Here is a 487,587-nt window from a genome sequence, read left to right as displayed (position 1 = left end):
GCTTTTTTTTTACTGTATTTACATGTGACATAATAAACCATTCCAATTCTACACTAAGAAAATATAAAATCAGTCATGATTTAACACATCATTAGCTTTCTTCTTTATCTGTCTGTGCAAGACATTTTGTAATTAAAAGCTAAGTGGTCTTTTAGCCATGAAAATCCTTACAAAGTTCAACACTAACATCATATAATATCAAACCAAGCCAAACCCACAATGTTTCACAAATATTTTATTTCAGTAAAGTATCATGCATCAGTGGTTTTATATTTTCATGGAAAAGAAAGCAAAATTTGTAAAATATTCAAATACAAAATTGTAACTGACACTTAAGTACAGAATGTAGTGTGTGTTTTGTTATGCCAAAAGCTTGCAAAATGTTTTTTTTAAAAAGTTAGGAAAAGAAAGACACATCTATGTAATGCCTTTAACAATGATAGAGTCACTTCAAAATTCCAAAGGGAATATTTTTGAAGTACACTTACTGTAGTAAGGATTGCTGTGTCCATTTGTGTACAGCAACCATAAACAGCTGTAAGAATGAGCAGACTGATGTTAAGGAATGGATTGGCAGTGATTCATGATGTTTGACCACAGAGAGACGAGGGCAACCTATCGCTTTAAGCGAGAAGTCAAAAAACTTTAGGTAAAACAAATGAAACATTCATAAATCTCCAAGAAGTTAATGTGCATAAAATCTTAAAATGCTCATCTCATCTTGAAGAAACAATCAAAATATTTAACAATTAATTAAAAATGTCCATTATGTAGCATACATTCCATTGTTATGTTTCTGGACTCTTATATACATATAAGCATATAATGATTTAAATTTTTATCAATACACCATATAAAAGACTGGATTTCACTTCTATACAAATAGTGCTTCAACAATTCATTTGTTTTCCAAAATTATTAAATCTCAGCAACATTTGTCTGCAAAATCTACACAATTAAAAAAAAGGGATACAATCCACATTGTTGGAAAACACATTGCTTAATTTCCATAATCCTTCATCCAGATAACTCAGCCATCTTCCATATTTCATAAATATTACCTCAGCACTATCAAATTGATCAACACAAACAAGTATTGCATAATGACCGTCATTAGGAATTCATTGAGAATAATGTCAGAAGGTAGAGCAGGTGCAGAGGAAAGTTCACCTTTGAGTAGTGCATTGTTATTGTTAAGTGATGAGTCCCAGTTAAACAGAGAGATGGAACACAAAGCAGTTCCAATTTCAGTCATACTTTAAAGATTTTATGAGACCTTGCAGCTGTGACTAAGGAGTGTGGAACACCTCCTTTGCAAGGAGCAATGTCAATGCTAGGAGTAGAATAACTTTATAGTGGACCAAGGGTTTAACTCCCAAAGCAGCATCTGTGGAATTTAAATTGAGTTAACGAGACCTAAAAATACAGCAGCCAAAGTGAGCGAAGTGAAATATTAACCATATACTCTATTCCTCTCTAACAGATGCTGCCTGAACAGCCGAGTGTTTCAGTATTTAGTGTTTATTTAGTTTCAGTTTTTAAAAGAATCATTTGATTTCATGAATTTCAGCTATTTTGATCATAACCTTGTATGAAGAACGGCAAGAAGCAAATATGAGGGTCCTAAATACAGATTAAGCCAGCCGGAGGTGTAGTGGCATCAGCACCGGACTTTGAGGTGAGTGGTCCTGGGTTTGAATCCGACGGGCTCCTTGCATGCGTTCCATCCGTGCTGGGCTGAGTGTTGACCTAGCAACTCGTCCTCATAAAAAAAACCCCGGATAAAGGCTAAAGAAATGGCAAGGTTGCCACAAGGCATGGAGAGGAACAACAAAGCCAAACAGCATGATACAAGAACAGTTCTGTTATTTGTTTTACAAGACAAAGGATGTGGGCATAAGAGAATGAAGAGCTAAAATAAGATGTCTAAATTAATACTGGACTTAGTTACATTCACAGGTAAAATTTGAACTACTTTGCATAAAGCAAATAGAACTAAGTGAAGGGTTTCAACCTGAAACAAAGACTCTTTATTCCTCTCCATACTGTAGAACCCGCCTGACCTGCCAAGTTCCTCCAGCATTTTGTACAAGTGAATTGCTCATTTACTTCTTGATGAATTACTTGAGAGTAAATAATTAATGAGTTTGAAGATGCAGTGTTCAAATCATCAGAAGGCAAGTTTTTCATATGCTCAGGAGATATTCTTGAGAAATACAAAACTTGTGCTAACCTTACTCCATATTTTAATCATATTCCCAGTTCACACAAGAATAGTTGAGATTTCAGAGTCCACTTTACCTGGATATTAGTACTCATTCCACAGAGTTGCTCAGACAAAGGGTAAGTTCGTGGCCTAAAGTAGAAGCAGTCAATTTTAGAAAACCTAGCACATTGATTTTTCCTACATTTACACACTTAGTCCAGTGGTCGTGGAGCATACAGATCCCTTCCTTGTAGAAGTCGGTGCTTGGATCTCCAGAAGTGGTCCACAGCAGAGGTGATTGATAAGTTCATGGCCTAAGGTAGAAGGAGATGAGATATTAACTTCAAACTTTCAGCATTTTCACTCAGAGTTGAACTGCACATGCTTAGGCCACGCACTTATCAATCACCCCTGCTGTGTACCACCTGGAGGCCCAAGATGCTCTCATTACATGCACGTGCAGTCCAACTCTTGAGTGAAAATGCAGAAAGCTTGAAGCTAATAACTGATCTCTTCCTACTTTCAGCCACAAACTTATCAATCACCCCTGCTGTGGACCACTTCTACAAAGAAGGGATCCGTATGCTCCACGACTGCTGGACTAAGTGTGTAAATGTAGGAGGGGACTATGTTGAAAAATAAATATGCTAGGTTTTCTAAAATTGACTCCTTCTACCTTAGGCCACCAACTTATCAATCACCCTTCGTATTACTTTACTGCATTTAATATATTCTCTGAAGTATTAACAAACATTTTAAAAGTAAAACTACTTGCATATTTATTTTTATTTATGAATATGCAAGTCCTGTGGAGGGAAGAATGTTTTTAGCTATATGAAGGTGGTATTGAAACAAGACCTAAAGACAGTGTCTGAAAAATTGGCTATGACACAAACTTTAGCCATTATCTACACATAACAAGTATGCAATTTAATGTTTAAAAGAAATATGGAATGCCACTGGGGAAAAAAAAAACTACATCTATTTCCTTTCTAGGTTTTATAAACCTAATTTAAAGTGTCAGGGTAAAGCTCCATCACCAGTACTATCCTAATGCTTATTTTAGGAGAAAATATTCACATTTGTTGCTTTTCCATTGCCCTATGGAAATGTCCATTATCAGTACCACAGCATAGCTGCACTTAAAATTCACCAGCAGGGTTTGGACACCAGGTTGTGTGTAAAGGTCTGCTTGCCTGTATCATACTGTAGTGCTTTTTTGACCTCTGGGTGGCGCTACAACACCAAGATACTCTGGATTCTCAGCTGTCACTTCAACATGACCGTTCACTTTTGTGTGTTTAGAAACGAGATCCTCCTGGTATTCAGGATTGTCCAAGCTGACACTGGGAAGCACTGTCTGGTCCCAGTGATTGGGATGGTCCAGACCTGCTTTGTTGATGGGTTTGGAAGCACTCACATACTCTGGATTCTCCACTGCATTAGTGAATGAATTTAAATACTGAGAGTCACCTCTGCCATTCTTGATGAGGGGGACAAAAAGTTCCTGGTAACCTGGGTTTTCCATATCAGAGATAGGGCTTATCAAATGATTTGGAAGCGGCTTATTTTGAATTTGGTTAATATATTCTGTAAAAAGGAAACAAAATAATGTTAAACTTATGCACAGAAGATTTGGGAGAAAATTCACAGATAATTTTCATATTCTGCAAATTAGATACATTAAGTTAAAAACTCACATTTACAACGAGGATACAAATAAAAAAAATTAAATCACACCTTGATGATTTACTTAACTGAGGTATTCTCTACTCAAGTGATTGACTCATTAATTACAAAAATACACAAAGGAAGAGTGCCTTGATTCATTGAGTGACAAAAGAATTTGAATCTTAATCTTGATTACTGTTTGAACATTCACAGTATTCTAGAGTAAAGAATACTAAATTGATCTCTGTCCTAACACTAATGACTATGTCTCTGGGCTGTGGCTCTCTGGGAATGCTAAAGGGTTTAGCTAAACTCCCCAAGAATTTTACAATTTCTCATGTTCTCACCTTTCATCTCCTAATTAAGAGGGGAAAAAGAACAATTTTTACCTCACAGTTCAAGCTGTTAAGGTAACAAAGTTACTGAATTAGGTGCAGGTACCTGGGGCTGGTTGGAAACATCCATTTATGTCATCGTCATCAAGAAGAACTGTTGGATCGGAACTATAGCGTAATGTTGAACTGTCTTCTCTCTTAGGAATTCCTTGATGCTGTACAATTAAAAATAATGAACATTTGATAGAGTAGTTGATTCAATATTCCAGATGTGTTGCAGGCAGGAAGCAACACTATGATTTGCAGCTTCTTTTTTGAAAAAGCTACATAAAATTATAATGCAACTTCCAAGTTTTTTTCCTCAAAAGCCAACAATGAAGACTACAAGTGTCAAAAAGAATCCAGCATAGCTGAGCGATACTTCTAAACCATTGCTTACAAGCATCCATGGTATCTTCATTGATATTATTCTGGTATTCTCTGCAATATTATTGGCTTTGCCACTTCAGAAGAAAAAATAAAGGGGTAGACCATTTTCTAAATGGAGAAAATTTTCAAAACTTTGAGTTGCAAAAGGACTTGCGAGTCCTCATGCAGGATTTCCTAAAGGTTAATTTGCAGGTTGCGTCGGTGGTGAACGTGGCATATGCAATGTTAGCATTCATTTCCAGAGGACGAGAGTATAAGGGCAAAGATATAATGTTGAGACTTTATAAGGCACTGGTGAGGCCTCACCTGGAGTATGGTGAGCAATTTTGGACCACTTATCTTAGAAAGGATGTGCTGAATCTGGAGAGGGTTCAAAAGAGGTTCATGAAAATGATTCGAGGATTGAAAGGCTTGTCATATGAGGAGTGTTTGATGGCTCTGGGCCTCTACTCACTGAAATTCAGAAGAATGAGAGGTAACCTCATTGAAACCTATTGCATGTTAAAAGGCCTCGATGGAGTGGATATAAAGGGGATGTGGTGGGAGAGGCGAAGACCAGAGGATACAGCCTCAGAATAGAGGGGTGTCCTTTTAGACGGAGATAAGGAGGAATTTCTTTAGCCAGGGAGTGGTGAATCTGTGGAATCTGTTGCCGCAGGCGGCTGTGGAGGCCAAGACATTGGGTATATTTAAGGCAGAGGTTGATAGATTCTTGATTAGTCAGGTCACGAAGGGATATGTGGAGAAGGCAGGAGATTGGGGTTGAGAGATAAAATGAATCAGCTATGATGAAATGGTGGAGCAGACTCAATGGGTTAAGTGGCCCAAATCTGCTTCTATACCTTATGGTCTTATGGTTATAAGACCGTCCTTTACGAAACCCCCTCCTTTACTCCTTGTATACCTATGACTGTGTCGCCACCCATGGCTCCAATCTGCTAATTAAATTTGCTGATGACCCTACACTGATTGGCCTAATCTGAAATAATAATGAGGCAGCCTACAGAGAAGAGGTCACCACCCTAACACAGTGTTGTCAAGAAAGAACCTCATCCTCAATGTCTCAACAACAAAGTAGCTGGTTGTGGACTTCAGGAGGAATGGAGACAGGCTAACCACTATTGACATCAATGGATCTGGGATTGAGAGGGTGAACAGCATTAAATTCCTCAGCAAAAACATCACTGAGGATTTCATGTGGTCTGTACATACTGGCTGTGTGGTGAAAAAAGCACAACAACGCCTCTTTCACCTCAGACAGTTGAAGAAGTTTGGTATAGGTCCCTAAATCCTAAGAACTTTCTATAGGGGCACAATTGAGAGCATCCTGACTGACTGAATCACTGCCTGATGTGGGAACTGTACTTCCCTCAATTGCAGAACTCTGCAGAGAGTGGTACGGACAGCCCAGCGCATCTGTAGATGTGAACTTCCCACAATTCAGGGCATTTGCAAAGACAGGTGTGTAAAATGGGCCCGAAGGATTATTGGGGACCCAGCACCCCAACCACAAACTGCTCCAGCTGCTACCATCCAGGAAATGGTACCACTGCATAAAAGCCAGGACCAACAGGCTCCGGGACAGCTTCTTCCACCAGGCCATCAGACTGCTTAACTCATGCCGACACAACTGTATTCCTATGCTATATTGACTATCCTGTTGTACATACTATTTATTATAAATTACTATAAATTGCATATTTAGATGATGTAATGCAAAGTTCTTTACTCATGTATATGAAGGATGTAAGTAATAATTCAATTATTAGCATGCAAGGCCTTCAATTGATGATTAAGGATAATTCAATTCAATTATCTAACCCAACCACACCCCCAACAGCCACCACCCAACAATTAAATGTTATAAATAAAATGATTATACTTTTACTTTAGTCTCCCTCCTGATTTTAAATAATTATATAACACATCTCTTAACATATGATCTTGCAATAAATATTCAAAATAAATAACTTGTCAACATTGTAAGAAAGTGCTAAACTGCTTTCCCATTAAGAACAAAAATATGTCATTGCCTTTCATTCTCAATCTGCCTAAAATGACAAAAGCCTGGTTAAATACTGAACGTTGCCAGACTACAAGATCATGAACATTTCTATTGACTTAACAAAATACAACTACTGCTTAATTAGTTTATTTCTAATCAGTGGCAGTAATTGCCACAGAGTACAGGAAATTAAAGGCATAATTTGACTTTTCTACTTACTCCATTTCTATTAATCAAAGTTGATGAATTGTTGCTTGTCATACTCTAGTGGGAAAAAAAACAGATGGAAATGACTGGAAGAAACTTTGACAAAACATCCAACTGAAAAGCAATCCATTTAAAGCTCCTGATGCAATATTTTGTTTACTGGTGTTTGCTAAAATGGGATTCTGTTTTTGTTGGCTGAAATAATGTGATTAATCAAAACAGCATTAATAGCACGTCATGATGTCCTGGATTATGAATGCCTGAAATTATAATAGTGACCACCATATGAAACCTGAATTCATGGCGCTACAATCTATGTTTAACCTTTATGTTCGAGACATTCATATTCTTCATCAATCTAAGCCAGGCTTATCATATTCCGATATTTGATGTTCATTTTTAATATTTAATATACAATGTGCTACAAAGCATAAATAATAAATGTTATCGCAAAACCATCAAGCTCTTTTCTACATTAATTCTAAGAATTATGGGATACCACAGATTGAAAAGGTAACGATTAGTGAATAATAGTCATACTTTATTGATCCCGGGGGAAATTGGTTTTCGTTACAGTTGCACCATAAATAATAAATAGTAATAGAACCATAAATAGTTAGATAGTAATATGTAATTATGCCAGTAAATTATGAAATAAGTCCAGGACCAGCCTATTGGCTCAGGGTGTCTGACCCTCCAAGGGAGGAGTTGTAAAGTCTGATGGCCACAGGCATGAATGACTTCCTATGACGCTCCGTGCTGCATCTCGGTGGAATGAGTTTCTGGCTGAATGTACTCCTGTGCCCACCCAGTACATTATGTAGTGGATGGGAAACATTGACCAAGATGGCATGCAACTCAGACAGCATCCTCTTTTCAGACACCACCGTCAGAGAGGCCAGTTCCATCCCCACAACATCACTGGCCTTACGAATGAGTTTCTTGATTCTGTTGGTGTCTGCTACCCTCAGCCTGCTGCCCCAGCACACAACAGCAAACATGATAGCACTGGCCACCACAGACTCGTAGAACATCCTCAGCATCGTCCGGCAGATGTTAAAGGACCTTAGTCTCCTCAGGAAATAGAGACGGCTCTGACCCTTCTTGTAGAGAGCCTCAGTGTTCTTTGACCAGTCCAGTTTATTGTCAATTCATATCCCCAGGTATTTGTAATCCTCCACCATGTCCACACTGGCCCCCTGGATGGAAACAGGGGTCACCGGTACCTTAGCTCTTCTCAGGTCTACCACCAGCTCCTTAGTCTTTTTCACATTAAACTGCAGATAATTCTGCTCACACCATGTGACAAAGTTTCCTACCGTAGCCCTGTACTAGGCCTCATCTCCCTTGCTGATGCATCCAACTATGGCAGAGTCATCAGAAAACTTCTGACGATGACAAGACTCTGTGCAGTGGTTGAAGTCCGAGGTGTAAATGGTGAAGAGAAAGGGAGACAAGACAGTTCCCTGTGGAGCCCCAGTGCTGCTGATCGCTCTGTCGGACACACCACAGTGTTGCAAGCACATGTACTGTGGTCTGCCAGTCAGGTAATCAAGAATCCATGACACCAGGGAAGCATCCACCTGCATCGCTGTTAGCTTCTCCCCCAGCAGAGCAGGGCGGATGGTGTTGAACGCACTGGAGAAGTCAAAAAACATGACCCTCACAGTGCTCGCTGGCTTGTCCAGGTGGGTGTAGACATGGTTCAGCAGGTAGACTATGGCATCCTCAACTCCTAGTCGGGGCTGGTAGGCGAACTGGAGGGGATCTAAGTGTGGCCTGACCATAGGCCAGAGCAGCTCCAGAACAAGTCTCTCCAGGGTCTTCATGATGTGGGAGGTCAATGCCACCGGTATGTAGTCATTGAGGCCGCTGGGGCGCGGCGTCTTCGGCACAATCTCGAGGCAGGACGTCTTCCACAGCACAGGAACCCTCCAGAGCCTCAGGCTCAGGTTGAAGACATGGCGAAGTACTCCACATAGCTGAGGGGCACAGGCTTTGAGCACCCTGGTACTGACAGATATTCACCATGTCTTTGGACTATTTGATCAGAGGGTAAACAGACTGTTTACCCTTTGAACCAATTTCCCGTGTGCCCAGTTGCAGTTCCTGATAGACCACATGACAGCACCAGAGCTGTGAATGAATTCAATTTGAAGCATCCATGATGCTGATAATGTATGGATAATAGGTTTAATGAGTTGGTCAAATTGCCATCTAAGGGCCTAAGGAGAGATGGGGAATGGGTCACATAGGCAGAGTAGTGGCGGGAAGGTAGTGAAGGGGACCTCTGATCATGTCTCCCTCCAAAACAGATGCACAGTGAGGGGCAGCAGTAACCAAGATCACCCTGAGTGACTGTGCTGCACAGGAGGGCCGGAAAAAGAGAGACAGAGCTATCGTGGCAGGAGATTCCATGGTAAGGGGAACAGACAGGAGCTTGTGTGGCTGCAAACTTCGTTGCTGTGATGACCCCTGCATGTAACGGGTCAGGGATGTCTCGAGTGGCTGCAGGGCATTCTGAAATGGGAGGGCGAACAGCCAGCTGTTGTGGTGCATGTAGGTAAAACGATATAGGAACAAGGTGGGATGGGATCCTACAGACCAAATTTAGGAAGCTAGGAGATAAATAAACAAGTAGCGCATCAAAGTTAATAATTCAGGATTGCAGAGTTCGGATGAATATATTGCTTAAGCACTGATACAGGAGGGAGGGTTTCAGATTCCTGGGGCATTCAGGCAAGTTCTAGGATGTGGGCTCAGTGCAAACCAGACAGTCTACACCTGTGCAGGACTGGGATCAACGTCTTCGGAAGACTGTTTGCTACTCTATTGCGAAGGGCTTAAGCTAATATGGCGGGGGAAAGTGAATCCATGCAGAAAAAACAGAGGGAAGCAATGCAGAGACCGAAGCAAAAGTTAGAGAAAAGTGATAGTGCAATATAGAAAAGTCAAATGCAAAAGATACACAAATTATTAGATTCTAAAAGGACTACCATTACTTTGAGGACACTTCATCTGTGCTACGAGATAGGTAGAATCTTGTATTTAGGGATCCCCTTGGAAAGAGTGATCAGAGTATAATCGAATTTTTCATACAAATGGAGAGTGCAATAGGTTAAAACCAGGGTATTGTGCCTACACAAGGGAGGCTACAAGAGGGTGGAGGAGGAGCTGGCTAGAGTAAACTGGGAGCACAGGCTGTATCGTGCTGCAGTGGAGGAGTGGAAAGAGATTTTTCATTGTGCTCAACTAAAGTATGTTCCCATTTAAAACCAAAGACGGTAAGGGTGGGGAGAGACAGCTTGGATAATTAATTACACAGAGGAAGAGGTCAAACTAAAAGTTCAATAATACAAAGGTACTAAGAATCATGAGGCACTGGAAGATTTGGGGGGGGGGGTGCTGTTAGCCTAAATGGAGAGATTGAGTCCCCTGGGACAACACATGCTGGAACTCAGAAGAATGAAAGTGTCTGTTAAAAACATAAGATTATGAAAAGGATAGATAAGATAGAGGTAGGAAAATTGTTTCCACTGTTAGTTGAGAATAGAACGAGGGGACATAGCATCAGATTCAGTGGAACAGATTTAAGATGGAGATGAGGTGAAACTGCTTTTCCCAGAGAATAGTGAATTTGTGGAATTCTCCCCCAGGGAAGCAGTAGAGGCCACCTCATTGAATATATTTAAGACACAGTCAGATTTTTGCATAGTAGAGAAACTAAAGATAATGGGGAAAAGGCAGGCAGGTGGAGCTGAATCCATGGCCAGATTAGCCAAGGTCTGATTGAATAGGGAGCAAGACTCAATGGGCCAGATGGCCTACTTCTGCTCCTTTTTCTTACGTTAAGTAGAAGAAAGGCAAATGTAGCAATTAGCTGTGGCTTTACTCACAGAATATTAATTATAATATTGAAGAAATGGCCCCGTTTCAAAAGTCTTAAGATACAAGTTATTTATTTAGTTTGAAGGCATCAAAGGTCAATATGGGGTTAATATTACAGAAATAAACAATAGCCTGAGCATTGGAGAATAATACTGACACAGGTCATTTAGCTCTTTAAATTGGTCAGTTCTGTGTGAAATAACCTAGTCAGTACCGTTTCTGTGCACTACTACTACAACTCTGCAAGTTTATTTCAAAGGTTCATTTTATTATCAAAGTATGCAACTCTCATTTCCTTTTGAAGTCTTTGATCATTGCTGTATCCACCAAACACAAAAGCAGCAATTCTGAAGTCATGATAATTCCTTGTGCACCCCTGTGCTACCTTCCATCTCTCCCCATACCCCCAACCCAAGACCTTCTGTTTCCTTTATCCTTGTACCGATAGTTAATGACTACAGCTTTCTTTTGTTTACTGGTTTAAACATGTTATAATCTTGTGCACCTTTATCAAACTTCTCCTCAGCCTTCTTTGCTCCAAGAAACATAACTCCAGCTTCTGCAACCTAACTGAGCTGTTACTGTAATATCCCCAAGATTGTTCCTTGCAACCTTTCAAGAAGTTTCACATTCTTCCTCAAGCACAGTGACCAGAACATGACATAATACTCAAATTGTAGCTGAACCAGGGCTTTTGTAATCATGGTCTCTATTTATGAAGCCCCAATTTTCCTATCCTTCACTAACTAATCTCTCAATATCCTGCCAGCTTCTTAGATTCATAGTTTTGAACCCATATGTACTGTACCTGTGTTCTGACATATCCTTTGGATCTGCATCATTTGGTCTGTATTGCCTCACTAAATCTTTTCTGCTAAAATGCATAACATTGCAATTCCATATCAAATTCCATCTGCTACATGACTTATATGTTCCATTGTGTTAACTGGCTTGAAATAATTAATTTGGTAACACTAAAACATTTTTACATTTACTCTGCAGTCCAATATCAAAACCACTTGAATGAAATACTTCACACTCACATGGGCATTTGGCCCACCTTATTCTCCAACTGTGCTTTCTTCCTGATTGAATTGAGAACAGGTCGAGGAAGTGCTCTTGAACATAGTTTGGTGCTTCCCCCCTTCTACCATATTTGATCGTTGTGTAGTTACATCCATTAGTTTTCACTATTAAGTTGACCTTGCTCATCTTTGTAATTTTGCTACAGGTTAGCACATCTGCATCCCTCACACTACTCAAAGGCCCATAGAATAGACTTGTAGCACAGTCACAACCTTTTCCACCTATCACCTCCCAGCTTCTTACTTCATCCCCCCTTTCCCCACCCACCTGGCTTTACCTATTACCTTCGAGCCTGTCCTCCTTCCCCTCCTCCACTGCTTCGCTCTGACTTCCTCAGGACTGCAAAGGGTGGGAAGAAGGGTCTCGGACTAAAACAACAACGGTTTACTGATTTCCATTGATGCTGCATGATCTGAGTTCCTCCAGCACTCTATGTGTGTTGCTCTGAATTTCCAGCATCTGCAGAATCTCTTGGGTTTATGATTGTAATCTCGATCTCAACTCTAAACTGATGGGCTCCGGCCCTGCCTTGCCTCTCCATTGGCATCACTTTTCCCAACACTATAGTGCCTTCCCTACTCTATGCCAGAACTCTCGTTTTCCTATCTTTTCTAAAAACTTTGCGTGCATTGGTGAATAGTGCACAGACCTCACCATGTTTCTGTTATTGCCAGTGCAGAATATTTCCATGCAAAAGATGTATGTAGCACACCAGCTTTACTCAATGTACTTGTGTTTACATACTGAATCTTCCTTTGTAGTCCTCAAAGTCCCTCCTGTCTCTCTCAGCTAATATGATACCTTTTTCTTAGTGCTAGCTAATATTCTCACACGTTTTGCCTCCGTCCTCTTTTGCATCTCAAGATCTTTGGTCCTGTTGAAATGTACCCAGGACTGGAAAAGTATCAATACCTCGAATATCTGAAATCCTCCAGCATCATGTTTTAAAACACTCATTTATTCTCCTCATCCTTCTGATGTTGTTCTTGCTGAGGTAGGGCACTAAAAGTAATCCAAGGATAACTGAGTTTGGGATGGTGAGTTGGAATGGGGGTGAAGCAGGAAGTACAGAAGGCATAAGGCATGCTTGCCTTCACTGGAAATGAGTATAATGAAGTCATGCTGCACCTATGTAGGTTAGGTACTTACACAGGTGCAGTATGGAGCACTTACATACTCCAAGTTAGGCCACACTTGGAGTACAGTGGATTCTGGATAATTGGGGCACATCAGAACCAGTACATTTTGGTCGAAAAAAGCAGCTGCCCCAATTAGCCAAGGTTTCATGAAAATAGTTTAAAAAAAAATGGTATAAGACAAACTGAGTAACAAATTATGTATTTAAATAAAATACAGAACAAATTAGAATACTACCAATACTATTGCAGTACTATAAAACTGGATTAGTCCCTAACACTTATTGATGGAGGAATTCTTCCACATTGCATTTGTTTGACTGTGAATGAGCAAGATCAGTGCAAACAGCTAGTGCAGAGGAGAGACTTCCTTTGCACAATTCTTTTGATTGTGTCCTCGAAATCTTCATTGTCAGTGTAACATTCAAGGAGATTGCTGTTACCTTCAAATTCTTCATAGTTCTTAACTTGAAGTAGTGAAATCATTTCATTTTCACTCCTGGCCTTTTCAGGCATCTCCAAGCCTGAACATTTGAAACCCCAGTGAGCAAGACAGTTCTGGATTGTCTTCCTGCGTATTTCTCACCAACTATCAGTGACACATTGGCAAAACTGATGATACTTAAAAACTATTCGTTGAAGTGCTGTGTTGTACCCAATAGCCACGTAAAAAAACACAGCTGACACCAGTTAGAAACTGTTAAGCAACAATCTCCTGCCCCAATTAAGTGGCACGGTGTCCAATAAACAAAGGAAATCTGGCTATTCTCTTGATTAGTTGTTGTTCTTTAAGAGTTGCCCCAGGTAAACCATTAACCTAATTAACCAACTGGATTCCACTGTACTGCATTTATACTTATGACTGTGTGCCTAAGTATAGTTCCAATGCCATATTTAAGCTCGCTGATGGCCCCATTGTTGTTGGCTGAATCAAAGGTTAATCAGCATGTAGGAGGGAGATAGAAAATCTCATTGAGTGTTAGCACAATAGTAACTACATCTGCAAAACCAAACAGCTGATTATCTACCACAGGAGGAAGAATCTGGATGTCCATGAGCCAATCCTCATTGGGGAAATGGAGGTGGAGAGGGCCAGTAACTTTAAAATCCTTGGCATTAACACATCCGAAGATCTGTTCTGGGGGACCAGCACATAAGCGTCACCAAAATGAAAGCACAACAGCACATCTAATTTCTTAGAAGTTTGCACAGATCAGGCAAGTCACCAAAACTGTGACAAACTCTTAAAGATGCACAGGGAAGAGTAAACTAACTGGTTGCATCACGGTCTGATGTGGAAACACCAATGCACAGGAATGGAAAAGGTGATAGAAGGTCCAAGTCCTTCACAGGCAAAGCCCTATCCACCACTGAATACATTTACATGGAGCACTGTTCCAAAGAAGCAGCATCCATCATCAAGGACCCCCACCATCCAGTAACTGTCCCACACCATCAGATTTAGGAACAGTTATTACCCCACAACTACCAGGCTTTGGAACTTGCGTGGGTAACTTTATTTACCATGAATCTGAGCTGATTGTACGACTTACAGACTCACTTTCAAGAACTCTCTATAACTTGTGCTCTCAGTATTATTTTTATTTGCATAATTTGACTTCTGCACATTGTTTTTCATTCTTTGAATACGTATTTTTGTAATATTCCATGGTATTTCTGTTTTCCTGTAAATACCTGCAGGGTAATGAATCTCAAAGTAGTATGTGGTAAGAAGTACATACTTTGATAATAAATTGTAGTTTGAACTTTCTGTGCCATTACAGCAAGGAGTCTTTAGAGTTTTAGAGTACAGAAGAGTTTTACCAGGATGTTGCCTGGATTAGTAGGCACAGTCTACAAACAAGTGTTGAAGAGATGGGAGAAGTTTATAAAATTATGAGAGGTGCAGCTTGGGTAGACTGTCACAGTCTTTTTCCCAGTGCACAAACACAAATATTTTTAAAATGAGAGGTGGTGGGGGAGAAGTTTAAAGGAGATTTTTAAAAAATGTACAGAGACAGTAGTAGGTTCCTGAAATAGGCTGCTGGGATAATGGTGGAAGCAGATACTAGAGTGGTACTTGTGATACTTTTAGGTAAAATATGCAGGGAAAAGAAAGTATACGGATCATATGCAGCAGAAGCAATTTAGATTAATTTGACATCATGTTCGGCACAGACTGGGGCTGTTTACGTTCTTACTTTTCTATGTTCTATCAATATTTGACGGAGCAAGTTCACATTAAAGATACCCATAGGGCAGAAAGTTGAGGCACTCTGGTCAACAATCATCGAACATGCCAATGGGAGCCAGAGTTTGCTCAGCCTAAAAATTGCAAGTCTTAATTGTTCAAATGTTTGACAGTTATGGCATCCAACTAAGCTAGGATGCATGGCATTGATCGAAGATATTTTACTCAGCTGTTAGGGTGCAGGGCTTGATTATGCCCCCTCATGTGACAGCATTTCCATTCACAAAGTTCAAGTTGACACCTGCAGATCTGGACCAGATAATTGCTACTTCTCTTTGGATGTCTGCATAGCGAATCTGGGTCATTACATTTTACAACAACATTCAGGTGGACTTACATAAAATATTTTCACCGAAAAAAGCAATGGTTTTAAGGTTTGCTTTAAGATGTGCTTCTTTTGGCAATAAATTATGGGCAAAAGTGATGCGTGTAAGAGATCTGTGAAACTTCATCCATGAATTGCAAAACTCACCACTGATGTACATAAGGGTGTCCTTGATGTGGAAGGACTGTTGAAGAAACCTGCGTGAGGAACAAGATATTCATCGGCATCCACAATATCTTCCATATCTTCTTCCTCTATTACGGTGCGGTAAAATTTTGAGTCACTTGGACTTGGCAGGTACATGCGATCATCACCCTAATAGACCAATAACATAATTAAAAACATTTTCCTAACCAAGGTTAAAATGTGCAAGGAACCATGATAATTAACCATAATCTAAGATCAAAAAAGGTTAGAAGTTCGTAACTTCTATTATCTATATCTGAATATCCGTTTTTGAGAATAGTTGAAAATTAAGTGTTTTCTATGACACTATTTTTCCATAAAAGATATTACTCCACACTCCACTTTTCTACATTTCTCTGAAAACCACAACATTATTGCAGATGACATCTAATATTATTTTGTTAGCATGAGTGGATAATTCATAATTTGCAGACAAAGTCTGAACAACTTGGTTTTCTGTGGCAAACAAGAGAAAATCTGTAGATGCTGGAAACCCAAACAACACATATAAAATGCCTGAGTTCCTCTTCCAGCATTTTGTGTGTGTTGCATAGTTTTCTTTGGACCATTTTAGAGAGTTTAAAGGGTAATTCATTATTTTATATGTATATTCCAACATGTTAATGTAGCAATAAATTATCAAGATAGAAACACAATTCAATTCATACTCTTTATGAATTGTAATGTCCATAGAAAAATTCTTCCACAAAGGTCTCATTTAACTTTTAAAAACGTTGTTGATGACTAGAACCTACTTGTCTCTTTGTTAGCATGTGCAAATAGCTCACTTCTTGAAATCTGTTTAAAACATAGGAATTCACTATACTCTTTTAAACCAATGTGATTACTATTGTTTGTTCTGTCAGACCTCTCTGGTTTAAAAGTGCATTACCTGAATTACAAGGTAACGTTGTGGATCCCGGGCCATCCGGGAGAATTCAGACGTCAGCTCTCGGAATCTAGGTCGACTTTCTGCATCAATCATCCAACCTAATTCACAGAAATAATTAAGGAAAATTTTAATTCTGAAACTACTGATTGAGGTACATATTCTTATCTTATGACCAAATTTTATTGAATAGAACTTCTGGACTATGCACAAGTAAACAATTTTAGTCGTTTAGTCATACTTTATTGATCCTGGGGGAAATTGGTTTTCATTACAGTTGCACCATAAGTAATTAAATAGTAAAAAAACCATAAATAGTTAAATAGTAATATGTAAATTATGCCAGGAAATAAGTCCAGGACCAGCCTATTGGGTCAGGGTGTCTGACTCTCCAAGGGAGGAGTTGTAAAGTTTGATGGCCACAGGCAGGAATGACTTCCTATGACGCTCTGTGTTGCATCTCAGTGGAATGAGTCTCTGGCTGAATGTACTCCTGTGCCCAACCAGTACATTATGTAGTGGATGGGAGACATTGTCCAAGATGGCATGCAACTTGGACAGCATCCTCTTTTCAGACACCACCGTCAGAGAGTCCAGTTCCATCCCCACAACATCACTGGCGTTACGAATAAGTTTGTTGATTCTGTTGGTGTTCACCCAATCAGAGGTAGTCTCTTTGTCTTATTCAATCATCCCCCACCATCCCTGCAACTTAAAGCTGGTTTCTCACTTTTCTGGTTGTTAGATGAAGGATCTTCAACCTAAAATATTAATTCTGATTCTCTTTCCACTGGTGATGCCTGTCCTGTTTCCAGGATTTTCTAAGGTTAATAATTATTGCTCGCTATTCTGTGCGATAGATTTAGTTTTCCAGCACAAGCCTACCAATGTAAAAAAAAGGCTAAAAGCTTGTATAATTCTGGATTTTTGTTTAGTTTCAGGAATTACATGAGTGATCAAAAGCATTAAGATGGCTATACATTGAGGATTATTTCTCATTCACACAAGAGTGCAGAGAAATTAAATCCTCGGCAGAGCTAGTTTCACACAACCTAGTTCTGGAGTCAATTTGCACCTTCACACCCAATTTATTTTTCCCAAGTTAAGCATTGGTACAAAAGCCAAATCCACTTTGCTCTGATACTTAATTGGCAATGTGTGAATGCACTATCAAACATGAGCTCAGCAATTCTTTCAATTACTTATTTATCAGCATTTAATACTGCACTGACATACTAGGGATTATGATTATCCTGCTGAGTTAGGGATTTCATTATGAAAACAAATGATGCAACAAAATATACTAATGTAATTCTGTCACTATAATATAACTTATTTATTGGGACAGCTTGATAGCTTTTCAAAAAACATTGGAAATATGGCACATACACCAGGACTAACAGGAAGACTTTTATATTACTATAATACATTCTTCAATGCTCCCTTTGCACACCAAACAATGTTTACTGTCTTGTTTCAAAACATTAATCCATGTCAGGACATCTTTGTCGCTTTTTAACACCATGTCTAGACAGCCATTTTTCACTTGGGAGCCTGGACAAGGAACGTCTGTCAAATGGAAGTGGACTATACCACCTCTATAAAAACCCATTTTCTGGGAGATTTGCTGGTTAACTATTAGGAACAAGCGCCTTGTGATTCCCATTACAGTTAGAGCATCATTCGTAAAACCCTTGTAATCAGTGAATTCATCAAATAGCAAAGATAAACTTTGAACCTTTGTGGCTTGTATTTTTTTTAAAGATTAAGCAGTTTATTTCCATATTGCACTAATGGGAAACCAGCATTTTTAAACTTTACCATCTCCCTCCCTCTTTTTAAAACAAGCTGCCAGATAAGACTAAATCATAAACACAAGGAGGTCTGCTGATGCTGGAAATCTAAAGCGGCACACACAAAATGCTGGAAAAACTCAGGAGTCGACTGTTTATTCACTTCCATAGATGCTGCCTGACCAGATAAAACTAAACCATCCCCATGTGAAGAAACTTACATTTAACCATGATCATGTATACATCGATTGTACAGATTGGAGGTTGTGGCAATCGTTCCCCTTTCTCCAAGATACTTGGGATTTCACAAGCAGGAATACCATCATAGGGCTTAGAGCCAAATGTCATTAGTTCCCAAATGGTCACACCTAAAGATGGGGGGGGGGGGGTGGAAGAAAAGAGGCATGTTATGAAATTCTAAGGAGGGCACAGCTAGTTACTGTTAGTCGTATTTCACCTTCCAGGCCCAAGACACTGAAAGCAAATAAGAGATTATGACTATGTTCTAACTCTCTTCTAAATGGTGATAACAATCACCCTGCTATCATGCCTGTGCTAAGATATTTACTGTATAAACATAGGAGTTAGTCATGTCAAGCAACTACTGAAAAGATTCAAGACAGAATTAGTCCACAAAGTGGTTAAAATATACTCTTTGGAATGCAGTTCTTACAAACTTCAGCAAATTAACTATGTCACATTAAACTTTGTAAAATGCTGGATGAACGTGTGGAGGGTAAAATGACAATTTAACTCTTTCTGAACCATTAGCATGTGAGGTCAGTCTGTCTGTCAGTAAGCAATGTTTGCAGAGTGTTTGTACGAGGTCTGTTAATGACTGTTAGAGTATCTGTTGGTCACTGACAGCCAGGTTGATGGATTCTTCCTTAGTGTGTGTCTGCTTTCAGGTTTCTCGCTTAATGTTCTTTTACAAGTCTGAGGAATATTGTGTCCAAAATACAATGGTAAAGAATGGAATAGTAGATGAAAAGTGACCATTAAAGTGTCTAATTGATTTGAGGGTATGCTGAACTCTGTTGGTGCCCACGTGTTGTTTGAATCAAAGAGACCAGGCTGAGTTAATGGCACGAAAACAAGAGATCAAAGAGTTTGTTTCTGGGTCTCTCTATGGTTGTGAAAGTCATAATTAGTGGGGTGCTTTTCCTGGTTTTGTTAGACTTTGCCTGGTGATCGGTGCCCAGGACCCAGGGATGGTTTCACGAGTGAGACGGAATTCGGAGATCCCCCAACAACAGGAACAATCAAGTGGTGACTCAGAATTGTGAGCCCTGAAATCTTTGTGACTTGCTATGTAGTATTTTGTGTGGTTTATTTCTGTTTTCTATTTTACGATAATAAATTAAGCTGAAGTTACTTTGTTGTACTTTTACGCTTATTACCACATCAGCTGGATACTCAAATGTTGTGCTTGTTTAACCCAGGCCATTATATTAAACAGTAAAATAGTCTATTGTAGATGTCAACATACATGTCATTCATGACATATAATTCAGAGAATTGTAAGTTAGCTCTCCAATCCCAGGAGTTTGACTGAACAAACGATGCGAAGATGTATGGAGATCCAGAAATACAGTCGGTCCTCCACCTAAAAGTGATGCTCGAAACGAAAAAATTCAGTCCAATATGTGAACTACTCTATCTCCAGGATGTGTAGTGGTCTAATCATCTTTGAATAAAGAACTAATGACCTCTGAACAGAGAATTTGGAAATCAGGCTAGCTTTGTGGTATGCATAATAATTTGTCCATGTAATTATACCTGTTTAATTTCATTCCTATCAGGAATTTAGAGCAGGAGTTAAGAATTTTAAGGTCATGCAATTTTCAATCACATTCTGTAGCTCACCATTCATACTCTCAGAGCCTGCATCCATCTCCAGTCTCACTTCCTTTCTGTTCTCTTTCTACATTAAGTAATTTTACAACTATATTTAAAAATTTCACCCATTAACTATGATTTTACTGTAGTTAAACCAACTATTATTCACCATCATCCTTTATCAAAACAGTTACCTGTTTACATTCTGATCAATCTTTCCACTTATTTTCTTCTAAGAGGCAGCCTCATTAAATTTCCATCAACAACCTCAACTGATTATTTGAAATTGAGGTGCTTGTAATGGAGGGAATGCAACAGCCACTGCAAACAAAGTACAGTGGTGCTAGAAAGTTTGCAAACCCTGTAGAATTTTCTCTACTTCTGCATAAAGGCATTCTTCAATTTTGTGGAGAACAAAAGGATGACAGGAGTGAAGGTAGGACCGATTAGAGATAAAGGTGGGAAGATGTGCCTGGAGGCTGTGGAAGTGAGCGAGGTCCCCAAGGAATACTTCTCTTCAGTATTCACCAATGAGGGAACTTGATGATGGTGAGGACAATATGAGTGAGGTTGATGTTCTGGAGCATGTTGATATTAAGGGATAGGAGGTGTTGGAGTTGTTAAAATACATTAGGACGGATGGAATATTCCCCAGGCTGCTCCACGAGGTGAGGGAAGAGATTGCTGAGCCTCTGGCTAGGATCTTTATGTCCTTGTTGTCCACGGGAATGGTACCGGAGGATTGGAGGGAGGCGAATGTTGTCCCCTTGTTCAAAAAAGGTAGTAGGGATAGTCGGGGTAATTATAGACCAGTGAGCCTTACATCTGTGGTGCGAAAGCTGTTGGAAAAGATTCTTAGAGATAGGATCTCTGGGCATTTAGAGAATCATGGTCTGATCAGGGACAGTCAGCATGACTTTGTGAAGGGCAGATCATGTCTAACAAGCCTGATAGAGTTCTTTGAGGAGGTGACCAGGCAAAAAGATGAGGGTATGCAGTGGATGTGATCTACATGGATTTTAGTAAGGCATTTGACAAGATTCCACACGGTAGGCTTATTCAGAAAGTCAGAAGGCATGGGATCCAGGGAAGTTTGGCCAGGTGGATTCAGAGTTGGCTTGCCTGCAGAAGGCAGAGGGTCGTGGTGGAGGGAGTACATTCAGATTGGAGGATTGTGACTAGTGGTGTCTGACAAGGATCTGTTCTGGGACCTCTACTTTTTGTGATTTTTATTAACGACCTGGATGTGGGGGTAGAAGGGTGGGTTGGCAAATTTGCAGATGACACAAATGTTGGTGGTGTTGTAGATAGTGTAGAGGATTGTCAAAGATTGCAGAGAGACATTGATAGGATGCTGAAGTGGGTTGAGAAGTGGCAGATTGAGTTCAACCCAGAGAAGTGTGAGGTGGTACACTTTGGAAGGACAAACTCCAAGGCAGAGTACAAAGTAAATGGCAGGATACTTGGTAGTGTGGAGGAGCAGAGGGACCTGGGGGTACATGTCCACAGATCCCTGAAAGTTGCCTCACAGGTGGATAGGGTAGTTAAGAAAGCCTATGTGGTGTTAGCTTTCATAAGTCGAGGGATAGAGTTTAAGAGTCGCGATGTAATGATGCAGCTCTATAAAACTCTGGTTAGGCCACACTTGGAGTACTGTGTCCAGTTCTGGTCGCCTCACTATAGGAAGGATGTGGAAGCATTGGAAAGGGTACAGAGGAGACTTACTAGGATGCTGCCTGGTTTAGAGAGTATGCATTATGATCAGAGATTAAGGGAGCTAGGGCTTTACTCTTTGAAGAGAAGGAGGATGGGAGGAGACATGATAGATGTGTACAAGATAATAAGAGGAATAGATAGAGTGGATAGCCAGCACCTCTTCCACAGGGCACCACTGCTCAATACAAGAGGACATGGCTTTAAGGTAAGGGGTGGGAAGTTCAAGGGGGATATTAGAGGAAGGTTTTTTACTCAGAGAGTGGTTGGTGCGTGGAATGCACTGCCCGAGTCAGTGGTGGAGGCAGATACACTAGTGAAGTTTAAGAGACTACTAGACAGGTATATGGAGGAATTTAAGGAGGGAGCTTATATGGGAGGCAGGGTTTGAGGGTCGGCACAACATCGTGGGCTGAAGGGCCTGTACTGTGCTGTACTATTCAATGTTCTATAAATATGACCTAAAATGTGATCAGATCTTCACTCAAGTCCTAAAACTAAATAAAGAGAGCTCAATTAAGTAAATAACACAAAAGCGTTATACTTGCAACACACATAAAAGTTGCTGGTGAATGCAGCAGGCCAGGCAGCATCTCTAGGAAGAGGTGCAGTCGATGTTTCAGGCCGAGACCCTTCGTCAGGACCAGCAACTTTTATGTGTGTCTGTAGTCCTAACGAAGGGTCTCAGCCTGAAACGTCGACTGCACCTCTTCCTAGAGATGCTGCCTGGCCTGCTGCGTTCACCAGCAACTTTTATGTGTGTTGCTTGAATTTCCAGCATCTGCAGAATTCCTGTTGTAAAGCGTTATACTTGTTCATTTATTTATTGAAAAAAATTATCTAATATTACATGTATTTGTTGGAATAAATAATGCAAACCTTTGCTTTCATTAACTGGTGTGACCCCTCTTGTACAGCAATAACTTCAACCAAACACTTCCAGCTAACTGTTGATCAGTCCTGGAAGAACTTTAGGCCATTCCTCCTTAAAAAACTGCTTCAACTCTGGGATGCTGGTGGGCTTCGTTGGATGAACTGCTTGCTTCAGGTCCTTCCACATTTCTATAGGATGAAGGTCAGGGCTTTGACTCAGCCATTCCAAAACATGAGTTTTCTTCTTTTTAAACTATTCTGCTGTTGATTTACTATTTTATTTTGGATCAATGTCTTGTTGCATTATCCAACTTCTATTAAGCTTCAGGTGATGGACTATTACCCTGACATTCTCCTGTAAAATGCCTTGATACAATTTTAAATTCATTGTTCCCTCAATGACTGCAAGTTGTCCAGGCTCTGAGGCAGCAAAGCAGCTCCAAACCATGATACTCCTTCCACCGTGCTTCACAGCTGGGATGTGGTTTTGGTGTTGGTGTGCAGTGCCCCTTTTCCTCCAAACATAGCAATGTGCATTTCTGCCAAAATGTTCAACTTCTGTCTCATCTGTCCACAGAACATTGTCCCAGAAACACTGTAGAACATTCAGGTGATCTTTTACAAACTTGAGACATGCAGCAATGCTTTTTTTGGAGAGCAATGGTTTCTTCTGAGGTATCCTTCCATGAACACCATCCTTGTTCACTGTTGTTCTTATAGTGGACACATGAACAGAGAATTTAGCAAGCTCTAGCGATTTCTGCTGGTCTTTTGCTGTTACCCTTGAGTTTTTTTCCGCCTCCTTCAGCATTGCATGTTGTGCTCTATGTGAGATCTTTGCAGGATACCCACTCCTAAGGAAAGTAGCAACAGTACTGAGTTTCCTCCATTTGTAGACAGTTTCTCTCACTATTGACCGATGAACACTCAGGACTTTAGAAATGCTTTTGTAGCCTTTTCCAGCTTCATGAGTCTCTACAATTTTTCTTCTAAGGTCTTCTGAAGGTTGTTTTGATCAAAGCATGGTGCACAGAAACAGATCTTTCTTGAGAAGAACAAGTTCTGTCAGTAATCTGACTTTGTGTGTCTTTTTTTTATATATAGGACAGGGCACTTCTACAACCCACACCCCCAATCTCATCTCATTGATTGGTCACCTGACTCCAAGTAGCTTTTGTAGAAGGCATTACCCCAGAGGTTCACATACTTCTTCCAACAAATACATGAAATTTGGATTATTTTTCTCAATAAATAAATGAACATGTATAATCCTTTTCAGGTTATTTATTTAATTGGGTTCTCTTTACCTAATTATAGGACTTACGTGAAGATCTGATCACATTTTAGGTCATATTTATGCAGAAATAGGGGAAATTCCACAGAACTTTCTAGCACTACTGTAAATAATCAGGAACTAGCTTTGGTGATGTGGTTGAGGGGGAGTAGGCACGAGTGTCATGGTTGAAAGAAGTGTGGAACAGGGGCCAGTGGTGGAGGGGGCAGGAATACCTCTCAAGAACTTACCATATATAATGACTTACCATAACTCCAGATATCACTCTGATGGGTAAATGTCCTATGAAGGATCGATTCCAATGCCATCCATTTGATAGGTAACTACAGGAAAGAGAAAAACAGTTCGATGCTTTACTGCAAAAGAAAAGATTTTTGCTTATCATAGAATCAGAGTTGCCACACAGAAAGGGCTCCTTTGGCTTGTCTGTCGATACAAACTCTTTAGCTCATTGACACTAATCCTATTTGCCTGCGTTAGGTCCTTACCCTTCTACGGCCTGCCTATTTACGTGCCTGTGTAAATATCTCTTAAATATAATGATCTCATCATCTCTGGCAGGGAATTACAGATATCAACCTTCCTCTCACCTTAAACCTATGCCCTGGGAAAGAGATTTTGATTATCCACCCCACCTGTGCCTCTGATAATATTACATAGGTCCAGAGGGTGTAATTTAGCCTCTTGTGCTCTAGAGACAATAAGTGCAGCCAATCTCTCCTTGCAAGTAAAATCCTTCAGCCCAGGCATCATCCTGGAGAACCTCTACCACACTCGCTGTAGCACAACCATCACCTTCCCACAGTGCGGTTAGCAGAGCTGCAGACGACACTCCACGTGTGGTCCAACTAGCGCTTTGTAAAGTTGCAAAACAACATCATAAATTTTATATTCTTTACACTGACCTACTTGTATGAGGGCAAGCATGCCATATACTTTCTTCATTACCCTATCTAAATAATTAGAGGAAAGATGTGGAAGCTTTCAAGAGGGTGCAGAGGAGATTGCCTGGATTAGAGAGCATGTCTTATGAGAACAGCCTGTTTTATGAGCAAGCTGGGGCTTTTCTCTTTGGATGAAGGAGGATGAGAGGTGACTTGCTAAGAGATGTATAAGACAATGAACCAGCCAGAGGCAGAATAGACAGCCAGTACCATTTTCCCATGGCAGCAATGGCTAATATGCGAGGACAATTGGAGGGAAGTATAGGGGGACGTCAGAAGTTAATTTCTTTTTCGAACGTGGTGGCCACATTGAAACATGCTACCAGGGGTGGTGGTAGAGGCAAAATACATTAACGGTATTTAAGAGACTCTTGGGTAGGCACATGGATGAAAGGAAAATAGAGGGTTATGTGGCTGAAAAACCTGCTCTGTGCTGTACTGTTCTATGTTCTATTATACAACCGTAAAATCCTTTTAATACCAATTGGTAAATTACATGTGGAGTATGGTTGTAGGGGTAAGAACAGTGTGGGCTAGTAGCTAGTAAATAGGGATGTGGATTGTACAAACAGGGAACTGGAGACAAAACCCAGAAGTGGAGACATCAAAGGTTCAGAAGTTTCATTCATTATGTTGTACTGCGCATCCACTGTTGTCATGGAAAACTGGATTTACTGTTACACCTGAGGACAATCTTACTCTGTAATCAGGACCCAGTCTGTTAATTAAGTCTTGCTGTAACCACCATTCTGTTATGAAAATCTAGTTTTACTGGTAATCTCATCAAATGAGAATGTAAAAGCTCTACAAATTCATGCTCAGGTTGACCAGCTTTGACTGGTCTCCTGGTGCACTCCAGTTTTCAATAAATCGCCTGTATTTCAAACACCAATTCCATGTGACCTTTCAGTTTGCTCCTACAAGCCTTACAGAAAAAGCCACAGACAAGTGGTGATTTGAATACTTGCTTGCCTGTTACTGAATATCTAACTTCTCCTTTTAACTTACTCACCTATCACACACATGCTCATAAGTACAGTTATCCTCAATAATTTAAATGATTAAAGTATAAAATATCTTTGCTTCCAGAAACTAAAAACATCAGATTAACTTGTTCACAAGCTTAAGACGGCCAGGGTAATCATTTAACATTAGACATTAACAAGATAGCTCAAGAAGCATACAGAATATGAAAGGTGCACATGTATTCAGCCGAGGTGCGATTTTGTCTTCATTGAAGATCCAGGTCAGAGAGCCTGCTTGCAAGATTAATTGTGTTTAACCATTAAAAATGCAATACTGAAAAGCTGCTTACATAAATATTAAATTGGCTCCAGTTCTTTGTTTTTTTAAAGAGGTAATGATATGACACTTTTGATTAGCAGAGCTGTAAAAATCCACTTACTTTTGCACTTCTTTTAACCTACAATATTAAATTACAACTGGAATTCTGCTACCTATTCTGTTCCTTTTCCAAGAAATCCTGATCCATTCCAAAGCTTTGAGTCAGATGCAGATGATTAATAATCACCTACTAATCCTAAACGATTCCACTACCAACATGCATTGTGGCTGTATCTTTTTACAGCTGAATACGTTGCCTCTGTGATCATCAATCATTCATTAACATCTGTGCACAATTTGAACTCGTGATGTACAGAACAAAGCTCTTACTTTGCCACCATCCTCATGGTATTCTTTTTCATCCACATCCAGAAGTCTGGCAAGTCCAAAGTCTGTAATCTTTATGTGCTGAGGTGTCTTTACCAGAACATTTCGAGCCGCCAAGTCCCGGTGTACTAACCGCCGCTCCTCTAAGTAGCTCATTCCCTGTGTTAGAAAATAATACATTTTAGTGTTTATAACTGACTCCAAATAGCATTAAGTAATTTAAATTATTCTCCATTTTTGCTCCATTAACCCCATTAATTTCTCATGTAGATTTTTTTAAACTATTATTTTGCTCATTTATACTTCCTTTATTTAAGAGGGCAACATTATCCTAGGCTTATTCCTATGGTCCTTCTGCTTAGACTCCTAAGCAAGCATTAGACAAGGACATGTATGACATGACCACCCAATGTCAAGTAGTAGTTGTTCCTTCTCGCGCCTTGTGGTGCATTTTTTGCCATTTCCTTCGCACTCGTTTACTTTTTAACAAGGCTGAGTTGCTGGCACGACACTCAACTCAGCACGAATGGAAACTGTGCGCGAAGCCAGCCAGATTCAAACCCAGGACCATTCACCTTGAATTTTGGTGCTGATGCCACTGCAGTACCAGCTGGCCCACTGTCAAGTAAAGACTGATAAATCCCCTAGACTGATGGTCTCTACCCAACAGTCCCAGGAAAGGTTGCTGTGGAAATGACGCATGCAAGTTCCCGACATTTAGATTATGAGAACACTCAGTCCTCTTTTATTGTCATTTAGAAATGCATACATGCGTTAAGAAATGATACAATGTTTCTCCGGAGTGATATCACAGAAAACAGGACAAACCAAAGACTAACACTGACAGAACCACATAATTATAACATATAGTTACAGCAGTGCAAAGCAATACCATAATTTGATGAAGAGCAGACAATGGGCACAGTAAATAAAGTCTCAAAAGTCCCCGAGTCCATCAGCTCCCAAGTCCCCGATAGCAGGCGGCAAAAGGGAGAAACTCCCTGCCATAAACCTCCAGGCACCATCAACTTGCCGATGCCTTGGAAGCAGCGGACCACAGCTGACACTGAGTCCATCCATCCAAAAACTTCGAGCTTCCGACCAGCCTCTCCGATATAGCATCCCGAGCACCTTCGACCTCGCCCCAGCCGCTGAAATAAGCAAAGCCGAGGATTTCGGGGCCTTCTGCTCCGGAGATTCCGGTTACCACACAGTAGCAACGGCAGCGAAGCGGGCATTTCAGAAGTTTTCCAGATGTTCCTCCGTACTCTCACGTCCGTCTCCATCAAATCAGAATTGTGCACGGTCCCCTACTTGACAGATAACAGACATCACCACCGACGTGGCCACGCGCGCTGCCATCTTCTCCTCCTGAGAGAAGATGGCAGATTTGGAAAATAGCATTTACTGGCACATTTGGAAAATAGCAAAATTAACACTACTATTCATAAAGGAGGAGGGAATGAGAAAATTAGGAAATTGCCATCTAATTAGTATGATATCTGTTGCTAGGAACTTCTGAATTGATTATACAGGAATAGGAAACAGAAAATCTCAATGTGATTAAGTAGAATCAACATGATTTTATGAAAGGGAAATTGTGTTTGATAAGCTTATTTGAGTAAATATGGTAGATTTGAGTAAATCTGTTCTTTCCAAACAGAAAGCCACGCAATAGCTTGTTAATGAAAGAATTTATAACTTTAATATATGAAAATGGAAGATTGATGGAAGCAGAAAGCAAGGAGTGGGAGCTGAGTGGGTGATTTTCACGTTGCAGTCAAGTATCAGTAGGGTAAAAGGGTCAGTCCTGAGTCCACAGCTGCTTACAATCCACTGGGTGGCATGGTAGTGCAACGCCTTACAGTACCAGTGACCTGGGTTCAATTTCTGCCGCTGCCTGTAAGCACATTCTCATCATGACTGCGTGGGTTTCCTCCCGGTACTCTGGTTTCCTCTCACAGTCCAAAGATGTACCAGTTGGTAGGTTAACTGGCCTTTGTAAATTGGCTAGGGTGAAGTTGTGGGATGGCTGGGTGACTCAGCTCGAAGGGCCGAAAGCCCCTATTCTGCATTGAATCTCAATAGATAAATAAATATACTAAAAACACAGGAAGGAACCAACCCGAACATTTGGATTTGTTGAAGATTCCAAATTAGTGGAAAAGTAAGCTGGGGCAAGACAAAAAGAGGCCAGCAGGTTAGAGGAGTGCATAAAAAGGTAGTTGATGGACTATTCATTCAGGCGGGTGGAATAAACTGAAAGAAACAATTAAATGCTGGTCCTTAAACAGGGTTGAATTCCTTGTCACAAAACCTGAAAATATTAACATTGATGTCCAGCAAGCAAATGAAGTAGTAAGGAGGACATAATAGTTCAAAGTACATTTATTATCAAAGTATGTGTACTATATACAACCTTGAGAATCATCTCCTTACAGGCAACCACAAAAGAAACCGAATAGAACCCATTAAAAAGACTGTCAAACACCCAGCGTGCAAAAGAAAGAAAAAATCATGCAAACAATAAGCAAGCAAATGACATTCTGTTTTAAAGTTCATAGCCACAAAGCCAGTCATCACTGCAGGCAGTCCAGGAGCCCATTAGTTGCAGGCCACAGCCTCAGTTCAGTGCAGAGACGAGTAAACCTTGCTGAAATGTGAGCTGAACACTGGTTCAGTCCTTGTCTCTGGTTCCAAAACCCTGCCTTTTTCAATCTAGCCCGGAGCCTAAATTGGCCAAACCTCAGCTTGTTCCTCGCTCACAGACCTGCTCTCTGCTGCTTTGATACACTGTCGGGCCCAGGCCCTACTGCCTCCATTCCGCCTGTACCCAATCCTGTCATTCTGGTGCTTAAATGAGTCAAAGATTGTCTTTTTCTTTGCCTGGGCACGGCTATCTTGAGTCTGTCTTGTCTTGGACCTGATGCTTCAAATTGGCCCAAAGTGCGCTCCAGCAATGGCCAAATATTGAATCATTCCTCACTGTCAGGCTGGGCCCCATCGCTTTGATTCAGCCCATACACGCCATGCTGCAGCTGTCATGCACCTTTCAGACTTCAGTTCACACCACAAAAATACCAGATTTTACAGGCAGTTCACAGGCTCAGCTCCAAAGGGAAGTTACTCGTTTCTGATTTTCAGAAAAGGTCTGTTTAATAAAGAAGATAGTAGTTTTGTTTGCTGCCAGTAAGGCATCACTGTGCTTCACCAGAGCCATCTTAAACCAAAAGAACAGAGAGATATAGACATGTTTAAGTGAGTGGACGAAGATCTGACAAATGAAACATGGCAGCAGATAACCTGGCAGGGAAAAAAATGAACCATCTAAATAGTTCTGTGTGTAATTCACAAAAAAACTAGTAAGCAGCAAAGAGCTAGGAAAACTAATTTAATGTTATTACTAAAGAAATGGAAATACAAATACACAGAGGTACATGTATATCAGACATTGTTGAGGCCACATCAGGAGTACTTAGCACAGTATTAGTTTCCTTAAACCTGTCTTAATGTGGAGAAGACCAAGGAAATTATTGTGGACTTTAGGAAGGTGAAGATGAATCACCCCCTCTGTGTATATGTGCTTCCTCCTTAGAGAGAGTTAAGTGCACCATGTTCCTGGAAGTTCACATCACAGACGACCTAACTTGGTCCCTCAATATCACTCCCGGGAAAGCAGCACCTCCAATTCCTGAGGAGATTGAGACAAGCGAGGCTCCCCCACCCTTCCATCTTATCTGAATTTTACAGGAGTATTATTGAGAGTGTCCTGACAAATTGTATCTTCATCTGGTATGGGAGCAGCAGAGCAAAGGTCCTCAAGTCCCTACAAAAGACTGTGGGAATGGCTGATCGTAGAGGTCTTCATTGAGGACATTTATCCAGAGTGCTGCAAAGGTAGGGCCCTTAGTGTTAGTGAGGATCCCATCCATCTAGCATCCCCTTTGATGTTCTACCATCAGACAGGAGACTCCAAAGCATAAAGACAAGAAAGGCCAGGATGGGAAACAGCTTCTTGCCTCAGGTTATTAGGCTTCTGAGCTCCCTGCACATCGCATTCGAAGTGTCACCGGATAACTTGTACCCTACAATATTTAATTTATGCACTTTTTTTTGTTCATCTATATGCAATTCATTTGTAGATTAAATTCTTACTTCCCTAAGTTATTGTGTGTTATGTTTACTACTGTGCTTTACACCTTGGTCTGGAGAAATAGTGTCTTGTTTGCAGTATACATGTATATAATTAAATGACAATAAACTTGACTTGACTGACTTAGGGAAAGATATAAATGACTTGGATTTATCGGTGCTTCAGTTCATGGCTTTATTTAGATTAAATCACCATTCCTCACAATCCGACCTATTTCTTTCCAAGACTTTAAAGCTGCATGACTATTTATTTATTTCCAGTGCCCCAGCCTTCAGCTAATCATTATTATTAATATACTCCTTTTTCTCTCCTACTACTCTTTCAATCTTGTCCCAGTACAAGACCTTTCTATAAATAAATGTGGGAATTAATGACACACCAGAACAATACATTAACCTATTCAATATGTTTCCATTAATTTAATTTTTATTGCACTTCAAAATTCTGGACCACACACTTAAGTTCAACACATCCCTTTACTGAGATCATTAAATTCCTCTAGTGTCACAACTGACTCGTGCAGGTTTGTGCAGAAATTTTCAAATACTATTTTGTTGCCAGCAATCTGATTGCATACATACCTTTGCTATCTGCACACACCAGTTGAGAAGATACTGGGAGCCAATATTTTCTTTGTTTTCCCGTATGTAGTCCAACAGACAACCAAAGGGCATCAGCTGTGTGACAAGTTGCACGGTTGAAGTGAGACAGATTCCCAATAACCGACAAACATGGGGATGGTCAACACTGGCCATCACATATGCTTCCTGTAAAGAAAAAGCACATGAAGAATGATACCCAAGTCTTCTGTAGCCAGCAGGTTATATGGATACACAAGGTTCCTTTTAAGCGTATCTTTGTTAATATATATCATCTACATGTTGTGACCTAAACAAAGCCATTCAAAAATTGCTGGTCTTAACTTTCCAGTATCTCTGTTAATCCTTACATTCACAAGTTAGGCTGTGTACTAGAGACAGAGATGAGTTTCCAACTATACAACTACATTATTACCAAGTTTCCTCTATCACCTTGTATCATCAAACTTGTCCCATTCCCCTCTACACCTGCTGCTGAAAACATTAACATTTGGCAACTTTATGCACACATTGACCCATTCAACCATCCTCCACTCTCCGGAAACTTGAACTCATTCAAAACACTACATTTTAAGAACTCCAAGTTCATATGGAGAAAAAAATGGAAGGCTAGCCCGTAAAATTATGTGCCCTACGTTTTGCTCACCCACTACTCCCAGATACTGAAACATCCACATTTTAAAACGCACGTCCTGCTTTTCAAAACCTTGCACAAGCTCTCATTTGCCTCTCCCTGTAACCTCTACCAACAACACCATTTGCTGAAATCCAGAACCCTCTACTTCTGTAATCCCAATTTTGATCTTCCATTACTGTTTTAAGCTAAAACTGTGTAATTCACTCCCAAACCTCAATACCTCTCTCTGTCCCCGTCTCTCTCTCAAAACTCTCATTAAAACATAGCCTTGTGGTCTCAACAGGCATTTGGGGCTTGATATAAATTTGACATACAGCATCTTAGGCTATGGAACATTGAAGGCACTGTAACATTGCAACTATGGGATATTGGGAGTTTCAGCTCTCATAGATCAAACAATGAGAATGGAGTTTTTGTTCCTGTTCAACATTCATAAAATCAGGATTTGACTGAACTATAATACTATCTATACAAAATAACCTGAAGGTTAAAATATCGTTCAACAAGGAAATATATACAGTGACCAGTCTTTTCAGCATGGAAGGCTGCTCACAAAATAATTGAAAACTTAATATCTGCATGAAATTCAGTTAATTGCATTGGTAAAGTAATTGGGCCAGGAATTAAACTATTGACTCACCCTCTTTCCTAAGATGTGCTTCATTTTACTACAATTTGTGAAGAAGTTAAATACTTCATGCTTTCTTCAAATTAATAGATTTTCTAAACTATTTTCAAGTGCATAAACTTTGATTAATGTGCCATTAAACTCCGATTACCACCTTCAATTAATCTTTTGTGTTTTTTTCCCCTCAAACACTGCTTTCAGGCCATCATTCTTTGTTCATTTTTGCTTATCCTGCAATCACTTACAAGTGCACAATGACCTTGTTGAATTATGCCTGACATTTCTAGATGCTCTCCTGGGATTTGTACTGTGGTATGAATTTTTGGAAAAACCATTATCAGGTATGTGAAGATTATAAGAATGGCTCTGTCTTATGATAATGTATTTCTTTGCACTAAAATTATTAATAACTGCTCTGAGCCTTGGACTCATCATCTCAGATAAATTGTTCCTTCTGTTGGCGAGTGATCTTGCAACAATTACCTCTAGCAGAACTGAAATCCTTGTACTTTTTAAAATGTCAGCATTGATTTCAAGCACTAATAGAATTATAATTTATTATCGAAGGCCTTTAGAAACATGGTTCTTATTGGCCTCTGCAACTCAAAAGGTTCGCATCTTTTTTTAAAGCCATAATTGTACATAATTGTAATCAGTCACTGGCAAAACATTAGGGAACATAGCTGTGAATCAAAAACAAATTTTGAAATATTACAATAGGACAACAATGGCACAGAACATGTTGAAAAGTCATAATATCACAGTAATTAGAGTACCCTGTCTTTCCAACTCCCTCGCTGAACAGCAGCTCCCTCCTTGACCAATGGTTAACCAAGAAAATGCCTTTACATGCTAAAGGACTGTAGGACACATGCTCTCTAAGATTCAAACAGTAACACTCTGTAAATGGATTCTCATGGTTTAGGTTTGCCTGCCTAAATAAAATGGAAAGGATTTCTTCCGTTTGATTGCTGATGAACATCAAATCTAATAAGTACTTGGCCTATGTTATCAAACACTCATCTAGCATCATAGGAAAAGTAACCAATGCTTACAGGTGAAGCCAAAAAGAGTTATGTAGGGAAAACCCAATCCTTCAGAAACATACACTTACAGCAGCAAAAGAACTGGATGTGTCATGTTTTTATGTGTTGAGTGATTGAAAAAGCATCATCATTAATTGTGCAACCCAAATGGTGATTTGTATCAGTATTAATAATACCAATATACTGGAATGACAAAATGGAAAGTGCATTACTTCAATAACATGGAATAATTTTCTTTGATTTCCTGACCAACAGACTACAATCAGTGAGGATAGGCTGCAATGCCTCTGCTATGATAATTTTTGTGTTCCTTGATCTCTACTCCCTGCCCCACTGTATTCCTTGAATGCCATTGATTGCGTAGCCAGTTTCTGCTCTATATCCAACTGCAAGTTTACAGATGATGCCATCATTGTAGGCCATATTTCAAATAATGAGTTGGAATACAGGAAGGACATAGAGAGCTTCATAACACAGTGTCATGACAGCAAACTTTCCCTCAATGTCAGCAAAACTAAAAAGCTGGTCATTGACCAGGAACGCCTGGAAGTGGAGGGGTGGGGGTGCTCTGCCTAGATCAATGATGTTGAGGTTGAGAGTGTCAACTTCCAAGCAGTGAACATCACCAATCACCTGTCCTGCTCCAAATACGTACACACCACGGTCAAGAAAGCTCACTAACGCCGCTACTTCCTCAGGAGACTGAGGAAATTCACTATAAACTCTTATCAATTTTTAATCAGTGCACCGGAGAAAGCATCCTGTCTGGATCCATCACATCTTGGTATGGCAACTGGTCTGCACATGACCACAAGAAGCTGCAGAAACAGCTTAGCACAACATAGAAATCAACCTTCCCGCCAAAGATTATCTATATTCTTCAGTGCCTCAGTAAAGCAGCTAACAATCAAATTCTCCACCCACTCTGGGCATTTTCTGTTCTTCCTTTCCCACTGTGCCAAAGATAGACAAGCCTGAAAGCAGGTACCACTAACTCTGGGCCTCACAATCTATATCGTTACAATCTTGCATCTTGCTGTTTACCTGCATTGGCCTTTGTCCGGTAGCTACACACTTTATTCTGCGTTGTTATTTTTTCACTGCGTTCTACCTCAGCACACTATGTAATGACTTGATCGTATGAACAGAATGCAAGACAAGTTTCCCACTGTTATCTTGGTATATGTCACAATAGTAAAGTAAATTCAATTCTTAATTTAAACTTCCATTGTGTTCCAATCCCTTCGTTAGCTTCTTTTTCGCTGCAGCTTCTTAGTGTTCTATAACCTCTGATCCTTGTACTAAACTGTGGATCCTTGCACATGCCCATGTTTCTATTGCCCTGCTCGAGCTAGATGAGTTGCAAGTGAATGAGTGAAAGAGAAGTGAGATTTTCACTCAACTTGCTGCTGGTTCTCTTCTTCATAACCAGTTTGCACTTTCTCACCACTGCTCTTCTTTCACTCTAACTAGCAGCTCTCTCCCCTGTCCCATGTCTTGATCCCCAAATTGAAGGGACTTTGCTGCAAAGTGCAATCACCTTTCATTGACAAAGCAGGATATCTTAATTGCCATACTTCATGGCAATGCATGGAGTGAGAGTGGGAAGGGGACACCAGTGGGTTTGAGCTGGTTACTGGGGGAATTCAGCGTTTAATTGAAAAGAGGCCTAGTCAGCGAAGGTTCCCAATCGGGTGCACTGGTTTGATAGAGATTAGGGGTGCAACAACTTGGAAGTCCATGGGGGATTGTGGTCTGGCAGGGCACTGGTCTGCTTTGGGTCTGTCATCTTTAAAATTTGCACATTTAAAATCTTGTATTATTATCCATTCTTTTTTGGGATCTGCTGCAGTTTACAAATCTAAAGAGCATATATCAAAAGATTGCTTAGTCTAGCAAAAAATCTATGCGAGGAACTGTTCTAGTTTCAGCTGTATATATAAAAGGGCAAGATACAGCAAGTAACATTCAGATGAGTGAAAACAACTACAGGATTTACTAGTGAGTACTTGCCTGTTTTGAAGTATACTAATATCCACGTGTGTTTTGTAACTTCAGAAAGTAATTGAAAGAAAAACACAGGAGCTCAGGATAACTTGCCTACTTAGTTTTTCTTTTGTGCGGTGCTTATATATAACATAGTGGTGTAATGACGTATGCCATTCACGTACTTCTTACATATAACTCAATGAATTAAGTAAACAAGTTTAATCAATATAAACCCACATATATAATTTTACTTAAATATCACTGAAATCTTAACTACACTCCTCCCTGCCTCCAACTTAATATAGAATGTATCTCAACTCAAATATGTAAGGTATTGCTCTCTTGTCATCTTATATCATAGTATACTAGAAATACAACTACTGTATAGGCATCCACAACATAGCAAATCTTAAATTGTTCAATTCAGGCTTAAAGACATAATTGCTTGGGAGAATTTCTTACTATTGTGGGATAATGGCTTTCCTGACCGGGGAGGTGGGGATTGGGGGAGTCTCCTTGCTCGGCAGGAGAGGCTTGTGGCTGTGAAATAATCTCAGGTTCTGGATCCTCCCCCGTGGTGGATGTAAGATTTGACTTTGAGACTGCAGGAGGTGCTTCTGATAGCTCTGGTCACCTTTCTGCTCTCATCAATTGATTAATGTGTCATCTCCAGATGACATCAAAAGCAATCTCCACTGTGTAGGAGAGTGGTCTAGTTCTGTCCTTAATCTTTCCAAAGTAGTCACTTTGGATCATCGCTGTAATCTCTTGCCAGAGCCGTTCGTCCAGGAGTGAAACACTGAACCCCTTTGTTTGAGAAGCCCTCAATTTGTCTCAGCTGTTTGTCCTGCATACTCTTTCTGAGACTGGGTTTGAGGAGATCCAAGCATGAAAGCAAGGAATGACCCAGGAACAGGTTAGCTGCTGAGTTGCTGGTTGTGCAGTGTGCTGCATTGTGATATGCAAGGAGGAAATTGGCGAGCTTCTGATTCAGTGCTAGTGTAGTGTGTTCTGCTAACAGTGCTCATAGTAATTTTTTAGACCATGGAGCAAACGTTTCATCAAGCCATTTGCAGCTGAGTGCTATGGTGCAGATGTAATATGTCTTATTACATTTATTTTCAGGAATGACAAACTGTTCCACCACAAATAGAGGTCTACTGTCACCGACTAAGTGTTCTGGAACACCAGTCCATGAGAAGAGGTTTCTCAACACATCAACAATGTGCGAGGCTGTAGTGGAGACTACTGGGAACAGTATTGGCCACTTAGTAACTGCATCCTACTACCGAGAAATTTGTGCCCATGAATGGACTGGCAAAATATACATGAATCCTCTGCCAGGGCAATGTAGGCCGTACTCAGAGATGGAGAGGTGCTGCTCTTGGCTTCTTTTAGAGGTGCTGGCATCCAGAGCAGTGCATGGCAAGCTACTTGATTGGTTGATTTATACAATGCTTCAAGCCAACACTTTCATTTTGAACATACTAGCTCCTCCAACATTTTAGCTCCCAGCTTCAGTATTACAACAACTCTCAATCCCCACATAACTGTGTCATGTCCTTTTGCCTTGGGGCGTCCATGACTGCTTGAATTTTCTCAGCATATGTGTAATCCTTGTGCATCAATACTGTGACCACAGTAAGTGTAAAGAATTCACACTTATTGCATCGTGCTCAGAGCCCATATCTTCCAATCTATTTAACACCATCCTGAGATTTTGGAGATGTTCACCGGCAACAATGATGTCATCCAAGTACCACTGAGTGTTTGGGCCACCTGGTCTATGGCTTTCTGCCAGAGTGCAGGTGCAGATGCTACTGCAAAAATATGACTATTATAGTGATGAAGCCCTTTGTAAGTGTTTATGGTGAGAAACACTTTGGACTCTTCCCTCCAGAAAGGTTTGTAAAGATATTCTCCATTCTGGTAGAGGGTATCGATCGACATTCAGTACAGGATTAATGGTGACCTTAAAACCACCGCAGATTGTGACAAACCCATCCTCCTTGGCTACTGAGATCACTGGTGTTGCCCATGAGCTCTACGCAACCTTGGAAAGAATTCTTTCAGGCACCATGTGATCTAGCTTATTGGCTACTTTATCACGGATGGTATATGGAAAAGGATGAGCTTTGTAAAACTTGTGTGTGGCATTTTCAAATTAACACTGTTTTACTCTTGATATGTTTGAGTTTTCCATTGCCAGGCCTGAATGCTTCTGTGGCATCATCCAGTACCTTTCTTAATTTGCTTTCAGTTGACCCTATTGTAGGGGATGTAGCAAGAAAATGGTGGCTGGGTCTTCAATCAAGCTGTCGCTGGGTCTTCAATCAAGCTGTCGCTGTCTTGGCCAATCACAGCCCCACAATGCTGGCCTTTTATTTTATGATATACATGCCTAGCATGGCTTGTTTGTTGTTGTACATCACAGTTGCAAATGTCACTTCCATAGGGGTCATCTTTTCTCCAGTGTAAGTTCTTAGCTGGATATCTGTAGGCTTCAATTTGGTATCTTTGAAATGCCATTCAAATTCATTTTAGAATGAATGAAACAGCCGACCTAGTGTCTAATTTGATTCTAATTAATTTTCCATTCACTTCTGGTGTAAGCTATATTGCTCGTCTCATCAATTTTCACAATGTAAATCTCAAGGCTACAGTGTCCTGTATTGCTTTCATCTTTTATCAGATTTTTCATCAACAGCATCCAGATTAGTGCTCTTTTTGAAACTGCAACTTGACTTTTTATCTTTTTCTCTTCCCTGTGTAGTCCATTTATTTTTATCTACCCGACATGCTCTTTATATGTGCCCTGTTTTGTTCCATTTTCTGCAAGCTTCACCTTTAAACCTGCATTGGTCTGGTGTACATGAGCCCCGGCCACAATGGTGACACAATTTGTTCATCCAGACAGGTTTCGGATCAGATGTTGCAATTTTGTTCACGCTCACTTTCATTCCTGACTGCAACTCAGTTGCTTCTCTGACTGCTTTGATCCAGTGATTTCAACCACTCTTTTAAATATGAGTTGTGGTTCAGTTAGGAGCTATTTTTGAATCATTTCTTGTAAGATTCCACAAACTAAACAATCTCTGAGTGTAGCATTAAACCCATCACCGAACAGAAAATTCTCAGACAATTTCTTCGATTCAGCCACACAAGTTAAATGGACTTGCCTTCCTTTTGTTTCTGCTTATAACTAAAGCATTTTGCAATCAGCAATGGTTTCAGTTCTAAATCTTCCTGCATTATGTTCATGATATCATCAAAGCTCATTCTCGCTGGTCTAATTGGAGCAGTTAAACTTCCAAGCAAACTGCATGCTTCTCTACCTATTGCACTCAGTAACATTGGCACTCACTTTTTATTGGCCATTTCATTTGCTTCAAAATACTACTCAATTCATTCAGAACATTTCATCAATTATCTGTTGTGTAAATGAACATATTTATCTTTACAACGTTACCAGCCATTTCTGTTTCCTATCATTAATATCACCTGGTACTCACTGTTTATGAACCTGTGCATTTTATCCACTTTATGCCATTTTTTAAAAACTCGAACGTCTTTTTCACCTTTCGACTAAAAATGTGCTGCACTTCTACAGATATGTAGTCATCTTGGGTTCATTTTACAACTACTTCATCGCTACTGTTAGGTTTTTTAACTCCACAAATTAGTCAAAAGAGAAACCGAGGAGCCTGGGTAACTTGTCTACCTAGCTATTCTTCAGTGAGGTGCTCAAAGTGTGGTGGCTAAATGACATATGCCATTCACATACTTCTTACATGTAACCCATAATGAATTATGCAAGCAACAAAGAATGCTTAATCAAATATATTTACAATATTATTCAAATATTACCAAAATATTAAATACATTACACAGGTTACCTTAAATCAACACTTCAGTCAAATTTGCATTTGGATAGCAACTGTAGTTAAAACCTCATAATTCTACTGGTAATGGCATATTTCATCTTGAAAATATAAGCAAATGGAGAAAAACACCAAATGAGCATACAAAAGAAAGGAATAGTAAGGCACATAAATTGGGTTGCCACAATGTAGTGTGTTGTATACAGGGAGGAGCAATTTAAACAGTCTGCACTTAACTGATAGTAGTGAATTTCTATTGTAGATTTCATACTGATTCGAATAGAATAAACAAATCTCAGTGAAAATATAACAACTTATGATAAACTGCAGTCATACAAACAATCACAATCTCAGCTTACATCGAGGATTTCTTTATTAGCTTTTGGTGAGGTTGCTTCTCTCAATACTTTGATAGCAACAGGGATTTTGACATTTTCCCCCTCTGGATTCCACAAGCCCTGTGGAGGAAATGACACTTAAATTAAAGCAAAATATCTCTACTCATTCTGACATTTTGATTGAATTTATCAAATATGCACTACCTCACAAAAATAAAACAAGTTTGCATTTATTGGTCATGGGACTAAGCAGGTTTAGATTATTCAAAGCAGATGTTGAAGACTTCCAGATCATTAGGAATCATGAGAGATGGGGAAAGGGCAGGAAAATGGCATTTGGTCCTATTGTCAGTGATGGAATTATTGAAGGTAGAGCAGGCTTAAGGTAACAAATGCCTTATTTCTGTTCCTATTTTAACCTATCTTTCATCTGTTAAAATAGCTCTTCATTTTAGTTAATTTCCTTTTCAGAAACAAAAGCAGTCAAAATAACATTCAAGTTTCAAAACTTATGTCTATTTTGCATTGCTAAAAGGTACAAATAACGTCATTCCGAGTGCTAAAGGAACTTCAAACAGCGATATTGCATAGGAATTCAGGCACTAGAGGTCAGCAGACTTCAAAGGATCTTTCATCAATTAAAATAAATGGACTGAAAATTTTGTAGGTTCAATGACCTCTGTATGCATACCAACAGAAAATGATACACGCCAAGAGATTAATGAGTAGATTGTCCCTGTAAATTTATTGCTACCTTCTCCACTACATCAAATTATATCTCAATAGCCTTGAGGCATTGTTTTACAAGTTAACGGTGGGATTTGAATAATATTCTGAAATCTGGTTACATCATACCGAATTGTAAAGGAGACCGTATCAAGACATTCAATCTGATCCACCCTAAGGGCCTTCTCACAAACTCATTACAACATCCCAATATTTTTTTGAGGGATTCCAAAGATTTTACCTCATTACTGCATCAAAGCACACAAAGCACATCATTCTATCAGTCTTAATATCTTCTTTCATCAGTTGAAACAGTATTTCTTTTATTGTAACTTTAAGTATTCTATATTAGATCTTGATTATCTCTACACTACCGTTTCTCTATACGCATCAGTTACTTGTTGTACCTCAATCTTGATCCTCAGCAGAGCAGTTATTTCCACTCCATCCAGCCTTCGTTAGTGCCAGAAGAATGAATTTGACCTCCCCCTTTCTTACCCAACCTCAGAATGATACACACACTGCTCTCTATAACAAAACTTATTATAACTGATTTGACTTGTAGAGACAGAGACTACAGATGCTGGAAATCTGCAGTAACCACAAAATTACAACAGGAGACCCAAAATGTTGATAGCCCATTTCCCTCCACAGATGTTGCCTGATTAACTGAGGTCCTTCAGCATTTTATATGTTGCTTTGTGGAGTGACTGTTTTCCAACATATCACTTCCCTGAATTATTTAAAACATCTTTTCCTCACTGCCTACAAACAAAAAATCTGGTTGTTATACCTTTTTTATAAAGCAGAACTCTGGTAGTTCCCAAGACTGGGCCCTAGTCTACTTCTCTCCCACAGAAACATTGAATATTTCTAGCATTCGGTTTGTATTTCAGGTTTTGAATACTCAAAGTACTTTGCTTTTGATTCTTGTTATCTTACTCTGTGCTCTTTCTGCTCTTTCAAATCATGATTCACTTTCCTTTCATCCACAAAAGAAATTGTCTTAAAGGCTTCTGACATTACCCTATAGGACTCAGCTTCCTAGATATCTTGCTTCTGTCCTCCCCAACTCCTCCAACATGTCAAAGTTTGTTGCTAGATTGGCATCCCAGCATGTCTTTCCATATCAACCAGCACTGATTTCAAAAGGGCAAATTAGAATTAATTGTTCCATTTTATAAATGCTGGCACAATCACACCCCACCTTATCACTGGAATCTCTTTGGTCCTAGATCATTACAACCCACCGGCCATGCCCTCTTGCAACTCTCCATTTCTCCATTCAGTTCACTTGGTAGCAGAACTTTCAATCTAGTTGATGTCAAACTATCTTACCAAATCTCACCTTGTTACTTCACCCTTTGCTCTTAAGCATGTCCTCAAACATATCTTTTCACTCATATTTTCAAATAACACAACCTTCTTTCACCACCACCCCAACTAAAGCTCTTTAGTTACGCTTTATTATGTTAGACAGTACAGAGCTGCTTGATACGGGTGGTCTAACTGGAATTTACTTCCTGCCATGTCAGCCTATTATGAAGATTAATAACACATGTTCAATTACTCTGCTTCTCCGATTGCAGTAAAAGTTAACCATGCTTTACAACAGACGCAAGATTCGAGCTCAGCTACCAACATGAATTCTTTGAATGGTGCACTGTGCCTAAGAGGTAAATTACCTTGTATACAGTGCCAAATGCTCCAGAGCCAAGCACTTTGATTTTCTTGAATTCTGTCTCTTTAAGGATCCGCAGAAGGGCTTGATTTGGAGCAGCTCCACTGGGTGTTAGAGGCTGAACCAGCTGCAAGAACAACAAAACCACCTTATTCCTTTAATATAAGATCATCTATTTATTTATTTCCTGTAGTGGTGATGGGAGAGATAGAGGCTCTGACAGTTAAGTACAGAGACTTTAGAATATGCAGTCTAGACTGTAAAGAACCCACTGATCTCTCAAGTTTGCTTGCAGATAATATATTTCGTATTCTTCTTCATTGGCTGTAAAATGGGATACAAAATTACCATCAAGTAATAGCCAGACTCCGTCATTTTGGTCAATGTGCACAAGACATCTCAACATCCCTAAATTATACCATTTCCAAATCAGCATATTTCTTTTTTTTCAGAATAATCACGACAAGCAAGAAGAGTAATTTGTGTTTAATAAAAAATGAATCCATTTATTTGTTATCTATTTGGAAAAGCCAGCAATGGACTTTTGGAAAAACAAATCACAACCTTGCCAAAATAAAAACTCACAATTTGCCAAGGTGCAATTTCCTCTTTGGGTGAATAACCCTACACCAACCTCCTGTAAAAATTCTGAAAGCCAATCTTGTGAGGAGAGGAAATAAAATACAAAGTTCCTTTGGATGATCTAGGATCCACAAATCTAGATCCTCAGATGGAGAGACATGTTTATTTCCCTTCAGTTCTAGCACTAACCTAATCCAGCTCCCTCATCTAAATCACAGAGGACCAGTAGAAGGCTCCAAATGAACTCCTTCCATACTACTTTATATGAAACCTGCCTGATCGATTTAGAATGAAACTTAAATCAAGCCTTTACTATCAAACATCTGAGGAAAACCATTGATTTTTCCCCTTAAAAAAAGACATGTTTCTACATGTTTACCTCCCGTTCCTGCAGCAAACGTCGCAAAGCCCTCTTCTTTCGGACGTGCCTTCTCCGCAGAAATACTCCAATCAACAAAGCCAACATGACCAAACCAAGGAGCCCGCCAACAACTCCTGCAGCAATGGAAGGAATGTGGGACCTAGAGAAGAAGGAAAGTCACTGAGAAACTTTTTGTTTGAATGCCATGAGAACCCTCTATCTTTGGTGTTGCATGCTTCCATCACAAATAAGTTAAGAAAATGAAACACATTTTCATCACACTATTCTTTGAAAAAATTGATTTATTTTGATTGATGGACCTTACTGCAGTCTGTGCGGCAGTATGTCTCAACTTTCATTATATTTTGTATTGGTCTTAAGTTTTTAATTAAATATAAAATTAAGTCTTTGGCATTAATTTGATTTGCTGATAGTGTTATGTGAAAAATATGCATCAACATAAATTAATTTTCTACTGTGAATATCCACTGGGGGGAGGGAGACAGTAGGTAAAGAGGGTGAAATGGGGGGAGGAAGAGAGTGAAGGGGGGTAATAGGGAAAGAGGGGAAAGGAAAAAGAGGAGGAGTAGTTACTGGAAATTTATGAACAGCTAATTCCTTCCATCCCATCCCTTCCCTGAAAACTTACTGTCAAGTTTTTGATAATTTATTATCCAATTGTCAAGATCTACTGCATGGCTTCAGTATTTAAATTACAGGTGAACAGTCAAGCAAGAGGCACCACAATATATATTTGTCTATCAACTCTGGCAACAATTTTGGTTTTATCTTTTGTTACGTGCTTGCCCCTTTACCACCTGACTATCCAAGTTCAGCAAACGCCCACTTCTCCTATCTCCTACCCAATTAGGAGATGCCAGGTTTTACCACATTATCAGGAGCTTGATTCTCAATAATAAACTTCAAGTTATCCTGCTGTGACACTGCTCTACCAATGTATTAATTTCACCACTCTCCTGATTTATTGTGCTCTGATAGATCCAATGGTTTTCCAAAGCATTTGCTCAATATTATGGGAAACCTGTTTTGGTGCCTGTCCAGTCAAGGAATTTATTTACATCACTACTTTCTCTGTTCAACATGCTGCCACTTTCAATGGAGCAAAAGACAAGCAGAGTAATAATTTTGTGTGTCACATGGTAGAGAAGGCCCCTTCATCTTAATGGTCCATACACTCATGATACAGAAATCTCCATTTTTATACCCTCATTCAGAAAATGTAGCTTCATCAATGTGTGATAGCCTAGGTGTCATCACTGATCCAATGATTATAAGGCATGTATGGATGCTGCTTAAAACCGAATATTTTTTCTCCAGCATTTGCAGGTTTTTAAAAAAAATTCCAGACAAAGATTTACCACAAGTTTGATAGCCCATCATTATTATGTTAATCCATTTGTAGCAACTGCAGTGGAATGCATTTTGATCATTTTCTTTTCATCTATATAAATATGAAACACTCTGGCTCAATTGGCCGCGTACGTCTCGGGAAGACAATCTCTGGCTCCACCAAACGTGTGAGACAGAGGCGCCAGCCCACCCCAAAATCCTCTGTTTGTGGGGATTCTGCATGATTCGTTACCCTGTCACAAATAAGTACCACGGAATAACAGGCAGTACACCACATACAATTAAAAGATTTAGCTTTATAATTCTTAATTTGACCACGGATTAGTAAAGAAAGAATTTAAAAAAGGGCCCATTTTAATGAAACAGTTTAATGTGCACAAGTTGGAGCTCAAGGTTTCCGCGTTGCTTATCCTTCATTGATCACCCTGGGCTTCGTCAAGTCACAGACCCACTCCGGGTCGAATCCTATGACCTCTTCTCTTTTCATTATCCCTGAAACCAAAAAAAACCCAAGCCCAACCCCAAGCTCACCAGAGAAACCTCCCTTTAATCCAGCCATCCTAATTGGATGGCACACAATTCTCCTAACTCTCATCTTCAACAGTAACCCAAACAAGTAGCTTGCAGCAGCATAACAGTAAAAAAGAATATGAACCAGGGCATTACACTCTCCCCCCAGGAAAACAGACATGTCCTCACAACTGTGAAATAATTTGTCATCCTGTAATTAAGAACGACATTTTCAAAGGAATTTCCTGATGTCAGAACCTCTAATCTATTTGAAAAGGGTAGTGACATACCTCACTAGGTTGATAGCCTTAGCACTCTGTTCCCCCCAGTGCTACATAGGTCAGCCTATCTGGGGGTCTCCTGACTCTCTGAGACCTCCTTACCCTGTTACCTACTTCTTCAGGTTCAGATACTCCTTGGGATACTTCTGGTCTACATGGCGAGGTCTCCCCCGCTCTATCACTCGTGCCCTCCTGCGACTCGGACCCCTCTGCCACTTGGCTGAGTCTTGCTTCATCCCTTCATGGTCTAGCTGAAACCCAGCCTGTCCACAGATAGTCCCCCCGATTTCTCCTGCCTCAGCAGTAGAAGGTTTGGAAATCTCTTCCTCAATCAGTGGGGAGTTAGCAAAAGGCACCCCCATTTCCTCGTCCTCCGAGTCTGTATCCCATTCAGGGCCGGGGGCCAGTGTTGGTTCTGCAGCCTCTCTGTGTCGCCGCAGAGTCCTCTTATGAGGCGTAGGCTCCAGATTGGGCTCCGGGTCAACCTGCACCTCTTGTCCCAGAGGCAGAAGGTGGTTCCAATGGAGAATCATGACAGGCCCATTCCCATCCTCTGGTTTCACCTGGAAAACTGGTATGTTTGGCATCTGACTCTCCACTACATGGGGCATAGCCGTCCAGTGGTCAGTCAATTTATGCTTCCCAGGATTCCTTATGAGGACTCGGTCTCCTGGCATGAGTTGGGAGAACCTCACCTTTTGATCATGCCTCCTCTTATTTCCTTGATTCTGCTTGGCAGCCTGCAACCTCAGCTAATTCATAAGCCTCTTTCAGCTCCCTTCTCATATCAGGCACATATTTCAGATAAGCCTTCAGTGGTAGATCTTCCTCGCCAGTCCCAAAACAAACGTTGAAGGGCAACTTCGCCTCGCGCCCAAACATCAGATAATATGGCGAGTGGAGTACCCGGTAGCTTCATTTCGGGTACAGTTGTAGCAGTGGACCAGATGTCCAATATGTCGACTCCACTTGTTCTTCTTGCTGATTCTCAAGGGTCTGAGCATGTTTAGCAAGGTCCGATTAAACTTCTTGGGTTGGGGATCACCCTGCGGATGATAAGGCGTAGTCCTTGACTTCTCAACTCCAAGGGTTCAGTAACTCATGTATGAGCCTACTCTCGAATTGCGTCCCTGATCACTATCTATCTGCCTGGGGAGGCTGTAATAAATGAAATACTTCTCCCATAACACTTTGGCCATCGTGGACACCCCCTGGTCCTTGGTATGAAAAGCCTGTGCATATCTGGTGTAGTGATCAGTAATGACTAAGATATTCGCCATGTTGTTGGCACCTGGCTCTATTGACAAGAAATTCACACACACCAGGTCAAGGGGCCCCGCAATCTGTAAGTGAGACAACGGAACAGCCCTCATCGGCAGTGTCCTCCTCTGTATGCATCGAATGCAGGACTTGCAGTACTCTTCGACCTTCAGCTTCATTCGGGGCCAGTATAACTGATCTCTGAGCAATCCATAGGTCTTTTCAACCTCCAAATGGCCAGAATTAACGCAATCCTCCGAGACTTCTCAGGCAGAACTAACTGGGACACCGAGGCTGGTCTGGAGGTGACGTGACCTGGTATAGGATCTGGTTCCTCAACTCCAATCTGGACCATTCTCTCAGTAATGGAGTGTTTCATCCTCTCCGCTTGGGCCACGTCTCCCTTTTCAACTGCTGACCAAATGGTACCGATGCCTGGTCACCTTGCTGAGCAGCTGCCACTTCTCCAGGACTCGATTCTGGCAATTGATTTGTCTTCAGAGCAGTCAGGTTACAGTAAACTTGTGGAATGGCATCATCAGGAGCTCCCAGTTGATCTACCGCTCGATCCTGCCCTTGCCTTCCATCTGTCTTCACCGTGATGAAAAACTGGCACATGCCTGTCACTCCCGAGGCAGGAATGCTCTCTCACTCTTCATCCCTCAGGTGCCCATCGAGACAAAGCATCAACATCTATGTTCCTACTTCCCGGCCAGTACTTCAGGCTACAATCATAGGCAGACAATGCCACCAACCACCGACGGCCTGTGGCATACAATTTCGTCGAGGTCAGGGTATAAGTTAGGGGACTGTTATCTGTCCTCATCTCAAACTTGGCACCACAGAGGTAGTCACTCAGCTTATCCACCACAGCCCATTTCAACGTCAGGAACTCCAGCTTGTGCGTGGGACAGTTTTTCTCAGAGGGTGAAAGACTCCAGATGACAAATGCAACAGGTCTCAACCCAGTGCCCTGATCCTGATACAGGACACACCCTAAGCCCTCTCTGCTGGCATCTGTATTCAGCAGAAACAGCAATCGGGAGTTTGCAAAAGCCAGCACAAGTGCTTGTGTCAGTAGCTCCTTCAGTGACTGAAAGGCCTGTTCACACTTTGCATCCCATCTCGCTCCAAGAGTCTCTGAAGGGCTAAGATACTCTTCACTCTCCTCTCCTTTTGTCCCCATCCCTTTCTTCCCCAAGGGAGGGTATCCACACAGAAGCTGATTTTAAGGGTGACTCACTTTCACGTAGCCCTTCATGAATCTACAATAGTACCCACAGAACCCAAGGAACGAGCGCAAAGCGCTCACAGTCTGAGTCCTTGGCCAGGTGGTCACCGCCTTTATTTTAGATGGATCTTAGCTACTCCATCCCATGAGACTATGTGCCCAACACAGCTCACAGATGTCCTGCAGAACTGGCACTTGTCCAGGGAAAGTTTGAATCCTTCAGCTTTCAGGTGGTCCAGCACCTTCAGTAGCCTCGCTTCGTGTTCCTCCAAGGTAGATCCAAACACTCCGAGGTCATCCAAATACACCAACACCTCAAGCAAGTTCATATCCCCCACCGTCTTCTCCATGACCCACTGGAAGGTTGCAGGGGCTAACCTTCCAGGGGCTCCCGATATGCCCTGGGGCATCCTTTCAAACTGGAGGAATCCTAGTGGACATATAAGTGCTGTCTCCTCTTTGTCAGCCTTACTCATAGTGACCTGGTAATATCCACTTCTCAAGTCCAGCACACTGAACCACTTCACACCACTCAGACAGGCCAGTGCATCTTCGATCCTCGGGACTGTATGCCTGTTCAGAGTCCGACAGTCCACACACATCTGTACCTTCCCATTCTTGTCCCTGGCCACTACTATTGGTGACACATAGGGGCTTCTGGACTTAGTGATGATCTCAGCTTCCTTCAGCTTACACAAATGCTGCTGAACGTCTTCCACCTCTGCAGGGTGGCAGTCACCGTGCCCTTTGTCTGAACAGGGTGTCCTCGTCACCTGGAAAGTGTGGCGAGTGCTCTTGGAACAACCCACACCAAACTCGTCAGTAGAAAAGACACCTTCCAGTTCCAACATCTTTTTTATCAACCTCCTCTTCCAACCCACAGGTACTGGGGAGTCCCCAAAATTGAATGACTCAGAGGTCAACTTTCCCCTTTTTTGTGGAGTTTCTTCCCGCCTTGTCTCACAGGGACACATTACTGTCACCAGGAAGAAATGCACCAGGGCATCCCCCACTTGAGAGGGATGCCTCTTCACGATGTTCCTGACAATCACTGCCATCCTGTCCGCCTATACAACCGAGGGCTCTGCAGTTCGGGCCTCACCAGTATCCCAGCAGGTAAACCCGACTCCTCTTCGTGGTCTTCCGGAACATCCACTATGAGGGAATCGGCGTCAGGCATTAACAGAAATTTGGTGTTGCCCATCACCCTCGCTACTTCCCCAGGTCATAACATCATCGGCTTTAACTGGGTGAACCACACAGTTCCTCGTCTAAGCTCATTATCTGGCCCAGTACGGCCACGCACTTCCTCAAAAGCAGCTCGAAACACCAGGTGAACAGACAATGTCTTCAGAAACCTTTCTCCAGCTCTCTCCTTGCAGGCTCCCATGAGTCTCCTCACAATAGGAGTATTTGTCCGCACAAGAATTGAAACTCTGCCCTTCTCAACGGGATCCAGACAAACCAGCGCTAATGTATCAAGGACCTCAGTTACTCCCACATCAGCCTCCAAAAACTCCAGCTTTAATGACAGAAAAAAAACATCATACAGATAATCACCCGCACTAAGACCCCAGATCTCCAGTGCACTGGGTGGCGTCAATGGTAAATACTGGTTGTAAAATGAACAGTACAGCTAAGTGACCTGCGACCCTGTGTCAAGTATGGCTCTAGCATAAATACTCTCTATCCATAGCAATACACTGGAGCTTGGCCCTACTAAGCCTTCAGGAATAGGGATTTTTGCTTTAGGGTGTTCCTTGATATATTGCTGGGAACGTGCTCCCCCAAGATGCCAGGTCATTCCCTCACTGGGTCTCTTCTAAGTTTTCCCGACGTCTCTCTCTGCTTAGGTACCCGGTGGTTCACTCTCCAAGGAGTTTCCTGTTGTTCACGCTCCTGCCTGAACTGTCCCTCTTCACCAGTTATCCAGTTATAACAGACAATATCGGCTGCTCCCCTTCTCGCAGGACCCTGGCCACTAGCAGCCCTCTGTGTAGTCCGTCCCCTATCAGCTCCATCTTGTGTGTGTGTGTGTGTGTGTGGTGGTGGGGCAGATGAGATACCCAGTGATAACAACCGGGACATTTCAGTTCTCAACTCTGCATGATCTCCTTTACCACTCCCCTGGGTGGGCTATCCGTGGTCACTTCAATGCAGGGGGCTACTACCCAGGACTATACCCTGCTGACAGAGGCCCCCCCCCACCCTCCTGCATCTCCCCCTCCTCTCGTACTTCTCTGATGAGCTCAACAAATGAGGGAGGGGGGCCTGTCTTACAAGACAGCTGGAGAACCCAAGTGATCAGGTCCTGGGACTGGCCCTCCGCTGTTTGGTCCATTCTTAATCGATCCACCTCAGCTGTCTGAATGGCCTATGTCGCAAGCAACTTAGCTGCCTCTCCAGCCAAAAAATGTAGGCAGAAAGCTCCCCCCCTTCTTCGGACACGTTCCAAAATCCCGACATGAGATCCATTGGGCTGTCCGTCGTGCCGAGCACCCTTTCTAGTGCTTGCATGTGGGCCGCAGAAGTGGAAAAGGGGTTCTGTTATGGATCTCAGTAGGCCAGCTCAAGCTTTCAACCATTCGCTGTCGTTTTACATCATCAGGGCACTGCCACTCATCTAACTGAGAGGTCTGCTCCACCCAAGTCTCACACTCCTCCTCCCCTTTAGGGGTGGGCTTTGTTCCTGAGAACAGGCGGAGCCTATGATAGCTGGGACTTTGCACCTGGGCATTTTGCCATTTATTCGCCAGGGAGGTAAGGGCTGCTACCAACTTGGAATGGTCAGACCTCGCTGGAGGACTCATTAGACCTCCTATATCAGAGCACTCCTTCCCCTTGCTCTGCTGAAATGAGAGCAACTTGTCTTTTAAAGTCTCCGCCCCCAGCTATGAGAAACTCAGCTTCCGATGCCGTAGGCTCGCCTTCACTCCCCTCCTCCCAGGAAGTATGGACAGCCCACAGCCCCACCTCTCCCGGGGCCCCAATAGCATCAGGCCCTTACGTCAGCACTAGTCTGGACTAAAACAAAGTCTTTGCCCGCCAAACCCCAGTTGTGTGGATGCTGCATGATTCAACACACTGTAACAAATAAGTACCACGAAGTAACAGTACATCACTTACAATGAAAAGATTTAGCTTTATAATTCTTAATTTGACTAAGGATTAATGAAGAAAGAATAAAAAAAAGAAAAGGGCCCATTTTCATGAAACAATTTGATGTGCACAAGTTGGAGCTCATGGTTTCCCCATTGCCGATCCTCCTTCACTCTCACCCCAGGCTTCGTCGAATTACTCTTTATAGCTGTTTTTGTTTGCTGGTCATTTGTTTGATTGGTTACAGATCTTTCAATATAAACTAGTAACAAGTATAAATGGTAGCCAAATATTCTATATAACACATATGTAAAATATGATTTATCGTCAGGAATGATCAGGAAATTTAGAATGTATAAACAAAATAGTGGATCATTTGAGAACTTTACCCAACATAATGATCACAATCTTCAAGCATTGGTCCCTTACACCTGTGATGCAACAGAAATAAAAGATCCAGTTAGTGGAAAACATATCACATCACACTACAATCTATTGCATTCAATTCCCTTTCATTTTTGGTGTGATGAGTTTTATCTTAGTCCAGTAGGATTATTTTTCTAATAACATTTTATAAAATTCCAAGAATGAAGAAGAGAGACTGACTCAGCTTGCTCGTTGCAAATTTCAACTCTGAGATGTGTCGAGGAAAAGCTTGGGAGCAAACAAAACGTGTGGGGGGGGGTGGCGGAATGTCTTTCAGCTTTAGGTCTGTCACTTAAAAACAGAAAAATTGATAGCTAGAATGAATTAATTGGGTAAATGCAGTAACTTGATATAGTTAACACAAAAATTTGCTTTTCGGGAAGATTAGAGGATTCTGCCAAGTACTCAATGATGGATCAGATCTGCGCCTTTTCAGAAAATATTGTCACCTTTCTGCCTGGATGGGGAATAGATTTATGTGCACTTTGATGTTCTATATCGTGAACCATAATTTTTTTTTACCAATTATTTTCCAGAAGGATGAGACATTCAGAGAAGTGAACTGTAGAGACAATAAGCTCTGGACATAAAATCTTTAACAGACCTTTACATAGAAATCTACAACACATTACAGGCCCTTCAGCCCACAATGTTGTGCTGACCATGTTACCTACTCTAGAGACTGCCTAGCATTCTCCTACTGCATAGCCTTCTATTTTTCTAAGCTCCATGTACCTATCTAAGAGTCTCTTAAAAGACCCTATTGTATCCTTCTCTACCACTGTCGCTGGCACCAACCACTCTCTGTGTGACCTTTACAGAAGAGAAATTTATATGTACAACATGATTCATACTATTTGATAGAGCTGGTCATTACTCACCCTTGAGTGCAATTTAGGTGACAGAGTTGGCAATGCTTATTCTCATCAGGGTATTTCCAGATGAGGGTATTATTTTCTCCAGTGATTCCAGAAGGACAGCTTTTCATACAGTGTTGGCCATCTTTAAAATTAGCACATTCGCTACAATTTTGGTTGCCCTGGGTAACAAAACGAATAAATTGACTCTAGTACAATAGACGGTAAAAGCAATCTATCATTGCCCAAATAATACAAAGAAAACCAATTAAAAAAAACAATTATATTGAACTTTTTAACCTTTACTTTCCAAGGTTCAGGAACATTGCCAAGAACCAAAATCTCAAACTCCCACTTCAAATAATTTTCAGTTGAAAAGGACATAACTAAAAGTAGCTGAATAGTTTACATATTCATTTTTTAAAAAAATCATCTTATCCTTTTGGTTTGGTGTCAAGATTCACTTAAACAGAAACAAATAAAAACTAAAAAATGAAGTAGAGAAATAATACAGCACAGGCCACACCTGAAAATAAATAATAAAAGTCTTATATCTGAACCCTCCGGAAAGTTACAAAAAGCAACAGTTAAAATCGTCTTCAATTTAATTGCCAAATCTTAGCCAAGAAAACCTTGGTTATTAAACTATTATTGGAGCTGTGGTACTAAAGAAAACATTAGGATTGTTTCCAGAAATTGGGATTTCATAACATGTTTAAACACAGCTGCAGTGAAGCATGTCCAGCAGAGAGACATGGCATGAAAAAACAACTTCTTACATTGCAGATTTGAATATGCCTCGGCTGATAACCCTCTCTCCTAAAGAAAATTATCACGCCCATTAGACTTGGCAAATTCATTAATTTCTTGATATTTCTAATTTCAATAAGTTTAACACCACTGTAAAATATGAAAATAATATGAAACATCATGTTTCACGTATTCTCAAATGCTATAAACAAGAACCTCAAAACAGATTGTTGTGGTAATTCTCACCAGGGATAACATTGTCCATTTCTGCTGCCAGTTCAGTCATATCAAGCAATGATACACTATATTCATAGGCAGCTTTGAAAGTATTAAAATTACAAGGTACTTCACAGAAGCATTTCTCAAATGTAATTTAACAATCATTGCATTGTGGAATAGAGGTAATTGAAGGTATAGTGAGACAGACTTTAAGTTTCATAAACGAGTCAGGCAACTGGAAAGCATATAGTCAATGGATAATCTGACCATCTCTCACCCTAAAAAAATCTTAAATGAACTGAAGAAGTGAGGAAAGTGGGCTCAAGGTAGGAAATTGTATTCACTAAGTGAGAGGCCAATAGGCTGGCATATGTATTGAAAATAACAATATGGCTATCAACAATACAAGATTAATCTGACAAGACTGTCTGCACTATGCAGCTAAATGTAGAAAATGAGGGATTGCTGTTCCTTGGTTCCCCACACAGCTGTGCTGTTTTCAGCCACGAGGAGTGTATCTGCAGAAATCTGGGAAATACATAGGATGTTAGCTTTTTATGAAGTATGAATGCTGATAGAAACCCAGCAGAGAGACAGACATGCAACATAAAATCAAGCAAGATTTAATGGCTCACAATGCCATTTTTCTTACTTAATGACCTCTCTGATCTGATTTAAAATCCTATATTTGTAGACATTACCTCAGATCAATATGGCAAAAAGTTTAAAATAATATTACTTACAGTATGTTAAAAAATATGGTAATTCAGTCATAAACACAAGTGATTCTGCAGATGCTGGAAATCCACAGCAACACACACAACTGCTGAAGAAACACAGCAGGTCAGACAGCACCTATGGAAATGAACAGACAGACAACATTTCGATCCCGAGACATTGACTGTTTATTCATTCCTATAGATGCTGCCTGACCTGCTGAGCTTCTCCAGCATTTTTCTATGGTAATTCAGCCTCTACATCTACCTAATGAGTACAATTCAATAAATTCTGCTTTCTGTAAAGAAACTAAAATGTTTATTATTTTAAATTCTAAGTTTGCTCTGAGAGAATTCTTCAATGTGATTGGCTACATCATCATATCACAGTATTTTACAACATAGGGTCTTTTGTATGCTGGAGCTGTCCTGAGTTAATAATGACAACAAAATGATTTAGGAGAGATTTCTCCTATATAGCTTAATCTCTGGGCTGATTCCTTTTATGTTATCAGTGGGTAGTGCTGGTTCACTGCTGACAGGAAAATACAGGTGATATATTGTGAATCTAATAAAAGGTAGTAATTCTGAGCTGAATGCTACGGTAGAACAGAGGAATTTTGAAGTACAAATTCAGACGATTAATGTAGGCATCTTAAACTTGCTCACTTGAATCTTTGCCTCGTTTTAGGATATATAATGTGGTATAAGGACATAAGGACATACAGAGATGAAAGACTTCCAATTCTACTCCTCATTCCTATTCTGACATGTCAGTGCATGGCCTCTTCCACTGCCACGAGGAGGTCACACTCAGGCTGGAGGAGCAATACCTTCTATATCATCTGGGCAGCCTCCACCTGATGGCATGAACATTGATTTCTTGAACTTCTGGTAATTGCCCTCTCCCCCTCACAATCCCCATTCCTGTTTCCCTCTCACCTTATCTCCTTACCTGCTCTTCACCTCCCTCTGGTGCTCCTCCTCCATCCCTATCTTCCATGGCCTTCTACCATCTCCTATCAGATTCCCCCTCAGTCCGTTATCTCTTTCACCAATCAACTTCCTAGCTCTTTACTTTACACCCTCCCCAGGTTTCACCCATCCCCTACACTTCTTCCTCCCCTTCTTACTCTGACTTCTCACCTTTCTTTCCGGTCCTGATGAAGGGTCTCAGCCCGATATGTTAAGTGTTTACTCCTTTCCACAGATGCTGGCTGGCCTACTGAGTTCCTCCAGCATTTTGTGTATGTTGTTTTGGATTTTCAGCATCTGCAGATTTTCTCTTGTTAGAGATGGAGGACATTCATTGCTGCCCTAAATGCCATCAGCATACAGGCATTGATGATGATACCATATTGAAGCTAAAGATAACGATTAATGTGTCTGGGCTGAATTGTGTGCTTACACTAATGGTTATATATTTGGGCCTCAGCAAGAAGAAATTCTAATGCACCAAGAAGAACTGGGCTTTTTAATAATTGAACAATAGACTTCATGGTTAATATGATCGAAGTGTTCAGAGTTAGGAAAGAACTGGGTTGAATGAAATGAACAGTTTTCTGTAGCTATGAAATCAGCTGGAAAACTGAGATATTTGGAACAGAGGGCTAAGGAATTTCTAAACTAAACAAGTGGGAGAAATTGGATCCTACTCATTTTTCTGAGGTTCAGAACAGAAGCAAATATACACCAAGGTTTTTATGCTATCTTGTATACCATGGTGAGGAACTTGGAATTCACTAGGCAGCAGTCAGACATCCTAGATCGGAAGTGAAAAATAATTGGGCATGAGCAATTGTTTCCTTGCCTTGCTCTCTATCCCTTATCCATTTTCCCACTTTCATCAATCTCATTAATCCATAAGCATGGCCAAAATGTGCCTGGGCTTCCACTGAAGCCCTCAGCTTAGTGATTTCCCAATATTATTAATTCTCCAGTGGACAGCCAACCTCCTCCTAAGCCACTGCTCCTGATCGCAGTGGAAAGTGAAGATGTTTCCATGATATGTCATTACAGGGTGGCAGTTTCTTACTGTACAACTAAAAAACACCAAAAGCCTTTGCAATCTCATACACACTGCTTGATGCTAATACTTCTTTTTTTGAACCACCTTTATGGCTGATTGGCCCTCAGTCATTCTTTGCCTTGAAATAAAAACATAATTTTTCCAGTGATCTCCATTGTAGCAATGTTCACCATTTTAACTTTTAATACCAGTAAACATTTTGCTCTTTTTCTTTGTATATATGAATGTTCTGTAATGCAATCTTGACTTACAGGTCCTCTGCAAGTTTCAGACCCATTCTGTGGTTTACATTCGCCATCACATTGAAAACACTGGGATCCTTCCATATACTCCCTCACTTTCCTGTGCAAAAATAATAATAAAAATATGGTTTGTGAGTAAACTGAGAACTAAACATCTGAAGAAATGTTAAAATCCCACATCAAGCAGAACTATGTTTGCACTTAAACTTGTAGTTTATATTACAAACAAGAAAAAATAAATGAATGCATTAGTTACATGTAAAGGAGTGCAAAGTCCTTGCTCACTGAGGCTGAGATTGTGAACAAAGCACAAACGGATCAATGATACTGATGCACTTCATCCAAGTAAAATTGTCCTCTGTGTCACTGCACCCATTGAGTTTACCTCAAAGTTTAAGTAAACAGTTCACAGTCTAAAAAGCAAGGGAGCATGATCGACCTGACAGCACTCATTCCCACCAAAAAAAAAACACCTGAGGCAAAGGTTTCGCCAACAATATACTTCACTTTAATAAATCAACATGAATAAACACATTGAAGTATTAAATGCCTTTTGTGTGAAACAACGTGGAAGAACCGCAAAATAACCTATGTCATCTCATCCATTTCCTGTTCCTTTCTTCCAAATGATTTTGTTTTCAGATGGATCTGAACCTTGTTTGCTGACTTCAGTCATTCTATTCCCTCACCCATTGTTAATAGAAATGTCAGGATCCTTAACTGTCTTTGGGCAAAGTTGTCTGCATTTGAGAAAATTCGGCAGACATAAACAAGGGAGAGAAAATTAAATGAGTTAGAGTCTATTTTGTAGATTATTTATTTTACACGCTGTTCATACACATAAGTAGCACACTTCCTCTTGAATCAAGACATGGAGAAGTGTTGGACCAATTCAACTGGAAACAACTCCAAAAGCCTATCTTACAGCTCATTGATTCAATATTAATCATTTGCTGAGAGGGTGGCGCAACAATATTCATTCTGGACGAAAGTGATTCTGCAGAAGCAGAAAATCTTGAGCAGCATGCACAAAGTGCAGCAGGCACTCAGCAAGGGAGCATCTACAGAGGGGAATAAACAGTCGCATTTCAGGTTGAGACCCCTTATTAGTACGCCATCAGGACAAATTCATGATGGCTCTTCCACATGAATCTTCCTGGGAGCTTCTGTGTTTGCTCTGCGACCAAACCACCAGCAACTAAGCCTCGCAACCCCAACCCACCATACCGCAACACAACAGAAAGAAAAATAAATGAAAATAACAATCTGAATTTATTAACTATTTCTAGTTTCCTATCAGACATTAATTGTGAAAATGTATTTATTATCAGATTTTAGTAATTAGTATCCAAATTTACACACCATAGTTTACTAATGGAACAAATTAGCTACTAGCCCACAGTGGAAAATATTATTGGTCTACTTTGATATTTTTGCAAGTAGAAAAGGAAAACTCTAAATACTGTCAATGGAGTTACTTATCCCAATATTAATTTATGTTTTTTTTCTTTCCAATAGTTTGTTGAATCATGAGAGATTTGGGAATCAGTGGTGAAGGCAGCTTTTTCATCAAAGCACCTTCTCTGCATAATTGAATGCAATGGTAGAATATCAGCCACATGGATTTCTTGTTTTTTCCACTTTATCAAATATTTACTGCTTAAAAAAAACAAATGACTTTTCCTGTAAACAGAGTGATTCCTTTGCAGGAATAATACAGAAGGCTTAACTGTACAGCAGTCACTTACTTTACATCAAGTTAAAACATATCCCTGAACTAGATGAATATCAGACTCATCAAGGGAGTACATTATTAAAAACTGACCAATAAAAGGAAACATATCACATAGTAGTGGTACCAGATGGAATACAGGGTGTTGCTCCTCCAACCTGAGTGTGGCCTCATTGCAGCAGTAGAGGAGGTCATGGACTAACATGTCAGAATGAGAATAGGAAGTGGGATTGAAATAAATGGCAACAGGGAAATCCTGCTTTTTCTTGCAGACAGAGTGTAGGTACTCAGCAAAGCAGTCTCCCAATCTACATTGAGTCTCACCAATATACAGTAGTTGATCCCAACAGACCTGTAGGTGAAGTGTCGCCTCACCTGGAAGGACTGTTTGGGACTCTGAATGGGAGGGAGGAGGTCTAGAGGCAGGTGTGGCATTTGTTCCGCTTGCGAGGAAAACTTAGTTGATTAGTTTTTGTAGTAACACTGTTATATTTATATTAGGGAAATGATATAATTATTTGTTGATTGTACTTTCTTAAAGTAACAACAAAGCTGCCAGTGGAATCTGCACCTGGAGAAAGGGTTAGATGACACACATATCCATTGATGACTCTCTTCAAAATGTTGTACCCAGTTAAAGTAGATCCGATTGTAATAATGGCCACCTGCATTCCATCCAAAGATGTGCTTAATTGTGAGGAAAAGGAAATAGGGCTTTACTAATTTGAGGCAGAATATCCAGCAAGGATACAAGACATTTGGCCAGTGGTCAGTCAATATAAGGGATTAGTCTCTAATGACTATTGTGGGATTTTTAAATAAGATATCTCATTTCTTTTCAAAAGTTATTCTTGCTTTTACCTACAGCACCTACTCAGGCAATAATTTGCAGATCTCTAATTTGATAGGCTCCATTATTGGAAGCAATCAGCTCAATAATCCAAAGCATCTTTTCAAATTTTTAAGACAGCATTAAACATTCCGCCAAGTATTTCATTATAATTACCCATCAAAAATGTTGCACTTCTTAACACACATTCTTTCACGGATGTAATAACGACAAGAAAAGCACTGCGAGGGTCCAGGGCCCCAACAACCATCGTCAGAACACAGCGGATGGCAGATCCGTTTTTCAGCTTCTAGGTGGCAGAAATGAAAAACAATTTTCAGACAGGATGAATATCATAATTGAAGGATAAGCATGCTTTTCATAACCAATTAAAAAAATTTACATCCTGACTGATAATGTTCCCACTTTACTTGCTCAGCAGGAACAAACACTAAATACCAGAATTTTGTAACCGGGAAAGCTAACAACTACACAGATAAACTAAAAGTACACAAAAAATGATCATTAATGATTAAGAGTAGAACAGAAACCAAGAGAAATGTTTAAATGAAAACTTAAAGTAAACCAAGGATACAAGATGAGCACAACACTTTATAGTACCAGCGACCAGTCTCAATTCCCACTGCTGTCTGTAAGGAGTTTGCACGTTCTCTCCATGACCAAGTGAGTTTCTTCAGGGTGTTCTGGTTTTCTTCCACAATCCAAAGACATACTGCTTGGTAGGCTCACTGATCATTATAAATTGTCCTGTGATTAGGCTTTCCTTTTTTATCATTCAGTAACTTCTATATAACTGAAGGTTTAAACAAATGATCGCATACAGACACAAAAAAAGTGATGATATTTTTCAGTTAGAGGTAATATTACACCCCCCCCTCCCCTAGTTTTGGATTAATAAATTAAAGTTAAGAGGACAGCTGGTATTGGATACAGGCACAACAGAAAGCCTTGATCTGGAGATAATCTTATGTAGCAAGGCTACAATATTCTTAAAGGAAAGCTCAAATCCTTTATTGATTCCAGAGTCAAAGGAAAACAGGGAACAACTGCAAACTAACTCTGTCAAAATTAAGATGTGTGAGAGTTTGATATAAGGCTATTCACTTACCACATTCTGCCTTTGGCTTATTTCTCTTTATAGCGATTTCCTGCCGGGGAGATTTGAAGAGTTGTTTCCAGGCCACGGTCCACACATAGCAGAGTTTCTTGTTGTTAAATATCTTTACATCACCATCGCTAACCTCTTTGAGGGAACGCAGTCCCAAAGACCTGATGCCCAGGTTGGCCAAAGCAAATGATACACTGCTGCTGAAGTGGAAAGGAGTTACGTGAAGAAAATTAGAACACAAGACAGGTGCTGTGCCCAGTTTAGTAATGAGTTACTTTCACAGAGTTACACATCACTTTGAAGTCACCCTTCAACTCACTACATCCATGCTGACCACCAGGTGGTCATCTATACTAATACCATTTACCAACACTTGGTCAAAAGCCTTCTTTGCCTTGGCAATTCAAGTGCTCACGTAGGTATTTAAAATTCTGCAAATCTATCAGTCTCTGTCACCAGAATAGACATCCTGAGTGAAAAATAATTTTCCTCAGATCCCTTCCAGTGGCTGACCTTAAACATCCCCTTTAGCTTTGGATGTCCATTTGTGGAGAAAGATGTTTGTCACTACCCACAAAAATAGACGTGGACATCTCTGTTGCAAATAAAATCAACCTAGCCTATCCAGTATCTCCTCATTCATTGAAAGGTGAAATTAATATTGCACAATAAAAAAAATCCCTTTCCTGAGTTAACTGCTGGGTCACAGTATATTTCTCCCTTCTGCTGTAGTTTTATTGCTTGCAATTCAAAGCCATCTAAACTTTGTTATCATCTTCCACCTTCTACACTCCAGTTCTAATTTTTTTTGAGGCACCCTCATTAGAAGCTTGATGAACTCAAAACCAGAATAAAGCTAGTATCTGTTAAAAGGATGAAGAATTCTCTGCAAAAAAGAAAAATTCTTACATTGCAGTAGTGATTACACCTCACAAGTACAGCTATGCTATTCAATACTAGCATATATTGAGGTCATGAATCGTTTATATTTTCTCTATCCTTCTTTCTGATATAATGACATCAACTAAGTACTAGATTTAACTATTCTGTCAAAATCACTGAATTTAAAACAGAAGATTCATCTTTATTTAGGAAAGTGATGCAGATTGAAATATGCAAATTTACTTACAGATTTTCACTAGTGCTTATTCCCTTGTTCTAGTCCTACACTCAGGACAGTCTAGCTCACCAATAATGGCATTGCTGAAATGCCTATATCTGCGTCAATGCACCTAAGACCCCACTCTACTGATGCAGGCCCTCCTTCCTCTGATGAGAACTCTTGTTAATGCTGTAGTTGAGGAGAAACAACTTGTCAGCAGCCCAGATTGAAAAGTTAGCTTCAAAACCAGGATTTGAATCTTCAATTAATAAAATCATTGTAGTTGATTTTTCTTGGAGAAATATGCAACTACCCTTGGGGCATATTATACAATCCAATTCCCAATCAAAAAGGCAGCCTTTTCTTAGATTTATTCTGAAATCAAACACAAGACACTATTCAAGAGCAACATGCCTATCTTTTCGCAATATTTGTTTGGTGTCTCTCATGGAATTAAGAGTTTTACTCTGGTATTAAATTAGATCATTGATGATCAGCAGCTCAACTTCATTTACTGGACTTCGCTCTACATTGCTTAATATCCATGCCTTACAAGTTTCACTCCTAAATTACAGGGTTATAATGTTAAGAATATATCCTATTATTAAGTTTTTCTACATAGAGGGTTGTGAATGTCTGAAATGAGGAGGGATGGAGGCAGATACAATTGTAGTGCTTAAAAGTCAGTTGGGCAGGTACTTAGAAAGGAGCTTCAAGGAGGGATACCGGTGTCAAGCAAGCAAATACGATTAGGGTAGATAGGCACTTTGGTTAGCATAGACAATAGGGCCTGTTTCTGTGCTGTATGATTCCTGATTCCCACACTAGTTCTTCCATTAGCAACATGGCTCCCAGATGTCAGCAAGAATTGGGGCAGTGTAGTCTCTCCCGCAGTGCAAGTGGTCAGCTACACAAATAAACACAATGTTGTCACTGGTATAGGCACGTTCCTGGCTCCTTCACTGTCAAACCTGTCACTTAAATGGAATGCTTATTAATGAAAAAAAATAAAAATTTTAAAAATAAAACACAGATGGTTAATTAAACAAACATACTTACTGTAGGTCAAAGTAAACCTTTCTCCCGCTGATGTTATGAGCCCCACTGTACTAGCACTACGTTAAATCCAGCATGGGTTCACCTAGTGAATTAGTTAGTTTGGGAGATAAGCAATCTGCCAAAGTAGACACTATGGTGGCCTGCTAGGTAATGAGGAGTCAAGCCCTACAGACAGGGCTTAGCTGAGTGGAAGGCTGGTTACCCAGTCATCAATGTCAAACTGTTGAGTTATGGGTATATCCTTCAGCAGATCTTGACAAAAAAAAAAAATGCTACAAACTGCAATGGATCTCCAAAAATGAAGCACCACCATCTTAACTTTGTATTTTCTCTCCTTGAGCTAATGACTAAAATTTTATTACTTTCTCCAATTACTTTTCATACCTACCCAAGGTAACTTTAGACTGGGCAAAATATGGAAAAAAGTAACAGCTTAACTAAGTAACATCCCAAAATTTTACAACGGTGGAAGCTGAAACATTCTGTTGCACCAAGCCACATATTTTTCAATGACCTTGATCTCACATTAACCACATTTGAATCAGAAATGTGATGCTAAGGTATAATAAGTTTAATGGACACAACTTACGTTCCAGTTGTGAAACATGGGAAAAATCTAACAAAAAATTGAATTTTTAATGCATTCATAATTTAATAAATGATTTCTTACCATTAATAAAACATTCTTATCAAATGCACATATCTACTACTTACTGATGCTGAGTTCGGCCACGCACTATTTCGAGATTTTCAAACACTTGTAGATCTGTGTAATTATCTGGCCAACTTTGAATTAAAAAATAGCCTAGAAAAAGATTATTAAAAATACATCAAACGTGTGAAATGTCGCAACAATTGTACATGGGTGAAGAAATTCAGCAGATATTATTCTGTCAATAATGTTATTTGATCAACCAAACTAGTTTCTACATATGAACATCTTTTTTTCCACAATGGTATTCAATATAATGCAGGCCCTGGCCAATTTTTTTTTAAATTGGAGGATTATATTGATAAAGAAAAGGAGTGGGGTCAAGAAGGGGTAACAAAGGATTATTTTGAAGAGATAACACAGGAAGGAATTTTGTTAAACATTCCTGCCAGGAGTGTTGAAGCCATCAGCTCATAGCTTTGATCAAACATAGAAGACTACTAGATGCTCACAAATGAAGCTGCAATGGTGTACAATGTGCAGGAAGTTCAAGCCAAAAGATTGTAAGAGCACCCAACTTTCCATTTTAAGAATGCTTATAAAAGAGATCTAAATGTCTTCAGTAATGATTACGACAAGTAGGAAACAAGCTGATTACGGAGGTGAGCAGCAACATTGGTAATAACGAAGGATCGGAAATTGTGTTGTGCCAGGGAACTGGCAAAAGTTAATGTCTCACTTGCATACAAACATTAAAAAATGCAGCAAGAGTAAGTTCTCAGCCTCTTATGCCTTCTCTGCCATTCTGTTAGATTATGCTTGATCTTTTACCACACTACTACTTTGTGCACTAATCCCGTATCCATAGATATTTTCAATATCCAAAAATATAACTCAATTTCTATTTTGAATACATTTAGCATTCCAAAGCCCAGAGACAGAGAATGATCCCACCCCACCATCTCAGTCGTGGAAGGCCCAAACTTTATTTAGAAACCATATTCCCTCATTTCAGAAACACCAACCAGAATAAATACCAATTCTGCCCCTCTATTGTGAAGCTGCACAAAAAATTTCTATCAAGAATACTACCGCTTGTTTTTCTAATCTCTTGAGGAAAGAAAGCTTAAGGGTGACTAATTTCTGCTCACAGATCACACCCTCAATGTAGGAATCAATATGCTGTATTCATTCTAATAAAAATATATCTATCATCATATCACTATCTTTCAGGCGTGGGCAGCGTCGGTGCGGGAGCAAGGAGTGCTCGAGGTCGACGGACGACTGGAGATCGGAGGATCAGCCGTTGTAGGTAGGCCGAGAAAGATCGGGACTACCTAGGCATTACCTGAGGAGGAAAGTAAAACTGCGCAGGTGCGGGTGACGTCAGTGACGAGCGTGGAGTTTAAAAAGAGGCCCACTTTCAGGTGCGGACAGCGGAGTGCGCGGGAGCAGAGTGCTGGGCTTTGGCTCAGTGGGCTTCAGCGTAAGGGGGTCTTCAGTGAGAGGTAATCAGTGAGCCTGAGTACGTGCTTGCTGAGGAAAAAAGGTAAGGTCGGTAGGTACTTTTTCATTTATTCTGATTAATCTGGGATCAGGTAATGGGGGAGAGAGTTAGAGCAGTGGTGTGCTCCATATGCAGTATGTGGGAGGTCAGGGTCAATGCCGTTGTCCCTGATGACCACACCTGCAGAAGGTGCATCCAGCTGCAGCTCCTATCAGAGCGAGTTAGGGAATTAGAGCTGGAGCTGGATGAACTACGGATCATTCAGGAGGCAGAGACAGAGATAGATAAGAGTTATCAGGAGGTAGTCACACTGAAAATACGGGAGGTAGGCACCTGAGTGACTGTCAGGAGATGGAGGCGGAGCAGGCAAAGAGAGCAGAGCACCCCTGTGGCCATTCCCATCAACAATAAGTATACCGTTTTGGATACTGTTGGTGGGTATGACCTACCAGGAACAAGTTGCAGTGGTCCTGTCCCTGGCACTGAGGTTGGACCCTCAACTCAGAAGGGGAGGAGGGAAGAGAGGACAGCAGTAGTGATAGGGGATTCTATAGTCAGGGGGGCAGATACGAGATTTTGTGGGGGTGATTGGGAGTCTCGGATGGTATGTTGCCTCCCTGGTGCCGGGGTCCGGGACACCTCAGTTCGGGTTCAGGTTATTCTCGAGAGGGAGGGCAAGAATCCAGATGTTGTGGTCCGTGTAGGGACCAACGACGTGGGTAGGAAGAGTGAGGGGGTCCTGCGTCGTGAGTTCAGGGAGTTAAGTGCGAAGCTGAAAGGTAGGATCTCCAGGGTAACAATCTCAGGATTGCTACTTGTGCTATGTGGGAGTGAAGCGAGGAACAGAAGGATTATACAGATCAATATGTGGCTGAGAGGATGGTGCAGGAGGGAGGGCTTCAGGTTTTTAGATAATTGAGCTTTGTTCCAGGGAAGGTGGGATCTGTTCCGACGGGACCGTTTACACTTGAACTGGAGAGGTACTAACATTCTTGCAGGAAAGTTTGCTAGTGCTGCTCGGGGGGGGGGGGTTTAAACTAAATTTGCAGGGGGCAGGGATCCAGAATGTGAGAGAGGATAGCGAGATGAAGTATAAAGGACAGGTGGGGATTACACGGTTCCGGAATATTAAGTGTGAAGTAGAGAAAGGTGAGGTGGAACGAGTGATAAGGAGGATACATGTGGAGAGGGATGGTCTGACGGAGCATGGAGTTAAATGTGCAGAAAGAGTAAGTAAATTTAAGAAGGACAACAGAATTCAAGGGGTGTATAGCCCGGTGAGAGTTTGGGGAGCTGGGTTATGCACAACAGGTAGCGATTTAAACAGAGAGAGGAGAAATGGGTTAAAAATTCTCTATCTGAATGCGCGAAGTGTCAGAAATAAGGCGGATGAGCTTGAAGCTCAGGTGCGAATGGGTAACTATGATGTTGTTGGGATAACGGAGACATGGCTGCAGGGGGATCAGACCTGGGAATTGAATGTACAAGGGTATACGTGCTATCAAAGGGACAGAAAGGTGGGCAGAGGGTATGGGGTGGCCTTGTTGGTGAGGAATGAGATTCAGTCCCTTGCAAGGGGGGACATAGAATTAGGAGAAGTAGAGTCAGTGTGGATAGAACTGAGGAACAGTAAGGGCAAAAAGACCCTAATAGGTGTTATCTACAGGCCCCCAAACAGTAGCATGGATATTGGGTGCAAGTTGAACAGGGAGTTAACAATGGCATGTGGCAAAGGAAATGTCGCAGTAGTTATGGGGGATTTCAACATGCAGGTGAACTGAGAAAACCAGGTTGGTACTGGACCCCAGGATAGGGAGTTTGTAGAGTGCCTACGGGATGCATTTTTGGAGCAGCTTGTACGAGAGCCGACCAGGGATAAGGCTATTCTGGATTTAGTGTTGTGCAATGAACAGGATTTGATAAGTGATCTTGAAGTAAAGGAGCCATTAGGAGGTAGTGACCATAATATGATAAGTTTTTATCTGCAAGTTGAGAGGGATAAGGGCAGATCAGAAGTGTCAGTATTGCAGTTGAACAAAGGAGACTATGGAGCCATGAGGGAGGAGCTGGCCAAAGTTGACTGGTCGGATATCCTAGCAGAGAAGACAGTGGAACAGCAATGGCAGGTATTCTTGGGAATAAAGCACAAGGTGCAAAATCAGTTCATCCCCCGGAGAAGGAAGGATTCAAAGGGGGGAAAGTGGCCACAGTGGTTGACAAAGGAAGTCAGAGATAGCATAGCATTAAAAAAAAGTACAACAGAGCTAAGGTGAGTGGGAAGACGGATGATTGGGAAATTTTTAAGGAGCAACAGAACTTAACTAAAAAGGCTATATGGGGAGAAAAAATGAGGTATGAACGCAAGCTAGCTAGGAATATAAAGGGGGATAGCAAAAGTTTTTTTTTAGGTATGTGAAGAGAAGGAAGATAGTTAAGAACAATGTTGGGCCCTTGAAGAATGAATTGGGAGAAATTGTTCTGGGAAACAGAGAAATGGCAGCCAAATTTAATAAGTACTTTGGATCTGTCTTCACTAGGGAAGACACATGCAATCTCCCAGATGTAGGGATGGGCCAAGGACATAGGGTAACAGAGGAACTGAAACAGATTGACATTAGGAAGGAAACAGTGATGAGTAGACTGATGGGACTGAAGGCTAACAAATCCCCAGGTCCAGATGGTCTGCATCCTAGGGTACTAAAGGAGGTGGCTCTGGAAATTGCGGATGCATTGGTGATCATTTTCCAATGTTCCTTAGATTCAAGATCAGTTCCTGAGGATTGGTGAATGGCTAATGTTATCCCACTTTTTAAGAAAGGAGGGAGGGAGAAAACAGAGAACTATCCCCCTGTTAGCCCAACATTAGTAGTGGGGAAGATGCTAGAGTCCATTATTAAAGATGAAATAGCAGCATATCTTGATAGCAGTGATAGGATTGGGCCAAGCCAGCATGGATTTACCAAGGGCAAATCATGCTTGACTAATCTATTGGAGTTTTTCGAGGATGTAACCAGGAAGATAGACGCGGGAGATCCAGTGGATGTGGTGTACCTTGACTTTCAGAAGGCATTTGATAAGGTACCACATAGGAGATTGGTGGGTAAAATCAGAGCTCATAGCATTGGGGGGAGGATATTGACATGGATAGAAAACTGGTTGGCAGATAGAAAGCAAAGAGTAGCAGTGAATGGGTGTTTCTCGGAATGGCAGGTGGTGACTAGTGGGGTGCCACAGGGCTCGGTATTGGGACCACAGCTGTTTACGATTTACGTCAATGATTTAGAGGAAGGCATTGCGAATAACATCAGCAAGTTTGCTGATGATACTAAGCTGGGTGGCAGTGTGACATGTGATGAGGATGTTAGGAGAATTCAAGGTGACTTGGATAGGCTGGGTGAGTGGGCAGAAACTTGGCAGATGGCGTTTAATGTGAATAAGTCTGAGGTTATTCACTTTGGGAGCAAGAACAGGAAGGCAGATTATTATCTGAACGGTGTGGAGTTAGGTAAGGGAGAAATACAAAAAGATCTAGGAGTACTTGTTCATCAGTCTCTGAAGGTGAATGAGCAAGTGCAGCAGGCAGTGAAGAAGGCTAATGGAATGTTGGCCTTTATTACAAAGGGAATTGAGTACAAGAGCAAGGAAATCCTTTTGCATTTGTACAGGGCCCTGGTGAGACCACACCTGGAGTACTGTGTGCAGTTTTGGTCTCCAGGGTTAAGGAAGGACATCCTGGCTGTGGAGGAGGTGCAGCGTAGGTTCACTAAATTAATTCCTGGGATGTCTGGACTGTCTTACGCAGAGTGGTTGGAGAGACCGGGCTTGTACACGCTGGAATTAAGGAGATTGAGGGGGGATCTGATTGAGACATATAAGATTATTAAGGGATTGGACGAGATAGAGGCAGGAAATATGTTCCAGCTGCTGGGAGAATCCAGTACCAGAGGGCATGGTTTAAGAATAAGGGGTAGGTCATTTAGGACAGAGTTGAGGAGGAACTTCTCCCAGAGAGTTGTGGAGGTGTGGAACGCGCTACCTCAGAAGGTAGTGGAGGCCAATTCTCTGGATGCTTTCAAGAAGGAGCTAGATAGGTATCTTATGGATAGGGGAATCAAGGGTTATGGAGACAAGGCAGGAACCGGGTATTGATAGTAGATGATCAGCCATGATCTCAGAATGGCAGTGCAACCTCGAAGGGCTGAACTTCTGCACCTATTGTCTATTATGTAGAGAGACAAGATCCAAATAACATAGTGCAGGTGCAGTCTCACAAGAGCATTTTATAATTCAAGTAAAAAAAAAACTTTCTTCAAATTTCCTGCAATAAAGCTATATACCCTTCATCATTCTCATTACTGGTTGTATGGCAGGGGGATGGGAACCAGTATGATAGAGCTGAGGATGATCCAGCAGGTTTACAAGTAGATGATGGATATAACATGAATGTAATGAACGACAAGCCAATAATTAGGTACAAATGCAGACAGAGCAAAGAGTTAAATTGTACCACAGAGGCAAAATTCAAAAGGGTGAAGAATGCAGGACTGAAGGTGCTGTATTTATATGCACGTAGCATTCAGAATAAGGTGGATGAACTTGTGGCACAATTAGAGATTAGTTGGTATGACGTTGTGGGTGTCACTGAGTCGTGGCTGAAAGGAGGCCATAGTTGGGAGCTTAACATCAAAGGATATACTTTGTGTCGAAAGGACAGGCAGGAAGGCATAGGTGGTGGTGTGATTCTATTGGTAGGAGATGAAATTACATCTTTAGAAAGAGGTGACACAGGGTCAGAGAATGTTGGATCTTTATGGGTGGAGTTAAGAAATTGCAAGGGTGAAAAAACCATTACAGGAGTCTTATATAGGCCTCCAAATAGTAGCCAAGATGTGGGGTTAAGATTGCAAAGAGAGTGGGAAAAGGTATGTAATAAGGATAATGACACAATTGTAATTGGGGGCTTCAATATGCAAGGGGATTGGGAAATCAGGTTGGTGTCGGATCACAAGAGAGGTAGTTTGTTGAATATCCATGAGGTGGCTTTTTAGAGCAGCTTGTACTGGAGCCTATTTGGGAAAAGAGATTGGGCATTGAGTAATAACCCAGATATTATTAGGGAGCTTAACATAAAGGAACCTATAGGAGGCGGTGATCATAACATGATTGAATTGATACTGTAATTTGAGAGGGAGAAGAATAATTCACATAATTGCAATGGAATAAAGGGAATTACAGAGGCATGAGAGGGGAGCTTGCCCAGATGGACTGGAGGAGGATACTGACAGGGATGATGGCACAGCAGAGTCGGCTGAAGTTCTGGGAATAGTTTACAAGACAGAGGACAGAGAAAAGAAGTTTTTATGGCAGGGATAAGCAACCATAACTGACAAAGGAAGCTGAAGACTGCATAAAAGACAAGAAAGGGTATATTAGGTAGCAAAAGTGAGTGGGAAGTTGGATGATTGGGAAACATTTAAAATGCAACAAAAGACAACTAAAAAGCCTATTAGAAGGGAATAGATGAAATATGAGGGCAGACTACCAAATAATATAAAGCAGGATACCAAATGTTATTTCAGTTATGTAAGAAGTAAAAGGGAGGAGAGAGTTGATATTGGACCACTGGAAATTGATGCTGGTGAGGTAGTAATGGGAGACAAAAAAAAATGGCAGATGAACTTAATGTGTACATTGCATCCATCTTCACTATTCTTTGAAGACACTAGTAGTACGCCAGAGGTCCATGAGTGTCAGGGAGCAGGAGTGAGCGCCATTGCTATTACAAAGGAAAAAGTGCTTGGCAAACTCAAAGGTCTTAAGCTGGATAAGTCACCTGGGTCAGATGGACAATATCCCAGAGTTCTGAGACAAATTACTGAAGAGGTAACAGATGCATTTGTCATGATATTTCAAGAATCACTTGATTCTGGCATGGTCCTAGAGGACAGGAAGATTGCAAATGTCACTCCACTCTTTAAAAAGGAAGAAAGGCAAAAGAAAGGAAATTATTGGCCAGATAGCCTAAGCTCAGTGTTTGGGGAAGTGTTGGAGTCTATTATTAAGGATGTGGTTTTGGGGTACTTGGAGACCAGTGATAAATAAGTCAAAGTCAGCATGGTTTCTGTAAAGGGAAATCTTGCCTGACAAATCTCTTAAGAGTTACTTGAGGAAGTAACAAGCAGGATGGACAAATGAGAGGCAGTGAGTGTCATTTACTTGGATTTTCAGAAGGCATTTGATAAGGTGCCACATATGAGGCTGCTTAACAAGATAAAATCATATGGCATTACAGGAAAGATACTGGCATGGATGAATGAATGGCTGACAGGCAGGAGGCAGCAATTGGGGATAAATGGAGCCTTTTCTGGTTGGCTGTCAGTGACTAATTGTGTTTCTCGGGGGTCAGTATTGGGACCCCTACTTTTCACATAGTGTGTCAATGATTTAGATAATGGTATTGATGGTTTTGTGGCAAAGCTTGTGGATGATATGAAGATAGGTGGAGGGGTAGGTAAGGCTGAGGAAGCAAAGCAATTGCAGCAGGACTTAGACAAATTGAAAGAATGGGCAAAAAGTGGCAGATGGAATACAGTGCTGGGAAATGTCTGATAATGCATTTTGGTAAAAGAAACAATAGTGAGGACTACTATCTAAATGGGGAGTAGGTTCAAACATCAGAGGTGCAGAGGGACTTAGGAGTCCTCAGCAAGACTCCCAGAAAGTTAATTTACAGGTTGAGTCTGTAGTACACAAGGAAAATACAATGTTCACATTTATTTCAAGGAGAACAGAATATAAAAGCAAGGAGATAATGCTGAGCCTTTATAAGACACAAGTCAGACCACACTTGGAATATCGTCAACAGTTCTAGGCCGCACATCTCAGAAAGGATGTGTTGTCATTGGAGAGGAGGTTCATAAGGATAACTCCAGGAATGAAGGGGTTAACACGAGGAGTATTTGGCAGCTCTGGGCCTGTACACACTGGAATTAGAAGAACGTGTGGGGATCCCATTGAAACCTACTGAATGTCGAAAGGACTAGATAGGGTGGATGTGGAGAGGATGTTTCCTATGGTGGGGGTATCCAGAACTAGAGGGCACAGACTCAAAATAGAACAGAGGTAAGGAGGAATTTCTTTCAGTAGACAGTAGTAAATCTGCTCTGCCACAGACTGGTGGAGGCCAAGTCCATGAGTATATTTAGGTGGAAGTTGATAGTTTCCTGATTGGTTAGGGAATGAAAGGATATGACGAGAAGGCAGGTGTATGGGGATGAGTGGAATCTGGGATCAGCCATGATGGAATGGTGGATCAGACTCAATGGGCTGAATGGCCTAATTCTGCTCCTATGTCTTATGGTCATATATTTGCATATTACCTTTTGGATGTGTACAAGGACATGCAGGTTCCTCTGAAAACATTTCATGCTCTCACCATTTAAAAAAAAACCAGCTTAATAGCATCTAAAAATCCCAAACAACTAACCTGTTATTTCTTTGACAGTTCTAAAGATTTCCAATTTTTCTAGAAGCAGTGGAGGTGCTTTTGAGAAGTTATCACTAAAATGGAGAAACAGGCATTAACAGTATATATTCTGCTGAATGATTCCCCTGAAATTGGATAAACTATCACACAACATTTCTATATGTTAAGCTCAAATTAGAGTTAGTCCAGGTCCTTTTGTCTAACAATACAAAGATTTTTCTGGAAAATTGATATAATCACAGTTCACACTTCTTGAATATTAATTTTCTTGTTAAGTACAGCAGTATCATCAGTAAACATTTCTATACTTTTTGTTCCAAAGGTATATCAAAGTATATTTTATGTTATTTAAAATGAATTTACTCTTGGGTGTTTGACAAGGCGGTCTGATTAAAATACACAAGTTTCACAGTAAGCTTTTCCTTAAAAAATGTCTAAGCATAAAACTGCTTTACCACACTTAACTATACCAGAATTAGACAAACATTTCAATGTTTTAAAGCATGGCCTAACATATGGAAAGAAAATGTTCCAAAACCACCAGAAGTATAAAAGCATCTAGAGTGCAGATGAAGGGTCTCAGCACAAAGTATTGGCTATTTATTTCCCTCTGTAGATTTTGCCTGACTTTGTGTTTCTCCAGTGTTTTGTGCACGTTACTCCAGACTTCCAGCATCTGCAGGCTCTCACGTCTTCATAAATCTAAAACTGATTCACCATGAACCTTGTCCCTGAGAGGATAACTTATTGCAATTAATGTTGGTGTAAGTGATCTCGGAATCTATACTAAGAATAGCTTTATTCTCAATTCAGTATGGAAAGCTTGTTTACCTTGAGGACATTACTCTGTAAATTAATAGAAATGCTATGAAATTATTTACCCTTTGAAGGCCACTTCCAAAATGACCACATTGCCATTAATTTTGGTGCAATTTTTAAATGAATCAATATTTGAGGAATTGATTGACATGGCATCCTTCAAGGGTGCAACTCCAATTCCACTGCAGTCTGAGAAAAGAGAAGATTGGAAGTAAGCAAATGGTTAGATTCAAACAGATTTATTTTTAAATGCAAATCTCCACTTACATGGCGCCATTCATGAACTTAATTTTGGAAAAAAAATTAGAGAGATTATGTGCCTATGACACTGATACAAGTAAGCTTTTCATTGTACCTGTGTGCACAGCACATGTACGTGTGCACATAATAATTAACTTGGCTTTTGATGAGGTATTCTTATAAAATTGAAAATATAGTTACCAATTCGCACATATCGAGGCTGTACAACTTGCAATAAGTCAATGAGAGCTACTTTTATAATAGTGATTAAGACTTGTCTACAAGATCAGGACATGGAAAAAACTTGACATAGTACTGTGGGGAAGTTTATGTCTTGAAAGCAAGACAAGGTCTCTGTTTAATAACTCATCCATCTCAGTGTGACAGACTCAATATGGCGTTCAGATATCAGAGCTGGTTCAGTGTTGAAGTTGCTGTGCATAACTCAAACCACTTGGGACTGGAATTGCACTATCATCATAGTAGTGGATGTAGATTCAATAATCCTTTTAAAATATTGATTAAATATTTGAAGGGGAAATGTTAAAACTCCTCAGAGATTGAGAAGCAGAAGACTGAATGCTAGGAACTTCATCTTTATTCTTATTGCAAATTCCAGCTGAAGTGAACATAGAATTTATAATAGAGAAGTTGAGGACAGATGAGCTATGGAAGTAATAATTTATAGACAGTAAGGTTTTAAACACAAAGTGAGGCAGAGACAGGAAGATGGCCTTTCAAATATTCATCTCTGTCAAATATTACAACTGTGGTGCAGTGGAATAAATTATCTATATGGGGAAAGCATTCCTTGCTCAATTTCACCTCCTCCGTATACCTACTGAATATTACAACATTGAATACATCATCAGAATAGACTGATAAATGGCAAGCAACATCTGTGTAACAAAAATACAAGGTGATAAAAGAGTCTGAACACTTTGACATTTGAGTGCTACTGGCACTACCAAGTGGTGTGGAAGGGAGAGATGTTCATCTTTGTTTGGAAACTCAGCTGAACCAACTGCATAAACACCATAGCTACAACAGTATATCAGAGGTTGAATACACTACAACATGCAACTTACCTCCTGAAAATGCAGTCTTTCCACCACAAATCTAGCACAAGCATGGAGCATAACAAAATTATTTTCACTTGGTAGATGAGTGCAGCTCAACCAACTTGACATCATTCAGTACAAAGCAGAGACGTTGCTGAGAACCTACCACGTTCCTGAACATTCGTTTCTTCGATGCCAGCACACAATGGCTCTGAATATATAGCGTCTGTTATTCCAAACTACTCTGACAACACCTGCCAAATCTCCATCCTCCACCGCCAAGGACATGGGCAGAGGGTGCCTGGACGTTTCATTCCAAGTGGCACAACACAATTTGGAGATGTACTGCTCGCCCTTTATCATGGCTGAGCTTAAATCCTTGAAATTCCAACCCAGCAGGGTAGTGAGAGCACCATCTGCAGAGGCACTGCAGTAGTTTAGAAAGGTAGATTGCTACCACCTTTGCAAGGGCAAGGAATTGACCATGTACTTTCTACTTGCCTACTATACCTACATCCTGCAAAACCAAACAAAACCACAAGAAGGTCTCTATCTGTACCAGGATTCAAACTGGTTTGATATCAAATATTTAAGCCCTGCTATAGCCAGATGCATAAAAATGCCTGAGTTGTCTTTTTAATTTACGAAGTGAGATACAAGTTTAACTGAATCTTATATCTTCAAATCGTGTTGTCAATATTTATTGCTCCTTTGTTCATTTTGTTTTCTCTTTTGTATTTGAACTTTTTTTTTTGTCTTTTGCACATTAGTTGTTTGCCTGCCCTGCTGGGTGTGCTCTTTCATTGATTCCATTATGGCTTTTGGATTTACCGAGAGTCCACAAGGAAACACACCTCAGGGTTGTATATAGTGACAGATATGTACTTTGATAATAAATACTTTCAAATTTCAACTTTAGTACAAAAATGCAATAGAAGCAGAGGCAGTGGCTGATGTGTTTATACAGATCCTGGGCCTTAGCTATTCCTTGGGGGAAATTTTCCTCACCATTCTGGTGATAAATTTTTTCTTCAAATCTGCACATTCTTAACTTTCTCCCAGGGGCACTTGTTTGAAAATAAAAATCAACAATAAAAATAAATTATGGACCTCTTGCCATTTCCTTGATATTTGTTTCATCAGAAGGAAGGATTTATTATTTATAAAACAAAATGGTGCTTTAATTCCCACCATAATTAATGCATGAAGCAGTACCTTTTGACCTGAAGCAGACTACAAAGGTCATTGTGTGATTGCTATGGGATATTTGGACTGACCAACATACAATTTCCATTTAAACCCCAACTATTAGAATATTCATCTGATCAATAATCAATCCTCCCAAGGAAACTAGTGATACTCATCTCTTAACATGCTCAAAGTACATTCTAAAAAATAATGTAAGGACGTGGTCTTCTTTGTTTTCTTTTCCCCCAGTGTTAACCTTATGTAGAAAGTCATCTAGCTTAGCAAACACTGAATTCTTAATCCAATTGGCAATCAATTAATACACACAATCAGACAAATGATTTAGATGTTTCCTTGTTTTATGACAAATTGATGAATTTTTAGTCTACTGGTGGACTACTTCAGCTAGAATATTTCAAACCATGCATGTGAAAGAAAAGAAGTTTCAAAGCCATTAACAAAAGTCTAACACCATCTGTCCTACAATTATAAGGAGTCTTACTTTTGATTCCAGTTGTACATTCTACACAGCACTAAGTGGCAAAAATCACATTAGTCCAAGGGTTGTCAACATGGAGTCCATGGACCCCCTCGATTAATGGTAGGGTCCACGGAATAAAAAAGGTTGTGAACTCCTGCATGAGAGGTACTCCCCCGAGTTACCAATTTCCTTTGTTTTATGAACACACAACAATTTGTGTCAGCTAATTAATTGTTACATCAAACACAAGCTCACATGATGTCAAGGAGCACACTGGGAGAATTGCAAGCCATTATGAAATATCATTAGACAAAGATTAAGAGTGGAATTGGGGATAAAATAGAGAAAAATTAACTGAAACTGATTAGAAGAACTATTTATGAGAATAGTTGGAATGACAGAATCCTTATTAAGCTCAGTTTTGGCTGTACTCCTTTTTACTATTCAAGCCGATGATCAGTATAGGTTTGAAAGTAGTGTATATAATGCTACATTTGTATTGCATGCTGAAACAGAAAGTCTACTTACTGATAATTATTTAGGAACTAAAAGGAATCTTTGAGTTGACAGTAAGAAGGGGAAATGGCATAGCTAGTCAAAGCCAGTAATCATGACGCGCTGTATTTTGGAGAGTATGATAGATGTTTAAAATTCTGAAAAGCTAGAAAATGGAGGTAGACATGTATTCAAAACTATATGGTAAAGATTTAGAAGAGAGAACAGACGCTTGAATTTCACAAAAGAATTTGGAAGCTGTAGAATTCACTTCCAGGATTACTGGTTGATCTTGATTGAGTCAGTGGATGAATGAAATTGGAATGAGATGAGATGATGTTGTCAGAGAAGAGGTGAAGGGAGCAATACAACAAACTGTTAAATCTAACTGAAGTTATGCTTCACACTGAAGTCAAGGGTAGCTCTGAGATATACCTTTTGGACAAGGTCCTTCACATTTTTTACACTTTCTGATATTGTCCTCATCCACCTCATGTGTACCAGGACTGCAGGATCGAACACAGGAATCAAGGTCTGTTACCACATAGTTATCTGAAGTTTAAAGAAAATAGCAAGTTTAGAAGAGGTATTAAAATTCAATGGAATATGATTTATAATTTCAAAAGGAAAACATTTCTTGACAATCTTATACTTGGTGAAAAAGGAAGAGGTAATTCTGTGCATTGGGTTCGTGCTGGCTCTGAGGGGAGCAACCATCAGTTCCAATTTCTCCTTTCCTTATTTCACCGAGCCCCTTCAACTTGTTCTCCTTCACATCAACAATAATCATTGATGCACTCAGTAGCAGGTCGGGGTCATCTTATTTTAGATTACCTTTCAATAGAGCATTCTTGTCATTCCTCTCCTCCAACATTACTGAGAACCAGAAAACTCATCCAATTTGCTTTCTTATTTGTCCATTAGGCAGAGTAATTGACAATTCAGTGCTTACCAAATGTGCTCACTGATACAGACAGCTTCATTAATATGGGTTACACTGTGGTACAGAATATAGAACCACAGGTTCACAGGCTCAGAGACCTGGGACCAATCCTGATCTGTCTGTGAGGAATTTGAACATTTTGTGTGGGTTTCCTCTGGAAGCTCTGGTTTTCTCCACATCCTAAATGCATGGGTTGGTAGGTCAACTGGCTCCTGTAAATCTCTGCTTTTGTATAGGTGAGTGGTAGAACCTGCCAGGGGTGGGGGGGGGGGATGATAGAGAGGGATGAGGAGAGTAAACAGAGAATTAATGTTCTCTGTTAATGGATGGTTGAAGGTCAGTGCAGACAGTGGGCTAAAAGGCCTGTTTCTGGCTGTAACTTTCTATGACGGTATCTAGATCTATAATCAACAACTACAACTCAATTACTCTCATCAACCCCAAATCAAGCTATTAATTGGGTAAATGATGGCAGTGAATTTCAGCGTTTATAATCAACCAGCTTTCAGCATACAAATACCTCTTAATTTCATCAAATCACAGAATAATTCAAGAACAACATACGGGGACACTTCTCTACACAGGATGCTCCAAAACTATATTTTCCGTGTGGATTCCGCTCCATTTGAAAAGTGATTGTATTATAAATTTCCAAGCGAGGACAGGATTCTTTACAAGTGCCTCCGTCGCTGAACTTCCGACAAGCCTGATAAACAAAACAGCATTTAACATATTTATGTCTGCATTTATATATCACCCAGTTCAACACTTCTGAAATAGATGGCGTTTCATATATGTAATGTCAATGTAACATAATGAAAAAGCTTATATTTTTACACTCCCCAGAGAGGTTTGATAGTCACGGTATGACTTCCAGTAACCAAGAAACAGGGAGCTATCCACAGGGGAGTTAGAAGTATGAGCAGATTTGGTATGTCAAAGATTCTTGCAAATTTCTATAGCTTCTCGGTTACTGTAAGCCATACCGTGACTGTCAAACCTGTCCAGGGAGTGTAAAAGTATAAGCTTTTTCATTATGTTACATTGACAGTACATTGGAAGCATTCTGACAGGCTGAAGCACAGCCTGGTATGGAGCTTTGCCACAGGCTGCTGAGGGCTGTGGACCCAGCCGGTGTCACCAGGTGCCCCATTCTTCCCACCAGGGTGGGAGCCCGAAGACCTATATTCAACAATTCAGGAACAGCTTCTTCCCTTCCGTTACCAGATTACTGAATGGTCCATGAACACTACATAATTCTCTTTAGTTGCACTATTTATTTTCCAATTTATAGTAATTTTGTCTTTGCGTTCTACTGCTGCTGCACACAAACAAAAATCATCTCATAAATCTGATTCCAAATAAGCCTGATTCTGAAAAAAATAATTGCATACAGACAGCCAGTAGACAGAAATACAAGCCCAGCAATACATGGAAGTGTTACAAGTCAGTAGTGCTGATTGAAGGAAATACCAGTCACGACAGATTGCATTCCAGAGCAAATTGGCTCATTGCTTCAAGCACTGACATATGTAGGGCAAGTTTAACAAAGTGTAGTGCACTTAATAGTAAATAAAAGAAAACATAATGTCAGTGGGAGCCTGATATATGTTTAAAGCAACTTTTAGCACAGGACCACATTTATGTGGGCCAGGTGACTACACTTCTAAGCAAAACTATTTGGCAGAGATGACAGGAGTTTCTCATAATTGTACGACTTCATGCTTTTGTCTTCTTTATGCTGTAATGCAGAGAAACCAAGACTTATCCAGTGGCTTTCAGAAGGTCCCAGGTTGGTCACCCCAGTTAAACATGCATCCTCACTATGCCCCTCCTTACCCCAAAATACTCCCCAGTCAGCTTGATTGCAACTTGGACATGCACCCTATCCTGACAGTAATGCTTCATCCAGCATCTGACATGGATACACACAGTCCACCAACCCCCACCCAGTATTCTGATCTGACCATCAAGATCTCATCCCAACCTCACTGTTACCTGTCTAATCCCAACCCTGCAAAATCCCCAGCAGCCTATAATATCCCCACAATTCAGAACCCTCATGACAGAAACTACCACCCCCAAGATTCAGAACTGAACACTTGAATCCTATCTCTATGCGTATCTTTAGTCTTTATTAATATAGGAACCTGCAGTATGCTTTCTCAGAAAACACATTCATTAGTAGTCATTGTGGAGTTAATGCTGCTTTGTAGGTGCTGAACCAGCTCCAAAGCAACATGATATGACCCATTCAATATTCTAATTTACAACAGGCACAAATACTGAAATAATCGCTGTTGTGTCTGTGCAACTACATACCAATTAAATAACAGCACGCACGCGGGAGATGGCTTTAATTGGTGTGTGTGTGTGAGAGAGAGAGCGAGAGAGTGTGACAGTGAGTGTGAGAGTGAGAGAATAATGTGCATACATAGACAACAGCCCATACGTAGTCCATTAGATACAGGAGCATAATGATGCCATTCAGTCCACCAAGTCTGCTCTGCCATTCCATCATAGCTGATCCCGGATTTCACCCAAACCCGTTCACCTGCCTACTCACCATATCCCTCCAAGCTCTGACCGATCAGGAAATGATCAATTATTGCCTTAAATATACCCACGGACTTGGCCTCCACCATAGTCTTTGGCAGAGCATTCCACAGATTCACTACTCTCTGGCTAAAAAAAATCCTCCTTACCTCTGTTCTAAAGGATCACCCTTCAATTTTGAAGCTGTGCCCTCTAGTTCTGGATACCCCACAATAGGAAACATGCTCTCCACATCCACCCTATCTAGTCCTTTCAACTTTCGGTAGGTTTCAATGAGATCCCCATGGATTCTTCTAAATTCCAATGAGTACAGGCTCAAAACTACCAACTGCTCCTCATATGTTAACCCCTTCATTCCTGGAATCATTCTTGGTGAACCTCCTCTGGACTCTCTTCAATGAAAATACATCCTTTCTGAGATATGGGACCCAAAACTGTTGACAATACTCTGAGTGTGGCCTGACTAATGTCTTATAAAGGCTCAGCATCATCTCCTTGCTTTTATATTCTAGTCCCCTTGAAATAAATGCCAACATTGCATTTGCCTTCTTTACCACGGATTCAACCTAGAGTTAACCTCTGGGAGTCTTGCACAAAGACTCCTAAGTCCCTCTGCACTTTTGATGTTTGAACCTTCTCCCCATTTAGATAATAGTCCACACTATTATTCCTTTTACCAAAATGCATTATCATACATTTCCAAACACTGTATTCCATTTGCCAATTTGTTGCCCATTCTTCTAATTTGTCTGAGTCCCGCTGCAAATGCATTGTTTCCTCAGCACAACCTACCCCTCCATCTATCTTCATATCATCTGCAAACTTTACCACAAAGTCATCAATTTCATTATCCAAATCATTGACAATCAATGTGAAAAGCAGCGGTCCCAATACTGACCCCTGAGGAACACCATTAGTCACTGGCAGCCAACCAGAAAAGGCCCCTTTTATTCCCAGTCACTGCCTCATGCCTGTTAGCTCAGGACTCTGGGATATAGCCCATCTGGCCTAGGTGACTTATCCACCTTAAGACCATTGTGTTTGCCTGGCACTTTTTCCTTTGTAATAGCAATGGCCCTCACTCCAGCTCCCTGACACTCTCTGGCACACTGCTCGTGTCTTCCAAATTGAAGACAGATACAAAGCTTAAGTTCATCTGCCATTTTTTTGGTCCCCCATTACTACCTCACCAGCATCATTTTCCAGTGGTCCAGCATCAACTCTCACCTCCCTTTTACTCTTTATATAATAGAGAAAACATTTGGTATCCTGCTTTATTTTATTGGCTAGTCTGCCCTTATATTTCATCTTTTCCCTTCTTGAAGTTCTTTGAATTGTCTTTTGTTGGATTTTAAACGCTTCCCAGTCATCCAACTTCTCACTCACTTTTGCTACCTTACATCCCCTTCCTTGGCTATTATGCAGTCCTTCATTTCCCTTGTCAGCCACGGTTGCCTACTCCTGCCATTTGAGAATTACTTTTTCTGTGAGACATATCTATATTGTGCCTTGTGAACTACTTCCAGAAATTTTAAGCCATCTCAGCTCCACCGTCATCCCTCCTATAACCCACTTGAGCAAGCTCCTCTCTCATGCCTCTGTAAATTCCCTTTATTCCATTGTGATACTAATACATGTGATTTATGCTTCTCCCTCCCAAACCCAAGGGTTCATTCACATTAAGCTCCTCAATAAGATCCGGGTTAGCACACAACACCCAATCAAAGATAGCTTTTCCTCGGGTAGGCTCAAGCCCAAGCTGCTTAAAAAAAATCAACTCGTAGGCATTCAAGAAATTCCCTCTCTTAATTTTTCCAATCCCTTTGCATACTGAAGTCCCCATTACAATTGTGTCATTACCTTTATTACACGTCTTTTCTAGCTCCCTTTGCAATCTCAACCCCACATCTTGCCTACTACTTAAAGGCTTATATATGATTCTCAAATTGTTTTTTTTCCCTTTGTTGTTTCTTAACTCCACCCACAAAGATTCAACATTCTCTGACCCATGTCACCTCTTTCTAAAGATGTAATTCCATCTCTTACTAACAGAGCCACACCACTGCCTATGCCTTCTTGCCTGTCCTTTCACTACAAAGTATATCTTTTGGTATTAAGCTCCCAAATATGTCCTTCTTTCAACCACGGCTCAGTGATGCCCACAACGCCATGCCGACCAATCTGTAATTGCTCCATGAGTTCGTCCACTTTATTCTGAATGCGACACACATTTAAATACAATACCTTCAGTTCTGCATTCTTCGCCCTTTTGAATTTTGCCTCTGTAGTACAATTTAACTCTTTGCTCTGTCTGCATTTGTGCCCAATCATTAGCTTGTCCTTCCTTACAATCATGGTACACCCATCATCTACTTGTAAACCTGCTGACTCATCCTCAACTCTATCATACGGGTTCTCATCCTCCTGCCATATTAGTTTAAACCACTTCCAAAAGCTCTAGTAAATCTTCCCATAAGAATTTTGGATTCAAGTGCTACCCATCCCTTTTGTACAGGTCTGCCCCAGAAAAGTTCTCAATTATCCAGAAATCTGAATTCCAGCCTCCTGCTTCAATTATTCAGCCACTTCATTCTATTCCAATCCTCACAACTCATGTGGCACAGTGTCTTTGCTCTGAAAGAAATGGATCCATACATTACACTTCCTTCCCCTTTTAATGCACATAAAACCATATATGCACAAAACGTTCAATTTCCCTTTCCTAAACCCATATTCCAAATAAACATGTTTTCACAATAACAGTCCATAACTAACTTCCAGTTCTAAAGATTCAGTCTTTCGGGTGGTGGTCTGTTTCTTTCAGGATAGCGTCTCTGGACCTGTGCAGTGGCATCAGATTTGGCAGGTGTCTTGTCAATGACAATGTTCTCAGTTGCCAGTGTCACATTGATTTCAGTGACATGACCACCGAGAGGCAAGTCCAGTGGCTGTAATGAGCCTGACTTGTTGAATGCAATCAGCTCAGATGTGGGTCTTTAGTTGTCGTCCTCGTTCTGTAGGGAGATGCCCTCCTTGTCCATCACTTCAATGGATTTCCTGAAGGTTTGGATAAACCTTTCAGCTAACCCATTGCTGGGTGGTGAAGAGATGACTTGAAATGTCTGATGCCATTTTTCTTCATGAACAGTCAAAACCTTTCTGATGTGTATTGTGGTCTGTTATCACTCACAATTTCTTCTGATAAGCCATTTCTTGCAAAGAGAGTTCTCAGGGTGGAGACAGTCTTTGCTGAGGTGGATGTCTTCATTGGGATAACCTCCAGCCACTTTGAATCCACAGCAGAAACAAGCAGTCCATGAATTGCCCAGCAAAGTCAATATATACTCTTTGCCATGGTGATGACGGCCAATCTCATCAGTGTAACAGTGCCTGTGGGGGTGCATCTGGATATCTTTGACATCCTGAACAGCTTTTGATCATCTTCAATCTGTTTACCTATTCCCGGTCATCACATGCAGCTCCAAGTGAGATTCCTCATCTTGACTGTACCCAGGTGTCCTTCATGCAGATGTTTGGTCCACAGTTTAGAGGGAATCACAACACAAGATCTACACATCAGCATTCTTTTACATTCCAACAGTTGGTCTCATCTCACTGAGAACTCTAGAAACATAGGGTTACCATGAGCTGGTCATCTTTGCATGGGGATGTTATAGACTTCTGACAATGTCAGGTTATTCCTTGTTTCTCTTTTGTATTTCAGAATTTGTTACCGGCAACTGGTCCACCGATGCTGTGTGGAACACTCCTGCTGGGTCACAGGATGAAGAATTTTCTTCTTAGGTTGTCAACAGTGGAAGATGTGACAAGCCATTAGCATTGCCGTGTTGTTGGTACCCTTGAAATGTATGTCCTAAGAGTGGGCTCCAAGGACCAGTGCCCAACATTGCAACTGGGTAGCAGACATCACTGGAATTCTCTTCCTGGGATTGATAATGGACACAAGGGGTTGGTGATCTGTCATTAGCATAAACCTCTGTCCATAGAGGTAGTGGTGGAACTTCTTTATTCCCCATTCTAGACTAAGGACTTCTCGGTCAAACTGTGCATAGTTGCATTCTGCACTTGTCAGTAATCTTGATGCAAATGTAATCGGGCGTTCAGATCCATCATTCATAATGTGACAAAACGGCTACAATGCCATAAAGGGGACAAATCGCATGCCAGACAGATGGGTAACGATGGGTCACAATAGGTGAGCAGTTCGTCTTATGTTATTTGTCTCTTTGTATCATTGAGTGCTTTTTCACATCTTTCTGATCATTCCCACTTTGCTCCTGTCTGTAACAACACATTCAATGGATGCAGCACTATAGCAATGTCTGGGTGAAACAGGTGGTAGTACTTTACAAGGTCCAAGTATGACCTGAGTTGTGACACATTTTCCAGTTTGGCTGCCTGTAGCAAGGCTTCCGTCTTCTCTTGTGACTTGTGTAAGCCATGATCTTCACATGTCCACAATATGAGATTTCATTCTTGAAAAACTCTCTTTTGCATGCAGACCACACTCATTCAGCCTGGTAAGCACTTTACCAAGGTTTTGGAGGAGCTCTTCATCATTTTTGCCAGTCACAATGATGCCATCAAGGTAACATTGTGTTCCTGGGATATCTTGGAGAACTTAGTCCACTTTTTGCCAAATTGCTAGGGTTGATGCAACACCAAAGGTGAGATAATTATACAGGAGTGTTGATTGTGAGAAAGTTCCTGCTTGGCTTCTCAATCTCCATTTGCAGATAGGCTTGTGACAGGTCAATCTTTGAAAACCTCTCCCCATCTGCCAAAGTTGCAAAAATGTCTTCTATTCGTGGCAGGGGATACTGTACAGTACGTAGCACCGGCTTGATGCTTGCTTTAAAATCCCCACATATGCAAACGGTTCCGGCCTTCCCTTTCATGATCACCAAGACAATAGTTGTGGCCCAATCACTCCACTCAACCTCTGAGAGAATTCCAGATACCTCCAAGCTCTGAAATTTAGCATCCACTTTAGGACATAGTGCGTAAGGCACTGGACGTGCTTTATGGAATCTTGGTGTTGCTGATTCATCCAGTTCAATTCTGGCCTTCATCCTTTGAGTTTATCAATACTCTTCTCAAACGCCTTCTCATTACCATTAAACAGTTGTGTCAGTCTCTGGTTAGTGCTACCGTTTGGGCTGCAGTTGCTTGTCGATAGCACAAATGACAGCTTTGAATGAGTATCAATCTAGTTGAATTTTTCTTAACCATTCACATCCGAAAAGTGCTGGCCCACCACATTTCAGCACATGAAAGTCTAAATGCTGTGTTTGGCCTCCATACATCACATTCACTTTCAGCTTGCCTTTGGGAGACACTTTCTCCCCTGTGCAATTCTTTAGCATTGCTGAGATCTTCTCTAATGGTAGCCTAGAAAACAGTCTGTTGAATTCAGCCTCTGGAATTATAGGCAAAGCTGACACTGTGTTCAGTTCCATTTTCAGTTTATACCAGACATCTATTGTGAACCACATGATTTTGTGATCCACTTCAGTGATACTATTTATCAGTCACCATTGTCAGACTCTGTTTTCTGATTCTGTTTTACATTTGTTCACTTTCTGCATTTGTTTAGTTCTGTGTTTGAAACTTTTCACTTGGTATGGTTTTCTTTTAGGTTGTGCTTTTTGTCTGCCTTCCATATTCTCTTTATGTAACCTTGGCCGTGATACTTTCTGCAGACTTTTTCCTTGAACCAAGTCATTTGCATCATGGGAAGATTTGCTGCATTGATAACATTTTTGGCTTTTTGCTCCATTCAGGGATATCTTGTACATTTTACACTCTAACCTCTTTTTCTGTAGTTCTGCTACATTCTTTGCTGCAGTCTCTTAACAATATTGCAATGGTTAATACCCGTTCTAAGGTTAGGTCTCTTTTTGACAGTAGCCTCATTTGAGTGCTTTGACTATGCTTGCCACGTACAAGCCTGTGTCTTAATGCATCAGAATGTCCATCTCTAAAGTCACAGTATTGGGAAAATTTATGCAGTACTGCAATGTATTCAGAAATGCTTTCATCCTTTGACTGGCTCATTTTGTAAAATCTAATCTCTCAGCTATTACCAGCTGCTCATGGCTCAAGGGATTTGGTAAAATTGTAACAATTTTGTTGAATGTCTTGCTAGCTGGCTTTTCAGGAGTTACTATGTTGCTTAAGAGACTGTATGCTTTTGCACCTATTAAGCTAAGAAGCGTGGGGGCTTTCTTCTGCTCAACCATGTTGTTTGCCTTACAATACAGTTCAACCCTTGCAATGTACGACTCCCAGTCTTCTTTTGCATTATTGAGTTTGTCAACTTTCCCGACTAAAGCCATAGCCACGCTATTTTCAGTTTAACTTTGCCAGTTGTGTGTCTTTCACTGTGTACTATGCAGTGTACTCATGTGTCCCCTTGTTGGCGTCTGTGACGGCCTAATTCACAGTGTTAACTATTTCCTCTCACAGTCTCGTCCTGTAGCTGTCGGTGGAGTTTGTGGTATTTTCTGACATTCAGGTTCATACTCATCGCCAATTTATTTTGTCTGTGCAACTACGTATCAAGGCACACACGCAGGAGATGTCTTTGACTGGTGTATTCACATTGCAGCGATAGAGAGAGGAGGAGAGAACAATGCACATGTGTAGACAACAGATCAATATGCATGCACAGAGAGCAGTTCATACATAGCGCTAAGGGGAGTCATTGCTCTAAAAGAAATAGATCCATACATTACAATCACATTAATAATCGTATTACACTTTCATTCTTGAACAGTTTTTCAGTCGGTGACCAAAACCTACCCTTAAATCTACTCATTCCATAATGATTCAAATAGCATTTAAGATCATGACTGGCATTAGCCCTTTGTCACACCATGGCACAGCTGAACATTCTCAGTGAGTTTGGAGGGAGGAAAGTAAGATTTGTATTTCATTTAACTCCACCTAATGGCCATAAATCAGTGAGTGTTCTTACCAGACAGTCATATTCTCTGGGTCCTGTACATCCAGCAGCACATTGGCTGTGGCAGCAGTCACTGGGGTTCGGACCTCTGCATCGACCCGAACATTGTTGTGCGCAGATTTTCTTTGTGACTGAGGACATAGAAAACAATTAGCATTTACATCACTTTTAATAGTGAGTACAAATTGTATCAATCCTATTACTGGCATCATCAAAATGCAATATATATTGCACCTACTACAATATTTGATTCTTTATGTATAGAATAGTAGAACAGGCATGAACAATAGGCATGGAAAAATAAATAACCCATATTCTTTTCATGACTGAGAATCAAAAACATCACATTTAAATGAGTAAATTGCATTTCAGGATTTTATAAATGATAAAGTCTGATAGTTTTCACTCATAATTACCTACTTATCATTTTGATTTAGCATAATCAACTCATTGTACCGTACGTGCATTATCTATCTTATATTCCCACAGCATGTAACAAAAACAGATATATAAATACTTACAGGAGTCAAGATTTTTTTTTGAAAACTACTGCTAAGGTGCAAAAATAACTTTGTTAGCAGGAAACCTATCAGTAGCTGTCACACAAGCAAAGTAAAATAAAGAAAGAAACCCAAAATGAACAGAAAATGCTGTTTAAAAGCATTTAGAAGGTCTGACTGGGTAATTTATAATCTATTTGTATTTTTCTTTTAAGTCAGTGAGGGATTAAACTCCGGAATACACCGAGGATAGCAATGGAAGCAGATTCAATTATAGGATTCAAAGTGCAGATGAATAAGGATTGGAAAGAAAAGAATTTGCACATCTAATGGGGCCAGGGAGGAAATAGGACGAGTTAGATTACACTTACACCGTTCTGATGGGTAAAATGCCTCTTTGTGTTCTGTGATTAAGAAAGAGTAACTGAGGGTACTCTTAATGGAATTAAGATTAATGTATTTCTTGTAGGATATATTAACCTGTATATCTTTTGTGTACTGCATTTGGTAAAGTCCAAAATATTGGACACTTGACAAAGTTCAAAACGTTGGCCAGAAACTTACTGGAAGACTGTTACGTTAATAGTCACAGTTCATGATTAACCTCTTACTCAAATCCGTTCTTGTACAATAAGTCAACATTTTTGGAATAAATTTTCCAGTTAAAGTTTCCAATTAAAGTTTCAGTTGATGCAGGGCAGCTTAAAAAGGGATAAATATTCAAGATATTTTAAAGTAAGCAACCTTTGTTAACAATCAGAACAATTTGTGACATAATGACATTCTAGAGTACATACCTGACGACTTAGGAATAGATTCTTCCTTTCCACCATCAGATTCATAAATGGTCCATGAGCACTACCTCATTATTATTTTTGCACTGTTTACTTCATAATTTATAGCAGCTTTCTGCTTTTGCACTGTCCTGCTATGTAAAACGAATCTCACATCTTGCAAGACATTGGTAATAAACCCGATTCTGATTCTCTAAAGATAATTGCTTTCACTATCACTAGCAGACCACTAAAATTGGGGGGTGGGAGATTCTACCTTTAAAGCAAATAATGGAAATGTAATGAATGAGTGCCTATAAGAGAGGAGAGCTTGAAAAGACCAGCTTTCGTAAGAAGCAACACATAGAATAGTCCAATTGAAAACATGAAATTACCAAACCATTTTTGAATTTGAATTGAGAACACTTACATTTTTGACAGTTCTCTATACCTGGACCCCAGCATGCTTCCTCTTGACACTGCGAATGACATTTGGGGCCTGTGAACAAAAAAATGTTACATAATTAAACATCAAAAAACTAACAATGATAAGGAAATTCATTCAAATATTGGTCAAATTTCTCTATCTAGCAAAAACTATCTTCTCTCAAAATATTCAACCAAACTTACTAATCAGAGTTTAAAATGAAGGAAAAATTGAAGATCAAGCTTTGAAGATTAGATTAGCTTTATTTGTGACATATACATTGAAACATAATGAAATGCATCATTTCGCCAGTGACTGACATAGTCCGGGGTATGCTAGAGGCAGTCTACAACTGTTGCCATGTTGCCAGAGCGAACATAGGACTCCCACAACTTACTAACTCTAACCTATATGTCTCTGTGGGAGGAAACCAGAGCACCCGGAGGAAACCCACGCAGTCGCTAGAACAATGTACAAACTCCTTGTTGACAGTGGTGGGAATTGAACCCCAATCGATTCACATTTATTTTTAAATTTACTTAATTACTTGACACTGTAAAGCATTGCATTAACCAATACACCAGTGGTCTCCAACCACCGGGCCGCAAAGCATGAGCTACCGGGCCGCGAGGAAACGATATGATTTGGCGATATAAAACGATACGAGTCAGCTGCACCTTTTCTCATTCCCTGTCACGCCCACTGTCGAACTTGAACACACGCAAGGTCATCAGTCGGTCATTAACCTGCAACTACTCGATGAGTAAAAAACAAACGTCGCTTGAGAGCTTTTTGGAAGAGGTGATAGGGGACATAAAAGGCCTAACGATGATGATAACACAGAGACAGCTGAGGCCGAGACTGCAAGAAAAAGAAAAATTCCTTCAACAGAAAATACGTACGAGTAGTACATAAAATATGGCTTTAATGCAACCGGTGACTCGCATGCTCCAAGCCCCCTGCGTGTGATATGTGGAGACAAGCTGTCTAATGAGGCAATGAAGCTCTCAAAACTGCTTCAGAACCTTGAGTCCAAGCACCCTGCACTTTTAAAGACAAACTCGTTGAGTTTTTTGAGCGGAAAAAACGTGAGCAAGCAGAACAGTCGCAAGTGTGAGAGCCACCACCTCCACAAATGCTGCTGCTCTGAGAGCGTTGTACTTCGTGGCTAGCTGTATTGCTAAGGCTAAGAAGCCTTTCACTGTTGGTGAAGAATTGATTCTGCCTGCTGCCAAGGACATGTGCCGTGAACCGATGGGAGAAGCTGCAGCTAACAAGATGACACAGGTTTCTCTTTCGGCTACCACTGTTTCAAGGAGAATCGACGACATAGCGGAGGGCATCGAAGCACAGCTGTTGGAACGGCTTAACGAGCATGGTTTCACTACCCGAGTCAAAGAAGTTGCTCCTGAATGCCAGTCTACACACTGTATTATACACAGGGAAATGCTGGCTAGCCGAAAAATGTCACCTGATCTTAACAGCGTATTGAGTGACATTGTTGAAGTTATCAATCACATCAAAGCAAAAGTCCTTAACTCATGTCTTTATGAGCAGCTTTGCGAGGAAATGGATGCAGAGCACAAACGCCTTCTCCTGCACACTGAAGTCAGGTGGTTTTCAAGGGGGAGAGCCCTGGCCAGGGTTTTTGAGTTAAGAGAGCAGCTACAGAGATTTCTTTCAGGAAAAAGATCACCACTGGCAGCCCACTTCAGTGACGAGGAGTGGATAGCAAAACTCGCTTATCTGTGTGACATCTTCAACCTGCTCAATGAACTCTATTTGTCACTTCAGGGCAGAATGACAACTGTCTTCAAGTTGGCAGATAAAGTGTCTGCTTTCAAAGCCAAACTGGAACTGTGGGGACGGTGAGTGGACAGAGGCATACTTGACATGTTCCCAACATTAGCTGGGATTTTGGGAGAGATTGAGGCTGCACCGTCCTTCTCACAGCTGGTGCACGATCACTTATCTTTGCTGTCGACAGAATTTGAGTGTTACTTCCCAACCGCAAATGGCCCAAGACGTGCAAAGGAATGGGTCCATGACCCATTTGTGAATGTCCCCGGTGAATCATCCATGTTAGTGCGGGAAGAAGATCAACTCCTCGAGCGTGAAAATGACAGTGGGCTGAAAAGTATGTTTGACATAACATCTCTGCCGGCATTCTGGATCAAAGTCAAGGCTGAATATTCTGAGATAGCCACGAAAGCACCGAAAACATTGCTTCCATTTCCAACATCATATCTCTGCGAAGCAGAGTTTTCTGCAATGAATGCAACAAAAAATATATTGCAGAATAGACTGGACCTAAGGAACTCCCTTATAATTGACATCACTATATTCATGCAAGGAAAATATGCACTGTGTGTTTAATATTAAATTTGTTAGATAAACCCTTTTAGAAATGAAATTGAGTGTATTAGCCACTGATAAGTGAATTATAGTTGACTTATCACCGATATTCCAGTCATGATTAACACTCCCCCAGTCGGCCGGTCTGCAAGAATATTGTCAATATTAAACCGGTCCGTGGTGCAAGAAAGGTTGGAGACTCCTGCGCTACACTACTATTCGGATTGATTTCAGAAGCAGTGAAAAAAACCCTTAAGAATAATATCAATTTGTTAAAATTTAAGAAATTGTTGCAATTGAGACCTTATTTAGGGTAGGAAAACACTGCAGCTAAATGAGACCCGATGTCTTGCAGATGTGAGGCAAGTTTGGGCAGTTGCAGTCACCACTTTCCAAAATGAGTGTGGAATGATCTTTGAAGCAAGTTATAATTTCTGGAGCCTCTTGTGTACTGCTACCTGAATAAGCTAATAAACAGGGATAGGGCAAACTAGAGAACATATTTTGAAGGCAGTAACACTCAGCCAGGAGGAATTATTTGTTGGAATGAGTTGAAGCCATACTATGTAATATAACAAATTCTTGAAATACACATCAATTACATACAGTATGTTACAAATGAAAACAGTACTAATACTCTGAATTGGAGTATGAAGCTGCAATCTGCTTTTAAATTCTTTTTACACCTGTAATGAAGGAGTTGTGGCCCATCACCTCTCCTATTAGACCGTTAGCCACTATTCCTGCTTTTGGGTACCTCTTGTACCAAATGAAGTGTCCGCTGAGTGTATGTTTGTGGTCTTCTGCTTCTGTAGCCCATCCACTTCACGGTTTGACTTGCTGTGCGATCAGAAATGCTCTTCTGCCCACCACTGTTGCTCACTGGATGTTTTTTGTTTCTCACGCCATTCTCTGTAAACTCTAGAGACTGCTGTGCTTGAAAATCCCTGGAGATCAGCAGTTTCTGAGATACTTAAACCACCCCGTATAACAGCAACAATCATTCGACGGTCAAAGTCACATAGTTCACACTTCTTCTTCATTCTGATGTTTGGTCTGAACAACAACTGAACCTCTTGACCCATGTGTGCGTGCTTTCATGCATTGAGTCCCTGCCATGTGATTGACTGATTAGATAATTGCATGGCCGAGCAGCTGTATAGGTGTACCTAATAAAGTGGCCACTGAATTAAGGGTTTATAATTAAGAGCATATTGTTTTCAGAATCATTTCTGATGTTGAATGCATTTCAAATGTCCTATGGAAAGAAGTAGTTACATCTGCACAGTTTTAATCCCTGAATTACTTCATCACATGCACTCAACAGCTTTGTTTCCTTATCATCTTGGCTTGTCCTGATGACACATTTCATTATTCAATTTATTATCAATCTAACATAATATTTTGTCCAGTATTTTCTATAACAGACTTTGACGGTTGTTCGATCCCATCCCACAGATCACTAATATCCATACTTCTACAAAAAGATTTCCTCTTATTCAGCCGGCAACAAAAATTTCACCTTCACTGAACCTGGATGAACCTGCTGCCAGTTCTAATATTAACCCTGCATCAGGGGTCACCAGACTTTTTTGCACCGCGGTCCGGTTTAATATTAATATTGACAATATTTTTGCAGACCGGCCGACGGTGGGGGCGGGGGGGGGGTGGTGTTAATCATGACTGGAATATCAGTGATAAGTCAACTATAAGTCACCTTTTAAGTGGCTAATACACTCAATTTCGTTTCTAAAAGGGTTTATCTAATGAATTTAATATTAAACACACAGTGCATATTTTCCTCGCATGAATATAGTGATAAGTCAATTATAAGTCACTTATAAGTCGAAAGCATCATAACATTTTAAGTAATGTTTGGGTATTAAACACACCGCATATTTTCCTCATATGAACATATAAAATCATTACAACACGCCAATATCTCTGAATCAGTGGGAACTCTGGGCTTGTTCTCCTGCAACAAGACGGTCCCATCGAGGGGTGATGGGAGACAGTGATACTTGAAGGGGGTTCCTTATATCTAGTCTATTCTGCAATTTAGTTTTTGTTGTATTCATTGCAGAAAACACCGCTTCGCAGACATATGATGTTGGAAATGGAAGCAATGTTTTCAGTGCTTTTGTGGCTATCTCAGGATATTCAGCCCTGACTTTGATCCAGAATGTTGGCAGAGATGTTATGTCAAACATACTTTTCAGCCCACCGTCATTTGCAAGCTTGAGGAGTTGATCTTCTTCCTACGCTGACATGGATGATTCACCGGGGACATTCACAAATGGGTCACAGACCCATTCCTTTGCACGTCTTGGGTCATTTGCGGTTGGGAAGTAACACTCGAATTCTGTCAACAGCGAAGAGAGGTGATCACGCACTAGCTGTGAGAAGGATTGTGCAGCCTCAGTCTCTCCCAAAATCCCAGCTAATGTTGGGAACATGTCAAATATGCCCCTGTCCACTTGTCGTCCCCACAGTTCCAGTTTGGCTTTGAAAGCAAACACTTTATCTGCCAACATGAAGACAGTTGTCATTCTGCCCTGAAGTGACAAATTGAGTTCATTGAGCAGGTTGAAGATGTCACACAGATAAGCGAGTTTTGCTATCCACTCCTCGTCACTGAAGTGTGCTGCCAGTGGTGACCTTTTTCTTTAAAGAAATCTCTGTAGCTGCTCTCTTTTCTCAAAAATCCTGGCCAGGGCTCTCCCCCTCGATAACCACCTAACTTCAGTGTGTAAGAGAAGGCGTTTGTGCTCTGCATCCATTTCCTCGCAAAGCTACTCAAACAGATGTGAGTTCAGGGCTTTTGTTTTGATGTGATTGATAACTTCAACAATGTCACTCAACACTCTGTTAAGATCAGGTGATATTTTTCAGCTAGCCAGCTTTACCCTGTGTATGACACACTGTGTAGACTGGCATTCAGGACCAACCCCTGACTCGGGTAGTGAAACCAGACAGCCGTCCAGTCATAGCTACAGCCCCGTCTGTGCATATTCCAACACAGAATGACCAGTCCAGTTTGCCTGACATGCAGTCATTCAAAGACTTGAATAGTTCTGCCCCAGTTGTGTTAGTTGGCAGCAACAGTGCACACAACATATCCTCGTGCACATCGTCTTGAAATATATATCGCACATAAACCAGCAGTATTGCCTTGTTGTCAACATCGGTAGACTCGTTGACCTGGATAGCATACCATGGTGACTCGTTAAGCCATTCCAACAGCTGTGCTTTGATGTCCTCCACTATGTCATCGATACTCCTTGAAACTTGCTGTGCCATCTTGTTAGCTGCAGCTTCTCCCAACAGTTCACGGCACATGTCCTTGGCAACAGGCAGAATCAATTCTTCACCAACAGTGAAAAGCTTCTTAGCCTTAGCAATACGGCTAGCCACGAAGTACAACACTCTCAGAGCCGCAGCATTTATACTTTATTGTCACCAAACAATTGATACAAGAATGTACAATCATCACAGTGATATTTGATTCTGTGCTTCCCGCTCCCTGGATTACAAATATTAACTACTAAAAATAGTAAATATTAAAAAATTAAATTATAAATCATAAATAGAAAATAGAAAAATGGAAAGTAAGGTAGTGCAAAAAAAAACTGAGAGGCAGGTCCGGATATCTGGAGGGTACGGCCCAGATCCGGGTCAGGATCCATTCAGCAGTCTTATCACAGTTGGAAAGAAGCCGTTCCCAAATCTGGCCGTATGAGTCTTCAAGCTCTCGAGCCTTCTCCCGGAGGGAAGAGGGACAAAAAATGTGTTGGCTGGGTGGGTCGTGTCCTTGATTATCCTGGCAGCACTGCTCCGACAGTGTGCGGTGTAAAGTGAGTCCAAGGATGGAAGATTGGTTTGTGTGATGTGCTACGCCATGTTCACGATCTTCTGCAGCTCCTTTCGGTCTTGGACAGGACAACTTCCATACCAGGTTGTGATGCACCCTAGAAGAATGCTTTCTATGGTGCATCTATAAAAATTAGTGAGGGTTTTAGGGGACAGGCCAAATTTCTTTAGTTTTCTCAGGAAGTAAAGGCGCTGGTGGGCCTTCTTGGCAGTGAACTCTGCTTGGTTGGACCAAGTCAGGTCACTTGTGATATTGACCCCGAGGAACTTAAAGCTTTTGACCTGTTCCACTTGCGCACCACCGATGTAAATGGGGTTGTGCGGTCCGCTACTCCTTCTGAAGTCAACAACCAATTCCTTCGTCTTGCTGACGTTGAGGGATAGGTTATTGTCTTCGCACCATGCCACCAGGTTCTTAATTTCCTCTCTGTACTCAAACTTATCATTACCCGAGATACGGCCTACAATTGTTGTGTCATGAGCAAACTTATATATTGAGTTCAATGGAAACTTGGCTACACAATCATGGGTGTACAGTGAGTACAGCAGGGGGCTGAGTACACAGCCTTGTGGAGCACTGGTGCTCAGAGTAATTGTAGAGGAGAGCTTGCCCCCTATTTTTACAGCCTGGGTCCTGTCTGTGAGGACGTTGAAGGTCCAGCTGCAGATCTGAGTGCTAAGGCCCAGGTTCTGGAGCTTAGGAATCTGTTTATTTGGAATGATGGTATTAAAGGCAGAGCTGTAGTCAATGAAAAGGAGACTTATGTATTTGTGGAGGTGGTGGCTCTCAGCACGTGCTTCTGATTCCGCTTGCTCACATTTTTTCCACTCAAAAAACTTAATGGGTTTGTCTTAAAGTGCAGGGTGCTTGGACTCAAGGTGCCGAAGCAGTTTTGAGGGCTTTGTTGCCTCATTAGACAGCTTGTCTCCACATATCACACACAGGGGGCTTGCAGCGTGCAAGTCACCGGTCGCATTTAAGCTATATCTTATGTACAACTCGTCGTATTTCCTGTTGAAGGAAGCTTTCATTTTTTTTGCTGTCTCGGCCTCAACTGTTTCTGCATTATCATCATCGTTAGGCCTTTTATGTCCCCTACCTCTTCTCTGGAAGAGGTTCCAGAGAAACTCTCAAGTAACATTTGTTTTTTTACTCATCGAGTAGTTGTAGGTTAATAACCGACTGATGACCTCGCGTGCGTTCAAGTTCAACAGTGGGCGTGACAGGGAATGAGAAAAGGTGCAGCCGACTCATATTGTTTCATACTGCCAAATCATATCGTTTCCTCGTAGCCCGGTAGCACATGCTTTACGGCCCAGTGGTTGGGAACCACTGCCCTGCATCACGCTCAGTGTTGTCTTTCCAATCTTTAACTGTTCCAAACAATAGATTTATAAACATCCAACATAATGAACAGACACTGCCCCTTGGTCCAGCCAGCATACCCAACATTTTGGTGGTCTTTTGCATTTAACAAAATACACTCCATCCACAGCCATAATGTTGTTATGTGACCCACAGTTTCTTCCACAATTTTCTACATGGTCTCTCATACCGCTGACCTATACTGGCCTTTTTTATATCACACACCCACCACTGACATCTTTTCACCCATTCTCCTGCAGATCCTATTGATTAACGGCACTTTCCACCTTCTCCTTTTTCATCATCCATGATCCTTACAAAGTGCCTGGGAGTACCACTGTACATAGGAGAGACCAGACAAATTTTTTAAAAAACTCCTCTTTTTGGTTTTGCAATTCTCCATTAAGGGGAAAAGCCAGAAAGCAAAACATTGACAGCTTACTAAAAAATACAGCACGCAAATAGGCCCTTCAGCCCATTTCACATTCTAAACACCCTCTTCATGAAGAAGTTGCCACTCAGGTTCTTATTGAATCTCTCCCCTCTCACCCTAAACTTGTGTCCTTTAGTTTTTGATTTCTCAACCGTGGGGAAAAGACAGCATGCATTTACCCTATCTGTCCCCCTCATGATTTTGTAGCTTATTCTTCATGTTACAAGAGTATAAATGATTCTGGTGTGAAAGACAAAGTTGTAATCTATTTTCATTTGCAGAAATTTATACTCAATGTAGTCACTAATGATCACATGTAGATGGATGAGAAAATAAAATGTGTATATAACAGTTAACAGGGTAAAACAAAATCATCAAATTACTGAACATCTATAATACAGAGCTTGTAAGTTATAAACTTAACTAGGTTTCTGTTTTACTATGATAACCTACTGAATAGCACCATAATCATTTGGTAAGAGCGGACTTATTTCTTACAATTTGCTGCAGTGAAATTAACGGCTAGGCTAGGCGCCTCCCTGTCTTCTAGAATATCATCCCAATGAATCGATTGCAAGTAACAAAGCTGAGGATTTGAAGTAAATTTCACTGTGCCGAATAAAATTTCTGAAAGGTAAAAAAAAAAGTATGTCACTCAAAGCATGGCTACAAAATGATTGTAAATCACAATATATTCAATTCCAGTTATTTCTGGCAAAATCATGTTTATACCCATTCAATGTTCATTCTCCTGAAGTGATTTGGTAAGAATTCAGTAGTTTGTACAAAGGACATTTCAGGGTTAACTATGCTGGTGTGAATCAGGAGAATAACATGTTCCTCACTTGAAATGGAATTTGTAAGCTAGTTAGGCTTTTAATACAAATCCAACAACTTCACAGCCACTTTTTATTGGTATCAACTTATTACTAGAATATTTTATTTCTAAATATGAAATAAGTTAAAATTCTAGAATGACTATAGTGGGATTTGAACTTTACCCTAGATTACCACATGCTCCAGGATGAGGTATTGTTATCCAGCTTTGCCACTACACGTGAACTGAATAGTAAGCTGTTTGAGAGTAAGTACATGCAGGGAACACAGGTGAACTTGATTTTACCAACCATAAATTCTATGCATGTGGTCAAGAGACATACCATCTCCTCAGCTACTGGTACTGAGTCACTTACCCCAGACTTGATGCTCATCACAATTCAAATATTCTTTGCATGAACAGTTCCATCAGAAAAGCCAGACTCCTTATCCACAAAAACCACATAAAGCTAGCACAAAAGCATTAAAAAATTACACCAATGTTCATTGGAACCAGCAGCCACAGGTGCAAACAATTATCCAGATGTAAGGAACTATGGGATGTACCCAACACAGGGAACAAATAATTTCCCACTGGTCCCACAGTGCAGGCCCTTGGCTTGATTTTTCACAAAGACCATGAGGCACTTTTAACAGTATCCAGACCTGCTACGGTTAGCGTGTCTGTCTGTACCACATGTGGAATGATGCTCGACGACCCAGAATGTGCACTAAATCCCAGAGCAGAACACACAACTAGAGGCACATCAGTTCTCCACCTGGCATCTCAGAAACCTATTAACTTGATTGACAGACTGGACGTGCAGTTAATATTGCTCATGAATTCAGCAGTGCTGGCCAATTTTCCCTCCCGTAAATTACTTCTCAGGCTTGACTAGCATTAGTTAATCAGCTAAAGCTAGAAACAAACTTGGAAAGCTTCTAGCATGCACATAAGTCTACCTGTTACAAAAACCAGGTAAGTCTCTTGGTCTCAGTCAATACTTTTGGAAAGGTTAGAGGAGAAGGAAGAAATGGTGGACAGCTGCAAGTATACTTACTGTCTCCTGTCCTTTTCTCATATTTCCCCATCTCTGCCTATATCTTTGCGGACAACTTACCCTGAGACGAGCTGAACATTGTAGTGCTCTATTTTCACAGACATTAATTCACTAATGAAGATCACTACAAACAGGAAATCAACAAGGTTTAACCTACTGATTCCAAGCCGCAAAAAATCAGATGTTCTGCACTCTGGAAGGAGTTTTTCTTGTTATCACTCCCATACCTACTGTACAGTCAAGGAGGCTACATTGGCACATCGAGTTCATGCCAGTTCACGAAGCAACACCATTCTCCCATTAGCGTCCCTCTAATCATTCTCTCTACATTCATAGAGTCATAGAACAGTACAGCACAAAAGTAGCCGCTTCAGCCCACGCTGAACCATTTAGACTTCCTACTACAATTGACCTTGCACTGGGACTATAGTCCTGCATACCCACTACCATGCAAATACCTATCGAAGCTTCTCAAATGTTAGAATTGAGCTCACATGCACCACTTGTGCTGGCAGCACATTCCACACACTCACGACCCTCTGAGTGAAGAAGTTTTCTATGTTTCCTTTAAACTTTTCACCTTTCACCCTTAACCTACAACATCTAATTCTAATCCCACCCAACCTCAGCAGAAAAAGCCTGTTTGCACTTACCCTATCTAGGCCCCTCATAATTTTGTATATCTCTATCAAATCTCTCCTACAATCCAAGGAATAAAGCCTTAGCCTATTCAACCTTTCCATATAACTCAGGCCCTCCAGACCCCAGCAACTTCCTTGTAAATTATTTACATCCTTCCTGTAGGTTGGTGACCAAAACTGCACACAGGTTAGGCCTCACCAATGTCTTATATAACTTCAACATAAAATCCCACCTCTTTGATTTTGATTTATGAAGGCCAATGCATCAAAAGCTTTCTTCATGATGCTATCAACCTGTGACACCACTTTCAATGAATTATGGACTTGTATTCCCAGATCTTTTTGTTCTCTCACACTCCTCTTTGCCCTACCATTCACTGTGTAAGGCCCACCCTGGTTGGTCCTACCAAAATGCAACACCTTACACCTGTCTGCAGAAAATTCCATCTGCCATTTTCAGCCCATTTTTCCAGCTTGTCCAGATCCCACTGCATGCCACGATAGTCTTCTTCGCTGTCCACTATACCCCCAATCTTGGTGTCACCTGAAAACTTGCTGATCCAGTTTACCACATTATCATCCAGATTATTGATATAGATGACAAACAACAAAGGACCCAGCACCGATCTCTGCAGCACACCACTAATCTCAGGCCTCCAGTCAGAGATGCAACCTCTACTACCACTCTCTGGCTTCTCCCACAAAGCCAATGTCTAATCCTATTTACTAATTCATCTTGTGTGCTGAGCAACTTAACCTTCTTGACCAGTCTCCCATGTTACTGAAGTCTATGTAGACAACATCTACTGCCTTGCCTTCATCAACTTTCCTGGTAACTTACTCAAAAAGCTCTACAAGATTGGTTAGACATGACCTACCATACATGAAACCCTGCTGACTATCCTTAATCAGTCCATGTCTATTCAGATACTTATATATCCAGTCCCTTAGACTACCTTCCAGTAACCTTCCTATTATTGATGTTTGGCTCACTGGCTCTTATTTTCTTAAACAGCGGAACATTGGCTATTCTCTAATTGTCTGGCATCTCACCTATCACTAAGGATGATTTAAGTATCTCTGCTAGGGCCCCGGCAATTTCTGCACTGCCTCCTACAGGGTCGAAGGAAACATCTCATCAGGCCCTGGGGATTTATCCACCCTAATTTGCCTCAAGACAGCAAACATTACCTCTGTAATCTGTACAGAGTCCATGAAGTTCATGCCAATGTGCCTTATTTCGATAGACTGTGCCCATCTACTGAGCAAATACAGATGCAAAAAAAAGTGCAGCTGAGATCTTCCCAATTTTTTTTGGTTCCACACATGGATTACCATTCCAATCTTCCAGAGGACCAATTTGTTCATTGCAATCCTCTTACTCTTAACATATCTGTGGAACTCTTCAGGGTTCTCCTTCACCTCGCCTGCTAGAGCAGCCTTTTAGCTGCATTTTAGCCCTCCTAGTTTCTTTATTTAATGTTCTCTTGCATTTCTTATACTCCATAAGCATCTCATTTGTTCCTACCTGCCTATGACTGCAAGGCACCTCCCTTTGTTTTTCCTCAACCAGGATCTCAATATCTCTTGAAATCCAAGGTTCCCTACACCCATTATCTTTACCTTTTACCTTGACAGGCACATCCATGCTTTATACTCTCAAAGCTTCACTTTTGAACGCCTCCCACTTACCAAGTACACCTCTGCCAGAAAACAGCCTGCCCCAATCTACACTTGCCAGATCCTTTCTGATATCATAAAGATAGGTCTTTCTCCAATTTAGAAACTCAACCTGCAGACCAGACCTATCTTTTTGCATATATACTTTGAAACTAATGGCATTGTGATCACTAGATGCAAAGTGTTCCCCTACACAAACTTGTTATTTGCCTTGTCTCATTTCCTAATAGTAGATCAAGTATTGCACACTCTCTTGTTGGGACTCCTATGTAGTGCTTAAGAAATTTTTCCTGAACACATCTGACAAACTAATCCCATCAACTTCCTAGATTTTACACCCCCCCCCCCCCCCACACACACACACTAGGGGGACTTTATAGCCACCGATTAACTATTACACTCTACAACTCTTTGGGATGTGTGATGAAAACAGAACAATCTAGGGAAGACCCCATCTCGTCACTGGGAGAACGTGCAAACTCTGTATGGAGAGCACTAGAGGATGGGATTGAACTGGGTTGCTGGAACCATGAGGTAGCATCTCAACCAGCTGGGTTGCTGGAACCATGAGGTAGCATCTCAACCAGCTGGGTTGCTGGAACCATGAGGTAGCATCTCAACCAGCTGGGTTGCTGAAACCATGAGGTAGCATCTCAACCAGCTGGGTTGCTGGAACTGTGAGGTAGCATCTCAACCAGCTGGGTTGCTGGAACTGTGAGGTAGCATCTCAACCAGCTGGGTTGCTGGGTTGCCCTTAGCTCCAATGCTTGTTGAATACATCAAAAATGGTTCTTATCCAGATAGGCATTAGCAACACAGGACTAGTAACACACGAGTGGACAGTACAGGGAACTGCAGCAGTTAAACATTACCTCACAGGTGATACTGCAGAGCTGAACATTTCAGATAAGATGCTGATTTACGTTTCTTTTAAAGGCAGCTAGCCAACTGTCTGAATGAAGTTTCTATTTCAAGAAACACAGGTATAAAGCGCTCCATCACCCAGCTAGATTGCAATCTGTCCTCTAAGTGATAACTCCTGGAGAAGCAATTTCAGACCACTGGCACACACCTTCTTTCTGCCGTTTAGGAGATACTGCTCACTGTTGTCAACACTGAGTTACTCTCACGGCCAGCTATAAATGGGAAAGTTTGAAAGATCAAGCTTTAGTGGGAAAGATGTTGGAGGTTATCTTAGGGACTAGATATACAAGTATTTGGGATAAACAGGTGACTGATTAGGAAGAGTCAACATGGGTTTGTGCATGGTAAGTGGTGCCTAATCAATTTTAAGAGTCTTTTTGAGGAAGTTACCAGGAAAGCTGATGAAGTCAAGGCAGTGGATGTTGTCTACATGGACTTTAACAAGATCTCTGACAAGGTCCTGCATGGGACATTGGCCAAGAAGGTTCAGTTGCTTGATATTCAGGATGAGCCAGTAAATTTGAGTAGACATTGGCTTTGTGGAAGAAGCCAGAGAGTGGTAGTAGATGGTTGCCTCCCTGATTAGAGGCCTGTGACTAGTGGTATGCTGCAGGTATCAGTGCTGGGTCTGTTGTTGCTTGTCATCTACATCAACGATCTGGATGATAATGTAGGCTGGATCAGCAAATTTGCAGATGACACCAAGATCTGGGCATTGTGGACAGTGAGGAAGACTAATAAAGCTTGCTGCAGGATCTGGACCAGCTGGAAGAAAGGGCTGAAAAATGGCAGATGGAATCTAATGTAAGAAAATGTGAGATGTTGCACTTTGTGAGGCCAAACCAGGGTAGGCCTTGCATGGTGAGTGGTAGGGGACCGAGGAGTGTGGTAGGGGACCAAGGAGTAGGACAGAGGGGTCCTGGAATATAGACCATAATCCTTGGGAAGTGGCATCACAGGTAGATAGGGTTGTAAAGAGAGCATTTGGCACATCACCCTTCATGAGTTAAAGTACAGCGGATTCCAGTTAATAGAGCCATCAGGTAATTGGGACAGCCGCTTATTTGTGACAACTCTTAAGGAACAAAAATAAATTGAGAAAGTAGCTGGGATTTCTTTTGTTTATTTGGGACACTATACTACTCAATCAGGAGAGGAGATTGTTGCTGACCAGTTTCTAACTAATGCTAGTTGCATGCACTTGTGTGGTTGATAAAGACCTCCCCATGCTTGGAGCGGACAGTTTTTAAAACAGCATCAGTTGCTGTGTTTGTGTTCAAAAGGCAGTGATTTTTGTCACTGATAGTTGATGACAAATAAGCAGCAAGACAATTCAGAATTGTTTTGCTCACTGTGATTTCAAATATTCAGGCTTGGAGATGCCAGAAACAGTCAGGAGTGAAAAGGAAATTATTTCACTCCTTCAGCAAGCTAGGAGCTACTATTTCAGTCAAGATGGTGTCTGAGTACAACGCTCTTTTGCTCAACATCTTCTGTCTTCTTTACGTCTTTCACATTTATTTTTTGTCTTGGATCTGATTTTGGATCTGTTGGAGCCTGTGATTTGCTGTTTGGAGACTGTTTGGATATTCCAGTGCTCTGTAGTCTCCAAGGGGATTCTGGGAGACAGAGGCAGCATACACAAACCTCAAGGTGGGCTGGCTGTGGGACGCAAGCTGATGTTCGACTCCATTTTGGCGATTAAAGCAACGAGGGAGACTGAAGCGAGTGTGGAGGATGAGCAACGGCTGCCAGCCTTTTGATTGCTGAGGATCGCTCTGCTATGCTACTGGAGAGGGGAGAACCTGCCACTGTGTCCGAAAAATATTACCCAAGTTTTCTGTGATTTGGATGTAGACTCAGGTGTGGGGCGTGGGGGTGTGTGTGGGTGTATGTACATATGTATGAGGGACATAATTAATGTAAAAAATGTAAGCAGGCTTTTTCCACAGAGGTTGGGTGAGACTAGAAGTAGAAGTCATGGATTAAGGGCAAAAGGTGAAATGTTTAAGGGGAATATGAGCGGAAGCGTCTTCACTAGGGAAAGGTGAGAGTGTGGAACGAGCTGCCAACAGAAGAGGTGGATCGGGTTTCATTTGAACATTTAATAGAAATTTGGATAGGTACATGCATGGGGGGGGTGGGTGTGTTACGGAGGACTATGGTCCAGGTGCAGGTCGATAGCTCTTGACAGATTAATAGTTCGGCACAGACTAGATGGGCCAAAGCACCTGTTTGAATGAACTGGTAACTACACACTCATAGGAACAGACTAGGAGATGGGGGGAATTGGGAAGGTAGAGATCAAGTGGAATTAAGGTAAAATGTCAGCCATGATATTAATGAATAAAGTAGGTGGTGACTGGAGTGGTAGTGGGGGTTGCAAGTGGTCTACTTTTAGTTCTATTTCTTATTTTCTGATGATTATAAGATGTCTTTAATTGTGAGTGGTTTCTCTTCATACTGACGTTTCTCCCTATGTGCAACCATTCACCTCTCCCCATTTCTCCATCCCAAATAGAGACCAAGACACTTCTGTGCTTACTGCAACATGACTTACAAATGTGACCTCGTCTTTGCCACGCAACTTGGACTTGAGTGCACAGGACAGTCACTCATTTACAGAAGACAGATTTGGAAGTGAACAGTGAATGGCTGGTAGAATATGCTCACAAGTGACAGATGAAACACAGCACTGAAAAATACAAAGTGTCAGACCAGTATTAAGAACACGGACAGTCAATATAAGCCAGCTATCTCAATTCCAGAGGAGGCATGGGTACATGGAAAACCGAAGGTAGAAAAAAAGTGAAAGTGCACAGTAAGCGAGGGTTATGTTAAGAAGAAGCTTAAATAGAGGAAGAAGCTACAAGAGTAAAGGCACGATGAACTTTGATAAGACTTTGGTTTTGTGACAGCTGGAGTATTGTATCCAAGTCTTGGCACAACATGTGTGAAGGCTTTGGAGAGAATGGAGAAAAAATACATATAATGACCTTAGGGATGTGGGGCTTAACATACATATAGACTAGAAAAGCTGCAGTCTACTCCTTGAACTTGAAGGGGGCGGCTATATACAAATACTCTTAATATGTCATGCTTGGGATTTTAGTGGTGCAATAATGACTGATGGATTTTTCCGGACACATTTTGTGTCAGATGTGTTGGAAATCATTGACATTAATAGTCTAACATACTTACAATTCACTTTTTCAGACTGTTACAGATTGGTGTAATTTTTTTAAAAAAGTGAACCTGGTACATATCAAGGGCACCTTGGGGGGAAAGAAAGAGGGTCCTCGCATGTTAAATGGAATGTAGGAATTGGGACCTAACAGTGTTAATCAGAGCATGGGAACCAGAGCTCAGGCACTAAATTGTGTATGGGAACCAGGGTCCTGCTGGAATAAAGAGAATATGTTAATGGGAGCACAGGAACCAGAGTCCTGTTTTATTAATAGGAGCATGAAAATGAGCACTAGTTAAACTGGTTGCCAAATTATGGGGATTCCTGAACAATTGATTCATGGGAGGTTATGGACAGAGTAGTTAGAGGTGAATCAGTTCCACAAATGGAAGGCTTAAGAACAAGAGAATACAGGTTGAATATGGTTGGCGGAAGAACCAGAAGTGAAATGGGAGGAAAGAATAAACTTGTGTGCAGTGAGTAGCTGGAATGTGGGCTACACTGCCTGGGAGAGTAGTGAAGGTAGATTCAATCATGGTATTTCAAACAAAACTGGATAAGGTACCTGAGAGGGAAGAATGCACAGTGACAAGAAGAAAAGGGATTGGATTGCTTTGCACAGACCTCACCTGGACAATATGTGCCTCGTTTTAAACTGTAAGCTTCCAGTGATTCTCCAAAATTAAAACATTAAGCAAAAAGACACAATTTAGTTAGCATACGAAGAGGCAATAAACCAACCTGTGAGATTCTGTAAGGGCAGCTCACTAAGCCCACTGACTCCTTCCTGATCGTAGTTCGATAAAATGACTAGTGCATACTTGTCGTCGTAAAGTTGGTGGCCTCGGATAATCCGAAGATTCTGCAGAGGGATCCTTGAAATTTTATTGAGGGCTATGAGGACATAACCCGATACTTCCTGAATACTCTGCAAATGAAAAGAACATTCATTATGTGATAAGGGTATTAAAATAAATTATCAGGATTTTGGGAGGCATCCTAGAGCCTCTGGCATATTCATTTCAATTTGTGATATACAGATGTACAAACTTTAAACATGGAATATTCACGTGCATTCATTGTTAATTTATTTTCCTGATTTTTTTTGTCTGTCATCTTCCAGGCATAGATTTCTTAGTCAATTCCTGCACAATGTGCATTGGACAGTCTGCAGAAAGTTCCCATTACTTGTTTGTGACACGGGAAGCTATTCAACTGTAGGACCTTCACTGGAAGTCATCATGCTGTTTTCCTTTGACACCCACACATGGGCACTTCCAAAAATATCACTGCATTCAGATCCAGAACAGGAAATTCTGCTAATTTTATCCTTCCTTATCCTGAGTAAAGTGTAATAATTCTATCTATACATTGACTGAGAAACATTTGACTCATTATCAGAGTTTAAAATGACACCTTGTCTCCATTCATCACTTTAATAATTCATTGTCATTTATAATGGAATTAGGTAGCAAGAATATATTAAAACAATTAATTTTTTAAAAATGAAGGATATGTGCAAGTGGTATAGCAAAAGGTGAAAAAAAAATTTTTTAAATGATCTTTGAAATTAACTTTAGCCGAGGTGAATAAATGCTGGTTTAATGCTCAGAAGATAAGACATGTGCAGTGTTCAGTTTAAAAAACATCTGAAACTTAAGTGAAAGTAGAAGGCCTCTATTTGCATCTGCTGTATATCAAAGATTAAAGTAAATTAATAATCATAGTATTTCACCAGACTCTACCCTAAGATTCATTTCCTTGCAGGCATGCATGGTAGAACAAAGCAGTACAACAGAATCAATGATAAGCACAGGGACTGACAAAGAAAAAATGCGCAAAAGATGACAAACTGTACAAATACAGAAAAAAAACACCAAATAATAATAAACACGCAAATCAAAATACTGAGAACAAAGAGTTATTGGAGGTATATGATAAAATAGGCCTGTCAGCATGGTTTCCTTAAGGGGATATATTGTCTGACAAATCTGCTGGGAGTTCTTTGAGGAAATAACAGGCAGGGTAGACAAAGGACAGTCAGTGGATGTTCCTTACTTGGATTTTCCGAAGGCCTTTGACAAGGTTCGAGTGGCGGGGTGGAGAGATGTCTCTACCAAATTAGGTGTAAAGCTCGCTTTCTCTCCGCTAGCCTGCAGATCACCCTTAGGCAAGGTGTAGCACCTACTTAACCCACTCGTTCAGGGTCACTTGAAGCTATGGGAGCAGGTGGTGGATGGTCGTATGAGCAGCTGGTGCACATCACAAGTCCCTGTTATGTGACCATTGATGCCAGGCAGACAATCTCTGAAGAGTGTTGATAATGGCTGAAGTCACACGTCTTATAAAGACACTGCCCAGAAGGCGGGCAATGGCAAACCACTTCTGCAGAAAAAATTGCCAAGAACAATCACAGTCATGGAAAGACCATGATCACCCATGTCATACAACACGGTACATAACCATGTCATGATTTGAGAAGGTGCTGCTCATAAGGCTGCTAAACAAGGTAATAATCCATGGATTACAGGAAGGATATGAACTAGCATGCCTAGAACATTAGCTGACTTGCAGGAGGCAAAGAGTGGGAATAAAGGGGGGCTTTTTCGGTTGACTGCCAGTGAAGAGTGGTGTTCTGCAGTGTTTGGTGTCCGTACCACTCCTTTTCACGTTCTATGTCAATGATCAGGATGATGGAATTGAAACCTTTCTGGCCAAGTCTGTGGAACGATACAAAGATGGGCAGGTAGTGCTGAGGAAGCAGGGAGCCTGCAGAAGGACTTGGCATCTTAGCAGAACGGGCAAAGAGGTGGACGATGGAAAACAGTTTAGGGAAGTGTATGGCCTTGCATTTTGCTAGAAGGAGTAAAGGTGTGGACTATTTTAGAAACAGGAAGAAAAATCAGAAATCAGATATGGAAAGGGACTTGGGAGTCCCAGTGCCAAATTCTCTAAAGGTTAACTTGCTGGTTGAGTTGGTAGTAAGGATGGGAAATACAATATTAGCATTTACTTTGAGAGGACTAGCAAGGATGTAATGCTGAGGCTTTATGAGGCACTGGTCAGACTGCACTTGGAATCTGGTGAGCAACTTTGGGCCCCTCATCTCAGAAAGGATGTGCTGGCAGAGAAAGTCCAGAAAAGGCTCATGAGAATAAGCCTGAGAATGAAAGGGTTAACTTATGGGTACAGGTGCTCAAGCTTTGTGCTCACTGGAGTTTAGAAAAATGGGGGGGGGGTGGTAAGATTTCATTGAAACCTACTATATATTGAAAAACCTAGATAGAGTGCATGTGGAGAGGATGCTTCCAAAAGCGGGAGAGTCAAATCCAGAGGACACAGCCTCAGAATACACGGACATCCCTTTTAGAACAGAGATAGGAAGAATTTATTTAGCCAGAGGTGGTGAATCTGTGAAATTCACTGCCATAGATGTCTGTGGAGACCAAGTCATTGCATATATTTAAAGTGGACACTAATAGGATCTTGATCATTAAGGGTATCAAAGGTTAAGGGGAGAAGGCAGCAGAAGGGGGTTGAGGGGAATAACAAATCAGCTATGATAGAATAACTGAGCAGACTCAATAGCCCAAATGAACTTCAGGTTAAGATATCGCTACCAAACGTGAGTGATAGCTTTTGGTAGTCAAATAGCTAAGAAATCTGACTAAAAATATCACTAAGAAGACCTTTTCTAAGGTACATTGTGTTAAATTATTGCCACAAACAGCGAAGGGGCAAGCGATGGCGAGGTGAGTTTGGGGGATGAGCCGAAATGATGTGTTGCAGAATCATTGCAGTTGGAGTTCAGATGCCCATAGAACAGACTTGGGACATCGCTCTGGGCACCGAAAGAAGTTGAGGCCTGGGCAGAGAAGTTCTGATGCCTGTTCAACTAGCCAAGTTGTGAGGTTGGATTGATTTGGGTGCCGAGCTGATTTGAAGAGTTTGAGAGCAGCTTCAGGCTGGGCTGTGAAGTCTGGGCCTGGAGCGAGTCACTGGGTGACATAGTCTAGGCCCAGAGCCTTTCACTGCAGCCAGGTCCTAGTCTGAGGTGCAATACACTGCTTAGACATTTTAAATGCCAGCCCAGATCGGAGGTGAGAGCCAACTTTGCTCACTCTCCGCGATCTTCACTCCTCTCTCCAGGACGCCGGAACCTTTCACTGTTCTGTTGTTTGGTCAATTTGAACACTGGCCCAGATAGACCGAAAAGACAGGTTGTCGATCAGGATGAGAGACAACTTTGCTCGTTTTCCACGATGGTCATCTCCATGGTGCTGATGCTATGAAGACTGCCCCAGCTGCTGTGCTCTGTGCCCTCTAATATGATGAACTAATAAGCACGGCTTTGGGCCAACTCTGGGCTGTTCCAGGGTTCGGATCAGAGGACTCAGTTTTGGTTTGGAATTCTGTTGTTGTTCACTTCAATTGTTAGCATGTTTTTTTTTCTTTCCCTTGCACATTGAGTGTTGATATTTTTTATTCTTTTTTTTCTTTAATTGGGTTCTTCAGGTTTCTTGCTTTGTGGCTACCTGTGACAGCAAGCAAATCTCATGGTTGTACAATTTATAAATTCTTTGATAATAAATGATGAATCTTGAGTGACCTAATTTTGCTCACACATCTTAAGGTACTGTTGAATCAGTCCAGTGTTGAGGTGAGCAAAGTTGAGTATGATGGTTGAAGTGTGGTATCTGTTCCTGAACTTGCTGGTGTGGGGCCTAAGGCTTCTCGATCTACATCCCAATGTCAGCAGCAAGAGAAGAGTACAACCTGGGTGTTGGGCATCCTTGATAATGTGTGCTACTTTCAGCACTCCTCAAAGATGTACCTAAAGGTGAAGAGGGATTTTTCTGTGTTGGACTGGGCTGTATCCATCACTTTTTGTAGGCTTTTCCACTCTTGGGAATTGGTGTTCCCATACCATGCCATGATTCAATCAGTCAGAATACTCTCCACTGTGCATCAATAGAAGATTGTCAAAGTTTTAGAAGACATGCCAAATCTACGCAAACTTCGAAGAAAGTAGAGGCTTCTTTCAAGTAGCATTTGCGTGCTGGTCCAGGAGAGATCCTCTGATATGATAATGCCAGGGAATTTACAAACCCCATTTCCAGAAAAGTTGGGATATTTTCCAAAATGCAATAAAAACAAAAATCTGTGATATGTTAATTCACGTGAACCTTTATTTAACTGACAAAAGTACAAAGAAAAGATTTTCAATAGTTTTACTGACCAACTTAATTATATTTTGTAAATATACACAAATTTAGAATTTGATGGCTGCAACACACTCAACAAAAGTTGGGACAGAGTTAAAATAAGATTGAAAAGTGCACAGAATATAGAAGTAACACCGTTTTGGAAGACTCCACATTAAGCAGGCTAATTGGTAGCAGGTGAGGTATCATGACTGGGTATAAAAGTAGCGTCCATCAAAGGCTCGGTCTTTGCAAGCAAAGATGGGCCGTGGCTCACCCCTTTGTGCCAAAATTCGTGAGAGAATTGTTTGTCAGTTCAAAAGGAACATTTCTCAATGCAAGATTGCAGAGAATTCAGAGACATCTCAGTGCGTAAAGGGCAAGGTCAGAAACCACTGTTGAATACGCGTGATCTTCGAGCCCCCAGGCGGCACTGCCTAAGAAACCGTCATGCTACTGTGACAATTATAGCCACCTGGGCTCGGGAGTACTTCGGAAAACCATTGTCACTCAACACAGTCCGTCGCTGCATCCAGAAATGCAACTTGGAACTGTATTACGCAAGGAGGAAGCCATACATCAAATCTATGCAGAAATGCCGGCGAGTTCTCTGGGCCCGAGCTCATCTCAGATGGACTGAAAGACTGTGGAACAGTGTGTTGTGGTCAGATGAGTCCACATTTCAGCTAGTTTTCGGAAAAAACGGGCGTCAAGTTCTCCGTGCCAAAGATGAAAACGACCATTCAGATTGTTATCAGCAAAAGGTGCAAAAGCCAGCATCTGGTATGGGGGTGCATCAGTGCCCACGGCATGGGTGAGTTTATGAAGGTACCATTGACTCTGAGGCGTATATTAGGATTTTAGAGAGACATATGTTGTCATCAAGGCGACGTCTCTTCCAGGGACGTCCATGCTTATTTCAGCAGGACAATGCCAGACCACATTCTGCACGGGCTACCATAGTGTGGCTTTGTAGACGCAGAGTGTGTGTGCTTGACTGGCCAGCTTCCAGTCCAGATCTATCTCCTATTGAAAATGTATGGCGCATCATGAACAGGAGAATCAGACAACGGAGAGCATGGACTGTTGAGCAGCTGAAGTCTTATATCGAGCAAAAATGGACAAAATTTCCAATTGCAAATTTACTACAATTAGTATCGTCAGTTCCAAAATGATTAAAAAGTGTTATTAAAAGGAAAGGTGATGGAACACAATGGTAAACATGCCTCTGTCCCAACTTTTGCTGAGTGTGTTGCAGCCATCAAATTCTAAATTTGTGTATGTTTACAAAATACAATTAAGTTGGTCAGTAAAACTATTGAAAATCTTTCTTTGTACTTTTGTCAGTTAAATAAAGGTTCACGTGAATTAACATATCACAGATTTCTGTTTTTACTGCATTTTGGAAAATATCCCAACTTTTTTGGAAATGGGGTTTGTAAAATTGCTCATCCTCTCCACCTCCAATCACCTAAGGGGGGCTGGATTCTTTCTCCTGTAGTGAATAATCAGCTCTTTGGCTTTGCTGACATTGAGTGAGGGACTGTTTTGGTGGCCTCATTCAACCAGACTTTCAATCTCCCTCCTATATGCCAATTCATCACCACCTTTGATTTTGACAACAGTGATGTTGTCAGCAAACTTAAATATGCTAACTGGAGCTAAAATATTGAACGTCAATTGCAATCATTGCAATGTTAGAGTACAACCTGCAATGTGAAATTGATATGGAGTGGAATCATGAACCAAAGAGCAAGGGGATCAGATGACAGATCATCCAAATTGAGCCACAACAGAGCAAGAAGGAAAAAAGACCCCAGGGAAATCAGGAACTTAGTTGAAAATGCATCAGCTTGTGAACACAAACTAGGCTAGCCCAATCTTAATTTGAAGTTTATTTATAAGAATACTTTCCAGTATTAGTTATGTTGTCAAACTTGAATTACTGGTTACTGTTTTTTTTTAATGCAGAAGTGATTACAAGGAAATTAAATAGTGATCAACACTACATTCACATGAAGCTGTATGTAGTTATCTTTCTTAGAAGTGCATTGTTGCAAGACTCAGTAAAAAGTTCAGGGGCTGTTTAAGGCGTGACATTTCCAAGGCAAACGTTAAGCCTTCAATAAGTGTATTACATTTTTACAATAATTTTCCATGTTATAACTTGCACATAAAAGCGAAATTGTAATACTTTTAACAGTGATTGTGTGTCATGTCCCTTGACCACTGATTTGCATTGTCTTCATAAGGAAAGTAAGCTTTTTTTAAGATGCAACATTATCATCTGGGGTGAACATCAAAACAGAGACAAAGAAGTTTAGAAACTGAGGAAGTGAGCTATAACAGGCAAACAGAGTTATAACATTTGCAATTTCTTAAATATAAAAATAACCTCACCCTATTTTCCATGCAAGGGAAGAAGGGAATAGTAAAATTGTAAACATTTCAGGCACAGGCATCACAGACAGCCAAACATATTCAATAACATTTATTCTACATGAATTTGCCTCTGGACCAGTAGTTCCAAAAGTGGGTGATATCGACTCCCTGGGGGTGCTGGGAGTCTCTATATTCTATAAAGATAAAGGTGATGGTGGGGCGGGGGGGAGAGAGAGTGCTCGGTAGCAAGGGGGGGCAGCTGAGGGATTACAGGCTTAATTTAGGAAATGAATTGTTTATTTTAAGCATTTGATCTTCAGTGCCTCATAATTGATTACAATGATCAAGTAATCACCTCTTCTCTTGCCAACACAAGCGTCTCCTTAGACTTTGCTTGAAGCACATTATAGTTGTTGAAAAGCAATGCGACCCTTCTGTAGCTGGCATACCATGAGAAATCTGGACTGAAGAAATCTTAAACAACAGGAATTCTGCTGATGCTGGAAATTCAAGCAACACACATCAAAGTTGCTGGTGAACACAGCAGGCCAGGCAGCATCTGTAGGAAGAGGTACAGTCGACGTTTCAGGCCGAGACCCTTCGTCAGGACTAACTGAAGGAAGAGTGAGTAAGGGATTTGAAAGTTGGAGGGGGAGGGGGAGATCCAAAATGATAGGAGAAGACAGGAGGGGGAGGGATAGAGCCAAGAGCTGGACAGGTGATAGGCAAAAGGGAATACGAGAGGATCATGGGACAGAAGGTCCGGGAAGAAAGACAAGGGGGGGGGGACCCAGAGGATGGGCAAGAGGTATATTCAGAGGGACAGAGGGAGAAAAAGGAGAGCGAGAGAAAGAATGTGTGCATAAAAATAAGTAACAAATGGGGTACGAGGGGGAGGTGGGGCATTAGCGGAAGTTAGAGAAGTCGATGTTCATGCCATCAGGTTGGAGGCTACCCAGACGGAATATAAGGTGTTGTTCCTCCAACCTGAGTGTGGCTTCATCTTTACAGTACAGGAGGCCGTGGATAGACATGTCAGAATTGGAATGGGATGTGGAATTAAAATGTGTGGCCACTGGGAGATCCTGCTTTCTCTGGCGGACAGAGCGTAGATGTTCAGCAAAGCGGTCTCCCAGACTGCGTCGGGTCTCGCCAATATATAAAAGGCCACATCGGGAGCACCGGACGCAGTATATCACCCCAGCCGACTCACAGGTGAAGTGTTGCCTCACCTGGAAGGACTGTTTGGGGCCTTAAATGGTGGTAAGGGAGGAAGTGTAAGGGCATGTGTAGCACTTGTTCCGCTTACACGGATAAGTGCCAGGAGGGAGATCAGTGGGGAGGGATGGGGGGGACGAATGGACAAGGGAGTTGTGTAGGGAGCGATCCCTGCGGAATGCAGAGAGAGGGGGGGAGGGAAAGATGTGCTTAGTGGTGGGATCCCGTTGGAGGTGGCGGAAGTTACGGAGAATAATATGTTGGACCCGGAGGCTGGCGGGGTGGTAGGTGAGGATCAGGGAAACCCTATTCCTAGGGGGGTGGCGGGAGGATGGAGTGAGAGCAAAAAATCTGAAGAAATCTTGTTATTTCCGGAAACAACAGGAATTCTGCAGATGCTGGAAATTCAAGCAACACACATAAAAGTTGCTGGTGAACGCAGCAGGCCAGGCAGCATCTCTAGGAAGAGGTGCAGTCGACGTTTCAGGCTGAGACCCTTCGTCAGGACTAACTGAAGGAAGAGTGAGTAAGGGATTTGAAAGTTGGAGGGGGAGGGGAAGATCCAAAATGATAGGAGAAGACAGGAGGGGGGAGGGATGGAGCCAAGAGCTGGACAGGTGATAGGGAAAAGGGATACGAGAGGATCCAACATATTATTCTCCATAACTTCCGCCACCTCCAACGGGATCCCACCACTAAGCACATCATCCCCCCCCCCCCCCGGCATTCTGCAGGGATCGCTCCCTACACAACTCCCTTGTCCATTCATCCCCCCCATCCCTCCCCACTGATCTCCCTCCTGACACTTAATCCGTGTAAGCGGAACAAGTGCTACACATGCCATTACACTTCCTCCCTTACCACCATTCAGGGCCCCAAACAGTCCTTCCAGGTGAGGCAACTCTTCACCTGTGAGTCGGCTGGGGTGATATACTGCGTCCGGTGCTCCCGATGTGGCCTTTTATATATTGGCGAGACCTGACGCAGACTGGGAGACCGCTTTGCTGAACATCTACGCTCTGTCCGCCAGAGAAAGCAGGATCTCCCAGTGGCCACACATTTTAATTCCACATTCCATTCCCATTCTGACATGTCTATCCACGGCCTCCTCTACTGTAAAGATGAAGCCACACTCAGGTTGGAGGAACAACACCTTATATTCCGTCTGGGTAGCCTCCAACCTGATGGCATGAACATCGACTTCTCTAACTTCCGCTAGTGCCCCACCTCCCCCTCGTACCCCATCTGTTACTTATTTTTATACACACATTCTTTCTCTCGCTCTCCTTTTTCTCCCTCTGTCCCTCTGAATATACCCCTTGCCCATCCTCCGGGTCCCCCCGCCCCTTGTCTTTCTTCCCGGATCTCCTGTCCCATGATCCCCTCGCATCCCTTTTGCCTATCACCTGTCCAGCTCTTGGCTCCATCCCTCCCCCTCCTGTCTTCTCCTATCATTTTGGATCTCCCCCTCCCCCTCCAACTTTCAAATCCCTTACTCTCTCTTCCTTCAGTTAGTCCTGACGAAGGGTCTCGGCCTGAAACGTCGACTGCACCTCTTCCTAGAGATGCTGCCTGGCCTGCTGCGTTCACCAGCAACTTTTATGTGTGTTGCTTATTATTTCTGGGCTTGGTCTGCACATTATTGCTTTCACTACAATAGTACAGTGTTATCTAATACGACTTCCATACGCTTATCACGCAGTGATGCGAATCTTGTGAATTAGGGTATGGAATTCTACTGGGTGAAGTTCAGAATCTGGTCTTTTGAATGGTGTTGATCACACTCTAGCCTATGACCCAACCGAGATATGACTGCCTCACTTTACGTACCTTCAGGCAGAGAGTTAGGTTTTGCCTGAGCTATGATGTCTTTCCCCTTTATTGAACACAATGCTTGAGGTTTGGCTTAAACAATGGATGACTGACTGTAATCATTCATCCACAATGAAAATGGCAGAAGCAGACCAAACGAAAAACTGTGGGCAGTATAGTCTGGAGTATCTGAAGTATCTTGATAGAGGTATTTAAAATTATGAGGGGGATTGATAGAGTTGACGCGGATAGGCTTTTTCCATTGAGAATGGGGGAGAGTCAAACAAGAGGACATGAGTTGAGAGTTAAAGGGCAAAAGTTTAGGGGTAACATGAGGGGGAACTTCTTTACTCAGAGAGTGGTGGCTGTGTGGAACGAGCTTCCAGCAGAAGTGGTTGAGGCAGGTTCGATGTTGTTGTTTAAAGTTAATTTGGATAGATATATGGACAGGAAGGGAATGGAGGGTTATGGACCGACTGCAGGTCGGTGGGACTAGGTGAGAGTAGGAGTTTGGCATGGACTAGACAGGCCGAGATGGCCTGTTTCCGTGTTGTAATTGTTATATGGTTGTTATATGGTTATGGGTTTATACCAGCACCAAGTGACTAACAATAGCCAATGTGTATGTTGTGTGAAAAAAGTTTTTTTCAAATGAGGCAATGAAACTGTTCAGGGTCCTTGAACATTTGAAGAGAATGCACTCTAATAAAACAAACAAGAACTTGGCTTATTTTCTGTCAATTTTTGAAAACTTTCAGAAATGAAAAAAACACTTCAAAACAGCACTCCACAACAGAAGTGCAATGGTTTGTTTGCTTCATACAACATTACATTGTTCATTGTTAATTCTGGAAAGCCCCATAAAACTGGAGAAGAACTAATCCTGCCAGCACTAAGGAAGGTTCTGAGTATGATTTTGCACAAGTCACCAGAGCAAATAATTAAAGCGATTCCACTCAGCGACAACTCTGTTCAAAGATGATGGAATGTCTGAGAGTGTGGGAGATACATTGTGTAACATACTTTTGACAACAGAATTTGCTCTGCAGTTCGATGAGTCAACTTTACCAGGCAATGAAACATTGCTTCTTGGCTATCTTTGCTTCATGAAAGATGAAAACATGGTTCAACTGTTGTTATTTGCAAGGTGATTCAAAACAGATACGAAAGGGGAGTCAATATTTCGGATTGTTGAACAATTTTTCGAAGAGAAAGACATTCTCGCTAGCGCAACAGATGGGGCACCAATGACAAGACACCACTGTGGGGTTATTACTTTCTTGAAAAAAGCTGTAACTCACATAATTACCATTCACTGTATAATTCACAGACAACACCTTGTTGCAAAATACCCAAGTGATGAGCTGCATAAATTATTAAATACCATTATCACAGCGGTAAATAAAATCAATAATTGACTGTTTCTAGAGACGCTGTCTGCACTGCTCCGCTACTATTGATGGTAAGGACGTGGATGTGGTGAGGACCTACAAGTACCTATGGGAACATCTGGATGACAGACTTGAGTGGAGCACCAACACAGAGGCTGTGTACAAGAAGGGCCAGAGTCGCCTCTACTTCCTGAGGAGACTGAGGTCCTTAGGAGTACGCAGGCCTCTCCTTCACATATTCATCAGTGTGTTGTCGCCAGTACAATCCTCTATGCGGTGGTGTGCTGGAGCAACGGCATCAACACGGGTGATGTTAACAGGCTCAATTAACTGATTAGAAAGGCTGACTCTGCTATAGTTGTCAAACTGGACACACTGGAGGTTGCAGTAGAACAAAGGACCCTATGGAAAATTCTGGCAATTCTGGACAATGTTTCTCACCCTCTGCACGCAACCTTGGTTGAAATAGACTAAGACAACCGTGCTGCTCCGAAGAGCACTATATGAGGTCATTCTTACCTTCCGCCATTAGGCTCTATAATGAGTCAACCTATAGCCAGGGAAGTGATGACCCCCTCCTACTAGACTGTTTGAGGTAACTTTTTTTGATTCCTTCTTACATCTCTTCCAATATTTGTATATCTGTGCACTTGTAATACTACTGTGACGCTGTAATTTCCTTTGGGATCAATAAAATATCCATCAATCTATCTAGAGCTTTGTTTTGAGAATAATGTACAGTTTGAACACTTGCTGTTGCACACAGAAGTCAAATGGCTCTCAAAACAAAAATGGCTGAAACACTTATATACACTTTTTGAAACTGTAGTAAAATTCTTCAAAGACTTGAATGCTTCATTCAGTAATCAACCCAGGAATATGAGGCATGACATTGCTTATATGTCAGAATTATTCACAAAGTTTAATGACATCAACCATCAATTGTAAGAAAATTAAGTGAATCTGATCGAAGTCAAACCAGTCTCCACATTTCTGTCCAAATTATCCCTATTTAAGTGTATTGTTGACCTTTTCCAATTTTTGAGCCTCTCTGAGTTGGAAGAGAAAGAACATAGGATGAAATTATACTGTGCCCACCTGGATGAGCTGCATCCAGGCAGATCAGAGAGATTTCAGGATCTTCTCTCGATACAATTTCCAGATTGGGTAAGAAATCCATTCTGGAACATTGTAATGAAGAATTGACACGAATGGTGGATGAAGTACGGATCTTGCTATGAAATGATTTTAAGACGATAAGACCTTAATACAGAGGAGCAGAATTAGGTTCTTTGACCCATCGACTCTGCTCCACCATTTTATCGTGGCTGATCCAATTTTCCTCTCAGCCCTGATCTCCTGCCTTCTCACTATATCCCTACATGCCCTAACCAATCAAGAATCTATCAACCTCTGTCTTAAATATACATAAACACCTGGCTTCCACAGCTGCCTGTGGCAAAGAATTCCATAGATTCACCACTCTTTGGCTAAAGAAATTCCTCATCTCCATTCTACAAATGTTTGTAAAAGCATGTTCTTCTATTTTGAGGTTGTGCCCTCTGGTCTTAGACTCTCCCACCATAGGAAACATCGTCTCCACATTCACTCTATCAAGGTCTTTCACCATTCGATAGGTTTAACCATATAACCATATAACAATTACAGCACGGAAACAGGCCATCTCGGCCCTTCTAGTCTGTGCCAAACTCTTAATCTCACCTAGTCCCACCGACCTGCACTCAGCCCATAACCCTCCATTCTTTTCCTGTCCATATAGCTGTCTAATTTAACTTTAAATGACATCGAACCTGCCTCAACCACTTCAGCTGGAAGCTCGTTCCACACAGCTACCACTCTCTGAATAAAGAAGTTCCCCCTCATGTTACCCCTAAACTTTTGCCCTCTAACTCTCAACTCATGTCCTCGTTGTCCACTCTCAATGGAAAAAGCCTATCCATGTCAACTCTATCTATCCCCCTCATAATTTTAAATACCTCTATCAAGTCCCCCCTCAACCTTCTATGTTCCAAAGAATAAAGACCCAACTTGTTCAACCTTTCTCTGTAACTTAGGTGATGAAACCTAGGTAACATTCTAGTAAACTTTCTCTGTACTCTCTCTATTTTGTTGACATCTTTCCTATAATTCAGTGACCAAAACTGTACACAATACTCCAAATTTGGCCTCACCAATGCCTTGTACAATTTCAACATTACATCCCAACCTCTATACTCAATGCTCTGATTTATAAAGGCCAGCATACCAAAAGCTTTCTTCACCACCCTATCCACATGAGATTCCACCTTCAGGGAACTATGCACCACAGGTTTCAATGCGATCATCCCTTATTCTTCTGAATTCTGGTGAATACAGGCCCAGAGGCATCAAACATTGTTCATATGACAAGCCATTTCCTGGAGTCATTTTCATGAACCTCCTTTGAATCGTCTCCATTTTCAGCAAATCCTTTTTAAAATAAGGGGCCCAGACCTGCTCATAACAGTCCAAGCGAGGCCTCAACAGTGCTTTATAAATTTCAGCATTACATCCTTGCTTTTATATGCTAGCCTTCTTGAAATAAATGGTAACATTGCATTTGCCTTCCTCACTGCAGACTCAACCTGCAAATTAACCTTTAGGGAATCGTGCACAAGGATTTCTAAGTCCCTTTGTACCTCCTATTTTTATATTTTCTCTCCATTTAGAAAATAGTCAACCCTTTCATTTCTTCTACCAAAGTGCATAACCATACACTTTCTGACACTGTATTCCATCTGCCATTTCTTTGCCCATTTTTCTACTCTGTCTAAGTCCTTCTGTAGCCTCTCTACTTCCTCAAAACTACTTACCCCAGAAAATATCCTCATATCCTCTGCAAACCTTGCAACAAGCCCATCAATTCCAACCCTGGAGGTCTGGCCTTTTAACTTAGCACCTAACTCCCTATTCAGAATCTTGTCACTCATCCTACCCATGTCACTGGCACCTACATGGACCACCACACCTGGATGTTCCGCCTCCCACTTGAGAATGCTGACGACTCGATCCGAGATATCCCGGGCCCTGGCACCCGGGAGGCAACATACCATCCGGGAATCTCGTTCTCACCCACAGAACCTCCTGTCTGTTCCCCTAACTAACAAGTTCCCGATCACCACGGCATGCCTGCTCTTCCCCCCTCTTTCCCTTCTGGGTCACAGAGGCAGACCCTGTGCCAGAGACCTGACCACTGTGACTTTCCTCTGTAAGGTTATCCCTCCTAACAGTATCCAAAGTGATATACCTGTTGTTGAGGGGGATGGCCACAAAGATACTCTGCATTGGCTCTTTAATGCCTTTCCCCTTCCTGACTGTCACCCAGTTTCCTGTGTCCTGCACCTTGGGTCTAACTACCTCTCTACATGTCCTATCAACCCTTCAGTTTCCTGTATGATGCCGAGTTCATCCATTTCCAGCTCCGACTTTTTCAAACGCGGTTTGTTAGAGGCTGCAGCTGGATGCACTTTTCACGGTTGTAGTCATCAGGGACACTAGAGATCCTGTCTGTCATCTCTACCTAGATGAGCAGATATAAAGAGAAGGAAAATACTTGAGCTTTTCTTTCCTTTGCTTTCTCTGAGTGAAGCCTCTTTTCACTGAAGCCTGGAAGAGCTAAAGCCTTAAGATCACCAGTCTGACTCTGTCCACCGAGACAACGGTCACTGAGCTTGACCCTGCCTTCCTTTAATTTGCTCTAACCAATCAATCCCAAACGCCAATTAGTTGCTGATCAAAGCTCTATTACGTTGCCGCAATGAGCTCCTGCCTTTTATTCTCGGACAGTGGATCTGACTGAAGCCCCTTCCTCTCCAAACTTCGATGTCTGGATTGACCGCTGGTCAAAGCTCTGAGCCAAGGTTCAAAGAAAATAAATAAAAACCAAAAACACAACTATAAAGACTTCTGGCTGCTGGAAGAAATCTCTGAATGCTGCCCTTCACTGTGGAAAAAAGTCAGCACACTCCTTTGTTGCCTTTCCAACAGTGAAGCTCCGTTTCAGTGCAGTCTCCCAACTTCTTTCAAAGCAACGAAACAGACTGCAAATGACTGAATGTGGGCATCTGAGACTCCTTCAGAGAAACGTTCAGCCTGATGTTGAGAAGCTGACATCGCTGCACCAAGCACATCCATCTCATTGAAAGGTGAAAAAGCAACGAAGTGGCAAATAGTTGGACCCCTTATGTATGCTCTAAAATTGCTGATTTAAATTGTTAATTTTGTAATTAAAGAAATAATTTTAGTTGTAGATCCATATAGATGTGAATAATTTTTAAATTGTTTGTCACTGTTTTGAACTTGCAGTTCCTGTTTTCATTCACCAAGTACTGTAAATTAAAATTCTTTAAAGCTTTTATGTAATAGCCGGTAAGTGAGAGCGGAATGCTAGGGATGTGATCTGGGACCCAAGTGGAGGGGACGGGGGCCACTAATCCAAAATTAGTTTAGCAACCACTGCTCTCAACCATATGAAAAAAGTGAGCAAAAAAATTAAGTAGACTTGTCTTGCAGACAAGGCCAACTCTATGGACAAGATGCATTTAAATTTCAAAACTGTTTATCATACAATATAATAGTCTAAAATGAATTAGAAGATGACCAGCTGTATTGGACTGTAAACTTAGTTGAACAAGAAGCAAATTGATCATATATAGAACCACACGCACAATAACTTGTATGACAGCAGCTAGTGTGAAAGCCATTTTAGCCCACAGCATATTCAGAGAACATTTGGCACTGAGGACTGAGAAGATAACTGTTTCCCTCTTCACAGATACTGCCTGGACCGCTAAGGATCTCCAACACATTCAGGGCTAAGTCGACCACACTCAGCTACGGAACAATAAAAATTAGCTGAAAGGGCTCACTGAATAATTGGGTATGGGCTAGAGTTGTATATTGTTCTATGCTTACATATCTTGTCACATTTTATAAGTTGCAGTAACCAAAGAAATCCAGTTTGGTTACTTCATCTGATGAAAAGTATTTACTAAATAATTTCAGTTAAGGCAATTTACGAAAAAAAATTCTTTTGACACTTAAGATAATGCCTTATACTAATAACCTGGGCTGTCAGAAAAATCACTGTTTCAATCCTCACATCACAATCTTTTCAAGCGAGGCAAGACATCCTATTAAGCTGTACAAAGAGGCGGCCAGGAAAAATTGCCTGGAATCTTAACCAATAGTTATCCTTGATGATGAAAACAGATAATTCATTCATGAGTTTCAAAGGTGTTACCTTAGTGATGCATACCCTAGCATTCAAACTGAATGCCTCAACTACCACAGTTACCTGATAGGTTGTGAAACATCATGAAATTGCAAAATGGATTAGCATTTTCCTTCTTTTATGTTTGATAATTCATTAAAACATGGAATGAAACTATTTATAACAATAAGTATGAGAATTCACCTGCAATTGAAATACAAAAGACTGTAGATGCCAGCAATTTGAAACCACCGAATCTACCAAAAAATGCTGGACAGCTTGGTAGATCAGGTGGCAAACAAACAGTGGGAGCAATGGAAGGGAAGTGGGGTGGTGATGGTGGTGGTGGTAGGAAAAGAGAGCACTGAGGCAGAGTGGGTGTACAGAGAACAGGTGGTGGGAATGACTGATCAAGATGGATGGACGGGAGTGGCAGGGTGACCTAGCTAGCCAGGGTGTCGAAGTGGAAATAAAAATGAGATAGAATGAGTAAATTACACATGGACAAGGATAAATAAATTCTATGAAACAAACTGCTGAAATAAATGGCTGCTCTCAACTTCGAAAGTGAAAACCATAAATGAGGGCTCTTACTTCAAGGAAGGACACGTCATGATACGGCTGCAGGAATGTTATTTCCAGATTTCCCATCACTACCTCACAAGCGTTGTAAGTCCGACGAAGGTTGTTGTAATGGTCATGCACATTTGACAGCATCGTGAGCTTGTTTTCAATTCCTGAACAAACTGCAGTAAGAATAAAAAATGAAATAAGCATCAGTCTACATCAAATCTTTTCATTATGTTATTCTTTCAATTGAATAACACAAATCATTTCTATCAGAAGAGATCCTGTAAAAACAATATCGTTTTGCTTGGTTTTATTAATAGCTCCTATATGAATCTAAGTTACATATGTGAATAACTATATCTACAGCAAAAGGTTTGAAAGCACATGGCACTTGTAAAGTCCATTAGTAATTATTGAAGGAAGGCTACCATCTCTAATTTGCTGTCAAATTCAAGTCTACATATCCTATTCCTACTTCAAGCTTAAGATTCAAGTACATTTATTATCAAAGACTGTATAAATTATACCAACTTGAGATTTGCTTGCTCACGGGTAGCCACAAAGCAAGAAATCTGAAAGAACACAATTAAAGAAAAAAAGAACAAAAATAAAAATAAAAGAGTAATATTCAATTGCAAAAGAAAAATAAAAAGCAAGTCAATACAAACGTAGATGAAGCAAAGAACAGCATTCCAAACCAAAACTGAGTCCTAAGATCCAAACCCCAGAGCAGTCTGGAGTAGCCCCAAAGCCTTGCTCATTAGATCATCATATGAGCAGCATGGAGCAAGCAGACAAGGCGGTCTTCATAGCCTTGGTATCACGGAGATGATCTTCTGACGTGCTGGAGAGAGGAGCGAGCAAGTGAAATCGGCTCTTGTCTCTGATCTGGGCAGGTGTTTGAAGCATCTAAAAAGCATATTGTACCTCACACTAGGACCTGGCTGCAGTGAAAGGCTCCGGGCCTGGACTACACTGCCCAGCGACTCACTCTGCGCCCAGATTCCATTGCCCAACTCGAAGTTACTCTCAAGCCCTTCACATCAGCTTGGTGCCAGAGTGTCCCAACCTCGCACCTGGTACAGTTACACGGGCACCGAACCTCCTCTGTCAAGGCTCTGTCCTCTCCTTTCGATGCCCAGAGAAATCCAACCTTGCTCCCGGGTCAGCTGTACAGGAATCAGAACTCCACATGCAACGATGCTGCAACACAAAATCTCCCAAACTTACCTCACCATCACTTGCCCCTTCACTGTTTGATGCCATAATTTAACACAATCGATTACAGAAAAGGTTAATTTTTAGTGATGTTTTTAGTCAGATTTCTTAGCTTATTAACTACCAGCAAGCTGTCACACACGTTTGGTAGTGCCATCTTAACATGAGGATTCACCTCCAGAAATCTGACCTATTCTATGTACTGAGCCAAACAAAATTCAATAAAGAACTGCAGATGCTAGCAATTTGAAAACACCTCACACCCGACACCTCCTCCCTCCCTCAATGTTAGAAGCCAGAAAGTCAGGTGGCAACTGCAGATGGGAGGGAGGGAATGGGATTTTTCCTGAGCAGAAACAGAAGTAACAGAGCAAGTAGATGACTTGATGCATTTACACAGCAACTGCAGCACTCACATCATAGCTGTGGTTTGAGTGCCAGCCAGACAAAGATTGTTTACATTGCTTGGCTCCTGGCTGTGCTGGAACTTTAAAGTCCTGTTTAAGGGAATGTTTTGGGCATGCCTGGATAAATCTCTTCTCTTACAGCCTCGGAGGCTTTAATCTTTATCAAAACAGGGAAATGAGAATTCTCATTTTCTAAATGGACATTTTGTTGTTTTGCAAACCAGCATTCATATTGCACGGAATTACACCAACTGAAAATGGTGCAAACATATCCTCTCTGAGGAATGTCACAATGTCTGATGTCTATTTTTAATTGATTCAAACCCAACTCAGAGTGAGAATAACGAATCTCCAAGGTTGGGTTTAATAATACTTCGGATCTTGGCCATCTCTGTTCAGCTTAGGCTTCAAAATTCAAAGTTCAATATAAATTTATTATCAAAGACACAAAACATTACAGATCTTTATTCTTTGTGCTCTCGTGTATCCAAACATGAGATGAAGAGTCCTTGAAAGCGATGGGCCATAGGCAATGGAAACATTTCAATGATGAAGTGAAGTTGAGTGACGTTAATCCCCCTAGTTCAAGAGCCTGATGATTGAGGGGTAATAACTATTCCTGAACCTGGTGGTGTGAGTCCTGAGGCTCCTGTCTGTTCTTCCTGTTTGCAGCAGTGAGAAGACAGTGTGACCTGGGTGGTGGGGGTCCCTGTTGATTGGATGCAGCTTTCCTGTGACAATGTTTCGTGTAGGTGTGCTCAGTGGTGGGGATGTCTTTATATGTGATGGGCTGGGCCCGTATGCACTACTTTCTGTAGGATTTTCCATTCAAGGGCATTGGTGCTTCCACACCAGGCTGTGATGCAGCCAGTTAATATACTCTCCAACACATATCTCTAGAAGTTTATCAAAGTTTTAGACTTCAGTCTCAGTAACATCCTTGTGAATCTTTTCTGTACCCTTTGTAAATTGATGGCATTCTTCCTATAGCTGGACACCCAGAACTGCAACAACATTCCAAGAGTCTTTTCACAATGACCTGTAGAATTGTAACATGCTCTCTTTTCTCCATACCTCGTTCTCTTCAACTTACAACTCATCTAATTACTTTTCCAAATTGTTATACTATTGATTTGACATATCTGCCTGACCTGCTGAATATTTCTGGCATATTTTTTTCAAATTTCAAATTTCCAGCATTTGCTGCTCTTTGGAAACTGATAAGCAGGTTGGTCTGATGACTGAGCTTAAGACTTGCTCGAATCCAATCTGCACTGGAATTTGCAGAAGGGTGAAAATTCAGACTCTAAGTGGAAGATTTACTTACGACTCTCAGGGTCATAACTTGCTACCGTGCTTTAATTCTTTAATACAGCAAAGCATCTCAGAGCGCTTCACCGGAATGTTAACAAAAATAAACTCAAATCAAGCCACAAAGTATGTATTTTGGCCGATTATTATATACATGGAACAAGAAAGCAAATGGATGAAATGTTGAGTTATCCAGGTGTTCTTGCATATAAACTGAAAAGTGTCAGAACACAGGTGCCGTTGTAGTTAAGTCAGCAAACATCAAACCCGGTTATTATTCCAAAGGTTTCGAGTACTGGGCACTGTTTTGGCACCCTTAGCTAAAAAGGAACAATTAGCATTGGAGACAGTCCAAAGGTGGCTATCCAGGCTAATTCCTGGTATGAAATGGTTGTTCTATCAGGATATTCCAGATTGATCTAGACAACTGGAACAATAAAGAAGTAACCAAGGCCTATAAGTGGCTTCCTGCAGATCAGATGAGGCAAAGAAAAAGCCAGAGAGAGGTGGAAGTAGACAATGTTAGTAATGATGTGGACATATATTCCAAATCCTCTTGGGTCAATCATGGCAGCAAATATGTGCAGAATCTGGTCCAGTTTCAGACAGATATCAGGGAGAGTGAGCAACAGGTGGAGCTAATGTCCAAGGGGTGGAGCTTATAATGAGGATTGAGGACAATGGCATCAGCCTTCCCTACAATTAGCTGGAGAATATTTCCACTGCTGGACAAGAGAGGAGCTAGTCAGAAAGACTCCAGTGTTTCTTCTTGCCCATCCATAACTTGCATTGAGAAAATCATGGGGAACTGCCTTCTCTAACTGCTGCAATCCTTCTTGTGAAAGTGTGCTTAGGTGGAAGTTCTAAGATTTAGATCCAAGACTTCCCTTGGGTGGGAAGATCCAAGATCGATGCTTTAATGGGATTTTCCAATGATCACAGTATCTACTGCGTGATTAATTCCTGTGCACATCATAAAGGAGAAGCAAGAAAAGGTGAAGGACAGGTTCTTGTGAATCACCAAAGGTAAAAGAGTGGGCATTGGAAGAGATGAAATTCTAGGTGGTTGTCTGACTGCAATATGATAAGGAAAGATGGAAGCAGGAAGCATGGAATGGCATTGGGGGAAGGCGTAGTCAACTGTGTAAAAGCTGCAGATCGATCGTGGAGAAAAAGGGGAAGCTTATTTTGTCTTGAGATTCATATAATACATCAAACATTCGTTCAGCTTTGAGTGGTGTTGCACCTGCTGATTTTAAATAGGCAGCTAGATTTGGAAGCAGATTTATCTGAACAGCCGATGAGACAGATCATAATCTGCTATTTCATGCTGAAAGCCCAGAAATCTGAGTTGCTGAGAAAATATCCTATCCAATAAACTTCTCTTAATGTACTTTTATTGCAAGTTTATGTTTGTAGTTTCAAGGTGATAACCGGTAGGATAGATATTGGTAGTGGGAAGATGGGTGGGGGGTGGGTGGGTGAGAATTAACTTTCAGAGTGCAACCAGATGATCATATTGCAAGGGGGCACGTGAAAGTGTATTGTGTCAGTCCACAGAGAAGTTATATTGGCCATCCGTAACACAGAGGCAGGCACGATCGACTACCGCAGTGCTGAGCTTACAAACCTAGTGATTACTGCTGTGAGCTGTTGGATAATAATAGCTTTCAAAAGAACTTGTGTCATTTAAAATGAATAAGTTGATTCAGAAAACTTACCTACACAGCATATGTAGCTAATACAAGTGCTATTATTACCAATTCTTGGTGAATAGCAAGAGCATATCGAACAGTATTGCACAGGAACAGGTCTACCATCCACAATGTTGTACTGAAACAAGTAAATTAGTAATCAAATGGCCAACTGAACTAATCTCTTCTGCATACACAATGACCATTTCCTTCCATTTTCCTCACACTCATGGGTCTGCCTAAACGTCTTAAAAGTCCCTACTGTATTAGCATCTGCCATCACATTCCAGTCATCCATCACTATGTAAAAAACTTAGCCCTCACATCTGCTTTGAAACTATCCCCTCACACCTTAAATGCATGCCCTCTGGTATTAAACATTTTAACCCTGGGAAAAAGATACAGTGTCTACTCTATCTATGGCTCCCATAATCATATAAACCTCTATTTGATCTCCCTTCAGCCTCTGCAACTCCAGAGAAATCAACATCAGTTTGTCCAACCTCTCACGGTAGCACATGCCCTCTCATCCAGGTAAACCTCTTCTGCACCCTCTCCAAAGCCACAGCATCCTTTCTATAAAGGGTTCTAGGGTCTGTGAGTTTTGTTTCTTTTACTTTCTCATGTGTATTTCATGGCTATCTGGAAAAGACAAGTATCAGAGTTGTATCATACATGCATAGTTTGACAATAAAATGAACCTTGAACCCAATGGCCAAAACATCATACTTCTATAATTCCTTAGCTACTCATTCATCTCTACTATCATCCCATTCTTGCCTTGACTAGTACATGGCGCTGAGAGTAATCCAAAAAGTAATACCTTGGAGGTCCTGCTCTTCAGCCTCTTTCCTAACTTCATGTATTCACTGCACACAAACTCTTCCCCTTCCTACCTTAGGCTGCTCATCCTCCCTCCCTTTTGAGAATTTTCTGCAGCTGTTCTGAGACACCCTTGTCCCTAGGGCCTGGGAGGAAACACACCATCCTGGTGTCTCTTTCACAGCCAAAGAATCTCCTGTTTGGCTCCTAACCACTGAGTCCCCTATCACTATCAACTTAACCCCTTCCTGCTGAGCCCCAGAGCCAACCACGGAGCCAGTGGCCTAGCTGTTGTTGCTCTGTCCTGATAGGTCATCCTCTCCCTCTCAGCAGCATCCAAAGGGATATACTTACACTGACTGCTTACTCTACTAACTTCTCCTGGTGGTCACTTATTTATTATCTGAAACCTGCGCTCTGGGTGTGACCACTTCAGTCAGTCTCATCTATGAGGTTCTTAGCCTTCTGGATTATTGCATCCAGCTCCGGTTCCTTGACTTTGTCAGTCTGGAGCTGAAATTGAGGGGTTCACTTCCTGCAAACGTAGACAACAAGGAAATGGTTAAGTAACCTGCAATCCGGCATCTTACAGGAGGAGCAATCCACTGCCTTAACTACCATCCTGCCTAACTTATTACACCTTTGACTCTAACTTTTTAAGCTTTACAATTGACTTAATGATTCCAAACAATTCAGCCCCCTTAGCCTCCACCTGTTCTCGCTTAAGCCTGTTGAGCCAAAGCCTCATACTTGAACCCTGGCCCACTCCCAACAATGGCCACTCTGCCTAAAAATTGGAAGCAGAGCTTAGGAAGGATAATGGCGCCTAACGGCGACTCCTCTGCTTGCATCTTCAGAAACAGCTCTATTTCTACCTTTAATATCTTTATTTTTCACTTTCAGGGTTCTTTTGAAGACCCTAACCTGGAGATAGATGCAGGCTTCGGTTCTTTGCGGGAATGGGACCCATTCTCGGGGCTCCACGACTGGCCGTTATTTGACACGCCAAGAGTTCGGCCTGAGAATCTTGACTGTGTTTGGAAGCCTAAGATCTCAAGGCTCTGGAGACGGGTGGATCGAGGGTCGGTGTCAGGGCAGGAGACTTGTGTGTCGTCGGGGAGGCTGGAAAATCACCTTTCTCTGTGGGCCCGAAGACCCGAGGTCTGCGATCTTTGGACACAGAGCTTGAAAAAAGCGACGAAGTGGACTTCTAACATCGTAAAACAGTGAGTTGTTGTTACGTCTCCTGCTCGCTGTGAAAATGGGGGACACTTCCCTCTCCCTTGCCAGGGAGAGAGAGAACTTGTGGTTTGTCAAATGTCAGATGAAATGCGAAACCTCTGGGGTAACTTTGGTCTGTGTCTTTGCTATTGTTTAGCACACGCTTCGGCTCGGTAAGGGTACTGGTATGCGTTTTTTTTGCTGGTGGGGGGAGGGGGGATTGTTGCTCGCGGCCACTTACGCATGGGAGGAGGGAGCTGGGGGGTACTTTTGAGATTCTCACATTTAACTGTCATTCACTCTTTGGGGCACTTCTCTGTTTTCGTGGATGTTTGTGAAGAAAAGCATTTCAGGATGTATATTGTATACATTTCTCTGACAATAAATTCGACCTTTGAACCTCCATTATATTGGCCTGAAAAAGTTCCTTTTTTAAGTTACTGATAACCCAAGCTATCTCCTGCTCCCCAGAAAAGTCTCAAACGACCCCACTCACTTTTTAAACCTGATGCGTAAAGTTCACAAGGAATTGTCTCCAACTCTCGCTCCACTATAGTGCTATGTTGTGTGTACGAAATGGCTTTATTCTATACTTTTGAGTGATAGAAAGAGGCAGACTATAGATGTTGTCTCCTCAGACTGCCAGTTATCATCACTGTATTATCAAAACACTTTTGGTTCCTCATTGAAGTAGTCAAAAGACAAACAGAATTGGATGTAATCTTTATGTAAACTGCTCGAGAAACAATTCAAACTCCGTTACAGTTCAAAGGATGCATTTTTACGTTCTCTTTGCTGACAAAGAACTAAAGTTGCATCAGGAATCTTATTTTGAAATACAGGACAATTCGTCAGGCAATGCCACGAATAATAAAGGAGCATCACTTGAAGATTGTGTTGTGTTTATCAAGGTAGCAATGACAGGAGTGCATGTACACCATCCATTCCAAATTAGTATCAACAGGCTGAAAGGCCTGTTCCTCTGCTCTATTGTTCTATGTTCTACAAAGCTACACGTTCTTCCTATTAGCAAAAGCGGTGACATGGATATTATCAGAGAGCAGCAATTAATATTTTCTGATATTAAAATCAGGAATCAACTTTAAAAAAAAGCATTTAATGAGCAGGAAGCATACCATACCAGAAAGGCTTTCTTTAGAGACTAAGGGACACGGACACACACACACCCCAGATTATATACTTTTAAAACCAACAACATGCTGGCACTAAAATGCTTATAGCTTTTGGTTGTTGCCTGAAGATAATAGTAGAAATTAAACTATAAGAATCCAAGGTCAATGACATTGTGGCAACTAATTGACAAAACATGCATTTTGGTAATACCAGTAGCTAGATTATTGCCAAAACCACCTAAGTGAATCTTTAATGGTGACGTAGAATAAGACAGGACAAAGTCAGCATGGTTTCCTTAAGGGAAAATCTTGCCTGATGAACCTCTTGGAATTCATTGAGATTACAAGTAAGATAGACAAAGGGGATGTGGTGGATGTTGTATACTTGGATTTTCAGAAGGCCTTTCACAAGGTGTCACATGAGGCTACTTATCAAGTTAAGAGCCCATGGTATTACAGGAAAGTTACTAGCATGGTTAGAGCATTGGCTGATTGGTAGGAGTCAGTGAGTGCGAATACAAGGATTCTTTTCTGGTGAATAGTGGTGTCCCACAGGGTCTGGTGTTGGAACTGCTTCTTTTTATGCTGTGTATAAAATGACTTAAATGATGGAATAGATAGCATTGTTTCCTAGTTTGCAGATGATATGAATGTTGAAGGAGGGACAGGTAGTGTTGAGGAAACAGGGAGGATGCAGAAGGACTTAGACAGATTAGAAGAATGGGCAAGAAAGTGTCAAATGAAATACAATGTTGGAAAATGCATGTTCATGCACTTTGGTAGAAGAAATAAATGTGCAAACTATTTTCTAAATGGGGAGAAAATTCAAAAATCTGAGGTGCTCAGGGACTTGGAGTCCTTGTGCAGTAAACCCTAAAGGCAAATTTACAGGTTGAGATGGTGGTGAGGAAGGCAATAGCAATGTTAGTATTCATTTCAAGAGGTTTAGAATACAACAGCAGGGTTGTGCTGCTGAGGCTTTATAAGGCACTGGTAAGGCCTCACCTCGAGTATTGTAAACAGTTTTGTGCTCCTTATCTAAGAAAGGATGTGCTGGCATTGGAGATGTTTCAGAGGAGGTTCACAAGGATGATTCTGGGAATGAAAGGATTATCATATGAAGAACATTTGAGGCTCTGGGCCTGTACTTGCTGGAGTTTAGAAGGATTGGGGGGGGGGGGTAGGATCTCATTGAAACCTTTCAAATATTGTAAGGCCTAAACAGAGTAGACCTGGAAAGGATTTCTCCCATGGTGGGGGAGTCTAAGACAAGAGGGCAGAGCCTCAGGATAGAGAGGCATTAATTTAAAACAGAGATGAAGAGGAATTTCTTTAGCTAGAGGATGGTGAATTTGTGGAGGCCAGGTCACTGGGTGAATTTAAGGCAGAGATTGATAGGTTATTGATTGGCCACAGCATCAAACATGATTGAATGACTAAGCAGACTCAATGGGCCAAATGGCCTAATTCTACTCCTATGTCCTATAGTCTCAATTATTTTGATGATTTCATGCCTGTAGGCTATATTGTTCCACTGGAATTCAACTTAAATACTTCCCGTCTTCTGGGTTTTAAACAGACTACATTTCCACTAAACATTAAGGGATTCGGCCTGAATCGTTGACTGTTTATTCATCCCCATAGATGCTGCCGCACCTGCTGAGTTCCTCTAGCATCTTGTGTGTGTCGCTTTGGATTTCCAGCATCTGCTGAATTTCTTGAGTTTATTAATATCACATTGCTTACAAAACAGTGGTAAACTAAACTAAATACTAGCTAGTTTTCTAGTTCAGTGAAGTGATATTCCACATTATTACCTAATTTCCATTTAAATAAGTTGGCAGGAGGCACTAGTTTGTTCAGTTACACTAAAGAAAAGCACAACAGTACAGCAAAGGAACCTGCCCTTTATCCAAAAGTATGGCAACCAAGATGTCAATTTAAACTAACCCCATCTGCCTGAACACTGTCTATATCCCTTCATCGACTGTCTCTGCTTGTTTAACTGCCTCTTAAATGTTGCTGTTGTATCTGCTTCCACTATTTCCCGACAGTCTGCTCCAGGTGCCTCTCACTCTGTTAAACAAAATAGAGAAATTGCCTTGTCTTCTTTAAACTTTCCCCTCTTGCCTTAAGTCTCTCTCATTTATATTTGCCATTTCTACTCTGGGGAAAACGACTCTGACAGTCCACCATATCCACATCTCTCACAATACTTGTGTTTAGTAGTACCTTACGTACATTACAGAACTATACTGCAGACTTGGTATTACCATTTGAAGTTCCTCCCTTAATCGGGTGGGAGGAGAGAGAGCAGCGCGCCGCGCATGCGCAGCCCTCCGGTGAAATGATATCATATCCATTAAATAGGGGCCATGGACAATTCTGATTTGATGAAGACAGACGTGAAAGCACAGAGAACATCTGGAGAAATTTCTGAAATGCCCTTTCGCTGCTGTTGTTACTGCACGATCGAGAATCTCCGGAGGGTAGGCCCCAAAATCCCCAGCTTTGCCTGCTGCTAGCGACTGAGATTGAAGTCAAGTCATTCAGATAGAGATGGTGCTTGGTACTCGGTGTTGGAGAGCTGATCGGAGGCTCGAAGTTTTCGGATGACTCAGAGTCGGACTGTGGCAGGGAGAGTTTTTCTTCCTTCTCCCATCTGCGTGAGATGTGGGACATTTGAGAGACTCTGAACTTTTACTGTGCTCGTGGACTGTTCTTCATCAAGTTATGGTATTGTTGCACTGTTGTAACTATATGTTATAATTACATGGTTTTGTTAGTTTTTTTCAGTCTTGGTCTGTCCTGTGTTTTGTGATATCACACCGGAGGAAATATTGTATCATTTCTTAATGCATGCATTACTAAATGACAATAAAAGAGGACTGCACGTCTTCATAATCTAAAAAAAACATGAAGTGACTTAATAAATCACAAGGACAAGAGAGTATTGCAGAATCAGAACAACACTTGAAGCAACAAAATCATTTATTAAATGGAGAGAGCTAATACACTATTCCACAAAAAAATTTCTTGGGCATTTTACAGTTAGCAATTTTCATTGATCACTTTGGTCAAATATTACATTATGCAATTTTAATGTAATCTAGGTGACCATTTACTTGAAGGAAAAATATACACAACATAACCAATGCATAATAATCTTGATGTGCATTGTAGAATAATCGGCTTGCTTTATCAAAAAGAAAGCGACAAACAAAACTCACTTTACAAAAGATGCACAAATGGATGAACAAGTTTTTGAAAAGATCATTAAATAATTGTTAATCATGTAAAATACTAATCAATTTTCCTCAATTCTGCATTTTCCTTAAATTAAAAGTATTTATAAATTATATCATTGCCTTTTCATAACCAGATGTTATTTCTATAATTTTCAATTTTCCAATGTGATGTGTACTTTGCAGGCCACTCAAGTAGATGGAAATTTCAGGAGCCCCTGTATAACTGAGCATGTAGTACTACCATGCAGTAACTGTGGGTACAAGCCAATTTCAGCTTTATGGCTTTACTTCTGATATCTACAGAATTACAAAGTGGAGAACTTAAACACTTTCAATTAAGTTTTGTGCATACTTTAATCCAAGTATCACACATATTGATTGAATTAATTTGGATGCATGCTTCATTGCTGAAAAAAAACATATGCATAAATACACCCATTACAACTGTCGCCAATTAAATGAATTTTTGCGATGATGCTCAAAGTTGGATCACCATTCCAAAACTTCACTACTTGAACCCATTATAAATCTGTAATTGTAGAAGTTCTCATTGAGTTACCCACTACCATCTTCGTTGGGAGAATTATGTGGTTTACAGACTGCAGTTGGACAACCCTGACTGATAATATCCACTTTTACAAACAAAAATAAAACATGCTTACAGAAATTAATGATTATTGAGGGAGAATTAATAACAATAATAACTACTTTTTTGATCCTGAGTGGGAAATTATTTTGTTACAGCAGCAACATTTAAAAACATAATAAAAGTACAAAATAATAATATACACTGTGCAATACAGTGCAATAATAATGTACGAGATAATAAAACAGAGACTATGATGTGTGTTCTCCTGTTGCACAGAGATAAACTGCTATATATACATTGCATTTGGTAGGAAAGATTTTTGGTAACAATCCTTGTGACAGTGGTGCTGAATGAGACTGCTTACGAGTAGGTCATGGAGAGGATGTGCCAGATTGTCCATAATGGATAACAGTGTGTTTAACGACCTCCTCTCCACCACCAACTCAAAAGAGACTGGGTTGTAGCCAAGGATGGATCCAGCCATTTTTGATGATTTTATTTAGTCCTTTTGCATCACCAGCACTGCTCTTCCAACATAAAGCCACAAAGAAGACTGCACTCACTACAACAGACTGGCAAAACAGCACCATCATCCTGCTGTACACATTGAAAGATCTCAGATCCTTAGAAAATGGAGTCTGCCCATCCCCTTCTTGCAAAAAGCCTTGGTGTTGGTTTTCCAGTCAAGTCTGTTGTCGAGGTGAACACCCAAGTACTTGTACTGCTCCACCACCACAACAACTTCTCCCAGAATGTATACAGGACTTGCCACAGTCCTCTCCTCCTAAAATCAATCACCATCCAGCTCCCTGGTTCTGGCCAAATTCAAGAGCAGGTGATTACTCCCGCACTCCTCCACAAACTTGTCCACCAGTCCACTGTACTCCAACTCCTGCCCATCTCTGATACACCCAACCACCGCAGAGCCATCAAAGAACTTCTGCAAGTGGTAAGACCCAGATCTGTACTGAAAGTCTGAGGTGTACAGTGTGAACAGAGTGAGTGGTGCTCCAGTGCCACTCACTACCATCTCAGACTGAGAACTACACAGCTGTAGAAACTGGGGTCTGTCTGTCAGGTAGTCAGTAATCCAGGAGATAGGAGATTTGTCTACGCCCACGCTTTGCAGCCTTTCACTCAGAACAAGTATTTTTAAACACATTTTACAAAAAAAAGAATACATTTTGCAAGCCAAGAGATAATTCAGTTCCAACAGTATACAGACAATAGCATATGTAGTCTCAGGATATTCAATGCTGAAAGGACTGGACCAGATGAGATTTAACTGATTTAAGTTTTAACAATCCTCAAAACTCTGGGGCTGGAGAAAGCTAGGATTTCTTACTTCAGCTCAAGATCCTGCGACTCTGAAAATAAACACGCCGACAAGCCTTAAAATTTAAGGCAAAACTACAGATGCTGAAAATCTGAAATAAAAGCAAAGTTCTGGAAACTGTCTGATGGAATTTCTAGGCCAGTAGCCTTCTGCCGTTTGCCTGGCTGGGCCAAATTTTGGCCTGAGAGTTCCTTGGCGAAACTTCAAATAGAGCCTTGATTCAGAATTAGCTTAACACAGAATGCTGGAACGTTCCATCCATTTCTGACCAAATGTCCATCAAGGAACTTAACACCTAACCTTTCAGAGGATCTTTCATTCTCCCTAGATGAACAATACAGTTCGGCACATCGAAGACCAAGGGGCTTACCCAATGAAGCCGATAGACTTGATGTTGAGGCCTGCCTTGCCACAAGTGAAAGGGGTCCAATTTGTCTTTGACCTGTGTTATTTAGATTATCCAACATTGTACAGCTGTGTTCTGCCTTCTCAGCATTCTCTCACACCAACAACCCTGATTCCCTTGCTGGTGTGCTCAGCGAATAGCCCCAAGCTGACTAATATCCTAGCCTGATCAACCCGTAATTGCAATGAACTCCTCTGCTTCAACTCAAACACTATTCCATCCTACTGCCAAGGTTCCAGGGACCAAATGGATTGCACTTGTTTCTGTTCTTGGGTTATTTTCTTTATTCTATGGCCTTCTAGTCCTTGATCTCTCTGCCAAAAGAAAGCATCTCTTTCTGTCAAGACTTTAAGCACTTCAATCAAATTCGTACTCAACCTTCTCTACTCCAAATAGAACCACCCCTGGTTCTTCATTCTACACACTTAACTAAAGTCAGGCATCTCAACATTATTTTCATAAGAAACTGTACGCTCTCCAAAGACTTGAAATCATTCTCAAATAGTGGCAACCAGGAATGGACATTACATTCCAGCTGTGGCTAAAGCTGTGTTCATCATGATCTCCTTGCTGTTGTACTCTTTGGCTCAATTTATAAAACCCATGATTTGCAAATTGCTCTGCCAGATTAGAGTTCAGATTCAAAGATCTAGCCTGGAAAATTATATGCCAGTTCATTTAATAACTAGCAGTGGAAAATTTGGATGCTTTGATATTTATAATTATTAAATATCCTTGAGGAGAAAGGCATTAGAACCGGCAACAGAAAATGGCGTATGACAAAGTTGATATTCTTCAACGTGGTTACAGAAATCATGTAGGAAATACACGTCTAAAGCTTTTTATTGGCCGCTCTGTACATTAGCTATTTTCATAAAATGTGCAATTATGTTACCTCTGAACCTTTTCTTCTAATGAGAAAATGGCAAATTCAAATATCACAGATTATAATCCAGTCCAGGCACACTATTTATCCTAGTGCCTTCTTCTGCACGCCAATACTTAAAGTAGGCTTTCAGCATTGTGACCAGAATGACACAGCGTTGTGATGTACTTGCACCACTGTTTTATATTCAATTATTCTAATTTTTAATGTAACCACATCCTAATAACTGATATTCTTGAATAACTGAGCATTATTAGGATAATTTCAATTTACTGCCAATCTGGAAGCCAAATCTTGTTTTCATTTCTGGCACATATTATACTATTTACATTCCTGGATTCTTTTTGCCCTCAGCTGAAGCAGTTTAAATTTTACATGGAATTTGGCACATGACGTTCAAAGTACATACAGGTTCTCCAAACAAATTATCTTGCTTTCTGTGTGATCGCACTTCAATTGCAAAATGCTCAAAGGCAATGCCACGACTTTTGCCTTACATCAAGTCAGTGCTTTGCCTTGGCTTTCCAGAAATCCAATAAATTTGCTGATAAGACCTCTTTTCAGAACTCCTCAAGAGTTAACATGATTTCCCTGTGACTATTTCTTTCTCTCCTGATGCACTATGCTCCTACCTTTCATCAGGGTTTCCCCTAGCACAACGGATGCTTGATTCAGTGATCTGCAGCTTCCCGGATGACACTGGCACTTTCTATTATGTAGGTGTAACCTCCTACCATTAGTCACCTTTCCATGACTCAGTAATTCCTGGAAGATAATGTGCAAGAGTACTTGCTATTTCCTTCCTCTGTTCATCAAATATAATCATGGACAGATCTCATTTACCCCTAGGATTAATAATCTCACACAGCTGTCCCAGTAGTAGTACAACTTACTTTATCAACACTACGTAATTTTCTTTCCAGATCAAACATTCATTTCCACCTCAGTGAATACAGAGCCAAACCTTTTCTCTAATAGTTCTGCAATCCATAAAACAATGGCCATTCTTGTACTAAATCCCAAACTGCCCCTCTATTTTCTTCCTCTCTTATATAACTAAAATAAATATTATTCAGGTAAAGACACAGGCAATGATTAAGCAAAGTTCAGGTATAAGTGAAATCCATTAAATGATATACATTCACACTTTCCTACACTACCACCAGTCACTCCACTACCATCCACTCTTACCCTTGTCCCAAAGCATGGGCAGTAATTGTCAGCTCCATGTCATTATGTAACCCACTAGGCTTCCATACTTCCTGGTATTATATACAGATGTGTTGATAATTACATTTTTGATATATGTTTACTTGAAAGATTTTGTTGTAATGTATCATTATAGCATAATTTATCAAGAACATAATAATGTGGATCAATATTATTGGTTGTGCCCTTTGTCTTAGGATTGATTATCCAAGAAGAAATGTATTGATCTAAATAAGAAATAACTTTATTTCCCAAAATGTATCTTTCAAGTTTACATCTATACACACAAAGGTTAACATTAGGTCTTTACATCGGCTGAATTTGTATTGGGAAAAATTTTTTTAAAGACATAATGCATTCTTTAGCAATAACTTAATCATCAATTCTTTGGTCTCTAGAACGTCGTTAAAAGCCTCAGCACTACTTCTGCTATTCAGAGAACTGCACTTGCCTTTCTGGCTCTTTTATCACAAATTTCAATTCAAATATTTTTGGAAAGGGTCAAGCTCTATAGGATTAATCTTCTGGTTTGTACTCATGAGAAGTAAAAAATTACTCACAAAATCACAAGAAAATAGGAGCAGGAGTTGGCCTGCAGGCCACTCACACCTGCTGTGCCATTCATTACAATATGGCTAGCCTCAACCTTCATAACTCTTAATTCTTCAGACTTTCAAATATTTATCTACTTCCACCTTTAGTATATCTAATAATCTAGCCCCCATCTCCCTCTTGAAAGAAGTAATTTCCACACATCTCTGTCTTGAATGACTGACTGATCCCATATTTTGTAGCTATGTGCTCCTCAACGCATAACATCTTCCAGGAGAAGGATCTTCTATGTTTGAATAACATCCCTCCTCTAAATTCCATTGAATACAGGCCTAAATTATCTAGCCTCTCTTGATAAAACAACTTTCTCATTCCAAGAATTCATCTGGTGAATCTCTTCTGTACTGCCTCACCTCTAATGCTGTTCTATCCTTTTTTATAGAAGCGGTACAAAATCATGCACAATATTCCAGATGTGGCCTCCCCAACATCATGTACAACTATAACAAAACCTACTTATCTTAAGCTTCAAGCTCCTTTGTTATATCTGCCAATGCATCTTTTGTCTTCTTAACTACTTGTAATCCTATGAGTTACCTCTGCATTAGAACAGCTAGGTGCCTCTGAATTTCGATCAATTGTAGCCTCCATTTAGAATCGTTTTACCGATCTCTTGCTTCCCCACACTGAACTGCATTTTCCAAGTCTACTCAAGGTAGTCTGCTGCAGAATCACAATGATATCATCACAACATGCCCTTCTATCTACTTTCATACAATCCACAAACTTGGAAACCTTACACTCCATTTCCTCCTCCAGGTCAACAGAGGGGCCAAGAACCAAGTTATTGAGAACTCTGCTAACTACATCCCTGCAACCTGAAAAGGACCCATTTACCCCAACTCTTCTTTCTAATTGAAAGCTTGCTTTCCATCCTCACCAACACACTTCTTCCAAGTGAGTTGTTTCACAAAGACAGGATCTGTAAAGAGGTGAGAAAAATCAGCAATGAGGGTTGCATGATAGTTGATGGACACCATCAGAAACATTAAAAAGAGACCAAAACTTTCAAAACCAACTAACATACTGTCCAAGGGCAGTTAAGTGCTCTGAGTTGGAGTGAGTGGAGAGGTAGGGAATGGGAATTAGATTGGCGTGGAAAGAAGATCTGTAGTTGGGTGCAACATACAGAAACAAACAATTTTTTCCATTTAAGACAAATATGCATAAACCTGTAGTTTTGATGTTATATGTAATGGTGAAAACAGAATGGCACACAAGGACAAGTGATGAAATAAATACTCATTCAACAACTTGATATGAATGGAATCTTGTTATGCAAGACGAGATTCCACTGAAGATACCTGATATGGCAAGGAAGACGCCATTCAGTTTAGTAAAACCTTATATAAAATTATATGTCCATATACAAATTGACAGTTTCATTCAGACTCAGTAAATCAGTCCATAAAAGTTAAGAAATCAAAATTTAAAAATTTCAAAATTGTCATGCTTTTATGATAAATCTTATAATAGGTTAACCCATTACTTTCAAGGTATGGAATTGTTAAAGACAATTTGCACAATTCGAATGCTACTCCACCTTTGTGCCTTGTAACCTCCCCAAAGTAAATATTGACAGAAGTTGCTGTGTACGCAGAAGATATTGAACAGGTCTATGCACTTCTCTCGCACATTACATAATAAACCTCACCCATGCATACAGAGATACTCACACATAAACAGTCGGTAAGCACAGGAAGATCAAGCAATAAAAAGCTCTTGTAGCCTGTTGGAAATAGCGATTGTCTTACTCCAGACACCTAGATAATGGATGACAAGTGTAAACATATTGCTGGTCAGGCAGTTAGAATGCAGAGTACAAGTTTTAGTTACCTTAAGATAAGTTCAAGATGTAGAAATTACACAGCAGAAGTTCACAGGAGTATTGTTTTGCCCTTTTCTAGCTCAATGTATTGAGTAATGATTTGATCTGTATGAACAGTATGCAAGACAAGCTCTTCATTCTATCTCAGTACACGTGACAATAATAAACCAATTCCAATTTGATTCTTCACAGACAAAGCAAATGATTCTGCCTTAAACAATTATTTTGTTCATTTATATTTTTGGTGTCCTGAACATGCAACTTACAAGTTTCCTGAATGAAATGGAGAATAAAGACAATTTTAACCTCCATATTTTAAAAATAGCAGTTTGTTACAGTAATCTATAGTTAATCGTTCAATTTCAGCTTTTCCTAAAACTGTATCATCCCTCCTGCTGACATTCATCTACTCTTCCATAAAAAATGTTCCCTGCCAAACCACATCCTGTGTGAAAAGCATTCTGTACTAAACAAAATTCAGCATAAACACATTTTTACAAACGTTCTCCTCACTTTCGCTGACTATCTCAGTTTACAAACACATGAAGTCAATACCCAGAGAGCCTATATTATACTCTTATGATGTAACTACTGGAGAAGTTACACCACAATCCAACTACTTCCTTCCAGCCACCCATACAACCTCCTGGGAAAGACTAGCAAAAACGGTATTTCCAAACCAGGTTTGGGAAATGTACCATGAGCCTCATTGAACTATTGCAATCTCAGAGAAACCCAATGGCTAAGTCTGCAATCTCTACTCATCCACTTACAAATGACAAAGATCCTGCACCCACGTTTTGAGGGTGGTATTGAAAATCAGTCTCACACATTTCTTTTTTGAACATCTTAGCTGTCAAAAATATTAAGTGAAAAGAAGAACCTTGTACCATCTAACCCATTGCAATGCTGAACTCATTTATACTCCCTGGTCCCTAGCCTAGCTAGCTCAAACTGTGGACATTCCTGGACCAAGATTAAAGTCTTTGAAAGCATTAGATAAGTCACCTTGAAATCTGTGCTTTCAAATTAAGTCTGACTAAATTGTTCAGTGCTTGATTAATCAAATTCTTGTTGACTCAGTTTATTTAAAGGCAATTTGCTGGCCTTCATGAAGGCTTCCATAATTCAAAAGGATGTCAATTCAGTGTATGCCCAGAGCATACACTGTCAGAGGTCTCATTTTGAGTTGATGTTGTTCAAAAGAGAAACAATCTGTTGCAGAGCTAGAAATTAAAAAGCTCACTGAAACTTTAGGAAACAGATTTCTATTTCTTTCAAACCCCAAAGAAACAGACTGGCATAGATTTCATTGGTGCAAGCACAGTGCCTGCAATTGCTGCTCACGCAAATTTTCCCAGTTTAGCTTACTAACTTGGAGTTTCTTTGCAGCTCAGCAATAAAGCACCAATGAACAATGGCATCTCGGATAATGGCCGGCAAGCCCTAACTTCACCTTTGTTAGCAGTCAATCCTGTTGAGTCTTTGAGTGCTTTTAAATGAAAGGACTATTAAAATGCAATATATTAAAACATTTAGCATAAAAAATACAAGTAATTAAATGAAGTGAGTAAACATTGAATAATTTAAAGTTACTTTCTCCTTGCGTCATCATCCTCACTGGCCCAAAATCTCCAGCAAAGTTAATGGGTACATTGATCTTGTTCCTGTAGTTCAGGGTCCATGAAACTATTCCACTGCACAAATGCTGGGAAATCTCAAGCCAAATCGCACTCAGCTACCAGTCTCTATTTGTAGCCCAGCGATAGAAGGTACTGACAGATCCAATGCCACCTATCAGTGACTTGACCTACCGGCACCTGCTAGCAAACCCCAGGCATAACTGATCAGACATCTCATAACTAGAATGCTGGGTCTGCATATCAACTGCCGAATTCACTCTGAGAAATCAGAGGGGTGATTTCATAGTAATGTTTCCTTAAAGTATATTGTGTCTCCGACAGCTTTAATCACCCTTCCAAAACAAGCTTCACATGACTGGAATTTGCTATGTAATAAACTGCTTTATCACAGTCTAACCCCATAGTGATAACAGTACTTGTGCAGCTTTTCAAATGGCCTACAAGTCGTTATTCAGATGACACAAAATCTGCTGTCTAGTCATATCCCGTATAGTTTATACGAGATTAAAACTAGGGTAAAGTTCTTTTGAGCTTATTAGTTATCCTTATTGGCACTTGTACTTGTTATAATAGGATGTATTTTTGACAACTTTGCATAAAGTTATAAAAGCTGATCAAACATTTAGATCATTAACATTTGTTTATTATAAAAATTGACTTTAAGTGTTTTAATTCAGTATTTTGGTATGATTCAAATCGAGGGCAATCGCAGAAGACAGTGTCTTCTGCTTTACTTACAGAATGTTACATTGCGACAAAACATACAACACTCACAAGAGGATGTTCAAAGATCCTTAAGCAAGTCTATTACTTCATAAAGGAGAAAATCTATTTATTGAAAGCTTTATCACAGGTACTTGCTTACTCAACCTCAGGGATGATTAACAATCAAGGAAAATTTCTAATGCGGTTTGAAACATACAAAGTCACAGGTAAAGTTCACGATTTAAAATATTCAAAACTGAATACAGATAACCTAACAATTTGGTTTTGTGTCCTCCTGTATTCTAGAGCACCGGATTGCTGACTTTCAACTGGAATCAATTAAGTATTTTTTAAAAGGCACAGATTTATAAATATTGCACAGTATTTTGAGAAAAGACTGTGTTAAAATATATGCTGTGATTTTTGAAACAAAGGTGCACAACATATAAAAAATGTTTAATCCTTTTGGATATGTCATCGCTACTTGGAAAGTCCCAGCTGAGATGTGGAAGACCCCATAAGAATGATGCTATGAAAGTCCTATTTGTTAGTAGGAATTAGATGATGCACAGTCTTTAAATTTATCTGGGCAGATAATGGCATAAAATTGTTTGCAGATATCATGTAATAATTTGAAAAGTAGTTCTTGGAACACATACTGGCCTATTAGTTTATCTTGGGTTTGTGCCCAACCTGGTTTAGAGTATCTAAACTTCAGATAATTACAATCTGGACATTAATTTCCAATAAAAGGTAAACAGAAACAGTTTGGAATTAAATGCCTTATTTGCTGATATTGCCCATTTCAGAACATGCCACAAAAATTACAAAGGCTATAGTTTGATGAACTATGGTTGAAATGAATTTTCTTACATCAAATGACAATTGAGTAACAACAGAAATAATTACTAAAGTACTATAAAGGAAATCAATGATCAATTATTATTTGAGAGGACAATCTGACTGGAAACTTTTGCAAGGAAATTCAAGAAAGCAAGAAATAGATTTTTACAAAGTATATCAACTTCCAACATCTTGTATATAATTGTCATGCTTACTTAACAGATGACAACTCAAGAAAACATTTCAATACAGTTCAGCTCTGGAATACTGTGAAACGAAATTGGAGAACATAAAACAGGCATCTAGAAAATGGAGTAAAGAATTTGTAGTATAAATATTGGCCATCTCTCCTCTCCACTCTCAGCCTTAATATAGGGCTTAAATCTGAAGTGTTCACATCTTCCCACTGATGCCCCTCCTACCACAGATACTGCCTGACGAGCTGAATTTCTCCATCAGATACTTTGTTGGTCCCGATTCTAGTATCTGTAGTCTCTTGTGTCTCCAAGTGCGCCTCAAAAGGTACATGAACCAGTGAATAACAGTCAGGGTAATGTCCTTATCATTGTTGGTGTTGGGCTTTATTGGTACATGTGGTGTTTTAAGAAATTAAACAGGTCTTAAAGCGATTGAGACTTCCTCACACGCTCTGACATGTGTCAACATGTCGCGCATAGTAAATGGAACCCGGGAGCCATTGCTGGAATATTTACAGCTTACCATTGTTGTCAGTGATTGCTTGGGGTAGAATTGTTACCCTCGAAGCTGGGGGAGTTCACTGGCCGGTTGGCAAGTGTTGAGGGAGGGATGGGGAAGCATTGGCTTTCTTGGGGGCTGAGAAATGGTTGCTTGTGCACGAATGGCTCAGGTCACCTGAACGAATAGGGTTTTCCAGATTTGAAGACTGTGCATAATAACAGGATTATTGCTATTTGCGGTGTATATTAATGACATAGCCTGGGTTACAATGATAATTTCTACATTTGTGGATGACATAAAACTTGACACTAAAAGGAATGTAAGCTGGATAGCAATGGACAGACCTGAAAGTTTCCCTTACCCTTACCTTCTTCCTCTATTCCCCACTCTAGACTTTTCCCTTTTCTCATCTGCCTATCACCTCCCTCTGGGTCCCCTCCTCATTCCCTTTCTCCTGTGGTCCACTCTCCTCTCCAACCAGATCTCTTCTTCTCCAGCCCTTTACCCTTCCCATCTACCTGGCTTCACCTATCACCTTCCAGCTAGCCTTATTCCCCAGCCCATCTACTACTTATTCATTTCCTTAGAAGCTACCTGACCTGCTGAGTTCCTCTAGCATTTTGCGTATGTTACAATGGACAGTAGCAGAATATATTCAGACAGGTAGAAAGAGCAGGTGGATGGCAGATGATGTGGTAACAGGACTAATTTCTGTGCTGTATGAATGTATTACACAATGAAAACCATTCTGACAAAGGGTCTATCACAAAGGTTAACAACTCTTGTATTTCCCCCACCCACTCACCCCCCCAAACAGATGGTGCCTGATTTGCTGAGTGTTTCCATTTCCTGTTCTATTTAGCTGCAAATCCAGATATCAACAGCTAATTCATTGTACAGAATTCACAATGTAGCCTGATTTTGTTTTCATTTAACATTTTAAATGTGCACTGCTCTGAAAAGATTTGGCGGGAAGAATCACTGACTTCTACCCTTCCCTCTGCCAGTTTTAATCATCTATAATTGACACTTTACTAAGATTAGACAAATTACCTATGAAAAGGAAATGAATCTGTATCTTACTGGTATCAGTGGCTCACTGATATGTGGTATTTATTAACAAATCAGCCAATGCATTCATGCATGCCCCAGATGACCTTGTAACAGGCAGGTGGCTGTGAATTGACTTTCTAAAGATTTACAAAATTATAGGGGCATAGGTAATCAGAGTCTTTTCCCCAGGGTGGAAATGTCAGCTACAAGAGGCCATTGTTTTAAGGTGAGAGGGGAGAATGTAAAGGAGAAATAAGGAGCAAATTCTTTCCACAAAGGGTGGAAAAAGCTGCCAACGGAGATGGAAGAGGCAAGCACAATTACAACATTTAAATGTCATTTGGACATGTATGAAGTGATACGATGAGGAAAAAAATTATTCAGTGTCGAGAGGCATCATTGTTGCCACAGGCAAATTAGGCCAAAGAGCCCGTTTCTGTGCTGTACAGCTCATGATTAATGAAAACAATATATACATTGAAAGATGAAACTGAAAATAGAAATATAAACAAAACCAATCTTGACAGCACTGTGGTAGAATCATAATTCTGCTGTTATTATTTTTCAGCCTAGATGCATATAGACCTATACATATTAAGAACATCCATAATCAGCTTTTAAAGCCATCAATTTAAATGTTCAAACTATATTTTAAGCATAATACATCTTTCACATATCATGTCTGAAATTAGTTATCTAATGCACCCTGAAGATTATTTTCTGGGTCACAAAATAACTTGGCTCTTTATTCATGTACCAAGGCAGCACTTAACTAAATTACTGACAGCTTTACACAAATACCTCAATAAACAACTTGAACCGTTTATAAAAAATGAAGGGAAATGTTCTTGAAAACATCTGTCTCTCAATAATTAACTCAAAGTTGGCATGTACCTTTGTAAAACAGCTGCATCCCTGTTATATTGGAAACCCATCCTTGTGTGGGTGCCTGAATTAATTGTCAGAGCCCCTCTCCCATCTGCAAAGGTTAACTTCAGTTTAGTACAGCGATCACGCCTATTTCAAATGTAAAATACTTCTGCTCTTTTCTTGGAAGGTCATTGGACCTAAAGTAAAATATTAACTCTTTTTCAGTTTTCACAGATGCTGTCTGACCTGCTGAGAATTACTAGCATTTTCTGTTTATGAGCCATATTTATAGTACACAGCTGTCTAATTCACCTACAGTGCATGGTTGAATAATTGGGAAAAGAAATCAGTAATGACTATTTTGAACTGTTAACACTTGAAGTTTGAATCGTTCTGCTAGCAGAATTGTAATGGTAATGAAATAATTACCATTCAATCTACCCATTTTAAAAATAACAAGTAGAATGATTGTCACTGATTGACTTAGGCTACATCCACACTACGCCAGATAATTTTGAAAACGAACCTTTTTCTCTTCGTTTTGACCCTCCGTCCACATTGAAACAGAGTTTTCATCTCCCGAAAACGGAGCTTTTCTGAAACACTAACAATTGTTGCGCGTTGTAGTGTAGGCGGGGTAAACAGAGATATTTTAAAACGCTGTCATGACAACACCACAACAACGCTTTTTCTGCTTCTGCTTGGTACTGCACAAGCACTGTCGGACGGCTGTTATAACGCGCAGTCAGTGTGAACAGCATGAGAGTTAAATTGTAAAGTGAGCTATTTTGACTGTTTAAAAACGCTGTCATGACATGCCGGAACAGATGGCAGCAGCGCAGCATTTCGTTGTTTTCCTGAACGCAACCCCCCCACATAACCTAACAATTTCAGAACAGACAGCAACGAGACTGGAGCTAGAAGAGTTAGAAATGTACTCACCAAATACTTTGACCCATAGCTTACTGAATAAATAAGTATACTCACTTTGCCCTGGTTTTTGTCCTTCCTTGTAAGAAGGTGGTTTACCTATTTATGCAAGTACTTCTCTGACAATAGATGTGTAACAGTCTAATGTAATATTGTATGGAAATACAAGATAGCACTGATGCAAACATATTTTATACATTTAACAAGGTGCTTTATTAATGCAGCAGAGTTAGTCAGTTTTTCAATGATCATCGTCAGCTGGGTCATTCTGTCCATGTCGGTTGCCTCCATACGCTCCAGTATTTGTTGTTTTTTTTAGTTTTAAGTCCTCCTGCGTGAGAGCCAACAGCAATTCCTTTAAAGTTATTCTAGTCCGTAACTGGACAAACGTGCACCAGGTATACCATTTCCTCTTTGCTTGTTTTCTGTAAATGTGTCCTGCGCATGCCCAAATATCTGTTCTAATGTGGACAGAGATATTTTGAAAAACGCTTGGTGTGGGCGCCTGTCGTTTTTACTCGAAACCGGTGTTTTCAAAATTATCCAGTCTAGTGTGGACGTAGCCTTAGTAACAAATGGAAGCAAAACAAGGGAGTTGTGGTTAGATTAAGCCTACAAACTGAAAATGAAGCCTTCATCGAGTACATTGAACTCTTCCACGAATTACATTCCTGTTCCGTAAGATACAAATCGTTCTTCTCATCAACTGAAATACTGTACAAGTACTGCACTTTAAACATTGCAGGCCTAGTGTTATCACACTGCAAACTTACTTTGTCCTGACATCTTCCAGCCAATAATCGTATTGCAATTTATCAGAGCTCATTTATCAACATGACTCATGGCTCTATTGATGGACAGTACCTAAATGATTTTCACACAAATTATGTGCAATAATTACTGATACAAATATACTGCAACGTAGTCCACTTCACAAAACACAAATATGGGTATTTGTGCTGAAGAAAGATTTCCAAGATCTTGGTATTTTGTATATATAGTTTGGAAAGGTCAAAAACTATTTTTATCAAGAGCTGTAACTAACTTGTATTTGTATATATTACACACAGAATAGTACAATCTATGGAAAAAATAAGTCAGAAACAGTGAAAAATGGCTGGCATAAAACATCAGATTAATGGGTAAAACAGTGAATTGAGGTAATATTTAATTCAATAAACTAAGAGCATATGTTTTGAAATAAATTAAAATGTGTGAAGACAACAATTGTACCCTAAAGTCCAGCAGAGTTTGTCTGCTAACAAGTATTGCCACAGATTGTTGTAAGGCTCAACAATCTTCTGTATGGAAGATCATTTAGAAACAAGTAGAAACAAAGTTTTTGGAGCAATAGTTCAGCTAATCTAATTGTAGCAGTCACAGTCAACATCTAAGCAAAATCAGATTTAATATCACTGGCATATGTCGTGAAATTTGTTGTTTTGTGTCAATAGTAAATGGCAATATATAAAGAATAAAAAACAGTGAATATGGACATAAAGCTATGGACAATAAGTAGTGCAAAAGTAGTGAGGAAGTGTTCACGGGTTCATTGTCCGTTCAGAAATCTGCTGCTGGAGGGTAAGAGACTGTTCCTGAAACACTAAGTCTTCAGGCTCCTGTACCACTACCTTGATGGTAGCAATGAGAAGAGGGCATGTCCTGGGTGATGAGGGACCTTAATGATGGACGCCCTCTTTTTGAGACATCACCTTTTGTAAGTGTTCTTGATGCTGAGGAGGCTAGTGCCCATGACAGAGCTTGTGTAAATATTTGTAATATCCTTACTAACTGCAGTATGACTGTATAATGAGCTGGATAATGGTGATTTAGATAATCAGTGTTAAATTTTCAGCTAATGGATGTCACCACTATCATAACATGGGGTGGGGGGGGCAGCAGGAGGGAGTACAGGAAGCTTTTATTTTTAAAATGGATGCACTTTCAGGTTCAGTACTTCTTATCCTGTAATGATTGGGGCTGGAAGTGTTTCAGATTTCACATTTTTTCAGATTTTGGAATACATAATGTGATAGCTTGCAATTGCCATGATTTCTGACTGAATTGGTAAGCAGCCTTTGTCTTACACTTGTTTATCACACATATGCCACACTGTGGCATTAGCAATTAAAAATTATTGCATACCATGAATAGAATTAAAATATAATGTGTGAGGGTAACAAAAGCAACACAGCAGCCTCGGGAGAATACCTGAATCAATTGTTGAGCAACTGCAAACAACGGCTGGCTTTCAGTCTCCACCTACAGAGCCATGTTTTGATTAAAAGAATACAGTACACAGTATTTGTATTTTACTTTTTTTTAAGGTTTTATTTAAGTTATAAAACAAGCAGCATTGTAGACTTGTTCTGGTGTTAGATTTTCATTAGTGACTCTAAAAATTTAAGGCCATTATGTAAGGAATAAAAACAATCATTGTAGACTTGTTCTGGTGCTTGATTCTCATGATCAGCAGATGTTTTAAGAATTTAATACCATGCCTTTTCTTAAATTTCTGTAACCAGCCTGCTGAATATTCACAACTACCTTAAAATTTTTGTTTGTTGTGATAGATCTTTGCTTGTTTTATGATCAGCATACTTTCAAATGACATATTTTCACTTTGATGCTGATGATACATGATCGAAATCTTCATTTTTCGCTTTCTGCAGTATTTTTCTATTTTTCATTAACTTCTGGTCATGACATATACGAGGTCACCTCTCATAACTATTGTGATGCACAGACACTTGCTCATTGCCTGGGAATCTTCCTGCACCTTGTGATGTCATGCAAGTGCACAAAAAAAAACACAAATTTGGATTTTGAAGGTTTTTGGATTTTGGAATTTAAGATTGGGGTACTCAACCTGTAAAAGCATTATCAAGTCAACTGTGATTTAGTTTATGATACTAACTTTCCAGTATCCAGAGGGTACCTAATTCCAATCTTCAAATCCAACTTTCAAAATGATAGCACATTAACAGAGAGACAAAGAATTCCGACACTTAAATTCTGGAACATACCCACAAGGTACTGAACTAGCTCATCAATGTTCAGCGCAAATGCTGAAACTTTGGAGAGTTGAGTGGCCAGATTTTCCAACCAAGTGCAAGAGGCTTGCAGCAATGTGGAAAAAGAACATTTCCAGGAACAATCAACAAGAGCAAGCAAGGAAGTTCTCATGCAAATTGAACTGCAGGGTTCTCAGGAGAAAATAAAGAATCATGTTTGGAATTACCACATTCTGAAGTTAAACCATCTGAAGCTTGAATACCAAGGTAGAGACCTTCATTAACTAGGGCATCGAATATAAGTACATGGTTGTCAAACTAGCTGAGATGTCCCAATAGCTGGATAGATTAATTTTTTTTTACTTTAGTTAATAATTAACAACCTCGCATTGTAGGACTCTCAGAGACATTCTGGATTCTGTAGAGTTCCATTCACTCTTAGTCTATCAAACAAAACTTTAGCTGAATTTAGAAACAAAAAACCTACAGCTCAGTACAGGCCCTTCAGGCCACAATGCTGTGCCAAACATGTACTTACTTTAGAAATTACTTCAGGTTACCCATAGCCCTCTTTCCAGACTTTTTTTTCTAAAAACTATTTCAGTATTAAACAAGGAGGACTAAATACTTGGTAGGGAATGTTTGTCAACCTGTATTAAGGTTACACCAATTAGGAACACATGATACATTAAATGGCTTGTTTACTGCGCATTGCTACCAGAGGTTAATTCTGAATTGCTCAATGCATATCACTTGCTTAATTTAATGACTTAGCATGTGTCAAAGCCCAAGTCAAACAATTAAAAGGTTTGCCATTACAAACTATACTGTTCAAATTATTATTTATAACATGCATTTTTATAGTGAATTCAACTGGAAGCCGGGTAAAACTAATACAGGGACAGCTCTGATTGCATGAAATGTTCTAACCAGGTTTTAATTTGGTTATACTTTAAATTTATATGACTTTTTTTTCCAGGTGAAAATAAATCAATGGCAAGCTGAAGATTATATAGTTAAATACATAACTATGATTTTTTAATCAATATAAATGGTTTACCAGTTTATCACTTGGTGCTAAATGCTAGCTTTCAATCATCTTTTTCACATTACTGGAAGAGATCTTTACTAGATAGTTTCACTGGGAACTGGTTAGATTTCCCAGTTTTACTCACATATGTTTGGGTGCTATTATACTGTGGTTATGTTCCCAGAAAAGCAATACAGCAGCCTGTAATAATAATACTGGGAATGAAAATTCAAACAACACTGAAGTTGAGAATTTCAAATTGTTTGGAATTTGGAAGTAAAGAGCCAATATCTTTACAAGTGTCCCTTAATAGAGAAAGCCCAGGAGACAATGTGGTTTTGCCCGTAAACAAGGTATCAAAGAGTGACATTTCTAGGTTTGGGGTGGCGGTGCCAATGAAGGTGAAGAGACAATAAGGCCACATATCTGAAGGGGTTGCCTCTCCTGGCTTATAACTAGATCAGGGTGCAGTGTTGTTAAAACCTTTGACAAACTTCTATATATGCGCAATGGAGAGTATATTGACTGGTTGCATCACAGCCTGGTATGGAAACACAAATGCCCTTGAATAGAAAATCCTACCCGAAAAACGTAGTAGATACTGCCTAACCCTTGACAGGTAAAGCACCCCCCCCCCCCATTGAGTACATCTACATGGAGCGCTATCGCAGGGAAGCAGACTCTATGAACAGGGAACCCCACCACCCAGGACATGTTCTCTTCTCACTGCTGACATCAGGAAAGTGGTCCAGGAGCCCCAGGGCTCACACCATCAGGTTCAGGACCAGTTATTACCCCTCAACCATCAGGCTCTTGAACCAAAGGGGATAACTTCACTCAACCTCACTTGAACTGGACTGTTCCCACAGCCTATAGAATCATTTCCAAGGACTCTTCATCTCATGTTCATGATATACATTATTATTATTATTTCTCTTTAGCATTTGCACAGTTTGTCATCTTTTGGACCTGTGGTTGTTTGTCCATGTTAGGAGTGCTCTTTCATTCATTCTATTGTGGTTCTTGGATTTACTGAGTATGCCCACAAGAAAATGAATCGCAGGGTTGTATATGACAAGTGTAACTTTGATAATAAATTTACTTTGTTTCCAAGTTTATCTCAGAACCATGTGACTTTATTTTCAGTGTTACGCTCTAAAGCAGCAGTGCACAGTGATTTGTGCTATTTAATACGTGTCTGACACAAATCTCATCAGCACATGTACAGCAGGCATGTCTGGAGGTATTTTCATAAAGGCAGAATTCGACTTAATATCATGACAATTGTAAATCACTTTGGAACTAAATAGATTTTTATATGCACAAATAAAAAAAAAAGTACAGATAGAAATGACATGGCAATTTCCTCCTGACCTCAGCACCAAGGACATCGCTACACGTGAATAATCAATATCTGGTAAGGTAGCTAGCCTAGAGTTCCAGTAACCACCTCCGAAGCAGTACTGTGTTCAGTTTACTGCATATTTCAATAGCCTTCCTGTAACTTCTAGACTTTGGAATGATAAGCAGTAAGTATTCTGCTGAGGCATGATTGAAGCTATAAATCATTATTTGAAAGGGTAAAGTGTAGCAATAAACAATGTAACAGATTACAGAATATATCAGTTTTACTTACGCCAGAAAATAACTAAAGTGATTCATAAATACTTTTTGTAACTCTGAGATAGCCATGCTTAACAATGTCAAAATTAGAATCTCTTTGTCTGTATCCTCAATAAAAAGAACTCTTGATACCCAACAAACTGAACGATGTTGCAAGAGATTCTACTGAGAGCTCAATACTTAGTTTTTGGATAATTAGGCCAGCTGAGTTCCAGGCTTTTATCATCTCTATAATTCCACAGAAGTCAGTGGACCAGATTGGTGTCAAGGTCTGGATCTCATATTTTCATATTTGCCTTCATGTGATTCCCAAGGTACTTGGGTCCAAGTGAGCTAAATGCCTGGGTACTGTGGTCATTCAACGAAGTGTGCAGTTACAGGTGGCATAATTTCTCTCATTTGCTATTACTATTTTTTTAAAAAAAGAGGCACATTTGCTATGATCTTGAAATAGTAAGACACCATGGCAAGGCAGTCAATAAAACACTTACACAAAAAGTATAAGAAACTGACAAAATACAATCTACCATATTTTTAAATATGTAATCTTTACTGCATTGGCAACACATTAGATAATTTAACACATTGCTACAAATTCTTCCAAAACTTTATGAGAAAGGACTGTGATGAAATGTCCCCAAGTGGTACTATCTTGCAATTAACCACAGAATTTGTTGACCAATTGATATAGACAGTTTAATGATCATCCTTGTCCTTCACCCTTAAGAACTTGCACTGTAATTTGCTGCAAATAGGAACCGATAAAGGCAGAACAAATGGGGGATCTGCAGGATGATAAGTGTTTTACATAGAACACTTTTTGGGAACAGCAGGTTATGGTTTACACCTCTCATTCAAGATGGTACACGAGGATTAAATAAAGTTTACAAAAGTCTTAGTTAGCAATTTTCACACAGTACACGTACAGTCCCTGATGAATACAAGCTACAGAACGCTAATGTAGCCACTGTGATTGAATTTTTAGCTAATCTCGCAGCAAAACTTCAATATAGCAATTCTGGACTTGTGCCCAATCAACCTTACAGGTTAAATTTTGCTTTATTTGTTTTTCTTTTGAAAGATCTCAATTATATGAACCCATAAACAACAGTGCAAAAGACACAAGAAAACAAATCCCTTATCAGAAGTTATCACACTCATTCCCAATAGTAGAATGCTCTGTGCACCTAAATTTATGGTTACACTGATATCATTTTTCCAACACCATTGATTCTCAACATATTTATCAGCCTTGCATATGTTCTCAACATATTTATCAGCCTTGCATATGGCACCCCGTCAAAGACCTTGTGAAAATTGAAGTAAATAGCACCCATTGATTTCTCCTTTGTCTAACCAGCTTGTTACCTGCTCAAAGAATTCTAACAGTTTTGCCATGCAGGTAACATTCCTTCTAATTTTGCATCACCTTTCACTGTGGAAAACATGAGCAGTGTGCCAGGTACTGAAGGGAAGAGAACTGAGTGCAGTTACTTTCACAAGGGAGAAGGTGCTCAAAACCTCGAAAAACCTAGAGGTATACAAGTCACCTTGACCAGATGAACTGCACCCGAGGGTTCTGAACAAGGTAGCAGTAGAGATTGTAGAGGCATTAGTAATAATCTTTCAAGCATCATTGGTTTCTAGCATGATTCCAGAGGACTGGAAAATTGCAAATGTCACTTCATTCTTTAGGAAAGGAGGAAGGCAGCGGAAAGGAGGAAGGCAGCAGAAAGGAAATTATAGACTAGTTAGCCTGACCTCTGTGGTTGGGAAAATGTTGGAGTCAATTGTTAAGGATGAGGTTATAGAGTACTTGATGACACAGTACAAGCTAGGACAAAGTCAGCGTGCTTTCCTTAAGGGAAAATCTTGCCTGACAAACCTGTTGGAATTCTTTGAGAAGATTTCACATATGGTAGATAAAGGGGATGCAGTGGATGTTGTATATTTAGATTTTCAGAAGGCCTTTGAAAAGGTACCACCCATGAGGCTGCTTACCAAGTTAGAGCCCATAGTATTACCCAAAAGTTACTTGCATAGTTAGAACATTGGCTGATTGGTAGGAGGCAGCGAAAGGGAATAAAAGGATCCTTTCCTGGTTGGCTGTCAGTGACTAATGGTGATCCGCAGAGGTTGGTGTTGGGACTGCTTCTTTTTATACTGTATATCAATGATTTAGATGATGGAATAGATGACTTTATTGCCAAGTTTGTAGATGATATGAAGATTAGTGGAGGGCCAGGCAGTGTTGAGGAGACAGGTCGGCTGCAGAAGGACTTAGATTAAGAGAATGGGCAAAAAAGTAGCAAATTAAATACAATGTTGGAAAATGCTGGTCATGCAGCTTGGTAGAAGAAATAAATGTGTAGACTATTTTATAAATGGGGAGAAAGTCCAAAAATCTGAGATGCAAAGGGACTTGGGAGTCCTTGTGCAGAACACCTTAAAGGTCAATTTGCAGTTTGAGCTGGTGGTGAGGAAGGCAAATGCAATGTTAGCATTCATTTCAAGAGGTCTAGAATATAAGAATAGGGATATAAGGCACTTGTGAAGCTTCACTTTGGGTTTTGTGAAGTTTTTGGCTCGTCATCTAAGAAAAGATTTATTGGGAATGAAAGAGTTAACATATGCAGAATGTTTGATGGCTCGGGGTCTGTACTTGTTGGAATTAAGGAGGAAGGGGGGGAATCTCATTGAAATCTCATGGTAGGGGATTCTAGGGCAAGAGGGCAATTTCTTTAGTCAGAGGATGGTGAATTTGTGGGATTTATTACCACAGACAGCTGTGGAAGCCAAGTTTGTACGTATATTTAAGGCGGAGACTGATAGGTTCTTGACTGGCTACAGCATCAAAGGTTACAGGGAGAAGGCCGCAGAGTGAGGCTAAGGAGGGGAGAAAAAGAGCCAGCCATGATTGAATGGCAGAACAGACTTGATGGGCCAAATGGCCTAATTCTGCTCCAATGTCTTATGGTTTTATTTATTTATCTGTTTATTTGGATTTACACAGCTAAGCAGACAAATCAGTGCTCTCAGCAGGAATTTTTATTTTTATATAAAAACAAGGCCTGAAATCTGCGTGGCACTTTCAATGTTCCTTGTTTGAAAAATGCATACTATCAATATTTAGAGTAAAATTCAAAAAATCATATAGTTTTGATTTTATTAATTGAAGTGTATTATGAAACACTACAATAAAGAAAAGCTTTCATATTTCATATACTTTTTCTTGTCTTTCTTTATTACAAATCCATTCTCTATAAATACTGCCCAGATTAATTTCGCATGCAGGTGAAAGACACGTCTTAATCCTCATTAGATCATCCAAATGTTCCATTTGTAGTCTGTTCCTGGATTTACGTTTGATTGAGTTCGTAGGAATGAATCCATATTTACAGTCAGCATTAGAAGCTTGAAATGTTCCAACGATGTCAACAAGAATTGAGTTCTTCATTTTTTATTTCTAAGCAGATAGTTCAGCACTTCAGTGAGTGCCTTAATTAAACCAGTCCAAATTTCTCAGAAATGACAAATTTGAATTCGCACTATTGCTGTGATATTTTTGAGTCAACACTTTTGTCTAAGTTTGTAATTATATCTGAGTATTTTTTTTTGTCAGTCGTACAATATTTTCTTTTCCAAATTCAAAATTGGTAGGGTTCAAAATTGATGTCGAAGGTCAAGGTTCGTCGTCTGTGTGGCTGATGTGGAAGGCTTGCTTGACTGCTGAGCCTCACACATTTTTCTATCATACAGTTGTTTGTAAGCACTCAAACCATCCTGCAAATATCCCCTAAACCTATGTACCCTTTCAAAATTAAAGTCGTACTTTATCATTGCAGCGAAAATCTCATGCGGTTGCTTCACTTTCTGCATTCGGTTTCGATTGTTATCCTTCCCTCTTCCAATTGCATCAGCTCTTCATCTATCAGTTCTTGGTCATGGGATGCCAAAACCTCTTCAACATCATCTTCGTCAACTTCCACAAGCCAAACTCACTTTGTCCTTACTTCATTCACCACGATCAAAATGCTTAATTATGTCTAGTTTTACGCTAAGTGTAACACCCTTACTCTTTCAGGCTTTTCCGACACCTTAGAACTCATCTTGCCAACGGCTGCTCAATGCAACGTGTTTCAGCAATGCCGTTCTGAATCCGGGGGACAGTGGCTGCTCAGGGCGCGCTCTGCCTTTTATCGTGCGCTGCCTTTCTTCGTAAGAGTGAGACCACCTTCTGAAAGCGAAAACAGTGTACTAATGTAGGTCTTTCATAACAGTGAGGTTTCATAAAGCGAACGTTCGAAAAGCGGGGGACACCTGTACATATATATGTACTTTGATAAGAAACTTACTGTGAACTATGACCATATACATATAGATAGACCTTTTGGAATTTTGAAGAATCTTCATTTTTTTTTGGGAAAAGAGCAAGATACCGAAAATCATAATGTCATATGTTAGTGATAAGTATTGAAAAGTTACATTTATTATCCATTCCTAATATGTTGGCTGCAAGCCAGACTACCTTCACGGGCCAAGAACTCCAAGAGCTTGCTAGCTCTGGATGACAACTACATACATCTCGTCAAGGTGGAAAGGAAGTAACTCGTTCAGTTCTTCCCCTGTGGAATACTAGTTTGTGGCAGTAATTCAAGAAGCACTGTTCAAGCTGAGCTCATCCAAAGCCAGATAATGTAAACAACATGACAATGTTGCAGTAATTTGAAGGAAATACACTGCACATTCAGACAAGCAGACATTCAACTGGTTCACTTCTTCAATGCACACCATCCCTAAGGATCTTCAATGCACACCATCCCCAAGGATCAGCAAGCAATGTATGTCTTTTTGAGCTTTCTCCCAAGTAAGAATGCTGAGATATTACAACAAACTATGACAGCATACTTTTCAGGCAATTCAGAATCCCCACCCCTCCTTTTCCTGAAGTATTGTAGTAACCATTAAAAAACAAGTTGAACAAAGGAGTAGTTTCTACTTTAGTCTACCAGGGAATCTGCATTACTACACAGTACATCTAGTATATTTACATCCACTGCTTGAGCATAAATATCATGTACTTTCACTTTGTATCACCCCATTACACTGCAGTATCTATTTAAATTCTCAGTTTAAAAATAAACTACAATCATTCATATTTCTTTGTTAAAGCAACTTTCATCTGAAATGTAAGTTATGGAAAATGAATTCTACTCTAGTAGCAATTATGGAGTTTAAATAAAACTGTTGCATCTTGAATTTTCATTGAATGCAAGTAGTATTTAAAAACTCTGACAGTAGCAGCACAGACAAAGATTTTGGCTGCTAATATAAAGTTCAAAGTAAATTTATTATCGAAGAACATATATGTCACCATATACAACACTGATTCTTTTTCTTGCAGGCTTACTTGGTGAATCCAATAGCCATAATAGAATCAATGAAGGATTGTAGCCACCAGGGTGGGACAACCAGTGTACAAATACAAAAGAAAGAAAGAAAAGCAATAAATGTTAAGAACATGAAATGAAGACATGAGATAATATACAGTAATAAGTCAGAGTGGGTACAAATGTGATCCACTGTCACCAAACTTGATAGCTTATACATTATATTGGATGAGGATGCTCTTATTTTCTTACTCCCTCCTCTTCTCCTCCAGTGATACCTCAATTACTCCACCGTCTCCCTTTCATCAAATGTTAATCAGCATCTTACTTGATCAAGTGTCAACTTCCCATCAGTATTGTCAACTGTACCTTTTCCTTGGTTGGATAAGAATACCCTCAACTATTATATTGTCTTCATTGTAAAACTTCCCTTGCTGAAACTCCCACTGAAGTATCATGATCAACCAAATATGCACATGATTGCATTTGAATTATTACACTTTTTCCTCAGCTCCAACATCATAGTGATATGCATCTTGAATAATATGTAAACAAAATTACAAACTTAAAATTGCCATGAAAAAACAAGCAAGACCAAACCAGCTTTCTAAATGACCCAGAAATTCTAATGGGCCGTTTATTTTATGCTAAAGTTGTTAATGAATTGCCATTGCAACTTCTGCACAATGCAGAATGTGACTTACGTTAGGAGGAAAGGAGTCAGAGAAACACAAGTTAAGTCAATATGAGTGCACCCAGGTTTAATAGTTGCTTCTGCAAAATGGGGCAAATTACTTAAGACCACAAGACATAGGAAGAGAATTCAGCTATTTAGCCCAAGTCTGCTCTGCCATTCAATCGTGGCTGATTTATTTTTCCTCTCAACCTCAATTTCCTGCCTTCTTCTCGTAACCTTTGATGCCCTTACTAGTCAAGAGCCTGTCAACCTCTACTTTAAATATACTTAAAGACTTAGCCTCCACAGCCGTCTGTGGTAATGAGTTCACAGAGTCACTGTCCACTGGCTAAAGACATTTTCCTCTCTCTCTTCTAAAAGGGATATCCTTGTATTATGAGGCTATGCCCTTTAGTCTTAGACTCCACCTTTATAGAAAATATGCTCTCCATGTCCACTGTACCTAGCACATTCAATATTCAATAGATTTCACTGAGATCCCCCCCCATTCTTCTAAACTCCAGCAAGTTCACGCCCAGTGCCATCAAACGCTCCTTATACATTAAGGCTTTCTGTCCCTGAATCATTCTCACAAACCTTCTCTGGACTCTCTCTAATATCAGCACATCCTTTCTCAGATCTGAAGCTCACAACTCCAAGTGTGAATGGCAACTTGGCAGTAATTTCAACAGAGAGGTGACGGGTGGCAGCAGTACTTGGTGTTGCCACTTTCTAAAGTTCTGCACCAGCATGGAAAAATGGTGTGCTCCAAAGGCCAGGTAGCAGACCTTGGCAACATCCTGTCCATTGCTTCTCTGCCAGATTCAGCACTGACATCAGGTCTGTACTGGTTGGGGAGGTGCGCACATTGCTTCAAACCAACCACAGGTCAACTCCATTCATTTGAATGAAGTCACTGACCATCACTAAAAATGCATATCATTGGGATACTGCAATAAATGACCTGAAGAACCATTTTTAATAATTGACCAGAACAACACTGCATGTGGTTAACAGAAGGAACAATATTTTCATGACGTGGATACTACAACCTGGCCATAGAAGCAAAGAACATCAGATAATTTATAACTTCCAGATTTTCATCAAGATTTATTTGCTTCATAAATGTTCACTTCATCACACATGTGGACCACAGAAGTAGAGGGAAGCAGCAAAGTTTGATCTCAATGTTAACTGAGATGGAGGAGCAACAATGTGGGTAGGGGAGGGGGCATTATCTGTACAAGACAAATGTCTGATAAGCAACATGTTTCACCCTGAGTGCCAAGTTCTCTGGACATCACTGCTTGTTGAGTCAAAGTTAAAATCTGATATTCCTGATAATTAATCCAGAGATTTTATCCAGCATAAAATTAAACTCTAGTTTTAAAACAGAATTACAATTAGACTGTTACAAAAATACTAATGCTGGGTGGCAAGAACTTTCAAGGTATCTAAGAATAACCTGAAATTGAGCAACAGATTCTGAAAATTGAAGAGGTAATTAGAGGCTTAGGGGGTTAGTTGAGCTCAGAAATAGCATTCCAGCAACTTGGGCCTTGGTGGCACAAGATCCAATGGCTAAACATTCTGGTTGCTGAGTGCAAGGTGATGTCAACAACAGAAAGCTGTCAGTTACACTCAAAGATCCAGGACCATCTACTGAGGGACATCCACGAACTTGATGCAGCCATCATAAAGCTTCTCTGGGAAGGGCTAATTTAAACTACTATTTTACACTGAGCATTAAGGGGCTGGAATCCACAGGCACCTCCCTGTTAACTCAAGGATTGCACAATGCCACGACTTGAGGAACTGACTTGTAGGGAAAGGTTAAGTAAGTTAGTACTTTAGTCCCCGGAGTGGAGATTTGACAGAGGAAGTCACGAGGGGTATAGATAGTGTAAATGTAAGCAGGCTTTTTCCACTGAGGTTGGGTGAGATGAGAAGTAGAGGTCATAGGTTAAGGTGAAAGGTGAAATATTGAAGTAGAATCTGAGAGGGAGCTTTTTTCACCCAGAGCGTGGTGTAAGTGTGGAATGAACTGCCAAATGAACTGGTGAATACGGGCTCAATTGCATAATTTAAGAGAATTAGAACCCTAGATGAACCATGAGATCCACAATCTGCCAGGTCACAAGCATTCAAGTCTGGCAATCAAGAAAGTTACAAGAGGTCCAGTTACAATCTCTGGAAAAATATCTCACGGATGAAGTGGCAACTCCGAACTAAACTTGTATCAGTGAAGAATGCTTGACAGTTGTGACAGGGCTTGAATGCTATTACTTCTTATAAAGTAAAATCAAGTGATAAAGGTGATAACAGGGCTTTGCTCAATGCCTTCTATGCTTGCTATGACTGTGAAAACACGGAGGAACCATCATGAACTCCCAGAGCCCCCGATAATCCTGTGATTTCAGTCTCTGAGGCTGACGTGTGAGCAGCCTTCAGGAGGGTGAGCTCAGGAAAATTACCCATGAGTTGAAGAGAATGTTACCTTGTTAAGGAATGGGCTTCATGGGTTTTGTCTGTCTTGTCCTGAAAATCTCATAGCATGACAGAGCTCAGAGCAGGCAACCTATTCTAGCATATATACAATGCATCCTGTCTACAGAAATGGCTGGCTCAATGACAGCCTCAGTTCTGGAGACATTGGTTAAGGGGAGGAAGTCGACTGTGTTGCACCTACTCTAACAATAAATTAGGAAGGTTTCATGGAGATATAGTTGGTGTTATTTTTCTAATGTTTTTATCTTTTTACTGTAGGTAATTCAGTTCCCGAAATATACAGGTGAAGAGTGTGACCAAAGGCTGTCAAATCTACAGTCTATAATTTGGCGGTTCTTTGTTCTAAAGCAGAAGTCGAACAGTTTAAAGATTTTTTAAAATTGATTAACTCCACTCCAGTGGGAAGTTTGTAGAACGTGATCTGTGGTGCTGTGAGGATTGGGAGAGGTGGAGAGGGGCACCGAATATGACAGCAGCAATATTATGCTAACCATTTTTGCAAACTTTTTCATTGAAATACAATGCTCAATCTCTTAAAAAAAAGACATTTTTCAGATGGTACCTGCAAATTACATTTGCTGCTACATTGTTGGAGGTAGACAACAGTCACATCACTCAATTTTATTGAATGGCAGAACACCTTGTGACCAGCTGGTTTATTACTGCTCCAATTTTACGTTCATGTTATTAGTATGATTTTTATTTTCTCAGTGAGGACCTTTCCTGCTCTTATGCTTGCACTTGCCGCTTGCCCAGCATCTGCGTTTTCAAATAGTCAATAAACCCATTTTCAAACAAATCAAAATACATGTCTATAACTTCATTTGACAGGAATTGACAGGCGGCCCAGCGAATTGTCAGGATGGAGCTCCCAGGACTGGACACCATCTATTCCAGCAGACTCAGGAAGAAAGCAATCAGCATAACCAGAGACACCACACACCCCGGCCACTCCCTGTTTGACCCACTGGCGTCCAGCAAAAGGTTCAGGACACTAAAGGCCAGAACAAATAGACTGAGGAACAGCTTCTGTCCCAGAGCTGTGGCCTCCATCACACCAATCCCATAGAACAATGACTGAAACTGTGAGCACACACAAGGTCTCAAATACTTGCACTAATGGCACTTTGTGCATTACTGTGATATTCTGGTGATGCTGCTACTTATCTATCTAATACTGCTTTTCTATTCCTGTCTTGTTTTTATCTACCACTTTATTTAATTGCCTGAGAGGAAGCCAAACAGAGTTTCATCGTACCTATGTATAATGACAATAAAGATCATTCAATTCAATTTACAGTGGAGAAATTTCAAAAATAGAGGAAAAGGAGGATAGAAGACACTAGAGATTTTTTTTATTATTAAAAATTTAGTTGTAATTACAAACACATGCCAAGTTAATAGCATTGCAGCTGAAGTATCTTTCAGTGGTGCTTTTTGTCCTGTGTGGGTTAAGAATGCAAACCACAAGTAACATTTCCATAGACCTGATATTAACTAAAGCGATACATAATGCAATTCGCTTACACCCAACTAAATAATCTGGGGTTGGGAAGAAACATTTAGTTCACCCAGCAAGAGTTCTCAGTTACCTCCCTCAGGGCTGTCGGGATGGGTTACCGGACCTGAGCAGATGCTGCCACAGCCAGAGCACAACTCATGGTCAGAAAAGCCCACACTGGAACAACAAAGCATGCCACATACACACAAAATAAGGATTCTAAAATAACGGTTTTGAATGATATTTTCCCTCTGCTGCCATCAGGTAGAAGGCATAAGTGTCTCAGGACCTGTAACATCAGATTCAAGAACAGTAACTACCCCTCAACCATCAGGCTCCTGAACAAAACAGAATAACTACACTCAGCTATTGAGATGTTCCCACAGCTAATGATCTCACTTCAAGGATCTTATTTTTTTAATTCATGCTCTCATTATTTATTGCTATTTATTTATAGTTGCATTTCAACAGTTTGTCGCCTTTGATGCTGTTGCTCTTTCATTGATCCTGTTTACAGTTACTATTCTATAGATCTGCTGAGTGTGCCCACAAGAAAAGAATCTCAGGGTTGTATGTGATGACATACCTATACTCTGATAACAAATTTTACTTTGAACTTTGAATGGATTTGATTACTTTGAATGTTGAGCAGAATACAAGAATATTATGAAACATTGGCAATAGTAATCATGGACCCTACCAACTACGTCGGCCTTCATCATCATGCTAATAATGTGTCATGTGGACATCTAAATAATGCTCTTTAAAATCCTGGATGACTGCACAAGCACAAACACAAACAGTTCTTGGTTGGCCTCGAGGTCTCTGCCAATTCATGAGTTGGCTTGTATGAGATATCCACAAGGCTGGGTGTTTCTGTTTATGTATTCATGTGTACTTATTGTATTAAGCTCCCAATGATAGCATTGCTTCATTGCAACTGGACTACCCTAAAAATTCCTAAAATTCTCTATGGTATCCTGGTTAATAGCAGACAGCTTTCTCCATAAATTTCCACTTAAATCTTCAACCACGCACACCCTGCATTTACTTACTTATTGGCCAATTCCCCAACTTTGAATGAAAATCCCTCCTTCCACAAAGTAATTTCATACCCAAGATGAATGTGTGGAGTAACTGGCCAATGTAATGCTTGATTTCCGGCCAACAGTGTTACCTCTTTCTACAGAATGGAAGTGATTGTAAGCAGATTAGCAATTTTGATATGGATGATTTTCCCCCAACAGTGAAGAAACATCATAGCTCAAAAATAAAGCAAATAATTTTTCCTGTCTCCTACTCAATTGCCAAAAATGAGTTCCATTTTACATTTTGGCCATGCGATCACAACAAGCATTCTTTTTGTGATGCAATTGACAAACTGAGACAGAGGACCACCCTAACTGTTTCCCCACAGGCATCCTGCCAGTGAGATCTGGCACTATGTCTCTTTTAGTATTCCAGTGGGGGTACTAAACTCCTTTCTCTTAAAAATGAAACATATGCACTCAAACTAGCAGCAAACTAGAAGATAGACATGCAATGGTCAAAATATATCATCTCCAATAAAATTCAGAGTTCAGCATTGTTTGATACCTGACTTTTACTTTTATTTAACACATCTCCTCTTTGAACTTTTAACAGTAACTTTTTTGCATATTAAAATAGGACCCATTGAAGAAGGTGGACTTTTAATCACTGTATTCTACCCTGCCACATTGCACAAAAGCAGAATCAACAGCAAGTATCATTAATACTCAAGAATGAGCATCTTTTAATTTCAATACAGATTAATATGAGATTTCCCAGCAAAATAGTGATCTAATCATAGATCTGAAGAAACAAGACAATTTGATTGCATCTGTGAGGAGATTCACTTAATTTTTCAGGTTCATGATACTTCACTGGAACAGCAAAAGAAACAAAAGTAAATGGACTGCACAGGGAAGAGAAAGATAAAGGTCAAGTTGCAGTTTCAAAAAGAGCACTAATCTGTATGCTGTTGATGAAAAATCTGATAATGATGTGAATGACACAAGACTGCACAGCCTTGAGATTTAAATGTGAAAACTTACAAGAAACTAGCAATATGGCTTACACCAGAAGTGAACAGCAAACAAATTAAAATGGGATTGGAGACGGGCTCAGCTGTTTCAGTTATTCTACAAATGAGTTTGAACGGCATTTCAAAGACACTGAACTGAAGCCTGCTGATATCCAACTAAGAACTGACACTGGAGAAAAGATAACTCCTGTAGGAATGACATTTGTAACAGTGAAATACAACAACCAACAAGCCATATTGGGTTTGTATGTGATAAAAACAGGACAGCCAGCATTGTGGGGCCATGATTATCTGAGACAACTACAACTTGATTGGAGATCCATCCACTATTTGCATGCTCCTGCAATGGGGTCAATTGAAAGAGAATTAAGGTACTGGATGATGCCACAGCAGTGTTCAAGGAAGACATGGGAAAATTCAAACACATCAAGGGTAAAATAGTGTTAAATGAAAATGTCACACCCGTCTGGTTCCTTATTTCCATGATAAAGTAGCTATTGAGCTAGATTGCATTGAGGCTGAAGGGATTCTTTCCAAGGTTGAGCTGAACCCGTGGGCAGCATCAATGGTTCCAGTAGCCAAGGAGGATGGGTCTGTCAGGATCTGTGATGATTTTAAGGACACCATCAACCCAGTTCTGAAAGTAGATCAATACCCTCTGCTCAGGATGGAGGGTATCTTTGCAAACCTTTCTGCAGAGAATCACTTCAGCAAAGTAGACTTAACTGCGGCCTATCTACAGATGGAGATGGAAGACGAATCCAAAGTCTTTCTCACCATAAGCACTCAAAGGGTTTTATTGCAATACAAAGTTTATTTTTGAAGTAGCATCTGTATCTCCACTCTGGCAGAAAGCCATGGACCAGGTGCTGTAAGGCTGCTCCTGAATGACATCACTCTTACCAGTAAGGATGACAAGAAACACCTCTAAAATCTCAAGATGGTGTTAAAAATATTTGAAAATTATGGGCTCAAGACATGACATGACAAGCGTGAATTCTTTAAGCCAAACATCACATACTGTGGTCACACAGTAAGTGAGGGGATTGGGAGTTCTCGCACTATCCAAGTTGAGAGCTATTGAAGAAGTGATGTGCCCGTCATCTAGACATGATCAAAATGAAAGTGTTGGCTCAAAGCTTTGTTTGGTGGCCAGTGACAGATCAGTAGATTGAGCAGCTTGCCAAGCACTGTTTGTGATACCAACACGTCAAGAAGATGCCAAGAGCAGTGCCTCTCCATCTCTGGGAATAGCCTGCATTGCCCTGGCAGAGGATTCAAGTGGATTTTGCTGGACCATTCATGTGGATGCAGCCACAAAGTTGCCAGAAGTATTCCCAATAGACTCTACTAAAGCCTCACACATTGTTAATCTGTCGAAAAGCCTCTTCTCAAGGACTGGTTTTCTAGAAGACCTGATCAGTAACAATGGACCACAGTTCGCTGTGGAACAGTTTCAGTCATTCCTGAAAATGAATGGAATAAGACATATTATATCTGCACCATACCATCCAGTTATAAATGGCTTGGTGGAAAGGTTTGTTCACAGTCTAAAGAAAGTACTGCGAGCCATGTCAGCAGAACACACTACACTAACACTGCATCAGAAGCTCACCAATCTCCTCCTTGCATATCACAATGCAGCACACTCCACAACCAACAACTCACCAGCTAAGCTATTCCTGGGTTGTCCCTTATGCTCAAGCTTGGATCTCCTCAAACCCAATCTCAGAAAGAGTATGCAGGACAAACAGATAAGACAAATTGAGGGCTCCTCAAACATGGAGGTTTGATGGTTCACTCCAGGACAAGCAGTGCTGACAAAGGATTACAAAGATGATCAAAAGCGGAATACGTGGAAAGATTAAGGACAGAGGTGGACTCTCTCCTACACAGTGGAGATTGCAGCTGATGGCACCTGCAGACAACACTTTGAGCAGTTGAGAGAAGAGTCAATTGTTAGTGAAGAAATGTGTCCAGAGCTGTGAGAACTATTTCCTGCAGCCCTCGTGTCTACTCCTACAACCACCCCAGAGGAGATCCCAGAACCTGTGATTGTTTCACAGTCACAATTCTTACCTGCTAAGCAGAGTTATCCTCCTCGTCAGGAAGGACACTGTCCCACAAGAGTAGGAAATCCTCATCAGCAATTAAATATTTATGCCTGAATGGAGTTTATAGCTAAGCAGAGAGAAGTGTCATAGATTTAGTATGTCAGTATTATTTGAGTAATATTTTAGAGATACTGTTTAATTAAGCATTCTTTGTTTACATAATTCATTGAGTTATACTGTATGTAAGAATCATGTGAATGGGGTACGTTATTGCGCCACCACTCCATACGTGAGCAATCACAAAAAAAAACTGAGTAGACAGGTATCCTGGCTCCTGAGCTTTGCTTTAAATTAGTTTCTGGAGTTGTAAATCATAACATGAAGGATCTGTAGCCTGAAATATTAGCTTTTTCTCTTCCCACAGATGAACCTTGTTCTACTTGGTGTTTCCAGAATCTGCAGTTTTTGATTTCATTGAACTATTTGTCATAACAGCAAAATATAATGCACCCTGAATAATTTCTCCAATTTACTCCAGATTTCCACTTCAAATACGTTTAATCAGCTTTTAGTTGAATGCTTAAGCTATACTAAAATCATTTCTATATTCAACTGCAGAAATACAAAATGATACAATGCTATTAATTTATAAGAGAGCATAGTTGACCTTTAACTTTATTCAATTTATTTTTAAAGAGAAATGTCATTCCTTCAATTATAGGCACTGATGTTTGGAAAAATCCATTACTTTGTCAAACAGCCATGACATCCTCTCATTACAGTTTTTGTGTGCACAGGTCTCCTTATTGCCATCTTCTACATTGTATTTAGAAGTTGGTTTCCAGATTTTACAATACAATTGTGCTTAAAAATTCATGGAACAGTTCTTACTGCTTGTAGAACACAAATAAAAAGGAGTATTGAAGAGGAACACTAAGGAAAAATTAATTTAGTGAATGACTGTACCAGTCCACATTACTGAACAGTGTCTCATATTCCAACAACAGCTGTTCTTGATGTACTTCTGGATCATCTCAAACTGTCTGAATTAAATATTATCAATTCAAAAGCAAATCCACAAAACAGACAGTTATTTTTCTCTCAGTTGAGAACTACAATCTCGATGCCACAATTAAATCATTACCTAAAATTGTACATAACACATTCTATTTTCTTTGACAAGGGCCCCCAACTGTGTTCTGCCTGAATCCTCTCTCCATCCCAGCGGCTGCACTTTACTTTTTCAGCTCGTCAAGGTATAACTGATCTGCGGGCCTGGTCACTGAGCAGATCCTCAGCCCCTTTCCCAGAATATTCCAAGGCCCTTTTGACAATTGGTACAGTTCAATGCCCCTTCAACTGTTTTTAAATACAGTGAATCCGGATAATTGGGCTATTGGTTAATGGGACAGCTGCTTATTTGGGACGACTCATTAAGAACCAAAACTAATTGAGAAACTGGCTGGGATTTGTTTTGTTCATTTGGGACACTAATTGGGACAGGAAACTGTTGCTGAATAGTTTCTGACTAGTGTCAGTCGCATGCACTTGTGTGGCCATTAGAAATGACACTGTGCTTACAGCAGACAGTTTTTTCATAGCGTCAGCTGCGTGTGTTTGTGTTCAAAAAGCAGTGATTTTTATCACTGATAGTTGGCGAGAAATAAGCAGCAAGACAAGTCAGAACTATTTTGCTCACTGCAGTTTTCAAGAATCCAGGTAGAAAATGCCAGAAATGGCCTGGAATAAAAATGAAATGATTTCACTCCTTCAACAAGTGAGGAACTACAAAGAATTTGAAAGTATCAACAATCATCTTGAATGTTACCTTTGGTCCCCACCTGACACTCCGTTCTCACCTGTGACTCGAAGTAGACGTTTGCATGAGACAGTGGGCACAGCCCAGAACACCACTTTGAAAGGCAGGCTAAACTAGGTGGAGATAGTGGGTCTCACATCCTGGTGAGATAGAGACATCCCTGTCCGAACATGCGAAGGCAGCTTGGACTGGGCAGATGAGATCTACAGTGAGATTCAATGGCCAGGAAGGCAGCTCTACAGTGCTCTGTGGAGAGCGAAGGGCATAACGAGGCTCAGAAGTTGTTATGGTCATCCACTACAACCAAGGAAAATCCCAGTTGTAATGGACCCGAACATCTGAGGGAAAGAGAGAGGAACTGCCCCAGTGCACTGGCTTTCCCACATTAAAAGCTCCCCTGCACAGTATTGCTGTCATCGTTGGATAGAACGACACTAGTATTGGTAAGTGTTTTAAATTTGTTCTGTATTTCATATGAATAGATAACTTGTTACTCTGTTAAAGGTAGTTTGTCTTTCTTTTAAATATACCTTTTTACCAATTTTGATTAAATCGGCCAATTGGGGCAGCCGTTTAAATGGGCCAAAATGTACGGTTCTGATGTGTCCCAATTAACCAGAATCTACTGAATCTCTGATAATCAAAGACATTTTAAAACAATTAAAGGAAATTTAAATAATTGCAAAATTAACTAAATTTTTAATTTTCAACAAAAATACATTTAATGTAAATTAACATAAAAAAGTAAAGTATTTACCTTTACCCTGCCAGTGTAAGTATTCAGCTGCCAAGTTCAGCATGAATGAGCTCTGGGCCAGACTTTGTGCTGGGTCCAGGCATCTGTCCTCCACTGCATTCCTGACTTCCAGGTTGCAATGTGCAGACCTAGAAGGCAGGAACGCATTGACCCACGAAAGCGTTCTGACCAATGGCCCTTTTCCAAACTACAAAGAAAATTGTGATTTGTATACAAAGAAAAATGCAACAGCAAGAAGCAATTTGAAAGGAAACATTTAAGCAGAACGGATACTGAAACAATTAGGTCAGCTTGATAGCCAACGTTTACTACAATCACACATTCACAAGCATGTGTTGTTCAATAACTCACTTCAATAATATAACTGCATTTCATAAGGCCATAAGATGTAGGAGCAGAAAGGCCATTTGGCCCATCGAGTCTGCTTCACCATTTAATCATGGGCTGATTCAATTCTTCCAGTCATCCCCACTCCCCTGCTTTCACCCCATTGATGCCCTGGATAATCAAGAACCTATCTATCTCTGCCTTAAATGTATCCAATGACTTGGCCTCCACAGCCACTCGTGGCAACAAATTCCACAGATTTACCACCCTCTGTCTAAAGTAATTTCTCCGCATCTCAGTTCTAAAAGGACGTCCTTCAATCCTCTTGTCCTAGAATCCCCTACCATGGGAAATACTATTTCAACACTATTTCTCCTGCAAAGTATGAAATCACACCCAGACAGACCTCATGTAGAGCTTTGACTTGAAAACGCTGACAGTTCTTTTCTTTCCACAGATGCTGCTTGACTGAATTTCTCCAGCAGATTGATTCTAGAAACATCGCTGCTATTCATGATGTTCAAGTCAGTTTTATTTGATCCTTACGCATTAAAATTTTGTACATAAGATTAAATTAGTTAAATGCAATGTTCTACTTCTTAAAATTGTTGAAGAATGCGCTATGAAAATGATGTAACATCAAGTGGTGAAGACATGCAATCTAATGGCTTCCAAATGAAAATGAATGAGCAAATGAGAGATCAATGATAGTGAGCTCATGCAGTTGAATGGGAGGAGATTTACAAGGAGTGCAAGCATCCACAAAGAAGTCCTGAACCAAGTAACCTGCTATTATGCTGTGTACTCTATGTAAAGATTTGCTGAATACAATGATCTTCCTGAGGTATGCCATCAAGTTTTTGACTTTAAGAAACATGGCCTTCCTCCTACATGATTGGAAAGGCTGGTTATCTGAGGTTACTGAGTTCAGTTCCTGAGGGCTGCAATGCACCTGTCTGAAAGATGAATTGCTTTTCATCAAGCTTACACTGGGCTCCATTGGAAAACTACATCAGGTTGAAGGCAAGTTCATGGATTCCCTCTGCTTAGACAACAAGCTTGACCCCAAGTTTTGAGTCATTTAGTTCTGATTAGAATTAAGTCAGAAAATTAGTTAATAAAATAAGAATAAAATTAATTAGACTTAAAATGACTGGCAGCTAGCTCAGGATTGCTCTTGTAGACTAATCAAGCAGCTGCACAAAGCAGTCACCCAACTTGTGTTGGCTTCTTCAAAGTACAGGAGGTACATTGTGAGTGCCAGATGCAGTACAGCAGGCTAGTAGTATAAATGAAATGCTGCTTCACCTGGATTGTTGGCTGGAAAGAGGTAAAAGGTGCTGCAATGCCTGTGGTTGTACGGGAAGGTGCAGTCAGAAGTGGAGTAGCTGTTGGTAGAGACTGTAGAGTAAACAAGGGAATGGACTCTTCAACGCATTGAGGTGGGATGGTGTGCATCAAAGGCATCATGTTGAAATTATAGAGGATGTATGGCCATATCATTTCCATGAAAGAACAATCCAGCTATTTCCGTTAAAATTCCCAGATCACTCCATTTAAACCTGCATTTTTCCCCTATTCAAGTAATTATTCAACTCTCTTCGGTGCACTTGCATGTAACTATTAAATCTGCGGCCACTGCCTCACCTGGCAATGCATGAATTCTATTAGATCTTGAAATGCCCTTTGTTCAAAACAAACACCTCCAGACAATATGCACACATCTCTGGAAACATTGCCATAAATCTCTTCTGCACTCTAAGACTTTCACAGCTTTCCTGAAACAGCAGCTAAAACTGGATATAATTTTTTTTATATGAACACAAGAGATTCTGCAGATGCTGGAGACCTTGAGCAGTAGGTGCAAAATGCTTGAGGAATCTCAGCAGGTCAGGCACTGTCCATGGGAGAGAATAAATGGCCAACATTTTTGGCTGGTACCCTTAATCAGAACTGGAAAGAAAATAGTAGTGGTGGTGGTGGAGGGATCAGAATAGGGAAAATGGACAAACAGAGAAAGGGGAGGGGGGAGAAATTACCAGAAGTAGAGAAATTTATGTTCATGCCATGAAGTTGGAGGCTACACAGACTGAATACGAGGTGTTGCTCCTCCTGTCTGAGTGTGGCCATATTACTGCATCATGGACTGACATGTCAGAAAGGGGAACAGAATTTTTACATTTTAACTAAAACATTTCTGATTATTTCACATAACTAGTGTACAGCAACCAGAGTTAGGAAGCTGTTGCTTTTAAGTAAAGGTGCCTCACTTTTATAAGCTTGAATCAAAAACAGAAAACACTGAAGATTTCTGGCATCTGGAGTTCCTTGCTTTTATTCTCTTTTCCCCTCTGCTTATTACATAACACTTGGCAGGCGTTTTCAGACCTGCACCTCCGTGGAAAACATGCACTAACATATGAAGGGGATCTCTCTCTCATTATCAAATATATTCCCCGGTTATAAAGGAATAAACACATGTTCCTGCCTCGTATTTAGAACTCCAAGTTTCAATACTTGTACTAAGGAATAAATGATGTGTGATGTATTTGAAAAAGGAACTAATCTGGTAAAGCGGTCAGCTGCTCTGACGAGTCCCCTCAGCGGTGGCTCTTCAGATAATGTGCACAGGAAATATTTCCTGCTCATTTCCTTCAGTAAGTTTGTGTTGCCAACAATCCAGAGACTGAACTTTCAGAGACTGAGTCCAGCTGCTGTCTGATTGTCATGAAAGATTATGCTTCCTTGCCTCTGAAACCCCAAACCATATAGTTAGCCAAAGGACAATGAAGAACAAAACAAGTGAATACAGTGCCTTTTAACAAGAGATTGAAAATATTGCCGTGAAATGCTGAAATATCAAAGAGGCAGTTTACTTACTGATGAAGATGAAAACATTGCACCGTGGAAATTTTGAGAAGCAATAAAATTGGAATTTGTTTATCTGAACACAACTGGTTAGTAAGCTGTGTACATACATCTATTGATGTTTCTGGCCACAACTTCAGTGATGTTCCTGGAATCATCGGGTGTTTCGGGTCTTTCAACATTACACAACCTCCTCCATGTGACCCAGCCGGGGCTGATCAGACCTCAGCTTGTGTCCAGATGGCTAGCTACTTATGACTCCATGGCTCCCCCCTTTTGAGCCACAGCCATCTTGAGGCCCTCTCTGCCGCATCGGTGGTACTGCGGATGGCCCTCCTCTTCCTCTCTCCCTCGATGCCCAAAATGCTGAAGGCTCTTACTAAGGAATGGGCTGCGAATCCCCTGCAACCAACCTCCACTGGGAGACACCTCACTCATGGCTTGCAGCTTCCTATCAACCCCTCCCTTCATCGTTGCCTCCAGAATTTGGTTAACATCTTCATCAAACTGCTTCCGCAGTGAAGTCATGTTAGCTGCAGGTTATTTGATCCGGCTCCTGTTAGACTTCATGTTAGAGGGATTAGTTTGCAACACTTGGAGGTTCCGGGCACTATGGGGTGACTCCGGGCCTGGCCCTTCCTTAAAGTATCTATTGTTGCAATGATTTGGATCTATCAGGGCCTTTTTTTTTTTTTTTTTACAATTGTTTAACTATGACTTGTTTTTGCAGAGCAGCTGTAATTTAGTATAGATCTCAACAGCACTTGGAAGTAAATTGTAAGAACAAAACTAGACTGTAATCTGGAGTTAAGGGGGAACTGAACGCCATGTGTGGCTAAAGAGGTGGGTTTCCAGAGGAATCCTAAAACATAGAAATAACTCGGGAGTTTAGTTGCAGCAACAATTTTACTTTTAAGTATTATATTTCTTGAGATTAACAATGCCCGACTACTATGGTTTATTTTAATGAAAAGGATTATACATTTCCAGTCTACTGTAGGTAATCATCTTCCTAGGTATTGTAAATCATTTGTTTTAAGGCTACCGCTCATGAGTTTCAAGGTGTTTTATATTTTAACCCATTTCTATATTTGCTTGCCTAATCTTCAGTCCATGTTGCTTTGAAGGAATCAGAAAACAGCACCCCACACAAGAAGCCAGAAACTGAAGTTTAGTTGTGATATTGGGTAGTTGAGTGACTGGGTTTACAAGAGAGTTTAAAGAGAGGAAGAGAAGAAGATTTAAACTAATGTGACCAAGAACAAAGATCGGGGTAACAGGAGTGATGAGTGAGTGGAAATTGGTACAGGATAGGATGATGGAAAATTATACATCAGTAAAAACAAGCAGCAATATTCTCAAGTTTCATCATTCTATACAGGTTAAAGCCATTCACAAAGATCTATTGTATTAATACACCAGGTTTAGTAAATTCAGGCACACCATCTTTGTTAATTACACTTTCTAAACACTCTTGGATCAAAAGAAACATTAAGCAAAAGGAAATTGTCATATTGCTAATTCTCTGTAGGTGAGAACTTTAGACTAGCAGTCATTGAGTGATTTTTTTCCTCTCTTGGAGATGTGTGCAACACATATTGCCTTTGTAAACATCTGATTCTATGGCAGTAAAAGTTTCCTTTTACACTCAATGCAAGCTGTTATTTAGGTGTACACCCTATCCTCATTATATGCGCCTTCAGACTATGCGGATTCAGAGTTATGCGAGGAACCTATTTCTACCAACGTCTCGTTATATGCGCCAAAAATGTCAGTTATGCAAGGAGCACTGCCTTCCCGCCAAAACAAGTCACGTGCACACACCTCACAGTCTCACTGTTGGGACTAGAAGCACCGCTTTCCCGCCAATACAAGTCAGGTGCGTGCGCTTCACAATCTCTCTCCCATCACTCTCGCATTGGTTTTGGCAAGGTGTGGATGCGCGATCTTAAACTTTTGTTGGTTTTACCTACGGTGCAGTGATTTTGTGCTTGAAACATTTAATTATACCTCCTAAGCGTCTGATGTCATGTCCTGGGCCGTCAGCCAAGCGGCAGAGAACCGCTTTAACACTTGAAAAAAAGTTGGAAATTATAAACAGCGCGGCATCAGCTAAAGGTAACACAGCTCTGGGACGCTACTGTCAGGAACAGAATTTTGCCTTTAAAGTTCTTTTGTTGCTTGACAATGCGCCAGCCCATCCTAAACATTTGGACAGCATTCATCCTAACATAACAGTGCATTTCCTGTCGCCTAACACAACATCGCTGATTCAACCACTCGACCAAGGTGCAATCCACATTCAAGGCATACGTATTTTTTTTTACAGCGAACTCTCTCTCAGATGCTGCAAGCAGCAGACGATTTTGAAAACCCCAGGAGTTTACCAACGGTGAGGGAATGGTGGAAGTCGGAACACTCGGAACACTATGATTTATTACATTGAATATTACCTTAAATTGATTAAATATAATACAAATGTTGTCTTGTAGTACTGCTTTTGTGTTGTATTGGCATAAAAATGTGAATAAGTTACAGATGAAACATATTTAGGAAGCCCTCTGGAACGCATCCCTATTTTCTCCATTTAAATAATTGTTCATATTATGTGATTTCACATTATGCGTCAACTTTGAGGAACGTATCCCTCCCATATAATGAGGATAGGGTGTATCTATTTCTTGTTCATCAATATTGGGTGGAAATCAGAAATATATGTAGAAAATGGAAATCAAAAACCAAAACAGAAGTGCTGGAAACACTCAGCAGATTTGGCAGCACCTTTGGAAATAAAGAAGAGAATTAATACTTCACATGAAGGGTTACAAATGAGGGGCATGCGAGAGCTAGTGATAGGATGGATTGCAGGAATCTATGTCCTCCAGTCTAATTAGTACTTATGACTAGAAGTCAAAGATTTAGGGAGGGGGAAGAGATTTAGTGAGGATATGAAAGACGGAGCTTCACTCAGATTAGTGAATATTTGGAATAGACTGCCTGAGAGAGTGGTCAAAGCAGAGTCACTGACAGTAATCAAGAAATGTATAGACCCGGGGTTCCAACTTCTTCTACGCCATGGACCAATACCATTAAGCAAGAGGTCCTTGGACCCCAGATTGGGAATCTCTCATTTAGACATACTCTTGAATCACCTATGCATAAAAGGCACAGTGCTGGCTGATGGGATTAACATGGCTGGGTGCCCACTGATCAGAATGGGTGCGATCGGCCAAATGGCTTGCTTCCATGTTGCACGAATCCACAACTGTCACTATTCAGGAGGACTGAGAAAAAGGCAAAAGCAAGCCGTTAGAAGTTGCAAGATATGGGGGAGGAATGGATCTGAGAAAAGGAGTACAACATGACAAGGGTACAACAGTTTCCTTTGAACAAATCATTCTTCTCTAAAGTTCTCCGCACCTGGTTCATCAACTCCATTTCCTTTTCCACAGGCACTACTCACATCTTCTGTCTTTATTCCCTTACAGTGATAAGATTACTGAAGGAATAAAGATCAACAGTGAAGCTATAATCCAGTGCAGAGATGTGGCAAAGTTTCTGAATAATGAACAGTGTAACTTTACTTCTAATGTGGTAGCCATTATAGTAAATATTTACTATAAAGTGAAGCTTTATGGCTTCAAACTGAAAGTCATCCTCAGCACATCAGTAGAAAATCAGCATATTTAAGAAATTGTATTGAATTGTAACTAATTGGATATCTGACTGACAAGTTGGTAACTCTAAAATATGATACGAGTTTGTGGAATGCAAAGAACATCTTCTATTTTCATTGCAGTGACAAACTCTCCGACATGCACTTGAGGAGTAGTGACATGCTGTGCTGCAGACCAAGCACTAGAAGGAGAGAATTGCTTTGGTAGATATATGCCAATCAAGATGGAGATGATGTGTTGAATAATCTCCTGCTGTGTTGCAGAGTTACGATGATTTTAAACCACACCTTTAAAATTGCATATAAACCATTGAATTAATATTACCCATTCTAAATATAATAACGCAAACACGAGAAAATCTGCAGATGCTGGAAATTCAAGCAACACACACACACAAAATGTGGGTGGAACACAGCAGGCCAGGCAGCATCTATAGGAAGACCTGAAACGTCGACTGTACTTCTTCCTATAAATGCTGCCTGGCCTGCTGTGTTCCACCAGCATCTTGTGTGTGTTGCCTGAATATAATAACGCTCTCTTAAATCAGGAAACCTCCTGCCCGCTTGACAGCTATGCAGGCATATTAAATATCTGTCCAGTGACATTGGGCCAGCCTGAACACTGGAAGAACAAAGCAAAATTAGCTGGCAGAGAATGCCGAGTGTCTCCCATGACTTGCTTTGTATATTTCTTTTAAAATGCCATAAACTGTTATATGTAGCATTAGAGAGCTTATCCTTAGAACTTCCATTTCCCCTTCCTAAATGCTCACATTAAATCAATCATAAAGTATCACTCAGTCAGCACTACGCACATTACAGGAAAAGTAATGTTATTTAAAGTTGTCTTCACAGTCTGCTGAAGCAATTAGAAAAGTAAATGGTGCTTCATTTATAGCAGTTCATGTCACATCTATAAGAAAAATAACTGTACCACTCTAATTGTGGTAACAGAACATATTATTCAGATATGGATTATTTTCTATTAAAAATTCGGTAATGATATTGAAAGAATGAATCCATTTGCCACAACAGATAATCTTGTCACAAACCGGCCCAATGAAACAGCTCTCCTGCATTTGATACAAGGATTAAATTTTTAAGCAGTATGTTTTCAATCTTAGAATGATATTAAAGTTAAAATAGACTCCACAGACAAATTACAAAGCATATACACAGATCATACGATTGATGTACTGTATTTCTGCTTGTTACTTCAATTATAGAAAAATAACACTAACACTAGTTAACGTGGTTAACTTTCATCCGGACATCAATTGTCTGACAACTAGCATTGAATATTGCCTAAAATGGTGTAATGATAGGCCAAGATAATTTTTTCTAATGGTAAGTTAGTAACCTGAAATGATAGCGTTTTTCTTTCCACACATGCTATCTAATTTGCTTTGTGTTTATGGCATTTTTCTGGAATTCCAGTAAAAGTGTACTCAGCTTGTTCTCAGCTCAGTTGCACACACCCACATACCCAGCTGACCAAACAATTCAATAGTAAACTGCAGCATAGTCTTAGTCAGAGAGACACAGGAGTATGCAGATGCTAGAATCTGAAGCAGCAGCCTGCTGGAGGAACTCAGCAGATCAAGCAGCATCTAGAACATATAACAAGAATCTCCATCCCCTCCAGCACTTCCAGGAACCTATACCAAATATGGTCATTTATCTGTTCTACCACTCCAGAGCCTAATAGCTTAGGGCAAGTGACTAAAGAGGGAGAATAATCCTCTCACTTTGCCGAAGTGTTCAGGTAGTCTGCCCTGACCTCCATTAGATTTTGTGTTTGTTAAAAAGTGTTCTAATATGGAAAACATTTCAAAACTGAGACTGCTCTTTAAAAACAAAGGTATTGGCATAAAAGGAAAACAGAGAGAGACAGTTATAATGTTGGCAATTCTTAAGAGAATGAGAGACCATTAAAACAGAGAAAGACACTTACATGTTGGTAATTCTTTTTTATGTTTATGGAAGGAGAATAAGTTACACGCTATGGGTAAAGTCAACTGAATCTCTCAGTTTTAGTGACTATATTCTATTCTATGGATAAGCAGTACAGTACATACCTAGTTTGTCTTTTTATTTCCCCCAAGGGGAGATGTTGTGGTAATTCACGGGTTAATTCTATTGTACAAGCGGAGTATCAATAAAGTTCACTTGAACAGCCTGCATGCTGCTGGTGTGTGCTCTCTGCACTCTCCCTCAATATCAAACACAACACCCTTCAGCCCACAATGTTGCACAAACGAATATAAATCTACTCAATGATCAATCTAACCTTTCCCTCCTAAATAGCCCATAAACCACAGCACAAAATGGAGAAACTCAGCAGGTCAGGCAGCATCAATGGGAAAAAAAGTACAGTCAGGGTTTCGGGCTAAAACCCTTCTGCTGGCTGAGATCCAGCATCTGCAGATTTTCCCTTGTCAACCCATTTAACCCCTATTTTACTTGCATCCATGCGCTTCTATAAGAATAAGGACATTTAATCCTTATTGCATCAGCCAGTACCACCACCCCTAGCAGTGTCATCCAGGCACCCACTACTCCATGTAAAGTCTTCCTAAAACTGATGTCCTCTGGTACTGGCCATTTCCAGCCTGAGAGATGGCTGCTGGTTGTCCACCATCTATGTCACTCAAAAATCTGTGGAAGAAATTGTTGACATTTCAGATCAAAGCCCAATTAAGAGTTTTTGACCCAAAACATTGACAATTTGTCCTTCCACCATTTTTGCCCCATGTGCTGTTTGACCCACTGTACCTCCAGCAAATCTCAATTAGGCATCGCCAAATTATTGATGCGGTAAATGAGAAAATTGCTCAGACATATTTGAATGAAGTACCTTACAGGGTCAGAGTCAAGTTACATTAACTGTTACAGAGAGTGTTGTAGGTTTTTCACAAATAAAATGGTGAAAGTGTTTTATGTTTAAGAAAAGCTGTAGCAACTCATTTATTACACACCAAAAACTAAACACAAAGTGCGCTAAAAGTTGTTTACATAATTACCTCATCACGTCGGAACTGCCTCTTAAGGTGCACCTCGACCCAACGTTGGTGGCTGTGAATTCCTTATATTTCCATCAAATTACATTGCTCTGTATGCGCCCCCCCCCCGAAAATTTACTAAAACCCGCAGTGTGAGCCTGCCCAGAATTTGGACGAGCCACCTGGCTCAGGTCCTTTGCTCCATAGGTGGAGGAACAGCAGGTGCCCCTGGCTCGTCCAGAGGCGTGTTGACATGCTCATGGTCAGGAGCATGGTAACAGAATCCTTCAAATCTTGGTGGGCTGGTTTAAGGTGATCTACCAAAACACATTCAGGTTTATCCCTTTTACCTATGATAAAAATCTTTTCTCTCCATTCCAAAATTTGGAATGGGCCATTGTAAGGGAGGTGAGAAGATGTTGGTGTGCATCATGGCAGATGAAAACAAACAAGGTGGAATGTAGGTCAGCAGGGGCCCAAGAGTGCTGTCCATCATGATGGAAGGTAGGAATAGGTGCAAAGGAATTAAATTCACTGAGGGTGGAATTCTGTCTAGAGGCCAACCCGGTGGTTGTGGCATCTGGAATTAAAATCATCTGCCACTCGTAATGGCTGCCCTTTTACAAAATCAGCCACAGATGAGTTCAGTCCTTTTTTGGAGCTGTTCTGAGCTCCTGCAGGGCCGATGGGAGATGATCATGCCAACACTCGTCCGTCAGGAAAACCCTCAGAGCAGCCTTAGGGAGGGGTGAAACGGCTCGCATTAGCCATTGGACTGAAGGTGATACGCTGTGGTTCCAGGCCATCGCAGCTATGAACTGGGGACTGCGATCAGAGGAAATATCAGACAGGGTACCGTACTGGGTAACGAAGGTGCTGATGAAGGCCCAAGCCACATCTGTGGCCGTTATCGATGTGAGAGGGATGACCTCTGGCCACCTGGTGGTACGGTCCACTATGGTAAGGAGGTGCGTGAAACTGCGGGAGGAGGGAAGCCGGCTAACAGGGTCCACATTGGCATTGTCAAACCATTGCTCAGGGACCTCGAATAAATGCGAATGGCACCTGGACATGACTGTTCATTTTTGCCTGCCGTCCAATCATATACATTCTTTGAGGCCTTGACACACAAACTTTAGTGCAACCAGTTTCTGTGAGGCCTTCTGGCCAGGATGTGAGTGACCATGTATGGAGTCATAAAGATTCTGCCTCCAGTTTGTGGGTATGATGGGGCAAGGGCGACCACATGAGACATCGCACAGGAAAGAAGCCCCACTTCCCCACACTTTATGTCTACCAACCTCATGCTGCTGCTCGCTAACCTTGGACCTCTGGGTCAGTAGCTTGGTCAACAGTCATGCTGGCAAAGTCAACCTCAATGTGTATGGCCTCAACGGCTGGCTGTGAGAGGCAATCAGCCATGGCATTATTTTCACCTTTGATATGTCATATATCTGTTGTGAACTCTGATATGTAGGCCAGTTGGCGTTGCTGCTGTGCAGACCAAGGGTCTGATATTTTGTCCATAGCGTGCACAAGGGGTTTGTGGTCAATGGATGCTGTGAAATGGCAACCCCCTAGGAGAAAATGAAAATGGCAGACAGCCAAATAGACACCAAGAAACTCACTCATGGTCAAATTTGCTGTACTTCATTTCGGTGGGTGGGGAGGAGGGAGGGGAATAGGGCTGTTGGCCGAAGAAAGTGAGCGGTTGCCACTCGCCTTTGACCAACTGTTTGTGCACAGCACTCACTGCAGAGTCTGAAGCGTCAGTAGTGATGGCTATGGGTGTGTTAGGGGAGGATGGAGGGTCAGGTGCATCAGTAGCGTCCCATTGGAAGGAGCTCGTTTGGTATCAAATGCCCTAGCCATGTCTACTTGACCAGTCAAGCGTGTGATTAGGGGCATTGCCTTTAAGTGCACTATATAGGGGAAATGCAAGTTCAGCAGCCGCAGAATGAATCAGCGACAGAAATTCACCATGCCTAAAAGCTCCTGTAGTCTTAAGTAATGTGGGGCAGTAGGAAATCCATAGTAGCGGCTACATTTGATGGGAGGTGTTTTGCATCTTCTACAGAGATATGATGGCTAAGAAAGTCGATGGTTAACAACCCAAAGTGGCATTTCACAGGGTTAATAATCAACCTGTGTTGGCTTAAGCACTCGAAAAGTGTGCTGAGAAGAGATTAAGTGTTTGGATTTGGATGCACTGGTGACAAGTATGTCATCCATGTAGACGAAAAGAAAATCCAAGTCTTTTAATACAGAATTCATCAGCCGTTGAAAAGTTTGTGCTGCATTTTTCAGCCCAAGTGGCAAGCACAGAAACTCAAAAAGGCCAAACGGGGTTATCACAGTCATTTTGGAAGCGCCTTCCGAGGCCACAAGCACCTGACGGTAGTCCCTAACTAGATACTTAGGAAAAAATTAACTTTCCGGCTAAGTGTGCCAAAAAGTCCTAGATGTGACCGGGTAAAAGTCAGGGATGATGACCTCATTAAGGCATCAGTACCTGGCACATGGGTGGCAACTACCATCAGACTTAAGGACCATATGGAGGGGCAAAGCCCAGGGGCTATTTGACTGGCGTACAATGCCAAGTCTTTCCACGTTGCAAACTCAGTCTTTGCGGTTGCCAGCTTTTCTGAGTCCAGTCTACGCACACAGGCATGGACTGGTGGGCCAATTGTAGAAATGTGTCCGACCTCAGGTTTTGCGATGGTAATGGAGAACATTGGCTTGTTGAGGCTTGGGAACTCACCTAGCAGTTGAGTAAACTCTCATTGGTGGTGCATGTACTTGACAGTCATTGTGGGGTACTTACTAGGGATGCAAGGCAATGACCCGAAGTCCTTGACAACCACAAGCTGGCACTTCATAAAATTGATTATTAGTCCTTGGGGACATAGGAAATATGCACCAAGCATAGGTCTGGCCACTTCAGCCAGGACGAAGTCCCATGTATAACATCACCCACTGAAGCAGAGTGCCACCCCTTGTGTCCCTTAGATCTGGATTCTGCTGTCATTGGTTGTGATTTCTGTACATTTCCACCAATTACATTACCCTACAGTGTTTAATTTATTGAATGCTTCATTGTAAACTAACACTAATGAACTAAAGTGAACTAAAGTAAACTAACTAAAATGCTTCGCTTTCAAGAACACAGAATACCAAATGCTATTAGATGCCTTGGTGACTTACAAGTCAAATTTAATAACCGCTATCTAAATATTAAACCATAAAGAGCATTGCTAATATCTGTAATGTTTCAATACTATACAGACTTAAAATTATAATATATTGAAAATAACTTTGGTTTCTTGCTTATTAACATTAAGCCCAAGTTATCTACAATCCTATTTGGCGTTTTACACATATTCCCTGAAGCATACATTTCCTGTAATGTTAATATCTTCTGCCTCATGAAGTCCACTGAGATAAAAGCAAGATAGTTGCCATAGTAACTTGGCATATTAATTTGCTAATTACAGAACGCTACAGCTAAGATATCTTGGCATCCACACTCTTTAGTTAAGATAGAGAAGCATTAAAGCATTCTGCAAAATTAAAATGACTCCACTGAAACATTTTAAACTCTTACGTATTCAAGTTATGACAGGTCATCATTGATGCTATTCAATTGCTATGTTTTTTCAGCCTTTTGGTTTTAATTCAGATATTCCCTCAAAATTCTAAAATTGATGATTTCATTAATGATTGACGGGTTATAACCTAAACTGACATAACCATAGTAGAAGGCACAGACAGAATAGACAAGACAGTCCTAACATGCATTGGCAAAAGTCTAGGGCATTCAGCTTGGTTTGAAAGTGGGGTCATTTCTGTGTGTGAAAGTTCTGCGCCAGTGAAGAAATAGCCTTTTATACACACATCCCAAGACCACTCTGCACACCCCTGATGTTAGTTACCAGCATTCAGCTCCAAAATCTTGTATTCCTTCTCAAATCTACTACTTTGACAGAAGTTTTGACATACAGCCATTAATTCCTTATGTATATTAATGTAAAATTTCTCCTTTTGCAGCTTGATTGGCACTGTATAGATGCAAGTAGAACTGACATTTGTCATTAATTGACTACTCTTACTAAAAATAAAAGTATATTTGGTTCGTGCAAAAAAAGTCACCATTTTTGGAAGGAATATGTAATATGTGAACTGGTTGACATCTGTGAGTTTGACCTGGGAGATACTAAGTAATTTAAATTGATCAGACGGGGAAATTTCTTATTGGTGTTTGCCCTTTTCCTGAGATAATTCCTACTAGCTGAAGAGTTTTTTCCTCTCCACTTCTGTGGGTTCACTGATGGGGCAACTTTATTTGGAAGGTTCTGCATTCCTTCCACCATTTACACATGGCACCCGTGTTTTTGCCATGGAGGCCTGGTGCTTGGAGCCTTTTGGGGTTCTCCATGTTAAACAATAATTGGCCAGGAAGTCCCGTGCCATGATGAGAATGCTACAATTTTACAAAGTGCTGACAGCACCCTCTACATATTTTTTTGCCTTTATGAAAACTGGCTGCCTTTACAGAGCTTGGAGTAGAGAGGGTGTTTTCACTTAGAGTAGGGAGTGTGTTTTCAGAGTCTGGAGCCATGCATGCAAATATTAAGACTATAAATCAGCTAGCTCAGCTCAAGTTTTTGTTGCTGAGGATGTTGGTTCAGCAGGGGACAACAACATTGGTTCAATTATTCTACCAATGGATTTGGGGGCATGCCCCATTTACATTTTGAAGTCTCTGCTTTTGAGAGGAGATCATTGTTGCCTATTAGACCATAAGCTTAGGTTGGGTTTGAAATCCTCAGTTGGTCAAAGGCTCTGCTGATTCACTGAAGGTGTGCTATATTTTGCCACTTCTGTCTTTGCTGATTCCTGAAAAGAAAAAAGTAATGTAAGCAGGAGGGCCCAGGGGTATTTGGGACATAGACAGCCTTAACATTTTTAAAATATCCACACAGATCCTGGTCACTGTGTTCAGGGTCTCCTGTGCTCCTTCCACTCAACATCTGTTCTTCATGTCAGTACATTTTTTGTTGGACCTTGGGGTTCAGGTAACTAGATCTGCTGACAGTAGATCCTTCAGAACTAAACAACTAAAACATGTCTAATTCTGAGCTCATTTGAAATAAATCACAAGAGTTGGAGTTATATAGCCAGGGGCAGTTAGCAAGGGTCATGCAAACATTATTAAATACAATCATACAATGCATTTAAAGAAGAACTGTTTTTGCAACATGGCGACACACCGGTTCACCTTCTGTGAAAAGTGAGGATGCTGCACGTTGTATGGCACTATGTGGAATATTGACCAAAATACGGAGCAAAGATTCTCTATTACAATTGGTAAGTGATAAACAGGGCACTTGCTTTCTCTAAAATTATACAATCTACTCACAACATCAAATAGACATCTTACACATATCCAGAAAATTGTGTCTAAGTAATACAACTAATAAATGGAACAACTCATAAAATCACCCATCATGCTATTTTTTTTAAATCAAAGAAAATGTGGCAAAGAAAAGGTCCAGCATGTGACACTATGATTTTTATCAAGCACTACGCTGAATTAATTTTGCACCGAGATACCTTTGCTTAATTGGAAGAAACGTTTAAATAGTTCATGCTTCCTTTTACCCAAGGTCATAATTTTGCCAAGACTTGAAGATCATAAAAATAGTAGCACCATTTGTAATTTATCAGATATTATTGATTTAACAGAAAGATTTACATCACACAATTGTGCAAGTACATACACTTATTTTGGAAAAGTAAGAGCTTATATATTTCGAATAAATCCTTTAACTATCAGTTCAACTTTGGTATCCGTTAGAACAAAACAAATAGTTGTAGAATTTAAAAGAAAAAAAATCTAAAAACACAGCAAATGCCAAACCGTAATACCATAGTTTCTTTAAATGCTCACCCATTGCTGATATTCAAAGATTTTTTCCATCAAAATATTTGAAATATCCTGACATGAAAGCAGCGTGAAGTGCAAAACTTAATACAAATGTTTAAAGCCATTTTAAAAAAATATATTGAGATACAGCATGGAATAGGCCCTTTGGCCCTTCAAACCACACTGCCCTGCAATCCCCCAATTTAATCCTAGCTTAATCATGGGACAATTCACAATGACCAATTAACCCATCAACTGGTACGTCATTGGACTGTGGGAGGAAATGGGAGCACCCAGAGGAAACACATGTGGTCAAAGGGAGGACATACAAACTCCTTATGGGGCATTGTACCCAGGTCGCTGGCACTGTAAAACATTGTGCTAAGCACTACACTACCATACTACCCCAAGTCTGAAGACCAGTCATTGTATTCAGCCTAAAGCTGATAGAAATATCCTTAAAGAATGGCAAAATAACTACAGTCTGGTTAGCTCATTGAACTTGTCTTTTCCAGTTGCCAGGTAAGTATACTAAAATAAAACAATTCTTAGATACAAGTTTCCCTCATAACGCTTGCCAACATTGTCATTTGAAAGTTCAAAGTGCCATGTTTATTTCTATGTCCTATAACATAGATGTTGTTGTACCACCAGTTCAACTGACTTGTATCTCCGAATCAAATGTCAACTGTCTTGGTGATTGCTTCAATGTGATAGGCCCAGGGCAAATCCTCCGAGGGGATGATGCACAGTGAGTGTTCCAGCCACTAAGACCCTACCCAAACTGCAGGATGATCTCCATCAAGTTGCAGCCATATTGTAGGCAGGTTAAATTGAAGAAAGGTAATGACAACTTTTCTTTAGAAATAGTAATTTGCAAAAGTTAGTAGGCTAATTTGTTTCAGAGAATACATCTTAAACCATATAAAAACTTAAAAAAAATATACTTGTCAGTCGTGGTGTGATGTTAAGGCTCCTGCGAAGAACCCACTGTTGTTCCCTCTCATCCACAGACACCACTCATCAGCAAGGCAGCACTCAGTGTCGCTGCCCTGGGGGCTGGCTTGTGTTGAATATTTAATATTGCAGTAATATTGGAGTAATTTTGTAAATATACTGGATTAAGCATTCTTTGTTTATACAAGTCATTATGGTTATATGTATAAACACTTGTATTGCATACATCATGCTACCATGTGATACGTGCACACCTCACTTAAAGTAAAACATGAAGTTAGCCTCACATCTTGGACTCCCCTGTCTTTCTTTGAATTAATTTAATGTTTTGAAGTTAAAGAATATAACAGCTTGTATCTCTCACTCTTGTATACAGTCTGGGGAGTTGCATTCCTAACATTCAGTTAATACAGATTCACGAGCAGCCCCATTTTGTCTGACGTCTGTCCCTGACCAGTGAGAGGGAAGCACCCTGCAACCTGTGCACCTCGCCCATTATTTCCCTCACTCTCCAGCAGTGCTCAACTCAGGGCACTATGTATGCTTCCTCCTCATACTACTGCTGCCATTATCTTTCTCCTTTCTCTGTCTTCTAGATCAGGCGCCTGGATTCTGGGATAGGGTGTCAATATGTGAGAGAAAAGGACACGCACGACAGACTGGGCTACTCTGATTTGCTAACAAAGGTCAATTAGGTCCATTTCCTATTTGAAAATGGAGGTAGAGTTCCAAATTTAATGGTGTACTTCAAATTTCAAGACAATAATCTCATACCAAACAAAGTAACTGTGGGAGGGACCTCAGCAGAATGAGCCACAAGTATCTGGAAATGCTGGAATTTGGGGCAAAAGAAACTACTGGAGCAATTGACAGCGAGTTTGTCCAGTGTTTTCTTCCCCCCCCCCCACAGTTTTTTTCTATGTCTCCACCTAATCAAAGAAACTGGTTTGTGCTTTTTGCATTTGGCGCTGCCGAGCTTGCTCTTGCCATCAACATTGCAAGCCTTGAAAAACTTGCAACAAGTACAACCTCACATTCCTTCAGTGTGTTTACCAAGAAGGTACAACTCATCAGCAGGATTTATACTGGAAACAGTATTTTGTCCTTTCTGCAAAGTAATTACTAGATGCCATTTTAAGAAGGGCTTATCCTCAGACAAAGCAGATTTTATCTGAAATATGTACCCAACATATTTTGAGAAGAGAGAATATAAAGTAATTTCGGAACTCAACACAAGCAATTTTTCATTTTTAATGTTACCATGATTTGAAACAATTAAAATTGATAGTTTTAATAAAATATCACATTACTGAACTAGTAAGGGTCAAAGTCAGTAACTTTGGAAAGAGAATAGATGGCAAGTATACAGTCAAATGTTGAAAGCTTGATTTATAACACTAATGCCACATATAAATTTACAGCAGAGGAACAGGCTCATCAGCCCATGATGTCTGTACTGTTCAGGATTTAAGGTATTTAAAGTAATACTATCTGCCAGCACATGTTCTACATACTTCCATTCCCTGCCTATTCGCCTAAAAGCCTTAAATACTACTACTGTACTGCTGCAGAGGAAGCTAATTAGTGGTGTAAAGTTTCCATTCATTACTTTGCTCTGATAAATTTTGAAAGGTCCAAAAGATCAACGACGTCAAAAATAGGAACAAGGAAGTACTTAAATAGAATAGTTAGCATGGCAGAGTTGGAGGATTACAAAAAATGACTGAACTTTCGATCAGCTAGGGAGGCTTCACAAAATGTTGAATTAAGAAGACTGGCAAGGACAATAAGAAGAGAGGATGAAGGATATTTTTTCAGATGAGGCCAACAATGTGATGGTACTGGGCTTGCTGACTGCAAGGTACTAAACTCAGGGATCTTGAGCCTATCCGATACAGATAGCTACACAGTAGGCACCCTCACTAAAGGGAGGTTATACCCTAGCTACTGAATCTTGCAAGACTAGCTCACTTCCCGATTTATCCTCCATGGTGTGTTTTACCACCAATTTCATCTATTTGAGTGGTGGCTTCCACCTCCCTATGAAGAAGGAGGAGGTATTGCCAGCAACAAAGTAATTGAAACACAGTTCACACGAGGAAATCTGCAGATGCTGGAAATTCAAGCAACACACATAAAAAATGCTGGTGAACGCAGCAGGGCAGGCAGCATCTATAAGAAGAGGTACACTCGACAGTTCGGGTCGAGACCTGATGAAGGGTCTCGGCACGAAATGTCGACTGTACCTCTTCTTATAGATGCTGCCTGGCCTGCTGCATTCACCAGCAGTTTTTGTGTGTTGCTTGAAACACAGTTCATTTATTGTTAGTGATACACACTTCAATTTAAATAAAATGATTAAAACACATCTAAGACTCAGAATTTCTATATTATAATAAGATTTCCAAATTACAAACAATTTCTAAAGACACTAAAGATTTTCAAAACACAGGTACAATTGCTATAAGCTAAAAAGAGAAGAGCTGTACCGAACGTACCATCCATCGCAGAAGTCAAAGGCAGAGCAATGGATTCGATTTCCCTCATCTTTCTGTCATTCTTCTTGATGTTCTTTGCCATCACTGCCTGGGAACTGTACTTCTCTCAATCGCAGGATTCTGCAGACAGTGGTGCAGACAGCCCAGCGCATCTATAGTTGTGAACTTCCCATGATTCAGGACATTTACAAAGACAGGTGTGTAAAAAGGGGCTGAAGGATCATTGGGGTCCCAAGTCAACCCAACCACAATCTATTCCCATCCGGGAAACAGTACTGCAGCATAACAGCCAGGACCAACAGGCTTCTTCCACCAAGCTATCAGACCGATTAACTCACACTGATCTCAGAGTACTTCTTTGTTAGGTTGACTGTTCTATTTATTATAAATAACTATGATTGCACTTTGCACACTTAGATGGAGACGTAACAAGGATTCTACTCCTCATGTATGTGAAGGATTTAAGAAATAAAGTCGATTTAATTCAATCCATCACAAAGGCAGAGCCACTAAATAGTAAAATTGGAATGAAATGGGAGAAATAGGGCAATCAATCCCTGAGCTAACTCCTCACTTGGCATGAATTTCATTTCCCCCTTTTTAAAATGTCCAATATTCAAGACATTGATTATTGATACCACTTCCACAGCCTCCCGAATCAGGTTGATCATCACTGACTCGTTGTGAGATTTGTAGTTTAATGGAACTGGTATAATGCATGTCATAAATTACTACAAGTCACCATACATACCATTCGAACAGTGCAAAATGTGGAATAGTGAGGTACCATTCACAGACCATTTAGAAATCTGATGGCCAAGAAAAAGAAACCATTCTCATTGAGTTCGGGTTTTTAGGCTCCTGTACATTCTTTCCTGATGGCAGTAATGAGGAGAATGCATGTCCCTGATCGTGACAGTCCTTAATGATGAATACCACCTTCCTAAGACACCTTCTTTTGAAAATGTCCTTGATGTTGTAGAGACTTGTGCCCGTGATGGAGATGGCCGTGTCTATAACTCTCTGCAGCCACTTTAGACCCTGTGTACACCAGGCCATTTGGAATGCACTCTACCATACATCTCAAAGATTGCCACCATCATAGACTGCAGGCAAAAAGAATTCATTCATAAGGAAGCGCTGGATATACCTTATACCTTGGTAGTTCTCACCACATTTGTATTACATTAGGTCTTTATTTTTGAAATCAAATAAAAGCATCTTCAACAAGATGGGAACAGCTACTCTGCTACTATATTTACACAGAATGTAGCAAATCTAGAGATTTGCAAAATGTTGTGTGGGATGCTTTACTCTGCTAAAATACTTGTCCCATCATCTACCACACTGAAAACACATCACTACAAACAATAGTTTTCTTTGTGACAGCTTGTCTGAAATCTGCATGGAAAGTAATAAAACCCTCCAAATATAAAGCAGTTTTGTGCTTCATAATCTCTTGAAAATATGGTGCACTTTAGATTTCATTTAAAAACCTCCAAAGGGAAGTAGGAGACTCAAGTTCCCTTTCCTTCAATCGACTATAAAGGTTTACTGTAGGGGTACTTTAGCCAAGATATCACACAAAAAAATTCAATACAACTCAATTGTCCTGGGTACTGTGATATGATACAGATACAGTACTGAACTTTGGAGCCACTTTTGTGGAACCAGTCTAGACCTAGAGAAACTATAAATGGCTTTCATGTGCCTGTGCACCAGCAATGAGTACAAAAATCCTGAACCTCTCTCATAGTTCAGGACAAAAGTTACAATGTAACCAAATTAAAAATGCTTTCAAATAAAATGCAAGGCACTTTCTCAGGACAAACCCTACTGGTGTTGAATCAAGCAACAAAACTGATCTTGGCATTCTCATTCCCCTCACCCTACTCAAATCCCACTTTTCCTTCAACAACCACCCTAAAATCAAACTCTTTAATTAAAGAATTTGGAGTTAAAATCCAAATTTCTGTGGCTCTGAGCATTCCTTGCATTGCTAAACAATTTCAAATTTTAGTATATTAAACAAATTATTATTGTAACACAGAGCTCAAGGATTAATGCAGTCACTCCTTACTGACAACAGCTATTTCATTTGTGCACTGCACAAATTCAAAAGCCTTTGATGGAATTGCAAATTAAGTTCAGGGATTCTTTTTTTAAAAACTGCCATTTCTTGAAATGTTTAGAAATTAGGATCACAAATACCACATGCCTTGACCAAAACATTGTGCAATCAATAATAAACCTCATCAGGACAATTATTTCATGTGTTATTTGTTAAAATATTTGTGTAAGGGTTATTGACCAAAATGTAGATGTAAATATTAGCTGTATTCCTACAGAATATTGGGGGACAAATTACTTCCTGTTCCTGAAAAGGTTGTCTTGGCAAGTACTGATATAGATTACTCAATGTCAGTAAGACCAAGGAGCCGATTATTGACTTCAGGAAGAGGAAACCAGAGGTCCATGTGCCAGTTCTCATCAGAGGTGAAGAGCATCAGCAACTTTAAATTCCTCAGTGTTATTATTTCAAAGGACCTGTCCTGGGCCCAGCATACAAGTGCAATTACAAAGAAAGCATGAGAACACCTCTACTTCCTTAGGAGTTTGCGAGATTTGGCACGGCAGCTAAAACTTGAATAAACTTCAATAGCTGCGTAGTGGAGAGTATACTGACTGGCTGCATCACAGCTTGGTATGGAAACACCAAATGCCTTGAACAGGAAATCCTACAAAAATTAGTAGATGCAGCCCAGTACATCATGGGTAAAGCCATCTACGTCATTGAGCACATCTATACAAACGTCACAAGAAAGCAGCATCCATCATCAGGGCCGCCCCCACCACCACCACCCAGGACATGCTTTCTTCTTACTGCTGTCATCAGGAAGGCAGCACAGAAGCTTCAGGACCCTCACCATCAAGTTCAGTAACAATTATTACTCCAGAGCCATATGGGTCTTGAACCATATGGGATAACTTCACTTGCCCCATCATTGAAATGTTCCAACAACCTATGGACTCACTATCAAGACTCTGCATCTCATGTTCTCGACATTTATTGCTTATTTATTTACTATTATTTCTTTCTTTTTGTATTTGCAGTTTTCCCTTTTTTGCACACTGGTTGAACACCCAGGTTGACGCTGTCTTTTTTTGCTTCTATTATGGTTATTATTCCTTCATGAAGTATGCATGGAAAAAATGAATATCAGGGTTGTATATGGTGATATATTTGTATTTTGACAATACATTTGCTTTGAAATTTGAAATGGGGCCAGAACAGTCAAAGTAGATTAAGATACACAAGTTCCTAATACAGTTTTCTTATGATTGGAATTCTTTTTCCAAAATGAACATAAAAAGCAAATCATTTCAAGCAAAACAGTCCCTTTTACTATAGACAGAACATAGCTGCCTAACTTCCTATCCTTTTCTCAGTCCCTAGATTTTGCTCAGTCTGGCAAAAATTCAATCCTGGAATTTAAGTAAAGCACTCAGTTGCCCCAGCAATCACATTACATGCTTTCTTTAAATGGGATTTCTTTGAGAATTTACCATTATTGTGCAGGGTGGCACTTTGGGGTTCTAACACTTAACTGTCATTCATTCTTTGGGGCACTCTGTTTTCGTGGTTGTTTGTGAAGAAAAAGAATTTCAAGATGCATATTGTATACATTTCTCTGACATTATCTATTGAAACCTATTATTTATAGATTTACAGAAAAAATACCTACACTGGAGCAAGAACACAATGTAGCTAAATGGGTGGTTAATATTACTGTCAACACTGGGGTGAGCAGGATCATACACTCTGGTGAAAATGAAAGTCAATGGAATGTCTATCAATTCAATTTTATGAAATAAAATTATTGCTGATCTATAGTGATCCATTTATTCCAGACAATTCAAGTTGCAGATCTATGTAGTAATTGCTTAAAAAAGGTAACACTAAATCCAATCCCATATGTAAGACTTTAAAGGAAAATGATAAATCAGACTAGTTTAAAAACAATGGCAAAATCTAAACTGATATAGAGACAAGAGATTGCAGATGCTGGAAACTGAAACAGTACATACTTTGTGTTGGTGACAACAGCTCTACTTTATTAATTAGCCCCTAGATTTTGCTCAGTCTGGCAAAAATTCAATCCTGGAATTAACTGGCAGCCTCATCCCTAACAAATAAACCGAGGTTGCAACAGGTTAGACCAAGTTATGTATAGAAGCAAGGGAGGCAAATGCAATGTTCACCATTCACTCTGAGAGGGTAGCATAAAAGCAAGATGTAATACAAAGGTTTTATGAAGCATTGGTCAGATCCTTATCTATGAAAGGCTATGTTGATGTCTGATTTTGTGAATAAAACATGCCAGAGTCATTTAATTTGTTTTTAAAAAACTGTAGCCTTTACTTCCATTGTGGACAAACCAAAAGCAGTCGCCTTACATGGATGTCATTGCATCAGACACTGTCTCCTTAAAATGAACACTTCTGTCTGTGACATTTTCTGCAGACTTTTCTTTGAACCAGTCATTTGCATTATGAGATCTGCCACATCGATAATATTTTTTTGGCTTTTTGCACCATTCGATGACATTTTGTGCATTTCACCTTCTAACCACCTTTTCCGTGTATCAGTTGCATCCTTTGCTGCAGTCTTTAATGTTATTGCAATGGTCAATACCCATTCTAAGGTTAGGTCTCTTTCTGCCAGTAGCCTTGCTTGAGTTCTTTGACTATGCGCCACATACAACCCTGTACTTAATGCATCAGAAAGTCCATCTCTAAAGTCACAGTACTGGGAAAGTTTGCACAGTTCTGCAATGTATTCAGAAAGGCTTTCACCTTTTGACTGGTTTCTTTTGTAAAATCTAAATCTGTCAGCTATTGCCAGCTGTTTAGGTCTCAAGTGATTTTGTAATATTTTAACAATTTCATCGAACATCTTGCTTGCTGGCTTTTCAGGAGTTACTAGGTTGCATAAGAGACTGTGCGTTCTTGGGGCTATTAAGCTATGAAGTGTAGGGGTTTTCTTTTGCCCCTCCACATGGTTCGCGTTACAATACAGTCCCACTCTCTCATTATATAACTCCCAGCTTTCATTAGAGCTATCAAATTCATCAACTTTCTCATCTGTAGCCATTGCCACGTTATTTTCACTTCAAGTTCAGCACATCTTTCACTGTTCCTCACGGGTCCTTCAGGTTTCTCGTGTTGTTTAACTCTCACAGTTTCGCCCCTCAACTGTCAGTGTAGTTTGTGATACTTTCTGACATTCAGGTTCATACTCGTCGCCGGTTTGTTGTGTCTGTGCACAACTACATATCGATTAAATAAAAGCACACCTGCGGGAGATGGCCTTAACTGGTGCTTTCACGGGAGAAAACGAGAGCAAGAGAGACAGAGTGAGCGAGATAGAAGAATGTACATCCATAGACAACAGATCAATATGTAGAGCTATGGGGTGGGGGGTGTCATTGCTCTAAAAAAAAATAGATCCATACATTACAAAAACAACTCAATGATGGTGCTTGTGAATTATGTAAAACAGCTTCTATTATAAACAATCACGTGTCATCTGCCGCCCACAACATTGCCCCACACAAAGACCCCCGCAGAAGTCACCAAAACTGGCACTCAGGGTCTGTCTAGAGCTCGTACGAGCTGGCTGGCTTTGGTGCAATGCGCCTTGGTTGGATTAAGAGCAGATGCTTCTCGCTCGTCCAGGGGTGTGCTGACAAGCACACAGTCATGTCGTGGTTCAGGGGATATGGCGGTGGAACCATCAAGGTCTTGGTGGGCCAGTTTAAGGCAATCTACTAAAATACATTCAGGTTTACCCTTCCTATCTACAATAAAAATATTTTCACCCAATTCCAAAAGGCAGAATGGGCCATCATAAGGGGGCTTAAGGGAATGTTGATGAGCATCATGGCAGACGAAAATGAATGAGGTAGAACATAGGTCAGCTAGAACCCAAGAGTGCTGTATGCCATGATGGGAGGTAGGAATAGGTGTAAAAGAATTGAGTTTACTGAGGAGGGTGGAACACCGCTGAGAGGCCAACCAGGCAGTCGTGGCATCAGGAATAAAATCACCTGGCACCAGTAGTGGCTGTCTCCACACCAACTGAGCTGTGGAGGACTGCAGGCCCTCTTTTGGAGCTATTCTGAGCCCCAAGAGGACCCACAGGAGACGATTGTGCCAACAGTTGTCCGTCACGGAGGCCCTCAGAGCAGCCCTTAAGAAACGGTGAAACTGCTCGCACAGGCTATTGGACTGTGGATAATACGCCTTGGTATGATGCAATTTAATGCTGAGGTTCTGGGCCACTCCCGCCCAGAAGTCTGATGTTCCTTTGGGTTCATCAGGTGCGTGGAGAGGGGGAGCTTGCTACGTGGGCAACAGCTTGCCCTCCATATTGTACTACCCTGGCTTGTGTATTTAGACAGTCAGGCTACAATATCCATGTCGGCTCTGATCAGCAGAGGCCTCACATCACTGGATGCCAAGGTCAATGGACGCCTGAGCCAAGTCTGCAGCAGTCGTCGACCTGAGATGGACAAACTCTGGCCACCTGGTGGTGCAGTCCACTATGGGAAGGAGAGGGGAGACGGGAGAAGACCAACCAGGTCCACATCGACACAGTCAAACCATCACTCGGTGACCTCAAAAGGTGCCGACAGTACCTGACTGCCAGTTAATTTTCTCCCGCTGACAAACAACACAGGCTGTATGTCCTTCCTAAGGCTGTGTCACACAAACCTGAAACCAAACCATTTGTGTGAAGCCTTTCAGCCTAGATGGGAGGCCTCTGCTGCCTGACATGGATATTGCATCCTGACTGTCTAAATAGGCAAGCCAGGGCGTATATGGGGCCAATATGGAGAGCAAGCTGTTTCCCATGTAGCAAGCTCCCCCTCTCCACGCATCTGATGAACCCAAAGGAACTGCAGAGACCGATACAGTTTGGCATCAACAGCATCACAGGAGTTGCCATTCAGCATTGAACTGAAATTAAGACTGCCTTCGGGACTCTAACTCCAGTTTTTTCTCCTCTGGGCTTACTTTTGAAGCCTTCCTCATGGGTACAGCCACAAGGCCGAGGAGGTTTGAGATCAGAGTTTTCCTTCCCCTAGATGAGCTGCCAACCATGACTGACGAGCCCCATCTGCCCGAAGCGACTGCTTTTAAAGCACCAGTAACCTGCCTTTGCCCCCTCTCTTGTCAGTAGAAACAGTTCAGCCAGGCTTAGTAGTTAAGCCACACTTGAAGAACAGGCACATGCCATTGAGAGCATGTAATAGGTAGTGGGAGCTTAAAAATGGAGTTAAAAACAATATGCAGGCTCTATGGGGCAAGGGCAAGCAGTTGAGAGGACGCACAGGAGAGATACTCCTGCATCCTTGAACTTGATGTCAGTAATTTGGTTGGCTGCCATGCTGGCATAATCAGCCCCAAGGTGCATGGGAATCAATGGCAGACCGTGAGAAGCAAATCAGCCACAGCATTATTTTTCCTGTCAATGTGCTGTATGCCAGTCTTGAATTCTAAAATGTAGGCCAGGTGGTTTTGCAACTATACAGACCGAGGGTCTGATGCTTTGGCTATTGTGTTCACAAGATTTATGAAGGCCAATATGCCAAAAGCTCTCTTCATGACCCCATGTATCTGTGATGCCACTGTCAAGGAATTATGGATCAGTATTCCAAGATCCCTCTGTTCGACTGGTACCCAACCATTCCCTGTTTATGTCCTACATTGGTTTGTCTTCCCAAAGTGCAACATCTCAAACTTGCCTGCATTAAGCACCAATCTCCAGTCCGCTTATCCAGCTGGACTGGAGCGCACTGAAAACTTTGACTGCCTTTCTTGCTGTGCACCAAGTCCTAATCTTGGTGTTATATGTAAATTTGTTGGTCCAGTTTACCACTATTAAAGTCATTTACATATATGACAAACAACGGACCCTGCAACAAAATCTGCCACACCACTAGTTACAAACTGCCAGTCAGGGAATACAATTTACTACCACTCTTTGGCTTCTGGCACTAAGCCAATGTTGAATTTAATTTACTACTTCATCCTGAATACCAAGCAACTGAACCTTTATTACCAGCCTCCCACGTGGGACTTTGTCAAAGGCTTTGCAAAATTCATTACATAATACTCAAAAAGACCATCATAAATCTCTGGTTAACTCCAGACAAATATTTTCCCATTTGCTTATTTAAGTGCAAAACCAGCAGTATGGGAAGGAAGTGCAAAGTTACAAATAATTGTTCAATTCTTTGAAGAGGAAAAAGTCATGCATGCTTCCTTAACCTCTGCCAATACACCTTTCCTCCAAAAGTCAAATTTATTGTTTTGCATGAGGCTATTAACCCAGTTATTTTCTATAGTTTAGCCTTTTACTTGTCAAAATGCTTATTATAAACAATGAAAATAACAGCAGTACCAATCAGCTGCCAAAATTTCTGAATTGCAATATTACTTTGTATCAATTTAATTCTTTTCTCTCCCCCATTTAAAAAATTAGCATATGGCATTTAAGCAGATCAGAATAAGAAATTTATTTAGAAAAATGACTTTGTAATTCAACACAAAGCTGAAGAACACAAAACTCCTGATCTAACCACCAGGTGACATGGCATAAGAAAGGTGCGCAGCTTCAAGCCAGACATCCTGTATGATTTTGATCTGCAAGTTTAAAATTATAGGGAGCCACACAGGAGAATGAAACTGAGCCAAACACTACAATAGACATTGTTATTTTCTCTTCTAATTTTGTTCTTTCTTGAGTAATTTATATCAGATTTGTGTTTTCCTGTGAATACTGAGTCTCTGATGTTATGTGCCTGTGGATACTGCTGCAAGTAAGGTTTTCACTGCACTTGTGCACGTGACAACTAACTCGAATTTGATATTGAAATGTTGACATCAGAAATGGCACATACAGTACATCTAGGAAAAGGATAAAATCCTTACTTGGGATATATTGGTTGCAAAGGTTGATTACGTACTCTCTCTAACTTTGTGATTAAGTACAATATTGTTTTGAGAAAATTCAAGAATTCTTTATTAATTAAAAAATAACAGACCCACTATTAGTTTATACTGTGTTTGAAACAATAAGATATTGAGTTGGCATTTGTTGTTAAATACTATCCCAAGATTCCAAGAGGCCAAATTGTAAACGTATTGAAAAGAAAAATAATAAACAGGCATTAATAACCACATGCAAATTTTAAGGAAAGTCAAAGATGATGCATAACCAAAGAGTGAAGTAAAGGAATAACATTAACATATGAAAGCTGGAGTTCAGACAGATCCGGAAAAATTGCAAGACTCAAACTGGAAATAAATATTCAAATATACAAAGTTAATCAGTCTGAAAACAAAGTTCACATGAAATACATTTCAACATATTCAAAAAATAGCAGAAATAGTATTTGAGTATCAAGATATATCAAAAGCATAAAAAGTAGCAAATGCTACAGTGTATTTGCGGATGCAATAAGACAGATCTCCATCCCTTGATCTCCTTGTCCTAATGGATAAACTTCTATATCTGTTCAAACCAATGAATTGGTAGCACAGATTTGGGAAGGTCAAATGTTATTATACGTATGCAGTGATAGTCTTAAGGAAAGCAGTGCTCAGTCAGAAAAAAGACAGGATATGGATATCCTAGTGCAATTTCGAAATGGCTAATTAGAGACTTGCTGCAGAGACAGTAAGGAAAAGGAAACTACATTGCTTTATATAGAGAACTGGACTGCAGGTATCTATTGGTGGTTATGATGACTGGAGGTGTGAAGAATAATGTAAAAATGAGAAGCTAGAGTCCACTTATTTTCACAGAAACTCCAGCCTTTCCACTGAGAGCTGAATTAGGAGCACACTGAACAGGACCTATTGATATGATCAATTAAAGACAGGAAGAATAGTAGGTGACCCAAAGGGAAAGTTAAAGCTGTCACCTTGGTTCACAGAGTCATAGAGCAGTACAGTATAGAAACAGGCCCTTTGGCCCATCTAGTCTGTGCCAAAATATTACACTGCCTCATCCCATCTGGGACACAGGACTCCATATCCCTCCCATCCATGTACCTATCCAAATTTCTCCTCCAGCAGTTCATTCCACACTTGCACCATCTTGAGTGAAGTTCCCCCTCAGTTTCACCTTTCCCCCTTAACCTCTGACCTCTAGTTCTAGTTTCACCGAACCTCAGTGAAAAAAAACAATTTTTATTTGCCATCTATACCCTGCAATTTTGTATACCTCTATCAAATTTCCTCTCATTCTCCAACACACCAGGGAATAAACCTGCAGCCTATTCACCCTCTCCTTTTAACTCGGCAAACCACCGCCCCCCCCCAAATGTCCTGAGTGATTCTTCGCAAATTTTGTGTACTCTTTCAATCTTATTGATACCTTTCCTGTTGGTGGGTGACCAGAACTGCACACAATGCTCCAAACTAAGCCTCACCAACATCTTATACAACTTCACCAGAATATCTTAACTCCTATACTCAATACTCTGATTTGTGAAATCTGATGCGCCAAACCTCTCTTTACAACCTTATCTACCTGTGACGGCACTTGCAAGGAATAAGGGATCTGCATTCCCAGATCCCTGCTCTGCTGCACTTGGGACACTATCAGTCACAGCGTAAGTCCTACCCTGGTTTGCCCTCTCAAAGTTCGACACCTCAATCTTGTCTGCATTAAGTTCCATCTGTGATTTTTCAGCCTAATTTTTCCAGCTGGAGCAGATCCTACTGCAAGTTTTGACAGCCTTCCTCACTATTCACTACACCCCCAATCTTGGTGTGATCTGCAAATTCGCTGATCCAGTTTTCCACATCAACCAAATCATTAATATAATGATAAACAACAATGAACCCAGCACCGATCCCTGCGGCAGCCACTAGTCAGTCCTTCAGTCAGAGAGGCAATCATCTACTACCACTCAGGACTAATGAAGGGTCTCAGCCAAAACATTGACTGTACTCTTTTCTTTGTACTCTGCCTGGCCTGCTGAGTTCTGTACTAATGTTGCTATAATTTCTTGGTTTATTTTTAGAGTGTTTATTAAATAGCGGAACAACATTCAATCCTCCGGTACCTCATCTGTTGCTAAGGACAATCCGCTAGGGCCCCTGCAATTCCTGCATTTGGCTCCCTCAGGGTCTGAGGGAACACCTTGTCAGGCCCTGGGGATTTATACACCCTAATTTCCCTCAAGACAGCAACCACCTCCTGCTCTGTACCAGATCCAATCTGTTGCCCTACAAACTTCTGTCACCTGCCCTGTTTCCCTAATAGGTGACCTAGTATTGCACTCTCTCTAGTTGGGACTTCTATGTACTGATTGAGGAAACAGTATGGATGTCCCAGTCAATATGTGGGAAGTTAAAATCACCAACTATCACAACTTTATTTTTCCAGCAACCATCTGCTGTCTCTCTACAAATTTGCTCTAAATCTTGTAGACTGTAGGGTAGTCTGTAATATAATGTTGTCATCCCTTTCTTATTTCTCAGTTCCACCAACCTAGCCTCAGTAGAGAAACACCCAGCCATCCAGAAATCTCCTCCACACCCACAAAACAGGCTGTTCTCCCTAACCAATTAATCCTTTGTTACAACTGCTCACCTCTCTTCCCTTCCCTTTTGGTGTCAGAGCCAGACTCAGTGCCAGGGACCTGACTGTGTGGCTTTCCTTTGCTAATTTCTCCCTCTCCTCGATAATATCCGAAACAATGTATTTGTTATCGAAGGGAACAGCCACAGGAGTACCTTACATCTCTTCTGCCAGGTCTCTATTTAGCTGCTGATTCTCCAGAGAAAACAATGCAAGTTTGTCCAACTTTTTCTTTAAGCTAACACAATCAAATCCAGGCAACGTGCTGGTGAAACTCCACTGTACTCTCCAAAGGCTCCACATCCTTTCTATAATGAAGTGACAAGAACAGCATACACTCCAAGTGTGACCTAACCTAAGTTTTATAAAACTGAAACTTGGCTTCACAACTTTTACCCCAATACCTCAAGCGATGAAGATACTAGATTGTACACCTTCTTTACCATCCTATTGATTGGCGTTAAACTTTCAGGGAACTAGGGACTTGCATCTCAGATTCCTTTGTTCATCTAAGCTCCCAAGAGCCCTGCCATTTCCACAAGACATAGGATCAGTATTAGGCTATTCAGCCCATTGAGTCTGTTCTGCCATTCTATCATGGCTGATTTATTATCCCCCCTCAGCCCCATTCTCCTGCCTTCTCCTCATAGCCTTTAACATTCTTACTAATCAACCTTCGCTCTCGTTCCATCTGTGGAAGCAGTCGGCCATTCAGCCCATCGAGTCTGCTCCACCATTCAATCATGGGCTGATCCACTTCATCCAGTCACCCCTACTCCCCTGCCTTCACCCCATACCGTTTGATGCCCTGGCTAATCAAGAACCTATCTATCTTTGCCTTTAATACACCCAGTGACCTGGCCTCCACAGTCACTCATGGGAACAAATTCCACAGATTTACCACCCCGACTAAAGTAATTTCTTCACATCTCAGTTCTAAATGGACATCCCTCAATCCGGACCAACTCAATAACTTGGCCTCCATAGCCATCCATGGCAATGAATTCCACAGGTTCACTACTCTCTCACTAAAAAATTCGTCACCTTTGTTTTAAAATGACTCCTTGTATTCTGAAGCTACACACTCTAGTCCTAGACACTTCCAGTATCTTCTCCATGTCCACTCTATGTAGGCCTTTCAATATTTGATAATTTTCAGTGAGATCCCCCTCATTCTTCTAAACTTCAGTAAGTACACCAGCATTTCCTCTTACATTTGATCTCCTGAAATGCAGCAGCTCGCATCTAGATGGACGAAGCTTCATCATCTCTCATTTATCTGCTTCATTTCCAATTGGTTGAAGTCCTGTTGAATCCTTTGACAACCATCTACAACTTCAGGAGTTTCAGTGTCATTTGCAAACTTAGTAATCAGTCCACTCACATACCTGTCAGAATAATTTCTATTTATCAGAGGCAACACGAGTCCTAGCCTTACAAAAAACTACTGGCCACAGACCTCTATTAAGAATACATGGAAAGATAGCACAATTCCTTCATCTACACTTGGTTTGAATCCTGGAACTTCCATCCAAACACCAAGGTACCTTCACCAGGATGGGAACAGTTCAAGCACGCAGCTGAAGACCTTCAAGGTATTAGAGATGGGAAATATGCTAGCCTTGCCATTGGAACACCTCTGGAAAAATGTGTTTTCTTTAAAAAAAAAAGGCCTGCAAAACAAAATCAACTCTTATTTGCTAGAGATGGTCATTTAGTCTCAGATCCAGTTTTAGATCCAAAGTACTGCAGAACTATAACAGTTCAGGAACACTTCAACGAAAAATATAACCACATTATTATTGAATCAATATTAGAATCCTAATTATCATTGACACATCATGAAATTTGTAGTTATGCAGCAGTACAATGTCATACATAGAGAGTACAATAAATTATAATATATGAACAAGAGCAAAATACTGTGTACTTTTCATGGACAGTTCGTAAATCTAATCACACAGGGGAACAAGCTGTTCATAAAATATTGAGCATGTGCCTTCTGGCTCCCATACCCAATTCATGATGGTCGTAATGAAAAGAGACATGTCCTGAATGGTGAAGTCCTTCATGGTGGACAATGCCTTCTTGAGGCATTGCCTGCTGAAGATATCCTTGATGCTGGGGAGGCTGGAGCCTATGATGGGGCTGGCTGAGTTTACAACTCTTCACAGCCTTTCCTAATCCTCTGTATTGGTGCCTCCTTACCAGATGGTGATGCAACTAGTCAGAAAGCTGTCCATGGTGCATCCATACAAATTTGCTAGAATATTGGGCGACATACCAATCTCCTCAAACTCCTTTTAAAAGAGCCACTGGAGTGCCTTCTTTGTAATTGCATCAATATGTTGGGCCCAAGATAGATACTGAGAGATAGTGACATCCAGGAAGTTGAAACTCTCTACCCTTTCCATTGCAGTGTAGGATTTCCTGAATAATTTGTAACATCAATGAATTCAGCTATTCTCTGCTGCAAAATACAAACAGGAAGTAGCATGTAGACTGCTAACAGATTTGGTAAAACAGGCACCTGGACCGTTCTACGCATCAGTCCAACCAGGGAAGTCAAATGCAGCTGTAATCATTGATGAAGAATTGTTGATCTAAAGTTAAGAGGATCAAGGTGAAGGCTTCCAACCTTAACAAAGAAAGCAGCTGTTCATCCAGATCTGAGTGTTGGACAGGCAGCTGGTGATATGAGAAAAGTGGGGAGATTGGGAGTCCGTGGCAAGTGAGAGCCAAGTGTTGTCAACTTACAGAAGGAATTCTCCCTATAAGGAGGTATCACTTACTTCCTCAGGGCAAGGTTAATTTTAAACTGTAGTACAATATTAAGCAGTTAAAGATAACTGGAAGGATCATTGCAGGGCAGAAGTGCCAGAATTCATTTAATCAATATTCAGAACAAGAAAAGGAGACCCTGGGTGGAGGCAGGCAGGGAGATGGTTGCTGCTCTGTGGTCTTGGCTACAGTGCGAGCTATCCTGGGCCAGGACTCCAGACTATAAGTTTGAATTACATTCCTGATTTTCTTTAGACATATTTCGGTTTGCCTCACAAGGTGGTTGTGTGGCTCCCTCTGCACGGTCACAGTAACTGTTGATGGAAGGGTAGAAAGAATAAAGATGGAATTAAACATGCAATTAAAAGGAACTTTAATACTTTCAGAACTTTTGAAAAAAAATGTTTAAGAGGACAAAAGGCTCAAGAAAGCATCGATGATTTGTGATTAGAAGGGAAGATAACAATTTACAAAGAGCAGAATGCCAGGAAAGTGATGGGAAAATGTGGGCTTCTTGAGGGATTCAATAGTATTGATTGCAGGAGCAAATTGGAAGCAATAGGTAATTAACTTCTTGGTGTTTAGTAATACTCATCTGTGGATCCAGGGTGTCATAGGAGTGAGCTATCTAGCAAGAGGTCACCAGCTAATTCACTCTCAGTAGCAATGCCCTGTTGTATAACCTTATTTGAACTTCATATCCTAATTCTGGTGTGGTGGAAATCATTTTCTTTTTAACCTTCCGGTTTAAGATGATGCTGGTGAAACACAGTGACAACTCGCTGGCAGCAAACAAAACTACTAACTACTTTATTAATCACACTACCTTTTCCTGGAAGACAATCACTGCAATCAATAGCCTGTAACCTCCCTTTCAGGACTGAGTTTCTGAACAACTTGTACGACCTGCATCTTTGCGGTGTGAACGGAAACCTCAAAAGGTGCAGGACCGTTGCAGCATGAGTGTACGGGCTGAATCGAGGTAGTGGGGCCCGGAACCCACAGCAGGGAACAAGCCAATGTTTGCCCATTGCTGGAGTGGACTTACTGCAGAGGAATTCGAAGTGGCAGAACCAAGGAAAGGTGAGCCAGTGCAGCAGGGCCTAGGCCTGAGAGCAAGAAGCTGTTTACCGAATTTCAGTGCCGGGCCAGACTGGAAAGGCTGGGTATGGGTCGAATCTAGGTGGCGGGTCCCAGGCCCGAGAGCCTATCAAAATGGCAGGGTCTGCGACCAAGAACAGGATCAGACCCCGCTTGGGTAATTAAAGTGCTGGGCTAGATTGAAGAAGTCAAAGTGTCAGGGCTGGAAGAGAGGGATGAGACTGTATTCAGCTTGCTGCTTGCAAGGTTTGCTCATCTCCGTGCTGAACTGAAGCTGCGACCTGCAACTAACAGGCTCCTAGATCAGCTGCAGTGATGACTGGCTTTGTGGCTGTGGTCCCACTTCTGTGAACTCCAGTTCTGAAGATAATTTGCTTATTTTTATTGTTTGCACAATTTTGTTTTTATTTCCTGCACACCAGGTGTTTGATGGTCTTTTCTGAAATGGATTTCTTTGTTTTGTGGCTGCCTGTAAGGAGACAAATCTCAAGGTTGTCTACAGTATACATACTTTAATAGATGTACTGTGAACCTTTTGCAGTTTTTTTTACATGAACCAATTGTTATTTGTTCCTACAGGTCACATCATGGATTATTCAGAGTCAAAGCTTGGAAACAGATCCTTTAGCATAATTTGTCCATGCCATCCAAGCCCATTCAAACTAGTCTCATTTACCAGCATTTAGTGTGTATCCTTCTACATCTTTCCTGTCCATGTACAGTACCTGTCCAACTGTCCCAATATTACTGGGGTTGATCACACACTCCTTAATAATTTAATTTATTCACTAAATTATTGGATTCAAACTGCCATTTAATATTTTTTCTTGTTTGAATGGATGGACTAGATTTTAGGGATGTTATTATTTCAATCGTCACAAAAAGCTTAAAGTTGCCTTTTCCATTTGTAGTTATAAAATCTGCATTTTGATAAAAAATTCGCATTTCCAATATAATTAAGTTTTTGAAAGGCAGTGATGTTCTTGCAATGAATTTTGGGATTAATATGGAAGCATGCAGCTGCTATAATAACTGGTTTACACATAATCAGATTTAGAACCAAAATAAATCTCTTCTGGATTGAAGCAAACATTTATCTGTGTAGATAAAGGAGGTAAATATCATGCTTCTTATGCACATGCTATTAAAGCATTTTCTACTGACAGGATCTGAAATGAACGCACCTTTAATCTATATAAAAATTATTCAAGGAATTTCAGGCCAAGTCACATTCAGTTGAGAATGATTACAGTAACCACATATAGTGAAAATTGAAGTAGGCATTATAAGAGATTAATTGTCTTTCCACTATTCTTCACAAAGCTGCTTCAACTGCTAATCAGAATTCAAGTGGGACAAATACAAAGATTCAACTTAAATAACTGCAAGGTGTGCATAACAAGTCAGTTTTCTCAAGTCTATTTCCAACTTGAAATAAAACCCCTCTCATGTTCACTTTGGAAGCTATTTCTCAATGATACTTAATCCAAACCATTTGCAGTTTACTTAGGAAGTCCATTGTTAAAAGTTAACCAGACATCTGAACCAGATCAACTTAAAATATAGTGTTCACAAACAGAACTGAAATATAATGTGCAGTTCATGATTGAGATTGAAGTATCTTGAAAATAAAAACATAATGCACAAGTTATTAATGTAACACCAAACCACATTTTGTTCTCGCTACATTTCAATGGAATTCAGCAGAGAAAACATTAAATGTACATACCACATCAATTTTGTACTAGTTTAAAATGGAACTATTAGGGTAGCTGTAGTTGCTACAGGAACACATGGCTTGATTTGAGAGAATCAAGTGAAAGATGAAAAAGCATCTGTCATAGAGCTTAACTGGTTAGATGAACACATCATACACTGAAAATCATTGAACCAACAATGAGTCACATCTGCAACTCCTCCAAGAGAACCACAACCTTCTTGTGGTTAAGAGGCTTGTGTGCCTCAATGACCAGGAGAACGATGTTGGCTGGAGTCAGGGTTTTATGCTTTGGCTCTCGGTAGGGCTACCCATGCCAAACAGGTCAAAGGGTAGGGCCAGGCTAAGAGTGATCCACCAGTCCTCCAGGTTTGGGAGTTCAGCTCAGGGCTAGCAACCCTGACTGGTAAAACAACATTATTTTTTTTTTTACAGAAACGGCAGTGAAAAATCCTTCTATATCTGAGTGTGAAGGTATTCCTCAGTCTCCACCTGGGGCTTGCATGACTGACAGTAGTGAAAACCGAGAAGCTACTGACATAATGAAGTGGCCCTGAGCACCGTCAGAGATGGAGGTCCTTCAGTGCTGCCCTAAATGCCAGCAGTGTAACAGGCAGTAAGATGACATCTACAACATTTCGCATACAGAGAAAGGTTAAAAAAAAACACCAGTGGCTCTTATCCATGGCAGCTCAATGCCTGCAAGTAGGCTTGAACATAAAGTTCAAATGTATGGTGACTAGGTTGTTGAAGGAAGGGTTAAGAAACTATGAAGCAGGGTAGATAACTGACAGCTAAACTCAACCATTTTGGTTGGACAGTTAACAGAAGACAGGTGGCCTCTTCAGTAGAAGGCAATGGCCAACACAATTTTGCAAAGTTTAAATGCAGTGCATCAATGCACATAGGCTCGGTATGTCCACCTCAGTGAGCAGATGGGATTCAGTTCACTGTCTTGCATAGAGAGGGATACCTCTGATAGTGCAGCATGACATCAGGCCAGGACTCAAACATCAAGTTAAATTATGTGCTTTGACATCTCGGATGGAATCTGAATTCACAGCCATTTGGCACCAAAATAATTGTTACCACTGAAGCCAGCACCCAAAGATGGTCAGGAGAAAATTAATACATTCCTGTGTATGTACTCAAAGTGTTATGAAATGCAAAAAATAGCTTAAATGCTTCATCCCATACATGAACCAAGTGCCTATGTTAACTCTCTAAGGGCTACTTTAGCCTGGCAAAAGTAGCAGCTGAACACAATACCACTTGCAGTAAACAGCAATTGCAAAGCTCCATTTCAAATCAATTCAGGCTCCTGTTCAGATAAATCGCTTGAAATAACTGCACTTACTAAGTGATGTTGGTATGACTACATTGGGACATTCTGGTTCCCTAATATTTCCTCTGTTGCTATATCGTCAGACATTGTAACTAGAATAAATACTCCACAGAGCTCTACATGAATGTCCTACGTCAATACAACCAGTAGGGAATTTTTCAACTACTATGTGGTTACACAACTCAAAGAAAATTAAAATATTTTCTCTTCATTCCAGAACCGAGTTCACTCGGACAACCAGCTGGCTTTCATCTATCTTGCGAGTTTCCTTCCTGGCAAGTAATGAAAATGTTGGGCATTTCCTGCAACTCAGTTAAAGCATTATCACAATGTCATTACCAGAAAGTAAGTGACCCATGCTTGCAGTCAGTACTAAAGACGTTAATTGGTGGTCAGTGCAGGTCTTGAGGTTACACTATGTTTGTGAGTAGAGCAAAATTAAGCTCTGGCTTCTTTTTATTCTTTGGAAGATATTCCTCTGGATTTTCCCAGGGTATAAAATCCAGAGGGGGTATAATTTTAAGGTGATTGAGGAAAGTACAAGGGAGATATCAGAGGTAGTTCACGTACAAACAGAGTAGAGAATGCGTGAAATGTACTACCACAGATAGTTGCAGAGGCCACATACATTAGCAATATTTAGGAGACTTGTGCACATGAATGAAAGGAAATGGAAGGCTACATGGGGAGCAAGCGATGATTGATCTTGGAGTAGGTTAAAGGCTGGGACAACATTGTGGGCCATAGGGCCTATACTGTGCTGTGCTGTTCTTTATTCAAAGGCTCCCTCAAGGGCACACTGAAAGGTAAATGCTCTGGTAAAATTATAGAAAACTTCCATCTTGGTGTTCTCCAAATTTCCTCCGTGCCAAACAGACAGAAGGGTTTAAAAACGCAAACACGAGGAAATCTGCAGATGCTGGAATTTCAAGCAACACAAATAAAAGTTGCTGGTGAATGCAGCAGGCCAGGCAGCATCTATTGGAAGAGGTACAGTCGACATTTTGGGCCGAGACCCTTCATCAGGACTAACTTTCAGTTAGTCCTGACGGAGGGTCTTCGTCCGAAATGTCGACTGTACCTCTTCCAATAGACAGAAGAGTTTTCTGACTTCTACGCGGAATCAAAATTTCTTGCCCTCACTGCTGGGCAAAGGATGGACTGCTTATCTTTGGAAAAGAGTTCCAATGCTGCCATTGCTTTGTGTGGAGTGCTTCAATATTCACTGATTTCTGAAGACCAGAACACACAATAAAATTCCTGGATCTTGAAACGTGGGTGATGTGGTACAGTCGATCATAGAATTGAAGAACAAGCCAGTTATGCTGCACATTGACGACAACATGGCTCTTTATGTTACAACAGTGAAGGCAGTGATCTGTCAGTTGAAGGCCTTTAGGATTTTTATATCATCTATTGGCACAGAAATGAACAAAAATGATCACAGTTGGCAAAGCAAGGAAATTCGGGGGGGGGTCAAATGGTGGGGAAGAGTGTGTGGCAGCAAGCAAGTGAAATTGTGAGGCAAGGATAGAAGAAAACAGAAGTAGGAAAACATATTGGGAAAGGCAGCAGACCAGGATGATGCTAGTGATAGAATGAAAGATGTTCAACAAGGATGTAGTCAAGGTTATTTTGCATCAATGATGGGGAGAGAATCAGCAGGTTATAATTCTAGTGGAGTTCTGCTGTATTATCTATCCAGGAATTAACCTGAATAATCCTGATATTGTCCAATGCCTCAGTTAGATAAATGGAAATCATCGATTGCTTCCCTGTGCCCTCCCCCCCACGTGGCCCTTCATTTTCCTTTCATTCATGTACACAAGTCCCTTAAATTCAGTGAGACATTTCTTGTCAAGGCAGCTTCTCGGTGCACGAGTTCCACATAAAATGTACAATAGTTACAGCACAGGAAGCTGACATCTGGCCTGCTGTATTCTCAATGGCTTGATGTAAGATTAATCCACCTAGTTCCACGACCTGCCCATTCTCTATCACTCTGCCAATTTTCTCTCATCAGATCCTTGTCCAACTGCTGCTTGAATGCTACAGTTCAATCTCTCTTCCCTACCACACACGTTGGTGCCTCCTACACTCTAATCATAGAGTGTAAAAAATATTTTTGCTCATGTTGCTTTTGGCTCTTTTGCCAGTAATTATCTTCATTCTACGTACTCTTGTCTTTAACACTTTCAAAGGGAACATTTTCATTTTATCAGCTCTGCCTATACTGTTCACTATAAATATCACCATTGGATCTCCATGCAACATTATTTGTGCCAAAGACAACAACCTCATCATCTCTAATGAAGACTACCATCCCCAGAATAATTTTAGTAAATCTCTGCTGCATCTTTCCCAAAATGTAGGATTGGGAACTGGACATATTTCAGGTGTGGCTAAAGCTGGTTTAAGGTTCATCATGACTTTTTTTTAAAAGCTGTTTTCCTCTGTTACTTTAAATTTACCTCCAGAGGTTTCTATTCCTATATCTTTAGAATTGTGTCATCTAATTTGAAATGCTGCTTCTTGTTCTTCCTACCAAAATGTAGCACTTCACATTTCTCAGCACTAAATTTCACTACCCAGACTACATAAAGCTCTTTTCACGGCTCCGCATGACTAAGTTTTAAGTTGCTACGAAAGTTACAGTGAGAATCTAGTCGCAAAGCACAAGCTAAAGTGTCCTCAAATGGTTGCTTGACCAGTAAATGTGTGTTCAAATGATGTGGCCTAGCAGTAAGATTCAGAAGTTGCTTGACTGACTGTATCCCACTCACTCTATAAATCAAGGCTCATTGCTATTAAATAAAGCAATATGCCTTTGCACAGCTGGCACTACTGAAAACCGTAACATCTACATCTCAAACCTTATAAAAACTCACAGGAATTCAACCACAATAGTCACATTACCAGGCACAGAATCACTGACACTACTCCTGCTCCCTTACAGAAAGGGATAGGAGTTCGTCGCATATGCCAACACAATTTAGGCACACTCGTTTGCCCGAGTTCCAATGTCGGATACCTTTGGTGTGTGCCTCAGTCCCAGCCATTTCAAAGGCAGGGCTGAACCAAGTAGAGCTGACAATGATCCTCACACTATTCCTCACCGCATCGCAACTCTGCCACTACCCACCCATCCAATCTACCATCGTGAGCATACTCCCCTCCTCATCTCAACTTCACCTTGTCCCTTTTCAGTTCAGATACCAATAAATATCTACTGATAAGGTTGTACAAGGATGACATGAAAACAGATTACTTCAAAACAGCACTTATTTGGAAATCACATCAACGCAGAGTGACTGATGGATGATTTACGTTGGCTCAGTAGGACAGGTAGTAGAGGTCACCGTCTCCCAGTGACAGAGACCCATGTTCATAGAACGTTGTGCCAACCGTTTAACCTTCTCCAAGAAGAATCTTACCCTTCCCGACTTTGGGTGTCATCTGTGTAGAGTTTGTAGTCTCCCTACGGCTTTCTCTGGGTGCTCTTGTTTCTTACTACATGCCAGTGACATGTGGGTTGGTAGGTTAATGAATACTGTAAATTGCCCAAAGTGTGTGAGTCTCGGGAGGGCTATAAAGGACAGGATCGGGCCGAAGCAATATTAGATGTGGACAAGAGGAATGTGACAAGCAGCTGCCACTCCACTGCTGTGTTGGGAGCTCGGCTGACTGAACTGCAGAGCGCCATTGCGGAGGTCCAACACTACTACATGCAGCAGGGCACGCGGCATACCGTGGCAGTGCTGCATGGCCTACACTCCGAGGCAGCAGCTTGAGGAAGAGGCAACAGCTCTACATAGCAGAAATCTGAGGCACCCATACGCAAAGACAGTGTTCAAGCCTCCACTGCTGCCCCTCTGCTAATGCCCTTTTCCTATTCTCAGGGCACGGCATCACTGGCAGAAGCACCTGCATTACCTTTGAACAGAATAGATTGTTAAGCTACTTCAGTGGATGGATGATGGAATTCATTACTTTGTTGGAAAGTTTGTAGATGATGAAGATAAGTGGAGGGGCAGGCAGTTTTGAGGAAGGAGGAAGTAGGCTACAAAAGGACTTGGATTTGGAGAATGGACAAAAATGGCAGATGGAATACAGCGTCAGGAAGTGTACGGTCATGCACTTTAGTAGAAGAAGTGAAAGGACTGACCATTTTCTAAATGGAGAGAAAATATAAAAAAAAAACTGAGGTGGAAAGGGACTTGGGAGTCCTTGTGCAGGATTCTCTAAAAGTTAATTTGCAGGGCGAGTCTGTGGTGAGGAAGACAAATGCAATGTTAGTATTCATTTCAAGTGGACTAGAATATAAAAGCAAGGATGTAATGTTGAAACTTTATAAAGCACTGGTGAGGCCTCACCCAGAGCACTGTGTGCAGTTTTGGGCCCCTTATCTTAGAAAGGATTCCTAAGGTTGTCATAGCCAGGGGTGGTAGTGAGGTTAAGCTCCCACTACCTATAAAGTGCTCCTACAGGCGTGCGTCTCTAACAGCCTCTGACAACCAAGTCCAACTCTTGGCTTTCACGTGTGGCTTACCCTCCTGGCCCGGTAGAACTGTTTCTACTGACAAGAGAAGGGGCAAAGGTGGACCACTGGTGCCTCAAAACCAGTTGCTTCGGGCAGGTGGAGCTCGTCAGCCTTGGACAGCAACCCGCCAAGGAGAAGGAAAACTCAGATTTTAAACCTCCACTGCCTTGCGGCCATACCCATCCATTGGAAAGGCTTCGGGAGTAAACCCTGAGGAAGAAACCCAGAGCCGGGGTCACTAAGGCAGTTTGATGTTGTTTACAACTTCACTCTGGCAACCTCGGTAACAACACTGGTGCCAAGCTGTATTGGCACTTGCCCTTCCCTTGGACCGTATCAGTGACATGGAGAGGAGGAACCTGCTGCATGGGCAACAGCCAGTTCTTCAAATCTTCCCTCCCAGGCTTGCACCCTGGAGAGGACACAGACCACCAGAGGCGCAAACCCATGATCCCCTGGGATCAACGGCTGCCTACTACTATCTTACAAAGGATGTCATTAAACTGGAGAGAGTCCAAAAGAGGTTCACAAAAATGATTCCACATTTGAACGACTCGTCATATGCACATCGTCTGATGGCTCTGGTCCTGTATTGACTAGAATTCAGAAGAATAAGGGGGTGACCTCATTGAAACCTATCGAATGGTGAAAGGCCTTGATAAAGTGGGTGTGGAAAAGATGTTTCCTATGGTGGAAGAGTTTAAGACCAGAGGACACAGGCTCAGAATAGAGGAGCATCCTTTTAGAACAGAGATGAGGAGGAATTTCTTTAGTCAGAGAGTGGAGAATCTGTGGAATTCTTTGCCACAGACAGCTGTGGAGGCCAAGTCTTTATGTATATTTAAGCCAGAGGTTGATAAGATTCTTGATTGCTCATGGCACGAAGAGATATGGAGAGAAGGGCAGGAGATTGGGACTGAGAGGAAAATTGGATCAGCCATGATGAAATGGCAGAGCAGACTCAATGGGCCAAATGGCCTAAGTCTGATCCTATATCTTATGTTCTCAACAGTCAAAAAGTCGAGGACAGACAGATTTCCATCACTAGCAGAGTATCGGTGAACTAAATGAATTAGTGATGACAATTTGATAGTTTAATGACCATCATTACTGACTCTAGGTTTGTAAATACCCAAGTTGCTCTACTTCCAAAGCACTATTTCTGACCTCTGGAATACTAGTTCTCTAACGTTAGTCTCTGGGCTACCACGTCCCTCTTTCATGTGACCATCAGCCTGCCTGAATTACTGCTGCCATGCAGAACTGTGGTGCCAGTCAACCCTTCTGAGGCAACTCGCTCTCCAAAGCCACCTGCAGCCCTCCCTACCCCCCAACCCCACCCCACACCGGGAGGCAGCAGCTGCCTGGTAGTTACGCTGTGGACACCAGAGTAACACTACTTTGTAGCACTGGGAGAGGCAAAGGAACAGAATGGACAGAAAAGGATGGACTACACAAGGTTGACTAGTTGAATTTCATATAGTATGAGATATACTTTAAGCAGTCTAAGCCCAATTGTATATTTTGTGGCAACTTATTTTCCCCAGCGGATCAGCTGATAATCAGTGACAGAATGAAAGTAAGTTTAGGACGACTGATGAAAGACAATAGGGGTTGCACTCACTGATACTGCACACGCTCTAGTTCCTAATGGAGAGATGGCCAGATTGCCCCATCCAGCCTCTTTCTGTGCCCCTCCTTATATACAGAATCGGATATATTGAAGAATTGGTCAGAAAAAGGAGCAACAGGCAAATAACCTGGGTCAGACATATTGAAACTCAATCAATAAATTTTAAAATCTGATGACAATGTACAGTCATCTTTTGCCAGCCAGTGCCAGCAGCTATAATTTAACAGCAATTTTAAAAAAAAATTTTAAAAAACAGCAAAGGCCATCTTTAGAGTGCTTGCTCTGTAGAATTTGTCCCAATTGAATATTGGTTGGAAATCCATTAAGTTACCAAATTTGAAAGTATTTAGGAATAATCTACTAAAATTTACTAGCATTTACTTAAGAAATGAAATCAAAAAAATCTGTAAAGTAACATCTATTACATTGGCCTAGGAACTATGTTAAAATTTAAATTATACAAATATTTATTCTAAGCTATTTAAGACTTAATGTGTATATAGATCACAACCATATGAGTTATTAATTGTAGAATTTCTTACAGATTGTGTGTAAGAAGTGAATTTTTTCCACATGCCATATCAATTTAAAACCAAATGTTTGACAGATTGAACAAAATAATGCAAAATATTCAAATCACGTCTTTATGGATGTAGCTAGTTGCACAATTAGCTTCAATAAAACACGGAGACACTCCTTGCAACTTTGCTCGAGGGCGGGGAGTTACGAAGTGTTCAGGGTTATTCTGTTCAAAGTGAAAAATAAGAAATTAATTGCAAGTACGGAACTGAAAAGATTTTGCTGAAATCTTGATAGAAGTTGATTTCTCTTACATAATTTTAAAACTGCATTTTAATGTTTCACTCTTTTCCAGAATGTTAGATTTTGTACTGATACAGCTGATAATTTGTGAACTCTTCCCACACACTCACAGCCACTTTAAAAGAGTGAAGCCCAATGTGGTTTTCCGCTGCAGTAGCCAATCCACTTCAAGGTTCGACATACTGTGCGTTCAGAGGTGATCTTCTGCACACCACTGTTGCAATGTGTAATTATTATTTGAGTTACTGTTGCCCTCCTATCAGCTTGAACTAGTCTGGTCATTCTACTCTGACCTCTTTCACTAACAAGGCATTCTTACCCACAGAACTGTCACTCACTGGATTTTTTGTTTTTCCACACTAGATTCTGTAAACTTGAAAGATTGCTGTATGTGAAAATCCCAGGATGATCAGCAGTTCTGCTCAAACTATCCTGCCTAGCACCAACAATCATTCTATGGTCAAAGTTACTTAGATCACATTTCTTCCCCATTTGGATGTTTGGTCAGAACCACTGAACCTCTTGACCATGTCTGAATGCTTTTGTGCATTGAGTTGCTATCACATGATTGGCTGATTAAATATTTGCATTAAGATATCCAGTTGTACGTAATAAAATGGCCACAGCACATATGGACAGTAATAAAGGGCATACTGAAAATGAGTGGAAAACACAATACTGTTAGTGAAAAACCATTTAATACAGAAAGCTCCAAATCTTTGAGAGTGGGAAAAATTAAGCAATTAAAACATTACTAATAAGGTATTTTGGAAAATGTTTGTTACTCAAAAAAGGCTTCAAAGAAGTGCAGAGGGTAAACAATAAAAACAGTAGACTGTGAAGGTTATGTGAAGGCTTCCTACCCAGTGGTAAAGTGAAAATGGAGTCGAGTGTTTAATGCATTAACATTAGAATCCCAAAAGGTAAGGAAGGGAATATGGAATACTCGATGCTCATGGAGATGCATTGGGATACAGCTGTCGAGGGATTTGAATGGAAGTTTATGAAGTTAGTAGCAACAGCGGCCTATTTCCTAATGGCAAAACTTTGAAAAGAAGGTCATTTTGCAACCATTTGCACATTGGTATATTGCCCAAAGTATTAATAAAGCATGTTTATTTTTATCCTATGAAAAAAATCAAGATTTGGATTTATACCAGGCAGAAAATAAGCACTAGTCTTACAGGGCACTCTCAATTCCAGTACAATTAATGCACAATGTAAATTTCCATGATTTTATAAATGAAGTAGGAATCATTTACAATATAAATTAAACAAGAGAACGTTTATCACAGTCAGTGCCATCCTTCATTTTGTAATACTTTTAAGGAAGAAGTTTGCAGAACTAGGTCAATGGAGTCAACAAACGAATTTGAATGCAATTTAACCAAAGATAGATTAAATATTTAGAAAGAAGCACAGGGTTGCCAAAAACAAAACAGTAGGTACAGTGTAAATTTCAGATCAAGTCACATTCCAATTGCATGAAATCAAAGCAAGTCACTGAGCCTTACCATCAAGTTGCTCAGCAAGAGACATGCAGAAGCCAAAAACACCACCTTCTTGGAATCTTCCACCTTTGTCAACAGGTACACAAGTATTTCAACAGAACACTTCAATCATTCACCACCACAAGAGCACAGTGACTTGTTGCCTGGGTAAAAGTCTAACCTGCACACTGAACATCATGGTTTCAGGGATCTTGCATTGCAGTCTCATGCAAGAATCTTAACTGCAAATGCATCTTCTTTCTCACAACATATTTAGTCAATAATTACGACCATTCTTTTAAATGAGTGTTTATTCTTCAAGCACAGTAGCCCAAGTACATCTACTGTGCTGTTAGAGAGGAAATTCTGAGGCCAGAAACATTTGTCTATTCTGGGTGATGTGTATGGGAACTTCAGGTAAGTAGCAATCACCCGCAGAACCACAAATGCAAATTTTAAGAGCCGATCCTGAAGAAACCAAGATTTGCTACAACATCAAGGCCACAAAAGTAATCTTATAGGACATCACCGCTGGAAGTAATAAAAGCCAAAGCCTGGTGGTTTTGTCTTGCATGGAGCAGACATCTACAGTCTTGTCAAATCAGTTTTGAAGTTCAGAATTTTCCACAGCACAAGCAGCTAGTGCCTTGTAAGTGATGATGAATCTTTCACCTATGAATACACAACCTGTATCACATTCTAGTAGCCACATCATTTACTTGCCAGGGTCTCATCAGGTTTCTTGGAGAAGAATAATTGATTACTACTTTCAGCATGAGACTGATAAAGCTTATACCTGTCCTGCTCCTGGTGCACATTCTCCGCAGTCGTACTGGTAGATTGCCTGTTGTAGATGTATTTGTACTTGGCGGGAGACATAGTCAGGAGTGGAAAACAAGTCAGGAGCACTGAACATAGCACATGAACTGGCCCTTTGGCCCAAATGTTGTGCCGAACAAGCTAAAAGAACAAATCAAAAACATCCAAACCTTAATCCCTTCTACCTTTACAGTGTCCATATCCTTTCACCTTCCTTACATCCATGTGCCTATCTAAACATCTGTTAAGAGCCTCCAATGTACATATTTGCCTCTACCACCAGACCAGGCAGCATTTCAAGACATCCACCACAGAGTTACAAAAAACTTACTTGTCCTTTTCCCTCAGAACCAACCCCATCTCACCTTCAATGCATGCCTTCTGGTAATTTCAATCCCAGGAACCAAATACTCTATCTACTCTATCTATGCCTCTCAATTTTGTAAACCTCTATCAGATCTCCCCTCAGCCTCCACCACTCCAGAAAGAACAATCCAAGTTTATCCGGCCTCTCCTGATAGCACATGCTTCCTAAACCAGGCAATATCTTGAAAAACTTCATCTGCACCCTTTCCAAAGCCTCACATCCTTCCTTTAGTGCGGCAACCAGAACTGCATGCAATACTCCAGATGTAACTTCAAAACCAGAGTTTTATAAACATAACCTCTTGACTTTTGCACTCAAAAACACTGGATCAGGAACACTTGGTCTCAAATCCAGTGTGCCAGCAATCTCTTGGGAATTAGTGTGGCCAGAAATTGGCTTCTGTGATGCTTGGAATCTTACAAGGTGGCAGAAATAAATCATCTACTCAGCACTTTTATCCAAGGTAGATTTAGAAAGCTAAGTTTTACCTTTCGCATAATGACTTGAACATTACAGAGACACCTGGTGCCCTTTAGTACCAGCTTCTAGATTTTCACATTGAACCACCATTGGGCGCCGCAAGAGACGGACCAGGTGAGACTGTCTGGTGTTGCCCATGTCCCACAGGACCTCATGGATGCTAGATATGTTTTTAATCTCTTCCCATTTGCCTGTGACTAGCCGTTTACTACAGGGACCGGTGTTGGTCCCCTGTTGCTTGCTATATACATTAATGAATTGGATGAGAATGGAAATGGCTGATTAGTAAGTCTGCAGTTGACACTTAAATAAAGGTAGAGGGGATAGTGACTGTTAGAGTGAATTTTTTTGGGGTAGATGATTTGTTTACGCTAAAATGACTTTGGCCACCAGACTTCTATTTGACAAAGTACTGTGGCTTGAGTCGAGTCCACAACAATGCGCTTCCTAAAAAGGTGTGAATACCAGATGCTTCTGGTGCCGTAGTTCGACCTGATGCTGTAGTTTCAAAGACAGTATTATTTATACATTATAAATATTAATTGTCTTCTATGTTAGCACATAAAATGCCAAGTAAATATTAAAGGTTGTGGATACCAACCCAGACATGCTGGCGTCAGAAGGATGGTGTGATATTTTGTATATAGCTTCAAAAGGAAGCATTGTCTATGCATTGTCTGTAACTTTTTAAGTAGCCATTGCCTTTGTGTTTAGCATATAAACATCGAGCCCACATTGAGCTAGCAGACCTTTCTACGGAAAGAGTCTCCCTCCGTATGATGCCTGCTGTACCTTGTTGTGTCAAATAAAGAAGCTGCTTTGCATCTACCAGTGACTCTGTCTCGCTAGTGATTTCATCCACACTACAACAGTGACAAAGATTGACTTTGCTTAAATCAGGAGATCAACCAACTGCAAAAGTGAGCAAGAAAATGGCAAACCACACCACTTGGCACCAACAATTACTCAACAGTCAAAGTCACTTAGTTCACATTTATTCCCCATTCAGATGCTTGGTCTCAACACCTGAACCTCTTGATCATATTTGCATGCATTGAGTGTTTGCCACATGATTGGCTGATTAGATATTCCATTAACGGGCCGGTGTACCTAATAAAGTGACCACTGAGCTTAGATATGTATGATTGATGGTATGTACGCAATATGCTGGTGGGCCTGTTTCTATGACACATAGTTCTCTGACTTTATGACCTAGTACAAGCCCAATATAATCTTGGGGTTCGGCTAACTTGGTCAGTGGTTCAACCATACAGACATTATTTTAACGGATACTTAAATACCCACCTAGAATATATTTTATATCCTTACTATTCTCAACTTACTTCATGTAGTGGTACCAATTTAGCTGGAGTGTAGTGTCAGCAGCAGACTTCCTTGCCCAAGATTAAGCTAGAAACTATCAGACTTCATTAGGTCTGGAATTAACTTTGAGGTCCCAAAACACAAATTACCATGCCCCACCTCTCGTGGACGTTTCCCCACCAGTGAACAGGATCTCATATTGACCTATCCGATGAAGGTAGGACAGAATGGGCCTTCACGTACTGGTGTGCACCTATTGACCCGTGCATAGAAGAGTGACTAGCTGTGCCTCCATTGATGTAAAATTCTTGCTCTCCAAAGCTGACCAGCAAAATCATTTACAGTTTGCAAGCAATAAAGGTATGGTGAAGAACTAAACCATAAGTAATTGTTTTATATCTATGTTTATACCTTTATTTATATAGTCACTGATTCTGTAGCTAGGCAACCACTTCCACACTAAATACATCACTGTTGGCAATGAATATTGCTCATGCATAGCAACATTGGTTGGGAAATACAAGGTTAGAAATTACAGCATTAATAAAACCACACATGGAAATATGTGATCTACATGCAGACAGTTAATATTTGAGGATAACTCTTTAGATTTTCAGGCTTTTTCCACTTTAGTGATCTTGTCATGCTGAGAACCTTCTATGTTAGAAGTGGCCACCTATTTGCCAGACCTCTGCCCTCAAGTCGCCACTGGAAAACACAGGACAGCCTCAACTAAGCATGGGAAATTGATCACAAACTTTGCTCTTCAGCTCCCCATGCAACTAAACAATGAACTTTCATTCCAAACTTCATAACTTCAGTACAAATGTTTGCTTCTTCCTACTCAAAATTGTCTGGCTCAGACCAATATAGATAGGCACATGAATATGAGAAATATGGAGGATATGGACATTATGTAAGCAGGAGGGATTAGTTTTTGAGGGCTTTTAATTTACTGGTTTGGCACAATATGTGGGCAAAAGGCCTGTTCCTTTGCTGTACTGTTCTATGTTCTAATAATAATGTAATGGCAATTCTGTGCAGCAAAATTCTTATTTTAGTTAAGATTGACTCATTTGATTTCACTAAAAAATGTCCAGCCAGGATTCCTACATGTCCTGAATGCAAATCTTCCAAAGGATTATTCTAAGTTGCTCTTTTATAATCATTTAAAACGCTCACATGTTCAGCAAAGGATTAAAATATTTCTACAGCTTGAAATAAGAGGCATACTTGTAGCCAGGCCCCTCTTAATAGAGTGAACTTCATAACATTTCAAAGTTATGTGAATATTGTCAGAATATTACTATACTTCTGAGGAATGAAGGCTTCTTGTGAAATTGGATTTAAGATGTCATTCTCTCCTAATCCAGATTTGCTAAATTTTGTCAGGGCTGGTTTTGAATTATTATATCAACAATCTAAATCATTATTTGATTAAAATTATAATAATTTGAATAATCTTAACAGCAATGGATTTAAGTATGTGATAAAAAAAATTTGGAAGGTATCTGAGGGAGAATTTTTTAGCGTCAAGTGTGGCTGAAACTAGTTCTCATTTCCTGACTGGCAGAAATAGGTTCTCTCATAAAATTTAACTACTTATACAATTACTTGATGCTCCATAACATACAAAGCCACAGACCAAATATTGAAACATGGTATTAGATTGGTAGTCACCAGGGACACGGTGAGCTGAAAGGCTTGTTTCAATACTGAATTATTCTGGTTATAATACATGTCTGCTTTAAAGAGCAGCCTCCTTAAGTTCACAATAGAGATTTTTTTTCTTCTATACTCTTCAGTACCTTATTGGAATCAAACTTACCATCACCAAGGTAATGTGATGCTAGTTGCTTTGCGGCAGTAGTACTTCGTTCAGAAACCTCATCAAACTTATTTACTCGCCACTTAACACCCCTACATATATAGTCATTTTCTTCAAAGCATTGCTTTATCAGTCTTGATGTAGAACACACAGAAAAACAAAATCACAACCATGTGGGTCTTCACGTGAGTATACACACCTTGAAGTTCCTAGATTCTATTCTGGTTAGTATCGATTCTGAAAAACTCAGTCATAGCAGCAGGAACAATATCAGATTTAGCCTCATCCATCTGGTAGTGGGGGGATGATGATGCCTAAACTCCTGCTGGCTAGTCAGTGAACTCTGCTGAAAAGCTATGGACCTCTGATGATTAGACATTTAGCTGATTAAAGTCTCAAAGAAGCAACTGTCTGCTGACATTCACCATCACTTACTGGACTAACTCACCTGCAACTTCTTGAGTGAAGGGAGTCTCACTTCCTCTTACTGAGAGGTTAGGCTACAACTTGCCACAAGGAAAATTTTAAACAGTAAATCATCCCTAATTCAAACATCCAGGAAAGCAGCTCTTCGTCACCTTTCCAAAGAAATTATACTTGGACCACAACTGTTACTTGGCACTTACTAAACAGGCTTGAACCTAAAATGTCTTGCAGTTTTGGAAAAATAAATCATAATTTAAAAAACTGAAAATGGTAATACAACAACAGAATACAATGCCTGTGGTTGCATTAGTTCTCATCACACCATCCAGGAACTAAGATTTACACAAATTCACCACAATCTTTTCCTTCAGTTTTCTTTCCCTTCTCCCCCTCCTGCCATCCTAGAGATACAATAGCTCGAGATGCTATCCTTGCCCTTCAGTGTCATTTCAGTAGCACTCCCCACCTAGAGAGACGCAGCTATCACTCAGCTTCCACTCCAGCACAGTAAAGTGTTCCTCCCTTCATACGCCACCTCATTCGCTAAATAGTTCAACATTACCGTCAGTTACTCACAACAAGTAGATTATTGCAGCAGGGTGTTGCCGAAAACCAAAAGAAAGCCAATACTTCAAGCTTACGAAGCAAAGTCCAAACCAATAGTTCCTTCTGTGACTATAGTCGAAGTAGCAAGGTCTGGCTAACTATGCAATCAGGATCATGCTTAAATCATGGTTACTTTATTGTGTACAGTATTCTTGTGTTACATCTTCTGCAAAGAATGACTTTGCAAACAAATTAATTTACCAAATAAGTTTGGTTACCCCACCTTACTTTAGCAAAGGCTCAGTCAGTGCTTCTTGCCCAGACAAGAAATCTGCATCAGTTACCATACAGCACCAAGGAGAGTACTACAGTATGAGAAGAATCAAAGGACTGGTAACTGGAAATGAGAACATTTTTCAACCTATTTGGTTAAGGCTGTGTTGATAATGTAGAAACACTCAAAATGTGGAACTGCAAGACTATTCACTGCATAACATAAATCAGGAAAGAGCATTTTTCAGATTGCATATCAGTTGGTGAGAAAGCAAAAGGCAATGTGAGGGGTTTAAACAGGATGACCATCTGCTTTAAATTTGGGTGAGGGCAAAACTAAAACTGGTTGATAACGACACTCCTCATTTCCAAGTATCACAGAGCACTGAATCACTGAGTTCTCAAGACAAAAATCCACTCGTGCAAAATGCAAAAGGTTTCCAAAATCCTTACAAGCCCTGCTAACTAATTGTATTCAACCAAATTTAAGGGGGGGGAAAGGAATAAAATGTAGAAAATACTGGAAATACTGAATTCAGGATGCATTTGTGGAAGCACAGAAACAATATTAACATTTCAGGTTGATGACCTTTCATTAGAATTGTAGAAAGTTAGAAAACAATCCACTTTAAGTTTAAGTGAAGGGGAAGGGAACATCTGCAACATGAAGACCAAGAGAAATTATATGAAACGATGGTAGTTGTGTCAAGTGAGAGAGATTGAGTCACCTGGGACTGTACTCTCTGGAATTCAGAAAAATGAGAGATCTTCTCGAAACATATCAAAATATGAAAGGGATAGATAAGATAGAGGTAGAAAAGTTATTTCCACTGATAGGTGAGACTAGAACTAGGGGACATAGACTGGGGGAGTAGATTTAGGACAGAGATGAGGAGGAACTGCTTTTCCCAGAGAGTGGTGAATCTGTGGAATTCTCTGCCCAATGAAGCAGTGGGGGCTAACTCAGTAAGTATCTTTAAGACAAGGTTGGATAGATTTTTGCATAGTAGGGGAATTAAAGGTTATGGGGAAAAGGCAGGTAGATGGAGATGAGTCCATGGCCAGATCAGCCATGATTTTATTGAATGGTGGAGCTGACTTGACAGGCCAGACAGCCTACTCCTGCTCCTATTTCTTATGTTCTTATGGTGTATGCTTTTTAAAATCACAGGTGAAAACTTGTTCTTCACCTTGACTAGCAATTTCCAACATGCTTTCTTTTATATAACTCATTTTCTGACTCGTCACTTCCCTGTCTTTACCACAGTGAATAAATGAGCAACTACCATCCATTAAGAGCACCCAAACTCCCAATGTTAGGGCAGAGATGAACAGAATAGGAATAGGCCCTTCTGCCCACAATGTCTGTCTACATTAATCCTCTTTGTCCACATAAGACCCATATTCTTTCATGCCTTACCTATTTAAATGTTTGCTGAATGCTTTATAAGTGTAGCAACTACATCAGTTTTCAGCACTTCCTCTGGCAGCAATTTCCAGATATCAATCACCCTCTGAGACTCAGGAAGGAAAATCTCTCAGATCCCCCTTAAAGCTCCTAGCTTTCATCTTAAACCCATGCCCTCTTGTTTTTGATTCCCCTCCCATGGGAAAACATAAGAACATAAGAAATAGAAGCAGGAGTAGGCCATCTGGCCTATCCAGCCTGCCCCACCATTCAATTAGATCATGGCTGATCTGTCCGTAAACTCAGCTCCATCGACCTGCCTTTTCCCCGTAACCCTTAATTCCCTTACCATGTAAAAACCTATGCAACTGTTTCTTAAATATATTTAGTGAAGAAGCCTCAACTGCTTCCCTGGGCAGAGAATTCCACAGATTCACCACTCTCTGGGAAAAACAGTTTCTCCTCATCTCCGTCCTAAATCTTCTCCCCTGAACCTTGAGGCAATGTTCCCTAGTTCTAGTCTCACCTACCAATGGAAACAACTTTCCTACTTCTATCTTATCTATCCCTTTCAAAATTTTGTATGTTTCTATGAGATCCCCTCTCATTCTTCTGAACTCCAGACAGTATAGTCCCAGGCAACTCAATCTCTCCTCACAGGTTAACCCCTTCATCCCTGGAATCAACCTGGTGAATCTCCTCTGCACTGCCTCCAAAGCCAGCTTATCCTTCCTCAAGTATGGAGAACAGAACTGCACACAGTACTCCAGGTGCGGCCTCACCAGTACCCTGTACAGTTGCAGCATGACCTCCCTGCTCTTGAATTCAATCCCTCCAGCAATTAAGGCCAACATTCCGCTTGCCTTCTTAATAGCCTGTTGTACCTGCAAGCCAACTTATTGTGATTCATGAACAAGCACTCCCAAGTCCGTCTGCACAACAGCATGCAGCAATCTTTCACCATTTAAATAATAATCTGTTCTTCTATTATTCCTTCCAAAGTGGATGATCTCAGATTTACCAACATTGTATTCCATCTGCCAGACCTTGGCCCACTCACTTAACCTATCTATATCCCTCTGGAGACTCTCCACATCTTCTGTACCATTTGCTTTTCCACTCAGTTTAGTGTCATCAGCAAATTTTGCTACGCTACACTCAGTTCCCTCTTCCAAATCATCAATGTAAATGGTAAACAGCTGCGGGCCCAGCACCGACCCCTGCAGCACCCCACTCACCACTGACTGCCAACCAGAGAAACACCCATTTATACCAACTCTCTGCCTTCTATCAGTTAACCAATCCACTATCCATGCCAATACACTTCCTCTGACTCCATGCATCCGTATCTTATTTATAAGTCTCTTGTGCAGCATCTTATCGAATGACTTCTAGAAATCCAAGTATACAACACCCACCTGTTCCCGTCTATCCACTGCACTCATTATGTCCTCAAAGAACTGCAGCCAGTTTGTCAAACAGGACCTGCCCTTTCTGAATCCATGCTGCATCTGTCTAATAGAACCACTCCTTTCTAAATGTTTCGCTATTTCTTCCTTAATGACAGCTTCAAACATTTTCCCCGACTACAGACATTAAGCTAACTGGCCTATAGTTGCCCGTCTTTTGCCTACATCCCGTTTTAAAAAAAAAAGTGGCGTGACATTTGCTGTCTTCCAATCCACCAGGAGCTGCCCAGAGTCTCGAGAGTTTTGATAAATGATTACCAACGCGTCTACTAATACCTCCACCAATTCCTTCAGCATCCTGGGATGCATCCCATCAGGGCCAGGCCTTCTAGTTTGCTCATCACTGTCTCTTTATTGACAGTTATTTTATCAAGGTCCTCGTCTCTCATTTCATCCATAACATCCTTCTTTGGCATATTAGGCGTGTCCTCCACCGCGAAGACCGACACAAAATAGTTGTTCAATGCCTCAGCCATTTCCTTATCACCCAATATCAATTTCCCCTTGTCGTCTTCCAAGGGACCTACGTTGACTTTAACCACCCTCTTCCACTTATTATAAAAACTTTTGCTATCTGTTTTTATATTTTGTGCTAATTTACTTTCATACTCTATCTTCCCTTTCCTTATTTCTTGTTTAGTTTATGACCATCTATCCTGTCATTGTCTCTTGTAACCTCATTGTGTTATTTCAGGTTATCACTTAGCCTCCTTTATCATGGGGAAAAGCAAGAATGCACCTCTCCTCAGTTTCTTGAAAGGGCTAAATTCTATTCTCCCAGTTTTTTCAGCTCCATCATATCTGCTCTGATAACACATCTCTATGGCAGTATCTTCTTTAATCCCTTCTACCATAGTTGTCAAGGCTCTTGAGAACATCTGTTCCATTTCCCAGACACCTTTCACCCAGAGAAAGAACAGGGTTCTACTTATCCAGCCCACCAGCTCCACAAATTCTGCCACCTACAGGCTGATGCCATAACTAGACATCTTCCTTTCAGTTTTCTAAAAGTGCAACTCCCTGGTTGATTCTTCCAAGAATCACTCCTCAAGAAACCATGGCAGCACCTCTACTTCTATAAGAGATTGCAAAGATTCAGCATGACATCTAAAACTGTGACAAATGGAGAGTACATTGACTGGCTGCGTCACAGCCTGGTATGGAAGTACCAATGCCATCGAACAGAAAATCCTACAAAAAGTAATGGGTAACAGCTCAATCCATCACAGGTAAAGCCCTTCCAATCATCAAGCACATCTACATGAAATGCTGTGGTAGGAAAGCATTCCATCATCAGGGACACCCGCCACCCCTGGTCATGGTTTCTTCTTGCTGCTGCCATCTGGAAGGTGGTACCGGGGCCTCAGGACCCACTCCATCAGATTCAGGCACAGTTATTACCCCTCAACCATCAGACTCTGCAACGAGAAAGGGTAACTTCATCAGCTTTGCTTGCCTCATCACTGAATTGTTCCCACAACCTAAGGACTCACATTCGAGGGCTCTTCTTCTCGTGTTCTCGATATTTATTGTTTATTATTATCACTTTCTTTTTGTATTCACACAGTTTGTCTTTTGCATACTGGTTGTCTGTCCTGGTAGTGTGATCTTTCATTGATTCTATTGTGGTTATTAGATTTATTGAGTATGTCTGCAAGAAAATGAATCTCAGGGTTGTATACTCTGAGAACAAATTTAATTAGAACTTTAAAATCCACCAACTACCACTCCTCTTGGCATCTTCTCATGCAACTTTTGTAGATGGAACAGTTCCCCTTTTACCTCCTCTGTCTCACTATGCAGAGCCCCAAGTTTAACTTCCCAAATGGAGCTACAGTTTACTTCCATTTCTTTCATTGTGGTGTGAAGTATTCAACACTCCCAGTGTGGAGAAATCAAATGCAGACTGTGCGTCTGCTCTGCAGAACACCTACACTGAGATCACCAAGGGAAACCCTGAATTTTGATTTGCCCCTCTGTAATTCTCCATCCCATACCCGTCATGACCTCAGTCTCCAGACACTTATTGTGTCCCAATAAAAACCCAATGCAAGCTTGGGCAGCATTCGCACATCCTCAAGCTAGGAACATCACAACCTAAGGATTCAGTCTCAATCAACAAGCTCTGATGCAAGATTGCCTACATGCAACATTAACTTGTCTCCACCCGCCCACCTCTTCCCAGAATGTTTCACCTGATATTTTCCTTTATTTCAGATTTCTAGGTACTGAGTGTTTTTAAATCTTAGTCCCAGCCCATTTTCAGTAACTCATCCTCTGCTAACAGTTCCAGACAGATCACGTGTGATCTAACAAGTCCTCTTAGCATCTGTAAGCCAAATTCACACCAGTTGCATAATCCAGTCTCTTTCTCACACTATCACAGACATTCCTCCTTTTCTCTCCACCCTTCCTTGCTGCTGCAACTTAAAACAAGTTTCTGATTCTCCACTTTTGTCAGTTTTGCTGAACAATTATCACCGTGAAAGGTTAACGTTCCTCTTGCCACAGTTCTGATGAACAATTATCACCTTCAAAGGCTGAAGTTACTCTGAACATGAGTATTTCCAGAACCATTTTTTCCCCAGATCTCCAGCAACTGCGATTCAAATCGAGGATAAAAATATAGCCAAATTTTATTTGAACAAGTTTAAAATATTTGCCAGAAATACTGTTTTTACAATGGGAATTTCATACTAATTCTGGAAAAAATGGCAAATTACTTAAATAAGTAAATGGTTGTGGCAAATGGAAATGACTGGTCTTGGGTAATTATGCTTCCCATTCTAATTCAGACCTGCACTATCCTTCTTCAAATAGTATTCATATGTCTGAAATTCTGAGGTATTGAGAGATCTACATATTCAGCTCACATTGCTCTATGATCCAAATCCTGATGACCATAGTCACTAGGTTTTAGAATGTTGGATTTGTTTCTCAAGGTACAGTATTGATTCTTTGACTGTCAGCAAGGAATTTAGGGGTATAGTATCAGATGCCTTTGGTCAGTTCAAAACTTTGCAATATACTAATAAAATGTTAAGTGAGTTAGTATGAAAGGAACATCCTTCCAGCAAAATTGAGTCCTGAGGCAGGATCGTGACCAAAAATGCTGTCCGTCCCTTTGCTTTCACAGACGTTGCCTGATGCTTCAAGTTCTACTAGCAATCTGTTATTTGCTTCAGATTATAGTATCAGCAGTCACTCATGTCTCCAATTACTTTTGTCTGCATTAACAGTTTTCCAGCACATCTAATGTTGTTGCTTATTTAGAATTAGAGTCAAAGCAGACAGAGTGAGGAAACAGGCCATTTGGCCATTTGGCAAAAGAATAAACCAGGGAAGGTAGTGCACCCATGGCTGACAAGGGAAGTTAGGGATAGTATCAATTCCACAGAAGAAACATACAAATTAGCCAGAAAAGGCGGCATACCTGAGGACTGGGAGAAATTCAGAGTCCAGCAGAGGAGGACAAAGGGCTTAATTAGGAAAGGGAAAAAAGATTATGAGAGAAAGCTGGCAGGGAACATAAAAACTGACTGTAAAAGCTTTTATAGATATGTGAAAAGAAAAAGATTGGTTAAGACAAATGTACGTCCCTTACAGTCAGAAACAGGTGAATTGATCATGGGGAACAAAGACATGGCAGATCAATTGAATAACTACTTTGTTTCTGTCTTCACTAAGGAGGACATAAATAATCTTCTGGAAACAGTAGGGGACAGAGGGTCCAGTGAGATGGAGGAACTGAGGGAAATACATGTTAGTAGGGAAGTGGTTTTAGGTAAATTGAAGGGATTAAAGGCAGATAAATCCCCAGGGCCAGATAGTCTGCATCCTAAAGTGCTTAAGGAAGTAGCCCAAGAAACAGTGGATGTATTAGTGATGATTTTTCAAAACTCCTTAGATTCTGGATTAGTTCCTGAGGATTGGAGGGTGGCTAATGTAACCCCACCTTTTAAAAAAGGAGGGAGAGAGAAACCGGGGAAGTATAGACCGGTTAACCTAACATCAGTGGTGGGGAAAATGCTAGAGTCAGTTATCAAAGATGTGATAACAGCGCATTTGGAAAGCGGTGAGATCATTGGACAAAGTCAGCATGAAAGGAAACTCATGTCTGACGAATCTCATAGAATTTTTTGAGGATGTAACTAGTAGAGTGGATAGGGGAGAACCAGTGGATGTGCTATATTTGGATTTTCAAAAGGCTTTTGACAAGGTCCCACACAGGAGATTAGTGTGCAAACTTAAAGCACATGGTATTGGGGGTATGGTATTGATGTGGATAGAGAATTGGTTGGCAGACAGGAAGCAAAGAGTGGGAATAAACGGAACCTTTTCAGAATGGCAGGCAGTGACTAGTGGGGTACCGCAAGGTTCAGTGCTGGGACCCCAGTTGTTCACCATATATATTAATGATTTAGACAAGGGAATTAAATGCAGCATCTCCAAGTTTGTGGATGACACAAAGCGGGCAGCAGTGTTAGCTGTGAGGAGGATGCTAAGAGGATGCAGGGTGACTTGGATAGGTTAGGTGAGTGGGCAAATTCATGACAGATGCAATTTAATGTGGATAGATGTGAGGTTATCCACTTTGGTGGCAAAAACAGGAAAACAGATTGTTATCTGAATGGTGGCCGATTAGGAAAAGGGGAGGTGCAACGAGACCTGGGTGTCATTGTACACCAGTCATTGAAAGTGGGCATGCAGGTACAGCAGGCGGTGAAAAAGGTGAATGGTATGCTGGCATTCATAGCGAGAGGATTCGAGTACAGGAGCAGGGAGGTACTACTGCAGTTGTACAAGGCCTTGGTGAGACCACACCTGGAGTACTGTGTGCAGCTTTGGTCCCCTAATCTGAGGAAAGACATTCTTGCCATAGAGGGAGTACAAAGAAGGTTCACCAGATTGATTCCTGGGTTGGCAGGACTTTCATATGAAGAAAGACTGGATCGACTAGGCTTATACTCACTGGAATTTAGAAGATTGAGGGGGGATCTTATTGAAACGCATAAAATTCTAAAGGGATTGGACAGGCTAGATGCAGGAAGATTGTTCCCGATGTTGGGGAAGTTCAGAACAAGCGGTCATAGTTTAAGGATAACGGGGAAGCCTTTTAGGACCGAGATGTGGAAAAACTTCTTCACACAGAGAGTGGTGAATCTGTGGAATTCTCTGCCACAGGAAACAGTTGAGGCCAGTTCATTGGCTATATTTAAGAGGGAGTTAGATATGGCCCTTGTGACTAAAGGGATCAGGGGGTATGGATAGAAAGCAGGTACAGGGTTCTGAGTTGGATGATCAGCCATGATCATACTGAATGGCGGTGCAGGCTCGAAGGGCCCAATGGCCTACTCCTGCACCTATTTTCTATGTTTCTATACTGTCGACTGCCCATTTACATTAACCCTACATTAATTCATTTTCTTTTATTTTTTTTCTTGTAAAAAGCATGGTGAGCATACAACGTAATGACTGTATCAAAACTACCTATACAGCACAAGCTATATATGCTGTCCTGCTGAAGGGTTTTGGCCCGAAATGTCAACTGTACTTTTTTCCCCAGCATTGGTCTTTGGCAGTGTGTAAACTGCGGTCAGGATCATGGAGGGGAACTCTCTTGTTAAGTCAAACGGTTGGCACTTAATCATTAGATGTTCCAAGTCAGGGGAACAAGTGTACAACAAGACCACTGTGTCCAAGCTCCACAAAGATGTGGTGTATCCTGTGTATCCAGAAGCCTTCGGGTCTTACTGACATATCCGTTATGTCTTGAGATAGCCGTGCCTCCATGAAATTGAGAACACAGCAATACCTCATTTCCCTCGGATTCAGTATCTTGCTAAAAATATTGCACACTACATTCTCTTGAGTGGATAGATTTAAGGATATAAAGTTTAAACACTAACTAGTTCTGAGATGGTACGGTAGTGATGGGAAACAATAGTAAATTCCACCAATTTAACAAAATTATTTATATAAGTATCTTCAAGACCACATCTTCATTTTACTGCCTTTATACACCACACAGTTATAAAAATAAATGAAAGCAAAGGAACCAAAGCTGCTTTCCTCTCCTTTTCTTACCAGTTTTTGTTTTTACAAGGGTCAGGTCTCCTAAGCTGCCAGCAGTTGTGCTCAGAGAGACAATCACCCATTCCAAGCAACTCCAAACCATGAAATGAAGAGTTGTTGATAGTGGTTGCTAGCGAATCATCAAGAAAACAATGGAGTTAAATCAAAAACGATCAGGGTTTTACAAAGCATGGATCAGTTCAGTTTATGGTATCTGTGGTCAAACAAAGTCTACAATAAGAAAGTTGATTTTTGTTGCTGGTCAAGCTTTAAAATTTTGTTTCATTTAGATATGATCAAAACAAATGTTAGCTTGTACTGCACACACAAAATGCTGGAGGAACTCAGCAGGCCAGACAACAAACCTTATAAAAGCAGTTGTAGACAAGTGTGTCCAAACCAGAAGCTCTGAATGACCATTAGACCTGGAATCTACTGTGGGTCAGATCAGTGCCCTGGTGACCAAATAAAATACAAGAGGTCCAGGTACGATCTCTGGAAAGCCATTTCACCTGCAAAATGGCAAGTCTGAACCAAACTTGAATCACTGAAGGATGCTCGACAGCTGTGACAGGGCTTGATTGGTATCAGCTCTTACAAAGTGACATGGATGACAACAATAGCTTACTCCCAGATGAGGTCAATGCCTTTTATGCTCACTTAGGCCGTAAAAACTTGGAGGCATCTTCACAAATCCAACAGCCCGCAATGAGACTGTGATTTCAGTCTCTGAGGCTGACCAGAGAGTATCTTTCAGGGGGCTAAGCTCACGGAAAGCATGCAGTCCAAACCAGGGTACCTGGCAGAGTACTAAAGTGCTGGTGCTGATCAACTGGAGTGTTTACCAATATCTTTCAGCTCAGATTTCGGCAGTCTGAGATACCCACCTGCTTAAAGCAGCCTTCAATTATACCGGTGCTTAAGAAGAATGTAGTAACCTGCCTTGAGGACTACCATCCAGTAGCATTTACATCCACTGTGATGAATTTCTTTCAGAGATTGATGATGAAACAGATAACTCCAGCCTGAGAAGTGGCTTGGATTTGCTCTAATTTGCCTACCAGAGAAACAGGTCCACAGCAGATGCCACTTCATTGGCTCTTAACTGAACTTGGAACATCTTGGAGAGTGAAGTTGCACACATCAAGATGTTTTTCCACTGACTATAGCTCGGCAGCTCGGCATTCAATACCATCATCCTCCCCCCCCCCCCCCCCCCCCACCAAAACCAATACCTCCTTGTGCAACTGGATCCTCGATTTCCTTGCTTGCAGACCCTAGTCAGTTTGGATTGGCAACAACACCTCCTCCACAATCTCCATCAGCACAGGTGCACTACAAGGCTATGTGCTTAGCCCTCTGGTCTACTTGCTTTATACATAATGACTGTGAGGCTAATCACAGCTCCAATACCATATTTAAGTTTTCTGATGACACCACTATTGACGAACCAGCGGTGTGACAAATCAGCATATAAGAGGGAGATTGGAAATCTGGCTGAAGGGTGCCATAGCAACAACCTCTTACTCAATGTCAGCAAGACCACGAAGCTTATTATTGACTTCAGAAGGAAGAAACTTGAGGTCCATGAGGGATCAGAGTTGGAGAGGGTCAGCAACTTTAAATTCCTCAGTGTTATTATTTCAGAGGACCTGTCCCGAGTCCAGCACATAAATGCCATTAAGAGAGCACAGCAACACCTCCACTTACTTAGAAGTTCGCATAGCTTCGGCATGTCATCTAAAACTTTCACAAACTTCTACAGATGTATGGTGGAGAGCATATTGACTTGTTGCATTATGGCCGAGTAAGGAAGCACCAATGCCCTTGAACTGAAAGGCCTACAAAGAGTAGTGGATATATCCCAGTCCATTACTGGTAAAGCCCTCCCCATCAATGAGAACATCTCCACAGAGTGCTGTGATAGGAAAGCAGAATCCATTATCAAGGACCCCCATCATTCAAGCCATCTTCTCGGTGCTGGCATCAAGAAAGTAGTCCAGAAGCCTCAGGATTCATAACACCAAGTTCAGGGACATTTATTACACCTGACCAACAAGCTCTACAGAAGGTACAAGTTCATTAACTTCATTCGCTCCATCACTCAACTGGTGCACCAACCTATGCACTCTTTATCTCATGTTCTCAAAACGTAATGTTTATTGATTTTTTTTCCCGTTCTGTTATATTTGGCACTTTGGTTGTTTGCCCATCCTGCTGTGTGTGGTCTTTCATTGATCCTGTTGTGTTGCTTGTATTTACTGTGAATGCCCACAAGAAAATGAATCTCAGGGGTTAAATGGGGACATTTAATGTCCCCAGTTGCGCTGGCACGTGGCCAAGTGGTTAAGGCATCGGTCTAGTGATCTGAAGGTCGCTAATTCGAGCCTCAGCTCAGGCAGCGTGTTGTGTCCTTGAGCAAGGTACTTAACCACACATTGCTCTGCGATGACACCAGTGCCAAGCTGTATTGGCCCTAGTGCCCTTCCCTTAGACAACATTGGTAGCATGGAGAGGGGAGACTTGCAGCATGGGCAACTGCCGATCTTCCATATAACCTTGCCCAGGCCTACGGCCTGGAAACCTTCCAAGGCTCAAATCCATGGTGTCACGAGATTAACGGATGCCTATTATTATGTACTTTAATAATGCATTTACATTGAACTTTTACTGGCATGCTACTGTGCATAATTATTTCATTTTGAAGAGAAACAAATTAACCTTTTAATATAGAATAAGGGAGAAACTCAATGTGTGGCATTTTACTGCAGAATATGGAAGAAATTTAAACGCATGAGATTAGAATATCCTGTCTGATAACAAAGTTTCATCATCACTGGTCACACTTGAAATCATCCATAAGAAAATAACACTAACAATACCATGAGTTCAACTAAATATAAGCATCCCTATTCACTTTTGAAGTGAGTACTCGAATGATGTTACATTAATGAAACCTAGAGGGCATCTGTGGTGCAATGGCGTATTCACTTGTCACTTTGATAACCAAGTAAAATCCATCAACTTTATTCAGCTATGGACATAAAGACAGTAGACCATAATCCATTTCCCTTTGAAACTATAACTTTAAAATATTACCTCACTGTTAGTCACCGTTCTCAACTGTCTGGAATTGCTTACTGGTTTCAGAAATGGGGCAGAGTGAGTCAGATAGCTGGTTTCCTACTGTTCACTTATTGTCAATATACACACACACATTTTAAGTGGCATCAATAATTTCTTCACACTTTTTAAATACCCATTTGGCAGAAAAACTGTACAAGTTTGTTAGACAGGCTAGACTTTGCACTACTAGACTATTTGATAGGTAAGTCAAATATCAAAACTGAAGTGCAGCCAACAGCTAAAATGAGGGGCTGATGCTCCCCCCCAACTGAAAAATACATATCGATCAATTAACAGAAGTCCTTTGTCTGTGGAAACTGATTTTTTCCTTTTCTGTTGTTAAGCACTTCAGAAACAGTATTATTACTGATCTCTTGCTCTATTCTTTAGTTTGAGTAGTCATGACTATGAGTCTGATTCTGAACAACAGACTGATAACGTGGCATTTTCATTCTTTCATCGTGGAGTGATCGTCCGGTGAGTAACTCAGTTAATATTGCAGACAGTACCACTACTAATTCCTTTGAGGCGCACAGGGTTACAAGTTTTGGATCACAAAAAAATGTAGCTTTCTCTTTTTCCCTGTTTTTGTAAATACAAGCATATGTCAATTATAGAAGAAAACTGGGTCAAAGTCCAGGGTGTTACAGGAAATTATAATCATCTAATTCTGTTTACCAAATAAAAGAAACAGGAACACGATTTAGGATCTAGTGCTTTCCTGGTGTATATGATGAATAAACTCTTCTCGGGCTTCCAGCCAGGTACAGATATCAATTTAAACCAAACTTTCAATGACAAAACAATGAAGATGACAGAATTTGTCATCTAAATGTTGGCTGTAATCGATATCTGTACCCAGCTGGAAGTCTGAGAAGAGTTTATTGATGAACATAATTTGTTTCTGACCTCCCTTCTGCAACAACTGAAAATATTTTACATCAAAGTTAACTTGAGTCTAGTCACTATCAGCACTAGTCTGCAAACAAGAACCCACAAATTGCAATAGGATAATCAAAGCCTATGGTAATGTTGGTTGAGACACTAACATTTGCCCAAAGGCCAAGTGAACTCCTCTCTTGCAAAAGTCCCACAAAATCAAAGAGACAACACCTCCTACAGTGCAGCAGTATTCCTTTAAACTGCAGCTGGAGCAACAGCTGAGATTGTTTTCACGTCCCCACAGTGGGACTTGAACCCATAAACTTCCGACTCAAAAGGCACGAGTTCAGTAGTGACGGAATCACCTCTGACAGATTAAAGGAAGAGTTATTGTGTTTATTCTGAATGCGTCAATGTAATGAAGTTATTGCAGGTTTACTATAAAACTCAACCACTCATTTTAAGTGGAATATTAAACTAGATTGGAGTGCATGTAATATTTCATAATAACTATTTCACATTCAGACAAGTGCACACCAGCACACCGATTTAAGTGAACACAATTCATTCAATGCTACTGAAAAGGAGTAACACACAAGATGCTTCAGGAATTCTGGATCAGGCATATCGATGGAGGGGAGTGGACAGCTGACGATTCGGCTTGAGTATGTTCTTCCAATAATTGTGCAAGTTTCCTCCGGGAATTCTGGTTTCCTCCCACATCCCAAGATGTACAGGCTAGGATTAGTAACATGTGGGCAAGTTATGTTGGCACCGGAAGCATGGCAACACTTGCAGGCTGTTCCCAGCACATCTTCGGACTGTGTTGGTCAATGATACAGATGACGCACATCACTGTGTGCTTTGATGGTTCTTGTATATGTGACAAATAATGCTAAACTTTAATCTGGCCCAGATGAAAAAGGAGCATGTAAATACACATTGGCAGTGGACCAATGGACTCAGAGGATAGGGTCAAGGAGGGTAAATGCTGTAGAAGTGCATTGCATGGCCAAAAGATGAGGAGCTTAAGTTAAACAATGCTTCATGAGAAATAGAACACCAATGTAAATTAGAAAAGGAAGATGCTGGGCAGCTGAAAAGGCAACTTTGTGGAACAGTTGGGACCTGAAGGAATATATTGGAACAACAGGGTAGCGTGCTTAGATTACAATTTAAAGGCAACAATTTTGACATAAATAGGATGGCAAGAACTGGTGATTTTTTTTTAAACAAGGGGGCATGGTTGTTAGTTGTTATACTTGTTGGTAAATGATTTCGAGTTGCAATGCAATATTTTTAAGTGGGCTCTGTCTAGTTAATAAAGATTTAGAAGGGCAGCAAGGTCTTCTCTTAACTGGCTAGCAAAATGATTATAAAAATATAAGGAATGGGCTTATGCTAGACTATGTTAACAGTCATTGCATTCCCTGGAAAAAAAGTTAAAAAGGTGAGGGTTAAAAAAGTATTCTTATGATTTCAAGGAATCAGTATGATAGAAAAGGGAAACCTCCAATGATGGCCTCACTCCAATTTATCAGCTTGGGTCCCCTCATTTTAGCATCATTTCGCCCACAAAAAGTAATGGTTTCCAGGATAACTAATGGCTTTAAATATTAGACTGAAATCATATTATCTGCTTGTCTCAGATGAATGGAATAAAAGGCATTTGGTTTTTGAACCAAACAGCACAGCCCTAATCACAAGAGTTTTGCAACATTATGACCACCTTGATTACTTTGTACTAAAATTTACATTGTTTTTTTTGTTCCAATTGTGTTCTTTCTTGTAAAACTTGTATTTTTCTCCTGTTAATGCTGCGCATGAGGCCACGGCCCCGGTGCATGCACGACAATAAACTCAACCTTGACTTTGAAATGCAGTGATCAACAGTGATCTCGGTAAATCAGACTTCCCATCTCAGAATAGGTTCAAAACACTGAATGGTCTTCCTTTTTCTATGGAGATTAGGTACTTTTCTGAGCAAAGCCAATGTAAGAATAGATAGCGAAGATAAACAAATGTCTAGCCTCACATTATAAACAAATGAAAGTTAGGAATGCAGACTGTATACCAAAAAAATGGAGAGCATTCAGGGATTCATGCCCTCACAGGCAAGAAGGCACTGCCAAGATTGGAAGACTGCAACAATGGAAGCAGAAAATGACAAATGAGCAGCTAACACAAATCAACGGCTGGTTTCAACTGTTTTCCTGCAACACTCAAGGGAATAAACAAACTTTCATAAGGTTAAAGCATGGCTATTATTTTAAATTCAATAATCCTTCAGAAAGGGCAAGACAAGGGAACACAAACCACTTCTCAGAGGGTTCAGAAGAGGAGAGAGCGAGCAATTTCAAGTTCCTGAGTGTCAATATCTCTGAGGATCTAACCTGGTCCCAACAGCTACAGCTATAAACGACGGCAAGACAGTGGCTAGACTTCATTTGGAGTTTGAGGATATTTGGTTTATCACCTAAAACTCTCAAACTTCTACAGATGTACCATGGAGAACATTCTGATTGGCTGCATCTCCATCTGGTATGGAGGGTTACTGCACAGGATCGAAGCAAGCTGAAGAGAGTGGTAAAATTAGTCAGCTCCATCATTGGTACTGGCCTCCGTATATTCAAGACATCTTCAAGGAGCGAGGCCTCAGAAAGGTGGTGACCACTAAGGACCCTGATCACCCAGGATATGCCCGCTTCTCATTATTCCCATCAGGAAGGAAGGACAGAAGCCTGAAGGCACACACTGAGTGATACAGGAACAGCTTCTTCCCCTCCGCCATCCAATTTCTAAATGGACATTGAACCCATAAACACTACCTCTTTGCGCTACTTATTTCAAACTTAAGTAATATACATATATACTACAGTAATTAATGTATTTTTTCTATATTTATCATGTATTGCATTGTACTGCTGCCACAAAGTTAACAAATCTCACAACATTTGCTGGTGATATTAAACCTGGTTCTGAAGATACTCTGTATTACTGGCTTGATACTCTGGCTAACAGAAGCTGAACATTCTTAGTGCTTTGACTAGTTAATTGGAATTTTATTAAATTTTCCTGGAAATAATGAGGAAAATTTATTAACCATGCTACAGTTAAAGTTCTTTAATAAAAGATGTACTGTTAATTAGTATTGCTATAGGCAGCGCCAAAATATAATGATATCATTATGTTAGCTAAAGTTCAAAGTTCAAACTTCAAAGTAGATTTATTATCAAAGTACATACATGTCACCATATACAACCCTGAGATTCATTTTCTTGTGGGCATACTTAATGAACCCATAATAGAATCAATGAAAGACTGCACCAACTTGGGCATTCTACCAGTGTGCAAAAGACAAACTGTGCAAATACAAGAAAGAAATAATAATGAAAACAAATAAATAAGCAATAAATATCGTGAACATGAGATGAAGAACCCTTGAAAGTGAATCCATAGGTTGTGGGAACATTTCAATGATGGGCAGTGAAGTTATCACCTTCAGTTCAAGAGCCTGATGGTTGAGGGATAATAACTGTTCCTGAACCTGGTAGTGTTGAACCCTGAGGCTCCTGTACCTTCTTCCTGATGGCAGCAGTGGGATGGGAGCATGACCTGGGTGGTGGGAGTCCCTGATGATGGATGCCGCTTTCTGGCGACAACACTCCATGTAGATGTGCTCAATGGTGGGAAGGGCTTTACCCGTATCCACTACCTATGTAGGATTTCGAAAATTACAGATGATCAGTTACTGGGGGGAAAAAACAATGGACATACAAAACAAATGGAAGGAATGGACTTTGACTTCTGATTTGTATGCTAAAATGTCCTGCAAGTCCGGGAGAAAAAACAACTGCAAAAACATTTCAGAAAGTTTTCACTGTGTAAAAATATTTCTATTTAATTTCAACAAACAAATTTTGTGAGAAAATTTCCAAATTATTTTTAGCAAAATTAATTCAAGCCTTTAGCAATAAATAATCAAGTGAACGGACATATTTTTCTTTAGAAATTAACATTTGGAGGAACATCTAATGCAAAAGGGTCTTTAAGAATCTACCTGGATTTAGCTGGCCGCAAGGATGCATTGGCAACAATTGGCTCCATCCTACATTATTGACTACACTTCGAAAGAATTTGGAACTTTGAAGTTGCAAAATCCACTATAATTAAACCTGGTTTTCATATCTTTCTTTAAAAGCACCATATAACTTAAAGATATTTCAGTCTTGCTTTATCACTATGCCATAATTTTTCCAGCATCACCATTTCCATACACAGTACATCTGTCTTCTTAGCTCAAGTACTTTTGTAGTAGCCAATGAGCAACTGAAAAGCATGACAAAATTAACAAACCAAACCAGATAATGTTTAATTCCTTAAAGCAATAAAAGTAAAACAAATTTTAGGAAATTATTGTCACATTTCTGTCATAATTGATCCATATGTTCTATATTAGATAAAAACTCCACTGATAAAACTAGATCTTGTATGAATTATCCAACATCACAGTCATTATTAATGCTTCAGTTCTGAGACAGTCATCAGCTCTCCTTAGATGTTTTTATTACAGTATTGTAAATTTTACAGATGCTTTGGAATATTTGAACAATGTCCCCAGGAAATGAAGTTGATCAGTTACATCCAAACTATAAAGCATAACTAGTTGGTGTAGCATTTTTTTTGAAAAACTGTGACTGGATCACTCAGAAGATGGACACAAAAGTCAAACACTGAGGATTTGACTTCACTGATGTGATGACACATCTTGCTAGCACTTTGGCCTCTTGTACAGCACTTGAGGGAGGCAAGGAAGGGCCTGATGAAGCAGAACAAACTACTTTCAAACATTTACATAAGGAGAGCTAACCAATATAAATTGGCCAACTTGCATGGAAAGAAAAACTATATCATTCTTCTACAGCATGATTTGCAGTGATTGTGGCAAGTATTCAAAATATTGCAAGGTAATTCCATGTTTTTCAAAATTCTAAGATCTTTGGCTCAACTTCCCCAATATCTAAACTTGAGTTTTGCATATTTTATTTTTTTGTTAAAATCTTCTAGTACGAACAGGAGAGGAAACCTTTGAAAAACATACACATCTTTTAGAAAAGAAGAGATGCCTTTAAAAAAAGAGGTCATAAAAGTAGAAATAGCCTTTGTCCATGTTTCATTTTGAGTACAATACTTTATTCTGAGTTATTGGGGAAATAGAGGGAGGAAAAAAAAATGGCAGCTTTCAATTTAACAGTTACTTCAAATATAAACAATTTACAAATGTGTATCAATGTGTATGGAACAATTCTATAACACCAAGCAGAATTATTTGACACTTTGGCTTTAGGCTACTTTCTAATTCCACAGTGTTAAATTGTGGTAGGTAAAGAATTATTGATTGTCCCATAGCATTAAGCAACCATCTGTTATTGTTTAATCAATACTAAAAAAAACACATAGTACACTGTCATCATGAGTTTCACAGATCAAAGCACTACAGTATCTCTGTCTCTGATAGACTTGCACAAAGAAGGCCCACTGCCCATTTCAGTACACCAGCACACACCCCATTTGTTACTCAAATCAGACAGGTGTTTTAGTGTGAGCATTGATCTCAAAGTCCAGTGGTTCAGCTTCTGCACACTTATTACTCCAATTTTTGTCCTTAATGTTCTGCAACAAGATCACAACCAAGTGATTTGATCATGTATGCCAAAACAAAATTTTAACCATTTCCATTTAATAATTGTAAGCTGAAAGCCAGGTGCAAGCTTTCTTTGCTATCTTACTTCTGAATTAGGAAGTCAAGTGACAGAGACTCTGATAGACAATGGATGTTAGAGAAATTGAGCATTTTGGGCCATGTAGAAGGGAAGAGTAGGCCTGCTCCCAGAGTGTGTCTATATTGGTCAGCACATTGTCATGGGCTAAAGACCCCACACTCTGCTGTACTGTTCTATATTCTACTCTGTTAAATAACAGGTTGACATTAAAGCACAGAGGAAATGATGCAGTGTTCACTGGAAGAACCATTACACAGTCGTCTTAGTCAAGTGCATTTTAAAAATACGAGGAATTTAGCTGAAAAGCCAGAAGTACCTGACAAAGATTCCTACCTCAACCAAAATCAATGTTATCTGATCATTCAGACAGTTTATACATGTTCATGCTGGGTGCTACACAGCTGCCCTAATTAGATTCAGAAGAATAATTGCATAAAATAATTGCTTGACTTAAGGTGCCTTTGAATATTATAAGGACGTACAGAAAATTATTGAAATCCAACCCATAGTTTGGGATTATCTCCCATTTTCAGGGAAGGGCAAATCAGACAAAAATTTGTTTAGACCCTTACATTTGGGTAGTTGGCTATACGCTTGGGTGTGGAGAAAAAGTACAGTTTTTTTTTTAAAAAGTGATTTTTTTTTAAAAAAAGGTGTGGTTGGGAAAAAAATAAAACAAGACTAAGCATAACCCTAACCTTAACCCTAACCAAGGAGAAAGTTCCACAGACTTGCAGCTGCAGGACTTAAAACAGTGGTATAAGAAACAAACAGTAAAAAAGAGGGAGTTCTGAGGACTGTACGGCCAGAGAACATTACAGGGATAGACTGGCGTGGAGGACATGAAAACATACAGGAGATTTTAAAATACAGTCAGTAAATCAGAGACAAAATGTAGTCCAGAATGATTAGAATGATGACAATTTTAGGAAAGAGCACATGAACAACAGAATTTAGAAGAGCTGATGTCTATGAGAGCCTGGATGTTAACAGGCTGACCTGAGGAGCATATGACACTGAAGTCTAGAGGTGACAAATGTATGTCTAGGAGCTGCATTTGAAGGATGCATATCTGATAATTCCTGGTATGCAGTGGTAAGCATGCTACAAAATAGGACAAACAAACCACAGTTCAATGTATTCAGTCTGCATTATCAGTTCTATTGATGTCAATATAGTGCAGCTTATTCTGCTGACTGGGGATGAATTTCCAGCCAAAGCTTTTCTCCCCTGCATTGAGGAGGCTCAGCTTGCAATCAAACCAAATGCAAGACCGCAAACATCGGGCTTCCACCCAAGTGGGTGGAGAAGGAAAAAATCTGTGAGTTGATGAGGTTCAGAAAGTGTCAGGGGCCTGATGACAACAGCATTCACCTTGCAAGCATAGCACATACTGGAAATGGGAAAGCTTGTGGAGGGCCAGAAGGAAGGGATGGGTGTGGTGGTCGGATTTTTGGGCAGAGAAGGGTATGGAGTGTGTAGAACATGCTTGCGCATGCTGCCCCTCATCTTCGGACGAAGTTTTGACCAACCAGCAGACAAAAAGGTGTATGACCTTTTCCACCCCACCATCCAAATAGCTTTAAAAATTAACACTCTAGCAAAGCACAATTTATCTTAAATTATGTAACAAATGGTAGCTGTTGAGGCACAATTGTTTCCTAGCAACTGACATGGCACTGTTTCAATTAGACCAAGATAGCTGCTCTAGAAGTGCAATTTCTGGAACATAGCTAGCCTGAAAACTTCCTAAACTACAAACTGATACAGTGGTCCCCAACCACCGGGCCGCAAAGCATGTGCTACCGGGCCGTGAGGAAACAATACGAGTCAGCTGCACCTTTCCTCATTCCCTGTCACGCACTGTTGAACTTGAATATAGGGTTGCCAACTGTCCCGTATTTGCCGGGACATCCCGTATATTGGGCTAAATTGGTTTGTCCCATACGGGACCGCCCTCGTCCCGTATTTCCCCTGCTAAGGTAGAGTGTTCCTATGAAACCTTTCGTGCTGAAATGGCGTGAAGCGAAGGAGCAATTACCATTAATTTATATGGGAAAAAATTTTCAGCATTCTCAGACCCAAAAGATAACCTAAATAATCATACCAAATAACACATAAAACCGAAAATAAGTAACACTAACATATAGTAAAAGCAGGAATGATATGATAAATACACAGCCTACATAAAGTAGAAATAATGTATGTACAGCGTAGTTGGGAAGATGAATGCAAAACCGATTTGTGGGAGAAGGAGAAAAAAAAAAATCGGCACGTACACGCATGCATACATCACGCATGCGCACCCAGGTGCCTGCGCAAGGCTTCATGGTCATGGTAGTCTTTCCTGGGGTAAAGTGTCCTGGGATTTGACTGTTACTTTTGTCCCTTATTTGGGAGTGAGAAAGTTGGCAACCCTAACTGTAAAAGACATGTCGAGGTGAGTTTAACCCCACTTGAACACCCCCCCCGCCCCCCAGTCGGCCGGTCCGCAAGAATATTGTCAATATTAAACCGGTCCGTGGTGCAAAAAAGCTTGGAGACCCCTGATCTAGCAGATCAATCCAACACCTACCACGAAATATTTGTCTTTTGTTGAGGTTATCACAGACCTCCATGACTCTCAAAATAGCAAGAATAAATGCGAGAAGTTGCTCTCAAACAATAGATACTGCCAAATTGAGAGAGCGCATCGAATGCAATATACTGTATACCTATGTGAATCTGACTGCACAGTAAAAGAATGCAAATCAATCACTGACTGACATTTTAATCAAGGGCACGGTTAGACTCACATTTCCGATTCCCATGTCTTCCTTTTAAGTTGGCTAATGTTTTGCAGATACAAAACTTAACAATGACTGGTGCCCCGTTTTCAATTTTGGTTACTTTTGTCTGTCAGCTTCCGAAGAAATTTAATGAATGGAAAAAGCAATCTCATCTAATAGGCAATCATCCTATTCTTCGTATCTTTACCACTTGTCTGAGACATTCCCAGTGATCACTTACTGGAATACCTGCATTTTGACGGATGAAGTCATGCCTACAAAAAATGCCTAGAGAAACAGACACTGAACTAAGTCACATGACTGAATGTCTGAGATTCAGAGACATTTGAAAACATTTCAGAACTATTACAAATATGTGGATTATTAAACTGCTTTTAAAAATAAAACAAGTACTTCAATAACATGGAAACATTTATAAACAATTGGAATGTTTAAAAGAACCAGAACAATTAAAAAAAGTTAACTACATCTAACCTCAGTTCTTTGTAGCCAATAATCTCTATTCATTGAGTTCGAAATCAAGAGATCTATGTTCAGGAAGAGTCACCAATGAATTCTGGTGAACTTTGTGTTCCACCATTTGGATTGCAACCAGACAAACTCTGGTAAACTTCTGCCAGGTTTAGGACTTCCAGATTTGCATGTGAATATGCAGTCATTCCTAACCTGGTGGCAATTCTGTGATAAAATGTCAGCAATAGCTCACGGAAATGTTACTTTTGTCCACAAGATTCAGGTCATTATTTTCTAAACCTTTATATATTGAAATATTTATCTGAGGGATTTACAATTCCAAAAGAGATACTTTAAAAGCAACACTAACCATTAATTGTGTCTTAATATACGATTAAATGCATGCACTTAAGGGAACATAGGCATAACACAGATTTCTTTCAATAAGAAAGTAGCAAATATTTGAACATATAAAGATCAGAAACTTCTGGAAATGGTTGAAGCATACCCCTTTCTGTGAAGCAGCTGAGAATAGCAGGCAATAATTTCTGCTGTTAACTACACCCATTATATTCTAGATTGGTTTCACAGTGACACTGCCAATTTTTTTTATTAATTCACCTGTAAATGTTTATCTTCTATTAATCACTCAATGTTTCTGTATTAGCAAATGCTACATTAATTTGTACTACCATCACCAACTACAGCTGTGCTATTGGTAGCTGTGGGAGAGAGTTAACGGTTTCTAAAACCAAAATCCTGAATCTTGTGTAACTAACCCCGGGGTCACAAAAGATGATGGTAACTCCAAGCTACAGTCAACTTTCACGAAATCAAACTATTCACAGTGTCCCGTTAATAGTATTGGTCTTGCACAATAACTTCTTTGTTACTAAGGCAACAGAAGTTTCTTATGAAGTGAATTGCAGTGGCTGCTTGCCTCATTGCAATCAGTTAGAAGAAAAAATGGTCTTTCACAGCACAGCAGGAATGAATGCAACCATGCCAATGTGACTATACCAGGCCTTTCGCACTGCGATTGCAAAAGGAAAATAAAAGTGAATGTGCTAGTTAAATTACTGGGTGACAAGCTCAGTCGATATGTTTTCCCCCCTCAATCCAGACTGCTTTCAGGCAATTCAATACATAGACCACAGCCAAAAAAAAAGCAGCTTAAGTTATCTAATATGCACAGAATACAGCCACTTTATGACACAGTAAGGGATGGTATTAGTGTACAAAAACAATTTGTGAATGCTAAGAGCTGCTTATGCCTACTTCACCAATGGCAAAGCAGCTATAGACGGTCTGGGGTAAAAGCTCTTAGTAAGAATGAAATTCTACTTGCTTATAAACAGATGAGAGATAATAAAATAGAAATTTTATATGCAACAAGGTGCCTACAGGCTACATGTAATGTTCAGTATGATTTTCCTAAAATTATCTACTATTTAAATGGAAAATATACAATAAATGGAACATTCTTTTAATTGCATTATTTGCATTAAGGATTAAATGTCGATGAAATGCACTAACTTCTCATTAAATACAAAATCATATTTTGCAAAAATGTTAAATTTAAGTGTGCCAGTTGAGACAGGCATGTAGAATTCTTATTTCGTGGCAAAAAATATGGCTTTAAATACCCCCCCCCCCATAATTCTTGCTTATAATTTCAGACAATATGCAAGCACTTTACTGTAGTACCATTGTTAAGTATGTCCATGGAGTGGACATTTGTCCTCAGTCTCTTGAACTACCTGCACATTATACTCCAATGCCAACTCAAAAAAGAAGTCTGAAATTATTTTAAAGGAGCTGAATTTCAGAAGCAGAATGTAATGGTCCGTAACTACATCTGCATATTCACTGCATGAGGTCAAGAAGAAATCTCTGCCTCTGATGGATGTTCCCTTCAGCTGCTACATTAAGTGATACAAGTAATAAAACGAAATCTTCAGATCTGAATACAAGATTCCAGAGCACTACTTTTTTTTAAAAAATGAGGGAAATTTAACTAGGAACTTAAGCAAATACCTCCTCAAATCAACATCATTAAAAAGTCTTTGAATTTGCTTACGGTTTGTGAAATGTCACTCTGTGCAAACTGAATGCCATAATTATTTGCAACACATCAAATAACTAACTGCATTATACTACAGAAATCCTAATAATCGAGCACATAAACTTAATCTTGCCTCTTAAACCTTTGCTTAATTAATTTAAACACTTATTTCACATGGGTGGTAAGTGCCGCAGTAAACTGTGTCAGGTTACACTTCAATGCTGGAGAACATCTGTGTAGTGGATATATGGCATAGAACCATATTGGTTCCTGCTGACTCACCTGGCAAAATGCTGATTCAATCAATGGTAATTATACAGTGCAAACCTAAATTAATTTACAGAAAACTACAGCTTTCATACAAAGTTTTAATATTTATGATCTTCTACTTGTTACACTTATGCTGTTTAAACCCTTTCTAAAAGGTATTAAGAAAATGACAAGATTACAAACAGAGAATCTGTATATGGGGGGGGGTAGAGAGCAGAAGCATTTAAAATGGAAGCTACACAGTGTCACAAACACAAATAGAATTTAGGTGACAGCTTGATAACACGTTTGTACCCATATAAAATCTCATTATAAATGCTTCACCTCCCAATTTATTATTCGATGGAAGTCTTATAATATTAATAAGCTTCACTCTCATATACTAAATAATAATTCAGATTACCTATTAACCCAAACTTTAATAATGTTCCAGAACTAACTTAAAAAGCGTGGAATAAATATTACCTGATTCAGTATACAAATGGGTAAATTTGAATGTAATTGAGGCTACGTCCACACTACGCTGGATAATCTTGAAAACAAAGCTTCTTCTCTTTGTTTTGACCATCTGTCCACACTAAAACGGCATTTTCATCCCCCAAAAACGGAGATTTTCAGAAACAGACTCCAGAGTGGATACATCTGAAAACGCCTAATATCCGTTGCAGTGTGGACGGGGTAACCGGTGATTTTTAAAACTGCTGTCATGACGTGCCGGAACAAATGGCGGCAGCACAGCATTTCATTGTTTTCTTCTTCTTGTTATTACTTTATTGTCGCCAAACAATTGATACTAGAGTGAACAATCATCACAGCGATATTTGATTCTGCGTTTCGCAGAGCCTAAAAATTTCAGAACAGACGGCAATGAGACTGAAGCCAGAAGAGTTAGAAATGCACTCACCAAATACTTTGACCTATAGCTTACTGAATAAATAAGTATACTCACTTTGCCCTGTTTTCTGTCCTTGGTTATATGAAGGTGGTTTACCTATTTATGCAAGTCCTTCTCTGACAGTAGATGTGTAACAGCCTAATGTAACATGTATGGAAATACAAGATAACACTGATGCAAACATGTTTTATACATTTAACAAGGTGCTTTATTAATGCAACAGAGTTAGTCAGTTTTTCAATGTTCGTTGTCAGCCGGGTCATACTGTCTGTGAACTCCCCGTCGGTTGCCTCCATACGCTCCAGTATTTGATTTTTTTTTTCAGTTTTACGTCCTCCTGCGCAAGAGCCAAGAGCAATTCCTTTTAAGTTTTTCTACTCTGTAACTGGACAAACGCGCACCAAGTATACCGTTTCCTCTTCGTTTGTTTTCTGTGTGTCCTGCACATGCCCAGTAGGAGGAGATTCGCCCAAATATCCATTCTAACCTGGACAGAGATATTTTGAAAAACGCTTAGCGTGGATGCCTGTCGTTTTTACTCGAAACCGGCGTTTTCAAAATTATCCAGCGTAGTGTGGACGTAGTCTGAGATAGCACGCTCTGGCCAATAGAAAATATCAAAATGAATAATCACTTTCTTTGGAAGTCTGCCTAATTATCAAATGCTCAAGTCGTTTCTTTACCAAGAGAGCACCAAAGATAGACCCAGGACAACCTACAGTAGCTTTAATTCTCTTTTTGTCCTGCCTTGAGGATGTTTCTTCATGAGTTACACTGCTTCCCCAAGACCCAAGCTGGAAGGAGTGAGAGAAGAAACCAGGAACACTACGATCTAATTATTAAACAAAACCATTTGCCAGAGGCAACTCATGGAATTTCCAAATCACTGCATACATGCAATTGGCCTTAGAGTTCATACAAGAAAAGCAAATAGCACAACTTTTGAATTTCCACTCCTGGTGTGGCATGCACATACATAAGGAAATCTGCAGATGCTGGAAATTCAAATCAACACACACAAAATGCTGGAGGAACTTAGCAGGCCAGGCAGCATCCTCAGAAAAGAGTAAACAGCGGCTGTTTCAGGCTGAGTCTCCTCATCAGGACTGGTGTGGTATGTGTTGATGCTGATTTGCCAGTAAATATTAAACACTGGCTTCTTAAAAGCTGATGCTGGAAAAATGTTATGCACACTGTGTGGAAATGTGCAGAGATACGCCTGGGCTAATTTCCTAAGGGGTCAATTTCACCCAAATATGATCGTCAGTGGTATCAAATTCAGGTTAAATTGTTTTCATGTCCATGTTAGGGATGTAAATTGGCATTAATATATCTAATTTCAGGTAGCAGTATCAACAAATTTGAAACTATATTTCTAAGCTATTCTTTTTAGCTCATTATCTTCAGAAAACTCTCAGTATTTGTCATATCTCAGTAATTCGCTACAATTCAAAAGCAGCAATTCAGCACTGAACATTGGCATTTATATCTAAATGGAAGTATGTGGCGAGATTCGCACAAGCTGAATAATAGCATTTAGCATTCTTCAGAAAACCGTTGCACTGGTTACTAATCCTCTTGCCCTCATGTACACCAATTAGAATCACAAGATGATTAACGAGCAAAATTTAAAAAAAATGCGACTCAACACAATTAGTTTTCCTCAACTCATCAGGGTGCCATGCAAGAAATTGAATGTAACCTGCCACAGGTGTCTGAAATATATACCCGAGTAAAAGTTGAATGAAACTGGAAGTAGGAGCTTCCTGAAACAGTTTTCCACTCCTGAGTGATTCCTGGGATTGCCAGTTCTTTCCTTCTGCGATCGTAGGGGCAAGGCAAGAACTGCAGGCACTTATTACCAGGAACTGCAGCAGGCATGTAGATGCAAGTTGAGATTGGCTCAATTTTCACATCCATCGTAAAGTACAGACAAATCGTATAGACAAATCACACCTACAACTGTAAACTGAAAAATCTGTGCCTGATCTGTATTTTGCATCAGCTTTCTTATAAAGCAAATTCAGTGAGAAACTCAACATCCAAACACAAGGAAGGGTAAGAATTTGGATTGATTGTGCTGGATGTTCGCGGAAAGTGAACGAGGTTGGAACACTGCCTTTCAATTATCATGAAATTCCTTCATTACACTTAAACAACCTCTCAGATACTAAAAGTTAGTTGCTTTTCGGTTGTTAATGAGGCTCCTAGTATTGGCTTTATGCACAAAGGGAGAGAAAAACTAACGGAATAGGGTAAACCATTTCTAACCAATTGAATATTTTGATAAGAAAATGTCACTGGAATCTATTTATAGGGGGCAGACTGCCATTAACTGTCCTTGAAATGTGGTTTTGAATACAATTTTCCTCTGAAGGATGGTGTCTAGTTCATTGATAAAATGCAAGACCCTGAGAGCTTATCCCCATGTAAGTGACAGGCTGCGTTATCAGAAAGGCTTTTTACACTCAGTGAGACTCTTCTCCCAGGAGCAATGTCAATGTTATAACTAAAAGCAAAAATTTGTAAAAGTCAATTCAAAAATCAATGATTTGTTATATTTTTTTTAAAAACTTAATGCTTTAATACTAAAAATGAATATACTTATTAAAATAAGAATTTAAACTTCAGATAGATTTAGATTAGAGATGAGAAATGCGCCTTCCCACAAATTGCAGCTAAAATCTTTATCTTTCTTACACAAAAAGTTGAAGACTGCTGTGATTGACATTATGGCGCAGATACACGTCGGCCGGTCCACAATGCTGTGCAAACTAATGAAACTGATTATACCTAATTAAACTAATCCTTTCCAGCTCAACATCATGGTCCACATCTCTCCATTCTCTGTACTTTCAAGTGCTTATCTATTGATTTTCCAGATGGAATTGGACGCATGTCAGCTCTGTCACGGTTTGCAGGGCAATACTTCCTACAAAGCAGAGCCGAACATCATGAATGGTTGTGGTGCTTCATCCCCAGATGAGCTCAGCACTTTTATGCATGCTTTGAAATGGAGAATAAAGGAGGAGAAGATGGCGACGCACCACGTGTGCGCAGCCCTCCGGTGAAAAATGATATCGTATCTGTTAAATAGGGGCCGTGGACAATTCTGATTTGATGGAGAATGGGCGTGAAAGCACAGAGGAACATCTGGAGAAATTTCTGAAACGCCTGTTCGCTGCTGTCGTTACTGTGTGGTCGGGAATCTTTCGGAGGGTAAGCCTCAAAATCCCCGGCCTTGCCTGCTTTTGGTGACCGAGAAGGAGGTCGAATCGCTCGGACAGAGATGGTGCTCAGTACTCGGTGTCAGAGAGCTGATCAGAGCTCAAAGTTTTTGGATGACTCAGAGTCAGATTGTGGTCGGCATGGCAGGGAGAGTTTTTCTTCCTTCTCTCGTCTGCGTGAGATGTGGGACATTTGAGAAACTTTGAACTTGACTGTGCTCATGGACTTCATCAAGTTATGGTACTGTGCACTGTTGTAACTATATGCTATGATTATGTGGTTTTGTCAGTTTTTTCAGTATTGGTCTGTCCTGTGTCTTGTGATATCACACCAGAGGAAATATTGTATCATTTCTTAATGCATGCATTATTAAATGACAATAAAAGAGGACTACGTGTCTTAATAACCTAAACTACACCTGTTTGAGTCCCTGCAGTATTTGGTGACCCTGTGATCTGTCTCCAAGGCCGATGTTAAGAGGGTGAACCCTCACAAGGAGTCAGGCCTCGATGGCGTACTGGTAGGGCATTGAAAACCTGGGCCAACCAACTAGTGGCAATGATCAACGACATCTTCATTCTCTCACTGCTGACCTGCTTCAAAAGGGTGCCAATGCCCAAGAGCAGGGCAAGTGTCTCAACGACTATTACCTAGTTGCACTCACACCTACTGTGATAAAGTGCTCTGACAGGTTGAGTCGTGGCCAGAATCCACTCTTGCCTAAGCAAAGGCCCTGGACCCGCATTAATTTGCCTATTGCCACGATCATTCTACAGTGGACGAAATTTCACCGGTTCTCCACTTGGCCTTGGATCGTCTGGATAATAGCAATACCTACATCAGGCTAAAGTTTATTGATAACAGCTCAGCATTCAACACAATCATACCCTCAATTCTAATGAACCAGCTCCAAAACCTGCCCCTCTGCAACTGGTTCATCGATTTCTTCATCATGAAAACCACAGTTACTGCAGACTTAGCCAGTTCCTTCATGGGCACTTGTGACCCAGCATCCAATTCACCTTCAAAAGGCAGCATCCATCATCAAGAACTCCCATCATCAAGAGTACAGGCCCTCTTCTCATCGCCACCATCAAGGAGCCTGGTGACACACACACACAGCACTTCAGGAACAGCTCCTTCCCCTCGGCCATCAGATTGCTGAATGACAATGAACCCACGAACACTACTTCACAAATGTTTTGCTCTCTCTTTACACTACTTAATTATCTTTTTAAAATAAAAACACACTGGATTCCAGTTAATTAGACCACTGGTTAAACTGGCAGCCGCTTATTTGAAACAACTCTTAATGAACAGAATTTAAATCAAGAAAATAACCAGGATTCCCTTCATTTATTTGGGATACCATGTCGATGAATTGGTTCAGGAGACTATTGCCGCAAAGTCTCTAACTAGCATCAGTTGTGTGCACTCGTGTGGCTGGTAGACACTACGCAGTGCTTAGAGCAAACAACTTTTAAAACAGCATCAGTTGCATCTGCTTGTGTTATGTTATCATTTTGGGCCAATGGACACTGATTCAAAAAAAGTTATTTTTGATCATTTTTGTGTTTTTTTTTTAAAAAAGATTTGGCTTTAAAAATAATTCAGACCTTGCGGAGATACTATGGAAAGATTTGACACTAGCTGGAAAAAAAATTACTCTACTGGACCAAATTAAAAGCCATCAACCCAATACCATTTATTGTCAGCTGGCCAAGATGACTAGAGTGCCAAAATCGACAATTGCACTCTTTGCACATCTACAAGATAGACTGTGAGAAGAATGGGCATTATGTGAGGGACAACCGGGATCATCCCAAAAATGAAAGCGTGTAGGGAAGGATCTATATGTCGAGGAGACCCTCATGCTACAGCTTTCTATTGTAACTGGACATTGTGTACGTGTCCGCAGGGCCAATGCTTATAAAAACAAGTCAGAGGAGCTAGCTAAGCAGCTGGTCATTAGAATTTTAAAGCAACGGATGGTTCGTTTGTCTCGATGGAAATATTGGCACTGCATTAAATTCAAGAAAGAAAACAACAAGAAATATAGTGCTCATGAAGAAACAAAGAAATCTACAAAACTCCAAATTTGTTTCAAAAATTTTGTACAGTGATTATCTACAATGCCGATGAAACCGGCCTTCTTTAAAAAAAAACAATCATGCCATGCTGATCAGTTCCATTGCAATAAACACTTAACACTATCAGGTTCAAATAAAGCTATAGATCTCAATGTGGGCCCTTCAACCCACAATGTTGTGCTGAACCAGCTAAAAAGCAAATCAAAAACACCCAAACACTAACCCATCTTACCTACATAATGTCCATCTCCCTTCATCTTCCTTACATCCATGTGCCTATCCAAACATCTTTTAAAAAAGTCCATGTAATTGCCTCTACCAACCTACTAGGCAGCACATTCCAGCCATCCATGACTGAGTAAAAAAAAAACTTGCCTCACATCCCCCTTGAACCTACCCTGCTCACCTGCAATGCATGCCCTCTGGCATTAGACATCTCAACCTTGGGAAACAGATACTCTGTCCACTCTACCTATGCCTCTCATAATCTTGTAAACCTCCATCAGGTCTCCTCCCAGCCTTTGGCACGTCAGAGAAAACAACCCAGATTTATCCAGTCTCTCCTGACAGCACGTCCTCTAAACCAGGCAGTATCCTGGTAAATCACGTCTGCACCCTCACCGAAGTCTCAACATCCTTCCTATACTGGTACAACCAATACTCCACGTGACCTAACTTGACTTTTATAAAGTTGAAACATTTTGAACCCAGTGCCTAGAATAATAAAAGCAAGCATTCCATAAGTCTTCTTAACCACTTTATCGACCTGTGTAGCCCCCTTTAAGAGCTATAAACTTGGTCCTAAGATCTCTCTGCTCAGCAACCTTGCTAAGGATCTAGCCCTTAACAGTGCACTGTCTCCTTGCGTATTTACCACACCAAGGAGCAACACCTCACATTTATCTGGGTTAAACTCCATCTGCATTTCTCAGCCCATATCTACAACTGATCTATGTATACCCCACTGTATTCTTTGCCAGTCTTCTATACTCTCTACAACTTCACCAACCTTGGTATCATCTACAAATTTACTAACCCACCATCTACAATTTCATCCACGTCACTTACATACATCAGAAACAGCACAGGTCCCTGTGGAACTCCGCTAATTACAGACCTCCAGATGAAATAACTCCATTCAACCACTACGCTGTCTTCTCTGCACAAGCCAGCTCCAAATCCAGCAAACTTGCTGTGGACCCCATGCATCTTAATCTTCTGTATTAACCTCCCATGAGTGACTTTGCCAAACACCTTACTAAAATCCGTGTAGACAACACCCACTGCCCTACCCTCAATCATTCATTACCTTTTCAAATAATTCAATTAAATTGACGAGACATGTCCTGCCATGCAGGCTCTCCAGTATTAGGCCATAAGTTTCCAAATGCTCATGCATCCCATCCCTAAGGAATTATCTCCAGCAACTTCCCTGCATTGGATGAATTCCTCTGTCAATAAATTTTAGGAACTAATACAGTTTTATTGTATTGTAGTAGTATTGCTAGTGTTCTATTTTTTCTGTATTTCATTTAAATACACAATATGTTACTCAGTTAAATAGTAGACTTTTTTTTATACCTTTTTAAACTATTTCCATGAAACTTCAGCTAATTGCAGCAGCTGCTTAATTGGGCCAAAATATACTAGTCTCAAAGTATCCCAATTAACCAGAACCCACTCTATAAAATTATTGTAATTTATAGGTTTTTTTGTTATGTATTTTATTCTACTGCTGTCACAAAAGAACACATTTCACGACATATGCCAGTGATATATGGATCGTGGCAGAGGGAGTACATTCAGATTGGAGGATTGTGACGAGTGGTGTCCCACAAGGATTGGTTCTGGGACCTCTACTTCTCGTGATTTTTATTAACGACCTGGATGTGGGGGCAGAGGGGTGGGTTGGCAAGTTTGCAGACGACACAGAGGTTGGTGGTGTTGTAGATAGTGTAGAGGATTGTCAAAGATTGCAGAGAGACATTGACAGGATGCAGAAGTGGGCTGAGAAGTGGCAGATGGAGTTCAACCCGGAGAAGTGTGAGGTGGTACACTTTGGAAGGACAAACTCCAAAGCAGAGTACAAAGTAAATAGCAGGATACTTGGTAGTGTGGAGGAGCAGAGGGATCTGGGGGTACATGTCCACAGATCCCTGAAAGTTGCCTCACAGGTGGATAGGATAGTTAAGAAAGCTTATGGGGTGTTAGCTTTCATTAGTCGAGGGATAGAGTTTAAGAGTCACGATGTAATGATGCAGCTCTATAAAGCTCTGGTTAGGCCACAATTGGAGTACTGTGTCCAGTTCTGGTCACCTCACTATAGGAAGGGTGTGGAAGCATTGGAAAGGGTACAGAGGAGCTTTACCAGGATGCTGCCTGGTTTAGAGAGTATGCATCATGATCAGAGATTAAGGGAGCTAGAGCTTTCCTCTGTGGAAAGAAGCAGGATGAGAGGAGACATGATAGAGGTGTACAAGATAATAAGAGGAATAGATAGAGTGGATAGCCAGCACCTCTTCCCCAGGGCACCACTGCTCAATACAAGAGGACATGGCTTTAAGGTAAGGGGTGGGAAGTTCAAAGGGGATATCAGAGGAAGGTTTTTTTACTCAGAGAGTGGTTGGTGCGTGGAATGCACTGCCTGAGTCAGTGGTGGAGGCAGATACACTCCTGAAGTTTAAGAGACTACTAGACAGGTATATGGAGGAATTTAATGTGGGGGCTTATATGGGAGGCAGGGTTTGAGGGTAGGCACAACATTGTGGGCTGAAGGGCCTGTACTGTGCTGTATTATTCTATGTTCTATATTAAATCCAATTCAAATTCTGAACCTTTTAAATGCCTCTATCATTTCTGCTCTCACCACCACCCTGAGCAGCAGAGTCCAGGAACCCACCAATCTATGTAAACAAAAACTTGCCCTGAATTTACCCCCCTCTCATCTTAAATACATGCTATCTAATATTAGACGTTTGAATTCTGGGAAACAAATATAATGGGTGTCTATCTACGCCTGTTATAATCTGATAAACCTCTATCAGATCACCTCCACTGCTCCAAAGGAAACAACACAAGTTTGTCCAACCTCTTATTATAACAGTGCCCTTTAATCTAAGCAAAATCTAGGTAAATCTCTTCTGCATCTTCTCTGAAGCCTCTGCATCCTTCCTATGAAGGGAAGACCAGAAGTGAATGGAATATTGCAGCCGGGGCCAAACCAGAGTTTTGTTAAGTTGCAACATAACCTCCTGGCTCTTAAGCTCATTGCCTCGACTAATACAGGCTGGCATGTTACATGCCTTCTTTACCACCCTACAGTGTGTGTAACCACTTTCAAGGGACAATGGGCTTGTAGTCCAATATCCCTCAGCACATCAACACTGTTAATGGTCTTGCCATTAACTGTGTACTTTCCCTTTAATTGTGATCTCACAATTGCAACACTTCGCATTTGTCCAGATTAAAAACTTTGTTAGGTACATTTAGCTTTTTGTCTAACTTACTGGTAGAACAGGCTTGATGAGCCGAATAGCCTAATGTTTTGAGTTCTGTGTTTTCTTAATAAAATGTACAGACCGCAAGTGTTTGAAGACAACTAAATCAAAATAATTATCAGGTTAGCAACTATATTTGTGGATCACAAGAGCAAAATGAGGACAAACATTTCTCAGGAGTTAGAAAGTAATTTAGCACTTGTCATTTTGGAAACTCATCATCTCAGTCCACAGACCATCTCACTGGCATTACAATCTCTTCCCACAATTTCAAGCTGAAAAACTACAATGCACTGGTGATAAGTGTGCAGATTACACTATACAGTGAAGAGCCAAGCTGCCTTTCTGGCAAATTGCAGAGAGACCACCTCGTCCACAGCAGTGATCAGCATTAACACTAGTCCTCTGATCCAACCTAATTACATATGTAACAAGTGGTGTAATAATTCAGTTACGGCATTGATGCACTAAGATTTTATTCCTCCAAATCTTTAGAAATAATCTACAGTATTTTTGATCCATCCCAAATTCTCACTTCTTGTGCTGTTCCACTTCATTTAAGGTCTGTATTAAATTCAGTATCACACCTGCTACTGGTACTTACAGGTTATATTCAGAAAGCAAACATTTATCATTTTATTACAAACTTGGGGGAAGAAATACAAAACGCAGCCACTAACGTATAACAGAACAAGGGCAACAACAAAAGCAAGCTGGCTAATTCCATGCACCCCTCAGACCATGGAGCCCAAGGTTAAATCCTTGGTTACAATCAGTCTGTTCTCACTAGAGCAGCAGTCACAGCTGGTCTGGGCAGACCTGCCCAAGGTTAACACAAGATTGAGCACACTACTTCTTATTGATCATTATCCAGACACTTACTGGAAACAAAACGTGGGGGCAGGATTGTTCCTCCTATGACACAGTTCACTTAGCTCCCGTAATGAGTATTAGTAGCCAGTTTGACTTGGAAGAACAGCCCACTGACAGCAGGAGAACCTTTGTGGATGTTGTAATCAATATCAGGAATTCAAAAGGAAGGAGATAGCAAGAATAAGGTGGAGAATGGTAATATGGAATCATTTCTTGTTATAAGGATCATAATAACATCAAGTGCTATGTACATTAAACCTTTCATACAGGTATCACAAATTCTGCAAGATGCAGCTTTACTACAGAAACATAATACATAATGGTTGGTCGTTAATATTTATAAGCAGCTGAGAGGAAGCAAGAAATACAATTCAAGGCAAGGAGTAAACAAATCCTGGCCACAGCAAACTCTATTGGTAGATAACCTCATTTTCAAAATTCTTGTTATCCTTCCAAATCCAGATCGATAGATAACTAGAGCAGAGAATGATCAAAATGCTCAAAATAATCTCTGGAACGTGAAAATAGAGTTCATGTTTGATGATCTTACATCTGAACCCAAATTGATATTCAAGACCACGACTGAGAAGGTTCCATTAATCTGGAATGAGAGAGGGAGGCAAAATGCAGGAAAATACAAGCCAGTTAGATCATCATACACAAAATATTCAAAGTTATTATTAAAAATGGTATAGCAAGATGCTTAGGGAAAAAATAAAGCAATGTTAATGTGGCTTTTTGGAAAGGGAAATAAACCTTGATTAATTTATTGAAGCTATTTGAAGGAGGAACATTTGCTGTGGATAAAAGGAAACTGGTGGATGCACTCTGTACCTAGAGTCACAGAAAGCATTTGATAAGAATGGCATCGAAGGTCAGTGTGGAAAATTAAAGGTCTTGGTGCAGGAGGTAATAGTGGCACTGATGGAAACCGACAGGAAACCAAGAGAAGGTATAAACACACTTTTTTTTTCTGTTTGGAAAAATGTAATGAGCAGTGTACCAGAGATCGGAACTGTGACCTGCTGCTGGTTAGTACATCTTTAATTTTTAACCCATCACATCTATTCTGCCGGTTGCCAAGGATGGGAATGGTTAATAACAGCCCTGCCCACAGAGGTCTCCTTGTAAAATCATTAAACATCACAAAATGAACCTGTAAATACGAACTGTTACATTTCACTGATCCCAAACCAGTGACATCAATAGCCTACCCAAGACCTTGGGCAAAGAGCCATTAAAAACAAAATCAGTGTTTTAAGTACAAAGTATGTAGCTGTGCATAGACAGGACTCCAGCAGCACTTTTTAAACAAATGATAGTAGTTAGTCAATTATTTTGAAACATCAGATAAACAAAGATACAGAATCCTTTTTACCGATTCTTCAGAGCCGTGTGTAGTAGGCTTCAAATCACCGCATTTTATTCCATGGTTCAATATTAATTTTACAATTGGCAACGATTCGGCAAATGCAACCAATTTAAGTAGCTGCCAGAAGATAGTTTTATCAAATTTAAAACTGACAAGAATAGTCAGACATTTCTGAAACAAGGATTTTTTTAAAAATGGTTAATTACTGTTATCTAACTTACCTGTCATATCTTAAAAGTTACATTTGTTGGCTTTCTAAGATGTGGAAGTTCACAAATAATTTTAAACCAACCACTCAAACAAAGGAAATGCGTGAACTTTCTCAATTTAGTCTGAAGTCAATATTGTTTGGCTGATTGCACAGGTCCCTGCTTTAACATTCTTAACTAAAATACAGAATTTTCAGTATCTGTATCTGAAGTCAGACATCCCACCTCTCCCAGGAGTTCCGGGAGTCTCCGGCATATTGACAGCTGCTCCCTGATGCCCGCAAGTTATATACAATATCCTGGAAATAGATTTTTTAGAGAGGGAGAGGGAGAGCAAAAAAAAGAAAGAAAATGAATGAATCCTGCTTGATCTCTCCTTGTGCTTAGTAGACCTATCAGCTTTCTCTGTAGGCGGGTTTTACAGTCAACCTCTCTCTCTCGTCCATATTCCATCAGTTCAGTTACTGACATCTGTAACGACGCTGAAATCACCCAGACTACTGTCGAAGTACAAAAGCCTGGTGAAGAAATTCCCAAGGTTGGCGGTGACAACCTGACTAAGCGAGGCTGTCCTATATAGGCAGGGCGCGTTGGCGTCTTAAGGGGGATTAGAGCGGGGTTTAAATTGGAGCGAAATTCCAAAATCATCTGCTAAGACATCTTTAAAAAACGCGCTTGCAGCAAGCAAATTCTTGGGTTTTTTTCCCCTGAAACACTTCCACTTACAGGTACATCGAAGCCCGCGATGGACTGGGTTTAAGCGCAGCCGATTTCAGAAGAAAAAACAATTTTAATAAATACCCGGCCGCCACCGAGGTCTCGTCATTAGGACAGCAAACTCTTTACCTGTGCTTCGCACTTTATATGCATTTTGAATTACACTTTATTAAATAATATGGTAATATGTTGTTTTACGTGGTGTGCGTGATATATGTATTGTGACTACACCATGGTCTGGACAGAGGTTGTTTCATTTGTGGACCATCAGCCAGATGACAATAAACTTGAACTTGAAGATACAGAACTTCTAAATCACTCATTTAAAATCCCCCATTTCGATTTAAGAAAGTAAGTTCTGATCCCGATTATTCATCGTCGTCGTGGCTATCCGTCGAAGTCGAGGATGATGGCCTTCCATAATGTTGTTGATGTTGATCTATAAGAAGTGGCCCACAGAGCGAAGACGCCAGTGCGTGTATTTGCTTAACATGTACTTGATGTTGCACTCCAAGATGCACACGATACTTCACAAATCAACCAACTGATTCCAATGGCATGGAAACCACGACGATTGGAGCTGACGGATTTGTTGCAGCCGTCATCGGCCTTCACAGCCGTTGAGTTCGAAGTAACTTCGTCCGCCTGTTCCACCGTTGAGGTCTTGGTTGGATTGTTCTGTGTCAGGGACATCACCCTCGACCTTACTGCCATGGGTGACCCTACCAGGAGCATAGCTCCAGATGGCATCGCTCTCGGGATCTCAGGACCACACAAGCTTCTCCACCGCGACAAAGTGACAATCCATGGAGAAGTCCCGACTGTCTGTGTGTGTGTGTGCGCGTGTGTGTGTGTCTGAGTTTGAGACTACGGACGTATATGCAATCGGACGCTGTCCGAATGGACGTTAAGCAGTGCACACCAGTAATAAGGATACACCTTATGCTTTTATTTTTTTTATGGACCACAACATATTAGGGAGGCTAAGCGCAGGGAAGGCTGCTCAAGTATTTCACAGTTTTTTTTTCCAGCAGAAAACCTAAGTCTGACAGAAAAGGTCACTAGAGCTAAGGCTTACTTTACATCTTTCATCATTGAGCATAACCTGCCATTCCAGGTGTGTAAGCACACAGGCAAGCTATTCAGAAAAATGTTTCCTGATTCAGAAATAGCAAAAAACTATGCCTGCTCATCAACCAAGACAGCAGCTATTGTGAACATGGCACATTAAGACAGAATTCAGAAGTCAGCTGTCTCACAAAACACTTGTGAATCTGGTGTCTTACAAAATTAACAAATTCATTGACACAGACTGCTATGAGGTTGAGACTTCTGGTTGAGACCTCCCTGAAATGAGTTTTTGCAGGGTGGGATGTCTGTGAAGTACATTAGGCAAAGTCAGAATTTTTCACAACTAGTCACCAGGACCACTTAACCACTGTCTTCTAATATTGTTTATCATGCCTATATTTTAAAATTTACACAACTTGAAATTAACAGGAACATTATTATAGAAACAGAACATTTAAAGCAAATTGTAGAAAGAAAGCACCAACATACAATGCTTTGGAAACCTACTACACACAACTCTGGAGAAATGGGGAAAAATTTCAAAGCAGAACTGAAACCATACTTTGCAGGGATTATCCTATTTGTTAGTTAACTATTGACTGGACACCACCATAAAAATTCTCATGCAAAAATATAAAATCAGGAAAAAACTGCTGCTAAGCTAAATAAATATATTTTAAGGAGAGTGTTGTGTATGTGCCCTGGTTACACAACAACGCTATTAATAAAAACGCTGGAGACGGGAGCTAAGTTTCATGGTCCTTTACTGGCAGAATCCGAACTCAGCACACACGTACAAATCAATACGCGCCTTGGTTGGATTGTTACTAAAACGACATGTTACTGAAACATAAAGTAGCACCTTATTATACTGTAGGCTATACAGTACAGAGAGAATGAGGCTAGTTCGAAAATTTTATCATCTTAAAGGAACTGTACGATTAAAAAGTGGATTCAAAATCTCTTGGATAAATGTTTTTAAAATGCATATGTTACACTTTTGGACTCTGATTATGCCAATAGTGTACATCCCAAGATTTGTCAGTAACTGAAAAATGTCACCAAAGCCGTTCAGTTAACAACTTGCCTGTTGCATTCCTTTCTGAACAAGCAATTAATGCCCATGCTTAGAACCTGAACTCTTCGACGTTTAATAGAAAAATGCAGGTTGAAACTGAACTGAAATCATCAGAATCAAGGGCTACATGGACTTGTTTAAATGCATAATTCTGGCAAGTAAATCCCACCTGTTTGAATAACTTCAAGACAAGGTGAAGCACTGCAAAGGTCACATTCAGTCGTTATATTGAACACCAGTGAACAAAATGTTTGCTCACACAAAGGAGAGTGGTTTAGACGCAAGTTATGCCAACATCATTAGTTTCCTGCAATCATTGCTGAACTCAAGCCCAGTTCTTTCTTCCACTGTTCTGAGAGGCATGTTGGAAAGGTTCAGCTAGGTACTCATTCCAAATAACTAAATTGAGAGCCAGTAAAATGAATTCCAGCAATTCTATTAGTTTAAGTCTATTATATTCCCAAAAAGAAAGCAAATTCATTAATGAAATATTTCTAATAGATAAAGCCTTGTGTAAAGCAAAGAGAGCAAAGTTTCCTTGAAACTATTAAGAACAACTAAATGTGAACTACTGAGGCATTCATCATTTGGAATATTGAAAGTAATCAGTGCTGCACAGTTTGGAATTATAAACAGGCAATCATAAAAGGACAGTCATTGATTAATGTTCACTTTCCCCAGAAGTAAAAAAAATAATCTATTCACTCATGAAAGTCAGAAATATACAATACGAACTGATAAACACAAGAAAGTCTGCAGATGCTGGAAATTGAAGCAACACACACTAAGCGCTGGAGGAACTCCGGTTAGGCAGCATCAATGGAAATCAATACAGTCAAGTGTCAGGCCAAGACCCTTCTTCAGGACTTAAAAGGAGGAGAGATGATGCCAGAATAAAAAGGTGCAGGTGGGGTGGAGAGGAAGAAGATAGCTAGAATGTGAAGCCAGGTGGGTTAGAAAGATAAAGGGCTGCAGAAGAAGGAATCTAATAGGAGAGGAGAGTGGACCATAGGAGAAAGGGAAGGGGGGGGGACCCATGGGAAGGTGATAAGAATAAGAACTTTGTTCTTATGATAGGAATGTGAACTTTGGGATCGCAATAGTTATAAATGACATTAAGCCATCTGGCACAGAACTCATCAAACTAGCTTGGAGCAGAGAAGGAAAAAGATGCCTGTTAAGGAGTCTAGACTGACAAACTTTTGTTACCACTTCAGCTTTGACTGTTGTCTTCTTTCTCAAAGTCAACCTCTGTGTGGCCGAACAACATGCATACAACTGAAACACACAGCAAGTGCCACTTCCCCAGCTCAGACACGTTCTTCCTTCTACAGATGCTGCTTGAACTGTTAAATGCTTCCAACATTTTCTGGGTTTATGTCAGGGCATCCAGCAGCTACAAATTTGTTTTGCTCCCATCCCCCCACACAAATGGAAATACTTTCCTCCCAAACAACATCCAATTTCAGTACAGGTCAACCTTCACTAATCCAGCACCATTGGGACCTGAGGAGGGCCGGATTAGTGAAAATGCCGAATTACAGAAGGATCACATTAAACATAATCAGTGCTGGATTATCGAAGGAACCAGATTACAGGTAGTCAGATTAGTGAAGGTCGACCTGTAACAATATATTTGCTTCCTGCACATTGCAAATTTTCTCCTCTATATACTTCACTAACCAGTGATCTCCCTCACCAGACAACTTTAGCAGGATTGAACATGTTTTTATATTTATTTGTTCCCCATTTGCCTAATCCTGAGAAGCCATTTAAATTTCAACCATATTGGTAGGTCTGGAGCCAAATTTAAGGCAGACGAGGTGAAGACAGTGAATTTCCTTACCAAAACATCATATGTGATCAGTTCCACAATTTTTATTTGGTACAGTTAACGTTACTGCTAATGATTCATTTTTAAATTTCAAAGTATAATTTAAATTTTAATTCCCCATGGTGGGTCTTTAATTCACGTCTCGAGATCATTGGTCAAGTAACTTAATCACCATAACATCCTATGCCCAAGTGACAATTCTGGAACAATGGTACTGTTGAGAAGTTTGACTCCAGTGGTAACAAATATCAACACATCATACCTCTGGTGCCATTTGTGTGGATTTTTCATTTTCTTCTGTGCCCTGGCTTCTGCTCATATCCCTGGGTTCGTAGGTTAATTGGTCACTGTAAATTACCACTGCAATATAGGTGTGCGGTGGAATTTCCAGATAGCTGACTGGAATTTGGGACGAATTAAATGGGAGCAGTGCAAATGGTGGGATAAAGGGTCTGCTTCTCTGATGGATAACTGCATGCAGTGCAATCCCCTACATTTGCAAAGGCTGTTCGGGACAGTATTAGCAAATACAATTATAAATTCTTGTGCAAAGTAAACAGATCACAAGGCAGGTCCAAATGCAATTCACTGGGAAACTAAATTAACTATTTTTGTAATCTTTGATGAAATACAATAAAGCTTGCCCAGTGAAAACCAGCCCATTCTTTTCTGATGCAGTTATGATCTATTGATAAATGGAGTTTAATTAACCTTTGGTCATTAAGCATGGATGTCATCACAAATTTGCTCAAATCTGCTGAAAAAGCCACAAACTGAATAAAAGTGATGTGGATCCTAATGTGAATACAGAAAGAGCTCATTTAAGTTCAGTATAAATTGCTGAAAGTGGTTAGAAAAAAGCAAAATATCCCAGGTAGATACGTTGTTTGCAGATACAAGAGTTTCAAAACCATGGTGAACCATTACAAGCTACTGAGTTATTTTCAGTTGAGGCATTTGACACCACACCTTTATGAGAGAGATAAAGGCTTAGGGTGCAGAAGGGATTTAGCAAAACGGTATCACCTTTAAAGACAGTAACTGTTCCCCATAATAATAAGGCTGAAAGACCAAGATTAAAGCGATCAGCTAAAGAATCAAAAATGATGTGAAGAAAAGCACCCAACCCTCCACCTAGACAATGCGTCATTAGGCTTTATAGTCACTCTAAGTGAGTCGTAGAGGTAGAAGTGGAGTCAATAGTGGTGTTCAAAACAAAACTGGATAAATGATTGCAGAGAAAAGTGCACAGAGCTATGATGAGAGGACCGGGATTAGTTAACATCCTTTTACATAGAACAAAAGTAACCATAATGGGCTGAATGCCCCTCTTCCATGCTGCAATTGATTGTGATTACAATTTAATTATGCTTTCACAAGTGTCCTATAGCTTAGAGGCAGAAGTTTGCTTTACTGCGAGGATTTCACATGCTCACTGATTATGAAAATAGCAATATCTGTAGTTTACTCAAAGTGGAGGTGATAATGAGCCAACATCAAAAAAACATTCCCTGACTGAATCGTTTGCTGATCTATTTATGCATTGCTCTGATTTATGGAAGTCTGCCATACTTACAGCAGGTATACAATGCACCAACACCATGCCTTAAGAAGCAGCTGAATCATAATTGCAAGCAATTCTTTCATTATTTTCTCCTCTCCACCTAACAGATCTTAATTGCTTACATATTAAGATGCAGAGGCAATTCAGTCCATTGAACCCTTGTTGGCTCCCCAACAGCAATCCCATTTACTCCTCTCAATTTCCCTGTGTCCCTGAAACATACACACACACACTCACTCCACCTACTCTAAAAGAACTTAAGTAACAAAAGAATTAGATTTTAACTTATAGAAGCCATATAACCTTTCAATCCCTGAGGAAGAAATATGTTCAATTTAAACATCAGTCACTTGCATGACAATTAAGTATCTGTAGAAGATCATGGCTAGATAAATACAGTACAGATCAGAAAAGGTAAAACACTTCTTCGTATTTTCTCAGGCCACGACAAAGTCATGCATCAAAACTTTAAGCTTCAATCCAAAGAGCCAAGTACTTTATCCTGGAAGACATACCAGCTCTGAGAGAGAGTAAAACTTTGTTGGAGCAGCTGTCTCACAAATCAGTGATCGAAGAGAAGCCTTGTCTGTCTTCATTTGGATGCAAGAGATTCCACAGACATTATTCCAAACAGAACACATACTCAACCAGAACCTAGCCAATAATTCTCCACCAAAATAAGTAAAACAACTTGCATGGCAATAGATATTGGAGGAACTCAGAGTTCAAGCAGATAAGGTGGTAAATGGTTTTGTTGTGGCATCATAATGTGCATCAATCGTCTGCTGTATTTGACCACATTAGAATTTTGAAAAGACCAAAACAGTTCTTTTGCTAGAAAACAGCAATCTTCCTTACAATTTACCACAAATATGCAAGTGTCTTCACTCCCTTAAAATCAGTGCTTCTACACTCCTATAGCAGAGGGAAAGCTGCTTGGCAATTAACATGGGTCAGGTGTTAAAGGCATTCCCTAATAGATGTTAAATACTGGAAGGCAGGTAGTTTTCCAATACTATATTCCTCCTCTTCATGTGCCTTGCGTGTTTTACACGCTTGAGCGATCATGGCTCTCCACATCAAACGATCTATATTAATTTCCCTAAACCAATACCAACAAAAGCAGCTCAACTGGTGAATCATCACATTGATAAAATGTGAGATACACATTCTTATTCTATTGTACAGGGTATTTTGCCTTAATCTCCTCCCACTCACCCTTTCCCTCCACCCCACCTCCCCCACGAGCAGAAAGCTAAGCATTTAAACTTTTGTATTTTGATTTAAGCTTCCCTGGCAATGCAAATCAAGGGTAAATAAAAGAATCTGCTGGTATCAAAATTCATCTGAGTACAATACAGAAACTGCACAGAATAGCATACAATGTTACACCTTTGAACCTTACATGTCAAAATTGTGCAGCATGTTTCAATATTAAATCAAACTTTTCCACCTAATCCAGGTACTGTAGCTGAAAATTGTGCCAAGAAAACATTTATAGAAAAAAATAACTAATTACACTGGAAACTAGCTTCTAGACTTACAAACGTAAAAAAACATTTAGTTCCCATAAAAGGATTTCTGGCATTCTCTTTTACTTTACGTATTTCTAAGGACAGCCTGTAAAATGATACCAATTACAGGAAAACCAGTTGGATTAGCCAAACATGCAACCTCACTTCCCACTTTATAACCTCCAATGTATTTCTCTACAACATGAAGGTTCTTTCGCTCAAGTCAACACAACTCACTCTGCTGTACCAATTTAAACTGAAGCCCATCCTTCAGATTCAGGCTACAGAACCAGGGCATGGTTGATCATAACTAATGAGGATCGAGGGTCTCATATTGTTTTATGTCACACCATCAGTTCAAATGAAGACAACTTAGCTCGCATTTCAGACAATGATAATTTGCGTTGTCACTTATTTTGAACCTCTATTAAATGGTCAATTTAAGAACCTATGAAAGTAAAAGGAAAACTACAAATGAAAACTTAGCACAGAATTATTAACTAGATCTTGCAGCAGTAATGATGACCAAATTGTGCGCTTGCTAGAGTTGCACCATAATTATTATGTATGGAGATCATTTTTACTGGTTGTATCACCACCCGATATGCACAGGATTGCAAGTGGCAGCAAAGGGTTTACAGACTGAGCAGCTCCATCACGGCACAACCTAACCCACCAACAGGGACATCCTCACGAGGCGGCGCCTCAAGAAGGCAGCATCCATCACGAAAGACTCGCACCACCTGGAAAAGGCCCTCTTCTCTTTTCTGCCATGAGGTACATAACAGCTTCTTCTTCATCAGATTTCTGAATGGTCTGCGAACCCACGAACACCATCATGTTATTCCTTCTGTTTACACTATTTATTGTTTGTACTTTATAGTAACTTTCTATCTTTGAACTGTACTGCTGCAGTAAAATAACAAACCTCACGACATACAAGTCAGTGTTATACAATCTGATTCTGATGCGGTAACTAATTGCAACTTTAAGGTTTCAGCACGTCGTTCAATATAAAAATCCCATTACTATATGCCTTACCATTCAAAAACTTCACTATTGGATTCTACAAATAATCTGTAGAATTGACATGAGTTTAAGCCATAAAAAACTAGCATAAAACATGCTGAAAACCTTATAATTTAATACATGTGGTTTAAGTTACTTGTGGTCGCAGTTGAGTTTTAACTATGTGTGTCAAACTATAATTACAACTCAACCATCTGATACTAAAGTATCAAGTTTTATACATTGGTAATGCTATCATTCATGTAGAAGTATAATGTGAAATGTATTTTTCAAAATCAATATTAAGTACCCTAAAATATTGTAAAAGATAATTAAGAGTCAAGTCTTTTGGCTTGCTATCTCTGAGCATTCTTCAACTTGCATCAGGAAAGGTTAAGCTCCCAACACAGTGATCTCTTGGTCCTAATGGTGAGTCTCCCTCAAGGATCACGGAAAGGATCATTTCTTCATCATAAACTGAATATTCAGGGTTCATGTTCACTCTGGAGAGTTATTCTGTTTCACCCGAGGAAGTCATTGAAATAAGCACTATTTCAATGTTCACAGAAAATGAACAAAGCTGTAAATTACAGATTTGCCAATCAAACATCTCATTAAAGTTGATGTTCCCAATGTTTAGCTGAACAGAAATGATATAGGAGAATCTGCATGGATTCAATGCAACAATTCAATATTCAGACTTCTTGCAAAAGTCAGTTAACAGTATATGAGCTACCTTTTATAAAGCCAGCTGGGAAAGCATCAGTTTAGCTTCAAGGCCATTGGATGATTATCATGTCATAATCATTCCCTAAGTAACTAAAGTCATCTGTTCATGTATCTAACAGTAAAAAATTATAATTGAAAAGGTCACGTCCAAGCTAGCTCTCACCACAGCAACCCATTCCCTTTGTCCGTCTATACATGTTCTGTAATAAGAATGAAGTTTTTATTTTTTATTTTAAATAATATACTCTGACAGTTCTTAACAGCTCAAACACACATTCCTCTAAACCTGATAGCGCACTATATTCACTGTATGAAGTGGATTCAGTTCTGCCGACAAGGAAATGCTGGCTACATAGAACTGCATCCCTGCCTTGTACTGCAATCACAAATAACACAGTAAATGTGCATGTATATACAAGTCCAACCAACCTACATTTCCTATGAAAGGCTTACTTGCCAAAAAGGAGAGAAGTAAAAAAAAACTTGCAGAAGATTAGATGCCACTTGATGTTATAGGAAAATAACCTAGAGTCAAAGAAGGAAAAAAGAACTAAGATTAAAAAAATGATTGAGTTGGCAGCCAGATGATGACTGATTCAAGTAAGAGCTCAACACTGATGCTCCAACTCATTGTATTTTCTTTATAAAAGGCCCAGAATTGTGAATAATATCCAAGCTTCAATAATAAGATAGCATACTACGAAGCTAGGGTCTAATGAAAGTTAACATAGAAAATTGCTGAGAACATTGAAAAATTGGCTGCAAGTAGAGGAAAAAATGAGGCACAAAAAAAGAGATAGATAAGGGTATGGAAAAAACATCAATAAAATTGTTTACTCCAATTCCTTTGTTTACATGAGCAACTCTACAATGCAGCTGAGCTTCTAGGTTTGAAGTTATAGCTACAATTGTATATGAGTCAATATTATCAATACAGAATTACTCTGTACAAAAGCTTTTGAAATTGATTTTTAATTATGCTAACATTGCTGTAAGCAAAATCATGGCACATTAAATAAAACAGTTTAAAATGTATTTTCAGATTAATAGGAGTAGAAATAACTAAAAGATCACTTGAGTCTATTCTACTATTTAGCAACGTCATGCTCGGTCTGAACTTTGGCTTTAATTCCTCTCTTCCTTGATCCACACAATGCTCAATCTTCTTGCAGTTCAAAAATCTATCTCAACCTTGATTAAATTTAATGACCTAGTGCCCACAATCCTCTGCAGTTGAGGATTCCAAAGATCCAGAATTCTGCAGGAGAAGAAGCTCCTTTTCATTTCAATCTTGTCATGCGGCCATGGTTCCTCAAAGATTATCTAGTGAGTAACCAAGTTAAACAGACTATGTTTTATCTGCAGCTTATGTCTACCTAATTGTTTATCATGGCCCACAGCTCATTATACCATTCTTCACTGTAGAGTTGAGAGGCCAGACATTTAAAAATAATGATCCTTGCTGTTAAAATTGAGAAATATGGAACAGCTTTGCTCCCTGCAGCAGATCAGTATATTAGTACAAACAAGAGAAAATCTGCAGATGCTGGAAATCAAAGCAACACGTACAAAATGCTGGAGGAACTCAGCAGGCCAAGCAGCATCTATGGAAAAGAATCGACAACTTGCGCCGAGACCCTTCATCAGGACTGGAAAATAAAGATAAGTATTCAGAGTAAGAACGTGAGGGGAGAGGAGGAAGTAGGTGACAGGTGAAACTGGGAGAGTGGGAGCAGTGAAGTAAGGAGCTGGGAAATTGGTGATAAGGATAAAGGGCTGGAGAAGGGGGAATCCGATAGGAGAGGACAGAAGGCCATGGAAGAAGGGAAGGGGGAGGAGCACCAGAGGGAAGGGATGGGCACACAAGGCGATAAGGTAGGGGAAATGGGGAAGGAGAGGGTTGGACAATTAACAGAAGTTCAAGAAATTGATGTTCATGCCATCTGATTGGAGGCTACCCAGATGGAATATAAGGCGTTGCTCCTCCAACCCGAGTGTAGCCTTATAGCGGCAGTAGAGAAGGTCATGGGCTGACATGTCAGAATGGGAATGGGAAGTAGAATTGAAATAGATGACCACTGGGAGATCCCACTTTTTCTGATGGATGGAGCATAGGTGCTTGGAGAAGTGGTCTCTCAATCTACATTGCAGGCCACACGAGGAGCACTGGATACAGTAGATGACCCTGACAGACTCACAGATGAAGTGTCGCCTCACCTGGAAGGAGTGTTTGGGGCTCTGAATGGTAGTGAGGGAAGAGGTGTAGGGGCAAGTGTGGCACTTGTTCCACTTACAAGGGTAAGTGCTGTGACGGAGATCACTGGGGAGGAACAAATGGGCAAGGAAATCACATAGGGAGTGATCCCTGTGGAAAGCAGAAGGGGGCAGGGTGGGGAGATGTACTTGGTGGTGGGATCCTGTTGGAGATGGCAGAAGTTACACAGAATTATGTACTGGATGTGGAGGCTAGTGGAGTGGTAGATGAGGACAAGTGGAATCCTATCCCTGGTGGGGTTGTGGGTGGATGGGGTGAGGGAAAATGTGCATGAAAAGGAAGAGAGGCAGGTGAAGGCACTGTTGATGATGGAAGAAGGAATGCCCCTTTCTTTGGAGGAGGATGACATCTCGTTAGTTCTGAAATGAAAAGCTTCATCCTGAGAGCAGATGCAATGGAGACAGAGGAATTGAGAGAAGGGGATAGTATTTTACAAGTGACAGGGTGGAAAGAGGTACTGTATAGTCCAGGTAGCTGTGAGAATCAGTGGTTTATAAAAGGTATCAGTAGATAAACTATCTCAAGAGATAGAGACAGAGAGATTGAGAAAGGGAAGGGAGGTGTAGGAAAATGACCAGGTAAAGTTGAAGGCAGGGTGGAAGTTGGAGGCAAAGTTGATCGTAGACAAGTTTTGCATGGATGCAGGAAGCAGCACCAATGCAACTGTCAACGTAGTGTAGGAAAAGTTGGGGAGTGATACTGATGTAGGCTTGGAACAATACATTAGAACTTGCTGTTGAGAATTTGGGGCAAGGCAATTAGGATCTGTGGACCATACCTGGCAAACAGCTGTTCCCTGCCATACCAACTTATTACAAACTTCATCCACATGTTTTGATCTATTAAATACCCGAACCTTGAGACTAATATAGAGCACGATGAACAAAGCACTGAAATATTAAATGGATCATTAACTGTTGAAATGTTCAGCACTAAATTTGCATTAAGTAGCACGTAGCTAGCGATATTATAAAGGATGCAGCTCTGTGTTTAATGCTTTCATGCACTATTTTATGAGGCTGCTTACAGCAGCAGTTAATAATGCCGTATCAGACAAACTTGATCACAGAAAAGATTTAACTTTGGATGTCAGGGAGTCATTTCTTTGTTCAGCAAACAAAAACTTTGCTCTCCTCTGCACTTTTTCCACCCACTATTAAATAATCCCAAATGACATCAAAGTTTAAAGCAATTTATTATCAAAGTACATATATAATCACATTGTACTATCCTGAGGTTCATTTTCTTGCAGGCATTCACAGAAAATACAAAGAAACTAAGATCAATGAGAAATCACACATAAAGACGGACAAACAACCAATGTGCAAAAGACAATCTCTACAAATACAAAATAAGAAAAAAAACAATCATAATAATAAATAAGCAACAAATCAAGAACACAAGCAACTCAGAGTTTCACAAACTGCATTAGATTGACCCACTTTAACATCACAATAACAGTAGGGATCAATTATTAGGCCAAATAAACATGAACCAGTAGATTGTTCAACAAATTCCAGTGTTACCAGAACACAGCAATATTGTCCTTACACTAAGCACAAGCACATCACAAAAATGTTAAAAGAATAACTTGGTCACTATATTGCCATGTCATCTCAAAAACAAAATTAATCATGGCATCTGGGCAACACAGGCAGAGTCACCCTGTGTTACTCATCCTTTTCAACCCTTGAGAAGGTGATGGTGAGCTGGATCCTTAAACTACTGTAGTCTTTCTGTCAAATGACTGTTGTGCTTTTGGATAGGAAGTTGCAGGATTTAGACCCAAGGATGGTGAAGTATACTAGAATTAAAATCAGTATACTGTATACTGAGTTAACATTAGATCAAAAAGGGCATTGTCCACTTTTGTTTTGTCCAGAAATATACTTAAAGAAATGGTTTAAATAAGTGTAGGATGGCCGGCAAATTGAAATAATTTGGCTCAGATGGTATAAGCAATATTGCAGGAAGTTTCTCTTGTCACAACAGTTAAGGCATGATCTCTCACTAAAATTCTCATTAAAATAAGGTCTGGACTTGTAAATGTTGTACTGACTGTGGTAAATTATTCATCATGGTGCACTGAATAGGTTCGTGTGTCATCTGGACTCTGTTAGCACAAGCAATTTGAGGAAACAGAACAGAATGTGTCTATTGGTCATAGTTTCTTAGCGTTTTGTGCTAATGACCATTTTGCCTAGATTCTTGCTCTACCGGGGTAGTCGTCAAGAGTGGAATATGCAAGAACATTTTCAAACTGTTTCATAACAATTCCAACTTCTTTTATACCTTCTACAAAATTGTTTTTTTTCCCCAATTGGGAAACAGTGAAGATCCAAAAAGTAGCAGTTTCTATTTTCTCTACATAATACCCATGAAAATAAGTGTTATAATTTTCTGATTTTAATTCAGCTTTCCAATGTTTACCATTTCTTTTTATTTTCACAGTAGGTCCTCGATATTCACAGGAGCATCAGTGTTGCTTCTGTCAGTACATCTATATCCTTTCAAGTCCTTCTCTTCCCAAGACAATTGTATAAAATTTCAAATAGTTCAACTAGTTCAAATGCCATTCACACTCAACCTTGTATATCATTTGCAGAAACTGAAGTAAACAAGTTATCATTTCATGCCACTCACACAGGACATATGGGAGAAGACTGGAAAAGATCCAAGGGGCAGGTTTCAACATTCAAAATCAAAACATGCACTAGCTCATATGCCATGGTTACTTCTTCTGTGTGTAAAATTATCGAGATAATCTTAGATACCACCAAGTGTGTGCTTTATATAAACGGCTTAGCAAATCATAGACCGGCAATGTACGTCCTTTGGCCTGAGCCAGACTCCTGCTTCCTTTCCCAATCCATACGTTAGGGTATAGACTATCAAATTTATTTTTGAATCCTTCATAAGGATTCCATAAACCTTCCTTTCTGTAACTAAAATAATTTCTTCTCATATCTCGGATGTAATCTCCAGTCTCACGTAAATTGAGTCCATCTAAATCCTGGAAATTTAAAAAAAATGTCAAAACTTAAGTAAATATTTAAGAGGTCAAGAGAGAAACATGCTTAACATCCAATGCCAATGAATGGTCAGCAAACTGAAATGTTAATTGCATTTTGACCTCCACATATGCTACATCAGTTATTGAGCATTGTCAGCACTCTTGTTATTTTTTTTTTAAATGACAGATTCCTAGCATCTGCAGGTTTTGCTTCTCATACTCCAAAGCCAGATTGCGCTGGTGCTCTTGAATTCTGCAGAATACCACAAGCTGTATTGCCTATTAGTTTAATTGCAATCACATGATTGCTAGAAATCTGAATTAAAATCAGAAAGTGATACTTTTCAGGCATGGCATGGTAGCGTAGACACAACGCCTTACACTACCAGCAACCGGGTTCAATTCCTACTGCTGCGAGGAGTTTGTATGTTCTCCCACGACAGGAAGTCATTCCTGCCTGTGGTCAGCAAACTTTACAACTCCTCCCTTGGAGGGTCAGACATCCTGAGCCAATAGGCTGGTCCTGGACTTATTTCATAATTTACTGGCATAATTTACATATTACTATTTAACTATTTCCTGATTTTATTTGAAGGTCCTGATTTTATTTAAAGGTCCATTCACATTATCTGTTAGTGAGTCAAATAAAAGCCGATGAAGCTATAGAGATTGCATTAACTTCCTTGACTAAACACGAATGGTTACTCTAACCTACATATTAAGCTTCTATGCAAAATGATATTTGAATTTTCAGTCAAGAAACAATTACTGGATTTATTAAGCCTGTAGAAAATACCAGTCTCTGAAGATCGCCTACAGCAAAATTGTCTGTAGCTACTGACTGTAATCACTTAATTTAAAGATTCTCAAATAACAGACTTGTTAATATATTATTTAACCCACAATGCTTAACAAAGAAAAAGGTACAAGTTACAATCTCAATAAAATATTAATAAGACATCAGCATGCAAGTATAATGGATAAATGTTGGAGTATGTATTAGTAGCAAACTACAGGTAACAGTAGATAATTATCCAACCTTTTTGCTACCAAAATTGTAAAATTGAGCATTTGTATCAAAGCATTACGAATTTGACAAAATTTCCCGCCATTAAGTGTTGTGTGAATTACTACATTTTGAATATTCTGGTATAGAATTTTAACTTTGAACAGAGAATCAAAATTTATATCACTATCTATGGTATGATATAGAATAGGCTATCTGCAAAAGCAAACATTTGACAGATGCTGGGAAAATGAAATTTTTAAGAGGTCTGATGAACAGGTCAACCAATATTTATGTTGAAAGAAGCAAAGTTAACATTTCAATTTGAGGACTTTATCAGAACTTTAAAATGGGTTTATGTAGTACAAATTTTAAATGTAAGCTTATAACATTGAGTATCAACTTACTTATTTGATCCCTTCCTGCAATACTCATCCACTTGACTGTGACAAGTGATAATGATAGCATGACTACCTTCAGTTAAAATGTATTATCCTGAGCTAATCAGATAAGTACAAGGATTCTGACATAAAAAAACAAACTTAAAATCTATTTTAAAATTATAACACTCGTAACCCCTTTCTTCCTGCCATCCAGATGACATATGCTTGAGGCAAAGAGCATGCCATAATGACAGATTGCCAACACTTTATGAGAACAAATCATTAATTTTAAGTAGTTTTTAATAAAACCTTGTCAAATAAATTCAATAATTAAACCAATTTAGCAAGCAGATTAAAAAATTAATAACACCTCATGCACATCGGTACCCAATTTCACGACATCACTGCATTGTCCTTTCACATACATCATTAACACTTTTCACTAATGAAGCATCTTTACAAAATAAATCATTGCTATGATTTTACAAAGAACAGGGTTCAGAATGAAGGAGCAGAAACACCTTAGATAGTTGACAGACTAAGGAAAGAGGAGAGAAACGAGATCTGAAAGCAAGAATCTTAAAACTGGGAAATTATGGTTACCAGAACCCAACACAGGTCAATAAGAACAGGGATAGTGGGAGAATGGTCCTTTCACTAAATGGAGCAGTTAAGATACATCTATAGTGGTTTTAATCACCTGTAGCTGATAAAAACAGGAACCAAATATGCTACCAAAATCTTTTACAAGTTGCACATTGAGTCACACATGGGTGTTTACTTGCACATAATTGAATTCAAGATGAGCCCTTAGAACAAGCCAAAGCCAAAGTCCAAGCTGTTGTATCATCAATGGAACACTCAGTTTAATTTCATTTTAGACATAAATTATTAACAGTTTCACAACAGATTACAGTTCATCACTGGCAAAGTATCAGACCGCCCAAATGGGGCTGTCTCCCATAATTCATCTACTTAGCAACCACTCTACTTAAAGAGTGACCCCAGTGCTTGCTACTTCATTAGACACTCTCAAATTTAACTGCATACTTCAACTTAGAGGTTCTAGAAAGTTTGTGAACCTTATAGAATTTTCTCTATTTCTGCATAAATATGACCTAAAATGTGATCAAATCTTCACACAAGTCTGAAACCTAGATAAAGAGAACTCAAGTAAATAAATAATACAAAACATTATACTTGTTCACTTTTTTTTGAGAAAAATGGTTCAATATTCATGTATTTGATGGAAAAATGGTGTGAACCTTTGCTTTCAGTAACTGATGTGATCCCTCTTATAAAGCAATAACTTCAATCAACTGTTTCCAGCAACTGTTGATCAGTCCTGCTTATCAGCTTGGAGAAACTTTAGGCCATTTCTCCTTACAAAACTGCTTCAACTCTGGGATGCTGGTGGGCTTCCTTGCATGAACTGCTTACTTCAGTTCCTTCTACAACATTTCTATAGGATTAAGGTCAGGGCTTTGACTCAGCCATTCCAAAGCATGAGTTTTTAAAATTTTTTTTAACCATTCTGTTGTTGACTTACTCTTGTCTTTCAGATCACTGTCTTGTTGCATTATCCAACTTCTATTAAGCTAAAGGTGACAGACTGCTACCCTGACATTCCCCTGTAAAATGTCTTAATAAAATGTTAAATCATTGTTCCCTTAATGATTGCAAACTGTCCAGGCTCTAGGCAGCAAAGCAGCCCCAAACAACACTGCTCCTTCCACCGTGCTTCACATTTGGGTGTTGGTGTGCAGTGCCCTTTTCCCTCCAAACATAGCAACGTGCATTTCTGCCAAAAAGTTCAACTTTTTTCTCATCTGTCCACAGAACATAGTCCAGAAGTGTTGTAGAACATTCAGGTGGTCTTTTACAAACTTGAGATGTGCAGCAATGCTGTTTTTGGAGAACAGTGGTTGCCGCAGAGATGTCCTTCTATGAATACCATTCTTGTTCAGTGTTTGTCTCTTACTGGACACATGAACAGAGAATTTAGCAAGTTCTAGAAATTTCTGCATGCCTTTTGCTGTTCCCCTTGGGTTCTTTTTCACCTCCTTCAGCATTGCACATTGTGCTCTTGGTGTGATCTTTATAGACTGCCCAATCCCAGCAAGAGTAGCAACAGGACTGAATCTCCTCCATTTGTAGACAATTTCTCCTACTGTGGAATAATGAACACTCGGGACTTTAGAAATCCATTTGTAGCCTTTTCCAGCTTCCTGCATCTCTACAATTCTTCTTCTAAGGCCCTCTGAAAGTTGTTTTGATCAATGCATGGTGCACATAAACAGATCTTTCTAGCGAAGAGCAAGTTCTGTCAGTAACCTGACTTGGTGTGTCTTTTTTTTTTATTAAAAATAGGGCAGGGCACCTCTACAACCCACACCTCCGATCTCATCTCATTGAACGGAATACCTGACTCCAAAAGCGTTTGTAGAAGGCATTACCCCAGAGGTTCACATTCTTTTTCCAACAAATCCATGAAATTTGGATCATTTTTCTTAATTATTGCGTTATTTAATTGGGTTTATCTAATTTTAGGAGTTGCGTGAAGATCTGATCACATTTTAGGTTATATTTATGCAGAAACAGAGAAAATTCTCCAGGGTTCACAAACTTTCTAGCACCACTGTACCTTCACTACACAGATGAGTTGCATTCTTCTTTGAAAAAAGGTTACTGAGTTAAAACATTAACACAACCTTAAATACTCCTGCCATAAGCTCAATTCACTTGCTGTGGTTGGCATGGAGCAATTGGCCAAAGGGCCCAATTCAAGAACAGAGAAGAATGGCTTTGAAAGGGTAAAATAAAGACATAAACACACATTAAAGTATTTTTTAAAATCTAGCTTTAAGTTCCAATGAACAAGACTCTTGCTAAATCTAAATGGCAGAGATCTTGCTTGAAAGTAATTATAAACCCAATCAACTTAAAGCACTACCATCTTTGATGTGATCAGCTGCTCAGTCAAGTTGTTGAAACTGTGATTACAGGCTCCCAGAATCACTTTGATCTAATCCATGTTACTTCTAATAACAAGAGGAAGGGAAAATTATTGCCAATACCAAACATTACATCTCTGAAGAACATTGTTTCCAGTTTAGATGCAGGAACCATTGTTTTGTCACCAAGTCTATCAACGAGGCACTGACGCAAAGGTAACCTAGACCACAAATTCTGAATTTTCACACAGAACTGCACAAGTACTTGCTCAACATTGTGATCCAATGTTCTATATAACATACACTTGGCCTCATTACCAAATGTGTAGGAGCCATATATCATGTTTTCTCTCTGCACTGTATGTCTATTATGGTAGCTGATCACGAGTGGGGTTGTGGTATAAGCAAAGGATTGTTTTACATCTTCATGCTTTGTTCTAGTCAGTTTTAGAGCTGGAGACCAACAGATGTCATACCTTTAGGTGACAACTTAATTTTGTCGCTTCAGGATGGTAAGTTTTGCTAGTTGCTAAAAAGGATCAAATAAGTTTCTAAGACTTTTTGGGACATTATCATTGAATTGATCAGCTGGCATGTCAGACAAGGTAACTACCCATGGGAGCACCTGCAGTGGCATAGGTGTGTTCGAGTTGCCACTACAAACTGCATGATGAATTTTGAGACATACATGATTCATTTTTGAAGGTTAAAGGAAATCTGAAGCCCAAGGTCCATAATTCCCAGAATCTTAAACTTCAGAATATAGTTATCCAATTGCTACTTGGCTAACCCTAGTGGAATATCATGGAACTATTGACTTAAATACAGAACATTCTTTCATTGATTATAAATCTGCATTACTACTCTTTAAGCTTTGTTAATGTATTAGGAACAGCTTGAAAAGCATAACAAATAAATCCTTCTGGATATAATTTGGTATTATTTGAAGATGATAAACTATTTATTATTAATAATGATGATGATAGCTGCCAGAAGAGCCGGCCACACACCAAAACATTTGAGGTTTGCTGAACATCCTGAGAGTGAGCAGTGTACATACTGTTTGATAGCAATGAGCCAACTGGCAACTTTGACTTTTCCATACTTGTAACACGCTGCATCAAGGTAATCATCCTGCACATCTAGCAAACAAAATCAAAGTTAGAGTGTATTGCTCCGAATGGAATCAATCACTGGAGTCTAGATATGGCTCTCTAATGTTATCTGATCATCGTTGTCAAGGCTTTGTAGAAACCAGGACATGACATACTGATTACACCATTCAAATCTGTTTGGTTTTTGGCCAACTAAAAAACATCCATATTGAAGGATAGGTCAAGTCAGCATAAACAAATCTGCTTCATTTCAATGTTGTATTTTTTTTTAATTTAAAACAGCTGTAGAGTGGGAATAAATCTGGGTTTGCAGCTGCTCTGTCAGTTCAATATCTATGGAGGTACAATATTCTGAGAGAATTATCTGCTTGCAGTGTTGCCATCAGTTTTGAAATGATTTTTTGATAAGTAAACTTTAGTTCCTGTGTTCGTGAGACAAATTCAGCATTTATTTGAGTAAAGTAAACTAAATGATCATTGCCAATCAGCACATGTTTGGTATATTTTTAATGTAAAGCAACCTCATTGCTAAAGAATGACAACAAAATCTATGTTTAAAGGGCAAGTTCAGCAAATGCATATATCCAAACAATGACCGGGTTCTGACTAGATGGAGATTCTATTACCGTCCAATGTGTTCACTCCTTTTCAGTCAAGACAACCTTTTTATAAGTCATACTTTTCTTGTAAATAGGTGACATTTCCAAAAAAAGAACTCCTTTAACCACGTGATTAAACAAATGCACAAAATGTTGTACGGTCAGTTAGTAAATGCAAAAGGAGAACAGAGACAATATTTTAGGCTCCTGGACCCTCAGAAGATTGAAATTGTTTCTCTTTTCATAGATGATGCCCGACCTGCTGAGTGTTTCCAGTATTTCTTGGTTTTATTTCAATTTTCAGCATACGCAGACTTTTTAAAAATTTAAATATTTAAAAACAGAGCATCAAAAATTCTACCCATTTATTACACATTGTGGTTTTTGGTCCACCAGTTGACCTTTTGAACCTTTACTTTACATGATGTACGATTCAAGAAATTCTCTACAGTGGTAAACATGGCTTAAGGTTATAACAAGGTACACGAACTACTCTCCCAGTTTCTTGGCACTTATCAACCAAAGCTTTAATAATTTTATACATAGGAAATATATTACTCAGGTTAAACCCAAGGGTTCCTTAAGGTTGACATAATGATGGGGGGGGGTGGTAGTAGTGGGGATAAGCTCCCACTACCTATTAAATGTTCTCAATGGCGTGCATCTCAAATAGCCCCTGACAAATTCAGTTCCAGGTCTTAATGAGTGGCTTAGCTACTAAGCCCGACAGAACTGTTCCTACTAATAGAAGGAGCAAAGGTGGGTTAATTGCACTTAAAACCAGTTGCTTTGGGCAGATGGGGCCATAGCTGGAAGCTCATCTAGAAGGAAAACTCTGATCTCAAACCTCTGATGCCTTATGGCTCTACCCGCTCATGGGGAAGGCTTTGGGAGTAATCCCCGAGGAAAAATCTGGAGTTGGAGTCCCTATGTTGAGATCAATACTGACTAGCAACTTCCTGTGATGTCACTGGTGCCTAACTGTGTCGATCTCTGATGTTCCTTGGGTTCATCAGTTGCATGGAGAGGGGGAGCCTGCTGCACGGGCAACAGTTTGCCCTCCATATTGTACTGACCTGGCTTGTGCAGAGAGCTAGGACAGAACATCCATGGTCACTCTGATCAATAGAGAGCCTAAACCAAACCCAAAGTATGTGAAACTCTTCAGACATTCCAAAAAGGCTTGTTAATAACACTCCGATGAAACCTTTCAATGGGGACGGTCCTAGGTTGAATTAGAGGAGTGCATCAGAATTATTTGAACTTTCCATAGCATCAGTTTGCTCTGACACAGGAATATATGAAGCCAGGTGGGTTCGAAAGGTAAAGAGCTGAAAATTAAAGAATCTGATATGAGAGGGGAGTGGACCATAGGAGAAAGGGAAGGAGAGGGGCACCAGGGGGAGGTGATAGGCAGGTGTGAGAGGGTGAGAGGCATAAAGACGACGGGTTGGGGGGGGGTAGGGAGAGAAGGTTTTTTTTTTAAAATGGGAAGGATAGTCGATATTTATGCCATCATGTTGGAGGCTACCCAGGCAGAATACAAGGAGCTGCTTCTCCACCCCAAGGGTGGCCTCCTTGTGGCACAGGAAGCAGCCATGGACCAACATGTTGGAATGGGAATTAAAATGTTCAGCCACCAGGAAGTTACACTTTACGCAGATGGAGCAGAGGTGCTCAATGAAGCAGTCTTCCAATTTATGACAGGTCTCACTAATTTAGAGGAAGCCACATTGGGACCACCAGATAAAATGGACAACCCCAGCAGATTCACAGGTGATGTGTTGATTCACCCGGAAGGACTGTTCAGGGCCCTGAATGGAGGTGAGGGAGGTGGTGTATGGGCAAGTGTAGCTCTTAAGAAATTTGTAGGGATAAGTGCCAGGATGGAGATTAGTGGGTAGGGACAAATGGCCGAGGGAATCATGGAGGGAGCAATCTCTGCGGATAGCTAACAGTGGAGGGAAGTAAAGATGTGTTTACTGGCAGGATCCCTTTGGAGGTGGCGGAAGCTTTGGAGAATCACGTGTTGGATGCGGAAGCTCATGGGGGTGGTGGAAAGATGGCATGAGTGTGGATGTCCAGGAAATGAAGGAGATGCAGGCTCAGGCAGCATCAATGGTGGAAGAATCATCTGAGAACTCATCCGATGAAAATGCCTTTAATCTAAACTTTACCCCATTATTACCTTGCATTAAGATACGACATGGTACGCAGGTATTGCACAAACATCACGTTACTCTGCAGCATGTGAACTAGTAGGAATTTCTTCTGTGCAGGAATTTCAAATATTTCTAATGCGGACGGGTCTGTTGATCTTGAATCATTTTTACAGGGAAAGGTCAACAACTAAAAATATTTTTGAATCTTTCAAATATTTGATTCTCTTAATCTTTGCTATGAAAGGAGGTTCATTTTCATAGCTTGTATGATACCTTTTGATATCTCCCAGACACAAAATCAACTTGCAGGTCATGAACGATTGAACAAATAAACTTAGAATTTCTAATCTGATAACATTAGTTAACAGAAGAACATTGAGCAAAACTCAGGAAATCTCTGCCCTATCTTTTTATCTACTTCGGGGTCCTTGATGGCAATAGCGACAGACAATCAGGAGACAGCTTAATATTCCTGCCAAAGTCAGCACCTTTGAAATGCACTGATCCCTCAGAACTGTCACCCCAGATTATTTCCTCAGATTCTTTACAGGACTTGAATTTACTACTTTTATGCCACAAAGTGCTACAGCTCAAGCAAATTGCTGTTGTAATTTGATATGCAACAAAGGCTAAATTGTACGACTGTATCTTCTTCCCCTCCCCAATGCATACAGGAAAGATATTAGTGCTAGTTGACAGTGGAGCAACCAACCAATAATTTGTTCAAAGCACATCACACTTAATGAAAGTGCATCATACTTAAAGTAATCTAGAGAGGAAGAGTTTCCATAACATATTCCTGTAAATATGTGAGTCCCCCAAGAGATTTCCCAAATATTTTGAAAATGGAGTCTCTCTACAGAGAAATATTAATAGACATTCAATGCAAAAGTGTTAAAATGGGTTATATGCATCTAGTTAAAGAAAGAATTTTCCAACTACTAACGTCTTTCTGCATCTTTGACAGTTCAATAAGTAAGCCTGCAAGTACTCATCCCTAACCATAGGTAGGAAACAGATAATAGAGCAAGAGACTGCTGATTATTATTTGCTTTAGATTGCCATGTGTAACTAATGAGCTGCCACAGGCATCAGTGCTGGACCTCATTGCTATACAACCTACATTAATGATTCAGACAGATAGACAGGCAATAGTGTATGCAAATTGATAACATAACAATAGGTAGTAAAACCAGTCAGGAGGAGAATACAGTTTGTAAAATTATATAGATACAGTGGCATGCAAAGGTTTGGGCACCCCGGTCAAAATTTCTGTTACTGTGAATAGCTAAGCGAGTAAACGATGACCTGATTTCCAAAAGGCATAAAGTTAAAGATGACACATTTCTTCAATATTTTAAGCAAGAAAACTTTTTTATTTCCATCTTTTACAGTTTCAAAATAACAAATAAGGAAAAGGGCCTGAAGCAAAAGTTTGGGCACCCTGCGTAGCAGTACTTAGTAATAACCCCTTTGGCAAGTATCACAGCTTGTAATCGCTTTTTGTAGCCAGCTAAGAGTCTTTCAATTCTTGTTTGGGGGATTTTCGCCCATTCTTCCTTGCAAAAGGCTACTAGTTCTTTTCAAAAGTTCTATTCAAAAGGTTCAAAGGAACATCTAAACAAGCCTGATGCATTTTGGAAACAAGTCCTGTGGATTGAAGTTAAAATAGAACTTTTTGGCCGCAATGAGCAAAGGTATGCTTGGAGAAAAAAGGGTGCAAAATTTCATGAAAGCACACCTCGCCAACTGTTCAGCATGCGGGTGGATCGATCATGCTTTGGGCTTGTGTTGCAGGCAGTAGCACGGGGAATATTTACTGGTAGAGGGAAGAATGAATTCAATTAAGTACAAGCAAATTCTGGAAGCAAACATCACACCATCTGTAAAAAAGCTGACGATGAGAAGAGGATGGCTTCTACAACAGGATAATGATCCTAAACACACCTCAAAATCCACAATGGACTACCTCAAGAGGCGCAAGCTGAAGGTTTTGCCATGGCCCTCACAGTCCCCTGACCCAAACATCATCGAGAATCTGTGGATAGACTTCAAAAGAGCAGTGCATGCTAGATGGCTCAAGAATCTCACAGCACTAGAAGCCTTTTGCAAGGAAGAATGGGCGAAAATTGCCCAAACGAGAGTTGAAAGACTCTTCGCTGGCTACAGAAAGCATTTACAAGCTGTGATACTTGCCAAAGAGGGTGTTACTAAGTACTGACCATATGCAGGGTGCCCAAACTTTTGCTTCGGGCCCTTTTTCTTTTTTGTTATTTTGAAACTGTAAAAGATGGAAATATAAAAGTAATCTTGCTTAAAACAAGAAATGTGTCATCTTTAACTTTATGCCTTTTGAAAATCAGGTCATCTTTTACTTGCTTAGCTAATCACAGTAACAGAAATTTTGACCGGGGTGCCCAAACTTTTGCATGCCACTGTAGTTATTAAGAGTCAAAGATTTGGCAGGAATATAATGCGGCAACATAATGTATTGTGAAATTATCTACTTTGGTAACAAGAATAGAAAAGCAGTACTTTGTTGAAATGAATTGGGAGAGACAGGAAGATGTGGTGCAAAAAGATTTTGGTCTTCATGCACACACAGCAGGAAAAGATAGCAAGTACAGAAAGCAATTAGGACAGCAAAAGGAATACAGGATTTATTGCAGAAGGAATGGAGCATAAAAGTAGAGAATTCTTGCTAAAACTTTTCATGCTGTTGATGTCTGTTACGATTTGAAGTTGCTCAGACGGGTAGGGGCACACATATTTGATGGGAGTTCATAGATTGGAAATAAGGTAATATTTACTCGAGGAAAAATTGAACTTGTGAAAAGAGGTGGTGATCTCTTGAAACACATAATTCTAAGAAGTTTTGACAAGGTAGATTCAGCAAGAATGCTTCCCATACTTTTAGAATAAGACAGTTGATGTAGACATGTCAGATTTATTTTATTTTCGCAGGTGGAGAGAGAATATTTGGAATTTTCCAGCCCAGGGAGTTGGGTAGGCTGAAGTGTTGTAGATGTTCACATGTGGAAAATGTGGGGATCATCAAGAATAATGGGGAACAGTCAGGAAACTGAACTGCAAGATCTGCTTGGCCACAATCTGTACAGTACAGTAACAAGTCAACACAAGGTTGACAAGAGCACCATAAAACAATTATCACTCTTCCAAGCAGAGAAAAATAGCTTGGTGACAATGCAATTTCCAAAAGCTTCAATTTTTATTAAAACTGAATTGCTTAATGATGTAACGTGGTAGCAAATGCATTCAGAAAAATATTTCTTTACTAACATTTCAATTCAATGTTGATCTAAATCACACAATGCAAATGCACAACCTGGTATCAATCACTAAGTAGTATACACTTCTTTTTAAGTTATAAATGAATAAAATAAACTGTTGGAATTCAGAATTACATTGTTTTTTTTCTGACCTGAATAGTTCCTTACTGAAATCCTACTAGCAAATCAAATTTATTTCTACAGTTAGATGGATTGGTTAGAGCAAACGTGATCAATCAGGGCATTATGTGGGCAGTTCTCTACAAAGCTGTAAGTGGTCTTTATGCCTCAAGTATATAAAAGCAGACAGCACTTGGAACACTCAGCAGCTCAGCAGAAAGACACTAGTTGCTATCTCTCTTCACAGGAGTTACAGAGCCTGCTGCAAATTTGCAGAATTTTCATTTTAGATTTCCAACTTATATCTAAAAGACAGGAATACACACAAGTGGAAATCATGCCTCAGTCTAGATCACAGCTGAGCTGTTTTCGGCAACCTAACTTTTATAAGATATTTTGACCTTAGAGAGTTCATCATGGATGCGCAAGAATGCTACCTGAACTCCTGGTATTCAGTTACAGGAACAATTTATATTCTGCACATTAGAAGATTATGTGGCAATTTAGTCCAATTTTTCAGAATATAAAGAGGCAAGTAGATAGTAGGAAATTATTTCTGCTGGTTGAGGAGTTTAGAAGCGAGTATATATATCTTCTGTAATCTTTCAAGAGTGAAATTGGGAACAAACATTCAGAGTGTAATAGAAACGGGCATTCTCTTCTGCAAATTAACACTAGTCAATTAAAATGCAGTTGCTTACAAGTCTGAGATTTTTTGTTAATCAAGCATATCGCAATATTTGGAGAGAAGTTGAACATACAGAGTGAGGTCCTTGACTGAATAGGCTACTCCTGTATTTGCCACTAAGATATTTATATTACAATATGGTTTAAATAGATTTGTCACTTTCTGTACCTGAAAGAACCTTATGTAATATCCATTTTCATTGATGTAACAAGAAAAAGTCATGTTAATATTACCAGCTAATGATAACTTGTCAATAAATACATTAGTATGTAATTAATGCAAATAGAAAAACACAACATATTGTTGAAGGTAAGCCAATCTTCGAGATAAAATGTCTGAAAAGATGGAAATTATTTAATTTCACTGCATTCAAACTATAGCTTTTTTCTTTTCATCACAATCTCCAAGTTCTTCTAAAGTGTCAAAATTAATTATATACCATCACAGCTGACATTTCCAATAACTAAACTTTTCTCTGCTCAAATAATGGCATGACAGGCAGCATCAAAAATGAAAAGACAGAATTCTGTATCTTTGGGAGGAAGCAACATTACAAATCAAGTAAAATTAGATAGTTGCTCCGAAATATTCACTTCTCGTGAATACATTTATTTTGGAAAAGATTAATATCGCTGTTAAGGTTACCTACCACTCTGATAATCTGACATCCTTAGAATTTTGTTGCAGACACATATTTCAATATGCCAATACAATTTTAATTCATTTATCTTAGATTTACACTGCGTTATTATAAACCTGACAGATTTAAATGGATATATGAAAGACAAGGCCCCAGAGAGCCAGCTGCAAACCAAACCATGAAGATTTCTGAATAGTGAAGATTGTTGATTTATTAGAGATTGTCCGGCTTTGACAACAAATCCAACATATGCAATAAAGAAACAAATACGTTTGTATTAATAAGACATGCTGATGTTACATTGGATGGTTTCTATCTCTGGATTAAGTTCAAATCCAGGACTGGACAATGGGTGACGGACTTTTGTTTGTTGTTAGATCTCTGTTTCCACTCAGTCTTGACAGTGTTATATTCCACTACAAAATTGTTGTAAGCTATTAAAATAGCAATTTATTTCAGAAGGACAGCAATGGAAATTGGATTGGTAAAGAAGGTAATGTTCTTCTGGTTTCCTTATTATATAAAGATACTACTCTGTATTCTCTAAAAGTGATAGGATGCTGCCGAGAATGTTCTACACAAAAAGACCTGAAGAACAAGGCCACTCAGCTTCTCAAATCCATTTTATCATTCAGATTTATCATGGTTGATCTATAGTCGCATCTCCATCTACACTCTTGGTTATGAATCCATTAAAATGTTTGTTAGTCAAGGTTATTAAATAATAGTTTTGACATCTTCTGTTGACTGTGTTGCACTCCTTACATCACCATCTTCGTGAACAGCAGTTCCTGACATGAACATTTGAGGTCTGAGCTACTTATCTTTGTTTCTCTTTCCACAATAGCAGATTGACCTAACAAGTGTCTCTGACATTTAGTTTCATATTTCCAGCATTGCAGTTTAAAAAAAATTATCAGCCCTGAATGGCTGGTCCTAATGTTAAGGTCACCAACAGGAATTTTTTTCTCTATCTAATCCTTTAATAATTAGTAACATTCACATTATATCACTTTTTTTTAAATCCTCTGTCATAAACAGGTGAGGTGAATCTACGGAATGTGCCCCATTATTTAATTGTTTGTCTCAGATACAACTGAGATCAATGGTCCCAGTTTGAGTTATTTGCACACACAGAATCACTGGCAAGCTTTTCTGGATTTGAGTAGCACATAGTTATGCTCAAGGAAAATCACTACTTCTGTAAATAAATGTAACCAAGTGCAATATTTCCCCTCAAGCCCAGTGCAATGAGAAATATCTTTAAAATTGCGTCAAAATAAATTGCAGTGACATATTTGGAACGAGGGCTTATTTTTTCCATCTAACATTGAAATGGTTGGTACATACCAAAGGGCACTGAAGGGAAGTATTTAACTTTCTAGAATATTTTTTCCACAATCTGATCAGGACAGAAAAGCAGCTGGCTTATAAATATAGGATCTAATGCTGTGGAACAAATTGCAGAGCAGCAATATAATTACTGAAGTTACTTTGCAAAGGATCTCCTTTGCTGACTGGATTAACTAGAGTCATCAAGAATTAAAGAACTGGTGGCATTACCCAAGTTAAAATAGCATATTCAAAGTTTTAAACTAAGTGGCAGGATGAACATTCTAAAGATCTCACCAGTCAGATCAGGAAAGCACACGTCAGAGAACTGTGATAAGATATTGCCATTCTTCTGTGGCACTTGGCTCACAACTTTCAGAAGTTAACTGCACGCTGGCAGCTATTCTTTGTGCTGATGAGATACCACTGGACAGAGTGTCGCATGGAACTGAACACAGCATCAAGAAGCTGTCCCTGCAGATGTCATTCTAATTCTAGAGGCCGCAATTCTTAATTTTAAAATGTACAGGAATGTATGCAATTTAGCTTTTTTCCCCCCAAATGCTTTCTGTGGAACATTAATCAGGATCACACACCGCAGGTTATTAACAGACGTAAGAAAATGACAAACCTCAAACTTTTGGGGTGTTAACAAGAAAGGCTGAGGTCCAATTCTTATAGACGATTACACAATCTTTACCTGTAACGACCCGCTGGAAGACGCGACACCTAATGTTTCAGAAATCTATCGTATCTATGTTACGTTGCGACCCACGTTGTAGGTAGCAAAGCACCGAATTACAAATTTAGTTGTGAAGGTGAGAAAAGTATGTGTCCTCTGCAAAGCGAGGAAGCAAAGGGTATGACCCCACCCAAGTCAGAAGACACGTCCCACAACTCAGCTACTTTCTTAAGGAGTGAATTCGAGTTTAAAAGTTCCTGAGCAAACAATGGCTACGCTCTGGGTAAAACAAAACTTGCACGTTATTCGGTAGCAACTTAATCAACCAAATGTCAAAATATTTGAAATATAGTCGCTCAGTTCTACTCGGCAGTAGAATTTCTGGGGAGTGATAGCCCAGTCACAGCAAGTCCCCGGGAACACAGAGCACAGAGTCCCGCGCTAGCGGTTGCGAAACCCAGGAACACATTCCTGCACTCGGGCAACTCGTTCTTCCCTCACAACCTTTTATTTTCCTTCTTCGGACGTTTTGCCCTGAGAAGGCTCATCCAAGGTGGAGGGTGTCTCGGCGGACACTACTCTCAAAGTTTTCCCAGCGCGGCTCTTACCTTCCCTGGACACGGACGGGCTGCAGAAGCTCAGCAGGATGAGGAACGGGAGCTGGAGCGAGTTGAGAACCGGGCACCGGAGCGGACAACTCATCTTGTGCCTGCTTCACTCCGGGCGATATCCCACAGCAAGCGGAGAGCGGCGGCGACGGGCTACACGAGCGTTGACTTTGCACTGCCGCCGGAGGATCTACGCTTCCCTTCCAATGTCAGCTCGAACCCAGCACTCATGCTGACGTCACGTCGCTGGGAGGAGAGAGAGAGGGAGCACAGGTGAGGTTTGAGTTTCGCTGGGTCCTAAACTCCGCCCGGCACAAATAACTACTTCTTCCAGCCAATTCTCAAAGCTCCGCATGTTGCAGATCAGGGCATCCCGCCTGCACGCACCTAGCATTTCGTCTGAATGCGGGCTGAAGTGGATAACTATCCGCACGACCACCCATTTCTTGTCCAGCTCGCCTGATATTTATCTTCATTTCAACCTACAAGAGAGATGATTCTTACAAGGTTCATGTAGCCTTGCTCTTATTTCTGGGGCAGCCCCTCGCAAGCGTGGATGACTTCCATTTCGTTTAGTGGCTAATGTAAACTTGATCTTAAATCCAGGATATAAGAGAGGGGAGACCGATGAAAGAACTGGGTTTCCATGTAAAGCTGACTCACCTGTAGCAGCTTCTTGCGAATGAGAAGGCATGAACGCTCATACGTGCTCAAAGGCAGACAATGCGCCCATTCTTTAGGACACCAACACAAATACCTTCTCAGAACAAGGAGTGACCTTACCTTCATTCAGAAAAGTGAGGCAAGAAGACATACTCGGGAGAGACTGGTGTCAATGGCCATTAATATGTTAACCAATCCAAGTTTTCAGTATGCTTTTCTTGATGAAGGCACAGAGAGGTTGTGTCCACAACCGAGTCTCGGCGCCATACTTACATCCATTCTTTTTCCAGATCATTAGCAAGACCAGCATTAATTATTCATCCAAAATTGCTCTTGATAAGGTGGTGGTGAGCTACCTTCTTGAAATTTTGCAATGCAACTGATATAAAGGTTCAAATCCATAGTTCTCTGAAAATTGTCACACAGGTACAGAGGATGGCAAAAAAAAAGGCATACAGTATGCTTGCTTTTATTCACCAGAAATCAAATATTTTAAAAAAGGAACTAATGTTACAACTTGCCAAAAGGCTGCAGTTGGACCATTGTGCACAATGCTAGTCGTCACCGGAAGGGAAGGATGTGGTCGCTATGAATAGAGTGCAGAGAAGATTCACTGTGAGTCTGATTTGCTTAGAGGAAAATGGGATAGACTGGGCTTGATTCCTTAAGATTGGTTTAGCCGGGGGATGGAGAAGTAGTTGGCATTAACTCCCACTACCTACTCTAATAAAAGCTCCCAAAGGCGTGCATCTCAAATAGCCTCTGACAATCAAGTCCACCCCCTGACCTTCATGTGTGGCTTTACCACGAAGTCCGGCGGAACTGTTTCTACTGACAGCAGAAGGGGGGGGGGGAAGGCGGGTTAATGGAACCTCAAAACCAGTTGTTTCAGGCAGATGGGCCTCGTCGTCCATAGTTGGCTGCTCATTTATGAGAAAGAAAACTATAATCTCAGACCTCCACTGCCTTGTGGCTATACCCACTTATGGCGAAGGTGTCAGGGGTAAACCCTGAGGAAAAACCAGGAGCTAGAGTCCCTAAAGCAGTCCTACGCTGAGTTCAACGCCAACTATCAACTCCTGCGATGCTGCTCATATCAAACTGTATCGGTCACTGCTGTTCCTTTGGATTCATCAGCTGCATGGAGAGTCAGTGAGGGCGCTGAGCCTGCTGTATGGGCAACAGCTTGCTCTCCATATCATACTATCCTGGCCTGTGTATCATATAGACGGCTAGAACGCAACATTCTTGGTTGAGCCCGATCAACGGCAGGTTCTCTGTCAAATTGGACTTGTTTTCCCGGGAATAAAGGAGACCAGGGGTGGGGGGAGGGGGGAAGAAGAGGTAAGAGCTGATGGAGGTCATAAGTGGCACAAATAAGGCTGATAAAGGGGGCATAAAACAAGAGGGCAAAGATGAGAGGAAGGGATTTTAAGAAGGGTCTGATGTGAAAGATTTTTACACCGAGTGGTTGATGTCTGCAATGCGCTACCACTGGAGGTGGTGGGATCAGATACAAAGACTTTCAGAGATACTTAGTCATGTGATTAGGCAAGGGAAAGAAGGGTAATTCATCAAATGGGATTACAGTAGATGGTCGACAAAGTTGGTATAGAATGGCTAAATCAGTTAAATGGTTGCCTATTCCTGATCTTTGTTCGGTGCTGAGTTTCTCTGGCAGGTTAAATGCATAATAAAAAGGAAGATCTTGTTCGAATAAAGTTATTGCAAAGACTTTTCTCAGCATGCAGATATTAGGGAGCCAGGAAAGCTAGTAGTCTCAGGCTTTCTCTCCCTCCCAGGACTTCACCTCAGAGGTACATATACAGGAGGATAACACAGCAAAAGACACCATGACTGGAGAGATGGTGCAGAAGGGACAGTTTTGGATTTCTATGACACTGGGCTTTATAAAAATTCAATAGGTTGAATGAGTAAGCAGAACCAAGACCAATATGCACACAAGAGCATCATCTACATTTTTTTTTTTTGAGGAAGGTTAAAAATATTTTGGTGATGGATGTCATGGGATTGTCACAATGGGGTGCTGGGAACAGACCCAAATGCAAGACACAGACACTGAAGTACAAGGAACAGGCCTTGACTAGAGTAGGGACATGACAGGATACAGGCAAGGAGCAGGGACAAGAACACAGACTTGGGCTAGGGAAAGCAGGACCAGGGCTAGAAACCATGGACTAGGAGAGAAGGCTTTGACTCTGAGCCAGAGACTGGATAAGGACCCAGAACCTGGGTCTTGCCTCAGGCTCGGACCCCAGAACCAGCCAAGGACATGACATGGCTTCAGGACAGGATATGGCTGGTGTCTAGAGGCCTGAGCTTGGAGACAGGCTGGGATCTTTGCTCTTGAGGCTTGAGTCTGGGGCCTTGGGTCTTGAGCTTGGCTGTGGGATCTTTGAGGCTTAGGTTCTTGGAGCTTCTCCTGGGCAGGAAGCAGAACTCCACCTCACAGAGGCAAGGACAGGGAGGAACAGACCCAAGCACAGGGAAATGGCAAACAGCCTGCTTACCCAACAGAGGCAAGGGACAGAACCAACCACAGGGTAACAGCAATTGGCCTGGCTTACCCAACAGAGGCAAGGGACAGGAAAGGATCTCAATTCAGATGGCTCTGAGTCTCAGGGCAGCCAGCACCTTGGTTTGCTACAGAAATGGCCAAATCCATACCACAATGACTACTCCAACAAGTGGTAATAAGGTTCCATGAAGCAGTAGTCCTCCAATCAGGTCTAGCAATCACAAATGGTTTCACTAGCCTTCCATCAGCAGGTTGCTCCAAGGGGGACTTCCAAGACAAACCAGCAACTCTCACTCACCTCCAAGGCTACTTATATTCCAAGCCCCAAGATGGGAATCAGGTGCCTATGCTTAACTCAATCAAAACAAGGGACAGCTGGAAGACCCGGAGTCCTGAGTCCATGGACCAGAATGTGGATTTCACGGACCGGACCGTGATAGGGATAGATGAGGCAGGGTGGGAGTGTGTACTGATGGTAAGTCACAAGGATGGTCAGGAGATAGAGAAACAAAGCTGTGCCCAGATATTAGAAATAGAATAAGCAAAATAATTATGCAATAGAAACAAAGGCAAACACCAAAGAGGAAAGAAACATGCAGAAAGACCAGGAGTAAAGGAACCAAAGTTACATGCTAACATGAGGAAATCTGCAGATGCTCGAATTTCAAGCAACACACACAAAAGTTGCTGGTGAATGCAGTAGGCCAGGCAGCATTTATAGGAAGAGGTACAGTTGATGTTTCGGGCCGAGACCCTTCGTCAGGACTAACTGAAAGAAGAGATAGTAAGAGATTTGAAAGTGGGAGGGGGACGGGGGATCCAAAATGATAGGAGAAGACAGGAGGGGGAGGGATGGAGCCAAGAGCTGGACAGTTGATTGGCAAAAAGGATATGAGAGGATCATGGGACAGGAGGCCCAGGGAGAAAGAAAAGGGGGAGGGGGGAAAACCCAGAGGATGGGCAAGGAGTATAGTGAGAGGGACAGAGGGAGAAAAAGGAGAGAGAGAAAAAGAATGTGTGTATATAAATAAATAACGGATGACGTACGAGGGGGAGGTGGGGCATTACGCTCTGCCCCACCTCCCCTAGCAGGACTACACTCTGTCCGCCAGAAAAAGCAGGATCTCCCAGTGGCCACACATTTTAACTCCACGTCCCATTCCCATTCTGATATGTCTATCCACGGCCTCCTCTACTGTAAAGATGAAGCCACACGCAGGTTGGAGGAATAGCACCTTATATTCTGTCTGGGTAGCCTCCAACCTGGTGGCATGAACATTGACTTCTCAAACTTCCGCTGAAGCCCCACCTCCCCCTCGTACCCCATCCGTTATTTATTTATATACACACATTCTTTTTCTCTCTCTCCTTTTTCTCCCTCTGTCTCTCTCACTATACCCCTTGCCCATCCTCTGGGTTTTCCCCCCTCCCCCTTTGCTTTCCCCCTGGGCCTCCTGTCCCATGATCCTCTCATATCCCTTTTGCCAAACAACTGTCCAGCTCTTGGCTCCATCCCTCCCCCTCCTGTCTCCTCCTATCAATTTGGATCTTCCCCTCCCCCTCCCACTTTCAAATCTCTTACTAGCTCTTCTTTAAGTTAGTCCTGATGAAGGGTCTCAGCCCGAAACGTCAACTGTACCTCTTCCTAGAGATGCAGCCTGGCCTGCTGCGCACACCAGCAACTTTGGGGCATCTGATATATGCTTTTTGCCTCCCTGATTTCCTTCTTAAGTATACTTCATTCCTCATCCTTCTCAAGGAATTCATTTAATCTCACTTAATGTATGCTTTTTTTCTTTATCCTGACTAAAGGCTCAATATTCCTTGTCAGCCAGAATTCGTAACCCTGTCAGCCTTGTTTTTCACTCTAATGGCTATGTGTTGGTCCCAAACTCTCTCTCTCTCTCTTATTTTAAAAAGCCTTTCATTTCCTGGACGTCTCTTTAACTATTAATTACCTCTTCTAACCTTTGCAAATTCCTACATAATGCCTTCAAAATTAGCATTGACCCAATTTCATAGTCATTGTCATAGTCATACTTTATTGATCCCGGGGGAAATTGATTTTTGTTACAGTTGCACCATAAATAATAAATAGTAATAAAACCATAAATAGTTAAATAGTAATATGTAAATTATGCAAGTAAATTAGTAAATAAGTCCCCGACCAGCCTATTGGCTCAGGGTGTCTGACCCTCCAAGGGAGGAGTTGTAGTTTGATGGCCACAGGCAGGAATGACTTCCTATGACGCTCTGTGTTGCATCTCGATGGAATGAGTCTCTGGCTGAATGTACTCCTGTGCCCACCCAGTACATTATGTAGTGGATGGGAGACATTGTCCAAGATGGCATGCAACTTAGACAGCATCCTCTTTTCAGACACCACTGTGAGAGAGTCCAGTTCCATCCCCACAACATCACTGGCCTTACGAATGAGTTTCTTGATTCTGTTGGTGTCTGCTACCCTCAGCCTGCTGCCCCAGCACACAACATCAAACATGATAACACTGGCCACCACAGACTCGTAGAACATCCTCAGCATCGTCCGGCAGATGTTAAAGGACCTCAGTCTCCTCAGGAAATAGAGACGGCTCTGACCCTTCTTGTAGACAGCCTCAGTGTTCTTTGACCAGTCCAGTTTATTGTCAATTCGTATCCTCAGGTATTTGTTATCCTCCACCATGTCCACACTGACCCCCTGGATGGAAACAGGGGTCACCGGTACCCTAGCTCTCCTCAGGTCTATCACCAGCTCCTTAGTCTTTTTCACATTAAACTGCAGATAATTCTGCTCACACCATGTGACAAAGATTCCTACCGTAGCCAGCCTCACCTCCCTTGCTGATGCATCCAACTATGGCAGAGTCATCCGAAAACTTCTGAAGATGACAAGACTCTGTGCAGTAGTTGAAGTCCGAGGTGTAAATGGTGAAGGGAAAGGGAGACAGGACAGTCCCCTGTGGAGCCCCAGTGCTGCTGATCACTCTGTCGGACACACAGTGCTGCAAGCACACGTACTGTGGTCTGCCAGTCAGGTAATCAAAAATCCATGACACCAGGGAAGCATCCACCTGCATCGCTGTCAGCTTCTTCCCCAGCAGAGCAGGGCGGATGGTGTTGAAAGCACTGGAGAAGTCACAAAACATGACCCTCACAGTGCTCGCTGGCTTGTCCAGGTGGGTGTAGACACGGTTCAGCAGGTAGATGATGGCATCCTCAACTCCTAGTCAGGGCTGGTAGGCAAACTGGAGGGGATCTAAGTGTGGCCTGACCATAGGTCGGAGCAGCTCCAGAACAAGTTTCTCCAGGGTCTTCATGATGTGGGAGGTCAATGCCACCGGTCTGTAGTCATTGAGGCCACTGGGGCGCAGTGTCTTCGGCACAGGGACGAGGCAGGACATCTTCCACAGTACAGGAACCCTCCGGAGCCTCAGGCTCAGGTTGAATACATGGCGAAGTACTCCACATAGCTGAAGGGCACAGGCTTTGAGCACCCTGGTACTCAATTTAGGATTAGTTTTATCTTTTCCCATAAATCTTTTAGCTCCCTTGCTGTAATGTAGGGCATAATTTAAATAAGGAAATTAGAGAAGCATGTAACAGGGATAAGTATGGCAATTATGGGGGACTTGAGTACATACACAGATTGGGTAAAGCTAAATCTATATATGCCTATACAGTGTGTGTATATATATCTCCACATATACTGTATACCTATATACGTAGCTTCTTCCCCTCTGCCATCCAATTCCTAAATGGACATTGAACCCGTGAACACGACCTCGCTTTTTGTTAATATATGTTTTAATATTATTTTTTTTCTGGTTTTGCATCATTTTTAATTTATTCAATATATGTTTACTGTAATTGATTTACTTATATATTTATTATTATTATTTACTTCTATATTATGTATGGCATTGAACTGTTGCTGCTCAGTTAACAAATTTCACAACACATATCTATATATTTATCTATCTATATATGTGTGTGTATGTATGTACATGTGGTACCAGTAGCACAGTGGTTAGTATGAATCTATTGCAGCTTGGGTCATTGGAGTTCAGTTCCACTGATATCTGTAAAGAGTTTGTACATTCTTTCCGTGAGTGCATGGGTTTCCTCCAGGTGCTCCAGTTGCCTCCCACAAGGTTTAGCAGGTTAATCAGTCATTGAAAACTGTTCTGTGATTGGGCCAGTATTAATAGGGGGGTTGCTGGGCAAATCAGCTTGTTGGGCTGGTAGGGCCTCTTCTGAGCTGTATCTTTAGATAATGTATATATATATTTTACATACACAGAGTTGATAAATAAATCATTTTTTCTCACCCCTAATGGCTGGTGTGTATGTGTACTCTTTCCCCTCAATATCAGGTCCTCTACCAGATTCCAGGGAGCTTGAGGGTTCATCCTTGCTGTTCCTAGTAGTGCGCCCTTCTGGACTGAGATCTCAGGTATGGTTCTCGGGATTTGTTGGAGCCACTTTCCGAGTCCAGGTGTCACAGCTCCAAATGCTCCTATCACCACTAGGATTATTCTGGCTTTCACCTTCAACATCCTCTCTATCTGCTCTTAGAAGCCCTAGTATTTCTCGAGCTTCTCATATTTTTTTCTTCCTGATGTTACTGTCATTTGGGATTGCCAAATATATTACAATTGGTTTCTTCTGTTCCTTGTCCAGTATTACTATGTCTGGTTGGTTGGCCAGTACCTGCTTATCAGTCTGTATTTGGAAGTCCCACAGGATCTTAGTCCTGTAACGCTCCATTACCTTCTCGGGTTTTTCCCATTTGGACTTGGGAGTGTCCAATCCATACTCAGCTCAGATGTTCCTGTACACAATTCCTGCAACTTGGTTGTGCCACTCAGTGTATGCTGCTGCTGCCTGCATCTTGTACCCTGCTGCTATGTGGTGAATGTTTTCAGCAGATTCCCTGCCGTCTGCATCTTGCATCTTGCATGGTGTGTTAGATGCTGTTCTATTGCTCTTGTGCTCAGTGCCTAATTTTGTGCAGTCATGATCAGCACCCCTGTGATATCCCTCAGCCCTGCCATTTCCATTTAGAACTTTCTTATGTCGGCCACCTCTAATGTCCGGCAATGGTACATCCCGTGCAATGGCAACGGCCTCTGGTCCTCTGGTCCTCTGGCTCTGCTTCACACACTTTCATTTCCATGTCCCCTGCCTGCTGTCTGAGGTATTCTCCTAGCAGTTCATCCTTACGGGCCATCTTCCTGACATACTCATGGATGTTTCGCATTTCTTCTAGGACTATGACCTTCACAGTTCCTTGAAAAAGTATTCATCCCCTAACCCTTTGTTCACATAAGTGAGTATTACAACCAGGGATTTTGAGCAATTTAACGGAGTATTTTTATTCGTGAATCACACACCACTCTTCCCACATTGGAATCCAAAAAACAGGGAAAATTGTAAAGCATGAAAAACTAAAATTTCAAAAATAGAGATGTCAGCAGTTCAAAAGTATTCCCCCACCACTTTGCTCAGTACTTGGTTGAACCACCTCTCACAGCTATTTCAGCCAGTAGCCTTTTTGGATACAGGAGCCTCAGGATTCACATCAGCAGGTTCAGGAACAGTTAGTACCCCTCAACTATCCAGCTCTTGAACCAAAGAGGAAACTTCACTCAACTTCACTTGTCCTATCATTGAAATGTTCCCACAGCCTATGGACTCGTTTTCAAGGACTCTTCATCTCATATTCTTGATACTTACTTATTATTATTATTTCTTTCTGATTGAATTTGCACAGTTTGTTGACTTTTGCACTGGTTGAATGCCCATACTGATGCGGTCTTTCATTGAATTTATTATGGTTATTATTCTATTATGGATTTATTGAGTATGCCCACAAGGAAAAGCTCACAAGGTTGTATATGGTGACATATATGTGCTTTGATAATAAATTAACTTTGAACTTTCAACATTGGAACATCTGGACAGTGCACTGCATGCATCAGAATGCTCTTCATTGACGACTTTTCTGCATTCAATATTATCATCCCTTGAAAACTAATTCATAAGCTCCAAGACTCTGGCCTAAATATCTCTTTGTGCAACTGGATCTTCAATTTCCTCACTTGCAAACCCCAGTCTGGAGCGGAAACAACACGCACTCCACAATCACCATCAGCACAGCTGCACCACAAGGCTCTGTGTTTAGCCCCCTGCCCTACTCATTTTATTCTTATGATTGTGAGGCTAAGTACAGATCAAATGCCATGTTTAACTTTGCTGATGACACCACTGTCATTGGCTGAATCAAAGATGGTGACAAATCAGCACTTAGAGGGGAGATTGAAAACCTGGCCGAGCAGTACCACAACAACAACCTCTCACTTAATGTTAGCATGACCAAGGAGCTGATTATTGACTTTCAGAGGAGGAAACCAGAAGTCCATGGGAGATCAGAGCTGGAGAGGGTCAGCAACTTTAAATTCCTCAGTGTTTATCATTTCAGAGGATCCATCCTGGGTCCAGTACGTAAATGCCATTACAACGAGGGCACAGCAGTGCCTCTACTTTCTTAGAAGGTCGTCCAAAACTTTGATAAACTTCTATGAATGGGCAGTGGAGAGTACCTTGACTGGTTTCATCAGAGCCGGGTATGGAAACACCAATGCCCTTACATGAACAAAAAGTAGTGGATACAGCCCAGTTCATCTTGGGTAAAGCTCTCCCCATCACTGAGCAGATCTAAGAGGAGCGTGTCACAGTACAGGAGCTTACATCATCAAGGGCCCCCACGATTCAGGTCATGCTCTCTTCTCATGCTGCCATCAGGAAGAACGTGCACCAATCTCAGGAACGGTTATTACCCCTCAAACATCTGTCTCTTGAGCCAGAGGAGATAACTTCACTCAACCCAATACTGAAATGTTCTCACAACCTATGGACTCACTTTCAAGAACTCTTCATCTCACATTCTGGATATTTATTCATTATTATTATCTTGTTCTTTTTTTTCCTTTTTGTATTTCCACATTTTGTTTTCTTCTGCACTTTGGTTGTTTATTCGTCTTGCCCTGTGTGATTTTTCATTGATTCTATTGTGTTTCTTTGTATTCACTGTGAATGTCTGCAAGGACATGAATCTCAGGGTTGTATATGGTGACATATATGTACTTTGATAATAAATTTACTTTGAACTCTTGAACTGAACTCCTGGAATTTTATGTATGAGATGAATTTCTGGATTGATGTGTTAAGTAACCTTGCTGTAAAGGGATTTCTTATAAAAAGTAATCAAAATTATAACATCATGGAAAATTACAGCACAGAAACAGGGCCTTTCAGCCTACGTTGTCTGTGCCTACAGTGATGCCTATCTGTGCTATTTAATTGCCTCTTAAATGTGGTAATTGTATCTGCCTCTGGCAGCTGGTTCTGGAAAACTGACATTTTTTGTGTGAAAAGCCTACCCCTCAGATCTTCTTCGAATTGCTCCCCTCATGTTAAATCTGTGCCCTCTCGATCTAGTTCAAACTTCGTCTTAAGTTCAAAAGTGATGTGATTAACTCCAACAATAGGATTTCCATTTGAACAAAGGAAGTTCTAACAGTATGAGGAGCAGTTTGGCCCTTCTAGATGCAGAAACTACAGTGAATGGCATCACAGCACACAAGCACCGTCCAGCATTTAGAGAAATAATACATATATATCTTCCTTTAATGCAACAGATAAAATTGTCCAATCATGGATAACGGAATAAATTAGTATTAAACATGAGGAAATGAGGTGTCAAGTCAATAGAAATAGCAGCAAGCCTGAGACATTCTAAAAAGTTTGTGCAAGGCACTGACAATAAAAAAAAACTACAAAAGTAAACTTAGGAAAACAAAATGCTTCTGTAGGTATATAAAAAGGAAATATATATATATATATATATATTGCTGAGAGAGAGAGAGAGAGAGAGAGAGAGAGAGAGAGAGAGAGAGAGAGAGAGCATAAACATAGGATCCTTACACTTGGTAATAGAAGAATCTTTAATGAACGAGGAAAAAGCAGAGCAATTAAATAATACAGTATTTCATGGCTGTTTTTATGGACAAAGATATGGACAAAAATCTGCCAGATGTAATGTAGAACTAAACACTGAAGTCCCCATCTAAGAAATAAATATATAAATATAATTGATGAATTCCTTGCAGAAAAGTTAATGGCCTGAAATGTCAAAGCCCCTGTTGATTTTTGTCTCGGAAGTTTGAAAGAGGAAATGGTGGACACTCTGGTATCATTTTCAAAAATTCTGTAGATTCTGGAATGGTTTTCTGCTGATTGCAGGGTAGCAAAAATAACCCCCATATTTAAGAAAGGAAGGAGAGAATAAGCAGGAAACCAACCACTGACCTGCTAGTCTGATATTGGTTGAGTGGAGTAAGCTGCAGTTCATATTAACACCCAAGATCACAAGACATTTAGAAAATAAGAATATGATTGAAAACAGTCTAAATGGGATTTGGAAAGAGAAATCATGTATGAATAATCAATTATTTTTTGAGGATCTATCTTGTTGTGCAGGTAAAATTGAATCGATGGGTGAGGTGTATTTGAATTTTCAGGAGGATTTCAGTGAGGTCCCACATAGTGGTTGTGTGAGTGAGATCAGAGCACAGAGTTGGAATAACCTCTCAGTGTGAGTTGAGAATTGTTAAAAATAGAAAAGAAACAGTAGGAGTAACCATGCCCTTCATGGGTTTGCAGATTGCGTATCAACTACAGGAGGATGAAGCCAGAAGTCCATCAGCCATCAGGGGAGTGGAGGTTGAGGGAATCAATAGCTATAATTTCTGTGGTATTAACATTTCAGAGGATCTGAACTGGGACCAGCACATGTGTCATTATGAAGAAAGTACAGTAGTGCCTCTAATTCCTTACTTTTAAGGAATTTCTATTTTCTTAAATGTTTGTGTAGATTTGACATGCCACCAAATACTTTGACAAACTTCCATAAGTACATAGTGAAGAGTATCTTAACTGGGTGCATCACAGCCTAGAGTGGAAACACCAATGCTCAGGAACGGAAAAGGCTACAAAAAGTGGTGGACATCACAGGCAAACTTCTCTCCACCACTAAGTAAATTTACATAGAGCGCTGCCTAAAGAAAACGGCATTCAGTACTGTCTTACGCACATATATATTGCTAGGGTGCCTAGGATTTTTGCACAGTACTGTAGTAATTTTATGTATTGCACAGTACTGCTGCTGTAGCAAAAAAAAAAGCCATGTCAGTAACAATAAACCTGATTCTGATATACGTCTATATTGCGGACTGAGAGTGGGGGGGAGTGGGGGGAGAGGAGAATCATGGTTGGGACAAAGGGAAGGGAGAGAGGAGGAGCAGGAAGCACCAGAGAGACATTCTGTAATGATCAATGAATAAATAGTTTGGAATCAAATGACCTTGCCAGTTGTCTCTGGGCTGGGTGTGTCCACATAGCCCCTGGTGCTCCTCTGCCACTTGTTCTACACCCCTCCTGTGGCACTCCATTCTCGTCATTCCTAACTTCCTTTGCTCCCACCAGATTTACAAACTCAATCTCCGTTCCATATTGACAAATACAGTACAGTACTGCACAAGTCTCAGGCACCCCAGCTATATATGTGTACCCAAGACTTTTGGACAGTACTACACATCACCAAAGGCCACCACCATCGAGGCCATGCCCTCTTCTTGCCACTACCATCAGGCAGAAAGTGCAGGAACTTTAGCTCCCACACTATCAGGTTCAGGAAGTAATCACCCTACAACCATCAGGCCCATGGACCAGCATGGATAACTTCCTTCACCACTACTCTGAGCTGACTCTATGTTAGACAGGCTCACTTTCTGGGATCTTCACAAGTCACGTTCTCAGTAGTATTTTCATAAGCTCAGTTTGTCTTCTTTTACTCATTGGTCTTTGTTACTGCAGTTTTTTCATAAAATTCTGTTGTGTTTCTTTCTTCCAGTAAATACATGCAAGAAAATGAACCTCAAGATAGTATATGGTAAAACTATACTATATACTTCTAATAACGAATTTACTTTGAACTTAGTGGGATATGGTAGGAATTCACGCTTAAGCTCCAGCTATTCACAATATATATCAATAATTCTGCTGAGGGGACAAAAAAACCCTATCTAGGATAATCAGTAGTGATGGGGATGTAAGGAAGCTTCAAGGAGATTTAAATAGGATGATTGAGTATCATTGTAATTGAGTAAATGTGGAAAAACGAGAGGTTTTCCACTACAGCTGAAGAAACAAAAATGCTGAGCGTTTTTTTAAAGCCGGAGAGGTTAGGAAGCATTGATGATCTAAAGGACAAGGGTATCCTTGGATACAAGTTACTGAAAGTTCAGATGCAGGCAGGGGCAGAAGATGTTTGGGCAGACCTTCATTGCAGGATGGTTTAGGCAGAATAGTGAAAAGGTCTAACTACAGTTGTCCAATCACAAACAAGAGAAAATCTGCAGATGCTGAAAATCTAAGCAACACACACACACACACACACACACACACACACACACACAATGCTGGAGGCCAGACAGCATCTACGAAAAAGAGAAAGTGATTCAACGTTTCCGGACAAGACCCCCTGATGAAGGGTCTCAGCCTGAAACGTTGATTGTCTACCCTTTTCCATAGATGCTGCTTGACCTGCTGTGTTCCTCCAGTATTGTTTGTGTTTGTAGCTACAGATGTGTTAGACAACAACTGAAGTATTGTATCCGGGTTTGATCTGCTTGCCTCTTGTTACAGAGGGAGATCAGCAAAAAATCACTACACTGGTTCTTGGGTTGGTGGGCCTGCGAATAGTTTGAGTAGACTAGGACTGTAATTCCCTAGAGTTTAGAAGAATGAGGGATGTTGTCATTTATATATTTTCCCTGGCTGAAAAGTCAAAAGCACTGGTTGACAGCCTCAAAATTAGGGAGGACTAGTTAAGACTAAATATAGAGAAATTTCTTTATTCAGTTACATACACACTTTATGCACATACTGTACTGATTTCCTTTTAAGAAGAAGTAACAGACCCTTGACAATAAAAATTTATATTAAATTGACTATTGAAGTATAACAAATCAAATATTAATAATTATAACTTAAATGTTTCTTAATTCTTCAAATCTTCTTGCCCTCACACAAGCCCTAACACACATCACAACTCCCCTTCAGCTCATGTGGATCTTTTCTTTGCTCTGCTGTCTAAAGCTAAAACATTCATATCTCTAACCTTTTCTCAGTGGTTAGTTCCCAGTGCACACATCTAAGACACTGGGTCTCAGCCTGTATTACTGCACTTTGGTTATAGTGTAATGAGCTACGTCAGTCCAGGTCTGGAATTACCCTGCATAGCAACACCATCCTTCTACAAGTACCCAGCTCAGTTCGGGCCTGGTTCAGGCCACCCAGCAATGAATTGTAGATGCCATGCTCTTTATTAAGACCTGTGTAGTTTCTTCTGCCACAGCAGTACCATCTGATTTGAATGAACTGATTTATAAAGCAGGAGAAATTGACCTTCTTACCTTTCTAGCTGTGGTACAGTCTTTGTCCTAACCATCTAATGGACTGGCTGTCCAGTATTACCTTGCTGAGTTTTCTTCTGAACTGCTCAGACCTGAGGCCGTAAATACTCCCATAATGCAGAAAAGCTGAGATAACCATTCAAATCGTACACATTTATGTGCTGTAACTGGTCACCCTATGCCTTGGAATATCTCAATATAATCTAAACACCTGTCTTCTTTTAGGTTGTATCTCATAACTTTGGCTCTTGATTGCATGAGGGTCTCCCTAGCTGCCTCTAGCATAATCTTCAGCAGGTTTATACTTTGCAGCAGGAGTTCCCAACCTGGGGTCAAGGGACCCCTCGGTTAATGGTAAGGCTCCATGGCATAACAAAGGTTGGCAAACTCTTGTTTTACAGACAATCTATCTTAGATACAAACGTCCACTTATCTGAAAGCATATTCATGGATCAGAACTGAATTTGGTGAGAATTATTGAATTAAGTCTCAGAATGACATGTCTGGCTTTAAAATTAAACAAGACTTTAAGAGTTCGGCCATTGACTTTTTTAAATAATCTGGATGATGCTATATGCCTGTTTCAAAGCAAGAAATAAAATGCATTAAATAGAGAAAGAAATATATCAAATACTAAATTGAACTATTTAATACTAATGAAAGGAACATTTGATTTAATCTTTTGCATTTAGAAATATACTGCACGTCTTGGAAAGAATACTAATTAGTGCCGTTATTGAAACGTAACTCATACGGATAGCAAACGTAACAGTCAGAACGTATAAGATAATTAGAAGAGAAGTATACACCTGAAGCAGAGAGCTGTTACCCGTGCTCAATAGTAATCTAACTATGAGCGCAGGGCAAGAAGTAGCAATAATGATTGACTGGACATAAGTGATGCAAATATGTTTAAAGTTTGAAGATATGACTGGCCATATCTCTGTTTAAACAGGTAAGGAAATCTACAGGGATCATGGTGTTCATCAGTTATGAGGCAGGTCATGTAGAATTGTATTCAGAGAATGTATTTATTTATCCATTGAGATACAGCCTGGAACAGGTCCTTCAAGCTCTTTGAGCCGCACCACCCAGCAATCCCCCAATTTAATCCTAGCCTAATCATGGGTCAATTTACAATGATCAATTAACCTACCAACTGGTATGTCTTTGGACAGTAGGAGAGAACCAGAACACCCAGCAGGAACCCACGTGGTCACGGGGAGAACGTACAAACCTACGTGGTCATACAAACTCCTTACAGGCAACAGCAGGAATTGAACCTGGGTCTCCCGGTGCTAACCACTATGGTACTGCACTGCTCCATTTCTTTCTGAGCCTTGCACTGAGGACAAGTATTACTGATGGTGTTGTCTCCGGTTCATACCAATGTTCCACAGAACCTAGTGAGTGAAAGAGAAATAAGAGGAGAGTAAAGCTGCAATTTTATCCAACACATCAGGGATGGATGGGCCAAAGATTATTGGCATTATTCCCCTGATCCAATCTCATCAGTTGCTGTTTTTGCAGCTGTGTTCTTTCATAGGAGCCAAGTGATTTCTTTAAGCCTTTTGCTGCTTCATCACTGTCAGAAACAATTTTCTCAATATCACAGTTGCTTTCATTCTTAGCTCCTTTTGCATTGCGTAACTGTCAAAGGAAGAGAAGTAACAGTTTTTTCCAGTCAGCGGTAGAACAGCTTCTCCCTGAAGACTCCAGGTGGATAGGTATGCTTTTAGTAACGTTTTCTCAGCACAAATGGTATGTCCCTATGACACATTGTAAGCCTCTGTGCATGCTGTTATAGACCTCCACAGCATCATGCTACAAGAATTGCTGTCTCCTGCATCAGGAGGCCATTACTTTGCAGGTTGGTTCAAATGCTGTCACGGCCTTTAACATGGTATTTGCAAAGGTTTCGTTCAAGACTTGTACTCAGACCTCATGCACCTCTCCTTGTCAGCATCCCATGACTATATTAAACAAATTACCATGCCTTTCACTAGGAGTGGCCAGCGGATTTCCTTTCCCATTGACCTCAGCACTAAAAGAGTGTTGATAAATTTGCATGATTGGTCAATTTCACTAGCTTACAGCATGTCATTGATTGCTTAGTATCTCATTGGGTTCGAGAACATTGGCAAACTTTGTATATAACTAAAAAGTAATTTTATTCCATCAGGGTGTGCCCAGTGGTTGATCATAGATGTAATGCCATGGAAGTTTGTCATCATCCATTTATCTTGAAATAATACAGAACTCACTAAATAGAGTATCAGTTCAATATTACGGAGGGTAACTATCCAGAATGCTCCCTTGTGACATGGCCAATGACAACTTGATCTTCTGAAATATACACGAATAATAAAAGCCATGGGACTATCAGAATAATTACAGAGCACAGTGCAGGTATAGTCGGCCAGTAGTGTAGTGGCATCAGCACCGGATTTCGAAGTGAAAGGTCCCAGGTTCGAATCCAGCTGGCTCCTTGCTTGTTTTCCATCCGCGCTAGGCTGAGCATTAAGCTAGCAACTCGACAAATGCTAAGGAAACGGCGAGGTTGGCGCCTGATGCGCCACAAGGCACAGAGTGGAACGACAACAACAACAGCACGGGTGAATTAAAGTAGGCGATTTTGTGTGCCAGCAGGTCTGTGGGGTCCCTACTCTATGATCTGGGATGTCTCACCATATAGCATTGAATATTGCACACATAACACCTCCTGAGCAGACCTACACTTCCCATCCCACCTCCACTTTATGTCTTGCTTCTTTACTCACACTCAGTGTTCCTGCATGTGCATATCTCTTTATTTGACCATCCAAACTACATACAGTGTAGGTGCCCAAGTCAGTGCCTGGAAAAGACAGAGTTTGACAGGCTTTCTCATAGTTGATGCTTCTTCCCTACTTCAAGACAAAGTCCTAACACGAAAGCACCTCATGGAAAAAGAAAAAAATTCAGGAGTTAGAAAGACTGGAGGCTAGTAAGTGAAGTAAACAAGCCTACCTCTTAAACACTAAAGTGAACACTAAGGATATGCCAACAACACAAAATGCTAGAGGAACTCAGCAGGCCAAGCAGCATCTAGGGAAAGAGTACAATTGATGTTTCAGGCCAAAACCTTTAGGCAGTCCTGCCGAAGGATTTTGGCCGGACTATGCTCTTTTCCTAGATGCTGCCTGGCCTGCTGAGTTTCTCCAGCATTTTGTATGTGCTGCTTGGATTTCCAGCATCTGCAGGTTTTCTCTTGTTTACAAAGGATATGCCAATGCCTTGCTCTAGAATGTGACCAGCTTTATCTTCCTACTTGTGGTTTGGCTGAGGTTACCGCTCCCTGGGTTGTGCTGCTCTATTCTGAAGTCAAAATGTCCAATATCTCCCTCCCACGTTCTTCACAGTGTCAGCTGTGTGACTTATGGAGAAAGGGTGTGGGAATTAGTGAGTGTGAAACAGGTATAGTGTGCTGAGATTTGCACTAGGCAGGTACCTTGTGAGAAGAAAGTCCAGAAAGATGGAAAGAGCATAGGGAAAGGTGAATCTAAGGCAAAATGTGTATGACATGAGGTAGGAAACAGTAATAGGAAGGATTGGTAACTGAGTTAATGATTCTATTTGATGCTGTAGATCTGAAGCAATTAAAGAAAAAGATGAATGTGTTTGTAAAAATAAATATGTTCCTCTTATGATAGAAAATTGAAAGATATGAAGAAGGAAGAGAACTGTTAGGAATAGTGACATGAACCTTGCTGGTTGAAGTGATTTGAATTACAATCTTGCATCTGTCTTATACCTAGCCAGCCTAAACATGGCCTGAGTTGAAATTTAAGCTGGAGCTGTAGTTGTGCTGAAGGACATAGACAGAACCGAAATACTGCAAAGATGCAAGAACTCCGTAAAGAAAATGTAAAGGTTAAAAAGCTCTGTGATGTAGGGAATTTGAAAGATAGTCATAATGTTATACAGTCATAGTATGTGTATCATAGTCATAGTATCTAAATAAAATAAAAAAAGATAGTTAAGTATAAAATATTTGAAGTTTATAAGGAAACAAGACACAATGAGAACTATATTTCAGAGTAAGTAGCAATTTGATCAGTATTCCTAAGCTCTTCATGTTCACCTGGCTCAAATCATTTTGTTTTGGGGAAACAATGTTGACATTGAGGTCAAGAATGAAAATATTAAGAACCATATCAAAGTATGAGGTTCAGGAGGGTTAAAACCAAAAGGAAATTGTTAGTTATATATGAGTTTAGGAGTGATGGGTCAGAACCTAGGGAACGGAGGAAAGTAAATAAACAAAGAAGGAAAAATACATCAAACCAGAAATTATACTCCACATAACCATATAGTATAAAAGTGCAGACATTGTTTTATGAAGTGTCATAAATGCTTATCTAAAAGTTACTGGGGCCTTAATCATCCAGCTGTTGTAGATTTAGAAACAGTAGACCATCCATCATACAGTAAATCTGCCTTAACTTTGGTACTGATTAATGAACTTAATTGGTAAATTAGTAATGTAGTGTCATAGAATCATAAAGCTGTACAGCATTGAAACAGGCACTTTGGCCCAGCATATCTGTATCAATCATTAAGAGCCTATCTATACCAATCCTAATTACTTGCATTTGATAGACAGCTGATGACATTTTACATAGACTCTCAAAAGCATTTGAAATTCCCGGAATTAATTTTGAATTAACTACGCAATTTAAAATATTGTACTGTATATTGCAGAGTTAATAATTAATTGTAAAGACAGTATCTATTGGAAATTGGTGAACGAAATTCTATTGATATTTTAAAATTATTTTCTATTCACAGTTTCATAAATATCAATCACTTCTTGATATGCTTCACTGATAACAAGTCTGTGGCTAGATATTGAATTTTTAAAAGATGGAAATAAAATTGCAGCAACACACAAAATGCTGGAGAAACTCAGCAAATCAGGCAGCACCTATGGAGAGGAATAAACAATTGATGTTCCGGGCCAAGGTCCTTCATCAGGATCTGTCCAAGTCTGAAACATCAGCTGTTTTTTCTCACCAGCATTTTGTGTGATTTGCCCAAGATTTCCAGCATCTGCAGAATCATTTGTCTTATGAATTGGAATCATATTTGGAATTGGAATTGGTTTACTGTTATAACGTGTACTTAGGTAAGTGAAAAGTTTGTCCTGCATACCATTCATACAGATCAATAGGGTACTGAGGTAGTAAATGATAATGCAATAAAAGGTTGCAGAATAAAGTGTAACAGCTACAAATAAAGTGCGGTGCAGGCAGCCAATAAAGTGCAGGATTGTAATGCGATAGATCTTGTGATCCAGAGTCCATCTTATTACACAAAAGAACCATTCAATTGTCTCATTACAGCAGTATAGATGTCGTCCTTAAGCCTGATGGAATGTGCTTTCAGGCTCTTGTGTCTTCTGCCCAATGGAAAAGGGGATAAAAGAGAATGCCCAAAGTGGATGGGGCCTCTGATTACCCTGGCTCCTTTACTGAGGCAGTGAGAAGTCTAGAAACTAGTGTGCACAGAGGGCTGGCTGGTTGCCTTGATGTGCTGAGATAAGCCCAAAATTGTCTGCAGTTTCTTGCAGTCACAGGCAGAGCATTTGCCAGACCAAGTTATTATGCATCCAGATAGGATATTTTCTATGCTGCATCAACACAAATTAGTAAGGGTTGCCTGGTAGATGGCAATTTTTTGATTAGTCTGGGAGGGAAGGAAGATTTAAGCTAGTTTGGCAGTGGAATGAGAACTAGAGAGATAGGTCAGAGGATGGAGAGGTTGGTGTAAAGGTACATGCAGTATGGAGAGGGATAGGCAGTAGATAGGGTTTAAATACAGTAGTATGATGGGTTGAGGGGTGTATGGGGCATCAGGGAAGGGTAGCACCTCTGGTGGGGAATCATGTCGCATCCTTTTCAGGGCGGTTTGTCCACTTTTGATCCCCACCTGGAACTCAGCTCTCACCTGTGGCTCCCCGTAGCTGTTCGCATGCGACAGCGGCCACACCCTGGACAACAGCTTCGACAAGCCGGCTAGACCAGGTGAGGGTAGCCGACGGGTCTCAAACCCTTGGTGAGATAGGGAGTTATCTATCCCAGCATGTGAAGACAGACTCTGGCGGATTGAGCAAACGAGACCTACGGAAGGTCCAACGGTCAAGAAGGCGGTCTCTGCAAGCGCCATGGAACATGTAGAGCACGACAAGACACAGAAGATGTCCTGGTCATCCACTGCACCTAGTCCCATCTCCAGCCGTCTCGACTCTTGTCTTCCCACTGGATCCAGTTGGGAATTGGGAAGAGAGAGTGAGGCTGACGTTGCGCAACTCTCCCTCACTTAAATCCAAATCAAGCGCTAGTCTCGACACCATCATATGCCGGCTGGTGGCGCAGTGGCATCAGTGCTGGACTTCAGGCTGAGAGGTCCTGAGTTCGAATCCGTTTGGCTCCTGGGCACACTCTCCATCCGTGCTGGGTTGAGCGTCGAGCTAGCAACTTAACCTCGTAAAAAGTACTAATGGTGTCGAGGTCTTCATCGATGACGATGGACGAACCTATATGTATGATGGGTTGAAGTGCCTACTTTAACGCAAGAATTACCACGAACAAGGTGATGTGCTTAGTGCATGGATCAGTACATGGAGCTATGATGATGTGGCCATTATGGATACTCGACTGTCACAATAGCTGCTGGATGTTCTAGGGTTTAGAAATTTCAAAAGGGAGGTAAAAGAGGTGAGGGAATGGTATTACCAGTCAGCGATAGTATCACAGCTGAGAAAGGAAGGACATTATGCAGCGATTGTCTGCTGAATCGGTGCTGGTGGAAGTCAGAAACAGGAAGGGAGCAATCATTCTACTGGGAGTATTCTATAAACCACCTCAAACCCCCAGTAGCAACAGAGACACCAAGGAACAGATCAGGAGGCAGATTTTGGAAAGGTGAAAAAATAACACGGTTGTTGTTATGGTGACTTGAACTTCCCTGATATTTGTTGACATCTCCTTAGTGGAAAAGGTTTGGATGGGTGCAGAATTTATTAGGTGTGTCCGGGAAGGATTCCTGACGTGATATATAAACAGTCCAACAAGTGGATGAAACTTAGCTTGCAAACTTTGGGACAGCGAAATCCTCTGATATACCCAAGGTTACTAAGGGACGTGAGGGAAGAGATTGCTGTGCCTTTGATGATGATCTTTGTATTCTCATTGGTCACAGGAGTAGTGCCAGAGGACTGGAGGATAGTAAATGTTATTCCTTTGTTTAAGAAGGGTAACAGGGACAACTGTGGGAATTATAGACCAGTTAGTCTTACTTCAGTGGTATGCGTATTATTACAGAAGATTTCTAGAGACAAGATTTACAGGCATTTGGAGAAGTATCGTCTGTTTGGGAATAGTCAGCATGGCTTTATGAGGAGCGGGTCATGTCTGATGAGTCTGATTGCATTCTTTGAAGATGTGACAAAGCTCATTGATGAAGGTAGAACAGCAGGTGTGGTGAATGTGGATTTTAATGAAGTGTTTGATAAGGTTCCCCATGGTTAGCTCATTCAGAAAATCAAGAAACATGGAATGCCAGGCAACATGGCTGCATGGATTCAGAATCACTTTGCCTTTAGAAGGCAGAGGGTGGTTATAAATGGAGTGTATTCTGCCCAGAGGTCGGTGACCAATGGTGTTGCACAGCAATCTGTTCTGGAACCCTTGCTCTTGAGATTTTTATCAACGACTTGGATGAGGAAGTGGAAGGATGGGTTAGAAAGTTTGCAGTTGATGCTAAGGTTGATGGAACTTTGGACAGCGTAGAATGCTCTCATAAGTTGCTATGGGACATTGGCAGGATGCAGAGCTATGCTGAGAAGTAGCAGATAGAATTCAACCTGGAAAAATATGTGGACTCACTTTAGAAGGTCAAAGTTTAAGGTGGAATACAGGGCTAACGGCAGGATTTTTAGCAGTGTGGAGGATCAGACATATTTTGAGTCCGTGTCCACAGATCCCTCAAAGTTGCCGTGCAAGTTAATAGAGTTGTTAAGAAGGCACATGGCCTTTATTAGTCAGTCAGTTCAGTTCAAAAGCCACAAGGTAATATTGCAGCTCTGTAAAACCCTGTCTAGACTGGACTTGGAATGTTGTGTTTAGTTCTGGTTGCCTCTTTATAGGAAGGATGTGGAAGCTTTAGAGAGGGTACAGAAGAGATTTCCAGGATTTGCGAGTTTGGCCTATGAGAAAAGCTTGAGCGAGCTAGGGATTTTCTCTTTGGAATGACAGATAATGAAAGGCAACTTGATAGAAGTGTATAAGACTATGAGACGCATAGATAGAATGGATACCAATGCCCCTTTTCCCAGGGTAGCAATGTCCAATATCAGAGGACGTCTGTTCATGGTAATTGGAGCAAAGTATAGGGGGATGTCAAAGGTAGATGTTTTACATAGAGAGAATGGTGGATGCATTGAGCACACTGCCAGGGGTGGTTGTAGAGGCAGGTACATAAGAGACATTTAAGAAACACTTAGATTGACCCAGGATATTAGAAGATGGAGGGCAATATAGAAAGGAAGGGTTAGATTGATATTAGAGTAAATTAAAAGATTGGCACAACATTGTGAGTTGGAGGACCAGTACTGTGTAGTAGTGTTCTGTATTCTGTGATTTTTTTTTTTTATTTCTGTGTTATTAATAGTGTTTTCTATGTATATCTGTAGGACTGAGTAATGACAATATATAAAAGGATGAGTCTTTTGCAGTTTTAACTGATTTTCTTTTGTTGGAGTGTGTTGGGGAACATGGAATATCTTTGACCGATTCCAATGACTGATAACATGGCCTAGGAAAGGAATAGACTCAACAAACTTAAAGAACTTAATGCTCTGCTTTATGTTTCCCCCTGGAATATGCAACTATATTTAAACTTAGAAGGTGGGCTTATTAAGTAATAAGAAAGTTTGTCCATTTTAGCTCCACTGTTTCTTGAGGTTACTTTCTGCAAATTTATATAAGGAATTGTTGCTTTGACACAGGAAGATCGAAGATGGAGAGAGTCAGCAACTTAAAATTCCTTGGTGTTATTATTTTGGAGGAACAGTCATGGGCCCAGCACTTAAGTGCAATTATGAAGAAAGCATGGCAGCGCCTCTACCTCCTTAAGAAATTTGCATAAACATCCAAAACTTTGGCAAACTTCTGTAGATGTGTAGTGGAAAGTATATTGAATGGCTGCGTCACAGTCTGGTATGTAACTATCAATACCTTTGAACGGAAAATCCTACAAAATGTCATGGATATGGCCGTCCATCACAGGTAAAGCCCTCCCACCATTGCCTCATCTACATGGAGGATTGTTGCATGAAATCAGCATCCATCATCAGGACATGCTGTCTTCATGCTGCTTCTATCAGGAAGAAGGTACAGGAGCCTAAAGACTCACACCACTAGGTGCAGGAACAGTTATTACCAATCAACCAACAAACTCTTGAACCAAAGGGCATAAATTCAATCAACTTCACTTCCCTCATCATCGAAATGTTCCCACAACCTATGGACCCACTTTCAAAAGACTCTTCATCTCATGTTCTTGATATTTATTTATTCATTCATTTATTTGTTATTAATTAATTAATTAACCGATCAATCAATTAATTAACTAATTAATTAATTCTTTTTTGTATTTGCACAGTTTGTTGTCTTTGGCATACTGTTTGAATGCTCTAGTTGGTGTGGTCTTTTGTTGATTCTATTATGATTATTTTCTCTTATGGAGCTTGCCCTCAAGAAAATGAATGAATCTTAGGGTTGTATATGGTTACATATATGTACTGTAATAATGCATTTACTTTGAACTTTAATTTTAACATCAGTTTTCAAACAAGAATACATATTTGAAATATTTCAGAAACAGCTACTGTTTTACACAACAAATATTAGACTTAAATTTTTGCAAAAGAGTTTACAAATATTAAGCAACAGACATTGCTCAATGAAGGGTCTCAGCCTGAAATGTTGACTGGTTAATCTTCTCTATAGCTGCTGCCTGACCTGCTGAGCATTTTGTGTGTGTTGCTCTGGATTTCCAGCATCTGCAGAATATCTTGTATTTAATAGTGTTTGATCAGGTGGATATACCCGAGACCCTACAGAAAATAAAGATCATGATATGCCACTCAAATTCTGAAGAGTTTTGACATGGTGAATGTGGAGAAAACGCTTTCACTTGCACCTGAGCTCAGACACAGGATGCGCATAATGGAGTATGAAGGGATCAAATAAAGAAATTAAGAAGTTTTCTCTTGGATCGCTGAGAATATGGAGCTTATTGGGAGGCTGAATAGATAGTTCTGGTGCAGGTTAAGAGGAGGGTTGATACATATATGAGGGAAAGGGGAATGATAGAAGGTCAAGGTGTGAACATAAGAATGTAAAGTGTAGCTTCCATGGCTGCTTGCTTCCAAATAAATTCATGACTGTACTATAAGAACTCTATGAGAATTCCTTTCCCTGAGAAGTAATTAGAGTGAAATCCTGAGCATTGCTCAGTTGTACAGAATAGCCTGTTTCAATGTTATAGATTCTGTTACCACATGGTAGCAGTAAATGCAGAATTGGGTGATGTCTGTGCATTCCTTTCCCCAAATATTCCATTGATTGAATGGAACTGAATTTTGGAAACAAACTACAATGAGCTGACATTATTAAACAATACGTTTAGCACTACAACCCAGGAATGAATTTCTAAGTATATGCAATTTGATCTGCTCAACAGAAAGCTATTGTAAACATAAGAGCAGAGCGATGTTAAAATATTTAGATTTAACACATTATCAGTACAAGAACTCATCATAAAATATCAGGGACCGCCAGCTAGCTTATAGATAGAATATACAATATATAAATATTGACTGTATCTGAAAGCTGATGTAGAAATCCATTTCCCAGACAATTATGAAGTGACAAAATGTGTTGTAATCCCTGAAGCCTTTGACTTTGAGCATTATGTATTGAAGGTCTGTCTATAAAGCGAAACTGAATTTCTCCATTGCTTATCTTACCCTAAAAGACAGTCAATACTGTGTTTGATTTATTATCTTTTAATGTTTAAACATGCACGTAATACAAGTGTGAACAAGGACGATTAAGAGTTCAGGAAACACAAAATGTCTTCAACAAGATTTAGTATAACATTTCTGACAGATATATAAAGAAGCTCTTTAGTTGTGTTATAAGTGGTAACAGTTATCAAACTTGTTACAGAAAAGGCTAAGTTATTTGAGGCAAGTATTTTTGATAATGATTATAGGTTTAAAACAAGGTTGATTGAATAGAAAATAATTAAAAGTAATAAACAAGGTTGAAATACAGAATTTTTATAAATTCAAATTTCAGCTTAGTTTTAGTTATGTGTTAGCAATCATCCTGCATCCTGTATTTGGATAATTGACCAGAAATGTGAGAAAACTTACTTGCCCCTATGTTTTGAAGAAGTTCCCTGGGTGAATGTATATAAAAAAGCCTTTTAAAAATATAGTGATTAATAGAGGCTGAGGGACAGAGAGAAAAACAGATACTCAGACAAATAATGGTTTATCCGCTTCTTTACCCTCTAACTTAAAGTGAGTGACTGAGTCATACTCAATTTAACAATCCTAGCTGCTATAGTGCATGGTAACTCATAGATATAAACTTCATATAGTGCAGTATTTTGTACATAAACAAGTCACTTTTAAAAAGTCATTATTTTTTAATTGCTGATCAAATTTTGTGCATACATAATGTATTCATTATTTTTATATGTCAGTAGATATCAGTTCTAGGAGTTGGAATCATTTGTACCTTCATCTCTTGGCCATAACACTTGTGGAACAGATTGCCTACCTGTAATACACGCTGTATTGTTTTCATTGAAAATTAGACAAGAGTCTTCGAAAGTTTGTGAAAATTCAAGCCTTGATTATTGAACTAAAGGGGTCATGATTACCCCATCCTGGTGAAAATCAATAGCTTCAGAAAGTAGCTGGGCATGCTCATTCCATGCAATCATTTCTCAGTACAACTGCTGTTGTGTTGGTGCTGTCATTATTTGCTATTACCATGTGCAGGGAAGGCCAAAGGCTGAAAGTGAGGCTGATATGAAACCACATGCACTTACTGTATTTCATCCTCTGGAAATGCTGGGCCACAAGTGTCAATCAGGGAATGGCTGAGTGTCCAATGACTGTCGTTTTCCATACTTTGTAACTTGCTCCGCAACGAGCTTGAGGTCCAAGGCAGAAAAACTTTGAGCTACCAGAGCTGAAATTCAAATGGGACATTACAGTTTTCAGAGAATTAGGTGCCCAGAAGTTAAGTAATGGGGACAATTTAAAATACAGGATATGGTACAATGTAAATTGGGTGTAAATTTGACTGTAACACCACTTTATTGCAACTGTAGATGCAATTGACATTAGAAATCATTTACGGTGTTATTTTATAGTTTTTACAGAGCACTGCAACAGAATTTTGTTAACTATAGTCTACTTCAGTTGTCAAAAGTGTGAAAACAGAGATGTGACTGGCCTCTTTCCATCGGTTGGCGCATGCATCAGGGCTTCTGGTGATTGTGACCTAAGGCAGAGATCTTGGGGCCTGCGATGTGCAGTTGGCATCATGCTTACTGCTGGAATGCTGAATTGCTGGCAAGTTCTTGCCTGTAGAGTGTGAGCAACTGGACCACACCTGATGCTCTTCCATTCTGGTTTGGATCTGACACCTTGTGCACTGATTACGTGGCTGGAATGAGATAGTGGAATTTACTGTATGAGAAAAGTTAAATACATTCAAGCAAAAATAGCACAGGAGGTTTGTGTGCCTTACTCTTTTCAGCCTTAGTCTGAATAACATGCCCCATACTCTCCTTTTGTGGTGACAAGTCATAGACCTTCAGGACCCCATGGTCTACAAATACATGACAACTTCTAATGTTGATTCATATGTTCCAGCATTAAATGAGGTGCAGAGGAAATTTGGGTACAACATCAAGTGCAAATGTGGGCATTTCTTGCTTGAAAGCTCCATGCAGAGAATTCTGTGCTACAAAAGGCATGTTTGAAAACATCATTTGTGAATGGAAGAAAGTGGACATCCCGTTTTTTACTTCAAAACAGACTACTACCCAAGTGGTTAAGAATTTAACAAGGTTTTAACTCTGCATTTCTATTCCATTTCCTGAGAAATGTAGAAGGAATGTTATCTGAATATATTAAAATCAGTTTTAAGATTTTCAAAAAAATAACACACCATGGCTTGTTAATGTTTAAAACCATTTGAGGCTTGCAGTGGTATTTTTGGAATGACCTGTAATTTGCTAACCAATGCAAGAAATAGAAAAAAGGGTAATTATTTAAATATATTTATTTTTATTTATCTGTACAGTGTGGATTTAATCATTTCAAGGCTTCGTGTTGGACCATCCAGCCACCCGCAATTTAAACCTAGAATAATCATGGGACAGTTTACAGTGACCATTTAACCTGCTAACCAATATGTCTTTGGACTGTGGGAGGAAACTGGAAGACCCAGATAAAACCCATGCATTCCACAGGGAGAACGTACAAACTCTCTTCACTTTGACAGGAGAGTGTAGATGTTTTCTTCTCAGTATGTCACAGTGGTGGGGCATAGGGAGCAAGGGTGGACCCAAATGCAAGACACATTTTGTGAGGTTAATTAAATTGAGTTTATTGTTTGATACCAGGAGAGCAAAGCAGAAACAGGAGTAGCGAACTGGACAAGGACTCAGGATCACGACTAGGCTGGGACGGGGGTCTGGTCTAGAACTCAGAATTGGATCCCAGAACTAGAGGCGACATGAAGAGGCTACGGTATGGACTCCGAGCCAGGGACTGGGCAAGGACCCAGTACCTGGGTTTTGCCATGGGCTCGGACCCCAGAACCAGGCATGGACATGACATGGGCTAGGGAGAGGGGGAGCATGGAAAAACGGAGCCTCGGTCTCGGGAGAGCAGGTACATGGAACCATGAACACATACACAGAACACAGAGTCGGGACCCCTCCTTGGGTACAGGACATAGGGCCGGGACTCACACACTGAACAGAGAGCTGGGACCCCTTCTTGGGTACAGGACATAGGGCCGGGACTCATGACCCCTGTGGGGCAACGGCAAGATGGCCTGACTTACCCCACGGAGGCGAGGACAAGACAAGACAAGACATGACCCCCCGCGGGGCAACGGCAAGATGGACTGACTTAACCCACGGAGGCGAGGACAAGACAAGACCAACACGAAAGAACACCAGACAGTACCTATCTAGCTCCGGCGATAGAACTAGACCGAAGTGCAGGCGAGAGCTGCAGACGAGGGCTAGAGGCGAGAGGGCAGAGAAGGGATTCAGACAGGGGGGTAGGACAGGAGTCACAGACCGCCAGGGCCAGGACTTGACTCGGAACTTGGATGCCACCAGGGCCAGGACCCGACTCGGAACTTGGATGCCACCAGGGATGGGACTCGACTCCGAACTTGGATGCCGTCGGGGACGGGACTTGACTTGGTACTTGGATGCCGTCAGGGCCAGGACTTGACTTGGTACTTGAATGCCCCCGGAGTCAGGACTTGACTTGGAGCCTCCGGGTAGTGGTGAGCTCTCAACTCGGCCTGGGAACAATAGACAGCGCTTCTTGATTCCCTCCGGCGGGTTACCTGACAGACCCACCTCGATGAAGAAATTTTGCAGGCTCGTTTTGGTGAGGTAACTTGACAGGGGTGCTCCGGTGAGGAGAGGCGAATTACCGGCACTCATTTCGGGCGGAGACCAGGCTTGCTCCGGCCAGATGACATTGGCACGCCGTACCTTTGGTGACTTTGCAGACGCTCTCGCGCCGAACAGCTGAAAGCCGGAGACTATAAACTACTGGTTCAGCTGAGAGTAAATTGCCTCTAATCACCAAGGCTGAGGGACACGGGAAAACAAGGAACCAAAGGGAAACAGGGAGTCAACAGTCCGGATCGTAACATAAACAAAGTGAATTTAAAGAGACCCCGATCTGGACCATGACACAATAAGGCGTTGCGGAAATTTGTGTACCAATAGGTGTCTAAATCAGAAATGTATGTAAAGTGATATGCAGGTAAGTGTGAATGTTTCCTAATCAGTCAGGGCATCAATGGTTATGGCGAGAAGGCTGGTGCATGGGGTTAAGTGGGATACAGGATCAGCCATGACAGGTTGGCAGAGCAGATTCGATGGACTGAATGGCCTAATTCTGCTCCCATGTCTTATGGTCTTATGGAACTTTTCACAAAACAAATATTATTATGTGAGCAATTTTGAGGGTGCTCAAAGTGAAAAGGGTACACAGTGTATTTTGTTAAATTAGAAATAAAAAAAATCTTGAGTAAGAACATGTGTAAATGGGTGGTTGATAATTGACGTGGACTTGGTGAGCTGAAGAGCCTGTTTCTGTGCTGTAACTTGATAATGATTCTGTAATAAAAATAAAACAGAAACATTGGAAATACTCAGCAGTTAAGGCAGCATATCTGAAAAGAAAAACAGAGTTTGAGGTCACACACCCTTTACGAGAACCGGGAAAGAGAGAAAACAAGTTACTTATAACTCACTTATGGAGGATGGATAGGATAGAGGAAATACTGTACCTCCAATAAGGTGCAGCTGGAGTGTCTGGAGAAATGAGATATGGATGAAGATCTATTATCAACAAGGTAACTTCATCTACATCTCATCTCCATGGAGACCCTGGACAGACTCCATTCCCTTATGGAATTAATCAGCTTGGACACAATATTACAGATGGCACTGAAGTCCTGCAGATGTGCACAGAGCAGATAAATCATGACATTACTCTGAATTGACATCAGCTTTGCAAAATTTAAACCCAATGCTCTACATCAAATTCTCTTAAGTTTTCACCTTGAACATGTGTTTTATTTTAACATTCATTTATGGGGCTGTGGAAGATCACATTGTACTGCCCATTCTTAATTGTTCTTCACAATAGGCTGGTATTCAGCAGGAGGAAGCTATTTTAAGACATTCCACATCATAGACTGTCCACTATGGCTAAAGGAGAAGGACAAATGGGACACAACACTGTCTTAGTGGATGAAAGCAAAGGTCATGGGCATTGCGATTTTAGGGCTATAAGTTTATATGCATGGAATATTGCTGAGATGAAAGCAAGATTGCTTGCTGTTGAATAACAAATATCAATAATTGGAGTTTAAATTAGGAGCCATGTTTATGAGTTTTGCAGGTGACACCAAAATTGGCAGCATGTTGGATAATGTATAAAATTGTGCACTTCAGCAAGAAGTCACTTGGGTGTCAAAAGTGTCAAATTGAATTCAGCATGGGGAATGGTAAAGTCCTCCGTATGGACTGGCCAAACAAGGAAAGGAAACACACAGTAAACATTAGGATACATTGGAGGTCAGAGGATCTCACGCTGTCTGAAGGTAGCAGAATGGCTGGGTATGGTGGGTGAAAAAATATGTGAGATAATTGTCTTTATTAGTTGAGGCATAAAATGTAATTGCCAGGAGGTTACACACAATTGGAATGGGGAGTAGAAGAATACAGTGAACATTTCCAGTGATCACATTTTGTGATGGCACTGGAGAGATTTATGAGAATATTGGTGGGGCTGCAATTATTTAGATATGAAGAACAATTGACTTGGTTGGCATTGTTTTCCCTGGAATTAGGGAGACCAGACCAGATTTGAATGGAGTGTATGAAATTACCTTAGGAAAGAAAAAAGTAACTAAAAAGACTTATATCCTAGGCATATTATCAATACCTTTTTTCAATTCAATGATCTTAAATCAATGCCCTAGAGTTAATAATGAATGAGATCTAGAATGCAGACCCTCTGTGTACCTTTCCCACTCCCACCAGCCTACTCAGGGTCTCTCTCACTTTTTGTTTCCATCCATCCCTCCCCCCATCCCCCACCTCCACTCTTGTTACTTAAAGCTATCTCTCTCACAACCTGGCCCATTTGCCCACCACTCAAATAATTATTCAAATAGGTTTCTTCTCTCCTGGTTCACTTTTCCTGTCCTTTCCTCCAGCTGGTTCCATTTGGCCATCATGTCTTCCTTATTTGGTTCCACCATCACCTACTTTACCTCAATATTTCTCCCTCACCCTCCTCCACATCCATCATGCCCCTCATTTCCACCTATCAACTATTAGCCCCTGTCTCAACCTTCCCTCTCACTTTTATATGCTGACTACCTTCTATCTCTACTCTCAGTTCTAATGCAGAGTCTTAACTTGAAACATTGACCATTGCTATGCTTCCAACCATGCCACATGACCTGCTGCATTCTTCCAGCAGTTTGCTTTGTGCTCCACATTCCAGCATCTACAGTCTTTTGCACCTAAGGATCGGGAACTCCTTGCCAGTAAAGATGGTACAGATGGAAGTTCTCTTTATTTTTAAAAAAATCCATAACCAAAGGAACATGGACAAAAGGTTCTAAAATGAATTCATCGGAGTAGTTTGACTAGCATGGAAGCATTACCTGGATCATCATCTTCCTCTGTTGAAGGAGATCTCGCCACTGCTATTTCTAAGAATCATTAACTCTCTACAAGTTGGTTGTTGGCTGATTTCTGCTGAATGTTGGTGCAATTCCAAGTCAATTGTTGACTACTGTAATTGTTTATAAAACTTTATAAAAATAAAGTGGGGGAATATATTTTGACTTCAAACTTCTGTAAAAGGAGTGTGTGAGTTGCATTTGGCATTTACATGTAATATAGCACAAATAGAAAAAAAAATGAGCAGACTAGGTTAGCAGGAGTAGGAAGGAGGAGCTGGAGGAAGAGAAAGATCATTAGAAGGGGTTCGTACCTGATCAGAGTGTTCAGAGTGTTCTTCCTAAGTGAACATCAGTAAAGACCAAAGGATGTGATTTCTGTAGCTGACCAGGGATATCCTCAGTGAAATCAGAGTCCTCATATGGACATAAATTCACTTTCAGAGACAATGCTTTTATTGCAAATGATTAGGAAATAGGAATTAGCAGAAGTTGAGCGGGTGAGCCCGTTTGAAAGGAAAAGAACAAATGGCAAGTGGGAGGCCTTTAGGAGTGTGACAGCAAGTGTCCAGGCACTGCCTGTTCCTTCTAGGGTGAAGGTTAAATGTAACAAGTTTAGGGAACCTTGGGTAATGAGAGATATTGAGACTCTTATCAAGAGTAAAGAATTGGATACAGAAGGTCAGGATGGAGCAAATCACTTGATGTTTTGGAGGACATTCCTATTACCAGTGTGGAAATTTTCGCAGCCTTATGGTGTATTATGGTGGATAATTCCCAGGCTTAACATGTGCAGCCTTGGAATCTCTGAGAAACTATAAGAAATTGTGGAGGCCCATTTAGAGATATTTTTCTTCATTGTTGGCCACTGGTGAAGTTTCTTGAAGACTGGAATCTGGCTAATGTTGTACCAATTTTTAAAGAAGGGTAGCTAGTACAAGCCAGGAAACTACAGACTGGTCAGCTTGGTATCAGTAGTGGGGAAGTTATTGGAAGGAATTCTGAGGGACAGGATCTACCAGCATTTGGTAGATAGCGCCTGATTAGAAGGAATTAGTATAACTTTGTGCATGGGATGTCCTGCATGATGAACTTTTTAGAGTTTCTTGAAGAAGTAACCAAAGTAGATGAAGTTAGGGAAGTGGATGTTATCTTCTTGGACTTCAACAGCACCGTTGACAAGGTTCTGTATAGTAGGCAGGTCTGGAAGGTTCGTTCTCATGGAATCCAGAGAAAGCTAGTTAGCCGGATTCAAAATTGGCCAGGAAGAAAGAGACAGAGGGTGGTAATTGAAGGTTTTTCTTGGAATTGTGTGTTGCAGGGACGCTTATTTAACCTCATAAATGTTCTGAATATGAATACACAAAGCTTGATCAGTAAGGTTGCAGATGACACGAGCATCAACAAATTAGGAGGCTTTGTTAATAGTAAATAAGGTTATTATAGATTACAGAGGAATCTTGATCAGTTAGGGAAGTGGGCTGAGGAGCGACAAAAGAATTTCAATACTGATAAAAGTGAGGTGATGCATTTTTGTAAAATTAAACTAGTATAGGATTTATAGTATAAATGATGGGGCACCAGGGTGTGTAATGCATCAGGGGGACCTGGGAGTACTAGTGCATAGTTTGCTGAAACCAGGCAAAAAGGTGCTTAGCATGCTGACCTCCATCAAGTAGAGCACTGAGTATCGACATTGGGACGTTATGCTGCAGTCCTACAAGTCATTAGTGAGGGTGCTCTTAGAGTACTCCATGCAGTTTTGGCCACTTTGGTACAGGAAAGACATAGCAAAACTGGAAAGAGTACAGAAAAGATTTATGAAGGCTAGAGGGTCTGAATTATAGGGAGAGCTTGGCCAGATTCGGTCTTTATTCAGCAGCACACACAAATGCTGGAGGAGCAACAGGTCGATTAGCATTTGTATAGGGGAATAAATAGTCAATGTTTTGGACTGAGACCTTTAACAGGAATCCTTGTGTTTAAGTTTTTATTCCTTGGAATGTAGAGGAATGGAAATGTTTAAAATTATGAGAGTTCAGATGAAGTGCATAGATAAGGTGACAGACTTTTTCCTTGGGTAGGAGAGCCCACACCTAGGGGGCATAGCTTTACGGTGAGAGGGGCAAATTTAAAAGGCACTTGAGGGGCAGCTTTTTCACAAAGACAGTGTTGAGTATATGGAACGAACTTGAGGTAGGTACATATAAGGGTATCATTTAAGAAATAGTTGGATCAGTAATTGGAGGGGTGGAGCTTAAGGGAAAAGGGGCTGAATGGATGAAATTGGGAATAACTGGATGGGCACTGTAGTGTGCATGGACTAGTTGGGCAAAGGGCCTGTATCAGTACTTTATTACTCTATTACACTATCATAATCCAAGTAAAAGTGGCAATGAACTCCTAGGCGTCTGACTTCTTTCAGCTAAAGGAGATATTTACAATATTTCACAGTCCACTGTTGCTTCAGGAAGGAAGCTCTCCATTCAAATACTAATTTCCATTTCCTCTGATCAGTCAGTAATTGGTGGAGAGAGCATACCGCTTTGCTGGCTTTGTTTCTCATGGCCTACAGTGCCATTGACTGAATATGTTTTGCTTAGCAAATAGCACACCTAAATTCTGCCTGATATTGGAACTAAAAGGGTTTCCAGTTCCTCAACATTTTAATTTGTGTGAGATGCTTTTCTATGAATTGTGCAGTAAAAAGCTTATTTTGCTGTGATCTGGAGTGGAGGCTTCATTTTATGACAGTATGCTGTGCTGGTTTCATTTGAGGCATAGCTACAAATCAAATAATGATATGGATGCCATTGGTTAAGTAGGCTTCTCCACCAATAATAATGATTCTTGATGCAACACCAATTCGCTCAGTGAAAAGCATGCTATCTCACAAAATCCAACAGAGCTGGCTTCTGAAAACATATTCCCACTGCTTGTAATGCTCTGGAAAGACATCAGTTGTTGGTCAGTGAATATGTCAATACTGATGAAGATTTGCTCCACCACAAGAGGACTGGCTTTCATCTCATTTATAAACAAAAATAAAGGATCAGAAATATAAAGAGGAGGAGGCACAGCTTACCCAAGTGCAAAACTAGTCAATGCAAAATCCTTCCCATTCACAAATATTTTATTGCCTTATTTCTATCTGATCAGGTAATCACAGTGTTGGCTTGGCCAAAATGTAAAACTGAAATAAAACATTAAAATAACATTCAAAGGCAGATTTTTAGACTAAAAGATACAAATTGAAGTTTTTGTCTTGCAAATTATAAAGGTTTAATTCTGAAGATTCTGTCTTCTGTTTGCTTTGCCTTGGCGTTCCTACACAATGCCACTGATGCTGCTAAAGAATGGTTAGTGGAGGCAGCTACCTCACAGTGAAAGAGACCGTAGGTGGATTTGGAGGATGGCTTCAGGCCTAAAAGACCTCTCTGCAGCAGCTTGGCACAGGCAGGATTCAGCTCAGGTAAAATGGATGACAGTCTGACAGGTAAGATCTCTGGTAATTGACAGGAACTGAATAACAAGCATTACTTTCCTGAGGGAAAACAGTCGGTTTTCATTCCATGAAGTTACTATTACCTAGCAAACTTAGTAATCCTTTGTAATATATTACTGTGATTCTCATGATACTGGCTACAGGCTATTGCATATCCAGTGATCAGTGTGGCTAGCACAGAATGGCCGATACAATATAGTGCAGGGTACTGTATGGTTATGCACTTGGTGGAAGGAATAAAGATGTAGACTATTTTCTTAATGGGGGGAAAATTCTGAAATCAGAAGTGCAAATGATTCCCTGCCAGGTTGAGCTGGTGACAAGGAGGGCAAATGCAGTGTTAGCATTCATTTCAAGAGGAATAGAATATGAAAGAAAGGATGTAATGCTGAGGCTTTATAAGCCATTGGTCAGACTACACTTGGAGTATTGTGAACAGTTTCAGGCCTCCTCTCTAAGAAAGGATGTGCTGCCGTTGGAGAGGGTCATGAGAATGATCCTGGGAATGAAAGGGTTAATGTACAAGGAGCACTTGATGGTTTAGGACCTGTACTCACTGGTGTTTAGAAGAATAGGGGAGGGGGGATTTCTTTCAAACCTATTGAATGTTGCAGGTCCTAGATAGTAGAGATGTTGAAAGGATGCTTCCTATAGTGGGAGAGTCTAGGACCAGAAGGCACAGCCTCAGGTTGTCCCTTTAGAACAAAGAAGAGGAGGCATTTCTTTAGCCAGAAGGGGTGAATCTGTGGAATTCGTTGTCACAGATGGCTGATAAAGCCACGTCATTGAAAGCAAAAGTTTATAGGTTCTGGAATAGTGAGGGTATCAAAGGTTACAGGGGGATGACAGAAAAATAAGGCTGAAAGGGAAAATAAATCAACCATGATGGAATAGCAGAGCAGACTTGATGGGCTGAATGGCATAAATCTGCTCCTATGTCTTATGAATGGATGATGCATTCATGATATAAACGAGTCAGCATGCATTCTGCCTGTATCCCACTCAGTGGGTTGCATTAATCGCTCTAAGCAATCATTGGTAAACATTTTTGAAAGCCATAGAAATTTGCATTGCTTTGCTCTTTAACACTTCCTTAGATTCAGAATAAGTAACTTTATATCTTGCAAATCTTTACAAATACATAAATTTGATTTTCCACTAGGTATTCTAAAAGTGTCTACAAAAGCAATTTGTTCAACATTTGCATCTCTTGGTTATTCATAAAGTGAAGTCTTATGGAAATTGTATGCTATTACTGTTGAAATATTGCTGACTACTGATGTTACACATTTCAAGACAGATTATTCTGAATATTGATTCAAAACTAATGATCCTTTATGGAGATTTTCTCTTTGCTGACTGTGGTTTTAAAACAGTTAAAGTATTTTTAAAAAGTCTCACTAGGGAAATTGTGTTCTTTCATTGTTTGACATTGGATAATGTCAAATATTATCTATTGGTAAATACTTATGTTTAAAATAAGGAAGTTTGAAGCTGAAAGAGTTAAATATTTTCAGAAATAATATGGTCACCCATCACTTTAATTCTCCATTCCACTCCCAGTGTGATCTCTCTGTCTTTGACCTTTACATTGCTCGATGTTAAAGGTCCCATGTAAGCTCTAGGAACACTTCATCTTCTCTCTTGATACGTCAAAGTCCTTTGAACTCAATATTGTAATTAACTATTTTAGATGACAAGCCTTTTCTGCTTGTGTCAGAAGCGAACAGTTCTAATGTAATGTCATCCATTTGTAACATTATTAATTGTTTCTCTCCCCACAGGAGCTAGCTGATCTGCTAAGTATTACTCGTGTTTCCTTTAATTTCAGATTTCAAACAAATGCAGTGTTGAGCATCTCAGATTTCTAGCGTGTTGCTTTCTTCTCACTAATGCCCTCATTCATCTTTCTCAGTTTACAGTTCTCCACAGTGATCAGACATGATTAACCAGCATTATTTCCATTGTTTGATTGACAAAAAAGTAATTATTTTGCCCGGTCTGTAGCCTATTGCAGACATTCTCTTTGTAATCTTAATCCCTCCCCTCTCTCACAATTTAAAACATACTCATTCTCTCACCTTTCCAGTTCTATTGAAATCATTGAATTGAAATGTTAATGTTTTTCATCTTTTTACGGATGCCACCTGACCTGCTTAGAATTCCCAGCTTTTTATGTTTTTTATTCCAACTATATAGTGGGATTTCAATGTATTATTAAGGGGTGCTGTACTGTCTGAAGTGTTGATGTTTCAGATCATCAAACTAAGAGTCTATCTAGCTCTTCAGTAGGATGTTACAGGCTATCTGAATATGTTTATCAAAGCAGCAAATCATTATGATTTGAAATGCACTACCTGAACGAGTGGAGGAAACAAATTAAATCGCAACTTCTAAACTGAATATATACTGTATATGCAAAGGAAAATTTATCGGCTTTTATCAAAGGCACTCAATACATTTATTGGCCTGTTGTGCTCTGTGATCTTGTCTTTTCCTGTCAGTGCTAAAGGTGTGTAAGAGTATTAGCCATCAGATGCATTCATCTTTTGTACACTTTGCTCTGGTGAAGCCAGATGAACCAACAATAAATCAACACTCTTATATGTGTTTGCTGTTAGCAGCCAATTATTCTTCTCCTCTCTGGACATGAACAATAGAGTTTTCACTAAGTTCATTAGGTTTCACTCAGGAAAGGGTGAGCAGCTTTAAGTTCCTGAACGTCAGTATCTCAGAAGATCTAACCTGGTCCCAACCTATTATGTAATCACGAAGAAGGTGTACAGTACTTCATTAGGAGTTTGAGGAGATTTGATATGTGACTAATATCGGCAGATATACCCTGGAGAGCATTCTGACTGGATGCATCACCATCTGATATGGAGGCTCCAATGCACAGGATTGAAAGGGGTTGCAGTGGTTTGTAGACTCAGCCACCTCTATCATGGACACAGGTCCCCCCCCCCTTGGGGGACATTTTCAAAAGTCAGTGCCTCAGGTAGTGACATTCATCATTAAAGACCCTCAACATTCCGGACATGCCCTCTTCTCGTTACTATCATTAAGGAGGAACCTGAAGACACACATTCAACATTTTAGGAACATCTTCTTCCTCTGATGTAGGTTCCAGGACCCTGTGAACACTATCTCACTATTCCTCTTTTGTACTAGTTATTTATTTTGGTTTTTATTGTAACTTCTTGTAATCTTCTTGTAATCTTGTACTGCTGCCACAAACAACTTTCACGACATATGTCAGTGATATTGAACATGATTCTGATTCACTATGCCTTGCCCACCCTTACCAAACCATCTTTCTATTTTGATCTTTTTTCCTTATATCTGTTTACATCCTACATCAAGTTAAGCAGCAGAAGAGCAAAAGAAAGTAGGAGCAAGAAAGGAGCTTGCTGACCCTTCAGGATTGCCTTGCCATTCCACATGATCATGCCTGAGCTATACTATGCTTAACTCCTCAACTGCGCCTATTCTCCGTTGCCTCAGTTCCACTATCTTTCAAAAACATATCTACCTTCTCCTTAAAATTTCCTTAACTTTATTCATAGTCATAGTCATAGTCATACCTTATTGATCCCGGGGGAAATTGGTTTTCGTTGCAGTTGCACCATAAATAATTAAATAGTAATAAAACCATAAATAGTTAAATAGTAATATGTAAATTATGCCAGGAGATAAGTCCAGGGCCAGCCTATTGGCTCAGGGTGTCTGACCCTCCAAGGGAGGAGTTGTAAAGTTTGATGGCCACAGGCAGGAATGACTTCCTATGACACTCTGTGCTGCATCTCGATGGAATGAGTCTCTGGCTGAATGTACTCCTGTGCCCAACCAGTACATTATGTAGTGGACGGGAGACATTGTCTAAGATGGCGTGCAACTTGGACAGCATCCTCTTTTCAGACACCACCGTGAGAGAGTCCAGTTCCATCCCCACAACATCACTGGCCTTACGAATGAGTTTGTTGATTCTGTTGGTGTCTGCTACCCTCAGCCTGCTGCCCCAGCATTGGATAGGACCCACTTTGTGATATTGTGAGAATGTGCAAACTGCACTAGTTTTGTTTTGAAGTATTCTCCACCATTGGTTTTGAGGTTTCACCAACAGTTTGTCCTGCTCCAGCCTCCTGGGTGTTCAAGAAGGCACACCAATGCCTTTACTTCCTCAGAAGGCCAAGGAAATTTGGAATGTGCCTAATGACTCACACCAACTTTTACAGATTCAAGATTCAAAAAACTTTATTGTCATTCTAACCATACATCAGCTCTGCAGGGCAGAATGAGACAGTGTTCCTCAGGGGCAGTGCAATCATAACATAACAAACGCAACACTAAATAATAAACATAACAATAAATAGTAAAACACAACAGCCACATGTCTGTTAAAATCAGTTATAAGTGTCCAGTGCAAGTTAAAAGTGTCCAAAGCAGAGTCAGGTGGAGCAGCTATTTAGCAGTCTAACTGCCTGTGGGAGGAAGCTGTTTAGTAGCCTTGTGGTTTTAGTTTTGATGCTCTTGTAACGTTTTCCTGATGGCAGAAGAACAAACAGTTCATGGAGAGGGTGTGAGGGGTCTTTAATGATGTACCGTGTCTTCTGGAGGCATCGACTCTGAAAGAGGTCTTGGACAGAAGGTAGGGAGAACCCAATAACCTTCTCTGCTCCCCTAACCACCCTCTGCAAGGCTTTTTTGTCGACAGCAGATGCACCTTAGAAAGCATCCTAACTGGATGCATTACAGCTCAGTATGGCAACTGGTCTGCCCAGGACCACAAGTAATTGCAGAGTCGTGAATGCAGTCCAGCCCCTCACTTGAATCAACCCCGCTCGATCGACTTCATCTATACTTCCTGCTGCTTCAGGAAAGCAACCAACAGCATCAAGAACCCTCCCACCCTGGTTATACTCTCTTCTCCCCCTCCCCCCGTCAGGCAGAAGATACAAAAGTCTGAGAGCACATACAACCTGACTCAGGGAATGCCCCTACCCTGTTGTCATCAGATTTTTGAATGGACCTGTTGTATGCTAAAATATGAACTCAAAATCTCCCAATCTACCTCTTTGTGGCCCTTGGACTTTATTTTCCACACTTTCTCTCCAACTATAAATATAATTATAAAAACATTCTGTTTTTTTTTTCTTTTTACTACCTTGAAGTACAGAATTATTTGACAAGATGGGATGCATCAAAAACTTTTCACTGTCTCTTTGTACATGTGACAATAATAAACCGATTTAAATTCCATTTCTAATGCCATTGGAGTCCAAAATGAATGAGTTAGAGTCTGCCTTCATGCTGTGTAATTATAGGAATAAAATTTAAAAGAAATGTGGGAACCATGGGTCCAATGAGTTTAAACAAGTATGTAATTTAACGAAGAGCTGAGAAATTTAAAGCAAGAAGATCAGGATCAGGAGCACTACAGGTCACATGTTTATGTGTTAAAGTGAATTGATTTTGATAAATAAGGAGGGAGTGTGGCAACTTAGAGCCATGTGATGCACATCACATGCCACACGGAAATTCCAGGCCATTTCCTGTGTCCTGGACAGCTGCACGTCCAGGCAGTGCTGTCAGCTGGAAGAGCTTAAGCTCTGGATTTTGGAGCTTGATCAATGACTGACATCACCACAGTCCATCCATGGGGCTGAGTGATTTGTAGGGCAACGTATTTCAGCCGATTTAAGAGACTTCCTTCAGAGAGGGACTGGGTGACTGTTAGATAGGCTGAAAAGATCAGTCAGTTAGCTCTGGAGACCCTTGTGGGATTTTGTCAGCTGAGAATTGATTGGCAAATAGGTTCCTCTATGGTAAATTGATGGCTCAGCTCTACAAGAAAGAAGAATGTTCAGTGCTACAGTAATCAATATATCAGCACCACTGTAATTACTTACTTTCGAGGTAATTATATCACTTCTCTGTTCTGGATAACAGCTTGAACTACAGGTTACTGATAAAGCGGACAACGTTATGGTTAGATGAATTTTTCAGTCTTCCTTCTTTTTCAGTTGGGATTTTCTGAAAAGTATTACTTGGTTTTCCATTCACATTTTGGACTTAGATTTATATTCACTGATAGTATAAACTCTCTCCTTGTTACCAAGAGATTTCCAATAGGCAGATGGATGGTTTCCAAACACTGTCCTATTAAATACGTCACTGGATTCACAATAAACTGGTAATTTAGCCTAGCATAATGTTCAATTCATTTTGTAATCTCAATCAGATAGTGAAAGGAGGAAACACACAAGGCTTTAAGCAATATTTTGTGTGATTATTACTACATTGCACATGAAGAGCCAGGAAAGCATAGGTCTACTTGACAGTTTTTCAAAATAGGAACTGCAGCTCTTAACCTCTCAGACGATAAATTCACTGTGGATTGTGTTGAGAAGGAAGTCTGCCGTGAGACAGCTGATGCAGCTTGGGTGGCAGTGGCATTAAGCTGGAAGTAAGCGAGTCTCCTGAAGGAAAACATGCAGAAGGATATGATGAACAAGTTAGATAGAATTGTTGGGAAGAAGTTGGTGTGAAACATAAACACTGGCCTTAACTAATTGCACTAAATACCCAGATTCTACGTAGTAAATTTAAATTCTATGAAGTAATGGGATCATGGATATTATTTTTATAAAAACGACATTAGCTAACATTTCATTCCTGACAATTATACAGTAGGACATGTTGCACTAAGTGTTTGCAGTGCCCAAAATTAAAACTGCATTGCTAGATTCATACATGGTAAATGAGCACTCAGGTAAGATGGTAGGAGATGGATGACGCCAGTGAAAGTCAACACTTTCTGTGTAAGATGAATGAAATTCAGAAGGGCTTTCCGTGAACAAAATTTGATCTGTTTGTGCTGTAATGGGCAGGAGGAGGGCGTCATGGTAATGTAGCAGCTAGCGTGACGCTATTACACCTCAGGGCATTCTGGAGTTCAGAGTTCAATTCTGGTGCCGTTCTGTAAGGAATCTCTGTATGTCCTCCCCGTGGAATGCGTGGGTTTTCCCTGAGTGCTCTGGTTTCCTCCCACAGTCCAAAGATGTACTGAGTAGGTTAACTGGACATTGTAAGTTGACCTGTGATGAGGTTAGGGTAAAATCGGGGTTGTGTGGTTGTTGGGGCAGCATGGCTCGAAGGGTCTATTCCATTAGTAAATAAATAATACTTACTGATGACTGTGTGTGCAGAGGGAGATTTATACAGGCTTCGAGGGGATATTGTTAATGGGATTGGGGAGAAAATGCCAGATGAGACAAAAGTTAATATTTTCCACTTTGATACACACAAAAGCAAGTTATTTATTAAATGGTGAGAGAATGACTGCTATTTCTGTTCAAATAGACCTGGGTTATGCTTGTACTCAATTTGTCAAAGGCCAACATACCAAGTAATTAAGAAGGCAAGGGACATGCTAGGCTTGGTTACAAGAAACTTTGACTATAGGAGTAAAGACATGTTATTACAATGCCACGGGATCTTGGTGAGATTGCACCCAGGGTTTTGTGTAGACTTTTGGTCTCCATAACTACAAAGAGAAATTAAGTAAACAGTCACATTTTTTTTGAGAATTTAGAAGAATAAGAGCCAAACTCATTGAAACATAGTATGTTACTAAAGGTCCTGAAAAAGTAGATGCAGTGAGGATGTTTCCCCTCTCTTAGAAGTCTAAGAGCAGATAGCACAGTTGAAAAATTTCTACCTCGAAGGTTGGAGAACCGCTGGAATATTCTGCCTTGGGAAATGTGGGGGTTGAGTCACTGAGTTCATTCAAAACAGAGATAGATACATACCTGGTCATTAAGAGATTAAGAGAATTAGGGTTAAGGGTCATTGTTGTAAAATTGCTTTGAGGAAGAAGATTTGCCATGCTCGAAATGAATGGCAGAGTAAATTAAAATGGCCAGATGGCCAACTTCCTTTTCTTATGTTCATACTTAACTCCACAGCGGTGAAACGTCTCTCAATTTATTGGGGGAGCAAACGAGCAGAAAGTACAAATGAAAGAAAAAAAGGGAAAATCAGATTGTACAGTTAGCTGATACAAAGTTCAGAACTGCACAGGAAGATTCTTTGCTACTCGATATTTCCCTTTGTTTCCAGAAAAGACATATGAGAGCCACTGACAATCTGCTGGAAGAACTCAGTGGGCCGAGATAACCTGGGGTGCTTTTCCTCTAGTGAAGACACAATACAGTATATTGATGATATTTCTTTAAGCTACACTTTTGTCTACATTCACCTGGCAAGGTTGGTCGGACTTCTTACAAGGTTTGAGAAAGAAGGGTGAACCAGAGGCACAAAGGGCAATGGTTCTGAGTCCCATTTGCAGCGACTGAGAGTTCAAAGTTCGAAGTTCAAAGTAAATTAATTATCAAAGTTGTTTGGTTGGTTGGCATCCGTTTCTCTCGAAGAACAATGGGTGATGACGATCATCATCACAAGCCAGGGCAGAACTTATGGAGATCCTAAGATGCCCAGTTATTAAGATACCCCACCTCAGCCTCACAGCATTGTCCAAAGTAAAGCATATGAAGCAATACGTTTGGCAGCAGCTTGGCTGCAGGAACTGCTGGAATGACGTCCAGCCACCTTAGGGGTTTCACTCTGGATTTGCTGTCTTGATTTACTCCTGTAGCATTTGTCTCTCTGAGGCTATTTACCCAGAGCTGGGGAAACCGGGAGGGAGAGGGGTGAAGTAGAGAGCTGGGAAGTTGATTGGTGAAAATGATACAGGGCTGGAGAAAGGGGAGCCTAAGAGGAGAGGACTGAAGGCCATAGAAGAAAGAAAAGAGGGGAGGGCAACTGGCAGCCAAGAAGATAAGGTGAGAGAGGGAAGGAAAATGGTTTGGGGAATGGCGAGGTGGGGGATATGGCAGGGAGAAGGGCATTACTGGAAGTTCGAGAAATGAATGTTCATGCCATCAGGTTGTATGCTGCCCAGGCAGAAAATAAGATGTTGTTCCTTCAAGTTGAGTGTGACCTCATCACAATAGTGGAGGAGGCGATGGATAGACATATTGAAATGGGAATGGGAAGTGGAATTAAAATGGGTGGCCAGTGGGAGATCCCGCTTTTTCTGGCGCACAGTGTAGGTGCTCGGTGAAGCAGTCTCCCAATCTATATTGGGTCTCACCGATGTACAGGAGGCCAAATCGGGAGCACCGGACACAATATATGACCCCAACAGAGTCTCAGGTGTAATGTTGCCTCACCTGGGAGGACTGTCTGGGGCCCTAAATGGTAGTGAAGGAGGAGGTGTAGGGGCAGGTGTAACACTTGTTCCACTTGCAAGGATAAGTGCCAGGAGGGACGAATGGACAAGAGAGTCATGGAAAGCAGAAAGTTGGGGAGGGGAGAGGTTAGGGAAAGATGTGCTGGTGGTGGGATCCTGTTGGAGATGGTGGAATTTGCAGAGAATTATGTGCTGAACATGGAGACTGGTGGGGTGGTAGATGAGGACAAGGACTACCTCTTTCCACCCTGTGTAGAAGCGCCAACCCCTTCTCTCAATTCCTCTGTCTCCATTGCATTTGCTTTCAGGATGAGGCTTTTCATTCCAGAACGAAAGAGATGTCCTCCTTCTGCAAAGAAAGGGGCTTCCCTTCCTCCACCATCAATGCCGCTCTCAATCATGTCTCTTCCATTTCATGCATGTCTGCTCTCCCCCTCATCCTCCCGGCATCCTACCAGGGATAGGATTCCTCTAGTCCTCACCTACTACCCCACCAGCCTCCGCATCCAGCACAGAATTCTCCGGAACTTCTGCCATCTCTAACTGGATCCCACTGACAAGCACACCAAACTCAAGTTGGAAGAAACAACATGCTATATTCTGTCTGGGAGGCCCCCAACCTGGTGGCAATGACATCGATTTCTTGAACTTCTGGTAATACCTCCTCCCCCACTTCACCATTTCTCATCCTCTTTTCCCTCTCTCACCTTATCTCCTTGCCTGCCCATTACCTCTCTCTGGTGCCCCTACCCTTTCTGTCCTCCATGGCCTTCCATCCTCTCATATTAGATTCCCCCTTCTCCAGCCCTGTACCTCTTTCACCAATCAACTTCTCAGCTCTTTACTTCACCCTTCTCCCTCCGGGTTTCACCTATCACCTTGTATTTCCACCCCCTCTCCCCCCACCTTTTAACTCTCATCTTTCTTTCCCCAGTCCTGCTGAAGTGTCTTGGCCCGAAACGTCGACTGGCCTCTTTTCCAAAGATGGTGCCTAGCCTGCTGAGATCCCCCAGTATTTTGTATGTGTTGCACCAGCTCAGTAGCCTGATGGTTTGTAGGATAAAAATGTTTCTGAACCTGGTGATGTTGGACTTAGGGCTCCTGTACCTCCTGCCTGATGGCAGTAATGAGAAGAGGATATGGGCTGAATGCTGCATGCTGCTTTTTTGTGGCAGTGCTCCACATTAATGTAGTCAGAGATGGGGATAGCTTTGCCCGTGATGGACTGAGCTGTGTCCACCACTTTCTGCAGCCTTTTCTGTGTCTGGGCAGTGGTGTGTCCATACCAGGCTGTGATGCAGCCAGTTAGGATACTCTCCACTGTGCGTCTTTGGAAGTTTGTCCAAACTTTTAGTGACCTGCTGAATCTATGCAAACTTCTAAGAAAGTACAGGTGCCGTTGTGCCTTCCTTGTAATGCTTACATGCTGGTCCCAGAAAAGATCCTCTGATATGCTGACACCAAAGAATTTAAAGCTACTGATCTTCTCCACCTCTGTTCCCTGAATGAGGACTGGATCATGGACCTCTAGCTTCTTCCTCCTGTTAGTTAATAATCAGGTTTTGCTAATGTTGATTGTGAGATTGTTGTTGAGGGACACTTAACCAGATTCTCAATTTCCCACCAATATGCCAATTTATCACCACCTTTGATTTGGCTAAAACAGTGGAATCATCAGCAGAGTTAAATATGATATTGGAGCTGTACTTACCCACACAAGTAAGTATAAAGTGAGTAGAGCAGGGAGTACAAAGCACTGTGGTGCACCTGTGCTGGTGGTAATATGGAGGAGACGTTGTTCCTAATTGAGGTCTGCCAGTGAGGAAATCAAGTATCCAATTGCACAGGGAGGAACCAATGCTCAGGTCTTGGAGTTTAATGATGAGTTTCATGGGGATGGTAGTTTTGAATGTTGATCTGTAGTCAATGAAGTGCACTCTTCTACTAACTCACGAATCATCATGGACTCACCTTCACTACCGAGCAGGTGAGAAGGGCTCTGGGGAAACCTGGACATGGCAAAGCATGGTGACCAGATGGTGTGAACCCCAAGGTCCTGAAGGAGTGTGCTGAATAGCTCTGTGGCGCTCTCCGGCGCACTTACAACCTGAGTCTCAGCCTGGAAAGGGTCCCGATAGTGTAGTCCCAGTACCCAAGAAGGGCCGAAAGTCTTGAATGACTACTGTCCAGTGGCCCTTACCTCACACATCATGAAGACCCTAGGGAGGCTGGTCCTGGCTCTCCTCCTGCCCCTGGTCATATCTACCCTTGATCCCCTGCAGTTTGCCTACCAGGTGCACATTGGAGTTGATGATGCTGTCATCTACCTGCTGAACAGATCCGACTCCCATTTGGATAAGCAGGGCAGCACTGTGGGGATCATGTTTTTTGATTTCTCAAGTGCCTTCAATACCATACAGCCCTCATTGCTGGGGGAAAAGCTCTATTCAATGCAGATTGGCATTTCCATTGTATCCTGGATAATGGACTACCTGATTGGCAGACCACAGTTTGTGTGGCTTTAGAGCTGTGTGTCAGACATGGCTATAAGCAGCACTGGGGCCCAACAGGGGACTGTATTGGCTCCTTTCCCGTTTACCCTGTATACCTTGGAGTTTAGATACAACACTGAGTCATGTCATCTGCAGAAATTCTCTGATGACTCAGCAATAGTCGGGTTACAAAGGGAGGACGGGAGGATGATTACAGGGCCCTGGTGGAGAATTTGTCAAATGGTGCAAGCTGAATCATCTGCAGCTCAACATCAGTAAGACAAAGGAGATGGTGATGGACTTTAGAAAGACTAAGCCTCCACTGCTCCCTGTTACTATTGATGGTGAAGACGTGGATGTGGTAAGATCCTATAAGTACCTGGGGGCCACCTGGATGACAGACTTGAGAGGAGCTCCAACACAAAGGCTGTGTACAAGAAGAGCCAGAGCTGCCTCTACTTCCTGAGGAGACTGAGGTCCTTTGGAGTATGCAGGCCTCTCCTTCACATGTTCTACCAGTCTGTGGTCACCAGCACAATCTTCTTGCAGTGGTGTGCTGGGGTAATGGCATCAACACGGGCGATGCCAATAGGCTCAATAAACTGATTAGAAAGGGTGACTCTCGGAGTCAAACTGGATGCACTGGAGGCTGTGGTAGAACAAAGGACCCAACGGAAATTCCTGGCAATTCTGGACAATTTTTCTCACCCTCTGCATGCCACCTTGGCTGAACAGAGGAGCGTTTTTAGTAATAGACTAAGACAACTGTGCTGTTCCAAAGAGTGCTTTACGAGGTCATTCTAACCCTTGGCCATGAGGCTCTATAATGAATCAACCTGTAGCCGGAGGAGTGATGGCCCCTGTTAGACTGTTTAAGGTAACTTATTTTTTATTTATTCTTCTTGCTTCTCTTCTTTTTTTTCCTTTCAGTCTTTTTTTTATTGATTTAAAAGAATAAGGATAAATACAAACCAGAAGAAAGGTTATCTCAAATACATATATCAATAATAGTACAGACAAAGAAAGGAATATACACTGTCAAAATCATGTATAGTATTAAGCTAATATAAAGAGACAAGAGAACCACTTCTCCTCTTAACAGTTCATAGAAAAAAAGACTCAAGATTTCCTGCTATTGAGGAAAAAAAACCTCACTAAACTAACCTAAAACAAAAAAAAGGGGGACTGGGCAGTCCATTTTGAGGATACAGTTAAAAAAAAAGGGAAAATCCTTCTTATCAAATCTAAAACTTCCTGGAGAAAAAAACTACCTGGAGAAATAAAAAGAATTAGATCATATGAAAATATTGAATAAAAGGTCGCCAAGTTTGCTCAAATTTAAAAGATGTATCAAACATCTGACTCCTTATTTTCTCCAAACTTAAGCAAGACATAATGGAGGAGAGCCAAAAAAAAGCAGTAGATGGATTGGGATCCTTCCAGTACAATAGAATAGCTCTCCTAGCTAATAAAGTTGAGAAAGCTCTCATGTGTTGAGCGGAAGCAGGAACGTTTCCTGCTTCCGTTGGAATAATCCCAAAGATTGCTGTAAGTGAATTAGGTTGTAGGTCCAGACCTATGACTTTTGATAACGTTCTAAAACCATCTCTCCAAAAATTATTTAACTTTATGCAGGACCAAAACATATGAGTTAAAATGGTCACCTCAGTGTTGCATCTATCACAAGTAGGATTTATATTAGTAAAAAATGTGTTAGTTTATCTTTTGACATATGCGCCCTGTGCACCACCTTGAACTGAATCAAGGAGTGATGGGCATAAATAGATGAATTATTAACTAAATGAAAAATTTTATTCCATTGATTATCTGGAAGTGACTCTTGAAGTTCCAATTCCCAAGCACGTTTAACCTTATCATTAGATATCATTTGTAAATTCAATAGCCGTTTATATATGATGGCTATCAATCCTTTTTGGAATGGTTTAAGTTGAAAGATAACATCTATCATATTGGTAAATGAGCAAATGGGTAATTTGGTAACAAACTGTGTAAAAAATTCCTAACTTGTAAATATCTAAAATCTAGATTTGTTTTTAGAAGATTGTTTAATGTCTTTTTCTCAGCTAGTGGACAAATATGATTTACCTAATGCACTTCTCTTCTAATATTGTATATCTGTGAACTTGTAATGCTACTGTGACACTATAATTTCCTTTGGGATTAATAAAGTATCAATCTTTCTGTCTCTTATCCAGGAGTCCCAGGGGTGAGTGAAGAGCCAGTGAAATGGCATCTGCTGTTAACCTGTTGTGACATTGCCGAGAGTGACTGAGATCACAGGGTCGCAGGGGACTACAGGGATTCATGAAGTTTCCTCCAGTCAAAGTGAGTATATAAGACTTTGAGCTCATCAGGGATGAAACTTGATTAACATATAGAGTATGTTGCTTGGCTTTTCCTTTGTAGGTGGTGATGGCATTCAAGACCTACCAGAGTTGTGAAGCATCCTTCTGTGATTCAAGTTTAGTCTGTTTGATCCTGACCTCTGATACTGACTACTCTGGTATAAACTCATTGTTAATTTACTCTGTGTACTTGCACTGGGTTCTCTCCTCCCCACCACACTGCAAAGATATACTGGTTTGGTATGTTAGCTAGTTATTATAAATGACCCCTGGTGTAAATAGATGATAGGAAAATCAGGATGGGGTTAACAGACATGTGAGAATATGTAACCTGTATAAAGTTCTAACAGTTGGTATGGACTCAATGGGCCAAATAGTATCAGCCAATATTGTATGAATACAAATTTTGTTCTTATTCTGCATTGGATGGAGGATTTTAAATTGATGCACTTCTATTCTGCTGTCTTTGAAAACAGGTCTCAAAGTGTTCTTCCCATTCTCAACTGAAAATGGGCGATTCACTTCCTGAGACCGTTGGAGCTACTAGTAAAGAACTAGTGAAAATTATAATTTATACTAGACTGGATGTCACAGAGCCAGTAAGAGGGTGTAGAGTTACATACTGGTGTTGCCGATGTCATTCTTCTGCCTAGGGACAACATGTAGATGAATATGATTGGTGTTTTAGAGGTAAACAAAGATATGGAAGAGTTTGAAGGTGAGGGGTGAGGAGAGAAGTTGCTGGAGGCATGCTGCTGTGAGCAACTCATGACTGGACTCATGCAAGGGCAACCTATCTGACTTTGAAGAAGAGCAGCCTTAAAAAGGAAGCTCAGTTAATTGGTAAAGGTGACAAGATGATATTCATTTATCATCCATTGTTCTGATAAGATGATGACTTCATTGGAAATGAAATTTTAGTAAGTTTCACCTTGGTTTTCTGTTAGACATAATTTAAATGTAGATTGCTTTAATTTGAAATCATTGGACTTCACATTTGGCTGCATGCTATGAAGGGTGTTTGGAATATCTTCGACTGAAGAGATTGTCAGGGTTGAAGCATTTCAAGGTTCTTAATGAAAGAAATGTTACAACATAACTTGCCATGGCTGCTACAAAATGTGAATAGGCATGTATAATACACATTGAGCAGATTGCAAGGTAACATAAAGGTGAGAAGCTCTGTGTGTCTTGCAAACTTAATCCAGCTATCGAGTGTAAAGTAAAATAAACATCCTTCCACAAACTTATCCGCATTTTGTAGGCCTCATCATTTTTTTCTACGTTTTTGAATTCCACAACTGTCTTTCACTGTTTATCAAAGAATGTTACATCTTCCAGTGGCACTTCAAGTTTATTGGAGAAAAATGAAGATTTATAAAAAAGATGATAAAGAGTTAGTGGAAGCATGTTCACTCTGTTTTATACTTAATAACTGGTTCAGCCTTATATGACACACAGTATTTCCTCACCATCATATTATCCTGCAATCTACTCAATGCATACTATACATGCCCATTCGCACCTGGTACTAGCTGTGGCAAGTTATGTTGCAACATTTCTTTCTCTCATATCCTTACAATGCTTCATCCCTGAAAATCTCCTCATTTGACAGCATTCCAAACGCACCACCCTTCACATGCAAATATGGTCTGTTTCCTACATTTCTGCAGTAATAAATGAAGGGTTCTTATTAATTTCAGTATACGTTTGGTCTTCTGTTTCATGCTTTTGATTGTCCGGAATTGTTTAATTGTGGAACTTGGCCTCCCTTTCAAATTGCTACTGCAAAATTCTAAATACATGCTGCAATATTTCGTGTTCGATGACCAGCAATTTCAACATCAGCCCACGTGTGATGCTCCCAATTACTTCAAAATTTAAACAAGCAGGTTTAATTTGGTTATTTTGAGTCCTGATGCAGTTTTGACCCAAAATAGAAACACTTCCTTTCCTCCCACAGTTGCTGCTCAATTTGCCAAATTCCTCCAGCAGATAGTTTGTTGCTTCAAATTGCAGCATACAGCAAAGTGTACAGGCCCTTCAGACTGCAGTGTTGAGCTGAACCTTTAACGTACTCGAACACCAATCTAACTCTTCCCTCCTACATAGCCCTCCATTTTTCTTTCTCCATGTGGCAATATAATATTCTCTTGAGGGTCCCTGATATGACTGCCTTTGCCAACACTCCATGCACGCATCACCATCCATGTAAAAGACCTATCACTAACATTCCCCCTATGCTTTCCTCTTAATTTAGTAAGGTTCTATTTTTTTCATACTGGCAGCATAAATGTCACACTTCTCTGAATCTACTCTCTACAATTACCTTAAGAGTCCAAGTTGATGTAGTTTATTACTAACTCAGAGAACAAAAAAAATTCTGAAGTCCTCTTTGCAACAATAAAGTAGCTCTCTAACTATGACAGCTGTGCACATTTACAACACTCAACATGTACAGTAAATTACCCTAATGTAGCAAAGCACTTTCCAGATTTTTACTCTCCTGTGAGATAGCTACCTTGCTGGGAAGCTGCAATAAAGAAACAGCCAAACAGCAAAATAAAGTGAGGATAACAGATTTGAGAAACTGCTGACTCTTTCTCCCATGCAGGAAATGAAAATCATTTCCAATGCTGTTTCATTAGGAATTAAACCAGCCTATATTCTTTTTTCTCAGTTTCATTTTAATATTCCCTGGCGCATCTCACAACTTAATCTAAGCTGAGCAATAGAACAATCATCTGAAAAGACAGTTGGCTTGATTCTTCAACTACAGTAATCCTGCTTCATTCATTTGAGCAAGATGAGCTTAAAATAAATGTATTATCTATTTATTTAGGGATACAGTACAGTAACAGGCCCTTCCAACCCAACAAGCATATGCCGCCCAGTTATACCCATGTGACCAATTAACATATTAACCTGTCCATCTATGGAGCGTGGGAGGAAACTGGAGCAGTCGGAGGAAATAATGAGATGTTGAAACCATGCTTTTCACCATGCTTTTAATTTATGCCTCAGGAAAGACATTGCCAAAGGCTAACTGGGGAGAATATTCACTGTTGAAAGTCCTGCACATATGTGCTTCACTGGGAAGAAGTGCAGTAATGTCATTCCAAAAAATTACTGCCAGCAATTGCACAGCAGCCGTAACTTCAGGGACTTTGCTGAACAGGTATAAATAGAAAATTACTGAAGAGAAACTAAGTAAAGCGACGATTTGCAGAGACATCTTGTAACATCAGAAATGGGATGGATGAGATGTTGGTGCTTTTACTTCCTATAATATATCTCATTTCTTCTTACTTTTCTCAGTCACAAATTAACTCAGGAACAAATTAACTTGATTTCACTTCAGTTCTGTTGTTTCTGAGATGAGTGATGAGATCTTCGGAGGAGGCTATACCACTTCTACTTTTGTGCTGGGCTTTTAGAGCTCTCAAGTCCACACTGAATGCGCCTTCAGTACTTTGAGTGGTCTTGGGCCAGGGACTTTCATGAGATAGTGAGCTGTTGCGTTTTTTTCAAGGAGGCTTTGGGCACATTCATGAATCTCTTCCTCTGATCACCTAGTCTTCTAACGCCATTGCAGAGCTTAGAATCATTCATAGGGCACCAATGTGAATGACATGATCTGCAGAATGATCTGGTTTAGTGCAATTAGGGTCTCAATGTTGGGGGGGGGGGTGACGTGGAAAAGGAAGCTGACATTACTTTGCTTATTCTTCCAGTGAATTTGGAGGAATTTGTGGATGCAAGTTGGTGATTTTTTGCCACCTAATGAGATTTATGTTGTCAGTAGTTCAAGCACTTATTTACAGATGAAGCTTGGAAGAGGTCCTTCTGGCCCAACGATTTGCACCACCCAGTGAGCCACCCATTTAACACAGCCTAATCACGGGACAGTTCACAATGACCAACTAATCTACTGGTCAGTCCATTTTTGGACTGTGGGAGGAAACTGGAGGACCCAGAGGAAATCCACGCAGTCATGAGGAGAACGTACAAACTCCTTACAGACAATGCTGGAATTAAACTCCTAACTCTGGACCTCTTTGGGTTGTATTAGTGTTGCACTAACCATTATGCTTACCTGGGTAAGTCATCGAAGGATGTTAGACCTAATGTACTCAAATGGGATATGGGCAAATCCATAGTTCAAAAAAGAAGAGTTAATTCATGTTGCTTTCATTACTGAATCACAATCATCCCAATCTCAGTAAATGAGCTGTAGTGTTAAGGTGACACTTGTCTTTGTACTTGGAGTCTGAGCCCTAAGTCATTTGAATGTCATGGGAGATAAGTCCATCCATGGTGATTACAGAGGAATCTCCTTGATGTATGTTACAGGGAAAGTCATTGTCCAGTTTTTCTCCAAATGCCTCTATCTAGTGACTGAAAAGATGCTTCAAGAATTAAGTGTGGATTCCACTTACTAGAAGCACAACTTGACGATTTCATAAAAAAAATGCAATGAGCAACACTTGCCACCATATATTGCCTTCTTTAGACTAGCTAAAGCCCTTTATTCCATCAATCCTCCAAGAAGACCACTACCTCCTCATAGGGTTTGGAGGTTTGCGTGCATCAATGACCCAGAGAACTGTGTTGGCCGGAGCCAGGGCCTTGTGCTTTGGCTCCTGGCAGGGCTACCCATGCCAAACAGGTCAAAGGGGAGAGGCCAGAATAAGAGTAGATCACTAGTTCCCCAGGCTTGGGGTTTCAGCTTAAGGCTAACAACCCTGACTAGTTAAAAAGAAACTGATATTGAAACAGTAATGAAGAATTCTTCTGTATCTGTGTATGACTGTATGGACCGACAGAGCAGGAGGACCTTCTTTGCTGCCCTAAGCACCAGCGGCGTAATGGGCAGTTCGTAAGTATTCCATCAATTAGGATGAACTGTGGAACTTTGGAACTCTCTCCATCTTATGTTGGCTACACAACTGTGTAAATCGTGATCCTAATCAACAGTTATACAACCGAACCACTTTTATTGAAGATTCATGTCAAAAAGATTATGTCATTGACTCATTCTTTCTTGCTGCAGTGTTACACCTGACTTCTAACAAATCTTCTGCAGGGATAGAGCTAATCTCTAAAACCAGTGCAAAACTGTTAACCTACGGAGACCACATTTTAGATCTAAGGTCACCTGAACCTCAGTTTCTAGTATGAAAAGAGTGCCTGCTTTTGCTCAGTCACCAAGACTGAACTCCAAGAAATCATTTAACTTGTTCACCAAATAAGGTGAAGATCTTTTACTAAACTGCGGCACTGCACCACAGTACCTCTGATAATAAAAGTGCGCGACAAGATCTGAAAACAGATTATTTCCCATTATTTCGAGAGCGAACACTTGGTAGAGATAGGCATTAGTGATTAAATTCACAGCCAACATCAATGCATGAGCAAAGCATTCGGATAATTGAAAAAAGAATAGCTGAAAATCAAGACCTCAGATCTGGCACAAAATTCATAATCTACCATGCAACTGTGATCCCTGCACTCCTTTATGCTTCTGAGACATGGAATATCTACGTTAGACATTCCGAAGCACAGAACAAACGCCACCAATACTTTATCTTGTATAAGCAACAGAAGGAATGTGGCAATACATAAACAGCCCACTTGCTTACCCTATCGTCCACCTTCTATCCTGTCTGTGGAAAAGTTCCTTGTTCCAAGTAACCAACAAACAGGAGTGGAAACAACTCATCCTCATTCCCAACAGAGTTCCTATGAAGTAACTGAGCTTCTTTTTTTTGTGTGTAAGCAATCTTCTGTTCTCCAGAGAAAATTGATCTGTTTCTTGTATATCAATTTTTAAATTTAATACTTTATGATGGAGTTTTTTTCTGTTACCAGTACTTATATTTCATAATAGCAAGGGGTAATGCTTTAACATTAGTAAATAGGCTGTTCTTGCTCAGTATCTCACAATGTAGAACAATACAATAGTTTATGTTACCAGAGTCAGCAGTATCACATAGCTGGATACAAAGTATAATAATAAAACATCATTTTACTTGTGTGTACTTCACAGTGGGAAAGTTTTCATGTATGTTAGATAAGTCATTTATTCTTTGTTTAGAAGTAGTTGTATTAATTGGTAGAGAAATGCATCATTAGATCACTTAGATTTAACATAATTTGAAAAGAAATACTGAATAGCTATTTTAAATTTTTATCAAAAAAGTGCACCAAGCTGTTTTTCATAAAGAACATGACTTGTAATTTAACTGCTTCCTTCTTCAATCAATCAATTGCTCATGGCCAATAATGTTGCAAACAACTCAACTCTAATGAATAAAGCTACTGCTTCATGGTGCCAGTGATCCAGATTACGCCCTAGCTCGAGCTTGCAACAGCACCATCACACTACATCACTAATCCACTGCCCCACCCTACCACCAACTACCACACCAGCACCACACCACAACCATCACATCATCCCCAGCACAGCATGATACCATATCACCAATCCACCATGACACCACCAGACCAGCACCCCAACACTACCACCCCACCACAACCATCTGAATACCCCCAGCACAGCACCACACCCCCACAACACCACCATCCCACCAGTAGTCAGGGCTCAGCCCCAGGCCTAAGCTCCCCACTTCATCATCTCAGTTTATATCACTGTCAAACACTCCACTTCACCAGCGAAGCACCCTACCATACAGTGGTATCACTGTACCACCATACCACTCCACCATACTGACTGAATTAACAGAACTCTCTGCATAGATTTTAATCTCCTATCAACTCATTGCAGACAAATAACGAAATCCACTCATGAAAAACTGTTGGAAATGTAGTTTCAAATCTGACAGTTTTTTGTTGAATAATTGAAATTCAGTGGTAGAAATTCTCAATATTCAATAAAACTTACGCTTTCTTCCGTATTAGTAAATTTCTTTGAAGCCCTGCTGGTAAACTGACTAATTTTTCCCATTAACATTCTGTCCATAATATTGAGGACAATTATCACATTCTTGACGAATATTTTAATTGGCACACAATACAGAATTCAGCCTGCTTCCTTTTGCCACAACTATTTGGGATTGTGATTAGATCCATAAGCCAGGATATCAGAAGAAATTCTTACCATAATGATTCCGTCTTTCATAAGCATTTTGGTTTAACTCAAGGAAGAAGACTATTAACATATTTGTAAGCTGACATGTCTAACGAGAAGAACCCTAGCTTACAGAGCCTATCCTTATGAGACACGCTCTCTAACCCAGGCAACATTCTGGTAACCCATGCTAAACTTCCACAGCCTTCCTATAATGAGGCAACCAGGACTGAATACAACACTCCAAGTGTGGTTTAACCAGAGTTGTATACACTCACTGGCCTCTTTTTAGGTGCCACTTGTACCTAATAAAGTGGCCATTCACTGGATTTTTTTTTAAATTTTCGCACCATTTTCCATAAACTCTAGAAACTCGTGTGAAAATCACAGGAGATCAGCAGTTTCTGAGGTACTCAAACCATTATGTCTAGCATCAACAATCATTCCACGGTCAAAGTCACTTAGATCTAATTTCTTTCCCATTCTGATGTTTGGTCTGAATAACAACTGAACCTCTGGACCATGTCTGCATGCTTGTATACGTGGAGTTTTTGCTTATTTGATATTTGCATTAATGATCAAGTGTCCCGGTTTCCTTAATAAAATGGCCATTGAATGTAGAGCTGTAATATTACTTCATGCTTCTTGAAATCAATCCTATGATCGATGAAGCCCAATACATCATAATGCATTCTTAAATACCCTATCAACTTTGAGGGATCTGTGGACATGGACCCCAAGAATCCTCTGTTCCTCCACACTGCTAAGAATCCTGCCGTTATCTCTGCATTGTGCCTTTAGGTTCGACCTTCCAAAGTGAATCACTTCACACTTTTCTCGATTGAACTCCACCTGCCAAATCACCGCTCTGCTTTGCGTCCTATCAATGTCCTACTGCAACTTACAACAACCTTTACACTACCCACAACACTACTGACCTTCATAGATTAGAGCACTACAGTACAGAAACAGGCCATTCAGCCTATCTAATTCATGCTGATCTATTTTTCTGCCTAGTTCCATTGACCTGCATCTGGACTACAGCACTCCATGCCCCTCCCATTCTTATACAGTACTTATCCAAATTTCTCTTCGTGTCATCTGCAAATTTACTCACCCATCCTTCCACTTTCTCATCTAACTTGTTTAATTAAGATTGCAAGGAGCAGAGGTCCCGGAACAGATCCCTGTGGAACACCACTAGTCACTGGCAGAGTACACTCCATCTGCTACAATGCTTTGCTTTCTGTAGGCAAACCATTTCTGAATCCATGCAGCAAAGTTCACTTATATCCCATGCCTCCTGATTTTCTGATTGTCAAATGCCTTACTAAAATCCATATATACCACATTCATTTCTCTGACTTCATCAATGTGATTTGTCACATCATCAAAATATTCAATCAGGCTTGTGAGGCATGATTTCCCCCTCAGAAAGCTACATTGACTCTCCCTAATCAGACTATGGTTCTTCAAATGCTTGTAACTCTTGTCTGTAAGAATCCTCTTCATTTGTTTGCCCACTACTGACATAATTTCCTGTGTTCTCCCTTTTCATCGTCATTATCATTATGCGCCGTGTCGTATGACGTTGACAATCATGGTCTTATCTATGACTATGATTGTTCTTGGCAAATTTTCCTACAAAAGTGGTTTGCCATTGGCTTCTGCTGGGCCGTGACTTTACAAGACAAATGACCACAGCCATTATCAATACTCTTCAGAACTTGTCTGCCTGGCATCAGTGGTCACATAACCAGGACTTGTGATATGCACCGGATGCTCATACAATCATCCACCACCTGCTCCCATGGCTTCACATGATCCTCATCGGAGTGGAGGGGGGGTGGACAAAGAAGGTGCTACATCTTGCCCAAGTGTGAACTGCAGGATAGTTGAGAGAAGGAGCACCTTACGCCTCCTTTGGTAGAGATGTATCTCCACCTCCCACCCAATCTCTGCTAGCTTTCTTGAACAAAGGAATAATGTTTCACACACTCTAATTTTCTAATACTACTTCAGTGGCCATTGAGGAAACAAAGATCAGCACCAAAGGTACAGCAATCTTTTCCCTCACTTGCCATAGTAACTAGTTGTATATCCTGTCCAGCCCTGGGGACTTATCTAGCCTAATGTCTTTCAAATATTCCAGCACAACCTCTTTCTTAATGTTGAAATGACCTGGCATATCAGCCTGCTCCACTCTAACCTTCCTCTCACTGATGAGTACTGAAGCAAGGTATTCATGAAGGGTCTTCCCCATCTCCTCCGACTCTAGTCACATTTCCTTTTCTATCCCTGATTGATACTACACTCACTGTACATATCGTCCTATTCTTCACATAGAACATCTGGGATTTTCCTTAATCCTACCTGACAATGCCTTCTCATGTCCTCTTCTATCTCTCCTAAGTCCATTCTTAAACTCCTTCCTAGTTACCTTGTAACATTCTAGAGCCTGTTTGATTCTTGCTTTCTAAACCTTAAGTATGCTTGTTCGTTCAACCATGGTTCCTTTACCCTATGACCTTGTTGCTGCCTCAGTGGGACAACCCTGTCATGAACCACATGACAGTGCTCCCAAAACTACCTGCATATTTCCCTTGTACATTTTTCCTGAAAACTGAATTCTGCCTGAACTTACTTTACAAATTAGAAAACAGTTTATCAGTTTACCATTGATCTCTTTGTACTGGAGTACTCTGTCAGACCAACCTCCAAGAGATAGGAGGAATGCCAGTGATGTGTGTGAGCTACACACAATGAGCAGTTTTATAGCTGTGATTACCAATTAAGATTATTGTGTTACTCGACAGGGATGGTAAAGTCACTTTCCAGTTTGTACAGTTCACCCATGGGAATAAGAAGCAACATTAATCAGCAAAGAACATTTAGTTCAGACTGAGCATTTTAATCTTAATGCCTTCACACCAGGTGTTAACAATGTTTCCTGTTGCTGTATGTTTACTAAACAAAACTGGATCTGGTATTCCATGTACAATCTGCTCAATGGATTTTAAAAGCTTAGCTTATAAATAGTGGTATTACGATGTAGATATACAACCCAACATTTCAAAAGCTTTTTTAAATAGCCACCCTACATTGGCATGGAATGTTTGTGAGCATAGATTGTGGAAATAGATTGTGGACAGCATGTGGAAAGGTCAGTGCCTTTATTTCACAGTAAGCCATTTTCCAGATCATTGTATTTGCTGTAATTCTCAATTCTTTAAATCAAATACCTGTCAAATTAAACATTTACCAGGAGCTGGTTCTCTTAAATTTTATTGAATTCTCTGATCAATAAAATAGAAATATCTATTCTTGCTAATAGGGTACTTTTTAAATTTCTCTGTGCCAACTGAGTGTAACTCATTCTATATTTATAGTCCATTTCTTTTTTTATATTTATTCATGCTAGGAGAAATGCTCGGAATCTGAACTTATTCTCATTCCTGACTGAAACCTTCGGGTCCTTTTGGATTGTATGATAATTTTGAAACTTTTCATTTTTTTATTCCATAATTACAATTTTTGTTGCTTTTACACTCTTCGTTCTTTTAATTTTTATGCAAATTTCTTTCTTTCCTTTTCTTGTCATTTCTTATTTGAAATGGCCATTTGTTTGGCACTTTCTCTTTCTCCCAGATGTTATATTCTCGATTCATTTCTTATGTCTTTTTCAATATTCTTTTTTTGAAATTTTACTTACTTCCTCAGTATCTATTATTTTTAATTCTTGACCTGGTCATGTAACATCTTTACTTCAGAAATTTTCAGAAAATTGAAAATCTACTTTCCTATGCAGTGCTCCATAGTGGATGCAACATGGCTGATGGAAAGCTGATGCATTTCATTAGAAGGTTTGTGGACAAGTTTGAGATGGAGTTAATTACTTTGCAGCTCAAAGAAGCATCTGTCTGCCTGTATATGGATTTGTAGACTTACAGACAACAGCTACAGTACGAAGCAAGTTTCTGGTGTGGGACCTTGATTGCTGCTTCCCTAAGAGAAGACAGCCATGTTATACCTCATGGTACATTTGTTGGTTATGATAGATGGTACCATATTAATTCTAGCAGTCTGTTGTGGATTGATTACTGGACCACTATCAAGTCTTTGCAGACCCATAATCCACAGTCTAGAGAGCAACAATCAAACACTGGAGCTACTGGAGACTTCTAGTTGGCTCTTGGCTAGTTTCTCCATCAAAGCTAATGGCTGATTTAATACCACCTATTTTCTGACTGGACCCACATCTTCTGATGTTTCCAGTCAAGATGATGTCAAGCTGCAGTCTCTGTAGATGTCATGCTTCAGGCAGTTGATTTTTTTAGGTTTTAGTGATGGTTTTGGGAACAAAGAGGAGAGTTAGTGGTGAGATTAAGGTTCAGTGGTAAGGATGTGGAGCATTTAGAGATCAGGCTAGAGTCCAGGCTTCTTTGCCATGCTCTATATACTGCGTTCGAAAGCCAGTGACGTGGACATGTGACAAAGGGTGTCGGGCTGTGATGAAGACCAGCAAATGTGAGGGCTGTGAGATCACCCAGGTTGGTGTGTTCAGGAATCATAAATCAGTGCGGGCAGGAAGCATGAAGGCTGGTAAACCCCAAAGCACACCAGTCATCAAATTTAGAGTTTGAGGCCTAGAGTTTGGTGTTCTGCTATTGGCAAGTGCTGGGGTTGATGTCGACGGTTGAAGCTCAAAGGTTGACTGGAAGTGTGGAATTAGAGGCCCGATGGCTGTAGCCCTGGGTCTGTACTCTGGGAGTCCACTGGAGAAGTTGGAGGCCTGATGTCTGCAAGTCCACAAATCTGCTGGAGGCTTGGAGGCAGTTTACCCTTAGGTTGGAGGATTGTCTGTGTACAAGTTGATGGGTGGGTAGGAGGGAGGAAAGGGGCGTGATATAAGACCATAAGATATAGGAACAAAATTAGACCATTTGGCCCATCAAGTCTGCTCTGCCATTTCATCATGCTGATCCATTTTTCCTCTCATCCCCATTCTCCTGCCTTCTCCCTGGATTCCTTCGTGCCCTGACCAGTCATGGATCTATCAACCTCTGCCTTAAATATGCATACAGACTTGGCCTCCACAGCTACCTGTGGCAACTAATTCCACAGATTCACCACTCTCTGGCTTAAGAAAATCCTCCTCATCTCTGATCTAAAAGGATGCCCCTCTATTCTGAGGCTGTCTCTTCTGGTCTTAGACTTTGCAACCACAGAAAACATCCTCTCCAGATCCACTCAATCAAGGCCTTTCATCATTAGACAGGTTTCAAAAAGGTTACCCCTTATTCTTCTGAATTCCAATGAATACTGGCCCGGAGAAATCAAACACTCTTCATATGACAAGCTGTTCAAACCTGGAATCATTTTTGTGAACCTCCTTTGAACCCTCTCCAGTTTCAGCAATCCTTTCTAAGACAAGAGGCCCAAATCAGCTTACAATAATCCATGTGAGGCCTCAGCAGTGCTTTATAAAGTACATCCTTGCTTTTATATTCTAGTCCTCTTGAAATGAATGCTAACATTGTATTTGCCTTCCTCACCACAGACTCAACCTGAAAGTTAACCTTTAGGAAATCCTGCACAAGGACTCTCAAATCTCTCTGTGCCTCAGTTTTTTTGTATTTTCTCTCCATTTAGAAAATAGTCAACCCTTTCATTTCTTCTACCAAAGTGCATGACCGTACACTTCCCAACACTGTATTCCACCTGCTACTTTGTTGTCCAGTCTCTTAATCTGTGTAAGACTTTCTGTAGCCTCTTTACTCCCTCAAAACTATCTGCCTCTCCACCTATCTTCGTATCATCTGCAAACTTTGCAGCAAAGCCATCAACTCCATCATCCAAATCATTGACATATAATGTAAAAAGTATCAGACCCAACACAGACCCTTGTGGAACCTTGTGGACCCTTCTAGTCACTGGCAGCCAATCAGAAAAGGCTCCCTGTATTCCCACTCTTGGCATCCTCCCAATCACCCACTGCTATATCCATGATAGAATATTTCCTGGAAGACCATGGGCTCATAGCTTGTTAGGCAGCCTTAAGTGTGGCACCTTGTCAAAGGCCTTCTGAAACTCCAAGTACACAGCATCAACCAATTCTTTTTGTCTAATTCCAACAGATTAGTCATGTAATATTTGCCCTTGAGGAAACCATGCTGACTATGGCCTATTCTATCATGCGCTTCCAAATACCCTGAAACCACATCATTAACAATCAACTCCAACATCTTCCCAGCCACTGAGGTCAGACTGACTGGCCTATAATTTCCTTTCTTCTGCCTCTCTCCCTTGTGGAAGAGTGGAGCAATATTTGCAATTTTCCAGTCTTCCATTTTCCATCTTTACCTTCTAAATTACTTTTTAATTACCTCCTGTTGGTATTTGAAAACTTTCCAATCTTTAACTTCCCCAAATTTTTGCTCTATTCTATGTCCTCTCTTTGGCTTTGACTTCTCTTGTTAGCCACAGTTGTGTCATCTGTCCTTTAGAATACTTCTTCCTCTTTGAGATGTATATATCCTGTGCCAAATTGCTTCCAGAAATTCCGGCCATTGCTGCTCTTTTGTCATCCATGCCAGTTTTCTTTTCCAATCATTTCTGGCCAACACCTCTCTCATGCATCTGTAATTCCCTGTACTCCACTGTAATACTGATACATCTGACTTTAGATACTCCTTCTCAAATTTCAGGGTGAATTCAATCATATTATGATCTCTCGAGCCTTAGGGGTATTTTATCTTAAGCTCTCGAATCAATTTCAGTGCATTGCATAACGCCCAGTCCAGAATAACTGAAACCCTAGTGGGCTCAACCATGAGCTGCTCTAAATAGCCATCTTGTAGGCATTCTAGAAGTACTCCTTCTTGGAATCCAGTACCAACCTGATTTTCCTGATGTGGCTGCATATAGAAATCCCCTATGACTATTGTAACGTTGACCTATTGGAATGCATTTTCTATCTCCCAATGTAATTTGTAGACCATGTCCTTGCTACTGATTGTGGGTCTGTGTATAACTCACATCAGGGTCTTTTTGCCCTTAGCTCTATCCACAATGACTCAACACCTTCTGACCCTATGTCACCTTTTACTAATGATTTCATTTTTTACCAACACAGCAACACCACCCCTTCTGTCTTCCTGCCTGTCACTTTGATACAACATGTAACCTTGGACATAAAGCGCTCAGCTATGATCTCTTTCAACCATGATTCAGTGATGCCTACAACATCATACCTGCCAATCTGTAACTGTGCTACAGTTTCATCTACCTTATTCTGTATAAAGCACACATTCAAATATAACACTTTCAATACTATAATCACCCTTTTTGATTTTGTCCACCTTTTATGTTGCAACTCATCCTGTTGACTGCAATTGCCCTATCATCAGCCTCTGCTTGTTAGGAGTCTCATGACACATTGCCTCTGTTTGTAAGCCAACTACCTCATCTTCGGCACTATCACTCCTGTTCTCATCCCCCTGCCAAATTATTTTAAACCTATCCAAACAACTGTGGCCAACCTGCCCGCAAGGATGTTAGAACCCCTCAGGTTCAGGTGTTGACTTCTCCCTTTTGTACAGGTCTTACCTTGCCAGAAGAAATCATAATGATCCATAAGTCTGAACCCCTGCCCCCTGCACCAGTTCCTCAGCCACGCATTCACCTTCCAAATCATCCTATTATTACTCTCACTGGCATGTAGCACACGCAGCAATCCAGAGATAACTACCCTGGAGGTCCTGTTTTTCAGCTTTCTACCTAGCTCCCAAAAAATCTCTCTCTAGGACCACCTCACCTTGTCCAGCTATGTCATTGGATCCAATATGTACCAAGACTTCTGGTTGCAAACCCTTGCCCTTGAGAATGCCATGGACCCAATCCGAGACATCCATGATCCTGGTATGAGCGAGGCAACATACTGTTCAGTTGTCTCTATCGCGTCCACAGAACCTCATCTCTGTTCCTCTAACTGAGGAATTTCCTATCAGTCCTCTTCACCTCTCTGCTTTTCTGAGCCCCAGCACCAGACCCAGTGCCGGAGACCCTGTCACTGTGGTTCCACTTCGCTAAGTCGTCCCCCTCAATAGTATCTAAAGTTATATACGTACTATTGAGGGGCTCCGCCACCGATGTTCTCTGCACTGGCTGTGCATTTCTCCTCCTCCTCCTGACAGTCACCCAGTTACCTGTCTCCTGCAATCTAGGGGTGACTACCTCGCTGTAGCTGCTATCTATCGCCCCCTCATTCTCCTGTATGAGTCAATAGGCTGTTGTCACTTTGTGGCTGTTGTTGTCCTGCTGAACATTGTGCACATGCTTTGCTGGCACAGACGTGTGGCACTACTTACACCACAGCACATGTCGTCAGGCTTCATTAGCTACTAACACAAATGATACAGTTCACTGTATGTTTCAATTCACATGTGATAAATGAACCCGGGTTTGAACGTGAAGTTGTGCTGAAAGCTGATGCTGAATTCTGCCACGCTGCTTGATATTGCCATGAAGCCTTCAGGCAAGCTTGCCAAAATACCAGACTTTCCATTAGCTTTCTTCTGTACGCTATCCAGCTAAGTACTCTGCAGCAAATTTCATGCCCAGCCTTTCCTTTCCTTCCAGTGAACTGGTGCCCATGGTTTATTTGCCCACTGCCTGCTGCAGGACATTTGTGCCCAGTGTCTCACCGGGTACAGAACCCCGTCCATATTTAATGGTAGGGAGACTCGAGGATCCAAGTGGCTTATTTGTACTGCTTTCTGGTGTTGTACAATCAATACAGGGAAGTAGTTTAGCACCATCTACACTTTATGTATCAGAAGAGACTGTGGAATGCAAGTAGGAGGATTAGATATGAAGAGTGTACACTCCACAACTGGAATCATCATAGCAAAGGCACTGATCCATCTCCTTTATGGGGGATTAGGATAAATGAGTCACTCTCCCCCTTTTGTTAACTTCTGCTGCCTTTGATTGTGTGCCATCTTGCGTGTCTCCATGAAAGGGAGCAATTTATTTTCAGAAAATACACGTTGTAGCCTTTGTAGATGAAACTTATTCAGTACTGAGCTGATGTAGCTTTTATGTCCCTGACGACCCTCATCAATTTTTGCAGATGCACCATAGAAAGCATCCCATCCAGACACATCTCAGTAATGGCTGGGGTGTGAAGGCTCCTTGATTACACTGGCTGCTTTAAATAGAGTTAAAACAACCCTCCTTCTCTGACTCAGTTTACTCTTCCAGCTGCCTCAGGAAAGCAGTAACATAATCATGGGCCCCACCCACCCCTGCCATTCTGTTTACTCTCCTCTCCTACAGAAAAGGCAAAAGCTTCAGAACACCAAGGTCAAGGACAGCTTCTATACTGCTGTCAAACAATGATTGAATATTCTTCTGATATGATAAGGAGAAACCCTTGAAATTTCAGTCTATCTCATCATGGTCTGTGCAATTTTTTTTTCCACCTGCTCTGCACTTACTCTGTAAATGCAACACTATATATTGCAGAACTTTGTTTCCTTTGGTACTACTTTCGTGTACATGTTTCAGTGCATCTCAGTACATGTGACAATGATAAACCAATTACCAATCTGTGAATATTGTCTGCAAGCTGTGAAACGTGAGTTGAGCTCACACTGGTGCGAAATGTGTGAGGGTTATGGATGCGAGGTGTGAGCTGTGGCTGAGGAGTCATCTGAACGCAATTGGTGAATTAAGCAGTGTCTGAGGTTGGTGATACAGTAGATGGGAAGAACTATCTGAAGCTAAATTCACCAACTGTGACCCCAGGGTTTCAGTCTTTGAACTTATTGTAGTATGGGATTCAAGTCCTTAACACTTGACGCTCATTCATATTTGTTCCCCTTGTTTTTCTGAGTACAATACATTCCAAAAGACTTCCTGCAGGATCCTAACAACCTCCCTGAACTGCTCTTCATTTTGGTACAGATAATCTTAATCTTCTCTGCTTTTCACTTCTGCCACTAACAACATCTACAAATCCTTGCACCCTTTTCACTTTTATTTCATTCCCATCACCTGCAAAATTATTATTAAAAAGTCTTGTCAAAAAGTGTTACCCCTTTCAGAAACAATGGCCTACTTCAAGCAACAAAGTACAGCCTTAGATGATGATGGGAAGTTACAAGTTTGGTCTCACTTTTGGAAAAAATGTTCAGTCAATGGTGTAGCCTAGGACCAAAATTATAATCAATAGGAAGCATAAAGTTATGGTCCTGTCTGCTGTGATATCAGTTCATACCAGTTAATAGTGCATGAAATGTACTTTGAGTGTTTCCCAAAATACACTCCTCACTGACTTTAAGACTTCTGTTTTCCTGGGCATTTCAGAAAGATGAAGTATTGAGTCTGTGACAGAGAGCTAGTCAGAACAGGTGTATTCACCTGGGAGTTCAGACTGCTCTGAAACCTGGATCTGGAGTGATTTTCCCATTATTTTTAGAAGCATTTTGATGATGTGTCCCATAGGGACACAGGCAGCAGACTTTAGTAGGGTCAATTGCAAATGTCAAAGACAGGGCAGTCTCAACACTTGCAGTGAAATGCACTGTGCTATAGATTTTACAGCTGCTTCTTTCCTTTGATGTCTTCTAAATAACTTTGCAAACTTTACATTCAATATTCCTTTTGTTGACCCAAGTCTCTGTGACTATTGTAAATTTCACTTCTAGTAAACTAGTAAGACCATGGTGTCACCAGCAAATGCCTGGGGATATCCTCCTCCGCATAATTTATGTATAATGTGAACTACAAAATATCTGTAAGGACCCTGTGGAACTTCAGTAGTCACATTGCACAGCCAAAGATTTTCTATATATCATCACAGAATGATACAGCACACTAAGGAGTTTTTTAGTCCATTATGCATATGTGGATCCTTAAAAATGTCTCTGTTTCAAGTACTTACCTTAATTTTTTTAGAAGTTATCATTGGCTCTGTTTCACCATAGTTTCAGCTATAACTTTTTTGTACGTGACAACTTACCCTATTTTTAAAAAAATCTTCTTTTCTCTTTGGTTCTTTTGCCATATATTTTAAACAAAATGTTCTGTTTTCATTGAGGATCTTGCTCATATTGCTTGGTTCCACACATATTGTACATTACCCCCTTTTTCCCTGATCAGACATATTTCTTCCCTTAGATCCCCCATTGCTTCAAATATAAAAGGTTTTTGGATTCTCCTTAATCCTATTTGCTAAGGTCATTTCATGGCCCATTTTACCCTCCTAGTTTCTTTCTTATATCCGTTATGAAGCTCAAGTGACTCAACTAATAATGATTTTTTATATCTGATGGATGTAATGCTTTTTCTCTGATCAAAATTTTTCTGAACCATGGAATTTGCTAAACAGGGTTCCCTAAACTTAGCAGCTTTGCTTCTTGCCCTTGCAGGGACGTGCTGATGATAAACTCTTACAACCTTGCTTTTAAACACCTCCCACTTATTTCTCTCCCCCACCAGCAGCTATTCCTAATCTATTTCCCCCAGGTCTTGAATTACACTATTGTAATCCACCTTCCTCCAGTCTGGATAACCTAAATGAAGAACCAATTTTCTATGCACTGTGATTCTGTGAATGCACAATGGGAAAAACAAATATCTTAAAAGCATTTTAGGAAATATTTTGGCTGGAGGTTTACTTCATCAAACTAAAAGTTTCCAAAGAGTTTTTCCACAGACACTTCACTCAACTGCCTATCCTCATTCCCTAAGATAAGGTCAAGTACAGCCTCGTTCCTAACAGAACTCTCCACATACTGCTTCAGAAAATCCTTTCCAATGATTTTATTGTGTCATCTAAGCTGCTTACTCGAGTCAGTCAATATCAGGAAATTTCACATCCTTCACTATTATAATCGTATTACTTTTACACCCTTTTGTGACCTGTTTATATATCTGCTCTTCTAATTCCCACTGTTGAGAGGCTGATACAATAATCCCAACAAAGTAGCTTCATCTTTCTTCTCCCTAAATTCTACACATGTAGCTTATTGGGTAACCCCGCTGGGATATCTTTCCAACAAACAGCTGTAATACTCTCTTTGATCAGCAGTGCAATACCCCCTTTCTTTTGTACTCTTCCTCTGCCAAATCTCAAATGTCTCTATCATGGAACCCTCAGTTGCCTGTTATGACCTTCCCTCAACCACATGCTGCGATTGCAACCATTACATGTGCAGTGCCATGCTCTCAACTCATCTCACATTCTTCTCCAACTTACATTTATAACCTTGCTTCTGTGAACTAGTTGCTTACATTTAGATAAGGTTGTTAAAGAACATTTTATTGTCCACGACTAAGTTATTTTAGTAAGATTTCTGGAGGTGATTATCAAAGCAATTCTCCTTTTTAGAGTAAACCTGATAAATGTGTATTATATATTATTATTGAAATGTTGTCCCTTGATTTCATTAAAATATAGTAAAGGGTGTTGAGAAATAAGCTGAGAAGGTGAAGCAAATAAAAAATAAGTTTCATATAAATGGGTGCTTGTGGGTGCTGTGTGCCAAAGGGCCTGTTTCTCTGCTGTATGATCCTGTAAATGCATGATGAGAAGTACAAATATTTTAAAAGTCATTTTAGGAAGTATTTTGGCGAGAGGTCCAATCAGTATTTTTACACCATAGCTAACACATTAAAAATCAGTTCGTTGATATCAGCTTTGAATCATCAATTGGAAAGTTTAGGCCTCTGCAAGATCATCCAATTTGATTTTCTAAACTGGCCGTAAAACCGACTGCAAATTTATACAAGTGTTCCTTTCAGCAGAGTGATAAATATGATACACTGCTTTCACTGAGACTATAATGGAGTTGCAGCCACATTGATCCAAGTCATATTCAATATTCTAAATGTTGATGCTACATATCTGCCCTGGCCCTGGCCCAGGGTTTGTGTCAGACAGCTTGAAATCAATGTTTCGATTTAATGTAGATTGCCTGCATCTGACTGAGTCAAACCAATTAGTGTTGGAGCAGTTTTAAGATATTTTGTGATGGAAGGCTTCACTCTAAGGCAAATAACTGTTTTCATTTAGGGCAGCAGAAAATCTATAGTGTAGGGCGTTGGATGAGAGCAATGGCATAATAGAAATGCTGAGGGAGCAGAACGATGTGGCTAGAATTTACAGCCAAATTCCATCTTTTCCTTTGAACTCCATTAATTATAATGATAATGAAAACTTTCTGAGACATTTAATTTATCCATAGCTTTAGAAACAGGGGAAGGATTAATCCCATGTTGCTTCTATTATATGCCTCGGGAAAAAAGTACTTTTAGACTTTTTTTTTCCACAGCCTCCGCAACTGGAGCTTTTCCAGCAAGCATGGCAGAATTTGGCAGTGTAACTTCAGTAAAGAACAACTGAATTAAATCTGTGGAAACACTCCAGGCATTTTCATTAGGTCTTTCATTCATCTATACCTCAGAGTCGATGAGGATTCGCTTGTCTTATTGGAAGCAAAACCAGAAACCACTCATCCATGTAATTCTGTAAATGGTAAAGAAGATATAGCCCTTTTAAAATATTTTTAAATTTTAGTTTGTGAAGAGAAGGAATGTGATAGTCAAAGATGAATCATAATGTTGAAGAATAACAATTCATGGCTTTGTGATCAATGATCATTTGAAGTGAATGTGATCTCTCAGTCTTTAACAGTTAATTCCACCAATCATCATCAGCTCCATTACTCTTCCATATGTCTAGTTGTAGTGGCTTGTTAATCTGGACTCACTCTTATGCTCAGTCTGCTTTCTTTAGCCTGCAGTAACTTTACAACATACTCAGTGGATGTTCACAATTCCACATTAGTTGTAAAATTTCTCTTTCTTCTCTGGTAATGATTAGTAACCAAATTGAGTTTCAAGGTGAGTAGAATTTTGGTCAGTTAGAAATGGTTTTGTTATCTCTCAGGGAATGCTAAACGTATGCATTAGTTTTTCAGAAATGGGGCCTTCCCGGTGTATTTTACTTAGACAAGGAGCTTGAAGGTTTATTTTTACGTTGAAAGGGAGATAGGAACATTGTGCCATGCAACAATTTTTCTGAAGAACAACTAAATTCCATTCTGTTGGAGGGAAATTTTTGGCAGTGGAAGGAAGTTGCTTGCAAGTCAGATTGAGTCTGAGAAGATGTGTGAAAAGTTATATAAATCCCTACAGCTGTTTGTAATTTATGCTAAATGTAGGGTAATGTTTTGATGTTTGTTGATAGGTAGGAAATTGGTTGTAATGAGAAGACTGAGTCTGAAAAGTGATGGATTAAACAAGTGAGCAAAAAGCTGGCAGATGAAGGATAATGCAAAGGGATCGAGTCATAGAGTCAGAGTTGTAAAGCACAGATGATCTTCGGCCCATTGCATCAATGCTGACCATTGTGCCTAAGTATACTAATCAAGCTTTGCTGCATTAATTCCATATCCCTCTGTGCTCTGCTCATTCAAATACTTGTTAAATATTGTTAGTCTTCCTATGCCCACCACCTCCTCTGGCACCAATTACTCTTTGTATGAAAAATTTACTCCTCAGATCTCATTTAAACTTCCTCCCTCTCATGTTACATCCATGCCCTAGTTTTTAATATTCTTACCATGGGAAGCAGACACCAACTATAACTGTTCTACACCTTGCATTATTTTAGATACCGCTCAGCCTCCTTCATTGCAGAGAAAAGTGACCTAGATGGTGTAATATCAAGCCCTCTAATCCGGGTCATATCATCGTGAATCTTTTCTGCATCCCTTCTAGCTCAAGTAGCCTTTCCTTTAGTGTGGTAACCAAAAATGCAGACAATACTCTGCGTACAACCTAACCAATGCTCTATACAACTGTATCATAATATCTCAGCTCTTATTCTCACTGATAAAGGTAAGCATTCCATATGCTTCCCTCGGCCACCCCCTCCCCCCGCTCGTCTACCTATGATTCTTTTTTCAAGGAACTGTGTACTTGTAGCCCAAGGTTTCTCTGTTCTACAATATTCTCCAGAGCCCTGTCCATTCACTGTGTAACTCCTGCCTATCTTGAAATGCAACAGTCTGGTCAGAAGAAAAGTGTGATTCTCGTAAATGTAGTGCAATTGGCCCAGGTCCCTGCTTCAGCAAGGACCTGGACCCATTGCAATTTGCTTATCTCCACAATAGGTCAACAGCAGACGCAATCTCAAAGGCTCTCCACACGGCTTTAAACCACCTGAACAACGCAAACACCAACGTTAGGATGGTGTTCATGGACTATAGCTCAGCATTTAATATCATCATTCCCACAATCCTGATTGAGAGGTTGTAGAACCTGGGCCTCTGTACCTCCCTCTGCAATTCCTAACCAGAAGACCACAATCTGTGTGGATTGGTGATAACATATTCTCCTTGCTGATGGTCAACACTGGTGCACCTCAGGGGTGCTCTACTCCCTATATACACATGACTGTGTGGTTAGGCATAGCTCCATTACCATCTATAAATTTTCTGACAATACAACCATTGTTGGTAGAATCTCAGGTGGTGACGAGAGGGTGTACAGGAGTGAGATGTGCCAACTAGTGTAGTGGTGCTGCAGCAACAACCTGGCACTCAGCACCAGTAGACAAAAGAGCTGATTGTGGACTTCAGGAAGGGTAAGATGAAGGAACACACACCAATCCTCATAGAGGGATCAGAAGTGGAGAGAGTGAGCAGCTTCAAGTTCCTGGGTGTCAAGATCTCTGAGGATCTAACCTGGTCCCAACATATCTATGTATTTATAATGAAGGCAAGACAATGGCTATACTTTATTAGGAGTTTGAAGAGATTTGGTATGTTAACAAATACATTCAAAAACTCCTGTAGTTGCACCGTGGAGAGCATTCTGACAGGCTGCATCACTGTCTGGTATGGAGGGGCTACTGCGCAGGACTGAAAGAAGCTGCTGAAGGTTGTAAATCTAGTCAGCTCCATCTTGGGTATTAACCTACAAAGTACCCAGGACATCTTCAGGGTATGTCTCAGAAAGGCAGCGTCCTTTATTAAGGACCTCCAGCACCCAGGGCATGCCCTTTTCTCACTGTTACCATCAGGCAGGAGGTACAGAAGCCCAAAAGCTCACACTCAGCAATTCAGGAGCAGCTTCTTCCCCTCTGCCATCCGAATCCTAAATGGACGTTGAATCTCTGGACACTACCTCTCTCTTTTTTTAATATACAGTATTTCTGTTTTTGCACTTTAAAAAAAACCTATTCAATATATGTAATTGATTTACTTGTTTACTTATTATTATTACTTTATTTATTTTTTTCTCTCTGCTAAATTATGTATTGCATTGAACTGCTGCGGCCAAGTTAACAAATTTCATGTCACATGCCGGTGATAATAAACCTGATTTTGATTCTGATTCTGAATAGATCTCATACATGAAGCACAGAAGTCAAGGAATTAATTTAAAAAGGCAAATAAAATATTAATGCTTTTTGCACAGGGTTGATGTATAGCTGTAACAACCATAAAATCAGAGGGAATCATACACAGACTGGGTCATCTCAACCCACTTTCACCATCTTGACTATGGTACCTATCTACGCTGAACACATTTGCCCTTAATAGGTCAGTATCCCTCTACTCCTTTTCTTTCCAAAGACCTCTTCAAATGCCTTTTAAATGTTGTAATTATATTTGTGTCCAAATATATTCTACCTTCACAAACGAGAAAATCTGCAGATGCTGGAAATCCGAGCAACACACACAAAATGGTGGAGGAACTCAGCAGGCCAGACAGCATCTAGGAAAAGTGTACAGTCGATGTTTCAGGCCGAAGCCCTTTGGCAGGACTGGAGAAAAAAAGCAGAGGAGTAGATTTAAAAAGTGGGGGAAGGGGAGAGACAAACACAAGCTGTAAGGTGAAATCTGAAGGGGGAGGGAATGAAGTAAAGAGTTGGGAATTAAATTGATAAAAGAGACAGAAGGCCATGGAAGAAAGAAAAGGGGGGAGGAGCACCAGAGGGAGGTGATGGGCAGGCAAGGAGCTAAGGTGAGAGAGGGAAAAGGGGGTGGGAAATGGTGAAGGGGAGGTGGGGGTGGAGGGCATTTCTGGAAGTTAGAGTAGTCAATGTTCATGCCATCAGGTTGGAGGCTACCCAAACAGAATATAAGGTGTTGTTCCTCCAACCTAATATCTTCAGATCATTTAAATTTCTTCCCCTCACCATAAATCTGTGCCCTCTAGTTCAAAACTCCCTTGCCACCTATAGCCATTAACATTTTATAAACCTCTATAAGGTCTACCGTCGGCCTATTTTCAAGTGAGAATAAGTCTGGTCTATACAATCTCTCCTTATGGGTACAGTCCTCTATTCCAGGCAATATACTGGTGACCTTCTGTCCTCACTCCATGGCTGCCCCATTCATCCTGTAGTGTGGGGACCAGAATGCCACATAATAAGTGTGGTCTAATCAATGTGCTGTAGGACCGCAATACGATGCCCCAGCTCTTATACTCAATGTCACAGCCTATGAAGGCAAGCACATTAAATGATTTTTTAAAATTCCGATATTCACCTATGTTGCTACTCTTAGAGAACTATGCACTCGCAGCTCAACTGAGTTCTTCGGCATTGACTCTGTATGTCCTATCAGTATTCCCAAATTGTGTAAGCTCATTCTTGTCTGGATTGAACTCTGACTGCCGCTGCTTCACCTAACTTTCCAGCTGATCTATATCCAGCTGTTTTGATAGACAGCCTTCTCTGTTATCTACGACTGCACCAAGTTTCTTGTTACAAAGGTCCCGGCATCAATCCTGCTGTACGCCATTTGTTTCATTTATCCTGTCAATAAGATAACCCGTTCACCCCTATCATCTGTCTCCTATCACTGAATTAATTTGGAACCTGGTTGTCAATTTATCTTAATCTTATGGACCAGCACACCATAAGGGATCGTGTCGAAAACCTTACTAAAGTCCATGTAAATAATGTCTGCCATTCCCCTCTCATCAATGATCTTGGTTAAAATTTCATTCAGGTGTGTTATTTTAGTTACAACCGTGCAGGCTCCAGGTAAGATCAAACACGGAATACCGTGCTCATCTTTTTATTCAGGAAGACTTATTTTTGCTTTGCAGTGGGATGTGGGTGCTGAATTTTAGGTTATATTGAAGGCTGAGAAAGCCTTTTAGTCTGTAGGGAAATCAAGAATTGGATGACTGGACAGAATAAAATGAACTTGAAGCCAAACTTCAGAAAAGATACAATCTTATTTAATGAAGGTGCAAAGTTTAGTGGCCACAAGACCTAATCCTTTTTTTTACTTCCTGTGCTGTTGTGATAAATAATTGAATTGCGAATATTAACTTTTTAAATATAGATGCTGTATGATCTTCATAACATGTCATAGAGTCACAGAAAAGTATAAACCTGGAATTGGAAAAACATGGAGTTCTGTGACTGGAACAGATGAATGTGAAGGGAAGGTGTCACTCCAAAACTAACGGCAAATTTCAGATGATCTCATGTATATATATACACCACAAAACTGTGGTGGAAAATTGGAATTTCACACTGGTAACTGGAGAATGTTTTCTTTTATGTCATGATTTGTAACGACTGGCTCCAATGCAAAACAAATAAATTCAGTTCCTAAAGGGACAAGATTTTGACCTGAAGGTTTTTGGCAAACCTTTGAAAAATATATTTTCAAATATAAAATATAAAGCTTTTTTTGAATATAAATCACCAAAATGGAGTGCTCTAACCCTAAAAGCAGATCACACTGGAGATCACTTGAAGGAGCTAATTATCTATATAGGTGACCACAGTTCCCTTGCAAGTTGGTCAAGGTTTGGTTCCAAACCTTTCTTCAAAAATCACCCCCAAATCAACTGATTTACTCAATGGTTTCCCTCTGTGTACTAAATAAGCCCAAATATGTCCATGTATTGTTTGATTTAATTAGTTTTAGTCTTGGATTTTTTTTTGACAGAAAGAACTCTGAGTTTATCAACAGCTTGATAAATTCCTATTCCCAAGACCACTGCGGCACACATCTGTTGACTTCAAAATTCTGTGAACAAGTGTGCTATAGAAACTTTGTGGAAAAAGCAACTGAGTCATCACTTTTCATGGATGATTTTTTTTGACAGACAACTCGGAGCTTATCAGCAGCTTGATAAATTCCTGCTCCCTGGGCCACTGTGGCACACATCTGTTGACTACTTCAACATTCTATGAACAATCTTGTGGAAAAAGTAAAGTGTGTAAATTGTGTCCTTGGGTTACTTGTGTTTGTGTATGAACAGTTCCTTTCACAGAACCTTCAACTTGCAGTTTGTTTTAAAAGTTGTAAAACAAAGTCCTATAGTTCATAAACAACAGGAATTCTGCAGATGCTGGAAATTCAAGCAACACACATCAAAGTTACAGGTGAACGCAGCAGGCCAAGCAGCATCTGTGGGAAGAGGTGCAGTCGATGTTTCAGGCCGAGACCCTTCGTCAGGAAGGGTCTCGGCCTGAAACGTCGACTGCACCTCTTCCTACAGATGCTGCTTGGCCTGCTGCGTTCACCAGCAACTTTGATGTGTGTTCCTATAGTTCATCATAGCATGTAGAAAATTTCTTATCAGGAATAAGACTGTGGTATAATTTCATGCTCACGATCTCACTACAAGTTGTGAGAGATTTCTTGTCTGTATATTAAATGTACATTAATTAGTCCACATTTCAACAAGGACTAACCGTCACTGAATTCCAAGGTACTTTATGACATCCTAAGGTTATAGAAACTGTGACATAAGTGCAAGTATTTCATTCTTTTTTAAAGAGATTGGACACCTGTAAATGGAAGTTAGATTAAAAAAAATTGAGATAGGATTAGGTTGGTTAATGGTGAGCATGGAGTTGATGGGCTGAAGAGCCTGCTTCTATGCTGTATTTCTTTATGACTCTAATACAGTATTTCAGGTAAGGATTTTCAGCCTAAAGCAGAAGAAATTAATCAATATTCATGAATTGATTTCTGTCTGCTACTAGATGATGTATTTAGTTAAGTACCATAAATAAGATGAAATACAGTCAATTTCTTGAAATTATGAAGTATTTCAAAGCCAGAACTCTGGAGTGAGGAAAACAGAAACCCCTATATTAATCACAGGAACACAGTAATGACAGTATTTCTCCTTCATCAGTGTGTACAGCTCAGCTGCAAATTAAATGGATACACGAGATTACCAAAGTATACAACAATAATTGGAAGTTTAGTTGGAACAAATTTCATTTGTCACTATTCAAAAACAAACAACAGTTTAAAAAAGTTTATTCCTTATATTAATACAAAATAGTACAAAGCTAAGTTTTTTTGTTAGCCGAAGAGTTGGAATTGTGTGAGTGATGACCTTTTCTGTCATTATCGTATAATTTCATCTGCTTTTAAGTGTTTGCTCAGATGTGTATAACTGAACTCTATTTTTGAATTTCGGAGCTATGATCCATTAATGCAAAGCCCAATCTTCATCAACTTCCATTGGCATTTAAAAATTCATGAGAAAGAAAAGAGATTTTCTCATTTTGTGCTTACGCAAAAATTTCATGGCACTTTATATCTTGTAAACCTAGATCAAAGTAAAGTGTCAGAAGTAAATCGGGGTTCAAAATGGATGGGCTATTTAATTAAAGCAATAAGTCACTGATAATTATCCTTTCTATTTAACTAAGCCAATAGGCTTAAATATGGATTGTTCATTCACTTTGAAAGAAAATGGTACCTTAATGTTCTTTAATTTTTATTTGATTGATACAAAATACTCCCAAGTTATAACTTGGTCTTGATAATACAATAAATTTAATCTAATTTAAATTGATTATGTTTAATGGGGTGATTATATTGAATGGAAAAATAAAATATACACAAGTTGTTACCTAAATTAATCCAATTTCAAGCAGATTCAACTTGAACTTTAGCTTAAGATCTTTTTGATAATTTTTTCTGCTTTGTACTCACTTGGATGGAACCTGTGGTTATTGTATGTCAAATCACGTGGTAAGAAAGTGTTCAAAACAAGCAAGATTCTGTCATTTCAACCAACACTCTCAAAATGCTGGAGGAACTAGGCAGGCCTGGAAGCATCCATGGAAAAGAGTACAGTCAATGTTTCAGGCCGAGACACTTCAGCAGGACTGGAGAAAAAAAAGATGAGGAGTAGAGTTAAAAGGTAGGTGGCAGGTAGGGAGAAACAGAAGGTGATAGGTGAAACTGGGAGGGGAAGGGGTGAAGTAAAGAGTTGGTAAGTTCATAGGTGAAAGAGATACAGGGCTGGAGAAGGGGGAATCTGATAGGAGAGTACAGAAGGCCATGGGAAAAAGAAAAGGGGGAGGAGCACCAGAGGGAGGCAATGGACAGATATGGAAGTAAGTTGGGAAAGTGAAACGGGAATGGGGAATGGTGAAGGGGCGGGGGGGGGGGGAAGCATGATCAGAAGTTCGAGGAATTGATGTTCATGACATCTGGTTGGAGGCTACCAGATAGAATATAAGGTGTTGCTCCTCAAAACCTGAGTGTGGCCTCATCACAACAGTAGAGGAGGCCATGGACTGACATATTGGAATAGGAATCGAAAATGGAATTAAAATGGGTGGCCACTGGGAGATCATGCTTTTTCTGGCAGCTGCAGCATAGGTGTTTGGCAAAGTGGTCTCCCAATCTATGTCAGGTCTCACTGATGTACAGGAAGCCACACTGAGAGCACCGGATATTCATAGTTATAGTATTAGTCATACTTTATTGATCCCGAGGGAAATTTAGTTTCATTACTGTTGCACCAACCAAGAACAGAGTATAAATATAGCAATATAAACCATAAATAATAATATGTAAATTATGCCAGGAAATAAGTCCAGGACCAGCCTACTGGCTCAGGGTGTCTGACCCTTCAAGGGAGGAGTTGTAAAGTTTGATAGCCACAGGCAGGAATGACTTCCTATGACGCTCTGTGTTACATCTCGGTGGAATGAGCCTCTGGCTGAATGTACTCCTGTGCCCAACCAATACTTTATGTAGTGGATGGGAGACATTGTCCAAGATGGCATGCAACTTGGACAGCATCCTCTTTTCAGACACCACCGTGAGAGAGTCCAGTTCCATCCCCACAACATCACTGGCCTTACGAATGATACCATAGATGACCCCAACAGACTCACAGGTGAAGCGTCTCCTCACCTGGAAGGACTGTTTGGAGCCCTGAATGGTACTGAGGGGCAGGTGTAGCACTTGTTCCACTTGCAAGGATAAGTGCCAGAAGGGAGCTCAATGGGGAAGGAGAAATGGACAAGGGAGTCGCTGAGGAAGCAGTCCCTCCAGAAAGTAGAAAATGGGGGAGATGGAAAGATGTGCTTGGTGGTGGGGTCCCATTGGAGATGGCATAAGTTCTGGAGAATTATGTGCTGAACATGGAGACTGGTGGGGAGGTAGGAAAGGACAAGAGGAGCCCTATCCCTGGTAGGGTGGCAGGTGGAGGTGTTGAGGGCAGACATGAGCAAAATGGAAGAGATGTGGTTGAGGGCAGCATTGATGGTGGAGGAAGGAAGCATCTTTCTTTGAAGAAGGAGGACATCTCCTTCATTCTGGAATGAAAGGCCTCATCATGAGAGTAGATGCAGTGGAGACGGAGGAATTGAGAGAAGGGTTTGACATTTTTACAAGTAACAGGATGGGAAGAGGTATAGTTCGGGCAGCTGTGAGCATCTGTGGGTCTATAATAGATATCAGTAGATAAGCTGCCTGCAAAGATAGGGACAGAGAGATCAAGAAAAGGGAGGAAGGTATTGAAAATAGACCAGGTAAATTTGAGGGCAGGGTGGAAATTGAAGAAAAAGTTAATGAAGTCCACGAGCTCCACATGAGTGCAGGAAACAGCACCAATACAGTTGTCAATGTAGTGTAGGAAAAGAGGGGTAGTGACACCAGTGTAGGCTTGGAACATAGACTGTTCCATGTAGCTGACAAAGAGGCAATCATAGCTGGGACCCATGCGAGTGCCCATGGCTACACCTTTTGTTTGAAGGAAGTGGGAGGAGCTGAAAGAAAAATTATTGAAAATGAGAACCGGTTCTGCCAGACGAAGGAGAGTGGTAGTGGAGGGGAACTGGTTGGATCTGGAGTTCAGAAAGAAATGGAAAGCTTTGGGGCCTTCTTGGTGGGGGATGGAGGTGCATAGGGACTGGACATCCAAAGTGAAAATAAGATGCTTTGTGCCAGAGAACTTGAAATCATTGAAAAGATCAAGAGCATGTGAAGTGCAATGGGTGTAGGTAGGAAGGGCCTGAAACGGGAGGAGGAAACAGAGTCGAGGTACTCAGATATGAGTTCAGTGGGGCAGGAACAAACCGAAACAAGGGGTCTACCTGGACATTCAGGTTTGTGGATCTTGGGTAGGAGGTAGAAATGGGAGGTGTGGGGTGAGGGAGCTGAGGTGGATTGCAGTGGATGAAAACTCCCTGGATTGGTGATGATGTGAGAGACAATGGCCTGGTGTTCCTTAGTGGGATCCTGTTCAGGGGTAGGTAAGAGGCGGTGTCTGAGAGTTGTCACTGGCTCTCAGCAAGGTAGAGGTCAATCTGCCAGACTACTACAGCACCTCTTATCTGCGGGTTTGATGGTGAGGTTAGGATTAGAGCGGAGAGAATGGAGAGCAGGGTATTCAGAGGAGTGAAGTTGGAATTGGAGAGAGGAGTATTGAAGTCAAGACGGTTGATGTCCCGTTGGCAGTTTGCAATGGAAAGATCCAGAGTAGACAGAAGACCAGAGCCTTCTTTTTGGACAGCCCGCTCTGGTCTTTTCATCCACATATGCCCTCACCCCATCCTGCCACCACTCCACCAGGGACAGGGTTCCTCTTGTCCTCGCCTACCACCCCACCAGCCTCTACGTCCAGCACATAATTTTCTGGAACTTCTTCCATCTCCAACGGGATTCCACCACCAAGCACATCTTCCCCCCTCCCTTTCTGTTTTCTGCAGGGATAGCTCCCTATGCAACTCCCTTGCCCATTCGTCCCTCCTGGTGCTTATCCTTCCAAGAGGAACAAGTGCTACACCTGCCCCTACGCCTCCTCCCTCACTAGCATTCAGGGCCCCAAACGGTCCTTCCAGGTGAGGCGGCACCTCACCTCTGAGTCTTTTGGGGTCATCTGCTGTATCCAGTATTCCTGGTGTGGCCGCCAGTATATCGGTGAGACTCGACGTCAATTGGGAGACAGCTTTGCTGAGCACCTACATTCTGTCTGCCAGAAAAAGTGGGATCTCCCAGAAGCCACCCATTTTAATTCCACTTCCCATCCCCATTCCAACATGTCAGTCCATGGCTTCCTCTACTGTCATGATAAGACCACACTCAGGTTGGGGGAGCAACAACTTATATTCTGTCTGAGTAACCTCCAACCTGTTGGCATGAGGATCAATTTCTTGAACTTCCGATAATGCTTCACTCCTTTCACCATTCCCCATTCCCATTTCCTGCTCTCACCATATCTCCTTACCTGCCCATCGCCTCCCTCTGGTGTTCCTCCCCTTTTCTTTTTTCCCTGGCCTCCTGCCCTGTCATACCAGATTCCCCCTTCTGCGGCCTCACACCTCTCACCAATCAACTTCCCAGCTCTTTACTTTATCCCCCCATCCCCTTTCCCAGTTCACTTATCACCTTATGTTGCTCTCTCCCCTCCCCCTACCTTCTTACACTAACTCCTCATCTTTTTTTTCCTGTCCTGGTGAAGGGTCTCAGCCTGAAATGCTGACTTGTTTACTCTTTTCCATAGATGCTGCCTGGCCTGCTGAATTCCTCCAGCACTTTGTGTGTGTTCCTCGGATTTCCAGCATCTGAAGATTTTCTCTTCTTTGTGATTCTGTCATTTGTTGACAGTAGGACCCAACAAATCAGCTTTGAGAACCATACAGGTTTGTCTGCTTTCCAGCCAATTCTGAAAACACTTTCCGATAGAATAGTTGCAACAACTTCTCCCTTAAGGGCAGAGCAAGAAAAACAACATGCTCAATTTTGGAGAACAAATTACAAAACAAAAGACGAGGCTTCAATTCAAGTGCGAAATCCTTTGCAGAAATTCTTGGTTAAACTACAGACACTGCTCCTGTAAATTCTTCCACTCATGCTGTGACGGTGAAATTTGTATCAAATTGCTTTTTTTTTCTGTAACCAAGTTTATAGATCACTATGTCAGATTCAATGAAGTTTGAAGATACGATAGCACTTAATTTAAAATAAAGAACGTTAAAGATAAATAACTGTCAGGCAGCAGGAATTCTGCACAGTGATCTGAGTTCCACAGGTGCTGTAATATGGCTGAATTCACAGAGTTCTATACATAACCTCTTCTGAAAAGCTAGTGATGAATATCAATCTAAAAGCATAGTCTACATGTAATAACATTGTCCAAAGGGACAATTAACCACAAGGATAGCTGGGTGCGGACTACAAATAGGCATTAAAATGTGGCCTATGACCCCTACATAGATCAAATGTTGGGGGTGTCAAGATAATTGCAATGGACATAAAATTAAAAGGTTAATTACTGAATTCACTTTGGACAGTAGAAGTACTAAAATGAGGTGTTCCGATATACCCAGTGGTGTGCTTTTGAATGACCTAATTAAGAAATATAGAGAATTGCAGCTCAATTTCACTACAGACAAATATAGTTACATTGAAGGAATCACAGATGAAAATTTAAGAGGAATGTTTGCAAGCAATGGGAATACAGGAAAATGATTCTTAATGTGCAGATTATATCTGTGCATCACAGGCAGGATTCTTACTTCCTAAATTTGATTGCTGCCCAATGGAAAATGTGGAGTTTTTATCTACCAGAGAAGAGAAAACAAGAAAACGGCTGGAGATGGCTGTTGATTTCTCTATACAAAATGCTGAGCATAGAAGCCTGAGATTTACTGAGTGACAGACCTCACCCTTCATCGTGTTTCATTGCTGAACTCAACATGGCAACCACCCGTGGGGCTTTGGCTTGCAGGGATTACCCAGCATTACACAAGCAATTTCTTCTTTGATTCTGTTGACGCGAGATCTGGGGTCCCACTGCATTCTAGGAGGTAAAGAAGAAACAGGGAAGGTAATTAAAAAAATGTTTCAGTTTAATGTTTGAATTGCTTCTATGTTTCTTGTAATACATTAAAGCTCAAAGTCTTTGACAATTTTTGATTGAAGGCAAAGCTCTGGCATGTATTTGCTTCTTCACAAAGCCTGTCTGTGTACTATGGACCAGTCTCTCCACAGCATTGGCAGAACTCAAGACACTGCTGAGACTTTTTTGCCACTTCTGAGAGTGCAGAGAGCCAGTGTACCTAGTCTTCCATATCCGAATCAAGCATGCGTGGACATGTAAAAGCTGTGGGCAACAAGTCCCAGAAGATGAGACTAAAAATTTGAAGAATGACTTGAAAATGGAAAGATGAAAAGTGATTTCACTGATCTGGAGAGGATACTGAGAGGCTCTTTTCATAGATTGGAGAATCTATAAAGAGGGATCATAGCCTCAAGCCAAGAGGTCACTTTAGACAGAAATGTGGAAAATTTGTTGGTGAGCATTGTATATCTTTAAAATTCCCTTCTGCAGATGGCTGAGAATGCTTGCTTGTTGAATATTTATAATGCTGAAGATGATAAATTTTTGGTTGATAGAGGAACCAATGATATAGAGATTTGGTAGGATAGTTGGTGAGTTAGAAGTCCAGCTGCAATATATCTAATATAGGGGAGACTTGTTTCAGATCTTGTTCTTTTGCTGAGTACCACACAAGTTCACCAGAGGAATATCACATTTTAAATTATAAGGAAGGAACGTATAAACTTGATTTATATTTCCTTAGTCTTAGAAAAAGAAAGAGGTCTAATTGTGATCTATGAAAATAATAAAGGAATTCAGGAGGCTAAGTACAAAGAAACAATTTTTCCTTTTTAGTCTAGAAGTCCAGAACAAAAGAGCATAAACTTCAAATTTTATTGGTTTCCAAGTCTATTAGGGATATTTTCAGGAAGAATCAGAATCAGGTTTAATAACACTGGCAGTCGTGAAGTATTATCCATAGGTTCATTGTCCATTCAAAAATCTGATGGTGGTGGGGAAGAAGCTGTTCTTAAAACCTGTCTACAGGCTCCTGTATCTCCTCCTTGATGGTAGCAATAAGAAGAGGGCATGACCTGGTTGATAAAGGTCTTTAAAGATGGATGCCTCCTTTTTGAGGCATTGTCTTTTGAAGGTGTTTTCAATGCTGGGGAGGCTAGTACCCATGATGGAGCTGGCTGAGGTTGTAACTTTCTGCAGCTTTTTCTGACCCTGTGCAGTGCTCCCTCCATACCAGACAGTGATGCAACCAGTTAGATTGCTCTCTACGGTACATCAATAGAAAATTGCGAGCCTTTGATGACATACTAAACGTTCTCAACTCCTAATGAAATTGAACCACTGTTGTGCCTTCTTTGTAACCGTATCATTATGTTGGGTCTGGAAAGAACTTCAGAGATGTTAACACCTGGGAACCTGAAACTGCTCACCCTTTCCACTGTTGATCCCTCGATGAGGACTGAAGTGTGTTCCCTCAACTTATCCTTCCTGAAGTCCACAATCAATTCTTTGCTCTTACTAATGATGAGGGCAAGGTTGCTTTCAGCACCAATCAACAGACTGATCTATCTCACTCCTGTACACCATCTGAAATTCTGCCCACGATAGTTGTGTCATTGGCAAATTTTTAGATGCCGTTTGAGCAACTGTCATGGGTCGAGGGTAGAGCGGTGGGCTAAGCTTGAGGGGCACCAGTGTTGATTGTCAGCGAGGAGAAGATGTTATTTCCAATCTGTACTGACTGTGGCCTCCTGATGAGGAAGTCAAGGATCCATTTGCAGAGGGAGGTACAGAAGCCCAGGATTTGGAGCTTGTTGATTAAGACTGAGGGTATGATGGTGTCGAATGCTAAGCTGCAATCAATAAACAGCAGCCTGACTATGAATGTATGACTCATTCTTAAATATGCTTCAGTGAACACACTGACAATGAATTGAATTTCATGCACAATCTCAAATGTTGTCTGTACACAACAATACGGAAATTGAGATTGAGTGACCTAGTACACAATGTGCAATAGAAGTTTAAAACTCAATTTTCCCAGAGGAAGGAGCTGCTCAGACAAATGTAAGTTTTAGGACAAATGCAAAATTCTGAAGGTATTGAATGAACTGAAGTCAAACAGTACTTGGAGTCGAGTTCCATTTTAGCCATAATACAGTTAAATGATGAATATGTTAATAGAAACATAGAAACATAGAGAAACCTACAGCACAATACAGGCCCTTCGGCCCACAGAGTTGTGCCGAACTTGTCCCTACCTTAGAAACTACTAGGCTTACCTATAGCCCTCTATTTTATTAAGCTCCAAGTACCTAACTAAAAGTCCCTTAAAAGACCCTATCGTATCCACCTCCACCACCATTGCCGGAAGCCCATTCCATGCATTCACCACTCTCTGAGTAAAAAACTTACCCCTGACATCTCCTCTGTACCTAGTCCCCATCACCTTAAACCTGTGTCCTCTTGTGGCAACCATTTCAGCCCTGGGAAAAAGCCACTGACTATCCACACAATCAATGCCTCTCATCATCTTATACACCTCTATCTCGACACCTCCCATCCTCCGTCGCTCAAAGGAGAAAAGGCTGAATTCACTCAACCTATTCTCAAAAGGCATGCTCCCAAATCCAGGCGACATCCTTGTAAATCTCCTCTGCACCCTTTCTATGGCTTCCATATCCTTCCTGTAGTGAGGCGACCAGAACTGAACACAGTACTCCAAATGTGGTCTGGCCAGGGTCCTATATAGCTGCAACATTACCTCTTGGCTCCTAAATTAAATTCCACGATTGATGAAGGCCAATACACCATATGCCTTCTTAACCGCAGAGTCAACCTGCGCAGCTACTTTGAGCGTCCTATGGACTCAAACCTCAAGATCCCTCTGATCCTCCACACTGCCAAGAGACTTACAATTAATACTATATTCTGCCATCATATTTGACCTACCAAAATGAACCACTTCACACTTACCTGGGTTGAACTCCATCTGCCACTTCTCAGCCCACTTTTGCATCCTATCAATGTCCCACTGTAATTTCTGACAGCCTTCCACACTATCCACAACACCCCCAACCTTTGTGTCATCAGCAAACTTACTAACCCATCCCTCCACTTCCTCATCCAGGTCATTTATAAAAATCACGAAGAGTAAGGGTCCCAGAACAGATCCCTGAGGCACACCACTGGTCATCGATCTCCATGCAGAATATGACCCTTCTACAACCACTCTTTGCCTTCTGTGGGCAAGCCAGTTCTGGATCCACAAAGCAATGTGCCCTTGGATCCCAAGCCTCCTTACTTTCTCCATAAGCCTTGCATTAGGTACCTTATCAAATGCCTTGCTGAAATCCATATACACTATATCTACTGGTCTTCTTCCATCAATGTGTTTAGTCATATCCTCAAAAAATTTAATCAGGCTTGTAAGGCATGACCTGCCCTTGACAAAGCCATGCTGACTACTCCTAATCATATTATACCTCTCCATATGTTCATAAATTCTGCCTCTCTGGATCTTCTCCAACTCTGGATCTTTACCAACCACTGAGGTAAGACTCACTGGTCTATAATTTCCTGGGCTATCTCCACTCCCTTTTTTGAATAAAGGAACAACATCCGCAACCCTCTAATCCTCTGGAACCTCTCCCGTCCCCATTGATGATGCAAAGATCACTGCCAGAGGCTCAGCAATCTCCTCCCTCACCTCCCACAGAAGCCTGGGGTACATCTCATCTGGTCTGGTGACCTATCCAACGCAATGCTTTCCAAAAACTCCGGCACATCCTCTTTCTTAATATCTACATGCTCAAACTTTTCAGTCTGCTGCAAGTCATCACTACAATCACCAAGATCCTTTTCCATAGTGAGTACTGCAGTATTCATTAAATACCTCTGCTATTTCCTCCGGTTCGACACATACTTTCCCACCATCACACTTGATAGGTCCTATTCTTTCACGTCTTATCCCCTTGCTCTTCACCTTTTCACATACTTGTAGAATGCCTTGGGGCTTTCCTTAATCCTGCCCACCAAGGACTTCTCATGGCCCCTTCTGGCTCTCCTGATTTCCTTCTTAAGCTCCTTCCTATTAGCCTTATAATCTTCTAGATCTCAAACATTACCTAGCTCTCTGAACCTTTTGTAAACTTTTCTTTTCTTCTTGACTAGATTTATTACAGTCCTTGTACACCATGGTTCCTGTACCTTACCATAACTTCCCTGTCTCATTGGAACGTACCTATTCAGAACTCCATACAAATATCCCCTGAATATTTGCCACATTTCTTCTGTACTTTTCCCTGAGAACATAGAATAGTACAGCACAGGCCCTTCAGCCCACAATGTTGTGCCGACCCTTAAACCCTGCCTCCCATATAACCCCCCATCTTAAATTCCTCCATATACCTGTCTAGTAGTCTCTTAAATTTCACTAATGTATCTGCCTCCACAACTGACTCAGATAGTGCATTCCATGAACCTACCACTCTCTGAGTGAAAAACCTTCCTCTAATATCCCCCTTGAACTTCCCACCCCTTACCTTAAAGCCATGTCCTCTTGTATTGAGCAGTGGTGCCCTGGGGAAAAGACGCAAGCTGTCCACTCTATCTATTCCTTGTACACCTCTATCATGTCTCCTCTTATCCTCCTTCTCTCCAAAGAATAAAGCCCAAGCTCCCTTAATCTCTGATCATAATGCATACTATCTAAACCCGGTAGCATCCTGGTAAATCTCCTCTGTACCCTTTCCAATGCTTCCACATTCTTCCTATAGTGAGGCGACCAGAACTGGACACAGTACTCCAAGTGTGGCCTAACCAGAGTTTTATAGAGCTGCATCATTACCTGGAGAACATCTGTTTCCAATTTAAGCCTCCAATTTCCTGCTTGATAGCCTCATAATTCCCCTTACTCCAATTAAACGCTTTTCTGACTTTTCTGTTCCTATCTCTCTCCAATGCTATTGTAAAGGAGATAGAATTATGATCACTATCTCCAAAATGCTCTCCCACTGAGAGATCTGACACCTGACCAGGTTCATTTCCCAATACCAAATCAAGTACAGTCTCTCCTCTTGTAGGCTTATCTACATATTGTGTCAAGAAACCTTCCTGAACACACCTAACAAACTCCACCCCATCTAAACCCCTTACTCTAGGGAGATTCCAATTGATATTTGGGAAATTAAAATCTCCCATCACGACAACTCTGTTATTATTACAACTTTCCAGGATCTGTTTCCCTATCTGCTCCTCGATATCCTTGTTACTATTGGGCGGCCTATGAAAAACACCCAGTAAAGTTATTGACCCCTTCTTGTTCCTAATCTCCACCCGCAGAGACTCTGTAGACAATCCCTCCATGGCGTCCACCTTTTCGGCAGCCGTGACACTATCTCTGATCAGCAGTGCCACACCCCCACCTCTTTTTCCTCCCTCCTTGTCCTTTCTGAAACATCTAAAATCCAGCACTTGAAGTAACCATTCCTGTCCCTGAGCTATCCAAGTCTCTGTGATGGCCACCACATCATATCTCCAAGTATTGATCCACACTCTAAGTTCATCCGCTTTGTTCACAACACTCCTTGCGTTAAAATAGACACATCTTAAACCTTCGGTCTGAGCACATCCCTTCTCTATCACCTGCCTATCCTCCCTCTCGCACTGTCTACAAACTTTCTCTTATTTGTGAGCTAATTTCCTCTTCCCCAGTCTCTTTGGTTCAGTTCCCACCCCCTAACATCTCTAGTTTAAACTCACCCCAGTAGCCTTAAGCAAACCTCCCATCCATGATATTGGTCCTCCTGGGATTCAAGTGCAACTGTCCTTTTTGTATAGGTCACACATGCCCCAAAAGAGGTCCCAATGATCCAGAAATCTGAATCCCTGCCCCCTGCTCCAATCCCTCAGCCACACATTTATCCTCCACCTCATTCTATTCCTATTCTCACTGTCACGTGGCACAGGCAGTAATCCCGAGATTACTACCTTTGTGGTCCTGCTTCTCAACTTCCTTCCTAACTCCCTGTAGTCTCTTTTCAGGACCTCTTCCCTTTTCCTACCTATGTCACTGATACCAATATGTATTATGACCTCTGGCTGTTCTCCCTCCCACTGCAGGATATCTTGGACGCGATCTGAAACATTCTGGAGTCTGGCACCTGGGAGGCAAACTACCATCCGAGTTCTTTCCTGTGTCCACAGAATCGCCTGTCTGACCCCCTAACTATAGAGTCCCCTATCACTGCTGCCATCCTCTTCCTTTCCCTACCCTTCTGAGCCACAGGGTCAGACTCTATGCCAGAGGCACGGCCACTGTCGCTTCCCCCAGAAAGTTTGTCCCCCCCAACAGTACTCAAACAGGAGTACTAATTGACAAGGGGTACAGCCACAGGAGTACTCTCTAGTACCTGACTCTTCCCCTTCCCCCTCCTGATTAGGACCCACTTGTCTGTCTCCCATGGCCCTGGTGTGACCACATGCCTATAACTCCTTTCTATCACCTCCTCACTTTCCCTGACAAGGCGAAGGTCATCGAATAGCCCATCCCGGTGCACATTTGATAGGTTCATTCCGTGGAAGTGCATCACATCTGGCAGAGAACCACTTGAGTTTCATCGGACTATGTATGGCAGATCTTGGTTCATTTGCCTCCAGAGTTTCTAATATATTGTATTGAGAATTATAGTGTCTTGTAATTCTGTAAGACTAAAATTCAAAAGCAGTTACTCCCAGGGTGGGACCAGCGTAGGCTGAGGTATCTGTCCGTGCATAGCTTGGACATAATTATGAGTACATGATGAGCTCTTGCCCCCACAGTGTGTTACCTCTGGGAACTCACACACATTAAGGGATATTTCAGACAGCTGCTGCAACAACTTAAAGATTTACAGCTGCAGAAAGAACAACATTTTCTTTACTGTATTACACTGATGACTTACTATATATGACATTGATATGGAATCAAATGGTGTTGATTCTGTAAGGCTGCACTTGGGATGCATTCCTACGCATTGCATTCCACACATGGACCTCCATGAATGAAATAATTAGGCATGAATAAAACACTCATGAAACAACTGAATATTACAGTACAAATTTTATGCAGATAGACAAGAACTTGTAAAATGGCACTTGTTAATTGAAAAGCAACAAGACCTCAGGAGCAGATGATGTTTCTGTTCAAGTTCTAAAATTTGGTGTAATGAAATTTTGGACACAATCACAGTCTCTTCTCTCATTTCTGAGAAGAAGAGAACATGCCAGGTAACTCCAGAGATCCCATCTTCAAGACAGGAGAACAAGGTGATTACAGATAGGTCTCTGTGTCTCTTGCAGGGAAAATCATTGCGTGGGTCTTCCCCAAAACTCTTCTTGGTTGTCGAGGAGCTACACTGCAAATTGCACTGCAGATTCTGCCCACCTGCAAATGTGCATGATCACAACTCCAAAGGATATGCATGGAGCAGCTTCAACTACATTGCAATACAAGCCTTTGAGTGTATTTGAGACAGAAACCCCCCTGACAATGATGACAGCCTAGAAAATGTGGCCCACTCAGGAGACAGCTGTCAACAAAGGTAAATATAGTCATAGTCATACTTTATTGATCCCAGGGGAAATTGGTTTTCGTTACAGTTGCACCATAAATAATAAATAGTAATAAAACCATTAATAGTTAAATAGTAATATGTAAATTATTTATGCAGGAAATAAGTCCAAGACCAGCCTATTGGCTCAGAGTGTCTGACCCTCCAAGGGAGGAGTTGTAAAGTTTGATGGCCACAGGCAGGAATGACTTCCTATGACGCTCTGTGCTGCATCTCGGTGGAATGAGTCTATGATGGAATATCTATGATAAGCTTCACCACCTCCTTCAGTACTTCAGAACATCAGTAGAAAAGAGTATTTGTAGATAAGAACATGAAATCCAGCATAAAGCTTATGTTTTACAGGACAACAGTGATCCTGCCCTCCTGTATGTTTCAAGATGTGAACTACCTACAGCAGACAACTCAGAGTGAAGGAGAGATGCCTTTGTTTTGGTAAAACATTCCAAATCTACAGGCAAGCTAAAAAACCAGTGTCACCATCATCAGAAAATAGCAACTTTAATATGGTATAACAACACAATACTCTTTCCGCAGAAGAGTGCTCAAATAATTTCTATCAGCTTTGTAGGATTGCACCTCTATAGATGAGATATCTTGCTCTCCCCTGTCAGCATTCTGAAGGGGCCATTATCTTCATAAATCAATGCTCCCCTCTTCTATTTCTCCCAACCAGTTCCCCTCTTCAGAGAAATACTTGCTCTATTAATTTTCCTGTCAACCGTTTGGGGCCTCGAATAGTCCTTCTACAGTAGGTAAAGCAGATCTCAATTACACTTCTTCCAATTTAGTATACTACATTCAGTGCTGATAAGGTATTATTTTCTACAACGAAGAAAACAAATGCAAGGTTTATAAACTTTTAGATGGATATTGTACTATAAACAGCTTTCTCTGAAGTCTACTGTTTCATGATAACTTGTTTTTTACTTCCATATAATTTGCACCGAATTGTTTGGAATATAACTCTCTTACTAGCAAAATCCATTATATAGTCAAGAAGTATTTTTAGCTGCCCATTAAGTAATGTATGATACTAATAAATATTACATGGTTCTGTTCCAGTGACACTGTGGTTAATGGGAATGTTCCTATTTTATTTATGTAGGAACTTTACAAATGGATTTGAAAATAAACTTCAAACTTCTTCAGCATTTCCTCCTCCAACATGATTTTAATATAGTCAGTACTTTATAAATGTTACTGTAAGAATGCCCTTGAAAATACTGATGGAACTCTGTTACAAACTATTGAAAACACTATTAGTTAATTTTATTCGTGAAGAAATGATAGAAATAACATGCCATACTTCAGAAGATTGATATAGTACATAAAATCTAGATCAAGCAGTTGCACTGAGACATTAACATAAAGAGCTAAGACTTCCAGTCAATGGGGCAACTTTTCCTCAAAAAAAAAAGCAAAGGAACTGGAAATATCCAGGAAGGATATATTGTTTGTAGTAGTTTATTTTTGTCACATGTTCCAAGATACAGTGAAAAGCTTGTCTTGCATATTGTTTATACAGATCAAATCATTACACAGTGTATTAAGCTAGAATAAGGTAAAACAAGAACAATGCAGAATAGAGTGTAAAAGCTGTTGTAAAATGTAGTGCAAGTAAATGGTAAAGTGCAAGATCATAACAGGGTGGATTGTGAGGCGAGGAGTAGGATAGAAACTGTCCTTGAGCCTGGTGCTACATGCTGTCAGCCTTCTGTATCTTTTGCCCAATAGGAGAGGTGAGAAGAGAGAACATCTGGGGTGAGTGTGGTCTTAAGCTGGCTGCTTTACTCAGAGTAGTGATAAATATAGAATAGTTCATAGAGGGGAGCTTGGTTCCCATAATGTACTGAACTGTGTCCACTGTGCTCTGCAGTTTTTTACGGTCACGTGCAGAGCATCAGCCATACCAAGACATTTTGCATCTAGAAAGAATACTTTCTATGGTGCATTGATAAAAATTGCGAAGAGTCGACGAGGCATCCGGAATTTCTTTAGCTTCCTGATGACTTCAGTGGGCTTTCTTGGCCATCAATATGTTTGGGCCAGGACAGGCTATTTGGTGGTGTTTACGCTTCGGAACTTGAAGCCCTCATCCCCTACAAAGTTAACACCATTGATGTAGACAGGGGCATGTGCACCAGCTCCCTTTTGGAAGTCAAACACCAGCCCTTTTGTTCATCTGACGTTGAGAGAAAGGTTGTTGCCATGACACCACGTCACTAAGTTCTCTACCTCCTTCTAGTACTCTAATTCATAGTTGTTTGAGGTGCAGCCGTCTGTGGTGGTATCATCTGTGAACTTGTAGATCAAGTTAGAGCAGAATTTCGCCACATGTCAAAGCTTTTGAGGGAGTGCAGAAGTAGTAGTTCACTAGGATGTTGCCCGACTTGGAGAGCAGAAGCTAGAAAAAGAACTTGGACAAACGTATATTGTTTTCTCTGGAGTGCTTGATGCTGAAATATTCTTTGATAGAAGTATATAAAATTATGAGCAGCATAGATAGAGTAGATACAGTTTCTTTCACGGTGTGGAAATGTCAAAAGGGCATAACTCTGACGATCTACCCTATTTATGCCTCTCATAAATTTATATACTTCCATCAGATTACACTTCAGCCTTGAATGCTCCAAAGAAAATAGTCCAAATTTACCCAACCTCTCTTTGTAGCTAATATTCTCTAATCCAGGCAACATCCTGGTAGACCTCTTTTGTACCTTCTCCAAACAGTCCATGACCTTCTTACAGCGTGATAACCAGTTCACACAATACTCCAAACCAAAGTTTTATACAGCTGTAAAATGACTTATTTTCACTCAATGATAAAGGCAAGTATGCCATATACCTCCTTTATCACTGCATGATCCCTCATCAGTGCTCCTCAGGGTCCTGCCATCTACTCTATGACTTCTTGCTTTTGACAGCCTAAAATGCAACACCTCACACTTGAACAGAATAGAGTCCAGCTTGCATTTCTCCACCAAAACTTCTAACTGAACTACATCTTGCGGTACTCTTTGATGCACTTTCTTACTGCCTGATCCAATTTGTTAGAACATCTGAACCATAACTTAGATAAGCTGATTGTTACACCTGAGCAGGCTTTTGGAGAATTGCTTACAATCTGAATCCATAATTTGCATTTTATCATTTTAACCACCATTTGAGTGATGAGTCACTCATTGCAACATTCATTTATGTATGTCTGTAGGAGAAACCAAGAATCACCACGAGATTTTTCACAATTCGTCATGTGGACATATTTCATATAAGTCATTTTCAGATTTACATGTTAATACAAGTTAATATCCATAATCATATCACTTTGTTTACTACATAATTCAGAGCATGATTTCCTCACTTCTTTGATAGAAATGATTACCGAACTCCAATAAGTCCACAGGAAAACCTGCGGCAATGCTACTGAAGTGTTATAGGCCCAAACTCTTTATCTGCTTTCATCCATCATGTTGTCAGAAGTGATGATGCTCCCCGGTGATTACACAATTCCACTTGCAACTTCTCAGCAAAAAAAAATTGTCAATGTCGATGTGCTGCAAGATCAGAACAACATTCCAGCCTGACAAGTATTTTCTGCTGCTAGTGTTTCTGACATTGATCAACAAGTTAGAGCCTCGTCTACCCTTGACATTCAGGTGAAAGGTCTTCAAGGTCTTGAAGTAGCAACTCTGTCTCTACGCCTAACTCGCGAGTATTCCAGCATTTTCTGATTTTTTGAGATTTTTGCCATCCACAGTACTTATTTTTATTTTCGTACCCTTGACTGTGATGAGAGACCTCGGCCAGAATGGTTAGAATCCACGTGCTGGAGTATCTGAGACTTGAATCGAGACATGATACGAAACTGAAACAAAGACAAGGTTCTAAACAAGATGCTAGACGAGAATCCAAGTTGAGCTGACAATTGAGTCCTGAACCTCAGTTCAGATGCTCTTAAAATATTAAAATTCTGGTGCCAAAACATGGCTACCAGTTAGTGGGGTGGGCTTGAATCTTTAAAGGCACCATGCCAATTATCCATATTCTGGAGAGTTAGAGCATCTAAACCCTGGAGACTGGCGTGGTTCGGTGTTTGTCATAACAGGAACCTAAGAATCAGCCAACTCCAGATGGCCCAGGCTGCTCGGAGAGATGATGATGGTAGTCATGGATGAGAGCCAGATCCAAGAAGTCCCTTTCCGGAATCCAGCACTGTTCCTCAGGACCGAATCCTTCCCGGTCCACGAGGAACCACTGAACACCCCAAACAGTTAGTGAATCTAGAATTATTATTACAATGAAGACCTGTTCTCCAGCAACAAATCTGGGTGGCAACAGAACTGATGGTGGTGGGGCTAACAGGCTGGTGTTCACAGGTTTTAATTTGGACGTGTGAAAGGTGGGATTAACTTTGAGGGTTTGGGGAGCTGCAAGGTGTAAGCCACTGGGTTTACTTTCTTGAGAACCTTGAAGGGACAAATGAACTGGGGTGCCAGCTTCCTAGACTCCACTCAGAGAGGCAAATCCTGAGCAGAGAGCCAGACTTGTTGCCCAGGCTGCAAAGCTGGTCACATTCTTCTCTTGTGGTTAGCCTTTATTTCAGCCTTCCAGGTAGAGGCCAACAAAATCTCCCTTGTCCTAGTCCATTTTATTTTGCAGCGTCAGACGAGATCTTTGGGGCTGGCTGGTGGTGCAATGACATAGGCGCCAGACCCGGGAGCAGAGGTTCCTGTGTAGGAAACCAGTTGGGTCCGCTCCCAAGTACGCTTTCCATACGTGCCGGGTTGAATGTTGAGATCACAACTCGACCTTGTAAAATAAAGGGAAAAAATACTGTGAAAATGTTTGTGTGAGGAGTGGCGTGCCACACAGTCTCTCTCTCGCTCCGTGCCTTGTAAAAGGCATGAAAAAAAAAGACATCATCACGGACGCACGCACACACACGCACAGATGCGCAAGCATGCACATGCAGACGCACATGCACAGATTCGCACGCACGCAGGCACACGCCAAAAAAAAAAAGACGAGATCTTTGGCCGCAAGATCCCCAACCTCAGCCTCCTGCTCAGGGAAGAGTAGCAGAGAGTACCCAACTCGGCATTCAAAAGGGGACGCCCCATGTGGAGAATGCTGTAGAGTGTTGTGGACGACCTCTGCCCACATCAAATGGTCGCACTATTCATCTGATTCTTCTGAGGCTAAGCAGTTTAGGTTTTGTTCCATATCCTAGTTCACCTGCTCCAGCTGACCGTTGGATTGCGAATGAAACCCAGAGGAAAGACTTGCTGTTGCCCCAGTCAGTATACAGAATACTCTCCAAAAACATGACATGAATTGAGGACTCCAATTCAATAAAATGTCCACTGGAAATCCATGGATACAGAAGACCTGGTGCAGGACAATTTCGGCTGTCTCCACCACAGATGGTAGTTTGTCCAAAGCAATGAACTTGCAGATCTTCGAAAAATTATCTACAATTGCCACAACAACAGTCTTCCCCTTTGAAAGCTGAAGACCCATGACAAAGTCCATGGAGGTATGCGCCCATGGTCTGTCCAGAACAGGTAGAGGGTGAAGGAGCCCTTGTTCCGCGTGCACACCTTGCATGCCTGCACCCATTGTCGGATCTCACTCAACAATCCAGGCCTTCAGTATCTTCTCAATGGACTCAAGGGTCCTAGCAACTCCTGGGTGAGTGGTCATTTTTGCTGCGTGTCCTCATAGAAGTACTTGAGATCTGAGGACAGCCCACCCAAAGGACCATTCTTGGCAATCTTCCCTTGTGTCTGGGCCTTGTGAACAAGTGTGTTGATTCCCCAGAGAATTGGCACTGTCACCTTGGGTTGCAGCAAAATGGTGGTCGGCTGCTCCTCTCTTTAGGGTTCATCGAACTGATGAGACAAGGCATCCGATTTCTGATTCCTTGATCCCAGTCGATAGGTCAGGACGAAATTGAAGTGGTTAAAGAAAGGAGACCACCTGACTTTCATGGAATTCAGTCTTTTGGCCTCCTGAATATAAGCCACGTTGTTATGGTCTGTCCATACAATAAAAGGGTTCTTGGTCCCCTCAAGCCAGTGACACCATTCTTCCAAAGGCAACTTGACCATGATCAGCTCTCAATTTCTAATGTCATTGCTCACATCTGCTGGGGATTACTGTCTGGAAAGGAATGCGCACGGGTGCAGTTCATTGTTCAAGGGTATCTGTTGAGATGACGTTGCATCCACTCTAATGTCTGAGGTGTCCACTTCCATGATGAAGGAAATGTCAGGGTTAAATGCAACCAAAATAGGAGCTGTCATGAACCGCTGTTTGAGCTCTGCAAGAGCAGCTTCTGCTTCAGTAGTCCAGGAAAAAGGGGCCCTTGGATCTCTTAGTTAGTGCTGTCAGCAGAACTGCCACTGAGCTGAGGTTCCTGATGAACTTCAAATCCCAGGGATCATTGGAATTGTTTTATATTGGAAGGTTGTGGCCAATCTCTGACCTGTTTCTTCACAGGGTCCATCTTGAGTTTGCCAATAGAGATCATTAAACGCAAAAATGGAACTGTGGTTATGTGAAATTCAAACTTCTCCAGCTTGACATAAAGTCCATGATCTAGAAGTCTCTATGATATCTCTGACGCAAGCAGTCTGCTCCTCCATGGACTTCGAGAAGATTAAGATATCATTCCAGTAGACTAAGGCGTACTTCTGGAGACCATCCTGGAGACGATGTTATTTATAAAGGCCTGGAAAACTGCTGGCATGTTCGTGAGGCTGAAGGGCATGACCAGATACTTATAGTGCCCTGTCAGTGTGTTGAATGTAATCTTCCACTTGTTGCCCTCCTTTATGTGAATGAGATTGTATGCACTCCATGAGTCTAGCTTCAGGATAATTTTTGCCCCTTGGGGAATCTTGAAGCAGTGTTCATGTGTGGAAGGGGGTAATGATTCATGACCATAATGCAATTCAGACCTCTACAATCAATGCATGGTCCCAGGCTCCTGTCCTTTCTCTGCATGAAGAAGAAGCCAGCACCGGCTGGAGAGGTGGAGAGCCAAATGAATCCCATGGCAAGAACCTCCTTTATGTACTCCACCATAGCGCTTCTCTCTGGGCCTGAGAGAACCAATAATCGTCCCTGTGGAGGGCAAGTACCAGGCAGTAGCCCTGAGCACAGTCTTAGGGTCAGAGCAGTGGAAGAGTCGAGGCTTTTCCCGTGCTGAAGCCTCTTCCAAATCCTTGTAGACAGAAAAGACTTTGACTGGCTTGGGTGTTCTAACTACCCCGGTCCTCCCTCTGAGGATGACTCCTGAGGCTCCTTAGGTAGTGGGACAGAATCAGCAGACCTCATATGTTCATGAGAGTGGTTAGTTGGAACTGAGACCAAATCAGAGTCCAAATCCTCGTCTGTGGCCTCAGACAATGGCAATGAGCCACTACAAATGGTCTTTGTGCTCCTGGGACTAGGCTCCAAGGGTCTACACTTAGGAGTGTTTTCCTTAGAAGGGACCTGGCAACTGGATCTCTTAGGTTTGGCTGCTAAAGTTCCATATTGCTTGGAAACCTACTTGGCTTGCTCCTGAAATACAGCCCCTCTCTCTCTGACTCCAGTGCACCCCTGACTGGACAGGGTTGGGATTCACACGGTCCTCTAGGCAGGAGCCAGCCTGTCTGCCCTTGGCTCCGGGTTTCCCTGAACAGAAGTCTGCCTCTGTGTCAGCCACTGGTCTTGGAAGAGTCTGGGGGTTGGAAACATACCCTCTTACAACCACTGGACCATGCAATGATCCTCCCTTCCTTCCAGTTCATGGAAGGGTTATGCTGGGACAGCCATTGGTGCCCGAGGATCAGGGGTATGTGAGGAGAATCAATGCTATAGAAACTCCTATCGACATCAATGGATCTGGGGTTGAGAGGGTGAACAGCTTTAAGTTCCTCTGCATAAACATCACCAAGGATCTCACGTGGTCTGTACATATGGGCTGTGAGTTGAAAAAGACACAACAGCGCCTCTTTCACCTCAGGCAGTGGAAGAAGTTTTTTATGGGTCCCCAAATCCTAAGAACTTTCTACAGGGGCACAATTGAGAGCATCCTGACTGGCTGCATCACTGCCTGGTATGGGAACTGTACTTCTCTCAATCACAGGACCCTGCAGAGAGTGGTGCGGACAGCCTAGCGCATCTGTAGATGTGAACTTCCCACTATTCATGACATTTGTAAAGGCAGGTGTGTAAAAAGGGCCAAAGTATCACTGGGGACCCAAATCACCCCAACCATAAACTGTTCCAGCTGCTACCATCTGGGAAGCGGTACCACAGCATTAACGCCAGGACCAACAGGCTTTGGGACAGCTTCTTCCACCAGACCATCAGACTGATTAGTTCATGCCGACACAACTGTATTTCTATGACATATTGTTTTACATACTATTTATTATAAATTACTATAAATTACACATAGTACATTCAGATGGAGATGTAACACAAAGATTTTTACTCCTCATGTATATGAAGGATGTAAGAAATAAAATCAATTCAAGTGTCCTCTGCATGTTTCTCTATCCTCACCCACAAAACCGATGTCTGCTGCTGAATCTGCCCAGAACCAGAGAACAACCATCCAGGACTATTGCAGGCACGGGCTGGCTCAACTTCTGCAGACGGGCAGTCCCCGAGTCCAGGAAGTTATCAGCTGCCCTAGAGTCCACAAAGGCATTCAGCACTCGTTGGTCCTTACCCCAGGAGATCTCAGTCTTCAGCATGATACCAGAATTGGGAATGGTGGCCGTTATTGTCACAGTCCTCACGACACAGAAGGGTCTTAGAAATTTACCGACGGCTGCAGCTTCAGATTTTAGGCCCAGAGGGGACCTGCTTCCCCACAGTAATAATATCAACCTCAACTCTGATGTCCAGGTCCAGGTCTCTCATTGGTGGTGAATCTTGTGCAATCAATTTGCATGGGCTTTGACCGGCTCTGGAGGAGAAGATGGGTTGGTCTTTGTCTGAGGTTGGGAAATGGAACTGCGATGTGTTGAGGCTGGGCTCAGGCTAGCCCTCCTCAACTTCTTGAGGTAATCCCGCTCTGGCTTCACCCGACGATTACCGAGGTGGATTGACTGATTGATTAGAGCCTCTAGGTCCTCTAGTGGCTCTCCCAAGGCAAGGAGATATCCTTTAGGTCACCTCGGATTCCATGGTGGTGGTAGAGAGTGGCTAAGACCTCCCCATATTCCAGTCACTCTATTCGGCCAAGGTCCAATACTCAATAGTGCAGTCGGCTGCTGACGGACTACCCTGAAGCACGTTCATCAGACGGTTCGGGGCTCAGTTTGCTTTGCTGGGATGATGGAACACCCTCTTCATGGTGGCAATGAATTCTTCTGAATCCAAGCAAATCTCTGAACTTTGCTTCCAACGCACGGTGGCCAAGTCCAGGGCCCTCCTGATCAGGAGAGAGATCGCGAAGGCCATCTCTTGTGCTCCGTAGGGAACTGGGATGGCTGGAGTTCAAACACCAATGAACATTGAGTGAGGAAAAGGTGGCAAGAGCCAGGTCAGAGCCAGGTCACTGGGGTTGGAAGGTGGACTGGTTCTGCAGAACGAGTGACAGCCTCACCTGAGCAACTCTGGATTCTTCCTAGCAACAGCTGGTGCATGGTGACCTGGAAGTCGTGTACTTCCAGGCTCCGTCTAGAAATTTTCTCTCTGTGGCTGGTCACAGCTGACGAGGGGGTCTGATACCCCACTGGGTCCATGTCAGCCGAATCGTGCTGTGATGAGGGATAGGGTTCTAAACTAGATGCTTGACAAGAATATAAAGTTGAGCTAATGAATGAGCACTGAACCTCAGTTCAGGTGCTCCTTAAATATTAAAATATTGGTGCAAAACACGCTCACCAACTAGTGGGGTGAGCCTGAATTTTAAAGGGGCTGCGCCACCTATCCATATTCCAGAGAGTTAAAACATCTAAACCCTGAGGGCTGGTGTCATCGGGTGTGTGTTGTAACACTTGACATTTCAAAAGATTAACATCACCAAATCCCACGCTATCAATTATTGGAGGACGATGATTGTCCAGGTAAGCAACTAGATCCGTTGCATATATACTGTACCTTGATTACAAGGGTGAGTCAACAACTGGGCAATCTACCATGAGTGACTCTCTTCCTTGTTCCTCAATTTTACACAATCTACTCCTTAAATCAAGAGTGTAATGGAATATTGTCGGATGAGCCCAGCCCTTACAGCACTCAAGAATTTAGAATGAAGTAGCCCTCTTGCGGTGCCGGCTCGAAGGGCCAAATGGCCTACTCCCGCACCTATTGTCTATTGATTAGTACCCCATCAACTATCCTAAGCAATCATTCACTCGGCCACTAGTGTAGTGGCTACAGTGTATACTCTCTGCAATATGCACTGCAATTACTTGCCTAGGCTACTGTGACAGAATCTCAAAATACAACTTCTCCACCACTTAGAAGAACTAGGACATCAGGTGCCCAGATGAACCATCAGGTAGTGTACCTTTCTGTTTTGGAAAAATATTGTTGATCCTTTATTGTTGGATCTAAATCCCGAAACTGCTTATCTAAAAGCAGGAGTTCAGGTTACAACCACTTTCTCCCAGGCAATGGGGAATGGGCAGTAAATGCTGGCCTTGCAAATGATACCCATGTCCGGAATGAATGATAAAGACTATCAACTATACCAGTACTGACAAAATCTGCATTACTGAGGAAGAAGAAAACTTGTTCCAGAAACTTGCTTATTTCTGATCATTGCCAAGTTTAATGTTACCACAGTCACTGTTTCATTGGTAACAAAACATATCCTGAAGTAATATTAGTCATTCCTTACTTTAAAAGCAGGTAAAAATTGGAGCACCTATTAAATCCTTATTTTGAATCAGTACCATTAATGCAATAGTGAATTAAAGCACAATTCTTCATTAATTTAATTTCCATTTATCTGACATTTCCAATGTCTAGATAATTGAATACCTATTGGGACTTAGTAGTTTTATAGAGGACTCTTCACGCTAATCAATGAAATCACAATGGAGTTTGTGCAAGAAACAACAAGATTGTCTTGGGTCTCCTTTGTATAAACAGCTTTGAGAATTAAACAGCTTGCAGCACATTCTGCTTGTACAGACATGAAACCTAAAGCATTCCAGGAAGGTTTTTTTTGCCATCCCTGAACTAATACTTTCATTGTGGTTAAATCATACTTACCTGACTTTGTTGAGCTTATCTCCAACCATAATTTCCTTCCTTTATACTACGCTTAACAGAGATTAAAATGAATAAGTTAAATCTTTTTAAGATCCCGGTCTTAATAGAAATTTCCCGAATATGTTTTCCTGCTAATAATATCTAATGGGTTGCAAATGTGTGATTTCAGTCATTTGACTCATCTGCAACCATCTAGCTATAGTCAGCTCACCTGTTGAGTTACTATTGGCCCTATTACCTATTGCTAATTATAATAGTCAGAGCTTATATTTTAACACACATTACTAGAAATTATTTACAATAACAGTCCGCATTTGTAGAACATTTTTAGAGTCAAAGTGATGTACCTTCAGCCCCACAGGTCATTGCTGGGTAGGGTGCCTTACTGAACTAATTACATTTATTTATCTATCCATTGACCTGTCTAATTATCTTTTAAAGTGTCTCTCAGCTTGTAGCACACACCCAGCACCCTCTGTGTGGCAAGCTTGCCCCTCATCCTATTTAAATCTTTCCCCTCTCAGCTTAAAACTATGACCTCTACTTTTAGACATACCTTATTTGGAAAAAAAAGACTAGCTATTCATCTTATTAATGCCTCTCCATAATTTTAGAAATCTGTACAAAGTCACCTTGCCTTTGTACCAAGGGAAAGTGGTCAGGATCTATTCAGGCTGTACTCAAGCCCTTCAGTCCTGGCAACGTACTTGTGAACTGTCTCTAGCTTTATCACATCCTACTTATAGTACACTGAACAGAACTGTTCACAAAGTTCCAGGTATGGTTCCACCAAATCCTAGCACATGGCATCCAACTTGTAACCATTGTCTTGGTTTAACTTTCCAAAATGAATCACTTCACACTTACCTGAATTAAATTTCATCTGCCATTCCTTTGCTCACTTTTTCAGTTGTTCTAGATCCTTTTGATACCTTAGACAGCCCTCTTCGCTGTCTGTCACACCACCAGTTTTGTGCCATCACAGACTTAATAATTTTCATCCAAAGCATATATATATAGACACACACACACACACACACACACACACACACACACACACACATATATATATATATATGTGATCACATGTGATCACACCTTCTGGACTGACCAACCCTGTAGTATCTTGTCAAAAGCTTTGCTCAAGTCTGTCAAGACAACATCTACCACCCTGTCCTTCTTAATCTTCTTGGTCACCTCTTCAAAAGACTCAATCAAATTCGTAAGATTTGATTTCCCTGCTGATGATCCCTAATCAGTCTTTACCTTTCCAAATGTGGATGGATCCTGTCTTTCAGAATTTCCTCCAATAACATTTCCAACTCTAGTAGGCTTACTGGCCTGTAGTTCTCTGGCTTGAACTTACAGCCCTTCTTAAATAAAGATACAATAACCACTGTCAGGTATTCTAGTACCTCACCCATTATTAAAGAAACTCCAATATCTTCCCTTGTTTCCCACAATGTCTAGGGGTATACTTGGTCAGTTTTTCTCTATCCTTATGTGTCTTTGAAAGCATCTACATGAGGCGCTGCTTCAGGAAGTGGCATATATTATCAGGCATCATCCATGCCATGCACTTTTCTCTCTGCTGCCATTGAGAAAGAGGTACAGACACCTGAAGTCCCACACTACCTGGTTCAGACACAGTTGTTTTACAACCATCAAGCTATTCAACCAATATGCACAACCCTAACCCTGCCTTTGTAATGGAACTGTCAGTACGTTCGGATATGGCCAAGTCCGGAGAAAGAGACACTGAAGTGGGTCAATAGTTCACAGACTTTACTGAGAACAATATTTTAAGGGAAAAGAAAACAATAAGCTTTAGGCCAACAGGGCCATTAACTAAAACTCTCAAATGAAAAACTAGGTGCCAACACCAAGGCTGAAAGGAATATCTAAATATTCAATGAGTACCACTAATCTTCAGTGTCAGTCGATTCAATAGTCCACTTTCTCAGGCAAGGCCAAATGCAAACAGCTATCGTAATGTTGCTGTGCTTTGCTCAAGTCTCTACAAGCGCTGCAACAAAAAGAAGAGAATTAAATACCAGCACAATTAAATAATAACTAGCTGACATGTGCATATTCACAAGTGCAGTTGCAGAATCTGCTGCACAGCTGAGTCTGTGGTTGTGACGGGAGCACTGTGGACCTCCACGTGCATTACCATGGACTTGGTCTCTAACCGAGTTTTCTTTGCAATAATATCTTGTTTCATGCAGTCTTTTCACTGTCTTGTATAATCTATGTATAATTTATATATTTTTTGTGTTGTCTGAACCGATGTGCCTGCTACTGCAGACAATTTTTCATTGTATCTGTACCTCGCTGTATTTGTGACAATAGATGTGACGTGACTCAAGGCAGCCAACACTTCCTCCTTTGTAATATCAGTATGTTCAAAATGGTAAAACTTTCCAAGGCACTTTAGAAGAGTGTTATCGGACACAAGTTTCCATTAGCCAGAAAGGGTGGTTAAGTCAAATCAATCTGAATTTATTCTTATACGCACAAATACGTGTATGCACATGTGTAATGCAGAGCTTACTTGCAGTAACATAACATTAGTGGTATGACATTTAGAAGAAAGACATAAATTAAACATACATTACACAAGAATTCTACAAGAAAGAATGTACCAAAAACTAAACAAAATCCATTATCACATGTCGCTCGGGGACTTGAACTATATATGTTTTTTTGTGCGATTATCTTTTTTTTGCTTGCTACTTTGAATGTGCTGTGTATATTTTGCACCTTGGCCCCATAGGAACACTGTTTCTTTCAGCTGTTTTCATGTACGCTTGAATGATAATTACACTTGAATTTGATTCTTGATTTGATTTGATAATAGCACAAATAGTCAAAGTGGTGATTAGGGGTGTACAGGTTGGTTCAAGACTGAATGGTTGAAGGGAGGTAATTATTATTGAAGTAATTAATATGTAATGGCAAATTAGGTTAGTTTAGTAACAGCCCTAATGAAGCATTTTGGTCTGAAATGTCAACATCTTTTTCCCCTTCACAGATGCTGCTCAACCCATTGAGCTCCATCAGCACAATGTTTGTTGCTGAATGACAGTCCAATGATTTACATACACTATTATTGATGTTAGCAATTTTTATTTCAGTTTTATTTTTGTAATTTAACAATTTAATTTGACCACTTCCCATAGCAGATTAAGAATGCATGATTTCTGATGAACAACACAGCCTTCCAAAAACTCGTCCATTGACTTAAGTTATTCTGCAGCCATATCCTCTATGGCATGTGCACTTAATACGGATCAAATTACTGAGAGCTTATCTGAGAGTTGCTGAAGCAATGTTGAAAGAGGATGTGCTGGAACTTTTGAAACATTTTGGGATAGGTAAGTCCCCGGGGCCAGATGGGATTTAGCCCAACTTCCTATGGGAAGTGAGGGAGAGATTGCTGCACCTTTGGCAATGAACTTTGCGTCCTCATTGGCCACAGGGGTAGTGCCAAAGGATTTGAGGGTAGCAAATGTTATTCCTTTGTTCAAGAAAGATAATAGTGATAATTAGTTAGACTTACTTCAATGGTTGCCAAATGATTGGGAAGGATTCTTAGAGACAAGATTCATGTGTATTTGGAGAAGATTAGTCTGATTAGGGATAGTTAGCATGGCTTTGTGAAGGGAATTTTGTGCCTCATGAGCCTGATTGAATTTTTGAGGAAATTTCAAAACATACTGATGAAGACAACGCATTGTGTATGGTGTATATAGCTAAGAGTAAAACCATAGTAGACTCATTCAGAAAATCATGAAGCATAGGATCCAGGGAAACTTGGCTTTGTGGATTCAGAATTGGATTGCCCACAGAAGGCAGAGGGTGGCAGTAGGTGGAGCATATTCTGCCTGGAGGTTGGTGACCAGTGGAGTTCCGCAGGGATCTGTTCTAGGACGTGTGCTCTTTGTGATTTTTATAAGAGATTTAGATGAGTAAGTGGAAGGTGAGTTAGTAAGTTTATAGATTACATGCAAGTTGTTGATGTTGCAGATAGTGTAAAAGGTTGTCATTGGTTACAATGGGACATTGACAGGATGCAGAGCTGGGCTGACAAGTGGCAGATGGAGTTCAATCTGGAAGAGTATTAAGTGATTCACTTTGGCAGGTCAAACTTGAAGGCAGAATACAGGGTTAGGGACAGGATTTTTAGCAGTATGGAGGAACAGAGGGAATTTGTGGTCCATATCCATAGATATCTCAAAGTTACTGCCCAAGTTGATATGGTTATTAAGAAATCTTATGATGTGATGGCTTTCATGAGTTGAAGAGCTGTGAGGTAATCTTACAGCTCTATAAACTCTGGTTAGATGAAACTTGGAGTATAGTGTTCAGTTCTGGTCACCTCATTTAGGGAAGGATGTGGAAGTTTTAGAGAGGGTACAAAGGAGATTTATCAGGATTCTGTCTGGATAAGAAAGTGTGTTTTATGAGGTCAGATTGAGCAAGCTAGGTTTTCTTTTCCTTTGGCAAGAAGGGCAATGAGATTAGACCTGATAGAGGTGGACAAGATACAAGAGGCAGAGAGAGAGTGGACAGCCAGAGACTTGTTATCCCCAGGGCAGAAATGGCTAATACAAGGGGACATAACTTTAAAGTGTTTGGAGGAAAGTATGGGGGGTGGGTGCCAGAGGAAGCTGTTTTACACAGAGTGGTAGGTGTGTGGATAGCAATTCTAGAGGTGGTGGTACATCCAGATACATTAGGGACATTTAAGAGCTTTTGGATGAAAGAAAAATGAAGGACTATGTTGGATGCAAGGATCTTGCCGTAGGTTAAAGTGTCAACACAATATCATGTGCTGAAGGGCCTGTAGTGTTCTATATTCAATAGTCACAGCTTACATGATGGACTTTGCCATTGATGTTTATGTTATACTCTCCAGTGTTGCTCAAAAAAGCTTCACAGTATAGTTACATTATTTTTCAAAGTCAGGTGGGGAAGTGTATAGACAAAACAAATCCAATATTCAGTACAGTCTGTATGGAAACAAGTCTCTAGAGGCCCCATTTGTTCTTATAACCTCTCTTCATTGAACGGTTAATTTCATACAGCTAAAATAACAGAATGACTCATGAGTGCATATGGCTAAGCCTGTGCTCAACAGCCACTGTCCCTCTCCCACTACCATCACTGGCTTCCAACACCCCAGGATGACTCATCCCAGGCTTTCAACCACTGATGTTCTGGGATAAGTGGAGGAATGTTTCTGTTGAAGTTAGTCACGCCTACATATTTGTGAATGATGACCAATTCTATTCAGTAAGGAGCACTCCTCGATTGAATATTTGTGAATGGCTACTTGTATCATTAGTCACTGATCCAGATGGGTATCAGACCCAGCATTTTATGCACACTAGAAATAAGAAAGGAACTTCATAATGTGCCAGTTAGACGTTTTTGGACAATTAATCAAAGCTATCTGAGTATGGAGTAGAAATTCTGGAATTCATTGGCTTAAAGAGGCACCTCGGCTTATTAGCTCCCCAGCAGTGGTCTGAAGGACAAGGGCACAAGGAATGAAAAAGAATGAATGAATGAACAAACATTCTTAGGAAAAAGCCTATGAGTCTGTCACTGTCCATTTCAATGCTTACTCAGTGTTTACAGCGTCTTAGCCTAGTACATCTGATTATTGCATCTGATGGCTGACTGACAGCAGTTTCTGCAGCTGTTGCAAGACTTGGAATATGGCTCTGGCTGCAGTTGGCCACATTTTGGTTTTGACGGCTAATAACCATCAATACAGGGGTAGTGTAAACTAAATATATTACCATACCATAGAAATCTTAAATTCCTTGGATGTCAATAAAATAGAAACACTATTGAAATTATCACAGAAAAAAAAGTTGAGAACAAATGTCAGTTGAACAATGTAATCAAAATCTAGAAAGAATACTGGGGTCATTGGAAAAGTATTTCATTTTCACAAAGAGAGTATAAGAAGTGATTAATAGGTAATATATATGAAAATATATAATACATTAAAACAGAAAAAAGGAAAAGGTATAACTTGCTGTAAAAATTCAAGAAAGGGATTCTTTTGTTAGCACAGGTTGCAACCAAAGTACAGAATGAATACCTTCGATTATTCAACTAAAGTGGGCAGTAGGGAGCAGAGATTCATTAACATTAAAGATTAAGATTAGCTTTATTTGTCATATGTAAATTGAAACATACAGTGAAATGTGCCATTTAGATCAGGTAAAATCAGTTAAGACAAAATTATATATAAAGCAGCAAGTCATATCATTCAAAATCAATAAGTCTATGTATGTGGAAAGATGCAGATGCTGGAAAAATGAAATAAAAACAAAAATTTGCAAACAGTTGGTTAGGCAACATCCATGGAAAGCGAAATAAAATTAATCTTCAAGTTGAAGATCCTCCATCAGTATTTAAATCCGATTGGATGCTGAAGGTGGAAAGGACTGGTATCACAAATATTCTGCTAATAAACTTTCTACCTCTCTGAGACACAAGAGTGATGTCAGTGGACTGGAAGACTACAATACTATCAAAAATAGAGGAAAGCAAACACTTGCTAACTGTAAGTTAATCATTCTAAGATCACTGGTAAGAAAACTAATAGAAATCATTCACAAAGCCAAAATTAATTTTCACCAGGAGCAGTGGGAGAAACAGTCAACATGGAGTTCTTCACAGAAAATTATTTCTGATGAGCATAATTGAGTTCCTTGATGAAGTACTGTGGAAGCTTAGTGAATGTTTTGGAAATTAGATTGTGTTATGCAATTTCAAAAGTTTTTTTAGTAAATTAAATAACAGCAGGCTTAATTTACAAACGAGCATGGCACAGTTACAGTAATTTTAGGTCTGATATAGGTTAAAGGAAGGGAGGCAGTAAATAATGATGAGCAGATGTTGCTCCAAATGGAGAAACATCATCAGTGTGGGACCACAAGTTAACATCAGGGCCATGGTTTTACATGTACAGAAAGTGACCCAGAAACTAATAGTAGGAAAAGAACAAGTCTGGAATACTTTGCCTTGTAAATAAAACCACAGAATACCGATATAAGAACCCATGTCATTTGAAGAAGTGATGTGTGTTAGCAATGCAGCATGTTCCATAATAGTGGGGTAAGGTGGCCTCCCAGAGGAGAACTGCAGGAAAATTCTAGTCCAAGGCACCACGGTGGGCAGTGTGGATAGAAGGGTGGAAAGTAAAACTGGTGAAGTTATAGGGGTCAGGAATTCTATCTTAAAGGGGTCAGATAGGCATTCCTCTGGCTGCAAAAGATACTTAAAGTTCAAAGCAAATTTATTATCAAAGTACACATATGTCACCATATACGACCCTGAGATTCATTTTCTTGTGGGCTTGCTCAGTGAATCCTCTAGTCTACTATGTTGGCTTGAGCTAGAGTAACGATATCTCAAAGAAGCCTCAGGAAGGGGAGGTTAAACAACCAGAGGTTGTGGTGTAAACGGTAGGGGAAAAGGGATGCGATGAGTTTAGACAGTTAGGTTCATAGTCAAAGAGCAGGATCTTAAAGGTTGTAATCTCTGGATTGTCTCCTGTGCCATGAGCTGGTGAGTACAGTATAGCAAAAGAAGGATAGGGATTTATTTCCTCTGAGAGAAGAAGATTCTATGTACCTCAGTTTAAAATTAATTGTTCCTTATTTTGTAGCTTGTTCCAGGCTCTCTCACAAGTGAAAGTACCTTAGCATCTCCCCCTTAGGATTGTTTACATTTCAGCAAGGGTACTTTTCCTTCTTCCAATCTCCGAGGAATACAGAACCAGACTGCCTTTCCTTTCTTGAGAGGATGATGCACTAATCCCAGGTGTTAACGTGATGAATCTCCTTTGGACTGCTTCTAGTGCTACCAAATCCTTTTAAGGCAAAAGGATGAAAACTATGCCCAATATTCCAGAAGTGGCATTGTCAAATCTCGCCCAACAAAATTTCCCTTTCTATTAACTCCAACTCCTTAATTTTTGCTTTCTTACCTATGTATTGTACCTGCCTGCTAATTTGTTGTGATTCGAACATGTAGAGCCCTCTGAATTTCACTTAGATTCTTCACTTAGATAATAATTCACCTTTTCATTCCTTTCACCAAAGTGAATAACCTCACCTTCCCTTCACACTGAACTCTACCATTTTGCACACCACAGGCCCGAGGTGGCACCAGTTTGTGTAGAGGGAGAGAAAGTTTAAAAGAAGCAAGCAGGGGCCATCAGCTCATCTTGCGGGCCACAGTCCTGAACAGACACCGGACTGTGTAGAAGGGAGAGAGATTTTAAAAGATGCAAGCGGGGGCAATCAGCACATTTTGCGTGTCATTGTCCCAAGGAGACACAGGATTGCATAGAGTGAGAGAGAGTTTAAAAGAAGCAAGTGGGGGCAGTCGGCACACTTTGTGCACCACAGTCCTGAAGAAACACTGGATTATGTAGAAGGAGAGGGAGTTTAAAAGAAGCAAGCAGGGCCAGTCAGCATGTTGTGTTCCCAAGGAGACAATGGATTGCACATAATTAGGCACCATAATTAGGTTTAAGAGAAATTGTGGGAGCAGCCATAGTGTGAGTGGACCAGTGTTGGAGTGGGGAGTTGATGCTTTGGCAAGGAGAGGCATAGCAGTAAGTAGATGTTTTAAAAAGTTATTTTTTCTTTCTTTCTTAATGCACATTTAGAACAGTGGGGATGGCAGACAAGATATGGAAATGCTTCTGTTGAGGGATGTGGGAAGGCAGGGAGACCTCCAGTGTCCCTGTTGACTGCACCTACAATAAGTGCATCCAGTTGCAGCTTCTAACAAACCATCATAAGAAGTTGGAGCTGGAAATGGATGAAATTTGGATCATTTCAGAGGCTGAGGGCTTGATAGACAGGACAAACAGGGGGATAGTTACACCCAGGGTGCATGCCACAGGTAACTGAGTGACCATCAGGAGAGAAAAGGGGATAGGCAGCCAGTGCAGAGTACCGCTGTGGCCATTCCTCTCAACAACAGGTACACCTCTTTGGATACTGTTGGGGCAGAGGAAAGCCACAGCGGTCAGGTCTCTGGCACTGAGTATGTCTCTGTGACTCAGAAGGGAAGGGGGAAAGAAAGGGAGAGCTGTAGTGATAGGGGATTCTTTGGTTAGAATAACAGAAAGGAGATTCTGTGGATGAGAACAAGAATGAGATTTCTGGATGGTTTTGTTGCCTCTGCAGTGCCAGGGTCAGGGTTATTTCGGACCGAGTCCACAGCATTCTTAAGTGGGAGGGTGAACAGTCTGAGGTTGTGGTCTATGTTGATACCAATGACAAGGGTAGGATGGGTGATGAGGTCCTGCAATGTAAGTTCAGGGAGTTAGGTGCTAAGTTAAATGGCTGTGATCTCGGGATTGCTACCCGTGCCAAGTTCTAGTGAGGCCAGGAATTGGAAGATCATACAATTTAACATGTGGCTAAGGTGTTAGTGCAGGGGAAAGGCCTTCAAATTTTTGGCTCATTGTGCTCTCTTTCAAGGGATGGTTTGCACCTGAGCTGGAGGGGGACTAATATCCTAGTGGGAAGTTTTGCTAGTGCTGCTTGGGGAGGTTTAAACTAAAATTTAAACTTTGCACATGGGAAAGTATGGGTCCCCCATGCTGTAAAAGGGCCGGGAAGGAGCAAATGAGGTACTAGAGGAGTACAAGAACTGCAAGAAGGCTAAAATAAGACCTGAGGTTGCTCTAGCAGACAAGGTGAAAAAAAACCCCAAAGGCTTCTACAGATATATTAAGAGCAAAAGATAACAAGGGACAAAGTTGGTCCTCTGGAAAATCTACACATAGAGCCAAAAGAGATGTGGGAGATTTTAAGTGGATTATTTTTCATCTGTATTTACCTGGGAAATGAACACAGAGTTTATAGATGTGAGGCAATACAGCAGCGAGGTCATAGATCTTGTACAGATTACAGAGGAGGAGATGTTTGCTGTCTTGATGCAAATTAGAGTGGATAAATCCCCAGGGTCTAACAATGCGTTCCCTTGGTCCTTGTGGGAGGCTAGTGCGGAAATTGCAGGGGTCCTAGCAGAGATATTTAAAACGTCTTTAGCCATGGGGAGGTGCTGGAGGATTGGAAGATAGCTAATGTTGTGCCCTTGTTTAAGATATGCTCTAAGAATAAGACAAGAAATTGTGGGTCAGTGAGCCCAACAACATCAGTGGGAAAGTAACTGGAAGATACTCAAAGGATCAGATATATGAGTATTTGGATGGACAAAGACTGATTAGCAATAATCAACATGGCTTTGTGCATGATAAGTTGTATCTAACTAATCTTATAGAGTTTTTGGAGGAAGTTACCAGCAAAGTTGATGAAAGCAAGGCAGTGGGCATTGTTTACAAGGACTTTAACAAAGCTTTTGACAAGGCTGGCATGGGAGGTTGGGCAAGAATATTCAGTCGCTTAGCATTCAAGATGAGATAGTAAATTGGATTAGACATTGGCTTCGTGGAAGTACCCAGAGTGCAGATGGTTGCCTCTCTGACTGGAGGCCTGTGACAATTGGAGTGCTGCAGGAATCAATGCTGGGTCCTTACTGTTTGTCATAGAAACATAGAAAACCTACAGCACAGTACAGGCCCTTTGGCCCACACTGCTGTCCCGAACATGTACTTACTTTAGAAATTACCTAGGGTTACCCGTAGCCTTCTATGTCATCTATATCAATGATCTTGATGATAATGTGTTTAATTGGAACAGCAGATCTGCAGAAGTTACCAAGATTGGGGGTGTAGTGGACAGCGAGAAAGACTATCAAAGCTTACAGTGGGATCTGGACCACTTGGAAAAATGGGCTGAAAGATGGCAGATGGAATGTAATGCAGACGATTGTGAGGTGTTGCACTTTGGAAGGACCAACCAGGTTAGGTGAGTGGTAGGACACTGTGGAGAGCAGTAGGACAGAGGAATCTGAGTATACAGATAGATAGTTCCTTGAAATTGGTGTCACAGGTAAAGAGGGTCCCAAAGAAGCTTTTGACACATTGGCCTTCTTAAATCAACAGATTGAGTACATGAATTGGAATGTTATGTTGAAAGGCCTGATTTGGAGTATTGTGTGTAGTTTTGGTCACCTATCTACAGGAAAGATTTAAGTAAGATTGTAAGAGTAAAGAGAAAATTTACAAGGATGTTGCTGGGACTTGAGGACCTGAGTTATAGGGAAAGGTTGAATAGGTTAGAACTTTACTCCTAGGACATAAAAGGTTGAGATTTGATTGAGATATACAAAATTATGAGGGGTATAGATAGGGTAAGTGCAAGCAGGCTTTTTCCGCTGAGGTAGGGTGAGACTAGAACTAAGAGTCATTGGTGAAGGGTGAAAGGTGAATTGATTAAGGGGAACACGAGGGGGAGTTTCTTCACTCAGAGGGTAGTGAGAGTGTGCAAAGAGCTGCCAGTGCAAGTGGTGGATGTGCAGTCAATTTCAACATTTAATAGAAATCTGGATAGGTACAGGACATGGATGGGAAGGGTACGGAGGGCTATGTTGCAAGTGCAGTTTGATAACACAAGGCAGATTAATGGTTTAGAGCAGACTAGATTTGCCAAAGGGTTTGTTTGTGTGCTGTAGTGTTCCATGACCCTATGACCCTAAATGTCAGTTTTTGCCCAATAACAACTTAAATCCCATTGCAGAAACACTATGTTCTGAAAAGGGCACATCCATTCCAACTTCTTTTTTGTTTTCTATTTGACAGCCAGTTTTCAAGCTGGCCAGAATAGGTAAGCACAACATATTTCTTTCCCTGAAAACATTAATGAACCAAACACTATTTGTTTATATTTGGTGCTTTCATGGTTAACATTGCTTCACTTTCTCTTTTAATTCTAATTTGCTTTATTTAATAATCTGGATTTGAAGTGATGTAGATGCTGTGGCGCCTGGATGAGCAGTTTGGATCTCTGGCTGCCAGTCCAGAAGCTGAACTGCGGCAACACCTGCTTTTTCTTGGGAAATAACTAATTTACATGCTTATAGAATAAATCTTTGTGCCAGACTAAAATAGCTGGATACAAAGGACTTAAGATAATGTGATTCTATGATAAATTTAGATGCCTTGAAATTCATCTTTACTTTATGGATGGTAAGTACGTGCAATATTGCTGTGACAGTGTATTATACCCTGCCTCTGAAATTCAGTCCCAGCAAACCAAAGTGCTGCTGTTCTTGTATCGTGCATTTGGAACGACTGAACAGCGATGGATTTCTCGGTGAGAATGTTCTTTTCTAATTAAGCTCTTCACTGAGTAAGATAATGCCCTTTGCTGGGCACCTTTCAAATTGTGATGTACAGTACCAGAGTCAGGCTCTGGAACTGGGACTGACATCTGTGAAACACTGAAGTAGGGGCTCAGTGAATCAATGCAGTATGTATGTATGTCAAAGTGTCTTAATATCATTCTGTTTAGGGGGTCTAGCATTGAGGGCATAAATTCTCATTCCAGCTAAAATGTATTTATATGGACCTGAACATCAGTTTGTGTTCATTAACTGCTTTATGACATCAATGCCAGACCCTATTATAAAGGTGATATTAAGTCACTTACCTGCACATTAATTGAATGTATGGAAGTAAGAAATCAACACAGGAACAGCCATTCGATTCTCGGCTTGATCCACCATTCAGTAAGATCATGATAGATCCTTTACCTCAGTGCCATTTGTATACCCCAACCCTATTTCTCTTGATTCCTTTAGTATTCAAAAATCTATTGATCTCTGTCTTAAACGTATTCAATGACTTCACATCCCTTCTGAGCAGAGGATTCAGAAGCTTCCCTTCCCTCTGGGTGAATATATTTCATGTTATTCCCAAATAAATATCCATTATTCTGAGACAGTGACCTTGCTTCTGAACATCCCAGCCAGAGAAAACATTTATCCTGTCCAGCCCTGTAAGGATTTTGATTACTTCAGAGAGGTCATCTCTCATCCTTCTAGACTCAGGAGAGCATAGACATGGTTAGCTTAATGGGACAAACCCCACATCTGAAGACATGGTAGGTAGGGAAGCCTTCTGCCATTAGATTTCAGATTGCTGAACGGTCCATGAATCCATGAACACTACCTCACCATTTCTCTTTTGCACTATCTGTCCATCTATCCATCTACATTTTGTGACTTGTAGTCATTTTTATGTCTTGTTCCGTACTGCTGCCACAAAACAATAAATTTCACAACCCACTGTAGGTCAGTGATAATAGCCAGGATTCTGAATCTGACTTGTACACAGTGTTGCCTTATAATATTGCATTAAAATATGTTTACCCTTATAATCAAATCCTCTTGCAGTTATCTCCAATCTGTTGCTTATTGAATCTGTGGATTATTGTTTTTTCTTTCTTTATTAATCTTTTTATTGATTTAAAAGGTGCATAAGTACAAGCAAGAGGAGAGGGTTAATTTAATGAAGAATTTCTTCACTCAAAGGGTAAAGTCTCTTTTAAATTCTTCACTGTTGAGAGTTGTGGAGGCTCAATCATTCAGTTCATTCAAAACAAAACAGATTTCTGGATATGAAGGGAATCAAGGATCGGGGATAGTATGAGAAAAGATGGTTGAAGTAAAGTATCAGCCATGATCTTGATAAATGATGGAGCAGACCTGAAGGACCAAATGACTACAACAACTTCAAATTCTTATGTTCTTATGTTCTAATGCTACCTTTAACCCCTCATGCTTACACGGGCTGGACCACGTTTCCCTGGACTAGATTTTTTTTCCTGTCATAAAGGGAATATTTATTGAAACCTATTTATTACAAGATCCTAATTTCAGATTGTATTAAATCACTTTCAATTGTTACGTAATCTACATGCTCTTTCTCTATTAAAGTACAGATAGAGCCAAATTTACAATTGTAATTTCTGGTTTCTATATTAGACAGGTGTATGAGGTGTGAAAATAGTTGTTGTGATGCATCTAGTGTGCTAGTGTAGTGGGTAGTGCTTGTTGCTCTCAATTTTACCTTCCACCACAGTGTTGCGAAAAAGAAAACCAAATGTGTAAGTTTCTCCCTGCCATTTCATAGATTCTCCAACAGCAAGTCTCGTGTAGTGTCTCCTCATTGGTGACACACCGAAACTGAACGCCTTTCAGACTCTGGCTGAGCTACAGAGTACGGGGAGGAGGTCTGGCCCCTGCGCACGTAGCAGGCAGGCCCATCAGTGTGTGGACGTGCCCTGGTGCTTGTGAACCAGATCCCCAGCTAGGGGTGAATAGCCCCACTGCCTTGTGGGCAGAATTGGGAGAGACAAAGGCTATGGGAGTAAACCCAGACAGCAAATCTGGAGCGGAGCCCCTAAGGCGGCTGGACATCATTGAACATCCTTCCGGCAGCTCCTGCACCCAAGCTGGTGCGAAACGTATTGCTTCATAAGCTTTCCTTTGGACTACACTGGTGAGGCTGAGATGGGGATCTCGATGACTGGGTATCTCAGGATCTCCACACCCTGCGCCCAGGCTTGTGATAATGATGGTGGTCATCACCCATTGTCCTTCGAGACAGACGGATGCCATGAAGTGATAGATTTTGATAGGAAGGATCTGGAGAGACAGCATAGATTGAATGGGATGGTTCAAAGGGGTCAGCAGGAACAGAGAAATGCGGGTGTTCACGTGTGTAGATCATTGCAAGTGGAAGGACATGCTAAAGGAGTGTTGAGTGAAGCATTTAGCTTTGTGGATTTTGCAAACAGACAGAGTAAAAAATCTGAGAAGTTATGCTGAGACTGGGCATACAACTGGTTAGGCCACATTTGCAAAACTGCATTCCATTCTGGTCAGCATACTTAATAAAGGATACATAATGGCTCCAAAATGAGAGGTATCAGCCATATGATTAGATTGAAAAAGCAGGGTGTTTTCTCTTTGGAGCAAAGAAGATTGAGAGGAGACTGAAAAGAAGAGTAAACGGTAATGACAGGTTTAAGTGGGATAAATTCTCTGGCTGGAATCAATCAGAAAGTTTGGAATTGTTGGATTCAGATACAAGCATACTGAAGCCCAGATTCCCCACGCACTTACACAAATAAATGTTGGCAATGAAACTCTTGAGATTTCTCAGGATATTTGGCCCAAATTCCACATAATGGGAAGTATATTCAGATACATAATACAATGCCTGCTTTGAATGGTACTAGCCATTGAAAAAAAATCAAAACTGAAGGAAGATTTGATTTTTGTTTTACATTTGAGGTACATGGATTAAAGGATAATGTGAGTTAAGATGCAATTCAGGATGATAAACCAATAGTAGAGATTATAGAGCAGATTACTGAAAGGACATCAATATTAATGGACGTTAAAGGCTCCTGCATGACCTGTAAATTCCAAAGCTTAGGAAGAGCTCTATGGTAGTATTTTCCGAGCTGCACTCTGATATTACCTCCTTGACGGAGTCCATCTACAGAGTTAAACCTGACACAAGGACAATGACCACTTTCATTTCAATGAAGAGTAAGAGTTGCCTGGAAGGAAGTTGAGTATTAGACAATCTTCAGCTTCTGAATTAATGGAGTTTAGTTAATTTCTTAAAAACAAATACTCCAGACAGATTAAATAGCTGTTCCATTGGAATCTACAGGCAGCCAGATTTAGCTCAATGTGCCTGTACGTCAAGAGCATTCGATGTTCTCTGCAGTTCTAATAGCAAGCTAAGCAGGTGGAATAGACTGCAGTTCTATGTGTAGAGATTCCTCTAGTCCGCTTGTGCAGTGAGGTCCTTATATAGTGCAGGAAATCACCAGTCAACATCAGAATGGCTTCAAACAGCACAGCCAAAATAGAGAATGTAGTGTCAGCAACAAGCATGAGAGGCTCCCCGCTGGTAACAATTACAGTTGAAATATTATTCCAATGCTGAAAGAAAAGAAAAAGTGTTACATGTGCACTTTTGCAACTTGAAAAACTTACAGCCAAAGAGGTGCTTTTGAAATGTAATTATTTATAATCCAGGAAACTAGTAAGTAAATTTGCATATGGCAAGGCCAACCAACCTTATTGCGACAAGGAATAGACAATTTTCCTTAATGATACTGATTAAAGGATAAATATTGTTCAAGCAGCAGAGATAACTCTCTATTTTTCTTTGCAACATGCTATCACATCTTTTGCAACCATTCCAAAACCCAATTGCCTCTTTTTGGCCCATAACCTTCTAAATCTTTGTTCTATGTACCTTTCCAACTATCCTTTTAAAGTTGTTATTGTACCTGCCTCAACCATTTCCCTAGCAGCTCTTGAGCTTTCTCAGGAAACCTGATTTTATATAGTAAGAAAGATACTATCTTCTTGTACAATAGTTATTCTCAAATTTCTAGCAATATTTTTCCTTCCCTTCTTAAACCCAAGCCCTTTAGTTCTTTGCAACACACATCAAAGTTGCTGGTGAATGCAGCAGGCCAGGCAGCATCTCTAGGAAGAGGTACAGTTGACGTTTCTGGCCGAGACCCTTCGTCAGGACTAACTGAAGAAGAGTTAGTAAGAGATTTGAAAGTGGGAGGGGGAGGGGGAGATCCAAAATGATAGGAGAAGACAGGAGGGGGAGGGATGGAGCCAAGAGCTGGACAGGTAATTGGCAAAGGGGATATGAGAGGATCATGGGACTGGAGGCCCAGGGAGAAAGACAAGTGGGGGGGGTGGGACCCAGAGGATGGGCAAGGAGTATAGTCAGTGGGACAGAGAGAGAAAAAGGAGAGTGAGAGAAAGAATGTGTGTATAAAAATAAATAACGGATGGGATACTAGGGGAAGGTGGGGCATTAGCGGAAGTTAGAGAAGTCAATGTTCATGCCATCAGGTTGGAGGCTACCCAGATGGAATATAAGGTGTTGTTCCTCGAACCTGAGTGCGGCTTCATCTTGACAGTAGAGGAGGCCGTGGATAGACATGTCAGAATGGGAATGGGATGTGGAATTAAAATGTGTGGCCACTGGGAGATCCTGCTTTCTCTGGCGGACAGAGCGTAGGTGTTCAGCAAAGCGGTCTCCCAGTCTGTGTCGGGTCTTGCCAATATATAGAAGGCCACATCGGGAGTACCGGACGCAGTATATCACCCCAGCCGACTCACAGGTGAAGTGTTGCCTCACCTGGAAGGACTGTCTGGGGCCTGAACGGTGGTGAGGGAGGAAGTGTAAGGGCATGTGTAGCACTTGTTCCGCTTACAAGGATAAGTGCCAGGAGGGAGATCAGTGGGGAGGGATGGGGCGGACGAATGGTCAAGGGAGTCGCGTAGGGAGTGATCCCTGCGGAAAGCAGAGAGAGGGGGGAGGGAAAAATGTGCTTAGTGGTGGGATCCCGTTGGAGGTGGCGGAAGTTACGGAGAATAATATGTTGGACCCGGAGTCTTTATTCCCCAACCCTGGGAAAGAGACTGAGAGTATATGCTTCTCAGAATTTTATACACAGCTGCCTCCTACATTTTCCAAAGAAAATGGTTCCAGCCCTTTCAACCTCTTCCTATAATTCAGTCCCTTAAATCCCGGCAACATCCCTGAAAAGCTTTTCTTCACTCTTTTCAGTTTAATAACATATTTCCGCTAGCAGGGTGATTAAAACCGAATACAATACTCTTAAGTGTGGCTTCACCAGTGTCTTACCTGAAGGTGCCACCTTTGACAAAGCAGCATCCCCTTGGTTCGGAATCAATAGGTGAATTTCAGAACACATCCTCAAGTTCTGAAAAGGAAGTCCCAGATTTCTGAGTAAGCGATGAGCCACTCAGCCTCTACTTGTGCCATTTGGGATTACATTTTACATTCCTTAATTCATGGACTCACAGATTTTTCATTTTCAAATACAGGTACTTTTCCATTAACCCTTTCAGTCTACTTCCAAAAAATGCTTTTAAGTAATAAGCGCTAAACCTAAGCAGCCATCTGGTGATAAAAAATCTATTCTGCTTATTAATCATGAAGCTTGTTGGTACAAGCAATGTAGTTGAATCCTAGCTGCCCATAAACATATAGATTCTGCAGATGCGGGAAGTCTTGAGCAACACACATAAAATCCTGGAGAAACTCAGCGAGTCAGCCAGTATCTATGGAGGGGAATTAACATTTGATGTTTCGGGCCAAGACCCTTCATCAGAACTGAAGTGAGGGGGGACAGAAGCTAGAAAAAGGTGGTGGGGAGAGGATAAAGATTACAAACTGGCAGATGATAGATAAAACCAAATGAGGGGGAAAGTAGGTGGACTGCCTGACTTGCTGAGGTCAACAAGTATTTGGTGCATGTTGCTCAAACTCCAGCTCAGTTGGCATTTTTCAATCTGAATTGTATATTTTGTTTGAAATTTCACCTATCAATTTAATTTTAAAAACCTTTGTAACAGGCAGAAAAAGCCCGAGGTATACTCAAGAATAAATATGTATACAGTGAATTTAGTTTTCCTAAAATGTATTGAGTATTACCCAGAGAGGTTCACTGCAGCCAAATCTGCATAATTGTTACACTTTGGAGAAGACATTGACAGCCCTTAAGGAATCTGGCTGAGGAATCACAACAGCTTCACTTCTGGGTGATCTTCACACGGCTATTCCCAACCGTAGGCCTTGGCTGATGCTGTTGTTTTGTTCTGGCAGTGTGAGCTGTGCTGTGGGATGTGGATGAAAATTATAGGTTTCACAAGAACACAAGAGTATAAGAATAGCTATCTGGACCTTTGAGCTTGATCTGCCTTTCATCAGGATTTTGGAAGATCTGTCTCAAAATCATTGTCCGGCACTGTTACCAGATTCCCCTGATATTCAGAAATCTTATCAATTTCTGTTTCAAATGAACAGAGAGGCTGAGCCTTCACAATCCCCTGAAACTGACCCCTTCTTACTCCTTCCCCTCAATCTGAGAAAACATCTTCCCTGCATTCAGAGCAACTCAGTGGGCCAAGCAGGAGCAGTGGGGCAGGAAAGGAATGGTTAACGTTGTAGGCTGAGATCCTTCAGCAGGTTGTTTGTTCTCCAGATCCCATCATCTGCAGTCCCTTGTGTCTTTCCTTCATTCAGACCAACAAGACCTAACAAGTTTGTAAACTTCAATGAGATTTCTTCTCATTTGTCTAAAACTCCACAGAATACAGTTGCAGTCTCTATGTGGGACAGAGCAGCCATCTGTAGAAACAGTTTCCTGGTAGTTCAGCAGCTTCGAGTTTATTTTTCCAAGTCAATTATCAATATTAGGTAAACAGCACTTGGGGCCAAAAGTTTCTCAAGGAGACAGATTGTGTGGGATAGATTTTATTTGTGAAAGAAATAGACAATGATCATACAGATATTATGGGAAGTACTATATAAATCTGTTGGATAAGTCACTCACTGTGCTCACAAATATAAACACTCAACCTCATTGTCTCTCTTATTCTCTTTGATTAATTAGGATGCTTGTCTGACATACGGTATTGGGATGAGCTAGAATTTCCACTGGCTAAATAGAGGCACAGGCACTGAGCCAGATGGAGCTCTGGTGTGGTTCCATGTGGAACAGCTGCATCCCCACCCTCTGACATTCAGTGCTTCTTCCACTTCCATGTTTGTGCTCTGTAACCCAGAAGCTGGAGATGCTTTGGAGGCCAGATATAATTATATCTGGTCTTGTGGTGCACTGAGTCAAGTCCAGTAGCAGATCTGGATCATGCTATACCGAGGGGCTGAATGGACTTTGCACCCGACCATAAAATTAGTATTCAACAGGGCCTGTGAAACAGCAAGTTTAGGTTAAGTTTTTTTTTCCCTTTTATTTACCTTTGTAATTAATTTACGTTATTTAAACCAAATTTATTTGTTGTATTTTTTAAATTCATTGTTAAGTGAGCTACTGAAGACTGACTGGATGGTGTGGTCCCAGGGGGAGGACCTCAGGATGGTTGCTTGGTTGCCACTCATGGTTTGCTTCAGCTCACAGTGGGGAAACAGAGTGAAGGCCCCCAGTTAATGTATCCACAGTGGATATCGCAGGTAGGCAAAAAGGGACATGGGCTAAGTCAAGGATGATCAGAGCTAAGTTCCTTCCACCCATCACTTCTGTGTTTACTCTCTGATATTGAGATCCAGTCTGTAAATATCTTAGAATATTCATTTCTCTTTTCAAATCCACCTACTTTTCCCTCACCCTACTGCAACAACCCCTTAAACTTGTCCTATCAAAGCTGCATGAATTCAAGCTTCCCTGTCTTTTCAGCCTCCTTCAGCACTTCAAGTCCTCAAGATCTCTGTACTCCTCCAATTCTTTTCACCTTCCACAATTTTATCCAGGCCTGCCTTACTCACCTTGGGCCTAACCATTTTCATTCTCTTTCTATGTCTCAGCCTTTCCACTTCATTTACCTTCCTTTGTCTGTAAAAACTACTCTCAAACCAAGTTTTTCCTGATGTGACCTTAAGTCATTTATATTCATCTTAAGTTAATTGTCTCTGCTGTTCTGCATTTAGTATATCTTGTGTGCTGAAGAGTTAAATAAATACAGGCCATTTACTTGTAGACCTGGCCAAGAAGTAGGTTGAGATTCCTCAGTGACTATTGCCCAGTAGCACCCACTCTACTGTGATGAAGTGCTTGAAGAGGTTGGTCATGGGTAGAATTAACTCCTGCCTGAGCAAGGTTCTGGAGCCAATTTGCCTATCTCCACAATAGGTCTACAGTGGATGCAATTATACTGGCTCCCCACTCGGCTTTGGACCACTCGGGCAACAGCAGTACCTCTATCAGGCTGCAGTTTATGGATTACAGCACAGTGTTCAACACCACCATTCCCTCAGTACCAATCAACAAGCTGCAAGACCAAGGCCTCTCACCTCCGCCCCTCGCTGCCAATCAACACAGAAGCACCTCAAGGACGGGTGCTTAGCCTGCTGCTTTAGGCACAGCTCAGACAGCATCTACAAATTTGCTGATGGCACCAACTGTTGGTAGAATCTTAGCTGGTGACAAAGAGGTGTACAGGAGGGAGACAGATCATCTGGTTGAGTAGTGTTTCAACAATGTTACGCACAACATCATTAAAGCCAAGGAATTGATTGTGAACTTCAGGAAGGGGAAAATCGGAAGAATACACAGCAATTCTTGTTGAGCGGTCTTCAAAGAAAATGGTGACCAACTTCAAGTTCCTGGGTGTCAAAATCTCTGAAGATCTATCCTGGGCCAACATATTGATGCAATTACGAAGAAAGGCATGCCAGTGATTATATTTCATTTGGAACTTGAGGGGATTTGGTATACCACCAAAGACTCTGGCAAATATCTATAGATGTACACTGGAGAGCAATCTGACTGGTTGCATCACTTTTGGATGTGTCAATGCACAGGCTCAGAAAAAGCTGAGTTGTAAACTCAGCCAGCTCCATCAAGGTACTAGCTCCTCCATCAATTTCTCACATTGCTTCTTCCACATCTCCACTTGGATTTCCCATTGCGTTGATTATTCTTGGTACTTCTTCTCTTTCCAGCACTAGCTTCCCCTCAAGGAGGCGATATCCATCATTAAAGTCCTTTACCATCCAGGATATGCTCTCTTCTCATTATTACCATCAGACAGGAAGGTACAGGAGCCTCTTAACATTTTAGGAACAGCTTCTTTTCCTCTTCCTTTAGATTTCTAATCTGTCCATAAACCCATGAGCATTATTTCACTGTTTTCCCCTAATTTTTCACTTATTTATGGTAATCTTTATATATTGCACTGTACTGCTGCCACGAAACAGCAAACTTCACAACTTACAGAACGTCAGTGATAATAACATTGATTCTGATTCGGAAATGTTATGTTGACAAGTGTTTTGTTGCATACTGAGAACATGGACAATATATAAATGTGAGGTATTAAACATATTCTTTTATTTTGAAAATATACCAGTTCTGCAGTTTAGTAGTGTTCATCGTTCCAATTGCTCTCTAGAAGCATAAGCGTCGAGATCCCGGAAATGCATTGAGCAGCATGGGGAGGGAAGACAGAATTGCAATGATTGTGTATGCTGCGAAGTATACTGCCAATGGCCTTTCCTTTGATTGCTCAACTAAATTGTTTCAACACCAAAGTGCCCAAGTTTTCTTTATGAAACAGCACCTTCCAAGCTTACAAGCTGTACATATGTTCAGCATATGTTTTATACTTCAACATTACAATGCCAGTTATTTTAATATATATCAACTCAGCTGACTGTTTAACATCACCTACCAATTAAAGTGCTCATGCCCTTTCCATTCACTTCTAAACACAGTGGCTCCAGCAGCATATTTGCAGAGGAAAAAAAATTGGATTATCATTTTAAGTCAATGACTTTTCATTTTAACCGAGAAAAATTTGTAAGCAAGTATGCTTCCAACAGCAGAGAAAAAGGAGTCGAAACTCTACCCACTGTTCTGCAAACAAAGTGCAAAGTACCAAACCCAATTTCCACCAGCAGCCAAACTGGAGTAGCCCTCCTCACTTCCTGTTCGCTTGCCCGTCTTTCAAACTCTCCATTAATTTCTCACAGTGTTTGTTCCATATCTCTACCTTGGGATTTTCCATCGCTGTGGCCATTCTTGGTTTTTACTTCTCCTTCCATTCCTGGGAGAGAAAGACCTTTTGTTAATTTGAAGTTCAATGAAGACTGAAATGATATTTGTACCTATGTGAAGAAAATGCCTTTAACTGCGCACATTTCCTTTCCCCACTCTACTTGAATTCCTTGCGGACATGGAGAAAGCTACATCGGCAGCTGGATGTATTTATTCAAATGAACTGAAACTGGGAAATAGAGGCAGGCAGGCAGTTCATGGAGCGTAAAAGGCTCAATTACTTTGGTCAAGGAAATGTTACTCTGCAGTTCTCCGTTTATAAAAATACTAGAGTTCTAAGGAGCATAAAGCAGAATAAGCAAGCAAAAACCCTTCTCCAGAGGAGATAAAAATGCAAAAAAAAAATCGGGATATGACATTGATGTGTGGAGATGAGTAATACTCCCTGCCAGTGCTTCCCCCATGCAGGGCACCTGAACAAATAAAGGAGAAAGAACTTAATGTCATGGATGTGAACTCTCCCATACAGTAAATGCAGCCTTATTTTTTTTAGATTGCAAACCATGCTTGTAAGTTCTGAGTGAGATGGAACCCAGGCATACAAAAGTTTTTAAGCTTACTGTGTACTACTACATGGTTAAAATCACATTGTGTTCTTAATTTCTCGTGGTGTGGAATTCCTCAGTTTCAGACAAATGAAGTGTACAAGGGCTGACTGCCCAGACATGCACAATCCCAGAAGAAAACCACAGTCGATCTGTCTCTTTAGCAATTTTTTCTCTTATTACTGCCAAACACAACATCCCGTGTTTTAGACTTCCACCCTTAATATGAAAATGTTGATAAATTTTGGCAGTTTTTATATATCGGGTGGGTAATTGGAACATTTTTGATGACTTCCAGCTGAATTCCTCTTATATTCATGCAATCTGGGAATACAGCTGTTAAAATGACCTCCCCCTCACATGCATACTTAGACCTCTGTGGAGCAGTTTGGATGGCCACTTCATGGTTAACTCTAATGCTGGCGGAGTACACTTCAAGTGTGTTTTGCATCTATGCCCCCAGACCCACCACTGTATTTTGGCTTTGGGTTACTTAAACCCTTCAAGTGCTTCAATGGCTGTTCTTCATGTCAAAATATTAATACAGCTTAAAGATTGCTGGTGTTTTGTGCAGTGTAGCTGCCTGTCATTGCGTGTAAATCAAACTGATATGTTAGTACTTGACTGGCAAAAGAGACTGATAAAAGAACTATCTTCATAAAATATTTTTCACAGCCTCAGAATGTTTTAAAGCAGTGAAGCATTTCAGAGGTGCTCTTTAGAACGACAGCATGACTGATTTTCGCACAGCAACCTCCCATTTCCAGCAGTATTGTAATAGCTAGTTAATCCAATTCAATGTTGACCGAAGGGCAGAAGAACAGGGAACTTCCCTTGCTTCCTCTAAAAAAATGACGACACCCCAGCAGTGTGGAGTGGCCTCAGTACAGTGCCTGAGCGTCAGCCTGGACATTTGAGATTCATAGGCACATGGTTTTATAATGGAAGAGCAGGAAGAAAACCGGATCCCGTATTTGCCAATTACACAACAAACTTGATACAAGCATTGTTGTGGCAAAGGATGAAAGTGCTTTTCAATTATGTAATGGTCCTTTAAGACGAATGTCAACGACAATACGGGGAGTAAAAAAATACAACAGCCTTGTCAGGAGATATAGGAAAGATAGTTAAAACATCAACACTTACTTGTACTCTTAGCCAGCGTTCTCTTATGACTTACTCAGTACAGCAATACGGAGAAAGTACAGCACAGTTCAGGCATTTAGGCCCATAATGCTATGCTAACCTTTTAACCTACTCTAAGATCAAGCTAACCCTCACCTTCTACATGGCCCTGCATTTTTCTATCATCCATGTGGAGCCAGATGGAACAGAGAATTGTGCCTGTTGTTTCCAGCTGGAGGGAAAATAGCGCGGGACCTTCCTCCCCAGGTTGCCTCAATAGCATGTTTCCCACACTTGCCTGGGCCAGTGGATGGTAAGTGGCAGCATTGCTGATCCGTTTGGTTGGTTAATTTTAGTGACCACGTGTACCCGTGTGAGGTGCGTTACTCATGCAGCTCCTTTTGTACATCGCAGGGCAGTGCAGGTTTCTGTGTGAGTCACTCCTTTAGCCTTTTATTTTGCTTAACTTGAACGTGTGGTATTTGTGTGGCTAGTCTTAAAACTCCATGTCAACCTGAGGCACTGATGTGCTTTATTATACTGGTGTAGTAACTTTACCTAATACACTTTATTACACATTGATGTATTTTGTTTCACTGTGATGGACAGGGGATACATTAGCCTTCTATGAGTCATAAGCTGAAGATTGTACGATTGCACTTTATTCGGTCTGATAATAAGTCAGGAGTGAGCTCTTCCAGTGTTTGATCAGGTCTGGAGGAATCCCATCATTGCCAGAAGCTTTCCCTGGGGCCAGACTGTCTATTGCCTTGCTGAGGTCCTCAATGATTGGATCGGAGTCGAGTTCATCCATGACTGGTAGACAATCGATGGCGTCAATGGCTGAGCTAACAACGACATTTTCCCTCGAGTAGAGCTCAGAGTAGTGTTCTACCCAGCGTTCCATCTGCTTGCTTTTATCAGTGATTATTTCACCACTGGATGGCTGCAGGGTTGCTGTCTTGCTCTGCGACGGGCCAGGGGCCTTCTTGATACCATCATAGATTGATCTGATGTTGCCTGTCACAGCTGCTGTCTGAATGCCCTCACTGAGCTGGAGCCAGTACTCATTTGCACACTACCTTGCAGTCTGTTGTACTTTGCTTCTAGCAGCTCGAAGTGCCTGGAGTGTTTGGTCAGATGGTGAGAGCTTGTACTCTGTGAGAGCTGCACACTTGGCATCGATGACAGGAGTTGTGATGTTGGACTTTGTCTCAAACCAGTCACTGCTCTTTGTGGTCTTTCTTCCAAAAAGAGAGACTGCTGATTCGTGGATGGTGTCGCGAAGGTATGACCATTGTTCTGTTGCAGTATCTCCTTGGAGGCGGTAGTCATAGCACCCTGTACTGACTTGGCAAACTGGTCAGCCTTTTCTGTCTGTTTCATCTCTGTTGTATTGATGTGAGGTTTTCCATTTTGTTTGGAGTGGTGGATTTTCTTCAGACGTAGTTTGATCTTGCAGCATACTAAAGCATGATCCGTATCGCAGTCTGCACTGTGGTATGAGCGGGTGATCAGTACAGAGTTGATGAAGGAGCGCCAGTGATGATCATGTCTAGTTGGTGCCAGTGTTTAGACTGCAGATGTTGCCATGAGACCTTGAACTTCGACGTTGTCTGAAAGTAGGACTTAGTTACACACAGGCCGTGATAAGAGCAGAACTCCAGGAGACGTTGGCCATTGTCATTTATCTTGCCAATTCCAAAGTGGCCAAGACAAGACGGCCGGGAATTGTTATTGGCTCCCACTCTGGCGTTGAAGTCACCAAGGAGAACGAGGTGCTCATCACTGGGAATATTCCTGACAACAGCTTCTAATTTTTCGTAGAACATGCTTTTTGCCTCAACCTTTACACGAGGTCCTCCATCAGTGCTGGAAGGAAGGAGCCGTACCACAGGATATGCGCAACTCCAAAATCGTCACTTTGTACAAGAATAAGGGAGATAGGAGCAATTGCAACAACTACGGGGGTATCTCCCTCCTGAGTATTGTCAGCAAAGTCTTTGCTCGTGTAGCTCTGGCACGTCTACAAATTCTGGCAGAATGGGTCTACCCTGAGTCCCGATGTGGTTTTCGTGCAAGGAGGTCAACTGTTGACATGATTTTCTCACTCCATCAACTCCAGGAGAAGTGCTGGGAACAACAGAAACCATTCTATGTCGCTTTCATTGACTTGACCAAGGCATTCGATCTTGATAGCAGGGATGGGCTCTTTCAGATTCTCCTCAAGATCGGCTGTCCCCCGAAACTCCAAAGTATCATCAAGTCATTCCATGACAACATGAGGGCTACTGTTCAGTACGATGGCAGCTTATCAGAACCCTTCGCTATTCGTAGGGAGTCAAACGAGGATGCATGTTGGCCCCAACATTATTCGGCATCTTCTTCTCTCTGCTATTGAAGCATGTGTTTGGGACGTTGACAGACACCAGTCATTACCATTGACAATTACGATCTAGAAGTGGTCCACGAGTTCACATACTTGGGGCTGACCATTAGCGACACTCTCTCCCTTGATGTGAATAGGTGTATTGACAAAGCAGCATCGAACCTTGCTCAACTCTCCTCGCAGGTCTGGAAGAATCCAAAACTCGCTACAAAGACCAAGACTGCTGTGTACAATGCATGTGTTATCAGCACCCTCCTGTATGGTAGTGGGGCATGGACCATCTACTGCAAGCAGGAGAGGAAACTCAATAGTTTTCACCTGCACAGCCTTTGCTGCATCCTCGGCATCACTGAATGGCGGTGCAGGCTCGAAGGGCCGAATGGCCTACTCCTGCAACTATTTTCTATGTTTCTATGTTTTCTGTCACCTGGAGAGACAAAGTCCCAAACTCTGAGATCCTCTCCCACACAGGACCTCCCACAATGTTCATGGTTTTAAGACTACGCAGACTGTGCTGGCTGGGCCATGTCCGTCGTATGAAGGATGGTAGACTGCCAAAGGACATCCTCTACAGAGAACTAGCAACAGGCAAGAGGAACGTTGATAGACCCCAGCTTCGCTTCAAGGACCTCCGCAAATGTGACATGAAAGCCTTAAAGATCAGCACAGAGTGTTGGGAGGATACAGCAGATGACCACAACAAATGGCGAGGTACTCTTCAGCAACACCTAGAGCAAGGTGAAAGAGTGATCCTGAGTCAGCTTGAGGAGCAGAGAGCTAAACGGAGAGCACAACGGACAACAATTCCACGATGCCCTACACATGCAGCAACTATGGCAGAGCCTGCTGTTCCAGGATCAGTCGACGCTGCTGGACATACCAGTGACTCCCAGAGGCGCAGTACCCATGGTCGACTACGACCGATGGAGGCCACACAGTAACTCAGGAGCTGTATTTTATTTAAAATTGGACTTGCCTCTCTATGTGCAATGTTTTCAACATAACTTTGGTTTGTTAATAAAACTTGTTATAATTAAACTACTTTGTCAGTCTGCCTGCTTTAAAAAGGTCTGGAACCTGTCTGCACTACTGGCTCAGTAGTTACACATGCTTTTAACTAAGAATATTTAAAAGCTCCATAATTTATCTGCCTCTAGCACCACTCCTGGCCAGGCTCTCGATGCATCAATCACTCTCTGTGTTAAAATCTACCTCAGATATTCCACCCCCCCCCCCCAATATTTTCTTCCAATCACCTTAAAACTATGACCCCTTGTATTAGCCATTTCCGCCCTGGGGGAAAAACACTCTGGATCTCCACTCATTCTATGCCTCTTATAATCTTGTACACCTGCATAAAGTTGCCTCTCATTCTCCTTCACTCCAAAGAGAAAAGTCCTATCTTGCTCAACCTAACCTCCAAATATGCTCTCTAATCCTGGTAAATGTCCTTCACCCTTTCTAGAGCTTCCACATCCTTCCTGTAAATGGGTGAACAGACTGAACACAATGCTGCAAGTGTGGCTTAACCAGTGTTTTATACAGCCACAATATTACTTCACAGCTCTTGAATTCAAACCCCTGACTAATGAAGGTCAACACGTCATTCGCCTTCTTAACAACTCTATCAACTGGTGTGGTGACTTTGAGAGATCTATGGATGTGGACTCCAAGATCTCGCTGTTCCTCTATACTGCTAAGCACCTTGCCATTAACCCTGCATTCTGCCTTCAAATTTGATCTTCAAAAAATGAATCACTTCACACTTCTCTGGATTGAATTCCATCTGCCACTTCTCAGCTCAGCTTTGCATCCTGCCTATACCCCATTGCAACCTACAACAACCCTCCACTCTATCCACATCTTCAGCAACCTTCATGTCATCTGTAAACTTATTAACCAACCCTTCCACTTCCTCATCTAAGACATTTATTTAAAACACAAAGAGGATGGTCCCAAAACAAATTCCTGCAGAACGCCACTGGTCACCAACCTCCCGGCAGACTACACACATTTGAAACTACCCTCTCGCTTCTATAGGAAAGCCACTTCTGAATCCACAGAGCCAGGGTTCCCTGGATCCCATGCCTCCTACCTTTCTGAATGAGCCTACCATGGGGAACATGATACTTCCCTCCCCGTTGGTGCAAAGGACATATCCTGTCAGGATGCTGGGGGGAATTCAATGGATGTGAAGAGAAATGGGCAGTAAACATTTTGGGTCAAGACTCATCGTCTGGAGGAAGCATTGGTCATTTGTTGTCTGACCACGTTTTGCTCCTGATTTATGTCGAGATATTTGAAGAGCTTTCTATTTTTGGGAAAGGTTTTATACATCACCACTAAAAAGTAGTTTGGATTACTCCATCGTGTGATTTTTGAGGAAGCTGCTGATATTTTTCTCTAGTCCTATAGCTTACATTGACCTTCTCTGGTCTGTCGAAGAAATTATGTGGGCACTACTGCTTCCAGTTGGTAGGTAATCAGAAGATTTTCTTACAGAAACATCTGCATGCTGCCAAGCTATGGCACATCATCGGTGATGTTACCTGGGGTCGTCAGGTGTTTCGGGTCTTTCAACATCATACACCCTCGCCCAGGCGACCCGACCGGGGTTGATCAGACCCCGGCCTGTGCCCTAGCAGCAACACACGGATCTGCCCTCTTTATCCAGAGCCATCTTGACGCTTTCTCTGCTGCATCTGTGGTGGTAGAAATGGCTCTCCTTCTTCTCTCTCCCATGATTCCAAGTGCAGTGTATACTTTGCAGAGCAACTGGCCTGCAAAGCCATGACACCCGACCACCACAGGCCAACACTTTGCTCTCCAGCCTCTTCTTTGGCAGTTGTTCTTCAAATCTTCATACTTGGCTCTTTTCCACTCATAGGCCTCCTCCATGTGTTCTTCCCACGGCACGGTAAGGTCAAGCATAAGAACGTGCTTCAATGAGTCGGACCACAACACAATGTCGGGCCGCAATGTAGTCTCTGTGATGTGGGGAGGAAACTGCAGCTATTTCCCCAGGTCTGCTTTCAGCTTCCAGTCCTGCTCAATGAAGAGCAACACAGTTGCTTTCAGGTGTTCTGTTGGTCTTTCCCCCTCTTTGACAGAGCAGACGGTATTCTTGACCGGACTTGTTTTCTGGCAAATGTTAAGGGTGCTGCAGATTGTCTCAGCAATTATCTGGAGGACCTGGCCATACTGTCACTGATAACGGCCATCGGCAAGAGCTCTGGGGCAGCAGCCCAGAATATGCCCAGGCCTTTTCACAGAGGGGGCAAGCTGGTCGTTCTGCAAGGCCCCAGCAGTGCAGGTTGGATGGGCTAGGAAGGACATCATAAACAGCCTGGATAAGGAACTCGATGCAGTGAGATTAACCAATTGCACGTACAGACATTACTTCTTGAGGAATTTCTTAAGATTAATGTATAACATATGCTATTTGTAATGTCAAATGGAAACTGATGTCCCTGAGAAATAAATCCTATCCCTGAATCAGAAATTGAATTAAAATAGATTTCTTAAGGGAATTTGTACAATTTCATTAAGAGCATATAGAACAAGAATTTCCATTCATGTTTATAAAAGCAATTCCAGCAGAAGACCATGATTTTTACAGATGCTTTTTGAGTTTAATATGGTGAATATTTTTCTACTTAGTGACCATATACATTTTTTAAAAAAAGGAAACTTGGAAAGTATCTACTATGAAAGGACTCAGCTATGTTCTCTGTTGTTTGCAATACTCTAAAGGAGCAAATAATACATTCATGTGAAAAAAATGTTAAAGTATCCTCTGCCTTTACCGCATCTGTTCCCAGGTTGTGGCTTTCCTCTCTGGAACATCAGAGATGTCCACTGTCTTCAAAGAATGGGGTTTCCCTTCCTCCACCATGGATACTGTCATCTCTGGCATTTCCTCTATTTCCCAAACATCCATGCTCACCCATTGTCCTTCCACCTTAACAGTGATAGAGTTCCTCTTGTCCTTACCCATCACTCCATGAGCGTCCACATCCAACACATTATCCTCCGTATCTCCCAAGTGATCCTGACATGAAACATATCTTTACCTCACCCATTCTCCGCTTTCCACAGGGATCTCTCTGTCTATTAGTCCCTTGTCCATTCATTCCTCCCCACTGATCTCCCTCCCTACTTATCCCTGCAAGCAGCCAAAGTGCTACACCATTCAACCCCTCCCTTGCATCTCACCTGGAAGGACTGCTTGGGGCCCGAGTGGACAACACATCATCTTCGAATCTGCTGGGGTTATCTATTGTGTCGGGTACTCCCGATGTGGCGTCCTCTACGGTGGTGAGACACTGTCGAAAACTGGGGAACCACTTTGTTGAGCATCTGCCAAAAGCAGAACTTTCCAGTGACTAAACATTTTAATTCCAATTCCCATTCCGACATGTAAGCCCACGGCCTTCCCTTGTGCCGAGGTGAGGCCAGCCTCAAGGTGGAGGGGCAGTATCTAATATTCTGTCTAGGTAGTCTTCAACCTAATGACATGAATATCGATTTCTCCTTCTAGTAATTTTTTTTCTTTTCCCTTCCCCTCCCCTTTTCTATTTTCCAACTCTGGACCCTTACCTTTTCTCACCAGTCTATCATCCCCCTCTGGCTCCCCTCCTCCTCCCCTTACTCCTGTGGTCCACTCTCCACTCCTATCAGAGCTCTTCCTCTCCAGTTCTTTGTCTTTCCACCCACCTGGCTTCACCCATCACCTTCCAGCTATCCTTCTTCCCCTCCCCACCTTTTCATTCTGGCATCTTCCCTTTTCCTTTATAGTCCTGAAGAAGAGTCTTGCTCCAAAACTTCAGCTGTTTATTCATTTCCATAGATGCTGCCAGACCTGCTGAGTTCCTCCCGCACTTTGTGTATGTTACATTGTTGAGAACAGCTTTTGATTGTTTCTGTCTTAAAACCAGTCCTCTGTATCTTTTTTTAAAATCTTGGTCTAACATTAGCTCCTTTCTAATTGGAATATTTTCCCAGAGAAAGAAAACACCTTTTTTTTCTTTTGACTTTGCATTCATACCAACTGCGTATTTGACCAGACAACCATATGTATTCTCCTTGTCCGTTAGCATCTGAAATGAAATCAGTCCAATTCTCATTGAAAAATATTATGGAATCATACTGTTTCAGTTCTTCTGGAATTAAATCTTGTCGTACACAGGATTCAGCAAAGCTTTTGTATTCCAGAGAAGATTATGAGGACAAAATCTTTGTGGTGGCAAAATCTGGCTGGAGCTATTTCTATTAAGTCATTTGTTTGAGCTCCTCTCATTATATGATACTTACCAGTATATACATGTCATATCTTGAATGCCCTCATTATAATACAAATTAACGAAGACCTATAGCAGAGCAACTTACAACTTGTTGTTTTAACACTATGAATCCAGGAAAAGGCAGACGCAAAATTATAATGTACATTAGTAAAGTGCTTCTGATTCAACCGTTAACGAAGTGTGCAGATGGAAAACACTTATTTTAGCATGTTATTCTCCGCAGCTTCTACCATCTTCAATGGGATTCTACCACCAACCACGTTTTATCCCTTCCTCCCACCCCCACATCTCTGCTTTCTACAGAGATCACCCTCCTCATGATTCCCTTGTCCATTTTTCCCTCCCCACTGATCTCCCGCCCAGCACTTATCCTTGCAAACAGAACGGTGCAATATTTACTCATTCACCTCCACCCTCACCACCATTCAGGGTCCCAGACAGTCCTTCCAGGTGAGGCAATGCTTTCACCTGCAAGTCTGTCGATGTCATCTACTCTATCTGGTGTATCTGGTGTGGCCTCCTCTAAATCGGTGAGATGTGATGTACATTGGGGGACTGTTTTGTGGATGGAGCGAATGTGCTCGACAACAGGGAGAATTTCCTGGTGGCTAACCAATTTAATGTTACTCCCCTTTCCCATTCCAACAAGCCAGTCCGTGGCCTCCTCTACTGTCACAATGAGGCCACTCTCAAGTTTGAGGAGCAACGCCTTGTATTCCATCTGGGTAGCCTCCATCCTGATAGCATGAACGTTGATTTCTCTAACTTCCCATAATTTTTTCCTCTCCCCTTCCCTCCTCATTCTGGCTCCCCCTTTACCACTTTTCCTCATCTGTCTATCACTCTTTCTCTGGGGACTCACTTCCTCCCCTTTTCCCATGGTCTACTCTCCTTTCCTATCAGATTTCCTCTTCAGCCCTCTACCTTTTCCAACTATCACCTCCCAACTTCTCATTTCATCACCCTTGCCCCTCAGCTGATTTGACCTATCACCTTCTAGCTTGCACTCCTTCACCCCCTCCCCCTCACCTTCTTATTCGGGCTTCTTCCCTCTTCCTTTCCAGTCCTGGTGAAGGGGCACAGCCTGAAATGTCATCTCTTTATCCTCTCTATAGATGGTGTCTGACCTGCTGAGTACCTTCAGCAATTTTATGTGTGCTCCTCTGGATTTCAAGCATCTGCAGAATTACTTGTGTTTTTGTGTGCATTTTTTTTCCATTTTGCATGCACAAGTGGTTTCTTGCTGCTGCTTTCAAATCAGACAAGGTATTATGTATAGTGAAGGAGTCCCCAAGAGCTTCTTGTAAGAACATCCCTATGATGGAAGAGGAGAAACAGCGTGGAATAGTACAAACAAAAGTCAACATTGATGACTTTAATCTCAGCTGACTGGGAAATCATTGAATAGGAGATCAGGAATAATGAGGGACCATTTAGATTCATTTTCAGTCTACTTGATTCTGAGACTAAAGTTGTGGCAGATCTGAACAAAGAACACTGTTATTAGAAAGTGAACTTCAAGTTTTACTTGAATGTTGAATCTAAAATTCAAACAAATAAATCTCTAGTTGAAATGATCTAATGATAATAAAGACTTTAAGCAACACACATCAAAGTTGCTGGTGAATGCAGCAGGCCAGGCAGCATCTGTAGGAAGAGGTGCAGTCGACGTTTCAGGCCAAGACCCTTCGTCAGGACTAACTGAAGGAAGAGTGAGTAAGGGATTTGAAAGTTGGAGGGGGAGGGGGAGATCCAAAATGATAGGAGAAGACAGGAGAGGGAGGGATGGAGCCAAGAGCTGGACAGGTGATAGGCAAAAGGGAATACGAGAGGATCATGGGACAGGAGGTCCGGGAAGAAAGACAAGGGCGGGGGGGGACCCAGAGGATGGGCAAGAGGTATATTCAGAAGGACAGATGGAGAAAAAGGAGAGTGAGAGAAAGAATGTGTGCATAAAAATGAGTAACAGACGGGGTACGAGGGGGAGGTGGGGCCTTAGCGGAAGTTAGAGAAGTCAATGTTCATGCCATCGGGTTGGAGGCTACCCAGACGGAATATAAGGTGTTGTTCCTCCAACCTGAGTGTGGCTTCATCTTTACAGTAGAGGAGGCCGTGGATGGACATGTCAGAATGGGAATGGGATGTGGAATTAAAATGTGTGGCCACTGGGAGATCCTGCTTTCTCTGGCGGACAGAGCGTAGATGTTCAGCAAAGCGATCTCCCAGTCTGCGTCGGGTCTCGCCAATATATAAAAGGCCACATCGGGAGCACCGGCGCAGTATATCACCCCAGTCGACTCACAGGTGAAGTGTTGCCTCACCTGGAAGGACTGTTTGGGGCCCTGAATGGTGGTAAGGGAGGAAGTGTAAGGGCATGTGTAGCACTTGTTCCGCTTACACGGATAAGTGCCAGGAGGGAGATCAGTGGGGAGGGATGGGGGGGGCGAATGGACAAGGGAGTTGCGTAGGGAGCGATCCCCGCGGAATGCAGAGAGAGGGGGGGAGGGAAAGATGTGCTTAGTGGTGGGATCCCGTTGGAGGTGGCGGAAGTTATGGAGAATAATATGTTGGACCCGGAGGCTGGTGGGGTGGTAGGTGAGGACCAGAGGAACCCTATTCCTAGTGGGGTGGCGGGAGGATGGAGTGAGAGCAGATGTACGTGAAATGGGGGAGATGCGTTTAAGAGCAGAGTTGATAGTGGAGGAAGGGAAACCCCTTTCTTTAAAAAAGGAAGACATCTCCCTCGTCCTAGAATGAAAAGCCTCATCCTGAGAGCAGATGCGGCGGAGACGGAGGAATTGCGAGAAGGGGATGGCGTTTTTGCAAGAGACAGGGTGAGAAGAGGAATAGTCCAGATAGCTGTGAGAGTCAGTAGGCTTATAGTAGACATCAGTGGATAAGCTGTCTCCAGAGACAGAGACAGAAAGATCTAGAAAGGGGAGGGAGGTGTCAGAAACGGACCAGGTAAACTTGAGGGCAAGGTGAAAGCTGGAGGCAAAGTTAATAAAGTCAACGAGTTCTGCATGCGTGCAGGAAGCAGCGCCAATGCAGTCATCGATGTAGCGAAGGAAAAGTGGGGGACAGATACCAGAATAGGCACGGAACATAGATTGTTCCACAAACCCAACAAAAAGGCAGGCATAGCTAGGACCCATACGGGTGCCCATAGCTACACCTTTAGTTTGGAGGAAGTGGGAGGAGCCAAAGGAGAAATTATTAAGAGTAAGGACTAATTCCGCTAGACGGAGCAGAGTGGTGGTAGAGGGGAACTGATTAGGTCCTCCCGCCATAAAGACTTTAATCTATTTTTGAGACAGGTTTTTCTAATTCCTCAGCACAGCTGATAATTTCCTACAGATGAAATGATATGAAGGTGAAACTATTTCAATTCATGTTTAGAATACAGTATTTTCATTTTTACTGAACCAAATTATGTGTCATTCGTTATTAGATGGACATTTGTGGTTATAATAAACTGTTTGTAACCACATCAATCATATGGCAGTGCTGTGACAAATCCAGTGATACCCAATTGTTCAGCTGCTATATTGTTTCAATCCTTTAAAATCAATAAGCAAAAATGAAAGATCTAAAAACTCAGTATGGAATTGATATTAAGTTATCCAGTGGGAATCGTCAACTAAACTGAGACCTTGGCCACTTCATGATACTTTACTACTGTATTTTTAATGTTTTAAAAATGTGTTTTTTTATTTTAAAATCTGAAAAGCAGATTTCAAATTATTAGACTTAACAGCAGGCACAAATATACTTTTGTACTCACCTTTATTGTGGCTTTGATCTATGTCCTACGGGCTTTATGTACAATAACAATGAACCCAAACTGTGATCATATGTACCCAATGTTTTGGGAAAGAATCACCTGCAAAACTCTTTGCGAGTCACCTTGTCACTGATATCAGTGCCTACATATTGCAATGTGGAAGTCAGAGATGAGATGGAGGTAAGAAGCCAACACTTCTAACAAACTTCATTCTTTTGAGCAGGGTTGGTGATCTGGATTGAAAAGCTAAGCATCGGCTAGTGGTTTGTTTTTCTTTAATGACTTCATCTCAATGCTTTAATTTATATTTATTTAAAAAAAAATTTTTCTTGTTTTTATTTAAAAGTTTTGGTCATTGGGGACATTTAAAAGAGTGCCCTGGCCTTTGACATCAGTGAGGTATCATGAGGCCTTCAGGGTAAGCGAGGGGCAGGATCTGCCTTCTGAGGTTCAATGGTTGCTTGGGGACCCACTCTGTTTTGCAAGATTGCCACAACATTAAAGGTTTATGTTTAAATTAATCCCTGGGGCTCCAAAACGTGAGTGCGGCAGCAAGAAGCAGCTGATCTGACCTCTGAGGAAATAATTATTCATGTGCTTCCAAATATTGTTGAAGGCTCGATGACCTGTGTTGCTTATTTGATTTTACAATTCTCACCTATATTTATTTCCAAATGTTTCTACAAGTGTGCCTTTTTCTACCTCTACAATTTCTGCCAAAAATATCAGCCACCCTCCAATTCTGTCCTCTGTCACTGAATTTGATTGGCCACTGGAGGTCATGCCCTCTGATTCTGAAGAATTAGAATTTCCTCGCTAAAATTTCCCATCTCTCTACCTTTCTTCTTCTAAGGAATTCTTAAATCCAGTTTATTTGAATAAGCTTTGGATTATTCCTTGGAACATAGGAGAATGAGGGGTGACCTTACTGAAGTCTTCAAAATTATGAAAGACATAGGTAAGGTGGATGCAAGGCAAACAGTCTTTTGCACAGGGCAGGGGAGTTCAAAATTAGGGTGTATAGGTTTAGGGTGAGATTAATTCATCATTAACTGCCTGTTTTGCTGTTGGTGTTTAGGGCAGCAATGAAGGTCCTCCATCTCTGTTTGTCCTTGGCCACGTACAAGGAATCTTAGTTGCTGTTTCAGTAACAATGTTTTTTTTTTGACCAGTCAGGTTGTTAGCCCTGAGCTGAACCCCAGAACTTGGAGGAATGGAGGGCCACTCTTAATCTGACCTCTACCTGTTGACCCGTTTGGCATGGGTAAACCTACCAAGAGCCAAAGCTTAAGGCCCTGACTTCTGGCAACATAGCTCTCTGGGTCATTGAGGCATGGAAGCCTCCCAACCAAGGGAAGGTTATGGACTTCTTGGGGGCTCTTGGGGAGATGGGAAAGATTTAAAAGGGATCTAAGGGGGCGACATCGTGCAGGGTCTGAATGTGCTGCCAGAGGAAATGGTTGAGACAGGTACAATTGAAGAAGCACTTGGATAGGTACATGGAAGGGTGGGGCTTTGATAGATATGGATCAAAGGGAGGAAACCGGGACTAGCTGGGTGGGTACCACATGGACTCGTTGGGCCAAAGGTCCTGTATCCATGCTGTATTTCCCTATGACTATAACTGTACACCTTTGGTCATCAGCCTCAATATCTGACAAGTGCCAAACATTGTCTGGTAATGGTCCTGTAAAGCATTTTGTTTTGTTTGAGGCACTCGCTAACGCACTGGTATTGCCATTGACAATATCCCTGTATTCTTCAAAACACCCACTGGTGTCACTGAAACGAAGTGTGTTGATCTCTTTTTCTGAAATACTTGGGCACTAAAAATTCTTTTCTTTATTTATCACAAAATGTCTTCATCTGTATGTAGAATACTTTGCTGAACAGTAATCACCCTTCCTTCTATTCAGCCTTTATCCAGCTAGTAAAGCATCAAAAATTTCCATTTAAGGCATTATCTGTCTGTTAGATATATTTGTGATTTATTTTGAAATGTTTATTAACATCATTCTCATGTAACATTTCGTTTTTTAAACTGTGGTGTCACACACATATTTCATTAAATCTTTGAGCATACCATTTCCATTGAACTTTTGAGAGAAAATGCAGAGAGCACATTAAGAACGAATAAAAAAGGTCAGGATGTCTTCCTTGAGTTACTGCGTCAGAATATACTGTTCTTTTCCAGATTATGATTTTCCTCTTCTGCATTGGTTTCATTTTATATTTTAAATATAAAATTTCTCATTTATTTTGGTTGCTATGGTAATGCTTTAGGAGCATTATACTTCTAATGGTTGATTCAGTTTAAAAAAGCAGAATACTGTAGATATGGCATATCTGACATGAAATAGGAAGTGCAGATATTACTCAGAGGGAGAGGCAACATCTGTAGTTCTGAATCCTGGTCTTTTGACTGCCTGACAAAGTGTACTGGATACAATTATTTTCACATCTATTTAAATGTCAAGCTGACATCATGATTCAAGTCTTTAAATGGCTCATTAAGATCAAGTAAAGACAACGAAAGTTGATGCCTGGTCTTACTCCAAGTATAAGATGCTAAGTATTTGCATGATTATTCCTCAGGACTTTGTTAGAGCAAGTGAGGTGGTGAGATAGTGTGCATGTGCATCATATTTTCAAATTTACTGGATCAATGATCAATAGATAGTTCAAATCCCAACAGAACATCTGGGAGCATTTAAGTCTTAGTAACTCATAAATTTGATGCTAACGTTGGTGTCAGTAATATTAATCATGAAACTACCAGTCTGTCATTTAAAAAAAAATCATCTGGTTCATTTTGTACTTCAGCAAAGGAAATCTGCCATCCATAATCAATATGTGACTCCAGACCAACCCGATATGGTTGACTCTTAATTGCATCCTCAGCTTTATACCAACTAGGGAGGAACTATAAATATTGGTTGATCAGGATCCATATCTGAATATTTAATTTATGATGATAGCAAACAGCAAGTATTAATTTTTATGACTCTTTGGTCTCTTAAATAGTGAATTAATAAGCAATAATGAGTCTGGCAATAACTATGACTGGGCGTCATGGATCACAGGTGGAGAATGAAAATAATTGCTCCAAGTACCAGCTGTCAGACAACATTGGTGGAAAGAGACATGGAGCAAACCTGTCAAGTCAGAGGCTCTCCATCAGAGCAGGAAAAGAGGTCAGTTTAAGTAGGAGAGAAGTAAATGGGGAGCATGGTAGGAATATCTACAATGTTCATGATCAGGAGGGCTTAAGGAGCATTTGGAGGTGATCATGCTTTTAGTCCTTGCTATGGGATCTGTCCAGCAGGTCAACCTGTGATGGAGAAAGAAACACAGCCCTTTGTTCTTCTCTCCCCACAGAACCCTATTGCATCAGAGTTCTCTGAAACAAGAAGATACTTCAGACTCTTCATTTCTTTACTTGGTTTACTCACTATCTGTACAGTGATAAAAAAAATGGAGTAAAATAGTGACCTTGAAGAGGTCAGAAGGCTTAGGTAACAAATTGGCAGCACAAGTAATGACAACGCTGCCACTTGAAGCCTTGACTTCATTCTATTAAACAGAGAGAAAGGAAATGGAAGGATTGGCTTGGATGACAAATGCATAATCCATTTTTTGCTCCAGCGGATAATGCCCCAGTATGCGAAAGGGTGAAAACACTTCATGTTGTAGTTAGTAGAGGAACAATGGAATAGAGTTAGTAGAAAACATTTAGTACAGGAACAGTGGAAGTGACTTAGTGAAGCAGAGAACACCACAGCATAGAAGTGTGTTCGTCGGCCCATCGACACTATGCCAAACTATTAAGCTACCTACTCCCATCAATCTGCACCATAGCCTTTTATTCGCCTCCCATCCATGTACCAAATCCAAATTTCGTTAATATGTTGGACTAGAGCCTATGTCCACTAATTCCACGACAGCTTGTTCCACGCTCTCACCACCCTGTGAGGAAGTTTACCTTAAACATTTTACCTTTCACCTTAACCTATGACTTCTAGTTCTGGTCACACCCAACTTGTTTCCACCTACCCTATCTGTACCCTCATTTTGTATACCCCAAGCAAGACTTCCCTCATTCTTCTGCACACTATGGGAATAAATTCCTAACCTATTCTGCTTTTCCCTATAATTCAGGTCCCCAAGTCCAGAAGATCCATGAGCAGAATTATGTCGCTCAGCCTATCGATTCTGTTCTGCCATTCCAACATGGCTGATGTATTGTCCCTCTCAACCCCATTCTTCTGCCTTCTCCTTGTAACCTTTGACACTGATTAATCAAGAACCTACCAACCTCCACCTTAAATACACCCAATGACATGACCTGTGGCAAAGAATTCCAGATTCATCACCCTCTGGTTAAAGAGATTTTTCCTCATCTGTTCTAAACGCATGTTCCTCAATTCTGAGGCTGTGCCGTGTGGTCCTAGACTCCCCCCCACCCAAACATCAATGTAGGAAAGATCCTCTCCACGTCCACTCTATCCAGACCTTTTAGTATTCAATGTGTTCAATGAGATCCTCCCCTTATTCTTCTGGACTCCTGTGAGTGCAGGCCTAGAGCCATCATATGCTCATTAACTCTTTCATTCCTGGGATCTTTCTTGTGTACCTCCTCTGGACATCCATAAGAGCCCCAAACTGCCCACAATACTCTGTGTGGTCTCTGAGCATTTAAATTTTCTCTACAGTCTTTCAATCTTATTGATAGCTTTCGTGCAAGTAGGTGACCAAAACTGCACACGATACTCCAAATTAGGCCTGAGCGATGTCATATACAACTTCAACATGACATCCCAACTACTGTACTCAATAGTTTGATTTATGAAGGCCAATATGCCAAAAGCTCTTCTCATGACTCCATCTACCTGGAAATTCAAGGAATTATGGATCTGTTCTACTGCATTCCCCAGTGCCCTACCACTCACCACATAAACCCTACCCTGGTTTGTCCTCCCAAAGTGAAATAGATCACACTTGTCTCCATTAAATTCCATCTGCCATTTTTCCAGCTGGTCCAGATCCTTCTGCAAGCATTGATAGCCTTTCTCACTGTCCACTATGCCCCAGTCTTGGTGTTATGAATGGGACAGATTAATACAAACACATATTCAAAGCCTAATGTCTAATGACCTCCCTGACATGCCTTATTTCATTTTGTGTCATCTGACCATCACATAAAACACCAACTAGCAGGGGCTCTGTAGCTTGAATTAGAGGATTTGTTGATCTCTGAGCTGGAGTGAATATTTGCATTGTATTTGATCTGTCCCACATCTGTTTTTCTGTTACCATTTTCCTCTTGTGTTGTTGGAAAAGCTTCAATAGCAACAGGTTCCCTGTGGATTTTTCAAACGATATTTGACATACACCCCCTCCCTCCAAAGAAAAAAATCCTTGCTCAAAAGTCAAGTAAAAATAAAGACCCACTGTTTAAAAAAATACAATTTGAAAATAACAGTAACTATGAAATATAGAGTAATTCAAAAAGATCTTGCATTTCAAAAGTGTCTCTGTATATTAAGATCCCTTTACATCCTGTAAAAAAAAAGATGAGTTAAGACACAACTGATCCACATGATGAGTAAAACAGTTCACATTGCATGTGTGTCAGCTGCATTTATTATGTGCTCACTAACCAATAAAATTTAGCACCAACACAACCTCCGCGAAAGATTAATGCAGAAATTACATCTGAATGTAAAATCACAGCCAGCATGATTCAGTTTAGTGCTGAATTTCCTGCTCCCACCTACTTGATGCATTGACCAGGAACATATTCTCCAAGGATACTGCAAACTCATCAGCTAAGAATTCCGGAGTTGTGAGTGTCCACTGGCATATATCAAAGAAGGAAATTTCAAAACAGAATCTGAATTTCAGTTTTTGGATTCATAGTACAAGAAGTCCTGACACTAAATATTTTAGTTACATTAAATTAGAGCTAGAACTTCCAGGAACTGGATTCGATCGGACACCTTCCAGGCTATGGATCTCACCAATTCCATCTCTGGCTCTGATGGGTCAGGATGCCTCTGGACCAGTGACCCTTTTGTCACCAAACCCTGTTCTCATGACCCCGAGTGGATCCAGAACCTAGATTCCATCACCATCAATGCTGCTTCCTGCAACTCTGGATGGCTTCAGACTGCAAAAAGCCTGGCCTCTTGCTCTGGCTCCAGCCAGACCAAGACATTACCTGTTGCTGCTGGGGCCCCCCAGCTCCTGTTCCCTCACCAGTACTCTGCAACCTTGTGTCTCTCAGGCTCCACTATTATCTTTGGAGCCTACATCCTCCTCCCACCCTACCTTCCCTGAACACCCCAACCCTCACCCCTAGGATCCCAGTTCGAATCCTTACCATGTCTTCAACATTCCCTCTGACCTTCCCCTTTCTGAAGCAGAATATTCTCAGCAAGGGTCTGACCTTTGTCTCCATTCACCCGCTCCTCGTGAGTAGCACGCCCACAGCGACATCGAGCTCTTCTTCTGTCGCCTGCGTCTCCAACCCCATTACTTGGGCAAGAATTCCACATCCCGTACTGTCCCATTCTCCCATCTTTTCTTCTTAAATTGCTGATGAGACACCTACCATTTTGACTTCAGCATTCCTCTCTCCTCTTCCAACCTCAACTCCTCTGAATGCACTGCTCTTGACTCTCTCTGCACCAATCCCAACCTTACCATCAAACCCACAGACAAAGGAGTGTTATTGTATTGTGGTGGACTGACCTCTGTCTGCCTGAGGCCAGGTGGCAACTCTCAGACACCTTATTTTACCTACCTGTTGAAGGGAATCCCATTCCAGACCATCAGAAAATTGTCTTTAACACCATTACTACCCTCATCAACTCTGGAAAACTCCCATCCACTGCCATCAAACTCATAGTTCCCTTACACCACACTGCTCGCTTTTAACCTCCTACCCAAGTTCCACAAACTGGACTGTCTGGGTAGGCCTATTGTCTTCACCTTCTACTACCCCACTGAACTCATGTCCTCATACCTCAATTCCATTCTATTTCTCTGGTTTCAGTCTCTCCCCACCTCAGTAACTTTCAATTCCCTGGCCCACACTACCTCATTTTCACCATGAATGTTCAGTCCCTATACACCTTTATCCCCCATCAACAAGGCCTTAAAGTCTCTGCTTTTTTAACAATAGAACCAACCAACGCCCCTCCACCACCACCCTCCTTCATCTGACAGAACTGGTTCTCACCCTGAACAATTTTTCCAACTCTTCCCACTTTCTCCAGACTTGAGGGGTAGCCATGGGCATCTGCATGGAGCACAGCCATCCCTGCCTCTTTTTAGGCTACATAGACCAGACCATGTTCAAAGCCTTCCCCTGTAATACTCCCAAACTCTTCCTCCCTACACTGACATCTGCATTGGTGCTGCTTCATCCACCCATGCTGATCACATCAATTTTATCAACTTCCATCCTGCTCTTAAATTCACTTGGTTTATTTCTGACACCTCCCTTCCCTTTCTCAATCTCTCTGTCTCCATCCCTGGAGACAAATTGTTAACTGATAGCTTTTATAAATCTACTGATTCTCATTTTATCTTTACCAGATCTCTTCCCGTTCTATCTCCTGTTTAAAAAAAAATGCTTTCCTTTACTCAGTTCCTTTGCCTCTGCCACATCTATTCCAAGGATGTGACCTTCTTTTCCAGTACATCAAACATATTGTAGTTCTTCAAAGAATGAGGTTTCCCTTCCTCCACTATTGGTGCTACCCTCACCTGTATCTCTTCCTTTTCCCAAACATCCACACTCCCTCCATCCTTTCACTGCCTTAACGGTGATAGAGTTCCTTTTGTCCTTACCTACCATCCCTTGAGCCTTTGCATCCAACACATCATCCTCCACAACTTCCACCATCTCCAAAGGGATTCTACCACTAAAAGTATTTTACTTAATCCTCCCCTCCCACTTTCCCCGGGCTTCTCTGTGGATTGTCACCTTGTCCTGCTGGAGAAGCTTGTGTGGTCCTGTGATCCCGAGAGCAATGCCGTCTTGAGCTATGCTCCTGGTAGGGTCACCCATGGTGATAAGGTCGAGGGTGAGGTTCCTGACAAAGAACAATCCAACCAAGACCTCAACGGTCTAACAGGTGGACCAAGTTACTTCGAACTCAATGGCTGTGAAGGCGGATGAAGGCTGCAACAAATCCATTGGCTTCAATCGTCATGGTTTCCATGCCATTGGAATCAGTTGGTTCATTTGTGAAATATCGTGTGCTTTTTGGAGTGCAACATCAAGTACACGTTAAACAAATACATGCACAGGCGTCTTTGCTCTGTGGGCCACTTCTTCAGAACGGAGACCATCATCCTCAACCTCGATGGATAGCCGTGACGACGACTTTCCACAGGGATCGCTCCCTCCATGGTTCCCTTGTCCATTTGTCCCTTCCCACTAATCACCCTCCCAGCACAAGTAAGTAGCCCTGTAAGCAGCTTAAGTGCTATACCTGCCCATATACCTCCTCTCTCTACTCCATTCAGGGCCCCAAACAATCCTGCCAGATGAGGCAACACTTCACCTGCAAATCTGCTGTGGTTGCCTATTGTGTCTGGTGCTCCCGGTGCGGCCTCTAAGTTGCTGAAACCTGTCATAAATTGGGGGACCACTTCATTGAGAACCTCCACTCCATCTGCCAAAGTCTGGGCCAAGATGAAGCCACCTTCAGGGTTGAGGAGCAAAACCTTATATTCTACCTGGGCCTCCTCCAATTTGATGGCATGAATATCAATTTCTCCTTCTGGTAATTTCTTTTCCCCCTTCCCATCTTCCTCTGTCCCCCACTCTGGCCTTCTTCTCATCTGTGTATCACTTCTCCCTGGGTCCCCTCCTCTTTCCCTTTCTCCTATAGTCCACTCTCCTCTCCTATCTGATTCCTTCTACTCAAGCTCTTGACCTGTCCTACCTAATTGGCTTCACATATCACCTTCTAACTATCCTCCTTCCCCCCCGCCTTTTATTCTGTCCTCTTCCCCCTTCCATTTCAGTCCCGAAGAAGGGTCTCTGCCTGAAACATTGATGATTTTTATTGATTTCCATAGATACTGTCTGACCTGCAGAGTTCCTCCAGCATTTTGTGTGTGTGTTGCACTGGCTAAGTTAGTTTTGTTTTCTTTGGAGTGGAGAATACAGAGGGGGTACCTGACAGATTTATACAAAATTAGGAGGGGCATAAATAGTGGTAAATATTTCGCCATGGCCAAGGCATCCATAGCTAGATGGCAAGGAGTAAAAGGTTTGGAAGGGATATGCGGGGGACTGGTTGTACACCCAGTGGGTGGTTGAGTTTTGGAATACATTGGCTGACAGTGTGGTGAATTTAAGAAACATCTAGGTGAGCTGTTAAATTGCCAAGGCATAGTAGACTATATTCCAAATGTTAAATCAGTCGGCATTGACCAAACTGACCAAAGGGCCAATTTCTGTGCTGCATGACTCCATACCATTGCCTTTCAGAAAGAAAAGTATTTAAAAGTTAGGTCAGTAACCAACACACAAAATGGATGAGGAGCAGTTAGGTAGCATTAAATTCCTTGGCGTCTGTCCTGGGACCAACACACAAGTGTCGTCACAAAGTGGGCACAACAAGACCTCTACTTTCATGGAAGTTTGCATAGATTAGGCATATCACAATAACTTTGACAAAATTCTATAGATGGCCTGTTATGGAAAGTCCAATGCCCAGGAATGGAAAAAGCTACAGAAGGTGATGGATACAGTCCAGTTCATCACAGGCAATGCCCTCCCCAGCAATGAGTGCATTTACATGAAGTGCTGCCACTAGAAATCAGTATCCATCATCAAAGACCCCACCATCCAAGCCATGCTCTCTTCTTGCTACTACCATCAAACAGGAGGTACAGAAGCCTTAGTACCAAAGGCATCAGGTTCAGTGACGGTTTATTATCCTAGAGCCTAATACGACTCCTGGGCCTAGTATGGACAACTTCATTCACCATGACTCTGAATTGATACTACAACCTACAGATTCACCTTCAAGGGCTCTTTACGACTCATTGAGGAGAGCGGCAGAACAAAGGGATCGGAATACAGGTCCACAATTCATTGAAAGTGGTGTCACAGTTAGATAGGTTATACGGAAAGCTTTTGGTACATTGGCCTTCATAAATCAAAGTATTGAGTACAGGAGATGGGATGTTATGTTGAAGTTGTATAAGATGTTGGTTAGGTCTAATTTGGAGTATGATTATGATTATGAGGACATGCAGTCCTCCTTTATTGTCATTTAGTAATGCATACATTAAGAAATGATACAATGTTTTTCCAGAATGATATCATGGAAACACATGACAAACCGACTTAAAAACTAACAAAAACCACATAATTATAACATATAGTTACAACAGTGCAAAGCAATACCGTAATTTGATAAGAACAGACCATGGCCCAGTAAAAGTCTCGAAGTCTCTCGAAAGTCCCATCTTCTCACGCAGACGGTAAACCTCCAGCACCGCCAACTTGCCGGTGCAGCATACTGGAAGCATCGACCACCGTCTGATTCCGAGTCCGTCGGAAAACTCCGAGCCTCCGACCAGCCCTCCAACACCGAGCACCATCTCTGCTGAGTTCTTCAACTCCAGCCCCGGCAACAGGCAATAGGCAAAGCCGAGGATTTGGTGCCTTCGTCTCCAGAGATTCTCGATCGCATAGTAGCAGCGGCAGCGAAGCAGGCATTTCAGAAGTTACTCCAGGTGTTCCTCCGTGCTTCTCACGGCTGTCTCCATCAAATCCGGATTGTGCACGGCCCCCCTAGTTACACATACGATATTAATTGGGAACGGCCGCACGCGCTGCATCATGCCACCATCTTCTCCTCCCTCCTTTATGCAGTTTTGGTCACCTATCTACAGGAAAGATGTAAATAAGATTAAAAGAATTTAGGGAAAATTTACAAGAATGTTGACAGGACTCGAGGAACTGAGTTATAAAGAAAGATTGAATAGGTTACAACTTCGTTCCCTAGGACATAGAAAACTGAGGGGTGACTTAACAGAGATGTACATCATTATGATGGGTATAGATACGGTAAAGGCAAGCAGGCTTTTTCCACTAAGGAACTACAATAGGTTATTGGTCAAGAGTGAAAGCTGAATTTTTAAGGGGACATGAGGGGAAAATTCTTCAGTCAGAGTCAGTTTGGAATGAGCAGCCAGCGCAAGTTTGGATAGCTATGTGAATGTAATGAGTATGGAAGGCTACAGTATTAGTGCAAGTGGATGGGACTAGGCAGTTTAAATCATTCAGCATGGACTAGATGGGCTGAAGGGCCCATTTTTGTGCTGCAGCTTTCTATGACAATGACTATGAATCATGTTCTCAGGAGAATTTTTATTTTCATAGTTTGTCTTTTCATACTGGTGTTTATCAGTCTTTGTTAGTGTATCATTTTTCATAAAATTCTATTAATTTTCCTGCAAATGCCTGCAAGAAAATGAATCTCAATAGTACAATATATGGTAATACATACACAATGAAATAATAAATTTACATTGAACTTTGAAATAATGACTATTAATCATTAAAAATCAATTAATGATTGAGACATGATTTGCTATAGAGGATTCTCAGAGTATCTGCCATTAGTTACACTTGCACATACACTGGTGGGTTTTACACATTTTCTACTGAGAGAAGGACATCTAAAACTTGATTAAATGGGAAAACATTCAGATTGTTGGGCTCTTGGAATTTACAATGGAAAGACAGAAAGGAAATAAATATAGAGTTGGTAAATTCAATTTCACATCAGGTACAGAAAGAAAATTAAGTGAAAGAAGCTTTGAATTATGAAGGGGAGAAAGAAAGGGAAAATTAAAAAAATCTATATTTTCAAGATCTCTTATATTAATCAAAAGGTGAAAGAATGAGAGCTTGTACTTATAATGGTTAATTTGCTCTGGTATGTTTGCTGATTGATTGTAAATAATGTACAGCATGTTGTTAAATAAATAAGAGTTAAATTACATTGATGAACATATTCTGTAACAAACAAGTACAGTCATTTCAAGTAATGGTACGGCATTTTGCAGTTCACCCTGATGTGAGTGATCATTTCCTCATATCCAATCACAAAACATTACTTATTGGAAAACAACTGTCTAATTTCTCCAAATAACCACTGCCCTTCTGTGAAGTTGTTGCAGGACTTGTGCATAAATAATGCTGAATGCTGTGTTTTATGTTTATTTTCACAGCAGCTTATGAGGGAAGGCACTTAGTAGGATTGTGCAGATTAAAACCACAAATTAATAAGACAAGATTCTTCAATAATGGGTTGTAAGGTGCTTTATAACAGTTGTATTGCCCACAAGCAGAGCTGCTGAGAGTCCCTATTCATGTCCTTTTTACTATTTCAAAAATTACTCGGCAAGTATTTCCCAGTAAGGTAAGATGGTAACACACACAAAATGCTGGAGGAACTCAGCAGGTCAGGCAGTACCCTTGGAAAAGAGTACAGTTGATATTTTGGGCTGAGACCCTTCATCAGAACTGGAGACTTTTTTTTTCCTCCAGTATTTTATGAATATTTGACATGTATTTTAAGAAAATTGTTGAATATCTATTTCCAAAACTACCAATATTTTATTTTAAATTTCACCATAACATTAAATATTATCTTGATAAAAATTTAAAATTAACAGTTTCACCTTCAATCTGAAAGGTGAAAGGGATTTCCATATTTCCTTACACCATTATTGCTCTTCATCTATACCAGCTCACAGAACAACCACTTTCCCCATTTCTTTTTTCAAAGCAAATGTTTCTCCCCACATTATGTCAACTTAACTATTAGAGGGCAATTTACAATGGATAATTAATCTACCAGTCCACACTACTATGGGGTACGGGTGGAACTAGGAGAAGCTCGTGTGTTCACAGGGAGAACATGAACACTCCATACAGATTACACTGGAAGTCAGGATTAAACTATTGTTGATGAATGTGTTAGGTAACAGATTGACTGACTGTTTTTCTCCGAGCACCTTCACTGGTGCATGAAGTAGTAGATATTCGTAATTTCATAAGTTTTCACATCACTTGAAATACTACTTTAACCATGAGGCTTTATGACTGATTTTTTTCTCCTTGAAATTTATGAGCATTTTAGAGACTCAAATTTTATGCATTTATATGCCTAATGAGTCCTTACGGAACAACACAGCCAAAATGCTGGAGAACTCAGCAGGTCAGAATATGGAGAGGAAGAAAGAGAGATGTTTTGAGCCGAGAACCTTCATCAGAACAGGGTACAGAAAGGCTTGGATAGAGTGGATGTTTTTAGTAATGGGAGAGGCTAGGACGAGCAGGCACTCTAAGTGTTGCACACCTATTGGGGTTCCATAGCAGTCCTATGGGCAGTCAACTGAATGAGAGGAGGACATTAATCATGAGATAAATATCTTTGGATCAAGAGGAGGGAGATGGTGGCCTGAAATACTACAGTCTACAAATTAGTGGATTCAAATGATTCACCAATGCATTATAAAGCCTCAGCTTTATATCCTTGCTTTTGTATTCCAGTCTTCTCAAATTGAGTACTAACATTGTATTTACCTTCTTTACCACCAACTCAACCTGCAAGTTAACCATTAGTGAATCCCACACGAGGACTCCCAAGTCCATCTGTATCTCTGATTTTTGAATTTTCTCCCCATTTAGAAGATAGTCCATGCCTTTATTCCTTCTACTGAAGTGCATGACCATGCACTTCTATACATTCTGTTCCAAGGGCCACCTCTTTTCCCTTTTCTCCAATCTGTCCAAGTCCTCCTGCAGGCACCCTGCTTCCTCAACACTACCTGCCCCTCCACCCATCTTTGTACCATCTGCAAACTTAGCCACAAAGCCATCAATCTCTTCATCCAAATCTTTGAAATACAATGTGAAAATAAGTGGTCACAACACCCACCCCTGTGGCATACCACTAGTCACTGGCAGCCAATTAATAAAGGCCCCCTTTATTCCCATTCTTTGCCTCCTTCAAGTCAGCCAATCTTCTATCCATGCTGGTACCTTTCCAGAAATACCATGCGATCTTATCTTGTTAAGTAGCCTCAAGAGTGGCAGCTTGTGAAAAGCCTTCTGGAAATCCAAATAAATAACATCACTGACTCTCCATTGGCCATCCTGCCTGTTATTTCCTCAAAGAATACCAACAGATTTGTGAGGTAAGATTTCCCCTTTAGAAAACCATACTGACTTTCACCAATTTTATTAAGTCCTTAATAGCATCTCCAACATCTTTCCAACCATTGTCAGGATAACTGGCCTATAGTTTATTTTCTTCTGCATCCCTCCCTTCTTAAAGAGTGGAGTTACATTTGCGATTTTCCAGTCCTCAGGAACCATTCCAGAATCTAATGATTTTGAAAGATCATTATTAATGCCTCCAATTATTGAAAATACACGTGGACTAAGATGTTAACTGTCCTGTGCTATCACCAGTGGGATCATCAGTTGATCTTCAGCTACCTTCTTCTGAATCCTGGGATGTAGTCTATCAGGTCTAGGTGACCATCGGGTTTAAGCACCTTCTCCTTAGTAATAGCAATGACACTCACTTCTGCCCGTTGACGCACTTGCATTTCTGGCAATGTGCTAGTATCTTCCAGAGCGAAGACTGATGCAAAGTACTTATTATGCTCCTCTGCAATTTCTTTGTCCCCAGTTACTACCCCTGTAGGGTTGATTTTCAGTGGTCTCTCTTGTCTTTTTTTATCTATATCTGAAAATTGTTTTGGATATATTATTGACTAGTTTACCTTCATATTTCATCCTTTCTCTCTTTATTGCTATTTAAATGACCTTCTATTGGTTTTTAAAAGCTTCCCAACCCTCTACTTTCCCATTATTTTTTCTTATATTAAATGCCCCTTATTTTGCTTTTATGCTGGTTTTGACTTCCCTTGTCAGCCAGGATTCCTCAACAACCCTTTAGAATACTTCATCTTTGGGATGCATCTGTCCTGCTCCTTCCAAATTTCCCCCATAAACACCAGCCACTTCTGTTATGCAGTCATCCTTGCTACTGTCCCCTTCCAATCAACTTCAGCCAGCATTTCTCTGATGCCTCTAATTCCTTTTTCTCAAATGCAATACTGATACATTTGGTTTTATCTTCTTCTCAAATTGCAGGGTGAATTCTATCATATTATGATCACTGTCTCCTAAGGGTTCCTCTACTTTAAGCTTCCTAATCAAATCAGCCATTACATACCACCCAATCTGGAATTGCTGATCCCCTGCTGGGCTTGACCATAAGCTGCTCTCAAACATCATCTGGTAGGTATTCTACAAATTGGGGTCCAGCATCAACCTGATTTTCCCCCAATCTACTTGCATATTGAAATCTCCCATGGTTATTGCAAATTTGCCCTTTTGACATGCATTTTTTATCTCCTTTTGAAATTTGCAGCTCCCATCCTGGCAACAGTACTGAGGCCTATATGTACAGTAACTCCCATCAGGGAGTTTTTACACTTGCAGTTTCTTAACTCTACCCCAACCCCTCTGCCTATCATTTCAATACAATGTGTATACTTGAATGATAAAATCCCAACTATGATCTTTCAGCCGCAACTCAGTGATGCCCACATCATATCTGCCAATCTCTAACTGCACTACAAGATCATCTATCTTATTCTGTACACTGCGTGCACTCAAATACTGTATAACACCTTTAGTCCTTTATTGATTGCCCTTTTTGATTTTGGCTCCCTGTTACACTTTATTGTTCTAGCGTCTGCCTGTCCTTCCTCACAGCCTCACAACACACTGCATCCAGTTGTATACCAGCTACCCCATTTTCAGCCCAATCGCTTGGATTTCCAACCCCCTGCCAAATTATTTGAAAGTCTCCCCAGTGGCTCTAGTAAAACTTCCTGCAAGGATATTGGTCCTGTTTGGGTTTAGATGCAACTTGACCTTTCTGTACAGGTCATTCCTTCCCCAGAAGAATTCCCAATGATCCCGAAATCTGAAACCCTGCCTCCCCCATGCCAATTCCTCAGCCACACATTCATCAACCAATTCTTCCCCTGACTGGCATATGGTGCTGACAGCAATCCAGAAATGACTACTCTGGAAGTCCTGCTTTTCAACTCCCTGCCTAAAACCCTATATTCTCTCTTCAGGACGTCATCCCTTTTCCTTCCTACATTATTGGTGCCAATATGCACCATGACTTCCAGCAGTTCGCTCTTCCCCTTTAGAATGCCATGGGCGTGATCCAAAGTGTCTTTGACCCTGTCATCTGGAAGGCAACATACCATCCAAGTGTCTCTTTCATGTCCACAGAATCTGCTTTCTGCTCCTCTAATTATGGAATCCCCTATCTCTACTGCACTCCTTTTCTGCTGCAGTTCCTTAACATGGTCTCTAAGGAGTTGCAACTTGATGTGCTTCTTGCAGATGTAGTTGCAGGGAGATTGGAGCACTCCTAAATTTCCCTCATCTCACATAAGGAACATGCTGCTACCTCCAGATCTATTCCCAGCACACTAGCTATGTACTAACAAAAACTACTTACTAGGACCTTTCTTACTTACGTAGAACCTCCCCCATGCCTGCCCAAGCCTGTTTTTAATCTAACCCTGTTGAACCAAAGCCAGATCATTCTAACAATGCCCCACTCCAATAATGGCCACTTTGCTTACATCCTTCTTTCTAATGTCCCTGCACTGATTGCAACCCTAGTTGATTTCTATCTGCATTAGAGCTGGCTATTCTTGCCTGTCATTACTTTAGCTCAAACTTTGTTTATCCTGGTATTGTGTGGTCTGCTGACAAGTACCCTTAATCTTGCTATTGGCAGCAAACTGTATATTTAAATTGGCTTCACTTTAGTCATTTGATCTCATCCTGTCAAGATTTTTTTTATTCTAATCAATTTTTTTAACTCTAACCATCTGAACCCATCTTCTTTGCTAATAGAAATTTGTTTTCTTTATTTTCCAATTCTGAAGAGCTCAAAACTGGAATGTTAACCTACTGTGTTTATACATAGATACTGCCTAACTTGCTGAGAGTTCCCTGCATTTTCTGTTTTTTTTTAGATTTCCAGCAACTGGTTTATTTTTATTTATTTCAATATTACTTCCATGAAATGTGATAAAATAAAGGATGTTGCTGTTGAATTAAAATATTGAAAGTAAGAAAAAATCCAATTCAGTGCTAGATAAAAGCATTTTTCCTGTTCTCACAAAGCAGAAACCAATGTTAGCTGTCTGATGATGGTTTGAAGCCTCTTTGATTTTGCTCCTCACTCCCTATCAGCCTCAACATGGGTGCCCCAAGGACTGTGTGCTGAGCCCACTGTTGTACACTCTGCTCACACAAAACTGCATGGCCAAACACCCAAGGAACCACATTGTCAAGTTCACCAATGATGCAACAGCAGTTAGGATCATCACCATCAATAATGAGATGGCCCACAGAAGAGCTCAAGGCCTGGCGCCAGGCAAATAATCTCTTCGTCAACATCAGCAAGTCAAGGATGGTCATCGACTTCAGGAAAACTTGCACCATTCACACACCCTTTTGACATCGGCAGCACAGTAGTGGAAACTGCTTGCAGTTTCACACTCCTGGGAGTGCACATCTCACACAACCTCTCATAGTCCCAAAGCACATCCTGCACAATCAGGAAAGCTCACAGATGCCTCTACTTTCTGAGGAGGCTGAATAGAACTGGACTATGCACATCAATACTTAGGACCTTCTACAGATGCACAGTACAGAGCATCTTAATATGCTGCATCACTGTATGATGCGGAAAATGGACTACGGTGGACAGGAGCATCCTGCTCATGCACTGCTTGTCCCACTCTCATCACGGAGGAGGCTACATAGCATCTATGCCAGGACCACCAGACCACCAGACTCAAAAACACTTACTCTCCCCAAGAAGTAAGGCTGACCAACACCTCCACCCATCCACCACCACTACATTATCATTTCCTGTCAGAGTCACCTTGTGTGTAGACACTCCTGTACCCACGTCACTTTACGTAAGTATACGTATGTATCAGCCTTCATACGTATTTATATTTATTGTATTCTTTATCTTAGTGTGTTTATTATATGCTGCATTGGATCTGGAGTAATAATTACTTTGTTCTCCTTTGCACATTTGTCTGGAAATGACATTAAACAATCTTGAATCTTGAGAACAGCTTTTAGAATTATATGAACGAATGGCTTCATTTTCCCACTCAAAATGGTTTAGGGCAAATAAATCATAGTGGATGGTATTTTGCCAGTCAGAATTTGGGTCTAAGTTATCCAGAAGGAGCCCATGAAGTTAACAGATTATTTTAAAAGGACATACAAAACCTCAATATGCATATATCTGTTAGCTGAAAATGAAGTATCTCAGAGCATCGAAATAGAATCTTCCTCTGAATTTTCAATGAAAAGACCAACACAATGGATCCACAGCAGAATTTTAAAGACTCTGCCTTTTTATTTATCTGACTGACTTTTCAAACTAAGCCATCCTAAGCTTATGCAAGAAAACAAAAGCAATATCATGTTGTACTCTTTGACATTAAATTCTACCAGCAAACCACACCATTTTGGACCATACTTCTCCTTTTTTTGAAAAAATTATTGTCCACTTGTTATAGTTCCAAATAGAATTGTTTTCCAGTCTTTGCTCTAACCCAGGACTGATAAACCATAAATTATAATCTGGATATCTATAATTAGTAGATGTATAGACATTCTGTCCAATGCACACGGCTGAATTTGTGGAACTTTATAAGAATAAAGACAATAGTGGCAGAATGTTATATGTCTTCATTATTCACTAACATCACCTTATGATAGTCTGCACAATCTTCAGTCTCCTTTTGGAATGCTGTAATTAATAATGTTGTCTTATCTTGTAATTAACATTGAATGTGTCCTCTGAAAAATCCTTCTACTCTGTTGGGACCAATAAAATGCCACAAAATGAAAGTTGTGATAAAACACTTCTGCAGCAGTAACTTCAGTAAACAACAACTGTGGCATTTTTTCCACATCTCCCAAAGGATAACAATGCATTATATTAAAAGCCCTTTCACTTGCCAGAATATTTCCACCCGTTTTAATACATTCCTGAGATATGTAGAAGTCTCCATTATGAAATCATCAGCCCCAAATTTGACAGCATTAGTAAGTCAAGCTTGTTCTTATTGAAAATGGGAACTCTGAAGTCAGAAAGAGTCAAGCTAGAAAATCCAGTCCATGATGAATAGTGCCACTATTTCATCAATTATTCAATGAAGCACGTTAAACAAACGGCAATAAACAATTCAGTTCTCTATGGCTTTACTAAACCAACCACTTTCATTTACTATGTTCTGTTAGAATTATGAAGGACAGGATGAACTCAGGTCCACTTACCAAGATCCTGGTAAAATGTCTTCTGCACACGGTTCTGGGAATTATTTAAATTATTACTTTTGGTTTATTAATGACATGGTTCTTCAGAAGTTCTTGAAATCTTTGTTGAGGGAATTGCTTCAGTACTTGTGTTAGATTAATAGAAAACATTTGGAAATTCTAATGTCTCAGATTCGGAAATGGCTTCACCGATATTCAGTGAAAGAGCAGAGTAGATTTTCATAAGACAGGAGCAGAGTCAGGCCATTCAGTCAATTGAGCCTGCTCTGTCATTCCATCATGGCTATTTTATTATCCCTCTCTACCCCACTCTCCTGCTTTCTCCTCATAAACTTGATGCCCTTACTAAACAAGAACCTACCAACCTTTGCTTTCCATGTACCCAGTGACTGGCCTCCATGGCTGTCTGTGGCAATGAATTCTGCAGATTCACCTCTCTTGGAGAAATTTCTCCTCATCACTGTTCTAATGGGTCATTTTATACCGAGACTGTGCCCTCTGGTCCGAGACTCCCCACTTTAAGAAACATCCTCTCCACATCCACTTTCTCTAGGTCTTTCAGTATTCGATTGATTTCAAAGAGACCCCCCTCATTCTTCAGTCCTCCAGTGAGTACAGGCCCAGGGCTAATTTCCAGCTAATAGCTATCGCAAATCAGCTTCTAATTTAAAAAAAATACTCTTTTACAGTTTTTATTCCCATTTAATGAAGACTTAATTAAAACAGCCCAGGACTCTTCTGTCGTAGAGCAAATGAATTTCCTGCTGCCCAACATCCATTCAGACTTAAAATCATTACTCTTAGGAATGACAATAGCCTATTCCTCAAGTGGGATGGATAAAAAATAAGAGGCAAAAAAAGAGAATAGAGTTCTTGTGCAAAATCCATTCCTAATACCCGACAGTGAGTATGGATGCTGATTGGTTTGTTTAATAGTTAACAAATAGATCTGATAAATGAGTTAAATTTGAGTAACCAAAATAGGAGTACTGATAACAATATGATGGTTCCATGTCCTTTACTGCTTAACAGGCAAAATTAATTAATATTAATTGTTGAAGGAATGAAGACAAGAAACATTCAATTCCCGAAATCAGTTTAGTTAGTTATCAATTACTTCACACCACCTCACAAGATTACAGATCCAAATAAACAATGAATGGGTATATTTTTGTTTTTAGAGCAGGTTTAGGGTCCTGGATGACTAAATGTAATGACATTCACACAGTTAGTTGTGGCAAGAGTCATAGCTGATAAATAGGATTCTGTATTGCTTTTTATGTGGCTGCTACAAGTGTCCATTAAGTTCAAATTCTGTGAGTAATGAACAGGTATACACTTTTAGCATATTTTGTGACAAATACTGTCTCATTGTTGGTGGTGGTGTTTTGCCATGGGTGGTGCTCCTCGCACCATGCCAATGGAGCTAATGTCGTGCTTCCAACTCATGCAATATGCTACAGCTTTATCAGTATGAGGAATACCACCTCGTCCACCGACTGTGCTCCCTAAAGAATAATCAATTGCTTCTGGTTTTCTGGCAATTGACTTGAAGGACTTGTGATTACTATCTGGTATCTGGAGAGCATATCATTGATAAGTTGGCAGCGAATAGTTTACAGAGGCAAGTATTCTATTCTGATCTGTAAACTTTAGATATTGCTTATTGTTCCTTTGAGCTTGGAGGAGCTTCTCACTCAGTATCCAACAAGGCAGAGAGAACAGGGAGGGGATCTACAGGACGGGGTCATCAAAAAGAAGGGGAGCAGCTTGAGGAAGCAGTGCCAGAGTGCAGTCAGAGATATGCTCCATGGTGCCTCAGATGGTGGTGGGGGGGGGGGGTGTCAGCATGTTTTGCCATTGGTGCCAAAGCTGATGATAAATGTCAATTTCAGTGTCTCAATGATCCCTTAAATGCCTTGCATTGTTGTAGTAAGACCTCCTTTCTTTTATACCCCAACCCACTTGAAATCCAGTGCCGCCCCTCAATTTTTTAAACGCTGCCTATAATAAAAAAAAAGACTTAATGATTACCTTTACTACCAAATGAAGCAACAAATTATTTTTTTCACAATCTGAGAGCAATGACATGTTTTCAGAGGAAACATCTCACAATGGCTTAGCGTCAACTAGATGGTTGTGAGAACATGTGCCATTGGATAATACGTTTTGAAATCCTCACAAATCTGGTGTATAATTCAGTATTTGGATACTAAACTGTTACAAAAAGAATACCATTTAGAGATTGTATTTTTTTAAAGTTAAAAATATTAATATCAATAATTTTTGAATCGGTTTTCTAAAATACTTCATTTATTTCAATCAGATCAGTTATACTTTTATTAATAGCAAAACAATAAATACATGTAAATAAGCAACAGGACTATTTTCCTTAATCAAATCCATAATTATTGTTACTAATTCATTAATCAATGATAATCTCTACTCAAAATTGCCATAGCACACAAAAGAATTTTTAGAAGAGAATTGCTAATTTGGGCACATGCTCTCGAAAAGGTTCGCCACCCCTACCCGAGATGGTCTGGTTTCTCCCCATGTCTCAAAGACATGTAAATACTGAATACCTGGTTTTGATCCGCTGCAAAGATAGTGAGTTTCCCTTAACCGAATCCATACAGGCCATGGGCCAGCTGCTTCACAAATATAATTTGCATAATGACTTGTCTCTCCACTTCACAAGACATTATTGATAGATTGGAAGATCAGAGTCTCAATTCTGAGCTTTTTCATGTTCCTCAAGAGAAATGAGAATGTGCCACATTTCCATGATAACCAATTCACACCGACAGGCTGTGCATACTTCCTTTTTGCCAATGCTGAGAATTTACTTGCAGGAGTTAATACCAGCTTCTGCAAGTAAATTCTCAGCATAGACAAAAGTGAAATATGCACAGCTGTCAGGGTGATTTAGTTATCAGTTACAAAACTGAGTTGACCAACTACTTTGGTCCAGAAACTTAGCATCATAGGTGCGTAGCAAAGAGGAATAGACGATTCAGCCGTTAAAATCTGACACCTTTCTGCAGATCACAGCTGATCAATTCATTGCAATCCACCTACCTTTTTTCTTCATCCTTTAGCTAAAAGAAATATTAAACACTCTGATTTTTTCCATATCAATGCACTTTCTAGGAAAAAGCCTTAAATTGTGTGGCATGGTAGCATAGTGGATAGCACAGCATTATTACAGTGCCAGTGATCCAGGTTCATTTCCACTGCTCTGGGCATTTTTCCTGTTACCATGTGGGTTTCCTCCAGGTGCTCCAGTTTCCTCATACATTCCAAATGGTTAGTACATGAATTGGTCAAATGTGCATAATGAGACCACAAGGCCAAAAGGGCCTGTTACCACACTGTAAATCTAAATAAATAAGTGTCATCCAACCTCCATCTTAACTACACCAGAACCACATAGGTTTTCCATTTTGTGTCTCAGAGACTCATGTACATCATCCTACAACTCAATGAATTTAGCAAAGACCAAACAAGTCTGTGGAATTTGTCCTCAAAAATTAACACCTGAAGACTCCATGTCCTTCAGCTGAATTATTGAAGGTAACAGGGAGCACTAGCAGCAGTATAAATTGGGGAAATATGGATCATGGGTTTACTAGGCCTAGCTCTGTTCCTTTCAGTGAAAAGCTCTGGAGCTATTTCTCGGGAAGTTACATCAGGAAACTACAGTGCCAATAAAAAGTATTCACCCCCCCCCCCGCCTTCCCAGGAAGTGTTCATGTTTTATTGCTTTTCAACATTGAATTACAGTGAATTTAATTTGCTTTTTTTGACACTGATCAACAGAAAAGGCTCTTCCGTATCAAAGTGAAAACAGATTTCTACAAATTGGTCTAAATTTATTACAATTATTAAATACAAATTAATTGATTGCATAATTACTCATCCCCTTCAAGTCTGTATTTAGTAGATGCACCTTTGGCAGCAATTACAGCCTTCAGTCTGTCTGGATAGGTCTCTAGGAACTTTGCAGATCTGGACACTACAATTTTCTCCATTCTTCTTTACAAAACTACTCAAGCTCTGTCAGATTGCATGGGGATCATGAGTGAACAGCTCTTTCCAAGTCCAGCCACAAATTCTCAGTTGGATTGAGGTCTGGACCCTGACTTGGCCACTCAAGGATGTTGTTTTTAAGTCATTCCCGTGCAGCTTTGGTTTTATGCTTGGGGTCATTGTCTTGCCACTGGTAAACAAATCTTCTCCCAAGTCACAGCTCTCTTGCAGACCGCATCAGATTTTCATTCAGGATTTCCCTGTATTTTGCTGCATTCATTTTACCCTCTACCTTCACAAATCTTCCAGGGCCTGCTGCAGTGAAGCATCCCCACAGCACGATGCAATAATCACCATGCTTCACGGTAGGGATGGTGTGTTTTCCATGATGTGTGGTGTTTGGCTTACACCGAACATAGTGTTTAGTCTGATGGCCAAAAAACACAATTTTGGTTTCATCAGACCATAGAACCTTCTTCCAGCTGACTTCAGAATCTCCCACATGCCTTCTGGCAAACTCTAGTGAGATTTCATGTGAGCTTTTTTTCCCAACAGCGACTTTCTCTTTGCCACTTTCCCATAAACCTGTGACTGGTGAATCTCCTGGGCAACAGTTGTTGTATGCGCTGTCTCTCCTATCTCCAGAGTTGCCATAAGCCTCTTGGTGGTGTCTCTCACTAATCCCCTTCTTGCACAGTCACTCAGTTTTTTTAGGACTGCCTGTTCTAAGCAGTTTTACAGTTGTGATATATTATTTCTATTTCTTGATGATTGAGTTAACTGTACACCAAGGGGTATTCAGTGACTTGAAAAATTTCTTGTATTTATCTCCCAACTTGAGTTTTCCAATAACCTTCTTGTATAGCTGCTTGGAGTGTTCTTTTGTCTTTATGGTGTAGTTTTTACCAGGATACTGACTTACCAGCAGTTGGACCTTCCAGATACAGGTGTATTTTAGCACAGTCAATTGAAACACCTTGATGGCACACAGGTGATCTCCATTTAACTAATTGTGTGACTTCTAAAACCAATTGGATACAATCCATCAATCCAATAGTTATGCAATCAAATATTTTGTTCTGTATTTGTAATTAATTTCAATCACTTTGTAGAGATCTGTTTTCACTTTGACATGAAAGAGTCTTTTCCTGCTGATCAATGTCAAAAAAAAAGACAAATTAAATCCATTGTGATTCAATGTTGTAAAAAAAACACAAAAACTTCCAAGGGTGGTGAATACTTTCTACAGGCACTGTAGAGGTAGAGACCTACCTTCATCCGGCTCATTTGTCAGTTTGTCAATGAAAATTTACAATCAATCTTCAAAGTGCCATTGCAGGGGCATTCACCTTAGCTCAATTGCTCTTATTTCTCAGTGGGAAGTGCCCCACACAAGTTGTATTGTCGGTTTGGCCTACCAGAGATGCAGCAACACTAGCAGTTTGGTTTTTTCCACAGTTTCACATGGTTTTTCTCTTTAAAGTTCCTCTTTTTTGCAAGTTCTTTTTTTCACCTTATGCCCCTTCAGCAAATATCAGGAATTAATGACACGGGACTGCAGATGTTGGAACATGGAGAAGCACACAAAACAATGGAAGAACTTAGCAGGTTGGGCAGCGCCAATTAAGGGAAATAGACAGCTGATGTTTTAAAGTTCAAGGTAAATCTATTGTTGAAATACACACACGTCATCAAATACAACCCTGAAATTCATTTGCTTGCGGGCATTCACAATAAATACAAGAAACACACTAGAATCAATGAAAGACTGGCCCCAATAGGACAGACAACAACAAATGTACAAAAGACAACAAATTATGCATTCAAAAAAGAAAGAAAACAAAATAATAATAATAATAAATAAGCAAAAAATTTCTATAAAATGAGTTGTAGAGTTGTTGACAGTGAGTGCACAGGTGGGTCACAAGCCATTTATCTGAATTGAATGATAAGGACCACAAGACATAGGAGCAGTATTAGGCCATTTAGCCTATCAAATCTGCTCCACAATTTGATCGTGGCTAATTTATTTTCCCTCTCAAACCCACTGGCTTGCTTTCTCCCAGTAACCTTTGACACCCTTAACTAATGCAGAACCTGCAAACCTATGCTTTAAGTATACCCAATGACTTGGCCTCCACAGTCACCTGTGGCAATGAATTCCATAGATTCACCACCCTCTGGCTAACCAAAGCCCTCCTCAACACTGTTCTAAGTGGACATCCTTGTATTCAGAGACTGTGCCCCGATGTCCTGGACTCTCCCACTATTGGCACAATCCTTTTCAAATCCATAACGCAGAGATGATCAGTATAAAAAGGTGGAGGGAAGGAATGGAACAAAATCTGGCAGGTGATAAGTGAATCCAGGTGGGGGAGTGATAGGCAGATGGGGAATGGGACTGAGGAACTATCATTAAGATAGATTAGGAAAATCAGGAATTGCCATCTGAATAGCAGGCATTGTAGAGTACTGAAGAATTAAGGCACCATATTGCTGGAAGTGTTAAGTTAATTTTCAAGGAGAAGTAATGGTTAGGTCATGTGATGTATTAGAAACATAGAAACATAGAAAACCTACAGAACAATACAGGTCCCCCAGATTTCATCTCCACCCTCCCCACTCCTCAGCCCTAACCTGATCGTCTCACTGAGCATTTATCATCATTCCCATCTCCCCTAGCACTCACTTTCTTCCCTCTAATCATGTCTCCTGCCCAGGCCCCTTCTCTTCTCTTCGACAATATCCTCTCCAGCTCCTCCAACCCCTGTACTTGCCCTTCTATGCTAGTCAAGTCTGAGGAGGCATGGCTTCTCACAACCTTCCTCAAAAAGGGTTAATCCAGCACACACTGAAGACGCTCTAACCCAGAATTTCTTTACATTGTTATAAAGTCTATTATTATTTTACTCTTTTTATTTCCAGTATCTTGGATATGATGTCTTCAATCACCTGTCCACCAGTCACCTCCAAATCCATTTCCTTCATTCGTTCAATGCCTAACAACACTAAATACTCCAGATCAGGAGTTCCCAACCTTGGTCCAATATCATTAAGCCAGGGATCCATGGATCCTAAGTTGGGAACACCTGCGCTAGGTAGTTGTCAGTATTTTTTCCTCTGCCTCAGAAATTCAATCCATGGTAGTCAAAAAGCCTCTGACTATCCACATGATCAATGCCTCTCATCATCCTATACACCTCTATCAGGTCACCTATGTATTAATCTGAAGGAGTCAAGGCAACCCTCTTTCGTTCTCATGATCCAGCCAAACTTGTATCAGTTAGGTCAGTGCCAGCTTGAAACACCGAGAGAAAGCTTGAGTATTTCGACAGCAAATTGAGAGGAGTAAGGGAATTTGAAGAGTTGATTGCAGCTTCTCCAAAAGGTGGACTGGGCTTTGAGATAAACTCTGCACTTACTTAGGGCAACAGAGAAAATGTTTGCTGTGGAGATCGTTTTGCAGAACACCTACGCTCTGTCCGCCAGAGAAAGCAGGATCTCCCAGTGGCCACACATCTTAATTCCACATCCCATTCCCATTCTGATATGTCTATCCATGGCCTCCTCTACTGTAAAGATGAAGCCACACTCAGGTTGGAGGAACAACACCTTATATTCCGTCTGGGTAGCCTCCAACCTGATGGCATGAACATTGACTTCTCTAACTTCCGCTAATGCCCACCTCCCCCTCGTACCCCATCCGTTATTTATTTATATACACACATTCTTTCTCTCTCCCTCTCTCCTTTTTCTCCCTCTGTCCCTCTGACTATACCCCTTGGCCATCCTCTGTGTTTTTCCCCACCTCCCCCTTTTCCTTCTCCCTGGGCCTCCTGTCCCATAATCCTCTCATATCCCTTTTGCCAATCACCTCTCCAGCTCTTGGCTCCATCCCTCCCCTTCCTGTCTTCTCCTATCATTTTGGATCTCCCCCTCCCCCTCCTATTTTCATATCTCTTACTAGCTCTTCTCTCAGTTAGTCCTGACGAAAGGTCTTGGCCCGAAACATCGACTGTACCTCTTCCTAGAGATGCTGTCTGGCCTGCTGCGTTCACCAGCAACTTTGATGTGTGTTGTTTGCTGTGCTATTTCTTCTTTACCATACCAAGCATGTATTGTTGGGCTTTACAGCATCAGTATCAAAAGGAAATCTGATTTTCACACATGATAAAAGGGTAAGATATCAAAAACACTTACAAATAGGTTTTGAGAAAAGAGAGATAGAGAAATAAAAAAGGCTTAGCTTAAAGCTTTGAAAGCTGAAAGCACAGTCACCTGCAATGGAATGATTACAGATCAGAATTAAATGAATACAGATAATTTCAGGGATTATGATGCTGGAAGAAACTATAAAGGCAGGAAGGGAGGAAGCTAAGATATGATTTGGAAACAAAGATGAGAATTTCTAAATTGTGTACTTTTTAAAAACTGGGATCCAGCGTAGGTCAACAAGTGCAGATGATGTAGAGAGAGATGGAGATATTGCAGAGGCAGGAAGTCAGCAGAAGGACTTGGACAGGTTAGGAGAGTGGGCAAAGAAGTGACATCCTTGCTTTTATATTCTATACCTCTCACCAGAGACTCAACCTGCAAATTAATCTTTAGAGAATCATGCACAAGGACTCCCAAATCCCTTCGTACTGTAGATTTTCGTATTTTCTCTCCATTTAGAAAATAGTCAACACTTTCATTTCTTCTACTAAAGTGCATGACCATACACTTCCCAACACTGTATTCCATTTCCATTTCTTTGCCCATTCTCCTAATCTGTCTAAGCCCTTCTGCAGCCTCTCTACTTTCTCAAAACTACCTGCCACTCCAACTATCTTCATATCATCTGCAAATTTTGCAACAAAGACATCGATTCTATCATCCAAATCATTGACATATAACGTAAAAAGAATTGGTCCCAACACAGATCTTGTGGAATTCCACTAGTCAGAGGCAGCCAGTCAGAAAAAATTCCCTTTATTCTCACTCTTGCCTCCTGCCAATCGGCCACTGCTTTATCCATGTTAGAATCTTTCTTGTAATACCATGGGCTCATACGTGGCCTCGTGTGGCAAATCATCAAAGAGCTTCTGAAAATCCAAGTACAAAACATCAATGATTCTGCTTTGTCTATCCTGCTTGTTACTTCTTCAAAGAATTCCAACAGATTTGATAGATTTTTGCTTGAGAAAACTATGAAGACTATGGCCTATTCTATCATGTGCCTCCAAGTACACTGAGAACTCATCCTTAATAATCAATTCCAACATCTTCCCAACCACTGGTCAGACTAACTGGCCTATAGTTTCTTTCCTTCTGCCTCTCTCCCTTCTTGAAGAGTGGAGTGACATTTGCAATTTTCCAGTCTTCTGTAACCATGCCAGAATCCAGTGATTCTTGAAAGATCATTACATAATGCCTCCACAAATCTCGACCTTTACCTCTCTCAGAACTGTGGGGTGTACACCATCTGGTCCAGGTGATTTATCTACCCTCAGACCTTTCAGTTTCCCAAGAAGATTCTCTCTAGTTATGCTAACTTCACACACTTCATGACCCCAGACATCTGTAACTTCCACCATACTGCTATTGTCTTCCACAGTGGATACTGATGCAAAATACTTTTCAGTTCATCCGCTATTTCATTGTCCCCCATTACTACCTCTCCAGCATTGTTTTCCAGTGGTCCAATATCCACCTTCGCCTCTCCTTTACACTTTATATATCTGAAGAAACTTTTGGTATCCTCTTTAGTGGCTAGCTTACTTTCATATTCCATCTTTACCTTCTTAATGACTTTTTAAATTGCCTTCTGTTAGTTTTTAAAAGCTTCACAATCCTCTAACTTCCCCCTAAATGTTGCTCTATTATATGCCCTTTCTTCGGCTTTTATGTTGGCTTTTTCTTCTCATGTTAGTCATGGTAGTGTTATCTTTCCTTTAGAGTACTTCTTCCTCTTTAGGCTGTATATATCCTGTGCCTTCCGAGTTGCTTCCAGAAATTCCAGCCATTGCTGCTCTGCCGTCATCCCTGCCAGTGTCCTTTTCCAATCAATTCTGGCCACTCCACTCTCATGTCTCTGTAATTCCCTGTACTCTGTGTTAATATTGATACTTCTCTTCTCCTTCAGGCTGGATTTTCCCTGAAGGAAACCATGCTGACTTTGTACTTCTTCTCTGTTCTGATCTTCTCCTTTAGCTCCTCATTCTCAAATTTCAGGGCAAATTTGATTATATTATGATTACCGTCAGCTCTCTAATCAATTCTCTTTCATTATACAATCCAGAATAACTGATCCTCTGGGTGGGTTTAACTATGAGCTGAGCTAAAAAGCCATCTCAGAGGTACTCCAGAAATTCCTCCTCCTCTAATCCAGCACCATCCTGATTTTCCAATCTACCTGCATACTGAAGTCCCCCACAACCATTGTAACATTGCCCTTTTGGCATGCTTTTCCTATCTCTGTTGTAATTTGTAGACCACATCCTTACTACTGTTTGGAGGTCTGTATATATCTCCCATCAGGGTAATTTAACCCTTGGCTCTATCCACAATGATTCAACACCTTCCGACCCTATGTCATCTCTTTCTAATGATTTGCTGTCATTTTTTACCAATAGGGCAACGCCGCCTCTTCTGCCTTCGTGCCTGTCTTTTCAATACAATGTGTATCCTTGGACATTAAACTTGCTATAATCTTCCTTCAGCTGTGTTTCAGTGATGCCTACATCATCATCCCTGCTAATTTGCAACTGTGTTGCAAGTCCATCTACCTTAGTCTGTATACTGCGTGCAGTCAAATTAGAACACCTTCATTCCTGTATTCAGCCTTTTCAATTTTGTCCGACTTTTACATTGCTACCTATCCTCCAATTTTGCCCTATCAAAGCCCTCTCCACACTACACATTGCTTCATCTTCAGCACTATTATCCACCTTTCCTATGATACTTGCTGCATTTAAATATTGGTAGATCAGAACACTAGTCGCACCATGTTCAACCTTTTGATTCTTAACTTTGTCTGAAGTCTTACTGACATCTGCCTCCACAACCTCTCCATTAACTGTTCTGGCACTCTGGTTCCCATCCCCCTGCAACTCTAGCTTTAACCCCACAGTGCAGTATTAACAAACCTTCATGCTAGGATATTATTCCCCCTCCAGTTCAGGGGCAAACTGTCCTTTCTGTACAGGTCCTGCCTGCCCTGGAAGAGAGCCCAATGATCCAAAAATCTGATGCCCTCCTTCCTACACAAACTCCTTAGCTATGTATTAAACTGCATCATCTTCCTAGTTCTGGCCTCACTAGCACATGGCATGGGTAGCAATCCTGTGATCACAACCCTGGAGGTCCTGCCTTGCAGGATGAGTTGGTAGTAAGGAAAGAAAATGCAATTTTGAGAGGGATAGAATATAGAAGCAAGCATCTACTGCTAAGGCTTCACAAGATCAGACTGCATTTGCAATACTGTGAGCAATTTTGGGTCCCATGTATCTAAGGAAAGATGTAATAGGCTGGGAGACAGTCCATAAGAGGTTCACAAGAATGATCTTGGGAAGGAAAGGTTTAATGTAAGATGATCATTTAATGGTTCTGGGTCTGTTCTCACTGGAGGAATCTCATTGAAACCCACTGAATACCAAAAGGCCTGGATAAAGTGGATGTTGAAAGGATGTTTCCAGTCGTGGAAGAGTCCAGGACCAGAGGGCACAAGATCACAATAAAAAAATGACCCATTCAAACTGAAATGAGGAGGAATTTCTTCATCCAGAGGGTGGTGAATCTGTGGAATTCATTCCCACAGACGATTGAGGAGGCCAAATCATTGGGTGCACTTAAAAAAGCAGAAGTTGATAGGCTGTTAATAAGTAAGTTGAATAAGCATTATGGGGAGAAGGTGGGATATTGGAGTTGTGAAAAAATAGCCATGTTTTAACAGCAATGCCCACTCAATGGGCTGAATAGCCCATTCTGCTCCCTTGCCTTTTTGTGTAGAAGTCCGGTGGTTCATTACGATGGAGCGAGTTTTGGATGCTCTCTAGTTCACAGAAAATAGAACAAAAAGCTCTTGTCAACAGAACATTCGAGTATTCAGTCTAAACATTATGAAAGCAATAATCATTTCTGAATCAACACATGTTGCAAAGCTTCCTTGATGATGTTGGATTCTGATATATTTAATCCAAGGTTCTTTTGGAAGTCAAAGAAAGATGCACAAAAATTATTCCTTCGGGATCATTCTATTTACTAATTGAACAAAGAGAATTGAAAATGGGAAATAGTGAGAATCTGGAACTAAGAGGAAAGGAAGGGAAAGGATAAGGATAGCAAGCCTACATGTTTGACTCTTTTTATACCCCCTAGATAAGAATTAACTAATCAGATATCCCCTATTCAAATAATGCGATACCAAGTAGCTTCCAGAAAGAGAGAGAAATGACCCGCTAGGGCACATCGTCAGGACTCCCCTTAACAGGTCTCTGCAGCAATGAATTCCACAGATTCATCACCTGCTGGCTGACAGGGACATCCCTTTATTCTGACATTGTGCCCTCTAGTTCTAGAATCTCCCATTACTGGAAACATCCTCTTGACAATGATCCCAGGGATGAAAGGGTATGGGTAGAGTATGAGAGTTCCCAACTACCGACATTGGGCTAGGGTTCAGTTTAAGAGGCTGGTCTGATGTGATGAGATAATTTCGTGACGGACTTTTAGTACGCTTTGTGTTCAGGATTTTGGTGTTCAATAAATGAGTTGTTACAGCTTTTCTGAAACATAAAGCACCTCTGCCATTTTATTTGTGAAAACATACATTGGTGACCCCAATGCTCTGGGACAATTCCAGACTTATTGAACATGTCGGCCAATGCAGTTGCTTTGAAACTGCCAGAGTTTTGGGAGCAAAATGCGGCTGCTTTTGGACTTTTGGAGTGATGCAGCAAATGCCTGATCAAGTTTGCATAGAATTCACTAATGCACCCATAAAGGACTATAGGGAGCTTGCTAAAATGGCTGACTGTCTACACTCAGCTAGGCAGCAGTGCGTCACTCCTCCTCCTTTCTAAGCCTGGTCAGCAAGGCCCCCAACATAAGGATGCCAGAGACCGTGAGACAGATGATGCCGGGCCTGTGTTTTTACCACAATCACTTTGGTGCGAATGTTAGGAAGTGCCGACTGTCTTGCAGCTTTTACAGTACCAGTGTATTGGGAGCTCAGAGATATGTTGATACCGTGAGTTCCAGCTGCCAGGGTCGTCTACTGTTCATTATGGTTATCCTTTCAGGGCGATGCTTCCTGCGTGACTGGGGTGCTCAAGTGAGTGTGCTGCCAGCATCGTCTATGGATCAGAAGGCAAAGAGCAACAAAACCTCTTTGGAGCAAGATTCAAACTTATGGGACAAGATGGATGATGCCCTGCTTCACTGGGTGATGTTACACATTGGGGATGTTACAGACTTTGGGTTATTACCCTACTCCTCCAGTAAGTTCTCTGTCAAGCGCACGCAAATCTGCATGTGAGTTCACTCGAGAGCTGGGCAAATTCCCAATTCTCACCAAGCACACATTCTCAACTACGGACACAAAGCTTGGAGCCAAGCACCAAATTTCCACAACTGGCCTTCCCATCCATGCCCGCACATGTAGACTGGCATTGTAGACAGAAAAGCCGGCAACTGCGAGGGCTGAATTTGCCAACATGGAAAGACTTGGCATTGTATGCCTGTTGAATAACACCTGGGTTTCTCCCCTCCATATGGTCCCCAAGTTCGGTGATGGTTACCACCCATGTGGCAACTACTGATGTCTTAACGAGGCCACCATCCACGATAGTTATCCCGTCCCACACATCCAAGACTTTTTGGTACCTTTAGCCCGAAAGTTAAATTTAAATTTTTCCAAAATCGATCTAGTTAGGGGCTACCATCAGGAGCCGTGTGCTTGGAGGACATTCCCAAGGCGGCTATGATAGCCCTGTTTGGCCTTTTAAAGTTTCTGCACATGCTGTTTGGGCTGAAAATGCAGGATAGACTTACCAACAACTGAAGGACTCTGTATTAAAAGACTTTGATTTTTTTTTGTTTATCTGGATGACATGCATGTCACCAGTGCATCCAAATCCCAACAGGTTATCTCATCACCGCACACTTTTTGAGTGTTTAAGCCAACGTGAGTTGATTGCCAATGCTAGACTGGGTTATCAACCATTGACTTCCTTGGCCATCGCATCTCCTCAGAAGGTATGAAACCCCTCCCATCAAAATTAGCTGCTATTATGGATTTCCTACTGCTGCCCACTACTAGAAAACTACAGGAGTTTTTCAGCATGGTGAATTTCTATCACCGCTTCATTCTGCCAGCTGCTCAACTTGTGCTCCACCTGTATAGGGAGCTTAAAGGCAATGCCCCTCATCGTGTGCTTGACTGGTCAGCAGACATGATCAGAGCATGACACCAAACAATGTGACCCTACTGACACACCCGCTTCCCAACACATCTAAAAAACAAACAAGAGGAGATCTGCAGATGCTGGAAATCTGAGCAACACACACAAAGTACTGGAGGAACTCAGCAGGCCAGGCAGCATCTATGGAGAAGAGTCCAGTCGACATTTTGGGCTGAAACTCTTCAGCAGGACAGATGCCTCAATGTACCTATAGCCATTACTACTGACGCTTCAGACTATGCTGTGGGTGCTGTGCACGAACTGTCGGTCAGAGGCATGTGGCAGTTGCTCGTCTTCTTCAGCCAGCAGCTCTGTCCCCCCCAAAAGGAGGTACTGCACAGTTGATCGTGAGTTTCTCAGTCTCTATCTGGATGCCTCCATTTTAATTTTCTTCCAGAGGGTTGCCGTTACTCAGCATTCATTGACCACAAACCCATGGTGCATGTGATGGGAAAAAATATCAGACCCTTGGTCTGCATGGCAGCTACACCAACTGGCCTACATATCAGTGTTCACAACTGATATTCAATATATTAAGGGGAAAGATAATGCCGTGGCCGACTGCCTCTCTTGGCCAGTCATTGAGGCCTTACAATTAAGGGATGACTATGCCGGCATGGCAGCCGAACATGTAACATTCAATTGGAACAGAGATGAGGAAAAATTTCTTTAGCCAGAGGGTGGTGAATCTGTGGAATTCATTGCTACAGACAGCTGTGCAGGCCAAGTCATCGAGTATGTTGAAGGTGAAGGTTGATAGGTTTATGAAAGGTTATGGGAAGCAGGCAGGAGGATGAGACTAAGAGAGATAAAAAATCAGCCATGAGGGAATGGCAGAGCAGACTCAATGGGCCGAATGGCCTAATTCTGCTCCTATGTCTTATAGTCTTATAGTCTTAAGAAAATGAGTTACCTATCTGAAGTTGGATACTTGCACAGAAAACTTTTCAGGTGAATTATTCTTCCTAAACAAATTGAATCTGAACATCCTGGAATATAGAGTAACACAATAAATTTCAACATTAAAGCAGAAAATACTGGAAGCACTCAGCAAGTTTGGCAGTACATCTGTAAAGAAACAGTTAATGTTTCACTGAAGGATCCTAAATCTGAAATGTTAGCTTTCACCAGTTCTGTTTCTATTTTATATTGTGCGGCATGTTTTCTTTTTATTTTCGTCATCTGTCAACATATATTTGCAAAGTTATTTCTTATTTTAAGTCTTTGTTTTGTCTACTTGGATGCTGACTTTGTGTTGTCATATTTTTGGCCCACTTTATCCATTAACCATCAAATCTTTCCTTCGTTTGAAATAAAAACATCCATGTAAACTTGGCTGGTTTTGTGAATTTCCTTGCAAAGTCAACAATTTGAAACCTCAGTTCTGCTTCTCTCAGTCTTTCGGAAGAACTGTTCGGTTTGCTTCATCAACTGTGTAAAGAAAGTCTGCATTTTCTGTAACATCCTACATGGTTTCACAGGTCACGTGGAGCACATTACAGACTTCTGAAGCGTAGATGATATCTTCTTCCTCCTCTCTTGTATATTAACAAATCTGAGATCCTTCCCTATAAGGTATGTTTCTAATGCTGAACGTTTACTACATAATTCCTTCTGGCATCACACCACCATTGCACAAAACCACGTTCTAACAAGGGAAGTCCAAAGCAAGACCCTGAAAATACTGACTGCTTCCCCTATCTTGAAAGACACTTCTCTGAAGGGATGGATAATAATAATAAAATTCATCATCGCTTTCGGCGAGCCATCAAAACAAATGACTGAGGGAAGATATGCTTGGAGATCTAGACCCCAAAATCACACAGATCATGATCTCCCAACTAAAAAGGCAGCAAGCAATGCCTCTGCCTCACAAATCCAGTGATGCCAGTTTGATCCTGACCTCCAGTGCTGTGCCTGTGTGTGGAGCCTGCACTTGCTGTTTTCCTGGGTGGTTGAAGTTTCCTCCTGTTTGCCAAGGACATGTGGATTGGTCACAGTAAACTGCTCCTCTTGTATATAGGCTAGTGGTAGAATGCGGGTAGAAAGGTGTGGGGTGGGGTAGTAGGAGCTGCTCAAAATGTCGGGTAATAAAAAAAGTAGCATTAACGTCAGATTAATGGATGTTGCCGGGACTGGAGAACTTGAGTGATAAGGAAAGACTGAATAGGTTAGGACTTTATTCCTTGGAACACAGAATACTGAGGGGAGATTTGACAGAAAATATGCAAAATTATGAGAGGTATAGTTAGAGCAAATGCAAGCAGGCTTTTTTCCACTGAGGTTGGCTGGGGCTACAACCAGAGATCATGGGCTAAGGGTAAAAGGTGAAAGGTTTAAGGGGAATGTGAGGGGAAACTCAGTGGGTTGTGAGGGTGTGAAACGAGCTTCCAGTGCAAGTGGTGCACTTGAGCTCAATTTCAACATTTAAGAGATGTTTGGCTGTACATGGATAGTAGGGGTATGCAGGGCTATGGTCTGGGTGCGGGACAATGGCAGTAAGCAGTTTAAACGGTTCAGCGTGGACTAGATGGGCCGAAGGGCTTGTTTCTGTGCTATACTTTTCTATGACTCCATGGCTCTATTAGTGTAAATGTGTGGTTGATGTTGGTGGGCCAAAGGGCCTGTTTCCATATTGTTTCTTTTCATAACTCAGACAGTGTGGACTTCATAGTTTCATAGAGATTATAAATACATGGAGTTATAAAGCAAGGAAACAGCTCCTTAGCCCAACTTCTCCATGCCAACCAAGATGTTTATCAGTGGTAATCTCGTTTGTTGCATTTGTCCCAAATCCTATTAAACCTTTCCTATCCATGTACCTGCTTAAATATATTTTAAATATTGTAATTGTACCTGCGCTATCACCTCCTCTGGCAGTTCATACTATATATCAACCGATCTGTGTGTAAAAAAACCTCTTCAGAATCCTTTAAAATCTCTTTCTCTCACCTTAAACCTATGTCATCTAAGTTTAGATCTTTCTATCCTGGGAAAAGACTGTGATCATCTATCCTATCTATGCCCCTCTTACTTTTATAAGCATATCATTTAGAAGGTTAACCCTCAATCTCCTTCACACCAGAGTAAACAGTCCCAACCTACCCACCCGCTTCTTACATCTCATGCCTGCAGTCCCAGCAACCCCCTTGTGAACCCTTTCTACACCCTCACTAGTTTAGTTACACTCTTCATATACTGCACAATGCACAAAATAGTCCATGTGTGGCCTAAAAACAATCCATTCCCCCCCCGCCCCCGTATTTCACTTTTCACCCATATCCTGAAGGGTTTCTGCCAGGTTAACTGAGGATTCGATGGGCATTTGCAAAGGAATGGGTTACAGGGAAATAGGACTGATTGTTCTGCTGGGAACCTGCATAAAATCGGAGAGTGAAACAACGTAAAAACAGGCCCTTCCTCAACCAGAATCTATCAAGCAATTATTTATGTTAGCTCTGCATTATTTTATTCTCAGTCCCATCAGTTGCCCTCTAACTCTACCCCTGGGTCAATGTATAATGCCCAATTATCCTTTGAACTGGATGGCCCAAATGACTTCCTTCTGAACTATATTAAGTGAACTTCTGCATTCAGGTACACTTCTGATACGGATTACCTAGAGCAGGTATCAGAAAACAGGAGGAGATAACATTAATACTACCTTAGCAAACTCTTCTCAATCCACTACTAGGTTAAGCAAATCTAAATCAGCTCCTCCCTTCCCCTCCTAACATTCGCAGTGTACATGCTGTAATTACATTCAATAAATGTGCTGGGTAAGCCATATCATTCACATACCAAGCACAACTCCCGAAGTAAATACTCTACTGCAGGCTCTGCCATTATAAGAGATTACAAGGTAGAAACTGACTCAAGGATATTATCAAAACTTCCTTGAGCATGTGTAACATCCCCACTGATTTGCAGGAAATGCTAGCCTATGACCTCCCAAAGTGGAGGAGGATTCAGAATATCATTGATAACCATTTGTTGGGAGCACAGAAACCAATGCAGGTGGTGAAAAGAGCAAAACCCTACAAGCTACCCAGACAGAAGTAACATCAAACTTATCCTGCTCCAGAATCTCTGGCTATCACACTGGTTTCAACAATTACATCAGGACCCTATCCAGTGGAGTGGAAGTAAGTCATTCTTGGTTCCGATGAAATGCCTAAGATATAGATCATTTTATTGGCAGGCATAGCCATCTGGGTTATTCATTACTGATGATAAAAAGGAAGTTGAGGAGGGCTATGATGTCATTGTTCTTCAATTGTCCCCACAGTGAAAAATTGTACGTAGAAAGCTCTTAAAAGCTATAATGACCCAAATATCTTTATTTGTGATATTGTCTGAATCCAGGGGTAACTCCTTTATTCTTCTTGGAAATTGTGTTGTAGGATACATCATATCCATTTGAGAGAGTTTGTAAGATCTCCAGTTATTGTTTCATCTGGTTACATTTACATTCCATTGTAACAATACTTGACGTTACAATTAAATGTAAACGCGGAATTTTGTGTTCAATTCTCAGGGGTGGAACAAGACCACACTGGCCTGAATCAAAGACTGTGTTTAACGAATGATCCATAGCTGACACTATCCACAATTCTACGCTTCCATTTCCCAAACTGGGAATTTCAATAGCTCAAATTGGCATAAACACTTCCATTTAAATAATGTGAATTCTAGCTGTCACACAATTTTGGTTGACCTTTTCTTTTTACTGAAATCATAATACTCATCACAGATTGGTTTACACAAGTAAATTTTAATCTTGTTGGCTTCACATACATTTCCCCCTTCTACTTAGCCAAGTAAACTGGCGAAGCAGATCACTGACCCAGCAGAACCTACTAATTTTCATGAGCTAAAGGCAATAATTTATGCCATAAGGCTCTTACTCTATTCTTCCTGAGGATCAGCTGAAGTACAGATGCTGACAAAATATAGTATTATGCTCTGACTCAACCATTTAAAAAAATTCATATATGGCCTCAAATTGCAGCCGAATTAGTGTGGAAAATGAGTAATGTGGTTTTCATTCCTAAGAATTTGAAAAATAAGCAGCTTCATTAGTTCTGAGAAATGGACTTACTATTTTTGATATCACTGAACTTCACAGAAAATGTGCATTCTGTAAGATTTTATATTCATAATTCAGAGGTGGAACGAAACCAGCAACTTTAGTGTTTATTGTCTGCCCCTATTCACCTTGGTGAGGGTATCCTTATACATATAAAGACCACGTGATGAAAATATGCTCACAATGTTGCTATGGAACAACTTCTAGGTATTTGACCAAGTAAAAGATTGACAAAATATACACTCTGTGACCACTTTATTAGGTACCTAATAAAGTAGCCACAGAATGTATGTTCATGGTCTTCTGCTCTGTAGCCCATCCATTTCAAAGTACAACATGGTGTGCATTCGGAGATGCTCTTCTGCACACCACAGTTGTAATGTGTGGTTACTTGAGTTACTGTTGCCTTTATGTCAGCTTGAACCAATCTTGCCATTCTCCTGATACTTTTGTCATTAACAATGCATTTTTGTCCACAGAACCGCTGTTCACTAGATTTTTTTTTTTGTTTTTCCCACCATTCTCTAAAGACTGTCGTGCATGAATATCTCAGGAGATCAACAGTTTCTGAGATACTCAAACCGCCCTGTCTGGCACCAACAATTATTCCACGGTAAAAATCACTTAGATCACATTTCTTCCCAATTCTGATCTATGGTCTAAATGTAAGGGTTTCTTCTTTTACGTTACTGCTAAGGTGAATAAAATGGCTTCTCTGTATGTTAACTGCTGAGACAGTGGTTCTCTATAGCAGTATGTTTGGATTATAATTAGTGATAATGGGACTTATATTCATTTGTTAACCAATTGGGATAGGTGTTATTCTTTCTGTCTGCGTGAAGGCTGTTAGTTGCGCGGGCTTTGGAGAGAAGGCGCGAGGAGGATGAAGATAGAAGACATGGCTTGAGGAGACGGTTGCCGGACTCGCTGGGTCTGGGCTCGGGACGGGAGTCCAGGGGTCGACGATGAACGAAGGAGGATCAGTGACAGGGAATCCGTGAGCTCCAGCGTTTGTGCACTGGATATGTTTATGAGATTATTGGCGCCTTTTATTTGTTTTCCTTTTCTTTTGTTCTCTACTAACCCCATACTTAAATATAAAATCTTAATCGCTTAACTGCACATTGTGGACTGAATGTTATTTCGGGGTACTGATGTTACACAGGGGACACCACACCCAACATCCACCCAAGCTTGATTACCCAGTTTGGCGGGGCCGAAGGCTGCTCTCCCCAGACGGAAGCGAGCTGAGCGAGCCTGAGGCTTACCAGGGGCTACATAAACAACAAATGAACCTCTTGACCGTGTCTGCATGTTTTTATGCATTGAGTTGCTGCCATATGATTGGTTGATCAGTTATTTGCATTAACAAGCAAATATGTTGTGTATTTAATATTTCAGTAATATTGTAAATACGTTGTTTGATTATGTATTCTTTGTTGTTTACATCATGCATTGCGGGTTATCTGTATAAGTACATAATGGCATATGTCATCAAGCTGCCATGTGATTTGGGCGCGCCTCACAAAGTAAAAAAAAACAAGTACACATGTTTATCTCCTGGCTCCTTGTTTACATTTTGATTATTTTAATGATTTGGAGTTACAAAACATAACAAGGTGTACTTAATAAAGTGGGCAGTAAATGTATATCAAAGTCAGGATGGTGTGTAACTTGGAGGTAATAATTCAGGTGTTGATACCCTCATACACGTGCTTCCTCAGACCATCTAAAGGAGAAGGGGTGACAAGTTTTGGGAGGTCTTATAAAAAGCCTAGGTGACCTGCTGCAGTGCACAAGTTAAGTCTCTCCTCAGGTTTGCCCCATGTTTATACAGTGCAGCTGATATACAGGACACATCTCTGAAAGGGTAAGGTAAAATGACAATCAGTATTTGGATTGTATATAGGATTTTGTGTGCTGTTGGAGATGCACACACCACAAAAGTAGAAAAATATTCCATTACACTTCTGATTTGTGCTTCGACGGAAAGGCTTTGGAGATTCTGAAGATAGGTCATTCACCCCTAGGATGCACAGCTATGTTCTTGCAATTACAGTGGGCATGTCGTTGGTCCTGGGGTTAATTTTGATTCAAAAATATTTATATAACCATGCTAACTCCATTAAATGTCAAGGGCAAGTGGTTAGCCTTTCTTTTGTCGGAGGTAGTTGCTATATGGTACTTTTATTGTATGAATTTTCCTTTGGGACTCTTGTAAAGTTTACCAAACATGATTTACCTATCACATGTCTCTTTGCCTCTAAAATGCTTGTGCAGGGTATTTATCCTGTGAATCTTTAATATACTAAATTCTAGGCTGCTGGATATTAGGCGGGCAATACTGAGAATGCTAAAGTGCATCAAGATTTTCCTAGACTGCACACAAGCACATAATGGCACATGTGATGCAAGATATCAAAAATGGTGTCACACATATTTACATATACTACGGCTTGTCCAAGCTGCCATTCAATGTTATGTGAATTATTGTTTCCAAAATCCTCCTTATCTGCAATAAAAAAAAAGAACAAATGGTGAATTTGCTAGGCTTATTGCAAGGTGGCGTGGTAGTGTCTTGGTTAGCATAATGTTATCACAGCACCAGCAATCCTCGATCAGAGTCCAATTTCTGCTGCTTTCTGTAAGCAGCTTGTATGGTCTCCTATGACTACATGGGCTCTTGTGGACTGTACAGCACAATTGTTGCAAGTGACATATTTCACTGTATGTTTTGATGTTTCAATGTACATGTGACAACTAAAGTTTATCTCTCTTTAATAAATCTTTTTGCCATTTTGTGAACAATTTTATACCATTTCTATTCCTTCAGTATTTTGGTATGACTCTAATATTAAAGGAGATCAGAAGATTAGGTCTGGCACACAATTCCTACTCTTCTTTCACCAACTTAGGGTATATGCCACTGCACAGGATGACTCGTTTTTCAAAGCAGCTCAGTTGCACATGAGGAAAGTTGAATTTGAGAAGCTTCAGTGACCTACATTTCATCATGATCACTAATGTTCTATGTATCATTTTGCACTTTCTTTCTGCGATTGCATAGGTTTCTCACAGCTTTTCAATTTCCTCCCACGTCCCAAAGATGTGTTGGTGGTAAGGTTGATCGGCTATTGTAATCTACCCCAATTGTAAGTAGCTGGTGGAAGAAATGAAGGTGTTGGGGATCTGGTTCGGAGGGGCTGAGGCGTGCAACAAGAACTGGCAGGAGCGGACTGCCAAGGTGAAACAGAAACTGGGACTGTGGGGAGGGCGCTCCCTGTCGATAATGGGAAAGAACCTGGTCATCAGGTGTGAGGTGCTCTCAGGGCTGCCGTACTTGGCGCAGGTCTGGCCCATCCCCCGCTCCTACAGCTCGGAAATCACCCGGGCTGTCTTCAGATTCGTCTGGGGATCCAAGATGGAGCGCGTGAGACGGACCGTCATGCACAAGTCCCTGGACAACGGGGGCAAGAACGTCCCCAATGTCGCCCTCACCCTGATGGCCAGCTTCGTATGTGGCTGCATCAGGTTGTGTGTAGAGCCCAGGTATGTGGGCGCCAAGTACCACTATGTGCCCAGGTTCTACTTGTCGCCCTGGCTACGAAGGATGGGTCTGGCCCCACTCCCGCGCAACGCCCCAGTCAGCTGGTCGTTGCCGGCATATCTGTCCTACGTAGCAAAGTTCTTCCAGGAGAACGTCTTTGACCACAGGGCCATCAGGCAGTGGTCGGCACGAAGTGTCCTGCAGGCACTGCAGGAGAAGGACGTGATGGACACAGTGGGGTGGTTCCCTGAGCAGACTGTCCAGTTCATCTGGCAAAATGCCTCATCGCCAGATCTCACCGACAGGCACCAAGACCTCGCCTGGCTGGCGGTGAGAGGGGCCCTCCCAGTCAGAGCCCTCCTGTACGCCGGAATGTCGTCTCCGCACCCCACTGCCCACGGGAGGACTGCAGTGAGGAGGAGTCTGTGACCCACCTCTTTGCACACTGCCAGTTCGCAAAGAGGGTGTGGAGGAGGATGGATGGGCTAGTGTCACGTTTTATCCCCAGCAGCTGCGTAACAGAGGACTCTCTGATCTACGGGCTGTTCCCGGGGACGCACATGGAGACCAACATCCGGTGCTGCTGGCAGATCATCAACTCGGTGAAAGACGCTCTTTGGTCGGCCCAAAACTTGATGATCTACCAGCACATGGAGATGTCTGTGGGAGAATGCTACCGACTGGCACATTCTCGGCTGCAGGAGTACGTGCTGAGGGACGCACTGAAACTTGGTGCAGCCACCGCAAGGGCCCGGTGGGGAAGGACCACAGTATAGGTTTCTCCACCTGTGGGAGTGGGAGGGGTTGGTGGGCGGGGAGTATACCCCTCAACAATGATATGCTGAGCTGAACTACTGGAGTGCCACGTGGGTGGCTATAAATACGGATATGTACTGAGTATAATGGAAACGTATGTAAAGGATGAAAAGTTATTGAATGGTTTATTGTATATATTTATTTTTGAATAAAGTATATTTTGAAATAAAAAAAAAGATGGGTATGGGAAGAGGTCTGATTGGATTGCTCTAAGAGCTGACATAGATTTGATAGACTGGGTGACTTCCTTTTATGTCATTAGGAAATTTGATAAGCAGATAGGGAATTCCTAGAGCTCTCTCTTTATCTATTAATACTTCAGATATCCCAGCAACTGTATTGTTCAGCTTGATCGAACCCTTCACCACATCCACTCTGAGCTGCAATTAAAGATGTGGCTGGCATGGCAACTCAACAAAGTGGAATATCAAATCTAATTCCCAACACACCATGGAACGTGACAGCAGTACCACAAAAAGCCATTTTATTAGGCTATTAAAAATGACTGCCACCCTCTACTAAAGATTTGGTCATAAAGTTTAAAACATCTAGAAATATTTGCTAATCCAAACAAGCCAAAGGCAAAAACAAAATTGAAAGTGATAATTAGAGCTCATATTTAGCCTTGTTACATGGGCTGTTTTTGAGACCTCACTTTGGGATTTGGAATGGAATCTCAGAAATACCCCCCATAAATGTAACAGGAAGAGAGAGCAACCAACCCTGGGGTTGTTGGCAAAGACAGCAGCTGGAAAAAGCATCTGCATTCTTTTTTTCCATTACAATTTGTCTTAAATATTAATTCTAGAAACCACCTCTACCCAACTTTGGCTGATCTTAAAGATTTCTATACAAAAAAAATTGATTTTTTTTATGTAACTGTTTTTTTTGCATGTATTCATGGGATATGGAGATTGTTGACAAGCCAGCGCTTTAACATTCCAGTTTGAATTGGTTGCTATGCCATTTCAGTGTTGGATACATTGGTACACGTTTAGAGTTACATAAAGGCTGGGCAACAATATATGATTTAGGGGACCAATATATTTTACAACAATTCAGTTTTATTGTCATTGTTGTTACTACTAGCTTTTAATTTTGAGAATTTAAATAACTAAAATTAAATTCCTCAGCTAACATGGTAGGAATTGAAATCTTATTTGAGACCTTGGGATTACAACCCCAGCACTGCAACCACTTCACCCACTCTGCATGTGTGTCATCTGCACTTGATTCACTTTAGAAGAATCTTATTTGCTGATCAGATAAAATGGAAAATGTGCCTATTTTTGAATGCTGAGCATCAGCCAAAATTCACTGAAAGATATGACCAGCTGCTGTTGTGGAAGAGAGGTTGAACACTGTGAACAATATAAAACATTACCACCTACCCATCTGCCGTGGCAACACAAGCTCAGCATGCTAGGGTCAAGCAATAAAACTTTGAAATACAGAGTTCTGGATTTCAGATTCCAACATCGTGGCCACATTGCCCTTGGCTGTAGAAAGTATTTTAGCAATAGGAAAGAACAGTCAAAAAGACCAGAATAAAAATGATACCATGACACTGCTGCTGCAAATTGACCTTCATTAACTGAATAAATGATCGATGAATAATCTTCATTGATCCCAGACAATTGATCTTATTGCCTTAAAGGTATAAGTGTTTCAAAAGGTGCAAGTGGTTTTACTTCAGTATCTTGTTGCCAATGTAACAGGCCACAACTAATTCTGCTCTGTATATTTTACATAGTATTTGATAGAAATGTGACTAATGGATGTATTAATTGACTGAAGCAGATAATTACAATAGTTTTTACATCACATGGGGTCCAAGTGTAGTATTTAATCATGACTGACAGGGGCAAATACAGCTTCCAAGGTACTTAGCATTCTCATTACTTTGTCACCTTTGAAATATTTATTGTTAAACACAATAGATCTCTTAAATATACTGTATATTATTTAAGAGATCTAGATATACTAGTTTTTAAAATCTGTTTTAGCAGTCATTAAGAAGGCCAATTTTCAATATCAAATCCATTCCTTGGCACTAATTACCACACTACAGGAAGGATGTGGTAGCCACTGAGAGTGCAGAAGAGATTCACCAGGATGTTGCCTAGAAATGAGGATTGTAGTTTTAAGAAGAGATTGGATAGGCTGTTTATTGTTACTGGAACAGAAGAGGCTGAGGGGTAACTGTAGGGACAATCTTAAAATGAGGGGAATAGAAGGGATACATAGTCACCCTTTTTCCAAGCACTAAGGAGTCTAGAAATAGAGGTCCAGGTTTAAAGTCAGACCGGAGAAACTTAAGGAAGATCTGAGGGGCAAGTTTAGAAGGTGGTGTTTCTCATGAATGAGCAGAGAGAAGAGATGGCAGAAGCAGTTACAATTATAATGTTTAAGAGTCATTTAGACAGGTGTTTGGACTGGATAGTTGGAGAGAGATATGGATCTAACGTAGACAAAAGGGATTAACAGATCTAGGCATCACGATCAGCATAGATGAAATGAGATGAAAGGGTTTATTTCAATGTTGTACAATCCAAAGATTCTATTCTTGATTTTCTTAATATGCAAAACATTATCTATTTATATATTGTACTTACATAGCATCCACAGCTTCTTGGCATAGACAATTCAATAAACTCAAACCTTTGAGTGAACAAACTTTTCTTCCTCCATCTTAAGTGGGCTGTAATGCCAAGCACCCAGCCAGTCCTGATGCAGGGTCTCAGCCCGAAACGTCGACTGTACCTCTTCCTAGAGATGCTGCCTGGCCTGCTGCGTTCACCAGCAACTTTTACATGTGTTGCTTGAAATGCCAGCATCTGCAGATTTCCTCGTGTTTGCGAGAAGAAACATTCTGCCTGCTTTTGCCCTTTCAAGCATTAACCCTAAACCTAATCTTGAAGAGCGTTTTTGATCCTATGAAATCACTTCTTAATGCTTCAAATTCTTAAGGAATATAAGACTAATTTAAGCAACCGCCCAATGACACGATCCCCCATTTCATGATTGTGAACCTTTGTTAGTTTGGCCTGTTTTCAGTAAAGTAGCACAGAAAAGTGATTGCTGCAGTCGAGGTAAATCCAGAGAACCTACAGGTTAAAAACAAGCCAATGGGCTTTCTGAATCTGTTCCAATGCTTGTAAAATCCTGCCACTGGTGTTTGCACTGACAGTTGCTGGACTAACAGGAGTACTGAAAGTAATTACTGCTACCAGTGTTTGTGTTCCAAGTGCCAGAGGACTTACTTTGTTATTGCAGAATCCACTTTGTCCAGTTATAGCCAAGAAAAAAGGAGAATTATTTTTACATGATGAGGAGAATTCATATGTTTATTTTGAACCACAGATTGATGGTAAACAATGCTGTTTAGCAATTATTGACTTACGACTTGTTCCAGGAGTCCTAGTTCAGTTCTTTAATGGGAGAAGATGAGGGAACGTCTCGCTTCTGCATGGCAGTAATTATTGACTTTCCACTGGTTCCGGCAATTTTGCCTCAATTTTTTTTAAAAGGGGTACTGAGTGAATGTTTGGTTTCTACACAAGAGTAATTATAGTCATTTGTGCATCATACTGAAAACCCAGAAGAAGGCATTTTTAAAAGAGGTAGAGAAATCCTGTAGTGCATTCACAGAGCAAACATTCAGCAAGCACAAACAATATTTCATACTTTAAATGGACAGAATGTATCCGTTTTGGTTTGGTGTTGCCACTCACACTCAGGAACAGTCTATGATTTTAGCTGTCTTCTGCTATCCATGCTATCTCAGATGACACATTTGCGTCATTGATGGAGAAGGGAGTGGATGTAATGGGGGAGATGGGCCAAATCCAGATTTTGCTTCTCGATAAAAGTACTTTCCAACAAGGTCATTGGCTGTTGGCACAATGGTATCAGCGCCCGACTCTGGAGCGAAGGCTCCCGAGTTCGAATCCAAGTCGGGCCACCCGCCCCCCACCCCGAGCACACTTTCCATCCATGTGGGGTTGAGCATCAAGCCAGCCACTCAGCCTCGTAAAAAAAAAGGGTCGAGTCAGGAACGTTCATATCGTGACCCGGTTAATCCGAAAGGAGACCAATCCTGACACCACGTGCCAGACAAGAATGGCTGACTGACTGGTGCGACAAGCAAAAAAAAAACTGCATGTTCGTTGGAAGTAAGAAACCGGCTAATCTTACCCTTCTCTGTGCCTGACATTTTCAAGATAAATATAAGAACTTGGTGGTGGTTCTTATTCAGGTCAGTCAACTTGGTACAGATTAAGAATTAAGTCTGGTATCATACAGTAAGTATGAGGCACAATCTTCTCCACCCTCCCAGAGCATAGTTGTGAAGCACTTCCAGCAACGCTTTGGATTCCGCAGTTTATAATTTATGTAAGCCTTCAAGTCCAATCACCTTAATTTGGTCTGGAATAAGATTACTCAGCAGAAGCAAGCTGCTCTTGTTCAAGTCTTAGGGTTGTCAGGCCTCCCTGTACTGAGTCAATATGATGATCTAGAGATCCTCACCACAGCATCAAGAGAAAAACGACTGGAAGTGAAGAGAAACTACATCTGTCTGTGTGATTACGGAAATGTAACCAGCAGACTTCCAATGAACAATTCTCTTGGCACTTTCATGCAAGTGTTAGTCTCCAAAAATAAAATGACGTATCAGCAATGATTCCTTCCACCTTATCTATCTAGTTTTGATAGTTTCGTGTCCGAAGCAGATAAAGGCTGCTCCAAGGTTAAATGAGAGCTGGTCATATTCATTGGTCGTAAGAGCCAACATTTCCTTTTGTGGCACACTTCCATGTCACCCACATATCAACCAAGGTTAGTATTCTGGAGAATAGAAGACAATTTAATGCTTTAGAAAGTTTAAAAAAACTCCTAAAACCTGCAAGAAAATCTTCACTGACACTGGGCAAAAAAATCATAACAAGTTACCATTAGCGAGGAGATACTGTAGCATGAGGACAAGTGTTAGGATGGGAAACAGTTTCTTCCCCCAGGCCGAAAAATTCCAGAACTCCCTGTCACCACCCAGATTTCATCACGTATGAAGCACCTATAGCGTTATACAGTTTACTTTTTAACTCATATTGTATTACTAACCTTATTATTTACTACATTACTTGTGGTAATATTACTTTATGTGTTGTGTCTGTGAGTTATATGTACTGTGTTGTGCACCTTGGGCTGGAGGAACTTGGTGGTAAACACGTGTAAGGTTGAATGACAATTAATTAAACTTAACTTGATCTTGAAAATCAGAGAAGCAGAGTTGTTAATCCAGAGAAAGAGGACATTTAGCCACTAAGCTCTTTGGGAGCAAACTCACAATCCCCTAGCTCAGCTCTTTTCCTCATAGCTGTAAATCTTTTCCCCTCAAGATCCTGGCGAAGTGTAAACGATACATAATTAAATAACATATTGAAAACTGCAGCTGATCAAGAGCAGAATAAAGTAATATTACTTGCACGTTGAAGTTGAAATCTAAAGGAGACATCATAACACCATTACTCTGATAACCACATTAGTAAAAAATGTATGAGCAATGAGCTTTCTTTGAAGTGGGCATCTTCTTAATTCAACACTCACCCATAGGTGAAGTGATTGGACCCAGACAGGTGTATCACATTTCAGACTGCAGCAGCTTCAGAACTTTCACTTTGTCTAACAAGCCTTTATCTGAAACATATTTTAACCATTCCAGTTATTAGTGTTTTTTTTCTAAGCTAATCAAAGTCTTATGCAGCATGTAGTTAAACATAAACCAATTTAAGACCCTAACCTGACAAAGAGAGGGATAATGTCCTTATTTACACAGAAAGAAAATCTTTAGATATATTTTGCAAATACCGACAAAGTAACAGTAATACATGCAAAATGATGCTGGAAATCAGCAGACAACAGGAATTCTGCAGATGCTGGAAATTCAAGCAACACACATCAAAGTTGCTGGTGAACGCAGCAGGCCAGGCAGCATCTGTAGGAAGAGGTGCAGTCGACGTTTCAGGCCGAGACCCTTCGTCAGGACTAACAGCAGGCCAGGCGGCATCTATGGAAAAGAGTACCGGCTACATTTTGGGCTGAGACCCTTTTTCAGGACTGGAGAAAATTAGATGAAGAAAATTATTTTATTTTTACAGGTACATTATATTGAAATTTTAAAAAAATAGAATAAAATGTTCAGAATATGATTTTATATCTTCATGTGATTGAAATAAATCATTTCAGTATCTGTTCTGATCAATGTTATTATATAGAGGTTATTTAAAATTATCTCAACTTATCATGTACATTCCATCTGAAATATTGAATATTTACTATTTTACCTTCTTGAAGAAATGTACACAAATATTTATAGAATACCATAATACCCATTTCCAATGCTGCTTTAAGTATAATTAAAAATTGAAAATTCTAAAAAAATAATAATGTCTTAGACATTTTGCTTGACTCCCAAAGGCCAGGTCAGGAGTTCAAGAAAAGGAAACTATCCATTTGAATTTACTATCAGTTCAACAATACAAATACATTGTTCCTGCCCTTCATTGATTTTGGCTGTATACATAGTTCCTTACTTTATCCTGGGACCTGCCCTTTCACCGAGATCTTTCACTCCCATTTTCTTTAAGGTCAAACTATCAAAGATTATTTATTTGTATCCTTCTGATAGGACTTCATTTTATAACCGGGAAAAACCTTCTGTTCATATGATTTTCAACACTATTTTCAAAAACACGATCATCCTTTACAACTTTTATACAGCTAGTTATTTTCATCTGATTAATTTGCCCATCTTTTCTCTGCAAGAAAGAGAAAACAGCCCATGAATGCCAATATACTTCTTCCTCTACAAAATATCAAATTTGAACACTTCTTCTCAAATGAGAAAATCTGCAGATATTGGAAATCCAAGTAACACACACAAAATGCTGGAGGAACTCAGCAGGCCAGGCAGCATCTATGGAAAAGAGTACAGTCGACGTTTTGGGCTGAGACCCTTCAGCAGGACTGGAGAGAAAGATGAGGAGCCACTATAGGAAAGTGGAGAGAGAGGAAGAAGAACCACAAGATGATAGGTGAAACTGGGAGGGAGAGGGGTGAAGTAAAGAGCTGGGAAGTTGATTGGTGAAAGAGAAACAGGGCTGGAAAAGGGAGTAATCTGATAGGAGAAGATAAAAGGCCTTGGAAGAAAGAAAAGGAAGAAGAGTACCAGAGGGAGGGAGGTGATAGGCTGGTAAGGACATAAGGTAAGAGGGAAATGGGAGGGAGAGTGCTGAAGGTGGGGGATGGGCGTTACTGGAAGTTCAAGGAATCGATGTTCATGCCATCAGTTTGGAGGCTACCCAGGCAGAATATAAGGTATTGCTCCTCCAACTTGAGTGTGTCCTCATCACAACAGTAGAGGGGGCCATGGACTGACATGTTGGAATGGGAATGGGAAGTGGAATTAAAATGGGTGGCCACTGTGTGATCCTGCTTTTTCTGGTGGATGGAGTGCAGGTGCTTGGTGAAGTGATCTCCCAATCTGCATCGATACACAGGAGGCCAGATTGGGAGCACCAGATACAGTAGATGATCCCAACAGGTGAAGTGTTGCCTCACCTGGAAGGACTGCATGGGGTGCTGAATAGTAGTGAGGAAGGAGGTGTAGGGGCAGGTGTAGCACTTGTTACGCTTGCAAGGAAAGTGTCAGGAGGGAGATCAGTAGAGAAGTACGAATGGACAAGGAAGTCACTTTGGGAGTGATCCCTGTGGAAGGCATAAAGTAGCAGGGAGGGAGTGATGTGCTTGGTGGTGAGATCTCGCTGGAGAAGGTGGAAGTTATGAAGAATTATGTACTGGACGCAAAGGCTGGTATAGGGGTGGGTGAGAACAAGAGGAACCCTATCCCTGGTGGAAGATTGATTCTTAAGGTCATGGACTTGCAATCTGAGGAAAGATTAACTAGACTACTTTACTTTATTGTTGCCGAACAATTGATACCGGAGCGTACAACCATCACAGCAATATTTGATTCTGCGCTTTGCGCTCCCTGTAGTACAAATCGATAGTAAATAGTAAAAATTTAAATTATAAATCATAAATAGAAAATAGAAAAAGGAAAGTAAGGTAGTGCAAAAAAAAACGAGATACAGGTCCAGATATTCGGAGGGTACGGCCCAGATCCGGGTCAGGATCTGTTCAGCAGTCTTATCACAGTTGGAAAAAAGCTGTTCCCAAATCTGGCCGTACAAGTCTTCAAGCTCCTGAGCCTTCTCCCAGAGGGAAGAGGGACGAAAAGTGTGTTGGCTGGGTGGGTCGTGTCCTTGATTATCCTGGCAGCACTGCTCCGACAGGGTGCGGTGTAAAGTGAGTCCAAGGACAGAAGATTGGTTTGTGTGATGTGCTGGCTGTGTTCACGATCTTCTGCAGCTTCTTCTGATCTTGGACAGGAGAACTTCCATACCAGGTTGTGATGCACCCTAGAAGAATGCTTTCTACGGTGCATCTACCAACATTAGTGAGGGTTTTAGAGGACAAGCCAAATTTCTTTAATTTTCTCAGGAAGTAAAGGCGCTGGTGGGCCTTCTTGGCAATGGACTCTGCTTGGTTGGACCAAGTCAGATCATTTGTGATATTGACCCTGAGGAACTTAGAGCTTTTGACCTGTTCCACTTGCGCACAACCGATGTAAATGGGGTTGTGCGGTCCGCTACTCCTTTTGAAGTCAACAACCAACTCCTTCGTCTTGCTGACGTTGAGGGATAGGTTATTGTCTTTGCACCATGCCACCAGGTTCTTAATTTCCCCTCTGTACTCAAACTCATCATTACCTGAGTTATGGCCTACAATTATGGTGTCATCGGCAAACTTATATATTGAGTTCGATATAAACTTGGCTACACAATCATGGGTGTACAGTGAGTACAGCAGGGGGCTGAGTACACAGCCTTGTGGGGCACTGGTGCTCAGAGTGATTGTAGAGGAGAGCTTGTCCCCTATTTTTACAGCCTGGGTCCTGTCTGTGAGGAAATTGAAGATCCAGCTGCAGATCTGAGTGCTAAGGCCCAGGTTCCGGAGCTTAGGAATCAGTTTACTTGGAATGATGGTATTAAAGGCAGAGCTGTAGTCAATGAAAAGGAGACTTACATATGCGCCTTTATTCTCCAGGTGATCTAAGGAGGAATGTAGGGCCAGAGAGATGGCATCTGCTGTTGACCTGTTGCTCCGGTAGGCGAATTGCAAAGTGTCGAGGTTGACCAGTAGGCTGTGGTTGATGTGTGCCAAAACCAATCTCTCAAAGCACTTCATAGCAATTGATGTCAGAGCCACAGGCCAATAGTCATTCAGGCATGCCACCTTGCTCTTCTTCAGCATCGGGATTATCGTTGCCTTCTTAAAACACGAGGGAATCTTAGAATGAAGCAAAGAGCAGTTGAAGATGTCAGCAAACACTAGCTGGCTCGCTTGCACAAGCCCGGAGAACCCATCCCAGGATGTCATCTGGGCCTGTCGCTTTCCTTGGATTTATCTTCGGGAAGGCCCTTCTAACGTCCTCCTCGGTGACGATGAATCTCGATGCCACCAGGTCCGGTTCATCCGGAGGGAGCGGGACGCTCCTTTTCTGTTTGAATCTTGCGTAGAATACGTTAAATTCATAAGGAAGAGAAACGCTACAGTTATTGACATTCCCAGCCTTTTCTTTGTGCCTAGTGATCTCATTTAGACCCTGCCATAGGCCTATATTCTCCTGAGATTATTCTGAAATATACAAAAACCTTGGCAGAGTTGATGATTTCCTGACCGGGGTGTCTTGAGCTAAGGATCAACCACAAAATCAAGTGTGGATCCATTAGGACAGAGAAAAAAAGACTCTTTACTGAATATGTGGTAAATCCTTGGAATTCTCCACCTAGGAGGGTTGTGGATGACTGGTCATCAAATATATTCAGGATTATAAATAATTAGGTTTAAGATAAGGGAATGAAAGGATATGATGTCAGTGCCGGGAAGTGGTTCTGAAGTAAAAATTCAGCTATGATCTTACTGAAGATGGAGCTGGTCTTAAGTTCAAAGCTCAAAGTAAATGTTATTATCAAAGTATATACAACCCTGATTCATTTTCTTGTGGGCATACTCAGCAAATCTATGGAATAGCAACTATAACAGGTTCAATAATAGACCAACCAGAGTGCAGAAGACAACAAACTGTGCAAATGCAAATGTAAATAAATAGTAATAAATAACAAGAACATGAGATATAGAGATAAAGAGCCCTTAAAGTGAGGTATTTGGTTGTAGGAACATCTCAATGATGGGGCAGGTGAGTGTAGTCATCCCCTTCTACTCAAGATCCTGATGGTTGAGTGGTAGTAACTGTTCTTGAACCTGATGGTGCAAGCCTTGAGTCTATTGTACCTTCTACTTGGTGGCAGCATTGAGAAGAGAGCATGGCCTGGGTAGTGGGGATCTCCGATGATGGATGTTGCTTTCCTATGACAGCATATCATGTAGATGTACTCAATGGTTGGGAGGGTTTTAGACGTAATGTACTGGGCTGAATCCACTACCTTTTTTTGATTTTTCCATTCAGAGGCATTGGTGTTCCCAAACCAGGCTGTGACGCAGCCAGTCAATATACTCTCCACTGCACAAATACAGAATTTTTTCAAAGTTTTGGATGTCATGCTGAATCTCCATAGACTTCTAAAGAAGTAGAGGCGCTGCTGTGTTTCCTTTGGAAATGCAGTTATATGCTGGGACCAACACAAGTCCTCTGAAATGGTAACACCCAGGAATTTAAATTTGCTAACCCTCTCCATATCTGATCCTCCGATGAGGACTCACTCAGAGACCTCTCGTTTCCTCTCCTGAAGTATATAACCAGTTCCTTGATCTTGTTGTCATTGAGTGAGAGGTTGTTGTTATGACACCACTCAGTCATGACATTAAGTGGGAGGTCCAAAGCGTACTCCTGTTTTGTTTTGTTTTCTTATGCATTGGGAAACCAGTAATCCCAATGCCAAGAAACCACAAACTTTCTAAGATATTCCACCTTTTTTATTCATGTCCCACGTTATAATTTCTGGAGCCCTCCAAGGACATTTCTATGAGCCCATCCTATTCCATTCCAGATTATGTCATGATACAATTGGAAAACATGCTGGCTCTACAACTTCACTTATGACAAGCCCCTCTATCCAGAGCCCTTACCTTCCTCAATCCTTGCAGGATCTCTTTGTTGTCACATTTGTCAAACCACTAATGGTTGACGAGCTTTGATTTCTTACATTTAAATTTCATGAAAGTTCATAGTGCTTCTACTTTTTCAGGAGGCTTATGCAATTTGGCATGTCCCTTTGCCTCGCACGAGTTTTTATAGATGCACCATCGGGAGCCTTCTCTGGGGAAAGCATCATGGCTTGCTGTGGCAACTGCTCTGCCCAACACTGCTCGAGACTGCAGGAATTTGTGGATACAGTGCAGCGTGTCACGGAAACCAGCTTCTCCTTCATGGACTCTGTCTATATCCTTTGCTGCTTTGGGAAAGCACCCAACATAATCAAAGACCCCACTCACGCCAAGAATTTTCTCTTAGCCCCTTCTCATCAAGCAGAAGATATAAAAATCTGAAATCATGTACCCCTAGGGTCGGGGACAGCTTCTATCCTATTGTCAAAAGACTAGTGAATAATTCCCTAGTATGATAAAATGGACTCGATCTCGTAATCTACCTCATCATGGCCTTGCATCTTATTGTCTATTTGTACTGCTATTTCTTTATAACTGTCCAAAGTTCAAAGTAAATTTGTTATCAAAGTACTATACTGTATATCACCATATATTGTCTTCAAATTCATTTTCTCGTGGGTATTCACAGTAAATATAAAGAAACACAATAGAATCAATGAGAAACTACACCCAAAGTTGGATAAATAGCCAATGTGCAAAAAAGGCAAATATAAAATAAATAATAGATAATAATTAAAGAAATACAAATAAATAATATTGAGGACGAGTTGTAGAGGCATTGAAAGTGAGTCCATTGCTTGTAGAATCAGTTCAGTGTTGAGGTGAATGTGTGCTGGTTCAAGAGGCTTCTTCTTCTTCTTCGTTTTATGGCGGTTGGCAACCAGTTTTCAGTGCATTTCCGCCACCTGCTAGACTTGTGGTGTTCCAACCAAATATGTCCTGGAGTTCTCTACTTTAGACAATCTAGTTCAGCCTGCAGTTTTCTATTAGCTTCACTCTGTAGTTGCAATTCCTCGTGAATGCTTAATGTGCTCATTAGATAATGCCACAAACCGCTATCTTCCCTAATTATGTCACATGTTTTCGTGTAGTTGCATTACCTCAATTACATTGATTTCATCTGCATCACTTGTAAGACTAAAATCATCTTGTTAAAGAAGACTAATTATCGCACGTTATACTTTTAAGCTTCTTGTTTTTCCAAGTCTATCTGCTTTTTCAGGTTTTCCTTTTCTTGGATCGTAGCCTGCAGTTGTTTACTGAGACCTCAGAGTTCTTCTTCATTTGCTTCCATGTTTTCATTTTATAATCTGAATGTAGATAATTCACTTTGCAACAAATTCCTTTTCCTTTTGTACCCTTGTAATAATTTCCTCCAATTTCCAATCTCTTTCCAACTCACCGTTGTTCTTGTTGGGTACTTCTATTTGTTGTTGTAGTTCTGCACATTTACCCTGGGCTTCAACCATAAAATCTGAGGATTTTCCTTAAGTTCTGAAACATTTCTTAAATTCTTGACCATTTGCGATAAATATACTGCCATTAAGATTCCATCTCCCCTGCCTGTGAACTGTTGGCTCCTCCATTCAGTGTTTCTTTGACTTCTTCCCACCTAATTCCTTTAATACCAAGATACTTTTCTGCAGACTTGACGATAATTTTAATTTTCTCAGTTCTTTTGCTTGTTTGCGGTGAACAATTAATTGCATCCACCATAAAAAGCACGAACTCCTTTCTACTCATTAATAGTGTATCCTTATTTTTCATATTACAGCTCTCACAATTCACCAGTTTATTATTCCCTGTATTTGTTTGCTTGACAGCCTTTTTTCCATCAACTTCTTTCACTGCCTCTGCATAACTGATTCCTTGAGTTATTTTTACATATTGTATCTCAGCTGCCTTCTTGCTATAAATGCACCCTCGATAAGCTGCGCTGTGTTCCTCGCCATAATTGCAGCATTACAGCCTAGCTCCCGCTTCACATTTCCCATATTCATGTATTCCAGCACATCTCCCACATCTTTGCTTTCCTCTGCAGACCACCGCAATGTGCCCGAATTTCTGAAATTTATAGCATCTTAAAGGCGGTGGTATATATATTCTAACCACATAACACATATACCCTAAGTAAACGTTAGTCGGCAATCTCTCTTCATCAAAGTTAATCATAACCGATAAACTATCACACTTTTTCCTGTTTCTTGTAACTTTCAAACTTTTGGCCTCAATAATTTTTGCTCCTTTTATGTTCTGTTTAATCTCATCCATAGTAACTTTTGTTGATATCCCCGAAATAACTCCTCTAGTCTACTTTCTATTGTTGGGTATTGAGCATTGTACTTCTTTGCCGTCTACTTTACATAACCTTATCACTTTACCTTGCTGAGCACTATCCCGACAAATCACTAATAGTGATCCATTTTGTAAAATCTTTTCTCCTTTAATCTCGCCTAGAATTTTGTTGAGCATCTTCGTCAAAGGAATCAGGTTCCAATCACCAAATGACGCCCCATCTTCACTTAGTTTTATAATTGCTTTAATCTCATCTTCTTTCCATTGTTTTGCTGTCCTGCTTTGATCATCCGCTGATTCCTCAGAGTTTGATATCCCGTACCTCTGCTTTCTTTTTTTCCTCTTTCCATTCTGTTCCTCTTTCCCGCTGACCCCCATCTCTAGTTCACTTCCAGTCTCGCAAAAAACTTCCTTCAACAGCTTGGCTCTTTTCTTGATGTTCTCTCTCTCTGCCATTTTCCAGTCACAACTCCAACCACCACCCTTTACCGCTCGCCTTAAATCGCTTCAAGAGCCTGATAGTTGAAGAGTAATAAGTGTTTCTGAACCTGAAACATGTGGCAATAATTAACCAGTTTAATGAAATGATCTTTTCTCAGTAGTCACAGAAATGATGTGCATACAGGAAGCTACTGGCCAGAATACAATCAGCAGGTTTGTCAGTAGAAGATGGGAGAGTTACAAGGAAGACATTGGACTAACTGATTACAGAGGTTACAAAAACTGTTAAGTTGAGACAAGGTAGAGACAGACAATATTACCTGGGTGTCCATGAACAGTTATGTGGTTAGAATATGGTGCTGGAGCTCAGTTCCAGGGTGAGGAGGGCTGCTAATAGTATGGTTCAATAAGAAAATGTGCCACGGGTGCAGGTTAATAATTGGAGGAAGTGGCAACTCATCAGGATTAGTTGCTTAACAGCCAATCTGACAACATCACAATCGAATCTAAAGTGAAAATCAACTCAAGCCGTTTACTAATTCTGATAAAATATATTCATTGTTGAAGGATTTAAAAAATTACTGTAACCCAGTCATCAAAATGAGCTGTGCAGTGCACCAAGAATCAATTAAAGCTGCAAAGGAACTATGGCAAATCAGAAAACTGCTAGTCCATAATTACGTCTGTAAATTCACTTTGCAAACGAGTTACTGTTTTTAATTCATAGGGGTCAGATCCATTTCTAAGGTTCACTGTTGGACTATCAAGTTAAACGGGCATTTTTGGAGGACTTTGAAATTATTATCACTTCTGTCAAAAATAAAACTGAACTGGTATTACTAGAGCATCTTGCCATTTCTTTTGCAGATATTCTAGATGCATCTCACAATCAAATGATTTGAAATGCAGTCACGGTCTTTACATAGCAGAGAGAAAATGATATGCATTTCACAAGCTTTGCCTGGAATTCTGAGAAAAACAATATTATTGTGTTTCAGTCTCATGAGGGGAGAGAGAAATACAACCATGTGGAAAGATGCATTTGACCATGTCATATTGCAGACTGCCCTTAGAAAATCTTGGCAATGGAGACATGCATTCCTTTTCAGAAGGAAGCATGAATGGAGTTGAGTCCCCTGCATTAGGTGATAATTGGTATCTAATTATGTATAAGGATAAATGAGTACGTTAATTTTGTAGTCCTTTTTTGTGGTAAATCTCTAATCTTGAAGATTAAAACTCCACAAACATTGAGAGAACAGAACAAAACATTTAGATATTTTGAATCTGGAATAGGATATTTTTATGTGGGAGGCAGAAACCTTGGTTTTTCATTAGTTGTCACTAAGAGTGCAATGTTTTTTAATATAATCTTACTCTGATTCCTCCCACACAACAGTCCCTTCATGCTGCACATGCGGTTTACATAAAATAAGATTTTCTTCATTTTTTTTCCAAAATATGTTCTTTTGAGAATGTTTGGAAAGTAAGTAACATCATGCAAAGCAGTGATTCACAATGGGGGTGGTTATGTGTCCTAAGGGATTGTCTGGGGGTGGATCAATATTCTGGGGGGGTGGTAGGCGGCACCGTAACTTGAGGCACGAGATCTGACTGACCATTAGTAGAGCAAGCACTTCCAGGAAAAAGAATGAGGCACTGGAACACAGGAAGAACCACGGCTCTGCAGGCAGTGAGCACCCGTCACAATGCATCTGAAACTCGGCAATCTCATCCGACCTTACCAACCAAACAGACATTATTGGGGATGCATAAATTAGCAACCATGGTGCCCAACAGTTCCCCTTGACTCGCCGCACGGAACGAGTTCATGGAATTTAACAGTTGGAAAGTCAAATACAGCCTCTCAACTTTCTCTACAGATCTACAGAAAACAACGATATGGTGCTGGCCAGAACCAAATGGTGAAATAGAGTCAATAAGTGAACTTGCTGACCCAGAAGATTCCTTTTGAAGTGCTCAAAGTGACCTCGGCTTCATATGTTCTTCAAGAATCAAGTTTGGGGATGATGAGACCTTAGGTGATTGGTCAATCACACAAACTGGAATAGGATAAAGGTAGCTTGCCGAACACCCGCTCTAGAGGGAGACAGAGTAGGAGGGCTTTGGTTCAACGGGGCTTCTGTGATGACGGGTCGAGGCAAGGTAGGTTGCCTGTGTAGAATACAAGCAGGGAGTATGTGTGTCAGGCCGGTGTTCCGTGCTCGGTGTCAGATATGGGAAGTCCTGGAGACTCCGAGACTCCCAGCCTCCCGGATGGCCACATCTGCACCAGGTGTGTCAAGCTACAGCTCCTTAGGGACCGCGTTAGGGAACTGGAGACGCAGCTCGATGACCTTCATCTGGTCAGGGAAAGTGAGGAGGTGATAGATAGGAGCTATAGGCAAGTAGCCACCCCGGGGCCTGAGGAGACAGGTAAGTGGGTAACAGTCAGGAGTCAAATGCTAGAGAGTACTCCTGTGACTGTCCCCCTTAACAGTAAGTACTCCTGTTTGAGTGCTGTTGGGGGGAACTGCCTAACTGGGGGGAGCGACAGTGGCCATGTCTCAGAAGGGTAGGGAGAGGAACAGGATGGCAGCAGTGATAGGGGACTCTATAGTTAGGGGGTCAGACAGGCGATTCTGTGGATGCAGGAAAGAAACACGGATGGTAGTTTGCCTCCCAGGTGCCAGGGTCCGGGATGTTTCTGATTGCGTCCACAATATCCTGAAGTGGGAAGGAGAACAGCCGGCGGCCGTGGCACTTATTGGTACCAACGACATACGTAGGAAAAGGGAGGAGGTCCTGAAAGCAGACTACAGGGAGTTAGGAAGGAAGTTGAGAAGTAGGACCACAAAGGTAGTCATCTCAGGATTACTGCCTGTGCCACGCAACAGTGAGTACAGGAATAGAATGAGCTGGGGGATAAATGCATGCTTGAGGGATTAGAGCAGGGGGCAGGGATTCAGATTCTGGATCATTGAGACCTCTTTTGGGATAGGTGTGACCTGCACAAAAAGGACGGGTTGCACTTGAATCCCAGGGGAACAAATATCCTGGTGGGGAGGTTTGTTAAGGGTACCGGGGAGGGTTTAAATGAGAATTGCTGAGGGGTGGAAACTGAACTGAAGAGACGGAGGAAGAGGAGGTTGGCTCACAGATAGAGAAAGCTTGGAGACAGTGCGAGAGGGAGGAAAGGCAGGTGATAGAGAAGGGACGTACTCAGACTGATGGTTTAAGATGTGTCTATTTTAATGCAAGGAGTATTAAGAACAAAGTGGATGAGCTTAGATTGTGGATCAGTACTGGGAGCTACGAAGTTGTGGCCATTACAGAGACTTGGATGGCTCAGGGACAGGAATGATTTCTTCAAGTGCCAGGCTTTAGATGTTTCAGAAAGGATAGGGAGGGAGGCAAAAGAGGTGGAGGTGTAGTACTGTTGATCAGAGATAGTGTCACGGCTGCAGAAAAGGAGGAAGTCATGGAGGGATTGTCTACTGTGTTTCTGTGGGTGGAGTTAGGAACAGGAAGGGGTCAATAACTCTATTGCGTGTTTTTTATAGACCACCTAATA

The 487,587-nt window shown here is 40.9% G+C and overlaps 1 protein-coding gene across 3 annotated transcripts; it reads right to left on the bottom strand.

Moving 5' to 3' along the window:
* Positions 1–229: 229 nt before the first annotated feature.
* On the bottom strand, positions 230–289,091 carry egfra (epidermal growth factor receptor a (erythroblastic leukemia viral (v-erb-b) oncogene homolog, avian)). 3 transcript variants are annotated; one of them, XM_072253614.1, is made up of 29 exons: positions 288,855–288,932; positions 140,250–140,336; positions 122,506–122,657; positions 105,395–105,581; positions 96,843–96,971; positions 88,324–88,392; positions 86,633–86,751; positions 77,641–77,782; positions 76,569–76,685; positions 72,731–72,857; positions 71,850–71,923; positions 62,919–63,009; positions 60,044–60,243; positions 59,092–59,224; positions 56,363–56,453; positions 52,422–52,579; positions 51,504–51,545; positions 43,381–43,522; positions 42,424–42,546; positions 40,034–40,132; positions 31,476–31,661; positions 26,745–26,900; positions 24,374–24,449; positions 18,629–18,775; positions 16,618–16,715; positions 15,687–15,854; positions 6,866–6,910; positions 4,319–4,427; positions 230–3,796 (listed from the first exon to the last, which is right to left on the bottom strand). In XM_072253614.1, the coding sequence occupies exons 2-29, from the start codon at positions 140,251–140,253 to the stop codon at positions 3,408–3,410; spliced, it is 3,573 nt and encodes a 1,190-aa protein (XP_072109715.1). In that variant the 5' UTR covers positions 140,254–140,336; positions 288,855–288,932; the 3' UTR covers positions 230–3,407. The 3 variants fall into 3 exon arrangements, with proteins under 3 accessions (XP_072109715.1, XP_072109713.1, XP_072109714.1); XM_072253612.1 differs by lacking the exon at positions 140,250–140,336 and having other exon boundaries at positions 288,855–289,091; XM_072253613.1 differs by lacking the exon at positions 140,250–140,336 and having other exon boundaries at positions 60,044–60,240; positions 288,855–289,091.
* Positions 289,092–487,587: the final 198,496 nt, after the last annotated feature.

Source organism: Mobula birostris, chromosome 3 (assembly GCF_030028105.1).
Source record: "Mobula birostris isolate sMobBir1 chromosome 3, sMobBir1.hap1, whole genome shotgun sequence".
Classification (NCBI taxonomy): domain Eukaryota; kingdom Metazoa; phylum Chordata; class Chondrichthyes; order Myliobatiformes; family Myliobatidae; genus Mobula; species Mobula birostris.
This window is presented reverse-complemented; position numbering and strand designations above follow the sequence as displayed.

Excerpts from the sequence above, each read along its gene's own strand:
- egfra (XM_072253612.1), bottom strand. The coding sequence starts at position 288,948 with ATGAGTTGTCCGCTCCGGTGCCCGGTTCTCAACTCGCTCCAGCTCCCG. Across the intron at positions 122,658-288,854 it reads CCCGTCCGTGTCCAGGGAAG|TTTGTTCAGGAATTGAAAAC; the intron begins GTAAGAGCCGCG and ends TTCTTACTGCAG. Across the intron at positions 76,686-77,640 it reads CTGTGTAGAGAAGTGTCCCC|ATAACTATGTGGTAACAGAC; the intron begins GTATGTTGTTCT and ends TTTAAACTTCAG.